The sequence below is a fragment of the Schistocerca piceifrons genome, chromosome X, assembly GCF_021461385.2.
Source record: "Schistocerca piceifrons isolate TAMUIC-IGC-003096 chromosome X, iqSchPice1.1, whole genome shotgun sequence".
NCBI lineage: Eukaryota > Metazoa > Arthropoda > Insecta > Orthoptera > Acrididae > Schistocerca > Schistocerca piceifrons.
In genome coordinates, this window is record NC_060149.1 from 878,804,678 (window position 1) to 879,381,393 (window position 576,716).

At 43.4% G+C, this 576,716-nt stretch overlaps 1 protein-coding gene across 1 annotated transcript; it reads right to left on the reverse strand.

Annotated features, from left to right (window-relative positions):
- Positions 1-189,948: 189,948 nt before the first annotated feature.
- Positions 189,949-413,083, reverse strand: LOC124721191 (potassium channel subfamily K member 1-like). The gene is made up of 4 exons (XM_047246037.1): positions 412,860-413,083; positions 237,239-237,379; positions 208,236-208,634; positions 189,949-192,297 (listed from the first exon to the last, which is right to left on the reverse strand). The coding sequence occupies exons 1-4, from the start codon at positions 413,071-413,073 to the stop codon at positions 192,020-192,022; spliced, it is 1,032 nt and encodes a 343-aa protein (XP_047101993.1). The 5' UTR covers positions 413,074-413,083; the 3' UTR covers positions 189,949-192,019.
- Positions 413,084-576,716: the final 163,633 nt, after the last annotated feature.

A 576,716-nucleotide genomic window follows, 5' to 3' on the forward strand; every position in this document is an offset into this window, starting at 1 on the left:
ATACAAACACCGCTTCAGTCCTGAAAACCATAGTACTTACAAGCAGAAGCGGAAGAGAATCAGTCGAGAAATGCAAAACTCAGGCATGCCCATACATTAACCGACAAGAGAAATGAACCATCTGTGCTGTGGAAGAAACTGGGTGGCCTTGCTATAGGAAAATGTAAAGCTGCAGCCAATCCCATTTTCCCAACTGATGAACTGAAGTGGTACTTCACATTACCTACAACGACAATTGAACCACAAACGGAACACAGTCTCATTGATTGCTTCATTGGGGATAAACGACTGTAGCCACGAAAAATTCTGTCTAAAGCAGGTTACTTTAAACGCTGTCAAAAAAAAAAAAAAAAACTCATCATGCATATCACATGAGCATCTACTGGACACGACAGCATCACAATCTAAATGATGCAGCTTATTATTGATCCACTACTGTTCTCTATAACAGATATTTTTTTAAACATATTTTAAACCATTCCTTAACCACAAGTGTTTTCTCTGAAGCCTGGGAACAGAGACTGCCACAGCACCCTCTGATTCCGACCTGTTTGCATTCTTCCTGTACTGTCCAAGGCGTTACAGCTAACAAACTAACTACGAACCACCTACTAGACGAATACAAATCAGGCTTCTTTAATATCGCAGCACAACATCTGCCTTAATCAAGGTAACAGATGACTGAAGCTTGCTGTGGGTGCACAACGGGTAACTATCGAGTGCCTCTTAGACTTCAACAAAACTTTTGACACCGTCGACTATGACATTTTACATGTGAAACTTAGCGGCCTAAATTTCTCGCCAAGTGCAGTGCAATGGTTTCGCTCATACTTGAGTCTCGCCAGCAATGCGTCATGTCCCGCACCATAAAGTCACAGTGGAGGCAGGTAGTATCAGGCGTCTCCCAGAGTTTGGTGTTAGGTCCTATACCCTTTTCCACTGTATGTAAATGTTGTTTCATGTCTTATCCTATTTCAGTACTACATGTACGTTGATGAACTCAAGTTGTGTATAAGTGCAAAACCTATAAACCTGAAGACAGCTATCGAGAATCTCCGTACCAACATTTGTGCACTATCAAAATAGGCGCAGGATACAGGATTAAAACTCAACGCATCCAAAATCCAAGCAGCACTGGTTGCTCAGTCAAGGCTCATTAGCCCGAAATATAGAGATTACCTACCATCTTTAACCTTAAATGGAACAAATATCAATTACTCGCCTTCAGCAGAGAGCCTAGGTGTAATAACAGACGAAAATCTAAATTGAACTGAGTACGTAACTTTAATGTGCAAGAAGGCATCAGCATCTCTCCATGCCCTCCATCAATATAAAAAACTCTTCCCTCTTGATTTGAAAAAGAAACTTGCACAAACATTTATATTTCCAATTATTGATTACAACGATATTATTCTGAAAGGCCTTTCTCAAGGAAGCTCGTGGCTCCTGGAACTGGTTACGAATGCCTGCGATCGCTATATCTGTGACCTTCGACTCTTTGATCACATTTCACCATTATACGGACAGCTATCCTGGCGACATGCAGACAAGCACAAAGATTTCCATACACTCTGTCTTCTCTACTGCCTTATAAGTGAACACTGTCCCTCATATCTCTCCTTGACAATAACGCCCGTGTCTGAACAATAAGGCAGAAACACCCATTCCATTCAGAGCAAAATCCTTTCTGTCCCACTCCATCATTCAGCCACCTTCTCTAAGTCCTTCTCAGTAGCAGGAACTGAACTCTGGAACAACCTGCATTGTATGAGAGATCTAAATAACATCTCCAGCTTCAGGAGACAGGTAATACTATTCGTACTACACGACAATAAGATTACCATTTTCACTGCACACAACTATTACCCTTGTACATGCCTCTTTCCAACCTGATCTCCTCATTTCCCAATACTATTAGCCGATGTAGTCTCCTTAAACTGCCTTTTCCAAGAACTCACTATATTAGAAAATGTGTATTTTCTATACCTATAAATCCTTCTATTATCTCCCACTATCATTTTTGTTAGTAAAGTCGCAACTATTGTCATTATTATTATTATTATTATTATTATCATCATCATCATCATCAATCATCAATCATCATTACTACTACTACTACTACTGCTACTACTGCTGTTATCACTATTAGTTCATAGAATAATTTACTCAAACAACCACTGCAGACGCTCAGATCATTTCAATACTAGTTCTCATAATAAAATTGTAATTTTCTTAGGTAACTATACATACTGTATATGTGAAACCCGGGTCCAGTGTAAGAGGGGGCCTGATTGCCTTTATCAGATCATGTTACACAAATAAATAAACAAATGAGTGAATAAATATATTGTTGGAAAAATATAGGGTATGAAGACTGGAAACTGTACAATCCTAAACATCTAGTAGATCAGCTGATATGGTATACTCCCTATAGTATAGGCCATTTTGGAGCCAGGAAATGTTTGGGGAAGTTGAGACACGAATGCTTTTTTAAAAACATGGCTAAAAGGATTGCAAAAGTGTTTAAAACCTGTGATATTCGTCAAAGAACCAAGACTTCCACCAAGAGAAGAGGTTTTATGCGTCCAATAATTCTTGAGGAGAGTTGAAACAGGTTGCTGCTGTCGATCTGCTAGGTCCGTTGCCTCAGACTATTGGTGGTGGTACGCAGTTGATAGTAGTATTATTCTCAAAATATATGAAGATATACCCTCTGTGAATGGCTAGTGGAACAGCTGTAGCTTCATAACTGTAATAGTATTACTACATGAAGATATATGTTCCTAGAAAAACAATTAGTGACTTTGGTAGCCAATTCACAGGAAAGACTTGGAACTAGATGTTGAAAGATTTTAACGTTGAGCCAATGTATATTATACCACACTATATGCCAGCTTCTAATCCACCTGAATGTGTAACGAAGGACCTGAGTAAACTTTGCGGAGTACACTGCCAGAAAAGACATGGGAAGCGGAGACAATCTGTCACACAATTTGAAGATATTTTAAATAATACACCACATGATGCTATTGGATATGCTTCAATTGAAATATTGTTTGACAGGAATCTTATAGCTTAATAAATGAAGTAATTGGAGTCTTAACTGCCTGTGATGTTAGGCGGGTTGAGCGAATCGGAAAGGTGGAAGAAACATTATTAGAAAGAGCAGTAAATAAACCACGAAACGTAGTGCTTGTGTGTCGCCACATGAAGTCAAAGAAAGCAGAAAATACCATTAAGTTGTTACGTATTTACAAAGGGCCTTTTCGTATTACCAGGATATGTCATTCCAATACGCTGCACCTTGCGCAGATACAGGGTGACAATTATTGAACTATATGAATTACTTGTGAACGGTTTGCGTTAGGATGTTCAAACTGCACGGTTGGCTGCGAGGCATGATGGGAATTGTGTGGTTTGGTTTAGCGACGAAGCCCACTTTCATTTGGATGGGTTCGTCAATAAGCAAAATTGGCGTATTTGGGGGACTGAGCATCCGCATTTCCCGATCGAGAAGTCTCTTCACTCCTCAACGGACGACTTTGTGGTGTGCAATGTCCAGTCACAGAATATTCGGTGCGATACTCCTTGATGGCACTGGGACTACCGAATTGTACTTGCAGGTTTTGGAAGATGATTTCATCCCCATTATCCAAAGACACCCTGATTTCAGCAAGATGTTGTTCATGCAAGACGGAGCTCGACCCCATCGAAGCAGGAGAGTGTTTGATGTCCTGGTGGAGCACTTTGGGGGCCGCATTCTGGCTTTGGGGTACCTAAAAGCCACTGGCATGGGCCTCGATTGGCCGCCATATGCTCCAGATTTGAACACGTGCGACTCCTTTTTGTGGGACTATATTAAAGACAAGATGTACAGCAATAACCCCAAAACCATTGTTAAGCTGAAAACAGCCATGCAGGAGGTGATCAACAACATCGATGTTCCGACACTTCAGCGGGTCATGCTGAATTCCGCTATTCGTCTGCGCCGCGTCATCGCCAACGATGGCAGGCATACCGAATATGTCATAACCTAAATCCGAATATCTGTAGTGACCTTTACATGTTGAATAAAGTGTGTGCACGCTGTAATTGGTAACTAATTTTTTCACATACTGCAATCATTGTCACACTGCACTAACATATACTATGGAAAAGAACGTGTTGAAAATGTGAGGAAATACTGCACTGAGGAAGACAGTGGCACTCAAGGCAACAATAGTGATGAGGATAACAATAAAAACTAATGTGTATTTGTGTATAGTAATTTGAGTCATGAACGCTCACCTTAGTGACACTGAACTCTTAAAGTTTTTGGGTTTAAATTTAAGCTGCAGTGCAAATACTAAGTGTCCAAGAAACTGCAGTACACCTGAGTAGGCACTATAGCGATGCAGGATGCCGCACTTTTGTCTGTTTCAGAATCATCTGTGTGAACGTCATGAGACACGTTGGTGAAACCACGCACGACTGTTGAATGTTGAACAGCGAGAACAACGACTGATTGCATACGGGGTGTGGCCCCAATGTCAGAATGTTTATGCTAATTTGGAGAAATATCCCCCCGATTAAGATTTTGAGGAGTTCAGTGGAAGGAGGCAGTCACTCTATAATTGTAGAAGAAGTTTTATCAATATATATGCAAGGAGTCGAAGCTATAATTGGGAAGGAAGTCTCCAAATGTTATGTGTGTTGCCACCATTAATGTTACATGGGTGTTTAAACATTAACAAAGTTACTGTTGATATTATCGGATGTTGGAAAAAGTTATATTGTGGGTCAGTAAGTTTGTTTAACCCTTCAGAATGTAGTTTTCAAGGTAAATTTTACATTACGACTAGGTGGGGCGGGACCGATTAGGGAAGATTAGCTTGACTTAAGAATTAATAAACTTTGTTTCTATAGAGTTATCGTTAAATATAGAGCCCTATAATCTTAGGAAGAAGTGTGTAGCTTGGTTTCAGGCTACACAGTAGAATTCAACAACCTCTTACGTATCTGGGAGTAATTACGACTGTCTTCTCTCATTTGCCCGATTAGCGTAAAGAACCATTAAACAGAAAAAGGGGGCAGTTACACTATGGCCCTGTCCCACATCAAATCAGAGATGACTGAAACATTCACTAGTATTTATTTATTTGGCTTTAGGTATTATTCACTTATTAACCAGCTACTTTTATTTATACACAAAATTTACAGATTATGTGTTATGACATAGTTATCTACCACAAAAATGAAATTTTACGTTAATGTGATACATGAATAAATACACAGTGGTGGAAACATTTATCGCATCGCCTCTTACAATTAACAATTTTTGTTACAATCATTGAATTACTGAGCTAAATTTGCCTGAGTTCTCTTGATTTCTATCAGAAATGAATATACACAATAATTTTTGTCAGTTTGTTTTTATTCTTAATTTTTGTTACTATAAAAATGTTTGTTTTTTACAATTTAACACTTTCTTGAAAAATGAGTGTAAGTGGATATGTCAGCTGTTCGGTTTGCTATTCTGAAATATGAATTCTAATGTTGAAAGAAATACTGCATATTAATGTTGTAACATAACACTGATGGATTTTAGTGTTTGTATTGCCTCATATGAACACACTGTTGCATTTAATACTTTGTTGCTCCACCACGTGCCTTAATCACCGCTTGGCGTCGATAAGGCATTGAAAGAATTAACTTTTTAATGTACTCCTCACTCAGTCCATGGAACCACACACGCACAAGGATCTCCAACAGATCCCATTTATTTTGTGGCTTCTTTTTGGTGACAGCATTTCCCGTAACCTTCCAACAGTTCTCAATAGGATTGAGATCAGGGCTGTTTCCAGGCAACTCTGATACCCGAACCCCATTTTGTCGAAGGAAAGATTTTAATTGAAATGTAGAAGTACGTGATAATTAACCAAGAAAGTAATCTTCTTTGTGTTTGGTACAAATATTGGTCATAGGACTCACCTTCAAAGCTCTATGGCAAGGAGCGGAGTCATCCTGAAAAATGCAGTTGGAAACACCTCCAAACTGGTCTCTAATTGTTGGCATAAGCTGCCCTTCAAGGATGCTTATGTAGGCATCTGCATTGACAGTGCCATTGATGAAGTCCAGACGACCTACTCCGTGACTTGAAATGCACACCCAGACCATTTGTCCTTGTGCGTGTTTGACTGTATGTGTTATGCATGGTCCGCAGCTCGTGGTCGTGCGGTAGCGTTCTCGCTTCCCACGCCCGGGTTCGATTCCCGGCGGGGTCAGGGATTTTCTCTGCCTCGTGATGACTGGGTGTTGTGTGATGTCCTTAGGTTAGTTAGGTTTAAGTAGTTCTAAGTTCTAGGGGACTGATGACCATAGATGTTAAGTCCCATAGTGCTCAGAGCCATTTGAACCATTTTTTGTTATGCATGATGGCAAAAATTCTTCACCTTTTCTTCGATGCGCGAACACTTTTCCATCTGAGCCATGCAGATTAATTTGTTCCACATCCATGTCGCATGTGCCTTTGCCCATTTTAGTCGCTGTTGTCACATTATCGTGGTCAATAAAGGCTTCCTCAAGGACGACGTGCTGAGAGTCCCGGCCTCCAGTACTTTATTTATTACAGTTCTACTGGTTACTGAGATGTCGCACATTTCTTCCCAGTCTCGCTTTAGTTCGCCGGATGACAGGCGACGATCGCTGAGCGAAAGCCTTTTCAATACCCTGTCCCGTTTGGCAGTAGACGCCCTTTTCTGGCCTCTTCCTTTCTCACGATCAACATTCCCTTTTTCCCTGTATTTTTTCAGTAATCTCGAAATCCTAAACTGATTAAATCCTGTCTTAGAGGCTATCTCTCTGGCGCTGAGACCAAAAGATGAATAAGCTAGTATAGCAGCTTTCTTTTGTGGGGTTATTGGAGTGACCTGACCATCTTCTCACTGCAAAGTCTCAGCTCGAAATGGCATTATAAACACTGGTTTCATTGTAAAAACAAACGACAACAAGAAAGAGTTGTGTATTGTAGGAAAACATGCGTGAAGAAGTCAGAAAATTGAGGCAAGAATATGTCAACAAAGTTTACCAACAATGGGACTGGTATAACCTGAAGCAAACTGCTGCAAAAGACGAAAAGACGAAGCAATTCATGGTGATGCAATAAATATTTCCACCATTGTACATATACAACCATTCTTTTCAAATTTAACTGTATATTGATGTCTGTATGCTCCAATAATACGATAAATCGTTGTATCATTCATATTTAATTACACTATAATGGAGGTCTATAAGGGAAATTTCAGCTGGTTCAATTTTTCATGTAATTTCGTTTGCTACCACCGGTATCGGTGCACACTAACATTACATGACTTAAGTCAGCTTCTTCTTCACTGTCTTGGCTGCACACCCCCCGGGATTTCAACAACTTTAATGCTATAAAGGTGAGTGGGGTGACATCCGTGTCCTAATGGCATTCTTATTATGGAGTGCTGGTGTCGTTTGCTCTCCCTGACTCTGTTACAGCATGGCTTTCTCAGCAGTTCGGGTTGAATACGACCATAGAATTTTCCTGTGTTCCTTCGAGTAATTGCCCACTCTGTGTTCCACTGTTCCTGTGCTTTGCACTATATTTTCCGTATAAAATTACTAGAAGACAGTCTAATTCTTTGGAATATGCCTTGCGTTGTTCTTTCTTTAGCATATCTGTCGGCTGTTGCTTTTCCTAACACGCCTGTTTGTCCTTTGATCCACAAGAAGTCTACATCAATATCAACTTTTCTTGCAGTATGAAGCAGACTCGTTATATCTTGCATATAATCAGGGATGGTCAAGTCTGCTATGCATTTTCTGACCTCTGGAGGGTACTTTTTGAGTCTGTTAAGATTAAAACTTAGAAATTCTTTCCTTATTCCATAGGTAACCGGTTAGCGAATTGTTAATATTTCCGCAGTGTGAATGTATGCTTCATAAGGAATAGCATATCTTTTACTTTTATCCCGCATGATTGGATATTGCTGCTGTATTTTCTTGATCATCATGTGACTGGGAGACTTGTGTCATTTTATAAAGTAATTTTGTGATACTAATTGTCGTCGAATGTACAGTAGAATTTTTCTTTCTGCAAAGAGTGAATTGGTCGGTGATGTCGACATGGCCCCAAAACATGTTCTCATTGCTCTGTATTGTAGTTTGTCCAACTGCTTTAATACATATATATATATATATATATATATATATATATATATATATATATATATATATATATATATATATACAGGGTGAGTCACCTAACATTACCGCTGGATATGTTTCGTAAACCACATCAAATACTGACGAATCGATTCCACAGACCGAACGTGAGGAGAGGGGCTAGTGTAATTGGTTAATACAAACCATAAAAAAATGCACGGAAGTATGTTTTTTAACACAAACCTACGTTTTTTTTAAATGGAACACCGTTAGTTTTGTTAGCACATCTGAAAATATAAACAAATACGTAATCAGTGCCGTTTGTTGCATTGTAAAATGTTAATTACATCCGGAGATATTGTAACCTAAAGTTGACGCTTGAGTACCACTCCTCCGCTGTTCGATCGTGTGTATCGGAGAGCACCGAATTATGTAGTGATCCAAACGGAACGAGGATGGACCTTAGGTACAGAAGAGACTGGAACAGCACATAACGTCCACATGCTAACATCTTTTTATTGGTCTTTTTCACTGACAAAAAAAAGGTTCAAATGGCTCTGAGCACTATGGGACTTAACATCTACGGTCATCAGTCCCCTAGAACTTAGAACTACTTAAACCAAACTAACCTAAGGACATCACACAACACCCAGCCATCACGAGGCAGAGAAAATCCCTGACCCCGCCGGGAATCGAACCCGGGAATCCGGGCGTGGGAAGCGAGAACGCTACCACACGACCACGAGATGCGGGCTTTCACTGACACACATGTATATTACCATGAGGGGTGAGGTACATGTACACACGTGGTTTCCGTTTTCAGTTACGGAGTGGAATAGAAGAAAGTCCCATTCATGCTGTCATTGCGCGTCCTCATTGCTTGTGGACATGCCACACAGGCAACCATGTGGTCGTCCGTCAGCATTCGTGACACCCACCCGGATGACACTTTTCGCATTTTCAGGTCGTCATGCAGGCTTGTGTGCACAGAACCCACAGAAGTGCCAACTCCGGAGGCGATCTGTTCAACAGTCATTTGGCGATCCCCCAAAACAATTCTCTCCACTTTCTCGATCATGTCGTCAGACCGGCTTGTGCGAGCCCGAGGTTGTTTTGGTTTGTTGTCACATGATGTTCTGCCTTCATTAAACTGTCGCACCTACAAACACACTTTCGACACATCCATAACTCCATCACCACATGTCTCCTTCAACTGTCGATGAATTTCAATTGGTTTCACACCACGCAAATTCAGAAAACGAATGATTGCACGCTGTTCAAGTAAGGAAAACGTCGCCATTTTAAGTATTTAAAACAGTTCTCATTCTCGCTGCTGGCGGTAAAATTCCATCTGCCGAACGGTGCCGCCATCTCTGGGACGTATTGACAATGAATGCGGCCTCATTTTAAAACAATGCACATGTGTCTATCTCTTTCCAGTCCGGAGAAAAAAAATCGGAGGCCTTAGAACTTGAATGCACCTTTCGCTGAAAGTGGGACCACAGGTCTACTTTTTTATCCATGCATAACCATGAGCGCCAGATTCTTCGAATCTCAGACGGAAGTCGCCTGCCGAAAGGATGTTGTGAAGGTCCACCTCTGTTAGACGCGTGGAAACATCGAGGTCAGACGCCCCTATGTGTAGCTCCACAAACCTTTCCCAAATGCAGAAATGGTAAATACGAAAAATGTAGTACTTAAAATAGGTGAAAGAAGGTTCTAACCAAGGTAAGGCTAACTACAGCGCTCTTTGAGTCTCATAACCACTCATGTTTAATGTCCTCGTTAAAACTGGAATGCAAGATTGAATTATGTACACGTGATGCGGTTTTACATTGATTTAAGAGTCTGAGAAAAAGGCCAAGATGAGGCCGACGCCTCACATAACCTACCACTCAGAAACGAGATTGATACCAGGAGAGCTTACACCGAGAAACACTGTTTGACCTTTCCCAGTCAGTTTCTCCAAACTCACCCACCAACCAAAAACAAAACAAAAAGTCAGATAAGGAATGTGGAATATGGATGTAGGGTTGATTTCTGTGTCACTCTTCTCACAGTCACACACTCTAACCATCATTCCATTCATTCACTTTGCTGAAGCTTCAGAAACCTGCTTTACATAGGATTTAATTATGTAATTGAGCTATTACCACACTAACACTTAAGAATTTTACAAAATAATTGCTGCGCTCTTCTTGACACATCTTATTTCCATAGTCCTTAAACCTCTTGGGTTGTCACAGCATTCACTCCCTCCCCGTTTGTGACGACACCATTTAACTACGATCACACAATAATTTTCCTGAATTTACTACCACAGTCACGCAAACAGCCATCCTCATACCACCAATCATACAGATAAAACATTTAGATCAACTAAAAATAATTATAAACACGTAAATACTGTCAAAATGATAATGTGAAACATAATAAAATGAACACTACGAAATCAGGCTAATTCGTGTATGATTTTTAAAATTAATATCATCAAGAATCAGCGCTATTTACAAGACAATTCCATTGTGAAATTTGGTTCAAATATCTGTGCTCTTGTCAGGAAATCTGCACTGCCTTCATGCACTGAAGCGACAAAGAAACTGGTATAGGCATGCGACAGACAGAGATATGTAAACAGGCAGAATATGGCGCTGTGGGCAGCAACGCCTGTGTAAGACGACAAGTGTCTAGCACAGTTGTTAGATCGGTTACTGCTGCTACAATGGCAGGTTACCAAGATTTAAATGAGTTTGAACCTGGTGTTATAGTCGGCGCACGAGCGATGGGCCACACAATCTCCGAGGTGGCAATGAAATGGGGATTTTCCCATACAACCATTTCACGAGTGTGCTGTGAATATCAGGAATCCGGTAAAACATCAAATCTCCGACATCGCTGTGGCGTGAAAAAGTTCCTGCAAGAACGAGACCAACGATGACTGAAGAGAATTGTTCAACATGACAGAAGAGCAACCCCTCTGCAAATTGTTACAGATTACAGTACTGGGCCATCAACAAGTGTCAGCGTGTAAACCATTCAACGAAAAATCATCGACAGGGCTTCTGGAGCTGAAGACCCACTCGTGTACCCTTATGACTGCATGACACAAAGCTTTACACCTCGCCTGGGCCCGTCAGTTGTAGGGCAAGACCGGTGTGGCTCCGTGTTGCATTGTTGCCAAATTCATTTAATATGGCGACGATAGATGTGGCAATGTCGCAATGACGTCATGGTGGGAAGTTCAAATTTTGGCGGGAAAATAGGTAAATTAGGCTACCTCCACTAACCTAAGAAAATGGCTCGAAAATTTTGGTAAGAAGATAGGTCAACTGGGCTACCACCACTAACCTAAGTCATCCAGTCATCCAACCACCATCTCTTCCTTGAAATTGGTGGGAAAAGGACTCAGTCTATGTTCAGCTGCTGGAGAGGAAGCAATGTACTTTATTTATTTTCAGTGGGAAGTTGGAACATTGCACATAAAAAAGCTTTCGAACTATCGCTAAGAAATTCGACCGCAACATATCAGCGAACTGTTCCCTACAGAGGTCCAACGTGCAGACACTCCGGTGCGGCCTTCCCTGCAAAGCGACAACGTGGCTGTCAGCTGCCTAGCCATACACAGGTGTCCGTTCGATTCCCTCAAGCATGAGGTGCTGGAATACCTTTCATACTAGACACCTGAAAAATTCCTGTCAAAACATATATTTACCCAACCACCGTGGAGACGCATCGCCACGAGATGTTTTCCTAGCAACTCATCATCCCAAGCCCAATTAAAAGGTTGTCAGCATTAGACTGACATCACATGTCTATGTAAATAACAGCCAAGTCTCCCTCTGGACATGCTATAGAAATCTTCTGCAATGCTTCCCAGAATAACACAGGATGCAATCTTCCTAGCGATCCTAACAGGGCAGCCCATGCATTACATATCAGTCCCTTCCTGGAAATCGTAAAGTGTCGCAGAAATAGTTAACTGTCGCTTTTGTTGTTGTAGAAGCTTTCGTGATGCCTCAGCTTGTCTACATAGAAATTCTTGTCGTAACAGGACCTGTTTACGAAAATAGCCCAGAATAACACTTATTGCATTCTTCCTGATGGTCCTAATAAGGCATCGCGTGTTCCCTTCTTTCGAAACCATGACGTCCTACTTTCATTATACACCTCAGAAACGGTAAACATTCTCACGACTAAAAGTCTTTATCATGTCTGTGCATGCTTGCGAATACACTGTTAATCATAAACGCATTCTTGTTATTTGGAAAGAGAGAAGATGGCCACATAAAACCACTCCAGGAAATAGTGATGTTCCATAAAGGCTTCTCTTTGGCTGTTCATCCAAATGAAGCTCTCTCATTGGTTGCCTTGGTCCATGTATAAACCCACAACCAACCTCCATTGTCCTCAGTCTGCTTCTGTCCACCTTGTTGTGCGTATCTTCATCTCTGTCTGTATGTGTGTTTTTTCTTCCCAAGATGAAGAGAGGTAGAAGCAGCAGTGGTCCATAGTACAGCGGCAAGAGGCATAGAGTTTTGGAGACAGGATTACCAACTGAGTAAATAATTTGTATTTTCACTGTAAATTTTCGTGTGCATGGTAAATTCGTTTTATTAATTCTGTCTCCTTGTTACAATACAACTTCAGGATTTTATCTTGGAGTGTGATGAGAGACGGGGGGGGGGGGGCTGTATCGTGGCAGACTCTAAAAGCCCAGCTTCCTGTGGTGGGTTCACAGCCAGGATTCCGTTGTGAGTATAGTTTTCATTGTAATTTGTTCTTGTATAGTAGCGATTCAAAATTGTCTTACTTCATACTTTTTTTAGGTTTATATATCTTGTTTGTTGTTGTTGTTGTAGGCAAGACAGACCAGTTAGCAGATGCCGATTCTGACAGGGACGATGACATGCCTGAATGGGTCAGACAAAGTGCCACTGGAGTAGAGGAGGAAAGGCTCACTGATGATGATGGCTTCTTTGAGGGTGTGGTGGAGTCGCCCAATGACATGTTAATGCCTTGGAGCCAGAGCGAAAAAAGTAATTACTCACTCTGCTTGTAACCTTGTGATCGTCAGTATTCTTTCTTTCACTGCTCCAGCAGCGGTAAGCAACGTATTTTCTTTATCTCTTCTTCTACAGTGGTCGCGTCTCCGCAACCGCCACACAGTGTGGCACGCATACCGATGGTGGCTAAACCTTCTTCCTGCCCGGTAAGGCATGCATCGCCCATAAGGGCGCCGCTAGTCGCCGCGAGGGAAGCCGCCGTCGCTACCGCCACCGTCAGTCACCCCCCCCCCCCCCCCCCCCACCACCGCTCTGGTGTCTGTCAGGCGAGCAACGAGCCATCACCCGTCAAATTACCGGGTCGGGTCTGCAGCAGCAGCAACAACAGCATCGGGAACCATCACCGCAGCCTGGTTGTTCCCTTTGGTCTGCCCTGGTAGCACTGTTGCATCCTCCTCTGTCATGATCATGATCATATCAGCCCCGACAGAGTCGGCGTAAACGAAAGGTATGCGTGCCTCGGCGCATACTGATTTGCCCCTCCCCAATGCCATCATCAATGGGGTGTACGTAGAATAGCATTAATAGTAATAGAGAAGATCCTGTGGCTAGTGGCAGTTCTATCTCCCGTCCTTTTAGTGAAGGACATCAGGTCAGTAATACCATACTGCAGTTAGAATACTCGGTGACTGCAGACGCCTTTGAGGAGCGAATCTCGTTCACGGGTATCGAGAACTCGGCAGGAGGGTACCACAACCCTGTTGGTTTTCTAAGGGCATGCCTTCCTGTAGTGGAAAAGGAACTCCTCTAGGTAGTCAATGATTCGCGTTATCCCACCATTAAATTCAGTGCAGTGCTCTGCATAGAACTATAACTACCGCCCCCCCTGCCCCCCCCCCCCCCCCAAGTTGATTCTGATGTTGAAGAGAAAACTCTTTATTATCTTTGGGGAAAATGGCGTGACAACGAAGAGCACGTCAATCGCTGAGTGGTTTCGTAAGTCCTCCTTGAGAGCTATACTGGCCCAGTTTTCCGAGATGGAAGGCAGAGAGTCAGCTAAAGCACTCAGCCGAATACTACACCTGGACATCTATACACATGTCTATGATCCGGTAAATGGAGGGTCAAGCTATACCAAGCTCCCTAAAGATATAGCTAATAAGCAGGCATGTATTAATGTCGAAAATAGAAAGGATTGGGCCTGTTTTGCATGATCAATCCTGGCTTGCGAGAGAAATTACGATTGTAGGATCATCCTTAGCGTCCCAATACATACCATGTAGATGATAATATTCGTGGGTGTTATAAATTTGATGGTATCGAGTTCTCCGTCAAGATCCAGGACATACCTAAATTTGAGGCGTAAAATACCAGAATATCGGTTCATGTTTATGGCCTGGAGGAGGAAAGAAAGTCAGATGAGCAAGACAAGCATATTGTCATCGGCCCCCTCCATTTCTCAAAATTTGGTGATGGGTGTGAGTTGCACATAAACATGCTTCTCATCTCTGAAGGTGATAATTATCACTATGTTTGGATCAAAGACATATCCCAGCTCCTTTCCGCCCCAGATGAATAAACATAAACATAAACAACATATTTGCTTAAGGTGCCTGAATTACTTGTCCTCAGACAAGTTATTAGCAGCGCATCTAGTAGATTGCACTTCCAAGGATCCGGTACGTGTTATTTTGCCTACTGAGGAAGACAAATTAATAAAGTTTAAGAATGCTCACCATCAGGAGCGATGCCTGTTTGTAGTGTACACCGACTTTGAATGCCTCCTCGCTCCTGTGACCCGCTGTGAAGGTTACCCTACAGCCTCACAAACCACCCTTCCACCTTTACAGAAAAACACATACCATATGCATCAGCGTACCAAATTGTATCGTCCTATGATTCCAGTCTTAATCGCTACAAATCTTATGTCGAGGATAACCATGTGGTTTGGCTGTTCTATGAGCTCGAAAAACTTTCGTGGGAGGTTGATAAGCTTTACAGCGACAACGTTCCCATGACCAAATATTGAAGATTTGTATAGTAACGTGACTGATTGTCACATCTGTGGGCTGCTGTTGGACAGAAAAGCGGAAACTCGTCGTAGAGACAACTGTCATCTTATGGGGAAGTTCCGTGGCACAGTTCACAATGCGTGCATTTTGAAGAACCAGCTACCAAGGCACATACCCGTTTTCTGCCCTAATTTAAGCATGTAGAATGCTCACTTTCTAGTTGAGCACTTGATTGGCTTCGGTTCGGAGAAAAATCAGGTCAGTGTCGTACCTGAGAGTGTTGAGAAATACATTTCATTCTCCAAACGAATGACGTCAAGAACTACGCTCCGCTTCGTTGATATGCAGGCGCCACTCCAGAAACTTGTTGAAACTCTACCTCGGGAGGATATGCGTATCACTCAATCTGCATTTCCCGACGAGGAAAAGTTTCAGCTTGTGACTAGGAAGGGGGATTTCCCAAATGAGTATGTGGATAATATGGCGAAACTCAACGAAACCAAGCTACCTGACGTAACTGCATTCTCGAGCAGCCTAACAGACGATGCCATAACGGATGTAGAGTATGAGCTTGCTGTGAATGACCGGCGGGAATTCAGCATCTCCACTTTAGAAGATTACACACGGCTTTACATGGACACAGACATGAGCTTGCTTGGTGACGTTTTCGAGAAATTCCGGAGTCTATGTACGGCCACATATTCTATGGATCCTGCTTTTCATTACACGGCACCTGTGTTCTCTTGGGACGCAATGCTCAAGAAAACGAAGTGCAGCATTGAATTATTGACCGATGCTGACATGCTTCTTTTCTTTGAGTAAAGGATCCGTGGGGGACTTCAATAATGTGTCCATAGGTATGCAAAGGAAAATAACCCGTGGATAGGTGACAGGTTCTACGCATCCCTTGATTCGAGTTACATAATGTACATGGACATAAATAACTTATATGGGCACGCCATGCAGCAATCACTGCTGATTGGTGAGTTTCGATACCTTTCAGAAAACGAATGCAAGGGGTTAGGTGGAAAAATCGTGGGGGCATGGCAGCTGATTCTGATGAAGGGTATGTTGTGGAGGCAGAACTCACATACACGTTGCACACGCCAATTTGCCGCTGTGTCGCGTCGAGAGCAACTAGTTCTGCGAGGAGGCTCCACGACAAAATTGATGACAACACTGGGGATTAAGCGGAGATACATTATTCATTATCGTAATCTTCAGCAATGTCTCGGCTTGGGTAGGAAGCTGGTTAAAATCACCCGGGCTATCTCCTTCAAGCAGTCTGTCTGGTTGAAGGAGTATATTAATTTGAATATGGGATAGAGAGCTTCAGCAACGTGTAACATTGAGACAGATTTTTACAAATTAATGAATAATACAGTTTTCGGTAAAACAATGGAGGATTTAAGGGAACGACATAAAATTCTGATTAGAACTGAATGGGTTGGGCGTTATGATGCAAGAAGATGTATTGCCAGACCAAATTTTAAGCGGGTCACCGTAGGCAATAAGAGCTTTGTTACTGTGGAGATGGCGAAGACTACAGTAGCGTTTACGAAATCTATTTATATGGAGATGTTCATGCTAGACCTATCCAAATTTCACATGTACAGTTTACATTATGAGTCTTAGAAAACTCGTTTCGCAGATCCTAAATTGTCATCTATTCGGTGAAGAGCCGTGATCCATATGAAGTAATGAGGTACCATGGTAATGAATTCGACACGTTGTAATGGTTCTTTATTTACGTGACCATTACGGCACTCCAACCCCAGTTCTCGATACCAGTAATATCGTACTACTTTTCTGCGAAGTAACAGACGTATTTTTGTGACAATATTCACATTTGGTTTTTATTAATGTGTAGGTACTCCAATGTATCGATATAAACTGCTGGTCATTAAAATTGCTACACCACCAAGATGACGTGCCACAGACAAGAAATTTAACCGACAGGAAGAAGATGCTGTGATATGCAAATGATTAGCTTTTCAGAGCATTCACACAAGGTTGGCGCCAGTGGCGACACCTACAACGTGCTGACATGAGGAAAGTTTCCAACCGATTTTTCATACACAAACTGCAGTTGACCGGCGTTCCCTGGTGAAAAGTTGTTATGATGCCTCGTGTAAGGAGGAGAAATGCGTACCATCAGGTTTTCGACTTTGATAAAGGTCGGATTGTAGCCTATCGCGATTGCGGTTTATCGTATGGCGACATTGTTGCTCGCGTTGGTCGAGATCCTATGACTGTTAGCAGAATATGGAATCGGTGGTTTCAGGAGGGTAATAAGGAACGCCGTGCTGGATCCCAACGGCCTCGTATCACTAGCAGTCGAGATGACAGGCATCTTATCCACATGGCTGTAACGGATCGTGCAGCCACGTCTCAATCCCTGAGTCAACAGATGGGGACGTTTGCAAGACAACAACCATCTGCACGAACAGTTCGACGACGTTTGCAGCAGCATGGACTATCAGCTCGGAGACCATGGCTGCGGTTACCCTTGACGCTGCATCACTGACAGGAGCGCCTGCGATGGTGTACTCAACGACGAACCTGGGTGCACGAATGGCAAAACGTCATTTTCTCTGATGAATCCAGGTTCTGTTTACAGCATCATGATGGTCGCATCCGTGTTTGGCGACATCGCGGTGAACTCACATTGTAAGCATGTATGTATTCGTCATCGCCATACTGGCGTATCACCCGGCGTGATGGTATGGGGTGCCATTGGTTACACGTCTCGGTCACCTCTTGTTCGCATTGACGGCAATTTGAACAGTGGACGTCACATTTCAGATGTGTTACGACCCGTGGCTTTACCCGTCATTCAATCCCTACGAATCGCTACATTTCAGCAGGATAATTCACGACCGCATGTTGCAGGTCCAGAACGGGCCTTTCTGGGCACAAAAAATGTTCGACTGCTGCCCTGGCCAGCACATTCTCCAGATCTCTCACCAACTGAAAACGTCTGGTCAATGGTGGCCGAGCAACTGGCTTGTCACAATACGCCAGTCACTACTCTTGATGAACTGTGGTGTCGTGTTGAAGCTGTATGGGCAGCTGTACCTGTACACGCCACCCAAGCTCTGTTTGACTCAATGCCCAGGCGTATCAAGGCCGTTATTACGGTCAGAGGTGGTTGTTCTGGGTACTGAATTCACAGGATCTATGCACGCAAATTGCGTGAAAATGTAATCACATGTCAGTTCTAGTATAATATATTTGTCCAATGAATACCCGTTTGTCATATGCATTTCTTCTTCGTGTAGCAATTTTAATGGCCAGTAGTGTATTACAGCGATATGGTTCTGGTGTGTATTCATTTCTGTGAGACTCATAATCTTTGACTTACTTGTAACCGTTTTGGCGCGAATGCGCACAGAGCAGTCTTTGTTTTCACTTTGCAGAAGTTAAGTTGTTATTTCACTTTGTAAAAGAACAGTCAAGTCTTGTGTTTGGTTAAAGTGGACATTAAATATATGAAGATTGATACAAAACTGTTTTCTTGATGATGTGACAATTAAGAAGGAGTATATGTGAATTTAAAGAATGTGGATCGTGAACACCAAGTCAAAAATTATTTCTACCATACCATTGTTCTGATCTGGGATTGTTTGATCATTAAGAATTTCCTGAAAAACGCATTGGTTACGTCTTCAAATATTGCTAAAATACAGATCTGGGCCTTCTAGCAGTCAAAGTGGAATCACCCTAGAATCAATAAGGTGAGCCATAACAACTTCGACGAACTCTACGTGGGAATCCATTCAAGATAAGTGGCAAAATTAATGACCTTTTTACAGTGACTTCATTATTTCCATTCTGACGATACCATCCACAGTCAATAACTTTGTTGTTGCCCGATAAAGCGAACATATGCTGCGTGAGCAACATTATTAATCTGATTTCTAACCTACTTTGCAGGTGGTGGTATTGTTAGAACGTCCTCATACGCGGATGGCAATCCTTATGGAATCGTTCCACAGAACAAGAAGGTTATCAGTCTTATGAAGGACGAGGCGAACGGATTGCTTATTGTGCAGTTTGTAGGTCTACGTTCAAAACTGTATGCATATCGCACACTGGAAGGTGCATCGAGAGCCCTCTCTGTCGAAGACTATTTGCGGTGCGTGTACAGCGGTGTTCATGGTGCTGCACCGCACCGCCGCAGATGGTACGCAGATGAATATTCGATCGAGGGGACACGACGTTTAAACTGTGCTGCAGTCTAAGATCGGTCTGTCACCTCGTAACGATAAAAGGGTCATTTGTGATGACGGGATTGAAGCTCTCCTGTACTTACTTGTAGCGAGGAAGGGGGTGGGAGACTCTGATTGAGTGAGAGTGAGACAGAAAGAGAGAGAGAGAGAGAGAGAGAGAGAGAGAGAGAGAGAGGGAGCCTGCATAGTAGTAGTGTGACCCTTTTATCACAGTGTAAGTAATTTGTGTGTGTGTGTGTGTGTGTGTGTGTGTGTGTGTGTGTGTGTGTGTGAGTGCTGTAAATATTTATGTATTTATGTGTACTTTGTACGCCGGCACATACATGCACATAGAGTATGTGTGGTAAAAAGGATAAAAATAGAAAAAAGGAAAAAAGTGTATATATGCTCACCATGTGTGTGTATGAAAGAAAAAAAGAAAAAAAGCATAAACGAAAAAGTATTAAAAGAGCATAAAGAGAAAAAATATTTGTATTGAGTTCATAGCGTATCTCTTGAAACAGGAAAGCCTAAGAGTTATGTGTAAGCTTGGATCCCACTGTATCGCTGCTGTCAGTTTTCTTGAATGACCCCTCCAGATATATGAAACTCTTGCATGGAAGCGTCAGCGCATCTTGGTGCTGGATGACAATCCTCATTGCGAGGTTACAAGCCAACTGATTTAAGAAACTCGTAGTTCGCAGGTGTTATCACTTTGCGGTTCGGCAGCGAAGTGAAGTGCTGTGGAATGCGTGCTCTGGTTTTATATCGTCCGCCCATCCTGTCTTATATGTAATCGTACTATGATTTCCTCACCACAGATGTCAAAAAGTTGATTATTCTGATCCGAAAGACGCAGCTCCAAATACTCCAATGGCTCTGAGCACTATGGGACTTAACATCTGAGGTCAACAGTCCCCTAGAACTTAGAACTACTTAAACCTAACTAACCTAAGTACATCACACACATCCATGCCCGAGGCAGGATTCGAACCTGCGACCGCAGCGGTTCCAGCCTAGAACCGCTCGGCCACACCGGCCACCAAAATACTCCAATGGCTGAACTGTCACTGGAAGGTATATAGCATTGGCAGGAGGCTCAACAATCTTGTACCCCGTTGCAACTGAGGGGAAGGATCGGTAAATAGTATGATTCAGACTGTCGTTGAGATAGGAGTGCGTTGCAATGCTACACTCGACACGGATTGTGTTGATGGGCAGTATGTCCACAATCTGGTCTGACTTGTAAAATTTATTAGGATCCTCCTTCAAAACCTGCCCTACTGAATCTTTCTGGTTAGAGTCAATCGTTGCATTTACAGTCCTTATTTCAGATTTAAGTGTACTGATTTTTGTACGTAGTTAAATACCTTTTCCTGACTGTTTCGAAACTTCATTTAAATCGTTGATGTCGTATACACCCGGTTCTATTTCCATAATGTCTTTTTCAGCATTACTATCCAGATGCAGTTTGTTGTTGGTATCGGTGATATTTGGGATGCTGTTGTACGTCTCCAGTCCAATCAACGCAATACTCCATTCACTAATGCTCAAATCAATTGGCGGGAGTAAACAAAAACGAGAAGAAATGTCGCGGATGTGTTTGAGCGTTTGTTACAGACAGCATCAGCTGCTGCAGGTAATACAGTTCATTCGAATGAGGCTGTTTCAATCGTTTCTGAGCTTAGAGAGAGGTATCATCGAGTAAGTATGGAGACAGTAGATCGAGAACTGCACAAACCAGCAAGCAAAACATACTCTCGTGGGCATGTTATGATTAAAGGTTTGGATGACTTACGACAGGCTGATCTTGTAAATATGAGGGAATACTCACATGAGAAAAAGGGATTCATATATATTTTAATGATCATTGATATATACTCCAAAATTTGTTAAAATATAGGATACAAAAATAATAAAATCATGAAAACTGAACATTGGCGCATAACAATAAATGTATAACTACATTACAAAACAGTAAGATTGCATAAAGTTCAGATTCCAGTATTCTCAGCAATCATAATTCCACACATAGATTCTGCTGCCACTCCACAGCTTGTGCTGTTGCCCTCAGGAAGTCATCATCTGTGCCGGTGAACGCCCTCAGTTGACACTCGCTGACGATGTGGTGGATGGTTTGTTCTTTGGCACCACAATCGCACCCAGGGTCAGGTCTCAAGTTCCATCTGTACATCGAGGATCCGCGTCGGCTATGACCTTCCGTATTCTGTTCAGTGTTACCCAGGTTTTCCTTGGGAGGTGAAAGCCCGCTGGATGGTTGGGATTCTCAAATAAAGTATACCATCTTGGATTGGTTCTGTTTCTCCAGTCCGCTCGCCAGATTTTAACGCCATTTTAGTTTTGGCTCAGAAGTTGCTGTGCAGTCTTCACAGGAGGTCTTCTGGATTTGAGTCTTCTAAATACAGTAAGGTCCTGGTGGATTGGCAGGGCTGTATTACTGGAGGTCTTTTTAAACTCTCTTATGAGTATGATGCATCGTCGCATATTAGGCGCTTCGATGTTACTGAAAACTGGTAGCCAGTAGAGTGGAGTGGTTTTAATAGCTCCAGCAATTATTCGCATCGTCTGATTTAGCACCACATCTACCTTTCCTATGCACAGACTGTTTAGTCACACTGATCCGCAGTTTTCAGCTGTTGAGTAGACCAAGCTTAGAGCGGTGGTATGGAGTGTCTCTGCACCAGCTTCCCAGGTGGTTCCCGCTAATTTGTGGAGGATGTTGTTTCAGGATTTCAGTTTTGCGGCCAGGTTTGATAGGTGTTTTTTATAAGAGAGTGTGCCATCCAATGTTTCGCTCAGATGTTTTCGATGGGATTTGTAAGGAAGCGCAGTACCATTCGGGGATTACTATATAGGTGTTCCAGCCAGCCAATTATTTAGGTGGAAGCATGAGGTCTCCGTTTGAGGTGCACTTGGGATTAGTGGCCATTTCCTGAATTATTCAGCCATCAATTACATATCTTCGTGAGAGCCTGTTCACGGGCAGTCATATTAGTGTGTTGGCATGCATGATTGATGTAATCTGCGTAAATAAATTTTCTGGATGCTGTAGTTGGTAGATCGGCTAATTAGAGATTGAACAGCCGAGGTGCAAGCATTGATCCTGGGGGGAGACCATTACTCAGGAGTTTTGATTTGCTGAAAGAGCCACCCATTGAGATATGCAAGACTCTATTTGACATCATGATCTCTAAAAGCGACGTCATCGTTTTACATTTAGTAGCTTTTTGGAAGTTATATGTTAGATCCTCTCTCCAGACAGTATTCTATGTTGATGTCAAATCGACGAAAACCGCACTAGTTTTCAGGCATTGTTCATAGCCCCACTCAAGGAATGTTGTTAATGGGAGGACATGATCCTCGCAGTTTCGATTGGGTCTGAAGCGAGCTTGGTCAATAGGCAGAGATTCCAGTATGATTGGATTTAGTCTATTGTAAAGGAGACGCTCAAGCAGTTTATATGCTACACTTAAGAGAACGATGGGTCTATAGCTTTCGGGTTTATCGTCTGGCTTTCCTGGTTTGAGGATGGCTATGATCTTTGCCCTCCTGAATTCTTTTGGAAAAGCTCTTGTCTGGAGTATGTGGGAGTAAAATGTCATCAGCCAGTCTTTTGTTTTTGGTTCACAGTGTGTTAGGAACTCTGGGTGTATGTTGTCGAGACCAGGGGCTTTGCCGGTTCTAATGCCTTGTAGGGCCTGTAGCGTTTCTGTGACTGTGAACGGTATTGTCAAGTCTTGTTGTTCATGACTGTTTTTCTTTAATGTGTCTAGTTCTTTCTTTATTTTACGTGAGTGTTCATTATCGACGGGTGCTCTAGACTTTTTGAATATATTGTTGGCAATTCGGTCTGGTGTAATACTTGGTTTAGTTTGTGGTAGATGTGAATTAGATCCTAGTTTCGTCAGAAGGCTCCATACGTTTCTGCTAGAACGTCCAAAATCCTGTTTTTCAATGGTGTTCCCCCACTTGACCCTCTTAGCTTTGTCCAGGCTATGCAGGAGGTCATCTACGGTTTCAGATCTTCCACCCTTCTTGTAGTACTCATACAGCTGTTCACTAGCTTCACTCCATCCTGGCATATACTGCTTTCTAATACACCTAGGAATGTATTTTTAGCGGTCTTTATAACAATGTCAGCAAGTTTTATGTCATGCTGAGAATGAGGAGGTATGAATCGTATATTAGAGTCCAGGTCTCTAGAAAGGCCAGACCAGTCAGCTTTGGAGAAATTCCACCGGCGCAGTGGAGACGTAAGGATCACAGGGATGTGTATGCCCACCTCAAGAAAGATTGGTCTGTGCTGGCTGTGCAGGAAGTGTTTGACAATGTGACGGTTAGTAGTAGATCAAAGTACGTGTGGCCCCACATTCCATTGTTGCCAGATGTATCAAAAATGGCGGCGATGACGTCACCCAAGATGCTGTCATGTAGACTTGGCAACAGTGCATGACGTCATCCAAGATGGCGGCCGTGACGTCACAGGCACACGCCAAAGTAGGTCACCCCAGATGGCGGCCGTGACGTCATTAAAGATGACTGATTTTGGTAGGAAACTGCCACACCCCCTCCCCCAGAAAAATGGCACGAAGTTCAAGTTCAAGCAGGGTAATGCGTCACACCTAGGAAAATGGCGGGAAAAACGGACTTGTCTTTATTATTTAACCAATTTCATGCATGTGTGTCCACCACGAGCTCCAGAGCCCAACTGACTTAGTTCATATCGTGGCCACCAGCGGGCGCTACCGTGAAGTCGCGTGATGACGCAAGTTGTCAGCTCTCTCTCTCTCCCGCGCGTTATAACCGAACACGCGCCGCGTCAGCGGCCCGCGAGCGACCGCTTACCTCAAACACCCTCGGCTGCCACCTCCATACATGTGTCGTACATAGTCTTCTGTAAGTATTCTAACTACAATATGACTCGAGTACCATTATTCAATCTGCATGGTCCAGGACACAGATGGAGCACGCTCCGATTACGTAATCCAAGACCGTCGTTCACCCCACCTGGAGTCAAGCGCTGCGAGAGGGAGAGAGAGAGAGAGAGAGAGAGAGAGAGAGAGAGAGAGAGAGAGAGATATGCTGCAATGCATTCTCTCTCATGTAGGTAAGAAAAGGCATTCACTGTACTTTCAACTACCTAGTTTCAACTACTTTTCAAGGTCCAGACCGCCACCTCTTCCTAGGAACCGGCGCTGAGTTTGAATTCTGATAGTAAAGAAAGGTCACGTGGGCTTTCGCCACCAACCTAAGAAAACTGTTGCAAATGAACCTCACCACCACTAACCTAAGCCTCCAGGGCGCAACCTCTTCCTAGGTGTTGCTGGTAAAAGGACTCAGCCTGCACTAGACTGATGGAGAGAAGAAGGAATGTACTTTATTTATTTGGGAGCAATTTAATTAGGGATGGAGTATATGTATCACAGAACACACACTGACATGCCCCACAGCATACAGAACTGCAAACTACTCCTACATAACTCAGTATAAGGCTCTACACACACGCTTGCTAATTGTAAACCGTCAAAAATAACGCATTGCACAGCCTACACACATACCAACCACTCATAAATAATGCAATACATTTACATCCAGATAGCCAAACAACTCCTAAATTGTCAAAATAATAATCCATCTAAGAGACTCTGCTTGCTAATCATCAACTGTCTAAATCATACACCCGTCTTTGTTTAAACAATTAGAGGCAGCACCACCACCAACTGTATTCGCCACCGAGTCCATAGCCCGATTGACTTAGTTCATATCAATGCCACTGGAGGACGCTGTAGTGACGTCAGGTGATGACACAAGTACCGTAATCTAAGATGGCGTCACCTAGTGGCTTCACCAGGAGCTCCAGACCCCAACTGGCTTAGTACATTTCGGCGCCGCCAGAGGACGCCAGCATGACACCAGCTGATGACGCAAGTACAGTTATCCATGATGGCGGCAAACAGTGTGTTCTCCACGAGCTCTAGGACTCAGTACCACCAGCAGAGGACGCTGTCGTCCATTGCCTGATGTAAACCAAGATGGTTAAGGAAAATGGTAGCAAGACGACTCAGCCTGCTCTGGGCTGCTGGGGAGAGTAAGGATTGACTGCACTCTATTTATTTTGAAACAACTTATTTAACAATAGAGTATATCTATCACACTGATACAAAAGATCCACCCTGATATGCCAGGGGCCATGTTGCACTGCCCACAGACACACAACCAACTCGTAATTGTAGTACACAATAGCAAACTGCTCCTAAATAATTTTTCACACTGATGTGTACCCACACTCAGTACTCGCAAACTGTCCAAATAGTGCATAGCACGGCCTACAGAGCCACTCGCGAAATAATGCAATCAACATGTGCAAGCGCAGTCCACCGCCCCCTGTCAAGTAGAGTACTCAGGAGGTAGTGATAAGTGACGCATCAGTCAGATGTCAAACTGCGCACAGGCCACTGCTCAGCTTCCGCAAGCATGAGGTGGTGTCGCACCCATTCATACTTAACACCTGAGAAATTCCTGTCCACTAGACACCGATAATGATGTGTTAGCACATACGGTCGATGCGACCGTCAGCTGTTAAAGCACTCACAGACCTCCATTTATTGCCTCGCGCACGAAAACTCCCGGAACTGAGGCAGCTGCAGCTCGGATCCCGTGCGCTGTGTCACAGTACCCAAGCCGGCGTCGTCGAACACCGGTGAAAGTTGCATGTCTCTATACAGTCACGGTTATACTGTCATAGCATTCCAAAGCGCGTTCACGCTAGTCTCATATTCGAGCCATCTCCAGGAGCCACTTGTCTTTACCATTGAAGGCAGAATAGCACAGAGCTTGTTGACACATGCGTTCAACGGCACGTACCCACCCCAGCGTGACTGATACATCGCTATCTAAAACATTCTCAATGTTACGTCACATGGCTTTGTGAAAAAAAAAAATATCAGCCAAGTCTAGCTCTCTGTAATTTTATAGTGCCCAGGAAAAGTTAACGCTCACTTTCTTGTTGTCTCAGCTTGTATGCGCCAAAATTCCTACCCTAACAGAACCTGTTTACCAAAATATCGCCGAATCCAGTCTTCCTCCTGGACATAATGTGATAGCCTTCCTGCTCTCAACATATGCAAATGTTCTCACCACTCCTATATCCCACCACAATCAATCGAGCATTCTCATTGGCTGTTATCGAATTTACCAGTCGAATTACTAACGCCGTCGGTATCGAAGCACCATCCACCTTTTCTTTCTGGGGCTTTCTGTCGCTAATTTTCCAAGATTGCTAAATTGCACCGACAGTTCCCTCAGTCTATACACACCCAACCTGTTCTTTCTTTCTACAGATGCTACACTCGCTGGTAATAAACTATTTTACACTGATCACCATTTTGCACCGACAACTAAATATCGCGAAATTGTCTACAGGTCATCAAATACATACGATACTCGCGAGAATACTGGAGCGTCAAACCGATCTCCAACCAGGGAATATACCACGGAGTACCGTCTCGATCTAGTAAACATGCAATTCATATCCCCCACCATACCAAATCGCCCCCTTTACATTAGTGAACCGAAGTCAGTCTCAGAACTGATGACAGGCTCGTTTCCCCTCGGCACAAACGCGCGTTACTGTCACCGCATTCTTGCTCGTATTTCTACAGACATCTCCACACTCGTCGGTTACAAGAGCACTCCTATTTTCGTCATAATATTATACAATTTTCACCGTACTTCTCGATATCAAGCACACAGCAGTAGCCTCCTGATCGCTCACGCAACATAGTACACAAGATATAGACTATAAATTATTTCTCCACAAACACCAAATTTTAGCGACGCGCAGCCTGCTATAAACCATTGACTAACTAGAAACAAGTAGAGTAAACTGATATTTACACTCTCGAATACCGAAGTAGGTGCTGTAACAGATTCCAGATGATCAATACTATTTACAAACCAACTAGGGTCTTTCCCACGTCTAGAGAACAGGCAAACGTGTGTCCAACACACCACAATCGATCATCCCTCAACTAAATAAAGGCACGAAATGTGCAGAAGCAGTCGACCAAACAATTTACATGGGAGGGAATAATGCTCCACCGCAAACGCACCATCTTCTCAAAGTTACACATGATCACGAAAGCCGCCCAGCACATACTAAGTATTAGTTCGTCTAGAAGATGGTAAAGTTAACTCTGATACATTCCTACACTCCAACAGACCTCTGCATTCGGAAGACTGCTGCCATTACCACGGGAACACGAATCAATACCACCACAGACTTTGAGTACACGGACACATTGTAGAAAACCCCTCACATTGATCTTCTATCATTATACTTACAATTAAATCTTACGATCGCGGTCTCAGCTGAACGGTATTCGGCAATGACCGGAATATTGGGAATACTCTCTGTTGACAGCTGTGGCTCTGGAAATACCTGTACCTTCTTTATGACTAGACATACTCTTCCCTTCGCTATCACAGTACTCCAAGTTAAATCCATACCCTCACTACAACAGAACATAGATATTTCCTTTACACAAACACATATACTTTACAAACCTGATGATCAAATGCGAACATATCACACACCCAGCACTAATACTAAGCATAATATTACCTCGTCAGTAACTGGATGCATACGACACCAAATAATACTGACAAAAAAATCAGCGATGGGTGTGCATGTCTCTTACGTTCTTCCTGCGAGCTATACCACCGTGTCATAGACGTAATAGAGCAGATGTTAAAGAAAAAATTCCGATTCCAACAACTACTGCACGTTACTCTCACAAGCGCTCTTCGTTCTACAGGTGCAATATATATATATATATATATATATATATATATATATATATATATATTAGAAATTACGTCCATTCAAACACATACTTGCATATGCTCACACTGACAAGTCAGTCATATTTCACACACTCTCGTGTCTCTAAACGACTCACCTTCCTCAAACCTGTCTGTTACAGTAAAATAACAACATCTTTTTAATCACACCCTACACATCTTGCAGTCGCACCCATTTCTACAGCTTTCCAAAAGTCCTAGTTCCAATTTAAGTCAGAGAAAGACATATCCAACACCTTCTGCAACCCGTGTCGAAACAGATCGAGCTGAGTTACTGCAAAAGGGCCGTGTTTTGAGCATTCGATGGAAATGCGCGTAATGTGGTACATACCCAAACTAGATGCAAGTACTACAGATCCCCAACATACTGTCTTCATTATTCTACACCCACCCCAACATAGAAAAATTACGAACTATAAAAGCTCATCCTATTTAAAACTCACCTAGGCGTCGATGCGGGTGCAATGACGTATAGCTACAGTGGGCCTCCAGCGCGAAGAAAGAGATTTCACAATACTCCCCCAGAATAGCAGGCATTTCTAACGGTTCACCAAGTCCGACACCTCAAACTGCCACCTCATGCTTGCGGAAGCTGAGCAGTGGCCTGTGCGCGGTTTGACATCTGACTGATGCGTCACTTATCACTACCTCCTGAGTACTCTACTGGACAGGGGCAGTGGACTGCGCTTGCACATGTTGATTGCATTATTTGCGAGCAGCTCTGTAGGCCGTGCTATGTACTATTTGGACAGTTTGCGAGTACTGAGTGTGGGTACACATCAGTGTGAAAAATTATTTAGGAGCAGTTTGCTATTGTGTACTACAATTACGAGTTGGTTGCATGTCTGTGTGCAGTGCTACACGGCCCCTGGCACATCAGGGTGGATCTTTTGTATCAGTGTGGTAGATATACTCTATTGTTAAATAGGTTGTTTCAAAATAAATAGAGTGCAGTCAATCCTTACTCTCCCCAGCAGCCCAGAGCAGGCTGAGTCGTCTTGCTACCATTTTCCTTAACCATCTTGGTGGTACTGAGTCCTAGAGCTCGTGGAGAACACACTGTTTGCCGCCACCATGGATAACTGTACTTGCGTCATCAGCTGGTGTCACGGTGGCGTCCTTTGGTGGCGACGAAATGTACTAAGCCAGTTGGGGTCTGGAGCTCCTGGTGAAGCCACTAGGTGACGCCATCTTAGATTATGGTACTTTTGTCATCACCTGAGTCACTACAGCGTCCTCCAGTGGCATTGATATGAACTAAGTCAATCGGGCTATGGACTCGGTGGCGAATACAGTTGGTGGTGGTGCTGCCTCTAATTGTTTAAACAAAGACGGGTGTATGATTTAGACAGTTGATGATTAGCAAGCAGAGTCTCTTAGATGGATTATTATTTTGACAATTTAGGAGTTGTTTGGTTATCTGGATGTAAATGTATTGCATTATTTATGAGTGGTTGGTATGTGTGTAGGCTGTGCAATGCGTTATTTTTGACGGTTTACAATTAGCAAGCGTGTGTGTAGAGCCTTATACTGAGTTATGTAGGAGTAGTTTGCAGTTCTGTATGCTGTGGGGCATGTCAGTGTGTGTTCTGTGATACATATACTCCATCCCTAATTAAATTGCTCCCAAATAAATAAAGTACATTCCTTCTTCTCTCCATCAGTCTAGTGCAGGCTGAGTCCTTTTACCAGCAACACCTAGGAAGAGGTTGCGCCCTGGAGGCTTAGGTTAGTGGTGGTGAGGTTCATTTGCAACAGTTTTCTTAGGTTGGTGACGAATGCCCACGTGACCTTTCTTTACTATCAGAATTCAAACTCAGCGCCGGTTCCTAGGAAGAGGTGGCGGTCTGGACCTTGAAAAGTAGTTGAAACTAGGTAGTTGAAAGTACAGTGAACGCCTTTTCTTACCTACATGAGAGAGAATACATTGCAGCATATCTCTCTCTCTCTCTCTCTCTCTCTCTCTCTCTCTCTCTCTCGCAGCGCTTGACTCCAGGTGGGATGAGCGACGGTCTTGGATTACGTAATCGGAGCGTGCTCCATCTGTGTCCTGGACCATGCAGATTGAATAATGGTACTCGAGTCATATTTTAGTTAGAATATTTACAGAAGACTATGTACGACACATGTATGGAGGTGGCAGCCGAGGGTGTTTGAGGTAAGCGGTCGCTCGCGGGCCGCTGACGCGGCGCGTGTTCGGTTATAACGTGCGCGAGCGAGAGAGCTGACAATCTTGTGTCATCACGCGACTTCACGGTAGCGCCCGCTGGTGGCCACGGTATGAACTAAGTCAGTTGGGCTCTGGAGCTCGTGGTGAACACACCTGCATGAAATTGGTTAAATAATAAAGACAAGTCCGTTTTTCCCGCCATTTTCCTAGGTGTGACTCATTACCCTGCTGGAACTTGAACTTCGTGCCATTTTTCTGGGGGAGGGGGTGTGGCAGTTTCCTGCGAAAATCAGCCATCTTTAATGACGTCACAGCCGCCATCTGGGGTGACCTACTTTAGGGTGTACGTCATGCTGGGGGCGTGTCCTCGAGTCACGGCCGCCATCTCGGATGACATCATGTGCTGTTGCCAAGTCTACACGATGGCATCTTGGGTGACGTCATCGCCGCCATTTTTGATACATCTGGCAACAATGGAATGTGGGGCCACACGTACTTTGTTCTACTACTACTATTAACAGGGATTGGCTTGTCCCTCAGGTCAATGGATACTAAACATACTTCGACGTTTGTCTGTGACCGCCATCTGGCTGATTTGAAGGTTACCATGTCTTTATGGCTATGAATTAGATGCATTTTCTGCATCTGAGCCCATTCCATAATCCTGAGCCCATCTGTGTCGTTTCTCTGTACTTCCATTCAGTATGGTGGCTATTAAAAATCACCTGCCTTTAATGCAGTGGGGCTAGCGAGTGGAGGCTGATTTGCTGCCCAGGAAACAGAGGGGGGTTTGTAGATGTTAATGATAGTTAAATCTACCGCTTTTGTACTAGTGTTATGAAATTATCACTGCCGGATGTAGAGACAAGCTTCACATTATCAATATTTGTGTTTGCGCAGGTAGTGGTGCCATAGTTTGGGTGGTATGTTGCACCAATCAATCTGTTCCCTGGGATTTTTCCTCTCGACTGAAACTGTGCTTCGTATGCAGTGTATGTTTCTTGTATTAAAAGGATGTCAATGTCATGGCCTAGAAGAAGCTCTGATAAGCATTCACTCTTTGCTCTGCTTACGTTTTCTATACTAAACTGGCAGACGCGCGAGATTGGTCCCACGGTCTTTGTCCTAGTGCCCTGGGGAAAGGCATTCGCTTGCTTCGCCTGTATGTGTCCGGTTACCTTGGAGGTCGTAAGACAATCCAGATTGTCTAAGTTTTTAACTCTTTAGCAGCTTGGCAGCGTTGCCTGGGGTGTACCACTTGGAGGCGAGTTAGAAATTACACGCCGTACTATTCAGTGTGCGTAGGTGTCCAGGTGTGATACTATTTGTTATGTAAGCCCATCCACCACGGCAAGGTCATATCACATCGGATGGGAAAAATGTGCTTTTAATTGTCCTGAGGCCAAAAACCGATAAAAATCGCCAGTAAAAATCAAATCTGACTATTAATTTCCGTGTGACTGACGCAAAACATGTTCGACTTGGTGTTCACCGTTTTATGCAACAAGTTGAAATTGAGAAACAGTATGTTCTACCACTGATCGAAGAGGTTTATGGGGTCACGTTCAGAATGTGTTGCGCAATGCGTACCTTGAATGCAGCTAAGTTTGCAATCGCAACACTGAACACGACATCTTTCGGACAGCCCCACAGCCAGAAGTCACACGGATTAAGGTCAGGTTATCGGGACGGCCAGGCTGTAGGGAAAGGGCCGCTGATAATTCCAGCATTCCAGAAATGGCCCTTCAGCAGCTGCTTAACTGGATTTGCAATATGCGGAGGTGGACCATCTTGCGTAAAAATGATCCCATCCACACATCCGTGCTGTTGGAGAGCTGGAATGACGTGTTTACATAAAAGACACTGATAGCGCTCACCAGTGACGGTATAGGAAATAGGACCGGAAGCACCTGTCTCTTCGAAAATATACGGCCCTATGATAAATGATGCCGTAAACCCGCACCACACAGTGACCTTTTCAGGATGAAATGGTACTGGTTGATTTGCGTGTGGATTTTCCATTGCCCATATTCGGCAGTTCTGTGTACAGACATACTGTGTCAGAAGGAAGTGGGCTTCGTCTGTCCACAAAATCTTCCCCAGCTAATCGTTGTCCGCTTCCATGCGAGCAAGAAATTCTAAAGCAAAGGTCTCTCTTGCTGGCAGGTAAACAAGAAGCAAATCGTACACATGGGTAATTTTGAATGGATAGCAAAGAAGGATGTTTTGCAGGATTTTACGCACCGTGCTCAAAGGTATGTCCACGTTCGGGCAATTCTCTGTCTACTACACGTTTGCACATCACCACTCGTCTCCTCCTGAGTTACTGTGGCCAATGCTTCCACTGACGTCGAATCAATTCCTTTCCTCTCTCTACCAGGTTGCACACCAAAAGAACTCGTCTTTTCGAATTTCCGAATTATTTTCTCCAGACCCACGGCAATCACAGGACCAACGCCTTTTTTCAAACCTTTCAGTGACCAGAACTTCTGCAGAGCGACGTGTGCACAGTCATCATTCTTGTAATACAGCTTTAAAAGCAGAGCTCGATCCTGCGTTGAGACAGTCATGGCGAACGTCGCAGACGCGAAAGAAGGAAAAGCCGTGTACCCGGCGTGTTTGTACCAACCTGCGATCGCAGCAGTCGCGCGATTCCGGACTGAAGCGCCTAGAACTGCTCGGCCGCCGTTGCCGGTTCAAAAATGTTCAAATGTGTGTGAATTCCTAAGGGACCATACTGCTAAGGTCATCGGTCCCTAGACTTACACACTACTTAAACTAACTTATCCTAAGGACAACCCACACACCATACCCGAGGGAGGACTCGAACCTCCTGCGGGTGCTGCCGCGCAATCCCTAACATGGCGCCTCAAACCGAGCGGGCACACCACATGGCTATACCAACTTCAATGGGTTGTGTGCATGACAGATGTTTCCATTTACGTATTCTGACACATACAGCGCCATCTGTTGATCAATTTTCACACTATTTTTTATTCTTCTGCCATACGTTTTCCCCCTTCTCCGATAATATTCCGTTGACATGATGTCATTCTGACCAGTGGTGTTATTTCTACAGCGTTTTGAAAGTTTAATTATAATCAAGTTGTACATCAGCATCCATATGACAACCGAAACAGAAACATTTTCGGATATGGTTTTGGTTTTCCACAGCAACATCGTCAAATATGGAGACAGTGTTTGGCTTTGCTTTTCCAGGTGGGGGGATATCACCGCTGCCACTGAATGACATGTATGTAACACATTTCACACTGCGCAGTGTCTCCTGTAATAGCTGATACTTGGACTGAAACAGTGGTTTTGAGAATACACAAACATGTTCAAATCCGACTCCATCTACATGTGTTTGCAGCGTCATGAGGACAGTGGTCTTACCACAATTGGATGGACCTACAGTAACTGCTCGTATATTATCAGGAAGGAGCATTCCATTCTTTTTCTTCTTCTTCTTCTTCAGGTCCTCTTTTGCATCTTCACAGGACCAATCACTGACAACAAACTCCTTGTGATGAGGATGTTTCACCCACCCTGCCATGATACTGACCACGCCAGGTACTGCTAAGTAGAAGGCATACATAGAAAGATACACTTGAACCGACGGTAATAGTATGCGTAGCCACTATAGCTCCATCACTTAACCAACTGAGCTATATTGGCTACACAGAGAAATCAGTTACATATGTTTCATATGTTTTACCCAAGAAGAGTAACTTCATCATTCATTTTGTCAATGACTGGTGAGGAGATGTATGGGGCAATTGCCTATTGCTGCATCATTATAGGTGTAACATTGAAAAATAATGATGATATTAATAAGTGTAATACTTGGACTGTAATGAGAGACATATGAAACAATACACAAACACAGTTTGAGATTATATATATATATATATATATATATATATATATATATATATATATATATATATATATAATTTAAATATCATACACCGGATGCAGTATTTCAAAAAAAACATCAGATTTTTTCTTTATCTTCTTCTTTGCACCTGTACAGTGTTTCTCAAACAAAGGTTTTTGATATGCAATAAATTCAGCGCATGTCTCCCTCAAACCAATGGGTGTCTCCCAGTATCGGATTTTTCACATACACATGTAATCTGCTTCTCTTTTGGTTCTGCATTCACGTGGAAACAGATCATCAACATGTACACTATGCACACGTAGGAAGTTTACAACATCTTTGTGTGCAGAGTCAATGCTCGGCAACCAATGACTCAGTCTCTCCAATGCAAGGCATAGCGCAGTATCCAGATCTTATAAGTTCATAACTGATGGGTTTCTAGATAAACACACTTGTCACCAGATTTCACACACAGTGCAGAGTCATAATACACTGTTGTAATAGATAGTGTCATACCAGTAAGGCGAATGTCTGGAGGGGGGGGAGGGGAGGGGTACGAGTTGGATAATACTCTGTAGTCATCTGCTAATTGATGTAGCGCTCTGCACGACATATTTCGTCCCAGTCTAACTCAGAAATAGGCACACTAACATCCTTCGATGCATTTTCAATTTCTATTCTCACATGCAAGCCCCACTCGTGATGTGCTTCTATACCCACATTTACACGTTTCGTTCCACTAGGAGTTACATTGTAGCATGGATACACTTGATTCCATTTTATCCACAGCATCTACAGTCTGTGCTTGCACTAGTACAGGGATGTTCTGCTCAGATGGGTCATATATTGGTGAGCATTATTGTCCTGTTGTTTAGAACTACCAGCAACATTCGATGTGTTGGGAGCAGACCGTGTGTCCTCATCATACAAATCGATGAGTGGGACAGGAAACATCAGCTTCATGTCCTGCTCCAGCAATGGGCTATGTGTGCTGCAGGAACCCACGTGGTCACTACAGGTTCAGACGTGCTGGACAGCCCTGCAGGATTCATGGTGTCAATTCCCTCCAGCACTAATTCTGACATTAGTCGAGTCCATGTCACGTCGTGTTGCCACTCTTATGCTCGCTCGCGGGGGCCCTACACGAAATTAGGCAGTTGTACCGGTTTCTCTGGTTCTTCAGTGTATATACAATTTAACTGAACTCACTCATTGATCGACCTAACCACAGATGACACAAATGAAGTCCCGAGAAAAATTAGTCAGTTACTGTGAATATTTGTATCGAATTTGATTATGTGGCAATATTTATGCGAAGATAAATATCAAAATTCATGGTATTCGTGCTCCTAAGGGAACTTGTTTAGGCTGAAGTTTGTATCTTAGTGATTTAAAAATGTACATACAAATACAAAGTGAAACAACAAAATTAATGTTTAAATATTGATGATACAGTTCGCTGAAAGATAAAAGGAAATATGCAGGGTAAGAAAAATTCTCGCGCTCGAACGTCGCAGCACAACACATACTGGCAATAGAAAAATGTCTGTCATGATATTTCGTCCTGCGCATATTTCTGGCAGTAAATGGACGTTACAGATTGGCAATCTGGCAACACTGTAAACACGTGTACGGTAACTACCTCTGTCAGGATATAGCAGTAGTGCTGTGCAGTTGGTGCAGTGGGTATGGTTTTGGGTTAGAATGCAGCAGATCGAGTGTTTGATTCTGGGTCGTGTATTATTTGTGTTTATTTGCTAAAAGTAATCTGCGTGGTGCGGTATCTGGCGTCTTAATCGTCATACAACGACTACAGTGGGTCTTCTACGAAACGTTTGCAGTTATGTATTACGAACACAGAAATGGAAATACAATTGTTTTCAATTTGTCAGCTTTTAAAGACATTTTTATGTGTTGTGGACGTGAATTGTTTCGCACCACAGCATCTACTAGATTCCAAACTTTGTTTTGTGTGTACCCTTCCCCAATGATTCCCTCAATTAATACCAACTGTTGTTCTTGCTACGTTCAGGTCCATTACAGTGTGATAGGGCCTTTCATCACCGGTAGCGCTAGGAACGGCTTTGCAAATAATTTCGATGGGACCATTGGGGGAGTGTACATACAAAACAGGTTTGTAACCTGGTACTTGCAGTGGAACGAAACAGTTCGTGTCCACGACGTGCAAAGGGCTTCTTTAAAAGCTGACCAATGAAAACGATTGTACTTCCATTTACGTGTTCTTAGTACGTAACTGCAAACGTTTTGTAGAAGACCCCTGTAATCGCTAGATGACGATTAAGACGCCAGATACCGTACCACGTCGAGTACTGTTAACAAATAAAAATAAATACACTCCTGGAAATGGAAAAAAGAACACATTGACACCGGTGTGTCAGACCCACCATACTTGCTCCGGACACTGCGAGAGGGCTGTACAAGCAATGATCACACGCACGGCACAGTGGACACACCAGGAACCGCGGTGTTGGCCGTCGAATGGCGCTAGCTGCGCAGCATTTGTGCACCGCCGCCGTCAGTGTCAGCCAGTTTGCCGTGGCATACGGAGCTCCATCGCAGTCTTTAACACTGGTAGCATGCCGCGACAGCGTGGACGTGAACCGTATGTGCAGTTGACGGACTTTGAGTGAGGGCGTATAGTGGGCATGCGGGAGGCCGGGTGGACGTACCGCCGAATTGCTCAACACGTGGGGCGTGAGGTCTCCACAGTACATCGATGTTGTCGCCAGTGGTCGGCGGAAGGTGCACGTGCCCGTCGACCTGGGACCGGACCGCAGCGACGCACGGATGCTCGCCAAGACCGTAGGATCCTACGCAGTGCCGTAGGGGACCGCACCACCACTTCCCAGCAAATTACGGACACTGTTGCTCCTGGGGTATCGGCGAGGACCATTCGCAACCGTCTCCATGAAGCTGGGCTACGGTCCCGCACACCGTTAGGCGGTCTTCCGCTCACGCCCCAACATCGTGCAGCCCGCCTCCAGTGGTGTCGCGACAGGCGTGAACGGAGGGACGAATGGAGACGTGTCGTCTTCAGCGATGAGAGTCGCTTCTGCCTTGGTGCCAATGATGGTCGTATGCGTGTTTGGCGCCGTGCAGGTGAGCGCCACAATCAGGACTGCATACGACCGAGGCGCACAGGGCCAACACCCGGCATCATGGTGTGGGGAGCGATCTCCTACACTGGCCGTACACCACTGGTGATCGTCGAGGGGACACTGAATAGTGCACGGTACATACAAACCGTCATCGAACCCATCGTTCTACCATTCCTAGACCGGCAAGGGAACTTGCTGTTCCAACAGGACAATGCACGTCCGCATGTATACCGTGCCACCCAACGTGCTCTAGAAGGTGTAAGTCAACTACCCTGGCCAGCAAGATCTCCGGATCTGTCCCCCATTGAGTATGTTTGGGACTGGATGAAGCGTCGTCTCACGCGGTCTGCACGTCCAGCACGAACGCTGGTCCAACTGAGGCGCCAGGTGGAAATGGCATGGCAAGCCGTTCCACAGGACTACATCCAGCATCTCTACGATCGTCTCCATGGGAGAATAGCAGCCTGCATTGCTGCGATAGGTGGATATACACTGTACTAGTGCCGACATTGTGCATGCTCTGTTGCCTGTGTCTATGTGCCTGTGGTTCTGTCAGTGTGATCATGTGATGTATCTGACCCCAGGAATGTGTCAATAAAGTTTCCCCTTCCTGGGACAATGAATTCACGGTGTTCTTATTTCAATTTCCAGGAGTGTATGCCTCGACCCAGAATCGAGTCCTCGACCTCCTGCACGCTAACCCAAAACACTGTCCACTAGCCCAACAGCATAGGAGTGCTCTATTTGCTGACTGAGGTAGTTACCGTACACGTGATTACAGTGTTGCCAGACTGCCAATCTTTAACGTCCATTTACTGCCCGAAGTACCAGGTGATCAAAAAGTCAGTATAAATTTGAAAACTTAATAAACCACGGAATAATGTAGATACAGAGGTAAAAATTGACACACATGCTTGGAATGACATGGGGTTTTATTAGAACAAAAAAACCAAAGTATTGCTAAACGTGTGAAAGATCTCTTGCGCGCGTCGTTTGGTGACGATCGTGTGCTCAGCCGCCACTTTCGTCATGCTTGGCCTCCCAGGTCCCCAGACCTCAGTCCGTGCGATTATTGGCTTTGGGGCTACCTGAAGTCGCAAGTGTATCGTGATCGACCGACATCTCTAGGGATGCTGAAAGACAACATCCGACGCCAATGCCTCACCATAACGCCGGACATGCTTTACAGTGCTGTTCACAACATTAGTCCTCCACTACAGCTATTGTTGAGGAATGATGGTGGACATATTGAGCATTTCCTGTAAAGAACACCATCTTTGCTTTGTCTTACTCTCCTATGCTAATTATTGCTATTTTGATCAGATGAAGCGCCATCTGTAGGACATTTTTTGAACTTTTGTATTTTTTTGGTTCTAATAAAACCTCATGTCCTTCCAAGCATGTGTGTCAATTTGTACCTCTCTATCTACATTATTCCATGATTTATTCGGTTTTCAAACCTATACTGACTTTTTGATCACCCGGTACATGCAGGACAAAATTTTGTGACAGACATTTTTGTATTGCCAGGATTTGAGGAATCGGACTGCGAAGTTCGAGTGCGCGAATTTTTCTTCACCCTCTACATCCAACTCATTTTTTCACTGTGAGGTCTTGCGGAACACGGCTTTATTCACTGTATCTGCACGATTGCGTACTGCACTCGATACTCGACATTGGAGGCGTCGAGTTTCATAGTGCTCGTTGTCTCGAGCGGCATAGTCCGATTGTGCGGGTGCTTTTTGCGATGGCGCCTCGACCAACCACGCGACTCCTCTTCCTTGACAGGTTATGCTGACAGGACATGTTGCGTAGCGTCAGAAACAGGATTTTGACAAAGGTTAACAACACGTTACATTATGAGTGCGATTGTGCGCCACAACACACGAAATTGGATAATGATCTCGCCAGGAGACAACAGTACTGATAGTCCATCGAGCAGTTTCGGGACAAGCTCGGGAAGAAAGAGTTTCTCTTACAATAAAGCGGGTTTAGTGGATCGTGCATTGCCGCTACGTGTGACAATGGCACATATTTATTTTTCTCACGAGGAGGCCTTGCACGGTCTGCAACTCGCCATCGACACACTGGCTCTCTATATAGAAATGGAGATAGATGTAGGTCATTGTTGCGAACGCTGCAAGGTTGGAAGTTATTGTCCATTCGATGAGTCTCGCACGTGGTTTCGCCCTCTCCATTCACCATGTCAGTTGCGTAGCCGTTCGGCGTCAGCCGCTCCACCGCGCCGCGGTGAGTCGCAACTGAGTCATGTCGTTGCTTCCGACCCAACTGTGCCTCCTGCGCCAAGGGATTCCTCGCCCTATCGGACCCAAGCGTGCCGGCTCCCGGTCGGCGCCCCACCTTCTGTGTGCGGCGCCTCGCACCTCTCCGCCACGTCTCTCAGTACCTCAGTGCTTTCGTTTCCACTCTTTCCATCCATCTACACAGACTTTTCCAAAGCACGATAAGCAAGCGTACCACGTAGACTTACATACGTCTACATGCATTTTCATTCGACCAACAACTATCATTTCTTCCCCTACTGTTTTATCATATTCTACTCTTAAACTGGAAATTATACAGTAACAGTTGAGCTTACCAACTAAACTCTACAAGAAGAAAAAAAGGAATTAAATTGACTTTGCAAACATAAATTATCTAACATCGTTTGCATTGATAATACAATCGGAAACTTTTGTTCATTTATTTATTTACTTAAACTGAATTATCATACACTTACATAAATCGAACCTCGGATATGTCTCCTACTACCAGGTTCACACTCTCCATTCATACTTTCATAGAGTCGCTCTTTAGTGGTTATTATCTATTAGTACTGTTACTATGCTGGTCTAATTACTTTATTTGTCATGCAACTTACACTGTGTTAAAGGTCATACATGCAGCTCGTGTTGGATTCTGTGTATTAATGTACTCGAACATGTATTGTCCCTTTGCTACACGCCTGTGTTACGCCTAACATGCAGTATATCAGTTTTCGATACGCTCATGCTCCCTGGTCTCCTTTCATCCGTCTGCTGCTCTTTCTATTGTACTTGCATCCTGACGTCCACCTCAGTGGTCCTCAGAGTTTACCACATTTCTCCTTTGGCTCCATTCACCTAAAGTTCTCTTCGTTCAAAATGGTTCAAATGGCTCTAAGCACTATGGGACTTAACATCTGAGGTCGTCAATCCCATAGACTTAGAACTACTTAAACCTAACTAACCTAAGGACATCACACACATCCATGCCCGATGAGAACCGTGCGACTGCTACTGTCGCAGGTTCGAATCCTGCCTGGGGCATGGATGTGTGTGATGTCCTTAGGTTAGTTAGGTTTAAGTAGTTCTAAGTTCTAGGGGACTGATGACCACAGATGTTAAGTCCCATAGTGCTCAGAGCCATTTGAACCATTTGAACCATGTCCGATGTAGGATTCGAACCTGCGACCGTAGGAGCAGCGCGGTTCCGGACTCGAGCGCCTAGAACCGCTCGGCCACAGCGGCCGGCGTTCTCTTCGTCTTCGTCTTTACGTCGTCCATGAATTCTCTGTCCCTTAAACATGGACAATTTTCCGAGCGCCGCACGCCTTTGCACTACTTCACTCGTGACGTTCTGTCAGTACCACCATTGCTATCTCACCTACACAAACATCTCACTTCACACCACATACACGCCTTAATTTACCGAAAGATTTTACTTAAAAGCATTAGTCGTCATTTTACCCCTAGATTACCTTATGTTTACTTATCACCCTTTGATACTTGCTTGACCTTTAACCGATCTCAGCTTAAATTTTCCTTTCCTTTTGATGAAACATTTGCACATTTCTTAGATATGTTTATATTCATTAGGTGTTTGCTGTTTCCGCCTTCCTTTTGTGGTGGCTAACTACTTGGATTGAATTCCACTTCCTCCTCTCCATGATGTCTGGGAAACATTCTTAAACAGCACTACACAAAAATTTCATCTTTAGATGCTATCAGTGCACATGAGTAAGTAGCACCAGTTTCAATTCCCTCTGCTTGAACTTCTGCCTAATGTCCCACTCAGCAGAATAAAGAGTTGCTTGAAAACACGTATTGTCGTTATGTGTTCCGACACTTCTCCTAACTGGGTTTGGGCGGTCTCATCGCTCGTTACCGTGGACTGCACAGTCGTAAATAGAGGGCAACGAGTAATGATACACGGAAAGTGGCCAACACATCCTCGCAATGTGGACAGTAAATTCCATACTGGGTCAACGCATCCGCCGACGTGGACATTCAAAATCCCCTTCTTGCTCCTAACCTTCGTCAGTGCCTATAGTGCCTGCTAACAAGCGCTACTTCCCCTACCCCACATACAACTCAGACAAAGGCAAAATGAATAAATCCAATTCTTCAGGACAGAACACTACCTTCCTCTAGTGCTTCCACAACTACTCATCCACAGTACCCTTTTTTTCATCGTCATGGGCCTATGTCGTGGTAGTCCATACAATACTTAACTCTCGATTGTTTTCTCGCAGGAGCATCGTAATATGGCTGCCTTTCCACTCACGTAATTCTTTCCAAGCGAACTACTAACTGACAATGTCTTTCTCCACTTAATAAAAATAACAACTCTAATCTAAGGAATCGCTCGACCTCGCGAAATTAAAGTGCACAACTTTACTAAATACAATCCTATCTACCTATCTTATCTCAGTACAAAAAATTTTGCGAATTTACCCCATAGATTTTCCTATCAAATTTCCAAATGGATCAAATGGCTCTGAGCACTATGGGACTTAACTTCTGAAGTCATCTGTCCCCTAGAACTTAGAACTACTTAAACCTAACTAACCTAAGGACATCACACACATCCGTGCCCGAGGCAGTATTTGAACCTGCGACCGTAGCGGTCGCGCGCTTCCGGACTGTAGCGCCTAGAACCGCTCGGCGATCCCGGCCGGCTATCAAATTTCCAGAAAGATTTCCGACTGGCATGGTGTCTTGACTCATCTCTCAGTCTCCTCACCTACTCAGGATATGGCTTAGACCTATTCGAGATATGGCTTATCATTAACCACGTGGTGTTGGGCACGGGATTAGCCAATCTTGACAGACTCTAACTCGACCACGTTCTGGTTCTTGACTTCCCTCAGTCACAATGCTCCAACCTACAGGGAATGGAACTTCTGGCATTGCCTTAGACGATGAGCTCGTACTAGCACCCTCTCCTTCTACATATACGCATATATCATCTGAATACAAACATCTTATTACTTGAAAAATACACTTACACTGCCTGCTAAACAAACAAGACGTACTGACGAAGTTCAACTAACCAGTTAAACAAATATTTAAACTGTAACTCTAAATACTTTATGCAAAGTACAGGATCCTCTGTACACTTTCTGATACTGAAACCGGTATTGGATCCAGCAGAAACCTAACACTTGAATTTCATTCTTCTCCAACTTTACTCCAAATCTCTTGACTGTGGTACGACGTGAATTAGAAGACGGCGGAGTATGCGCTGTAAACTTACCCCACTAAATTCGATAATTTCTAAACGTCCACGAGCTGCACTTAATCCAGTCCTATCATTATAAACCAAGTCACCAACTAATCTGCTCTCAACTGGCATCATAAGTAGAAACATTCTGATCTTCGGAAAATACCTGACATATTCTGAAGCGTAAATTCATGGTGCCCCAACATACACAGAACAGTGCACATTCTCAACATACGGAGCCTCTGCAATTGTGAGCTCACTCCTCACTGAAAATTGTTTCACTACCTCCTCGTGAACAGCTGTAACCTCCTCCAAATCATAATGACTGGTTGGTACTGTGCCATCTAAACTCTGTTCAACCATACTAAGCAGGTGTACTGCAGTAGCAACAGGCACAGCTTTTTCTTCTACCACCACTTGCACCTCAACATGACTTACAACTTGTTGTTGTGGCACGTCAACTAATCTATTCTCTGTTTCAGACTGTTCCTCCTCGCCACCCTTGTTTCCTGTAGCTTCCTTTACTTTCCCTGTGCTCTCTTCCCTCCACCTGAGTACCATATCTACTCTCATGTTCTCACAGTCATGGTGCAATGACTCCACTGCGCCTCGGTTTACGACAGTTATGGAATCAAACTAGGCACCATCATCCTCAAATTCCTTTTTAGGTTTCACGAGCCTTTCCTCAGTTTTTTGGTACCTTATATCTAACTCCTTGGCTGCTTCGTGGAGCATTCTTCCAGCCTTTTCTCCCATTCATCATTTTTCTTATCCTTTTCCTCATCTTTCTTGTCCTATTTCTGATCCCTTTCCGTATTTTGTTTAATAAGTGGTAACACTAAATCCTTAATCTCGTTAAGCTTTTTCTTGCGTTGCCACCGGTGCAGCCGTTACTACAGGCTTTCTCATTTGAGCATTCACATCTACAATATTACCAATATTCTCTTCTTCCCCTGTGATTTACGACGCCAAAAACATATAATTAAATTCCTCCATACCTATATCGTCACCCTCGTTACTATCACTTCCTACGACATCCTTCTGACTTTTCTCAACATCTTCTTTGTCAGAGTCTATCTGTTCTGACCCTTCACCCATGACTAAAACCACCATGCTATCGCCTGCCTCTGCATGCACGAGCACTGTTACACGCTTCATATCTGCCTTACCTAGACTCTGGCCTTCTAGTCAACATTCGCACTGAATCTATTAATTTGTCGCCAGAACTTGCCTGTCTCTTCGACGTCTCGAGTATGAAAATTCTCATGTCCTTGTGCACACAACGCAGAAAGCAACAACAAAGTAGACCATGTCCACAGGTTGAAAATAAAAAGCGAAGTTAGCACATTAGCACAAGTGCCGCAAATTAGTGCTTAACAAAAAAACATTCCTAACAGTACTCAGAAATGATCTTTAAGTTTTATTCCTGCATTACTCAATTGATTATCTATCTAAAAATTACACCAATATCACGCGATGAAAGGTTTTCCGACTGCACCTACAAAAGAACGTAAAATTCGAATCTCACGAAACATCCAGGCAGGGTCACTATTTATACAAGAGGCCAGGGTTCTGCAACTATCCATTGGCTATATGAGCGCTTCCTGAACTGACAAGGTAACTTGCTCTTTTCCCTAGCACTCCAGATTAACTTCCACAGGGAGTTCCCATGAAACTAGCAGTCATCTTCGTGAACCAACTGTGCGGATGAAGCAAGTGCCTGTTATCCGACTAGATTTAGTTGTGGCTGTAATCACTAGCTTATGGTGAGAGAATCCGTTGCAATCAAAGTAAGGGTTCCCCTTACAACTACTAAATGAAATTCAGAGATCTGTCAAGACAATTTATTCAATAAGACGATGATAGTTTGACAGTGAGACAAAAATGAATTATTACAGAACAACACAGGATCGTCATCAGCGGAAATCACTGGACAGTTAATATCCAAATGTTCATTAATAAACAAATGGCGTTAAATTAAAGTTTATAAATTGTCAATTGACGCCGGCCGGTGTGGCCGTGCGGTTCTAGGCGCGTCAGTCTGGAACCACGTGACCGCTACGGTCGCAGGTTCGAATCCTGCCTCGGGCATGGATGTGTGTGATGTCCTTAGGTTAGTTAGGTTTAAGTAGTTCTAAGTTCTAGGGGACTGATGACCACAGATGTTGAGTCCCATAGTGCTCAGAGCCATTTGAACCATTTGTCAATTGACAGTTACAACAATACAAAACCCACAATCGGGATGCTATGAAAAAGGAGGAAATCTACGTTTAGCATAATTAATTTCGCGGCTATCTGCACCATTAATTAATAACATGAGATATTATTCGATCTGTTCCCTCCAAGAAGAGAAATAGAATAAGAATGCTCGTGCTACAACTCAGATGATACGCACTGCATAGGCACTGGAAATCACCGTAAATTTAATTGTTCTAAGAAAAAGATCCTCTACAAACTATTCCATGTTTCTGCGCCAGTCTCTCACACTGCAATGCCGTCTTGCCACCACTGCATTGCGTTCGTGGTGGCCGACGACACGCCCCTGAGCTACTCCGGAGTGTTGCATTACACGTGGCCAGGATTGTTCGTACAGCGATGGTGCCTGCAGACTTCGCCCTCCATCGTAGCAGATACCGTTCCGAAAGAAAACTTTAAGACTCAAAATACGAAAGGCAAAAAAAAAAAAAAATAAATAAAGTTCATATGTGTCTGAATCCCTAAGGGACCAAACTCCTGAAGTCATTGGTACCTAGACTTACACATTACGTAAACTAACTTACGCTAGGGACAACACACACACACACACACACCCATGCCCGAGGGAGGACTCGAACGTCGGGTGGGAGAGGCCGTGCAATCCGTGACATGGCGCCTCAAACCTCGCGGCTACTCCACGCGGCACGAAAGGCCAACTCACTTACCGTCCCGTAATCAGACTCCCAGTCCTCGGCTCTCTGGCTTCCCATTTAAACTTGGAGCAGCGCTCACGTCTCTCCCTCACAGCCAGTCGTGTGGTAGCCTCGAAATGCTCTTAAAATTGTGGGAAATTATCGTGAACTTTTCCTCCCGCCAAAGTGTTAACTGTGGACTAACCAATCGGCACCTTCTGCATGAAGCTGCGGCCAGCTACCCCGAATTCCACTGCATGGCGGTCGTTCACCCTGCTCGAAAAATTTCTGGAAGCAGGAATGGAAAATTTTAAGGGTCACGTTCACGCAGAAGATTCTGCGCCTGTGTACCACGGAGTATTCTCGAGACGATATTGTGTATGGTGTCCCGCTGCCTTCCAGCAGGACGTTTGTTTGCTCATTAGGTCAGCTCTCACACACTCCACTTTTGCTTTGGCTAACGGGGATGGCTCGCCTCGCCCTGCCCCCGTGCTTGGTTACACTATTGTGCGATCCGCGTTTTGCTGAAACTGTGACCACAGGTCCACTTTTGTTTCTGCTGTAAGCGACTTAGCCATGGTCCGGTGAGCACCAAATGGTTCAAATGGCTCTAAGCAGTATGGGACTTAACATCTGTGGTCATCAGTCCCCTAGAACTTAGGACTACTTAAACCTAACTAACCTAAGGACATCACACACATCCATGCGCGAGGCAGGACTCGAACCCGCGACCGTAGCGGTCGCACGGTTCCAGACTGTAGCGCCTAGAACCGCTCGGCCACTCCGGCCGGCTGAGCGCCAGACTCTTCGTGTCTTGCACGGGGGTCGTCTGCAGAAAGGATGTTGTGAAGCTTCATCTGTATCAGGCCTATGTGAACCACAAGTTCAAAGGCCCCCACACCTAGTTCCAGAAACTGTCCCCACATGCAGAAATGTTTGATAGAAAAAACATGTAGTTCTGAAAACAGGTTAATGAAGGTTGTAATCAAGTTAAAATTAAGTGCAGCATCCTTCAAATCTTATAACCACTCTTGTTTCATATCCCCATTAAAACTGGAATGCAAGACTGTATTATTACACGAGATGTGGTTTTACATCGATTAAAAAATAGTAGGAGGCCGATGCCTTGGAATGCATAATATATCATCGACCTACTGGAGGACTTTGATATTAGGAGACAATATATTTTCTAGGTCAGTTACATACAACATATTTTCAAAATAAGGCTCAGAATGTCCCCTTGAGATTGTTCTTTAATTACGATACAAGGGCTAAAAAGCGAGTTATAGTGCTGTCGTGTATAAAGTATTCGTTTGGACAGATGGCATAGGTATCACGAATGTATATATGTGGTAGCCCTAGATTTCGGAGATTTTGCCTCAGGACTGGTGTCTCCACGTTGTCATATGCTCCACTTACATCAAGAAATGCTGCCGTTAGATACCCTTCTTGTCCTAGAAATGTGTGCTCGATGTCCAGTGCAGTAACAAGGCGTTCAAAAATGGTTCAAATGGCTCTCAGCACTATGGGACTTAACTTCTGAGGTCATCAGTCCCCTAGAACTTAGAACTACTTAAACCTAACTAACCTAAGGACATCACACACATTCATGCCCGAGGCAGGATTCGAACCCGCTACCGTAGCGGTCGCACGGTTCCAGACTGAAGTGTCTAGAACCGCTCGGCCACTACGGCCGGCTAACAAGGCGTGTTTCTCTCAACATCACTCCAGTTACACCGTTCAAATGTCTTACAGACACATAACGACAGTGAAGTGGGTCGATAAAGACGCCAAGGATGGATCCTTCCTCTGTTTTAGGATAGGGACGACTATATGCGTGCTCACTCAGCAAGAAATGTACTGGTACTTCACAGTGAATTAAAAATTTCGTTGAGCAATTTTTTTGCATATCTTGGCAGTCTGAGGCTCATTGAGTACATTATCTTATAGACTCCTGGTGCGGTATTAGCCCTTGATTCCCATACTTTTTACAACTCTGCTACAGTAAATGGTTTTTACAAAATCTGCGTTGGTTATCCACGGGTGTTAGATGGCTCAATCGCACGCATTCTATGAGCAGTCATTGCGGGTGCGACTCAATCTGCCTTTGCCCGAACGTCAGACAGAGGAGTGTCCTTATTGATTGTCTGACAATACTCACACAACTTTCTCTCTTCACCTGGACTCCTTGGCAAAGTGGCGGCTGAAGTGTAACGTGTTGAGTTCGACTCCCAAATTTTAGTCGCAATCGAAGGTATTCTAGCAAGTGGTGTTGATCAATACAAGTAGAGCTCGTGTAAACAGCAGCGTTCTTTGCAACAGTGCTATTTTTTGCTATGCTCCATCAATACCCACACAGGAAAATGGCAAACAAGAAGCGGGTCAACAGTGCATCCAGACTCGGGGCAGCGGCGGCCCACCTAATGGCGGAAGGTGAGGCCTCAGTTTCCGGTACAGCCGTGCTGGTCCCCTCCAAGGTACACTCTTTGACATAAAACTCGACCGGCGGCCGGCCGCTGCAGAGGCTAAGTCCGTGCAGATCGCGACATGGGACAAATAAACTGGCCAACTCGCTAATTCTCTAAGTCCAGCCATCTGCACAATCTGGCAACACTGTAGACTGCGGCACTTCCTGGAGGAAGTCTTGTCCCATGTTAGAGAAAACAGACTGTTTACGCCCATGGTCTAGCGGAGCCGGCACGGTAGCTCAGCGTGTTCGGTCAGAGGGCTGGATGGCTCTGTAATAAAAAACTGAGTGAAAGGATCAACAACGAACTTGAACGGATGTTATGCGACGTCCGCAACGACCAAACACAACGATCAACAATGAACAAAATATATATATATATATAAAAGCGGTAGCATTCGTACTTTCTGTCTGCAATGTCTGTGGATCGAGACCAGCTAGCGCCAAACGTTTTTATAGCCTCTTCTGTTTGAATGCTGAAGACGTGAATTAAATGGTAGTGCAGATTCAATCTATTTCACTTTCTGACACACCGATAGCAAAATTTTATCCAGTAACCATTTTGCGGCAGATTTCTCGCAGACTGTCCTCCTCTGGACGCCCTATGCGGTAAAACGCTTTATTATTATTATTAAATGTTGCTCCACAGAAAATTTATACGATTTCCATTCACGCTCGAAAGCAACGAAGATTACTGTATTACGTTAATCGGCAAGAGCTGAGTATGGCCCGAAATTAATTTTATAGACTGGGACGAAATTAAACCACCTCACTGCATTCGATGAATTTATAAATGCTTCATACCTCGTTTCTTTTTCTTTCAAATTCAGTTATTTGTGCAACTTTAGGCCAATATTCGGATGTTTTCGTCTAGGCAGAGTGAGCGTCTGTGGCGTAAAGTGTATTACAGTTTTTCTCACATTCCTTGTGGTACGTCTATGCGATAAGCTGTGTGAATACCTTGCAATGCATGCTCTGTAGCAGTGCAGGAACACTGCACATTTGGAGTTCCATTTGTGTATTCATGAAGTATTTAACGTTGATCGGAAGTGATAGTAAAGGTCATCAGATTTAAACCAGACGTTTCAGAGAACGGAAAGGAATTGATAACGCCGGTGTCAGAAAACCTCTACAGTTAAAATTTAGAGGAGAGGAAGTATATTGATCACCATGTTCACTTCATAAGCAACCTCCATGACATGTTAGACCTACATGACGAACAAAGCTCAAATTCGTATCGTTGACAGTCGGTTTGAATCTTTTCAGAAACTAGTTTACGGCGATGCACCTTGGCAGTTGCAAAGTCATCCGTGATATTAGCATAATTCACTAATTCGAAATTGCACGAAGATTTGTGAGTAAAGGCATTCTTCAGCTTTCGTATAAGGAATTTTTACTAGCAGTTTGCAACTCCATTAATTAAAATGGAAAATAAAAGGTCGTGTTCTGCAGCTTTCACCGAGATTGGAACTGCCACCTCATATAGCACCAGCATCGCAACACGTAAGGGAACCACTTTTTTTTAAAAATTAGAGCGGGAGTTTTTTGTTTATTTTTTTTATTTACGCAGTGACGCTATTCATTGCGCTTTTTTAACCTACACTAATTAAAATAACAAAATGCGTGCGTAACACAAATGGGCATTTTTTTTTAATAGCCAGCTATCCTAGCCACTTTTTTAACAAAAATAAAAAAAAGGAAAAAGGATTTTGGAAGGTTTGTTTTTCTGCTTTTTTTAAAATTTTATTTTTATACAAATGGATACAAGGAAGGCCGTTCCTCTTCGGCTACATAAAGAGAATAATAGGAAATAGTCCCGTTACGACAAAGGATGCTCCATACTATAGCCCGCTGCGAATTTTTCGATGACTGTCGTCTCGTTGCTGTGTTGTTTCCGTTGTTTGTTCAGTCTCATAAAAAAAAGGAACTGGGAAGAGGTGCTATGGTTACCTTCTCATGTCATCGGTAATCCAGCTGCAAGGCGGATTATGGAATGCGCTCCAAAGAAGATTAGAAAAATATTGCCTATATTTAGGGTTCTTGACGATCGCACAATGTCGTTCGTTGAGGTAATACCAAAAATCGGGTACTGTCTTTTCGCCATTACCGAAGAGGTAGTGAAGAGCGTGGCCACTGATCCATGTCACAGAGTTAGTTTTTGCTCTTGGGAAATAAATTCTATCGGGGAAAAGAAGTGATCGGGTAGTTATCCTGTCGGGAGTCGTGCATGTGAGAAAAGCTAATATCTGACGCACCAAATACCAAACGTCCTTTGCCGACCCGCATTCGAAACGATGTTCATCCGTGTCAATCACTTGGCACGTGGCACACAAGAGTGAATCAGCGAGGTGGATGTGATGTAGGCGGGACTGGCACAACTGTTTCCCGTTAACAGTTGCGTACCATGCAGATTGCACGTCAGTATCAAGGGTGGTGGCATTCACTGCCTGCCACACAGAGCGCCACTTTGTAGTGGGATGTTTGCTTTCAATCACATTCGGCGTCCTGTTCATTTGCATGCCAGCATATGTCGCCCTTGTCATCATCAAGCGTGTGGGTAGTAGTGCGGTGCGGATGTAGCTTAATTCAAGGAAGAATTAGCTAATGTAGAAGAAAGGTGCTGGGATGTCCGATATCATCACAAGGGGTGTGAGTGAGGTTGGTCGTAAGGCTTCCAGTAAGAGACTTGTGAGGCACGTCGGACTTCGTCGCCATAGTTGCAGGTGACAGCTGACGAACAGGGCCTTCGCTCTGTTCTGAACATGACAAAGGCCTAAACCCCCTCCGCTTCTTGGGAGGGTTAGGGACTCGTAACGAATCTTAAATAACATGCCCGTATTAACAAAGGATCTCAAAACCGCCAACATGCGGTGAGCCATGGTAGGTGGTATCGGGAGTATCTGTGCAAAATGGGGGATACGTGACGCCAAATAGACGTTAGCATATCGTGTCCGTTGCAGGAGGTCTAGATGTCTCTGACGGTGGTCACTTATTCCTACTCTCATCTGATTCAATAAACGCCTGTAGATAAGGGCTGTTGAACGCTTCATGTCAGATGTGAAATCAATGCCAAGACAGCGGATTGTGTCACTGATTCGTAGCGGTGCGACGCTCTCGTCGGGTAGGCCTCTGCCTATAGACAGGGCGTGTGATTTGTGGAGATTGAGATGGCTCCCCGTACCGCGCCGTAGGTCGCCACCCACGCCAGTGCTGCACGAACATTATTGCTAAGAAGGAGTACCAGATCATCCGCATAGGCAATGCAGCAGAAAGTGTGTCCACCAAGGGACATTCCAGTCAGGCGTTGTCGGAGGCCGCAGAGGAGTGGTTCCAAAACGAGGGCGTACAATATCGCCGAAAGAGGGCAGCCTTGTCGCACCGATCGCTGGATCTGTATCGGTGGCGTGAGACGGCCATTATATGACACCTTGGACGTCGCGCCGCGTAGGAGACGCATCAGTACATTAACTATGACGTCCGGATACCCCCATGTGTCGCAGTACCTCCATCAAAAATGTGTGGTCGACTCTGTCAAAGGCCTGGGTAAAGTCGAGTGAGGCCAAAACTCCTGGCAGCTGGCGAGCTTTGGCTAGCGCGATCATATCTCTGTATCGGCACAATGCAGTGCGAATATTATGGTCACCACCTAACGATGCCTGGTCCTGCGACGCAACACATCATACTGATCGCTTTAGGCGTGCCGCTAGAAGCCGGGTGAAAATCTTCAAGTCACTGTTGAGTAAGGTCAAGGGCCGATAGCCACTGATCCTGGATCCACCTCGTGGTTTGTGTATGGGCACAATCAGTCCTAGGAAAGCCCCAGGGATCTGCGTCGTGTGAGACATAAGATCGCGGCAAATATCAGTCCATGCTGGTGCCAGCAATTGTTGACACATCCGGTAAAATTCCAGAAGAAAGCCATCAGGTCCCGGGGACTTATGAGCAGCCCCTGCCTGTATTGCTTCAATGATTTCCTCTTCCGTTACACCTGCAGTCAAATCCTCTGCCGCTGTCGGAGAGATCGTGCCATAAGTGAGTGAAACGTCCCATTTTGAACAATTTTGCACGACTGTGCTTAAACTGACACACAATATTTTTAGCGCAACGCAATCTGACTTTCAAAAATCCCTACAAAAGAATGGCCCTGACTAACATTAACCTATACGTTTCACAAATCACTTACCTCACAAAAATCTTCGTTACTCGAACTACTGCAGTACAGCGAGCGCCACTACTGCCAGCTAAATAAAAGATTCAAACTACGGAAGGCACTAACTACTGATAGGCATAGTTAGCAAATGAAAGATTTTAATAGAGAACAAACAATGTATTTACCTTAATAGTCATAGTATATATAGCAGTTCATGACAAATTACAAAACTCCCCCATCTCTCTCCCCACATCCACCACTGCTGGCGGCTCACCTCCAACTGCGCAACGCTACACGCTGTTCACATCCAGCTGCCGCTGCCCAACACTACAATGGCAGACAACAATGCAAACCAGCCACAGACTGCACACAGCACAGCCAGTGATTCTCACACAGGGCGCTATGTAACGTTGCCAATAAGAAAACCTAAACAGCCTACTTACATAGCCCCCATGCTCCCCACAAAAAGTTTACAAATTGTTTTGGGCAGTGGCCAATAATGATTTGATAAAATTTTTCATAATTACAATAACAAAGATATCAAATGCACACACTTATTGATACAATGTTGGTCAAAAGCTAAACTTTCTCACAGTCCATAAAGACAGTCCTGATCATTCATCACAGTAACGTTGCAGTGTTTTTCTCAAAGTCTGAGCAGGAAAAGAAAATGCACACGGAAGTAGTGGATTTCCATGCAGTCTTGAAGAAGTAGTGTTGTCCTTCCAACGGAAAGACAGTGCTAACTCTTGACATGCAGACAGGTAACGGGCCACAACAGAGCAAACCCACAGCAGAGTCAGTCGAAGTTTTGAAGAGTATTGGTAAGTAGGTCGTCACAGAGCAGACCCATTGTAGTCCTGGTAGAGATTACGGTATTGGTGGGCCACCAGAGGTGCAGACCCACTGTAGTCCTTGTAGAGATAATGGTATTGGTGGGCCATCAAAGATGCAGCCCCAATGTAGTCCTTGTAGAGACGGCTAGCAGCCATCTGTTGCGACTGTGCAGGTGCACAATCACCATCGAAGAGTCTTGCAGAGAATATAGCAAGTCCATAAACTACCACTAGTGCACTCACAAAGTTAGTTTCTAATTGTCCTTAGAACCAGCAATGCTGTTATCCAGTCCCTTGCTGAATGATTAACACACGTGCAAACACTAACAGTCCCTACTTCTCACATATTGTCCATATGCTATGACCAATGGAAATGTGTGCAGTGAAATGAATGCTTACAAGTTACTTAGTTTGATAAACTGGTGTCAATTACAATTTTATAACATGAGAATACAATTACAAAAGTACAAAATACATCATTAAAGAACATAACAATACAGATAACATTTGTAGTAAAATAGGCTTTACAAAAGAATAGAAATAGACATATACATCAGTGTTACAGGAATTATGACATAAGTAAACATATGAAAGATCAGAATAACTTTTGAAACATCAACTTCACACATGAGCATGAAAACAGAACAGAATTAATAATGTCTAACATCTTTACAAAGTAAATAACATATTATTAATGCAAATTATATTTGAGGATAACAGTATTCCTCATCATAGTTCATGTAGCTGAGTATGAGAAAAATTCTACAACATAAGTCTTATGAGGTAAACATATAAAGACAGGAAGAACATAAATATACAAGAGTACACAAACACATAGTGGGATAACACAAGAGGAAAGGACAGGGTTTCTTTTACTGCAGTATTTTGCAAACAAAACTTTCTTTACTTCTTGTAGATCTCCCTTCATTCGTCATTATTCCCAAAAAGTCCTATCTATACCTGCTTTCTGTATTCTATTCATATTTCTTTCAAAATAATTATTTCTCAGTGTACAATACTCATTTTGGCCCAAATCTATTTCATATAACTTCTCAATGCATTTTTCCCTATTGTCCATAGTCAGTTTCTTATATAGTCTACCCCCTCTTAAGCTTACTTAAATCTACTGAGCTCAGATGCTAAACTAAGGGACAAGGCAATGCAGCAGCACAGAACAATTAACACAAACAGCAATGACAAAAAAAAAATACAAAAGGCAAAGCAAGCAGCATAAATTACAACTAATATAAGGCAATGAGCAGCAAACAAGAAAAATAAATCAGTAGTAAAACTGGCTTAAAAGAATAATACAAAGTCAAATTCAGTAACACTATGCCTGGCAAGCAACAGCAGCAATGCAAAAACTTATACATAAACATGACAAAGCTCAAGCAAAAAAAATAGCACACTAAAGACAAAAATGCAGGTAAGGGAAATGTATAATCACATCTTAATGTCTATGTAATTAAAGTGGTGCACCACAACTTATTCTACAAAAATAAATTACCAAGTACTTGAAAAGAAAATTACGTATGCAGTTCCTGTGAAGGGAAATGTCTTTTTGTGCTCCCTCATTTTTTTGAAAAAATTATTATTTACTCGATCTGTAGACAGAAAATATTTATATTAGTACATCTATAAAATTTTATTTTAACCAATGCTGCAGTGCAGCTAGAAACTAGATATTAAAGAAAATGAGCAAATATGTACAAAGGAAGGCATGAAACATCATTCATTAGCCATATGGCATTTCATAAGGCAGTAAAAATTCTCTCAATTCTCGAGAAAGACGCTTGTCATAATCAGGGGTCCAGATGTAAGTATCTTTCCAAGTAATGAGCGTGTCGTATTTGCAGTGCTTTCTACAAGGAATGTCAATAGCGAGGATAATGGCCTCTTTTTTTTTTTTTTGCACCTAATGGCTTTCTTTTGTCAGACGACTACCTCTCAGCTGGGCGTCCAAAAACGCATTACGTCAAGGTCACTTACCTTTCTTAACGAAATATTTATGACAGCAGTTTCCGCTACCGTGACAGTCTCATATAAAAATTTCACAGGTCGAGAATTTGCGTTACAAATCTGTAGAAACAAAATCCTATTGATATAACAGTGTCCAAAAAATTTTCGTTGGCATTGTAATACACTCACGCATTTACATACATTTCATAACTCTCAAAGTACGATTCTTGGTTTCCAACAACCTTTTCCACAAATCAGAGTCCCTAACCACTACTCATTATTCCTTACCTTATTCGTCGACACTTCTTCAATATTTCATCATAACAGATACGTAGCATAATCAAATAACTCATATAGCATCAGCTTACTGATCATAAACATACCGCAACAGCATAATACACATAGTCATCGTAATAATAACATCATAACACCTCAGTCAACTCTCAAAATCGTCGTAGCTTCCTCCAATAATTTCAAAACCTAAAAAAAATTCTCTGCTCATGTCAAAAGTGTCATCTGCCTCAAACGTACTTTAAAAATCGTGATCCCATACGAAATATATCATTCAAAGCTCTCATAATATCACAATGGTTCCGAAAAAATATGAACAGTTTACAAAGTACAGACAAAATACAGTTTCATAAGTGTGAAGTTATCCAACTGTGTAATTGCGTAAACATCTGTCACTGACGTAGTAAAAAAATGTTTATCTCTGTCAAATAATCAGATAGCTGTGTAATTCTGTGTTAAAGAAATATGGCACCGATGTGTAAAGTTGTATAAGCAAATACCATATTAGCTAGGGCTCCTTGTGCTTGCCAAACACATGGTACACAAAGTAAGCGTGTACCCCCCTGAGGATTAATGTAATTATACCCTCAGGTGTTACAGATGTATCACGGAAAATGTATCACGGAAAAACTTCGTATCATTGTACTTCAAATATGTTTAAAAAAATAAATGTTTTAAGTACAAAATTAATCACTCAAATGCGTGTCCTGTAGCGCTAAATGTGCGTCTTGCTGTAAGATAATTCTGTGGAAGTGTTGTAATTATCGTCCTCCGAAAGCTAAGTTCTGCAGAAGTCAATGTACTTACCTCATGATAAATAAAAGTGAAATGCTTTGCGTATAGATATCGTAGTTATTATGCTTATTGGCGTGATGAAGAAAGTACTGTACAGTAACGTATTGTTGTGCCACGAAAAAGGCTGTCTCATTGTTGCTATACCACAAAAGTTACAACTAAAACATGTTTTACTTTCCAGAATAATTCAGAAAACTATGCAGATATAAAACAGATACACCGCAAAAGCAACATTGTAAATTGTCACTCATTAGTAGCGTCGTGATAAAATCGTGTAGCTGTCACATAAACTAACCACTGTGTCGTCTGTTCACAATAACAATACATTCGTAATTTCTGTTTAAATAAGTTCTCTTGGTTCTTGACTGGATATTTAACTTCAAACATTGTTGCATGTTAACAGTTTCTTAAGTCTGAAAAAGCATACTAGAAAAGTGAAGTGAAAAGTTTTATGGCAAAGACAAAGTTAAAAAGCAGATTATCTTTCACTAAACGGTTTTGCAAATGAAATGTGGTGTAAACCTTTACTCTTCCTAGTACGCAAAGTTTCAACTTCAACGCAATTATCATGTGGTGTACGTCGGTGAGGAATACTGGAATTTTTCTCAAGGTTAGCGTCTATGTTATTTTTCTCTGAGCCAGCCGGCGCACGCGGCTGCCTGCGATGCGAGTCATTGTCTGTTCCTTTGTTGGCGCGCGTCGTTATTGGGATTAGGAGACCTCGCTTCTACAAATTCACGTTGTCGAAAGTACCCTGCTCTTTTTGAATCCCGCCAGTTCTGATGAAATTCAGGTCTGTCGTTATGATTATCTCGTCTGTCGTCATGTCGGTAGATTTCATAATTTCTTTCTTGTCGGTCATGTGGTGGAGAATTTCTTCCTGAATCGTAACTGCGCGCTGAACTGTTGCGTCTGAAGTTATTCTGTCTCCCTTGATAATAATTGTTTTGGTTCCCATATTGTCTGTTTCTAAGGTAATCTCTGTCATATTCATTACTGCAGAGAGGTGATCTTTCCCTGTAATTATTACTACTCTGCCAACGGTTGTCATACGGGTGGTGTCTGTTCCGGTCACGATTTACGTTGAAAGAATAGCCTTGTCGTATATTATTTCTGTCATCGCGGAATTGTGACGGATGTGATCTGTAATTGTTGTGCTCCTGTTTCCGCGTTCCCCGATTGTCAGTGTCAATTTCCAGTTCTTGTAAGAGTCCCTGAAAAGCCTCAATGTCTTCTTTGCAACGTCCTGCTAAAATAATAGGTCGTAAATGTTCAGGTAATTTGATTAAGCAAATGCGGATGAGTTCTGAGGAGCTGTATGGGTTGTGCAACATGTCTTCAAAATATTTCACAAGACTGGAAAATTCAGATTGTTCGAAATGTTTCATCATTATGATGCTATGTTTTACTCGGTCTTGCGTAGCTTGAGACCAATATGCTGAGAGGAAGGCATGATAAAAATCTCCTTCATTGTGGCAATCGTGAATGACCGATCGCATTTTTACAGCTGGTTCATTCTCCAAGTAGCCACACATAAATTCTAACCTGTGCTCCAATGACCAATTGGGAGGAAAACAATGAGAGAATTGATGGAGCCACGCTTGTGGATGAATGTCGTTGCCAGAATTCTTAAATGTTTTGAATTTGCGTGTAGTAATGAACAGCTTATAGTCAAAATCATCGTGTCGGCGAGTCGCATGTCGGTCATTGTTGCGTCGTTTCGGCGGTTCCATTTCAAAATTCGGTGCACCTTGCCAATTTCTTTCATAATTTCCGAAATGCGCTGTGTTATTATTATGCGGCTTTTCCGTATTTCTAAGTCCCTCTTTCCGTATTGTAGCGCGAGTGGCCTCTGAAATACGTAATTCTTGTATTACCTGAGTCAGCTGATCTTGTACTTCCCGGATTTATCTTTTGTACTGTGTATTGATTTGATTTTGATTTTGTTTGAATTTTCTAATTTCTTCATACTCTTCAGTGTCAGTGAAGGCTACAGGTGTTGTGTCATTCAGATCATCATCTACCTTTGTAGATAAGTTAGTGAACTGATCTGAAATTTCGGCTACTTTATCCGATAGTGAAATTATTTCCTCTGTATGTTTTTCTGAACCAAGTTTCAGATTGTCCATTTGTGTTGAAATCGTATCTACTGTGTCCTTTAAGTTTTCCTGAGATTTTGCAAGTTGCGTAACCGTATCGGTAGATGCAACTGAGTCAATTTTAGCTTGCAAGGTCTCATGATTTTCATGAACAATGGTATGCAGTTCTTTTATGGCTGCTTCGTGATTCTGTAATGCATTTTCATGCCGCGAAAAAATAGGTTGAAAATGCTCACAAATTTGTGTTTTTACATCATTACAGACTTTTTGACATTTCGATTCGATGTTATGTAACTCACTAGTTAAATCTTCACGTGTTTGTTCAAGCGTCGTTTCTAACTTTTGAAGATTTTGTTCCATTGTGTCTAACTTTTGAAGATTTTGTTCCATTGTGTCTAACTTTTTAAGATTTTGTTCCACTGTGTCTAACTTTTGAAGATTTTGTTCCATTGTGTCTAACTTTTGAAGCTTTTGCTGTGTTTGTCTCTGGTGTTGTTCCATTTGTTGCATTAGCTGTAATAACAATGCATTAGTGTCTGGAATCTGTTCCTCTACGCTTTTCGGCAGTGCATTTGCACCGGCAACATTCACATTTTGACAAGCAGAAAATGTGTCTTGACTTATTTGAGAAAACGGTGAGGACGCAAAACCTGAATCTACAGTATTTGCAAAATTGTGTCCTGTCATTTCGGATTCCTGAGGCGAGCTGTTGCCGAGCGATCGATCGATAATGCTTCCCTGTTCACTAACTGTTTCACTGCCTACGCCATTGTTTGCCGCTCGCTCCATTTCCCTATGCACAATTACCAAGTTACTATGTTGAACATTAGTTAATTCATTACACGGTGGCGCTAACACACTGCTTTCGTCTTCACTGTCATTTCTCAGTTTACTTTGGAGCCTAGCGCTACGTTTTTCACACACCATTATTGTCACAATATTTCACACGACAACACAGAAAAACACAATTTGAAGAGCAAAAATAGGTGAACACATTAACATAGCACTGAAAATAATATCTAGTTAATTGCAAGCGCAGCTGCGAAATACTTGCTGCAAATCTACATGCATGCCACAACTGTTTTACTGTACAACAATGAAAGACTGCAACAACAAAGGAAATTCTCTCTATAATTACGCGCTAGCAATAAACAATAGCTACACTAATTACACAAACTACAAGAAAAAATCAGAAGATTCCAGTGAGGTATCCTCGGCTAAGGGTCGACATATGAAACGTCCCCTTTTGAACAATTTTGCACGACTGTGCTTAAACTGACACACAATATTTTTAGCGCAACGCAATCTGACTTTCAAAAATCCCTACAAAAGAATGGCCCTGACTAACATTAACCTATACGTTTCACAAATCACTTACCTCACAAAAATCTTCGTTACTCGAACTACTGCAGTACAGCGAGCGCCACTACTGCCAGCTAAATAAAAGATTCAAACTACGGAAGGCACTAACTACTGATAGGCATAGTTAGCAAATGAAAGATTTTAATAGAGAACAAACAATGTATTTACCTTAGTAGTCATAGTATATATAGCAGTTCATGACAAATTACAAAACTCCCCCATCTCTCTCCCCACATCCACCACTGCTGGCGGCTCACCTCCAACTGCGCAACGCTACGCGCTGTCCACATCCAGCTGCCGCTGCCCAACACTACAATGGCAGACAACAATGCAAACCAGCCACAGACTGCACACAGCACAGCCAGTGATTCTCACACAGAGCGCTATGTAACGTTGCCAATAAGAAAACCTAAACAGCCTACTTACATGAGGTGAGAGGCTTCGGCGATCACCTCTGGGGGATGTCGATGTTCCGAGTACAGCGTAGTGTAGTGAGCATGAAGGGCGTTTCCTATGTCGCGCTGGGTATCAATGCGTCGTCCGTCTTCCGTCGTGATAGCTTGGATCAGTGTCCTGCGTCGGCGCTGTCGTTCTGCAATGATGTGGTACATGGACGGTTCCTCCTGGGCCATTCTGTCTTGAGTGCGCGCTCTGACGATCGTACCCTCAAGGTGGCTACGTGTTAATCTGATGATCTGTGACTTGGCACGGTTCACCGTCACCTGCCGTGCAGGTGAGTACGGCACTGTTGTACATTCCCTTAAGATGCTGTAGTAAAAGTCCATGGTTTGTCTCTTCCATGCTGCAACATCTCGGCCGTAGCCTATCAAGGTCTTCCGGAGGGCTGGTTTGGCGCAGAGTAACCACCACGACAGTGTAGACCGGTAGGTGCCACGCCAGCGGCTACAAGAGTCCCATGTGTTCTCTATAAGGCGGCGACATTCCTGAGAAGCTAGGTGGGCGACGTTTAACTTCCAAGGACCACGGCTGTGCCATACCTTCTGGCGGCCTGGGGTAATAGCGCAGATGTAGGCCTCGTGGTCAGAAAAGCTGTGGGCCAAACTTCGGCAGCTCTTGTCCGCACAGCTATGGAGCGCGAGATGTAAATCCGGTCGATACGGCTGGAGGAATGGCTGGTGTAGTGAGTAAATTCGGGCCGATCGCCACAAACATGTTCCCACGAGTCCACCAATTGAAGATTATTTATAATTGTCGTAAGTTCTGCGCAGGGAGAATGATGTGGTAACTGATCCTTAGGTGCTTGGCTACAGTTGAAGTCCACTCCGATTATCAAGGCGTCCTGACGACTCATAAAGAGGGGCGTGATTGTATGAGCGAAAAAGGTGGATCGTTCGCGACGCCGACCACATCCTGACGGTGCATAGATGTTAATAAGTTTGACTCCTTGGATAGTAAGAGCCATGCCTCTGGCGTCAGGGAGATACTCGACGTCTTCTGCGGATATACCTTCGCGAAGGAGGATCGCCACACCACTGCCATTGGCAGACGCATGTGAGACCCAAGTCTTGTAGCCACAGGGTTCCTTGAAGTCTGCGACATACAGCTCTTGAAGGAGCGCAATGTCAATGTCTGCTGCGTTGAGTAGATCCTGTAGCATCGCTAGTTTATGTCGGGCACGTATGTTGTTGATGTTAATCGTCGCTAGACGGTATGTTTGGTCAGCCAGGTCGCCAACTGGGTTGTGTAGGAGGCCAGGTGTGGGCAGCAGGGGCGGCCCCACAGAGGCTGACGATACAGCCGTAGTCACTGTGGTTGGTCGGTGCTGCGTACAGCCGAGGGAGCATCGCTGCCTTCGGCATCCTCCTGGTGCAGTGGCTCATCCTCGACGTCATCCGCCCAAGAATCAGATGCAGCAATTGGTAACTGTTGATTAGTGCTGTCAGTAGAGCGCTTGCGCGCGTGTTCAGTAGCAGAAGTGATGTTGTCAGACCGAGGCTCAGAAATTGTATCCGCCGTAACATCGTGATGGGAAGGGTGAGTTGTGGTGGTAGAGTCCTGAGTGTCGTCCGACGCCGGATGTTCGTCCGGGTCACACATCCGAAGCAGGCAATCATCGGATGGCGTATGGCGCCGTTTCTTGCGATTTCGAGGGGACCGTTGTTTCCGGACATGTTGTTCTGTGTCAGAGTGCGGGCGACAATCATCTGATGCGGTCTCGATTGGTAGGAAGGTAGAGGTCGGGACAATTTCCGTTTCTACTTACATCTTCTCCTTAGGCTCGTCTTGGTGGCACAATTGATCACCGTGTTGAGGCAAATCTGCCGATGACGTCGTAGAGGGAGATATGCTGTCCGCCACACTGTCATCGACCACTGACTGCAATATGGTGTTACGATCCTGGGCAGGAACAGCTGTTGCGGTTGCAGCTGCTGCATGAGTGATGGGGAGTGAAGTAGGCGTCGCCGGGGATGGAACTTCACCAACCGGTGTCTGAGTCAGTCGGCGTTGAACGCAGGCCGATCAGACATGTCCTTCCTGGCCACAGATGGCGCAAGTACGCGGTTGTCCGTCGTACATGACAATGGCTCTGCAGCCGCCAATTACTAGCTTCGTCAGTTCAATCTTAATTTGTCGCACTCCATTTAAGACGGGGTACGTCTCAAACGTTTGCCATTTTTCAGCCAAGTGGCTTAGCACGTTGCCGTACGGTTTGAAAGCTGTCATCACAACATCTGGCGGGACTTCGAATGGCAGCTCGAAGACCCTCAGAGTGCGAAGGCCTAATCCAGCGTGGTCGATCGTGACAGTTCCTATGTGACCATCAGAATGCTTAAATTTAAGTCCATGAGCGTGTCGGCACACAACTTCAGTGCACGCCTTTTCATTGATCAGTTTTATATAGACGACACTTTGTGTTATAGAAAAGTGGATCCCTATGATGTCTTGAGGTGCAATATGACGCTCTTCCCGGATAAAACGTTCAATATCAAGTGCTCGAGGTCTTGCGTAGTCCGCTTGAAATTTGATCTTAATTGTGGACTTGCGATACGAGTGCGCCATGGCACTACCGAGACACGGACGCGTGACACTCGCCGCAGCGGAAGGTAAACAGTAAACACTCGCGCGCGCGGTGCGCTAACAGGGGGCACAGGCACGACGACATTCGCCCACCGCTGCTAACAGCGGACTAAAATTAAACTTTTCTCTCGAGGGAAGACTTGAACCAAGGACTTCTCGTGCCGCAGCTGCTGACGCTAACCACAGGACCACGGCGCTCCTGAGCGAACGGCACGCTAGCGATGAGAGGCGGCCTATAGTCATTGAGATAGTGACTGAGCCTCAAAAACGCAACATTAAAAACACAAACAGGTGTTACTTATGTGAAGAACGCCGTTCTTGGAGTCCAGAAATTAAATATACTTTCTAAGTGTCTCATCTTATAGTGGATTATATCGTATGAGTCTTCGATTTGAAAAACGAATGCCAAGTGAATTTAGCGAGGTAATGCCGGGCTACACTCGGAAGTAAATGCACTATCACAGTGTTGACAAATACTTGCTACGATGCTGCCAATTCTGAGCTCTCTTACGAGGCAGCTCTTCAGCGAAATGCTTGTCCGATACGGTTCTTCAGACGGGAGACGTGCGCGAACGTTTGGTTTCTATGCGGCGTTCACCCCTCATAGTTTCTGACGTCACCTTGTGGGATATGTATACATTTGACGCATTCAATAATCATTAATCCAGAATGATACAAGTTTCAGCTTCCGGCAGGGAAGAAGACTGTTGACGCCGACATTATATCATTTCAAAGTAGGGAAATCAAAACGGATGATTCAGTGTTTCTCATTCAGCATAAACCATGTAAAATAATTTTCCGCAACGTTCATAATCATCTCAAAATACACAAGAAGTAAAAATACATCGAAAGCTAATTTGAATTGAATATAATGTAAGATATCAAACACTTTGCACCTCGGTGTCGAATGTGTCCACGTGCAATCTTCTGCAGTATACATTTAGAATGTCACGATTACCACGAGAATGAAGAAATATGTTGGTAGGGATGGAAGCAAGAAGAGACACAGTTAACAAATATTCAATTCCTCAGGGCATTCATTTCATTTTAGATTTAAGAAGTGGTAAAGCGGGATATTACTTTCGTTAACACGAAAGATATACCGCACATATGGATAACGAGAAAGTCTGCGTCTTCATACGTTTCCTCCTTGAAATTCTCTTTGCTCTATTATATACTAAGTAGCCTGATCATTGTTTCCATACGTTACCCTCTTGTTTGGCCCCTACACGGTCAATAGATTCCAAATGCATGTCACTGAATGAAAGTAGTAGTTCGAACCCTTCCTGCGTTGTTTTTTGTGCTTTATGATTGGAATTAATGAAGCAAACCCCCCCACCTCTCGAGAGTTAGGTCTCAAAACTAAACCGTCTTTTTTTTATCCACGGGCATAATTTATTCAGACAGAATCAGCACAAGACTATCAAACAAAGCCTTCTATTTACAGTTGCAACACTCTGACCAGCAGCTGACCCAAGAGTAATTCACGGTCATGGTCCGAAATAAGCAGCTCTCTGCTACTGTGGCAAAGCCCGTGCTACATTTTAGATTCCGCAGCACCAGTTTATCTGGTAATACTGTGTTAAACCAACAGGAGTTGTTCCAGAGCTGTGCCAGCGTATCTATCCTCCCATTGTCAACTTTATGTATCTCACTTCTCCTGTAGCGTTGATCACGAGGTGCCGAAGTAAAGGAGTGTATTCTGCATGACGTAACATTCAGTTTTCCCTTCTTACATAGCCACTCTTCATGTGCTTCGATACCAAATAGGGATGCGAAAACTCTTGCGAGTGAGAGAATGACAGCAATAATCGTAATAAGAACAAGCAAATAATGAGTGAAGTTTATTGGAATGCAGAACGAGAAATGGCTGTGAAAATAAAAATCTATAAAAATTGGTTGATAGTTGAGTTGGCAAAATGCAAATATCTTCTTAGCATTTTATTACTGAATTTAGTTCTGGATGTTTGCAGAAAAAAAGGAAAATTCGGTGCTTCTCGCTAGTGTCATATAATATGAACCCGCAACTACCCTTTCCTTGGAACACGACTCAAGCAGGTCCCCAAGTATCTACCAAGGCATTGCTGCATTCTGTTCCCTGACATTATTCTCATGACGGTTAATGCAGATAGTTCAAAAAAAATGGTTCAAATGGCTCTGAGCACTATGGGACTTAACTTCTAAGGTCATCAGTCCCCTAGAACTTAGAACTACTTAAACCTAACTAACCTAAGGACATCACACACATCCATGCCCGAAGCAGGATTCGAACCTGCGACCGTAGCGCTCACGCGGTGCCAGACTGTAGCGCCTTTAACCGCTTGGCCACCCCGCAGATAGTTCCCATTACGAAATACAAAACGCATTGTAGGTTAGTTCCTGGGATCGTAATATTAAATTTCCGATGTAGATGGCACATGGACGTGACGACTATCCAGATTACTCGTCAAAGTAAAAAGACAATATTATGGGAATTGAACATTGTTCCTCGGCACCAATGCTGAAAGAGAGTGAGTGACCACAGGTTTGCCCAACACTTTCAAAAGGTCTGCCGAGTACCAAAGACAGTAGCAATATGAAGAAAGCATTGGACAGATCAGAAAGGCCTCACTGCTATCCACAGCTTGTTTCTGTCAGCCCTAGTGGAGCTACGCTGCCCGACGCCAACCCGATAGCACATTACACCACTGAAATCTACGAATGAATTGTGTACTTATGCTGATCAGCTTCAGTGAAATTTGTTATACATCACTAGAATATCAGATGTTATTGTGGATAATAGTCCAACACATCGAAATCATTTGGTGGATACTCAAAGAAAAATGTAATGTGAGAGTACTGAAGAAGAAAGGAAACAATGGGAAAATGCGCTGATGTGCATTTTCATATGTTTTTATGTTCATAGCTGCCATGGTTAATACATCAATAATAACCTCGTTTATTGCTTCAGTAACTGTTAACTTCTTGTTTGACACCGAGATGATATAAACAACACAAATTCGTGTCACTGACAGTTAATTCTAGTCTCTTCAGGGACTTAGTCTTGTTTTTTTGTTGATGTAAATTGTTATTCGCGAAGAATACTACTGTCGCAAATCCTGAGAGGTTTCCAGAACACATATGAAACGGAGGGTTAAGTATAGTCTCTTAGTTGTGATCTTTAGAATGGCAGTTGCCGCGCGGGGTGGCCGCGCGGGCTGGGGTGCCGTGTCACGGATTTCGCGGCCGCTTCTGCCGGAGGTTCTAGTCCTCCCCCGGTCATGGACGTGTGTGTTGTCCTTAGAATAAGTTAGTTAACGTAAGTAGTTCCTACGTCTAGGGACTGATGACCCTAGCAGTTAGGTCCCTTAGGCATTAGAACTTAAAAAAAGAGCAGTAGCGGAAGGAATTTATAAGATAAAGCTTTTGCAGAGAAACTGGAACTAAAGAAAAAACAGCTATAGTTATATAAATTGAGCACTTTACTGTAGCAGTGCCTCGTTCTCACAGTAGTAAATACTGCCCTTACCATAATCGTAACTCACTTACACAGCTCGCAATGTGAAACATGAGAGTATGGCCACCTCTTGCATGAAGCGACCATTTTGAACTGAAATACGTTTTCTAACTCAAAACCACTCGTTCTGTGGTAATTATTCACAATATTTGATCGACATGACAAGAAAATATTAAATGGATGTAGCAGATAAAACACAGTCCCACAACCGCAAATCATTCTCATACCAAGACAGTTGCCAAATAAGGCGTACGACGTTGTGAGTCCTTGACTACGATAGTGGCAAGAAGATTCCGTTTTCTTAGCAGGAATTCTTCACGAACAGATGGGGATACAATGAAATCCGAATGACAGATATGGCTGTATGCCTACATGTCTAAAAAGAGTAGAAAACCAAATTGTTAACCATTTGAGTAATATCCCCACGTCTGTGACTCGTATCATGGTTAAAGCCAATTAATTACCACTGTTCATGCTTACCGACTGTTACCTACATCGTCAAATAACAGCAGGAAAGGAGAGAAAAACTTTCGGAGTAGACGCCTTGATACTTGAATTAATTTTCAGATGTAGCAGGTTTTCTTTTTCAGTAAAGCTATCGTTTCTATTTCGAGACAACATTTCATATCCTTCTTACTTCTGCTCTAGCAGTTATTTTGCTGTCCACATGGGAAACCACGCCTACGACTACCATCGTCTCATTTCCTCTGCATAACCTTACTTAATTTTACTACTGCTCATTACCCTTTTATTAAAGGCTATACACCAAGGGAAGAGAAATAACACCTACATGTAATGTTTACCGTGATGCAATCAGGAAATTGTGCTTATAAAAGCGCTCAGAACAGCTGAACGAGTGTCTCAATTTACAGCACACTCCAGACCGAATGAAAGAAAATAATATTAAGAGGAGCGAGTTGACCATAGGCAGTGTGGGGAGGGTTTGATGTAGTGCCGTGACGTTAGACCAGTTTCCGTCGTATTTAGTTCCTGATAGACCAAAATGTGATCATAATACAAAAGCATCAGTGTACTCATATGGGAACTATTTCCAACGTGTAATTGATAGAATACCTGGTCACGTTAGGTAGCGTTTCGCTTGCGGCCATCATTAATTTTAATTTCAGGCGGTGGTCTCGCGGTTAAGGCGCGCATGGATGTGTGTGAAGTCCTTAGGTTAGTTAGGTTTAAGTAGTTCTAAGTTCTAGGGGACTGATGACCACAGATGTTAAGTCCCATAGTGCTCAGAGCCATTTGAACCTTACATTATATTCAATTCAAATTAGCTTTCGATGTATTTTTACTTCTTGTGTATTTTGAGATGATTATGAACGTTGCGGAAAATTATTTTACATGGTTTATGCTGAATGAGAAACACTGAATCATCCGTTTTGATTTCCCTACTTTGAAATGATATAATGTCGGCGTCAACAGTCTTCTTCCCTGCCGGAAGCTGAAACTAGTATCATTCTGGATTAATGATTATTGAATGCGTCAAATGTATACATATCGCACAAGGTGACGTCAGAAACTATGAGGGGTGAACGCCGCATAGAAACCAAACGTTCGCGCGCGTCTCCCGTCTGAAGAACCGTATCGGACAAGCATTTCGCTGAAGAGCTGCCTCGTAAGAGAGCTCAGAATTGGCAGCATCGTAGCAAGTATTTGTCAACACTGTGATAGTGCATTTACTTCCGAGTGTAGCCCGGCATTACCTCGCTAAATTCACTTGGCATTCGTTTTTCAAATCGAAGACTCATACGATATAATCCACTATAAGATGAGACACTTAGAAAGTATATTTAATTTCTGGACTCCAAGAACGGCGTTCTTCACATAAGTAACACCTGTTCGTGTTTTTAATGTTGCGTTTTTGAGGCTCAGTCACTATCTCAATGACTATAGGCCGCCTCTCATCGCTAGCGTGCCGTTAGCTCAGTGGTTCCCTTACGTGTTGCGATGCTGGTGCTATATGAGGTGTCAGTTCCAATCTCGGTGAAAGCTGCAGAACCTTTTATTTTCCATTTTAATTAATGGAGTTGCAAACTGCTAGTAAAAATTCCTTATACGAAAGCTGAAGAATGCCTTTACTCACAAATCTTCGTGGAATTTTCTAATTAGTAAATTATGTTAATATCACGGATGACTTTGCAACTGCCAAGGTGCATCACTGTAAACTAGTTTCTGAAAAGATTCAAACCGACTGTCAACGATACGAATTTGAGCTTTGTTCGTCATGTAGGTCTAATATGTCATGGAGGTTGGTTATGAAGTGAACATGGTGATCAATATACTTCCTCTCCTCTAAATTTTTGCAATAGCATTTAACTGTTGAGGTTTTCTGACACCGGCGTTATCAATTCCTTTCCGTTCTCTGAAACGTCTGGTTTAAATCTGATGACCTTTACTATCACTTCCGATCAACGTTAAATACTTCATGAATCCACAAATGGAACTCCAAATGTGCAGTGTTCCTCCACTGCTACAGAGCATGCATTGCAGGGTATTCACACAGCTTATCGCATAGACTTACCACAAGGAATGTGAGAAAAACTGTAATACACTTTACGCCACAGACGCTCACTCTGCCTTGACGAAAACATCCGAATATTGGCCTTAAGTTGCACAAATAACTGAATTTGAAAGAAAAAGAAACGAGGTATGAAGCATTTATAAATTCATCGAATGTAGTGAGGTGGTTTAATTTCGTCCCAGTCTATAAAATTAATTTCGGGCCATACTCAGCTCTTGCCGATTAACGTAATACAGTAATCTCCGTTGCTTTCGAGCGTGAATGGAAATCGTATAAATTTTCTGTGGAGCAACATTTAATAATAATAATAAAGCGTTTTAAATTATCAATAGCGATGAGCGGGAGCAGGCGCTTTCGATAAAGGACGGGGGAGTGCAGCGCCGCTGCTGTCGCCACAGCCGCTGCCGGTAGCCGGCAAGTGGATCCCGGAGCTTTACTGCATAGGGCGTCCAGAGGAGGACAGTCTGCGGGAAATCTGCCGCAAAACGGTTACTGGATAAAATTTTGCTATCGGTGTGTCAGAAAGTGAAATAGATTGATTCTGCGCTACCATTTAATTCACGTCTTCAGCATTCAAACAGAAGAGGCTATAAAAATGTTTGGCGCTAGCTGGTCTCGATCCACAGACATTGCAGACAGAAAGTACGAATGCTACCGCTTTTTTTTTTGTATTTTGTTCGCTGTTGATCATTGTGTTTGGTCGTTGCGGACGTCGCATAATATCCGTTCAAGTTCGTTGTTGATCCTTTCACTCAGTTTTTTATTACAGAGCCATCCAGCCCTCTGACCGAACACGCTGAGCTACCGTGCCGGCTCCGCTAGACCATGGGCGTAAACAGTCTGTTTTCTCTAACATGGGACAAGACTTCCTCCAGGAAGTGCCGCAGTCTACAGTGTTGCCAGATTGTGCAGATGGCTGGACTTGAGAATTAGCGAGTTGGCCAGTTTATTTGTCCCATGTCGCGATCTGCGCGGACTTAGCCTCTGCAGCGGCCGGCCGCCGGCCGAGTTTTATGTCAAAGAGTGTATGTGCAGCACTTCACGATATTCACCATCTCATTATTGGCACTATATCACTACAGTAATCATAGAAAATATTTGTGTCACTGTTGAGAGAAATTCTGCTGAAATAGCCGCTTTTAAAAAACTCTGTGTCGCAGTGTGAGAAAAAGGCTCAACATTTGGAAGAAAACCTGTCTGCTACGATGGACGAGTTAGAACGGTACCAAAGGAGAAGTAGCCTACGGCTGTTTAGCGTGGCAGAAGATGAGACGGAAGACTCAGACCACCTATTTATACAGGTTGCATGTGAGAAATTAGGCATTGATGTAAATAAGGTAAGCAAAGACAGGAGCCATCAGGCGGAACGAATATTATGAGGTGTACAAGACCTCGTCCAATAATTGTGAAGTTTGTCTCATACCAGAAAAGGGCGGAGATCTTTAGCCACAAGAAGAAATTAGCAAGGACGGGACTTACAATAAGAGAAAATCTTACACCAGAACGTCTAAGGATTTTGAGAAATGCCATATCCCATTTTAGCCTTCAGAATATGTGGACTCAGGATAGTAGAGTAATTATAAAAACTGCGGCTGGAAAGAAGGCAGTTACAAACATGGCAATACTGAATGGCATTAAGTGAAACTATATGAGCCAAAATGAAAATTTTACATCTCCCACCTTGGTTTAATACTAATTTAGTGTAACATATCTTCTGCTCTAAATACTATCTTGAAACTGAACCAACTCTGTAACTGTCTTTGTATCTGTGACTTCACTTGCTGTTCTTATAACTGTAACTCTGTAATTATCTTTGTACTAGTGCCTTCACTTATTGCCCTTATATTACCCGTAACTGTAGTGTTTCTTTTTTTTCTTTTTTTACTTTTATCATTATTTGCCTGAGAATTTTCTACTTTGCTTGTAATAGTAGCATTGCAATTATTGCTCTTCTCCTGGTTACATTACTCACTCATCTTCCTGGTTTAAACTGCCAAGAACAAAATCGCAACCAGTGTTATTTTAGTAATTTATAATTTAATTGTTAACTTTCTGCATTAATCTTTTAGTAATTAAACCTATTTTTCTCTGCTTGCAGCATCGGCTTTTTAAATCGTCTGCTTCACTGTTCCCACCCTGAACTTTACATCTTTTAATACAGGAGTAAACTGCTGCTGGAGACGAGGCTGAAGCAAAGTGTCCTTACAGCTCTGTAAGCTTCTGTGGCTACGTCCTTCTGAGACATGACAGGTATAAAAGAAGATGTGGCGACGTGGCTGCATAAATACCTACAAGCACGCTCTTCAACGTCATGCTCACGTCCAAAAACGAGAACAAACAACCCCAACATACGTTCATTGAAATTAAATCTCCCAACAGAAAGCGTCTTATCTGTGTACTATACAACAGCCGAATGCTGGGCAACTCTCTAACTTTGAATCCGCACTCTCAGGTCTTGAATATTTGCGTGAACACGTAATTATAGTCGGAGATGTGAACGTAAATTATATAAACAACGGTGCTTCAGTTTCAAAGCCGGCCGAAGTGGCCGTGCGGTTAAAGGCGCTGCAGTCTGGAACCGCAAGACCGCTACGGTCGCAGGTTCGAATCCTGCCTCGGGCATGGATGTTTGTGATGTCCTTAGGTTAGTTAGGTTTAACTAGTTCTAAGTTCTAGGGGACTAATGACCTCAGCAGTTGAGTCCCATAGTGCTCAGAGCCATTTGAACCATTTTTTTTTCAGTTTCAAAATTCAAGTGTATACTTTTCTGCGCAAATCCTACACTGCTTCTACTTGGGCCAAATCATCATACAGTAGACATACGTACATACCTCTATCGGTATTTTTGCAAGCAAGTTTGCAAACACAGTAATTCGAGCTGACCAAATTCCTGCACCTTGCTTATTTGCTCATAATATAATCATCATGACTTACTCGTTGCAGTTTCCAAAGAACAGGCCACCAGTGGCCATTTTTAGAGATTTTAAGCGCTTGAATATATCTGAGCTTAAAATTGAGGCCTATGATATCTCTTGGCAGGGACTGACAGGAATTAACTTTGACGTAAATTATGAAGTATCTAATTTCATTGAGAGACTCAATTCCTTATGCACGACATACAGGAAATACACTCATGCTCATAAATTAAGGATAATGCTGATACATAGTGATGGTGGGCAGTTTGCGGGTTTAAATCACCTCGGGGTATGACCATGCGGTGCATTTGACCTGTTGTCGTCGCAAGGTGGCGCTGGCAGCAGTTCACATACGCAGAGGTGTGTTGGTGCATGTCAAAGTACGGTGCAGCGAGTAAGTGTGCAGACGCTGTCAGACGTGTTAATGGTGACTGTGCGTTGAAAATGGCTCAAAGAACTCATATTGATGACGTTATGAGGGGTAGAATACTAGGGCGACTGGACGCTGGTCATGTGGTGTCACCGCCAGACACCACACTTGTTAGGAGGTAGCTTTTAAATCGGCCGCGGTCCGCTAGTATACGTCGGACCCGCGTGTGCCACTATCAGTGACTGCAGACCGAGCGCCGCCACACGGCAGGTCTAGAGAGACTTACTAGCACTCGCCCCAGTTGTACAGCCGACTTTGCTAGGAAAGGTTCACTGAGAATTACGCTCTCATTTGCCGAGACGATAGTTAGCATAGCCTTCAGCTAAGTCAATTGCTACGACCTAGCAAGGCGCCATTTATCCTTTGCTATGTATCTAATGAAGAATGTACAGTAACAAGACCAATGTTCACCAATTGTGGATTAAAGTTAAGTATTCCAGCAGCTACGTACTTTTATTTATAGCATTCATTACGTATCCTGTTTCAGACCTCACGCCAGCCTGCGTGAGCTTAACGCGTGCCTTTCGGCTACTTCCGAGTGGCGTGGCTGTCTTGCTACGCCACTACAGTTGCCGACGAGGCTTAAAAGAGGATTTCGCGTTCGTATTGCACTAATTTACTTGTGTCATGGCTTCGCCACAATCTCCAGATGTACTGTCCGAATTTTATCGCTTGTAGAATCAGCAGACGCAGGCGTTATTGGATGCCCTTGGACAGCTCGTCCAGGGTCAACGTGCAATGCAAACCGATGCGGCAGCCGCCGCTTCACCGCTCACGCAGCCACAACACGCAGTTGCACCACCGTTTCGGCATTTTGATGCGGCAATGGAAAGCTGGACGGAGTGGTCACGCCAATTTGGATTTCATCTCGCTGCCTACAGAATTCAAGGTAACGAGCGGCAGCCTCATTTATTGGCGTGTGTAGGGGTGCAAATGTACCGTGTGATAGTGAAATTATTTCCCCGACGCGACGTAGCAAATCTGTCCTACGAAGAAATTTTGTCTGCTTTAAATGCCTCTTTCAAGGAATCAGTTAATATAGTTGCAAAAACGTATACGTTCTTTCGTACAAAACTTACGGCCGGTCAAACTAATCGGGAGTGGGTTGCAACTTTGCAAGGCCTTACAAGGGATTGTGCTTTTGAGTGTGAATGTGGACTCCTTTATTCCGATACTATGGTCCGTGATGCAATTGCACAGAACGTTTCTGATGTTCGTATACGGGAGCAAATTTTGAAACTAGTCAATCCCTCCCTTCACCAAGTGATAGACATATTGGATAGGCAAGACACACTTGACTTTGCTCAGGAATCATTTGAAACTTCGCCAGCTGTGTGTCACATTAACCCGCCCGCCGGGCGAGCTGCACGGAACTGTAAACAGCCCTCGCGCACGTCCGCGCAGCCACGTGTCCCGCGCAAGCATGCAAATGCAGTACTAAAGTCATGCCCGCGTTGTGCTACTAGACATTCGCGTGAGAATTGCCCGTCACGCCAAGCTATTTGCTTTTTCTGTAATAAAAAAGGACATGTTCAGAGTGTTTGCCAGAAAAAGCTCAGATCGGACACTAAAAACCATTCCAGGCCCTTTGCTTCGCGCCGGCATCGAACCAAGAATACTCAGGCTCGTGAACCTTCGCCCATGGACATTCATGTAGTTAATTCCACTCTGCCCAGTGGCACTCCTTCTAACAGTGACTGTGTTCGTCCCACGAAAAGTGTGCGTCGACATCGACGGAAATCACGTCAAGTCGCGAGTGATTCTGTACCAGTGTCTGTTCAAGTAGCACAAGACAGTCGCTCTTGTCGTCAGCAGGACAATAAACTTTTTGTCGACTTGGACATTAATGGCCACGTGATCCCATTCCAGCTCGATACCGGAGCTGCAGTTTCATTGCTCAATAAAGACACGTACAAACAACTGGGCACACCCCCGTTGCGTGCCGCAAATGTTACGCTAACTACATATTCAGGTCATGGGCTCCCTGTGTTAGGACAGTGCAGCCTTCTTGCAACATACAAAGGACAAACAAAACTTGTGTCATTTTACGTTCTTCGTTCTTCTTCTGCAGTGAACTTGTTTGGTTTAGATTTATTTCAGTTGTTTAACTTGTCTATAGTCAATCAGGTCCTATCAGTGAACCAGACTGTGCCTTCAGCCAGTGTTTCTCGTCTATGTGAAGAATTTGCAGACATTTTTGCACCGGGCCTAGGTTGCGCTAAGAACTATGAAGCACATTTGGAACTGAAAGTCGGCGCGCAACCGAAATTTTTCAGAGCGCGCAATGTTCCCCACGCATTGCGTGATGAAGTCGCAAGAACATTAAACGATTTAGAATCACAAGGTGTGATTGAACGTGTGCATCACCCTTAGTAATTTTGCCAAAACCTTCCGGAAAATTGAGGCTTTGTGTGGACTTCAAGGCAACAGTGAATCCACAACTAGTGATTGCAACTTTTCCTTTACCCCGCCCGGAAGATCTTTTTGACAAACTGTGCCCGGGTAAATATTTTTCGAAGTTGGACCTAGCAGATGCGTACTTGCAAATACCGGTGGACGAAGAATCCCAGCGCGTAGTGGTGGTTAACACGCATCTTGGTTTGTACCGATTCAAAAGACTGCCATTCGGGTGTGCATCCGCCCCTGCATTGTTTCAGCAATATTTACAAACTGTTTGTGCGTCGGTCCCTACTGCAGCAAACTATCTGGACGATATTGTGATCTCCGGAAAGACGGCAGACGAACATTTAGCCAACCTCCGAAGATTATTTCAGGTCTTGCGACAAAATGGTCTTCGCTTGCGGAAGGACAAATGTGTGTTTTTTTGCTCGTGACTTACCATATTTGGGACATGTACTCAATGCCCAAGGCATACATCCGAGTCCAGAGCACCTCTGTGCCATACGAGACTTGCCTTCGCCGCAGAATTTGAAGCAGCTACAGAGTGTGCTGGGAAAACTTGATTATTATACTAACTATGTGCCGCAAGCCTCTTCCATTTCAGCTCCGCTTCATCGCTTACGCCGTAAAGGTGTTCCGTTCGTCTGGACGACGGAATGCGAACGCGCCTTTCGCCAGTTGAAGTCGGCGTTGCTTTCTAATACTTGCCTTACGCCATTCGATCCCCAGAAACCCCTTTTGTTGATGGTAGATGCATCGGATTTCGGGATCGGAGCTGTGCTTGCGCACAAAGATGGTTCGCATGATCGCCCTATTACCTTTGCGTCCAAATTGCTCTTGTCAGCGCAAAGAAATTATTCACAGATCGAGAAGGAAGCTTTGGCTCTCGTGTTTGGTGTTACAAGGTTTCACGATTTCTTGTATGGTCGTCACTTTACCATCATCACAGACCACAAACCTTTGACATCGCTTTTTCATCCGACCAAGCCTGTACCTCCACGTACAGCGCAGAAATTCATTCGCTGGTCTATTTTCCTCTCGCAGTACCGCTACGATATCTTGTATCGGTCCACTGCTAAGCACGGAAACGCCGATGCGTTGTCCCGTTTGCCTGTTGCTGAGGATAGAGCATTCGATTCTTCCGAACTTGCTTGGATGTTCATTGATTCGGAAACCGATGACGTGGTCGAATCGTTTCCGATTGATTTTCGTCGTGCAGCTACAGCCATAGCTGCTGACCCTGTCCTTGCTACCGTTTTGCGTTTTGTTGCTACGCAATGGCCCTTGTCAAAGTCACGGATCGAGGATCCGTTGGTTCGCAGATTTTTTGCTCACAAGGAGAGACTTTTTGTTCGACGTGGTGTTTTGCTGTTGCGTTCTGATAATGATCAGTCCAGGGTCGTGGTCCCACGTTCGTTACAGTCCTCTGTCTTACGGCTTCTCCACCACGGACATTGGGGTATAGTGCGAACGAAACAACTTGCTCGTCAGCACTGTACTTGGTTCGGAATCGATGATGTGATTACGAATATGTGCTCTTCTTGCATGGCGTGTGCCGAACAACAATCCGCACCACCGCAGAAATTCTTTGCATGGCCAAAAGCCACTTCCCCTTGGCAACGTTTGCACATCGATTTTGCTGATCCATTCTGGAATGCTCGATGGCTGGTTGTTGTCGATTCATTCAGTAATTTTCCTTTTGTTGTCCGCATGTCTTCGACGACGTCATCTGCCACCATCCAAGCGTTATCCGCTATCTTTTGCATAGAAGGTCTTCCACAGACTATTGTTTCCGACAATGGCCCACAATTCATGTCCGCAGAATTTCAGTCATTCTGCAAGGCCAATGGTATTCAACATCTGACATCCGCGCCGTTTTCGCCTCAGTCAAACGGTGCCGCTGAACGATTGGTCCGGACTTTCAAGTCACAGATGTTGAAGTTAAAAGAGTCGCATTCTCGGGAGGACGCGTTGTTGCTCTTTTTGTCCTCGTATCGCTCTCAGCCCCGAGATGGTCGCTCGCTGGCTGAGTTGCTTCCCGGTCGTCCTCATCGAACCTTGATGTCTTTGCTGCATCCGCCACATCAGGTTCCTGTGCAGCGGCAGACACTTGCTTTTGCCCCTGGCGACGTTGTATACTATTGCAACTATCGCGGTTCACGGCGTTGGCTTGCAGGGCGCATTCTTCGCTGCCTCGGCCGCGCTATGTATTTGGTTTTGGGGGCCTCTGGTGAGGTGCGTCGGCATCTCAATCAGCTGCGCCTCTGTCGTCGCTCGGGTTCTGCCGCTCCCCGTCTGCTTTCAGCGACGGTGCCGTCCGGTCAGCGCCCTGGGGACCCATCTACTGGCTAGCCTCATCCCCAGGTGTTACCGACGATGCCTTCCATTTTGCCCCATGGCGTCGCGCCGCCACCGCCGCCGCCGCCGCCGCCGCCGCCTGTTCTCCCGTCGGCGCCGCCCACAGTGGACGCGTCGCTGCAACCGCCGGGCGCCTCCCTGGGTCACGCGCAGCCGATCGCTTCCCGTGACCAGCTGTCCTCCGACATGTACCTCTTGCCCGCTCCTGACCAGATGTCATCTTCGCCCGTCGGGTGCTCCGACTCGATGGAGGTCGACCCTTCGGCCCCTCCTGACTATCTACGGGCGCATACACCACATGTTGGCGTGCTCCCTGGACTAGGTATCCAGGCGTTTCCTAGCTCCCCTCGGACCGAATGGCCGGGTGCGGGTGGCACAGCCTCGCCTGTTGTTAGGCTCCCCACCTCGTCGCATACGTCAACATGGGGTCCTCCCCACGGCGGGCGGAAGCCTTATACTACAACCGTTCGCCGATTTGCGGGGGAGGAATGTGGTGTCACCGCCAGACACCACACTTGCTAGGTGGTAGCTTTTAAATCGGCCGCGGTCCGCTAGTATACGTCGGACCCGCGTGTCGCCACTATCAGTGACTGCAGACCGAGCGCCGCCACACGGCAGGTCTAGAGAGACTTACTAGCACTCGCCCCAGTTGTACAGCCGACTTTGCTAGGAAAGGTTCACTGAGAATTACGCTCTCATTTGCCGAGACGATAGTTAGCATAGCCTTCAGCTAAGTCAATTGCTACGACCTAGCAAGGCGCCATTTATCCTTTGCTATGTATCTAATGAAGAATGTACAGTAACAAGACCAATGTTCACCAATTGTGGATTAAAGTTAAGTATTCCAGCAGCTACGTACTTTTATTTATAGCATTCATTACGTATCCTGTTTCAGACCACACGCCAGCCTGCGTGAGCTTAACGCGTGCCTTTCGGCTACTTCCGAGTGGCGTGGCTGTCTTGCTACGCCACTACAGGTCAAATACAGCAGGACGTAGCACGGGCCCTCCGTGTGCCAAAAAGTCTGCTCTCATACTTATGGCAACGATTCCAGCCGACAGGAAACGTGTCCAGGCGCTACTGTACGGGACGTCCACAGTGAATAACACCACAAGAAGACCGATATCTCACCATCAGTGCCCACAGACGGCCACGGAGTACTGCAGGTAGCCTTACTCGAGACGTTAACACAGCCACTGGAACAGTTGTCTCCAGACACACAATCAGCAGATGACTGAACAGACATGGTTTATTCGCTCGGAGACCTGCAAGGTGCATTCCACTGACCACTGGTCACAGGAGAGCCCGTAAAGCCTGGTGTGAAGAACACAGTACATGGTCATTGGAACAGTGGTCCCCTGTTATGTTCACAGACGAGTCCAGGTATAGTCTGAACAGTGATTCCCACTGGGTTTTCATCTGGCGTGAACCAGGAACCAGATACCAACCCCTAAATGTCCTTGAAAGGGACCTGTATGGAGGTCGTGGTTTGATGGTGTGGGACGGGATTATGATTGGTGCACGTACACCACTGCATGTATTTGGCAGAGGGAGTGTAACAGGTCAGGTGTATTGGGACGTCATTTTGCACCAGTATGTCCGCCTTTTCAGGGGTGCAGTGGGTCCCACCTCCCTCCTGAAGGATGATAACGCACGGCCCCACCAAGCTGCCATCGTGGAGGAGTACCTTGAAATAGAAGATATCAGGCAAATGGAGTGGCCTGCCTGTTCTCCAGACCTAAACCCCATCGAGCACGTTTGGGATGCTCTCGGTCGACGTATCGCTGCACGTCTTCATACGCCTAGGACACTCCATGAGTTCTGACAGGCATTGGTGCAAGAATGGGAGGCTGTATTCCAGCAGCTGCTCGACCACCTGATCCAGAGTATGCCAACCCGTTGTGCGGCCTGTGTACATGTGCATAGTGATCATATCCCATATTGATGTCAGGATACATGCGCAGGAAACAGTGGCGATTTGTATCACATGTGTTTCGGTACGGTTTTCGCAACTTATCACCAATACTGTGGACTTACAGGTCAGTGTCGTGTGTGTTCCCTATGTGCATATGCTATTAGCGCCAGTTTTGTGTAGTGCCACGTTGTGTGAGACCACATTCTGCAATTATCCTTAATTTATGAGCATGAGTGTATAAACGGCACCCAGCCTCTGAGAATCACCTCGCCTTCAAGTGACTACGCAACCGAGTTAGTCAATTGGTGAGATATGCAAAACTGAGGTATGCTGATTCGTTAACTAAGGACTTTCACAGGACCTCTGTCTTATGGAAAATTCTACGAGGGCTAGGAACTGGCAAATCTCAATCTTCAGTTGAACCTCTAGTTCCTATTGAGGATTGAAAAGAGTATTTCGCCACACCAACATCTCTACTTGACCACCGCACGAGGACGCAAACCATCGATGTCCTTGAGTATCTGTGGTCGGTACAAACGAAAATTTCTTTCTACAGCCAGGAAGCCTTAACACACTCAGGAAGTCAATTGCACGAATTCGTTCTGCAGCTGCAGAATACGACAGTAGTATAATACAAATGACCAGTTTCCTCACCGATCTATTACTGCCCGCAATAACAGATTTTTTAACCATTCTCTGACCTCCAGCATCTTCCCAATGGCCTGGAAAAAGGGGCTCTTAAAACCTCTACCCAAAAAGGGATTTGCCAAAGAAGCTTCTAACTACAGGCCCATTTGCATTCTACCAGCATTATCTGAGGCTTCAGAATACATAGTTCACGATCAGCTTACCACTCACTTAACATCAGATAACTTTCTGGATGAATACCAGTCTGGTTTCTGGAAAAACTGCAGCATGACAACTACTTTTATAAAAGTGATTCATGAACTGAAACAAGCTATGATATTCTGCTTGCTAAGCTCAAAAGTAAAAACGTTTCTTCAAATGGTGTACAGTGGTTCCACTCATACCTTACATACCATCAGCAGTGTTAAATGATCGGAAGAAAGAGGGCACAGTGGAAGAATTTAGTACCAGGAGTCCCACAAGGATCAGCACTGGGCCCATTACGTTTCTGTGTTAATAATGTGTCAACTACAAACATCAAAAAAAGTTTTGCATCACCTTGGTTCCTGTCCACAGCTTGTGGTCTAGTGGCTAGCAATGCTGCCTCTGGTTCACGGGTCCCACGTTCGATTCCTGGCCGGATTGGCGATTTTCTCTGCCTGGGGACTGGGTGTCTGTGTTGTACTCGTCATGTCATCATCATCATCACTAGTGATAGTGGCTAGATTGGATTGTATCAAAAACTGAACTGTGTAAAAAATTGAGACTTTGTATGGGCGCTGAAGACCGTGCAGTTGGGGGCCCAACAAACCAAATATCATGATTATGATCAACTCGATTCCAAGAGTTCCGGAACTTGTAAAGAAAACTGGAATAGAGATCAACATAAACATCATTTCCGCCCCTTTTTATTCCTCATGAAAACCACACATTGCATGTTGTACCACCATACAGCGAGACCTTCTGAGGTGGTGGTCCAGATTGCTGTACACACCGATACCTCTAATACCCAGTAGCACGTCCTCTGGCATTGATGCATGTCTGTATTCTTCGTGGGATACTATCCACAAGTTCATTAAGGCACTGTTGCTCCACATTGTCCTACTCCTCAAGGGCGATTCGGCGTGGATCCCTCAGTGTAGTTGGTGGGTCACGTCACCCATAAACAGCCCTTTTCAATCTATCCCAGGCATGTTAGATAGAGTTCATGTCTGGAGAACATGTTGGCCACTCTAGTCGAGCGATGTCGTTATCCTGAAGGAAGTAATTTACAAGATGCGCCCAATGGGGGCCTCGAATTGTCTTCCATGAAGACGAATGCCTCGCCAATATGCTGCTGATATGGTTGCACTATTGGTCGAAGGATGGCATTCACGTATCGTACAGCCGTTACGGCGCCTTCCATGACCACCAGCGGCGTATGTCGGCCCCACATAATGCCACCCCAAAACAGCAGGGAACCTCCACCTTGCTGCACTCGATGGACAAGTGTCTAAGGCGTTCAGCCTGACCGGGTTGCCTCCAAACACGTCTCCAACGATTGTCTGGTTGAAGGCATATGCGACACTCATCGGTGATCCCAATCTTGAGCGGTCCATTCGGCATGTTGTTGGACCCATCCGCATGGTGTCGTGTTTGCAAAGACAGACCTCGCTATGGACGTCGGGAGTGAAGTTGTGCATCATACAGCCTATTACGCACAATTTGAGTCGTAACACGACGTCCTGTGGCTGAACGAAAAGCATTATTCAACATGGTGGCGTTGCTGTCTGGGTTACTCCGAGCCATAATCCGTAGGTAGCACTCATCCACTGCAGTAGGAGCCCTTGGGGGAGGCTTGGGCGAGGCATGTCATCGACAGTTCCTGTCTCTCTGTATCTCCTCCATTCAGAACAACATCGCTTTGATTCACTCCGAGACGCCTGGATACCTCCCTTGTTGAGAGCTCTTCCTGGCACAAAGTAACAATGCGGACGCGACCGAACCGCGGTATTGACCGTCTAGGCATGGTTGAACAACAGATAAGAGCCGTGTACCCCCTTCCCGGTGGAATGTCTAGAACTGATCGGCTGTTGGACCCCCTCCGTCTAATAGGCGCTGCTCATGTATGGTTGTTTACATCTTTGGGTGGGTTTAGTGACATCTCTGACCAATCAAAGGGACTGTGTCTGTGATATAGTATCCACAGTAAACAGCTGTCTTCGGGAGTACTGGGAACCGGGGTGATGCAAAACTTTTTTTGATGTGTGTATTATCTCCCATTGCAAATATCATTTAAACGTTGACGACCTTCAGTTATACCTAAGTGCAAGCCCAACAAATTTGCACATTGCAATCCACAATGTAAATGCTGACTTACTTGCTTTATCATAGTGAATGCAGAACATAGGTTTGAATCATTTAACCCATCTAAAACTGAAGCTATCTTAGCCGCTCACAAAAGACTCATTACTCCTCAGTTCAGAGAATTCCTTCCACCACAGAAATACCTCATCTTCTCCTGCAAAGAATTTGATGATAATTGTGGAGCGTCTCCTAAACTGGACTGAACACGCAACGGCAGTCTGTAAGAAAGTGTCAGCATCACTTCATTCACTAAAGAAATATAAAAAAGTATTGCCTTTCTAAATTAAAAGTACACTTGTAGAGTCTCAATACTCCCCATCCTTGATTATGGTGATCCTGTTCTCCAAGGACTTTCGTATGAGATCGCGTGTTGGCTGGAACTGGTGATGAATGCTTGTGTGTGATATGTTTGTCATATACGCTATTTCCACCATATCACTCCTGCCAGGGAACAGTTATCATGGCTGTGTGCAGATTAGCATAGAGATTATCATACACTGTGTTTGCTGTATCGTCTGCGCAAACACTGAATTACTTCCTATTTATCTTCAACCCTTACACTACTCTCTGAACAACACAGCAGAAATACTCGAACTCAACAAAGTAAAATCCTCTCTTTACCACTACACAACTCTGCCATGTTCTGTAAATGATTTTCTGTATCAGGAACTCGACATTGTAACAGTCTTCCTCAAAATATTACGGAAATTAAAATCCTTTTAAGCTTCAAAAGGCAACTAATGGCCCACATTCTTTCACAATAGTGAAAGGGGCATATCTGTCTGTGTCACTACTATGGCTTTGACTTGTACCGGCTGTCTGCTGCTCCACAGGGTATACAACAACATGTCAGAAACTGTATTTGCATCCACTTTCCATCGCAAGTTGCATAATTACTGTGAATGCTTTTTATCGCCAATGTCTTAATGCATAAGTACTTGACATACTCTTTCCTCTTGTAAAGCAGAAACATGACATACATGCTGACCTCCGGTGGGGAAGTAATAATGTCTTGGAGTTACACTGCAAATTGGTGTTCCAATTGGCTCTCTTCTTGCAGCCCACTTTCATCAACCCTCCCTCCACCCCCACATTTCTGTCTCTCTTGTCTACTGAGTTCTCTATTGAATTTCTTTTCTTTCCTAGCAGCCACTGACAATTTCGTTTCAGTCCTCCCCTCTATTTCTTCTAATACTAAACAAGGCTTCAAAAGCGCTAAACTAATCAATATCATTCTTAATGCCTCCAATACTGTATTGTTGTTATTAGTGTTACTGATATTATTATTATTTCAAATTATTACTTTTTATTAATAATGAAAATTATAGTTATTGAGTTTGTTATGTAATAACTACTTAATATTATTCTTAATTCCCGCATTATTTTATCATCTTTTCATTAGTGTTACTATTATTATTATTATTATTGCCAATTATAATTATTGTTAATAATGTAAATTATTGTTATTGCGATGGTTATGTAATATTTTTTGTGTTGTTCCTGGTCAGATGTAAGAAAGCGCCTTAAGGCCCAACCAAATATGGTTGGACTTAATTAGCAATAAATAAATAAGTAAGTAAATGTGCATTTCACTTTAGCATTTGCTTTTTTATATTTAATTAACTTTTTCTAAGTCTAAGATTGTTTGAATATTTCAACGGCTTCTTTCCATTTTGTAATAACGAAGTCACAGTCTTTATTCCACCAGGGTGCGAATGTTCCTCTCGGTATGAGGGCTGGATTAATCGCAGGAATGCGTGGTCGCTGCATCACTGATAATACTAAACAATTTATAGTAATCTTCCGTCAGTGAGGATTACGTGGTTAGCATCTCAATCTGGTGCTCCATTAGTCCTTGATATTTCACCCAGTCTGCTTTGTTAACTTTCCACTTTCTTGATGGGTTAGTGGGAGTTGAGTGATGATCTTCAGTTGTCTTATTTCTATAGCCTAGTGGTTTGATAGTTTAGATTAGCTAATAATTTAGTAAATAGAGATAATGGTTTTAATTTGGACAAAGCATGGAATCCGTCTCTTGGAGTAATTAAACTGCAGAGAAGTCGTCATGGTGTCACCGGCGCCGATCACACATGGATAAGCGAATCGAATGTCTGCACGCCTTCACCACAGGCGGCACATGTGTAAGCGTATTTCTTTGCCACCGACCAGCATCTGTGACCCGCATGCGCAATACCGCCGCTGTGGAGCATATAAGGCCGCACGTGGCATCTTGTCGTCAGTTTTGTGACGCACCCTGAGGATGGCCTGACGATACGCGTCCGAAATATCAGTGGAGGAAATTTTATTTGCGTGGGTGCATGCCCGAGATTTAATGGACTATTCATTACGCCTCGAGAAGCTGAAAATGCACAAAATCTGTAACGTTTTTCGACGCCACCGAAATTCTTCCCCTAACGTTAAAATTGAGTTGACGTACGTTCGGTTCTACTTTACGCTAAGTGTCTTGTCAGTTCCATGTGTAGCGTTGTCAAACATGGATCGTAGGGCTATGAATGCCCACGAAAGATCGAAATTAATAGTCTGCAGATGTTTTAATCTTCAAATCGGGCGGGAAAAGATAAATAATTTCCAGAAACACGTTGTATCTGAGACGAATTTTGTATCTGGCGGGAAAATGCTGCTGCTTTGCAACAGAACAATGATTTTTTAAATGTTTAAATACAACCAAACGAAGGAAACAAAGGCCATTTCGGAAGAAAATGGTGCTGAAGCTTTTTCAAAAGCAAAAGGAAAAGCAAAAAGTCAAATCTTCCCAATCAGCACTCTTATTAACAGTCAAATTCAAAGAACTAATAATTTGTTTGTCTTAACTCGGGTAGCACGACAAACTTTTAAATTCGTGCATCTAATGATTTACAAACAAAGACAATAGACACAAATTTTGCAAAAAAATAGATGCGAATTTTTGGAAAAACAGATGCTACATTTTCCGGTCCGTACTCATACGACAAATATGAAAGTAATATTGCTTATGCTCTTCTTGCATCTTCCAGATCATGTCTAAATACGCGAAAACTTCAGAAGTAAACTGGAACTCATGGTTTGAACCATGTTGCACAGATACATGCCAAGAAAATGTCTGTTGAAATTAATTTACGATGTAGGATATCTTTGTTTGCCAAAGTAGAACGAACATTCCATGGCAAATTTTTGTATTTCATTCTTAATACGTTTCATTGTTTGTAGATAAGAAGCTAGTAAGTAAGTGTCAGTTTGTTTCTATATGAATGGTACCTTCTGCCATGGACTTAAGTTCTTCAGTTATGGTTACAATAAACTCATTATATTTTCCTATTAAAAATTCCCTTGTACTCAGTGAGATCATGTTATTATAAGGTGGAGGTGGATGTGGATTATGTAAGATATGGTGTAGGGGGAGGCATTGTGGCACATATATTTCTTGGTTCATCTGTGCTGCTTTTTACAGTGTAGTGATAGACTCACTCGTCCCACCTGCCATTCTCTACACTGTTGTTGCTCTGCATCCACTAGTAGATACAGAAGTGTCTCCTTCATGAGCTGTAATGGAAAGACTTATGGGGAAACAATGACATAGTTTGGAAACCACGGACCACGCTGCTCTTTGACCACTCATTGTGCAGGTTCATGAAGCATCAATCACTGTTAATAACTTTACCCTGTTGGACGCTCTGCAACAATAGCGTACATTTAACATGGGTATTTTTTGACGTATAAAAGGCACATGTTCCTTCTTAGTGGCACAATGTTACAGAATAAATCCATTTTGAAGTTTCTGTGGTTATCTGCTTGTATTCATTTGGTCTTTCCTATTATTATGTATCTTCAGGTATCAAGTTAGTTAAGTTCTGTCTGGCAGACTGAAGTAATGTCTGCAGTAAGGAAGCCCATACAATGCTCCTGATAAATGGACAAGTTAGCACTTTTTTGTCCCTTCTACAACCCTTCAACAGCAGATTATCAGTTACAGCTCACAATTGTGAGGATTGGGTATGTTTTTAACTTGCTAATGAGAGACACTATTCTAAATTTTAAGAACTTACTTAGCCCTATGCTTCAGAACTTCAACTTTGATTTGAAACTGTTGTGATTATTCTACTTCAGGGACGTGAAGACAAGGGCCCTTGAAGTGCCTTAACAATAAGCTTAATGGGACAGGCTGGGCACATCTGCGCTAATTTTAAGAGGCATTTGCCCAATCCCTTTTATATTACGAATGCACAGTTTAAGTGACAGTGAGACCTATTTACCCAAAGATAACCAATACTATCCATCATAAATGTATCAGGCTGGCCTTGTCTATGAGCAATGAAATCATTTAGGATTTGTGCAAAGCACAACTAACTGGCACTTTGGTGTGGGGAATATTTCATGCTGACCAAAACCCAGGACTAGAACTGGCTGCTGCTATCGTTACTGTAGAGACCCGTAGTAATGTTAGGTCTATTTGGGTCCAGAAGAGACTGAACACCTGGATATGTTTTTATGGAAATTAATCGAACTCCACAGTTACATAGCAATAGTCTCAGATTGATCTAGACAGGACGTGACCCTCGGGTGTTCAATAGTTTTTTCTGATAATGTTCTCAAAATCTGTGTACGAAATGAATTTTATTTTGATGAAGAGTTATATGTGGTCTTTAGGATCTTATGTCACCGTTTCTTTTTTCAAAACTGTCGTGTAACTGGTATAAACGAGAATTAAAAAGACCAATCAAATAGGAATATTTAATCCCTACCCATAAACGAGATGTGTATCAGTATCACTGATTGCCAGTGCTTAATTAACGTAGTTTACAGTTTTATACTGATTGCTTGGTTCAGCTAAAAGAGAGGCCACTCTGGAAGGATATCAAGATGAGCTGCAAGCGCACAGGTACACAGCGGGCTGAGTTAATAGCCCGCCCCTGGGGGAGTGTCTCAGTAGGCACCAGCTGGCAGCTTAACAGGTCGCTGCCACTCGGCCACCGGGCTTTCGTTGAGGAAATGCCGCTGGGTGCCGATCACTGAAGTCACAATACAGATACAATCTCCTGTAGCGTACGGCCACCAGCAGAGTCTGTTTTACAACTTGAATGTGGAAGAAGAAGAAATGCCGTTTTTGGCGAGGTCCAGAAGAACACTTTTGTGCAGAGAACCTAGAAAATAGGACTTTCTTTTAAATAAACCGGCCCTCTTAGATAAGGTCGAAAAGTGAAGTGAGAACTCATAGTTAGGCAGCCGTTGAGTGCATGGGACGCTGCCGACCTGAGACACTGAAAAACCAAATGTTTAACACAGTGTAATGTAAAAAAATTAGAAATTAGAGAGAGAGACACGACTGTGCTGCCAAGAAGGACCCATCTCATTGGCCACAGAGAAAGCAGGACATACTGTTAGGGACTGTTTTACCGGTTAACCGCCTGTAACCAGAGTGAGAGAGGGGACCAGCTTCTTTTAAAGCATTTTTTTACTAGTCAGCACTCGGAATATCCACAGTTTAGACAATCTACATAATGTGAGGAACGAAAAGGCAAATATACGAGTCTTATTTTTAGGAAGCAATCGGTAAGAAATCACTTAATCACTGGGTCTCTTCATTGCCAGAGTTCTTGAGGACCAGGGCCTGTCACCGCCTTCCTTCCCCTCCGCACCTCATTAGCTGAACAGCTAGGCGCCCCTCCGAGCGGACGACCTGGGGACAGAAAATTTCTCGGCTCTCCTGAACTTAGCCGCAGACGAAACAAATGACTGCTTTCGTAGCCTCTTCAGCCTCCGTCTGCAGATTGAGATGGTGAAATCTAGCAGGGACAGCGAGACGAGCCGTAGGGACAGGCAAATCATAAGTACTGAGTTTCATTAATTTCAAGATTTACTCGGAAGATTTGATTGCAGATTTTACGATCAATATGCTTTCAACTCCGACCACAGATGCAAGTGTATACCATTTTGTAGCGCTATCTGCCTTTTAATACTAACATTTCGGCAATTACAGTACGACTTCGCGATTATAAACTGAAGAGCCAAAGACAATGGTACAATTGCCTAATAACGTCTAGGGCCCTCACGAGCACGCAGAAGTACCGCAACACGACTTGGTATGAACTCGACGAATGTCTAAAGTAGTGCTGGAGGGAACTGACACTATGAATCCTGCAGGGCTGTCCATAGATCCGTAAGAGTACGAAGGGGTGGAGATCTCTTCTGAACAGCACGTTGCAAGGCATCCCAGATATGTTCAATAATGTTCATATCTGGGGAGTTTGATGGCCAGCGCAAGTGTTTAAACTCAGAAGAGTGTTCCTGGAACCACTCTGTAGCAATCCTGGATGACTGGGGTGTCGCATCGTCCTGCTAGAACTGCCCAAGTCAGGCGGAATGCACAACGGACGTGAATGGCTGCAGGTGATCAGACAGGATACTTAAGTACGTGTCACCTGTCAGAGCTGTATCTAGACGTATCAGGAGTCCCATATCACTAAAACTGCACACGCCCCACACCATTACAGAGCCTCTACCAGCTTGAACAGTCCCCTGCTGCCATGCAGGGTCCAAGGATTCATGAGGTTTTCTCCACACCCGTACACGTCCATCCGTTCGAAACAATTTGAAACAAGACTCGTCCGACCAGGCAATATGTTTTCAGTCATCAAGAGTCCAATGTCGGTGTTGACGGGCCCAGGTGAGGCGTAAAGCTTTGTGTCATGCTGTCATCAAAGGTACACGAGTGGGCCTTCGGCTCCGAAAGCCCATATCGATGATGTTTCGTTGAATGATTCGCACGCTGACACTTGTTGATGGCCCAGCATTGAAATCTGCAGCAATTTGCGGAAAGATTGCACTTCTGGCACGTTGAACAATTATCTTCAGTCGCCGTTTGTTCCGTTCTTGCAAGTTCTTTTTCCGGCCTCAGCGATGTCGGAGATCTGATGTTTCACCGTATTCCTGATATTCACGGTACACTCGTGAAATGGTCCTACGGGAAGATCCCCAGTTCATCGCTACCTCGGAGATGCAGTACCCCTTCGCTCGTGCGCCGACTATAACACAACTCTGAAACTCATTTAAATCTTGATAATCTGCCATTTTAGCAGCAGTAACCGATCTAACAATTGCGCCAGACAGTTGTTGTCTTATGTATGCGTTGCCGACCGCAGCGCCATATTCTGCCTGTTTACATATTTCTGTATTTGAATACTATACCAGTTTCTTTGGCGCTTTAGTGTAGTTTTGATTTACCAATCTTTGTCATTTGTATTATCGTATACTTTCAATGTAATAAACCTAGTTAATTGTGATTCTTGGTTAATTTTGTACTCCCTTATTGATTCCTTTCGGAGGGCAGCAATTAAATATGTCAGATTAACGGAGCACTTTACATACCCCAAAGCGAAACACGAGCCGCTGATACGTATTCAGGTTGCTGGGGAAGTGTATGTCATTCTGCTGGTGCCAGGGTATACGGAAATACAAGGAAGCTAGTCAGAAAAAGAAGTACTGTAGATCCTGTAGATTGATGTGATATCCTTCTGCAAGCTACCAATTGGCTGTCAGTGGTAAGAACAGAGACTGAAAGTTACAAACAAGAAGCTGTGGCTAGTGAAGACAATTTCTCAGTTGTCTTGTACCTTCCGTCACCCACACGGATAGGATGAAATCTTTCTCCCTTGTCTAGGGACAGGACACTGTCTGATGACACATGAGAGTATACTCAAATGTGCGGTGCTTGTGGTGTACAGATTCCCACACACCAAATTTTGACTCTGCTGCGTTTTGTATTCAGACATAAGGTTAGATAACTGCTTTCTTAAAGATCTTTTCATATGATGAATGTAGTACCACTTTTAAGATTTTGTGAATTGTCAAAATTTATTTGCTAAGTAGTTTGGCCGTCGGTCTAAATGCATACTGACAATTAATGAGAACTGCTAAATGTGGCAGAATTTGCAAATAAAATTAATAAAATAGGATAGTTAATTTAAGTAAATGAAGTCGAAATCCACTTACGATTTAACTTTATTAAATAAAACCGAAACCACTTGCGAATGGTGGTTTCATAACAGCAGAAATAAAATATAAGCGTTTTTGTCGTATGTATGACAGTCAGAACGATCTTCTTTCACTACAATCGGCAAAGGATACTGATTGATATTGTGGTACTGCACGGAACCCACGCTTTTATTACAAAAATCATTGTCAAAGTTAATATATTTCTAGTTACAACATGCAATAGTAGCCCATACTAAATATCAAAATATGAGGCTGCTATTCTTCAGAGAAAAAGATTGGCTAATCGGTTTTTAGATGCGAATCACAGCAATGGGAGTGGAAGAGAACTGAAGCCACAGCAGAGTGTGAGCTCACACTTCTGAACTGAGTCCTGAATGTCATACTAACAGTAAGGTTGCAGCATTCCGGCAAGACGTACATTCCAAATCCTTGCTCATGCGATGCAAGTGTCTTCAGCTCAACAATGAGACGATTTCGACCAAACTCTCCAATACTTGACTCAAAGCCAACAGTATCGTTACATAATACTTCCATCGTTCGCCAATGTTTGTTTCACGTAAGTACATCCTGCACTTGTAGCGATCTTAAAGAGAGTTTTCTCTTATTTGCTAACTATGTCATATTGTTGCTTCTTGCATAGCAAACACTCTTGAATCCGAAATTTAGTTTATTCTAGCGTAGGTCTACATATCACAGGTTGGAAGCATGTACATATGAACCGAATACCTAATTTTGTATTCTTTTAGTGTATGCAACAGTTTTCAATATATATTTCAGTCGAAGTGAGGAAACACATCGCATTTCATCGATAAGGTTATGAAAAACAACGTCAAATGCATATGTTAGTTGGACAACCTGTCAGGTGGCGGTTGTTAATTCTGATCTAGCTTAGTATATAGGGCGAGTCACCTAACGTTACCGCTGGATATATTTCGTAAACCACATCAAATACTGACGAATCGATTCCACAGACCGAACGTGAGGAGAGGGGCTAGTGTAATTGTTCAATACAAACCATACAAAAATGCACGGAAGTATGTTTTTTAACACAGACCTACGTTTTTTTTTAAATGGAACCACGTTAGTTTTGTTAGCACATCTGAACATATAAACAAATACGTAATCAGTGCCGTTTGTTGCATTGTAAAATGTTAATTACATCCGGAGATATTGTAGCCTAAAGTTGATGCTTTAAACATTGTCCTCACTTCATTGCAGGGGCCCAAACAGCTGCAACATACATCGCGTTTCTACAGAATGATCTGCCAACGTTGTTCGAAAATGTCCCACTGGAAACGCGTCGACGTATGTGGTATCAGAATGATGGTGCACCTGCACATTCCGCAATTAACACTAGGCTGACCCTTGACAGGATGTTCGACGGGCGTTTCATAGGACGTGGAGGACGCATAAATTGGCCAGCCCGTTCTCCTGATCTTACACCTCTGGACTTCTTTCTGTGGGGTACATGAAAGGAGAACGTGTACCGTGATGTGCCTACAGCCCCAGAGGATATGAAACAACGTACTGTGGCAGCCTGCGGCGACATTACACCAGATGTACTGCGGCGTTTACGACATTCATTACGCCAGAGATTGCAATGGTGTGCAGCAAATGATGGCCACCACATTGAACATCTATTGGCCTGACATGTCGGGACACACTCTATTCCACTCCGTAATTGAAAACGGAAACCACGTGTGTACGTGTGACTCACCCCTCATGGTAATGTACATGTGCGTCAGTGAAAAAAACCAATAAAAAGGTATTAGCATGTGGACGTAATGTGCTGTTCCAGTCTCTTCTGTACCTAAGGACCATCATCGTTCCCTTTGGATCCCTACGTAATTCGGTGCTCTTCGATACACACGATCGAACAGCGGAGGAGTGGTACTCAAGCGTCAACTTTAGGTTACAATATCTCCGGATGTAATTAACATTTAACAATGCAACAAACGGCACTGATTACGTCTTTGTTTATATGTTCAGATGTGCTAACAAAACTAACGGGGTTCCATTTAAAAAAACGTAGGTTTGTGTTAAAAAACATACTTCCGTGCATTTTTTTATGGTTTGTAGCAACCAATTACACTAGCCCCTCTGCTCACGTTCGGTCTGTGGAATCGATTCGTCAGTATTTGATGTGGTTTACGAAATATATTCAGCGGTAATGTTAGGTGACTCACCCTGTATAAGCACACCGGGGAAAAAATTTGTCTCTCCTCGCCAGCCCCTCAGAAGACATCACGTTAATACCCTGTACCGCTTCCAACACTGGTAATGGACTCACTTTAGCGAGGAAGACCGTCCAGAAGATTCCTCACGTATGCCATATCCAGCTGAAGCCATTCATTGATGATCAGATCCCAGAGAGCTACTTGTCCAGGTAGTACCAGCCATTAATGATATGCTTCCGTGTGTTCAGTCGAGTTGTTGCTTCCATTTTGCACACAATATTTCGACCAGGTGGCGAGTATACGTAACAGCACAAGCGGCAACACTTTATAAATTATATGTCCCTTTGGAAGTCAGATTTGGAAGCTGGAGAGATTGAATAAGAGTCTCTGACCACTCTCTACATCAACCTGTCTTCTTCTAAAGTTATGTCCCCAGCGCAGAAGACAGCTCGTTGGTCGTGGGGTCTTCTTCGTCGGAGGCTGATATGCTGTTATCTCGAACCTGTGATTGTGCTTTTTATTGGATGCCACTTGCCCAGGTTAGTCTCTGTATCTACAGAGGGCAAGATCTGTAGTACTGACAATGCTATTAGGCGGTACTTCTCATTAATGTATCCTGTTTTGTTATTATTTAAATAGTCACATATTTTACTCTGTCTTTTACAACACTCAACATAGCTTTCTTAATTGTACGGTAACTTTTATATCTAACTTCCGATGTAGAGTACGATATGTCTGGCTCTGAAGAATGCCCGACACCGAGTGACGTGTCCCCTTCCCTCCAGAACGCCCGAAACACAGTGACTCGCGCAGCCGAAGTACTTCGTCTCCCAAGCGCGCCAAAGCGACCCGAAGGTGTCCGAAGCACTTCGGTTGCAATATCATTACTCTTATGTTTATCAAAACTAGTGAAATTTAATAAACAAAAACTATAGACTCTTAGCGTAAACATGAGAGATTGTCATACTAAAAACTGGGTTAAATACAATGAAAAGTATATAAATAATTAAGAGAAGTTAGGTGTTTTGGCGCCTAACACCCGAATGTGCCGACCAATCAGGAAGTTCAGTACAATTGGCGGACTCTCCCGCGGGACTGGTACATACTGTACCATTTGTCGCTTGTAACTCACTCCACTTTTGTACCATATGCTACTTCACGTGTATCAAGCTGCACCAAGGCGAACTGCTAGCAAAATAAAATACTGTCGGCCACAGCCAGGAATACCACAACCTGCAGAAGACGACTAGATCGGTCGTTCAAATGTTGTGCTTAAAACGGGAACATCACCTAGGCTGAATACCCGGAAGCACTCCATTAATCAGTTACGCCGAGAAAACCTGACAGATCACAGTACCAGACATTTTATATGGGATTACAGTTGGGTGATTTAGAGAGCCAGTGGAGGTGCGAGAGGGTTTGTCAAAGCAGGAACGTATGTGTGTCAATGGGTCAAATGGCTCTGAGCACTATGGGACTTAACATCTGAGGTCATCAGTCCCCTAGAACCTAGAACTACTTAAACCTAACTAACCTAGGGACATCACACACATCCGTGCCCGAGGCAGGATTCGAACCTGCGACCGTAGCGGTCGCGAGGTTCCAGACTGAAGCGCCTAGAACCGCTCGGCCACATCGGCCGGCTGTATGTGAGTAGTACAGCGAACACGACTGTTGTCGTTTTGGAAGATGGATATAGAAGAGAGGGCAACACTTTTTCACCAAGAATGTGAAAGTAAAAATCCTGGTTCAATTCCGTGGTATCCTGAATGGGCGCGCCCAAGTGTTGGTATGAAAAACACCCCCAAAACTTAACAGAACCATATGTGGCTCGAACCACGTCCTCCACACAAAAAAAGCAAACACCTTCCTAACAGGCCTTGAAGGCTCAAAGGTACCGACCAGCTACCGTGTCATCTTCAGCCCTTAGGCGTCACCGGATGCGGATACAGAGGGTCACGTGGTCAGCACACCGCTCTTCCGGCCATTGTCAGTTGACTTCTCAGTCAAGTAGCTCCTCAATTGTCCTCACAAGGGCCGAGTGCATCCCGCTTACCAACAGCATTTGGCAAACTCATGCGGTGACTCATCCAAGTTATAGTCAAGCCCGACAGCACTCAACTTCGGTGCTCTGACGGGAAGCGGTGTTACCAGTGCGGCAAGGGCCTTGGCCTCGCCTCCCACACGCTTTGGATTAAATACCTTATTGCCCGCCATTTGAAGAGGCAAAGGCGCTGCTCGTCGGACCTACACGCCTCCAGTCAACTGCTGTCTAGTCTTGTGCTGTTTGGATCTTGAAGAGACATCAGCTTTACGTACAGCTGTGAGCAATGGCCTTTAGCGAGGTATCCACTCCAAATGTCCACTGTATGCAGTTCTTTAAGCCCAGAAACTGATTGAGGTGGACCTGAATTCACCGATATCAGGAATTCCTGTCAGGTTGGAAACCAGTCATTGATAAAGCGTGACCCTCTTTCCCAGCTTCTGTGGGTTAGGAGCTACATCTACCTACATATTACGCAAGCCACCACATGGTGGCTGACAGACGGTACCTTGTATCACTGCTTCCCTTTCCTGTTCTAATCATGAATGATTGGAACGAGGGAAAAACGGCTGCCTACATGCCTCTGTTCAAATGGCTCTGAGCACTATGGGACTCAACTGCTGAGGTCATTAGTCCCCTAGAACTTAGAACTAGTTAAACCTAACTAACCTAAGGACATCACAAACATCCATGCCCGAGGCAGGATTCGAACCTGCGACCGTAGCGGTCTTGGAGACTGCAGCGCCTTTAACCGCACGGCCACTTCGGCCGGCTACATGCCTCTGTACAGATGATAATTTCTCTTGTACTGTCTTCAAGGTCCTTACGCGATGTACACTGGTGGCGGTAGACTGATTCTAGGATCAGTCGCAAATGCCGTTCCTCTAAACTTTATCAATAGTGTTTCGCGAAATTACGTCTTTTCCCTCTATGTATTACCATTTGAGTTCACGGAGCATTTCCGTAATACTAGCACCTACTGATAAAAAATCTAGCAGCAAACCTCTGAATTGCTTCGATGTTTTCCTTTAAACCGACCTGATTGGGTCCTAAAAAGTCAAGCAGTATTGAAGACCTGGCCTCACAAGTGTTCTATACGCAGTCTCTTTCATACGTGAGTTACATTTTGCTAGAATTCTCCCAGTATACTGAAGTCGACCATTCGCCTTTCTTACTACCGACCTTACGTGCTCGTTCAATTTCATATCACTTCGCAACGTTACGCCTAGGTATTTAGTCGCTGTGACTGTGTCACGCAGCACACCACTAATACTGTGTTCGAACATAAAAGCATTGTTTTTCCTGGTCGTCTGAATTAACTAACATTTTACTACATTCAGAGCAAGCTACCATTCATCACACAAAATAGAAATTCTGTCTTTGTCCTCTTACAGTCACTCAGTGACGACACTTCCCCGTGCGCTGCAGCATCGTCAAGAAACAGTCGCCGATTGCTGCTCACTCTTTCTGACAGAGATAGTTTATGTATATGGAGAATAATAGTGCCCTAGGGCACTTCTGAGCATGCCCTTGTCTCTGATGAACAGTCGATATCTACATCTTTTTACGACCACTGATCTTACGCCGTGATAGTAACTGCGAGTGGTACATCATTGTAAACGCGTTGGGCATCCGGCTTCATACCCCAGAAAATCGGGCAACTTCATTCACAGTGCGGTCATGGGCATGTCCAAACACGATACCTCTTTCTGCCATTGTGGCATTTCTTCATATCGAACCACCTTACGTCGCTGATTCCGTAAAATAATTGGGACATACCCACAACTTCATTGCAAGACGGACGTGACTGGTATAGGCTCACAAAACCGCCTGGTGCGAGTTCTTCACCATCCTTGCTCCAAAGAGACGAATACACTGAAGAGCCAAACAAACTAGTACACCTACCTAATATCGTGTAGGGCACCAGCGAACACGCAGAAGTGCACCAGCTTGAACGATCCCCTGCTGACATGCAGGGTCCACGGATTTATGAGGTTGTCTCCATACCCACACAGGTCCATCCGCTCGATAAAATTTGAAACGAGACTCGTCCGACCAGGCAACATGTTTCCAGTCATCAAGAGTCCAGTGTCGGTGTTGGCGGGCCCAGGCGAGACGTAAAGCTTTGTGTCGTGCTTTTCGGAAACCGACGAATACTGTATCTGCCTGACAGCCATGACTCTCAGTACGTCATGTGTGAGAAGTGCGACTTGGATTTCACATGACCGCTGTTGTCCTTATCCTTGCTAGGTTGCATGAATGAGGTCATTATGTTCGAGACATCTCATACGCTTGAGCTCGGAATATGTTCGAAGATTCTACAACAAATAAATGTAAAGGATACTGGACTGTAGTTTTGTGGATCACTTTTGCTGTCCATTTTGTAGATGCCTATGATTTCTTCCAATTACTGAGGACAGTTCTTTTGTTCGATGGTACTACGATTGATTATAGTTATAATAGGGGCTAACTCAGCCAAAATGGTACAAATGGCTCTGAGCACTATGGGACTTAACATCTGAGGTCATCAGTCCCCTAGAACTTAGAACTACTTAAACATAACTAACCTAAGGACATCACACACATCCATGCCCGAGGCAGGATTCGAACCTGCGACCGTAGCGGTCGCGCGGTTCCAGACTGTAGCGCCTAGAACTGCTCGGCCACTCCGGCCGGCTCAGCCAAAATTAAGCATAGAATCTGATATGGATTTCATCGAGCCCTGGAGCTTTGTACACTACTGATAGCACCAAGAAGAAGTTATGCGACATAAACTAAAGTTGGTAGGAGTGTTTCTACATCTGAAAGATGATGTCCATCACATTTCATGCCAGTCGCATAAGACTGAAATCAAGTTTGACTGAAATAAACACTGTAACGGTCGTGATTTTTAGTTACGTTTGAGATTGGGCGTAGTGAGTAGATGCTAGTCAAGAATGCCTTTAAGACGAAAAAGACGCCATAATCAACATCTCACTGAGTTTGAACGAGGTCGTGTAATAGGGCTACGAGAAGCTCGATGTCCCTTCTGCGATACTGCAGCAAGACTTGTCAGGAATGTAACCATAGTACACGATTGCTACGTCACAAGAAGACTCTGGACGGCCACATGGCACTACCGACAGGGAAGACCACTGTGTTTAGCGTATGGCTCTGAATCATAATGCTTCTGCAGCAGTAATTTGAGCAGCATCTGGCACTCTTGCGACACAACGACCTGGTTCAAATCGATTACTTCAAAGACAGTCCCGAGCCCGACGCCCTGTAGCGTGGATTCCACTGACACAAACCAGCGCCATTTGCAACTTCAGCCGTGTCAAGCGAGAGCTCATTGGAGGGCGGGATAGAGGTCTGTTGTGTTTTCTGATGAAATCTGGTTCTGCCTCGATGTCAGTGACGGCCGCGTGTTGGTTAGGAGAGGCCAGCTGAGGGCCTGCAGCCAACCTGTCTGCGGCCTGGACACACTGCACCTATACGTGGAGTTACGGTTTGGGATGCATGGCTACAGATTTTTACGTCAGTCTGGTGATTCGACCTGTTGTGCTGCCATTTATGAACACAATATTGAAGGAGGTGTTTTCCAACGCTCGGTCAACTCTCGACTACGTACCGCTGTTGTAACCCACCATGCTCTACCGAGTGTCGACATATTGCCTTTGCTTACTCGATCATTATATCTGTCTCCAGTCGGGCACATATGGGACATCATCGGACGACAACTCCAACATCAACCAGAAACAGTAGTAACCGTCACTGTATAGACCGACCAAGTGCAACAGGCGTGGAAATCCGTCCAACAAACTGACATTCGGCACCTGTTCAACGCAGTGCATGTCCGTTTGAATGCTTGCATTCAACTTTCCGGCGGTTTCACCAGTTGCTGATGTGCCAGTGTTTCACATCTGCAATAGCTTATCTCACACTTACATAGGCCCGCGATCTTGCAACGTTTATTACTTAAATATGTTACCTAGATAAATGTATTCCAGAAATTTCATTACTCTGCGTTAATTATTTTGAGGGGCTGCGATTTTTTCTCGTCATTGCGTTTCGCTCATCTTTTCAACGCTACGAGAAATATATTGGGGCAGTATTCTTGGATTTTCCTTCCTAAAGGAACATTTTAAAATGGAATTAAGCGTTTCTGCGTTTGCTTCTTATCCAGGATTTCAGTTCGTGTTTCTCCATGAGTGTCTGGACACTGACTTTGCTGCCATAAACAGCTTTTACATATCACCAGAATTTATTTGAATTTTTTGAAAGATCTTTCGACAGTATTCTGCTACGGTAGTTTCATTGAGGGCTTCACGCATTGCTCTATTGACAGCTAAACGCGTTGCACTTAGCATCTCCTTAGCTTAGGCCTATGCTTTGTTTTATACTATTGTGCAGTTGTCTCTGTTTCTTTAGAAGTTTCTTTACAGTGACTGTATACCACAGAGGGCCACTCCCATCATGAACTGTTCTGCTGGGTGCATAACTATCTATTGCATGGTAACTATTCTTTTAAACATGAACAGAGTACCTCTACAAGTTCCTGCCCTAAGCTAAATGCTTCAAGTTTCTCGTTGAACGATGGCTCAACTGCTTATTTGCCTAGTTTACTGACCATATAAATCTTTCTGCTTGTTTTATTTGCCCGTTATATTTTGGTAATCATTGTTGCTAAATATGTCTTATGGTCGGTGATAACCTCTCCGTTCTGCGCCTGTAAGCTCCTCCTTCCTTCCTTATAGTTACTGATACCAGTTGTGATGTGGACTTCCTCAAAGATGTGAGGTCTTTTTTTGCCAGTAGTTCAAATATATTTCCATTATGAGTGGGTTTCTGAACTGTCTGTTCTAGGCAGTTTTTAGAGAAGACATTTAGTAATGTTTCAAAGAATGTCTTGTCACGTCCACAACAAAACTGTTATTATACCAGTTGCTTGTTGGATGATTAAAGTCTCCTCCGATGATTACAGTATGATTGGAGAACTTACGGTAAGGTGGGGTAAATCCGACCTAGTAATTTCTTGTGGCTATAAAACGCTTATCCGAGTTCGGATCTTAACGTTATATACGTTAAATTATAGGTAATATACAGGAGCAAATTTTTGCAAAATATGTTTATTATACCATCAATAGTTTTTGAGATATCCGTATTTTAAGAAACATCAATTTTTGCCATTTGCAAAAATGGCAGGGTAAATCCGACCCTCTATTTGTTTGGCTGATTTTGCACAGAAATAGTTCTAAATGAACGGTTTTTTGGGAATTAATTATAAGCAATTATGTTTTTTACATTTATGAACATAACTTATTCAAAAAAATAACAATGTTTAGAGTACTAAATGTACTGAAAGTTAAATGAATGTAAATTTTAATTGAAAAAAGATGGTTTCATTGAAAGAGAAGAATTTATTAATTAATACGAGTCTGATTGGCTATCGAAATAGTTTATTTGCTAACATTTGGTTCGATTTGAACGTCTGATTGGCTGCAACGTTGATGGTTGTTCGACATTTGTTCGATTATTGGACTTTTTCGGTAACCTTTTTTGCCTTTATTGGTGGCCTTCTTTGTTTGCTTCGCTAACCGGTTTCACTCAGCTTCTGCCACTTCAGAAATGGTTTCATCTGAGATAAGGATGAATGTTTGGCCAGGCTTACGACCACGTTTTGTTTCTTGGCGAGGCGGCGCGCGCAGGGACGGACAAATCGATTGCAACGTCTCGTTCAAACTGGATGTTGATGTTGTTGGTGTTGAAGCGGCGATTGGTGGATTCAATGGAATGTCTTCCTCTTGTTCATTATCATCGCCATCATCGACATCCACAGCGACATTTTCCAGCGGCCGATCGATTGTTTCGCTCGGCATAACATCGAAGTCCTGGAACATTTGTGGGTCGAACAGCCAAATGCCACTTGCACAGAATCCAGCTTCAATGTTAGTTTCCGTGGCACCCATTTCCAGCGCTCGGTTCACCATTTGCGGTATGTCAAAAATTTGGATCCGCCGGCCGGGATGCATCTGAAGAAAGTTGAGGCACTGCTGGTTCATCGCTGTTTTGAATGGACCAAATACTGCAACATCGAGCGGTTGCAATCGATGCAAGCAATGGGGCGGAATCGACTTCGCATGAATCCCATTTGTTCGGCAGTATTGCAACGCTGCTAGTGACCGGTGGCTTCATGGTTATCCATGAATAGCAACACAGGCTGATCTGGCGAGCAACGCGTGAAGGCGTGGAAATGCCTTAAAAAGCCCAGAAATAGTTCGATCGTGATCCATCCTGATGGATGTGCCCCGCCCACGCAACCTGTTGGGCCGCCATACAAAAAATGCGGTTGGAAACGGGCTCGGAAAAACACGAAATACGGTGGCATCCGCATTCCGATGGCTGAGACAGGCAAAAGCACTGTTAACAGTTTTCTAGGCTGAAGTGGTTTGCACATGTCGGTTGCTACGACGAGCAATCATTCAGACCGACCGATGCGCCTTCGTGACGCCCGTTTCATCGACATTCCAAATATTGTGTGGACCAAATGAATGTGTGTTCATCACACGTCTATAGTGTTTAAAAAAATTGGCAGCATTATGTCAATTGAACGCACTTGCTCTTGCCAAACTGGTTGCTTCTGGCTTTCGCAGCGAAAGTGTCGGATACCGTTGCATAAATCCGCGGAACCAGTCTTGTCCCGCTTTCGATTCCCTTTTCCGTGAATCGTGGACATTGGCTTTTACTTGTGTGGCGAACTCGAATGTTAATGATCTTGATTGGTTACTCGTCAAGCCAAGGAAAATATCAGAAGCATACTTCAGATAGTCTTCTAAAGCATTTTCTTGTTGTGCAGTGAGCACCTATGAAAAAAGAAGTCGAGAAAGTAAAGAAAAATGCAATAAAAAAGGTAAACAATTTGCTTCGTATAATAAAACCAATAAGACGAAAGTCAAAAACTTTTGCAATCTTACTGTGCTACGGCCTGCAGAAGCAACAACAATATCATTAAAATTGACTTCAGTACGTTGCGTATTCACTTCATTAGCACGGCGGTGCAACAGCAATGTCGATCTCGGAATGTTAAAATCACGAGCGACAGCTCGTAAAGACATTCCCATTTGCATTGCAGCAACTGCTCGGCGAATATCGTTTTGATTGTGTTTTTTCATTTTTCGTTTGTAGTTTCGTACCCTTTTCCTAAAAATAAACAAAATTCACTCTGTTTACATAAATAAATAATTCCATACACATAAAAGATAAAAAACATGCGGTCAGATTTAGCGGTCGGATTTACCGCACCATGCCATTTTTCATTTAACACTCATAGAAACAATTTACACGTAGAAGTCAGAGAAAGCTATTTCTACCACATTCTGGAGTCCGTGTAGAAACAGGCTAAGCAGAGTTAGTGTTACAGGAAAATGTTTTAGATTATTCAATGCAAATGGGAACATGTTGTCGTAGCTCTGCCAATCTTGCACAGTGTGTAAGGTTGGCGCCAAACGAAGTCCGCTCCTGCAACACAAGGTAATATAAAGACAGTATGAACAGTTACGGTGGTGTTTATTATCGGTAAAATTAGGAAGACTCAATGTCAAACAGGTACTGCACACCGAAGCAGATCTGCATCCGGCGGGTGGGGGGTGTGTGCAGAAATTCGACTAATCAAATTAGACAAAATAAACACAAAGGAAATAGTATCAGCTTGAAAAAACTTCATATGTTGTCCATGTATTATTTGCAGGATGAAACTTGGAGAATATCTCGGCTGTTTGGAACATTAATGGCAGAATATCGAATCGGACATGCTCGGAGTCAGTGATAAGAGCTTCAATAGTGACGCGACTACTAGCCTCAAGTTTGGGAACCTCCTATTTGAGAATAACTCAGACGTAAATTCACATATTGGCGGCGTAATTCTGCTAATTCACAACAGGAGGAAATATTATATCAGCAAGGCTACATCGATTTCAGACAGACAGATTTACGTGATCCTTAAGTTGAGTACTATGATTAGCCTTCAGATCAATTGTGTCTGTATACCTACTCCCACCTCAAACGGTGAAGCACTAGAATAGTTCTACAAAGACTTGACAACAGCAAAAAGATGCAAATCCCACCATATTTTTCTTAATAGTTGCCGATTTTAACACCAAAATAGAAGTTAGCTTCACAGAAGACGATACCTTCATTGGAAATTTGGGGTTTTCAGCTCGTACGCAGAAAGGTCAAATGATGAATTTTTTTAACAACCAACAGAAAAGTTAAGAGGAATTGAACTGAATGAACTCTCGATAGAAATGACTGTCAGTATTGTAACAGAAGTAAAGAACGTTTATGCTATTGCAACATATTTTAATGAGAAATACCGTATGGAGGACATAGTGATAGCCATCCCTGGGGTTGTGAAGCAGCTGAATGGGTTGAAAATAAATAAATCGCCAGGGCCTGATGGGATTCCAATTCGCTTTTACAGAGAGTACTCTACTGCATTGGCTCCTTACTTAGCTTGCATTTACCGCGAATCTCTTGCCCAACGCAAAGTCCCGTGCGACTGGAAAAAAGCACAGGTGACGCCTGTATATAAGAAGGGTAGAAGGACGGATCCTCAAAATTACAGACCAATATAACATCGGTTTGTTGCAGGATTCTCGAACATATTCTCAGTTCGAATATAATGAATTTCCTTGAGACAGAGAAGTTGCTGTCCATGCATCAGCAGGGCTTTAGAAAGCATCGCTCCTGCGAAACGCAACTCGCCCTTTATTCACATGATATCTTGCAAACCATGGATGAAGGGTATCAGATGGATGCCATATTCCTTGACTTTCGGAAAGCGTTTGACTCGGTGCAGACTCCTAACTAAGGTACGAGCATATGGGATTGGTTCCCAAGTATGTGAGTGGCTCGAAGACTTCTTAACTAATAGAACCCAATACGTTGTCCTCGATGGTGAGTGTTCATCGGAGGTGAGGGTATAATCTGGAGTGCCCCAGGGAAGTGTGGTAGGTCCGCTGTTGTTTTCTATCTGCATAAATGATCTTTTGGATAGGGTGGATAGCAATGTGCGGCTGTCTGCTGATGATGCTGTGGTGTACGGGAAGGTGTCGTCGTTGAGTGACTGTAGGAGGATACAAGATGACTTGGACAGGATTTGTGATTGGTGTATAGAATGGCAGCTAACTCTAAATATAGATAAATGCAAATTAATGCAGATGAATAGGAAAAAGAATCCTGTAATGTTTGAATACTCGATTAGTAGTGTAGCGCTTGACACAGTCACGTCGATTAAATATTTGGGCGTAACATTTCAGAGCGATATGAAGTAGGACAAGCATGTAATGGCAGTTGTGGGAAAGGCGGATAGTCGTCTTCGGTTCATTGGTAGAATTTTGGGAAAATGTGGTTCATCTGTAAAGGAGACCGCTTATAAAACACTAATACGACCTATTCTTGAGTACTGCTCGAGCGTTTGGGATCCCTATCAGGTCGGATTGAGGGAGGACATAGAAGCAATTCAGAGGCGAGCTGCTAGATTTGTTACTGGTAGGTTTGATCATCACGCCAGTGTTACGGAAATGCTTCAGGAACTCGGGTGGGAGTCTTTAGAGGAAAGGAGGCGTTCTTTTCGTGAATTGCTACTGAGGAAATTTAGAGAACCAGCATTTGAGGCTGACTGCAGTACAATTTTACTGCCGCCAACTTACATTTCGCGGAAAGACCACAAAGATAAGATAAGAGACATTAGGGCTCGTACAGAGGCATATAGGCAGTCATTTTTCCCTCGTTCTGTTTGGGAGTGGAACAAGGAGAGAAGATGCTAGTCGTAGTACGAGGTACCCTCCGCCACGCACCGTATGGTGGATTTCGGAGTATGTATGTAGATGTGGATGTAGAACGCTTATGAGTGATTACATCTTGATATCGGTCAACCAAATTTTCTCAGATGTCTCAGTTTTAAATCTCTTCCACACAGGCAGCAACCCTAGGCTACTTTGAGCCAGAAACCATATTAATACTCAACTAGAGAGAAAACATATGATGGAAAGGAAGATCCGACCAACAATAAATTAGTTGAAAGAGAAAAACTCAGTTCAACCAGTGCATAAACAAGAAAATACCAACAGGAAAGTTAAGGGGAATGCAACTTAACGATCCCTCCACAGAAATTATCGACAATATTCGAACAGAAGTAAAGAAAACCGGTGCATTCCTCAAACAGAAAAATCTAAGTTTCAACTCTGAAACAGAACTGCTCTGAAAAAACTCAAGAATCTGAAGACGCCAGCTGAAGATCAGACCGTGAGCGAGGTGCTTAAAGTTGGGGAAGAGACGAAGAAGCACTCCAAATGATAATGAATGAATGTCTTGAGGAAGGGGAGATTCTAGAGTCATGGAAAAACGTAGAAGTCATTCTCCTCTTTAAACAAAGTGACAACACGAACATTTAGAATTACAGGCGTATTAGTCTTTTATGTATATTTTAGAATCTGTTAACAAAAATCATTACGAACCGCCTGAGTCAGAAATCTGACTCTTACCAGCCAGTCGAACAGGAGAAATTCAGAAAAGGATCAATAATGTTTACCATATCCATGGAGTACCCACACCGTGAAATGTAGGGGTTATAACGTCCCACATCGTATGGCCTTAACAGACACCAGAGGGCGTTCAACAGGATCGAAAACTGGGCAGTACTGAGGTCGATGAACAGAGCCCGCTTTGATTACAGACATACCAAATTAATCCGCTACATTTACGAGAATGCCACTCTACATATGAAAATAAGAAAGTTGTATCATTGGAAAGGATCCCACGTGAAGCGGCGTCACACAAGAAGACACGATCTCACCTAATTTATTCATCTTCTCTCTGGAGGATATGTTTAAGTGTCTGTCCTCTGGACATAAAAATATCGACATGGAAAACGTCTCAGCCATCTTTGCATGGCAGTTGATAACATCCTATGGTTACATTACGTAGTTGGCACGAGACTAGTCTCTTATTATGAAAAATATAATCCTCTAACTGGAGAAGTTTTATACCCAGATCGAATGAGTTACATATATGGACGAATAGTCTCGGCAAACTTTAATTGCATCCTGTGATAACAGTGACACAAATGAACTGTCAAAAAAGACGTGAGAACTCAAAGATGCTCCCCATGCTGTAGATCTCAAAATTAACTTTCAAAAGACTGAGGTCACGAGCCCTGTCAATATTACAACCTTCATCGAAAACAATGCTCTGGATGTAATAAATGAATGCATTTATCTGGGCCATAAAATTCAACTTGGAAAAGATAACCGGACAGCAGAGATCACCCGGCGAATTGGTCTCACCTGGTTGGCACTCAGGAAACTTGGTTACATTATCTCTATAAATTTAAAAAGGAAGGATTCAGACACATGTATCCTGCCAGCAACAGCATTAATGCTCGAAACTATGACACTTACAACAAACAACACAAATCAACTCCGGATCTCTCAAAAGGCATTAGAGATAGCAATGCTTGGAGAGAGTCAGAGCATCCAACGACATGCAAGAGAAACCTGGATCCAGACGACCCAGAAAAGATCGATATGGAAATATTTGGAAGAGGTCTTGTTGTGGCTTGGCAAGACAGCCAAGCCACTATGAGGAAGCCGAAAGGCACGCATTTAAGCTCACGCAGGCTGGCGTGAGGTCTGGAACAGTTAAAGGATTTGAGACTAGCAAAAAAGGTACGTAGCTTCTGGAATACTTAACTTTAATCCATAATTGGTGAACATCGGTCTGACGGTACATGCATCACAAGATAAATAGCAAATAATAATGGCGCCTTGCTAGGTCGTAGCAAATGAAGTAGCTGAAGGCTATGCTAACTATCGTCTCGGCAAATGAGAGCGTAATTCTCAGTGAACTTTTCCTAGCAAAGTCGGCTGTACAACTGGGGCGAGTGCTAGGAAGTCTCTCTAGACCTGCCGTGTGGCTGCGCTCGGTCTGCAATCACTGATAGTGGCGACACGCGGGTCCGACGTATGGCGGTGACACCACATTCCTCCTCCGCAAATCGGCGGACGGTTGTGGCATAAGGCTTCCGCCCGCCGTGGAGAGGACCCCATGTTGGCGTATGCGACGAGGTGGGGAGCCTAACAACAGGCGAGGCTGTGCCACCCGCACCCTGCCATTCGGACTGAGGGGAGCTGGGAAACGCCTGAAAACCTGCTTCAGGGTGCACGCCAACATGCGGTGTATGCGCCCGTAGAGAGACAGAAGGGGCCGAAGGGTCGACCCCATCGGGTTGGGGCACCCGACGGGCGAAGACGACATATGGTCCGGAGCGGGCAAGATTCCATGGCGGAGGACAACTGGTCACGGGAAGCGATCGGCGGCGCGTGACCCAGGGAGGCGCCCGGCGGTTGCAGCGAGGCGTCCACTGCGGGCGTCGCCGGCGGGAGAACAGGCGGCGGCGGCGGCGGCGGCGGCGCGTCGCCATGGGGCAAAATGGAAGGCATCGTCGGCAAAACCTGGGGCTGAGGCGAGCCAGTAGATGGGTCCCCAGGGCGCTGACCGGACGGCACCGTCGCTGAAAGCAGACGGGGAGCGGCAGAGCCCGTGCGGCGACAGAGGCGCAGCTGATTGAGATGCCGACGCACCTCACCAGAGGCCCCCAAAACCAGATACATAGCGCGGCCGAGGCAGCGAAGAATGCGCCCTGCGAGCCAACGCCGTGAACCTCGATAGTTGCGATAATAGACAACGTCGCCTGGAGCAAAAGCAGGTGGCTGCCGCTGCACAGGAAACTGATGTGGCGGATGTAGCAAAGACATCAAGGTTCGATGAGGGCGACCGTGAAGCAACTCAGCCGGCGAGCGACCATCTCGGGACTGAGAGCGATACGAGGACAAAAAGAGCAATAACGCGTCCTCCCGGGAATGCGACTCTTTCAGCTTCAACATCTGTGACTTGAAAGTCCTGACCAAACGTTCAGCGGCACCGTTTGACTGTGGCGAAAACGGCGCGGACGTCAGATGTTGAATACCGTTGGCCTTGCAGAATGACTGAAATTCTGCGGACATGAATTGTGGGCCATTGTCGGAAACAATAGTCTGTGGAAGACCTTCAATGCAAAAGATAGCGGATAACACTTGGATGGTGGCAGAAGACGTCGTGGAAGACATCCGGACAACAAAAGGGAAATTACTGAATGAATCGACAACAACCAACCATCGAGCATTCCAGAATGGACCAGCAAAATCGATGTGTAAGTGTTGCCAAGGGGAAGTGGCTTTTGGCCATGCAAAGAATTTCCGCGGTGGTGCGGATTGTTGTTCGGCACACACCATGCAAGAAGAGCACATATTCGTTTTCGCGGCATCGATTCCGAACCAAGTACAGTGCTGACGAGCAAGTTGTTTCGTTCGCACTTTACCCCAATGTCCTTGGTGGAGAAGCTGTAAGACAGAGGACTGTAACGAACGTGGTACCACGACCCTGGACTGATCATTATCAGAACGCAACAGCAAAACACCACGTCGTACAAAAAGTCTCTCCTTGTGAGCAAAAAATCGTCGAACCAACGGATCCTCGATCCGTGACTTTGACAAGGGCCATTGCGTAGCAACAAAACGCAGAACGGTAGCAAGGACGGGGTCAGCAGCTGTGGCTGTAGCTACACGACGAAAATCAATCGGGAACGATTCGACCACGTCATCGGTTTCCGAATCAATGAACATGCAAGCAAGTTCGGAGGAATCGAATGCTCTATCCTCAGCAACAGGCAAACGGGACAACGCATCGGCGTTTCCGTGCTTAGCAGTGGACCGATACAAGATATCGTAGTGGTACTGCGAGAGGAAAATAGACCAGCGAATGAATTTCTGCGCTGTACGTGGAGGTACAGGCTTGGTCGGATGAAAAAGCGATGTCAAAGGTTTGCGGTCTGTGATGATGGTAAAGTGACGACCATACAAGAAATCGTGAAACTTTGTAACACCAAATACGAGAGCCAATGCTTCTTTCTCGGTCTGTGAATAATTTCTTTGTGAAAACGAGAGCAATTTGGACACAAAGGCAATAGGGCGATCATGCGAACCATCTTTGTGCGGAAGCACAGCACCGATCCCGAAATCCGATGCATCCACCGTCAACAAAAGGGGCTTCCGGGGATCGAATGGCCTAAGGCAAGTATTGGAAAGCAACGCCGATTTCAACTGGCGAAAGGCGCATTCGCAGTCCGTCGTCCAGACGAACGGAACACCTTTACGGCGTAAGCGATGAAGCGGAGCTGAAATGGAAGAGGCGTGGCGCACATAGCGATGATAATAATTTATTTTTCCCAGTACACTCTGTAGCTGCTTCAAATTCTGCAGCGAAGGCAAGTCTTGTATGGCACAGAGGTGCTCTGGACTCGGATGTATGCCTTGGGCATTGAGTACATGGCCCAGATAGGGTAAGTCACGAGCAAAAAAACACACATTTGTCCTTCCGCAAGCTAAGACCATTTTGTCGCAAGACCTGAAATAACGTTCTGAGATTGGCTAAATGTTCTTCTTCCGTCTTTCCGGAGATCACAATATCGTCCAGATAGTTTGCTGCAGTAGGGACCGACGCACAAACAGTTTGTAGATATTGCTGAAACAATGCAGGGGCGGATGCACACCCGAATGGCAGTCTTTTGAATCGGTACAAACCAAGATGCGTGTTAACCACCAATACGCGCCGGAATTCTTCGTCCACCGGTATTTGCAAGTACGCATCTGCTAGGTCCAACTTCGAAAAATATTTACCCGGGCACAGGTTGTCAAAAAGATCTTCCGGGCGGGGTAAAGGAAAAGTCGCAGTCACTAGTTGTGGATTGACTGTTGCCTTGAAGTCCACACAAATTCTCAATTTTCCCGAAGGTTTTTGCAAAATTACTAAGGGTGATGCCCAGAGAGAAGCCTGGACACGTTCAGTGACACCTTGTGATTCCAAATCGTGTAATGTTTTTGCGACCTCATCACGCAATGCATGGGGAACATTGCGTGCTCTGAAAAATTTCGGTTGCGCGTTTACTATCAGTTTCAAATGTGCTTTATAGTTCTTAGTGCAACCGAGGCCCGGTGCAAAAATGTCTGCAAATTCCTCACATAGACGAGAAACACTGGCTGAAGGCACAGTCTGGTTCACTGATAGGACCTGATTGATTATAGACAAGTTAAAGAACTGAAATAAATCGAAACCAAACAAGTTCACTGCAGCAGAAGGACGAAGTACATAAAATGACACAAGTTTTGTTTGTCCTTTGTATGTTGCAAGAAGACTGCACTGTCCTAACACAGGGAGCCCGTGACCTGAATATGTAGTTAGCTTAACATTTGCGGCACGCAACGGAGGTGTGCCCAGCTGTTTGTACGTGTCTTGATGGATCAGCGAAACTGCAGCTCCGGTATCGAGCTGGAATGGTATCACTTTGCCGTTAATGTCCAAGTCCACAAAAAGTTTATTGTCCTGCTGACGACAAGAGCGACTGTCTCGGACAACGTGAAGTGACACTGGTACGAAATCACTTGCGACTTGACGGGATTTCCGCCGATGTCGACGCACACGATGTGTGGGACGAACACAGTCACTGTTAGAGAGAGTAGCACTGGGCGGAGTGGAATGAACTACATGAATTTCCATAGGCGAAGTTTCACGAGCCGGAGTATCCTTGGTTCGATTCCAATTCCGGCACGAAGCAAAGGGTCTGGAATGGTTTTGAGCTTCCTAACGGAGCTTTTTCTGGCAAACACTTTGAACATGTCCTTTTTTATTACAGAAGAAGCAAAGAGCCTGGCGTGACGGGCAATTCTCACGCGAATGTCTAGTGGCACACCGCGGGCATGATTTCACTGCATTTGCTTGCTGGCGTGGTACACGTGGCTGAGAGCCAGGCGGCTTTGGCGCGGCCGGACACGAGGACTGTTTACTGTTCCGTGCAGCTCGCCCGGCGGGCCAGTTAACCTGACACACGGGTGGCGAAGTTTCAAATGATTCCTGAGCAAAGTCAAGTGTGTCCTGCCGATCCAATATGTCCATCACTTGTTGAAGGGAGGGATTGACTAGTTTCAAAATCTGTTCCCGTATACGAACATCAGAAATGTTCTGTGCAATTGCATCACGCACCATAGTATCTGAATAAGGGAGTCCACATTGACACTCAAAAGCAGAATCCCTAGTAAGGCCTTGCGAGGTTGCAACCCACTCCTGATTAGTCTGACCTGCCGTACGTTTTGTACGAAATTACGTATACCGTTTGGCAACTACATTGACTGATTCTTTGAAATATGCGTCTAATACAGACAAAATTTCTTCGTAGGACAGAGTTGCTACGTCGCGTCGGGGAAACAATTTGACTATCACACGGTACGTGGACACTCCGACGCACGATAATAAGAAAGGCTGCCGCTCGTTACCTTGAATCCTGTAGACGGCGAGATGGAATCCAAATTGGCGTGACCACTCCGTCCAGCTTTCCAGTGCCGCATCAAAAGGACGAAAAGTTGGTGCAACAGCGTGTTGTGGCTGCGGTAGCGGTGAAGCGGCGCCCGCATCTCGTGGTCGTGCGGTAGCGTTCTCGCTTCCCACGCCCGGGTTCCCGGGTTCGATTCCCGGCGGGGTCATCGATTTTCTCTGCCTCGTGATGGCTGGGTGTTTTGTGCTGTTCTTAGGTTAGTTAGGTTTAAGTAGTTCTAAGTTCTAGGGGACTGATGACCATAGATGTTAAGTCCCATAGTGCTCAGAGCCATTTGAACCATTTTTGGTGAAGCGGCGGCCGCCGCATCGTTTTGCATCGCACGTTGACCCTGGACGTGCTGTCCAAGGGTATCCAGTAAGGCCTGCGTCTGCTGATTCTGTAAGCGATAAAATTCGGACAGTACATCTGGAGATTGTGGCGATGCCATGACACAAGTAAATCAGGGCAGTATAGGTACGAACGCGATTTGGCTCGTCGCCAACTGTTGTGGCTTGGCAAGACAGCCAAGCCACTATGAGGAAGCCGAAAGGCACGCGTTTAAGCTCACGCAGGCTGGCGTGAGGTCTGGAACAGTTAAAGGATTTGAGACTAGCAAAAAAGGTACGTAGCTTCTGGAATACTTAACTTTAATCCATAATTGGTGAACATCGGTCTGACGGTACATGCATCACAAGATAAATAGCAAATGATAATGGCGCCTTGCTAGGTCGTAGCAAATGAAGTAGCTGAAGGCTATGCTAACTATCGTCTCGGCAAATGAGAGTGTAATTTGTCAGTGAACCATCGCTAGCAAAGTCGGCTGTACAACTGGGGAGAGTGCTAGGAAGTCTCTCTAGACCTGCCGTGTGGCGGCGCTCGGTCTGAAATCACTGATAGTGGCGACACGCGGGTGCGACGTATACTAACGGACCGCGGCCGATTTAAAGGCTACTACCTAGCAAGTGTGGTGTCTGGCGGTGACACCACAGGTTTATGTCCAGAAGTGGGTATATAGTAGCCGAAGAAGTAGTTGACGAATGCCACGGCACACATGGGTAGACGGTTCTAGAATTTTCAGAGACTATCCATACACTGCACTACTCTAACAGTACTATTCTTAGGCGTTTTATAACCTAGACTTATGTCTGTGAAAGAAATGCTCAACAGAGTGTGAATACCATCAACACCCCTGCAACCCACATACAGCACAGACCCATTATATGCGGGCTCTGTTCGTCGTCCTCAATACTGCTCGGGATTCAATATTGTCGAACGCCTGTTGGTAGACCATGTAACGTGGGACGTTTTAACCAGCACATTTCTCTATCAGTGAGCATACTGCTTGGATATGGTCAACAGAAGAAAATCTTTTTCTGAATCCCGCCTGTTCGGCTTGCAGGTAAAAGTCAAATTTCAGACTCAGGCGGTTCTTAATGATATTTTTAGCACCTAATATCACATAATTTGCTATCAAATTTGCTTTGGCTTTAGAAGTCGTTTAACAACTGAAAATGCTATATTATATTTTCTCTCTGAAGTACTGGATGTATTAAACAGAAGGTTTCGAATGATAGGAATATTTTTTGGTTTAACAAGGCGTTTGATTGTGTTGATCATAAAATATTGCTCCAGAAGCTGGACCATTATGGAACAGGGGGAGTAGCTCGCAATTGGTCCACCTCTTACTTTAACAACAGACAACAAAAGGTCGTTATTCAGAGTATTGAGAATGGCTGTGATGTTGGGTCTGAGTGGGGTACAGTCAAATGGAGGGCGGTGGTGGGGGTTCCCCTTCCTTATTTATATAAATGATATGCCCTGTAGCCCTCTAGTATTACGGGTAATTCTAAAATATTTCTGTTGTGTTGGCTGAAGAGCCAACACCGTGTTACTAGAGGAGGTCGAAATGCACGCGTTTTAGCTCACGCAGGCTGGCGTGAGGAGAGAAGAACTATACTGACGTGAGGTCTGGAACATGACAAGGAATTAGAATTCAGAAAGCGGATGTAATTCGTTTGATACTTAACTTTAATCCATTAATGATGAACGTCGCTCTTGACGGTACATGATTCACAGTATTATCAGTTCAAAATAGTAACTGAATATGGCGCCTTGCTAGGTCGTAGCAAATGACGTAGCTGAAGGCTATGCTAAACTGTCGTCTCGGCAAATGAGAGCGTACGCAGACAGTGAACCAGCGCTAAAGTGCGCGTCATTTATGTTGGCAGCCGAGTTTAGGTTCGTTCTGCGCATCTGACGTCACAAAACACAATCAGCCAATGAACAGAGAACGACGTTGCCAGATCTCGATTGAAGAGCAGAGCATGGACAAGTGTCTCCAGATTTAGAAACGTTCAGTCATAAATAAAGTAATAGAACAAAAGCAATGTCTTGATAGCAGACTTTCTTTTGTAGAAAGTTTGGAAAAAGCATTCTTTATACCAACTGCTTCATATTCTATTAATTAATTAAACCAAACAAGCAATAAGACTCCTAATTCAGGCGATAGCAAGGAAAGGTGTTTGTATCAATCTCACGAACCGCTTTTTCGCAATAAAGAACAGCGGTAATTGTTTATTTCCTGTTGTACTTCGATGAAGCATGAGTAATTCATAGTCGTACCAATAGTGTTTCTCAGTATTTTGCGTGGCATGTTAGAGTCCTCATGGAGTTATACTACCAGAAGAGCTGGCATGGCGCAATGGTAAAGGTGTTAAACTATGAAGGAAAAGGTTATGAGTTCAAACCTTGTGTGGTGCATAATATTTTCTTTATTTAAAAACAATATCGAAGTGTCTTACTTCACGAATTTTATTCGTTTGAATGCAGTTTTGTGAAATTTCTAGTGCTTTGTCTCTTCATTAATCCTTTCGCTGCTGCAGACACGTGCTCCCCGCATTCCGCGCTGTGCGCGATTTTGTCATCGTTGTACTGCTCGCCTGTGCAGACGCATCGTGTTCCCACTGCTTTGACACACTTATCATACGATTTCACAAAAACTATTTGGCCCAAAAATTTGATTTTTACACATCTTCTTGACTGATACCTTCCCCCCATAAATGACTAAATTTTGTTTCGATGTTCAACGCAGTTATTGTGCAGCATTAAATGTAGTAAACCATTGCACGAAATTTTGAAGAGTTTGCAGAGGTAAAAGTCCATAGCGTATACTTTCCGTATGGTCGATTTTAGTTGCCACAATGTTGAGAATGAAATGTGGACAATATACCTAAATTTCACGTGCCCAGTGTAAATAAAACTTTTGTTACAGTCGCGAAAGATGGAATATTTCTCAATATTACATACGACACCTATGTGGTACTTAAATTAAATGAGATATTGTTATACAGTAAATTTTATATGAAATTTAGGTATCTTGTCCACATTTCATTCCCAACATTGTTGCAACTAAAATCGACCATATGGAAAGTATACTCTGTGGACTTTTACCTCTGCAAACTCTTCAAAATTTCGTGCAATGGTTTACTATATTTTATACTGCATAATAACTGCATTGAACATCGAAACAAAATTAAGTCATTTATGGGGGGAAGTTATGAGTCAAGAAGATGTGTAAAAATCAAATTTTTGGGCCAAATAGTTTTTGTGGAATCGAATGATAAGAGTGTCAAAGCAGTCGGAACACCATGTGTCTGCACAGGCGAGCAGTGCAGTGACAAAATAGCGCCCAGTGCGGAATGCAGGGAGCACGTACTTGTAGCAGCGAAAGGGTTAATGCGGCCGTGATGGCTTTACTTCATGAACTGCGCGCTCCCCCCTAAACGTAAGCTTGCGAACTATTCTATACTATGGCGCTGCTTCTCTTGACGCGTGCGTCGTGTGCAACTGGCAACGCAGCAATCTCCCGCATCTGAGCGGGCATGCGCGAGCCGCCAAGATAAAAGAGTTGGTACTATAGCAAAGTCGGCTGTACAACTGGGCGAGTGCTAGGAAGTCTCTCTAGACCTGCCGTGTGGCGGCGCTCGGTCTGCAATCACTGACAGTGGCGACACGCGGGTCCGACGTATACTAACGGACCGCGGCCGATTTAAAGGCTACCACCTAGCAAGTGTGGTGTCTGGCGGTGACACCCCAATTTCTGTTTCCTGATGACACTAGCTTGATAGTAAAGGATATTGTGTGCAACATTGGTTCTGTTTCTAACAGTGCAGTTCATGATATAAGTTCATGGCTTGTAGAAAATAAACTAACGCTAAATCACAATAAGACTCAGTTTTTACGGTTTCTAACACACAATTCAACAAAACCCGATGTTCTAACCTCACAGAATGGGCATATGATTAGTGAAACTGAACAGTTCAAATTTCTAGGTGTTCAGGCAGATAATAAACTGCCGTGGAAAGCCCACGTTCGGGATCTTGTTCAAAGGCTTAATGCTGCCATGTTTACTATTCGAACGGTATCTGAAGTGAGTGATCGTTCGACACGAAAATTAGTCTACTTTGCTTATTTTCATTCGCTTATGTCGTATGGTATTATATTTTGGAGTAACCCTTCCCATTCTAAAAGGATATATTTGGCTCAGAAACGGGGAGTTCGTGTAATAAGTGGTGTACGTTCCCGGACCTCTTGACGACCCCTGTTCACTTGTCTGAGTATTTCGACTTTGCCCTCTAAATATAAATATTCTTCACCGTCGTTTCTTGTTAACGATATCAGCTTATTGCCAAGAATTAGCAGAAATCCAATCTGCATTTGGATCGGACTTCCTTAACTCTTGTGCAGAAAGGTGTGCAGTATACTGCTGCATCCATTTTCGATAAGCTAACACAAGAATTTAAAAATCTTAGCAGTAACCCACACGCTTTCAAATCGAAACGGAGGAGTTTCCTCGTGGGTCACTTCTTTTATTCTGTTGCGGAGTTCCTTGAAAAATTAAACTGATTCTTATGTTGATTGCATTTACTTAAACTTATGGCCTGAGTTTTTTTGAGTTCGTAAACTTTTTATTTCATCTGTTATTGCTTTTATGTTGTCATTTCGTGTACTGACACGTTCTATGACCTTTGAGATTTGCTCCTCAATTTGCTCCTACGGAACTAGACGTGTAAATAAAAATAAAAATTATAAAATAAAGATAAAAGACTAATTCTCGATGTTGGTGTTGTCACTTTTTTTGAAGTGGAGAATGGCTTCTGGGTTTTTACATGGCTCTGGAGTCTTCCCTTCCTCGAAATATTTATTTAATAAAATCAGGAGGGTTTCGTTCTCTCCCAGCATATCACAAGCAAGCTGGCATCCTAGCGCCTTACCATTCTTGAGTTGTTTCAGGGATGTTTCTATTTAATTTTTTTGACAGGTTGCAGTTCTTCCGATCCTGCATTCATAACAATTCGTCATGCAGACTTTTCCTTGAGTGTGATTGACTGTAGGGCTTCCGACAAAAGTCCTCGACTGTTTTTATAATAATGCCTCTTTAGGTAAGAACTTCTCCTCGGCTATTCAGAATGTTATGGATGATAAGATTGTTTTTGATTGACTGGAACGAAGACTCTCACGTTCACATTGACACTGATGGTTTCTTAGATAAGTCCTGTGTTTTGCGTTCACTGATTTCTTATGATTGCCTTCTTTATGTTTTAGGTGAGGTCTCTGCATGTTTGCCTTTCTTCTATAATCTGTTCTTGATGTTTTAAACATTTTGTGGCTGTGGGCTTAGCAACCGTATACGCAATTATACAAAATGTAATATTCAGACAACTGGTTGCACAAAATTTTAAAAAAAGGAACACATTAACCAGGTTTCGATAGTTCTAAGACTGTCTTCGTCAGAATGGCAAAAGTTACATGAAATCACATAACAACTTGAAAATTTCACAAACAGTGATCTCGTCAAACGACTCGTCGTCTTGACTGATGGAACACAAACATGTCATTTGACGTGAACACTGTTGCTGAAATTTTAAAGTTGTTATGCGATTTCATGTAACTTTTACCGTTCGGACGAAGATATTATTAGAACTATCGAAAACCGGTTAATGTGCTTTTTAAAAAGATTGTGTGCAACCAGGCGGCTGAATATTACATTTTATATGATAATCTGTTCTGTTTAGAGGCTGCATCTCGGTTTTTTGTCTTTGTGGAGTGCACCGATTCTCTTCACGTTTCTCGAATACTACTGAAAATTTCTGTCGTGGGTACGTTGAGTTCCATTCCCCTTAACTTTCGTGTTCGTTGTTACGAATATTCATTATCATTTGTCCTCTCTCGATTCACGTTGCAAGTCCAAAGTCTGCAATGAAGGGACGGTTTTCTGTGAACTTCACCAGTGTCTTTGTACTAATATCGTCAAGTATTAAGAAAAATCTCATAGTTTCTGAATTTTTTGGTGTTGTCAGGTCTTCATAGAAGTTTTTCATCAGTTGAAGTGCAATAGCTGCATAGGCACGAATTATTTGGGGACTAATCTTACAGTTCAACTCAAGGATTACGTGGATCACTCTGTATGAAATGGTCATGGTCCTGGTGATAAGGGGTTTCTTCCTGTTATGAGTTGGCAGAGCTATGCTGACAGTTTACGAATGTAAGTCTGCGTTATTCTGTAACAGGAGCTGGTGCTATATCCTTTGTGTTTATTTTGTTATTTATTTTGATTATTCAACGTTTTGATCACCCCTTTCGCCTCCTCCAGAATCCATGTGGTAGGCTGACATTTTAGTACGAGATTCTGAGTTTCCAACTCTACTTGTATGGGGTATGCTTGTTTTAAATCTCGAAATTTTTGGCCAGGGAAAGTTTGGTTCATGTTTTCTCATTCTGGTTCAATGTGGGTTGAGAAGAGATGGAGGGCTGTTCAGGAATTAATAGAAATTTGAATGGATAATGGATTTACTGCACATCCCCCTCGGGGTGTGCAGATGAGGAAGAAGAAGTACTCATATAGGGCAGGGTCGCCACTCCGTGAGATAACCCTATACCCACCAGTTCGTGAGAGGAAATCACCCATTGTCACACCCGTGGCATTACATCTTGGTAATTTTCACATGAATATTTCTGTTGCCTAGAGGCGTCGTTCATATGAAACAATCGTGGAGTAAATTAATAACGCTGCACTGAGTGTAGAGCACTGTATAGAAAATTTGCACCACGCTCATCTTGGTCCTCTCTGTCTCAAACTTACTGCAAGTTGAAAAGATCTTCAACACAGACGGTTTTCGCCCTTATTGACTAAGAATAGAAAGTGGTAATGTTGTACTCGTTACGAGTAGAGGATTTTGGTCATTTTTTCAACATTTATGTACTAAACGATACTTTTGCTTAACGATGACTTATTCTACAGAATATTGTCCCACGTTCTGGTGACAACTGCTTCTCCTTCATGTTAGCTGTTTGACCTTCTGCACTCCTTCCTGAGCCCACTTTTTCAGTCATAGCGCATAGTTTCCATGTACAATAAACTTTCTTGGTCTGGAACATTATGTTATTCGTAGCTTATGAAGTCTCTCTGTGGATGTTCACATTTTGCAATCAGTGCTGTGTTTCTGTCCATTCATTTGTGTGTCTGCGTTTTGGGGATAGTGCTAATGATAGCTTTCTACCGCTTCTATGCGTATGACAACGTACTGGTTCTTAGATAAAGACATCAGCAAACCAGGTCTGACCGGCCTTTTCATTCTAAAAGGAATTTTCTTGACGATTGTTCGATAAGGAGCGGGGAAGATAAAAATTTGAGGGTGGAAGATTAGAAGAATAATTGCACGACAGATGACTTCCCAAACAAACTTATGTATAATTTTGTTTGTGGCTTCAGCAGAGTGCGTTATGACGTAGTAGTAGCATGTGATGCTTTATTGGTGGTCGTTTTTTGGTATTCTGCGACCTAAAGACGTCTCCTTTGTTGGCAACTAGCAGTATCAGTGATGGACGCATTCATATTGAGGAGTTCGTAGAGCACAACGCCCTTTTTGAGCTACCAGACTTTCAACGTGTTAAGACTTCCCTTAGCCCGAGTATATGTGTTTTGTTGCGGCCGGCGGGTAATAATCAGATGGTCGTTACTTCGTTATCTCATTATGAATAGAGTCTTAAATTGCCTGTGCGTGCTTTATACCTACCTCCGCCATCTACAAGAGCTTGAAAACTATTTTTGCTGTCAGATAGAAAGCGATGGAGAATATACTGACCATAATTTAGAGCCTGCAAGCCCGCATTTCTCATTGTGCTCACTGAAAGAAAATGTTACTATTGATATTTACTCAGCGGTATCAGTAACTATGATTATCATTAAATGTTTAGAGTTTTAATTCATTGATGTATTGTGTAAAAGTCCACAGGCATAAAATACAGGGTGTTTCAAAAAGGTACGGCCAAACTTTCAGGAAACATTCCTCACACACAAAGAAAGAAAATATGTTATGTGGACATGTGTCAGGAAACGATTACTTTCCATTTTAGAGCTCATTTTATTACTTCTCTTCAGATCACATTAATCATGGAATGGAAACACACAGCAACAGAACGTACCAGTGTGACTTCAAACACTTTGTTACAGGAAATGTTCAAAATGTCCTCCGTTAGCGAGGATACATGCACCCACCTTCCGTCGCATGGAATCCCTGATGTGCTGATGCAACCCTGGAGAATGGCGTATTGTATCGCAGCCGTCCACAATACGAGCACGAAGAGTCTCTACATTTGGTACCGGGGTTGCGTAGACAAGAGCTTTCAAATGCCCCCATAAATGAAAGTCAATAGGGTTGAGGTCAGGGGAGCGTGGAGGCCATGGGATTGGTCCGCCTCGACCAATCCATCGGTCACCGAATCTGTTGTTGAGAAGCGTACGAACACTTCGACTGAAATGTGCAGGAGCTGCATCGTGCATGAACCACATGTTGTGTCGTACTTGTAAAGGCACATGTTCTAGCAGCACAGGTAGAGTATCCCGCATGAAATCATGATAACGCGCTCAACTGAGCATGGGTGGAAGAACATGGGGCCCAATCAAGACGTCACCAACAATGCCTGCCCAAACGTTCACAGAAAATCTGCGTTGATGACGTGATTGCACAATTGCGTGCGGATTCTCGTCAGCCCACACTTTTGATTGTGAAAATTTACAATTTGATCACGTTGGAATGAAGCCTCATCCGTAAGGAGAACATTTGCACTGAAATGAGGATTGACACATTGTTGGACGAACCATTCGCAGAAGTGTACCCGTGGAGGCCAATCAGCTGCTGATAGTGCCTGCACACGCTGTACATGGTACGGAAACAACTGGTTCTCCCGTAGCACTCTCCATACAGTGACGTGGTCAACGTTACCTTGTACGGCAGCAACTTCTCTGACGCTGACATTAGGATTATCGTCAACTGCACGAAGAATTGCCTCGTCCATTGCAGGTGTCCTCGTCGTTCTAGGTCTTCCCCAGTCGCGAGTCATAGGCTGGAATGTTCCGTGCTCCCTAAGACGCCGATCAATTGCTTCGAACGTCTTCCTGTCGGGACAACTTCGTTCTGGGAATCTGTCTCGATACAAACGTACAGCGCTACGGCTATTGCCCCGTGCAAATCCATACATCAAATGGGCATCTGCCAACTCCGCATTTGTAAACATCGCACTGACTGCAAAACCACGTTCGTGATGAACACTAACCTGTTGATGCTACGTACTGATGTGCTAAATGCTAGTACTGTAGAGCAATGAGTCGCATGTCAACACAAGCACCGAAGTCAACATTACCTTCCTTCAATTGGGCCAACTGGCGGTGAATCGAGGAAGTAAAGTACACAGTGACGAAACTAAAATGAGCTCTAACATGGAAATTAAGCGTTCCGGACACATGTCCACATAACATCTTTTCTTTATTTGTGTGTGAGGAATGTTTCCCGAAAGTTTGGCCGTACCTTTTTGTAACACCCTGTATAAGTCTTAGTATTGTTACTAATATCCCTATCGGAAACAGCACTATTAACAGTTCAGAGGCGACTTTTACGCGAAGTTCCAAGTAAAATGGTCTATTGCCCTGACTTCTAACACCAAAAGTCAATTGCTCGCCTTAAAAGTGGAAAATAATTTCGCTGCTTGACACGTGTTTTTGTCCTCATTGCGGGCAGCACTCAAGCAGTTACTTCCGTGAAATCTACACGATGCAGGACGGTTACGGTCCTCGCGAGTTCACTTCCTACTTTCACGAAAAAACCGTTCAAGTCTGCCCAGCTCTGACGTCATCTGAGACACAGTGCAAGCGGGCGATTGACTGGCGCAGACAGTTTGATATGTCAGTGTGAAGTGTATCTTACCACTGCTTCTCTGGCTGGCGCGTTTCGTCACAGGGTTATTTGGTAACCGTGATAGCGTTACGAAGATGTTTAGCAAACTCACGTGGCAGACTCTGCAAGAGAGGCGCTCTGCATCGCGGTGTAGCTTGCTCGCCAGGTTTCGAGAGGGTGCGTTTCTGGATGAGGTATCGAATATATTGCTTCGCCCTACTTACACCTCCCGAGGAGATCACGAATGTAAAATTAGAGTGATTCGAGCGCGCACGGAGGCTTTCAGACAGTCGTTCTTCCCGCGAACCATACGCGACTGGAACAGAAAAGGAAGGTAATGACAGTGGCACGTAAAGTACTCTCCGCCACACACCGTTGGGTGGCTTGCGGAGTATAAATGTAGATGTAGATGTAGATTTACGGTACATGGGGTGCAGCGGATGGCCAAACGGAACATCTATCAACCGCCCTAGGCACAGATAGTTGTATCTGAATGTCCCCTTTCTCTTGAGACGTATTAATTAATAGTTACGTCGTTTAACAATTTACAATATTCTTAATTTCTAGGTAAATAGAGTTAAGTTTGCTTTAGGCACTGAAAAAGTTTTAGCTAGATTGCATTTAAACTTTGCTGGCTAAAATTTTTAGACCGGAACCGACAGAGGAACATAACTTCTGAACTGCTTCTTTAAGATTCCTTGTGACCATTGTTATTTATAATACAGTCTTGAAACTTGGTACAGCTGTATTATTTCATGAATGTAATCGAGTGCTGTAATTAGAAATTTCTATTACAAATACACTGGCGAGCCCAAACATTATGACTATTTGCTTAATAGCTTGTTTGTCCGTCTTTGGAATGAAATACCTCAGTCATACTGCGTATCATGGATCCGAAAGTTTGTTGGTAGGTTTGTGGAGGTATGTGGCGTTAGATGTCTACGCAATGGTCATGTAATTCGCCTAAATAATGGACCGCCGATTTGCATATGCGGTGATGGAGCCCGGTAGCGACCCAGATGGGTTCCATAGGAATTACATCAGGCAAATTTGGTCGTCGAGACATCAATGTGAGTTCAGTATAAAGCTTCTCAAACCACTGTAGCAGTCTCCGAGACACGGGCAGTTATACTGCTGAAGGATGACATCATCGTCGGAGAAGACATCAAGCATGAAGGGATGCAGGTGGTTCGCAGCTGTCGGCTTGTCTTCGATTACTACGACAGGTCCCATGCAAGCGCAGGGGAATGTCTCCTACAGCATGACACTGCTCCCACCAGCCTGCGTCCGTGGCGCGCTGCACGTTTCGAGCCGCCGTTCACTTCGATGACGGCGTCTGTGGAGATGACCAGCGACCTAGTGTAGCAAAAATGTGATTCGCCCGACGAGCCGACACGTTTCCATTCATCATCAGTCGAATCCCGATGATTCCGTGCCCACTGCAATCGTAACTGACGATGTCGTTGAGTCAGTATGTGAACACGTAGGGGTTGTCTGCTGCGAAGCTCCATGTTCAACAATGGACGATGCACTGTGTGTTCCGAAACACTTGTGCGTGCATTAGCATTGTGCTCTTTCGGCAGAGGTGCCACAGATCACCATCTCTCCTACTTTAGAGAGCAGACAAGCCTCCAAATCCCACGTTCTCTCAAGAGACGTGGACGTCCAACCATTCTTGGCTTAGTGGTAGTTTCACTGTCCTTCTACCTCTTTATGTAGATGCTCATGACAGTAGCACGTGAACATTCGACCAGCTTCGCTGTTTTTGAGATACTCGTATACCGGCTCTGCTTAATAATGATCTGGCTTTTGTCAAAGTCGCGTATCTCATTGGATTTCCCCATTTGTACAAATGATATTTAATCTATCACGAATAACGACATTTTCGTTCTAAATTTGATTTTCAGTAAATAACTTGAAAGCTAACAGATATAGCTTATTGGTGTTGCATATTTCATGTTTTTACATGAAACTGAAGACATACGAATTTTCAGCTTTCTGAGTCTAACATTAAGCAGCTTGAATTTTTCGTAAAGACGCCGATTTTAACCAAAATATTGCTCTGATGAAGTTGAGATTAGCAACTTTTAATTGTGACGTACATATCATATTCTCACCAATTTTTAGCTTTCTAGTTTTATTATTCGCCAACGGCCTTACCGCAGTGGTGACACCGGTTCCCATCAGATCACCGAAGTTAAGCGCAGTCGGGCTGGGCTAGCACTTTCTTGGATGGGTGACCATCCGGTCTGCCGAACACTGTTGGCAAGCGGGGTGCACTGAGCCCCTGTGAGGCAAACTGAGGAGCTACTTGAGTGAGAAGTAGCGGCTCCGGTCTCGTAAACTGACATACGGCCGGGAGAACGGTGTGCTGACCACATAATTGACCGCATAATTGGAGTGTCGCCTTGCGCGTCAAGCGAGCAGGTTGTCGTTAACTTCCGCCTGTGCCGCAGCGCCGTTTTGTCGAAGCTACTCAGTCTTGTTGTTGTATCGGCCGGAGTCACATCGTAGTTGTGTAGCGGAGTTTGTTGTCGTTTTCCTCTTGTTTTCTGCCCGCGCCATGGAGTCTGTCGAGTCTCCTAAATCTGTTCCTCGTCGAGATACTGTTCGTTACAATTTTCACAAGAGTACGCGTCGTGTTCAACCTGGCTCCTTAGAAATTCACGATTGGTTGGCTGATGTTATCCGTGTTACACCTGATCAGTTAGATACTGCTTACTTTGAATCTTATTTGTATGCATTCTTTGTGAAGTTTTATGGCTGGCTCTGAGCACTATGGGACTCAACTGCTGAGGTCATTAGTCCCCTAGAACTTAGAACTAGTTAAACCTAACTAACCTAAGGACATCACACACATCCATGCCCGAGGCAGGATTCGAACCTGCGACCGTAGCGGTCTCGCAGTTCCAGACTTGAAGTTTTATGATCCCGTTCAAATAGAAAGACTTCTCTCACTCTCCACCGTTACCGACGCGTACCAGTGCGGCCTCTGCCCACGAGGGGACGACGGCTCCAGCAGCGCACGTCAAACGCCGGCGGACTGAGGATGGTACAGATTTCGAGGACTCCCCACTCCAGTCTCGTTCTTCTGACACGGCGTTGACAGAAGGTGCACCTTCTGGCGGTAATGCGTTGTCTACTGATGTTAATTGTGATTCCAGTATTACTAGAGAGGATGTAGCTGTTTCTGTTGATGTTGAAAGGTGCGTTCAATCTGCGTCCCCCACTTCACCCGTCGACGTGACGGTTCCTGTGAGTTCCGTTGTTCCCGCAGAGACGTTGCCTGCTGGCCAGCCTTTACAGTGTTCTAGTGCAGTACCACCCCTCCTCCACGCCGAGACGGTCGAGCAACAGGATTCTACGGGTTCTCTTCCTGATGTTCAGGAGATGCCACCCGACATCGGTACTGCATTGCCTGTCTCTTCTGTACCTGATGTTGCTGTTGGTCGTTCTGAGTTGTGTTCCCCGATTTCCGAAAAGTGCGGTGACGATGGCTCCTCTGTCGAATCGGAGCTTGACGTGCCCCCAACCCCTCCACATCAAGAGTGTATGTTTTCACGGAGTGGTGTGAAACAGCGTTTTCAAAGGATACGTTCCCAATTACGGCTTGCTGCGTTACGCCAGTTTATTTACGAGTCCCAAGCTGATATCGTATGTTTACAAGAGGTATTTTTTGATGTGTTTTGTCTTCCTGGATATTCTATGTTTTTCAATGTCGCGCCTAAAAATTCTACCGGTAGACCCTATGGCTTTGCTTTATCGAGATGGAATCCCGCTGACGGACTTAGAAACGCTAGATGATGGTCGCGGTATAGGCTGTAGTTTTTATGACCTCACCTTAATTTTTCTTTACGCTCTGTATGGATCCGGTCGTTCATCCGATCGCTCGCGGTTTTATAAGTAAGAAGTTGTTTATTTACTCCGACGGAACCCGCGCAAGGTTTTGTTAGGGGGCGATTTTAACTGCTTCTTACGTCGTGTTAATCAGACCCCCAATTATACATTTTGTCGTGAACTTAATGATATGGTGACGTCCTTGCATCTCCAGGATGCTTGGGTTTGCAGATATCCTACATTGATGCGGTTTACGTTTTTTACAGCTACTTCAAGTAGCGATTGGACCGCTTTTATTTATTTGCCCCATATGTAGTCAGCTTCTTTCGATTGATGTAATTCCTGCAAGTTTCACTGATCACTGTGCTGTTTCAATGACTTTTAACCACGTCCCGCAGCGGGTCCATCTTTCGCGCCCTTTACGGAAGCTAAACACTCTACATCTCACGGACCCCTCTCTAGAAGACATCATCGCAGACGTTTGCGGCGGACGACCCAGTCCCAGATGCGTTATTCCTCACTTCTCTAGTGGTGGGTTACCTTTGCTAAACCCCGGATTCGAAATACAATCAAGCATTTTAGCGCTGAAAAAGTGGCTGAAATAAGGCGCACTAGGGAATTTTATTATGCAGTCCTTCTCGATCTTTACGATAATGCTCGTGATGCCCCCTTGAGGGTCGTCGACGTCCACCGTGTGAAGGTGAAACTTCTACAACTCAAACATAGGCAAATGGATGGTGTCCGACAGCGTTTCCAGCCTCGTTCAATCGTACAGGATGAGTTGACCTCTGTCTATCGTCTTCTCCGGCTTCACAAGAGATCTCAAAGGACGTGTCTTTCTACCATTCGTTCTCTAGATGGGCGTGAGTAGTCCTCCCAATCTGATATCATGCGTGAACATTACCAGTACTATTCCGAGCTTTATGCTGAAGTGGATTCAGACGGTCCACCGTCTGTTGATTTCACCTCCCTCCTTGATCGTGTTGTTACACCAGCTCTCCAGGAAGAGTTTTTCTCTGTACTCCATCGCGATGATATACTTGATATTATGGCTCGTTCTTCCTCCCATAAATCACCTGGCCCCGATGGCCTTCCCAAAGAATTTTATATTCGATTTTGGCCCCTAATAGTAGGTACGATAACTTCCATGGTGAATGAAGTGTTCCACGGAGGCCTTCTCCCGCCCAGCTTTATGGTTGCTAAAATAGTCCTGATTCCCAAAGAGCCGGGACGTTTGCGTGTGAATCAGGTCCATCCGATAACCCTCTTCAACTATGAATATAAAATAGTGGCGCGAGTGGTCAATAGCCGACTATCGGCATTGTTGACTACCATCATCGCAAGCCATCAAAGTTGTCTTCTGGGTCGCACTCTCCTGACTCCCGTTGCTCAATGTCGAGATTTAATTTCGATTGCTTCCACCATTCCCGTGCCAAGCGTTTTGCTTTTCATTGATTTTCACTAAGCATTCGGCCGCGTCAATCATGGATTCCTTATGTGAGTATTGACGACTGTTGGTTTTAACAATGCTGCACGATGGCTGTTTAGCTCGCTCATCACTGGTATTCGGGCGTCCATTGACGTAAATGGCCGTTTTACTTACCCCATCGCGGTGTGTCAGGGCGTCCTTCAAGGGAGTACATTATCAATGTCGCTCTACGTGCTGTTTCTGGAACCATTATTGCGAACTATAGCTGCTCGTTTGAGTGGCTGGTCGCTGCTGGGAGAAAGGTTTACCGTTTGTGGATATGCTGATGACATTATGGTTCTTCTCCGTACCCATGATGATATACCACTGCTGAAGGAAATTTTGGATGCTTTTTGTCGTCTTACGGGAGCGCGGGTTAATGACCAGAAATGTCGTTTACTCAATTTGCGAGGATTTGACGCTGTTGAAATTCCATGGGCTACAAAGGTCACCCGAAATCGATGTTTGGGTGTTATAATTGACAGCTGTCCGCTAAAGATGGCTACGATAAACTGGAAGTCTGTCACGGATAAGATTCAGGATGCAATCATTGAACACGAGCGTCGCTCCCTCTCACTTCTTCATAAGGTTCGGGCCATGGAAACATATGTGTTAAGTAAGGCTTATTTTATTGCACAAATCTTTCCACTTCCTGTGATGATGTCCCGCAAGTTGCAAAGTTTAACTGGCAGGTTTATCTGGCGCCACTCTGTATTACGCGTGCATTATGGGATCATGGCGCGGCCCTGTTTGAAGGGAGGTTTGGGCCTCCCTGACATTCGGGTTAAGGCTTCTGCCTTATTCATCCGTCGCACCGTGTTAACGTGTCAACGCGCCCCCCAGTCACTTACAGCTCGCCTTTATGACTGTATCCGACCGGCGAGTTTAACACCTCCAGTAGATATTGGTAGGATTAGTTATAAACTACGGCACGTCAAGGAATTTTTTCTTGAGGTCAGTTATTTAGGAGTAAATATCCTTTCCCAAGCGAATCTCTCCCGAAAAATGCTGTTAAGCCGCTGGTCAGTTTCTCATAGTATTCCCTCTGTGGAAGCCCTGTCGCCAGGCACGACCTGGAAGATTGTTTGGTCAAACATCAGCCTCCCGATTTTCCACATGGAAGTGGCGTCCTCGTGCTACCAAGTTGTTCATGATATTGTACCTACCAACGTGCGACTTTTTCGTATTGGCCTCAGTGTAGCGGATCGCTGCAATCATTGTCATGAAACTGATACATTATCTCATCGGTTGATTTCCTGCGGTCATGACCATTGGAGATGGCTTCGCCGACAACTGGCTTTTCTCCTCAGGACGTCGGAGGCGGCTATCTCGGGGGAGATTCTCGTGCGTCCCGATTCAACCTTCTTTCCTCGATCGAAGAACAGTACCATCATGTGGCTTGTTGGGTATTATGTCCACTACGTGATGGTGAGTGGATATGACGCAGATCCGTGTGCCTTTTCCCAATATATGGCCACCGCACATTGGACGTGGCTCAGGATGCCCCGTTATCGTGAATTTTTTTCTAATATGTTGTATCTTGTTTTTCATCGCCAAGGCGTTGGATGAGTTGCCATGCCCCCCCTTTTTTTATTTTTTATTTTTGTGGACACTTCAATGGATTCAGATGTTCCACCATGTAGAAGTGAAGGAAGAAATTGACACCCCATTCCTTCCTATACGTTTTTCTGATTTCACCCCTTTCTTTTTGTCGAAGTGACTTCTTTTTTTTATTTTAATTGATTGTCTTCAATAAGTAGTTTGAAAAAAGAAGAGTGAATATTTTCGTTTTTTAAAAAAGAAAAAAAGAAATAGAGCACCTGCCATGTAAAAAAAAAAGATGACTAGAGCCTCTTCCATGTAAATAGGCGATCCCGGGTTCGAGTACCGGTCGGGGCACTTTAAAAAACAAAACAAAAACTGGCTCAGATAGATAGAGCGACTGCCATGTAAACAGCAGATCCCAGGTTCGAGTCCCGGTCGCAAATGAAAAAAAAAGTTGTTATGATACTAGATTGTTGCATGCAAAAAAAAAAAAAAGTGGCTGGGGGGGGGGGGGGGGGGCGCTGCAGTCATGGACTGTGCGGCTGGTACCGGCGGAGGTTCGAGTCCTCCCTCGGGCATGGGTGTGTGTGTCTGTCCTGAGGATAATTTAGGTTAAGTAGTGTGTAAGCTTAGGGACTGATGACCTTAGCTGTTAAGTCCTATAATATTTCACACACATTTGAACATTTTGAACGCCTGTAGGCTCAAGATGACACGGCGGCCGGTCAGTGCCGTTGGGCCTTCCAAGGCCTGTTCGGACAGAGAGAGAGAGAGATTTATTATTCAGCACCACTTACCGTTTTCTTGAGATCGTATATTTTGTCTAACAAATTCATTTGATCATTCTGAGACTTTACAGTGTTAACATTAATGTACTTGGGAAACACTGAAGAAGCTTGGGAAACTAATTTTAATTTTTAATTACCTTTCTTTGTATTATGCATGGACGCTTTGTGGTGATGTGGCACTGGTAGTGATGAACTGAGGAGAGCCCCGGCACACTCGCTCGCCTCTGTACCCCTTATAATGATACAGCGCTTGTTTCGCCTCACCTTCACCTCTCTGTTAAATCCAAAGCGAACAATATGTCACAAATATTAAACTTTTTTCCACTTACGACTCTATTTTACAACGCTTGCACAACGTTCATAAGTTTGAAGCATGCAAAATTCAATACGTAACAGCAAGGTAAACAATAAAATGACAGTTGATAAATACAGTCGTAGCGCCTCGCCGCGGCCACCTGGTCGGATGGCGCGTGATGTGATGGAGCGGGTGCTGGGTGGCCAGTAGCCAATGACTGCGGTAGGACGAGGAAATCCTGGAACGTATACTGTTCTGATGTCGGAAACACTGGTGCGTATACTGTTCTGACTCCGACGCAGCATCGAGCTGTTGTGTATTTGAATAGTTTTCGGAAGTTTTTGCTTTTACTTTTGTACTTTTGGGTTAGAAAGTGATGCGAATTATCTTCGAAGGACCACCAGACTGATAACTTCAGCATACAGCCGAGATGCGTTTTAAAACAATGAGTATATGTGGACTCCTCGGCCTCTCGACTTTGAGCCTACATTCTGCAACGTTTATCACTAGACCACGCACTCATCCGGCACTGAACCGCTCCAGGAGGAAACTAATTTCCTCCATACATTGCGGAATTCCACCGTGTTGCCAGATCGTGCATATGGCCGCCCTTCAGCTTCTGAGAAGCGGCCGGCTGTATTTGCCGCCTTCAGTGAACCACTCGGACCTACCCTCTGCAGCTACCAGCCGACAGACTGTACATGATTGCCTTAATCAACTTTTTGCTCAGTGATTCATACTTACGTGCTTAGAAGCTCTCTCTGTTTCTCTCTCTCTCTCTCTTTCTCTTTCTCTCTCTCTTAAGAAAACCATGCGCGCGCAAGAAAACCATGCGCGCGCGCATACACACACACACACACACACACACACACACACACACACGCATCATATTAGGTGTATGTGGTTTGGTATAATTCATGACTGAATGACTGATGCTAGATCCTCGTGGAGCAATGGTGTAACCTTCAAATTTGGTTAGTGCATATGTCCATTCACAGAATAACACGCCTCACTGTCAAGGCTCATCTCTGAGTAGGCCTACCACATACGATACATGAATTTACAAAGAAAACTGTCTATGTCTATCTGGTAGATGAGTATTGTAACTAATCCTTATCTAAAGTACTATTTTCATTGCCTCTGAGACCGTATGTGTCTTAGTCATCTTCATTCTAAGAGAGAGTCCTGTTATTTTGTGGTGTACTTTAGATTAGATATCAATTTTGTTTCTCATATATGTGGCACTGATAAGGGTAGTGACAAGTAATTGACATCACGACATGATTTTCTGAAATATTCCTGTCTTCGAGTTTCTTAGTGCCTGAGAAGTAGATGTAACAATATTGGTGTACTTCTTGTAAAACTTCCATATCAATACTCTGGCTTTGCAGTGAAATTGCAGGTTTATTTACTCATTAAGTTATATTGTCTATTCATAATGGTATATTGTTATTGTTTGTTCTAATAATGTGCTAGCCCTGTGGTAATGAGTTCACCTGTGAAGTTACGGCTGCTTTGGCTCGTGGTTACAGTCACGTTGCGGGTGGATTTTTAGCATGTCTGTGACGAAGCTAATGTAATAGTTAAAGGTAGCAATTTGTCTTGTGTAATTTAATATTAAGAGTAAAAAAATCCCAGTTAATTAGAAATAAACTGAAAAGAAATAAATAACGAAACAAAATAAAAATGAAACTGATAACCTGCTTTAGAAACTTCACAGTATGGAGACGGATATCACCATATTGATGTCGCTCATTTTGTGACTACCTCTCTATGTCTCGAGTGAGAAAATCTTCGAGGGGTACTTCTACATTTTCTACAGATATTATAGCTGAATTACGATATTTATTATGTTATAGTATTAATAGATCTTTAGTTAGTCCTATGTTACATGTAATATTACGCACGCTCCGCTGCAGAGTGAAAATCTCATTCTGGTAATATTACGCTACTGGCCATTAAAATTGCTACACCAAGAACAAATGCAGATGAAGAACGGGTATTCATTGTACAAATATATTATACTAGAACTGACATGTGATTACATTTTCACGCAATTTGGGTGCATAGATCCTGAGAAATCAGTATCCAGAACAACCATCTCTGGCCGTAATAACGGCCTTGATACGCCTGGGCATTGAGTCAAACAGAGCTTGGATGGCGTGTACAGGCACAGCTGCCCATGCAGCTTCAACACGCTACCACAGTTCATCGAGAGTAGTGACTGGCGTATTGTGACGAGCCAGTTGCTCGGCCACCATTGACCAGACGTCTTCAATTGGTGAGAGATTTGGAGAATGTGCTGGCCAGGGCAGCAGTCGAACATTTTCTGTATCCAGAAAGGCCCGTACGGGACCTGCAACATGCGGTCGTGCATTATCCTGCTGAAATGTAGGGTTTCACAGGGATCGACTGAAGGGCAGAAAAAAATGGTTCAAATGGCTCTGAGCACTATGGGACTCAACTGCTGAGGTCATTAGTCCCCTAGAACTTAGAACTAGTTAAACCTAACTAACCTAAGGACATCACAAACATCCATGCCCGAGGCAGGATTCGAACCTGCGACAGTAGCGGTCTTGCGGTTCCAGACTGCAGCGCCTTTAACCGCACGGCCACTTCGGCCGGCTGAAGGGTAGAGCCACGGGTCGTAACACATCTGAAATGTAACGTCCACTGTTCGAAGTGCCGTCAGTGTGAACAAGAGGTGGCCGAGACGTGTAACCAATGGCACCCCATACCATCACGCGGGGTGATACGCCAGTATGGCGATGACGAATACACGCTTCCAATGTGCGTTCACCGCGATGTCGCCAAACACGGATGCGACCATCGTGATGCTGTAAACAGAACCTGGATTCATCCGAAAAAATGACGTTTTGCCATTCGTGCACCCAGGTTCGTCATTGAGTACACCATCGCAGGCGCTCCTCTCTGTGATGCATCGTCAAGGGTAACCGCAGCCATGATCTCCGAGCTGATAGTCCATGCTGCTGCAAACGTCGTCTAACTTTTCGTGCAGATGGTTGTTGTCTTGCTAACGTCCCATCTGTTGACTCAGGGATCGAGAGGTGGCTGCACGATCCGTTACAGCCATGCGGATAAGATGCCTGTCATCTCGACTGCTAGTGATACGAGGCCGTTGGGATCCAGCACGGCGTTCCGTATTACCCTTCTGAAACCACCGATTCCATATTCTGCTAACAGTCATTGGATCTCGACCAACGCGAGCAGCAATGTCGCGATACGAAAAACCGCAATCGCGATAGGCTATAGTCTGACCTTTATCAATGTCGGAAAAGTGATTGTACGCATTTCTTCCTCCTTACACGAGGCATCACAACAACGTTTCACCAGGCAACGCCGGTCAACTGCTGTTTGTGTATGAGAAATCGGTTGGAAACTTTCCTCAAGTCAGCACGTTGTAGATGTCGCCACCGGCGCCATCTTGTGTGAATGCTATGAAAAGCTAATCATTTGCATATCACAGCATCTTCTTCGTATCGGTTAAATTTCGCGTCTGTAGTACGTCATCTTCGTGGTGTAGCAATTTCAATAGCCAGTAGTGTAACAGCTGAATATGCAGTGTTGCCCGGGTATAGATTTATCCCAGTCTTTTATTAGTCCATCTCCTCCTTCCCTCTCTGTTCACCTCACCATCCTCGTCTAATTCCATTTCTTCCTGCTCTCTCGTTGTACAGCTCTTCCTGTTTTGTAAATTTTTGAAAATTTGTGGTAAGGTGCTATGGGACCAAACTACTGAGGTCATCGGTCCCTAAGCGTACACACAACTTAATCTAACTTAAACTAACTTACGCTAAGGGCAGCACACACCCATGCCCGAGGGAGGACTGGAATCTCCGACGGGGGGAAGCGGCGCTGACCGTGACAATGCGCGTCAAACCGTGCGTCTTTGCTGTTTATTTCCTCCTCGCTCCTCTGCGTCCCCATCTCCTCCTCTTTCCTGTCTCTGTCCATCTGCTCCTCTTCCCCTTCTCCTCCTCGTTCCTTTCTCTATCCATTCCCTCCTCCACCTCACTCTGTCCATCTCATCCTTACCCCTGTCTCTGTCCATCTCCTCCCCTGCCCTCTCTCTGTCTGTTATTCCCCCTCTTTCTCTCTCTGTCCATCTCCTCCTCCCCCTATAAGGGTCCACTTCCTCCTTGCCCCCTCTGTCTGTTCATCCCCTCCTCCCTCTTCTTTCTCGATGTTATCACCCAATCCTCAATAGGAGGCTGGTGGTTCTCACCCTCTCAGTAGTTCTTTCGAGACTTAGGTAATACGTCTACCAGATTTGATTGAAATCGTTCCATGGGTTTAGTATGAGCTTTTTCCCCATCAGTTTGGTCCCATAGCATCTTACCACAAATTTCCAAATATTTGAGGAAGAGATATACGTGGTTGCCTATGTAAGCACATGTCAACTATGTTTCATGTACATTTAAAATATCTTACACGTATTTGTACACATATTTCAGCTGCATATTTAGTGACTTTCGTACGGCAGTTTCATTTTCATACAACTCAATATTTATGACGTCGTATCTCCTGAACTATCTATCGTGCAGTGATATGACTTTTTAGGTACATCCAGTGGTGTATGTGTCTACTGTCTGTCAAATGCGTTGTGAATAGAGTTAGTAATAAAAAAGTAATAAATTAAACATCATGCACGATGCGGCAGTTTTACTGCAAGAACACCGACAATGTGTTAAGCGATAAAGTAGTTTCCTGTCACCATTTTCTGGTGGCTGTCAGCGAGAAGTAGTTTCTTAAGTATTTGAAATTATGTAAAATGTTTGTTGCAAGTCACTATGTGCACTCATTCTCAAATACTAGATGAATAAAGTGTGGATATTAGAGCGTTGTGGACTACACTGTTTTTTTTTTTATCTCCGTTCCCTCCTCTTTGATAGGTATATGAAAATGATATCTGTTCTTTCGGACATGTCCGTGATCTTGCAGCTCTCGAAGAATGAAATTGCAATGAACTCAGACCATTAGCTGCTTACAGGCGTTGATAAAAATCAACGGGAACAGTTGAAAATGTGTGCACCGACCAGGACCTCCTGATTACAATGCCAGACGCTCTATCCGGCTGAGCCATCGAGGACACAGCGGATAGTACGACTGCAGGGACTTATCTCTGGCACGCTCCCCGTGAGACCCACATTTCCAGCTTACTGTCCACACACTACATTTAACGCGCCCCTGGCCACTATACTCATTATTCATGGTAGTCATTCTACCGATTCCCGTAAGAGTTTGAGCAATGTGAGTGCATCCGCACTGAAGAAGATCATTGGCTGGTAAGCCTTATCTATATGAAGATGGCATCTGTTCTTTCGGACATGTCTGAAGGCTATTGTTACTGGTGTCTAGTTATGACGCCTTTACGTTAACTTCTTAAATGGAAACTGATCACTGAACCGCAAGAAAGGACATCTCCTCAAGCAAAGGGCAGTGTGAACATAATATATTCCAGCTGGTGGCTCAGTAAGGATGTGCACTACCAAACGCTCCCCAAGGTCGTGTGTATCGCACCTGTTATTTGTTGAAAGCAAGTAAGAACTGTAATTCAGCTTACAAAGGTAACCTTAGGACGAAACTCTGTTTTAATAAAACAGAAAATACTATAACACGAGCGACCGATAACAGTACAAATGAATAAGATTACTCATTCTGGACTTTGAAAAGGTCTGTGTTCATTTGCTTCCCTATGACAAACTGAAACAGTATGGAAATGTGACATTTCAGAGTTATAGTTTATTTATTGATTTTGGATCTGATTGCTTGTTACTCAGTCACGAAACGGCTAAAAAATCTCGGCTTCAGAGACACTGGAACCGTGACCCATAGCAGCCCTTACTTCAGAAACAAACACGGTACCCCTGCCCCACTTTTATTTTTTGAAGCAGCGCATTAGCGCTTTTTTTTTATGTAGTGGACCGGTGGGGGCTCGGGGGGCAAAGTGGGCAAGGGTCGAAACCTGAGGTCTGGCCACAGTGTCCCCCTCACCACCACCGAGCCTGTGGTGCTTAGGGAAGTGGGAGACACAGGAATCAACAGTAGTGGAAGGCGTTGTCATTTATTTATTTGCATGTGTTTTTGTAAGATTCACTAATATCATGAAATTATGGGAACACATATGCGAAAGAGAAAAGAAATATAAATTCTGGTTAAAGAAAAAGAAAGGAAAAAGGAAAAGTAAAAAGAAATAAAATCCGCGCAATCTGCGACGCGCTCTCCCATCTGCGGAAGTCAGAAGTAGAATAGATCGGTCGAAATATGGGACAAATAAGGCACGATATGGCCGACAGACACCGATGGTGAGGTGGAAGCAGGTAGGAGGACCTCAAGCAAGCTGCGTGTTAGAGATGTACCCTGGCCCATCCACTGTTTTCTCATGGTACTCATGTACAAGGCTGCAGATCGCATACGGACATTGACGGGCCCGACGCCACCATACCGTGAGGGCAGGGTAAGTGTCTCATTACGGACTTTAAACATTGAACCAGCCGTGAGATAATAGCCAAAAGCCGCCTGAAGGTTGCGCCCAATTGCAGTTGGCAGAGGGAGAACTTGCGCGATGTGAGCCAATTTTGATGCCGCATAAAGATTAATAAACTCAACCCGTTGAAGTGTGTCCTGGCGGCGCAAGAGGTTCTGGCGGACGTCGTTGCGGATGACGTGTAACAGGCGATGGAAATTCGTTGCCGCTGTGCGTGTGACCGTGGGGTTAAAGGTAATGCCCAGGTACCGGAAAGTCCGCACAAGCGGCAGGGGTGCCACTTCACCCTCCTGGAGGCCTCGTCCAATGTGCATTGCAGAAGATTTGGCGACATTTATGGCACTGCCAGCGGCAGCCCCATAACGGGTAATCAATTCGAGGACTTCCCGAATCTCAGAGCCGGAGCGAATGAGGAGGAGGAGGTCGTCAGCATATGCCCGACAGCGAAAAGTGTGTTGGCGTGGGGTGAGGCCAGAGATCTTGGTCGTCAAGCCCCCAATAAGGGGCTCAAGGGCAATGGCATACAGGAGGGTAGAGAGGGGGCACCCCTGCCGTATCGAACAGCAGATAGGTACCGGCCCTGCTAAACGTCCATTGACTTGGACACGTGAACTGGCACTGTCGTAAAGACGCTGGATGACGTCGAGAAACGGAGGGGGGATGCCCATTCGGGCTGCCATTCCACTGTGGCAGTCTGTATGTTAACCTGTCCGCCAGGCGTCGTTTGCTCTGGCGAGAGGATATGAGGGAATGTAGTTCGGAGCCGCATTGCCAGTAAGCGCGCGAAAATCTTGTAATCGGCATTGAGTAGGGTGAGCGGTCTGTAACTCGTGACCATCGAACCACGGGCTGGTTTGTGGACTGGTATAATGATGCCCTCAGCAAAGGCGGGTGGGATTCCTTGGTCGGATGTCATCAGTTCTTGATACATAGTCGTCCACCGTGGTGCCATGAGGTCCCGAAAGGTACGGTAAAACTCAACCGGTAAGCCGTCAATGCCGGGCGATCTGTTGAGTGCACCCTTGGCGATTGCGTTGTTGACTTCGTCTAGCGTGACCGCCACTGTCACAGCATCCGCCTCCGTGTGGGGGAGGGTGCGCGTGACGTAATGCAAAATGGAGTCGTCTGCTGCTGTTTCAGCGTCTTCTTCACTATAAGTACGACGGTAGTACTCGACGAATGCGTAGACGATGTCATTCTGAGTGGTCACCTGCGTGCCATGAGGCGTGGTCAGAGTGCTGATGATCTTCCCGACGATGCCGTCGTTCGTTGGACACTATATGATGCATGGATGGAATTTCTAAATCCGCGTGATCGTGGCGTCGCGTCCGTATCACGACCCCTTGCAGTTTCCGGCGTGCCAGCGCAATTATCTTCGCCTTAGTTCTTTGCCGTTCCAACTGGTTGTCCAGGGTTGGCGGTTGAGCATCCAGATCTCGGAGAATCGCGTAATGGAAGTCAACAGTGGTGCGATGCCAGTCGGCCATGTCCTTCCCGTATCGCATCAGTGTCCTCCGGATCGTCTGCTTGGCGCAGTCCAACCACCATGTCAATGTCGAGTGGTACCGGGGAAGGCGTCTTTCGCAGGCTGTCCACGTTTCAGTGACTTGTTGGCGACACGCCAGGTCATGCAAGTGTTAGGTATTGAGTTTCCATGGCGCACGGCTGCGCCATACTGATTGCGGGGGAAGGAGGACCGTACAGATGTAAGCGCAATGGCCGGAAAAGGCCAGCGGCCAGCATTCGGCGCCCCGTATCGCAGATCTAAGAGTTTGTGAGACATATATCCTGTCTAGTCGGCTTGCGGAATGACTTGTAAGAAAGGTATGGCCAGAAAGGTCGCCGTGTTGTACTTCCCAGGTATCGTGAAGCAGGAGGTCTCGCACCACTATACGTAGCTCCTGGCATGTAGTATAGTGGGGAATCTGATCTTTAGGATGCAGAACGCAGTTAAAATCACCTCCTAGTAGGCAATGGTCATAACGCCCTAAAAACAGGGGAGCGATTTCCTCGGAATAAAACTGGACTCTTTCGTGCCGTCGGTCGGTGCCTGAGGGAGCGTAGACATTAATGATGCGTGTCCCCATGGCAGTGAGTGCCATGCCCTGAGCTGATGGAAGGAAGGCGACATCGGTCACAGAAATCCGTGGCGGACGTAGATGGCCACCCCGCGGCCCATAGGATCACTCGCGGAGGCGTGAGCGGTATAGCCATTGATATCCGGGAGACTAGCCAAGTGAACTTCCTGCAGAAGTGCGAAATCAGTATCCGAAGCCCAGAACATCTCCTGCATAAGGCGGATTTTCACCCTGGAACGGATGTTGTTGGTGGTGATGGTTGCCATCCGGTAGGCCTGGTGTCGGATTGCTGGAGGCTGGTCCACTCCGCCGTCCGCGCAAGGGTGTGGGCGTCGCAGCGGAACGTTATCCCACTGGCCCGCATTTTGTCTGCAGAAGATGTTGTAATGGTGCGTGGTGTAGTGTCGCCTTTGAGACGTTCATGATTTAGTTCAGCGTCAGCACGGGACGCAGGCACACCGATAGATGTCTCCGCGCTCATTACGTCTTCGTCAGCAGTAGCGGGTTCTGAGGCCTTGTGCTGGTCGACGGTTACGTCCTCTTCAACTTGTAACGTCTCCTCCTGGCCGGAAACGGTGCGACGTCTTCGCTTGCGACGTTTCGGGGAACGTTGTTTCCTTGTGCGACCCTCCGTGTCCGACGACGGAAGGGAGTCGCGTCGTTCTGGCAGAAAGGCCGCTGTAGGAACGATGAGCGAGTCGATCTCCATCGTGTTTCCGAGATCAGGGTCAGCGTCTGGTTGCGCCGGCATCTTCGGAACGGCGTCGATGGCCGGCCGAGGCGGCGGGTCGTCCGAGGCGCTCTCCGTCGGTGTCTGGTCGGGCTCGTTGGTGGCGTCGTTTGTGGTGACCGGGCGACGTTGCAAAGTGGTAGGAGAAGTTAGAGCAGCGGCATAGGTCACCGGTAGCACTGTAGGTGGCGACGTGGGTATTCTTCGGCAGCTGGAAGTTGCGTAATACGCCGTTGTAGGCATTCGGATCTAAGGTGGCCTTCTTTGCCGCACCCGGAACAGGTCCGAGGCTGGCCATCGCATATAATTATTGCACGGCATCCGCCGATCTGTAAGTATGACGGGACGTGGCTTCGGAGATCTATGGTGACCTGTCGGACCCCGTTTAGGACAGGATACGTCCGAAACTGTGTCCACTTCTCCGCAGTGTGGCCTTGGACTGTGCCGTATGAGCGTAGTGCTGCGACGACTTCCTCAGCTGGAAGTTCGAATGGCAATTCGAAAATGCGTATCTTTCGCATACCTAAGCCTGCGTGGTCGACGGTTACCTCCCCCACATTGCCATCAGCGTGACAGAAGCGGAGCCCCTGTTTGGTCTCACGTAGTATGCGTTCGCACGCGCGTCGTTAATGATTTTCACATAGACCGTGCTGCTCACGATGGACGAATGTATGCCGATAATATCGGTCGCCGGGATCTTCACTTCCTCTCGCAGAAAACGCTCCACCTCGAGTGCTTTGGGTCGGGCATAATCGTTGCAGAAAGTAAATCGGAGTGTTGATTTACGGTAACAGTTCGCCATGGATCGTAGAAGGTAAGCCGGCACTTAAGCAACGGCCGTCAGAAAGTAAACGAGGCGAGCTCGCGCGCCGCACGAAGTCAACACGGACGCGTCCGCTCTGTTGCCCTGCCGAAGGCAGACTGTCCCACTGAAGCGCTGCTGTCTTTGTCTCTACTTTATTGTCCCAGTGGTGGTTAGATATGATAAACTGCAACGTAAAAGACGAGTTTGTTTCAATTTCCGTGTCGAATGACCCCCCCCCCCCCCCTGGGCTCAAAATCATAATGAGAGACACCGATGTCAAACTTTTAAAGGAAATGAATCAGATTATTTAATTTAACTGACAAGGAAATATCAAGTGAATTTGTCAGCATATTCGTATGTCATATAGGGAGTAGCTCGGCGGTTACACCATTGCCAAACATTCTACGTTGTTGCCAAGTCTCAGTTATACTATAAGTTGGAAGAATTAGTTTCACCAGACGATGTGAAGCCTGGCGTGAAAGTGACCACCTCTTGTGGCTGAAAGACGCGGTGAATGAGGGCCTGAATACGAAAAGTATATGTCAATGGATTTTTTTCGCGTTTGTGACCAACAGCGTGGTTCCTAATAACGCTCAGATGCTCCGAATGCAGATTAAAGCAGTAACTACCGCAATTATGTTTTTGTGTTGCAAGCACATTTAAATCTGGACAGGTGATTCACCAAACGCGATCCACATGTCTGGAGCGTCTCTAATGGTTGTACTGCATACATTATGAGAACGTAACGCGTCTTTTGATTGATACAGACTTTGAAAATGTTTTCTTAAGAATTGTGTCATTGGAACCGTCCCCGAAACAGAAAAACAAAAATGAAAGAACTGCTCAACTTCCAATGCAAAACGTGAACATCCAAGGACAGGCTTCGTAAGCTACGAATAACGTTACGACCAAACCCAAGAATCATTCGAAAAGCGGGCTAAAAAAATGTGTAAAAATTGACACCAGCGAATATGCACAGTGTTAGTTCGATTCGAACTGCTGGTAACGTGAAGGAAGACCAAGTTGTCACCAACACAAGGAATAAGGAACGAAAAAAATGCAGACAGTAATGTCTGGAATAAGTCATCCTTAAGCAAAACTGTGATTAAGACTATAAATACTAAAAGAACAACAAATATCTACTGATAATGATTGTACTACACACATCAAAAAAAGTTTTGCATCAGCCCGGTTCCCAGACTCTTGAAGACAGCCGTTGACTGTGGATATTGTATCACAGTCACAGTCCCTTTGACTGCTCAGAGATGTCACTAAACCCGCCCAAAGATGTAACCAACCATACATGAGCAGCGCCTATTTGACGGAGGGGGTCCGACAGCCGATCAGTTCCAGTCATTCCACCAGGAAGGGGGTACACGGCCCGTGTTATCGGTTGTTCAACCATGCCTAGACGGTCAATACCGCGGTTCGGTCGCGTCCGCATTGTTACTTTGTGCCAGGAAGAGCTCTCAACAAGGGAGGTGTCCAGGCGTCTCGGAGTGAATCAAAGCGATGTTGTTCGGACACTGAGGAGATACAGAGAGACAGGAACTGTCGCTGACATGCCTCGCTCAGGCCGCCCAAGGGCTGCTACTGCAGTGGATGAGTGCTACCTACGGATTATGGCTCGGAGGAACCCTGACAGCAACGCCACCATGTAGAATAATGCTTTTCGTTCAGCCACAGGACGTCGTGTTACGACTCAAATTATGCGCAATAGGCTGCATGATGCGCAATTTCACTCCCGATGTCTATAGCGAGGTCTGTCTTTGTAAACACGATACCATGCAGCGCGGTACAGATGGGCCCAACAACATGCCGAAGGGACCGCTCAGGATTGGCATCACGTTCTCTTTACCGATGAGTGTCGCATATGCCTTCAACTAGACAATCGTTGGAGACGTGTTTGGAGGCAACCCGGTCAGGCTGAACGCCTTAGACACTTGTCCATCGAGTGCAGCAAGGTGGAGGCTCCCTGCTGTTTTGGAGTGGCATTATGTGGGGCCGACGTAAGCCTCTGGTGGTCATGGAAGGCGCCGTAACGGCTGTACGATACGTGAATGCCATCCTCCGGCCGATAGTGCAACCATATCGGCAGCATGTTGGCGAGGCATTCGTCTTCATGGACGACAATTTCGCGCCCCCATCGTGTACATCTTGTGAATGACTTCCTTCAGGATAACGACATCGCTCGACTAGAGTGACCAACATGTTCTGCAGACATGAACCCTATCGAACATGCCTGGGATAGATTGAAAAGGCTGTTTATCAATGACGTGACCCACCAGCCACTCTGAGGGATCTATGCCGAATCGCCGTTGAAGAGTGGGACAATCTGGATCAACATCGCCTTGATGTACCTGTGGATAGTATGCTACGACGAATACAGGCATGCATCAATGCAAGAGGACGTGCTACTGGGTATTAGAGATATCGGTGTGTACAGCAATCTGGACCACCACCTCTGAAGGTCTCGCTGGTCTTACGACATTCAATGTGTGGTTTTCATGAGCAGTAAAGAGTGTGGAAATAATGTTTATGTTGATCTCTATTCCAATTTTCTGTACAGGCTCCGGAACTCTCAGAACCGAGGCGATGCAAAACTTTTTTTGATGTGTGTAACCACTGTTGATTTTTTGTCGGTGAAAGCGAAGAGCATCCAAGGTGAAGAGCTTTTCAACTTGCGCTATACTTAAGACAGAGATACCTAGAATGTACACAGTGTTATTAACTGACTCACTTACGGTATCATTTATGAATGACGGCTCTATCCCGCCACAGTACTCAGATGAGAATCATCAGCGTGTAGTAATACGACTGCAAGTCAACGGCCTTGCCGCAGTGGTAATACCGGTTCGCGTCAGATCACCGAAGTTGAGCGCTGTCGAGCTGGGCTAGCACTTGGACGGATGACCATCCAGTCTGCCGAGCGCTGTTTGGAAGCGGGGTGCACTCAGCCCTTGTGAGGCAAACGGAGGAGCTACTTGATTGAGAAGTAGCGGCCCTGGTCTCGGAAACTGACATACGGCTGGGAGAGTCGTATGCTGACCACATACCCATCCATATCCGCATCCAGTACGCCTGTAGGTTTAGGACGACATTGCGGTCGGTTGGTAACGTTGGGTCTCCATGGCCTGTTTGGGCGGAATATACAGGGTTATTACGAATGATTGAAGCGATTTCACAGCTCTACAATAACTTTATTATTTGAGATATTTTCACAATGCTTTGCACACACATACAAAAACTCAAAAAGTTTTTTTAGGCATTCACAAATGTTCGATATGTGCCCCTTTAGTGACTCGGCAGACATCAAGCTGATAATCAAGTTCCTCCCACACTCGGCGCAGCATGTCCCCATCAATGAGTTCGAAAGCATCGTTGATGCGAGCTCGCAGTTCTTCCATGAGCTGTTGCAACTGCGCCGAAAATTCAAAGCGTTTGACTTTGTCATCGGGTGTCACGGCTTGTAGCAATTGTAAACGGTAAGGCTTCTGCTTTAGCCTTTTCCGTAAGATGTTCCAAACCGTCGGCTGTGGTACGTTTAGCTCGTTGATGCGAGCTCGCAGTTCTGGCACATTGTGTCTGTTCCCTTCACCATTAAGAAAAAATGTTGCTTCATCACTGAAAACAAGTTTCGCACTGAACGCATCCTCTTCCATGAGCTGTTGCAACCGCGCCGAAAATTCAAAGCGTTTGACTTTGTCATCGGGTGTCACGGCTTGTAGCAATTGTAAACGGTAAGGCTTCTGCTTTAGCCTTTTCCGTAAGATTTTCCAAACCGTCGGCTGTGGTACGTTTAGCTCCCTGCTTGCTTTATTCGTCGACTTCTTCGGGCTACGCGTGAAACTTGCCCGCATGCGTTCAACCGTTTCTTCGCTCACTGCAGGCCGACCCGTTGATTTCCCCTTACAGAGGCATCCAGAAGCTTTAAACTGCGCATACCATCGCCAAATGGAGTTAGCAGTTGGTGGATCTTTGTTGAACTTCGTCCTGAAGTGTCGTTGCACTGTTATGACTGACTGATGTGAGTGCATTTCAAGCACGACATACGCGTTCTCGGCTCCTGTCGCCATTTTGTCTCACTGCGCTCTCGAGCGCTCTGGCGGCAGAAACCTGAAGTGCGGCTTCAGCTGAACAAAACTTTATGAGTTTTTCTACGTATCTTTAGTGTGTCGTGACCATATGTCAATGAATGGAGCTACAGTGAATTTATGAAATCGCTTCAATCATTTATAATAGCCCTGTAGTTTTAGTAAAGATGACGGCACAGATGGGCAGACAGTTCTAGTACTTGCAGAGAATATCTATACGCTGCTGATTCACGACGCTAAACTACCTCTACACCTGATTGTATCTCAGACTTATTTTCTGCTCGTGAAAAAGTTGCTCAGCAGTGGATGAACAGCAATCACACACTGGTACCAAACATATAACATAGACCCATAATATGGTAGTGGACCGCAGTCACCTCGTTTTGGAAACGATAAACAACTGTTTCAGTGTGCCACATCATTATTCACACCCACTCCCTCCCCTCCCAACCACAACAACAACCGTGGATATTTCTTAAGATATTGACATTGGATGCAGTTTCGTACCTACCTTATCGGACCCTTGTTGTCATCTTTTTGAGAGATAACTCTGCTGTTACTCTGAAGATAAATACGTAAGGTAAGCACTAATATTTGATTGTGGTGATCTTCCAATGTCTCCATTCTTGCAGCTCCACCATTCAAAATGCAATGAAAATGAGATCGTAAATGCCCTTACGACTGATAAACAGTATTATTATATTAACTGGCAACGTATGGCGAACTCCATCAGTCATCTGACGATTAAAAACTCATGTGTTTCATCAGACTCTTATAGTCGATTTCGTTGCGTCGTTTTCAGTTTAAATGGAGGAAGAGGTAAAACATCTGCCTTTCAACGTACGTTTGTAGTGGGATCTGAATGTATGGGCACAGTTGCAGCAGGACACAGCTAGTGAGATATTGTCGAGAACGTGAACATTCATTTCGAACGGTAGGTCCTCTGATAGTGCCATATTTGACACCATCACTAAACGAGGCGTTGCGAATACGGAGGATCCCGGTGATATGCGTAACTGCTAGAGCAGTAGTGATTAGAAAGGAAAAGGCTTAAGACCCAGCATCACCGAAAAGTTTTCGTAAACAGCGCCTATCACTCCTTATCTTCACCCCTCACCACCAGCCTACAAATACTTGCTACATGCATGCACGTGCGTCGCGCGTTGACGATATGTTCCCTCTACCTGTCGCCATATGAGGTTCTAGAGAAAGACGCTTGTGGTGTGCGTACTGTAAGACCTTCGGTACACACACCATCAGATTATTTGACTTGTCCCTCTAACGAAGTAGGCGAGTGTCAGCAATATGTCTCGTGGTATTATCGTGGCGTGTTCATCTTCGGCTGTTAGGTCAGACGATAGAAATGCCACTTGCACGCTTAGAGTAGCAGGTTGACGGTGACCCACTTTCAACAGAACTTGATTAATTTTCACACAAATTTATTAAAATAATAAAAAGCATTGATATAGGTAACTTGATTCTGGATGCTGTTTATAATTGACAATCTTATTAGGCGCAGACTGAAACTTGACTATAGACTGGTACAGACAAATGCAGACTGGTACAGACCAATGCAGACAAATGCAGACTGATGCAGACTGACTACTCGGAGATCTGTACACTCGTTATAATACCTCCTGCGTTCATGTATCACTGCGCGAGTGTGAACCGCGAGAAGAAAAGGTTCTACGTTAGCAGCAATCTCATTGGCTGCGTTACATATTAATACGCGGATCGGCGGAAGCAGAATTTGGTCCGTCTCTAAGACAGCGCCATCTCGTAGTGCGGAGACGGACGAGCGCTGCGCATGCGCTGTTACGCTTAGTGGGGCGCGCTCTATTGAGAAAGTTGTGTACGCGCTGGCTATGCGGAACTATGTACACAACATACTTTTAAATGATTCTTATTTTCATTATTCTGTTTTATTTCTACACTAAAATTATCAATGGTTGTTGTTAACATAACTTATTACTATATACAGGGTAGCCCACATAAATGTTTTAGCGCAAATATCGCTGGAACAACAATAGATATTGAAAAACGACTTTGATGGGCACGAGTGTAAGGCAAGGGCTCATAAGACTAAATAGTATGAGACGCTGTAAAACGTAAGCAAATATAAGTTTCAACACAAACCTACGTTTTTTTAAATGGACACCCTGCATTATTTCTTACTCAGTCAATAACATGAAAAACTACAAAAATAATGGCGTTGGTTGCATCGCAATACGTTAATTACATCCCGAGAAATTGCAAAGCGAAACTTACTATTGAAACAAACGAAACGTCCGCTAATGCACATCCCGAGATGCAAGCGAGATCCCCACAGATCAGTGTTTGTGGCAGGAAACCCTATTATTACTTTCGGCCCTCGTGACAACAGTGAAAGTATTGTTACATACGTCAATCACGTCGCGATTATGAGGAACTTGAAGTTCACGCTTGCATTTCAAGATGTGCAATGGCGGCACGTTTCGTTTATTTGAAGCGTCAGCTTCGCTTTACCATTTCTAGGGATGTAATTGACGTATTACGATGAAACCAACGCCATTCTGTTTTGATTTTTCATATTGCTGATTGCGTAGGACATAAAACAAGGAGTAAATTAAAAGAAAGATTGTATTGAATCTAATATTTGCTTCCACTTTAAAATGTCTCATAGTATTTATTTTCATGAGCGACTGTTGTACATTCATACCAGTGAAATTCGTGTTTCAGTGTCTATTTCTGTTCCAGATATATTTGAGCTGAAACGCTTAAATGGGCCGCCCAGTATACATAATGTAAAACATTGCATGTCACCATGATTACTGAATACGTGCGACCTGTTTAGAGTTTCTGGATAACAGGTCTAAAATTCAAGGCAGTAAACTGTACTGAATTGGTACACCAGTGAAATGACGGCCACTGTGCGTGTTCTATGTGTTACAATTTGATAAATAATCAGTTCACTGCCACTTATCTTTAAATGTGCAGAATTTTACTGATAGTTAACACGTCCTTCACGAAAGTTCTGAAGACTATAATACATTTTTGTAGACTTATTCCCATCTACACCTCACTTTCGATGCACTACCTCGACTTCACAAGTTATCGTCTCTTTACGGAAGCTCGAAACAACTGCCGAAAGCCGAGATACTGGCTGCTCCTCAATGTTTTATCATACTAGACAAATGCCTACTGTATTCCAAATATTGGAATGGCTAATTCTAAAACTTTTACACACGGACATTTACCTTTGTGAACTTTTTTTACACAATTACACTTTCATTTGAAAAAGGGAAAAGAAGAGAGTTGATTCGTTTGAGGTGTGATTTTACAGAAGAATGATGAGAATTAAGCATCTGATAAGATAAGAAATGATCTTCATTGTAGTAACACCGACAAAAGGAATACGCGGAGAACATTAATTAAAACGCGCTGACAGAACACGTGTTAAGACAGTAGGGGAAAACATCCATGGCAGTAGAGATTGCGGTAGAGTGCGATAGCTGTAGGGGAAGAAAGATATCGAAAAACATGCATTGTATTACTGAAAACGGGTAGTTAAAATGGAAAGGTTGCCTCAGGTGGGGAAGTCGTGACGAGCTGCATCAAATTGTTCAGAAGACCGGAGGGAAAGGATCAATTCACTGCATATGTTGTTGTCGCTGGGGTTTTCATTCTGGAGATCGATTTGATGCAGTTCTATATGCTAATCCAACAAGTACATTCTCTCTACATAACTACCGCAACCTGCTGCCAATTGGGCATTCTTACCATATTCAGTCCGCGGTATTTCTCAACTGTTCTTATTATCTCTCTCCCCCGTACATACACCTCAATCCATTATCAAATCAATGATTACCTGATGCCTCGGGACATGTCCTATCAAATGATCCGTACTTCTAGTCAACTTGTAAAATTAATATCTTCCCTTCCCAAATCATATCGTTTTAATCTTCAGCATTCTTTCGAAGCACCACATTTCAGAAGCTTCTATTTTCCTCTTGTCTGAACGGTTTATAGCCCACATTTCAATTCCGTTCAAGGTTACGCTCCAGACAAATACCTTCCGAAAAGACTTTCCAAAATTTAAATTTGTACTGGATGTAAACTACTTTCTCATTTTGAGAAATGTTTTTCTTGCGCCCTGCATTTTCTGTCCTCTCCACTTCCGCCGTCTTCACTTATTTTGCTGCTTAAATAACAAAACTCATCTACAACGTGTAGTGTCCTACTTCCTACTGTAATAAGTGGTTTAATTCGACTACATTTCATTATCCTTGTTCTACTCTAGTTGATATTTGTCATATCACCTCATTTCACGACACTATCCATTCCGTTCAACTGCTCCTCAAAGTATTTTCCGTTACCGACAGAATTACGATGTCATCGTAAAAACTCAAAGTTTTAATTTTTTCTCTGAACTTCAATTTCCTTTACAAATGTCTCCTTGGTTCCTTGACTGGTTACTCAATGCACAGACTGAATGACATCGGGAATAGACTAGAACACTCTCCCATTGCCTTCTCCTGCTACCCTTCACGTCCTTCAACCACAAACTGCTTTTTATGCAAGTTGTAAATATCCTTTCGATTCCCATATTTTATCCCTGCTACCTTCAGAATTTCACTGTGTCTTCCAGTTAACATTGTCAAATATTTTCTCAAAATTTATGAATGCTGGAAGCGTAAGTTTGTCATTCTTCAGTCTACTTTCTAAGATAGGCTCAGTATTGCCTCATGTGTTCCTACATTCCTCCGGAATCCAAACTGAAGTTCCCTGAGTCCTGCTTCTACTAGTTTTTTTTCTTCCATACTTATGTATTTTGCAAGCATGACTTATTAGCTCTATTGTTCGGCAACAGTCTGATCTGTCGGCAACTACCACCTTTGACATTTGAATTATGAAGTTTTTCTTGAAGTCTGAGGGTATTTCTCCTACATCGTATATGTTGCATACCCGCTGGAAAAGTTTTGTCATGGTATTTCCTCCGAAGGAGCTCAATACTTTTGAGGTTATGTCGTCCTCTTCTCCAAATGCCTTGTTTCAACTTACATGGGTCCGTGCTCTGTCCATTCAGTTCAGTATCTCGAGTGTTATCCAAGGACTTTATCTGTCACTAAAGCTACTGTCAGTATTGAGCGTTGCAGCAACAATTCTTAACCGAAGGTATTTAGTTCGACAGGAATTTACATTTAGGTAAACGAACAATAGACAGTGTTAATAGTTTGTTTCCAGCTATGGAAGGGTGTCTGTGTCGTATGTGGGGCTGTGCGGTAACATTTAGTTCAGCAACTTTTTCCCTGCCAAAGATTATGTATGAGTTATACTAATGCAACCAAGACCTGCTGTTGAAATGTGTCCAGCAAATGTGCTTTTTAGTTTGCAGTACACGTAATAAAGAAAAAATAATTACAACAGTTTACAACAACAACTGAATAGATAAGCCACCGAAATAATTCCTCATAATCCTAATTTATGGTGTTTAGGCTGCAGTCTGAAAACTATTCGTAAATATGAAGTAACTTCAATCCCTAGTTAAAGAAATGTAAATAAAATTCCTTAGCCTATTCATGTGGCTAAATAGGCGGTTGCTTGTTCCATGTGTTTCAAAAGCAAGTAGGAGATACACAAGATACAGGTTAGCTGTGGACACATTTTTCCTGCCACTAGCAAGAGACATGACAAAATCCCGGAATATATTTGGCAACACTGCGACATTCGACTTGCTTCCTGAAGTGGCAGAGAATTATTCTGATATATTTACTTTATATTTCCTTGTCATTTTGACTAAGCAGTCACTTGAGGGATGCTATAGAGTTAGAAGAGTTATGTTATTTAATTCAGGAAACTCATTCCAAGCCGAAACTAAAATCACTCTCGTATTTTACATTGCAAACTATCAGTGTTGGCTATCACTGGGGCAAAGAGAGAGTTCTATGTGACAGCTGTCTGCTAGCTCCGTGGTAAAAGTGTTCACCCTTTAAAGGGAATACTGTGGAAGCTGTAGGTTGAAGTGTCGTTGGGAACAAGATTTTAACTTCTTCTGCGATAAAGTTACACTCCGGCAGATCGACACGCAGTAAAGAAATGTTTAGAAAACACTTCCTTCACAAGTTTTGTTTTGCTACTTTGATTCAAAAAACTGTAGATCCAAAAATGAAGAACTTATATTTGCATACTTGTTATTTTTGCTTGATCTGCTTCTGGAGAGATAAGTTTTTCTTTTTGTGAGTCTGCCCACACTGCATAATTTCCATACTTTCGTGACAGTCATGTAAGCTACTTCAATAAGAACATGAACTGCACATAGTCACAGGCGGTTTTTATGCCAAAAAGAGCATAATATCTTACTAATTCGTGACGATTTGGGGACGTCTGTGTTATGAGTACTTTGTTTTGTTATAGAAGACTTTTGTTGTAAGGTCACCACGGTAGGTTGCAATTTATTTGTTTTAGTACAGTGTATACATTATAGCGTTTTCACGTTAGTTTATTGAGTATACCAGGTAAACCTAATAATTAAATTAATCATCAACAGTATAGTCTCCCACAATACCTAACAATATCGAATATGCACTATCTCATTCATTGTTTTTTGAATCCTCTTTTTTCGTCATTGTGAAGGATTTCCTTGCACTGTTTGCTTTACTGATTTGAAACGGTGTGTTATTCGCAGCTTATGAAATACCTTTGTGGATGTTCATGTTTTATAATCAGTGTTACGTTGTTTTCTCATTTGTGTTATTATACGTTAGTGGTGGTTCCAATGAAAGTGTTGTTAAGGAAAAATGCTTTAAATGAATAATATTAATTAGAATGTTATTTACACATAATGTTAATACAGTGTCAAATGTTCAAGCGTGTGTGCTTTCCTAAGGGACTAAGGGACCAAACTGCTGAGGTCACTGGACCGGTCCCTAGACTTACACACTAACTTATGCCAAGAACAACACACAAGCACATGCCCGTGGGAGGACTCAAACCCCTGCGCAATAAAAGAAAGGTGAGTTTGAGGTTATTTGTAACTCTGTTTTAAATCGAAATCATATTTACTGAAGTGTGAAAGGAACTCATTGGGCTATGCTTCAGATATTTCAGCTGCTAGTTATTGTTGTAGCAACAGGCTTCATCGCGTCTTCGAAAGGCGAACTTCCCAAGTGCCAACCAGCCCAGCACGTTCGTTAAGCGCACTCTTCCTGTCACTAGTCTAATAGAGAAACGGCAAAATTGTGGAATATATTTGGCAACGTGACCGTTGATTTAATTTCTGGTATGGTTCAGAATGATCCTGCTAAATTCGCTTGATATTCGGCTGCCATTTCCGATAAATAATGTGAATGATTCTTACTTCAAGTGTAACACTGGGATGTCAAATTTATTATTTGATTCTACACAGAATATGTAACTAATCTAATAGTGAACATCACTAATTATATCTGTTAATCAACAATACAACAGTGACAGTGTACTGCTATCAGCACCGACTCGCTAGCTAAGCGTTGACATGACCGCTTGGTGGAGGGAACGCTGGATTAGCTCAAGGTTCTAATCTCACTAGAGGCCTCAACATTTTGTCTGCTTTTTATTTCCTCTCTTACCAAGCTATAGGCTTCCAGATCGAAAAGTATTAAGGAAATCTTAACTTCACCATCTTAAGTCTCATTGCAGTTTCGCTTTGGTATCCCTTAGATCTAACGGTCAGAAATTTAAGAAGTTATGATCTTATATTTTGAACTTATATTTTTTTTGCTTATGTAGCCGTACACCTTAGATTTTTGTGAATACACAAGTCAATTGATTATGTATGGCATTGAATAATTCCTTGGTAATCCTGAAATGCTTCAACCATAGGACAAGGGACTTCACGTAGACACATGCCACATCGGGTTCAAAAATGTGTATTATTGCTAATACGTGATGTTCTGGGCAGGATCGTGTTACTGATCGTGTTTGTTTTATTAAATTAGACTTTTGTCTCAAGAACCTCCTGGTAAATTGTAATTTTTCTGTATCAGTACAGACAATATTTTTTGTAGCGTCTCTCGTTTTTCTTATTGATGTAACAGAAAGACATTGAAATTAATCATCAACAGTATATCCACCCCCCCCCCCCCTCCTCCCCACCATAAGTAAAACAGTCTGATGATGGCCAGGCAGTTTCTGGATTCCATGCGTGTGGAAAGAGGTAAAGACGTCCTCAATCCGTGTTTAAAGTGCATTTTCGTCCACAAAGAAATTTTATTTATAGTTTTTTGATAAGGAGCGAGGGCTCTAGGACATAGGATCAGGTACAGACAGCGTATTTTAACACCGAATTTTATATTTCCTTTGTTAAATTTGTGAATCACTTACAAGTAGAAAAATTTCTGCTCAAACATGGTTTCCAGGTTCCTTCACGTCACAGAGTTAACTTAGTATAGCCCTCCTTGCGATCGCTGACGTTGAATATACGAATATTTGCGTGTACAACCTGCTTCTCGAGGTAGAAGATGTTTATCTTAAAGACATTTTGATTAAGTATAGTGAGCTCAAAAACACTCGCTTTGAACGATGGTCCATCCAGCACTGACTTCATTGTTACAGCGGGGTTCGTCCCGTAGAAATGAACGGAAACAGAATATTCTGTCTGATTTACAGATATGTGGTTACCGTACACACGGTACATACAGTGTCCAGGTGGGGAAGTGCTTTTTGTGTAACGCGAGTGGTCATCTTCGTAGCAATTGTCCGAGAAGGGTTTTGTTTTGCGATCTTCTCTTGAACAGCAACGTAAGATAACGCTGGCGGACCTCATCCCCAATGGACCTGAATCAGGAGTTGGTCAATATTCTGCTAATGACACCCGCAACACGGATTTGAATTTCGCTGCGGGTGATTTTCCTCCGTTACGACCGAAGACTGGTTCTGATGTGACTGCCCATTGCACTGATGGTCAAGTGATCGAAAATAAGAGACGCCGTACACAGGATAAGAATAGAGCTAATGTGTTCCCCCTCCCCGCCCCACCCACCTGAACATCGTCCATCTGCTGATTCTCTGGACGGTAAGGACGGAGTCAGGATTATCGAACCGAAAGTTGAGATAGAGGGTTCGGGTGCCTCTTCGATTTCCGCGGATGTTTCCTGTGAACCTCTGGAGTACTTGGTGTCGATTCCCTCGTCTCCTGATCCGTTGCCCCCACCTGTTGAGTCACAGCACGACACCGTCCCCTTGTCTAGTACTCCTACGGCGGTTCTATTTCCTTGCTATTAGAGAAGCCGGACTCGGGGGTAGCTTCACTTGATTTGTCTCCCGTGACGCCCTGTCTATCGTCTGATTGTCTTGTTGACGTGGGTAGGTCGCTTTCGCGAGGGGTCCTTCGTGAGCAGACAGCTTCCGATTCAGGGCCGGCAGTGACTGACTTGAATGTGGTGAACAATCCTTCCACCTCGCCAGCGGCGGAGGATAACTTGCAATGCAGTCGGCGTAAACAACGAATCCAGCCGGTTCGTGCTGTTGCAAAGAAAAAAAACCGAAGAATAAAGGTTTGGCAGGATTCAGCACTAGCACTAGTATTAGCCTCCTCTCTCAGATTCGTTGACGGATGAGGCGATGGAATGTGACGGTCGAGTGGTGGAAAAAGTTATATTTTTTGTTGCTGTTTTTAGTCTGATTGATAACACAAGCATACACCTTTATTACCCTAAATATTCATAGAACTGAATCAGATTTACTTCTGATTTCGTTATATCAGTTCATTTTGACTCCTATGCTGATGTACTTTTGCAAGAAGTTTTATTCACCAGTTTTGCTCTCCCTGGTTTTCGGGCTGTTTCTAGTGTGGCTCCTGAATATGCGACGGGTACCGCCGTTTTCCATTGTGAGGGTATTCCCACTGCCGAAATTGAATTATTTGATTCTGGTAGGGGGATAGGATGTCGTCTTTTTGACCTCACCTTGGTTGTTTTGTATGCATCGTTTGGTTCGGGTCGTACAATGGCGCGGTCGTGATTTTACAAAGAGAAGGTTGCCTGTCTTTTTCAGAAGAGTCTTCGGTTTCTCACGCTAGGTTGCAATTTTAATTGTGTTTTACATGCTAGCGATATGTCCCCACAAAATAATTTTTGTCTCGAGTTAAGTGAATTGGTTCGTTGGACGTGTTTGTGTGACACATGGGAGCAAGGATATCCTACGTTGGTTAGATACACGTTTCGTAGAGCCACCTCTAGTAGCCATATCGACAGATTTTATTTATCTGATTGTTCATGTAATAGGAGTCTTGTTGTTGACGTTATCGCCGTTTCCTGTTCTGACCACTGTGCTGTGGCGACTAATGTAAACCTTCAACGGGAATCAGCGAAACTGTTTCTGGCACAATGAATTTGATTGTCTCCCACCTCACGGACAGCGCGCTGGATGATGTTGCCTCCGGTTCGCTGTGCGTTATACTTCGTTGTTGTACTGGGTGACACATTAGCTTAGCCGAAGCTCCGTCAGTCCTTAATATCAAACTATGCTGCTCGAGCAAAGGAACTTTAGGAAAACTTACGAATTTTATTACTCCCTTTTGCGTGAACTCTATGAACGAGCAGGAAACGCCACTCTACGGATCCAAGACGTTCGCCGAATTAAAGCAAAGGTGCTGCAGCTCAAGCAGCATCAGATGTGGGGTTAACAGTTCATATCTAAACCTAGGGTCGCTTATTGAAGGGGAGCTGACGTTCTTGTATTACCTGCTACGCCATCAATTGCGACGTTGTCGCTCGTTCATTCTGTCTCTCAAAGTTGCGGCAGGCCGTCAACTGACTGAGAAAGGTGATATTGTTGGCACTTTCCACCAATACTACGCGGAACTACACTGAAGACCCAAAGAAACTGGTACATCTGCCTAATATCGTGTAGGGCCCCAGCGAGCGAGGAGAAATGCAACAACACGACGTGGCATGGACTCGTCTAATGTCTGAAGTCATGCTGGAGGAAACTGACACCACTAATCCTGCAGGGCTGTCCATAAATCCGTAAGAGTACGAGTGGTGGAGATCTCTTCTGAACGGCATGTTGCAAGGCTTCCCGGACATGCTCAATAATATGAACTGCTGGGGAGTTTGGTGGCCAGTGGAAGTGTTCAAACTCAGAAGAGTATTCCTGGAGCCACTCTGTAGCAATTCTGGTTGTGTGGGATGTCGCATTGTCCTGCTGGAATTGGCCAAGTCCGTCGAAATACATAATGGACATGAATGGATGCACGTGATCTGACAGGATGCTTACGTTCGTGTCACCTGTCAGAGTCGTATCTAGACGTATCAGGGGTCCCATATCACTAAAACTGCACACGTCCCACACCATTAAAGAGCCCCCACCAGCTTGAACAGTCCCCTGCTGACATGCAGGATCCATGGATTCATGAGGTTGTCTCCCTACCCGTACACGTCCACCCGCTCCATACAATGTGAAACGACTCGTCCAACCAGGCAACATGTTTCCAGTCATCAAGAGTCCAATGTCGGTGTTGACGGGTCCAGGCGAGGTGTAAAGCTTTCTGTCGTACAGTAATCCAGGGTACACCAGTGGGCCTTCGGCTACGAAAGCCAGTACCGATGTTGTTTGGTTGAATGGTTCGCACGCATTGAAGTCTGCAGCAATTTTCGGAAAGATTGCACTTCTGTCACGTTGAACGATTCTCTTCAGTCGTCGTTGGTCCCGTTCTTGCAGGATCTTTTTCCAGCCTCAGCGATGTTGGAGATTTGATCTTTTACCGGATTCCTGATATTCACGGTACACTCGTGATATGGTCGTACGGGAAGATCCCCACTTCATCGCTACCTCGGAGATGGTGTGTCCCATCGCTCGTGCAGCGAGTATAACACCACTTTCAAATTCACTTAAGACTTGATAACCTGCCATTTTAGCTGCAGTAACCGATCTAGCAACTCCGCCAGGCACTTGTTATCTTGTATAGGCGTTGCCGACCGCAACGCCGTATTCTGCCTGTTTACATATCTCTGTATTTGAATACGCATGCCTATACCAGTTTCTTTGGTTCTTCAGTGTATATGCAAAAGATAACAATATGAGACCCTTTCCTGATGATACTCATGAAGTCTTAGGTGAGAGAATCACACCTACTCAAAACATTGAATTTTTGGCTTCCTTTCACGCAGATGAGGCCCTTACTGTTATTGCTGCTTCCCCCTCCGTAAACCATCTGATCCGGATGGTCTCCCAAAGCAGTTTTATGTCCACTTTTGCCCCCTCTTGGTGCGACGTTTATGGCAATATTAAACGAGCTTTTGCAAGGGAGTACTACGCCTACTCTCTGACCGTGTCACTGCGGATTCCTTTCGTCCTCTTACTTTGCTTAATTCTGGTTATAAAACTGTTGTGAAGGCAATCAATAGCAGGTTATCTTCTCCGTTAACGAACGTGATTAGGGAGCATTGCCCTCCTGGTCGCTCGATTTCGACTCCTATAGCGAGCGGAGTACAGCTTTGTGGTTTCAGTTGCTACAGTCACTTCTTTTCACTGTACCCTTGCTTTTCTGAATTTCGACGAGACATTTGACCATGTTCTTCATAGACATTTGGCCCGCATGCTGGAGATAATCCATTTTACCCCTGAAGCTCACGTAGGTCTCTCTCACATGTTTCAGGGCATCGAGGGGAAGAAACCTGTTAATAGTCAGCTGACGCCGCCGATCACGATCTGTCTGCTGCTACAGGACAGCCCAATTTCGATATCCTTTTCTCTTCTCTCTCTGTAACCGCTCCTTCGCCGTCTCTCACTTCAGTTACGAATGGTTTACCCTTTCGGTTCGGGCGCATGCCGGAGCTGTAGTAGTTTTTCTCCTTCGTCGTGAGGTCCCATGTTAAAGCCGGAGTTAGACGATTATTGTCTAGTCTCTGGTGCACGGTGATTGAGGACAAAAGTAAAATTCTTGTACTTCCGGGCTTAGATGATGTTGCTGTTCTGTGGGTTAGTGCAGTAGACTGGCATACGTCATTGGGGGTCATCCTCGATCGTTGCCCTCTTAAAATGGCGACACTTCATTGGAAAACTGTAACTGACGAAATCCATGAGGCCATTCAGGAACACGAGAAGCGCCAAGTTACAATTCTCCAAAAGATGACATTTTGGATATTTATGTTCTGTGTAAGGCCTTTTACATTGCCCAGTTGTTCACGCCCCCTGCGACGGTAGCAAAAAAGTTGCGCTAATTGTCTGGGCGTTTTTTACGGAGATGTTACATATTTAGGTTCTGCTATGCGATCACGACCAAACCACGTACCTTAGGGGGTTCGGGCCCCTCTGACATCAAAACCAAAGTTTCTGCTTTATACATTCAGATCATGGTTTTGATTATTACGCAGGGGTCACATACTTTCATAGATCGGTTGTTCATACTTGTGCGTCCACCGAGTCTTGCTCCGCCTGTTGATGTTGGTCGCCTTAATTTTAAACTACGGCACGTTAGGTAGTTTTACCTTGCCACAAGGTATTTGGGTGCTGACGTGCTGCAGCAGCCGGTACCTACGACTAGGTCCTTGCTTGCTCGCTGGGAGGGGTGGTCTGTCCCAATCCCATAGAGCTACTGTCGCCGTGGATCCCCTGCAAGTCAGTATGGAACAATGTTAGTCCCGCGATTCATTCCATGCCAGTGGCCTCTTCTTAGTATAGACTTGTAAATAATTTGATTCACACTAATGACCATTCATGTAGGATTGGGATCTGTGACACGGACAAACGTAGTAAATGTGCTCCTACAGATACCATCCAGCATCGATTTACCTGCTGTTGACGTTTGGCGAAATAGTATTTGCTCCGGATACTGTTGACTTTCCTTACCCGATCTGTTGACACTGCATACACCGCTGACATTGTTCTGCAGCCCGCAACTCTGTTCTTTGCAAAAACGAAAAACAATACAATAACTTGGCTGCTTGGCCATCTTGTACACTTTGTGATTGATTGTGATGGGGGAGACGATCGCTTGGAGTATCGCCAGTATGTGCAGTCTGCATAATGGTACAGCCGGCAACTGCCCCGCTATCAAGACTCCTTTACCATGCTCACCATCACATTTTACCGGCAGGGCGTTGGTTGAGGTCAGATGCGGGTGCGGAAGGCTCGTGATAGCATGTTCTGTGCACAACTGCGTGAAAACACTTATGCGAAAGGTGACTCAATTTACGGTAGTGGCTGATTGGTAGTGGACACGTAACAGTACAGATGTACACTGTAAAAAAATAAATTAAAAAAGTGCAGTGGGTACAGTTTTGCGTTGGAGGACTCGAGTTGGAGAGTTGACTGGGTGTAATGTTTTTTATCTTCTGATTTCACACTGTACGAAAAATATGTTTTTAACAATCGAGATCAATGGTTGTTGGACCACTGGACCGAGTTCAATATGGTTCAAATGGCTCTGAGCACTAGCGGACTTAACTTCTGAGGTCATCAGTCTCCTAGAACTTAGAACTACTTAAACCTAAGTAACCTAAGGACATCACACACATCCATGCCCGAGGCAGGATTCCAATCTGCGACCGTAGTGGTCACGCGGTTCCAGACTGTAGCGTCTAGAACCGCTCGGCCACACCGGCCGCACTGGACCGTGTCTCTCCCATTTTTTTGTTTTGTTTTTAAATGTGTATTACTTCCTCAATGCTGGTCATGTTATTTTGCATATGCGTCATTTCAGAGGTAGTATAGTGGCAGAACGTGTGTGTTTGCATGAACTTTTATTGGATTTCTGTGGATGCAAGGAAGGAAAAAATAAAAAAGACAAGTAAGCGATTGGTTTCATAGGTTGGAGTGGATCGAGTCTCGCTCTTGGTTACTTTTTTTTCCTTGTTCTTGTTTTTTCTTTGTTCTCATGTAGTTCTAATATCGGGTTGGTTATGACTGTGAAAATTATCAGTGTCTGAGAGCTGTTTATTATTTTCATGATCTTTGTATTGAATATTAGGGATTTTGAAAGGTGGCTAACTGAGCCACAGCGCCAGAGATTGCGCCAAAGAGTTTTATTCCGCCGCCTCCACTGGCAGTGCTTGTCGAGATGTGGCAGTAGTCAGTGCTTGTTGAGAAGTAGTAGGAGTCAAGTCGTTGTTGAGATGTCGTCGTAGTGAGTGCTTGTGCAGATCTTGCTGAGAGGATATTGATAGCTGTACTATTTGAGGCCATGTTTTATGCAGTTGTTTTATGGGCTAGACAGCCGATGTTGTTCGAATGGAGATATTGTAATTATCAGAGTGCTTTTCGTCAATATATATGAAGGAAAAAAAATTCCCTTTTCTTTTTATTATTTCAATGTCTTAAATAATGCGTCATTACAGGTTCAGTCAACAAAGCATCTGGCTTGTGTTCTTGTATTAGAGTGTAATTCTGGTTTCCTTACGCAATTATAGTATTTCTATTTTTTTTAATTACTTCAGTATAAATGGTATTTAAAATTTCTTGTCTTATTGAAGAAGAACCGTGCCAGATGTGTACGTTGAATCACACTTCCACACACAGAACAATTACACTTGTGTTTTGGTTTCGTAGGTTTTATAGTTGCTGGGGACTTAATTAATTAATTGTGTTAACGGAAATTTTCTTTCATTCTTTGTTGTTATTCTATGCAGTCAGATTGCGTACTAAAACTAGTCAGGGCCAACCGTTTACGAGACTTCGTAATCGGACAGACAACTACTAAAAATTAAAAGTATTTGCATTTCATATTTATAGAATTAAGCCCCCATGCACGTGGCGACCGCTGCTTCGGATCGTCCCTTGGAATTCTTCTGATTGTAAAAATAGTAGACAGTAGTATTGTTGTAGTAATTTGTAGTTTAGTAATTGTAGTCTATATTGCATGTGTAGATTTGGTAATTGTCATTCTTCTAATGGTATTTTTTTTGCAGAATTTAATTTTTGTTGTCTTGTCTACGGGTTTGACAATTTAGTGCAATTATTTCAATTGCTCGTTAATCGTGTTTGAGGGAAACATTTCGTGTGAATGGTATTGTTGGAGATAAAGTCTCATTGTGTGTAATTTTCGTACAGTGACGAGTTTTGTATGTTTTGCAAATGATTACGCGATCGATGAAAAAGGTAAAAATGATGAATAGTCAGAATAACGAAATTGTTGACATGGCGAACTCGCCAACACAGGAGAACAGTATGATGAATAATGAAGTTGGAAACAATTTAATAAGTCGGGAAAATAGTCCGGAACCATTTCAAAATTTTCCACAATCAAAAAATTTTCAGAATACGAGATTAATGACAGAAGATTCTGGAACAGTATCCAACACAGATAGCTTTACAGCTATGACGAAGGAAACTACACTCCTGGAAATGGAAAAAAGAACACATTGACACCGGTGTGTCAGACCCACCATACTTGCTCCGGACACTGCGAGAGGGCTGTACAAGCAATGATCACACGCACGGCACAGCGGACACACCAGGAACCGCGGCGTTGGCCGTCGAATGGCGCTAGCTGCGCAGCATTTGTGCACCGCCGCCGTCAGTGTCAGCCAGTTTGCCGTGGCATACGGAGCTCCATTGCAGTCCTTAACACTGGTAGCATGCTGCGAAGCGTGGACGTGAACCGTATGTGCAGTTGACGGACTTTGAGCGAGGGCGTATAGTGGGCATGCGGGAGGCCGGGTGGACGTACCGCCGAATTGCTCAACACGTGGGGCGTGAGGTCTCCACAGTACATCGATGTTGTCGCCAGTGGTCGGCGGAAGGTGCACGTGCCCGTCGACCTGGGACCGGACCGCAGCGACGCACAGATGCACGCCAAGACCGTAGGATCCTACGCAGTGCCGTAGGGGACCGCACCGCCACTTCCCAGCAAATTAGGGACACTGTTGCTCCTGGGGTATCGGCGAGGACCATTCGCAACCGTCTCCATGAAGCTGGGCTACGGTCCCGCACACCGTTAGGCCGTCTTCCGCTCACGCCCCAACATCGTGCAGCCCGCCTCCAGTGGTGTCGCGACAGGCGTGAATGGAGGGACGAATGGAGATGTGTCGTCTTCAGCGATGAGAGTCGCTTCTGCCTTGGTGCCAATGATGGTCGTATGCGTGTTTGGCGCCGTGCAGGTGAGCGCCACAATCAGGACTGCATACGACCGAGGCACACAGGGCCAACACCCGGCATCATGGTGTGGGGAGCGATCTCTTACACTGGCCGTACACCACTGGTGATCGTCGAGGGGACACTGAATAGTGCATGGTACATCCAAACCGTCATCGAACCCATCGTTCTACCATTCCTAGACCGGCAAGGGAACTTGCTGTTCCAACAGGACAATGCACGTCCGCATGTATCCCGTGCCACCCAACGTGCTCTAGGAGGTGTAAGTCAACTACCCTGGCCAGCAAGATCTCCGGATCTGTCCCCCATTGAGCATGTTTGGGACTGGATGAAGCGTCGTCTCACGCGGTCTGCACGTCCAGCACGAACGCTGGTCCAACTGAGGCGCCAGGTGGAAATGGCATGGCAAGCCGTTCCACAGGACTACATCCAGCATCTCTACGATCGTCTCCATGGGAGAATAGCAGCCTGCATTGCTGCGAAAGGTGGATATACACTGTACTAGTGCCGACATTGTGCATGCTCTGTTGCCTGTGTCTATGTGCCTGTGGTTCTGTCAGTGTGATCATGTGATGTATCTGACCCCAGGAATGTGTCAATAAAGTTTCCCCTTCGTGGGACAATGAATTCACCGTGTTCTTATTTCAATTTCCAGGAGTGTAGTTTTGCGGGAAATGTTAGGGGCGAAAAGAATTTTGAACCAGTTAATATGGAGCAGTTGATGGGTGTAATATTAAATTTGGGATCTGAATTAAAAACACGGTTAGACTCACAGGGATCACAAATAGGAACAGTTAAAACAGAGATGGGAACTTTGGCAACACGTTTAGAAACTGATATGGGAACAATGTAAACACGGTTAGACTCACTGGGATCACAGTTGGGATCACAAATAGGAACAATTAAAACAGAGATGGAAACAATGGAAACACGGTTAGATTCACGAATAGGGACATGTTTCAGAAACATGAAAGATGAATTAAAGAAAGAAATTAGAGAAGAAGTACAACCGATGTTGAATTCTCACAATAATAGATTAATTGCAGTAGAGATTAGACAAAGGGAACAAGATAGAGAACAGGAAGAAAGAGATTGCATGTTAGTACAAAAATTTTCAGAGTTAAATTTACAACATGCACACGATAAGGAAGAAATATTTGAGAGAATCGAGGAATCCATACCAAATGACAGATTAAATAACCTAACACAACAGTATGAACAGTTAACTACTAAATGTGTCAATACTGAAACCCGAGTCGCGACACTTACGGAAGACGTAAATAAACAGAAAGAAAAAATAGGTGACTTATCGGAAAGAGTCGAGGAGATTTCAGATAAATTGACAAGTCTTAGTGTAAATGGGGATAGAGATTCAGATGATACAGCTCCATTACCATTTGCAGAAACCGAAGAGTACCAGAACATAAATAAACATGTTGAAAAACAGGGAAAATTTAATGAACGCGTTAAAAAGGAATTTGAGGCATTACAAAAGCAAGTCAAACAAATTGAAGGCGAAATCGTAGGAAAAGACAGCAGAAGAAATTTAGAATCACAGATAACAGAGGGCTTTGAAGAAAGTAATTTATTTCATTTACGAAATGCAACAAGAGAGCGCCAGGCGCGCGAACTTGACAATAATCGACATTCGGACTGGGACAGACGCGGTAGGTCTTTGTCGCCACGAGGCGAAAACTTTGACTATAAACACTTTTTGACTGTTCGGAAATTTAAGATCTTTCGTAATTCTAAGGATGACATACATCCATGTTCATGGTTAGATCAATTTACGTACGCACTTCCACCAAATTGGCCACTAAGTCACAAACTGGAAATTATGAGCGGCTATTAATGTCCTCAGAGGATTCACTACACTAAGTGAATATGTGCCGTAGCGTGCATAGGGCCCCGAGCTGTAGTGGTGCTATTTCCCTTTTAGTTTTCTGCACCGCTGCCTACTCTTTTACTATTCTTTGCATCTGTCAAAACAACTCTTCGACTATCAATCTATCTAGAGAGTCGGTAAAGATAACCGGATATGACTATTTTACCCAAAAGTGATTTCGGAAATTATCGTTTGGACTTACTGTATCTTCAGCAGCATTCATTCGTAGTTTAAAGGAAATTTTACCTGTTTATCTTCGTGACAATATTACTTCATATGTTGACGATATTCTTATTGCTAAACGTTCTTGGAGTGAGCATAACAAAATTTTGGATTCATTATTACGTATTTTTGCAAGAGTTGGCATTACAGTGAACTTGGAAAAATCTGAATTTGGTCGTTCTCAGGTGAAATTTCTCGGTCACATTATTTCTACAGAAGGTATTCTTCCTGATCCAGAGAAACTAGACGCTATTCGTAATTATGCTGTTCCTACCACAAAACGTGATGTTCGTAGTTTCCTTGGTGTCTGTAATTTTCTTAGACGCTTTGTTAGATTGGACAATTCGGCCACACCTCGTTTATGTGAACTATCTGGAAAGAATTCTAATTGGTGTTGGGATGAGGAAGCTCAGTCAGAATTTGAACAACTTCATGATGCTTTAGTTGCTGCTCCACTTCTTTCACATCCGGATTTATCTAAAGATTTTTGTTTGGCGACGGACTCATCATACAAAGGTCTAGGTGGACACTTATTTCAAGAGGTAGAAGATAACGGCGTTGTAGTGCAGAAAACTATTGCCGATTTCTTCTTGCCAAATGCAAATTATGTCAAAAGGCTAAGCCGCCAACTATTTCTCACAAGCATGGTTGTTTCCTATCATTCCAGCGAAATTAAAGGACATGGCTGCAGTTGATTTGTTCGGTCCAGTGGTTCGTTCTACTAATGGTTTTGCGTACATTTTCGTAGCAGTGGAACTGACATCAAAATATGTGTGTTTTACACCTTTACGCAAAGCAACAGCTCGTTCAGTATCTAATGCTTTCATCAAACACTTTCTTAAAGAAGTGGGTCATGTTGATAAGGTTACATCAGATAATGGATCACAGTTTCGCTCTAAAATTTGGCTTCGTACTCTACGGCGTCGTAAGATTAAACCAATTTTCATTTCACTTTTTCACCCTCAATCTAACGCTTCAGAGAGATGGATGAAGGAAATCAATAAATTGTGTCGACTTTATTGTCATCAGAATCACAGAACGTGGGATCAGTATCTTCATATTTTTCAAAACATTCTGTACGAACTCCCTAATGATTCAACTTCTTTACCGCCTATATTGATATTAAAAAATAAAGCACCGACAAATCGCATTTCTGAAATCATTCCTTTTCCGCCTACACGGAAACTGCGGCATTCTGAAGTTGTCAACATGGCTCTACAAAATATTGCGTCTGTGGCTGCTAGAAGAGAGAAATCAGCTAAACGTCCTGGTCGTTTAAAAACTTTGTCAGTTGGTCAAAAGGTGTTAATTAAGTCTCACCGTTTGTCTCACAAAGGAAAAGGCTTGTGCCGCAAAGTTTTTCTGCTCTATAACGGTCCATATAGGATTCGCAAAATTATTCATGATAACACTGTCGAAGTAGAAACTCTTAAATCTCGGCGCTCTAAGGGAATACATCATATATCGACCGTTAAAATTTTTGTGGAATGACATACTTTAGAGAAACTAACAGCTACATGTAAACATGCAGAGAATACAAGGATACCGCGCTGTGTTTTGGCGGCGGCACATACTCAAAACAACAGTCAAGTCTGCGCGCCGCACAAGGCAGTCGTTGACCGCAAACAATCACTTCCTACGTCACGCGCCTACAGCTGATCGAGTGCTCAGTGCGAATGCACTGACAGCCGTAAACAAATACACAGTCTAATTTCTCCGACTAAATTCAGTATAAAGCTATAGTGACTTGATGAATTATGTTATTAACGTTCAGTATTTTTCACGATACGGTTGTGTATAATATTTAAGAACTTCAGGTAAATTCTGTGTGTGTCCGACGTTAAGAGGACTTGCTATCGAGAAATTTTCAGGAAGAATGTCATTTCGAAGAAGAAAGTAATAAACTAAAAAGGTAACTATTAATTGAGTTTATTTTTCAGGTAACAGATTTCCACTTACGTACGTACTTTCGACGTAATTTGCTGCTCGCGATTACGTGATTCATACTTCGTGTTAACTGATATTGACAATGATTGATTAATGAACAGGGTTGTTACTTGTGTATATTATGCATCGCTTGGCTGCTATGCTTTTTCACTGATGTCACTTTTTTTTATTATGTGCCTGCTGTGCTTATTTATTTAAATTATAATTGTCACATGATTAATTGTGCTGATATGGTTATGTATGTAGGTTATACTTTGTGATGTATCTGCTTGCGCCTTCATGTTTACTTTTTAAGGTTACATATGAACATTTATTTGCTTATACTGATATGATGCTAATGACCTGTTTATTATGTAAGATACGTATTTGCTGCTTTGCGTATGGATTGCATATTTACACATTTCTGCTTTGTTATCATAACTACTCTTTAATTTGGTATATAGAAATGCTGATATATGGTGTATGAACAGGGAGTTTAGGTCACACTATGGTATTAATTATAGATTGTTTGCTTGGCAGAGCCTCGTTGTAGGAATTGTGCTGCATCCACTTGTTGACATTCTGTTCTCTACTGGTATATTTACTCGCTGTTGCATGTTTTGCTTACGCTCAGTGCCTTATATTTTTAAGATAAGAAAATGAACTGCTGTAATTCTACGAATGACATTGGTACAAGGAACTTCGTTGAAGTCACATGAGCTGGAGGTTTTATGGAAGCTGTATAAATTTATGTTACTAGGAAGGAAGCTAACGACATGACACACCAACATTAGGTTAGACCATTGACAGTTATTACACTGCATTCTTCGTGAGCAACTGAAATAGGAAGTGACACTTGACACAAAAAATACTCCACATGTTTGCTTCTGCCATGATTCTTGAAGTGGTGTAAACACTGTGAAATACACTCCTGGAAATTGAAATAAGAACACCGTGAATTCATTGTCCCAGGAAGGGGAAACTTTATTGACACATTCCTGGGGTCAGATACATCACATGATCACACTGACAGAACCACAGGCACATAGACACAGGCAACAGAGCATGCACAATGTTGGCACTAGTACAGTGTATATCCACCTTTCGCAGCAATGCAGGCTGCTAGTCTCCCATGGAGACGATCGTAGAGATGCTGGATGTAGTCCTGTGGAACGGCTTGCCATGCCATTTCCACCTGGCGCCTCAGTTGGACCAGCGTTCGTGCTGGACGTGCAGACCGCGTGAGACGACGCTTCATCCAGTCCCAAACATGCTCAATGGGGGACAGATCCGGAGATCTTGCTGGCCAGGGTAGTTGATTTACACCTTCTAGAGCACGTTGGGTGGCACGGGATACATGCGGACGTGCATTGTCCTGTTGGAACAGCAAGTTCCCTGGCCGGTCTAGGAATGGTAGAACGATGGGTTCGATGACGGTTTGGATGTACCATGCACTATTCAGTGTCCCCTCGACGATCACCAGTGGTGTACGGCCAGTGTAAGAGATCGCTCCCCACACCATGATGCCGGGTGTTGGCCCTGTGTGCCTCGGTCGTATGCAGTCCTGATTGTGGCGCTCACCTGCACGGCGCCAAACACGCATACGACCATCATTGGCACCAAGGCAGAAGCGACTCTCATCGCTGAAGACGACACGTCTCCATTCGTCCCTCCATTCACGCCTGTCGCGACACCACTGGAGGCGGGCTGCACGATGTTGGGGCGTGAGCGGAAGACGGCCTAACGGTGTGCGGGACCGTAGCCCAGCTTCATGGAGACGGTTGCGAATGGTCCTCGCCGATACCCCAGGAGCAACAGTGTCCCTAATTTGCTGGGAAGTGGCGGTGCGGTCCCCTACGGCACTGCGTAGGATCCTACGGTCTTGGCGTGCATCCGTGCGTCGCTGCGGTCCGGTCCCAGGTCGACGGGCACGTGCACCTTCCGCCGACCACTGGCGACAACATCGATGTACTGTGGAGACCTCACGCCCCACGTGTTGAGCAATTCGGCGGTACGTCCAACCGGCCTCCCGCATGCCCACTATACGCCCTCGCTCAAAGTCCGTCAACTGCACATACGGTTCACGTCCACGCTGTCGCGGCATGCTACCAGTGTTAAAGACTACGATGGAGCTCCGTATGCCACGGCAAACTGGCTGACACTGACGGCGGCGGTGCACAAATGCTGCGCAGCTAGCGCCATTCGACGGCCAACACCGCGGTTCCTGGTGTGTCCGCTGTGCCGTGCGTGTGATCATTGCTTGTACAGCCCTCTCGCAGTGTCCGGAGCAAGTATGGTGGGTCTGACACACCGGTGTCAATGTGTTCTTTTTTCCATTTCCAGGAGTGTATTATGATCATTCACACTCCGTAATCGTACTTAATTACTGAGAGTTATTCGAACTAAAGTCTGTTAGAGGTCATGTATGCATTTCTTTTGTTTAATGATGGACAAGGTAACCAAAATGTATCTTACAATTCATAATAAGTAGAAGATTTGGCTCAGGTGGACTACACAGAGGTTGTGTGTGGACATTGTGTCTTTGGATTGTATGGAATGATGAATTGAAGTTTGCACTAGAATTTTATCTGTACTTGTTCGAGGAGACTGACTAGAAGAAAGAGTTGTTATGGAAGGGAAATGATATTGGCGATAAGGTTTATATGTGTCGACGTATTGAAGAGATATTATTGAGGTATTGAGATTGTGTGAAGTTGATGATTATTGGAGTTTTGGTGGACAGGAGGTAAGGTAAATGATATTGATGATAAGGTTTATATGTATCGACGTAAGAGGTATTATTGAAGTATTGAGATTATGTGATGCTGATGATTATTGGAGTTTTGGTGGATAAGAGGTAAAGTAAGTGAGGAGCATTTTTTTTTTTTGTTGGTTTATATGGAACAAGGAGGATGAAGTTGGCAGACTAGAACACTCAAGTAGACGGAAGATTGTCTACACACACACACTTTGTTAAATCACTAAGCAGTATATACTTTTTTTTGTAGAGAGGAAGTATTTGCATATCTTGGCACACTGACAGTTGTTCAGCAACCGTACATTTGATTTGGCTTGGCAAACATTGGTCTTGACATGATGACTATGACGTTGACTATTATTGACTGTTATACACTGTGCCACTACTACTTGATACACATGTTGAACAACAAATTTTGACAGAATTGCATTTACCCAGTTAACACTATTCAATTACACAGTAGTACTTAATGTGGATGAAAGATGAGTGAGTGTGTTTTGTGTGTTTTCCTTTCCTAATCCCAAATAATTGGTACCGACCTATCTCCTAAATATTATTTTACTTGTTTGTTGTGGCTTGCACTGACACCCATAAATATTATAGGTTTACTGATATTTGTGTATTTGTAATAGTTAATATGACAATTATCTGATATCATTTGTGTGTTTATTATAATTTGTATGTTTAGTGTAAGAGCATTGATAATAATTTTGTAAAAGCAATTGTGTGTGCATTCAAACTGTTGTTCACACCTGCACCTGTTCAACATTGATGTGTGACACTTAGAAATGTTTAAATTCTGCTGATGAACTGTGTGATTAGTGATAGTGAATATTATGGACTTCTGTCTGCACCTGCTCAACAATGCTGGGTGCCACTGATGGACTGCTTCTACTGAAAAGATGCCACCTGTTGGTGTCTGCACCTGCTTAACATTACTGGGTGCCACTGATGAAACTGCTTCTACTGAAATGTCACTTGTTAGTGTCTGCACCTGTTCAACATTGCTGGGTGCTACTGATGGAACTGCTTCTACTGAAATGTCACTTGTTGGTCTCTGCACTTGTTCAACATTGCTGGGTGCCACTGATGGAACTGTTTCTACTGAAATAATGTCACTTGTTAGTGTCTGCACTTGTTCAACATTGCTGGTTGCCACTAATGGAACTGATTCTACTGAAATAATGTCACTTGTTGGTGTCTGCACCTGTTCAACATTGCTGGGTGCCACTAATGGAAGGGCTTCTGCTGAATGATGTCACTTGTTGGTGTCTGCACCTGTTCAACATTGCTGGGTGTCACTAATGGAACTGCTTGTACTGACATAATGTCACTTGTTGGTATCTGCACCTGTTCAACATTGCTGGGTGCAACTGATGGAACTGCTTCTATTGAAATGATGTCACTTGTCGGTGTCTGCACCTACTCAACATTGCTGGGTGCCACTGTTGGAACTGTTTCTACTGAAATGATGTTACTTCTTGCTGTTTGCACCTGTTGACCATTGCTGGGTGCTACTGCTGGAACTATCAACTACTTGTTTTTTGAATCATTGAAAGCATTTTATGTGAACATTTGTATAAACTGATTTTTTGTGTATTGTGTATTATGTAAAATCACATGTATGAAAGAATTTGTATTGCTTACTGTATTTTATATATTAGGTTATTGAAAGGTCAGTGCAAAGCCGAAATATTATCTAATTATGTGATATTTACGTATTAATATTGTCTTTTATTTTTGTCTGTATTTTTGTGGACGAATTTGGTGGTATTTTCACCACCAATGCTGCCAAAAATACCATCAAATTCTGGCCCGTGGAGGAAGGGCATATGAAAGGTGGCTACACTGAGCCGCAGCGCCAGAGATTGCGCCAAAGAGTTTTATTCCGCCGCCTCCACTGGCAGTGCTTGTCGAGATGTGGCAGTAGTCAGTGCTTGTTGAGAAGTAGTAGGAGTCAAGTCGTTGTTGAGATGTCGTCGTAGTGAGTGCTTGTGCAGATCTTGCTGAGAGGATATTGATAGCTGTACTGTTTGAGGCCATGTTTTATGCAGTTGTTTGATGGGCTAGACAGCCGATGTTGTTCGAATGGAGATATTGTAATGATCAGAGTGCTTTTCGTCAATATATACGAAGGAAAAAAAATTCCCTTTTCTTTTTATTATTTCAATGTCTTAAATAATGCGTCATTACAGGTTCAGTCAACAAAGCATCTGGCTTGTGTTCTTGTATTAGAGTGTAATTCTGGTTTCCTTACGCAATTATAGTATTTCTATTTTTTTTAATTACTTCAGTATAAATGGTATTTAAAATTTCTTGCCTTATTGAAGAAGAACCATGCCAGATGTGTACGTTGAATCACACTTCCATACACAGAACAATTACACTTGTGTTTTGGTTTCGTAGGTTTTAAAGTTGCTGGGGACTTAATTAATTAATTGTGTTAACGGAAATTTTCTTTCATTCTTTGTTGTTATTCTATGCAGTCAGATTGCGTACTAAAACTAGTCAGGGTCAACCGTTTACGAGACTTCGTAATCGGACAGACAACTACTAAAAATTAAAAGTATTTGCATTTCATATTTATATAATTAACCCCCATGCAATTTCTCTAAAAAATAAAAAACGGTAGACTTCATTCCTGGAATACGAGAGGTCGTGGGATCGAGTCTCGGTCGGATCCACGATTCTTCAGTGTCCATTTTAACGTATCCTTCACCTTTCAGCGATGTGATGAGTCAACAGTAACAACAAACCGTTCGGATTCCGCGTTAAGTTATAGGCACTTTTCCCCAGCCAGCTCCACAACTAGGGTAGATTAGGGACGCGAAAGTCGCCGAAGTGATTTCCAATAGGGAAACTTGCACCAAGGTACTGAGGTACACGAAATTATTATTATTATTACCTATAAATATAATCAAGTTTGTACGGAAGCCTCAGAGCGCAAGTGTTACTCGAACTTGTCTGCTTTTTTAAGGTGAACTTGGTCCTGCTGGATTACATACAGCTGGCCGGTGTGGCCGAGCGGTTCTAGGCGCTTCAGTCTGGAACCGCGCGAGCGCTACGGTCGCAGGTTCGGATCCTGCTTCGGTCATGGATGTATGTGATGTCCTTATGTTATTTAGGTTTACGTAGTTCTAAGTTCTAGGCGACTGATGACCTCAGAAGGTAAGTCCCATAGTGCTCAGAGCCATTTGAACCATTTTTGATTACATACATCACTATTCTCCACATAACAAACAGTGTGAGAAAAGGTCACTACGCCGTTACCTACGTAATTATATGCGACGAAATGCGGTTTAAAAATGTAAAAATATGTAAAAATGAGAGTGTGCTTGGTATCTGGACTTTGCGTTCACATCGCGCCATATCTATGAGTAAAACACGAATACGTACACGAGCAAAAAATCACATGTGGCAAGCAACAATTCCAGTAGAAATTTTCGAGCCTACCGTGTTGCCATTTCGTGCAGCTGGCTGTTACATGATTTTATTTAAGTGATCACAAAATCAAGTCAAAAGCGCGTACTGGGTTGACAAGACAGCAACTGAATATCGAAGTGTATGAAAAAAGAAATGAATGCTTCGAACAGGTTGCAATCAACCTCCAGAATTCGCTTTCAGAGTGCAGCATCCTATTTTACGACACAATCAGGAACCAATACTCTGTGTAGTTTGGTGGTGTGAATGAATGATTCCAGATATGTATGCCAAAGGTCTGGGTTCGATTCACTTCTCAGGCAACCACTTTTAACAAGCACAAACAGACCCTCTTCATGTCTGGTAACGCAGGTTGAACAACGTAGGGTTGCACCGTGGTTCCAAATCTACATTAAACACTACATTCCTCCGCTTCCTACTGAAGGAGAGTCAGTTCAGGCTGGGTCACGACAGCGGCGAAAGTCATTCCGGGTAGAAACTCTATCAGGAGTTTGCTTTATTACTCGAGAATTTTTTTATTATGTCAATCGCCATGTAATGCCGTAGGGCACTTACTTTGTACTGTATCGGAACCTGAGGTGTTGAAAATATTGGTCCTGGACTGAGATTCAACTCTGATCTCTCCTTTCGCTGGATTTGACCCTTTGAGACGATGCAGTTCCATCGTTTCATTGTTTCCCCAAGGTTTCGAACGCCACAAGGTCTCCAAAAAGAGTGCGTCCCTCGGTTCGAATCCTGGTCTGACACAAAAGTTTCCTTTCTCATTTCAAGTTTCAGCATACGCGCACCCAACAAGAGGTGTCAGATGGTTATGATTTTAACACCTTCAGCAATGACGATTGGTACTGGTTTCGACTTTCCGTTATATCATTTCATGTTCAAACATGCCACTATTAGTTACAGCTGAAAAAGAATTCGATTGTCAACATCTCTTCGAGTGTAGTCAACAAAGATGATATGAGGAGGGTTGGAGTCCAGATCAAAATTTTATCACTTTATTTCCGATTCAGACTAGTGTGCATCTCGCTACTGATGAAATAAACCGATTTTTAGGGTCTATTCGTGTCAAGAAGCCAACAACGATAGGTGTTGGGCTCTGAACAAGGTATGGCAAAACATTTTCGTCTCGTTATTTCAGTTTCAGTCATCTTGCTATTGGTTAAAAATTACAATTCCTAACAGTTGACTGTGCTTAGTGAACAATCCGATAGGTGCTGGTTTCGAATTCCCAGCCAACACAAAACTTTATGTCATGTCATTTCAAGTTTAAGACTGCACATACTTTGTTACTTGTGATTGTAACCATATTTAAGATCTTTCGTGGGTAGGTAACAAGAACAATGGTTGCTGGACTAGAGTCCTGTTCTCCTGTCCAGTACAAAACAGTTCGTAATGTAATTTAAAGTTGAAATTTTGAAATGTCATTTACTGTAATAAATTCTAATGGCTGTGTCGTCTATAATACGTGTTTTCTGATATTTGCATTATGGTGATATTATCTTGACTGATAGCCATGCAGAGCAGTTATCTCTTGTGGCTTCTTGTAGTAACCATATTGTATAGTAAAACGACTGTACGAAAAGAGAGCAGAGAAACCTGCAAGTCAGTAACGTTATGTGGGTTGCATGAAAATCAGGCGAAACGCAATTCAGGTCATTCGGATACTATTAACAAGTCCCTAAGTATAAGATTTTATTGAAACCGTTGCAACCTGATGAAAATTATAACTTCAAGAAAGACGTAGATGGCATAAATCTCATTTAGACTGGACTGGCTCTCATAACTATAGTTAAATATGCGATCTGTACGTTGTGTGTGCTTTTTCGACTACGTAGAACGGATTATAGTCATCATAGCGCTTTGGTAAGATGTCCATTCGGTAATTTCTTTCAATGCCTATGAATTCCCAATGATAAGCAGATGAAGTTGAAAATTCAAGTGATTATGTTAATGTCATGACAAACAAAACTGAAAGTGCAGAAAAACTCGTCAATGAGAATCTTGCGAAATTGGTACAAACTAATCCCACTAAGTTGAAATCAGTTGTTTCTTGCCTACTGTTTTGTTCTTTACATGACTTGCCTTTAAGAGAAAAAAAAAACAAATTAAAATGCTGTTTTTGACGAGTTTAGAGTACAGCCAGGTGACGAAACATGGCGGAAATATTTTGAAAGTGCCCCTAAAAATGCCTCCTATGTTTCTCATAGAACACAAAATGATTTAGATTCGGAAATAAACTGCCTCTTTTTATGTTAAACATTACTGCATTATTCTACTGTTTGTGTGTGAGGGAGAACGCGATGAAATTTCCACATACCCGTAAATCGATTTGCAAATTTCAGAAGTAGTTCAAAGGTATAAAATGAGGGAAACGTTATTCGTACCAAATTTTTACTGTAAGAAAACAATTGAGAGCGTATGGTCTATCACGAGACCAACAAAACATGAGATAAACAACGTAAAATCTAGGAATGTGTAAACAAACTTTAAAAAAATGGCTCTGAGCACTATGGGACTTAACTTCAGAGGTCATCAGTCCCCTAGAACTTAGAACTACTTAAACCTAACTAACCTAAGCACATCACACACATCCATGCCCGAGGCAGGATTCGAACCTGCGACCGTAGCGGTCGGGCGGAACAAACTTTACTATGATTATACTGTTACCTCGTTTATAACATTGACCAAGTATTTATATAGCACTGCAGAAGCCAATAGGAGAAATGATGCGCAGATAACAACGTCCTCAAAAATTGTAAATCACTGGTATGGGGAAAATATTTTGCGCGCTACTGACATGAAAATATGCAGGCGCCCTTGTTTACTCTTTATATTGTAAACATTAGTGGCTCTATGTACTCAAGAAATAAGTTTTACATCCTAGATTAAGTTGCTTTAAGAATTACGTACTGGGTTTCTATGTCTTAGAAAGATCTGAATTCAGTAACAAATCTCATCCCATTCTCATTAAGTTCACTAACATCAATCTGTCTTCAGTGTCTTTTCAGCAGCATCCTTGTCATTTTGAATGTTTTGAAGAGAGTTCTTGGAGCAATTAGCATACTACTGTGAACATTTCGCAGGAGAATTGAGGCGAATCCCATAAAGAATTTGAGGTGTAAGTGTCGATTAGAACGTAGTGTTGGTGTGGTCCCCTGAAAGATTGGCTTCTCTTAGAAAAAAAAACCTACATTACGCAGTAGCAATAAATATATGAAGTGACTTGAAACTCGTATTTTCTTATCCATTAGTTCCGTTGTAAGAAACATTGTCGGCGTCTTCCATCGTCGTCTGCAATGGTGGAGAGGGGGAAGGGTGGAAATAAGGGGGATAATTGATAACTTCAGAAATATCGTCTGCAGTCTTTTTATTCGTTGTAGGATTCTCACCCATTTCTAGATACTATTGACGGCGATTGTACTGAACCGTAGATCTAGCACCGCCGAGTGTGACATGAAGCATTGTGGCTTTAGCAATCACTCTATAACTTAGATTCGTTTGTTTGTCGGGTTGTCCACAGGTAATTATGTCTGTGCCGTGGTTGGGGTGCTTTCCTGCAGTCAAGGTACATGCGAAGATTTTCAGAACACTGCCAATATAGAGTCCCCAGCCTATTCTCCGTCCATCGTACAATCTGCAGACATGGCGTGCGGTTTCCGACCACATTCGCAGCCCGATTGTAGAATTTGTTAATCTGAAGTCATCTATAAGTCCAAATGGATCGATCGAAAAGAGAAAACGACATTTCCGCTATAGAAGGGAGGGAAAAAATCATAACAGTTCAAGCCTTCTTAAACTACATGGGATTCAACACAGCACAGCATGCTGTCATATAATTACGAATTCAGCAGTCCAGTTATCGTGTCTGTACAGTAATGCGTCAAATTGGGGACACAAGGATCGTCTTCGTTCAGTCCTAAGCTTTTAAGAATCGGTTGTACCGAAAAATTCAGTGTTTGTTTTGGGAGGTTTCCCGCATTTACATAAATAGTCCAAAACATGTTTAATTCGAGACATGTTTTATTAAACTTTAATTATATAGTCGGCTTTAAGAAAAGGTTTGAAAATAATGCATAAATCTGTTAACATAATAAGATGTGGATTTTTGGAAGCAAACGAAACGGTATAGATTGCATCAGTTCTTTTATTGATGTAGCAACTCTTTGACTCTGTTGCTTTACGTGTAAGTGGTTTGTCTTATACTATTTTACATTCCCATGATTCCAGAAATAAAATCTTAATTTATGTATACTGCTACAACTTGCAGTTGCCTTTGGTCTATGACTGTCACATATGCAAGTAACTCTTTCACTTTTTCATCTGCATCTACGTCTGTATATACATCTACATAACTACTCTACAATTCACACTTAAGCACCTGGGAGAGGGTTCTCCGAAAAACCTTCAAATTATTTTTCTACCGTTCCATTCTCTAACAGCTCGTGGCAAAAATGAACACTCAAATCTTTCTGTACGAGCTCTGATTTCTCTTATTTTATTATGATGATCATTTCTCCATATGTAGTTGGCGACAGTAAAAGGTTTTCACATTAAGAGCAGAAAGTTGGTGTTTGAAATTTCGTGAAAAGATATCGCAACAACGAGAAGCGACTTTGTTTACCATGATTGCCATCCCAAATATTTTACCATACCCGTGGCACTCCCTCCTCGATTTCGCCATAATACAAAACGAGATGCCCTTCTTTGAACTTTTTCGATGTCCTCCGTAAATCGCATCTGATAAGTATCCCATACAGGACAGCAGTATTTCAGCAGAGGACGAACAAGCCTAGTTTAGGAAGTCTCTTTAGTATACCTGTTGCGTCTTCTAAGCGTTCTGCAAATAAAACGTAGTCTTTGGTTTGCCTTCTCTGCAACATTACCTGTGTGGTCGTTCCAACTTAAGTTGTTCATCAGTGTAATTCCTAGGTATTTAGTCGAATATTGATTGCCTTCAAATTCGTGTGATTTATCGCATAATCGAAATTTAACGGATTTTTTTTTTTTACTCATGTGGATTACCTCACACTTTTCCTCACTGAGAGACAACTGCCGCTTTCGCACCATTCAAATATCGTGTCTAAGTCATTTTGCAATTGTTTCTGATCTTCTGATACTTTACTAGACTCATTATGTAGAAACTATTTCTTTATCTCTAACTGTTTGATTCCAATTAGTTGTGTATTGTGAACAGTTGGCAATACCTGCAGCTTGAAATGGTCACTTACGTCTATTTTCTATCCTTTAAAGTATTATTCTGAAATTTAACGCATCTCAATCTCATGTCACTGGTCGCGATGTGGCAAAGTTTGGTATCTTGCATCTTCATACGCTTTATACATTCATTTAGTATTTACTTACTGTGAAACGAAGTGCACTTGAAATACGTGTGTGTGTGGATGGGAGGGTGAGTGCGAGTGTGTGTGTGTGTGTGTGTGTGTGTGTGTGTGTGTGTGTGTGTGTGGATTTGTCGTAGATATCATAGGACAGTGTAATGTAAGTATTCTAAAATATAAGGAACTTCTTGTTTTATAAACAGACGGTTTACTAAATTTCCGCTGTTTCCACCAGTAGGCCTACCATTATCCTAGCGTCTAGCTGCTTTTTGTCCAGATATAATGTTCCTGTATTACTTACATCTGATGATGAGCTTATAGTTGCTCAAAAACTAATTAATGGTACAATAAATTGTATAAAAAAGGACATAAAATGCCAACATACAGTATGTTTTGTGTACTTCATGCCAGATTTAGTTGTGGGTTACGACATGTTATCAGACTCACTGAACCTGATACACGAAAACTGGCAGTTGTAGACTGTTGCCTGCTGTCGGGTAAATCTCTGCGGACGCCCATGTGCCCTCGAGAGTAATGTGAGCTGCGACTCGAGCGCTGGCTCATCTCCTCTGCCAACTGAGGCGCGGCTCGAGTTTCCGCGTTAATTAAACCGAACGGCGACTGGCGGCAGTGAGATACGGTTAGCAGTTTCTTGAGCGACTCAGCACAGGCCGACGTGGCGCACTCTCGTCCTTCTTCAAGAAGAAGGAAGCTTTGGAAAATATGCAGGAACTGTGGTAATTAGAATCAGCAAGAAATTTTCACGTTCGTGACACAAAACGCTAAGTTGCCTAGTGATTACTTTCTTGTTGAATCAGCAGAAAAAAGTGTACGAGTTACTGCCAGTTGTCTGATTGAAATGAGCAAACAATAGGCAAAAGTTGGAAATTTTTTTGAGACAGCGAAAAGACATACAAAGAATCTGTTTGGGGATTATGATTGATCATACTCTGAACTTTATTTTAGATTTTCAGTATAAAAACAATGGCGCCCGTAATTATGGTTTAATCGAGGGCCTGTGAGTTTGATGTACGCACACTGCGTGCAGTGCAGCACCTCAGGAGTTATCTGAAATAAAAAATGGATAACAGCAGTCGATACTACATTAAATTTATGGGAGCTTATACCTAACTACAATGAAATAACCTTAAATTTAACGATACGGTGCTAACTCGAATTTTGAGTCCGATGTTTGGTGTTTTTTCACTTTTTATTGCTTTAAAAAACAGTATATATTGACAGATTTAATGTATTATAGGTATAAGTTCCCAAGAAAAGCGTTTACTTTTCGGAGGTCACAGGTAAAAGTTAATAGGTTGAACCGTTTTTAACTTACACTACACGCAGTTCTGAAAAATTGTTTCTCGAAAAAAACTTATTTAAAGTTTAGGGAAAACTTTTACCTGTATTATTAGTTCAATTTCCATAAAAACGTTCGTCACGCTACGTCAAGTTCCTATCTGAGCCGTCGTCTCCGGCTGAGAACGTCCCACTGCGGCCTTGTCACGGCCTCAAACAATGGGCTGTAGAAACTTTTGTACCCTACGGATTAAAAAACCTTTTCGTGCCAGAATTCTAAACACACATACCTTTCAAAAATACATTAAAAATGAATTTTCGACCATGTCTAATGATAACCTGGCCTTAAGCGTGGAACAGTAAATGGAGATATTTTATGGCAAGTAGAAAAATCCCGATTTTCAATGCGCTGTCACAAAAAACGTCACCGTTTCTCATAACACGATACAAGACATCTTTTGGGAAGTAATATACTATTCTCGAACGAAAAATATAATTTTCCCTAAGGAGAATGTTTTATGTTATTTTATCATGTATGTTTCTGCATAATGTGACTACACACCGTATCTATGATGACTTATATAATCCGAAATTGGAGGAAAGTGGATGGCAGATAAAGCAGGAGCTGATGAGAACCAGGGAGAAGATAGTGGTACAGAGAGGGTGTAACGTAACAATAACACACACTTGTTTGTGTTCCTATACACTATAAACTTACTTCGTTTAATGTTTGTAATGTGATAGTATGATGTGTAGCTACCAGTATGACTTGTATTAGGTACAGTCGAATTTATTGTTCTGTAGTATAAAAGAAATACTGTGACAACTGTTATGAAATTGTGTCTTAACTGTGTCCTTCCGACGAGGTTACTCACCTTTAAAAATTAGCAGTGATGCGAATGTTAAATTGCCTACGATGCAAGAATATGGAAGCAAGCGGGCCATATTGAAGTTTGCTCCACGATCAGGTGACGAAGGGCCAAATTTTGAACAGTGGTAACTCTGTGAGCTGAAAACGACGGTATAATCGTGTTGAGCTGGAGCGTATCCTGCACTGGACGATCTGAAAATACTACAAGCTGCTAGGTGAAAGCTGCTTTGTATTTTTCAGCTGTAATAAGTACAGATTATTTACCGTTCATTTTTAGTTTTGTAAAGGAAGATCAGCTTTTTTCCTTTTCGATTCTAGTATTTTAAAGGAACAAGACATTTATTTACCATAAACTTTTCAGTGTATTTGTAGTAATTGAGCTCTATAAAGAACGCACAATACTTCCTTTTGTCCCGTTTAATGATTACGAGTGTACTGTTTAACAAAAGCTGTACTTGCAAGATACATTTGCAATATCTTGGCTTAGTTTTCATGCCATATTAATGCTTTAACTTAAGCAATTTTAATGTGTCAACAACAGTAAAGATTATTTTCACCTAGTTCACTTGTAATTATTATATAAACGCGAGAGCCATAAAATAAAGTAACAATTGCTTGAAAGCTGCAATAAAAGATATGCTCATATTTGTTGTTACTCACATAGAATTTTTACAGGAACTTTCATATGTCTTTATCATTCTGTCAGCACATTAAAGTTTAACTGATTTTTTTTTTAATGAGCAAAGATATACTGCTACAGAGTTAGAAAGTTACTGTCTCTTTTATCATATTGGTCATTATTAAAGCATAAAAGTTGCGCTAAACAAAAATACCAACAACCAGTTGGTTCAAGCATAAAATAAGTCATTGCCCTATTGGGATTGGGGATCGATTTCAAACATAATAAATCTGCAGGTCGAATTTCTAAAGGTGAGTAGTACTAATACCTGCCTGAGTTATAAAAAGAGGCAAGGGCATTTGCCGGTAATTCGGGCCCTCTCAATATCTAATCAACAAAGATGGTGAATAGTTCAATTACAAGTACTAGTTCGTAGATAAGCTTCTATTGCGCCCTGACGCAGTAGTTACTCCTCCAGCAGCGAGTAGTTAGGTTATCTTCATTTCACCGCCAACACAAACTTTTAGAGGTGGGAGTTTGTGCCAATATTACTACAGCTATACCTATGCAGATACTCATTACGGTATTGTCTATGTATTAGGCACGTATCAAGAGTTATGTTATAGTATCAACATTCCAGTTTATACTTAATGTTAGATTATGATAAATTTTTGTTTACAGAGATGACGATGTTGGTATTATGAATCATTTTCGTGCTGGCTGTATGAGCCTCTATTATAAAAGGGCCCAAATTATAATCACTAAAGAACTTATGTTCAATTTTGTGCGACAGTTGCCTCGTAAAGAGTTAACGCCTAAGAGCAAGATATGGGGTAAACAAGACATGACAAGAGCTTTACAGGCGATACCAGAGAACAGAATTAGCCTAAAGAGGCAGAAATTGTTTTCTGTGCCCAGAGAAACCTTACAAACACTTTTCCGTGTTGACCTGCTTTTCGAAGAAGCAGTTAGTAGAGAAGTCGGAAGGTAACCGATTTCGTCTAGTGATGCGGAAGAGGAACATGTTAAATATTTAATTATAATGGAATATAAATCCTATGCGGCTTTTGGCTTTCCAGTTATGTGAGAAAAATTGAATGCCGCATTCATTCACTGATGAAGTTGCAGTACAGGTCTGGTTTGATCATTTAATTAACCGCCACGAAGAAGTTTTGTCTGTCCTAAAACCTAAAGGAACTTCACTTTCACCTGCTAATGGGTGCACTGAGGGGGCTATAAAGTTTTTATTTTTATTTTTTTTAATATTCTGGAGGCTGTAAACATGTCTATCCACCGAAATGTATAATCAGAATACATGAAATAGACATATATATCGTGCAAGATAGGTCTCTCGGGTAACTGGTCTCAGAGGCAAACGCCAGGTAGGTGCTTTAAGTGCTGCTGAATGGGGGAGTCTCATAACAGTTGTGTGTTTCATGTGTGCCGGAGAAACTATTATCTCACCCGGCATAAATTCCAAGGAAAAACATGGTAAACATTTTAAAGAAAGGGGTGTCACCTGCTGCGACTGGAAGATGCCATCCTCCTGGGTGGATTCAAGGAAATATATTTACAGACTGGCTCAACCACATTATTCAGAATACCAAGCCCATAGCAGAAAATCATGTCTTCCTAATTCTTGATGGGTATAATACGCAACGAAAACATACTGAGTTTGTTGATCTTACCTAGGATAATCATGTTACTATCATAAGCCTTCCTTCTCATACAAGTCGTGGGACGCACCCCTTGGACAAGAAACTTATGATCTCATTAAAACATTATTTACAGTGAAAATATTCAACAGTAGATGCGCCACAAGGACAGGCCACTTGGTCCGTACGACATTTCAGAACCCTGTGAGAAATCTTACTCAATGTGTTTAATTGGAATGACATACTTTTCCCAAAGTTCCCAACAAAACAACGGTATACTTTCCCCAAACGATACAATTGCTATTGCGTCTAATTTATGAGGTAGTATCCACGAGTTCTCCTGTCGCCAAGTCAGATAACTCGAACCGCTGTATTTCACCCAATGCTAAGGCTACAGAAGGAACTGCTCCCTCCAGACTTTCTAAACCAAAGGAAGAAATATAGAACTGCTGTTTCATTAAGAGATATTTGGCTTATTCCAAAACGCAAGTAAACGAGGATAAACAAAGGCCGCAAGTCTGCAAAATCTCCCTTAATAGCATCGTCTGCTTATATACTGTCATTAATAGATGCGGAATAGAAGAAAAGAGAGAAAGAATGTAGAAATGTTCCAAAAAGAAAAACAGAAGAAGGAAACAATTTGACGTGAAAGTATGTAGGAAGAAGTGCGTAAGAGAAAGTGTCAGCCGTTATGACTGAAGAAAAAAGAATAAAAATAAAATTATTTCCAAGTAGTCCTACAACTCAAAATTACATCTCTCACCCAAAGATTTGATACTGAGTCATATCATTCAAACATAGATTCGGGTAAGTCCGTTCCCGAATCTGCATTCTGTGATAGCATGCTTGTTAATGACGACACTGCATACCTTTTTTGAGAAGAGATACATGCAGAGGACTCTAGTGGTGAACAGGGGCTCACAATAAATGTGAGACTGACACTTCTTAATGGGAAAACTACATAAATATCGATTTTTTAAATATAAATTTAAGTCTTGGGACAGTGTTCACAATCTCTACATTATACAATATTAAAATGTATTTCATTTAATAAAAGTGTCTTTCATATAATTTGTTTAAATTTTTAATGTATCACATGGGGTTCAAATTACAAGCACAACTTTGTTTTTTGCAAACTTTGTACGGTCCTGTAAAACAAATTATATGTTTTGCTTCGTGCATAATACTTCAAAAATTGTGTAATAAATAAGCGAAAGGCACGTCGCAGTATCTGCTCAGCAAGTATCAAATAGACAGAAAAGAAAATGTGGCAGTAAATATACAAAATGTGGCCCTTTACACCACCTCCTTCTCTGTCTCTGTGTGAAGGAACTGCTGTAGGAATTCTGATGCAGTTTTCAGTAACAGATAGACAGATGCACGAGGAAGGTTTGTGCTTATAATTTGTTACCGGTATGAGAGACAAAGTCGTCCCGCGGTATATACTTAGTGCTATCCTTGAAAAACCGTGGCAGTTCGCTAATATTACCTAAATAAAAAATTACTTTGAATTTGTGTTTTGAAAGTAATTGCACTGAAATTGATTGTGTTACGTGACTGTCGAGGGGACCGCGCTTATTCGTGATCACCGTTTCATTCAAATTTGTTATACGCAGAGCTTGACCAGATATGAAAGTGACAGAAGCGGGAGAGTTTAGAAAAAAAAAAGCATTTGTGGTGCGGGTCGGCCGAGGCACGAGGTAGTTTACTGGCAGCGTTTGGCGCTGTGGCGTGTGCAGTTGGCCAGCACCTTTCCAGCGAGTGACCAAGTGTGTGTATTTTCATGTACTCAATTCTAAAAACGGTGCAAACATGTCTCGGTTGGATTTATTTGATTTGTTCACCTTGTGCCTTGAGAGATATGTGTTATAAATCAGTGTTTCTGTGCCTCACACTAACGTTTCTGACTTGTGTAGTAAGTACAAGGAACTGTCTGAATCAGGTATGGGAAGGACAAATGCCTTTAAAGCTCTCATCACAGTGAAGAACAAAGCACAGCCGCGATTTTTTCGTTCCAGACCTGTTCCCCGTGCGTTACGTGAGCAACTCGCTCAGGAATTCTAAAGGTTGCTAGACAATGGGGTTATCCAATCCGTTTCTGGAAGACAATGGGCATCGCTCTCGGTCATTCTGAAGAAGCCTCCAGATGGTTTTCGTTTGTGTACTGACTTTAAGACAACAGCAAAGCCACAAACTGTAGTGGAGTCTTTTCGTCTTCCGCGTCCGGAGGAACTGATGGACAGATGGGACAGGGCAGATACTTTTCAAAGATAGATTTGCGTCAGGCATATTATACACTACTGGCCATTAAAATTGCTACACCACTAAGATGACGTGCTACAGACGCGAAATTTAACCGACACGAAGAAGATGCTGTGAAATGCAAATGGTAAGCTTTTCGGAGCATTCACACAAGTTTGGCGCCGGTGGCGACACCTACAACGTGCTGACATGAGGAAAGTTTCCAACCGATTTCTCATACACAAACAGCAATTGTCCGGCGTTGCCTGGTGAAACGTTGTTGTGATGCCGCGCGTAAGGAGGAGAAATGCGTACCATCAAGTTTCCGACTTTCATAAAGGTCGGATTGTAGCCTATAGGGATTGCGATTTATCGTATCGCGACATTGCTACTCGCGTTGGTCGAGATCCAATGACTGTTAGCAGAATATGGAATCGGTGGGTTCAGGAGGGTAATATGGAACGCCGTGCTGGATCCCAACGGCCTCGTATCACTAGCAGTCAAGATGACAGGCATCTTATCCGCACGGCTGTAACGGATCGTGCAGCCGCGTCTCGATCCCTGAGTCAACAGATGGGGACGTTTGCAAGACAACAACCATCTGCACGAACAGTTCGACGACGTTTGCAGCAGCATGGACTATCAGCTCGGAGACCATGGCTCCGGTTACCCTTGACGCTACATCACAGACGGGAGCGCCCGCGATGGTGTACTCAACGACGAACCTGGGTGCACGAATTGCAAAACGTCATTTTTTCGGATGGACCCAATTGAAAACTTCTGGTCAATGGTGGCCGAGCAACCGTCTCGTCGCCGGCCGCGGTGGCCGTGCGGTTCTAGGCGCTGCAGTCCGGAACCGCGGGACTGCTAAGGTCGCAGGTTCGAATCCTGCCTCGGGCATGGATGTGTGTGATGTCCTTAGGTTAGTTAGGTTTAAGAAGTTCTAAGTTCTAGGGGACTGATGACCTAAGATGTTAAGACCCATAGTGCTCAGAGCCATTTGAACCAACTGGCTCGTCACAATACGCCAGTCACTACTCTTGATGAACTGTGGTATCGTGTTGAAGCTGCATGGGCAGCTGTACCTGTACACGCCATCCAAGCTATGTTTTATTCAATGCGCAGGCGTATCAAGGCCGTTATTACGGCCAGAGGTGGTTGTTCTGGGTATTGATTTCTGAGGATCTATGCACCCAAATTGCGTGAAAATATAATGAGATGTCAGTTCTAGTATAATGTATTTGTCCAATAAATACCCGTTTACCGTCTGCATTTTTTCTTGATGTAGCAATTTTAATGGCCAGTAGTGTAGTTACCGCTGGACGACAGTCCAAGCAGTACTTCGTAATAAGGACTCACTGAGGTTTGTTCCAGTTTCAAAGACTGCCGCCTGGAAGTGCTTCAGCTCTTGCAACTTTTCAGCAGTTCCTGGACAGTTAACAGCAAAGTCACTTTTTGTACTAGTTATCTGGATGATATTGTCGTCACGGAGCACACGCCTGCGGAAAGTTTAACAAATTTAGACTGTTTGTTTCAAGTTCTTTATGCAACTGGCTTAAAGTGCAACAAGGAAAAGTGATCCTTCTTCCAGGAAGAATTGAACTGTTTAGGTCACAGGGTATATATCCAACTACATCACACTTGGCTGCGATCAGAGATCTACTGGCGTCCTGTAACATTAAGGATCTCCAATCAGTTCTGGGGAACGTACCTGTTATATCAAATTTATTCCAAGCACTGCGCAAATTGCTGATTCGCTTAACTGGCTGCGCTGGAAAATATGTTCCTTTCGTGCCGTCCAGAGAATGCCAGAACGCATTTCAGCGATTGAAAGAGGCATTGTTACGTCGTAGACGTTTGATTCACTTTGACCCATCTAAGCCTGTAGTGTTAGCTGTGAATGCATCTTCTTATGAGATCGGAGCGTTGCTCTCCCATAAAATTGGTTCTTCTGACGGACCTGTTGCTTCTGTGTCGAAAACTCTTAATAAAGCTCAGTGTAAGTACAGTCAACTTGAAAAAGAAGCGCTCGCCGTTATCTATACTGTTACGAAATTCCATCAATGTTTGTACGGTCGGGAGTTCTATTTGCTGATAGATCAACGGCATTTGCCGACCTTGTTCAATCCCGCCAAGCCTGTCCCATCTTGGACAGTGCAGAAATTGCGACGTTGGGCTATGATATTGTCTGGTTATCATTATGAGTTATTGTACAGACCCACTGCTCAATATTCGAACAGTGAAATGTTGTGTCGGTCACTGATCGGTACAGACACATCGTTTGATTGGTCTCAGACATCATGTTCTCACATCGATTCGCAGGATATTGAATGTCTCGAAAGCTTTCCTCTCGACTTTCGGCGTGTCGCCACAGCAAGTGCTTTTGCCGCAGCTCTTCAAGTTGTTTTACAATACGTGCACCATGGGTGACCGGGCAGTTTGAAAAAAATTCACCAACCAGTGGCGCCAAACTATTTATCCCTTCGACGCGCGCTTTCCGCGCGGTCAGGTGTTCTGCTGTTGCATACAGAGAACGACGATCAGTCGGCTGTGATTCCTCCATCCCTACAGCGGGAAATTCTGTTTGTATTGCACCAACGTCATTCGGACGTAGTTCGCACAAACAATTCGTCCGCCGTCATTCAAACAATTCGTCCGCCGTCATTGTACTTGGCAGAGCACGGACGCTGAGATTGAGCAAATGACCAGTTACTGCGAAGTTTGTGCTGAAAATCAGTCAGCTCCGCAGAAACACTTTTTGAGTGTCAACGTCCGTCCTGACTGTGGCAGCTCATTCGTATTGATTTCGCAGGTCTATTCTGGAATACGCGATGGTTATTGGTGGTAGATGCTTACAATAAGTTTCCTTTTGTTGTCCGTATGGCATCCACCAGTCCTGCGAGAATGTTGCCAGCTTTGTCTTCTGTTTCTCTCTTTTAGGTTTTCCTGAGACCATTGTCTCGGACAATGGTCCACAATTCACGTCTACCAGTTTCAATCAGTTTTAGGTCGTCGATGACGCACACCGTGTGACCACCGCACCGTTTAACCCACAGTCTAACGGTGAAACTGAAGGGTTCGTTCGAAAGGTCAAATGTCACATGGATAAACGTCTTTCCTCCCACACACGGGACCAAGTACCGAATTATTTTTCTATTTTTCCACCGCTGCTTGCCATGTGACAGAAAGTCGCCGGCAGAATTGCCTCGTTACTGTACCGAACATTGCCTGACCACATGTCATCAACTTCGAACCGTGCCAAGAACACAAGAGCTAATTCAGAATGTTGCTCTGGATCACGGGCTTCCAGTTGCTGCACCGTCTGGATCTTGTTTGGGTGCGAGTGTAAAACAGACTGCAAAATTTTCCACACTGTTAACCAAGGGATGGACAATTCTTGTGAGACTGCACGAGCACTAGTGCTACCTGGAGCACGTGCTCCATAGTCAGAAACCTCGGCAATTAGTTCCACTGGGACAGGACGCCTTCCTCTTCCAGATGACACACCGAGCTCATCCGTGTTTTCCAATTTCATTATCATCTCCTTTATGTCATTTAATAAGATCGGGCTACTCCTCAGACCTTTCAGTCGGCAATACTGTCTCGACGCAGCACTGTAATTGCTGTCTTTCATATAAAACAGTTTTACTAATAGCACGCGGTCTCTCTTCTCGATAGCCATACTGATCACTCATGTTATGGATTTTCTAATGATAGTGTGGATGTCATATCCTCATACAAACACTGTACAGCGCAAGATTTGCACCCGGTGGCCACTGCTGGAACTAATTTGTTTTCCAGCAAAAGTCGATTCCGCCTTAACGTGTTAGCGTATCGATCAGTTTGTGCTGCCATACCATACTTACAGCCTACCCTGGAATGAGTAGCTGCACTTTAATTATAACCACCCAGTGTTACATATTCTAAAATCGAAATGTGTATAAATTTATAAATATGACAGTTTGATTTAAATATCAGTATGTAAAGTTTTTTGTAGTTCTGCTCACCGTACTAATTTGTGAACAGTGACCAAGACAGCCACGGAAATGACATCCACGCTATCATTAGACAATCCATAACATGAGTCATCAGCATGGCTATCGAGAAGAGAGACCGTGTGCTATTAGTAAAACTGTTTTATATGAACGACAGCAATTACAGTGCTGCGTCGAGACAGTATCGCCGACTGGAAGGTCTGAGGAGTTGCCCGATTTTATTAAATGACATAAAGGAGATGATAATGAAATTAGAATACCTCAACGCATCACAACGAGACTGCCACGACAGAAGAACAAAGATGACCACAGCACTTACGAAAAGACTATGTAACATCAGTATGACCTGATTGTAAAATTGTTTTTGTAATGACATTTAACCTGAAGATGCGGTATAACCCTCGAAACATGTCGCTAAATAAACTAAATAAATCAGTAACACAACAGTTGACAAAGTTTGTGACTGGCAGTGGGAATTAAAAAAAAAACCTTTACAAAATTACAGCAGTTCAGGTACAGGGTGGCAGTTGTTGAATTAAATGAAAAAAACGTAAATTAATTACAAACTACGGTTTGCGTACACTTTATTAAATATGTAAACGTCAATACAGAAATTCGGATTTAGGCTATAACGTGTTCGATTTGCCTGCCATCATTGGCGATGACGCGGCACAGACGAATAGCGAAATTCAGCATGATCCACTGAAGTGTCGGAATACTGACCCTGTCGATGACTTCCTGAATGGCTGTTTTCAGCTCAGAAATGGTTTCGGGGTTATTGCTGTACACCATGCCTTTAATTAAGCCCCACAAAAAGGAGTCGCATGAGTTCATATCCGGAAAAAATGGCGCCCAACCGAGGTCCGTGCCAGTGGCCTCGGGGTACCCCACAGCCAGAATGCAGCCCAAGGTGCTCCTCCAGGACATCACTCTCCTGCTTCGATGGGGTCGAGCATCGTCTTGCGTGAACCACATCTTGTCGAAATCAGAGTCACTTTGGATAATGGGGATGAAATCATCTTCCAAATCCTTCAACTACCGGTCAGTAGTCACCGTGCCATCAAGGAATTTGTGGTGTCACCGCCAGACACCACACTTGCTAGGTGGTAGCTTAAATCGGCCGCGGTCCATTTAGTACATGTCGGACCCGCGTGTCGCCACTGTGTAATCGCAGACCTAGCGCCACCACCAAGGCAGGTCTCGTGATACGAGAGAGCACTCGCCCCAGTTGTACGAGAACCTAGCTACCGCCCAGTTGTACGAGAACCTAGCTACCGACCAGATGTACGAAGCCTTTCTCTCTCATTAGCCGAGAGACAGAATAGCCATCAGCTAAGTTAATGGCTACGAACTAGCAAGGCGCATTAGCCATACAGTGATTGAACTTAAAGTCTCCTGTGTATCGTCAAGATCGATGTACCACAATGATATTAAAGTTAAGTATTAAACCTGCTCCGTACTTTTCTTCCTAACATTAATTACGTATCCTGTTCCAGTACTTCACGCCCGTCTGCATTAGTCTAGCGTGCCTTTTTCAGCCATCTCAACTTCACGGTGTCGGCCCAGCTACCGACACAACAGAATTTTGCACCGATTATTGCGTGACTGGACATTACACACCACACAGTCACCCATGGAGGGTGAAGAGACTTCTAGACTGCGAAATGCAGATTCTCAGTTCCCCAAATGCGACAGTTTTGCTTATTACAAACCCATCCAAATGAAAGTGGGCCAACAACAACGAGACGCGTGCGCATACACATACAAATGCGCATCGCGCCCCGCGGCCATCAGTGCAGTTTGAACGTCCTAACGCAAACCGTTCAGAAGTTATGACGATTTTATTACTCATAGTTCACTAATTGCCACTCTTATGTACAGTTAATATGTATCCCTTCACCGTTTTCCTGTTCACGGGTCTGATGACTTGTTTTAGTGCTTAGAAAAGTATTGCTGCTATGGAGTCTCCTTGCCTGACTCGTCTTAGAGTATGGAAATTCTACTTGTTTTGACGTAAACCAATGAAAGCTGCGTCACAGATGCATGTGGCCTACGGTAAGTTGAATCAGTGCCTTGAATTTCAAGTACAGATCCTTTCAACAACTAAGATGAAGCTTTACAAAAATGTACATATCTGTCGCAGCTTGACATGTAATACTCGTTGCTCCTTTCTATAACATAGTTCAGGAGGTCCAGATATAAACCGTACTACTTCCTTTGCCTGATTCAACTTAATGATTTTCCTACTCAGTTGGTGATAATTTCAAAGAATATTTTGACAGTATGGAGTAGAGGTTGATAGGGCTACAATTTTTTTTATCTACTCTGTCTTCTTTCTTGCAGAACAGGAATAATTACAGTGCTGTTTCAATTTTCGTTTATTTTTGTCTAAAAATATTCTGTATATAATTTTTAAAGTGTCGTTTGTATAGCTTTTGGCCCAACTTTAATCATTTTTACTGAAACACCGTCTCCTGACTTCTTCCCTTCGTTCGTATTTTAAATGGCTTCGTACGTCTCATTTGAGATTACATTTGGAATGTCATTATTTTCATAGTTACCTCTCTGTATTTCTGATTCATCTCTTTAACTATGCACAAATTTACATAAATTTTAACATGCTTGTAAAATTTTCCCTCTGTTTTTAGTTACTAAGCCACCCGTCGTTTACCTGATGAAGTGTAATGTCTACCTAACATATGTCTGCATTTTATTTTCTTTATACTTTTATTGTTTTTAATTTTCCCAGTGATTTTTCAAACTTTCTCTGCGAAGGTTTTCAGAATTGACTGAAATGAAGGCTGGTTGCAGTCAATTCTGAAAACCTGTATTCGTCTCGTCGTAGTGCTTCACGTCTGCAGTGGATAAAAGTTAGATTTGTCTGTTATGTTGACGATTTCCAAGTTTCTAATTATGCAGTCAAGTTAGTGTCGTCATTTTCCCTTCACAATGTTTTGACAACTTTCCGAGTTCTCTTCGTCAGGTATCGAGCACAGATTTCCTTGCTCGCTACTTGGTCTCCAAACTATGAACAGGACATGTTGTGTGCTACCCTAGTGATTACTTCCGGGAATTGTAAAAGAATAAAATACTCTCACACAAATTTAACACAAAACAAAAATGTGCAGCAGAACAGTGTCATATTTTTACAGTCTTCGGCAGACTGTAAAAATATGACACTATTATAATTTTAGTTGCCAGTAAATAATCTCTAGGGCAACCCGTGACATGTCTTATACACAATTTGGGTGTAGTCCGAACAACATGCAATGAAATCTGTTCTTGATATCTAATGAAGACAACAAAGTAGTCGCAAATTTGTGAACAGTGATTAGGCCGAAAATCCATTAACTTGGAAATCAGTTATCATTCATATCCTCTTCTCGACATTTATGAAATGTTTTCGTTTAATTAAACATGTTCTATAATGTTCCATTGCTTGTTTGAAACTTTCTCTTTAATATATGCCTCGTTCTACTTGACGTTTTCTTTTAAGATTTACACAGAAAATATAAAATGACAGTCTGAACACGTAATGGCGTTATCGCAAAAAAAAGTAAAGTCATGCTTGTAGATTTAGTAAAGCACAGTAGAAACAAGGAAATATATACCAGCGGAGAGATTTTTGTGTAACTTTTCTTGTGATACGCAAAAATAGTAACAATGTGCCTTAAAATAATGGCTTATTAGAACAAAAATGTATAATGTCTGCCATAGGTATTTTGTATTTGATTTTGAGAAGTGGTGCACTGTCAAACAAGTGATAAATAATTTCAACATTATTTACACAGACATACTTTATTTGTTCTTACATATCTTCTGTTAAGAGGAGCTACATTATTTATTCTGCTAACACTAATTTCTGTGCAGTAGATGTGGACAGATCGTATTTCACAAGTTCCTGTTACAAATAATCTTCTGTTGATTTGAGAACAACGAATAATATTACCATTTTATTGTCCTGCTAGTGAGTTTTTAAACTAAGAAGACATTCACTGATTTTTTGTAAGTAGTACATGATTCAATTCCTCTTTCTTCCATGTGGGAACTAATTTATCACAGGTTAGTTACAATGAAAGGCAAGAGATGATAACAGTTGCAGGTATACTTCTAAGTGTGATTAACCAGTGATAAATATATTCTGGCATGACTACTGCTATTCACATAAAGTTCTTTTCAAGGTAATTTATTTTCGTTACATGTCTAGAGATATAATATATAATTCAAATTTGACTGTTATGTGAAACACATATGCCTACTGTATATGTATATATATATGTATATATATATCTTTTGAATCGCTGTTATGGCTAAAAGCAATAATTAGTGTCTTTAATATATAACATGAACTGCACAGCATTGCAAAATTTTACATTTTTTGGTTAGATTGAAATGGTTTCTTAAAATCCAACATAAAATATTCACAAACTTTATTTACTCATTTCACATCAATCTCATGCAAAGTTCCGCAGGCTCTGATCATTTGCAGTTACCGAAATTCTTTATTTGTATACAGAGCTTCATAAAACAAGGTTGAGTAATTTGTGATTGATGAGCAGAAAACAAGTATATAAAGTCTGGCGTCTGAAATACTTTATTTTCAGGTTAAGGGCTGCCTTAAAAATAAAAATATCAGATATTTTCGTTGGTTCTAAGTCTTGTGTTGTATGTTTGCTAAGCTTAGAATGCAGACAAAAATTCATAGATTATGAAAATTACATTTTTGTAAGCCCTTATTCAAGATACTGAGATACATTTTAGAGTTCAGTGTTGCTTTAGAGACTTCAAACAACATCTTCATTCAAATAAATTAATTTGACACTTAATCATATGCATAGGAACCTAAATGTTCAGATGCAACAAATTTTATTGATGAATTCTATGAATAATCAATTGGCTAGCAGTTGAAAGACATAAGCATAAATTTTGTAGCAAAAATAAATAAGTTAAATAATTGATAACATGAGCTCATGGATTTGTGTTGAAGGGAATGTCCACTAGATTATTTGTAGTAAATAAACTGAGGAACATAAACAGTGAACTTTGTGCAATGAGAGGTTCTCATTTGTGAGATGGTACACCAAGGAGCTGGACCATTTAAATGTGATTAACCATAAATTTTTGTCCTTCAGCAAGTACTGTGATTTAAAGAAAATCGGTTGATTGATTCTAAATTCAGGTAAACTATGTACCTACAAATAACCTCAAATTGAAGGATTATTTAAATTTTACACAAAATTGTAATTGACCCTAACTCATTTAAAAGTCACAGAAAGGCAAGGAATAATTATTTAAATTGAGGCTTTATTCAGATCTACAGCGAGGAACTTCTGCAAGTACTAGCTGACGCTCAGGAGTGTAGTGGGGACACATTACTTAACAAACATCTCCATACTTGCTACTAACCGTTAATTTTTTAAGTTTGCAGGTATGGTCTACCTTTTCTTCTGACAATATCAACAGATTAATGGTACTGTGCTTAAAATTTGCTCCATATTTTGATTATCCATCATACTGATAGTTTACATAATGCTCCAGAAACTGCCACAGATTAACTGAGTTGTATGTTTTTAGATAGTTACATGACGATCTTAAACTTACACATTGGTACTATTCGTGTTTAATGGCAAAGTTATAAATAAATATAACATATTTGTAATAAACCACTGCAAAACAATGCCAGTTGGTTATTAACTGAAGGAATGAAGTGCTAATTAAAAAATGATCAGACATAGTTGCAGTTTCAATGAAACTAAAAATATTCCAAGGAAAGTCACAAGTGGCTTTTTGCTACAAAATTTTCCTTGCTTTCTTTGAAAGGTCAGTAAAGCAGTATGCCAATTTAAGGGCGAGCGTGTACAGGTGTGGTGTCTTCAGGGCTAGGAGAATCGTCATGGCGTGACTTGACACGCACCACTGCATGACGTCCTGATCCTCCATCATCCAGCTGCTGCGTATATTTCGGACCAATGGTTCCTGGCGTCTGCAAGCGCACTTTCTCTGGATCTCCAGTGGTTTCATCAGAACGCATCAAGAAGAATAGACCAAAATTCAGTTGGGGGATGTCGTAGAATACAGTCAGTGTCAGCATCATAAATGTCAAGCCCGCAAGAAGATAACCTGAGGAAAAAGAACAGAACTCTTAGCTTAAACCGTTTTTACTTTGGCTATTGGTTGCTCTAAATAAAGATCTCTTTCTTTCACTATCGTTTTTGGACAGTATACCAGCTATCTAAATTTACACATGCTAGCAGTGTATTTTCTTGTTCTGTGAAACGAAGTTGGAACATAAGAATTAAAGTTAGTGAGTAAAACACTTGTGATAAGTATGAATGGTGTTTCAGAAATTTTGAAAACTTTAGGCCACACACATAAGATCACGCTTTGTTGAAGGACACATCCCTTTTAACCAGTCATTTACGATATGTTTACATGCGTGATACAAATCGGTCATTATACGCAATACATCGTAGGAAACTCGTTGTTATTTGTTATTTTTCTCGTAAGCTTTCAGTGTGCCTTACTAATTATTATGGCTTACCTATGAAATTCAGGATCCAACGTGGACGGGTGATAATTTGAGTTCATTGGCATGATTAGGAGTTACGTTGAGGCGGCGGGATATGGGCAGAAACGTTCGCTATAATTACCATTAGCGGTTGCCTAACGGGAGGCATCCGCATGACGGTACCTTTGCTGCAGTTTATCGAAACTAGGAGTCTTCGTCCTGAGTATGTTGGTCATGGAAGGAGTGATAGAAGTACGCAAGAGTCTGTGGCTGTCATTGTACATAGGTGTAGTAATACACCTTGAAGTTGTACGTCTGCTGAGTTATGTGCTACGGCGCAGGCCACGTAACCGTTCGGAGAGTATTCTAGGATTACAGTCTACACGTGGAGCACCTTCAACAGATACAGGTATTAGCACCAACCTATCCTGAAATGCACATGGGACTTGTGCAATGGTATTAATATAAAAATGCCCATTTATATTCGTGGATTGAGGCACCTTGTGTGGCTTATTTTACAGCTACCCCCATATATACCTCACTGTTGAGAAACAGGATCATGCATCTGTGTGAGGACGAGAGATTAGGGTGGGGAAACAACAAGCTATGGTCGGTGAAACAAACGATACACCCGTGGCGTTCCTCTTTCCGTCGCTGAGATCGGAGGAAGTGATTTCACGTGATCCAGACCCGGTGCTCTGCTCGCCCGGTGTGAGTAAGCCACCGGTGTGCGACGCTTGTAGTCGACTGAAATGTGTTCATCAAATTTCAATAGTACGTGTTTTATGTCAAAATATGACGGCTGCAACATGCTCCGATCTATTTCAGGACTCTATGAAAAGCGTGTGGTTCCTGTTTCAGAATGCTGTGTAGCATCTGAGTTTCTACAAAGGTAATTAGGTAGAGTATTTTTCTGTGTTTTAATGGTTGCTGGCTCACCCTATTTTTACCCAGTGATCAGCGATCACCTTTCCGTGTTGTATTAATTTAGCGAAATGAAATGATGGTATGGCATTGGCGGCCGGGAGTCCCCAACTTGGGAAGTGCCACCACCGAGCTGCAAGTCTTTTCAGTTGACGTCACATTAGGCAACTTTCGTGTCGATCATGATGAAATGATGACGAGGAAAATACAACACCCAGTCCAAGAGGAAGAAAACCTCCAACCCGGCTGCTGCGTGGCAGTCAGATGCGCTGACCGCTCAGCTAAGAAGGCAGACTTATTTTAGCTATTGCATAGTTATCTTACGTGTATTTTAATAATGAATTTTACGAAATGGTTGTAGACTGGGGCTTGTGTACAGGGAGTATCAAAAAGAAACATCCGATTTGGAACGTCTATATTTCTGAAACTAATAAACATATAGCCGGGCGCGGTGGCCGTGCGGTTCTAGGCGCTGCAGTCCGGAACCGCGGGACTGCTACGGTCACAGGTTCGAATCCTGCCTCGGGCATGGATGTGTGTAATGTCCTTAGGTTAGTTAGGTTTAAGTAGTTCTAAGTTCTAGGGGACTGATGACCACAGATGTTAAGTCCCATAGTGCTCAGAGCCATTTGAACGGTTCACCTTTCTATTTAAATGGAATGTTGCCTCGTCACTAAAAACTAAGCATGGAAGAAAACTGTCACCTCCGTCTTGCCAAGCACGAAATTACAGAACTCGAAACGTTGTTGTTTGTCTTCTTCAGGAAAAGCTTGTACTAGCTGAATTTTATAAGGTTTCATGTGTATTCGTCGACGCAGTACGCGCCAGACGGACATCGAGGGCATGTTGAGCTGCATGGTGAAGGGATTTCTGCGGACTCCTTGTGAAACTATGACGGAAGCGTTCTACATCTATGTTAGACACTCGGGGACGGCCCGGCAATTTGCCTTTACACAAACAACCTGTTTCTCGGAGTTGTTCATACCATCGTCTAATGCTCTGTGCTACAGGAGGATTCACACCATATCTAGTACGAAGTTCACGCTGAACAGTTATTATTGACCCGCACTCGCAAAACGTAGAACACAAAACGCTTTCTGTTGTCCCGACACCATTTTTACTAGAACTGAAGTGGGCGCACACTGCTGCTACCTAGCGGGAACCATGTAAAACTCGAGAGTTTGCTCTTTCCAACAGGACGTTTTTCACGCACACATCTCAAATAACATAATATATATGATTTCCTTAAATTGTATGATTCTTTTTGATACACCCCGTATTTTGTACTTGTGTGTGAAAGTGTGAATGTACGTGAGTGAGAATGGAGCTTTAGTATGAGATCAGATGAGGTCGATATTGAGCGCCCTAACCATATAGTACAAGCATATAACCAGTACCAGATTGAATATTCCCTCTTTACCGAAGTGTGCGTTGATTTGATACTTCCTGGTATATTCAGACTTTGTGCTTGTCTGGGACTCGAACATAGACTCTTAGCTTTTCGTGGGTAAATGCTCTACCGACTGAGCTATCCAGGCTCCACTGAGACTCGCTCTCATCGCTTCACTTCCACTCAATCAGTAGAGCATTTGCTCACAAAGGGCAAAGGTTCTGGGTTTGAATCTCAGTCTGGGTGCTGACGCTGCTGCTGGTTAAGCGTCTGAAGAGACTAAACATCTAAGGACAGCAGTCTCTTATTCGCCTTCCACGACGGAGTCTGTACACCCCATCTGTCTACTTCTGGCGTTAATCCTGTGTACAACTGCGAGAATGTCTTCTAAATGCTTGTGTAATGTATATCTGAAGTGAGACGTGGGTATGAGCCCAGTTTTCACCTAATGGGGTGTGGAGAACCGCCTAAAAACCACACCCAGGCTGGCTGGCTCACCAGCCCTCATCATTCATCCGTCAGGCAGATTCGATCCGGGTCAGGCTCGCCTTCCCTAGCCCTGGAGGTGGTGCTTTAATACGCTGGCAGTTCTCAGTATGGCACACTGATTTAATCTCACAGGAAGTTGCAGCCAAGCACTTATTTTACAGTCGTGGCGACCATAAATGGGACTCCGGGAAATCACATACAACTGCTGTAAGATCTCACCAACGATTGGTTTCTGTGAAAATTGGGGCTGAAACGGTTGGTAATCGTCTTCTAGAATCTATTCTTCTGCTATCATGCTTAAGTTAAATAGTAAAATAGCTTACTATCGGTTTCAGCACGTCGCATTTACGAAATTACCGCACACTGCTGTTCGCAATCTCTGCTTCCAGAGTTACGAAGCTCCCGTACACTTCAGTGTTGAGATGCGAGCACAGCTATCAACTTTAAGGTAAAGTGGACAGATTGGACAGGACGTACTGTGTGCACGCTCGTTTGTTTGTTTTAACACGCTAATACTTCTTCCGTGAGAGATATCGAAAGTTTGGTTTCCATTTCTTCAGTTCCCACCAGTCGTCAACTGATTGAATAAAACAGTAATGAAATACAATCCTGGCATGCTCCATAGAGTTGGACGACCACTGCTGCCTGTGTGTTAAGCTTGTAACGAGGTTAAGGCCAGACTGTTTGAACACTTGTTGTAAGTTTACTAGAAAATACCTCGAATAAATATAATTTGTGTAAAGTTGTTGTTTTTTATTTATTTATAATCTTATGGATGTCTGCAATAACACATGCGTTAGAAAGAAGATGTTCCTTGACAAGAAATAATTCTTTGCTATATATATTGTGAGAAAATAATTATGAAGTGCATTTTCAAAATAACGCCAGAGAAATAGAGGAGAGGCAAAAATAAATATATCTTTCAGTATTTTTAAAAATTTGGAACTCAACAATTGTTCCTAGAGATAATCACGGACTTGGGGCTCCGTAATTATGTTAAATACTAAGATCATATTGCAGTGGAAAGTTTATATACAGCTAATATAACATAGCTGCGGAAAATTTGTCAGGCTGACTATGCCAATTTCTGCTATATGCCAAATGTCATAAGCTATGAAATAACAGCACATAGACATCTTCAAAACAATTATTCCACTTGAATTTTGTTGATAATATAAATGAAGAAAAGGCCACAGAAATCATTAAAAGGTAATTCTCAGCAGCAACAGACTCAATATGTTAATAAAGAGATGCAGAAGTAATAACATAGTTCGACTGTGAGCTTCAGTGTATTGTTAAATTATAATCTGCCACATATCACTATCAAATAAAAAGTAGGAACTACAAACATGGATCGATAATCGAAGCAAATTTCAGCTAGGTATCAGTATATTTTATTAAATGACACGATCGGTTGTAAGCATGATTCTTGTTATGCTCTCGAACTTTCAAAAAGATGCAACGTGCAGTTTTTTTATTACCAGCTAATCAATTCGGATCCAGATATAAACTAATTTGTTGGAAGGTGTCTCTACCCGAGCACTAAGGAAATAAAATTAAACGTTCTCTTAGGGGCACTACAGTTTTAACACGATCTGGATGCTTCTTTGAGGTTTTTATAAATAAAGGCCAATAAAATTCGTAATATGATTATAAAATACCGTCGCGTTGAGATCCGTGAATTTATTGACTTGCCATGCATGTAATGCAAAGCGTCAATACACTGCATGACAAAAAAGTGAAGCACCCAGAAGACATGGTCAGATGTTAATCTAGCTTCGTACTTGTACACACCATTGACGGATATGTAAGTGATTAGAGTTACAGTTCTCTGTGACAGGTAGAATGGTGACCAGGATACATTAGCGTTGTTCGTGTTTAGTGTTGTTAGCAAGCCTGGTTAATGTATAAAAGGGGGAATGGACACCGTCAGATACTGAGTCGTCATTGTGAAAGATACGGAGACGCTGCGTACTCCTGTGAAACAGCGGTATCAGCGCCTGACAGAGTTTGAAAGAAGCCTCATTGGCGACCTCCACTTCACCGGCTGGTCGAATCGTGCAGTATGAAGATTTGTGTATTCAGATGTGGCAGTGGCCCGATGCTGGACTGCATGGAAATGTGAGGGCAAGCATACTCATCTTACCGGTTCCAGTCAACCATGTCTCACCACCACAAGGGTGGATCGCCTTACTGTGCACCAACCCTCTCACATCTGTGCCTGCCATCATCCCGCACCATTGGTCAGAGACTAGCAGCAGCCGGACTACGGAATTAATATCCCACGCGTAGGCTGCTGTTACAATCACAACACAAACGGCTGTTTCTGGAGCGCTGCCGTGACCGAAAAGCAACGACTGCTGATTAATGGCGTCGTATTGTGTTCAGGTATGAATCACGGTTGTGCACTACCCCGGATGACCATCATCGGCTGGTACTGATCAAGGAAACTCTGAAGGCACAAAAAAAAAGGTCACTTACATCCTGCTTCCTCATGCGTTAACTCTCATACGGCAGTACCGTGGTGACATTTTTGAACAGGGCAATGCTCGACCACATATGGTTCGTCGCTCTGTGAGCTATCTGCGTGGTGTTAAGGCACTGCCGTGGCCAGTTCGATCCCCAGATCCGCCCCAAAAGGATATGTGTGAGACCAGCTCGGAAGTTAACACTGTCCAAGTGCCCGTACCTGGGATATCAAGGACCGATTACGACAGTTGTGGGAGAACGTGCCTTAAGAGAGGATACAACGGATTTGTGACACGCTTCCCAACCGAATCAGTGGTTGCATCCATGCTGTAGGGGATAGGACGTGCTTGTGATAAACTGAGTCATACTGCCAAGTTCTTTATCAATTAGACTCGATATTTTAATCACTGAAATTATATCATATACCATTTCAAACGGGGAAGCTTCATTTTGTTTCCTCCCCCCTTCTGCGTGCGTTACCCCTTTTGTCAGACAGTGTAATATCCTGAATGAACTTAGGCGTATGAAGGAGCTAATAGTAAAATAGGTGCTTTATACGTTGACTCTAGATCAAAACCGCTTGATGAAAGACGTTTCAAACTCGTGTTTTCGGCGTTATGAAGCTAAAGACGAAACGACGTATGCTATTACAGCACATTGATAAAACTACCGTAAAAATGGTAGGTTGCCATGTAAACGCACAGTAAAATCACATAACGAATCAGTTATAGTGGTGGATTCACAGGGTATCATCACAATTGACTTCTTGGAAGAGACTGTAACAAAAAATTATGTTACACTACTGTTCTTTATTTCCTAAACTCAACATACTTATTGGAGTGAATATATTTAATGAAACGAATTTATATGCTGTATGTCGGAACTAAGCAAGGTAGCAAACAATTTTTTGAGGGAATGAAGAAATGAAATGTCGCAGCACCAAAGTCGTTATGCAAAATTGAGTTTTTGAAGATAATCGTCTACTAGTAGTATAGTCACCTAGTTATGTAACATATTCATGGGCTTTTCAACTGGCATTCGATACATTTAATTTCTTACAAAGCTACAAGTAAAGCTGCTCCAAGCAAGTCAAAAACATTTAATTCTAGGATACTGATATTATCGGTATGCATGCGACAGCATGCGCTACCTAATACACTGATGGAAGAAAGGACCGCAACGCAAAGAGGGAGTTGTGCGACATAAGCGAAAGTTGCTAGCCGTGTTTCTACATCTGGAATATTTCGCGCCAGCTGCATAAGAGTGGCGCTAGTAGCAGCACTATGAGGATGCAAATCACGTTCCTTTAAGTACGAGCTGTAACGGCCGTGAGCGTTAGTTACGTCTGAGACTGGAAGTGGTGAGCTGATGTTAGTCAAGAATGCCTTTAAGACGACAAAGATCCTATTGTCTACAGCTCATTGTGTTTGAAAGAGATCTTGTAACAGGGCTACGATACACGGGAATGTACGGTCGCAACGAGACAGGGCTCCTGCCTGATGGCCACGTGGCACTACCGAGAGAGACGACCATCGTGTTCGGTGTGGGGCCCTGGCGCATCGTACTGCATCTACTGCAGCAATTTAAGCAGCCGTTGGCACCACAGTGACACAAACAACTGTTACAAATTGGTTACTTCAAGGACAGCACCGAGGCAGACGCCCTGCAGCGTCCATTCCACTGACCACAAACCACCGCTATTTTTGACTTCAGTAGCGTTAAGCAATAGCTCATTGGAGGGCACGGTGTAGGTCTGTTGTGTTTTCTAATGGAAGCTGACTGTGCCTCGCTGCCAGTGAGGGCCGCTTGTTGATTAGAAGGGCCTGCAACTAACCTGTCTGAGTGCTAGACACACTGGATATACACCTCGAGTTATGGTCTGGGGTTCAATTTCGTATGACGCGAAGAGCACTCTCGTGATTTCCCATGCTCCTTGACTGCAAATTTGTGCGTCAGTTTGGTGATGCGACCTGTTACGCTGCCACTTATGAACAGCATTCCAGAAGCATCCAACAGGATAATGGTTGCCTACACACGGCCGTTGTGACCCAGAATGTTCTATAGAGTGTCGACATGTTGCCCTGGCCTGCTAGATCACCAGATATGTCTCCAGTCGAGCACATACGGGTCATCATCGGACGACAACTCCAGCTCATATACGAACAGACCCTATACTGACCGACCTAGTGCAACAGACATGGGACTCCATTCCACAAACTGACATCCGGCAGCAGTGCGACACAATGCATGCAGGTTTGCATACTTGCATTCAATATTCTGGCGACTACACTTGTTATTATTGTACCAGCGTTTCACATTTGCAGTGGCGTATCTCGTGCTTACATTAATGTGTGATCCTGGTATGTTAAACGATTAAATATGTTACTTAGGCAAATGTATTCCAGAAATTTCGTTACTTTAGATTAATTATTTTTCGGGGTTGCCATATTTCTCCGTTAGAGGATGTTCCATAGCGCCGTACATGAAAACAGGATTTTTTCCAGGGCTCATACCTCGTCTTCTATTGGTGATAATGATATGGTCAACTGGTTTGGATATCCCTTTCGCTGTGGACCATTTGTATACCCAACAGAAGGATCGTCTTACTGTAGCTATCCTACAGCGCAGGGTCAAAGGCTGAATGTTACACACTTCGTGAGCTTAGACAAATGGAACAAATCGGTTGGTTGTTTTTCCATTAGATGTAGTCTACGGTACACCTTAAGAGCCTTATGGAAGCACCATTTAGTTCATGAGTGGTTTCTGAGAAAACCCGAGAAAATGGTTTTCGGGCACCAAAACCGAGCTGCAGATTTTAAGACAGCTGTGCACAGAAAATGTCTGAAATTTTGTTTATATTCCTGAAATCCCGATCTCGAACAACCCTGAAAATTTTCTAGATATTTCTAACCATTTCCAACAACAGAGGTTCAAAGTTACCATACTTGAACACGAAAAATACGCATGTAAAATCAGGTGTGAGGCGAAAACGTAGTTTATAAAGTGACGTAGCTTGGAGGAATATGCTGTGAACTGTATTCCTTATCACTCGAAGGGTTCTGGGAACTCCATGTTGTAGTACTGAAGCACATGCAAAATATTTATGCACGTAAAATTCGGTCTGAGGTGTAAAACTATACAGGCTGAGTCACCTAACGTTACCGCTGGATATATTTCGTAAACCACATCAAATACTGACGAACCGATTCCACAGACCGAACGTGAGGAGAGGGGCTAGTGTAATTGTTTAATAAAACGGTTCAAATGGCTCTGACCACTATGGGACTTAACTTCTGAGGTCATCAGTCCCCTAGAACTTAGAACTTTTTTTTTTGTCATCAGTCAACTGACTGGTCTGATGCGGCCCGCCATGAATTCCTTTCCTGTGCTAACCTCTTCATCTCAGAGTAGCACTTGCAACCTACGCCCTCAATTATTTGCTTGACGTATTCCAATCTCTGTCTTCCTCTGCAGTTTTTGCCCTCTACAGCTCCCTCTAGTACCATGGAAGTCATTCCCTCATGTCTTAGCAAATGTCCTATCATCCTGTCCCTTCTCCTTATCAGTGTTTTCCACATATTCCTTTCCTCTCCGATTCTGCGTAGAACCTCCTCATCCTTACCTTATCAGTCCACCTAATTTTCAACATTCGTCTATAGCACCACATCTCAAATGCTTCGATTCTCTTCTGTTCCGGTTTTCCCACAGTCCATGTTTCACTACCATACAATGCTGTACTCCAGACGTACATCCTCAGAAATTTCTTCCTCAAATTAAGGCCGGTATTTGATATTAGTAGACTTCTCTTGGCTAGAAATGCCTTTTTTGCCATAGCGAGTCTGCTTTTGATGTCCTCCTTGCTCCGTCCGTCATTGGTTATTTTACTGCCTAGGTAGCAGAATTCCTTAACTTCATTGACTTCGTGACCATCAATCCTGATGTTAAGTTTCTCGCTGTTCTCATTTCTACTACTTCTCATTACCTTCGTCTTTCTCCGATTTACTCACAAACCATACTGTGTACTCATTAGACTGTTCATTCCGTTCAGCAGGTCATTTAATTCTTCTTCACTTTCACTCAGGATAGCAATGTCATCAGCGAATCGTATCATTGATATCCTTCCACCTTGTATTTTAATTCCACTCCTGAACCTTTCTTTTATTTCCATCATTGCTTCCTCGATGTACAGATTGAAGAGTAGGGGCGAAAGGCTACAGCCTTGTCTTACACCCTTCTTAATACGAGCACTTCGTTCTTGATCGTCCACTCTTATTATTCCCTCTTGGTTGTTGTACATATTGTATATGACCCGTCTCTCCCTATAGCTTACCCCTACTTTTTTCAGAATCTCGAACAGCTTGCACCATTTTATATTGTCGAACGCTTTTTCCAGGTCGACAAATCATATGAAAGTGTCTTGATTTTTCTTTAGCCTTGCTTCCATTATTAGCCGTAACGTCAGAATTGCCTCTCTCGTCCCTTTACTTTTCCTAAAGCCAAACTGATCGTCACCTAGCGCATTCTCAATTTTCTTTTCCATTCTTCTGTATATTATTATTGTAAGCAGCTTCGATGCATGAGCTGTTAAGCTGATTGTACGATAGTTCTCGCACTTGTCAGCTCTTGCCGTCTTCGGAATTGTGTGGATGATGCTTTTCCGAAAGTCAGATGGTATCTCGCCAGACTCATATATTCTACACACCAACGTGAATAGTCGTTTTGTTGCCACTTCCCCCAATGATTTTAGAAATTCTGATGGAATGTTATCTATCCCTTCTGCCTTATTTGACCGCAAGTCCTCCAAAGCTCTTTTAAATTCCGATTCTAATACTGGATCACCTATCTCTTCTAAATCGACTCCCGTTTCTTCTTATATCACATCAGACAAATCTTCACCCTCATAGAGGCTTTCAATGTATTCTTTCCACCTATCTGCTCTCTCCTCTGCATTTAACAGTGGAATTCCCGTTGCACTCTTGATGTTACCACCGTTGCTTTTAATGACACCAAAGGTTGTTTTGACTTTTCTGTATGCTGAGTCTGTCCTTCCGACAATCATATCTTTTTCGATGTCTTCACATTTTTCCTGCAGCCATTTCGGCTTAGCTTCCCTGCACTTCCTATTTATTTCATTCTTCAGCGGCTTGTATTTCTGTATTCCTGATTTTCCCGGAACATGTTTGTACTTCCTCCTTTCATCAATCAACTGAAGTATTTCTTCTGTTACCCATGGTTTCTTCGCAGCTACCTTCTTTGTACCTATGTTTTCCTTCCCAACTTCTGTGATGGCCCTTTTTAGAGATGTCCATTCCTCTTCAACTGTACTGCCTACTGCGCTATTCCTTATTGCTGTATCTACAGCGTTAGAGAACTTCAAACGTATCTCGTCATTCCTTAGTACTTCCGTATCCCACTTCTTTGCGTATTGATTCTTGCTGACTAATGTCTTGAACTTCAGCCTACTCTTCATCACTACTATACTGTGATCTGAGTCTATATCTGCTCCTGGGTACGCCTTACAATCCAGTATATGATTTCGGAATCTCTGTCTGACCATGATGTAATCTAATTGAAATCTTCCCGTATCTCCCGGCCTTTTCCAAGTATTCCTCCTCCTCTTGTGATTCTTGAACAGGGTATTCGCTATTACTATCTGAAACTTGTTACAGAACTCAATTAGTCTTTCTCCTCTTTCATTCCTTGTCCCAAGCCCATATTCTCCTGTAACCTTTTCTTCTACTCCTTCCCCTACAACTGCATTCCAGTCGCCCATGACTATTAGATTTTCGTCCCCCTTTACATACTGCATTACCCTTTCAATATCCTCATACACTTTCTCTATCTGTTCATCTTCAGCTTGCGACGTCGGCATGTATACCTGAACTATCGTTGTCGGTGTTGGTCTGCTGTCGATTCTGATTAGAACAACCCGGTCACTGAACTGTTCACAGTAACACACCCTCTGCCCTACCTTCCAATTCATAACGAATCCTACACCTGTTATACCATTTTCTGCTGCTGTTGATATTACCCGATTCTCATCTGACCAGAAATCCTTGTCTTCCTTCCAATTTACTTCATTGACCCCTACTATATCTAGATTGAGCCTTTGCATTTCCCTTTTCAGATTCTCTAGTTTCCCTACCACGTTCAAGCTTCTGACATTCCACGCCCCGACTCGTAGAACGTTATCCTTTCGTTGATTATTCAATCTTTTTCTCATGGTAACCTCCTCCTTGGCAGTCCCCTCCCGGAGATCCGAGTGGGGGACTCTTCCGGAATCTTTTGCCAATGGAGAGATCATCATGACACTTCTTCAATTACAGGCCACATGTCCTGTGGATACACGTTACGTGTCTTTAATACAGTGGTTTCCATTGCCTTCTGCATCCTCATGTCGTTGATCATTGCTGATTCTTCCGCCTTTAGGGGCAATTTCCCACCCCTAGGACAAGAGAGTGCCCTGTACCTCTATCCGCTCCTCCGCCCTCTTTGACAAGGCCGTTGGCACAATGAGGCTGACTTCTTATGCCGGAAGTCTTCGGCCGCCAATGATGCTTATTTATCAAAATTTAGGCAGTGGCGGGGATCGAACCCGGGACCGAAGACGTTTTGATTATGAATCAAAACGTCAGAATGAGGCTGACTTCTTATGCCGGAAGTCTTCGGCCGCCAATGCTGCTTATTTATCAAAATTTAGGCAGTGGCGGGGATCGAACGCGGGACCGAAAACGTTTTGATTATGAATCAAAGACGCTACCCCTAGACCACAGGTACTCCGAACTTACAACTATTTCAACCTAACTAACCTAAGGACATCACACACATCCATGCCCGAGGCAGGATTCGAACCTGCGGCTGTAGCAGTCGCCCGGTTCCGGACTGCGCCTAGAACCGCTAGACCACCACGGACGGCAATTGTTTAATACAAACCATACAAAAATGCACGGAAGTATGTTTTTTAACACAAACCTACGTTTTTTTAAATGGAACCCCGTTAGTTTTGTTAGCACATCTAAACATATAAACAAATACGTAATCAGTGCCGTTTGTTGCATTGTAAAATGTTAATTACATCCGGAGATATTGCAACCTAAAGTTGACGCTTGAAACCTCCAACATTCAGTTGCGTGTTGTAACAAACACGGGCCACGGTCGGCGAGCAGCATCTGCAGGGACATGTTTACGATGTGGCTGTAGTGCACTCTTGTGGTTTGGTCTAGCTGTCGCAGTGTCCGCATGTAGCGCTTGCTGCTATTGTTATTCTGCATTCGTCTCCGCACGCCGACCAACTATAGTACACCGTGTTACCAGAAGTCTGTGATAGTGTAGTGTTGTAGGAACTGTGACCATGGTGTATTCGAACTTTGAAAAGGCGGAGATGATACTCATCTATGGCGAGTGTCGACGAAATGCAGCTGAAGCCTGCAGGGTGTATGCAGAACGGTACCCGGACAGAGAGCATCCAACGTGCCGCACATTGCAAAACATCTACCGCCAACTGTATGCCACAGGTATGGTCGTAGCACGCAAACGGGTCCGTAACAGGCCCGTCACAGGAGAAGCGGGTGCAGTTGGTGTGTTAGCTGCTGTTGCCATGAACCCACACACGAGTACACGGGACATTGCGAGAGCCGGTGGACTGAGTCAAAGTAGTGTCATGCGCATACGGCACCGTCACCGCTTTCACAAGTTTCATGTGTCGCTACATCAGCAGTTACATGGTGATGACTTTAATCATCGAGTGCAATTCTGTCAATGGGCATTAACAGAAAATGCGTTGCAGTTCTACCTGTTTACCGATGAAGCAGGTTTCACAAACCACGGGGCAGTGAATCTACGGAACATGCATTACTGGTCCGTGGACAATCCTCGCTGGTTCAGACAGGTAGAGCGACAGCGACCGTAGACTGTAAATGTACGGTGCGGAATCATTGGCGACCACCTCATTGGTCCTCACTTCATTGCAGGGGCCCAAACAGCTGCAAGATACATCGCGTTTCTACAGAATGATCTGCCAACGTTGCTCGAAAATGTCCCACTGGAAACGCGTCGACGTATTTGGTATCAGCATGATGGTGCACCTGCACATTCCGCAATTAACACAAGGCTGACCCTTGACAGGATGTTCGACGGGCGTTTCATAGGACGTGGAGGACGCATAAATTGGCCAGACCGTTCTCCTGATCTTACACCTCTGGACTTCTTTCTGTGGGGTACGTTAAAGGAGAATGTGTACCGTGATGTGCCTACAACCCCAGAGGATATGAAACAACGTATTGTGGCAGCCTGCGGCGACATTACACCATATGTACTGCGGCGTGTACGACATTCATTATGCCAGAGATTGCAATTGTGTGCAGCAAATGATGGCCACCACATTGAACATCTATTGGCCTGACATGTCGGGACACACTCTATTCCACTCCGTAATTGAAAACGGAAACCACGGATGTACGTGTACCTCACCCCTCATGGTAATGTACATGTGCGTCAGTGAAAAACACCAATAAAAAGGTGTTAGCATGTGGACGTAATGTGCTGTTCCAGTCTCTTCTGTACCTAAGGTCCATCACCGTTCCCTTTGGATCCCTACGTAATTCGGTGCTCTCCGATACACACGATCGAACAGCGGAGGAGTGGTACTCAAGCGTCAACTTTAGGTTACAATATCTCCGGATGTAATTAGCATTTTACAATGCAACAAACGGCACTGATTACGTATTTGTTTATATGTTCAGATGTGCTAACGAAACTAACGGGGTTCCATTTAAAAAAAAAACGTAGGTTTGTGTTAAAAATCATACTTCCGTGCATTGTTTTATGGTTTGTATTAACCAATTACACTAGCCCCTCTCCTCACGTTCGGTCTGTGGAATCGATTCGTCAGTATTTGATGTGGTTTACGAAATTCATCCAGCAGTAATGTTAGGTGACTCACCCTGTATAGCCTTTGGGGTATCTCAATTTCACATAAGTAAGCTATCAAAATTTTACTAAACCAAAAATTGCTTTTGACATGAGTGACGTGCCCTGCTTTACCAACAAAAGACGGAAACCAGCAGAAAAATGCTCCTATCGGAGCACATAAAGGACGAATATGCTGCCGTTCATTGAAAGATTCTGACTGAAAAGTGGGGTACTGGCTGCCTCGTTCTACCTTCCTCAGCACCTTTAAAATTTTTCCGAAAAATTTTGGCATGCGAATATATTCACGCTTTTTTAGGCTGGAGAGCGGGAGACAGTAGCAGCGGGAAAAAGACAGAAAAGTAATAAATACTAGAAGGTAGCAGATAGTTGCTGTGGTATAGAAAGAGCGAAGGAGACAATGATCGTGAGACAGAAAGAGAGGGACACAGTGACAGTGGAACATAGTTGACAGTGACAGAACAGTGTTAGGAAATGAGTGAAGGAAACAGTACTAATGGGAGAGGAATAAAGAGAGGGAGAAAGTGGGTGAGAGCCAGTGATAATGAGAGACAGAGTATTGATAATGACAACGAGGAAGACAGAGATACTGATTGCGAGAAGGGACGGCATCAGTGCGATGATATGAATGGGATAGTTGCAATAAGAGATAGGAAGAGGGAGACAGTGACAGTGACAGTGAGAGGAGACAATATTAGTACGACAGTACGAAGGAGACTACGGCTGTGAGACAGGGGACAGTGCCAGTTAGGGAAGCACAAAGAGACAATGACTTTGACTTGGGCTGAATAAGTGAGTGAGAATCAACAAGTGGGAGTGGATGCGTACGAGCGACTTACAGTGATGGGCTCGTGGGTGTGAGCGAGCTATAGTTCAGGGAGATTGTATGAATGAGACGCGAGTTGAATGTTGAAAGGAGAGCGAGTATGTTTGCATGCCAAAATTTTTGAGAAAAGTTTAAAGGCGCTAGGGAAGGGAGAATGAAGCAGCTGGAACCCCACTTTTCAGTTACAGTCTTTTAATAAACAGGAGCACATTACCTTCTTTTGAGCTAAGATAGGAGCATTTTTCCGCTGGTGACTATATGTTCGACTATGTGCATCTGGTTAGTGTTTGCATTGAGCAAATATTTTTCCATGATAGTGATTATATACACATAAAAACTGTTCTTATCTTAACGTCTTTTCCTTATAGTAACTTATGTGTTCACATAAAATTCCAGTAGCTTCGTCCTGGTAGACGAGTGAATCAGTGAGGCTAACAGTATTAATTCTAATACAGTGACAATCAGAAGTACAGAAGCAGAGTTTGTCTACTGTGACTATCAAAATGAATCATTCAGTTTCTTACCTGTGGTTGCAACCTTATACAGGGGTCTGTATGCCTGATTTGGAGAATCTCCTGGAATGTAGTCACCAAGGCCCACAGTTGTGAGTGATATAAAGCAGTAATACAGAGAATCCAGGAAGTCCCACTCTGGTTCAAGTGCTGCAAAAACTGAAGCAGGCAGCATCATGAAAAATGCGACGAGCACTGTGACAACGATAGCAAGATGCAGCAGACGGATGTTGAAGGGCTGATACAGATGGCCAAGGCGTGAGTTCAGGGTCTGTAGCAGCACTGTTGTTGGAACCATCAATCTTTCCACCAGGGCTGTCAGCAGCACCAAAGTCAGAGGGATTCCCAGCATTGCGTATATCATGCAAAACACCTTTCCACCTTTGGAAAGCGGTGTCACATGCCCATAACCTGCAACAAATGACACCCTTTTTAACGAAGAATAATTTATATATGTAAAATAATAATGGAAAAGCCGATATTTGCTTCAAAATTTCTATGAAACTCATTATTACAAACTTAAGAACATAAACCCTCCCCACAAAAACAGCAGTTAAGAAATAGTAGGTATATTCAACTCATGGACAACACTTTGCTACATGTGTAATAATTTCTGCTGTTTAAACCGTCCTAGTCTTACATTAACTTTTCTTTAAGCATTCCCTAAACACTTTTAAATTTCGCTTCATAGATTCACTAGCTCCATGTACAAGAAGTCCACAAGCTTTCTTTCAGTTTCACTCATCGTTTTCTTAGCTTTGGCTTCATGTTTTCCCAAACTCAATATTATTGATAAATGAGTGATAATTGCTGCTACTACGTTAAATATATGTCCTGCGCCATTCTGTAATGTAGTTGGCGATGGTTTAATTTTTACACACGTTACATAAATGTAGATTTAAAAATTCTAATATTGATACCTTAATTGAATCGTTGAACTGGTCCTTTTCAGTGATATTCCAAAATTTGCTGGCAGGAGTTGTCTCCACAGTCAGAACATTGAAACGCATTTTTTATATTGGCAACTTATTGGTTTGTCAGCATTCATTATTCCTGGAAGCAACATACTTTCTACGCAAAGGAAAAGCACCATTTAGCGCAAAAGCTGGTTGATACAGAGATCAAACTATTAAAAGTGTGGAGTAAATTTTGACATTTGCTCTGATTCTATGACTCACTTCAAAGAAGTCGTCTGAAACTGAAAAATAAAAAATTTATTTTGTGTCGTGTATACAAAATTGTATAAAGAATTATTCCATTTATATGTAATTGTATTCAATTATTCATTGTTGGGAACTACAATTTCTCACATAGAGGGAAGTTAAGTGTGGTAAATTGCCTACTGAATAGTGTAATTACCATCTCAGATCAGTAGAAGTATGAATAAAGAATTAGAACAGTAAAAGAAATTGAAAACGTATAGCAACGATAAATCGTTGAACTATGAACTAAGAAAGGCATGTGACACACTATGAATAGAGACAATTAATTGCGAGAATATGGTCATGCAGTGCAGAGGAGTGTACATGCGCTGATAACCTCTCCTTGTGCGCCTCGAAGCTCCATAGGAGTGTACAGAGTGCAAGGTACGAGGAAAATCGTGATGTAAAATATACAGTAACCACTTTGTGGCAACAGAATATCTGATGCTGTTTGGCTATATGCTAAACATACTAAAGTCCAAAAAAGATTCTTGCTGCAGGAGTTCGACATAATCATTCGAGCATTTCTGCAGGAACTATATTTCTGAAGCTTGTTTCCAGCCTTATTTTTTCTTTCTCTTGTGCTATAACACCGCCTTTGAGTGTTCTGAGACGAAATTGAGTTTTTGACTGTTGCGATGCTATGTTGACTTGTCTTGCTAGCAGACTTTACAGACTCCTAACAATAGAAAATTTTCTGTACTGGCTTGGCTGGTGCACTCTGCCAACAATCGCAGATTACAGAGCCTTCGAAGCTGTTGTGTCTTATGCAGGGTTAAGGGGAGAGCTATGTAAGTTCAGCAGCGGTGATGTACTAAACCTAGTGTCAGAAACGGCAGAGCATTAAAGAGAATTGCTATCTTTAATAAAACTATTGTGAAACCAATAGCTGTAGGACTTCATTTACAAGTAGAAAGAAAAAGTGTTAACGAAGGCAGTGTGATGGGAACTATTCATGGCATAGCTCACGTTACCATCTCTGTTGGAAATCAGTCAAATACCAAAAAGAGGCTTGAGTGCTGGAAGGAATACAAAACTTTCTCTATCAACCAGTCGTACTTTATAATCTGGGCCAGTAAATCTACACTTCTGCGCAATAGTGGGAAGGATAGCGCATAACGAAATTTTAATTACTGTATGTAGTAAAGAAGGAAAAACCAGGGCCGTTTTGAGTACATTCTTTCACACAAGTGTCTTATTATTTGATGTCCCCTCCCCCTCCATTTTCCCTCATACACTTTCTCCTATGTCAGTTTTCGTTACTCATTGTGAAACTCATTGCATATAAATCTTGCAATTCGATGACCCTGACATCCACATCATCTTGGGGCCCAAGCGGCCTCTACTAATTGTACGTCCTGTATAGAAACCTTACAGTTGCGGGACCTCTGGCGTCTCTCTCAGCTTGGCACCCCAAGGAATCTCTACTAATTTTATGTCCTGTATAGAAATCTCATAGCTGTGGAGCATCCGCCACCCCTCTCAGCTTGATAGCCGAAGCGGCCTCTACTAACTGTATGTCCTGTACAGAAATCCTGCGGCGGTGGCACGTCTGGCACCCCACTCAGCTTGAAGTCCCATGCGGCCTCTCCTAATGGTACTACCTGTATAGAAACCTTATCTCTCAGTTTGATGCTCCAACCAGCCGGTTTTAGTTGTACATCTTCTATAGAAATCTTACAAATTCAGCACCTCTGGCGCCCCTCTCAACTTTGTGCCCCAGGTGACCTCTACTAACTGTACATCCTGTATAGAAATCTTACTGTTGTGGCATCGGTGGCCACCATCTCAGAGTCCCAAGCGTCGGTTTTCGTTACGTGGGTCTCACACCGGCCCTTGGAAGAACTTAACAATTTAATCTGTAGGAGATCCGGAGGTATACGGGGTGCAAAAGTTGGTACACAAGCTGCTGCCACTTCTGGCAGCAATGGTGTCTTCAGTCCACTAGGAATCCACTGAAACTGAGCTTGGATGACACATACAGTTGCGTCATTCCACGCTGCTTCAACTCAGCTCTATGATTGAGTTCATCAGTTATAATGGACAGCGAGTGGTGGTGTGCCAGTCTCTCAGTAACCCATGAACAGGTGTTTTGGATGAATGTGAGATATGAAGAACGTGCTGGGAGGGCAGTAGCAGAAGTTAATCTTTATCGAGATTTTACATTATCTTGTTGAAAGACAACATAATGGAGACGTTCACGGTAGGCCGTAGCCAACGGCCTTAACAAGCCGGCAATTTAACCGCTCATATCCAGATATTACTGACTATAACAACCAGAGGTGATCGAGTTGTGCACCCAATGACATCTCATACCATCACACCAGGTACCTGGCCTGTATGACGATAAAAAATGCAAGATGACAACTTTTGTCCTGTCTGGAGCCTTCACGCGTGGATGCATCCATTGTGTTGCTATACGAAAAGCTGGAACTCGTATGAAAATACAATTTGTCGCTACTCACGTGTCCATTGTTGATGATGGGTGCACCACTTGATCATGGGTGCACCACCGTCAGAGCAAGTCCCACCTTTGGTGTGTAAAGGGAAGGCGTAATAAAGATCTCAGTGCTGAAGTTCCGTGGTATTTCATACATCGTCGCACTGTACATGTGAACAATTCCCTAGTTGCAGACAAGTCCATTTCCAGACTCAAGACACCTGACGTGGCTGTACGAGTTTCCACAGCCGAGCGAACAATATGCACGATCGGAAGCTAATTGCGTGAGGTTGCCGGGCTCCTGCATGGCGTCGAGTATGGCCCTCCTGAACCCACAAATCCCGTATCTGCTTGACAGTCAGGGGATTCCGACCAATGTGAGCAGCAATGCCGCGGAACGAGAAACTGCCCTTTCGATAGGTCCTGATAGTCTGTTCTCAAATTCCGAAACGTGCTAGTACACGGTTCTGCTTCTTACACGAGGTAAAACACGGTCTTTTCACAACCCACGTTCAAATGTGATTTCTGAATGTTGAGCCCACTAAGTAATACTTCCTTATGTATAGAATATAGGTGGCCTCAGTCCTATTTACTTTGTGACGTGGCTCTGAAATGCTAATTATTTGCATACCCAATTATTTAACACATTTCACTTCATTTCGACGTTAGCTGTATGCTTCCTTCTTCATGTCACAGTTTTGATGGCCGACACTGCAGCCTTACATGGGTACATACCACAGGTCGTGTTTACATATGGGGAACACCAAGGTAAGTTTTCGCTGCAGACGTATTTATCCAGCGGTGCTGCTATGTGGAGGTTCTGTAATAATTTGGGATGTTACATAGTAGTTTTCATTGTGCTTTCATAGTGTGAGTGGCTTAAAATGGTTGATTCTAACATGTCTTATCTGCGTCTCTGTGGAAGCGTAATATTTTGTATTTGGTTTTCGTGTAATTAAAGCCAGACCATTGCATCATAAATTATGCATTAGCTATTCTCTTTATTATTCGTTTAATATTATATTTTGTTCCATTCAAGGCAAAAAATAAAATCAAACCCAGCTCTCTAGAACATATGGTCAATGGTCTTCAGTCCGAAGACTGAGTTGATGCAGCTCTCCGTGCAACCCCCTCCCGTGCAAGCCTTTTCATCTCCAAATAACTACTGCAACCTACGTGTTTTTGAACCTGCTTATTGCATTCATGTCTTGGTCTCTCTCTATAGTCTTTGTGCCCCACATTTCTCTCCAATACGAAATTGGTGATCACTTGATGTCTCACAATGTGTACTGTCGAGTGATTCCTTCTTTTAGGCAACTAGTGTCACAAATTTCTTACCTCCCCAGTTCTGATCGGTACCTCGTCAGTAGTTACGCGATCTACACATCTAAACTTCGACGTTCTCTTGTAACACCATAATTCACCTTTTCCTTGTAACGTCATATTTCATATTCTATTCTTGTCTAAAATGTTTGTCATCAATGTTTCACTTCCATATATGGCTACACTCCATACAGACAACTTCAGAAAAAGTCTTCGTAATACTTAAATCTATTTTAGATATTAGCAAATTTCTCTTGTTCAGAAACGCTTTTCTTGCCATTGCCAATCTACATTTTACATCCTCTCTACTTCTGCCATTATCATTTAATTCGCCTCCCAAATAGCAAAACTCATCTACTGCTTTTAGTGTCTCGTTTCCTAACCTAATTCCCTCATTATCACCTGATTTAATTCGACTACATTCCATTATCCTTGTTTTACGTCTGTTGATGTTCATCTTAAATCCTCTTTTCAAGATTCCGTCCGTTTCGTTCAACTGTTCTTCCAAATCCTTCGCTGAATAACAATGTCATCGGCAAACCTCAAAGCTTTTATTTTTCTCCTTGAACTTCAATTCTTTCTCCAAATTTTTCTTTGGTTTCCTTTACTGTTTGCTCAAGGTACAGATTGAATAACATTGGGGACAGGCTACAATCCTATCTCACTCCCTTCTCAACCTCTGCTTCCCTTCCATGCCTCTCGACTCTTACAACGTCCGTCTGGTTTCTGTACAAGTTGCATGTAATCTTTCGCTTCCTGCGTTTTACACCTGTTAACTGCAGAATTTCAAAGAGTGTATTCCATTCGACATTGTCAAAAGCTTTCTCCACATGTATAAAAGCTATAAATGTAGGTTTGGCTTCTCTTAACCTAGTGTGGCCTTCGAAAAGAAACGTTTTGATCGCAAATCATATTTATGAAAATTGCAGTTATTCGAAAGTCAACGTATGGCTCAGAGTGACTCAAAGAAACAATTAAAGCTACGTAGAAATAAACGAACATTTCAACTCCAAATCAATATTTAATAGCGCTATCACTCGCTACCACGTTAAAAGATCAAGGGCAATGAATAATGAACGATCTTTACGAGCGAACTGCCGCCTCATGAAAACTAAGACTGATTCACCTGATGCCACACCGGATGAGTGTAACGGCCAGGTAAAATACGGTTACTGCAGCGAATTAAATATATCTTCAGCATTCCTCGTAATGTGTGGACGGGCAGTGTCCTATTGGAAATCATCGCGCAGAATGTGATGAAGAAAGAGACTTCTGATTCTATAGCTTCACTGCTGCAGCAGTTACTGTTGAGAGCAGTCACCGCCAAAGAGACTCGAGACTCTTCGGAAAAAGTCACTAATTGCAAAGTTTAGGGACACGGTAATCAGTGAGGTAACATAATTTTCTTATTTCATTCATTAACGTTTTGCGGAAATATACTTCGTGGTAACTTTTCACTTAGACGAACATTGGACACAAAAATATACTTAAAATTATGTTTAGGGTTTTCACACGCATATCTTCCTGGTATGTGATTAAAAATTAGGCGATATTAACTGCGGCCTGTCAATACTTTTTTAGTAAATTAAGTTTGTTGTGAACTATCCATCCGATTTTGAGATAAATAGTAATATTTACAAATATAGTATTAAAAGCCCCCCCCCATGAACCATGGACCTTGCCGTTGGTGGGGAGGCTTGCGTGCCTCAGCGATACAGATGGCCGTACCGTAGGTACAACCACAACGGAGGGGTATCTGTTGAGAGGCCAGACAAACATGTGGTTCCTGAAGAGGGGCAGCAGCCTTTTCAGTAGTTGCAGGGGCAACAGTGTGGATGATTGACTGATCTGGCCTTGTAACAATAACCAAAACGGCCTTGCTGTTCTGGTACTGCGAACGGCTGAAAGCAAGGGGAAACTACAGCCGTAATTTTTCCCGAGGGCATGCAGCTTTACTGTATGGTTAAATGATGATGGCGTCCTCTTGGGTAAAATATTCCGGAGGTAAAATAGTCCCCCATTCGGATCTCCGGGCGGGGACTACTCAAGAGGACGTCGTTATCAGGAGAAAGAAAACTGGCGTTCTACGGATCGGAGCGTGGAATGTCAGATCCCTTAATCGGGGAGGTAGGTTAGAAAATTTAAAAAGGGAAATGGATAGGTTAAAGTTAGATATAGTGGGAATTAGTGAAGTTCGGTGGCAGGAGGAACAAGACTTTTGGTCAGGTGATTACAGGGTTATAAATACAAAATCAAATAGGGGTAATGCAGGAGTAGGTTTAATAATGAATAAAAAAATAGGAGTGCGGGTTAGCTACTACAAACAGCATAGTGAACGCATTATTGTGGCCAAGATAGACACAAAGCCCATGCCTACTACAGTAGTACAAGTTTATATGCCAACTAGCTCTGCAGATGATGAAGAAATAGATGAAATGTATGATGAGATAAAAGAAATTATTCAGGTAGTGAAGGGAGACGAAAATTTAATACTCATGGGTGACTGGAATTCGTCAGTAGGAAAAGGGAGAGAAGGAAACATAGTAGGTGAATATGGATTGGGGGGAAGAAATGAAAGAAGAAGCCGCCTTGTAGAATTTTGCACAGAGCATAACTTAATCATAGCTAACACTTGGTTCAAGAATCATAAAAGAAGGTTGTATACCTGGAAGAATCCTGGAGATACTAAAAGGTATCAGATAGATTATATAATGGTAAGACAGAGATTTAGGAACCAGGTTCTAAACTGTAAGACATTTCCAGGAGCAGATGTGGATTCTGACCACAATCTATTGGTTATGAACTGCAGATTGAAACTGAAGAAACTGCAAAAAGGTGGGAATTTAAGGAGATGGGACCTGGATAAACTGAAAGAACCAGAGGTTGTAGAGAGTTTCAGGGAGAGCATAAGGGAACAATTGATAGGAATGGGGGAAAGAAATACAGTAGAAGAAGAATGGGCAGCTCTGAGGGATGAAGTAGTGAAGGCAGCAGACGATCAAGTAGGTAAAAAGACGAGGGCTAATAGAAATCCTTGGGTAACAGAAGAAATATTGAATTTAATGGATGAAAGGATAAAATATAAAAATGCAGTAAATGAGGCAGGCAAAAAGGAATACAAACGTCTCAAAAATGATATCGACAGGAAGTGCAAAATGGCTAAGCAGGGATGGCTAGAGGACAAATGTAAGGATGTAGAGGCTTGTCTCACTAGGGGTAAGATAGATACTGCCTACAGGAAAATTAAAGAGACCTTTGGAGAGAAGAGAACCTTTTGTATGAATATCAAGAGCTCAGATGGCAACCCAGTTCTAAGCAAAGAAGGGAAGGCAGAACGGTGGAAGGAGTATATAGAGGGTTTATACAAGGGCGATGTACTTGAGGACAATATTATGGAAATGGAAGAGGACGTAGATGAAGACGAAATGGGAGATAAGATACTGCGTGAAGAGTTTGACAGAGCACTGAAAGACCTGAGTCGAAACAAGGCCCCGGGAGTAGACAACATTCCATTAGAACTACTGATGGCCTTGGGAGAGCCATTCATGACAAAACTCTACCATCTGGTGAGAAAGATGTATGAGACAGGCGAAATACCCTCAGACTTCAAGAAGAATATAATAATTCCAATCCCAAAGAAAGCAGGTGTTGACAGATGTGAAAATTACCTAACTATCAGTTTAATAAGTCACAGCTGCAAAATACTAACGCGAATTCTTTACAGACGAATGGAAAAACTGGTAGAAGCGGACCTCGGGGAAGATCAGTTTGGATTCCGTAGAAATGTTGGAACACGTGAGGTAATACTAACCTTAAGACCTATCTTAGAAGAAAGATTAAGAAAAGGCAAACCTACGTTTCTAGCATTTGCAGACGTAGAGAAAGCTTTTGACAATGTTAACTGGAATACTCTCTTTCAAATTCTGAAGGTGGCAGGGGTTAAATACAGGGAGCGAAAGGCTATTTACAATTTGTACAGAAACCAGATGGCAGTTATAAGAGTCGAGGGGCATGAAAGGGAAGCAGTGGTTGGGAAGGGAGTGAGACAGGGTTGTAGCCTCTCCCCGATGTTACTCAATCTGTATATTGAGCAAGCAGTAAAGGAAACAAAAGAAAAATTCGGAGTAGGTATTAAAATTCATGGAGAAGAAGTAAAAACTTTGAGGTTCGCCGATGACATTGTAATTCTGTCAGAGACAGCAAAGGACTTGGAAGAGCAGTTGAACGGAATGGACAGTGTCTTGAAAGGAGGATATAAGATGAGCATCAACAAAAGCAAAACGAGGATAATGGAATGTAGTCAAATTAAATCAGGTGATGCTGAGGGAATTAGATTAGGAAATGAGACACTTAAAGTAGTAAAGGAGTTTAGCTATTTGGGGAGCAAAATAACTGATGATGGTCGAAGTAGAGAGGATATAAAATGTAGACTGGCAATGGGAAGGAAAGCGTTTCTGAAGAAGAGAAATTTGTTAACATCGAGTATAGATTTAAGCGTCAGGAAGTCGTTTCTGAAAGTGTTTGTATGGAGTGTAGCCATGTATGGAAGTGAAACATGGACGATAACTAGTTTGGACAAAAAGAGAATAGAAGCTTTCGAAATGTGGTGCTACAGAAGAATGCTGAAGATAAGGTGGGTAGATCACGTAACTAATGAGGAGGTATTGAATAGAATTGGGGAGAAGAGAAGTTTGTGGCACAACTTGACTAGAAGAAGGGATCGGTTGGTAGGACATGTTTTGAGGCATCAAGGGATCACAAATTTAGCATTGGAGGGCACCGTGGAGGGTAAAAATCGTAGAGGGAGACCAAGAGATGAATACACTAAGCAGATTCAGAAGGATGTAGGTTGCAGTAGGTACTGGGAGATTAAGGAGCTAGCACAGGATAGAGTAGCATGGAGAGCTGCATCAAACCAGTCTCAGGACTGAAGACCACAACAACACAACAGTGTTAAAAGGGAAATGATTCCAACTATCACGTAGTATATCTAGCTTTGGCACAGAAAGGAATTAAATACTCAGCAATAACACTCTTTGACAATCTGCCGACGGAAATAAAGATAAAATGTCTAAAACGAAAAAAGTTTCCATGTACAGATTATAGTTGTTATTCATTAACAAACCCTTCTACAGCGTAGAGAAATTATTGAATAGAAATAAGTAGTCAATGAGAAACTAGAATTTAGTCACACTGACGTATTTCTTAAGATATGTACACCGGTAAAGATGTTCCACATGACAACAAATACTGATAGTGCTGTCTCTGGAACAGGTACCTAACTACAAAAGTATAACCGTTTCTCAGCTACCCGAATTTTACAAAATTGTTCACATAGGTCTCAAACGACGTTTTGGCGATAGTCTTACGGATACCAGCTGCATTTCTAATCATCCAGAGAACGAAAGGCAACTGCCAGTCACCCATTTATAACTCTAATATCCTTTTACATACACATCAATGACAGCAGCGGCACAGCTGACTACTCAAAGACCCTTGAACATCTGTGTGTATGTGTCATAGAAAAACCTAAAAACAAAGCGACACATCCGTTACAATGTTTGTATCTGCTGAGATATGACAGAACATAGAATTCATTGATATATTATCCCATTTACGCATCCTTTGGTAATCAATCGGATCCTCATATCTAGCACTTGATCCACGTTTAAAAAGGTGCTCCCTACTTACATTATAAATTAGAGACTATAAATACTGAAACTTAATTGTTACTGGAGAATATAGCTAAAGTGATCTCAGAAATGGCCACTGGATATTTGTGTTTTCTCGTTTAACACGTTGACTCGTTTACCTCTGAAAAAGCAAAATATTTCTATACCCTCTAAAATAAATAGGAGAGTGGTGGTGATGAGAACGGAGGACTGGCTAGAGGTGGGGGACCAGGAGAGAGGGGTAGCTGGTATTGGGATCTATACATTTGAGAGGGAAGTGGGTGGGAGGCAACAGGGATGAGGAAAAGCAAAAGGTGTGGTATAGGGAGAGAAGGAGAAGGGAGACTTTGGGTGGGGGTGGATAGGGTGGGATGGATTCCTATTCGGTATGATGGGTATTATTTGGGGCTGAGATCATAGCCTAGGAGAGGGGAAAGGGTTGTAATTTTTTTAATGAGTATGAAGTTTGTGTGTTAGAAGAGGATTGGTGGGATATGTTAGGAGAGGCATGGCAGCGCACTTGAATTGGAAAGGAGAGCAGACACAAGAGAATTGTTGGAGTTGAGTTTGCTGATGGTGTAGGTTCTTCAGAGGTGTTCTATGTGAGTGGGGAGAGGTGGGTGACGGATCCTCGTGAGGGGAGGTAAAAGGATACAGAAAGTGTGGCGGGAAGCATGGCGTTCGAGGATCTGGAGGCACTTATAGAACTTGTAAGGGCCAGATATCAGGGCAACAGTTGCATAGAAAAGCATGCGGTGGATCAGGAAGTTGTACATGTGAAGACAGTGGTGTGCTATAGTCCCCATGTTTAGCCAGGTAGTAGCCTTAGTCTGTCGTGGGCTTTCTGTTGGATGTTTGGTAGGTGAGGTGTCCACGTTAGTTTCCGGTCGAAGGTTAGTCCAAAGTTTTTTGGCACCATTTTTTTCCTTGTTATTTCATCCCCCTCGCCACATATGGTGGGGGTTGGGCTGCCAGAAGTACAGTTCTCTGCTCTTCAGCCATGCCAATTAAAAAAATTACGATGATAAATATATGCAAAAATTTCTTTTTTTTCTATTTTAAATTAAGAATCGAAGATAGGCAGTTAAAATATGGAAGTACATACATTTTAAAAACATATCACAGGGAGGTTAAATTCTTCTGATAAAAACACCGAAGCACTGCACTTTCACTTAAAAACTAAAGGACCTGCACTAGGATGAGAGGTATTGTTTTAGCACCATATAATGGTATGCTTAATAAAGGTTACTTATGAATGTGGTGGTAATGGGAACAACTTTCACAGATGTGAATCTGCAGCGGCTATGGGCCCATACATGCAAAAGACTATTCAGCATATTAAATTAGTACTAGGAATCAGAACAATCCTATAAAGACTTAAAGCGATGGACTATGTTATGTAAAGGAGCCGGGAAGACACGTTTACAACCGCTTGCCAGCAGACAAACACTTCGGCGACGTTCACGGGATAGCGATATGCACATATACAGACGGTGGGTGGCATCGCGTACACGTTATAAAAGGGGTCTGCATTGGTGGAGCTGTCTGGCGCCAGACTTACACTAAACTCAACGCTACACATCCATTTAAATCTATCGAGTACTGGAAAGTATATTGTCAACTCATTAGCTACATCCCCACACCTTCCTACCCACTTCTCCACGATAACCATCCCTTACAGACAACCTGAGCAAAGCTAGACACTTTGCAACATATCTGACATCTTCTCCCATCCCTGATGATCCACATTTTGATGATTCTCTTTTAGCTATCGTCCATGAACGCATTAATACCGCCATCCCACCCCTGCCTTCCAGCTTCCTGTACTTGGACAACATACCACACACAGAATTAAATACACCTATTGCAGTAAGACACATAAAACAAGTACTCGACAAAAAAACGCAACACTTCCCTCGGCCATGACTGCAATACTTATCGACACCTCAAAGAATGACTCCTCTCCTTTCTCATCACTCTTTCAACCCTTTACATCACTATCCTCAACAATGGAAAACCTCGAAAATCCTACTTTTCCTCAAACCCCAAAAATCTCCTACTGACAACTCCTGCTACCGCCCCATCTGTCTCACCTCATTGTTTAGCAAGGTCTTCGAATCCATCCTCTCCCAATGCATCCATCAACACTTGAACCAACACCACCTTCTTCCCATTAACCAGTGTTGCTTCCATCCCAGTTTCTCCTCTCATGACCGGCTCCTGCACCTCACCCATCTCCTATCACACCAACTCAACTTCCGTAAATCCGCTATTTTTGTCTTCCTCGACCTAGAAAAAGCCTATGATCATGTATGGAATTCCCGTCCCCTTTTCAAACTCCAGACATATTCACTTCTAGTTACCTATGTCCGTCTTATTGCATCCTTCCTATGTAATCGGCCATCCTTTGTCACTATTAACAACATCAATTGCTGTACCTTTCATCCCACTGCAGGAATGCCCAAAGGTACTGTCCTGTAGCCTCTCCTTTATCTTCTCTACACCACTGATATGCTTAAACCACCTCTACCAGTCCACCTCCTCCAATATGCTGATGACACTGCTTTCCTCGCCCTCTGCCCTACACTCCAGAAATCCCAATGATTCCTGCAAATTCAACTCAATCAGTTTGCCTCCTGGTGTGACCAATGGCTTCTCAAGATCAACCCCTCCAAAGTCCAGGTAATAATTACAGGACAAACCACCTGCACCTTCTGCCTCCATGACTTCTACCTTACCATTTACTATCGTCCTATCCAGCTAACGAGCACTCTAAAATGTCTCCAACTAACCCTCAACCGGCAACTAACGTGGTACCCCCACCTGCCAACCATTCAAAAAAAGGCCCACAATAGACTAAAACTACTAATAGGCAGAACTTGAGGATTACACCCATCCACATTTATCCTACAAAATCCTGATTGCCCCATCGTTTGTTATGCAAATGTTGCATGGATCTCCACCCCCCCCCCCCAAAGTTCTATAAATCCTATGAAGTCCTCGAACGCCATGTATTCTGTCTCTCTTTCTGAATCCGTTTACCTACCCCTCTGGATCGTCTGCCATCTCATCAAATTCCCACGCCTCCTCATCCACATCGAATACCTACACATCTATTACACTGAGACCTGAGTTTCTCCTGGCGTATACAACTTTCAAATAACTTTCGGGAATTCAGCCAGGTAACACTTTCAGCGACCGCTGATATTTCGGCGGGAGAATACCCCATCAGTTTCAAGTCAAACTGCAACGGACAGCCGACGTACATGAAAATTTAAGACATCGGTGAAACCCGCCTGTTTTTGTAGATATGTCGACGATACCTTTGTTGTTTGGCCTCATGGTAGGGAGAATTTGAATGCCTCGATCCACCCAAACATTCGTTTTACGATGGTGATGGAAGAGGATGGTTGTCTTCCCTTTCTTGAAGTGTTGGTTAGGAGGAAGGATGATGGATCATTGGGACATGCAGTCTACAGAAAACGTACTGACACCGACTTATACTTACAGGCTAATAGTTATCACCATCCGGCTCAGCGTGAAGGGGTACTTCATACCTTGGTACACAGGGCACATGTCGTTTCCGACGCTAAGACTTTGCCAGCTGAGCTGTCCTATCTTGAAATTACGTTTCGTCAAAATGGTTATAGTGATAGACAGATCGAACGCGCGTTGCGCTGTCGACCAACTGTACATCGGGTGATTGATGATAATTCTGAGACGATACCTAAGTCTACTGCCTTTTTGCCTTGCGTAGGAAACACTTCCAACAAGATCGGTCGTATTTTATGGAAATACGATGTGAAATGTGTGTTCCGACCTCCATCTAAAATTAGAGTGCTTTTGAGTTCTGTTAAGAATGATCTTGGTCTGCGTAAGGCGGGTATATATCGCATTCCTTGTAGCTGCGGCATGGCATGCATTGGTCAAACTATCAGGACCGTGGAGCACCGATGTACTGAGCATAAACGGCACACACGATTACAGCAGCCAAGTAGATCTGCTATTGCCGAACATTGCTTGGGTACTGGTCACCTCATGTTATATAATAACACCGAGATATTGGCATGCACGTCCAGCTATTGGGACAGTGTCATTAGGGAGGCAGTTGAGATTAAATTAGCGAGCAACCTCGTTAACAGGGATGGAGGTTTTTGTTTAAACTCTGTTTGGAATCCGGCTCTCTCCCTTGTGAAAAAACAGAGGTACAGAGTCAATGCTACCTCACCTGCGAGTTCGTAGTCTCACTGTCGATATCTCTGACTTTGATCATCGTTGATGGCACTAGTGTTCAGTGTGTGTGTTATCTTTCCTGCATCAGTCCGAGAACAAAAAAAAAAAAAAAAAAAAAAAAAAAAATCAAATGTCTGTGACATCTTATGGGACTTAACTGCTAAGGTCATCAATCCCAAAGCTTACACACTACTTAACCTAAATTATCCTAAGGACAAACACACACGCCCATGCCCTAGGGAGGACTCGAAACTCCTCCGGGACCAGCCGCACAGTCCATGATTGCAGCGCCCCGACCGCTCGGCTAGTCCCGTGCGGCCAGAAACTCTTCCTTCCAGTCACGCAGCTGGTCTGATGTTCCTTACGCTCGTATTTTGTTCTTTAGGCCTGAATTCGGAATTGTATCGAACACTTTTGGAAGTAAAAAAAGGCGGCATCAACCTGGGCCCTGGTATCTACTGCTTTCTGGGTCTCGCGGCTAAACAGAACGAGCTGGGTTTCACACTGTCATTGTGTTTTGAACCATGTTGTTTCCTACAGAGAAAATTTTCGGTCTCCAGAACTGATGTAGCAAGCGAGCATTAAACATGTTCCAAAATTCTGCAATACACCGACGTAAGAGATATACGTCTAGAATTTTTTACGTCTACGTCTATTCGACGACTCATTTTGAAAACGGAAATCACCTGCTCTTTTTTCCGATCATTAGGAACGCTTTGCGACTACAGCGACCTATGGTACACAGCTACTAGAAGAAGAGCTAATTTTTTCGCGTATTGAATGTACAATTGTATGGGTATCCCGTCAGGCTTAGTGGCCTTTCCTCTGTTGAGCGATATCAGTTGCCTCTCTATCCCACGGCCACTTACTTCTGTATCTGTCATTTTGACGTTCGTGTCACTGTTTAAAGGAGGAACTACAGAGCGGTCTTCCTCAGTGAAACAGTTTTGGAAAAAGATGATTAGGATTTGGGCCTTCTCTGTGTCACCTTCCGTTTTCGATGCCATTATGGTCACAGAGTGTTTGGACAAAAGGCTTCGATCCGTTTGCTTATTTAACATAAGGCGAAAACTTCTTAGAATTTTCTGGCAAGTCTGTAGATAGAATTTTACTTTCAAATTCAATGAACGCTTCACGCATGGCTCTCCTTAAGCTACTTTTTGCTTCGTTCAATTTTTACTTGTCTGTAAAGCTTTGATTACGTTTAAATATGCAGTGACGCTGTCATTGCTTTCGTAGCAGCTTTTTAACACGTCTTTCCCGACCCTCACAGTTTTGCTAGCCACATACCTGTCTAAGGCGTAATGTACGGCACTCTTTAACTTTGTTCATCGGTGCTCAACATTATCAGTGCTATAGATGAAATTTTCATGTTGACCTCTCAGTAATCTGAAATCAGTTTCTTGTCGCCTTTGCTAATCAGGAATGTCTACCTACCTTTATTTATAGTTTTATTTACAGGCGTATTCAGTGATGCTGTAACGGTGTTATCGGCAGTGATTCCCTGTACTACACTGAGTCGAAAAGGGAGCGCCTGTCGGTGACCAGGAGATCTAATACGTTCTTTTCACGAATCGGTTCTCTGATTAGCTGCCCAAGGTAACAGAACACCTGGCTTAATAATATAATATTATCATGCAAAATGCTGGCTGTTCCGAATAAAGGATGCCGTCAGTAATAGGGGTGTTGCACAGCCCAGAGGGATGCTATGCCTTCACGGCATTATATTGGAACAGGATAATGTTTTTATACATGTTGCGAGCAATAATTACGGCTTCCCCTCTTCATGAAACCTTCTGATGCCCTTCTGACCTATAAACTAACCCGGTATGTCAGCGATAGAACATATATGAGATTGTATGGGTGGGCATCTTGATCGTGACATCGTGCCAGTTGCTAGAACCACTAAAGTTGGGACTGTGATAGACGTTACCTGCAATAGTATTGCTCAGGGACTTATTCAAAATCTACTTAATTTTTTTTAGAGCTAGAGATTCTGTGGCAGCCTCACCTCACCAAAAATTGCTTGTATAATATTGTTTCATTAACATATTTATTTGGTATCTTCTTTACACTATTAGAGTTGACACTTGAACACAAAAATTTCATTTTGCTGTGATACCTTAATGGAATTCCTTCATTTTCGCAATAGGCAGCGTATTACACTCAAGCGCCAAAGAAACTGGTGTAGGCATGTGTATTCAAATACAGAGATATGTAAACACACAGAATACGGCGCTGCGGTCAGCAACGCCTATATACGACAACAAGTGTCTGGCGCAGTTGTTAGATCGGTTACTGCTGCTACAATGGCAGGTTATCAAGATTTAAGGAGTTTGAAAGTGATGTTATTGTCGGCGCACAAGGGATGGGACACAGCATCTCCGAGGTAGCGATGAAGTGGGGATTTTCCCGTACGACCATTTAACGAGTGTACCGTGAATATCAGGAATCCAGTAAAAAACCAAATCGCTGCGGCCAAAATTAGATCCTGCAAGAACAGAACCAACGACGACTGAGGAGAATCGTTCAGCGTGACAGAAGTGCAACCTTTCCGCAAATTGCCGCAGATTTCAGTGCTGGGCCATCAACAAGTATCAGCCTGCGAGCCATTCAACGAAACATCATCGATATGGGCTTTCGAAGCCTGGGTCCATCAACACCGACATTGTACTGTTGATGATTGGAAACGTGTTGCCTAGTCGGAAGAGTCTCATTTCAGATTCTATCGAGTGGATTGGCGTGTACTGAATATGGCGTGTACTGAATATAGCTGACAGAAGAAGCTACCTGTTGAGGGAGGTGCGCCGGCTCTGAAACGAATCCGCTCGGCGAGTTGACGACGTGGGTCTGTGTGCTGGCCAGCTTGGATGTGGGTTTCAGGCGCTTTTCCACATCCCACTAGGTGATTACCAGTTACACGACACGCAGACACTTACAAAACTTCCACTTGCTTTCATATGGCTAATACTACACACAAGTAGTTGGGATACACATATTCCGTAACAGAAGGTAACTGGGTGACGTCAGAAACTGAATCCGGCCACCCCTTAAATTAAGCACGCCAAATCCAATCCTAACTATGGCGACCTTGTGCCAATGCAAGACAAAGGCACGCAGAGCAATGGCACAAGATGTAACGATACCACCGACCACCTTAAACGGCAATCGATGCGAACCTTATACATCTGAGAGGAGTTTTTGAAAAGTTGACTGTGGGATAACCAAATGGAAACGGAACAATCAAACTGGGATTCGTTCCGAAGCACTCCAGCGGAGTATAACTAACAGTAAACAGGTGGGTCAGGAGCAGTCGTTCTCCCAGCATAAAAGCAAGTTGTAACATTACATATTAAAACCGGTCACCAGCCTATTTAGGCATTCTTGTGTCAAACAAAATGATAATGCAGAAGACAGTCTTAAGGCTAACCTAAAATTGCAGATAAATGCGTTGCTAACAAACAAATGGCCAATGAAATAGTGAACAGTAACATATGCTTCTTAACAACACCTACCTTGAATGAACTAGGAGAAACAATTTATAAAACCAATTACCGACACACATGAAACTAGCAGCAATACTAAACAGGCAAAAGCCTGAAATGATTCTGAATTTAAATCAGGGGCTCTGCTAATGATCATAATCTATAACTTCAATGTTTATCACAGGGTCTCTATATCTGTGCATTAACCAACTTGGATTAGGAGAGATAACACAGTAAACAGTTCTTTCTTAAACTCGGTTTGAAGCAACTAAACGGAAAGCAAATCTGACTACACTGGCTCTGAAGAAGCCTTTGCACTGCTTCATTAACTAACTAGCCTAGTACATGAGGGCCCTTAGAAGAACCATGCTCATTGACAAAACTACGCCAGTTTGTATGAGAAATGGTAGGTATTCTTATCATTAATGATTAATTAAGTAAAGCACAACAAACTATAATCCTTTAAATAAGAAATGTGTTTTCATAAGCAGTCTTTTGACCTATTCAAAAGTATAATTGGCTGTGCAAATGACAACAAAACATTAAATTCAAGTTCAACCACTTTCTTAAAATAAATTAGGACACTCGGAATAAAATTTACTATGATAGGATTCCTGTCCAGGTCTGTGATTTGGGATAATTACGGGTATAAGATAGAGTTTTTAACAACACCATGATTATTATTAAAATCAACCAAATTTCACAAATACCTGGTACATTTACAGAGTGCCAAATATAAACAATTTAGTAGAAAGCCGATGGCACTGGTGGCGAAATTCGCAGTGGCTATAATCTTGCGGCGATGCAATCATAGCAGTACTGTTGGACTCGCCCTGTTACGTATCTTCTAGGTGTCGGAATTATATTTTTATAGGGCCAAAAATAATGACATGATAATGGTATCACCAAATGCAGCATCCGAAGCCCATAAATACTGCCCTTAAGCTCTTCTGGCCTCAAAACTCCAGGGAGATGTGCCACAATGATCTGCTACCGCTAGCGAGATGCTAACCACAGCACTGCTCAGCTCAGACTCCTTACCCGACACAAAGTGCGAGTTGCCACTTGCGCGCCAGCCAATCCTTTACCACTCTGCCAGTCTACTTCCGTAGCTGCGGGACTTCCCTACAACTTTTACATTCAACCCTATGTTCCCTAACTATGGACGAAGTTATTTACAGTACTTTATACAACAATTATTCCGGTACTTATTTAAATTCACAAGCGCAGTTTAAACAACGTCGTTCAAAAGCTCACGTAACTGAAATATGTATACATAGTCAAAGAATTTTCATGATAGATACAACATTCTATATAAAGAACACTACAAACTGACATAGAATTATCGCTACAGATACAAATAGGTTGAAAATAGGTGTTACAAGGATCCACCTAGCACAATGCACACTTTCAGTACTGCCTTATGAGAAACAACGCCATACAAAAAATGACGGGATGTTCGGAAAGTGTAGACAGCTGGAAATGGACAAAGCGGCGATGTGCGCTTACGCTACGTGAGCAGCCACAAAAGCTGTCGAACAGAACACTGATTCACTTAGACATTCGAGCCTTTTTCTGTGTTCTGGAGTGAGGATATTAACATGGTTGGTTCGTATTTACGTATCGTAAGTAATAAGAAATAATGAAACAACACACGAAGGACTCCTGGACCACAGAAAAAAAGAAAGAAAGAAAGATGAAAATTAATAACAAATTCAAAACTAGGATTAAAATACAAGCCATATCTATATGCAATCATATAGTACTAAGAACGAAGACAAATATCAGTGAACAGGCTGGGGAATGATGACTGAGACATTAAGGTCGCGCTCACTGGGCAGCCAGATCACCAATGTATTTCTTCGCCACATATATAAAGAATGTGCTACTGTATTCGGTACTTGGTTCCTAATATTTTGCTCACGCTGAAGTTTGCGGCTAATCTCATGGAATGAGGGAGCTACTATGATCATGATGCGTCTCAGCACGATCCGCCATCGTCATCGCTGTCAGCTATTTGAACAAACGATTATGTATCAAAGAGAATAAAATTTTCTGCAACAAGGAATCAAATGTTGCTCAAAAAAGTGTATATTCTTGTGGATACAAATATAAACGGGCATTGTCTCCTTTTTCCTTGTTCGTTTTCATTTTTTAACTGTCCTTGTTTAGTGTAATAATATGAAGAAAGTGTTAGTAGTGCTTGAGTTTCGCATTAACGCTGTTTTTCAGCGCAGTTAACAGTTTAAATTGAGAAAAATTAAAACATTGCCTGGTAGCGGAAAGATCAGGGGATCGAATCCCGGTCGGCCCAGGGACTTTTTAACTCTGCCTTTTAACTTAGCATTCACCTCTCAAGGATGGGTGAGTCGCCACGAACGGCAGTTGGTTAACTGGAGTAGGTTAGATTTGCACCAGGCCATTGAGCACACGACATTATTATTACCCTCAATTTTATTAGAGCAATTAGGTGGAAGGTACTTCTCATATAAACTTTCGAAGCAAATTTACTCACGGCACCAAGAACAATTAATGAATGCAATCTTTGCGCAACTAAATCGTTATTTCCGAAGATTCGCCGGAAAACAGACGTGGTTTTCAGTTAAAAATATTTCATTTTCGAGAATTTATTTTTATGCATACCATACATACGATAACGTTCCCTGAAAAATCGGTGCAGAAAGTTGATCATGAGCTATGCTGTGAATCGCTATTGCAACCGCGTGGTTGTACAATTCACGCTGTGTTTCTGGGGAGATATTGCAATTTTGAAGCCTTGAAATAAAGTTATATCTTAGGGTCTTCCGTTTTAGGTTGTACACAAGCGACCTGCCAAATATGTGCCGAATCGGTTGGTCTCCGCTGAGTCTTTAATATAGTTAGTGCACCCGTGCGAAGCTAGACCGGATCATTAGTTTACATTATACTCCGAAAGCCACCTTATCATTTATGACAAGGGATACACTGTGTCCCCCCTTTTATTACCGCGGTCATTCAGAAATTAAGGACGCGAACTTCATTAGCGGGAAAACTGCTGAATGTTATTACATGAATCTTCCTGATGGTAAATTTGGGAACCTCGGTGACAAGTCCTGTCAGATTTTTGAAGGAAATAAAGACATTTCATAACGTCAGTGCCTCTCAATACTTATACGTTCGAAGAGCAATGTTCAAGGAACGTATTTTTTTATTCGAACGCGTGAAATGCGCAGCAATTTGATCTTTGTATATTTTATCTTCTTTCTTGTATACGTGGGCGAATTCTTTTCCTCTTATGATAAGAGTAAAATTTTGCACTAGAACTTATAGAATGGTTTGCAGTGTTAGTATGTGACGAATATAACTTTATTTTTGGTGTACATATAGGCCTGTCGAGCGGTATATATACATATATACACATATATATATATATATATATATATATATATATATATATATATATATATATATATATATATATATGATGTATGACACAGGCGAAATACCCTCAGACTTCAAGAAGAAAATAATAATTCCAATCCCAAAGAAAGCAGGTGTTGACAGATGTGAAAATTACCGAAATATCAGTTTAATAAGTCACAGCTGCAAAGTGCTAACGCGAATTCTTTACAGAAGAATGGAAAAACTAGTAGAAATCGACCTCGGGGAAGATCAGTTTTGATTCCGTAGGAATGTTGGAACACGTGAGGCAATACTGACCCAACGACTCATTTTAGAAGCTAGATTAAGGAAAGGCAAACCTACGTTTCTAGCATTTGTAGACTTAGAGAATGCTTTTAACAATGTTGACTGGAATACTCTCTTTCAAATTCTGAAGGTGGCAGGGGTAAAATACAGGGAGCGAAAGGCTATTTACAATTTGTACAGAAACCAGATGGCAGTTATAAGAAACGAGGGGCATGAAAGGGAAGCAGTGGTTGGGAAGGGAGTGAGACAGGTCTGCAGCCTATCCCCGATGTTATTTAATCTGTATATTGAACAAGCAGTGAAGGAAACAAAAGAAAAATTTGGAGTAGGTATTAAAATCCATGGGGAACAAACAAAAATTTTGAGGTTCGCCGACGACGTTGTAATTCTGTCAGAGACGGCAAAGGACTTGGAAGAGCAGTTGAACGGATTGGATAGTGTCTTGAAAGGAGGATATAAGATGAACATCAACAACAGCAAAACGAGGATAATGGAATGTAGTCGAGTTAAGTCGGGTGATGCTGAGGGAATTAGATTAGGAAATGAGACACTTAAAGTAGTAAAGGAGTTTTGCTATTTGGGGAGCAAAATAACTGATGATGGTCGAAGTAGAGAGGATATAAAATGTAGACTGGTAATGGCAAGGAAAGCGTTTCTGAAGAAGAGAAATTTGTTAACATCGAGTATAGATTTAAGTGTCAGGAAGTCATTTCTGAAAGTATTTGTATGGAGTGTAGCCATGTATGGAAGTGAAACATGGACGATTAATAGTTTGGACAAGAAGAAGATTTCGAAATGTGGTGCAACAGAAGAATGGTTCAAATGGCTCTGAGCACTATGGGACTTAACATCCATGGTCATCAGTCCCCTAGAACTTAGAACTACTTAAACCTAACTAACCTAAGGACAGCACACAACACCCAGCCATCACGAGGCAGAGAAAATCCCTGACCCCGCCGGGAATCGAACCCGGGAACCCGGGCGTGGGAAGCGAGAACGCTACCGCACGACCACGAGATGCGGGCCAACAGAAGAATGCTGAAGATTAGATGGGTAGATCACATAACTAATGAGGAGGTATTGAATAGGATTGGGGAGAAGAGGAGTTTGTGGCACAACTTGACTAGAAGGGATCGGTTGGTAGGACATGTTTTGAGGCATCAAGGGATCACGAATTTAGTATTGGAGGGCAGCGTGGAGGGTAAAAATCGTAGAGGGAGACCAAGAGATGAATACACTAAGCATATTCAGAAGGATGTAGGTTGCGGTAGGTACTGGGAGATGAAGAGGCTTGCACAGGATAGAGTAGCATGGAGAGCTGCATCAAACCAGTCTCAGGTCTGAAGACCACAACAACAACAATATATATATGGGTGCGTCCGTGTATGAGATTGCACTAGGGCTTTGTATTGGAAGGGTCAGATTGATTTATGTGTCTTCTGTAATTTGAGTGACTTCAAGCGAATGCTTAAATAATGCCTTCAATAAATTAACGGCCGCTTCTTTCGCCGATTCAGTCGATATGTTCTTGTTCTCTGCCGCAGTAACCGTGATGTTGATGGGACTTTTTACATCTATATCTACATGGACACTGTGTAAATCGCACATAAGGGCCTGGCAGACGGTTCGTTGGAACACCTTCACAATAATTGTCTATTATTCAACTCTCGAACAGCGCGCGGAAAAAAACGAATACCTGTATCTCTCCGTGGGTGCTTTGACTTCCCTTATTTTATTATGATGATCGTTTTTCCCTATGTAGGTCAGCGTCAACAAACTATTTTTGCATTTTGAGGAGAAAGCTGGTGATGGAAATTTCGTGAAAAGATCCCGTTTCAACGAGAAACGCCTTTGTTTAATGACGTCCACCCTAAATGTCCGTGACTCTGTCTCCCCTATTTCACGATAACACAAAAAGTGCTGCTCTTCTTTGAACTTTCTCGATGTACTCCATTAATAATATCTAGTAAGGATCCCACAAAGCGCAGCAGTACTCCAAAAGAGAACGGACAAACGGATTGGAGGCAGTTTCTTTAGTACATATGTTGCATCTTCAAAGTGTTCTGTCAATAAATCGCAGTCTTTGGTTCGCCTTCCGCACTATAATTTTTGTTTTCTTTCCAATTTAAATTGTTCGTAATTGTAATTCCTAGGTATTTAGTTGAATTTACGGCCTTAAGATTTGACTGATTTATCGTGTAACCAAAGTTTAACGGATTTGTTTCAGCAATCATGCGAATGACCTCATACTATTCGTTATTTAAGGTCAGTTTCCAATTCTCGCACCATTCAGGTATCTTTTCTGAATCATTTTGCAATTTGTTCTGATCTTATGAGGACTTTACTAGGCGATAAACGACAGTACCAACTGCAGAAAACCTAAGACGGCTGCTCAGATTGCCTCCTAAATTGTTTATATAGATAAGGAACAGCAGAGGGGCTATAACACTATCTTGGGGAACAGCAGAAATCATTTCTGTTTTGCTCGATGACTTTCGGTCAGTTACGACAAACGGTAACCTATCTCACAGGAAATCAACTGAGACGACCCCCCGCCCCCTCCCCCCCTCTGAAGCATGGACCTTGCCGTCGATGGGGAGGCTTGCAAGCTTCAGCGATACAGACACGGTGCAACCAAACCGGAGGGGTATCTGTTGAGAGGCCAGACAAACGTGTGGTTCATGAAGAGGGGTAGCAGCCTTTTCAGTAGTTTAAGGGGCAACAGTCTGGATGGTTGACTGATCTGGCCTTGTAACACCAACCAAAACGGCCTTGCTGTGCTGGTACTGCGAACGGCTGAAAGCAAGGGGAAACTACAGCCGTAATTTTTCCCGAGGACATGCAGCTTTACTGTATGGTTTAATGATGATGGCGTCCTCTTGGGTAAAACATTCCGGAGTTAAAAGAGTCTCCCATTCGGATCTCAGGGCGGGGACTACTCATGAGAAGGTCGTTATCAGCATAAACAAAACTGGCGTCCTACGGATCGGAGCGTGGAATGTCAGATCCCTTAATCGGGCAGGTAGGATAGAAAATTTAAAAAGGGAAATGGATAGGCTAAAGTTAGATATAGTGGGAATTAGTGAAGTTCGGTGGCAGGAGGAACAAGACTTCTGGTTAGGGGAGTAAAGGGTTATAAATACAAAATCAAATAAGGGTAATGCAGGAGTAGGTTTAATAACGAATAAAAAAATAGGAACATCGATAAACTACTACGAACAGCATAGTGAACGCATTATTGTAGGCAAGATAGACACGAAGCCCACGCCTACCACAGCAGTGAAAGTTTATATGCCTAGTAGCTCTGCACATAATGAAGAGATTGAAGAATGTATGATGCGATAAAAGAAATTATTCAGATAGTTAAGGGAGACGAAAATATAATAGTCACGGGGGACTAGAATTCGATTGTAGGTAAAGGAAGAGAAGGAAAAGGACTGGGGGTAAAGAATGAAGGAGGAAGCTGCCTTGTATAATTATGCATAGGGCATAATTCAATTATAGCTAACACATGGCTTAAGAATCATGAATGAAGGTTGTATACGTGGAAGAGGCCTGGAGACGTTGGAAGGTTTCATATATATTATATAATGGTAAGACAGAGATTTAGGAACCAGGTTTTAAATTGTAAGACATTTCCAGGAGCAGATGTGGGCTCTGACCACAAGCTACTTGTTATGAACTGTAGATTAAAAGTGGAGAAACTGCAACAAGGTGGGGATTTAAGGAGATGGGACCTGGATACACTGACTAAACCAAAAGTTGTAGAGAGTTTCAGGGAGAGCGTAAGGGAACAATTGACAGGAATGGAGGAAAGAAATACAGTAGAAGAAGAATGGGTAGCTTTGAGGGATGAAATAGTGAAGGCAGCAGAGGATCAAGTAGGTAAAAAGACGAGGGCTACTAGAAATCCTTGGGTAACAGAAGAGATACTGAATTTAATTGATGACAGGAGAAAATATAAAAATGCAGTAAATGAGGCAGGCGTAAAGGAAAACACACGTCTCAAAAATGAGATCAACAGGGAGTGTAAAATGGCTAAGCCTGGATGGCTCGAGGACAAATGGAAGGATGTAGAAGCATGTATCACTAGGGGTAACATAGATACTGCTCACAGGAAAATTAAAGAGATCCTTGGAGAAAAGAGAACCACCTGTATGAGTATCAAGAGCTCAGATGGAAAATCAGTCCTAAGCAACGAAGGGAAATCAGAAAGGGTCTATTTAAGGGTGATGCACTTGAGGGCAATGTTATGGAAATGGAATAGGACATAGATGAAGATGAAGTGGGAGATATGGTACTGTGTGAAGAATTTGACAGAGCACTGAAAGACCTAAGTCGAAACAAGGCCCCCGAAGTAGACAATATTCCATTAGAACTACCGATAGAATTGGGAGAGCCAGCCCTGACAAAATTCTTCCATCTGGTGAGCGAGATGTTTGAGACGAGCGAAATACCCTCAGACTTAAAGATGAATATAATAATTACAATCCCAAAGAAAGCAGGTGCTGACAGGTGTGAAAATTACCGAACTATTAGTTTAATAAGTCACGGTTGCAAAATACTAAGACGAATTCTTTATAGACAAATGGAACAACTTGTACAAGCCCACCTCGGGGAAGATCAGTGTGGATTCCGTAGAAATGTTGGAACACGTGAGTCAATACTGACCATACGACTTATCTTAGAAGATAGGTTAAGGAAAGGCAAACCTACGTTTCTAACATTTGTAGACTTAGAGAAAGCTTTTAACAATGTTGATTGAAATGCTCTGTTTCAAATTCTGAAGGTGGCAGGGGTAAAATACTGGGAGTGAAAGGTTATTTACAATTTGTACAGAAACCAGATGGCAGTTATAAGAGTCGAGGGACATGAAAGGGAAGCAGTGGTTGGGAAGGGAGTGAGACAGGGTTGTAGCCTCTCCCCGATGTTATTCAATCTGTATATTGAGCAAGCAGTGAAGGAAACGAAAGAAAAATTCGGAGTAGGAATTAATATCCATGGAGAAGAAATAAAAATTGTGAGGTTTGCCGACGACACTATAATTCTGTCAGACACAAAAAAGGACCTGGAAGAGCAACTGAGCGGAATGGACTTTGTCTTGAAAGGAGGATATAAGATCAACATCAACAAATGCAAAACAAGGATATTGGAATGTAGTCGAATTAAATCAGGTGATGTTGAGGGAAATAGATTAGGAAATAAGACACTGAAAGTAGTAAATGAGTTTTGCTATTTGGGAAGCAAAATAACTGATGACTGTCGAAGTAGGGAGGATATAAAATGTAGACTGGGTATGGCAAGGAAGGCGTTTCTGAAGAAGAGAAATTTGTAACATCGAGTCTACCTGCTTAGCTGGGTGGTAACGTGCTTGCCTCCCATGCAGCGGGCCCGGGTTCGATTCCCGGCCGGGTTAGAAGGTCTCTCTGCTCGTGGACTGGGTGCCGTGTTGTCCTCATCATCATTTCAGCCTCATCACCGGCACGCAAGTCGCCCAATGTGGCGTCGGCTGAAATAAGACTTGCATTTGGCGGTCGAACTTACCCGGTTGGGGCCTCCCGGCCAACAATCCCATACTCATTTTTTTTGTGTAACATTGAGTGTATATTTAAAGGTCAGGAAGTCTTTTATGAAAGTATTTATATGGAAATGAAACATGGACGATAAATAGTTTAGGAAAGAAGAGAATAGAATCTTTCGAAATGAGGTGCTACAGAAGAATGGGTATATCACGTAACTAATGAGGAGGTACTGAATAGAATTGTCGAGAAGAGGAATTTGTGTCACAACTTGAATAGAAGACGGGATCGGTTGGTAGGACACGTTCTGGGGCATCAAGTGATCACCAGCTTAGTGCTGGAGGGAAGCATGGAGGGTAAAAATCGTAGAGGGAGACCAAGAGATGAATACACCAAGCAGATTCAGAAGGATGTAGGTTTCAGTAGTTATTCGGAGATGAAGAGTCTTGCACAGGATAGAGTAGCATGGCGAGCTGCATCAAACCAGTCTCTTGACTGAAGACAACAACAACAACTGAGACGATATTCCATAAGCAAGCAATTTGATGATAAGCCGCTTGTGAGGTACAGTGTCAAACGCCTTCTGGAAATCCAAAAATACGGAATCAGTTTGAAATCCCTTGTCAATAGTAGTCAACTCTTCGTGTGAGTAAAGGGCTAGTTGCGTTTCACAAGAACAATGTTTTCTAAATCATTGCTGACTGTGTGTCAGTAGACCGTTCTCTTCGAGGTTATTCACAATGTTGGAATACAATATATGTTCCAAAATCCTGCTGCATATTGATGTTAATGATATGGGTACGTAATATAGTAAATTACTCCTACTGCCGTTCTTGAATATTGGTGTGACCTGTGCAACTTTCCAATCTTTGGGTACAGTCTTTCGTCGAGCGAGCTGTTGTATATGATTGTTATGTCTGGTGCTATTGCATCAGCATAATATGAAAGGAACTTAGTTGGCATACAGTCTGGACCGGAAGACTTATTTTTACTAAGTGATTTAAATTGCTGCACTACTCCGAATATATCTGTTTCTAAGTTACTCATGTTGGCAGCTGTTCTTGATTCGAGTTCTGGAATATTTACTACGTCTTCTTTGGTGAAGGAACTTCGGAAGGCAGTGTTTAGTAACTCTGCACTATCAATGATAGTATGTTAATTGACATTGATTGTGTCTTGCCACTAGCAGACGTTACATACGACCAGAATCTCTTTGGATTTTCTTCCAGGTTTTGAGACAAAGTTTTGTCGTGGAAACTATTATAAGCATCTCACATTGAGGTCCTCGCTGAATTTCGACCTTCTGTAAGATGGCCAATCTTGTTTATTTTGCATTGGTTTGAATTTGTTATGATTTTTTCGTTGTTTCTGTAACTGTCTTCTGACTCGTTTAGTGTACCAAGTATTTTAAACTACAGCACGCCATGTGTGGCCAAATAACTACGTATACTCACCGATGGTGGTGACGACGGTGCTGGAGAAGAAAAGCGACTGTCCAAAGCTCCAGTTGGGTTCTCCAGAAGCATTCTTGGCTGCGGAAACGCCTCTGTTGCTAGCGCGCACCACTTCCTCGATCAGCTCCTCCAGGGCCTCATCTGTCAACAGCAAAAACTTTGTTCTTACTATATTTGTTTTTTAAAATGCAACTACACTGAATCGCCAGAGAAACTGGGGTATTCAAATACAAAGATATTTAAACGGGCAGAATACGGCACTGCGGTCGGCAACGTCCATATAATAAAGTGTCTAGCGCAGTTGTTAGATCGGTTACTGCTGCTCAATGGCAGGTTATCAAGATTTAAGTAGTTTGAACGTGGTGTTATTTTCAGCGCACGAGCGGTGGGACACACTATCTCCGAGGTAGCGATGAAGTAGGGAGTTTCCTGTACGACTATTTCACGAGTGTACCGTGAATATCAGGAATCCGGTAAAACATGAAATCTCCGAAATCGCTGTGACCGGGAAAAGATCCTGCCAGAACGGCACCAACGGTGTGCTCTCTGCCGCCGTTGGATAAGCAGCTGCCAGCAGAAAGTCGTATACTCCTAGCTCACTTATTTGTTACATAGTTTAATTAATTTATTTGCGTGTTTTTGGTACTTGCATTGTTTAATTCATAAATTTCGGGCGTATTATAGTATTTGAAAGTTGTAGCATCGCGTTTTAGTACCTGAATAGTGTAAATTCGCGTAGTCGTCTGTCTTCTGTTTTTGTTTTGAACGGCCAGTGTCGGTTGGTCACAGCCAGTGTGCTCCCTGCCGCCGTTAGATGAGCAGCTGCCAGCAGAAAGTCGTATACTCCTGGCTCACTTATTTGTTACATAGTTTAATTCTTAATTTCTTTGCGTGTTTTTGGTACTTGCATTGTTTAATTCATAAATTTCGGGCGTATTATAGTATTTGAAAGTTGTAGCATCGCGTTTTAGTACCTGAATAGTGTAAAATCGCGTAGTCTCCTTCCGCCGCCGAGCAGTGTGTCAGCAGTGCGCAAGTAGCAGCATTACTGCATTTACTAGGCAATATTGTATTTTAATAACCGTTTAAATTTTGTGTCGATTTGTTTGTGCTCTCTGTACATTAGATCAGACGTTCTTTGCACAACAGTTTTTAGCATGGATAGGGACTGCAACTGCTGTGTTCGGATGCAGGCTGAGTTGGCATCCCTTCGCTCCCAGCTTCAGGCAGTGTTGGCTTCGGTCACATATCTTGAGGCTGTTGCCAATGGGCATCACTGTGGGGGTCTGGATGGGGGTTTGTCTGGGACGGCCAGCTCGTCACACGCATCCCCCGATCGGGCTACGACTGTGGCTGGCAGGGATACTGCCCACATTGAGACTGATCCCTCACCTGTCGTAGAGTGGGAGGTTGTCTCGAGGTGTGGCAGGGGGCGAAAGACATTCCGGAGGGCTGAACGGAAGGTCTCTCCAGTTTGTCTGACAAACCGGTTTCAGGCTCTGTCTCAGGCTGATACTGATCTTCGTCCTGACATGGCTGCTTGTCCTGTTCCAGAGGTTGCCCCTCAGTCTGCAAGATCCGAGCGGTTGCAGAGGGTGGGCTTACTGGTAGTTGGGAGCTCCAACGTCAGGCGCGTAATGGGGCCCCTTAGGGATATGGCAGCAAGAGAGGGAAAGAAAACCAATGTGCACTCCGTGTGCATACCGGGGGGAGTCATTCCAGATGTGGAAAGGGTCCTTCCAGATGCCATGAAGGGTACAGGGTGCACCCATCTGCAGGTGGTCGCTCATGTCGGCACCAATGATGTGTGTCGCTATGGATCGGAATAAATCCTCTCTGGCTTCCGGCGGCTATCTGACTTGGTGAAGACTACCAGTCTCGCTAGCGGGATGAAAGCAGAGCTCAACATCAGCAGCATCGTCGACAGGACTGACTGCGGACCTTTGGTACAGAGCCGTGTGGAGGGTCTGAATCAGAGACTGAGACGGTTTTGCGACCGTGTGGGCTGCAGATTCCACGACTTGCGCCATAGGGTGGTGGGGTTTCGGGTTCCGCTGGATAGGTCAGGAGTCCACTACACGCAACAAGCGGCTACACGGGTAGCAGGGGTTGTGTGGCGTGGACTGGGCGTTTTTTTAGGTTAGATGGCCTCAGGTAAGTACAGAAAGGGTAACAGCCTCAAAGGGTGCGGGGCAAAGTCAGGATATGCGGGGACCAAGCAGCAATCGGTATTGTAATTGTAAACTGTCGAAGCTGCATTGGTACAGTACCGGAACTTCAAGCGCTGATAGAAAGCACCGAAGCTGAAATCGTTATAGGGACAGAAAGCTGGCTGAAGCCAGAGATAAATTCTGCCGACATTTTTACAAAGGCACAGGCGGTGTTTACAAAGGATAGATTGCATGCGACCGGTGGTGGCGTGTTTGTCGCTGTTAGTAGTAGTTTATCCTGTAGTGAAGTAGAAGGGGATAGTTCCTGTGAATTATTATGGGTGGAGGTTACACTCAACAACCGAGCTAGGTTAATAATTGGCTCCTTTTACCGACCTCCCGACTCAGCAGCATTAGTGGCAGAACAACTCAAAGAAAATTTGGAGTACATGTCACATAAATTTTCTCAGCATGTTATAGTCTTAGGTGGAGATTTCAATTTACCAGATATAGACTGGGACACTCAGATGTTTAGGACGGGTGGTAGTGACAGAGCATCGAGTGACATTATACTGAGTGCACTATCCGAAAATTACCTCGAGCAATTAAACAGAGAACCGACTCGTGGAGATGACATCTTGGACCTACTGATAACAAACAGACCCGAACTTTTCGACTCTGTAAGTGCAGAACAGGGAATCAGTGATCATAAGGCCGTTGCAGCATCTCTGAATATGTAAGTTAATAGGAATATAAAAAAAGGAAGGTTTACCTGTTTAGCAAGTGTAATAGAAGGCAGATTTCAGACTACCTAACAGATCAAAATGAAAATTTCTGTTCCGACACTGACAATGTTGAGTGTTTATGGAAAAAGTTCAAGGCAATCGTAAAATGCGTTTTAGACAGGTACGTGCCGAGTAAAGCTGTGAGGGACGGGAAAAACCCACCGTGGTTCAACAACAAAGTTAGGAAACTACTGCGAAAGCAAAGAGAGCTTCACTGCAAGTTTAAACGCAGCCAAAACCTCTCAAACAGAAGCTAAACGACGTCAAAGTTAGCGTAAGGAGGGCTATGCGTGAAACGTTCAGTGAATTCGAAAGTAAAATTCTATGTACCGACTTGATGGAAAATCTTAGGAAGTTCTGGTCTTACGTTAAATCAGTAAGTGGCTCGAAACAGCATATCCAGGCACTCCGGGATGATGATGGCATTGAAACAGAGGATGACACGCGTAAAGCTGAAATACTAAACACCTTTTTCCAAAGCTGTTTCACAGAGGAAGACCGCACTGCAGTTCCTTCTCTAAATCCTCGCACAAACGAAAAAATGGCTGACATCGAAATAAGTGCCCAAGGAATAGAAAAGAAACTGGAATCACTCAACAGAGGAAAGTCCACTGGACCTGACGGCATACCAATTCGATTCTACACAGAGTCCGCCAAAGAACTTGCCCCCCTTCTAACAGCCGTGTACCGCAAGTCTCTAGAGGAGCGGAAGGTTCCAAATGATTGGAAAAGAGCACAGTTAGTCTCAGTCTTCAAGAAGGGTCGTCGAGCTGATGCGCAAAACTATAGACCTATATGTCTGACATCGATCTGTTGTAGAATTTTAGAACATGTTTTTTGCTCGAGTACCATGTCGTTTTTGGAAACCCAGAATCTACTCTGTAGGAATCAACATGGATTCCGGAAACAGCGATCGTGTGAGACCCAACTCGCTTTATTTGTTCATGAGACCCAGAAAATATTAGATACAGGCTCCCAGGTAGATGCTATTTTCCTTGACTTCCGGAAGGCGTTCGATACAGTTCCGCACTGTCGCCTGATAAACAAAGTAAGAGCCTACGGAATATCAGACCAGCTGTGTGGCTGGATTGAAGAATTTTTAGCAAACAGAACACAGCATGTTGTTATCAATGGAGAGACGTCTACAGACGTTAAAGTAACCTCTGGCGTGCCACAGGGGAGTGTTATGGGACCATTACTTTTCACAATATATATAAATGACCTAGTAGATAGTGTCGGAAGTTCCATGCGGCTTTTCGCGGATGATGCTGTAGTATACAGAGAAGTTGCAGCATTAGAAAATTTTAGCGAAATGCAGGAAGATCTGCGGCGGATAGGCACTTGGTGCAGGGAGTGGCAACTGACCCTTAACATAGACAAATGTAGTGTACTGCGAATACCTAGAAAGAAGGATCCTTTATTGTATGATTACATGATAGCGGAACAAACACTGGTAGCAGTTACTTCTGTAAAATATCTGGGAGTATGCGTGCGGAACGATTTGAAGTGGAATGATCATATAAAATTAATTGTTGGTAAGGCGGATACCAGGTTGAGATTCATTGGGAGAGTCCTTAGAAAATGTAGTCCATCAACAAAGGAGGTGGCTTACAAAACACTCGTTCGACCTATACTTGAGTATTGCTCATCAGTGTGGGATCCGTACCAGATCGGGTTGACGGAAGAGATAGAGAAGATCCGAAGAACAGCGGCGCGTTTCGTCACAAGGTTATTTGGTAACCGTGATAGCGTTACGGAGATGTTTAGCAAACTCAAGTGGCAGACTTTGCAAGAGAGCCGCTCTGCATCGCGGTGTAGCTTGCTCGCCAGGTTTCGAGAGGGTGCGTTTCTGGATGAGGTATCGAATATATTGCTTCCCCCTACTTACACCTCCCGAGGAGATCACGAATGTAAAATTAGAGAGATTCGAGCGCGGACGGAGGCTTTCAGACAGTCGTTCTTCCCGCGAACCATACGCGACTGGAACAGAAAAGGGAGGTAATGACAGTGGCACGTAAAGTGCCCTGCGCCACACACAGTTGGGTGGCTTGCGGAGTATAAATGTAGATGTAGATGTAGATGAACGACGATTGAAGAGTGTCGGGTAGATCGTCAGAGACAGAGCATCTCGTGTTCCTGCTGCTAATAAGGCGAGTGCACCGTTCGTTTGTTACACAAACTACTGGCCATTAGAATTGCTACACCAAGAAGAAATGCATATGATAAACGGATATTCATTGACCCTGGGGTGGTGGGTTTTCTGTTTCCGCTTATTAGGTCAGGAGTCCACTACATACAGGCGGCGGCTGCACGGGTAGCGGGGTCTGTGTGGAAGGGACTGGGCGTTTTTTTTTTTTAGGTTAGAGGGTGTTAGGGAACCACAGAAAGGGCGTTCGTCTGAAAGGGGGCAGGTAAAACACAGTAAGGTAGTTTTTGAACCGATCGGTACTGTAGTTGTAAATTGTCGTAACTGTGATGGGAAAGAACCGGAGCTCCAAGTCCTAATAGAAAGCACTGAAGCTCAAATAGTTATATGTACAGAAAGCTGGATAAAGCCGGAAATACGTTCAGCCGAATTTTTTCAAACGATCTAACAATGTTCAGAAAGCATAGATTATTGCTGTCAGAAGTAGATTGCCTTGTAGTGAAATTGAAGTAGATAGTTCCTGCGAAATAGTATCGGTAGAGGTTATACCTGACAATCGGACTAAACTATTAATTGTATCCTTTTACCGACCCTCCGACTCAGAAGATATAGTTGCCGAACATTTTAAAGAAAACTTGTCTCATTTCAAATAAGTACCCCGCTCATACAATTATAGTCGGTGGGGACTTCAATCTACCCTCGATATGCTGGAAAAATTATCCGTCTAAAGCCGGCGGCAGGCATAAAACATCATCCGAAATTGTACTGAATACTTTCTCAGAAAATTATTTTGAACAATTAGTTCATGAGCCCACTCGAAGCATAAATGGTTGTGAAAACATACTTGACCTCTTAGCAACAAATAATCCTGGACAAATAATGAATATCGTGACGAATCAGGGATTAGCGACCACAAGGCAGTCGCTGCTAGGCTGAATGCCGTAACACCTACAACCATAAAAAAGAAACGCAAAGTATATCTATTTAAAAAGCTGATAAAATTGCTTTTAATGCCTTTTTAAGAGGTAGTCTTCACTCCTTCCGATCTGATCATGTAGAAAAGGTGTGGATGATTTCAAAGAGATAGTATCGACAGCAGTTGAGTGATATATACCATATAAATTAATAAGTGATGGTACTGATCCTCCATGGTACACAAAACGGGTCAGATCACTGTTGCAGAAGCAGCGAAAAAAGCATGCCAAATTTAAAAGAACGTAAAATCTTCAAGGCTGGCAAAGTTTTGCGGCAGTTCGGAATATAGCGCGTACTTCAATCCGAGATTCTTTTAATAATTTCCACAACGAAATTCTGTCCGGACATCTGGCAGAAAAGAGATTCTGGATATACATAAAGCACACCAGTGGCAAGACGCAATCAATACCTTCACTGCGGAATAACAACGGTGAAGTCACTGATGATTGTGCCACTAAAGCAAAGTTATTAAACACGGTTTTCTGAAACTCCTTCACCAAAGAAGACGAAGTAAATATTCCTGAATTCCAATCAAGAACAACTGCCAAGATGAGAAACATAGAAGTGTATATTCTCGGTGTAACAATTCAGCTTAAATCACTTAATAAAGCCAAGACCTCCGGTCCAGACTGTATACCAGTCAGGTTCCTCTCAGAATATGCTGATAAAATAGCTCCATATTTAGCAATTATATACAACCACACGCTCACAGAAACATTCGTACCTAAAGACTGGAAAATTGATCAAGTCACACCAATACCCAAAATGGGAAGTAGGAGTAATCCGCTGAATTACAGGCCCGTATCACTAACTTGGATTTGCAGTAGGGTTTTGGAACATATACTGTATTCTAACATTATGAAGTACCTCGAAGAAAACGGTTTATTGACACATAGTCAGCACGGATTCAGAAAATATCGTTCTTGCTAAACACAACCATTTCTTTATACTCATGAAGTAATGAGTGCTATCGACAGTGGATGTCAAATTGAGTCCATATTTTTAAATTTGAAGAAGGCTTTCGACACGGTTCCTCACAAGCGTCTTCTGACCAAATGGCGTGCCTATGGAATATCGCCTCAGTTGTGCGACTGGATTCGTGATTTCTTGTCAGAAAGGTCACAGTACGTGGTAAAAGACGGAAAGTCATCGTGTAAAACAGAAGTAATATCCGGCGTTCCCGAAGGAAGTGTTAGAGACCCTCTATTGTTCCTGATCTATATTAACGACATAGGAGACAATCTAAGTAGCGGTCTTAGATTGTTTGCAGGTGATGCTGTCATTAACCGTCTTGTAAAGTCATCAGATGACCAAAAAGAATTGCAAAATGATTTAGATGCAATATCTGTATGGTACGAAGAGTGGCAACAGATCCTGAATAAAGAAAAGTGTGAAGTTATTCACATGAATACTAAAAGAAATTCGCTAAATTTCGATTAGGCGATAAGTCACGAAAAACTGGAGGCTGTAAATTCTACTAAATACTTAGGGATTACAGTTACAAATAAACCTAAATTGGAACGATTACATAGATAATGTTGTGGGTAGAGCAAACCAAAGACTGCGATTCATTGGCAGAACACTTAGAAGGTGCAATAGGTCTACTAAAGAGACTGCTTAAACCATGGTTGTCCGTCCTATTCTGGAGTATTTCTGTGCGGTGTGGGGTGCGCATCAGGTGGGACTGACGATGACATCGAAAAAGTACAAAGAAGGGCAGCTCGTTTTGTATTATCGCGAAATAGGGGAGACAGTGCCACAGACATGATACGTGAATTGGAGTAGCCATCATTAAAACAAAGGCGTTTTTAGTTGCGACGAGATCTTCTCATGAAACTTTAATTACCAGTTTTCTCCTCCGATTGCGAAAGCATTGTGTTGGCACCCACCTACATAGGGAGAAAAGATCATCACGATAAAATAAGAGAAATCAGGGCTTACACAGAAAAATTTAAGTGCTTGTTTTTCCCGCACGCCATTCGAGAGTGGAACGTTAGAGGGACAGCTTGAAGGTGGTTCATTGAACCCTCTGCAGGCACTTTAAGTGAATAGCAGAGTAATCACGTAGATGTAGATGTGAAGAGAATCGTTCAACTTGGCAGAAGTGCAACCCTTCCGCAAACTGCTGCAGGTTTCAGTGCTGGGCCATCAACAAGCGTCAGCGTGAGAACCACTCAACGAAACATCATCGATATGAGCTTTCGGATCCGAAGGTCCCCTAGTGTACCCTTGATGACTGCACGACAAATGGCTTTACGTCTCGCCTGGACCCGTCAACACCGACATTGGACTGTTGGTGACAGGAAACATGTTGCCTGGTGGGACGAGCCTCTGTTCAAATTGTATCGTGCTGATGGACGTGTATGGGTATGGAGACACTTCGTGTGAGTAAAGGGCTAGTTGCGTTTAACAAGTACGATGTTTTCTAAATCTGTGCTAACTGTGTGACAGTAGACCGTTCCCTTAGAGATAATGCATGTCAATAGGGGACTGCTCAAGCTGGTGGAGGCTCTGTAATGGTGTGGGGCTTGTGCAGTTGGAGCGATATGGGACCCCTGACACATCTATATACGACTCTGACAGGTGACACGTACATAAGCATCCTGTCTGATCACCTGCATCCATTCATGTCCACTGTGCATTCCGACGGACTTGGGTAATTCCAACAGCGCAATGCGACACCCTACACATCCAGAATTGCTACAGAGTTGCTCCAGCAACACTCTTCTGAGTTTAAACACTTCCGTGGCAACCAAACTCCCCAGATATGAACATTATTGAGCAGGTCTGGATCACCTTGCAACGTGCTGTTCAGAAGAGACCTCCACCCCTCGTACTCTTGCGAATTTGTGAGCACCGCTGCAGAATTCGTGGTGTCACTTCCCTGCAGCACTACTTCAGACATTAATCGGGTCCACGCCACGTCATGTTGCGACACTTCTGTGTATTCGATGCTCAAAACTTATGTAAAGATTGCACCTTACCTAGTTATCAAACCGAGTGAGGTGGTTAAAGGGGAGAGGGTTCAACTAAGTCCAAGTACAGGGCTGTTCATAAGTACCTCCAAGGTTTCAGAAGACGACTGCTTGGAACCGACAGGATGTACAGAAAGTGACACATATGACTGGACAGAGCATTTCTCCAAGTTTAGATTCGTAATACGCGCCATGATGCACGCCAGTGGAGGGTAGGGGTGCCAGGACACGTAAACAAATCGTGCTCCGTATTTTCCCATCGAATTCGTTCACGTCTGCAGACAGACAACACAGTGATCTGATTTTCAAAATGAGTTACTGTCGCGCCTTCCTGGGCAACTCCTGTCAGAGACTTTAATAAATTGCACACACGTATTGATTTTTGCCACGTCACAGACGTTGGCCATATTGAAAACCTGCAAGGTGAGTTAAAAACTTGGAGGGATCCTCTATCGACTGTTACGTATCTACACTCCTGGAAATGGAAAAAAGAACACATTGACACCGGTGTGTCAGACCCACCATACTTGCTCCGGACACTGCGAGAGGGCTGTACAAGCAATGATCACACGCACGGCACAGCGGACACACCAGGAACCGCGGTGTTGGCCGTCAGACAGTTTGCCGTGGCATACGGAGTTCCATCGCAGTCTTTAACACTGGTAGCATGCCGCGACAGCGTGGACGTGAACCGTATGGGCAGTTGACGGACTTTGAGCGAGGGCGTATAGTGGGGATGCGGGAGGCCGGGTGGACGTACCGCCGAATTGCTCAACACGTGGGGCGTGAGGTCTCCACAGTACATCGATGTTGTCGCCAGTGGTCGGCGGAAGGTGCACGTGCCCGTCGACCTGGGACCGGACCGCAGCGACGCACGGATGCACGCCAAGACCGTAGGATCCTACGCAGTGCCGTAGGGGACCGCACCGCCACTTCCCAGCAAATTAGGGACACTGTTGCTCCTGGGGTATCGGCGAGGACCATTCGCAACCGTCTCCATGAAGCTGGGCTACGGTCCCGCACACCGTTAGGCCGTCTTCCGCTCACGCCCCAACATCGTGCAGCCCACCTCCAGTGGAGTCGCGACAGGCGTGAATGGAGGGACGAATGGAGACGTGTCGTCTTCAGCGATGAGAGTCGCTTCTGCCTTGGTGCCAATGATGGTCGTATGCGTGTTTGGCGCCGTGCAGGTGAGCGCCACAATCAGGACTGCATACGACCGAGGCACACAGGGCCAACACCCGGCATCATGGTGGGAGCGATCTCCTACACTGGCCGTACACCACTGGTGATCGTCGAGGGGACACTGAATAGTGCACGGTACATCCAAACCGTCATCGAACCCATCGTTCTAGCATTCCTAGACCGGCAAGGGAACTTGCTGTTCCAACAGGACAATGCACGTCCGCATGTATCCCGTGCCACCCAACGTGCTCTAGAAGGTGTAAGTCAACTACCCTGGCCAGCAAGATCTCCGGATCTGTCCCCCATTGAGCATGTTTGGGACTGGATGAAGCGTCGTCTCACGCGGTCTGCACGTCCAGCACGAACGCTGGTCCAACTGAGGCGCCAGGTGGAAATGGCATGGCAAACCGTTCCACAGGACTACATCCAGCATCTCTACGATCGTCTCCATGGGAGAATAGCAGCCTGCATTGCTGCGAAAGGTGGATATACACTGTACTAGTGCCGACATTGTGCATGCTCTGTTGCCTGTGTCTATGTGCCTGTGGTTCTGTCAGTGTGATCATGTGATGTATCTGACCCCAGGAATGTGTCAATAAAGGTTCCCCTTCCTGGGACAATGAATTCACGGTGTTCTTATTTCAATTTCCAGGAGTGTATTTGCTGTATGTCCTGTAGTCCCCTCCCCTCTCTCCTCCAGTCGTCTTTCGAAATCCCAGAGATAGTTACAAAGAATCATGCACTTAGAGGTAAAATTAGGCGAGGCAGCGCAGCGGTTAGCATTGGAGTACATTTTGAGAAGAGCAGTAACAAGATCCCCAAAAGACATTCTCGAATTGAGTTGTTTATTGTTTCCCTAAAACACCTGATATGCACGGATGTGATATGTTCTCGAAAACATGCACTCGTTGTTTTTAACCCCTATCCTTGTGCAGTCCGAGTTTGGATTCTGTCTTAATCACCTCTTTAACTTTATTTCTTCCTGGTTTCATTCCTCCTTTCTTTTGAGAGAGAAACTGCCATTCAAAAACGTGTACAGCAAATGTAGCGTTATAGTGATTCTGCAGCAATGTGTAAGAACGATCAGAAGCACTGTTTTATCTTTCGAGACAAACACATGCAGCTGGCACTCAGCCTTCCTCTATAGTTTTTACCCTCTATATCCCCCTCTAGTACCATGCAAGTTATTCCCTTATATGTGAATATATGTCCTACCCTCATGTCCCTTCTTCTTGTTAGTGTTTTCCATATGTTCCGCCGATTCTGTGGAGAACCTCCCCATTCCTTATCAGTCCACCTAATTTTCAACACTCTTCTCTAGCACCACATCTCAAAGACTTCGATTCTCTTCTGTTCCGGTTTTCTGATAGTCGAAGTCTCACTACCATACAAAGCTGTGTTCCAAACGTCCATTCTCAGAAATTTCTTCATCAAATTAGGACCAATGTTTGATACTAGTAAAGTTCTCTTGGCCAGGAATGCCCTTTCTGCCAGTGCTAGTCTGTTTTTTAAGTCCTCTTTACACTGTCCATCATTGGTTATTTCGCTGCTTAGGGAGTAGAATTCCTTAACTTCAACGACTTCGTGATCTCCAATTCTGATGTTAAGTTTCTCGCTGTTCTCTATTCTTCTACTTCTCATTACTTTCGTTTTTCTACGATTTACTCTCAGTCCATATTCTGTATTGATTAGACTGTTCATTCTATTCAACACATCCTGGAATTCTTCTTAACTTTCACTGAGGATCGCAATGTCATTGGCGAATCGTATCATTGACATCTTTCTACCCTGAATTGTAATGCCACACTTGAACCTTTATTTCATTTCCATCATTGCTTCTTTGAAGTACTGATTGTAAAGTTGGGGTGAAAGACTACACCCTTGCCTTACACCTGCCACGCGTTGTAACCGAGCGGTCTTGGGCTCCTTGTCACGGTACGCGCAGCTCCTCCCCGTTGGAGGTTCGGGTCCTCCCTATGGCCTGGGGGTGTGTGTTGTCCTTAGTGTAAGTTAGTTAAAGCTAGGTTAAGTAGTGTGTAAACTTAGGGACCGATGACCTCAGCAGTTTGGTCCCATAAGACCTTACCACAAATTTCCCAAGTTTTTGCCTTACACCCTTTCTAATTCGAGCACTTCGTCCTTGGTCCGGTCTTACTGTTCCCTCTTGGTTCTTGTACACACTGTATGTTGCCTGTATTTCCCTATACTTGAAACCCGTTTTTCTTAGAATTTAGAACATCTTGAACTATTTTACATTTCGAACGCTTTTTCCAGGTCGACAAAGCCAATGAACGTGTCTTTACTTTTCTTTACTCTTGCTCCCATTATCAACCACTGGCACTTTAAAAAACAAGAAATGTTATGAGGCAACTATATGAGTACACAGACAGAGTTGGCACCGTGGAGAGTTATTATCTGGTGGTCGAACATGCAGCTAGTAGACAAGCGTTTCATTTATGTTGTGACAGGAAGTAGAGCCATAAACGTCGACTGATGTACCGCCATAAGTTCCAAGCAGATATCATCCTAATTCAATCACGTTTCTTGCTGCTGTTCGGATCTTGTACCAGAGTGGGACAAGAGATGGATAATATGCTAGATGGTGTGCTGTTTGCCCACCAGTGATAGAGGACATCAGTAACCGCTCCTCCATGTTCTTTAAACTGCCATTTATGAAACTGCTTGAGAGCACCGATAAATGTGTTAAATGTTTGATGTTAAACATCTAAAACCTTTATGGTTGAAGACGCACAACCCTATAACCATGTTTAGAGTTTGTTAAAAGTCATTAAGTGCTCTCATTATGAAACAACGGATATTAATAGTCGTCTCGGACTGTAGGAGATTTGACATGCGATTTTATTTATAGTGGCCATATTGAGGAGATCATTAACAGTGAAACTGAGTATATCTGATATTATTGCAACATATATTTCAGTGTGGACACTGCTTTTATGAGTGGCTTCGAACTGAAACAACTGGGCAGTATGCAGTTTTGATACAGACCTTATTAATTTTAGGCCGATTTTTATTCGTTATTTATAACTACAATTTGTTCTAGGAATTATGAGTTCATGGAAGATTCGATATGTAGGATTGTGTCGAGGAATAAAGCGAATTTGCTTTCAAATGTAATGCATGAAATTATGAGTGACTGAAACCAATATGTCCTAGTGGTTCCAAAGTGAAACCACCTCTTCAAAACAACTGATTGTTTACTTTTTGCAAAGTTATTCTTGTATTCGTCGTTTACTGTGATAATAACGATTAATTTTGTGAAAAATTTTAAAATTATATTTTTTTCGCATTCTTAGAACCCCAAAGGTTAAGAAAAGCTAGTTTCTCACGCATCTCAAAGTTTTTGACATCATATCTCCTGAAGTGTACGTCGTACAATGCTATAATTTTGCAGGCACATTCAGTAGCGTATGTCGATACTGTCTGCAAATTGTGTGGCGAAAAGAGTTAGTAGTAAACAAGCAATAAATTAAAATGTCATGTCTGACGCTGCAGTTTTAATGCATTGACAGTGAAAATATAGCAAGCGATAGGCTATCTCACTTTCATTATTTTGTAAGGGGACTTGAACAGCCAAAATGACCACATAACCCTTGGCAGTAATACGACCTTGCGGAGCAACCGTGGGGCACATGGAATTCCACGACGTGGCTGTCCAAATCATCACCGAATCCCCACTGTGATTCACTCTCGAGGCGTATACTCGACCAGAGTGCGAAACAAGACTCATCCGTCCAAATGCCATTCTTCCATTGCTCCATAGTCCAGGTATTATGGCTCTGGTACCCCGTTTCCCTGTCACTGATGAGTGGTTCTGGAATTCCAGCTCGCTCTTCGTGCTGTTTTGGTGGTGACAGGGTTTGGGAGCTCGCAGTTCAGTTCTGCAGTGACTTTTGCAGCTGTCACAATATGGTCACGCAACACACGCTTTCGTTCACGTTGTGACTTAGCGGATGATGTTTCTTGCTTTCCCTGTATGGGGTGCAAATCTTCGATACGGTGACTCTCCGATACCAAACACTTCGGTTCCCTTGATTCCGATACACCCATCATATGAGCGCAGATAATTGGCCCACGTTCGAATTCACTTAGCTCCGACATAACCAGCTCACAACTACATAGAACACAGTTCTGACTTCGCTCGACACTCTCAACGTATTGGGAACTGCCTGCTCCTGTCGAACCGCACCAAAGCGACCGCGAGCTTAAAGTGACGGATCACCACCAACAGTGTAGTGCCATCAGTCTATGGGACACTTTGGAGTATTGTAGATTATAATCCACTACAATCGTGCAATCTCTGATCATCAGAAACTTTACACAACGCCCTTCCCTCCCATTTTCGCCCAAATATTGATGGTGAAAACTCCTTGCACCACCAGGATTCGAACCGCTGTACCTCCAAGTCAAGGGCCACTGCACAGTCCTTCGTTAGGGACCCCGGCTACGGCGGACGGTTGTCCAAAAGCATATCATGTTTTTATGGCAAATTATCAGCAACGACTATCGTTCAACCTGTAGATAGAAATTATTCAAGATTGCTTTGTTGGCCGTCATCTTGCGCCAAACTGTTTTAAAGAATCAGAGTTACAGTTTTTTTTAATTTTTAATTTTTTTTAGTGGAAATTGTACGTACATCTTCTTATATAGGAAACTGTGAGTACCAACATAGCGAGTCCCCGATACACTTGTACGTTGTCTGAGCAAATGCTTCACTGGAATTGGGGTTACATTGGATGGCAACTGTGAACTCCAAATCTCAATGAGCTTTTTTCCTCTGGGAACGCATCAACTCATTTCGATAGAAATCACAGAGGACTTGCTGGTTAGAATACTAGATGCCTATCTTTTCGTTTATTAGTCCAGTACATACCGGAAAGTACCAGTTTAGAAGGTGTTGTGATGCATTGATTAAGACTGACGATTTTCAGACTGAACAGCGACTCTGAACTGAACCTTTCTATTTTTTCCATTGTTTAATTTGGGATATGAACATACAGCGCGTTTCTTTCGTTGTTGGGAAGGAGGTATGCGCCGTATGTACTGCAGTAATGTCTTATGCTTCTGGTGATGATGATGTGTTTTGTCCAAATACAGTAAGGCCTTTAGCGTCAGTACTAAAATTTTATGAGACGAATGTGGTTAAAATAGATTTCACAGAATTATAAAACTTAGCTAGAATTAAAAATTATAAAACGTCCTAAAACACAACAACAACACCACACACACACACACACACACACACATACACACACACACACACACACACACACACACACACAAATACGATAGTAATGTAGTGCTTCAGGTGTAAAACTTCCACTAAAAAGGAAAAGGTAGCGGAAAGAATTAAAATAGCAGATAGCTGTGACTTTCAGATCACTAAGAAAGAAAACACACTCTGCAACATTCTAAAATCTTCACCCTAAAATCATAGCCTGGAGTGCAGTGAATACTCAAAAATTTTAAAGCTGTGCCACTCTCGTCTCGTCGTCAGCTAAAATAGAGGCAGGTCTGCACCTGAATTTGCTTCTGCCCTCTCATCACAAAATATAAAATACACTTGTTAAACATGTGGTGTACATTGATTTGGACACCACAGGGATCACATGTTGGGGGATCCTCCCGGCGGCGTATGAAGCCGAAGTAGTACCCTATTCACAGGCGGGTCAGGATTAATTAATCCTGTTTTAATGACTGGTATGAGGTACGCCACGACAGAATAATACTTATTCTTCTGTATTAATGGAAATTTATTAATGGTTTTGTTAATTTTACAAGGGTCAGCAAGGCTTCTGTTTCTTTCGGAAACTAAAATAGGGCAAATCATCGTGATCGGACCAATCGTTCTGTCAGATTGGTTTCTACTCCTGGTCAAATCGTGACCAGACCAGATGTCATCGACTATTGGGTATTGAAAGTATCAGCCTGAAAGTCATCAGCTCACCTGCTCCCTTTCCGAGAGCTGATAAAGGGCGTACTGTGTAACTGAATTAACGCTACGAACGTAAAATGTACTAACGGAAACCACATGCCTTCCCGATATTGTTTTCTGGATAGCTTGAGGCAGCCTTGACGTAAAAGGTAATGTGATAAGGCCAAAACCCAATACAAATATCACAGCGATGGTACACCTTCTCGATGAGAGAAGGAACCAGCTTTATCGGTTTAACGAGGCTACTGAATCTAGCACCTAACCGCAAGCTCTCTCGCCCCACCACGCCCCACAGCCATCGCCAACTGTGCCCCTCCTATCGTAGTTCTAATTAAAGTTTACTTTACTAATAACAGTTACGTACTAATTTTTGTATCTTGACTTGCCGTCGGCGCTATACCCGTTCGTTGCTGTGAACTCCTGATTGCCGGCTTCATACAAGGTGCGTAAATAGGTCCGCTTTGGACTCGCCCGTCTTGCACGCAGCGAAATCGATAGCTTCCTGCAAGTGGGTCGCAGCGACAATTCCTGCAACTGAGGAACCAGCAAATGCTACGAACTCTCTGCTGATTAGTTTGTACTGACAGTTCCTACAACTGCGGAACCAGCGAATACCCTCCACGTGACAAACTCGCCACTGATTAGTCCTTAATGGCTGGTTGCCTGGGATTGTCCCCATTCGGTTGCTATCAGCGTCCGCAATATAAAGAGGGCCTTGTTGTCTCTTAATTACAACGCATTACGTAATCGTACTCTTTCACTTCTCACGTTTTTCACATAATATCCTTAATGTGTATAGCGATAAATGAAATCTACATTTTGAGTTGCGAAGAATGCAATAGTAGGTCGATGGAAATGCACATTACCTCTAACAGTGCCTTTATAAGGCACACGAAGATGTTCATTAGATGGTGGGAATAAGAAAATGTATACAAACACTACAGACTCGTCATTTGATCCAAAACGGTTTCCATCAAACAGGAACACACATTTTTCAGTAATTTACCAGCAATCATAAAGAAGTGTAGCTATTAATAATGCATTATTTTAGTAGAGCCAGAAAGACTAACTAATCGGCAACATTTTCTACTCCATCACCGAATTTCTTGGAAGAACCAACTGGTGTGTACAAAACGAGCCAGAAATTTACCGTCAAAATTTCGGGGGTTGTTCAGGAACATTTTCTAAGTATTTTGTAAATGTCACTTATGGCCTTCGGTGGCTCGTTATACAGTAATTGCATTTCGTTTGACTTCTACACCCCATTTAACTTCGCTGCTGTATTAGGTTGAAAATTTCTGGACAACATTACAAACGTATGCGCTGTATGTGTTCGAAACACACTCGTTCCGTACACTGACGGTACTTGCTGCTGGCATCAGTATTCGCCCTCACGTGCGCATTCATTACTGCTCGGCTCCGTCGCTAGTTTGTTTTTCCGCCAGCGTTAGGTGTAAGTTATCAGCAATACACAGGAATAGGGATAGGTTTAGTGACCGATATGCACCTCGAGCAGAGGTTCACTGAGTGCAGTGGAAGAGCGGCACCGCGACGCTGTACGAAGCCGTTCCCCCGGCGACAGCAAGCACGTCACACAACTTCTGGTTCGCGTGAGTATTGTTGCATTAGTCTTGTGTTTCGTGTAGCACGTTTTGGTAGTTCCATGTTACAAACTTTTTCATTGTTGTAAAGGTGTTTTCACAAAAATATAAGTAACTTTAGCAATACAGTGAATATTACCCTGTAACCAGCCATTAGAGACCACGGGTCCGTTATACCAAAATACTCGCAAAATGCCGCTAACAAATTCCTAAACTTTTCTAGAGGAGTTCGGGATCACTCTGCATATTATTAATATCAAATAACACGAGTTCTACGTAATAATCAACTTCTGCGCATCTTAAGTGCAGTAATATGACAAAAATGAGCAAACATTGTAAACTCTTGTCTATTTGTTGATGATTGGCTAGAAATTATTTAATGTTCCTTAATATGCCTGTATCTGGACACCGATGGCAACTGTTATATTAATCTGATAATGAAAATGAATTTTAACGTGCTTGACTTTTTCCAGACCATATCACTGTTGATCTGTGAATTGAAATCAAATCTAAGAAAAAATCTGCTCCAAATCTAGGTGCGTCTCCTCATTGTACCTCTATGGAATGAGCAACACAGCTGATCTAATGTAATCTGAACTCTACAGGACTGGAAATCCATAGTTTTCGCCAGTAAGTCTAGATTTCACTTGGTACGAAATAATGATTACTTTAGCGTGTGGTGTCGGCCACAGGCAGTTGTGAGCTCTAAATATCATCAAGTCATTGTGAATAATAGTCAGGCGTTTATTAATATTTTGAGCACTAAGATAACTGACCGTGAACACAATCTCGCGCTTTCTGGATGTGATATAGAACTCCCTAAATTCTCTAACTGCAACAAACACGCTGTTAGGACATGGATGAAGATAATTTCCAGGCACTTGGCTGGATGAGTCCCTGTCATATCGAGTTGCTGTATTTTGAGGACTTACAGGAACCCATGAATGATAACTGGTGGGCGTACTATATCGTTTATACTGCAGTGTAAATGGCTCGAAATATTATGTAAGGATGTGCCTTTATACATTTTGTTCCACGAATACCATTCGTTAACTTACCAGTCAATACTGAACTTATATTTAGTCATAAAGATACACGAGAGATGTAGGCAAATTGTACAAAAGAGTCTAAACAGTTTTCGCTTCCGCTAATTAGTCAACAAACGGATACAGCATTTATGCACAACATTCACTACAGCAGATATTGATACTTTGGTATGAGGCAGTTTAAACATGTTTCATCGATGGTGGTTCTCCTAAAGCGAAAATGAGTGAACCAGGATTCATTTTCGAGCTAGGTTTTCTCGCAGAATATATTACTTAAATCTGTTCGTGGTTTCTCAAGAGTAAAACTCTCATAATCTACTTCCGTACACTCATATTAACGGATTATCGGAATGACAATGTTCTCATGGGGAACCTAGAGTCAATGTGCTGCATCAAATGTCACTAATGCAGCACCTGTATGTAACATGTGGTTGATGATTAATTTACACAGTATCCGTACCTCACTCTACTAACTCCACTCCACTACCACTGGAAGGCTGTAATAGGAACTTTGAACACCCTGTAGGTGGGCGGCGGCTCCCCGACATTTAGCTGCCGGAGATTCATGTTACGAAGTTAATTTGCACCTCCTGAAGTGTAACGCTACGATCTGTTCCAGAGGCTCTTACACCCTGCTTGGAGCGAGATAGCTATCAACACAGTGTCGTCGTAACTTCCGTCTGCTTCACGTCTGCTGTGCAGCGAGCTACGTTAATTTAAGTATTAACTGTATTTTTCTTACTTGTCACTTCTTCTTCCGTGTGTTTTTGCTTTTAGGAAGCTTTAATTGTCGAGTGCTAGTAATAGTGCTCCATAGATTTCGTGTTTGTTTTGAATACAGTCAGAGAGAGTCCCTTTGTCAACCATAGTGCCAGTAGTGCTAGTGTTTGTTTTCAATACAGTCCAGAGACAGGTAGTGCCATTTTAATTGTTTTCTACAAGAAGTGTCTAGCAACCACAGTTTAGTCAACAATCAGCCGCCTTTAGTGAATTAGCAGTCTAGTTAAAAGCTTATTAACTCTCTACAGTAAATTGATTTCTTAGAATGGATAGGATGTGTGACTGCTGTGTACGGACGCAGGAGGAGATGGCCACTGTTCGCGAACAGCTGAACGTGTTGATGGCCGTGGTCAGCCGTCTTCAGGCTGCTGCCTCGCAGTGTAGCGGCAGTGGGGAGTCTGGTGCGTCGCGTGGTACACCCCAGGTGTTACATGCCTCACCCACTGTCCCTGCTGTCGAGACATCTTCGCGGGTACCGGGCGCGGTTGGGCCACCCTCTCCCCAAGGGGAGTGGCGGGTTCAGCAGTGTTCGCGGCGCACGAGGCGGAGGGTCAATGTGGAGGCTGACCGTGTGGCATCGCCCGCTCTGCCTGTGAGTGGACATGTGGCCGCTCCTTCAGCAAGGTCCGAGCAGGCACACGCGTGGAGGGGTTTATTAGCAATTGGGAGCTCCAACGTTAGGCGGGTGATGGAGCCCCTTAGGGAAATAGCGGAAAGGTCGGGGAAGAAGGCCAGTGTTCACTCTGTCTGCTTGCCGGGGGGTCTCATCCGAGATGTGGAGGAGGCCCTGCTGGTGGCGATAGAGAGCACTGGGTGCACCCGACTGCAAATTGTTGCTCATGTCGGCACCAATGACTCCTGCCGTCTGGGTTCAGAGGTCATCCTTAGTTCGTACAGGCGGTTGGCGGAATTGGTGAAGGCGGAAACCCTCGCTCGGGGGGTGGAATCTGAGCTAACTATTTGTAGTATCGTTCCCAGAACCGATCGCGGTCCTCTGGTTTGGAGCCGAGTAGAAGGCTTAAACCAGAGGCACAGACGATTCTACGGAGATCTGTGGTGCAAATTTCTCGACCTCCGCTATCGGGTGGAGAAATGTAGGGTCCCCCTGAACAGGTCAGGCGTGAACTATACGCCGGAAGCGGTAAAAGGGTAGAGGAGTACGTGTGGAGTGCACATGTGGGTTTTTTAGGTTAGAGAATTGCCTCCCTAGGCCCGACAAGACGCCTCCTGAGACACGGCTAGGTAGGAGTAGGCATAATGCAACAGGGAATAACAATATTAATGTGCTAATAGTAAACTGCAGGAGCGTCTATAGAAAGGTCCCAGAACTGCTCTCATTAATAAACGGCCACAATGCCCATATAGTACTAGGGACAGAAAGTTGGCTGAAACCAGACGTAAACAGTAATGAAATCCTCAACTCCGATTGGAATGCATACAGCAGAGACAGGCTGGACAATGAAGGGGGAGGCGTGTTTATAGCGACAAGAAGTACAACAGTATCGAAGGAAATTGACGGAGATCCGAAATGTGAAATAATTTGGGTGAAGGTCACGGTTAAAGCAGGCTCAGACATGGTAGCTGGATGTCTCTATAGGCCCTCTGGCTCAGCAGCTGCTGTGGCTGAGCACCTGAAGGATAATCTGGAAAATATTTCGAGTAGATTTCCCCACCATGTTATAGTTCTGGGTGGAGATTTTAATTTGCCGGATATAGACTGGGAGACTCAAACGTTCATAACGGGTGGCAGGGACAAAGAATCCAATGAAATTTTTCTAAGTGCTTTATCTGAAAACTACCTTGAGCAGTTAAACAGAGAACCGACTCGTGGCGATAACATATTAGACTTTCTGGTGACAAACAGCCCCAACTATTTGAAACAGTTAACGCAGAACAGGGAATCAGCGATCATAAGGCGGTTACTGCATCGATGATTTCAGCCGTAAATAGAAATATTAAAAAAGGTAGGAAGATTTTTCTGTTTAGCAAAAGTGACAAAAAGTAAATTACAGAGTACCTAACGGCTCAACACAAAAGTTTTGTCTCAAGTACAGATAGTGTTGAGGATCAGTGGACAAAGTTCAAAACCATCGTACAATATACGTTAGATGAGTATGTGCCAAGCAAGATCGTAAGAGATGGAAAAGAGCCACCGTGGTACAACAACCGAGTTAGAAAACTGCTGCGGAAGCAAAGGGAACTGCACAGCAAACATAAACATAGCCAAAAGCCTTGCAGAGAAACAAAAATTACGCGAAGCGAAATGTAGTGTGATGAGAGCTATGCGAGAGGCGTTCAATGAATTCGAAAGTAAAGTTCTATGAACTGACTTGGCAGAAAATCCTAAGAAATTTTTGGTCTTATCTCAGAGCGGTAGGTGCATCAAAACAAAATGTCCAGACACTCTGTAACCAAAATGGTACTAACAGAGGATGACAGACTAAAGGCCGAAATACTAAATGTCTTTTTCCAAAGCTGTTTCACAGAGGAAGACTGCACTGTAGATCCTTCTCTAGATTGTCGTACAGATGAAAAAATGGTAGATATCGAAATTAGACGACAGAGGGATAGAGAAACAATTAAAATCGTTCAAAAGAGGAAAAGCCGCTGGACCTGATGGGATACCAGTTCGATTTTACACAGAGTCCGCGAAGGAACTTGCCCCCCCCCCCCCCCCTTCTTGCAGCGGTGTACTGTAGGTCTCTAGAAGAGCGCAGCGTTCCAAAGGATTGGAAAAGGGCACAGGTCATCCCCGTTTTCAAGAAGGGACGTCGAACAGATGTGCAGAACTATAGACCTATATCTCTAAAGTCGATCAGTTGTAGAATTTTGGAACACGTATTATGTTCGATTCGATACAGTTCCCCACCGTCGTTTAATGAACGAAGTAAGAGCATATGGACTATCAGACCAATTGTGTGATTTGATTGAAGAGTTCCTAGATAACAGAACGCAGCATGTCATTCTCAGTGGAGAGAAGTCTTCCGAAGTAAGAGTTATTTCAGGTGTGCCAAAGGGGAGTGTCATAGGATCGTTGCTATTCACAATATACATAAATGACCTTGTGGATGACATCGGAAGTTCACTGAGGCTTTTTGCAGATGATGCTGTGGTGTATCGAGAGGTTGTAACAATGGAAAATTGTACTGAAATGCAGGAGGATCTGCAGCGAATTGACGCATGGTGCAGGGAATGGCAATTGAATCTCAATGTAGACAAGTGTAATGTGCTGAGAATACATAGAAAGATAGATCCCTTATCATTTAGCTACAAAATAGCAGGTCAGAAACTGGAAGCAGTTAATTCCATAAATTATCTGGGAGTACGCATTAGGAGTGATTTAAAATGGAATGATCATATAAAGTTGATCGTTGGTAAAGCAGATGCCAGACTGAGATTCATTGGAAGAATCCTAAGGAAAATGCAATCCGAAAACAAAGGAAGTAGGTTACAGTACGCTTGTTCGCCCACTGCTTGAATACTGCTCAGCAGTGTGGGATCCGTACCAGATAGGGTTGATAGAAGAGATAGAGAAGATCCAACGGAGAGCAGCGCGCTTTGTTACAGGATCATTTAGTAATCGCGAAAGCGTTACCGAGATGATAGATAAACTCGAGTGGAAGACTCTGCAGGAGACACGCTCAGTAGCTCGGTACGGGCTTTTGTTGAAGTTTCGGGAACATACCTTCACCGAGGAGTCAAGCAGTATATTGCTTCCTCCTACGTATATCTCGCGAAGAGACCATGAGGATAAAATCAGAGAGATTAGAGCCCACACAGAAGCATACCGACAATCCTTCTTTCCACGAACAATACGAGACTGGAATAGAAGGGAGAACCGATAGAAGTACTCAAGGTACTCTCCGCCACACCGTCAGGTGGCTTGCGGAGTATGGATGTACATGTAGATGTAGACTTCAGCCTTTATGGCGTCTAAACACGAGGTCCACTGTGGCGGACACTAATTGCACGAATGGGACTTTATGTGGTGAACGCTTCAGGAAATCGTCAAAAGTGAGACCGAGTGCTACTGCTGGGTGGTATTTTTTTAAGACTAATTTCCAAGAAGAGTATAGCATATCGTTTTGTTTGGCACTATTTTCTGTTGTCACCCTAAACTGACATTCCTACAAACAACTAGGACACTTTAACAAGCGAGGTCTTAGAAATCTTCAGACCTATTATATTGACATTATCTGGCTGATATCTGCGGCCAAATACCTCCCATTTGAGGTATCGTATCGATGATGGCGTCCTTCTCTACAAAAACGAACGAATTTAACTGTCACTGCCATTTTGAAGAAAATTAATAATTATAAATTAAGAAGACTATGTTGTTGTTGTTGTTGTTGTTGTTGAGGTCTTCAGTCCTGAGACTGGTTTGATGCAGCTCTCCATGCTACTCTATCCTGTGCAAGCCTCTTCATCTCCCAGTACCTACTGCAACCTACATCCTTCTGAATCTGCTTAGTGTATTCATCTCTTGGTCTCCCTCTACGATTTTTACCCTCCAGTACTAATTTGGTGATCCCTTGATGCCTCAGAACATGTCCTACCAACCGATCCCTTCTTCTAGTGAAGTTGTGCCACAAACTTCTCTTCTTCCCAATGCTATTCAATACCTCCTCATTAGTTATGTGATCTACCCATCTAATCTTCAGCATTCTTCTGTAGCACCACATTTCGAAAGCTTCTATTCTCTTCTTGTCCAAACTATTAATCGTCCATGTTTCACTTCCATACATGGCTACACCCCATACAAATACTTTCAGAAACGACTTCCTGACACTTAAATCTATACTCGATGTTAACAAATTTCTCTTCTTCAGAAACGCTTTCCTCGTCATTGCCAGTCTACATTTTATATCCTCTCTACTTCGACCATCATCTGTTATTTTGCTCCCCAAATAGCAAAACTCCATTACTACTTTAAGTGTCTCATTTCCTAATCTAATTCCCTCAGCATCACCCGACTTAATTCGACTACATTCCATTATCCTAGTTTTGCTTTTGATGATGTTCATCTTATATCCTCCTTTCAAGACACAAATCAAAATTAAAATTACACACAAACAATTCCGTGCCTACCGATTAATATCTAACTACTGTCTATCTATCTCTCTTTTGTGTGAGGAATATATAGGAAATTATTTTTCTAAATTGTGCACTAATTAATTAATAACATTAAAAGTGGTTCACACTCCTGATAAAAGTGTTTCGCTTCGCATTATAACAAGAACTTAGGATAACTGAGCGTTAGCTGTGCACCAACACTGTAATTAATATTATTTATTCGGCCCTGAATACCAAGTCGCCTGAAGTTCCATGAAATTTTAATTGATAACTAGCCTTCTCTCTATCCTTAGAAGAAAACTGCGGCACCGAATTTTAATTAGGGAACTCCAGAAAGACCGGTCAGGGACCGCACTCTGCTAACATGTTAAGTCACAGCGTACGGGCCGCTGAACATCACGGGCCACGGGGACATGTGCTGGCGTGCACTTTGAGGTGTAGTTTGACGAACTAACTGGGTGCATTATTAACATTTATTTCGCAAACGGAGCGTACTCCTGGGCCCACATATACATGGAACACAGATAAAAATACTTGCCCCTTATCTGCACACGAAGAAACAGTACTACCGTACTGATCATTTGCAGCGAAAGAACGAATGGGATAAGGGAGTGCAACATGGACGTGCAATTACTCTCAGCAGAGATTCGGAAGCAAAATTTGCCACTTTCCAGTAGTAATTGAACCATAAAAGTCAGCTCGTGACAGCGAAAAGAACCATGGCAATCAACTGGGTATACGTTGCTTGAACTTTTTCTTAACCGGTCACACAGCGGATTGTCAATCGCGACAATTCTGCATTGCTCCTAATGATGTAACTCCATCGTTGAGGAGAAACCTAAATCGAAATAACTCTAATTCCAATTCAAAACAGCACTACTTACTTGATCACGGAGCAGCGACTGCTTGGTGCGATTGCTCTCGCCTAAGTGCCGCTAAATTCTTTCCGGAACTTGTACTTCCTCGCCTCTGCATACAGAGAGCGACAAAACTTGGTGAGGGCGTATTGACCAATCCTCAGATTGCTTCTTTCAGAAAGAGGAAGCGTTTCCTCCGATCAGAAGACAGGAGTGGAAACGCCAGCTTCTCTCGGCCTAAAATTTTCCATTCCGTTCAATAGCTGAAATTCTGAAGGCGCCGTACCAACGTTCGGATACGAGACGGCCGATCACGCGGCCCGAAGTGTAGGGACGGGCGGCCGAGTCTGGCGTCACAGTGTTCCGCCCATTTGACGTCAGCCAAGCTGCATCAAAAATAATGTTCAGCTGCCTGTCCAGGCTGCAAAGCTAAACCGAGAGCCTTCAACTAAATTTGCCTACTTGCATGTATTTGTTATGATGCCCAGATTCATTCAAAGTGACGAGCTTTGGAACGGTTGGTAAAGGGTACATGTTGCACTGACTGTCAGTTGTAATTAAAGTGAGAATAAAGACACACAAAGTCAGGTTCGCAGCGCGCTCTTCTTCCCTGGCAGAAAAAAATATGATCGTGGAAAATTGTAGCAGGCAGAGAAAAGATAGGATGCGGAAATTAATAAGCCAAAACCATCAAAATTATACGAGAGACGGAATGACTGACGCTTTTCAATTGATTGGATAAACGAAATATGATATTTGAGTCTATTTGAGCGTCCCTACGCTTTAGGCGTACATATATATTACAATCTGCACCCCTTTGAGTGTCTCACTACTTAGTAACGTGCGACGGATAGCATGGATTGCCCATAGCAGTTGGCAAGCCACAATGCATACAAGCCTTTAAATAATGCAGGACCTATGACCTATCCGACAGAACAGATACTTTCATTTGCTTCTGTGGGAGCAGAAGGTCTACCAGAATGCATCTGTTATGGTCACAGAACAAAAGGATCGTCTTTCTGTGTTCATACCTTCGCGAAATAGCCCACAGCGGATTAGAAACAAATTGCTGGATCAGAAAAGTTAAAGGTTCAAATGGCTTTGAGCACTATGGGACTTAACATCTACTGTCATCAGTCCCCTATAACTTAGAACTACTTAAATCTAACTAACCTAAGGACATCACACACATCCATGCCCGAGGCAGGATTCGAACCTGCGACCGTAGCAGTCACGCGGTTCCAGACTGAAGCGCCTAGAACCGCCCGGCCACACCGGCCGGCAAAAGTTAAAGTATTTAAGTCTGGTGTTCGGACAAGGGTACGCTCCGGCAATTGGAGGCTGTCGATCGTGGGGCACATCGCAATTCTATACATTCACGCCTTGTTTTCTCGTGCCTTAAAATGGATCCACTATTCTTTCCGCCAAAGTCTTTTTATTTCACGAAAAACAAATTTCGAAGTCATCGGGTGGTTAGAAGGTGAGCAAGGGATTATGGGTCGTTCCTTTGTCTGGTACCAAAAAGAAGCAGCAAGGAAAGGTTACTGTTTCTCTCCGAATCATCCTCTACTTCTCCTGACATGATCCACACTCTTGCGTTTATGGCACATCCAGTCGCTGTGCTTCGTCTTCCTATACTTCCTGTTACGTGAATAGTGATCGTCGACAACACGTCAAAGACGCCAGATTCATTCGAAAACTCGGTCAACACTTTCTAGCTACAGTCACAGTTTTTTGTTGTATGTTCTAGTTTACCGTTTCACGATTTTTCTTTACCTAACAAATATCCAAATTTTATTGAGTCTGTCGACGTTGGAATGCATATCGAGGACCAAGCTTCTTATTTATTACTATCTATTACTATCTATTCCAGGCTCCATGGATTGTGTTATATACATTTAGTCATACAGTGACAGACAATTTTGTATATATAGTGGTAGTAACAATATACAGGGTGTAAGCGATAACTGTTTACAACGTACCACAATGGTGTAGGTGAAGTCGAGGCGCACAAATTGATACAGGACAACGGTAGTCCGTCAAGACGGGATATAGCTTCTAAAGGTCTACAAAAGTCATCTAAGCGACCGCGCATGCGCGTCGCGAGATAGACTGTCCAGTGGTATTAATATGACCTGCTGTCAAAAGCCTGAATAGTCACTATTTGCAGCGCGGATGTGCATGAAGAGAGTCAATGAGGTTCTGGGAAGTACCGACATGGTATTGTGGAGCCGTGTCGACTCCAGCGCCGTGGCCAGCTGCGCTAGGTTTCTCGTCTGAACACCATGGCGCAAACAGTCCGCTCGAGGTGGTCAGACAGATTCTCGATTGGGTTTAAATCTGGGACGTTTGGTGGCCAGGGGGCTGCCGTAAACTCAGCCTGGTGCTGTCTGAATCACGCTCGTGAACTGCGAGCTGTGTTGACACGTTGCATTGTCCTGCTGGTAGATGGCATCGTGCGTGTAGTTGTGGACATTGTCCCCAAGAATGGGTGCATACTTGTGTTAATCCATTGTGCCTTCAGAACGACGACATCACCCAGAGAATGCGACGAAAACATTCCCCAGACTACAACGCTCTGTCCTCTGGCCCGAACCCTTCCAACGATTGTTGCAGGGTGTTTGGTTTCAGTCTGTCAGTCCAATGGAACATAAAACGTGATTCATCTGAAAAGGCCACCTGTCGCCACTCAGTGGACATCCAGTGGCGTGAAAATTCCAGCCTTAGTCGCCGACGACCAGCAGTCAGCATGGGTGCACGAACCGGCCGCCTACTGTGGAGGGCCATGCGCAGCAACGTTCACTGAATGCCCGTTGAGCAGACTCTGTTGATTCGTCTGCGCGGTGAGCTGCTCAACAGTTGCACGTCTGTTCGCCCTTACACATCTCCGCAGCCGCCGTTCACACCCGTCATCTATGGTCTGTGGTGCACCACAGTTGCCTCCGCGCCGGTTTTGGATAAAGAAATTTTGCCATGCACAGTATACTCCAACCACGACAGCACGCGAACGGTTTACAAACCTAGTCGTTTCATAAATGCTTCCACGTTTGGCCCGAAAGCTAATGGTGATGCCCTTTTGGATGTCAGATGAATGACTCCGTTTCCGCATTACGACAACCTCTGCATTGTCGTTGCTTTTTTACGTGTCCCCCCCCTCCCCGTATACGATTTATATGCCCTCTACTGCAAGTACTGCCACCTGATGTCTGTGAGTGATTATTGAAAGTTGACATCGAACGAAGCCGGTGGTCACACTAACCTGAGTGGACCGTACGTTTTGGTTAAAATCGTCCTCATTGTCTATACAATTACGAAATGTAAAACTGACATTTTTGTACATTCTATCTCAGAATATTGTGAACGGTAACTACATAAAATTAACAATTAAATCGTTTTGTTTGTCTGGCCTCCTTGCTACAAAAATACCGTGCTTTTAAAGGCTAAGTATAGATCAAATTGTAAACGTAATTAGATCTTTTTTCTTTCATTATCCTCTCGGAAAAACTTAAATTAATACTGTCAACTAAATAGTCGATTTAGCCAATGGCATGGGAGACGGAGAGGATACTGAAAAATCTCGGGCGGCGCGCATGCGCTGTAGCATAGGTGTCTGTTGTAGGCCGATTTGAGGTTGTTCGCTGCTTTACAGACCGTAGGTGTCCTGTATCTAATTGTTCGTCTCGCCTTCCCCTGCACCCTGTAATTTGGTTTCTCAGCAAAGAAAGTAATACAAAATGTGAGACGATATATTTATACAAAACAACTTGCTTCGTTCACCAACAATTAACACTACCAGGAATTATATTGGACTCTTTTACAGCGTAGTTCAGTATAAAACGAAACGATACCAGAAGAAACTAAAATAAAAATATACTCCAAACTATGCTTTTTTCATTGTTTTCCTAGTTTGGCATAAAATGATTTAACGATGTTACTGGATTTGTCCTCATTGAAAAAGTGTTCTGTTCATGAGACGTGCAGAGATAAAGAAACGTTAACAAATAAATAGCTGAGGCTGCTATAACCGAGCTGTTAATTATCAATGGCCTTTGCAGCAAAACTTAAATCTATTACTTAGAGTTTTCCACAATATGTGAATAACACATCCGTGGGCGAAGCTATCGCCTTTACCGGAAACCAATTACAACGAAAAATTGTTGCTATTGCTGTATGACTGCGTGGATGTCAGCAGCAGGAAGGAATTTCATATGTTGCGTATGTAATCGTGTAACGTCATCTAGTCGAGCCTGGTGGTCTAGCGGTGAAGCACGTGCCTAGAAACCGATGGGTAGCGGGAGTGAATTCCGGTCGGACCACGGAAAGTTTCAGAGTGCCTTTAATCTACCCTTGAAGTTATAAGGTGGCTATAATTTCGCACTTTACAAGCACTCATCTACATACTTTACCGTGATTTACAACCGAAATTAGGTATCATTTGATAAGTTGGACATCGTATATATGAATATTTAAAGGAGACAGACATTGTCACGTACACCTTGTAAACAACTGTTAACGCTTATTGCATGAAAGGTGACAGAGTGTCTTTATTATCAAAACGGCGTAATGAGTGATTGCCTATGCTAGTAGAGGTTGGAACGCCAGTGGAAATGAAACGGCAGGCGTAACTCAAGCCCTGGGTGGAAAAGCCCGGACTGTTGTGTTGGTCCTGCTTCACACAGGAAGTGCCAAGACGGACAGTCTGGGCACCTGAGCGCGGAAGCACAATACAGCAGCGGCCGGCCAGTATTGTAGCGGGGGACGGAAAGATAACCAGATAATACTTTCGGAAACTCTGAAAATATTGGACGCAGTAGAGAGTAACGAGGAAGCGTTACCTCGGAAATCGCAGGCTGGGTTATTTCCAAGGTTTTTTACTCTGAGAAGCGTACCATTGTATGAGTATAGGTATTTCCTCGCAAACTTTCCGCACTGGACGACAAAAGACTAAAATATGGTTGTTCGGCGATCGGAAGAATCTGTAGAGAGAGAGAATATTCCGTGGTTTCGAGAATATGATTCGCCTTCTGGGTTACGAGGGAGGGGAGCCGAGCTTTGCTGGGAAGCCAGTAGTGGAGAGAAGAGGTCTTCCGTCTTGACCGCCCGGGTTTGATGGTCGCTCAGTATCGGCTCTTGTTGGTACAGACGGACTTGCTGTCCTTATAACGGTTAGGCACTGTATTGTTGTGAACTTATACGATTCTGGACTTCGCCTCCGGGTAGGGAATTGTTGTTGAGTACGCAGCGTTCAGTGATTGAGAGCACTTCTTCTGTCTATGCTCATGTAGAGACATTATCTGAATTCCGTCCTTGTGGCTGACAGTTCGCGTTTCTCGTCTGTAGAACACAGAGAGGAGAAGACAGTATTAGATTATAACAGTCAGAGGACCGCCTATTGCCGTCCTAGTGTTTGAAAGAGTTTTATTTAGTGGGTGGTGTCCTTTCATCGTCGCAGACGTGTACGAGAACCATCAGTCCGATTCACCGGATGCAGTACATACTGTGATACTGCTAACTGCTTCGGCTTATTAGGGCTATAAAGCGAAACAGCTGTGATCACGTAAATTATATTTCCACTGAGGTTGCACTCAACTGTAGATGATCTTTGAAAGTAGAGTCTTCTAGTGTTTGGTACGTAGATGATGTCAGTCGTCTCGCGTTATTTATATTAGACCGCATAGCCATAAAAAGGTAGTTAGGAAATTCATTTTTATCTCTTTATGTCCGTTGGATATTGATATATAAACATTTGTAATATAAAGAGGTTTTAATCTACAATAAATGTATAAGCGGAAACAGCATTTATCATTTGGTAGTTACTACTTCCCTTAATCATTCATTTATGTTTATGATGTAATTCATACGTTAAAGAGCAAGAAGAAGATAATTACCATTAACAAATCCTAAGATATGCTTCAGGGGGTAGTGAAACAGGGCCAGATCTTCATTTTCGCATTCAGTATTTCCGTTGCGCACATTCATTTTACACCCGCCTGGAGTAGCATCATGGGAAGTCCCAACAGTGCGAGGAGTCAAAAATGGTTCAAATGGCTCTGAGCACTATGGGACTTAACATCTGAGGTCATCAGTCGCCTAGAACTGAGAACTAGTTAAACCTAACTAACCTAAGGGCATCACACACATCCATGGATTCGAACCTGCGACCGTAGCGGTCGCGCGGTTCCAGACTGAATCGCCTAGAACCGCTCGCCCACTCCGGCCGGCTGCGAGGAGTCGCCAGGAAAGACACGTGGATCGGATTCTACATTAAATTGTACACTGCGGTGACAGAAGTCATGGGATAGCGATATGCACATATACAGATGGCGGTAGTATCGCGTTCACAAGGTATAAAAGGGCAGTGTATTGGCGGAACTGTCATTTGTACTCAAATGATTTATATGAGAAGGCTTTCGATATGATTATGGTCGCACGAAGGGCAATAACAGTCTTTGAATGCGGAATGGTAGTCGAAGCTAGATGCATGGGACATTTCCCTTCGAAAATGGTTACGGAATTCAATATTCCGAAATCCACAGTGTCAAAAGTGCGCCGAGAATACAAAATTCCAGGCATTAGCTCTCACCACGGACAACGCAGTGTCGATGGCCTTCACTTAACGATCGGGAGCAGCGGCATTTGCGTAGAATTTTCTGTGCTAAGAGACAAGCAGCACCGGTGAAAAGAACAGCAGAAATCATTGTGAGACAAACGACGAACGTTTCCGTTAAGACAGTGCGGCGAAATGTGGCGTTATTGGAGTATGGCAGCAGACGACAGACGCGAGTGCCTTTGCTAACAGCAGGACATCACCTGCAGCACCTCCTCTGGGCTCTTGCCGATATTGGTTGGAGATGATGGTAGGGTTCGAATGTGGCGCGGACCCATCGAAGTCATGGCACTATGCAAGCTTGTGGTAGCTCTAGAATGGTACAGGCTGTGTTTTCATAGAATGGACAGGGTCCTCTGGTCCAACTGAACCTATGATTAATTGGCAGTGGTTATGTTCGGCTACTTGGAGACCACTTGAAGTCATTCACAGACTCCATGTTCCCAAACAACGATGTAATTTTTACGGATGACAATGCCCCCTGTAAACGGACCACAGTTGTTCGCGATTGGTTCGAAGAACATTTTACACTGAATGATTTGGCCACCCAGATCGCCTGAAATGAGTCACACGGAACATTCACGGGACATAATCGAGAGGTCAGTTCGCACACAAACTCCTGTCCCTATGACAATTTCGCATTTATGTACGGCTATAGATGCTGCATGGCTCAGTATTTCTGCAGGGGACTTTTAAACTTCTTGTTGAGTCCACGTCACTTCGAGTTGCTCCACTACGCCGGGCAGAAGGAGGTCCGACACGGTGTTGGGAGGTATCTCACGACTTTTGTTACCTCAGTGTAGTTCCTCTTTTCCCGAGAGGATAAATAGGTAGGTTAGGGACACACATGTTGCCGAAGTAGTCTCCACTTGAAAGACTTGCACCTGCCACAAGTAATGCGATATCGAAATTTGCAAGAATGGTGTGAGCTGTTTTTGTATACGCAGAAAGGCAGGAAAGGGGATTAGGGCTTAACTTCTTGACGGTGAGTCCATTAGAGATGGAAACGAGCTCAGATTTGGGAAGGATGGGGAAGGATTTGAGCCGTGTTCTTTTCAATGGTACCAAGCCCAGTATCTGACCTAAGCTGTTTAAGAAAATCAGAGAAAACCTAAATGTGGGGAATGGACTGGGATTTGAGGCGCTATTCTCCAGTATCTAATCAATCGCTACGGCTCACTCGGTTTGTATAGACATTGAAAATGTGAGAACCATTGTGTGAAAACGTGTGTCGGTGCATGCGATTAAGGAAGAGTGCGAGCCGTTATTTTGTTGAGTATCACTACAGGAGCTGGATCTGTAAGCTGTATGCTCTGAAAGCAGTGCTAGTTAAAAGTGTACCGCTCTCATCTAGTGAAATTAAATCGATAATAATGAAATATACAGTAATTTGAGGGTAACGTGATCCGACAGCAGATATCTGTTTCCATTTCGATGCGTGCCAATTACCGAGTGTACGCTTTCTGTTGTCTGCACCGCTCGGAAAGTTAATTACGCTATTGGCCGAGTTGATGTGACAATTTAGATTGTATTGATATTCTTGTCTGTAGGCTGGTTACTAAATTCAGTAGTCTCGACGAGTTTGCGACAAACGCACGCGTAGAGCGTGCTTGTTCTACACGGAGCATAATCGTTATTTCACATAGCTGTTAAAGAATAGCATTGTGGACTGCAGTTCGCTCTGCATCATTTTCATCATATAAATAAAACTAACACTTCCGTAATGATATATACTGACAGAAAACAGTCGCAACACCAAAAAAATAATTAATGTAGAGTAATGAAATTTCGGAAATACATTTGTCTACTAGTACATTTAAATGATCCTAATTGCAAGATCATAGGTTAATGTAAGAGCGAGATAAGCCATTGCAAATGTGAAGCGCTGCTGCATTAATAACCAGGGTAACCGCTACAATGTTGACTGCAAGAAGGCAAACGTACATGCATTGTGTTGTACAGGTGGCGGATGTCAGCTTGTGAGGTGGAGTGCCAAGCCTGTTGCACGTGGTTAGTCAATACAGGGACAGTTAATGCTTATTGTGGATGGCGCTGGACTTGTCGTCCAATGATGTCCCATGTATGTTCGTTTGAAGATAGATCTGGTGACCGAGCAGGCCAAGACAACATGTCGACACCCTGCAGAGCATATTGTGTTACAACAGTGCTATGTTAACGTGCGTTATCCTGTTGGAAAACTCCCTTTGGAAGGCTGTTCATGAATGGCAGCACTACAAGTCGAATTACCAGATTGACGTACAAATTTGCAATCAGAGTGCATGGGATAACCATGAGAGTGCTCCTGCTGTCATACGAATCTCATACCGGATACTAACTCCAAGTGTATCTCCAGTGTGTCTAGTATACAGACAGGTTGGTTGTTGGCATCAACTGGCCTCCTTCTAACCAACACACGGTCATCCTGGCATCGAGGCAGACCGAGTCCTTCAGTGAGCTCTCGTTTGACGCCACTGAAGTGACAACTGGCGGTCGGTTGGGGCCAGTGGAGTGCACGCTACAAGGCATCTGGCTCGGAGCTGTCCTTGAAGTTACCGATTTGAACAGTTCGTGTGTCACTGTAGAGCCAACTGCTGCTCACATTGCTGCTGCAGATGCAGTGCGATGCGCCAGAGCCATACGCTGAACACGATGGTCTTCCCTCTCGGTAGTGCCACGAGGCCATCGGTAGCCCGGTTTTCTTGTGACCTTACATTCACTTGACCACCGCTGCCACCAATCACGTACAGTGGCTACATTCCTGCCAGGTCTTTATGAAATACCACAGAAGGAACGTCCAACTTCTCATAGCCCTGTTACACTACTGTGTTCAAACTCAGCGAGGTGTTGATAAATCGTCCTTTTCACCTTAAAGGTATTCCTGATAAACATCAACTCATCACATCCAATTTAGAAGATAACTAACGCTCACTACCATGACAGCCTGTATTTGCTACTAGCACCACTCTTATGCGGCTGGCACGAAATCTTTCAGGTGTAGAAAGACGTCTATCAAGTTTCGTTTATGTTGTAGGGTGTATAATAATTATGTGTTATTCATGGTTGTTTATAAGAATCACATGTTATTTATGGTTGTTCGAAGCAGAGATCAGACAGGAAAATACGTAAAGACTTATTATAGGTTAAGTGAACATTTTAGAGACTTTGACACATTAAGCCACAATATTCGGAAGTGGCAGCAGTCGAACAAGGAGGCCGATGACCAACGGAGTTTTCGCAGCAGCAGTCAGCACTTCGACAGATCGACGACCGAGCAGATGGGCAATGCTTCCAAGGAGAACAACGACCAGCGCAGTTCGCACATCAGCGGTCAATGATCCAGGAACTGTCATCATACTGCACTCACGTGTGTGACTTATCTGCCGATGCGAAGGAAAACGACAGGGCAATAAGCGACCACGCCAGAATAGAGGTAAAACAAGGAAAGCCGGCACGTGTGTCGACATTGGTGAGGTCTTACTTTGTCGGTATAACATAATTAGTTCGTAGCCTTGTGGTTAGCGTTGCTGACTCTCGATCACGGGGCATCGGGTTCGACTCCCGGCCGGGTCGGAATTTTCTCCACTCGCGACTGGGTGTGTGTTGCCTTCATCATCATCATCGATGCGCACGTTGCAGATGTGGCGTCAAATAAAAACTTGCACCACGTGGCCACTTGCACCACGTATTAGGACTTCCTGCCAAAAATGTCATATGCACATTTAATTTCGTATGAAATATTATTTATATTGTTTACAATTACTGATCGTCACTAATAGAAAGTAAATGTTATGGAAACGTGGACTACGAGGGGCAGGTTCAGCCGCCTAATAAGAAAAGTTTCTGTGTCCTTTGCTGACAATAGCAGCTTTCCTTTTCGATGTGTTAAGGCTGTGCATTAAGTGTAGGTGACTGTAAGGGATGTGTGGCGAGGTGGCTTGTTTGTGTTGCATGAAAATGGGGGAAGGGAGAGACTGAAACCCGGTGCCGGCACATAGCCTACTCCTCTACAAAAGCATCGAGGGGGCCTTTTAACGTGGACTTTTGTGGACATTCGTATTGGGCCGTCACCGTATTGTGCCCGTAAACTTCCAACTGTGTAGAGGACAGTGACTTTAACTTTTGCCTTTCAGACTTTGAACTTATGTCAATTGAAAGCCCACTGTCATGTTTTCGGAAAAAAAGAATAAACAGTGAACTTATTCTAATTGTGCTTTTAACATTAAAACATTCTTAGTGAATATAGATCTTGAATTTTTGGCTATTGCAGTTTTGGCCAGTTAACCATTGCCTCTCTTGCTGGGACTTGAACTACCATGCTAACTTTCATCTGTGTGTAAATCAAAACCCCGGAAGGGAATTTCAGTTTTGGTTCAATCCATATTATTGCGTCCGAATTGAGAAGTGTACTTTTTATGTGTTGATTGACAGTCCAATAAACTTGTTATGCATTGTTTACCTAGGCTTTGATCTCTGTGCACGGCCACCGCACTAGACATATTATTTGGCGACAAGGATAAACATTTTTGTTTGGCTTTACCTTCCAAATTTCGTCCTACATAACAATTTTTCATTGGCTCCAGCGCGTCTAGTCTCTCTAGTGCCAGTAGTCCACGTACTTTCCATATCAATTAGCGATGAGGTGTTTGTTTTTTGTGGACTCCGTTGTCATGCGCGTACTGCATCCCAGATAGACAGTGTATTTAAGTGTTCGTGGTGTGCTAACATACGACTCTCATTGCAGTGTGTTCATCCTCGATGTAGAATTGACACCTCAAGTCCCATCTTTATTGCACAATATGCAGCAGATGTAAAGACACACTTTGGAGAATCACCACAGTACGGGAGAAATCCAGCCCCCGTCCCCAGTACGCGCCCTGGATCTACCGCTTCCGGTCAGCTTCCCACTGTTGGCGCAGCACCAGGTCTGTGGAACAACGATTTGCTCCACCGGGAGTTGCAGTTACTCATGTACGGATCTTCCGTAGACTCCAACCGACGGACCCCAGAGTCTCTTCAATTTTTCACTAGCATATTCTTTTCCTGCACTTTTTCGTGCTCTACCGCACGCTCGGGCGCTGGAGACGTCTATACCGACATGCTAGGACTACAGACTAGTCCTCCATCTTTGCCCAATTTCCTGCAAGTCCCCAGTATTAGCACACATTTCTCGACTGTACTCTCAGTGCCCCTTCACACACTCCTTTTTTCCAGTTTTCCTGTGCCTACTCCACGTACGCATTTTTCGACCCTGTTTTCTGTGTCTCTTCCATACACGGGGGTTCAGATATCGCTCCAGTGCCTAATGAATACTGCAACAATTTAACCCCACTCTTCAAAATCGGAGATCAAATGGTACCTTAAACTGCTACTGCTAACGTGCTCATCGTTTAAGTAATTTCGTTTCTCACTTTTTTAGATAATTGAGGAACGAAACGACACGTTCTATTCCCCCTTTTTCTTACGTCTTGCATCACAGGCAGGCAGTTTCTCCCGCTTTCTGCAATTTTGCTACAATAATAAGGTTAATTAAGCTGATATATGTTTTATTTCTTAGAAACGGTGACAATATGTAACACCTTTTCTATGTTTCAGCATTTCAATAACGATGAGAAACGACTGGTTTGGAGACGTGTCGATTACGCGCCATCCGCCCACCATTAGATGCATATTCGCATCCTTTATAAGTCGAACCTAGCAATCCAACTTCCTTGTCACGATGTCTGATTACTGCTTTTATGAGATGCAAAACATTCTAGTGCATTATATACCATATTATCACCGTCTGTTGTCACCAAGCTTTTTCGCTCTCCACTCTGCACCTGACTACAAGAGAAAGTCATAATAGTAACAGAGGCGTTTTGGTCAAGTAGGTAGTCTGAAATTAAAGTACACTAATAGCCTAATGATACATATTTCTTCATTGCACTCCTGCTGTGGTCACAATTAGCTTTCAGAGCATTGAATTTCAATTATTTTCTTTCACAATAGCGATTCATTTCGAGAGATACATTACAACATTCCTGTGCCTGAAAACGCTCTTGTTTTTCTCTGTTCTGCGTCCTTTAGCGCTCATATCCGCTCTCCAGGCGCAACATTTCGATGTCTCAAGTGCTCCCGAACTCACCGATGCCTTCCAGATGTATCTGTTTTGATTTCCAAGTGCTCCCATACTCATCTACACCTTTCAGGCGCACAGTTTTAGTTTTCATATTCTGTTACCCATATCGACGCCTTGCGGGCGCAACTTTATACTTTTCAGGAGCTTTCACATTCATCTTCACATTCCGACGTCAATGTTACCATGTTCTTGCGAGTGCCCTCTTGCACCACTCATTTCTCAGGTGGTTTTGCACCATTGTCAGCCCTCCTAGCGCAATGCGTTTGTTATTGCTTTTGTTATTCTTGCAAATTCGCCCCAGGCGGTCCGCTCCCCAAGCCTCTCCGAGTCCGCGTATGTTGCTTCAGGATGGGTCCAGGATCTAAGGCTGTGGACACGGTCGCAGGACGCCGTCTCTGCCACCCAGGACCACGAAGGCTCATCGCCCTACGTCTATCGAAGGCGCTACCGTCGTTTTCTGGGAGGAGGAAGGAGGCTGGGTCGTCAATCTCCACCGAGATAGTTTCGCGATCTGTTCCCTGCAGGGTAGGGAAGGGATGCTGTGTCTCGGCTACTCGTCAGGCAGTCAGACACTAGCGCCCAGCGGGTGGCCTTCGCAGGGAGCTGCAGGGCCAACTGCGATGCTTTGTTGGTATTACGATCTCACCTACAATTTCGTAAAAATATGATATTACTTGTTAGGCGACGTCTAAGAGGCACACTGAAAAGAAATGAGTTATGAAGCTAGGATTGGATTGTTTTGGGGGAAGAGACCAAACAGCGAGGTCATCGGTCACATCGGATTAGGGAAGGAAGTCGGCCATGCCCTTTCAAAGGAACCATCCCGGAATTTGTCTGGAGCGATTTAGGGAAATCACGGAAAACCTAAATCAGGATCGCCGGACGCAGGATTGAACCGTCGTCCTCCCGAATGCGAGTCCAGTGTGCTAACCACTGCGCCACCTCGCTCGGTTTATAAAGTTAAACATATCTACAAAAAGGAAAGCTATGACAAGGTACCTTGGCATTTATATAGACCGACATTTACACTTCAACGAACAGTGCCAGACTGACAATTAACAAAGCGACGAAACTCATGCATAAACTTACAAGACTGAACACTATACGATACAGACTACCTCTTCAGACAATGAGGATATATTACACAGCACTCATTGAGTCAATAACTTGTTTTGTGACTAGTGCTTGGGCACATCGATTATGCTTAGGTACGCATAAAACCTTTGTGAGGCGCGGCCAGAGGAGTGTTCTACTCAGAATCTTGGGATCTTTCGGCACAACGTCGACTGAGGCACTGTGCGTGGTACTGGGGGTTTTCCTTATAGATATTACAATTCGCCACAGAGCAGCTGCCCACTGGCTGAAGAGAGGAAGACTTGATAAAATAAGAGAAATAACTGGACAAGACATAACCGACAAACAGAAATTAAACAAGTGGAGACTTGATACATGGTAGACAGAATGTAACACAACTGATAAGGGAAGAGGAGTCTACTCTTTCTTACCCAGTACACGAGAGCAGATGAATTTGAAGTACATAAATCTAACACGCGGCGTGATGCACTTTCTCACGGGCCATGGCCCGTATCCCACGCATCTCTACAGGTTTGGTCTAAAACAGACTCACACTTGTGCCTGTGGTGAGATGGCACACCTAATCATATAATGCTCATCTGCGATGCCCTAGGACGTATAAAACCGAGTTTAGGAAACCAGGACATAAGACTGTTAATACGCAGGCAAGATGACTGGAACTCTATAAACAACGTCGCAGACGAAGTATCGCGAGCACTTCATGCGGCATACAAACAGGAGAGGCCATACGCTAGAATAAGACAGGCTCCACATCGGACAGATCAGCAGTACATAGCAAGCGACACAGACACAAGCACTGACACGGAACCGGATGCCGCATCACACACAGGAAGTGAAGACGAGATAAACATACAAACATAGCAAAAGTAAGTGAATGTTCAACAACACTAAATCGAATCAGTCTCAAAATGTAACTCTCTATGTAGCTGTTTGTTACGCCATTTCATAGCATGTAACGCTATCTGAGGATGTGACAGTTCTTCTTCTTTCGCTGCATCCGGTGTGACTGGCTTTTCCGAGTCCTCGCCCTGATAAAGAACAGAGAAGGAGAAATTAACTTACGTAACACTAAAATAAAACGAAATAATTATATAACGGAACTTCACGTTTATAAAATTGTTTTCTACCGAGAGATTATTACTAACGAATCTTTTTTCTGTCCTACGTTGGTTGTCTATATATTTTTTCCGTACGCCATTTCCATACGAAAATTTAAAAACAACGTTTTGATTATTTGGTGAGATCCAGAGAAGCAGTTTTGTTCCCTTATAAATTTAGATTTATTACAAGTAGGGAAACCTAACAGTTTCACCGTTGCAAATGTTGTGTAGCTTCATGTTAGCAAACGCGCGGTGAATGTAAGCTCGTCCGTTCATTGCTTTTGACAGGTACGTTCCAGGCAGCCCAGTCGGAGATAAGCTCCAAACCACAAACCGAGGACACTTTATTGCTTTTCGCGGTCGTTCAGTAACTGCGCCACAGATATGATATCCGTAATGGACCATCAAACGGGTACAAAACACACGTAATTGAAGTCCTGCGTTTGAAGCGCGTGACGCTGATTGAGGGCCTGCAGATGACAGAGCAGAATAATTGCAATCACTTCGGTCGATCTGGGCAATTATACTCGTACTTCACGTCAGAGGCAAACCGAAGATATTCAGGTGGATACAGGTGGTTCAGAACAGTTTCATTTCGTTTGACATAATCTCCATTTTCCGACAACAGCTCCTCCTAAAGCTTAGATACGCCCTCTTAAACTGTCGTACATTTCAAATCATTCATGACAAAACTCTATTATTGCTGTATTGGAAATCAAAAGGGATCCTTGTTATATCTTATGAACACTATAGTAATGCTTCCGGATGCGTTACGGCTTCCGTTCTTTCATCCTAGCGATGTAAGTTTACAAAATGGTTAATTCTCAGAACTTAAAGCATTTGTAGAGCATATTTGAAGTTTTAAGGGAAAAAGGTACATTGTGTTTTGCACTGAAATAATATATTTAAAATGGAGATAGGATACATATAGCACACATCGTGAATCGATCCTAGAGACTTGTAGTTAAGTTGAAGTATTTAATTTTATATGTGTGCCCTGCACAGTTATGTTTCAAAAAAATGGTTCAAATGGCTCTGGGCACTATGGGACTTAACTTCTAAGGTCATCAGTCCCCTAGAACTTAGAACTAATTAAACCTAACTAACCTAAGGGCCGGCCGGTGTGGCCGAGCGCTTCTAGGCGCTTCAGTCTGGAACCTCGAGACCACTACGGTCGCAAGTTCGAATCCTGCCTCCGGTATGGATGTGTGTGATGTCCTTAGGTTAGTTAGGTTTAAGTAGTTCTAAGTTATAGGGGACTGACGACCTCCGATGTTAAGTCCCATAATGCTCAGAGCCATTTGAACCCTAACCTAAGGACATCACACACATCCATGCCCAAGGCAGGATTCGAACATGCGACCGTAGCGGTCACGCGGTTCCAGGCTGTAGCGCCTAGAACCGCTCGGCCACCCAGGCCGGCACAGTTATGTTTATCGTCAAGAAAGATCGCATACCTCCCACTGGAAACATCTGGAATTATCGTAGCGTTTTCATGTTTCTGTGACATCTGCATGTGACTTAACACATTCTAGCTACCCGACAGAAACATCGCTATGATTCCCCTTTATTTTTCAACACGTGTGCTTTTTGGTTCACGGATGGCATATTTTTCTCTTTTTTCCGCAACGCGATTTTCCGTGTAAAAAGCAAAAAAAGCATTTTACTTCATAGCATATCATTTTCGACTGACGGAGCCAGCTAGCCTAATAGTTGGTTATTCGATCCAGATTTTAATATGGGGTCTGGTTCTGTGTAGTGTAAGACACAATCACAGTAAAAGGTCAAATAGACTCTCCTGCGAAGGCTTCTGTAAAGTTTGGAAGGTAGGAGACGAATTACTGGCAGACGTTAAGCTGTGAGGACGGGGCGTGAGTTGTACTTGGGTAGCTCAGTTGGTAGAGCACTTGCCCGCGAAAGGCAAAGGTCCCGAGTTCGAGTCTCGGTCCGGCACACAGTTTTAATCTGCCAAGAAGTTTAATACTGCAGCACCTCACAATTCGAAAACAGTATGAGTAAATAGCATATTACATGAAAAACATATTTGACACTGGAAATGTTTCTGATAAGCGTCGTGCCAAATAAACTAAAGAGAATAAGGTGACTGGTAGAAGAAAAAGTTATTTCATAAACAAACCCATTATTCCATTTTCCAATGTCTAGGTCTTATGAGAGCAGTTTTGAAGATGTTGAATAACCGACTTGGACTTTCCTTCGAATTTCTCACTTCTCTGACAAATTCTACTGTAGCAACGGTAAACATGTTTCTCAGTATATTAACATTCGTAGAATGTTTCTCAAGAGTTGTAAGTACATACTTTATTGAAATTATGTGAAAAATAGTATTAAATTTTATGCTTTATTTTGATAAAGAATGTAATCGTAAGTTTAAAAGTTTATGCTGAAGTCAGGATAGCTCTAGCAACCGGTTTTCCAATCTCCAAGCAACAGCGCAGAATCCAACCACGGACATAGAAATAACTTAGGAAGATGTGTTACTGAGAAATACGCTGGTGTCCAAAATTAAAGCAACAAACGGAAACCTTGCAGGTTTGCGTTCATTTTTCCGCAAAACAGTATAAACAAGTGACAGTAAAATGGCTCTGAGCACTATGGGACTCAACTGCTGTGGTCATCAGTCCCCTAGAACTTAGAACTACTTAAACCTAACTAACCTAAGGACATCACACACATCCATGCCCGAGGCAGGATTCGAACCTGCGACCGTAGCAGGCGCACGGTTCCGGACTGCGCTCCTAGAACCGCGAGACCACCGCGGCCGGCCAAGTGACAGTAAATTAGAAACAATGTAAAGAATGCAGAACGTAAACAACTGCACAACTGTAGACAAAAATGCTCTTTGTGTTTTTCAGCAACTGAACAACGGCAGACAAAAATGTTCTTCGTTTTTTTTTCAACTTTACGGATTTGCACACACATTCCGACAACTGATTTATCTGCTCAGTATTGGGTGTGACCACCTATAGCAGCAACACAGGGATGGGATATGCAATGAATGATGTCATCAATCTCATGTTGAGGCAATAATGCCCATTCTATCTGCAGAGCTGCTCGCAAGTCTTGAGGAATAGTTGGTGGATGCTGACGTGATACAACCTGTCACTGCAGTGCATCCCAGACATGCTCTATGGGATTCAAATCGGAAGACCGAGCAGACCACGCCATGCATGCAATATCTTCCGTTTCCAAGAAAACATCAACCACCCGTGCTCTGTGGGTTCGAGAATTACTGTCCATCAATACGAAGTCTGGCCCCATAGCACGTCGCAACTACTGCACATGAGGTCTCGAGATCTCGACACGATACCTGACAGCAGTTAAACCTTGTCGATTCACCCGTACAACTTTATGAAGAGCTGTTCGAGTGGTCAGCATAATCCCTGCTCACACCATTAGAGATTCTCCTTGATATCTATCTCTTTCCACAATGTTTGGGTGCCGAAATGGTGTTCCACGTTCCCTCCAGAGGCGAATCCGCCGAGAATCACTTTCCAGACCAGATCGGTTCAAATGGTTCAAATGGCTCTGAGCACTATGGGACTCAACTGCTGAGGTCATTAGTCCCCTAGAACTTAGAACTAGTTAAACCTAACTAACCTAAGGACATCACAAACATCCATGCCCGAGGCAGGATTCGAACCTGCGACCGTAGCGGTCTTGCGGTTCCAGACTGCAGCGCCTTTAACCGCACGGCCACTTCGGCCGGCAGACCAGATCGGGACACTGTTCGATCGTCCAGGTGGCATGTTGACAACTGCACCCTAGACGTTCCCTTCTGTGAAGAAGTGTCAGAAGTATACACACAGCAAGTCTCTGACAGAAAGGCCACTATGACGAAGCCTTCTGTACGCCGTTTGCCTCGATACAACATGTCCAGTGCATGCTGCGAGGTCAGATGCCAGCTGCCGTGCAGTATTAAGGCTTTACCGTCGTGCACTTACAGCCAAATAGCGGTCCTGTCTTTCTGATGTCACACGTGGTCGGCCCGTCTTTGGGATACACAGACTGTCACCACATCCGAGAAACAACAGAACGATTCACATTAAGCCAATGGGCCACATCAGTTTGCGACTGTCGTGTTTCCATTCTTCCCGTGGCTTTCCACTGCAGAGAGACTGGCAGGTGTCTTCTCTGTGCCATACTGCACCGTTCGTGACTGTGTAGACAGCGATTGTGAATGTGGGACTTCCAGACAAATACTACCCCATTTCATGGGTGCCCTGACGTCATCGTTGGCGTGCTTGTCCGTTCACTGGAATGCCATCATCCGTGCAGAACACGCTCCTACGGTCATCTTTTGACACTTGATATGATTATATCGTGACTTAGACACAAGACGGGGAAACAGCGATTTGTTGCTTTAATTTTGGCTACCAATGTGCATTACCGTGGTACTGCTCAGTACGAATCATTGTAACGATGGTGCATGTGATAGCTGATGTCAGCTGGTGACGTCTGCATGCGAACGGTTTTCGCCATCGGATTGCTAACAGCGAGGTCGGGAACAGGAGGGTCGTAATCCTAATGAGCAGCCTGTGTGCCGGATGTCTGTGGTAGTCCCAGACCAGTCCGCAGCGCCTGCAAAGTGACGCTCCACGGCCATTCGGCATACAGCAATCTGCCAGTGTGTGTCACTGTTACATCAACTGACACGTGGAGACGTGAATGGAACCAGTCCGGGCGCCATTCATCTGGCCAATTCTAGGAAGTTGTGCCGGGATCCAATTTATGAAGTTCCATGTGACTCATGTCACGTAATCTATGGTCTGGGAAATGACATGTCGTCCGAGGTGGGTAATTTACTAAAGTAAATGGAATAGTAGGCGACAGTTCAAACGCAAATACTTCACGTCTAACTGTGTTATGCTAAGTGTAACTAATTAAAATGAATTGAAAACTAGCAAAGCTGTTCTTATAAAGAGGATTCATGCTTTTTTGTTTATTCGATGTTTCACGTCTTCGGTTTTTCATTGCTTTCCCAATTCATTTCAGGAGTATGCCTCGATCATTGCTACAAATAAGCCACGAATGACACCTTCCCGTTCTTATGAAGTACGACATTTCTATCGTCGAGAGTCGATCGCAATTGATATATTTATTAAAATGATTTTTATTTTTCGACACAATTTCTCTCCTTCCTTGTCCGTTATTAGGGATTGTAAAATAAAATATATTCTCACGCTGTTACTACTACTACTACTACTACTACTACTACTACTATTATTATTATTATTATTATTATTATTTTCATGCTGAAACTACGCAGTTAAAAAGTTAGTTATTCAGATTTCTTTCTTTTAAAAAGGCTGGAGTTGTTATTACGTCGGTCGCAGGTTCGAATTCTGCCTCGGCCATGGATGTGTTTGATGTCCTTAGGTTAGTTAGGTTTAAGTAGTTCTAAGCTCTAGGGGACTGATGACGTGAGATGTTAAGTCCCATAGTGCTCAGAGCCATTTGAACCATTTGTTATAACGTGTTTGTTGACTTCTGTCCGTGAATATTAATTAAAAACTCTAATAGAAGGATGAATGTAGTACGCTGAGGTAACGAACTATTAAATATTTCCTATAATCGGAGTCAGAGTCACCATATATTCAACAGTGGTATAGTTCAACAATGGTATATATATTGCTACAATATACGTTTCAGTTACTTGTAAGATGTTGTCGACGGATCACCTACAAACCACCTCCTATTAATCTACAAGATATACGCTTTTTATGCGTAGACATATAATATGATAACTACTGACGACGTACAAAGGACGTAACGAATTATTTTGAGGACGACGTGCAGCTGTTTCGTGCGTGAAACGAGGACGACCACCGTATTCCATCGGTTGGCATAAAGCCTTGCTGATCATTGTAGGGTGGGGGATAATACGACTTAAACATTGTGATCATCAATATCAGAACATAAACAACATTTTGGTAAGTATAAGAGAAGGAATCGACTGTGGCTGCTTTCAAAGAATTAATGGCATCAGTCACACTACGAGGTCGTATGGCTAGTGCCCCCCGTTGGGCAGGCCGTTCGCCGGGTGCCGGTCTTTCAATTTGACGCCACTTCTGCGACCTGCAGTCGATGAGGATGATAGGGCGATGATGAGGACAGCACAACACCCAGTCCCTGGGCGGAGAAAATGCCCCGACCCAGCCGGGAATCGAACCCGGGCCCAGAGGATTGACAATCCGTCACGCTGACCATTCAGCTACCGGGGGCGGACATCAATTTCTATAAGAGATTTAAGAGATCAAGAAAAGTGGACGACAATAGGTAATGTAGCTAATATCATTACCTCTATCCCTCCATCTCCCCCAACATGAAAAACGCAGATACGGCAGGGTATGAGAATTACAAAATCCCTTCTGTCCCGGACGACATCATCATAGTAACGTGAATGTGAATGGTCACATGCTAGCGAGTGCATCTAGTGTTGTGGAAGAAGTGAATGCTAGTGTTCTGTTAGAAAAGTGGCTGTACAAACAAGATTACATCATCTAGCAGAAAGGAAATGGCACCCCAGACCATCACTCCTGGTTGTCGGGCAGTATGGCGGGAGGCAGTCAGATTAGTATCCCCCGCAGGTCTTCGCTGACCATTGGGGTTCAGTCCGACGCAGGAGTCATCGATGAAGTCAACTCTAGTCCATTAAATGAGATTGCAGGCCGAATACGTGTCTGAAGACGGCCCGGACAGTGGTGGGATACGTCGCCCGCCACAGAGCCCGACAACCGCAAGTGATGGTTGGGAGCGCCATTCCTTTTCACATCAGAACCTTTTGATTGTCATCCCCGGTATCCTAACAGCACAACGGTATGTCGACCATATTCTACACCCCGCTATGTTACACTTCTTGGCAAGTCATCCTGGGACTACATTTCAGCAAGATAACGACCGTCTGTACACGGCAAGTGTTTCTACTACTTGTCTTCGTGCTTGCCAAACCCTGACTTGGCGAGCGACGTTACCGGATCTCTTCCCAACTGAGAACTTTTGGTGCATTATGGGCAGAGTGTTCCAACTGGCGACGGTACTTCTCCGAAATGAGTGAACGTGATGCTCTAGAGTCCACAAGAGCTTGGGCTGGTCGGCCATCCATGAGGATATCGACGTAGTTTCCTGTCATTGTAGTGGACGACGGCGGAGGATTTTTCTCCTTGGCAGCCTCACCTCCAAGGGAGGACGCACCCTTTAGTTTTCCAGGTTGCGGCGGCTAGGTGATCGGCTGGAGCTTCTAAACGGCGATGGATACCTTGATTGGCGTGTTGGGGAGCGTTCTCTCCAGTGGCTACCTTGCGGCGATGGTGACCTACATCGTCCTGTACCCACATCTTCTTGTTCATCTTCGTCGTCCCGGAGTTGGCGTCGGCTAAGATCGGTCTGCTGTCTTCTGGAGCGGGCGTCATCAAATATCCGCCGCCTTTCTCGACAATAGCGCACCACATGTCCCGGTCGTCCGCAGTGGAAACATACTGGTTGGTTATCCTGGGTCCTCCTGACGTCAGTCTTCCTTGGTGCCCAAACAGATTCCTCATGTGGCATTGTAGGAACGTAGCTCCGCCTGGGTCTCGACTTTTTCACCGTTTTAAAGGGAAATGAGAGACGAGAGATTGGATTCAATGACTGTTCCACTTCCTCCCTTATGACCTCTTGAAGCCTCTCGATTTTTTGCTCGCCGTGCAATCCAAGTGCCTTCTGAACTTCCTCTCTCACTATCTGACGAAGAACACTTGTGAAATTAGTTGCTTCCTCCATCACAGACATTGATACGACATTTGGAAGCCTTTCAAATTTTTTGGTGTAATTCTTTTTTGATGCATTGTCTCGATATACTGGCACCATTTTATGAAGCCGTCTGCTGTCGAAACCTCCTTCAGGAGTAGGGCTTGATATATGTCCTCAGCAACACCCTTTATGAGATGTGCAACCTTATTTTCCTCCTTCATTCTAGGATCCACTTTTTTACACAACTCCAAGACGTCTTGAATGTAGGATGCTGTAGTTTCTCCTGGACGCTGTGCCCAGAACTTTAATTTATCTTCAGCCTTGCACTTCTGTCGTGCGTCGCCGAAATACTTGCGCAGTTCCGCCTTGAATACTTCTCAGCTTGTGAACTTCTCCTCGTTGTTCTCATACCATTTCTTGACAGTGCCCTCCAAGTAGAAAAATACATTAGCCAAATACACAGTATCATCCAATTTGTTAAATTTGGCTATACGCCTATATACCTTCAGCCACTTGTTTGGATCTTGGCCATCGTCACCAGAGAACCCGGAAGGATGTCTCATGTGGTGGCACATAGTTGCTGTCATCGTAACGTCCTCCTCTTCTTCTGTCTCAGATAGATTGCGATCTGTTGAATACGGCTCGAACTCGGGTTTTTCGCCACGTAAACGGCGGTTCTGTCGTGGCCTGATGGGAGCCACTGAGTTGTCGATACTGTGCGGTATCACAAGTTCCAATACCCAGCACCTCCACTAGAATAATATCACGTAGAAGAAGGTGTAAATAGATGAATGACGAACACTACATTCACTTAACGAAGGTTTATTCAGCACTTGCACGTACAAGACCGCGGAGCGAAATGCCTCAGGCCAGAACACGTACGGTATATACACAGCTACAGAACATTCCAGTACAATGATTCTTGCCATTTGTGGATACTTCTGGAATGTACTCGAACCGAATATAGAAATTAAAATGTTTCGTTTTAGGTGAGTTGCGAACTCACGATCCTCCATGCAACAATCTACTATCATAACCACTACACTCTGGCGACTGCGCTACTCGGCTTCTTCTGCGACGTTATTGCCACCTTTAGATATAAGTCTATATTCACGTAATATGTTATATTTAAACCATTTTTAACTTTTCATGCTTTTTAATTGATAACAAAGTCATTTTTACACACAGCACTAAATTTAATAAAATCAAAATATTGATTAAGTAACTGTAGTTGTATTATACATCAGACTTAATATTAATGGAGAGAATATATGTATTCACCTTGACTACAAAAAAGAAAATGAGAAATTTTAAAAAGAAGAATAAATACCAGACAGATAAAATTTAACAATAAGAGGCATTACAAATGCAGTTAAAAATAGGAGAGCTAAGGACAGAGAACAGTTAGAGAGAACTTCAATTTATTTATATAGGTGTATCTGAAGTTAGTGTAGAAAATGAGAGGGCTGGTAGAGAGGGACATAACAAGCCTATTTCACAAGAAAACAACCCGTGTCCGCATAACTTAGCGTGCGGCAGTAGGTGTCCTTGAGCAGTTTCGCGCCTGCCGAGAGGGTAGCCACACAACATGTCGTCCGAGCCGTCATGGTAGCAGGTCTGCAGGGAAACGTTTCCAATGTGTTTGTGACATCATGGCAAAAGAGACGTCACGCTCAAGTATTATGAGTTTTATTTGGTAAATCTGTAGTCGACATAATTATAGATGTTCCAGGCAGGATAACACTACGTGTTTTCCGCCTTTAACTGGGACGTTAACGCGTTGCTTTTGGCTGTGCAAATGCTTGTTTGATACAGTAGGTGTTGCACAGAGGACAGCATCTGTGTAGACTGCGGAGTCTGGTTTTCCCTGCGTCAGTTTGTCATCCTACGGGGACAGTATTGTGTTTGTTACTGTGTGGAGTGGACAGGAAAGGGCTGACATGCACTGCGCTTACGGGGCGGCAGATGAAGAAGTTCACGCTCCCCAACGTTTGTGCGTTTGGCGGTTTCCGAATCGTCAAGTGCTAGATCCACACAGATTTACTGCCATTCAAAGGTCCTTACGAGAGACAGCTTCACTTGAGGTACGTATTCCACTGGCACGTTCTCGTAATGGCACATGTGCGTTTAAGTTCTACTTCGAAACCCGGTGTATTCGTTCTGTGTTACAGATACGAAGGTCTGGACGCGGTTGTCAACGCACAGAGCGTACACCAAGGCTTAAAGAGAAGGCGTTAGCATTGCTGGAAAACATACCCTCAAAAAGCTCACTACATGTTGCACGGGAAATGGGTGTAAGCCATTCCACAATTTGGCACCCCTATCGCCTTCAGAAGGTTCACACCCTTAACCCAGACGATTTTCCACGTCGAACTGAATTCTGCAACGGTTTTTGCAAAAGTGTGCCATTTAACTAAACTTCCCGAACCGTGTACTTTTTAGGGATGAGGCATCCTTTACATGAGATGGTACGTTCAATAGCCACAGTCAACAAGTGTGGGCGCGGGAAAATCCGCAAGCCGCCGTTGTTCGTGGTCACCGAAATCGCTTCGCTGTCAACATTTCGGTCGGCTTGGTAGGCGATAACCTGGTCGGGCCACACATGTTCCCCCGGTGATTGAACGCAAATATATACTTAATCGTTTTACAAGAAACCCTGCCAGAGTTGTTGAAACATGTTCCAGTCAAAGTGCAATAACTAATTTGGTACCAACACTATGGTGCACCTGCACAATGCATTTGGATGAAACCCTTGGTGAGAACTGGATAGGGAGCAGTCTGGCACGTTCCCTCGACTTGCGTCCATTGATTTTTTTCTTTTTGAGCCACCTAAAATCTGTTGTCTATGGAACACACATTGAGGCTGATGAGGAGCTGATGGCGCACGTTATGGCAGGTTCCGACACACTGACATCGAAATAAGTGTCCAAGGAATAAAAAAGCAACTGGAATCACTCAACAGAGAAAAGTCCACTGGACCTGACGGGATGCCAATTCGATTCTACACAGAGTACGCGAAAGAACTTGCCCCCCCCCCCCCCCCCTTCTAACAGCCGTGTACCGCAAGTCTCTAGAGGAACGGAAGATTCCAAATGATTGGAAAAGAGCACAGGTAGTCCCAGTCTTCAAGAAGGGTCGTCGAGCAGATGCGCAAAACTATAGACCTATATGTCTGACGTCGATCTGTTGTAGAATTTTAGAACATGTTTTTTGCCCGAGTATCATGTCGTTTTTGAAAACCCAGAATCTACTCTGTAGGAATCAACATGGATTCCGGAAACAGCGATCGTGTGAGACTCAACTCGCTTTATTTGTTCATGAGACCCAGAAAATATTAGATACAGGCTCCCAGGTAGCTGCTATTTTCCTTGACTTCCGGAAGGCGTTCGATACAGTTCCGCACTGTCGCCTGATGAACAAAGTAAGAGCCTACGGAATATCAGACCAGCTGTGTGGCTGGATTGAAGAGTTTTTAGCAAACAGAACACAGCATGGTGTTCTCAATGGAGAGACGTCTACAGACGTTCAAGTAACCTCTGGCGTGCCACAGGGGAGTGTTATGGGACCATTGCTTTTCACAATGTATATAAATGACCTAGTAGATAGTGTCGGAAGTTTCATGCGGCTTTTCGCGGATGATTCTGTAGTATACAGAGAAGTAGCAGCATTTGAAAATGGTAGCGAAATGCAGGAAGATCTGCGGCGGATAGGCACTTGGTGCAGGGAGTGGCAACTGACCCTTAACATGGACAAATGTAATGTATTGCGAATACATAGAAAGAAGGATCCTTTATTGTATGATTACATGATAGCGGAACAAACACTGGTAGCAGTTACTTCTGTAAAATATCTGGGAGTATGCGTGCGGAACGATTTGAAGTGGAATGATCATATAAAATTAATTGTTGGTAAGGTGGGTACCAGGTTGAGATTCATTGGGAGAGTCCTTAGAAAATGTAGTCCATCAACAAAGGAGGTGGCTTACAAAACACTCGTTCGACCTATACTTGAGTATTGCTCATCAGTGTGGGATCCGTACCAGATCGGGTTGACGGAGGAGATAGAGAAGATCCAAAGAAGAGCGGCGCGTTTCCTCACAGGTTTATTTGGTAACCGTGATAGCGTTACGGAGATGTTTAGCAAACTCAAGTGGCAGACTCTGCAAGAGAGCCGCTCTGCATCGCGGTGTATCTTGCTCGCCAGGTTTCAAGAGGGTGCGTTTCTGGATGAGGTATCGAATATATTGCTTCCCCCTACTTATACCTCCCGAGGAGATCACGAATGTAAAATTAGAGAGATTCGAGCACGCACGGAGGCTTTCAGACAGTCGTTCTTCCCGCGAACCATACGCGACTGGAACAGAAAAGGGAGGTAATGACAGTGGCACGTAAAGTGTCCTCCGCCAGACACCGTTGGGTGGCTTGCGGAGTATAAACGTAGATGTAGATGTAGACTGTCCACTTTTCCAGGGGCGTTTGAGAAAGTGCGACAGCCACTCCAGCGTCGTTGCACAGCGTGCATTCAAGCAGAACGGCGAAATTTCGAGCACTTTTTGTAACTGCTTTCCAATAAAGTTTGTAAAACTTCATCCCCACTTCTCATTTGCCTCAATTCGACAAATATATTGAAAATGTTGTCTTGTAGACATGCTACTACCATGATAGCTCGGATAGCATGTTGTGTGCCTGCCATCGTGGCGTCGTGCGACGCTGTTCAACGACACGTAGCGCAGTGCGCTAAGGGAGGCGGGCGTGGGTTGCTAGTGAAGTATGCTTGTTATGACCTACTCTACCAGCCGTATCACTTTCTACATTCATTTCAGGCATACCCTGTACGCATATGTACATATAGTCGTCAGGCGCATTTTCTTTGTTGTTTCGGCAGATATTTGCTACCGCCAAGCATGCAGCGCTACTGAGTAGCTGCTGGGCTGCTGTTTATTCTTCGTGTCTTACTGTCCGTGTTAACACATGTCGATAAAACGAATATCGTACTTCACTAATTTGGGAGCGGTCTGTCCAATGGACATGTCAGATTCCTATTTAAATATAGTTGTGATTGTAATGGAAAACAAACCGACGCTTGCTGTTGACATTGTAAGTCGCATGAAAGACGTGATGGGCAACAATTGTATGGACTGACTCCAGCTACACAATGCAAAACGAATAAAGTAGTAATCTGCCTAAACACCAGAGAAACTGTGCCTGATGACACTTAGCAGAGACACCAGGTATATACACTTATACACTCTTTTTTATGTATAAAAAAACATCCACCATGAAGAAATTATCCGAGTGAGACGGAAACCTGTCGGTCTGATGTTCTTATACAGACAAACAAATTATTACAGTTTCAGAAAAATCGATGGATTGTCCAGAAAAAGTACCTCACAAATTGAGCAAGTCAATAACGCGTTGGTCCAACCCTAGCACTTATGCAAACAGTTATTGGGCTTTGCATTGGTATCGAGGGACATCGTGCCAAATTATGTCCAATTGACGCTTTAGATCGTCAAAAAAGTCTTCCAAATTCGTAGCTCCAGCGACAGGCAACATGCGGAAAGGTACCGAAGAACGTGGCGGCAAGGGAAGTTGTAAGAAGATCACTGCCAGGGTGAACATCAGTCACCGGGAGTCGGAGTATGCAGGAACGATCACTCGTTCCCGGACTAGGACGACGCAACACCGAGACGCTGTCCACTTAAGGAGGGAGTAATGTCGCAGAATGAGCTAAGTAGCGCAGAGGCAATAGTTTAGTGGTTATGATACTGGATTTTTGCATGGAGGATCGTGAGTTCGAAACTCACGTAAACTGAAACATTTTAATTTCTAAATTCGGTTCGAGTACATTGTAGAATTATCGCAAATAGCAAGAATCATTGTACTGTTATGTTCTGTAGCTGTATATATACCGTATGTGTTCTGGCCGGAGGCAGTTCGCTCCGGGCTCTTGAATGTGCAAGTGCTGAATAAACCTTCGTTAAGTGAAGTTAGTGTTCGTTACTCGTCTACTTACACCTTACTCTGTGTGACATAAATAAATAAGGTCACCACTGATTGAGCGGTGAAACACGGAATTATTCCACGGCGATGCCAATGTGGGAACCAGTTTAAGAGGAGAAGAGCAGGGGAGCCCATAGAATACCTGGAACTTCATCCAGATGACGGCAGTTAAATATCTTTTAACAGTCATCGACCTGAAAATTAAAAAAAAAAAAGAAAATGGAAATGGAAACAAATCTGAGAGACGTAGTAACTTTCCGAGGAAGACTGTCCGCCTCCGTAGCGCAGCGGTAACGTTACCGCCTACCACGCCAAGGGGGCCGGGTTCGTTTCCCGGCTAGTGAAGGAGAGTTTCTCCGCTCAGGGACTGGGTGCTGTGTTGTCCTCCTCATTTCATCCCAATCTCCGGCGCGCAATTCGCCCAGTGTGGCGTCGAATGCAATAAGCACTTGCCCTCGGCGGCCGAACGCCCCCGAAGGGGGGACTCCCGGCCTACAATGCCGTACGCTCATTTCCATTTCCGAGAAAGACTGGTTCTCACACTTCGATTCCTTGTGACAAGTGAGGCATACACAAGTTTACAGCACCTGTCTGAAATCTCCAACACTGCGATACCAGGAATTACCCAGCACCTTGTAGTGCGCTGAGAGACTTGAAGGCTGCAGCTGGTCATGTCGGGGACCACCTCCTTCGCGCCCGATTGTATTGAGTTGTTTATTTGGAGTTACACAAAAGCTGTTGGTTGTTGCACAGTTCGATAGGGTTGATTCTTACTTCGGGTTCGTTGTCTCGTGTGCAACAAATTTCGATATTTACACTATGCGAAGTGAGAGAAACGGAGACAATTCGATGCGCGCCGAGAAACGGACTCTTAATCTGCCTCGCCGCGAAACAGCTTCGTGCAAAACGTTTCGTTGTGGGGAGCGCGTTTACTCAAACCGAGGTTCGTCTCGTGAAACTGTTGCGAGAAACTGTTTCGCGTAGTGTAAACGAACCTTTAGACGCTACCATCTCGTTGAGCAGTATTACTATCACATGCCAGGTATGGCGATTTTCAGCACTATTGGATATAAAATGCGATCTGAGGCTAATCAGAGCAGTAACTGCTAAACAAGGGAGATTCCATAGCCCAATCTACTGCCCCTGTATCAGACAACTCTAGATGTCCTATTTTAGGAGGGCAATGCCCAGTTATATGTGGAAATGAATGTGCAAGTCCTCACGGAAAAACGACAGATACCACTGGGTGCCTGCTCTGAGTTGTCATCCACTTAGCAGCCTTGTTTCTAGCGCACGTCACACTTCTCCAGCAACCACTTTTGACGCGTAGAAACTGCCTTGGGGGAGGTTCCTTAGGAACATAACACCCAGGATCTTTTTAATTGATTACAATGGCTACTAGAATCTAACAGCTTCATGTGGGACTCAATATCACACTAAATTCACATACACAGTTCATGTATAGTTGTGTAACGTTAATAATTTGTGATCTGTCATCCTGTCATGTACCTCATGATGGATGAAGTTCATTTCGGTCCCATGTATCGTTTTCAGTGCTGAAGTATTAACAAACGTTAGTGCATGCGTCCATTTGTCGTTAGTTATGTTTAACTCTATACTCTCAGAATCCTCTGGATAAGGAAAAAGAAGAGCTGTACTATTTCTTGGCTTCGCAAGATGCGTATCTCTGGCTAGCACATGGAAAATTTGGACTTCGCAACGTTGTTCTTCGTTTCCGTGGAAACGCAATCAATTCTTAAGCTGGTAGCTGTACACAGTTCGTGGAAATGCTGTAGACGCGCCGCCGCCACAGAAACCACAACCGGCACCCATTCCTTGACGGTCTTCCTGCAGAAGCTAGTGACTTCAGCGTTCGGTGAGCCTCACACGAACGGCATTACGACGTTGATGTTTTCTCTGCTGCGTAGCGCGGACTAACGTCACTAAAATGTATTGTGAACGTCTATATGCCATTTATTTGCTAGAACAATGTTAGACCGTTTGTAACACAAAGAAATGATGTGCAAAAGATATTCGTTCTCTATAAGAAAAAAATAACTACAGTAAATAAAATAAAAAAGTCTATCAAACGTTTTGTGAAATAATTTGTTTAAAAGTAAAAAAAAAAAATGAATTTGAGCAATATTTGACGCATAGTTGAATGATGCACGAAATCATGTACAGTGAATGAGACTGCACGGTCTCCCTAATCCATCAGACAGACATGTATCCTGTATTACTCTTTAAAATTCTAAGATTCTATTGTTAAACACTAAATTTTCAATCCTCACTCGATACCTCATTTGCTGTACATGATTTATAGCATCATTCAAAGACGCGTCTAATGCTTCCAAAATCTATTTTGCTTCTTACTTTTAGACATATCATTTCAAAAACATTTGACCTTTTTTCCAGTTTTTCACTACCAAAATGTCTAGGCCTTGAAGAGATGAACTTATTCATCCTTCATTGACAGCAGCTGTTCGTAAAATATTTAAATTTTCCCTAAAACTACTTATTAAGTCTTTCTTAATTAACCTTGATTTATTCAAGCAGTTATATCTGTTTTGCGAATCTAGATGTACCATGGTCAATCTAATATCTTATTTGTCCATTTCTCATTCTCTGTTTGGCTATGAAAATCCGAACAAGTATTTTGATTCTGATCACTAATTAAGTTTTTATTAATGGCCTTGATTACCCTGAGGCCACCTGGTCAGTTTGGTCCACTTCTCACTGATCGTTTGACAACGAAAATTCGGAGAAAAATTCATTGTGTAATTTCTAGGGAGTCTTGGTTTTGTTCCACTCTCACATTTGACCAATAAGGAAATAAATTCAATTTCAATTTCAGAATGTAATTTCCACATATTGGCAAATCCAGATCTGCTGTGTTGTATTACGCAGGCAGAACTTTTACGTATCGGCAAATGTGAGGCTTAAGAAAAAATCTAGGCGTGGCAGTGAAAGACTGTCGTTTCTAGGTCCAAAGTTCATTTATTCTTAGAATGAGCCCCCTCTTGGTTCAGTACACTTTATCCATAACTTTTCAGATCTACAAGTCTCATCCCCGAAAGCAAATCCTGAAAGGCCTGCAGACTATCCGTCTCCGCCTGTCGTAACCTCTCCACTGGACACAAAACATTTTCCAGTCACAAATTTCCTTGCACTTGAGGATAGAGTGAAATCAGAGGTTGAGAATTTGCTGGATATGGCAAGTGTTCCAAACAATTCTTACATAAAATCCCTTGAATTTTTCCTTGACCAAAGCGCTTGAAATTGCTTTAATTATGAAACTTCCTGTCAGATTAAAACTGTGTGCCGCACCGAGACTCGAACTCGAGACCTTTGCCTTTCGCGGGCAAGAGCTCTACCAACTTGCCCGTGAAAGGCAAAGGTCCCGAGTTCGAGTCTAAGTCCAGAACACAGTTTTAATCTGCCAGGAAGTTTCATATCAGCGCACACTCCGCTGCAGAGTGAAAATCTCATTCTTGCTTTAATTATGTTATTTGTTGGAACCCAAGTCGGTAACATATTTTTTCGTTTACTTGGTTCAGAAGAGTTTTGTAGCGTCCGCGTATTATTTTTCACCCTTTTCAAGCAATTAATAAGAAGAATCACTTAAGCATTCAAGGAAATGTAGGTCGATATATTTCGGCAGGCGAAATCTATTTAGGTTTTTGTGGTGTAGGATCACAGCCAATCGCTGATCGTTCAGTATCATACTGTGCATTTACACGGTGTTTCGATTTGTTGTTGCACTCTTGGGACGCTCTTCAATTGGATCATCTTGAAGGTAACTGTATTGGATGCGTTTCCATTGCGGATTAACGATACTTTTCTTTGACGAAAGGTTATTCTTGTTTATTCATTTGAGTGAAACACACGCAGCATCGTAGCTTTTAGGCAGGTGTAATCAAGACCGTTATGCACAACAAGGTGACATTCGCCTCTGGTTATAGTGCAGTAGGAATCGACATAACAAAAACAAATTTTGATCGATACCAACGCCATCTTCGTCACACATCGAGAACTTTTTGCAGTGATCAATACTATTTAAAATACATACAAAACAATAGTTGAAGTTCTAAAAGTATAAGGAGCGTCCAAGAAGTTTCTGTACAAGGGCGTTGGTGCAGCGTATATGCAACGTAGCGCGACTCTGATACAGGCAAATAAGTACAGACATGGAATTGATGTGTGTTTTCGACGTGCGAGCACCCGCCCTGTAGTCGTGATCTCTCCCCCATGCGATCATCACGCCTTCGGTCCCTTAAGACCTTGAAGGGTCGACGGTTCCTGTCGGGAGGGGATGTGTAGCAGGCAGTGTAGCAGGATTCGGTCTTTTGCCAAACTGATATCTTCAGCCGGGTATGTCGGCCCATGGCGATTTTGTCTGATGGGCATAGCGATTCTGAACTGTACGGCTTTCGAAAGGAAACTTTTTGATCATGCCTTACAGTTCAACTCCACTTTCCCTACATCATGAAATCGTTCTTAGGCTCCATATTGACCGTTGGCACATATGTTATGCGTCACTTATGTTTCTTAGCTTGAAATGAATCTTCATTTCCCATCTCCAAAACATCGTGGTTCAGGCAAATCTGCTTCCATTTTAAGCTAAAACTCAACAACTGTACTTATATTTTGAAAGTATATAATTAGTAAACAGCTTAGTAACGTTGTATAAACAGAAATATGTCTCCTGCATGTGGTATCAGTTCCGTCCTCATACTACGTGATGTGGGCGTATTTAGCTTTATGGGAACAGCGCACAGGAAATGCGACCTTACTAGGAAAACAAATTATTAATACGAACTAGTGTCATGTGGTAACATTTCTAAGAATTAATTTTGCAAAATTACAGTATTGCATATTCCACGTAGTTTTCAGATGAGTGTAAGTGGTATACTGCAGACCTACAACGAAACAAAACAAAGGTTGGAAATATGAATCAGAAAATTAAATTAGTAATTATTTTAAATTGGAGCACTTTGTGCAGCGTTTTGTCTGAAGTCCTCGTTTTTAGAGCCCGATATTTAATTTAGCTAGTGAGGTTTCGCTTTTCAGCGCGGCGCACGGTGCCTTTGTCCTGCTTTTACGATAAAGTAAGATATTTCAAACAGATAACTTCCGTTGCTGCGTTTACATTTTACGCCGGTCAGAAGGTTTCGTGCTGACGTAACAAAATAAATACTCTTTTGTATAGTAAGAAATATGCTGTTTTGTGTGTGTCAAGTACAAGCCATTTTACTGAAAACTGTGGCTATAAACAGTAAACTGTGAAAATTTCCCATGTGCGTAACAACGCCAGAAATGACTGGAACGTGAACATTCCTAGTGTCTAAACACGATGAACGGTTAGAAACTTAATATTGTCACTGTGAAAAAATTAGTGAACATAATGAATATGTGAGAATTCTTCACTTTTGAGTTATTAACGAGAGACCATTGCACGAAGCTCTTGAGTCACGAAATCATATAAAATGCTCAAAATAGCCACAGCTTGGTCCTACACAGGCATACATTTTCCAGATCACGGACTGTCATAACCTTTTAAATATCTCAATACGGTGTGAAGTTGTTCCGCAGATTTCCACACCTCGATGAAACGTCTTTGCCTCAGGAACGTCTGCTCCATAAACCAAATAATAACTTGAATAGAGATGGGAGGAACCGACGGATTCATCTATCACGGTAGATATCATCTAATGCACCTCAAAATGTGATTGAAATGTGCTATAATCTTATAACGTATAAACTATGCACTTAAATATGTGAGAGTATTTTGAATGAAGGCTTCGTAGACAGCATCTGTAAGATGTACTGGGAAAACGTATGGACCTCCCGGACTCTCTTTCGCCATTACAGCCATATTAGACGACATCCAGTGTCAATGATAAGATACTCTGTGACGTTGCTATCGCCAGTGACAGTGAAGAAGAGTCGCAGAACTTACTAAATGAAATGGTCTAATGAGGGCACCATATGGATCGAGTGTAAACCGAAGAAAAACGAAAGTAATGTGGAAGAGTGAAAATGAGATTAACGGCAAATCTAACATCAAAATTTGTAACCACGAAGTAAAGTAATTCTTCTACCTTTGGATTGAAATACAATATGACGGACGACTCGAGGAGAACATAAAAAGCGGAGTGCCCAGGTAAAGAGGGCATTCATGGTCAAACAAAGTTTACTAGAATCAAACAGCGGCCTTAATTTTGAGGAAGCAATTTCTGAGAAGTACGTTTAGAGAACAGCATTCTAAGGAAGTAAATCATGGACTTTGGCAAAATGGAAATGAGGATATCGAAGCGTTTGAGATGTGATGCTATAGAAGGATCTGAATATTAGGTACAATGATAAGAAATGAAGTTCTCCGCAGAATTGGTTCAAATGGTCCAAATGGCTCTGAGCACTATGGGACTTAACTGCTGAGGTCATCAGTCCCCTAGGACTTAGAACTACTTAAACCTAACTAACCTAAGGACATCACACACATCCATGCCCGAGGCAGGATTCGAACCTGCGACGGTAGCGGTCGCGCAATTCCAGACTGTAGCGCCTAGAACCGCTCGGCCACTCCCGCCGGCTCCGCAGAATTGGCAAAAAGAATAACGTGATGGAAACACTGATAAGAAGAAGGAACAGGATGACAGGACATGTGTTAAAACATCAGGGAACAAGCTCCTCGGTATTTCATTGAGCTGTAGAACGTATTACCTGTAGGGGAAGACGGATACTGGAATACGTCCAACGAAGTTGTTGGATGCAGGTGCTACTCTGAGATAAAGAGGTTGGCACAAGAGGGGAATTCCTAGCAGACCGCATAAAAACAGTCAGAAGACTGACGACCCAAAAAAAAGCAGCTAGCCGTAACTGTACCATTAGGATTTGCATGGTCCAACAAATACTGGGGCATGCGTGTGTATTTAGAAACAAACAAAAATATTTTGAATATTTGTTTGGGGATCTATGACTTCAGAAGTTTGTAAAGTGGTCTTTCATTAATACTTCATGAACACATAATTTTCAGGCTTCTTTTTGTAACAACTTTGTTTCTAATTTCGGTATCTAGAATCGTCTAAACCGTTTATAAAAGTATCGGTGTGCGGAACTTATGAACGAGACTAACTTTCGCACGATGTGTAACTGCCAAATAACATAGTGCGATGAAACTTGGACCACACATATAAAGAACTGCTATAGCACAGCATAGCGCAGCGCAGAAGGTAACTGAAACAACTGAAAGAAATATGCAGGGAGATGAACAGAAATGACACTTTTATTAAAAGACAATAATTACACCGAAGTCACCGCCATTTGTGATGTCCCCAGGAAAATACAAAAGGTGGGAAATGGTTCTTAATAGACTACGTGCTCAGTGCGGGACAGCACTGCATGCGCTGCAACGTGCTTCCGTGCCGGGCACAAGATGGGTAAAGAGGTGATATGGTAGGGCGTGCCGTTCGTCCACCGACAGACAACTGCTGGATGGACATGCTGCAATACGTCTCCCTATCGCATCTCTAATATACTCTCGTTCCAAAAACTCCTCCATTTGTGGAGTTCAGCGCGCTCGCCCATTGTCACCCATAAAAATGAAGTCACGACCGAATGCAACCCTGAAAATACGCACACTGCGAAAGAGTGCAGTTTCACAATAACGTTGACGGCGAGTGTACTGTGTTCAAAGATTTACGGGTCGGTACACACCTGCAAAATTACGCTTCCCTACACCATAACACTTGGATCACCAAAACGATCGTGTTAGACAATGTTCCCGGGTGTACCTCTCGCCATAATGAGGGTACATCCAGAGTCTCTGACGCTGCTCTCAACCCTGCCTCGTTGGTCCAGTCCCTATGCTGTTGACATCACTGCAAACGGTGCCAACGGTGTACTGAACACAACGTACTGATCGTCGGGCAAAGATACCGCCGTCATGCAGTCGCCGTGCCACTGTGGAGCATCGATGCGTACCTTGCAGTTCATTTAAATGTGACTGTACTTGCCCCCGCAGTTTGACATTGGTCCCTTCTTGATCGTAGCTATTATCTGGTGCTGCAGTTCACTGTGCTTACGGTTCTGAGCGCTCCCGATGCATGTGAAACAATGCTGTGAGCAAACCGAACTCCTGGGCTGCACTCGGCACACATCGTCCTTCTTCCAGTTTCCCGGTGCTTTTTTCCCTTGTGAAGTGACCCATTTTGAAATGAAGAACACCGCCACTGTGCACCGTAACTGCTCACTGATTGACTCTCTCTCTCTCTCTCTCTCTCTCTCTCTCTCTCTCTCTCTCTCTCTCTTACACACACACACACACACACACACACACACACACACACACACACACATTTCGACGGAGTAGTTAATATATCATGTTACCTTATGTACCTCGTCCTTAAGTTTTGCAGAGAAGTGTATTTATGATGCATTCTGTATAAACGCAAATAACGACATAACGTCATTTCATAATGATAATAAAATTTACAATCATTTGTTTGGGAAACTGTTCAGAGCAGAGCAGATGTCTGTCGTAGAGTTTTGCTTCTTATGAGAATTTCTTATGTCGTCCGGGATATGTAACTTTACTCCTGGAACAAGTCATAGAAACACACGACACCGCCGTTCATGGGCTGGTACTCAGCGTATGGAACATCTTCTCTCTGCGACTATAGCTATTTACCTGTCGTATTCTCGTATGAAGTCCTGTGCGTTTAGCAAGATGTGCATAATTCCTTCACAGTGTTGCACTTGTCACTGACAGTCGCGTATATCATACGTGAAGGAATCTGTTCCTTTGGTTTTGTCATTTTCATGATAAAATTAACGAGGAAGTATTTTACGCCGATTTCTGAACACGTTGCGATACCGCAGATTGGAACATTGGTTTAACGCGTTTCGAAGTCTGATGTGGCCATTGACGGGAAAGTTTCTCCTGCATGCTGTGGCCGAAGCCAACATCGGAGAAGATATTTCTAGATTTTGAGGTAACGTAGGAACACACAGGATAAAAACTGATGATCTGAGGCTGAAAAAAGATGTACTTATAATTACAGATTTGTAAATTTATTGTGGTGTCGGTTGGACAGTGAGACCTCTGGTTATGGTTGGTATCTCACGACGGAACCACAAGCTGAGGACAGTCGCTGTCAAACGCAGCCACGATTAAGATAAGAGACGCCCTCGTGAGGTACCGTACGCTGCTGCTGCTGGACGTCTGCTTACGTCAGAGAGCAACACCAGTCGATTGTAATAGCACCATCATTATAGCTCACATCCGGCAATGACGTACTATCAGTAGTCAGAACTGTACGCTGAAATGACGAAAGTCATGGCATACCTCCTAATATCGTGTCCGACCTCCTGCCCGACCCAGTGCAGCAACTGGACGTGGCAGGGACACAACAAGCCTTTCGAAGTCCCCTGTGGAAGTATTAAGCCATTCTGTCTCCACAGCTGTCCATAATTATGAAAGAGTTTCCGGTGCAGGATTATGTGCACAAACGACTTCTTGTTTATATTCCATAAATGTTCACTGTGATTCATGGAAAATTACATCGTTGTTTGGGAACATGAAGTCTATGAAAGGCTGCAAATGGTTTCCAGGTGGCCGAACATAACCATTTCCAGTCAATGGTCGTTTCAGTCTGACCAGAGGACCCAGTCCATTCCATGTAAATACGGCCCACGCCATTGTGGAGTATGGAGGCACCACCAGCTTGCACAGTGTCTTGTTGACAACTTGGATCCATGGCTTCGAGGGGTCTGCGCCACACTCGAGTCCGGTATCCGCTCTTACAAATTGATATCGGAACTCATCTGACCAGGCCACGGTTCTTCAGGCGTTTGGGATCAACCAATATGGTCACGAGCCTAGGAGAGGCGCTGCAGGCGATGTCGTGCTGTTAGCAAAGGCACTCGCGTTGGTCGTCTGCTGCCGTAGCTCATTAATGACAAATTTCGCCACACTGTCCTAAAGGACCTCTTCCCCGAACCTCCCACATTCATTTCTGCAGCTATTTCACGCAGCGTTGCTTGCTTGTAAGCACTGACAACTCTACGCAAACGCCGCGGTTCTCGATCGTAAAGTGAAGGCCGCGTCGCGCGTGGTGGGAGTTAATACCTGTAATCAGGCATTCTCGGCACACTCTTGACACTATGAATCTCGGAATACGGAATTCCCTACCAATTTCCGAAACGGAATGTTCCATGTGTCTACTTCCATCCACCATTCCGCGTTCAAAGTCTGTTAATTTCCGTCGTGCGGCGATAATCATGTCCGAAAAACCTTTTCACATGAATTACCTGAGTACAAATAACAGCTGTGCCAGTGAACTGCCCCGGCCGCAGTGGTCTAGTGGTTCTAGGCGCGCAGTCCGGAACCGCGGGACTGCTACGGTCGCAGGTTCGAATCCTGCCTCGGGCATGGATGTGTGTGACGTCCTTAGGTTAGTTAGGTTTAAGTAGTTTTAAGTTCTAGGGGACTGATGACCACAGAAGTTGAGTCCCATAGTGCTCAGAGCCATTTGAACCATTTGAATCAGTGAACTACCTTTGTACAACTTGTGTACGCGATACAACCACCATCTGTATATGTGCAGATCGCTATATCATGACTTCTGTCACCACAGTGTACTGTGGCCAGTCATCTGTTCTGGCCAATCTTAAACGTCTTTCACATTTTACTTGAAGTTAGGTTAGGCCGTTCCTCGTGAACTAGCCTGTACACGAATATGGAACATGCGGCCAGATAAATGCGATTGGGAAAACGGCCGCCGTACGCTAAGTAGATGTCACATCCGACAGAAACATTCATGTAGGCGCGTAAAGTGTGTTTCCTGTGGTGACAACGTCCGCGTCGGCGGTGTGCGGCTGCTGGAGAGGACGAGGATAGCGACCTCATTAGTGGCAAGTCCTGCGCTGGCCAGGTGCTTGTGCTGGACACAGGCCTCGACAGGCCGCCGAGCCGTTCACGTTTAGTCGCCTCGGCCACTGTGTTGCTGCAGTGTTCAGTCCGTATGATGGTTTGATGCATCTATCCGTGCTAATCTATCCCGTGGAAGACCCTTCGTCTCCGCATACCTACCGCAGTGTACATCCACTTGAACCTGCTTACTACATTTCGTATAGGTAGCTGACTAGAGGGTGGTATAACCCCCAGTCAGCTACCTATACGAATGGCAGAGTATGTGTTTCAGATGTTGCAAGAAATTTCTCAAAATTACATACGGACGCTGTTTGCTCCCATGTCACAATGAAAATAACAGTGTATCGTGCCCGTGGATCTCACAGCTCATACTCATGCTGATCACAGACATCAGTTCCTGATGGAAACTAAGGTGAATCGTCCGCTGTGTGACGTACACCTCCGCAAAGAGCAAGAGTACAACTTTTCCTATCCATCAGTGTAATTTCTGTGCCATCAGTTGGCGTAATCGTTAGCTTAACCCTATCTAAGCATGTAACTCCTATCGTAATATGTCCGAGAGTCTTAACATTCTTAACTCATTCTAAACTGTTCATGTAATATAAACTCTCATCTGTATTTGTAGAAAAATTCTCGTTGGTGATGCAAGGCATTCGCATGTTGCAAATACAAACCACCTTCCGAGCAATACAGACATACACTGAGGGGGGGGGGGGGGGAGAAGGGAATTACATCACCAAGACGGAGTTGTGCGACAGGATGGAAGTTGGCAGGCGTGTTTCTACAACTGAAAGATGATGTCTATTCAGATTTCGCATTTGTGGCATAAGAGTGGCGCTAGTAGCAGCACCACGAGAATGCAAATCAGGTTTGCTTTAAATACACGTTGCAGCGGTCGTGAGGGTCAGATACCTTTGAGATTGGACGTGGTGAGTTGATGTTAGTCAAGAATGCCTTTAAGGCAGCAAACACATCGTTATCAAGACATCAGTGAGTTTGAACGAGGTCGTGTAGTTGGGCTACGAGAAACTGGATGTTCCTTTTGTGACACTGCAGAAAGACTTGGCAGGAATATAGCCACTGTACATGATTGGTTGCTGCCATGGTGACGAGAATGAACGATCGCAAGAAGCCCGGGCTCCAGACAGTCACATAACACTACCGAGAGGGAAGACCATCGTTTTCAATGTATGGCTGTGGCGCATCGTACAGCACCTGCAGCCGCAATTTGATCAGCAGGTGGCACCACAGTGACACAACAAACTGTTAGAAATCGGTTATTTCAGGGACACCTCCGAGACGGACGCCCTGTAGCGCGCGTTCCACTGATCTCAACCCACGGCCATTTGCGGCTTCAGTGGTGTCAAGTGAGAGATCACTGGCGGGCAGTGTGGAGGTGTGTTGTGTTTTCTAATTACAACCGGTTGTGCTTCGGTGTCACTGATCGGTGTGTGAGAGACCAGTTGGGGGCCTGCAACCAACCAGTCTGCGTGCTAGACACAGTGGACATTCACGTGGAGTTATGGTCTGGGGTGCCATTTCGGATGACAGCAGAAGCACTCTAGTGGTCATTCCACGCATCCTGATCGCAAATTTGTATGTCAATCTGCTGATTCGATCTGTTGTACTGCCATTCATAAACAGCATTCTAGGCGCTACAGTCTGGAACCGTGTGACCGCTACGGTCGCAGGTTCGAATCCTGCCTCGGGCATGGATGCGTGTGACGTCCTTAGGTTAGTTAGGTTTAAGTAGTTATAAGTTCTAGAAGACTGATGACTTCAGATGTTGAGTCCCATAGTGCTCAGAGCCATTTTTGAACAGCATTCTAGGGAGTGTTTTCCAACAAGATAAAGCTCGCCCACATACGACTGCTGTAATAGAGCGTCGACACGTTGCTTGGGCCTGCTCGATCACCAGAGCCGTGTCCAATCGAACACATATGGGATATTATCCGATAACAACTCCAGTGTCGTCCACAAACAGCACTAACTGTTCCTATATAGGCTGATCAGATGCAATAGGCCTGGAACTCCATCCCACAAATTGACATCCGATACCTGCAAAACACAATGCATGCACGATTGCATGCTTGCATTCAATATTCTGGCCGTTACACCGGTTGTTAATGTACAAGCGTTTCACATTTGCAGTGGCTTATCTCAAGCTTACATTAACCTGTGATCTTGCAATGTTATTCACTTAAATATGTCACCTAGACAAATGTATTCCCAAAATGTCATTATTCTGCATTACTTATTTCTCGGTACTGCCATTTTTACTCGCCAGTGTATACTGACCTGATACATTGACTTGAGCGCACTGTTTGAAAATCCGCTGGCTGCGTGGAACTGATTTGTGCTGAGAGATATCAACAGACTCACTATGGAAACGAGATGTTTCTGTAGATAGTATTGCCAAGGACGTACGCTTTGGACGCACATAGCCGTGGTGGAGTCGCTTTGCACGTGAGGTACATACCAGGCGGGTAGCCCCTGCAACCCTGGAATCCAGGAGAAGGTGCATCAATCGCTAGGATTGCAAATGACTTTTTGCGAGGAATCTTTGCTGTGAAAATTATTTTTCAATGATCAGAAATGATTAGTTTCGCATTTTGAGGGTAGAAACTGCTATAATGAGGAATAATAATAGTTGCAACAATAATAATGGTGGAGGTAGATATCAGTAACTGCCGTAGGCATAATAGCTGCAATACTGCTGGTGGTGGCAACAGTAATATTTGGTGTATTTGTTTCCGCAGCGATGTTTATGAAATTAATTTCGAGTGCGGGATACAATCGTACTGAGAGCATACAGCCTCGTTGTAGAACACTACAGCTAACAGGCCGTAATGCAGAATAAATAAGTAATGCTCTGTGTCTCATTCTCGATTTTATATCAGCGAATCATAGGTAACATAGGAACTACTCCACTGGCGAGAAAAATGGTAAGCTGGTCGGCTCATTTAAAGGGGTAGCTGATACAAGAAGAGCAGTGAGAAATCAGGTCCCTCGTAATCCTTACTATACTGTTCCCAATATGCAACCTTTCCATTGGATAGTGGTAAAATAAATGACATCAATGTGTAATGTACATAATGTGCATAAAAACATGTGTCAGAAAGTTTTGGGATTTATTCTTGACATCGAAACATAACAAAAAGTTCATATGAACATGCGTCCGAAAATTCTTCGTTTTAAAGGAATTAAGGGGTCCCATTTCGTGACTCATGGTTGAGTGATTTACGAGGGCGTGCTGAAAAATAACGCCTCCAATTTTTTTGTATGAAAACTCTTCAAGCTTTTTAAATGATACAAACACGATTATCATTCTACATTTTTATTCTTGAGGTTTACATATTTGCAGCCCTCTGCCAGAAGAGGGTGCTGGACTGTAGCGCGTAACATGGGGGTGTGTAACGCACCTATGTCGGAGCGTGAGAAACAGCGTGCTGCAATCGAGTTCCGGATTCCAAGAGATCGTCCACAAGTGGAGTACGCTCTCCTTTAGCATGACAATACCGGACCTCACACGAGCGCTTCGACCTTTGCAGCAATCCGACGCCTTGTGCTCACTGTTATCGATCATCCTACTTACAGTCCCTCCTAGGCCCCATACGATTTCATCTGTTTCCAAAACTTAAAGAACACGTTCGAGGATCTTACTTCATAGCGATCAAGCAGTGAAAGCAGAGGTGACTTTGTGGCTCCGTCAACAAAATGAAAAATTTACAGTAACGGTATCGACTAACTGCTCTCTCGTTGGAAGAAATGTGTTCGTCACCATGTTCAGAGATAAATATGTAAACACGAAGAATAAAATGGCATTTTTACTTTGTTGTTTATAGTTGGTCATGGCATTTTGTTTTCTTTTGTCACATTGTCGTTAGCATAACTTCCGTCACCATCATGTATTTAGTGTCTGAAATGACTGATATGCACTAGATGCACGGCTACCAGGTTTGAACGTGAACGTTATGCAAGAACATTTGTACGACTCCACCAACGCTTGCGAGAGACGGGCTCAGAGAAGACAGTTGCAAATTGCGGGAGACCACGCGATGTACGAACGCTTTAGTTTGAAGAACGGGTTCTTCCGTCTGCGGATGAAACTTCAGCTATCGTAAGCAGAACTGCGAGAAAGAACGGTGTTAACCACGTGACGATTCTTCATAAAATCCTTCTATACCTGCATCATCTTCAACGGGCGCGAGGATTAAATGTGGCAGACTTTCAGCCAAGAATAACTTTCTGTCAACGCATATTAGGGCAGTGTGCTGTTTCTGCAGTTCTTAGTACCTTATTCAGTGATGAGGCTGTCTCCTCCCGTGATGGGATCTCCAACTATCATAAAAATTACTCCTGGGCGACAAGACAGACATCAACAGAGATTCAGCCTCAACGGGAGAGTCGGAGTCATTCATAACCATCTCAGTGGCTCCAACTCTTTTCTTCGTCGTTTGCGGGACAAACGTATCTATGGTTTCTCAGACATGAAGTGCTTCATTTACTTGACTATGTTTCTCTAGAGTATGATTTACGCGCAAAGGTGCTCCATTTCACTTTACACGGACAGTTCGCCAGTATCTCGATATCCTGTTTCCAATCAGGTGGATTCATAGAGGGGGATCCATTGCATTGTTGTTGTTGTGTTGTTGTTGTTGTTGTGGTCTTCAGTCCTGAGACTGGTTTGATGCAGCTCTCCATGCTACTCTATCCTGTGCAAGCTTCTTCATCTCCCAGTACCTACTGCAACCTACATCCTTCTGAATCTGCTTAGTGTATTCATCCCTTGGTCTCCCTCTACGATTTTTACCCTCCACGCTGCCCTCCAATGCTAAATTTATGATCCCTTGATGCCTCAAAACATGTCCTACCAACCGATCCCTTCTTCTAGTCAAGTTGTGCCACAAAGTTCTCTTCTCCCCAATCCTATTCAATACCTCCTCATTAGTTACGTGATCTACCCACCTTATCTTCAGCATTCTTCTGTAGCACCACATTTCGAAAGCTTCTATTCTCTTCTTGTCCAAACTAGTTATCGTCCATGTTTCACTTCCATACATGGCTACACTCCATACAAATACTTTCAGAAACGACTTCCTGACACTTAAATCTATACTCGATGTTAAGAAATTTCTCTTCTTGAGAAACGCTTTCCTTCCCATTGCCAGTCTACATTTTATATCCTCTCTACTTCGACCATCATCTGTTATTTTGCTCCCCAAATAGCTAAACTCCTTTACTACTTTAAGTGTCTCATTTCCTAATCTAATTCCCTCAGCATCACCTGATTTAATTTGACTACATTCAATTATCCTCGTTTTGCTTTTGTTGATGCTCATCTTATATCCTCCTTTCAAGACACTGTCCATTCCGTTCCACTGCTCTTCCAAGTCCTTTGCTGTCTCTGACAGAATTACAATGTCATCGGCGAACCTCAAAGTTTTTACTTCTTCTCCATGAATTTTAATACCTACTCCGAATTTTTCTTTTGTTTCCTTTACTGCTTGCTCAATATACAGATTGAATAACATCGGAGAGAGGCTACAACCCTGTCTCACTCCTTTCCCAACCACTGCTTCCCTTTCATGCCCCTCGACTCTTATAACTGCCATCTGGTTTCTGTACAAATTGTAAATAGCCTTTCGCTCCTTGTATTTTACCCCTGCCACCTTCAGAATTTGAAAGAGAGTATTCCAGTTAACATTGTCAAAAGCTTTCTCTAAGTCTACAAATGCTAGAAACGTAGGTTTGCCTTTTCTTAATCTTTCTTCTAAGATAAGTCGTAAGGTTAGTATTGCCTCACGTGTTCCAACATTTCTACGGAATCCAAACTGATCTTCCCCGAGGTCCGCTTCTACCAGTTTTTCCATTCGTCTGTAAAGAATTCGCGTTAGTACACTCCTGGAAATGGAAAAAAGAACACATTGACACCGGTGTGTCAGACCCACCATACTTGCTCCGGACACTGCGAGAGGGCTGTACAAGCAATGATCACACGCACGGCACAGCGGACACACCAGGAACCGCGGTGTTGGCCGTCGAATGGCGCTAGCTGCGCAGCATTTGTGCACCGCCGCCGTCAGTGTCAGCCAGTTTGCCGTGGCATACGGAGCTCCATCGCAGTCTTTAACACTGGTAGCATGCCGCGACAGCGTGGACGTGAACCGTATGTGCAGTTAACGGACTTTGAGCGAGGGCGTATAGTGGGCATGCGGGAGGCCGGGTGGACGTACCGCCGAATTGCTCAACACGTGGGGCGTGAGGTCTCCACAGTACATCGATGTTGTCGCCAGTGGTCGGCGGAAGGTGCACGTGCCCGTCGACCTGGGACCGGACCGCAGCGACGCACGGATGCACGCCAAGACCGTAGGATCCTACACAGTGCCGTGGGGGACCGCACCGCCACTTCCCAGCAAATTAGGGAGACTGTTGCTCCTGGGGTATCGGCGAGGACCATTCGCAACCGTCTCCATGAAGCTGGGCTACGGTCCCGCACACCGTTAGGCCGTCTTCCGCTCACGCCCCAACATCGTGCAGCCCGCCTCCAGTGGTGTCGCGACAGGCGTGAATGGAGGGACGAATGGAGACGTGTCGTCTTCAGCGATGAGAGTCGCTTCTGCCTTGGTGCCAATGATGGTCGTATGCGTGTTTGGCGCCGTGCAGGTGAGCACCACAATCAGGACTGCATACGACCGATGCACACAGGGCCAACACCCGGCATCATGGTGTGGGGAGCGATCTCCTACACTGGCCGTACACCACTGGTGATCGTCGAGGGGACACTGAATAGTGCACGGTACATCCAAACCGTCATCGAACCCATCGTTCTACCATTCCTAGACCGGCAAGGGAACTTGCTGTTCCAACAGGACAATGCACGTCCGCATGTATCCCGTGCCACCCAACGTGCTCTAGAAGGTGTAAGTCAACTACCCTGGCCAGCAAGATCTCCGGATCTGTCCCCCATTGAGAATGTTTGGGACTGGATGAAGCGTCGTCTCACGCGGTCTGCACGTCCAGCACGAACGCTGGTCCAACTGAGGCGCCAGGTGGAAATGGCATGGCAAGCCGTTCCACAGGACTACATCCAGCATCTCTACGATCGTCTCCATGGGAGAATAGCAGCCTGCATTGCTGCGAAAGGTGGATATACACTGTACTAGTGCCGACATTGTGCATGCTCTGTTGCCTGTGTCTATGTGCCTGTGGTTCTGTCAGTGTGATCATGTGATGTATCTGACCCCAGGAATGTGTCAATAAAGTTTCCCCTTCCTGGGACAATGAATTCACGGTGTTCTTATTTCAATTTCCAGGAGTGTATTTTGCAGCTGTGACTTATTAAACTGATAGTTCCGTAATTTTCACATCTGTCAACACCTGCTTTCTTTGGGATTGGAATTATTATATTCTTCTTGAAGTCTGAGGGTATTTCGCCTGTCTCATACATTTTGCTCACCAGATGGTAGAGTTTTGTCATGACTGGCTCTCCCAAGGCCATCAGTAGTTCTAATGGAATGTTGTCTACTCCCGGGGCCTTGTTTCGACTCAGGTCTTTCAGTGCTCTGTCAAACTCTTCACGCAGTATCTTATCTCCTATTTCGTCTTCATCTACATCCTCTTCCATTTCCATAATATTGTCCTCAAGTACATCGCCCTTGTATAAACCCTCTATATACTCCTTCCACCTTTCTGCTTTCCCTTCTTTGCTTAGAACTGGGTTGCCATCTGAACTCTTGATATTCGTACAAGTGGTTCTCTTTTCTCCAAAGGTCTCTTTAATTCTCCTGTAGGCAGTATCTATCTTACCCCTAGTGAGACAAGCCTCCATTGCATTGCCTCCCCAATTGCCCGATTTGAATCCAATATCTTTTTCCCCTTTGGTCATATTTAAAATCCTTGGCCCATTCAACTCCCGTACCCACTATCGATGTTCTGAGTGAGCGTATACAAAACGGGTTGTACCAAATACGGAATACACCAGGAGTTTTCCACAAGGTTCAGCAAAGTATGGAACGCATGGTTAGCGATGCACGTAATCAGTTGGTAGTCACTTCGAGCAGTTTTTGTAAATGTAAATGTGTTTCGTAAATGTATCTTTTTTGTGCGATGAATAATAAATTTAAGTTAAAACAATCAGAGCCTCGGTCACAAAATTTAAGTCTTTTGACTTAATTTGTAAATGCTCACTGAACTACGCAGCCATGTTTAAAACTTTCATAATAAATTGTTTCACACATATAACCGTATGTGGTAATTATATCATTTTTGTGCCACGAATAAGAAATTCCTTCAGACCCGGGTTCATACGAACTTTTTGTAATATTTTTCTGTCAAGAATAAACCCCAAAGTTTCTGAAACATGTCTTTTTTTCTTTTTAGCCCTATAGTTCGTGAACGGATCATCACAGCTTTTACCTTTTATTAATTTTATGTCTAGCAATGTTAACTAAACCGCGATATGTGCATCTATATAGTAAAAAAATTTCTCGAATGCTCCCACATCACTATCGGAATAATCAGATCAAGTCATTTCAAATTGTGTTAAGGTTTGACCAAAGTACCGTCCTTCCAGTGACTGTAGGTTCCATAGTGCATCTCCCGCCCTGTAAAGCAGCAAAAACGCTCACCGCTGACCGGGAGTAATTTTAGAGTACCCGCAGTATTGGCGTGATAATCTGGCGCTCCGCTTACCGCAGCGGTTGGCTGTCGAGCTGTGATCGATCCGCTCCCAATTTGCACCCAAAGCGACTGATGCGCCTCTTTTAATGGCCCCCGTATCGCCTGATGCGAAAACGAACGACGCTATTTCCAATTCAGCTTTGCCGGCGGGTATTGAAGTTTGATACGCTCTGGGAGCTGGAATCGCAGAGGGCTCCACGACCTGCAGAAGGCTCCGTTACTCACAGTCACTGTTGTAGCGGCAATCCTACTGTAGACGGACTAACGGCGGAGGTTCTCGAGTCTTGTCTGACCAGAAGAGGGAGGCTTTAGAACAGAAAGAAGTTTCATCTCCACAAGCATACAAAAATACACTGTCGTAGACCATTCTCAAAATATGCTATAGGGGTCTAAATCTTTCTTCTAGTGAGGATAATAGTAATAATAAAAAAATAATAATAATAATGGTTCATGCATTTTGAAAGTAGTCAACAGGAAGTGTCAGTATTCCAGATGATTACAGAAGGGGCCATTCGTAGTATTGGTAGTGCTACAGTAGTGGAAATCAGTAAAAAGGCATGGATATTTGTAGGAAAATTAAGATTGTCCGTTGGAACAGTTGTGCACAATGTATATGCAATAGTACGAGTTCCAGTATACCGATAAATGCAGTCAGTAGTACGGTTTATAAAAAGACATTAACAATTGAGGTGGAAGGGGATGGAATTCGGTTAAAGGATGTCGGTTCTGAGCGGTGTTAGTCTGTGTGTACGTGCCTTTACTGCAATTAGGAAACAGACGCTATTAGTCGCAGAGTGTTCTGTATACATAAACCACGATTGTGACAATTTCATGCGGAAAACAATTATCATGTGATGAAAAAGGAAAAATCGTTGCGTACGAGGAAATGGGACTTTCTAATCGTCAAATCGCTAAGAAGTTGAATTGTTCAAGTATAGTGATTGATAATTTCTTTAGATTCGAGGCACAACGAAAAATATGGGCAAAGTAGTAAATTATCTGAGCCATTAAAACGGCTACGTTTGCACAAAGCAAAGTCCGCAAACCCTTATTCTCGTCCACTTGTTGCTGATTTACAGTTGCCAGTAACTGCTACACGCGTACAACAAATTTTGCCGCACGACAAACGCCTCGCGTTCAAGAAACGACTGCAGAAACCTGCAATAACACCCCAACAGAAACAAGCTATATTTAAGTTTTCTGAAAAACATACGTCATGGACTTCAAAATGGGATAAGGTTATCTTCAGTAACGAGAAGAAATTTAATTTAGATAGTACGGATGGATTTCAATGTGACTAGCATGATCTGAGAACAGAGCAGCAGGTAAGAACGAACAGAAATTTTTGTGGTGGAAGTGTTATGATTTGGGCAGTATTTTGCGCTAAAGGTAAATTATGCATTGCTTGGCTAAACACTAGAATGAACTCTGACATGCACGCTGAGATGCTGGAAACAGATTTGATTAGAATGCATGAGAATCTAGCGGACGAAATTATAATGATTCAACAAGATAAAGCATCTTTGCAAGTTTCTGCTACAATCGAAAAGTGGTTTGAAGGTAAAGATATCGATAGCATGATCTGGCTCGCACGTAGCCCAGATTTGAACCCCGTGGAAAACCTTAGGGTAATTTTGCAAGGTGTCTTTATCACAATGGATGGCAATTTGAGGTCGTATGTGTGCTGAAAGAGTGAGCGACAATGTCACTGCAGTAACTACAAACCATATAAAAACAATGTCGAAGAGAATTTTTAAGATAATTAGGAAGAACGGACGTTGGAAAAACCACCAACAGTGCAACGACACAACAGAACAGGGAGTGCCTTTACACAAATTTCCATCCAGGAAATTAAAAAAAAAAATGGTTGAAATGGCTCTGAGCACTATGGGACTTAACACTTATGGTCATCAGTCCCCTAGAACTTAGAACTACTTAAACCTAACTAACCTAAGGACATCACACAGCACCCTGTCATCACGAGGCAGAGAAAATCCCTGACCCCGCCGGTAATCGAACCCGGGAAACCGGGCGCGGGAAGCGAGAACGCTCCCGCACGACCACGAGCTGCGGACAGGAAATTCAAACGCCTTTTTTTCTTAATCCTGTTATGAAAGAAACTGTGCAAATCCGTCGTGATTTTTTGTGTCTTACATGTATCTATTACTTTCATAATAAATTCGATACAATTATGCATCACACACTGCACTATTATTTTCGTAGGAATCCTGATTTCATAATGATTTCCACTACTGTGCTACTACTACTAGTAGTAGTAGTTCTATCAATCCATGTATCACTTTTACAAGGATAATGGACATGTAATTATAACACACTAAGGACGAAAACGTAAGTAAAATATACAGGAATTTACATTCTGAAAAGTCTAATTTGTCAAGGGCGGGACATGTAGACTACCGTGGTCTTATAATAGGAATCATACTAGCATTTTCCTGAAGTAATTTACGAAAATGGCTGAAAAGCTAGATGAAGATGACCGGATTTGTATGGCCCAAGGAACCTTTTCCAGTATACATATTAGATAGTATTAGCAGCTATATGAGACTGTTTGCTGACGATGCTGTTGTGTACAGGAAAATAACGTAGTTAGAGATCGTAACGGATTGCAGGCAGGCTTGGGCAACATTTCGGTTTGGTACAGCGAACTGTAGCCGTCATTAAAATTGGACGATTGTAAGATATGTCTATACAAACAGAAATAACCGTTTTACAAGGTTTGTGGTCAACATCGTGAGGATGTCACGCTGACATATTAACAAGCAAGTGAAATGGGACGATCACGTAAAATCAGTATCGGGGAAAGGGAATGGAAGACTTATATTTGTTAGAAGGGTTCAGGACAACGCACTACATCCCTGAAAGAAATGGCATACAAGACGATTATGCTACTAGTTCCAGAGCATTCCTCCAGTGATGGGAGTCCTTGTCAAATTCGCAAGATAAAAGACATCGACAGAATTTAGAAACGCGCTGACAGGATCGTGAAAAGTAGGTATAGTCCATATGAAAGTGTACCATAAGCGTTCGGGGAACTGAAAAATGGAAACCCTGAAGAAAATGTGACGTAGTTCCCGAGAATCCCTGTTGGACAAATTTAGAGACTGTGTATGCTAAGGAGACAGCGAGATCATTCTGCTGCCACCAACGTATATCTCGCATAGGGATGATAAGAATAATATAAGAAAGATTTGAGGGCGTACAGCGGCATATAGATAGTCATTTTTTACTCCCTCAGTACACAAATGAAATAGGAATGGAAAACGATAATGTTTGCACGATGTACCCTCTGCCATGGACATTGAACTGTATACGGGGGTCGCACAAAAATATGGAAACGCCGCCAGAAATTCATGCTTAACCATAGATGCAGGTGCACGGTTGTGTTTGACCACGAACAGCACCCGTGCAAAATCCTCAATACGCTGAAAGTGTCAGTCGTGGTTAGAACGCAAGAACGGTGTTCTGTGTATTTATGAGTGCGATGAGTGCGTAATGTTAGAGCACAGTGGATTCGAATGAGAGCAAATTATTGGTGCTCGTGTGGGAGGCGCTTCTGTAACGAAAGTAGCCGAATTGTTTGATGTTTTAGGAGATGTATAACGTATACAGGGAAAGCGGAAAACATGATCTGCTACGTCACAACTCGGACGAAAGTGTATGTAGAGTTAACGCAACGGATGGCGACTGCAGAGGACTGTCACGAAAAATAACAGGACGACAATTGCAAAACTCACTGTTAGCACCAAAACGACGCGAAGGGAGCTCCAGAAGCATTGAATTGCAGGGTGATCTGGGATTCCAAAACCACTGATCAGCTATGCAAATGTCCGTAACAGGAAAACGTGGTGCCGAAGCTACAATACATGGGATATGGAGCAATGCAAGAAGGTCATTTGGTCGGATGAGTCGTGTTTCACACTATTTCCAACTTCTGACAAAGTTTACGTCCCAATAGTCAAACATGGCGGGGCTTCGGTGATGGTTTGGGCAGCCATATCATGGCATTTCATGGTATGGGAAGCACCCACCATCATGGTATGCCAAGGTTACTCTGCAAGGTCACTCTACTGCCAAGGACCAGTTTAGCTGATCACATCCATGTTTACAATGTTTATTGTCCAACGGTGATTCTGTGCCCCAAAACAACAGGGGTCCGTGTTCACACAGGACAGGTTCTGTGGGCATGAGGATGAGTTTTCCCATCTCCCATGGCCGCCACAGTCACCAAATCTCAATATTATTGAGCTTCTGTAGTCTGCCTCTGTATAGAAGGGTGCGTGATCGCTAACTATCTCCATCGTCGATATCTAAACTTGCCACCATTTTGCAAGAAGAATAGTATAAAATTGCCTTGAAAACCACAAACCACTTAAGACCTATATTTATCCTTTTCGAGACGATTGGAAATTGTTTTGAATGGCGACGGATTTCCTAGATCGTATTAGGCATCGTAATGTGTTGTGCTTTTTGGTGTTCCCACAGTTTTGTCCACCCCTGTATGTAGATGTAGGTGGGTGTGTAAAATCTTTCTTAAGACAATGCCAGTCTGTGAACAAGGGCGCAAACATGTTCAGTTTATCTATAGTGTACAATGTTATTTTCTTTACGTGTTTTATAGTGGTCTAGCGGTTCTAGGCGCTCTGTCCGGAACCGCGGGAGTGCTACGGTCGCAGATTCGAATCCTGCTTCGGGCATGGATGTGTGTGATGTCCTTAGGTTAGTTAGGTTTAAGTAGTTCTAAGTTCTAGGGGACTGATGACCACAGATGTTAAGTCCCATAGTGCTCAGAGCCATTTGAACCATTTTTTTTTATAATCTAAAAGGTTAGTGCTACACAGTTCATTCATTTCTCGACACCAATAACTGCATCCATTAATGAAGCAAACACGTTCATCTATATACAGGGTGTCCCATTTATCTTGACCACCCTAAGTAACTTTTTGTCCAGATGCAAATTACGAAATATTTCAAGCAAATGTTCTTTAGCAGTCAGAGGGACATCAATCAGCATGATTGCCTTCGTTGTAGCTTTGTTTTTTATAAATATATGAACAGCGGTATGAGTTTTTTAAATAGCACCCTATATTTTTTTATTCGGTGATTCACTTCCTCTCCTAAAGACTTATTCAGAAATGTTTCACAGTGTATCATTAACTGAAACACAACGTTTTTAATTACATAACACAACACTGACTTTGAGCTCGGGATCACAAACTCGTCCACTTGCTGCAGTTGTCAGAAAACAAATGAAAACCAAGTAAAAACATACCACTAAATTGACTTTGGCTCTCCTGTATCATTGCTCAGGAGCAGAACATTCAAAGGTGCTCAAAGTGGTGACTCTTGGCACCGTACACTGATGCACTCGTTGACTGAAAGAATTATTTACTGCTTCCAGTGTTGCCTGCTGGACAGAATTACGTTCGTGCATGTCCTCGGGAGTTGTTGGAATATCGCGATAGACAACGTCTTTATACGCAGCCCGTATAATGTAACTTTCTTGCAAGTACAGTGTTTTAGGTACAGTTGTGTGACTATACGAAACGGTTATCACAAGAGACATATAGAGAACACTGTTCTGTATGGGAGTCAATCCAGATTTAAATTAATGCCAAATTTCAGGAAACACGCTATTCGAAACGAGACAGTCCTTAACTCTTGTAAATTCAAATTTATCAGAATAACTGACGCTTCAAAAATGTTACCGCTCTCATTAGCACCTGATATAACAAATATTCGTAACTCTGTCACATAAATTACTCAGTACTCTTAAGCCATAACTCTCTTTTTTGTGAGTAAGAGATTTGGCAAGGCTGTCTTGACTTCAGCAGAAGTTGTAAGACAATTCGAAGTGGAACTGTGAAACTGCTGTTGCCAAACCTCTTGCAGATTAATTATGTTTGTTATGTAGAAAAGAACAACTTCGTCCTTTGCGATTGAATGTTTATTTTGTTTTCAAATAATCATCTTTCGCCTATTCATACTAGGCATCATCAGTAGTTTTCATTCTTCTATTCTGTTCACAATTTATTCTGTAGTTCATCTGTAGGCACACAGATTCAAGAAAAGAATAGAGAAATGAAAAAAAATGATGATGTCTAGTACGAATAGATGAAATATATTTGGTTAAAAACAAAATAGATATTTATCTGCAAAAAAACAGAATTTTTCTTATCCACGTGATAGACGTGACTGAAGTTGTGGTATCACCGCCAGACACCACACTTGCTAGGTGGTAGCTTAAATCGGCCGCGGTCCATTTAGTACATGTCGGACCCGCGTGTCGCCACTGTGTGATCGCAGACCTAGCGCCACCACAAGGCAGGTCTCGAGATACGGAATAGCACTCGCCCCAGTTGTACGACGACTTTGCTAGCGACTACACTGACGAAGCCTTTCTCTCATTTGCCGAGCGACAGTTAGAATAGCCTTCAGCTAAGTCCATGGCTACGACCTAGCAAGGCGCCATTAACCTTACATAGTTTGATAGTTATCGTATGAAATGTCTCATCCAGAATGTTGTAAACCACAAGGATAAATAAAAGTTAAGTATTCGAGGAGCTGCATACTTTTCTTATTGGCATTCAATACTTATCCTGTTCCAGAATTCACGCCAGTCGGCGTGTGTGTACGCGTGCCTTTATTTCGGCTACCCGTCACTGTGGACTGGCTGCCTTGTCAGTCCACAACAGAAGTAGCACCTGAGGAAGAATGCCTGGAAAACATTAAGACTCGCACACTATTTTATTGCAATGCTAAATAAAACCGATCAATGAGTGGCGTAATATGGTTCGATGTTTCTACTTTTTTACCTTTCCTTACCTCAGGATGTGCTCACATTCGGAGAACACCAAGGGACGCTTACAGTATGAAATGTCTATTTGCAGTGGAGACTGGGAGATGGTTTGGTGATCGTATGGTCATTTTTGATGCATCTTGGGGTCGGAGTGAAAAGAAATGTAATTGATGAACTGTGTCAGGACCTGTCACAACCTTATTTAGTAATTATTGTTGATTCAGCATTCTGTGCGATTTGATGTGCTGTCCTATGGGACGTAATTTATAAGGCCTAGTTGGTGCAGAGCGGGTAGAGCATGGCTGAGTTTCCCACGCATGGCGGGCTCGTGTTACAGTAGCTTTTCGGCTCGAATCGCAGGCAGTTTTTGTGGATGTGTCGTGGGAAAGGGAGTAACCGATACTTGGCGGTCGGCGGTGTGGAGGCGCAGTGAATGCGCTTCTAGGGGACATACCGACTGCATACTGAAAATAACCGAGAGTGGAAACACTTTCACACATAATATTACCGAAATGTCGCTCGATAAAAGTGCCACCACATTTTAATGCCACATTGTTAAATATCGTTTTCTAATAACCAGTCGTACGTAGATTAGCACAGCGATTGTGACTTAAGTTACTCAAATCTTTCCGATGGTAGGAGAATCTTGCACTCGTTGTACGTCAGTCCATCTTAGATTACTATGGGAGTCAGAGAGTAAAGGATACGCTGATCTTACTGTTACATATCTGAATTCAAAACAGGTATACAACTTAATTTAATTTGTTTTCTTCGTCATTCTTAATTATCAACATCTCGGCCCCCACTGTTTTGTTTGTTTACCGTAGAATGACCGCAGTAGGATCCGCTATTGGGCTTTTACTGAGAATATTGCGGAATATTAGGTATACTGATTGTAGTTGGTCGATCTTGAAAGAATTTTCCAAGATTCAGTCGGAACACTACCAGAGGATGCAGTGACACCTTTTGTGGACAAAGTTTATGAAATCAGTTCAAGTGATCGTGTCATTTCAGTGTCGCAGAGTCCGCCCCGGTAGTCAGTCGTGCTCCGGCACTCGGCCAGTGCACATCGCGCGGTGACGGGCGGTAGCGCGGGCCAGTGTTTACGTCGCGAGCAGTGCTGCGGTGGCGAGCTGTGCAGCGTGTGCGAGCGCTGTTAACGTTTGTTTCTGTACCACTGTTGTAAGTAAGATGTCGACAATTAACAGAGCGAACAGCGTTCGGTGTGTTTTCGATCGTGCTGCCTTGCGACCGACGGCTTTCGAAATCCATGAGTGGATTTTTGAGGATCTGAAATTGCCGGAAGATATAGTCGACACGTTCCAGTTGGACTTTGTGCAGTACTCGTTATTTATCAAATTTATTTCGAGTGACACTTATGAGAAATTCGTTGAGGAGCATGCTGGTGTGAGACCATTTCGTCATAATGATGGCAGTATTAGCAATGTCCAAATCGTGCCTTCGGGATACGGAGTGAGAACCGTCAGGGTATTTAATGTGCCACCTGAGTGCCCTAATGACCTGATAGCACGTTCTCTGTCACTGTACGGCGTTGTTTTGTCGGTTACCAATGAAAAATGGTCGAGTGCATATCGCTACCAAGTTAACAGCGGGGTGCGAAGTGTACGTGTGGACTTAAAAAAGCATATACCTTCGTATGTTACCATTGGCGGCTGTCGTGCACAGGTAACTTACATTGGACAACCCCCTACCTGTTCGATCTGCCATTCAACAGAACATCTGCGGATGAACTGTACACGTCGACGTCCATTTCAACTTCCACGGGAACGTCCTGCAGACGGTAGTGAAAAGCTTGTTCCGCTATTGAGTGAGGTAGTCGCGGGGACGGTACCACCACCTCGGCAGCCGGAACGTGTTAGCGAGGCGGAGATGCCAGTTCAGGTGGAATGCAGTGCCCAAGACATTTGCGGTAGGACGGACGTCGATCCGGCACCGTCATCCTCACCGGGGCAGTTACCGCTGGATAAGAACGATGCGCCAGCCACCTCTGAAACTAAGCCGTGTGAGATACAGGAGCGGGTGCAGATCAGTTTGCCTGAACCGCCCCTATCGGTAGAGACTGCAGCAGACACGAAGAAAGGCCGCCGAAGGAGAAGCAAAGGGAATAGTAGCAAAGAGGAAAAGTCGGATGATTTGAGACCCGTACACATGTCAGAAAGTGGCAGCGAGACTGAACCTCAATCTTCTTGCTCCGTGCGCTGCGAGGACACCGCGAGGCAAGAACGCATCCGTGAACAGACCAAACACCTGAAGGCACTACTGAGCGCTGAGAGGGAACAGAGCACCGTAACGGCTAAGAGGAAGAGCGAGCAGAGCAGCGAGCAGCTGCAGCAGCGCTCCCGCAGGAACTCGCTGACGTCAGTCGCAGCCCCGCGTGTTGGTCAGGCGGATGCGACCACGTTGACAGACTCAGCCGGCGGTGGCGGGCAGGGCGGCGCGCGCACCGCGAAGCACCCCGACAGCAATGAGCCGTGGTGGCAGCAGGACGAGGAGATGCAGCAGTAGCTGCTCTCGCGCATGACCATCGCCCTGCGACATTTCCACTCTCTGAGTACTCCAGACGTTCCCAACGAGTTTGATTCAAAGACGTCGAGAAGGACGATCCAACACAGAGCTCATTGTCCTCTGAACCATCATGTGCGATAGCCAAACCTACAACGTTACCACACTTAACGTCAATAGAATTCACAGTGCGGTGAAACTCCGTTCGCTAACTGATTTCTTGTATGGTACCAGCGTTGACATTGCCCTCCTACAGGAGGTAATCACAGTCTTAGAAGTGCCCGGTTACGTTCTCATTGATAACATCAATCTCCAGGATGCTGTAGGCACTGCCATACTTCTGCGCGACGGTATACCATTTACGGATGTGCAGCGGCTGCCTAGTGGTCGTGGCATTTCTCTTCGAGTGAATGGTGTGCAGATTGTTAACGTGTACGCTCCCTCAGGTAGCACTCATAAGAGAGATCGCTCAACATTTTATAAAAACGAGGTTCCCATTCTTCTTAGCGCTTATCGTGCACATCTCATCCTCGGTGGTGACTTCAATTGTGTGCTTAACTACAGAGACCAAACTCCTTACACGAACAGATGTATCGAACTTGAACATTTAATTCATGGCATGCGTCTTCACGATACATGGCAACAACTGCACGGTGAACGGGTAGCGTACACCTTCGTAACTAGTCATTCTGCCAGTCGGTTGGATAGGATCTATGTGTCCGAGGCCCTCCAGCGACACGCTGTGAACTGTGACATAGCTCCTGTCAACATCTCCGACCATTGTGCGTATCAGTGTTACCTTAACCTACGCCGCCAGCAAATATACCGCGGGAAAGGCTACTGGAAATTGAATGTCAGCCTTCTGCAGGATGCCCAACTTGAAGAGGAGGTGAACATAACGTGGCAACAGCTCCAGCGGCAACGACGTCGTTACGATAGCGCTCTCCAGTGGTGGACTCAGTGTGCTAAGCCTAAATTACGCCTCACCCTCATGAGTTACGCCCGACAAAAAAGCTTTTGGCAGAAACAGACTATTGAGTTTTATTATCGCTGTTTGAGAGAACTGTACAGTCGCGCTAACAATCCTTCTGGCGATATCGACATAAAGATCAAACGATATAAAGCGAAAATCACGGCGATACAACGCCAACGAATGCAAGGCATCATCGTGCGAGCCCACCCCAAGGACGTTGCCGCCGAAGAACGGGCTTCTCTGTACCACATCCTGAGAACGACGAAACGGTGTAAAGCCATGTTGATTGAAGCCGTTGTTGATGACGCTGAGAATGCCATCACGAAGCAACGTGACATCATCTCGCACGTCTACGACTATTATAGTCAACTTTACAAGAAGCAAGCCGTTGATGAACACTCGTGCGACGATTTTCTTAGGACCTTGAGCTGTCGCTTGTCGCAACAGGATACTGCATATCTGGAATCTCTTTTCACAGAGGACGAAATCCGACTGGCGGTCCACAGTGCAAAGAAAGGGAAGTCACCAGGACCCGACGGTCTCAGCGCTGAGTTTTACCAGCGTTACTGGAACCTCCTCGGTCCGACGCTCCTCGAGATCGCGAATGAACTCTGGCACCTGGAAGCTATACCCAAGGCATTTACGGAAGGTATCATCCTGCCCTTACCGAAAAAAGGGAACAGCAGGAAGGTCGAAAACATGCGACCCATCACACTCCTGAATGCCGACTTCAAAATCATCACCAGATCGATTAAGCTAAGGATGCAAACCGTTATGTACAAGGTTTTGGGCAGTTACCAGTACAGTGCAGTGCAAGGCCGAAGTGCAATCTCAGCAGCCTGCGATTTGAGGGACATCATCTGTTCGTATGCTGAAACCAAAGGACAGGGCGCTCTGATCTTTCTAGATTTTGAGAAGGCTTATGACCGTGTACGTCATGACTTCCTCTTTAAAAGCATGAAGAAACTAGGTTTTGGACTTCATCTCATAGAATTAATTCGCAAACTTACTACAAACGCCTCTTCACGGATTCTCATTAATGGCCATTTTACAAAAGAAGTTTCCATTGAGCAATCCGTCCGCCAAGGATGTCCTCTGTCAATGATTTTGTACGCCATTGCAGTGGAGCCGCTACTGAACAACTTGGCGCATAGCGGGATCGGACTTAGCGTCCAGTCTGTCACTATCCCATGCATTGCGTATGCTGACGATGTATGCGTAACTGTGTCATCATCGCAACAACTTCTGTCAGCGGAAACTCTTTTACAAAAATTCACGTTTCTTTCAGGAGCAATACTCAATAGAACTAAAACCACAGCTTTGCAGATCGGTGGCGGTATCGGAGACATATCCCATGTTACCTGGTGCAAGGTCAAGGATTCTCACACAACCCTCGGTGTTACTTTTGAGGCCAAACCAGACAAATTCCTGACGAAGAACTGGTCACACATGCTTAATAAATTACGTGCTGCTTTGATACTTCACTCAGACCGTGACTTGAACATACTACAGAAAGTTAAGACCATCGAGATCGCCATTACGAGCAAGATGACTTATTTGGCGCAAATTCTTCCCATCTCCGACCATCTAGCCAAGAGTATACAACAAGCGTTATGCTGGTTTCTTTTTAGGGGGCACATTTTCAAAGTTCAATTCGATACCTTAACCTTGCCTTCGTTCAAAGGTGGCCTTAACCTCATTAAAGTACACAAAAAATGTGTCACCCTGCTCCTAAATCGCATCAGGAAGGAGTTCCGTACCCGGAGGACCAGTATCATCACAAACCTCATTCAGCGGTGGAAGCCTCATAGCCTTGACCCACCCGTTAATATCGCCGGCATTCCACTTGCTTACCGACATGTGCGACTGTACTACATGGAAATGAGCTACATTCGACACAACATCGTCGATAACGGAAGCCTGACGAACAGGAAGCTTTATGGCCTTCTCACGACAACAAACCACAGGAATCGTCTCGAAGAAAAACATCCACATACACATTGGAGTATAGTATGGCGGAATGTGCACAGCGACGTGTTACCGTCACGCGTCATAGCCGACTGGTATCTAACAGTCAACGATAAAGTAGCAACGAATGAAAAGCTACATAAAATTGGCCTTCATCCAACGCCCAACTGTGACGCATGCGGAAGGGTCGATACGCTTCTTCATAGGTTCACGTGCGGACATGCAGAAGAAATTACTACATTTCTTCGTCAACGATTGTCGGTGATAGACCGTACGACGCCCTGTGGTGTAGATCTTTTAGAGATCATTCAGCCACAAAAACTGAGATATCCACGAGCAAAAAACAACGCTGCAACGTGGATCATGGGCCACACAGCATCGTTTATTATGCAGAATAGACATGCTACTTTCCTCGACTATTATTCTTACATAGAAATTGAACACTTTAAAATGAGACAACACTGTGACTACAGGAGGATATTTGGAAATATGCTGAACATCATAATTAACGGTTAAATGCTTCAAATACAATCTTTCGGATCGCAGAGGTTGCCAGTGACCTGTATGTATGACTCCCATTTGCTTCCTGGGAATTTAGCACTTGCCGCAATTTTACGATACTATTCAGATGCTCACCAATGCAGAAGGCATTTTTTCTTTCCCATTTTCGCTTTCACATTTCCCTTCTCTCGCGGAGCGAGCGGAGCAACCTTCCTTCAATTATGAAGTGATAGTCTTTTGTGCACCATAACAATTTCTGTTTACTACTTGGCAAAAAAAAAAAAAAAAAAAAAAAAAAAAAAAAAAAAAAAAAATCCTTAAGAAGACATTTCATTTCTTATATTGCGCTACAGCAGCCTAGCAATGATATACACTTTGTTCAGTCTTTCTCATTACAAATTGACGCAAATGTTTAAAAAAAAAAAAAAAAAAAAAAAAAAAAGGTAGCTGAGTGGTCAGCGTGACAGACTGTCAATCCTAAGGGCCCGGGTTCGATTCCCGGCTGGGTCGGAAATTTTCTCCGCTCAGGGACTGGGTGTTGTGTTGTCCTAATCATCATCATTTCATCCCCATCGACGCGCAGGTCGCCGAAGTGGCGTCAAATCGAAAGACCTGTACCAGGCGAACGGTCTACCCGACGGGAGGCCCTAGCCACACGACATTCCCATTTCCAGTGTCGCAGCATGTTCCTAGCAGAAGACTACATCTTCGAAGATGATACTGTCTCACTTAGAAGGCTGAAAATGAGTAATACTGTCGGATGAGCATTAATGCGAAGTGATAAATCTCACATAGCCTTCAAAATCGTCGGATCTGAAATTTTCGAGCCATTGCGGCCTGTATTCTATGGCTCCATTATCTTTTAAAAATGATTGTTTTGTGAAGAAACTTCTCACCATTTAGGACGTATCTGCCTCTGTCGCCTAGGTGATACAGACTATTCCGGGCACTAGTATGGGTCTACACCATATTTAGTTGGTATTCAAATGATGTTGTGTAGCCCCTGTTGTTTCACGCTCTTGTAGAAATATATTATTTTCTTGTGTGACAAGGAATTGAAATGCGCGTCTTCTTACAACGAAATTTCGATAGTTGATGTACAGAAACGTACTGCACATGGATAAAATCTGCCAAGACTGATCATATCCTTCTAATCTTCCTCATAATTTTAACTTTTACTCGTGTTATTTGACGCAAATTAAAGAATATAGATATCAATTACTGAATGTAAAAGATGAAGCATTGTTAAAAAGTAGGAGCTCAAATGAAATCAGTGAGTCCACATTCTGTTTAACATGAACATTTGCTGGAAGGGTTGTAAGGTGGCAGCTTCAATGAATGTTAATTTCACACCTTACATGAGATTTTATACGGCGTAACAAGTAGAAGGATATGTCACCTGACGTACTTCGGCGATAGTGAACAGATTTGCCTATCAAAATGTACAGCATCTAATGCAAAGGGATGACACTCGATTCGATGGTATTAACACACTGAACCCAAATCCTGCATGTCAATGAGCAAAAGGTGGAAAAAGCTGCTGGAAGAAACGTTTTAGTTTGCGGGCAGGCGCGAGATGCGCTGTTGCGGCCCGCATACAACGGATGGATTCTACTAACAGGGGTTGGTGAACCACAGCGAGAGAGACAACGAACGCGCCGGGCGATACAGCAAGGGGGGCAGGTAGCGGCGCAGCGCTGCCTGCGATGGAGGAATTATTTAGAAAACTGCAATGGGGAATTCCCAGATGGATACAAACAGACCAGCGATGCAGTTGAGCGTGTGTTTGTGGTACGCTCGTGATGTACGCGTGTAACTTTTAGGCGTCAGGAGCGGGTTCAAAATGTCCGATTGGTTGAAATAAACTCGGAAGGAGAAAAAAGGGGCGATGTTGCGACGCAGTTTAAAGATAGGCCCTTTGCGATTGGCATGGGTAGTTTCCACAATACGAAAGGAACGCTCCCATTAGTCTGAAAATGCTGTGACGTGAAGCACGAAAGGACACAGGTAGGGGACAGTTTGCTACGAAAGACACAATACCGAAAACTTCGGGGACTCTCCTGTGAACAAGCGTCAGATGTAGAACAGGGCACATCACGCTCTGTACGACGCCAAAAGAGGAATTTGTGTGTGAACACTGTGTTCACTTTGTCTGACATTCAGCTAGAAATTAGCTGAAGAGTCGCTGAGCTCCGATAGCGAAGAAACGAAACAGCCACGTAGTTAATTGTTCTTGCGATAACTGAGAGGGCATTGAAGTATACATGCTGCTCATCTATGCACGTGTATATCGCCATATTTTCCAGACTAGGGATGAGTGCATGTTTTCTAACCTAACGAGAAACATAGGACCGTTTCAGCTGATAAAATCAGTAAAGATTTTGATTAGCTTTTTACAGGATTTTCAGGGAACGAGAGCAGCCATGTAGCCGGCAGCTCGTCGCAGATAAAGGTAGATGCCCCTCGCAGAGGCGTAAAATTGTTGGATCACCAATCACCAGCTTGCGTTCAATGTGAAAATGAGCCACCTTTAGTAATCTTGTCACAAAAATTAACCATCCTCAGTTGACTTGATTGTCATCCTAAACAGTACCGAACTTAAAACCGGAATCGGATAATTAGTCGTAATATTTGCCAAATTCACTGTCTAGAAGTAAGAAAAATCTTGTAGAGGACCTTCTATTTAAATTTGATATTGTTGTGTTCAGTGTTATTTGTGCTAAACAGGACGTAACGCATTATCTCGACAACTGTCCTGAAATTGCCATGTCACAATCTATGTAAACCCATGTGCTTCTTTAACAAGAAAATAGGAATAAAACAAATTTAGTACAGCTAAACATCGCTGTGCTCTGTCATAGAATAAGGGTCCACTCCTAACCCCAAAAAGTTATTCTAGTGACGCTAACGGACTCACGGGGTGTTTTGCTGATGTCTGACGAACGTGAGAGGGAGTGGAGTGTCAGAGGGTCTAGCAATAGTGTTGTGGGGATGCTAAAATTCTTGACAAGAATTTTCAGGCGGTTTCTGGAAATAGCAAATATATAAATAATTCTGCCGTGTTTTGAGTGTTAATGTAATCAACTGGGTGAGGAGGTTCACACAATGAGGGCTGAAAATAGGCTCACTGTTGAGCTTTACTCCCATCAATTTGTATTTGCCACACGCGAAAACCAAATGTGCCTCTCATGGTTATTTTTAATCTTCTATTGACTTTCCTGTTGCTCAAGTGGAACGTACAGATTTGTGTTTTGCCAGGGTGGGAACTAAGGCGATTCGCTTCATAATAATTTGCCAACGCTGTTGACAGTTTCATGTCTACGTCCGTTAAATTTTTATCTTTGATTACCCATCATTTGATGAAGGTATGGACAAGATACTGACCCTGTCTATGCCCTTGTTGAAGGAACGATCCTACCGCACGACTGCAAAGATGTAAGGAAAACATGGTAAAAATAAATCAGGATGGCCGGACGGTAATTTGAATCCGAATATCCAAAAATACGAGTCAACTGCCTTACCATTTCGTCGTCTCTGCCTGCGTTCTCAGTTCTCTTTGTGCGATATTTTCGTGTCCGCTACTGGTGAGTGGTTGTTTCAACGGAATTAATCTCGCCTTGGCGAAACGACAACGGACTATACGCTCAGGATATACATCTTCTCCCGTAGTGAGTTGATTATTGCTGTCATAGCAGTCTCCGGGAGAGCCCATTATGTTGTTATTAATGGTGTGAGACGAGTGGCCCACTATAATCGATGTGCTCCTCGTCATCCGTACATTAGAACCGCTGTAACGCGAGGAACACAAAACAGCCGTACGCTTAATATCAATACGGAACGACGTTCGTAGTCCTCGTGTCAGAAATAAAGTATTCGTTAATGTTATAAGAATCATTCTACTTGTACACACATTCCACTATGCTTAACGGGGATGTGACTCCAAGCAGTAGATTATTAAGAAATACCTCCTGTTCGTGTCAGTTATTTCTGTTTATGCATTACCTTTGTGTGCCATGAATTCTGAAAATTTAGGCTTACCAGCCGTGAAATTACGCGTTATGCTTGCTGTTTACTTTCTCGTCGAGTCTGACTTTCGTTTTGTCCACGTGGTGCCTAGAACACCGTCGTGAACTGTTAATTCATATTATGATCGAACGGCAGCTAGTAATAACGATCGTGGCTTCTTGTTTCTGTGACATTTAAGCAGCACGACACGTGCGAGCTTTGAATATGTAGCAGTCAACATAAGGATTTAACTTAGGACAATTTAAGTTTGCATGTGCATTGACAGATGCGGTCCTGGAGTATTTATATTATGTACTTGTTATTCTTGTATACATTCTGAGAGGCAGATCGTACTCAGCCAGCTACTAAAGTCTGAGTGTGACTGAAAGGTAGCACGTAGAATATTGAACTAAGATTCAGAACTAGAAACATGGCAAGATAATGACGTCACATTTTTCAAGAGAAGTTCTGTAGTCCTGGACTTGATCAGGAACCAGATTAAACTCATGATACGACTGATGACTAGCCATGGCAACTTTAAGAAACACCTACTTGTACACTTGATGGGTGTACAGAAAGAAGTCCCTAAGTGCAAATTATGCAGTGAGGGGGTGAAACCGCACTAAATTGCGAAGCGTTGGAGGCCAAAAGACACAGAATATTCAGATCATTAATTACTGAAGAAACTGTGTCTAATAAAGAACTAGTATAAGGCCCCTACTACTCTGCAGAGGTACTGGCTAACTTTTCTAGAAGTGCAGGGAGGGAAATTGTCAGTCAACGCAAGCCTGAAGGTATTTCATTGGCATCTAAACCTGCATTCAGCTACATTCCACGGTGTGTTTTGAAATGCTAGTTTAAAATCACACAGTTCCAATTTAGTGCCAGTAAATGATTTACGTACCTCGCTATTACTGCGATTTGTAGACCTTGCAGTAGAAAGCGCAGCCTGATTGTAAATGACGTAAATGATCATATGTTGCAGTTGTTGTCTTTTTTTTGTTGATGTTTGAGTCTTGTTCCCCCGTCATTTTATGTAAGTTCAAATGCCGATGGAAATAATATTAATGAAACTAAGAATATCAACTACAAAAAAATTTCAGTCTTTATTTCTTCACACCACCGCAAAGGAAATAAAATTCATGTTCGAAATAACATATAAAATCCCGACTAAATATTACTCTTTACAATATTGTTTGCCACAATATTAATACATAAGCGCAAATATCATTAAGTTATTTTTTGTCTACTTTATGTTCTTTTCAGAATACGACAATGTACAACTGAAGTTACTAATACCGTTCTTATCGTCTACGGATATTTTGCTTACCAAATTACTATATTCTCAAGGCCGTGCTAATCTGCTCGACAACGAAGATACTTGATGTGAGTTGATGGTAAATCCTAGTCACATATAGACAGTGTTCGACTACCTTCAGTACACAGTTGAAACACAGTTTTCAAATTTTATTTTCAGTAACATATTTTCGGGAGGAGCTAGAACTTTCCTAAGTTATTAGTTGACAACTAACAATGAAGTCTCAATAACATTCCAGTGAATAATATGCTGTTATGAAAAGCAGCAGTTTCATGCTTTCATGAGTTACGAGCAACACTTCTCCCAGTGTCAAAGTTACGTTGTCTTGATTTAAAAGATACTGTACCGGGCTGCGTTGTGTTTTCGCACCTCAGCTGACTTGATATTGTTGGTTAAATATCGCCTAAAATATCTAAAGCTTCATCTTGAGAGTAAATGACATCGTACTTGAAAGATCAGCGAGGAATAAGAAGACAGGCTTTATTCATTTCAGACTGTACCAGTTTACAACTAACAGGGGAAAAACGCTTTCACCGAAAATCAAATACGCGTAAATGCTGGATCACCGACACGTCTAATGAGTCTCTGACGTACGATATCGATACGCGAAAAATACGCGAAAGTTTTGTAAATAGCATATTGGCATAAGTATGTTGGTGATGTTTTTGGTAAGAATATAATATAATTATGTTGACAAGCGTGGTACACTGTAAATTTCTCACAATTTCTCTCAATTATTTTCTGGTGTTTTCGATTTTTCTGTCACTGTATTCCAAGTAACTAAAATATATCATACAACACTTAAATGTGTAAAACACAAACTAATTACAAATGCTGCACAAGACACAACCTCGTCTCTAACACAGAAAAACCTGTAGAATACGGCGTGTACTGCTTATGGCGGATTGTAGTGTGCACTGCCATTTGTGATTCTAAAATCGATCACTAGACTGAAGTACCGACCAAAACATATGGTGTGTTCCTACTTACACTATTCTCTAGGCACAACACAGTCCCTTACGCACGACACTGGGTAGTTTTGTATCTATGTGGCACAGTGAGCGGAGGTCTCTCCAAAAAATCGTAAGGTACACTACCAGGTGAAGTGGCTCATCATTATCGGGTGGGAGGGGAGACGGAAGTGTCGATGAGCGTTCTGCTTACATGGCTCCATAACTGTGTGTTGCCGGACTCAAATTGCCAACAGCCTTGTTGCCTTCTCGTCGTATGACGAGTGTACTTCTGGACTTCTGCCTTTACGCTTTGATGTCTCCTGTATAGAGACGTTTGTTCAGACAGTATCTGTCATATTCACATCATTCACGAGTGACTCTCTTCCCTTTAGCAAACCTTGATGGATGAGTAACTACGAAGATATCCGGTACCGTTTAGAAACGTTTCCTCGAGGTGAATTGAATGTCAGCTCATATGAACGGTGGATAAATCCATGATAATGCGAAAAACTCGGGAAAGCCACAGAAGTAGTTGATTACGGCTTCAGTGATAGGCTTCCAGTCTAAGCGACAGCGTTCAACTGTGCAGATGCAGGGACAAACTTGGGACGTGATAGAAGTGCAATAAGAAGATACGCCTTTCTTGTACTGAGAGCATTTGAAATGCAAAGTTGTGAATTGTGTGACTGAGCACTTTTCAGGTATTTAGGATCCTCACGAAGTCGATCTGAATGGAAAGATCGAAACTGACGTATGTGTGTGGCTGTGATACTGCAAATGCCTGTTTCTTCAGCAAGGGTGTCTTACTGATATATTTACATAAAATACGTGTATGGAATTCGATGATACAAAGACAGCATGTTGTACCAAAAACAATGGTTGAGTGAGAATATATGTCGAGCTATAATGATCGAGGAAATATAATTTTACGAGATATAACCCGGTTTGGCCTCGCTGGATAGCCGCGAGGTCTGCGTGCCTCGCAACGGTACACGCGGCTTCCCCGTCGTGGGAGGTTCGAGTGCTCCCTCGGGCTTGGATGTGTATGTTCTCCTTAGCGTAAGTTAGTTTAAGTTAGATTAAGTACTACGTAAGCCTAGGGAGCGATGAACTCAGCGGTTTGGTCCATAGGAAATTATCACAAATATTCAAAAATATTTCCAATTTGTTTCTTTTTTATATTATTCATTGTATAAACAAATATTATCAAAGGCGGGAATTTACACTACCTTACATAGTACTACCGATACCAGTTAGAAAGAGTAAATCCTTGCGACGTGATACGTAGGCAATCCGGATAGATTATCAGAATCTATGGAGACTAACGCTCCGCAGACGACGCCTGGTCGCACCCACGAAAGAAACTTATGTGACCCAGTCCCGCGAACAGTGTTTGTACTTAAAATCGCCGCACCGGCCGCTGTGGCCAAACGGTTCTCGGCGCTTCAGTGCCGAACTGCGTTGGTGCTACGGTGGCAGGTTCGAATCCTGCCTCGGGCATGGATGTGTGTGATGTTCTTTGGTTAGTTAGGTTTAAGTAGTTCTACGTCTAGGGGCGGATGACCTCAGATGTTAAGTCCCATAGTGCTTAGAGCCATTTGAGACATTTTATGAAACCGCCGCTGTTCACAGCCAGTCTCTTGCCCTGCGTTGGCCAAATGCTTCAATAGTACTGCTGCTAGTACTGGCACCGACAGTTCATTATCGGCTACGGACATTCTTACGGCTGTCATTTTTGAACTGATTGTTCTACTTTAGATCACTGTAACCAGTATGGCGACAATGTGCTGGTCCCAAGATTTCTGCAACTTCCATGTTTTTCAATGGCGATGACCCGCCTCTATCAGGATGTTAACGTTCTTAATTGCAATAGTAAAAAAATCCACTCAGTATCCAAACCGAAATTACGAATGATTACCGGTATATGAGCTTTTAAATTAAGTGCCTGAGTGTCATTGTAATCTGATATGGACTTGGGAATCTTTGCATTGAAGTTCTTTATGCTGAAATTTTGTCAGCGAATCATTGGTGCAGCTAGCACACTTGGAGGAATGCGGGAAACTAGATAGTGGAAATCGAAATTGTGCTGTGGCATTGCACGTTTCCACATGACTTGCAGTGCGATGGAATGAGATACAGTGAAAACATGGTGTTCGTATATTACCAATGAGGAACTACGACGTTTTTTTTTTTTTTTTTTTTTTTTTTTAAGTGCTATAAGATTCTAGACATCAAATATAAGACGTAAGGTTTGATCATCAGTTAATCTCGGTAAGAGCAAAGACACTGACTCACAGAGGAAACTGTCTCTCTCGCAGTAGTGTTAAATGGCATGAACGGAGAACATTTTGACTGTTATAAATTGCCACCATTGGTGGGTGGAATATGTTTGATAATTATGTTCGGCCTAGAAATCATTATGGTATGAGTGGCAGTTTATTCTTACTGAGAAGGATGTACAAGACTTTTTGAAACAATAATATCGACAATAATAAAACAGGGGATAACTGCATTCGCATTTGGTAACCATTCTGGTAGTAATCAACTTTATGAGGGAGCAATAAAAGCGAAAACCAGTGAGCACCGTTATTAATTTCCGCTCACCCCTTTCTCTGTCCTTCCCTACGACAATTAAATGCGACGGATAGCCTGGTGCGTAAATTTGGAATCTGGATACTCGAAAAAGTTCAAAATGGGCACACAGGAAATCATTATTTTTCTCCTCCGCACGCGAATAAAACGAGGTACAACTTACAGGAGGTTGCACTGTATGTATGCAGACGGAACTAAAACTAGAGTTTTCGAATACGTATTATATGTGTGTGTTTGTGAATAAGTCCGGTTAGAACTAGGCAAAGTACTTGGAGACAATGGTTTCCCTTTAATGTGTCATGTCACCATATTTTTGTCTTTCTGCCACTATGATGTGGTTTACTCGCTATGACCGATTTTGCTCCCATATTTTTGTAAAATCTTTTATCCTGGTCATCTTACCAATGTTGAATTTTGCACCGACAAAATTTCCTGTCTGAGATGTCTTCAGTTGTGATAAATGTCAATTTTTGATTATTTTTCATTTTCATAGTCCAATTCGTTGTCTTCCTCTGTCTTTCATAATAGTGAATATTTTTGGTGCGTCTGTCTGTTTTTATTTTTGTTGATATAACTGAAAAAATTTAATCTGCGTTTCTAATTTCACCGTGTGACTTTTTATCTCCTTGTTGTTTTTTAGTGTTTATTGATCTCTTGTAAAAATTGATCCTGGCACTTGCGATATACATTTTCGATCCAATATTGTTGTTTTCTAAAATTTGTGTTTGTGATACATAGAAAAATTCTGATTTTTGATGAGCAAGTGAGTCTGCACTTTTTCTAGAGTTTTTGGTGTGTCGGCATGCTGTTTCAGTTTTTTCATCCATCGTAATCAGCATTGTCTTAGATTCAATTTTTTTTAACTGTTTCACCTAGGCGCTGAAGTTATTGCACTCACTCTATTATGTGTATGCATGTATATATAGTTTTGTGCTGGAGAAAATGCCTTCTGTCTTTGTCGAATGAAATGTATGGGTCAGCATCCTATGATGTTTCAGTCTGGTTTAGGACTGTTTTGCTGACAGGAGTCAGGACTGCTAGATGTCTGCAAATGAAAAAAAGTCTATCTCTGATTTTCCTCTGCCTCTGCCTAATGCGAATGGGTGACAAATTTCAAGTATAAATTCTATTTGCATCAAATTTTGTTACTTTCTTCAAAATAAAGCTAGAAGGAGTCCGCTTCCTTATTAATAAACCATTTGTGATAACCGTTAGAAGGACCGTTTTGTTTGTTATTTTAAGGCAAAGATGACGAATACAGACATCTGAACAGCAGCGTACGGTTTTGAAGTCCATAGTTCTTAGATAAGAGCGCGAGCAGTCGGCAGAGATAAGAATGTTAGAGATGCTTAAATACGCTCTGTCTGACCAACTTTCAGAATTCTGTCCGTCGTTTTCGTAGTCTGCTCACGCGCAACATACACTGGACGCGTGTGAGACACATGTTGTTTTAAACTTGTTACTACGACACGGTGTCAGTTTCAGTTATATTTTTGTTATTTGACCACCTGTGGATAGGGGCCGACAACTGATGAGAATGCATAATTTCCTTTTTAGCTTAGGAAAAGAGATATTTGTATCGCTGGGACACAACTTTTTCAGTATGTAAATTGGGACATGAGTTTTAACCTGATAATCTGTTTGTATTCGCCTTTTGTTTCTCTTCTGCTTAGCAGCAGGGCTGCCATAAAAGGTGATTCCTCAGTTTACTTTCGTGATACATACTGATAGCGTTATGGTTTTCCTAAAGAAAGATAATGTGATTTGTAAGTTAAAGAAAAGATTATGTCGTACAGATGAAAATAACAGTTCCCTCTTCGTGTTCTATTTAAGTACTGACTCAAGGTCACTATGTTCCGCTAGATACACCAGTCTTTGAGACATTTGCTTTACTCGTTCCATTCAGCCACAAGCTGCCATCATCCTGCAAAATACGGTAGTCCATTACGTACGTTAGTTCATGGAGCGCATGTGGTATCTGATGCTGAAAGTCTGTCGTGTGAAATACTGTTGTGGATTGGCAGGAGACCAACCCACTAAATTGAGAGGAAGCCGAAAGGCACGCGTTTTAGCTCACGCAGGCTGGCGTGAGGTCTGGAACAGGACAAGGAAATTAGAACTTAGAAAAACTGACGCAGATGGTGTAATACTTAACTTTAATCCATTAATGTTGAACGTAGCTCTTGTCTGTACATTATTTACAATATCAATAGCAACTGATAATGGCGCCTCGCTAGGTCGTAGCAAATGACGTAGCTGAAGGCTATGCTAACTATCGTCTCGGCAAATGAGAGCGTATGTAGACAGTGAACCATCGCTAGCAAAGTCGGCTGTATTACTGGGGCGAGTGCTAGGAAGTCTCTCTAGACCTGCCGTGTGGCGGCGCTCGGTCTGAAATCTCTGATAGTGGCGACACGCGGGTCCGACGTATACTAACGGACCGCGGCCGATTTAAAGGCTACCACCTAGCAAGTGTGGTGTCTGGCGGTGACACCACAAATACAACATTGGAAGACAGTGTTCCGACAAAAATGTTATTTTGAGAGACAGATACGTAATGCATTCAGGCCCAAGCGAGTTCAATCTATGGAGCAGAATGAAGATACGTAGACACTCACCACTTTGGCCTTTTTGCGTATTTTGGTGCCCTGTCGTCAATAATCGGAAGAGTCCTCGGAAAATATGACATTAAGTGCGTTTTTCGACCATCTGCAAAACTGAGGAACCTGTTGTGTTCGGTTAAGGACGATTTTGGCCTGATTCCTGTGTACAAGGTTTCTTGTTTATGTGGGGCAGCATGTATAGGCCAGACATGTCGCACAGTACAATAACGTTGCGATGAACATTAGCGTCATACACGCCTACGTCAACCTGAAAAGTCGGCAATTGCGGAACACTGTCTGAATACAGGACATCGCATGATTGACGAAAAGACGGAAGTCTTATCCCCAGGGTCATCTTTCTGGGACTGCGTCATTAAGGAAGCAATACATATCCGTACAGCCGATAATCTCGTCAACAGCGATGCGGGATTGCAACTTAACACAGCCTGGAACCTTGCATTGACTGCTATTAAGGAGGTAGGACGTCAAACGGGCCGACCTGGAGCAGGAGAAGTACCACAGGACATTTTAATTTCCACTGTCTATACTTTTACAAATAAATTCATAAAACCTTATCAGCATGACCGGGAAGAATTCAGGATTCACACTCATAGCAGTGGAAGTTCAGAAACATTAGAAAATAAATTTTTTAGATGTGAAATTTCATCACTTTTTCACTTTATATTGGTTGCGTTTGTTGCTATAGGTACACATTTCTTCATAAGAGAGATTCTTCGATAAATTTTGCACAGCATACAAATCATACTTACAGGTGTATGAAACTCTAGAATTTATCTAATTTATGAAAAAATGAATAAGCTGTTACATTTTAAACTTCATGTTTTGAAAAAACTCAAATTTTTATAGTTAATTATTTCAATTTTTACCACAGTTTTTAATAAATATGGAAAATTCTAGAGTTTCATACACCTGTAAGTATTGTTTATATGCTTTGCAAAATTCATCCAATAATCTCTCTTACTTATGAAGAAATGTATACCTAAAGCGACAAATGTTACCAATAGTAAGGGAAAAAATGATGAAATTTCACATGTAAAAAAATATTTATTTTCTTATGTTTTTGAATTTCCACTGCTTTGAGCGTGTATCCTGAATCCTTTCTGGTCATGCTGACAAAGTCTTATGGATTTTTTTTGTAAAAGTATAGACAGTGGACATTAAAATGCCCTGTAGTGCCTTTCCTTTTCCAAGCGGTCCGTTTGAAGTCCTATCCCCATTTTTTAAATCACGACGGGAAAATTGAGATGTTTCGATAACAGACCGGTCAGAACATTGGTTTAGTGAGTGACGTCTGGCCGTAAACACAGCGTACACCGCACGCGCGGGAAGGTCGCCCTGCAGAGGGTATTATAGTATGGCACCATCTATCTGCAAATCATTGCGCATGCTTGATTTCCGCGCCTGCGCGTTCTTCGCGCGCGTGTTTTATATACAGGGCATCGACGTGCGGATACCGTCAGTGGTACATAGCCACCAGCAAGGTTGAACCACCTGAAGATGTCGGACAGTTGCTCCGAGGAAATATTGTGGATTTTGCACAACGTGATCCGGCGGCAAACCCGTGAAGACTATTTACAAGAAATATATATTGAGAACTTAAGAACACAATACTATTTGATGTGTATCTACAAACATGGCGTCAACAGAGCTTCTAAATTAGTTCACAACGTATTTTCAACTTTGATCTTCTTTGGTATTCGAAAAATGTTACAATGACACTTTTTGTTTGTTTGCCGTTTCTTTATCACACGTGTCATCTAGTGACGATTTGTAGACCTTTTGGCAGTTCTGTAAAAAAATTAGACATCTAAACAATAGAACAGTAAACATCGAAATAGGGAAAATAAACAAAGAAAGTCCTTAAAAACTCAAAAACCTTACGTGCTAGAACATGTTGAAAGCTAGATCCGGATTGTATACACAGAAATACATGCTAATTGATATATCACATCCCAGATGCAAAATGGCTCTTGAGTAATGATAATTGGCCTCGTACTTTTCAAAGTAATCATTCCAGTGTTTACCTAGGGACACCATGGGAATCCACAATCTAGTTCGCCGGTTGGGGTTATGTTCACGAATACGAGCTCACTCATAACGTCTGCGTCATCTCGTATGGTAAATCAGCGCAGATAATGACAAATGGGAGCAGTATAACAAACTGCAATGCAAGCAGTTTGGAAAAAAAAGTATTTTATTTGTAGACTACTTCTAGCCGGAAGGTAGAAAACATGCACGGTATTTTGTAGTTTTCTTTTTCCATAATCAACTTGATGAAGAAAGGGACTGACTAACCGTATCCCATAATTTTACTGGCGACGAGTAATGATATTTTTGTGTCAACGTCAATGAAAAAGAGGAGTTGATTGAACGTTCCCAAAATGTAGCTGGCGACGAGTAATGACTGCCATCAACAGAAAATAGAAGCTCTTGTTACTAATAAGTATGCGTCCTCACTTACAACTGTTGCTTATTACCGACGTAAATTATTCGTATTAATTGCCACAATGGAGTCTGATAGCTACAGCCAGCAACGAGAGTTAGAAACGGAAATAAATGAAACTAGGAGGTGAACAAGCTATGTAACATGACCACAGTACGGCCACCACCCTCTGCCCTTCCTTGTATGGACTTTCATCTCCACAGTTTTTCTACCAATTTTCGAGAAATCCCCTTACTTTACAAAATTTTAATTTTAAAACTACTTTAGATAAAGGCAGTTTTAATTAAATATCAATAAATTAGCGAAGGCAGATTCCCATAGGTATTGTGCAAAATATGTGTTACTGATTAATATATCTTTTCATTTTTATTTTGAATGCATATCAAAAAATATTTATTCCTGAGTTAAATGACTCTACTTTAAGGCTGAAGCTAGAAATCCGCGCGGAGTGGCCGCGTGGTTTGAGGCGCCATGTCACGGATTGCGCGGTCCCTCCCGCCGGAGTTTCGAGTCCTCCCTCGGGCATGGGTGTGTGTGTTTTGTTCTTAGCGTAAGTTAGTTTAAGTAGTGTGTAAAGTCTAGGGACCGATGACCTCAGCAGTTTGGACCCTTAGGAATTCACACATTTGAAAATTTTTTGTTAAACGTTATGGATTTCTACTACAGTTCAGTTACGCAATGTTCTGATTGAACATTGTTCACAAAGATAGCCAGCTAGAGGCAAACAGCAAGCACATAACCTCTTTACAATGAAACTTTTCACCGCTATGTTTGTCATATCCAGATTTTATTTTCAGCGTTTAGCTATGTGCTGTTGGTGATAACCTGTTACCGCGACGGATGGGGGTGGAGTTGACTTTGCAAACGGAAAAAGATCCATAACGTAAACATCCACATTCCCCTCCGTTGCATCTGTGGCAGAGGGTAGTGTTTGGCGATTGAGGTGTTGCCACGGGTCGAATATAGTCTCAAAAAAAAAAAAAAAAAAAATGGTTCAAATGGCTCTGAGCACTATGGGACTCAACTGCTGAGGTCATTAGTCCATTAGAACTTAGAACTAGTTAAACCTAACTAACCTAAGGACATCACAAACATCCATGCCCGAGGCAGGATTCGAATATAATCTCAGTGGCGGAAAAGAAAATTAACTGCGGGGCACATTTGTTGATCGCTGGAGTGTGTGCCAATGTCTTGAATTAAATCTAAAATTAGCTGATGTATATTTTAGTTGAGTATGCAAGGTACTATAGTTGATGACCTGTTCATCACAAGGATATGTTAGAGCCAATGGCCACTTACGTAATATTACACTGGGTATTTTTGATTCTATGTGGCACAATGAGCGGAGGCCCTCTAAAAATTCCTAAGGTAAACTACCAGGTGAAGTGGCTCATCAGAATTGGGAGGGAGGGGAGACGGAGGTGTTGATGAGTGTTCTGCTTACGTAGCTCCATACCTGTGTGTTGGAGGACTCAAATTGCCAACAGCATTGTTGTCTTCTAGCCGTATGACGAGTGTACTTCTGAAGTTCTGCCGTTACCCTTTGATGTATCCTGTGTAGAGAAGTTTGATCAGACAGTATCTGTCATATTCACATCATTCACGAGTGACCTCTTCCCTTTAGCAAACCTTAACGGATGAGTAACTACGAAGGAATCTGCTACCGTTTAGAAACGTTTCCTCGAGATGAATCGAATATCAGCTTATATGAACGGTGGATAAATCCATGATAATGCGAAAAACTCGGGAAAGCCACAGAAATAGTTGATTACGACTTCAGTGATATGCTTCCCGACAAAGTGACAGCGTTTAACTATGCAGATGGAGGGAAAAACTTGCTACGTGATAGAAGTGGAATAAGAAGAGACGCCTTTCGTGTACTGAGAGCATTTGAAATGCACAGTTGTACATTGTGTGATTGAGCACTGTTCAGGTATGTAGGATTCCCACGAAGTCGATCTGAATGGAAAGATCGAAACTGACGATGCTGCAAATATCTGTTTCTTCAACATGGGTGTCTTATTGAGATATTCACATAAAATACACGTATGGAATTCGATGAGATGTGTTGAGTGAGATTATATGTCGAGATATAATGATCGAGAAAATATAATTTTACGAGATATAACCCGGTTTGGAAGCGCGGGGTAGCCGCGTGGTCTAAAGCTCCTTGCATGGTTGGCGCGGCTTCCCAGTCGGAGGTTCGAGTCTCCCCCCGGACTTGGGTGTGTGTGTTGTCCATAACGTAGGTTTGCAAGGAACTTACCACAAATTTTAAAAAAAATTTCCAGTTTGTTTCTTTTTTATGTTATTCATTGTATAAACAAATACTATCAAAGGACTGTAATGTCATTGATGGGGGAAATTTAAGCTACATTACATAGAACGACCGATACCACTTGGAAAGAGCAAAGCCTTGCTACGTGTTACGTAGGCAATCCGGATAGATAATCAGAATCTATGGAGACAAACGCCCCGCAGACGGCGCCTGGCCGCACCCACGAGAGAAACATATGTGACCCAATCCCGCGAACAGTGTTTGTACTTAAAACCTCCGCCGTTCACAGCCAGTCTCTTGCCCTGCGTTGGCCAAATGCTTCAATAGTACTGCTGCTAGTACTGGCACCGACAGTTTATTATCGGCTATGAAAATTCTTACGGCTGTCATTCTGTTAACTTTAGATCACTGTATTCAGTATGGCGACAATGTGATGGTCCCAAGATTTCTGCAACTTCCATGTTATTCAATGGCGATGACGTGTCTCTATCAGGATGGAAACGTTCTTAATTGCAATAGTAAAAAAATCCACTCAGTATCCAAACCGAAATTATGTATGATTACCGGCTTATGAGCCTTTGAATTATGTGCCTGAGTATCATTGTAATCAGGTATGGACTTGGGCAGCTTTGCATCGAAGTTCTTTATGCTGAAATTTTGTCAGCGAATGGTTGGTGCAACTAGCACATATGGAGGAATGCGGGAAACTAAAGTGTCGAAATCGAATTTATGCTTTGGCATTGCACGTTTCCACATGACTTGGAGTGCGATGGAATGAGATACAGTGAAAACATGGTGTTCGTATATTACCAATGAGGAACTACGAGGTCTTTTTTATTTTTTTTTAAGAGCTAGAAGATTCCTGACATCAAATATGAGGCGCAAGGTTTGATCATCAGATAATCTCGGAAAGAGCAAAGACACTGACTCACAGAGGAAACTGTCTCTCTCGCAGTAGTGTTAAATGGCATGAACGGAGAATATTTTGACTTTTATAAACTGCCACCATTGGTAGGAAGAACGTGTTTGATAATTATGTTCGGGCTACAAAGCATTATGGTATGAGTGGCAGTTTATTCTTACTGAGAAGGATGTACAAGACGTTTTGAAACAATAATATCGACAATAATAAAGCAGGAGATAACTGCATTCGCATTTGGTAACCATTCTGGTAGTAATCAACTTTATGAGGGTAGCAATAAAAGCGAAAACCAGCAAGCGCCGTTATCAATTTTCGCTACCCTACAACCTCACCCCTTTTTCTGACTTCCCTACGACAGTTAAATGCGATGCATAGGCCGATGCGTAAGTTTGGAAACTGGATACTCGAAAAAGTTCAAAATGGGCACACAGGAAATCATTATTTTTCTCCTCCGCACGCGAATTAAACGAAGTACAAGTTAGAGGAGGTGGCACTGTATGTATGTAGACGGAACTAAAACTAGAGTTCTCGAATACGTATTGTATGTGTGTGTTTGTGAATAAGTACCGTTAGAACTAAGCAATGTATTTAGAGACAATGGTTTCCCTTTAATGTGTCATGTCACCATATTTTTGTCATTCTGCCAGTATGATGTGGTTTGCTCGCTATGAACGATTTTGCTCCCATATTTTTGTAAAATCTTTGATGTTGGTCATCTTACGACTGTTGAAATTTGCAACGACAAAATTTCCTTTCTGAGATGTCTTCAGTTGTGATCAATGTCAACTTTTGTCTATTTTTCATTTTCATAGTGCAATTCGTTGTCTTTCTCTGTCTTTCATAATAGTGAATAGTTTTGGCGAGTCTGTCTGGTGTGTTTCATATAGCTGAAAAATTTTAATCTGCGTTTCTAATTTCGCTGTGAAAGTCTGTGGGACTTTTCATCTCCTTTTTGTTTCTTAGTGTTTATTGATCTCTTGTGAAAATTGATCCTGACACTTCCGATAAATATTTTCGTACAATTTTTGTTGTTTTCTAAAATATGTGTTTTTGATACATAGAAAAATTCCGATTTAGTGATAGAGTTGTAATGTCATACTTTTGAGCAAGTTAGTCTGCACTTTTTCTAGGTTTTTGGGTGAGTCGACATGCTGTTTCAGTTTTTTCATCTATTTTAATCAGCATTGTTTTAGATTCCTTTTTTCTAAACTCTGGGGTGATGGACGACTACCTACAACCCTTGGACATCACGCGTCTCGAGTGACCAGCTTCACACCCAGACTTGAAATGGATACCATGTGCGTGGGACGCTGTAACTACGGCACTGCAGACCATTACTGGTCTCCTCAGAACGTTTGTTCAGCAATAGGAGCCCTTACAGCTAAACATGTTCCACAGAATTCATTAATATTCGCGCTGAATCCATACCATGCAGATCCAAACCATGTCGACCTTTCGTGGAGATTACATAGTAGACGGTAATTACCGTTGCTTTGCCTGTCCTGAGGTCTTAGTTGCATTTGAAAGCTATGGTAACTGAATGCACTCATTATACCGGGTGATCAAAAAGTCAATATAAATTTGAAAACTGAATAAATCACGGAATAATATAGATAGAGAGGTACAAATTGACACACATGCATGGAATGACATGGAGTTTTATTAGAACCAAAAAAACACAAACGTTCAAAAAATGTCCGACAGATGGCGCTTCATCTGATCAGAATAGCAATAATTAGCATAACATCTACATCTACATCTATACTCCGCGAGCCACCTTACGGTGTGTGGCGGAGGGTACTTATTGTACCACTATCTGATCCCCCCTTCCCTGTTCCATTCACGAATTGTGCGTGGGAAGAACGACTGCTTGTAAGTCTCCGTATTTGCTCTAATTTCTCGGATCTTTTCGTTGTGATCATTACGCGAGATATATGTGGGCGGTAGTAATATGTTGCCCATCTCTTCCCGGAATGTGCTCTCTCGTAATTTCGATAATAAACCTCTCCGTATTGCGTAACGCCTTTCTTGAAGTGTCCGCCACTGGAGCTTGTTCAGCATCTCCGTAACGCTCTCGCGCTGACTAAATGTCCCCATGACGAATCGCGCTGCTTTTCGCTGGATCATGTCTATCTCTTCTATTAATCCAACCTGGTAAGGGTCCCATACTGATGAGCAATACTCAAGAATCGGACGAACAAGCGTTTTGTAAGCTACTTCTTTCGTCGATGAGTCACATTTTCTTAGAATTCTTCCTATGAATCTCAACCTGGCGCCTGCTTTTCCCACTATTTGTTTTATGTGATCATTCCACTTCAGATCGCTCCGGATAGTAACTCCTAAGTATTTTACGGTCGTTACCGCTTCCAATGATTTACCACCTATGGCATAATCGTACTGGAATGGATTTCTGCCCCTATGTATGCGCATTATATTACATTTATCTACGTTTAGGGGAAGCTGCCAGCTGTCGCACCATGCATTAATCCTCTGCAGGTCCTCCTGGAGTACGTACGAGTCTTCTGATGTTGCTACTTTCTTGTAGACAACCGTGTCATCTGCAAATAGCCTCACGGAGCTACCGATGTTGTCAACTAAGTCATTTATGTATATTGTAAACAATAAAGGTCCTATCACGCTTCCCTGCGGTACTCCCGAAATTACCTCTACATCTGCAGATTTTGAACCGTTAAGAATGACATGTTGTGTTCTTTCTTCTAGGAAATCCTGAATCCAATCACAAACCTGGTCCGATATTCCGTAAGCTCGTATTTTTTTCACTAAACGTAAGTGCGGAACCGTATCAAATGCCTTCCTGAAGTCCAGGAATACGGCATCAATCTGCTCGCCAGTGTCTACGGCACTGTGAATTTCTTGGGCAAATAGGGCGAGCTGAGTTTCACATGATCTCTGTTTGCGGAATCCATGTTGGTTATGATGAAGGAGATTTGTATTATCTAAGAACGTCATAATACGAGAACACAAAACATGTTCCATTATTCTACAACAGATTGACGTAAGCGAAATAGGCCTATAATTATTCGCATCTGATTTATGACCCTTCTTGAAAATGGGAACGACCTGCGCTTTCTTCCAGGCGCTAGGTACTTTACGTTCTTCCAGCGATCTACGATAAATTGCTGATAGAAAGGGGGCAAGTTCTTTAGCATAATCACTGTAGAATCTTAAGGGTATCTCGTCTGGTCCGGATGCTTTTCCGCTACTAAGTGATAGCAGTTGTTTTTCAATTCCGATATCGTTTATTTCAATATTTTCCATTTTGGCGTCCGTGCGACGGCTGAAGTCAGGGACCGTGTTACGATTTTCCGCAGTGAAACAGTTTCGGAACACTGAATTCAGTATTTCTGCCTTTCTTCGGTCGTCCTCTGTTTCGGTGCCATCGTGGTCAACGAGTGACTGAATAGGGGATTTAGATCCGCTTACCGATTTTACATATGACCAAAACTTTTTAGGGTTCTTGTTTAGATTGTTTGCCAATGTTTTATGTTCGAATTCGTTGAATGCTTCTCTCATTGCTCTCTTTACGCTCTTTTTCGCTTCGTTCAGCTTTTCCTTATCAGCTATGATTCGACTACTCTTAAACCTATGATGAAGCTTTCTTTGTTTCCGTAGTACCTTTCGTACATGATTGTTATACCACGGTGGATCTTTCCCCTCGCTTTGGACCTTAGTCGGTACGAACTTATCTAAGGCGTACTGGACGATGTTTCTGAATTTTTTCCATTTTTGTTCCACATCCTCTTCCTCAGAAATGAACGTTTGATGGTGGTCACTCAGATATTCTGCGATTTGTGCCCTATCACTCTTGTTAAGCAAATATATTTTCCTTCCATTCTTGGCATTTCTTATTACACTTGTAGTCATTGATGCAACCACTGACTTATGATCACTGATACCCTCTTCTACATTCACGGAGTCGAAAAGTTCCGGTCTATTTGTTGCTATGAGGTCTAAAACGTTAGCTTCACGAGTTGGTTCTCTAACTATCTGCTCGAAGTAATTCTCGGACAAGGCAGTCAGGATAATGTCACAAGAGTCTCTGTCCCTGGCTCCAGTTCTGATTGTGTGACTATCCCATTCTATACCTGGTAGATTGAAGTCTCCCCCTATTACAATAGTATGATCACGAAACTTCTTCACGACGTTCTGCAGGTTCTCTCTGAGGCGCTCAACTACTACGGTTGCTGATGCAGGTGGTCTATAGAAGCATCCGACTATCATATCTGACCCACCTTTGATACTTAACTTAACCCAGATTATTTCACATTCGCATTCGCTAATAACTTCACAAAGTAAGACAAAGCAAAGATGATGTTCTTTGCAGGAAATGCTCAATATGTCGACCATCATTCCTCAACAATAGCTGTAGTCGAGGAATAATGTTGTGAACAGCACTGTAAAGCTGGTCTGGAGTTATGGTGAGGCATTGGCGTCGGATGTTGTCTTTCAGCATCCCTAGAGATGTTGGTCGATCACGATACACTTGCAACTTCGGGTAACCCCAAAACCAATAATCGCACGGACTGAGGTCTGGGGACCTGGGAGGCCAAGCATGACGAAAGTGGCGGCTGAGCACACGAGCATTACCAAACGACGCGCGCAAGAGATCTTCCACGAGTCTAGCAATATGGGGTCGAGCGTCATCCTGCATATACATTGTACGTTCCAGCAGGTGTTTATCAGCCAGGCTGGCGATGATGCGATTCTGTAACATATCGGCGTACCTCTCACTCGTCACGGTAGCAGTTTTGCTGTCCAGCGCCATCTGTCGGACATATTGTGAACTTCGTTTTTTTTTGTTCTAATAAAACCCCATGTCATTCCAAACAAGAGTGTCAATTTTTACCTCTCTATCTAGATTATTCCGTGGTTTATTAAGTTTTCAAATTTATACTGCGTTTTTCATCACCCTGTATATCACTACTGTCTTGAGAAAAGCTTACAAGAAGGCACCACAGTTGGCTGCGAAGTCTATGAACTTATTGGGAGGTAAGTCATAAGAATAAATAAAAAACCTGAGTTTTGCCGCTGACGCTGTAATTCTGTCAAAGACGGCAATAAACTCGGAGGAACAGTTGCACGAATTGATAGTGTCTTGACACGAGATTACAAGATAAACACTAACAAAAGCAAAACGAGGGTTATGGATTGGATTAAAATTAAATCAGACAATGATGATAGAATTAGAGTACGAACAGAGAGACTAAAAGTAGTAGATCAGTTTTGCTATTTAGCTAACAAAACAGTTGACGATCGCCGTAGTAGAGAGCCTATAAAATGCAGACTGCCAATAGCAACCAAAGCATTTCTGAAACAGAAGACGATAGAAAGTTCCGACAAGAAGAGAACTAAAGCTTCTGATATGTAATGCTACAAATTAATGCCGAAGATCAGATTGACAGATCGAGGAATTAATAATGAGGTACTGAACTGAATTGGCTGAAGAAGAAATTTATGGCTCACCGTGACTAAAAGAAGGGTTCGGGTGATAGGACTTGTCTTGAAGCATCAAAGAATCGTCACGTTGATTATGGAGGAACGGGAGAAAAATTGTAGAGAGCTATCAAGGCTCGAATATACTGTAGTAAGCAACTATATATAGTTGTAGATAGCTGTAGATATGTCGAGATGAAGAAGCTTGCGCAGCATGGCCTAACATAGAGAGCTACGTCAAACCAGTTTTCGAACTGAAGACCATAAAAACAGCCAGGAGTTGTGTTGATGTTCTTATGAACTATCCAGTTCGGGGGGACTTTTTAAAACTATTGCAGAATTATGTGGATAAATGACAAAATCACATTATAGACCACACTAAGGTTCAACTCACTTATGTATCTTTATACTCAGGACTATCAAGTTCAACAAGGCATGTTTTTCATTTCTGGGAAGCAGAACGCAAGATACGCGGTCACGAAGCACGCGTGGATACGTAACTTATCGTTTTCTCTGATGCACTAAGCTTATCGACTAAATGCTGGAGCCCAGAGGCGAAATTAATCTGCGGGGAGAGCTGCTTTTGTTAGCGGGGCCACTATCAGGCGGTATTAGGTTTCCATCATCAATCAATTCCCTAACGCTATAGCCGACCCAGTTCGCAGCCAGCGGGGCTTGCTTTCACTACACGCTGTAGTCCCCAGGACAAGCCTGCACTTCAGCTTTGTTGGCAGAGTTTATGTCGACGTCGTCGGTCGTCGGACACACGGATATGACTTCAAATCTAGGTTACTTTTAAACCGTGCTGGAAACTTAACATGGAATATGCGTGTAACTCCTGAGTTCCAAGTTACAGGGAGAGTCGAGAAGCCCCTCGGTATATCAAATATTTCCCGTCTTATCATAAATGTAATTCGAGATCTAGTACCTGACTATATACATCCATAAAAAATCTCAACTCCTTGTCCACTACTCCAAGTTACTGAGTAGTCTTCGCAAAGCTCAACACGTCATTATATTCTTTTAAACAGTTGAGGTACTTCCTTTTGTTGCCTTAGAAATTTGAGCGCTTCTCTTGCCCAAATTTAAAAAATGGAGGCTCTTCTCGTGTAACACAACTCTTCTTTTGATGTTTCGCTCTCAGTCGTCCACCTCATCTTGCTTTTCCTGCTGTCTTCAATCTTCATTACTCGTATTCCACTATTTCTTCACGTACCTTTAAGTTATTTTCTCCAAAGTGTCCTCTCATATCTGTTGCTGTTAGTCTAGGTCTGTCTATCTGTCTAATTGCCTGTATTAATGGTCACGGTACACGCATTTCTAAACTATGGCTCTTTCTATTGTAGCTATTGCTGCTATTATTGTCCCCGTTATTATATTTATTTATCAGTTTTCGTGGGACTAAGCGAGCCAAAGTTACTTGATTCTGGAACGAATCAGTATATAGTTTGCAGAAAGTTCTAGAAAATTTATAAACAAAAGAAGGAAAGACTTAATAAAAGACGAAACAAATTGCCAGAGAGTATACCAATATATAATACATTACAGAGGAAATTCTCAATTACTGCGGTAACTCCTGTTCAGAACAGAATGAATATGCCGTAAGGAAACTATTCAATTTAGATTTAAATACCCTGGGTTAGCTTACGGTTTTTTTTCAGTTCGCCAGAAGGCCACTGAAAATTAAACCTGCTGAATAGTGCAAACATTTCTGTACAATGCTTAAGGAAGTGATGTCTAAGTGTATTGTAAGTGTTAGATTTTATATTAAATGTAAGACTAGTTTCATAAAAAAATATTAATACGAGTAGATCCTGAAAAAGACCTGAGAGGGTCTTATGGTCCTAATCTTTCCGGGATAAATAAATCCACAATGAAAAAAATGAATAAAATATTGACTTGCTGCTCACAGATGTTTGATCGTCTTTCAAAACGATATTAACAGTCTGTTATCCATATATTGTTGTAAGATGTCAATCTACATTCTCGTCCATAACGCAGATACTTCCATCTTACTTTTATTTAACTATCGCCTACACCTAGGCATAGTTGTTATCGATGTCAAAATCAGATCGGCGAAATTTCATATTTCTACAAGTGAAGAAGTTAATGTGATGTTAGCCATTAAATGTATGGGGGAAATCGCTAATGATCTTTTAGAAGGAGCAGCGCTTTTGTAGACTTTATTCTAAGTCAAGGAAAAATAAATTCCGAGCCGTCAAACTTGAACCTTTCGAAAATAAAAATCCGTTTCCCATTACGTCATCTGAATGTACGAAGAGCCATCCTGTCCTATAAAGAGATAATGCTCATCAGAAAGCTTGTCTCCGTTGTATGTCAACTCAGTGCGTCTCTTCTCACAAACCAACAAACTTTTGCAAAATGGAACGTTGTACAATTCTTTTCCGATCTCACAAGCGGGAGATTAACAAATGGAAGATATATATTCGCGAAGTGGAGAACGAATATAGCCTATAAAACATTTTGACTCTTTAATATTATGGGACGAAGAACTTCTGAAATAGTGATAAAAAGTGGCATCAATGGAGAATTTGGGTGAAGGAAACGAATCACAGAGAGCTGTATTTATAGAAAACCAACTTTTCAGGACATACTGGTAGTCGTTCGCTAACCTACTGCACCTCATTATCGATCTAAGCTTTGGAGATCAGATTATATACCACAAAGAGTGCTGATATTGATTCGAGTTGTAATTCAGATATATGAGCTCTATGTTAAAGCTGATGGAGATTATGACCCAAAGCACTGTCCGGGCGCCTTGATTTTCCTACTTTTCCCTAAAGCATTTGAGGAAAACTCCGGGGTGGCTTCTTAAATAGGTCACGTCTGATGCCTTAGGCCATCCTTCTACAATTGAGGTTGTTCCGGACTTCCAACAATGTCGATGTCGACAGTGCATGAAACTCTAACTTTATTGTGAAATTCTCCTTTCTGGAAGTAGTAACTAACTGCCTGAGGAAAACTATCAAACGTTATCACGGAGATACGATGGGACTTCAGAAAGTACACTGAGGTCATGGAATACCTACTGCCAGCCGGAGGCCGAGCGGTTCTAGGCGCTTCAGTCTGGAACCGCGCGACCGCTACGGTCGCAGGTTCGAATCCTGCTTCGGGTATGGATGTGTGTGATGTCCTTAGGTTAGTTAGGTTTAAGTAGTTCTAAGTTCTAAGGGACTGATGACCTTAGCAGTTAAGTCCCATAGTGCTCAGAGCCATTTGAACCATTTTTGAATACCTCCTAACACAGTGTCGAACCTCCTTTTGTCCGGCGTAATGCAGAAACTCGACGTGGCAAGGACTTCACAAGTCGTTGGATGTCCAATGCAAAAATATTGAGCCTGCTGTCTCCGTAGCCGTCCATGACTGCGAAAGTGTTTGTACACGAAGTGACCTCTTACTTATGTCCCATAAATGTTCCACGAACTGACCTCTCGATTATGTCCCATAAATGTTCGATGGGATTCATGGCGGGCGGTCTGGGTGGCCAAACCATTCGTTCGAACTGTCCAGAATATTCATCAAACCAAATGCGAACTATTGTGGCCCGGTGATGTGGCGCACTGTCATCCATCAAAATTCCATCACTATTTGTGAACATGACATCCATGAGTGGCTGCAAATGGACTCCAAGTAGCCGAACATCCAGAGGACCCAGTCCATTACATTTAAAAACAGCCTACACCATTATGGAGCCACCAACAGCTTGCACAGTGCCCTGTTGACAACTGGGACTGCGCCACAGTCGAACCCGCGATCAGCTCTTATCAACTGAAATTGGGACGCATCTGACCATGCTGCGGTTTTCCACTCGTCTAGGTTCCAACCGATTTGTTACGAGTCCAGGAGGGGCACAGCAGGTGGTGGCGTGCTTTTTGCAAAGGCAGCCGCACCGGGGCCTACTGCCACATCCCAATAACGCCTAACGGATACGTTCGTCGTACGTCCCACATTTATTTCTGCGGTTATTTCACGCAGTGTTGCTTGTCTGTTAGCACTGACAACTCAATGCAAACGTCGCTGCTTTCGCTCGTTAAGAAAAGGCCGTCGGCTACTCAGTTGTCCGTGGTGAGAGGTGATGTCTGAAATTTGGTGTCCTGCGGGATTAGCCGAGCGGTCTAGGGCGTTGGACTGTGCGGCTGGTCCCGGCGGAGGTTCGAGTCCTCCCTCGGGCATGGGTGTGTGTGTGTTTGTCCTTAGGATAATTTAGGTTAAGTAGTGTGTAAGCTTAGGGACTGATGACCTTAGCAGTTAAGTCCCATAAGATTTCACACACATTTGAACATTTTTTTTTTTTTTTTTTTTTTTGGAATTTGGAATTCTTGGTCCACTCTTGACACTGTGGATCGCGGAATATTGAGTTCTGCTGCGGTACGGGTAATAGGTACGAGTCTCGAGAGAAAAGTGTCTAAACTGCACACAGACTCAGGCGGTAAATGGTCCAAATGAAATGTCGCGTCCAGGGCTAGCAGTGCTGCATTCAATAAAAGTTACTTGGCCTGCCAGAACTATCTGAAACTTACATTTTGAAGTACCCTCGTAGGTTACGGATAGAAACAGCTCTTATCACAGTTTGTTTGTTTCCAAATAGCATGCAGGAGGGGGGAAAGACTACTGTTGGAATAATGTAAATCAGTAGAGAATTTAGAAGTTTATAATACTGGATAAACTGTGTCGTTGAAATGTAACGTTTCATAAATCTTCGGTAACAGAAGGAATATGAGAATCGGAATAAGTTATAAAAAAAGAAAAAGAAAAGTTATAGTATAAGCGAACTGTTCTTCCGTATGTGATCAGTAAATATAATTTTGTGGTTATGAGAAGCAAGCGTCTTAGTATCAGAAGCACAAATGGAAAACCCACAAATACCTTGAAAACTTACCCCCAGCGGGAGACGGAGATAAGCAAAAGTTACATTATCATAGATTTTGGAGAAAGCACTACGGTTCGCTTCGATACAGCTTCGAAGCACATAAACGCAAACGTAATAGTGCTAACAGTACTCCGAAGCCGTATTGATTTACCAGAGAAATTGAGAACATAAATGTAACATTCATCAAAAAATGGAAAAATGTGCCCGAAGAAGAGGTCTCGGAAAGCAATAGTACCACTAAATTTAAACAATAACGTAGTAAAAAGGAAAGTGTCAGAAGTAAAGTAAATAGATGTTGGTTAGTAAATATATGTTAATATTAGACACCGTGTTATGTTCAAGAAAAATGCACCGTACAGTAAAATATATAAACGAAAATCAGATAGTGCGACACAATGAAAGGATTGTGTCCAATTAATTTATGGTGCTGTGCGTAAATAAATAAATAAATATAACTGAAGAACGACAATTTTAAACGTCGGATAAATCGACCCCTTTCCTTTATTTAGGTGAACTTAAAGTATGTCTTTAATGAAACTTTTCTTGAAAAACGTGCCACCAATCACGAGTAATTCATGTACGGATCGTTATGCCTATCATAAAAGCATTAAAATACATTTATTCTTTATTAATGTCAGCAACTATGTGACTGTTTTAAAAAACCACATGAAAATTATGAATTTTTAGGTAGATGTATGTGGAAAATAAATTAGAAGAGAGAAATATCGTAAGTTGCAAGATTTGGATTCGCACATTTGCCACGTTTATATCAGACACAACTGCCGGAAGACAAAACCGGATTTTGGGAACCATTTTTCTCTGTACTAATTACATGTTAAGGGATTAAGCAGTTCTGCTAAGCCGGCCGGAGTGGCCGAGCGGTTAAAGGCGCTACAGTCTGGAACCGCACGACTGCTGCGGTCGCAGGTTTGAATCCTGCCTCGGGCATGGATGTGTGTGATGTCCTTAGGTTAGTTAGGTTTAAGTAGTTCTAAGTTCTAGGGGACTTATGACCACAGCAGTTGAGTCCCATAGTGCTCAGAGCCATTTGAACCAGTTCTGCTAAGCCCTGTCAAATATCGGTTTTCAGATCGTCAGTTGTTTTACAAAAAAGCATCTGCAAATCAGTTTTTCCAGTTTCCGATGTAAGCAGCATAATGGCTGTTTCGCTTGAATTAAATATCAGAGGTAGACAACTTCGTCCTCGGCCTAATATTTCTGCTTCTCTCTCGCTGCAAAAAATGTGACTCCGTCCAGATTAGCCGTAAAGTTTTCAAAACAAAAAGTAACCTGACAACACAAGCACGTTTTAAAATTGAGAGTGAAAATTAATTGTGGGAGAGGAAAGTAAGCTAGAAACATATTCCCGGAATCGATATTGGAGTGTTTACATGAACAATCAGAAGGAAATCACGGAAAACTTAAATCTGGATAGGTGGGCTGAGAGTTGAATCTTCCTCCTTCATAACACTAGTCCAGTGCCTCACCACTGGACCGCCTCTTTCGGTGTCAAATTCGAATTTTTAAAAATAAACCACCATTTAGTATTTCATTCCATACGAACTTACAGAATATTTCAGATTTTCATATTGTAAGCTGTTTATTACCTATCATTCTCAAATGCCACTTATATTTCAAACGGCAAAAAATATTTTCCGCTTAAATACAAGTTAGTAGTACGGCGCAATGCGGGGGTCATTGCTGCGTTTTTATCTATGTGGTGTGAGTGCAGGGGCACATTCTCTCATGCACAGTATTGTGAGTAGAGGAAAAGAATCGTTATATGTATTCCTGCTGAAAATTACTGTGTGATCGTGGAACATTTATTTACTAAGTCGTATTTACAGAAGCGAACGAAACTATTTAGTTAGTTTTTAGCTGTTTATACGCGCATTATCTTGGGTATGCTACTGAAGAATGAAGGGAATGTTTCGTTTCTGTAACTGCATTTCTCTAGGGAACTCTTGCAGAAGGGTAATTCAATATGGTTTTTCAGCTCTCTTCCCTCTCTTAAGTGCGCGAACGCCCAGTGTTTCCAGACATCTGTTTCACAAACATAGACCTCGCGATCGACCTATTTCAGAAAGCAAAATATGTCTGAAACTTAAGTCGTCTGTCTCATTTAAATAATGTTCAAGTCAGAAAAACGGTTCTGTTATTAACTTTTACACTTAACGCATAAAAACAAAAGATGGGTGGACTGAGGGAAATCCACATGTCAATCAAAAAAATCTCTTGTATGTGAAATTAAAAGGATTGTGTGTGTGCGTGTGTGTGTGTGTGTGTGTGTGTGTGTGTGTGTGTGTGTGTGTGCGTGCGAGTGAGAGTGCGCGATTCACGGTATGCCTCACTAAAGTTAAGAAAGGAAGAGAAAAATCTAATACTACACCACATTACCACATATAAATAATCATTAATTCGCTCGAAGAATGATTGCTTTCCACTTCACTGTGAAATATCTCAGCCATGTTATGCCCTCGTGCCTAACCAAAATCGTTACTGATTGGTAACACAATCAAAGAAGGTGAGCATGAAAGAAGGAAATGAGAAAAACAAGAACAATGAAAGAAACAGTAATGTTCCGAAGAATAGACATCAAGGACCTGAGCCAGCTCGCATAAAATGACTCCAAAATTTATTGGTACGCGGATATTTTTGTTTCGTGTTATAAAGAAATACTAGAAAATTAGGCGACAAAAACATCTTCGACACCTATAATCGTTTTAAACTTTTATCTATTTATTCACTGACATATAAAAGTAAACACAGTAGCGTGCAAAACTTAAGGACACAGTAACTTTCGCTTGATGTGTTTCTGCCAAGTAACATTGTTCGATGAAACTTGGACCATACATAGTAATAACTGCTACAGTATAGTAAAGAAGGGTACTGAAACAGATGCGTAATGAGACGAACAGAAATAACACTTTTATTTAGGCAATAATTATACTGCAGTAATGGCGATTCATGATCGTCCCCTGGTCATTACAAAAGGTGGGAGATGGTTCTCAATAGGATGTGTGACCACCACGGACAGCAGTGTATGCTCTGCAACGTGATCCCACGCTGACCAGAAGGTTGAAGTGCAGGACGTTCCATTCCCCACTAGCGCGGCTAACACGTCGGTGCACGTCCACGTGCTGCAGACCTTCTGCTCAATGCATTCCACGCGCGCTCAGTAGGATTTAAGTCGGGGCAACGAGAAGGCCAGTCCATTCGCCAAAGATGCTCTCTTTCCAAGACCTTCTCGAACTCAGTCATTCGATGAGGATGCGCATTGTCATTCAGATTATTAATAGGTATAACGAGCATTCAAATCGTGGAGAGCAACAATTAACATTTAGAAATTTCTTGGCATGCGTCATTTTGGGGCAATTTCTATTTTTATTTTAGAAGTAATATTTGAAAGATTAGTTTAAAGGAGGAGCGAAGCATTCTGTTTTGTTTGTCGGAGAGCGAGGAGTGGTAGTCAGTTGTATTCGGTTCGCCGGCCGGGGTGGCTGAACGGTTCTAGGCGCTTCAGTCCGGAACCGCGTGACCGCTACGGTCGCAGGTTCGAATCCTGCCTCGGGCATGGATGTGTGTGATGTCCTTAGGTTAGTTAGGTCTCAGAAGTTCTAAGGGACTGATGACCTCAGAAGTTAAGTTCCATAGTGCTCAGAGTCATTTTTGTATTCGGTACGGTACTTCGTGTTCAATAAAAAAAGTCTCATTCGGACGCGTCACTTCTGAATTTGGAAGATAGCATATTTTCGATTACTGACCCACTGTAAGTGAAATCTAGTTTGTGTACACCAAAGCACACATATATTTGACATGACAGATTTTACAATGGATTATCGTTGCACCGGTTTGAGAGTTGACAGAACACTATTTTTTAAATCTTGGCTCTGAGTTATGTTTGAATCACACTTTCTTGTTTCTGCCAGATTGGGACAAATTAAATTTAAATATGGTGTGATATTGTTCCAAGTCAAGCATACGATATCTTACTCATCTTATGACATATACATAGTGTCCCTCCGGAGAGTCGTCAGGTGCGTTTTCTCAGGTCTTTCGGCAGATATTTGCAGTTTAGTTTTTGCAGTACGTAGCTGGAGTACTCCAGCAACGACAGCACCGTCCTGGCTCGCACCGACCACTACCCCCATACATCATCGCTGCTCAGTCGCTGTTGGAGTACTCGTTATTCTCCGTGTTTTACTGTCCATAAAACGAATATCGCGCTACACTAATATGGGCCGCTCTATCAAATGAGCACGTAAAAATCCGCTTTAAAATTATTTTGTTTGCAGCGGAAACCACTCAACGCTTTCCGTCGACACTCGGCGTCGCATGCAACATGTGATAAGCAGTATTTGTTTGGGTTGAGTTCAGCCACACATTGCAAAAACGCAATTGCAAATATCTGCCCAAAAACCAGAGATAATGCGCCTGATGACTCGTAGGAGAGACACCCGGTATATACGGGCGTCACCCTAGGAAATCGTGTCGAGAATGTTAAAACCATTCAGGAAGTATAAGTTCACTGTTTTGTTCGAAGTTAATTGCATATCTGACTCAGTTTTTCCTCCATTTCTGAAATATTCCTTTAGAGCGCTGATTATTCTTCTACTCTCAAGAGTTGTGAGTTCTGTTTTAGGTCGCATTTATATGGGTACAGCTTTCATCAGAGGCTGATATGGAAATGATAGCCCCAGTTCGTCGTGTAGTGGCTAGCGTCGCTGGCTTTAGATCGCGGTGTCCGAGACTCGATTCCCGTTCGTGTCTGAGATTTTCTTCACTCGGGGACTGGGTGATTGTGCTGTCCTCACGATTTCGTGTTATATTCATCGACGAGCAAGCCTCCAAAGTGGCACGAAACAGAAAGTCTTACACCATGCGGCCAGACAGACCCAGGCGGGGTCTCCTGGGCGGTAATACCATAGATCATTTCATTTCATTTTACGAAGATGATTGTTGCCATACGAAAAGTACTGCGTACAGTTGCGCAACTTCCAATTTCACACTGCTCGTAACAACTGGCGCCAGCCAGTACGTCTCATTGCTGTGGCTAAAATAGGTGGACTCCAACAGTTTTTTCTAGTGGTTAAACAAAGCATATGAAATCGTGGCAATAGATCTTGTATGCATCGGAGTAATGCACATGAAGAAGGGTTTAGTGTTCTTCTTATTGAATATTGGACCGAGAATCGACTTTGTTTTCAAATGCCCTCAGCTCTTAATGCAATTATTGGTCTTAATTTATTCGGCGAGGCAACTGAACTGCACCGCCGTCCGAGAATTCGGCTCGCGAGCTGTGCCCTGCCACGAGTGGCACAGCATTCAGCCACGCTGCACATTTCCCGCACCACCACGACACGCTGTCTCAGCACGAGGACGGGGAAAAGGAGGGAACTGCGAAAGGGCTGCACTTTGTACGACTAGGTTTTGTATTTCACGTTTTGCAACAACATACATCACAAGCAAAACAAATTTTCGATAATATTTAATAATTTTGAAACGGTGAAGACATAATATAATTTTTGTCTGGTACAAAATGTCGGCATACAGACAGCCACAGGGAGTTTCACAGATTTTCACACTCAGGTTGCCAGGTAATCGTGACTTATTTGGTCTCATATTAAAAAAGTCTTTTACACAAATATTTCGATCGAAATATTATAGCACCTTTGCAACCTCATTATGTCGAAGTGTAAACTCTACCTGAGAAAGGAATGGAGACGTCCTGGACAGTTTTAATGTAGAGCGATTTGTCATTAAAATTTGAATTACCTTGCAGGTCAATCAGTTGCATCTGCTGGTGCGCAGATGCCCTTTCAGCTAAAATGGCAAACGGTCTCGAAAACAGAGTAAGGTTGACAGTTTCCTCAAACCAATAAGGAAACTATTCTCGTAATTTTTTCGAGGCCACAATGAATTCTTGAAACCTCACGTTTTCCTTAACGGCAGTGAGCTTAGGCAACTGGAGTATGTCTGTCAGAAAGTGTTTCTTCCATAACGCGATTTTCTTTTTCAGTGCATCCTCATCAAATCAGAAAGAAGTTGTTTCTCACCTTCCCGTCGCTTACTACAGCCAGTGTACAGTCGAGTAGACTTAAAATGCGAAGTCTGCAATCCATTTTTGATGTTTTAATTTTCGTTCCTGCACTTCTTTCTCCGTCATAAATTCGACACTAGCGGATTTTAAATCGAAAAACCGTTCCAGGCGTGCTCCTCGACTTAACCAATGAAATTTATAGCAATTGCTCCAATTTGGCACCATATCCCCCAGGAAAACGTCCGACAACTTTATCAGTCAATGCCTAGGCGAATAACTGATTGCACATGGGCCAGAAGTGGACCAAAGCACTACTGACTTGCTCAGTTTGTGAAACTCTTCCTCCAGAGTAAATCACTCAATTTTTCTGAAATTGTAATCATTCGATTGTCTATAGATGTACATCACATCTACACATTTCCAACCTCTTCGGATAAATCATTTGTGGTGCGTCGTTGTTTTTTTAATTTTTTATTAGCTCTGAGCACTATGGGACTTTAACATCGGAGGTCATCAGTCCCCTAGAACTTAGAACTACTTAAACCTAACTAACCTAAGGACATCACTCACATGTATGCCCGAGGCAGGATTCGAATCTGCGACCGTAGCGGCCGCGCGGTTCCAAACTGTGCCGGTCGGAGTGGCCGAGAGGTTCTAGGCGCTTCAGTCTGGAACCGCGCGACCGCTACGGTCGCAGGTTCGAATCCTGCCTCGGACGTGGATGTGTGTGATGTCCTTGGGTTAGTTAGGTATAAGTAGTTCTAAGTTCTAGGGGACTGATGACCTCAGATGTTAAGTCCCATAGTGCTCAGAGCCATTTGAACCATTTTGCTCCAGACTGTAGCGCCTAGAACCGCTCGGCCACTCCGGCCGGCCTATTTTTTATTATTTTATTTTTTGCCTTAGAGCATGAAAGTGGTCCATTCACTCGGTAGCAGCTGATTTCTTAGTAACGTTCAACGTGTTCCGTTAATGTGGTGCTCATTTTTCCATTCAGATGGAATAAACCTCTCCAGTTACTTCTAGACACTAAGTATTCAATCAGGTTAGCACCCACATGGCAGACCACTGAATCAGAAGAGTACCTGGAGGAAGCGCTTTAGTGAGCACTCGTATTGGCATAGTGACTAACAAATTCGATATATTTTTTTCAAATTACAAATGCAGTATTTTTTGAAAATTTTCCGTTGTAGCTGCACTATTTGATCAAAAGTATGGAATACATATTAGGGGACGTTAATAAGGGGTATGTCCACCCTTAGCCTTTATGTTGGCTGGGAACACTTTTAATGAAATGTCTGAATATGTATATGGAGGAATGGAAGACCGGTCTTCCTCAAGAGCCAAAATCAAAGATGTTATTGGTGTTAGGCACTGGGAACTGGAACGAAATCTACGCTCTGACTCATTCTGAAGTGTTCTGTTATATTAAGGTCGGGACTCCAGGTAGACCAGTCCATTTGAGGAATATTACTGTCCATAAACCATTGCCTTACAGATGCTGCTCTATGACACGGTGCTTTGTTATGCTGAAACAAACAACCATCGTGTCCGAACTGTTTCTCTATTGAACGTATTATTAAGTGCTGTAAAATGTGTTCTTAACTTTCCTCACTGAGCGTTTTCTTAAGCCCAACAAGGGGCTTACATCCCAGCCACGAAAAACACCCCGATACCGCAACACCACCTCCTCTGTACTTCACTGTCGGCACTACACATGATGGCAGGAAACGTTCTCCAGGCATTCGCCAGACCCAAAACTTTCGACCGGATTGCCACAGGGTATAGCGTGATTCGCCATTCCAAATCAGTCCTCTCCGTCGTCCACTGTCCAGTGAGGTAACTGTTTACACCACTTCGAGGCTCGCTTAGCAGCGACTACAGAAATGTGTGACTTATGAGGAGCTGCCCGACCGTTGTGATCCATTGTTTTCAACTCCCTGCACACACTTATTGTGTTGCACTTGTAACTCACAAGTGATTTTTTCCGCTGATTTTGTGAGATGTTTTACAACTACCTGCGGAATGCTGGACGGTCCCTGTCCGTCAGCACGTGAGGTTTGCCTTGTCTCGGTTGAGCTGTACTCGTTCCTTCGCGTTTTCATTTCTCAGTCACATCCTCAGCAGGCGACTGGGGCGTGTGTAGAGGGGTTGAAACGTCTCTGATGGGTTTTTCACTCAGGTGTCCTCCAAAGATTAGTCCTCGTTCGAAGTCACTGAGGTCTGCTGATGTACCCATTCGGCTTCTCTGTGGACAACACAATACTTCCCGCCTGCTTTTATAGTTCTGGGTGCGACTCTTGTGACATCTAGTGGTCAATTCTGCATTACGTAGGTGTGACCGGACAATTTTACCAGATAGTGTATGCGTGCAAGTATGGACATACACTTAATGAAAGAACTAATTTATGTCTTAACCGTCTATGAGAAAATGATGTTTGTCAAATCATTTGGCTTCTTTGTGAATTAAGACGACACATGTAATGACAGGAACGTGTAAATGAGCAAGGTTTTAAAGACTGACTTTATGTTTGCAGTCATTTCTGAAGATGATGTTAATGTGTGGCACAGTCTTAGACTATGACGAACACATGTGCAGTGTAGCCTAAGTTTCTGTTTGTGCTGTTATTGATCAGTATGGAAGTTAAAGGCAGAGGGGGTGATAAACCAGTTATCGACGAGCATCTCGTTCTACTTGAATTGTATAAGGGGTTTTTCGTCTTACGAACAGATCACCCACTGTGTTTCACTCCTCGGGATACCGCTGAAGAAATGGGATTTAACGTGGGTCAGTGTCGCACACTACGGTGATCGTGAAATCATGACCCTCCAGCTCTCTCGTGGGTCACTTGCTGAGAGCAACAGTTTGTTCCACTGCCGAGATGTGGACCGGCTAGCTCCATCACACTTCCGTCTCGTTGCCGCCTTGTCTGCTTGGGCAACCAGACATAAACAGCACTGACAATCGAGTGTTTGCAATTAAGCGCCGGCCGCGGTGGCCGTGCGGTTCTAGGCGCTCCAGTCTGGAGCCGCGCTGCTGCTATGGTCGCAGGTTCGAATACTGCCTCGGGCATGGGTGTGTGTGATGTCCTTAGGTTAGTTAGGTTTAAGTAGTTCTAAGTTCTAGGGGACTAATGACCACAGCAGTTGAGTCCCATAGTGCTCAGAGCCATTTGAATCATTTCTTTTTTTGCAATTAAGCTTTATCTTGTTCTCTTTTTCCAGTGGAATATGCTTCGTCGAGAGCTGGTTTCAGCGGTTACCAGGTTATTTATTTGTACGAATAGTATTTAGCTGCATACTATTCACGAGTTTTTATCGCTATCAAAAACGAGTAAGAAAACAATAACTGTCGCAGCATTTATGAATCCTCAACTAAATAACAGTTTGTACAATTGATGGATTACGGCCATACAAACGAATACGATTCAGTGGATTTGCTTCTGGCTCCCAGTGAAAAAGCGTATTCTGTTGGACATAGAAGGCATCAGTCAGCCTGTCACTACAGGATTTTCTCGTCTGCTCACTTGGAAGCTCTGTCAACCCTGGCCGGCGAGGCTGGAGGCTTCCGCCCTCAGTGCCCCGTACCGGCGTTCTTGAAGTGTCTACTGGCTGCCGATGAGGCGCGCTCACACAGTCTCTTCGTATCAATTCCGCCAGTGGCTAGTCCAAACTGACGATACAGCGGTATTTAGTAGCCATCACATTTGCCAGAAGACGCTGCAGAAAGGCCTTTTTGTGATAACGAAGCAGCGACATCGAGCAATTTCAAACTAAAGCAGTCTTTTAGAGAGTCTCACACAGTAACTTTATGTTTTGTGTAAAAGTGATTGAATAATTAGAAAATATCACGAACAATGAATGTCTAAGTCATGAAAGTATTATAATAGGAAAAATAACCAAATAGCCAACAACTTCAAAAATGGTTCAAATGGCTCTGAGCACTATGGGACTTAACATCTGAGGTCATCAGTCCCCTAGAACTTAGAACTACTTAAACCTAACTAACCTAATGACATCACACACATCCATGCCCGAGGAAGGATTCGAACCTGCGACCGCAGCGGTCGCGCGGTTCCAGACTGAAGCGCCTAGAACCGCTCGGCCACACCGGCCGGCAGCCAACAACTTCAGCGACATATTTATATTTATATAAACTGTTTTACGGACTCTACTGAGGTATCTACATCTACTTGATCTAAATCTGCACGTACATCTACATGTGCGTGATTACTCTGCAATTCGCAATCAAGTACCTGGCAGAGGGTTTTTCTACCATTCCATCCTCGAATGGCAAAGGAAAAAAAGAACACTTCAATCTTTCCGTGCGAGTCCTGATTTGTCTTATTTTGTTATTATAATCATTCCTCCCTATATACATGGGCTCCAACCAGATATTTTCACACTCTGAGGACAAAGTTGGTGACTGAAATTTCACGACAAGATCCTGGCGCAACGAAAATTGCCTTTGCTTTATTGATTGCCACTCAATTCGCGTATCATATCCGTGGTTCCCGCTCCCTTATTCAACGATAATACAAAAGGCGCTGCCCTTCTTTGCGTTTTTTCGATGTCATGCGTCAATCTTAACTGATGCGGATCCCACACCGCACAGCAATACTCCAGAAGAGTGCGGACGAGCTTAGTCTAAGCAGCCTCTTTAGTAGTAGTTCTATAGGATTTTCTAAGTGTTGACCAATAAATCCCACTCTTTAGTTTGCTTTCCCCACAAGATTATCTACGCGATCGTTCCAATTTAAGTTATTCGTAGTGGTAATCGCTGAATTGACAGCCTTTAGATTCTTGTGATTTATCGTGTAATCGATATTTAGCGAATTCCTTTTAATCCTCATGAGGATAACTGCACACATTTCATGATTTACAGTCACTTGTCATTTTTCACACAATACAGATATCTTGCCTAAATCATTTTGCAATTGGTTTAGGTCATCTGATAGTTTCCAAGACGGTAAAGACAAAATCATATGCAACAATCTAAGAGGGCTTCTCAGATTATTCCCTAAGTCGTTTATGTAGATATAGAACAGCAGAGGGCCTATAACATTTCCAGGGGAGCGCCAGGAGTCACTTCTCTTTTACTTGATGACTTTTCGTCAGTTACTACGAACTGTGAGCTTTCTGACAGAAATTCACGAACCGAGTGGCACAACTGAGACGATTCTCCACAGGTACGCAATTTGATTATAAGCCGCTTGTGAGGCACTGTGTCAAAAGCCTCCTGGAAATCTAAAAATATGGAATGAATTTGACGTCTCCTGTCGATAACATAGCATAGTTGTAAGAATAAAGAGCTAGCTGTGTTTCAGAGAAACGATATTTTCTGAATCCGTGTTGGCTGTTTGTCAATAAATCGTTTTCGTTGAGGTAACTCATAATGTTCGAACATGGCATAAGTACATAAATCCTACTCTAAATCGACGTCAGCGATATGGGTCTGTAATTCATTAGATTACTCCTATTTCCTTTCTTGGGAATTGGTGTGACTTGTGCAATTTTCCAGTCTGTAGGTACGGATCTTTCGACGAGCGAGCGGTTGTACATGACTGTTACGTATGGAGCTATTGCATCAGAATACTCTGAAATGAACCTGACTGGTATACAGTCCGGACAGGAGGCCTTTATTAAGTGATTTATGCTGCTTCGCTACCTCGAGGATATCTGCTTTTAAGTTACTCATGTTAGCAGTTGTTTTTGATGTGAATTCTGGAATATTTACTTCGCCTTCTTCGGTGAAGGAATTTCGGAAGGTTGTATTCAGTAAATAGTGGAACTGTCATTAGCAACATCACCATTGTTGCCGCGCAGTGAAATTAGCGATTGTGTATTGCCGCTGGTGTGATTTACATACGACCAGATCTCTTTGGGTTTTCTGTCAGATTTCGAGACAGAGTTTTGTTGTGGGAACTATTAAAAGTATCTCGCACTGAAGTTCGCGCAGAATTTCGAGCTTCTGTAAAACTTCACCAATCTTGAGGGTTTTGCGTTCTTTAAAATTTGAGAATTTTTTTGCGTTGTTTCTGCAACAGTGTTCTGACCTGTTTGGTGTACCGTGAGAGATCAGTATTCCAAATGAGGGGAAGAAAGCCAGTGTGCACTCTAAGGGTGGAGTCATTGCAGACGTGAAACGGGTCCTTCCGGTTGCCATGAAGAGCACGGGGTGCAGCCAACTGCAGGTGGTGGCTCGCGTCGGAGTCACTTATTTCCTGTTTCCTACCAGTAAAGAGAATAGTCTTACTTCCTTTACAAGTGCTTGAATCTATTGAATGATGCCATTTCGTAAGCAGACTGGACATGCCTAATAGAGATCACACTAATACCGCATCACACTGTCTCTAGCCTTGATAATGGGCTCAATCAGGCAAGGAAGAGAGTCCACAATTTTATTCACGAATACCATATACATATGAAGCCGCGAATGCAGTCGCCCGTTGACCCGTCTAGTGTAGCTGTTTGAGATAGCACAACGAAAGACGCAGCTTTAACGTTCAAGAAACCGTTCACGCAGGAGAATCGTTCAAATATACCAGCATTTGACCATCTCACAGGCTCCCGTATGGACTACATAGTAATAAGCATCCCTGGCGTAGAGAGAGAACTAAAAGATTAGAGAGCAAATAAATGACCACGTGCGGATGGAGTCCCAGTTCGATTTTCCAAAGAGTACTCTACAGCTTTGGCTCCTTACCTAGGTTGCATTTATCATGAATCTCTCGCCCAACAGAAAGTCCCAGGCGACTGGAAAAAAGCGCGGACGAGTCCAGTATATATGAAGGGTAAAAGAACGGACCCGCAGAAGTACAGACCAGTCTCCTTACCTTCTCTCTGCTGCCGAATCGTTGAACATATTCTCAGTTGAATATATTAAACTTTCTTGTGACTGAGAAGCTTATGTCCACGATTCAGCATGGTTTTAGGCAGCATCGCTCGTGCGAAACTCATCTTGCCCTTTTCTCACAGGATATAAATGGTTCAAATGGCTCTGAGCACTATGGGACTTAACTTCTAAGATCATCAGTCCCCTAGAACTTAGAACTACTTAAACCTAACTAACCTAAGGACATCACATACATCCATGCCCGAGGCAGGATTCGAACCTGCGACCGTAGCAGTCGCGCGGTTCCAGACTGTAGCGCCTTTAACCGCTAGGCCACCCCGGCCGGCTCTCTCACAGAATATACTGCGCACTACGGAAGAAGGGCAAAACGCAGATGACATTTTTCTAGATTGCCGGAAAGCATTTGAGACGGTGCCTCGTTGCAGGCCATTGACGAAGGTACGAGCATATGGAATAAATTCACAGATATGTGAGTGCCTCGAAGACTTCTTAAATAATAGAAAACAGTACGTTGTCCTCGACGGCGAGTGTTCAGAGACAATGATATCGTTATGAGTGCTCCAGGGAAGTGTGATAGGACCGCTGTTGTTCTCTATATACATGAATAATTTGGCAGACAGGATGGGCAACCACCTGCGGTTGTTTGCAGATGGTGCCGTGGTGTACGGTAAGGTGTCGAAGTTGAGTGAGTGTGGGAAGATACATGACGATTTGGACAAAATTTCCAGTTGATGTGATGAATGGCAGCTAGCCCTAAATGTGGAAAAATGTAAGCGGAAGCGCATGAGTAGAAGGATCAAAACTTTAACGTTCGGAAGCAGTATTACTAGTGTCCTGCTTGACACAGTCACGTCGTTTAAATATCTCGGCGTAACGTTGCAAATGCATATGAGATGGAACGAGCATGTTAGAACTGTGGTGGGGAAGGCGAATGGTCGACTTCGGTTTATGGAAGAAGTTTAGGAAAGAGTGGTACGCCTGGTGAGACCTGTTCTTGAGTAGTGCTCGAGTGTTTGGGATCTGTACCAGGTCGAATTGAAGGAAGACATCGAAGCGGTGCAGAGGCACGCTGCTGGATCTGTTACCGGCGGGCTAGAACAACACGGGAGAAACTTCGGGAACTCAAATGGGAATCCCTGGAGGGAAGGCGACGTTCTTTTCGAGAAACGCTACGGAGAAAATTTAGAGCACCGGCATTTAAAGGTGATTGCCCAGCGAATCTGTTGCCTCGAACATACATTGCGCGTAAGGACCACGAAGATAAGATACGAGAAATTAGAGCTCTGTTTGCGAGTGGAACAGGAAAGGAAATGCCTAGTAGTGGTACAGGGTACCCTCCGCCACGCAGCGTACGGTGGTTTGCGGAGTAACTATGTACATGTAGAATTAATGATTAGATCTCAGGTTCCAATTTGCGAGGATGTATACTGCTACATTTCACCCGCTGTTTCATAGAATCAGGGACGATGTGCACTTTTCTTTCATTTCTTTAATTGGCTTTCGGGTCGTGCTCATGCAACAAACTCAGTAGTAGAAAGACGATACGACAGCGTATTGGAGACGATTTTCTTGTTAGTAACGACAATACAAACGTAAGGACAACAGAACAACCAGTCCCCAAGCGGAGAATATCTCCGACCCGGGCCGCGCCGGGTAGCCGTGCGGTCTTAGACGTCTTGTCACGGTTCTCGTGACTCCCCCCGTCGGAGGTTCGAGTCTTCCGTCGAGCATGGGTGTGTGTGTTGTCATTAGCGTGAGTTAGTTTAAGTTAGATTAAGTAGTGCGTAAGCCTAGGGACCGATGACCTCAGCAGTTTGGTCCCATAGTCCTTACCACAAATTTCCAAATTTTTTCTCCATCCTGGACACGAATCGAACCCGGGTCCGTGGGCAGCCTTATGTGCCGCTGTGAGCAACGCCTTTCGTGCGGTAAACGACTCCAATACGTCCACTGCATGCAACTGCCTTCCCAGCGTTCATTCGCAAACGGACTGAGATGGACCTACATTCACCGACAGCAGCAAATTGTGTCGGGTTTGAGAAATATTTTCACTGACAAGGCGCAAGACTCGGCAGCGCTCCCTGTCGGTTAGTACCCTTTTACGACCACAGTTCTTATGTCGTGTTACTGCGAGTGGTACACCACTTGTTATGGACACGTAGGACGGTCTGCGTTCATACACCCACAAATCGTATAGCTACAATCGCGGTGTGGTCATGCGTACAACCGACACACTACTTCACTGCCAGGCCTTACATCAGATCACGTTACTGCCACATTTTCGACTAATGTTCCGTCCGCATACATTTTTGTAATATCTACTAAGGTCCACATTTTTTAGTTTTGGGAAGTAAGATCTTCTGGCACCTCTCTTCATCTCGGATCGTCAACAATTTATATACTTTTTACTTCTGTAATTGAATTGCCGGTGCATCATTTTTGTTATTTGCAATCGATCGGTTATGCTAGTAAAACCGAAAATATCGATTTATGTTGTTTACAATCGATGTTTCGATTTGGATGTGTGGATGCAACCATTTAATGGATTGTCTTGCTTTAAGTGGCTTGATTTTGCATATGTATCATCGATTTATGTGGAAGAAACTATCATATTTTTTGTTGGATAAAAATACTGAAAATGGCGATGAAAAGTGTTCTGATCAATTTTCAAACTGAAAAAAAAATCATAACCGTAGTGTTGGAAATCTGAACCAAGCCAGAAGAAATATTTCAAGCAAATTGAGTCATGTACTAGTGAGGAACAGTTTCGTGAATTAAAATCACGCAGTTCTTCTTCGCACCGAGCGAGGTGGCACAGTAGATAGCACACTGGACTGCCATTCGGGAGAACGACGTATCAAACCCGCGTCCGGCCATCCAGATTTAGTTTTCCGTGATCTCGCTAAATCGCTCTAGGCAAATGCCGGGATGGTAACTCTGAAAGGCCACAGCCGATTTCCTTCCCCATCCTTGACGCAATCCGAGCTTGTGCTCCGTCTGTAATGAACTCGATGTCGACGGGGCGTTAACCCCAATCATCCTTTCTTCCTTCCTCTTTGCAGTACCAGCCTATAACGTTTGAGTTGAGGGGTTGTTCTTCTTAATACAGTCACAGTGGACAAAGGAGAGAAATAGTCTCACAGTTGAATCTGTAAAAGCGATTGCAATGGTAAAACTTGATTTTAGGCTTCTGAATTGCAAAAATTTTTTTTAAATATTTGTGTCAACAAAAGGAACTCTTAAGAAAGATTTGGTCCAATGCAAAATCTACATAGGACAAGGGATCTAAAAGTAGTTTAGGTATGTGTAATGCGTGTAATATTTTTATCTTTTTATTTCTCATGTAATGAATGTAAAATATGGGAAGTGTCCTCTTTTTGCATTCCAAAATATGGTAACGCTAAGTTCCACACCATCTACAGCACTCCACTTAGAAATTATCAGTGCGCTCTTTTAAGAGGGGGAGGGGGGTGACTAATATTTTTTCCGATGATAGTATTTCCGCTGGTTATTACCTAGAGGCTGTTGCATTTCGTGACTAACTGGAATTGTTACATGCTAATATTCGTAATATTATGCTCTAAATCATTAACATTGCTAAATGGCAAGTAGCGGTCATGAGATACATCTGGAAGTCAGTGAAGAGCGTGCTGGATTTAGTGCTGGTGGTGCGTTGCTTGCTGTGAGGAAGTGTCCACTGTGCTGTGGTCCTTGCACGAGAGAGATAAGGGGAACCGTGTTTGCAGTTCATCTGCTCCGTTAGCCACTGATTGGTCCCGGTTCCCTGTAGCACATTGGCAGAATCGTGCTGCTCTAGACTCCTGCGAAGTATTTTCCGGTGAAGGACGTTCACTACTGTTTTCACCTTCCAGTGAGATGACAGCCTGTAAGGAGGGACATCCGAGAAAAGTATTTTCCGGTGTAGTAAGTTCATTGCCAACCACTCACCTTCCAATGAGGAAGAAACCTGTAAAAGGGGGCCTGAGCTCCACATACTACGATACGGTGCGAGAGGCGACAGCGGGGCGTTCGTTTTACGCCGCGTACTGGTCTTCCACACGTAAGGAAGCAGGATTTATCATACTACTTTGAAATCGCACGATTCAGTTAACTCCCAAATACTAGTGAAAAATTACGGTGGAGTGAGTGAACGTCGGTTTCAGAGTATGATCTACAGATGTGGCTTACAATAGGAAAGCAGTGCTACTCTGTCACGGTAGGTTCTGTTTATCACTTGGCCATAAATTTTATGGAAAACTTTGCAAAAAAAAAAAATGTGTGTGAAATCGTATGGGACCTAACTGCTAAGGTCATCAGTCCCTAAGCTTACACACTACTTAACCTAAAATATACTAAGGGCAAACACACACACACATGCCCGAAGGAGGACTCGAACCTCCGCCGGGACCAGCCGCACAGTCCATGACCGCAGCGCCCCGGACCGCTCGGCTAATCCCGTGTGGCGGAAAGCTTTGCATATTTTGGTGCGGTCACATAGGGAAATACTGGGAAAGATAAATAATTTACTGAAATACAAGTTCCATAATAGGGAAAAACACTGTTTTTGACGAAGTTTCACCTTGCATCGGCTCTAGAAGGAGATTCATTCTAGTAGACCCGTAAACCATAGATTTGATGTGAACTGCACTACGGTCAGTGAAAAATCTTCCTAGAATACGTAGAAGAGCCACTGTAGATGAAGGCTGCTGAATATACATGGTGGTCCATTGATCGTGACCGGGCCAAATATCTCACGAAATAAGCATCAAACGAAAAAACTACAAAGGACGAAACTCGTCTAGCTTGAAGGGGGAAACCAGATGGCGCTGTGGTTGGCCCGCTAGATGGCGCTGCCATAGGTCAAGCCGATATCAACTGCGTTTGTTAAAAATAGGAACCTCCATTTTTTATTACATATTCGTGTAGTACGTAAAGAAATATGAATGCTTTAGTTGGACCACTTTTTTCACTTAGTGATAGATGGCGCTGTAATAATCACAAACGTATAAGTACGTGGTATCACGTAACATTCCGCCAGTGCGGACGGTATTTGCTTCGTGATACATTACGCGTGTTAAAATGAACCGTTTACCAATTGCGGAAAAGGTCGATATCGTGTTTATGTATGGCTATTGTGATCAAAATGGCCAACGGGCGTGCGCTATACATGCTGCTCGGTATCCTGGACGACATCATCCAACTGTTCGGACCGTTCGCTGGATAGTTACGTTATTTAAGGAAACAGGAAGTGTTCAGCCACATGTGAAACGTCAACCACGACGTGCAACAAATGATGATGCCCAAGCAGATGTTTTAACTGCTGTCGCGGCTAATCCGCACATCAGTAGCAGACAAATTGCGCGATAATTGGGAATCTCAAAAACGTCGGTGTTGAGAATGCTACATCAACATCAATCGCACCCGTACCATGTTTCTATGCACCAGGAATTGCATGGCGACGACTTTGAACGTCGTGTACAGTTCTGCCACTGGGCACAAGAGAAATTATGCGACGATCACAGATTTTTTGCACACGTTCTATTTAGCGACGAAGCGTCATTCACCAACAGCGGGAACGTAAACCGGCATAATATGCACTATTGGTCAATGGAAAATCCACGATGGCTGCGACAAGTGGAACATCAGCGACCTTGGCGATGGTGCGGCATTATGGGAGGAAGGATAATTGGCCCCCATTTTATCGATGACAATCTAAATGGTGCAATGTATGCTGATTTCCTACGTAATGTTCTACCGATGTTACTACAAGATGTTTCACTGCATGACAGAATGGCGATGTACTTCCAACATGATGGATGTCCGGCACATAGCTCACGTGCGGTTGAAGCGGTATTGAATAGCATATTTCATGACAGGTGGATTGGTCGTCGGAGCACCATACAATGGCCCGCACGTTCACCAGATCTGACGTCCCCGGATTTCTTGCTGTGGGGAAAGTTGAAGGATATTTGCTATCGTGATCCACCGACAACGCCTGACAACATGCGTCAGCGCATTGTCAATGCATGTGCCAACATTACGGAACGCGAACTACTTGCTGTTGAGAGGAATGTCGTTACACGTATTGCGAAATATATTGAGGTTGACGGACATCATTTTGAGCATTTATTGCATTAATGTGGTATTTACAGGTAATCACGCTGTAACAGCATGCGTTCTCAGAAATGATAAGTTCACAAAGGTACATGTATCAGATTGGGACAACCGAAATAAAATGTTCAAACGTACCTACGTTTTGTATTTAAATTTAAAAAAACCTATCTGTTACCAACCGTTCGTCTAAAATTGTGAGCCATATGTTTGTGACTATTACAGCGCCATCTATCACAAAGCGAAAAAAGTGGTCCAACTAAAACAATTATATTTCTTTACGTACTACACGAATATATAATAAAAAATGGGGGTTCCTATTTTAAAAAACGCAGTTAATATCGGTTTAACCTATGGCAGCGCCATCTAGCGGGCCAACCATAGCGCCATCTGGTTTCCCCCTTCAAGCTGGACGAGTTTCGTTCTTTGTTGTTTTTTCGTTTGACGCTTATTTCGTGAGATATTTGGCCCGGTCACTATCAATGGACCACCCTGTATAATTTTTACCAGAATGTAACAAATGTCCCTCCCAGATTGCAGAGAGCTCTCTAATAGTTAATGCTAGGTGAAAAGTGTTCGGTAGTTGTTTCTGGTACTCCTACGACACCGACTATTTCATTTCATATTGCACACTTGCTCAACGTTATTTTCTGTCGTTTCGATGGGTTACAATAGCTGGGAATCTTTCACGAGGATCGTCTTGAAGTGCATTATGGGACGTTGGAATTCAGTCACCCATTTCTTAATGAATGCTGTGACTCTACTCTTAAACAAAAAAGACCGTATTGAGACTGTTTCATTCATTTTAATGACAAACCAACACAACTAGAGTACTTAATTGATAATATTAAAATAAAATTGAAATCAGACTCGTGTTCCTGCTCAACAGTCACCAAATGAACAAAAACAGAACTGACATTATTATCAATGCCGTCTTTTTGATAGACCGAGAATTTTTCTCTTTGCCTTCGTACTCTTCATTTGTACTGAAATGTGCCGTTTGTTTAATGCAAGCTTGTATCTACATCTACATGCGTACTTTGCAGTTAACACATAAGCGTTTTTAGAGGATCGGAGAACACCTTTCAGCCTATTACTCGACTGCACCATTCTCAAATAACGCGTGGGAAAAATGATCTCCTAAATCTTGCCGTTCGAATTCTAATTTGTCTTATTTTATTACGATAATCACTTCTCCCTATGCAGGCAGCAGTCAGTGAGATATTTTCGCATTCGGAGGAGGAAGTTGGCGACTGAAATTTCATGAAAATCTCTCGCCACAACGAAAAACGCCTTTGTTTTAATCACTGCCAGCCCAACTCACATATCATATTTGTTTCACTCCCTCCACTATTTCACGATAATACAAAACGAGTTGCCCTTCGTTGACTTTTTTCGATGTCCTTCGTCAGTCCTATTTGCTAAGGATTCCACATCGTGTGGCAATACTCCAGAAGAGGACGGACAAGGCTTATGTAGGGAGTCTCCTCAGTAGTCTTGTTACATCTTCTGGGTGCAGTATTTGATTCGCTTTTCACACCTATTTGTTATGTCACGGCTCTAATTTAAGTTTTTCGCAGTTGTAATCCCTAGATATTTCATTGAATCGACAACCTTTAAATTGAAACTTCCTGGCAGATTAAAACTGTGTGCCCGACCGAGACTCGAACTCGGGACCTTTACCTTTCGCGGGCAAGTGCTCTACCATCTGAGCTACCGAAGCACGACTCACGCCCGGTACTCACAGCTTTACTTCTGCCAGTATCTCGTCTCCTACCTTCCAAACTTTACAGAAGCTCTCCTGCGAACCTTGCAGAACTAGCACTCCTGAAAGAAAGGATACTGCGGAGACATGGCTTAGCCACAGCCTGGGGGATGTTTCCAGAATGAGATTTTTCACTCTGCAGCGGAGTGTGCGCTGATATGAAACTTCCTGGTAGCTCAGATGGTAGAGCACTTGCCCACGAAAGGCAAAGGTCCCGAGTTCGAGTCTCGGTCGGGCACACAGTTTTAATCTGCCAGGAAGCTTCATATCAGCGCACACTCCGCTGCAGAGTGGAAATATCATTCTGGAACCTTTAAATTGATCGTGTAACTGAAATTTAATAGGTTTTTAGTACTCCTGTAAATGACTTCGCCGGACGGAGTGGCCGAGCGGTTCTAGGCGCTTCAGTCTGGAACCGCGTGACCGCTACGGTCGCAGGTTCGAATCCTGCCTCGGGCATGGATGTTTGTGATGTCCTTAGGTTAGTTAGGTTTAAGTAGTCCTAAGTTCTAGGGGACTGATGACCTCAGAATTAAGTCCCATAGTGCTCAGAACCATTTGAACCATTTTTGTAAATGACTTCGCAGATTTTATTTATTTATGAAATAAATATTACTGCTTGAGTCACTCTTTACTTATATTTGTTAGAGCACGCGTTTCGACAGTATGTTGCCATGATCAGATGCATTACAGTTACATGCTCTTTAATATCATGTGTGATTAGGAGTATTTGTTGGGTGTGTCAGTGAAGCTATGTGCCGAAATTTAATCCTGTACAGAAAAATTCATTTGTATGGTTAACTCATTTCACGAATGTCTTTACTAACATTTTTGCTGGAAATTGATTTGTGTAGCTCACAGAGTACAGTAGTAAATACAGAATCATCACTTGACACTGCCACTTTCAGATGTTTACATTCCAAAGGCTTTTAACAGCTAAAACGCAGTATTTCAGTACCAGAGGTAGTACAAGCAATGGAAATACATTATTTTTATATAAGCTTATTTATACTATGCCGTATAGTAAACAATATGATTATTTGTTATTTCTTGTTTACTCGGCAATGTTAAGACAATTTCGTTATATTTTCCGTCAAATTAATACTTTCTTCTGATAGAATAAATATTCCACACTCAAGAAAATTTTTGAAGAAATTTACAGTGTTACTTTCTAACTTATCGTTTAGCTGCCTGTTAGCATGTACTGTGACATTAATGGAAATTTCTAGTTATTCATACAATTCTGTTAGATGGTTGTTGTCTATTTTATCTAATATATATAGGTCATTCGCGATACCTTGGAATGGGTGGCCAATGTCTTTAATTTGGGTAGTTATTGCTGATTTAGCATAATTATTTGGGTGCTAGGCATGTATGTGTTCATTGTATCTTTTTAGGAAGGTGAAAGTTACTTTCACAATGTCGATTTTCAAAAATATTTTTTCCTCTACATACTCTGGATAGCAAGTATACTACAAAGATGTTCCGTACCAAGTGATCGATTACTGACAGTATCACAGTTTTTGACTACCTGAGAAGGAATGTCTGAAGTGGTATACTTTGGCGCGTTGAAGCAGGAGCGAATGACAGGTGAGCATGGCCGCACGCTCTCTGTGGACACACAAAGCAGTCTAGTCGAATCTGCTCGTTTCTGTCGGCGTTTCCGAGTGGTCGCCTGCTGCAGCTCTGCTATGGACACGTGATGTGTTCAAATGTGTGTGAAATCGTATGGGACTTAACTGCTAAGGTCATCAGTCCCTAAGCTTACACACTACTTAACCTACATTATCCTAGGGACGAACACACACACCCATGCCCGAGGGAGGACTCGAACCTCCGCCGGGACCAGCCGCACAGTCCATGACTGCAGCGCCTCAGACCGCTTGGCTAATTCCGCGCGGCTCACGTGATGTATTAACTTGCTTTGAAGTTGCTCGCTGATGTTCGTTCTCAGAAAATTGTATTTTCATTGTTTGTGCTATATCGGCAATTGAAACAAGTTAATGTTAAAAGTTAAGAGTCTTTGGAATGTAAACATATGAATGTGAAAATGTTAAGCGACGATGTGTTTATTACTGTCCTCTGTGGGCCAGACAAATAAATTTCCATAACTATAGACATTAATGAAATGATTTAAACACACAACTTACTGAAGTTCTAGACTAAAATAAATGATTTTTTCTGTACAGAGTTAAATTTCGGTACATAACGTCACTAGCACACCCAGAAAATGATCCGCATTAAGATTAAAGTACATGTAACAGCAATGCACTTGATGATAACAGCACAATAACGATAGGCGTCGTGATAATAAATGCTAGTAAAAACTGACTGAAACAGTAAAAACTATTTCATAAATTTATAATACAGTCGGTGACCTCAATGAATTCTACACAACACGGATAAATTTAAGAAGAAACACTTTTTCTTGTTTATGGTCAACTGCCACTTTTTGCACCATTCAGATGTATATATTCTAAATCAGGGCTTAAAAACCAACTGATTTTGAGCGTAAGCACTCGCGCCTGCTCACACTCTTGCTCGCGAGCTGAAAAGTTGCGGTGTAGTGGGGAATGACAACACAGGGGAAGCGCCAACTATGAAAAAGATGACGTTTCGTGTATCGTAAGACACTGGACATTTTCCGGGAGTTCAATTTACAAAGGCGCTACATGTCTTAGCACGTCAAAGAATACAGAAATGGAGCCGGCCGTTGTGGCCGAGCGGTTCTAGGCGCTTCAGTTTGGAACCGCGCGACCGCTACGGTCGCAGGTTCGAATCCTGCCTCGGGCATGGATGTGTGTGATGTCCTTAGGTTAGTTAGGTTTAAGTAGTTCTAAGTTCTAGGGGACTGATGACCTCAGATGCTAAGTCCCATAGTTCAAATGGTTCAAATGGCTCTGAGCACTATGGGACTTAACTTCTAAGGTCATCAGTCCCCTAGAACTTAGAACTACTTAAACCTAACTAACCTAAGGACATCACACACATCCATGCCCGAGGCAGGATTCGAACCTGCGACCGTAGCGGTCGCGCGGTTCCAGACTGTAGCGCCTAGAACCGTTCGGCCACACCGGCCGGCTTAAGTCCCATAGTGCTCAGAGCCATTTGAACCAATACGGAAATGGAAAGTGTGGGGTCCTGCCTACTCGTCTCTTACAGGGTGCCTGAATGCTGCTTTCTCGGATAGCTGTATAACAATTCAAGCAAATCACATTAACGGTTTTTGTTACAATAAAGTAAATTGACAATACTTAACTTTGGTTTTCAAGAACGTGTCACAAGCGATTGGCGACATGCAAACTATCAGTGTCTTTAGCTATTTCAATGTCCATGCAAGTAATGGATATGGATCACAAGTCCGGATATGGATCACAACTCTTCTCCTGTCAGGGTCTGCTAGTACCGATCTACTACTATCTTACGGAGGTGGCAGGAGCGGCGCTTACATTCTCTACGGATAGAGGCCGCTCCTGTCGTGGTGCGGTCCTAGTCAGCGAATTATTGGCTGACGTCGTCTCACAGCCTTCCCTGCTCTTACGTTCTTCACCATCGTTCCGGCGCTTCGTTACGCGGGAACAGAAAGTATGAAGGACCTGGGCTTGGACAAGAGATTTGAAGACTTAAAAGGAAGCTCTCTGATGAAGAGGAATGCAAATCAATGTGCCATTCAGATGAGCTACAAAATTTCACTAGTTTTAGCATAGTCCTTGCGTCCTTTCGCGAATGGCGATTTAATAAAAGAATACTTGGTAGTTGCAGCTGAACATTCATGTCTACTTCAGGTAGAACAGTTTCACGTGCTGGTGGTATCAAACACGACAATCGTGCGTCACATACAGGTTACGGCGGACGACATTCATTGCTAAAAGTTTGTAAAGATTTTGTTGCATATTATTTAGCGCTTATGGAAGTGCAGATATCAGTGGCATGGCATTTTTGACGGAGTAGAAGAAAGTGTTGAAAATGTAGATTTTTCATGAAATTTAAGAGTTTATGTGACGGAGCGCCAGTCATGTTCGGAAATAAATCAGGAGTTGTAGCCCAGGTGAAAGGGAAAATGAAAAAAGCTTCCAGTAGTCAGTTCCTGATGAAGTACCTGATCTGCAGTGCAACAGGAAATAAAAAAAAGAACAGTTTGTGGGGGGGGGGGGGGGGGGGGACAGTACTCGCTGCTGGCAGCCCTGCTGTGCTCAGCGCCTGCGTACGGAGGACGTTTGCTAATAAGCCCTGGTCTAAATCATTTTGCAATTCGGTTTGATCTTCAGGTGACTTTAATAGACGGTAAACTACAACATCAGCTGCAATCGATCTAAGTGGGCTGCTCAAAGTGTCTCCTAAATCGTTTATTTAGATTAGGAACGGCAGAGGGCCTATAACACTTCCTCGGTGAACCCTAGACGTCACTTCTGGTTCACTAGATGACTTCCCGTCAGCCAGTATGAACTGTGACCGTTCTGACAGGAAATCACAATTTCAGTCGCATAATTAAAACGCTACTCCTATAAGCACGCTTCCTGATTAGAGTTCGCTTGTGAAGAACTATGTCGAAAGCCTTCAGGAAACCTATAGATGTGGAACTTCAGAACCCCTGGCGATAGCACTCATTACTTCCTCTGAATAAAGAGCCAGTTGTGTTTCACAAGAACGATATTTTCTCAATCCGTGCTGGTTGTGTGTCAGTAGATAGTATTCTTCGAGGTATTTCATAATGCTCGAACACCGCGTATGTTCCAAAATCCTACTCTCAAGAATACAGGGACGATATTTTGAACACCTGACTTTTCTCAGTCGATATGCTCGGATGAACTCGTTGTTTACCATGAAAAGGATCCTGCCGCACCGACGGGGGCTCGAAATTAATTTTCTGTTGGCTGCATCGTTAATTTTGTTTGCCGGGTGGGCGCTCCGCAGCTCCCAACTGCCGCCGTCTCGCTTCATTAGAGGTTACGATGCTACAGCGCTGAGGCGAAAGCACACGATACCAAGAAACATACACACTTTGCTACCAGGCACAATGTAGCTTATTTCAGTAAATACGTTAGTACACGCTCTTCCACAATACACATGAAGCCAAATAAGTGAAATAAGTATAGGAACTGTAACTCTTATGGACATTTCATTACGATTTTCTCCTCATTCATTAGCGTCAGAGTAGTAGCGTCCCCTTGAGTCACTCTTACTTGAAATCGGCACTTGATCTACAATCAGGGTTATGGATTAGGGTTATGGGAGTCAGTTTTCTGATGCTTTATAATATAACGTCGCTCCTATCATTCCATTAATTGAACCTGTGTTGTCACCGACAGACACCACACTTGCTAGGTGGTAGCCTTTAAATCGGCCGCGGTCCGTTAGTATACGTCGGACCCGGACCTGCGTGTCACCACTATCACTGATTGCAGACCGAGCACCACCACACGGCAGGTCTAGAGAGACTCCCTAGCACTGGCCCCAGTTGGACAGCCGACTTTGCTAGCGAGGGTTCGTTCACTGTCTACATACGCTCTCATTTGCCGAGACGACAGTTTAGCATAGCCTTCAGCTACGTCATTTGCTACGACCTAACAAGGCGCCATATTCAGCTACTATGGATCCTGAATAGGTAATATTGTGAATCATGTACAGTCAAGAGCGACGTTCATCATTAATGGATTAAAGTTAAGTATGAAACTAATTACGTCCTCTTTCTGAATTCTCATTCCTTGTCATGTTCCAGACCTCACGTCAGTACAGTTCTTCCCTCCTCACGCCAGCCTGCGTGAGCTAAAACGCGTGCATTTCGGCTTCCTCTTGTAACACGGTGTTGGCTCTTCTGCCAACAAAACAGAACCTACCAAAGAAATCACGGCAGTAAAAAGAAAAAAGTAAAAACTGAATGATGTTTCAGAAAAAAAGCCTAGAGAAATGGCGCATTAATTATAACAATAACTTTACATTCGCTCAAATCCCAGTCCGGCCATTCGGATCTAAATTTCTTCGGAAGACAAAAATCACTCCAGGATGGTTCCTTCAGCAGAACCGTTTCCCATGGCCAAACCTGTCAGTGCTCTGCGACCTTTGACGCCGTTGAGGCGTTAAGCTTTTCGAGTTAGAGAATACCGTTTTTTGACGTTTAACCACAAAGTAAATTTCTCCACCACATTGCTATAAAGCAAGTATAGTCAAGGATCTGAGTGATGAATATGTTCTTTCCACATCTCTGCTGGTTTCAATTTATTTCCCTCTGGTACAAACGCAACTAAATTTTCTGAAAGCTATGTGGTAGTTTTCGCTATTCCTTACTTAGCAATTTTGGGAGCTTCTTCACTCTGTTTCTCGGAGATATTTGCGTCGTGAAAAAGAGTGCAATGAACTGGAGCCTTCACCGTTTCGAAGGAAGAAAAGAAATGTTTAAGGTTCCGTTGTTAGAGACAGAGCACAAATTCGGACAGTACAAGGATGTGGTAGGAAATCCGCCGCGTCCTTCTCAAAGGATCCATCTCGGCATTTGTCTTAAGCATTTCAGAGAAACTATGGAAAACCTATATCCAAATGGCCGGACGTGGATACCCGCTTCTAGGATTACTCATAGCCATTTAGGTTTTTTGTACTGTCACTGAATTCTACACTGAAAAGCAAAACAAACTGGTACACCTGCCTAATATCGTGTAGGGCCTCCGCGAGGAAGCAGAAGTGCCGCAACACGACGTGGCATGGACTCGACTAATGTCTGAGTAGTGCTGGAGGGAACTGACACCATGAATCACGCAGGGCTGTCCGTAAATCCGAAAGAGTACGAGTGGGTGGAGATCTCTTCTGAACAGCACGTTGCAAGGCATCCTAGATATGCTCAATAATTCTCACGTCTGGGGAGTTTGGTGGCCAGCGGAAGTGTTTAAACTCAGAAAATCGTTCCTGGACCCACTCTGTAGCAATTCTGGACGTCTGGGGTCTCGCATTGTCCTGCTAGAACTGCCCAAGTCCGTCGGAATGCACAATGGACATGAATGGATGCAGGTGATCAGGCAGAATTCTTACGTACGTGTCACCTGTCTGAGTCGTATCTAGACGTATCAGGGGTCCCATTTCACTCTAGCTGCACACGCTCCAAATCGTTACAGAACCTCCACCAGTTTGAACAATCCCCTGCTGACATGCAGGGTCCATGGATTCCTGAGGTTGTCTCCATACCCGTACACGTCCATCCACTCGATACAATTTCGAACGAGACACGTTTCCAGCCGTCAACCGTCCAATGTCAGTGTTGACGGACCCAGGCGAGGCGTAAAGCTTTGTGTCGCGCAGTCATCAAGGGTACACCAGTGGCCTTCGGTTCCGAAAACCCATATCGATGATATTTCGTTGAATGTTTCGCAAGCTAACACCTGTTGATAGCCCAGCACTGAAATCTGCCACAATTTGCGGAAAGGTTGCACTTCTGTCTCGTTGAACGATTCTCTTCAGTCTTGCAGGATCTTTTTCCGGCCGCACCGATGTCGGAGATTTGATGTTTTACCGGATTCCTGATATTCACGGTACACTAGAGAAATGGTCGTACGGGAAAATCCCCACTTAATCGCTACCTCGGAGATGCTCGTGCGCCGGCTGTTGCAGCACGTTCAAACTCACTTAAATCTTGATAACCTGCCACTGTAGCAGCAGTAACCGATCTAACAACTGCGCCAGACACTTGTTGTCTTATATAGGCTTTGCCGATCACGCCTGTTTAAATATCTCATTATTTGAATACGGATGTCTATACAAGTTTCTTTGGCGCTTCAGCGTATAAGAAGAATAGATTTTGCGTCTCAGGAAACACCGGTTATATTCAGTCTGGTAGATGAAATTAAATTTGATTTTTGAGTTGCTTGTAGGCCTGCTACCGCCCACTCTTTTGATTTCGTTTTCTGACGAGAAGTGACGAATCGACAACTAATTGACAATAACAAATACGTTTATAATGTCGGATACAAACTTTTTAAACCGAAACATTTGTTGTTAAAACATTTGTTTTTGCATCTGTTTTTGATCAGCGCTCAACGAATGTGTCAGCCATCTCGCATAAAGCTTCCTCATGGTTTATAATCGATGAAAAAGGAATCACACTATTTCCTCTTATACGGCAATGGCGTTTATGACACATATCCCAAACTATCCACTTAAATGTAATAACACAAGGCTCTCATTTAAAATACTTAAAAACAAAATTATTCCTCAGTGCAGGTTGACACTTGGCTTAGGTTATCATGATACATGTACAGACATACCAAATTAAAATTTTGTAGATACCGACTCTGTCTCTTGACTAGACGAAGAACTTTTCGTTTTGTTTCACATTAGTATTTTAGATACGGCTGATCTGTGTAATTCAAACGAGTCAAAAAAATGGTTCAAATGGCTCTGAGCACTATGGGACTTAACTTCTGAGGTCATCAGTCCCCTAGAACTTAGAACTACTTAAACCTAACTAACCTAAGCACATCACATACATCTATGCCCGAGGCAGGATTCGAGCCTGCGACCGTAGCGGTCGCGCGGTTCCAGACTGTAGCGCCTAGAACCGCTCGGCCACAAACGAGTCATTTCGAGAAATTATACCCACATGAACAACAAATCGGCTTTGAAATGATGCTAGTATTTTAGCTCTCTCAGAATGTTAAAGCATTGATCCCTTGTAAGAACTTGCAGAAGTCAAGGTTCATTCGACAGATTCGAGAGTGAACAGCTCCTGCTGACCAACGTGCGGTGAGGTAAGGGATTTGTTGGACAGTGAACCTTGCGCTACCTAAAAGTATTGGACGTTGTAACAACGTGAAAATTCTAACTCACTGTATCAGCTCAAGCTTTTGTTTCACTTTATGTTGCGACAGTACCACGTGAGAAACAAAAATACCATAATACAATGACTAGGTATCAGTAGGGTTATAGAAGTGAAATAACATTTGGGTATACCGATAGGACCCTTTCGTCACCTGTAGGTAATGATCTGAGAGGAATTATTCAAACCTGGGAAGGTTATAGGTACTTTAAACACCATGCTATGATGACAAGACCTGCGAAATCAAGGACATGCTTGGCAGTGTTTAAGAATTATATTCAGACATGGGGGATGGTCTCAAAACCAAGAATCTAGGACATTCAGGTGAAACAGAACGTCAACAAACTTTGTAATCACAAATTGATCATCATATCGAGAACAGAGGGTCAATCATTGATATAACACAGAATAAGAAACTGTTGGAGTAGTAAATAGCTCGTGATTGGCAGAGTTTTTGAGTAGAAGTAAAAAAAAGAGGTTAAACAACCAAAACAAGGAAAATATGAAACGGGATATCAGAAATCTCGTGCGAGGAAGGTGCATGATGGTAGGCTTCAGTTTTATCGCAGTTTGAGCAAATATACATAAGAGAGTCTTAAAAATGCCATAAGAAAAGGAAAATACTGTAATATTTAGAATTTAGCGATGTGCGGCTGGGGAAGGGAGTTGCTCCGGATCGGTGTGCAGGCAAGTCTGAGTGCGGTTTTCAGGCGGTTTCCCACATCCCACTAAGTGACTATCGGGTTGGTGCCCAAGTCCCGCCTCAAGGCGTGTCTGGGACGCCTTGCAACGTGCTGTTCAGAAGAGATCTCCATCCCCGCGTACTCTAACGGATTTATGGACTGCTCTGCAGGATTCATTGTGCCATTCCCTCCAGCACCACTTCAGACATTAGTCGAGTTCATGCCACGTCGTGTTGCGGCACTTCTGCGTGCTCGCGGGGAGCCTACACGATATTCGACAGGTGTACCAATTTCTTTGGCTCTTCAATGTAGACTACTTGAGAGTCGTCTGTACCAAGGAGATGAAAAATATGTGTGTGGAGGTTTGGATTGTACAAGAATATATCCTTCATCATGACAGTACACTTGCTCGCAATGATACTTTCACTATGGAAAACTGACGATTTGGATATGAATTATTGAGTATTCCGTTACATAACGAAAATCAAAGGCTTATGGCGACCCGAAAAATTAGACAGTTATCGTACATTTCGTTTTCCGCAGTCTGAAGCTGCTTCCGTAGTAATCAAATAGGGCAGGCGGTAGGTACCCAGAGTATCGCCGAGTGCATTGGTATTCGTGAAAACTCAGTAGCGTGTGGTATGATGCCAAACCTCATGACAAAATAATGAGTACCAATGCCAGAAGTCTCGAGCAGTACTCGGAAAAGAAAGGAAAAAAAGTCGGAGCAACTGCAGCTCAGTCACATAATTTAACCTTAAAGTAAAGTGTCCTTCAATGTCACAAAACACTAAGAGAAGAGAAACACACGTGAGTACACACTTGGAAAGATTTGTTTTTATGAAAGTGTAGTCCTACAAATATGAAATTTATGCATTTTCTCACCTCCTGAATCGATTGCAAGCAAACATGGACGGGAGGAACCACATAGTAGTTTAACAACCGGTCATTATCAACACATAACAGCCACTAAATAAAGTGTAAGTGTCCGATGATTTCCTTACAATTCGTAAGCTTTTTTGACAGAATTGTGAAATGAACGTTAGATCAATACATTTTCGACAAAATCGTCTGTGATGATCGGTGTAAATGCAGATTGGCCTGCTGTAATTGCAAATACAGACTAAGGCAGTCACAAAAAAGACTCATAAACTTGTGGCATTGTGACATACGTGCAAACAACATAGCAGACGGAGTCTATTTGGGAAGGAGATAGGTCCAACTCGTTTCAAACGTTCATTGCCTAGCTAAAACTGTGAACGTAGCAGTATGGTCTGTTACGATGCATGTTGCGGTTACGTTGCGTGGCTCTGTACTCGTCGCTGAGTACAATTCCTCGTGTTCACTACTTCCCCATGCGTGTACTCTACCATTGCAATTCAAACCACTTACTGAAATTATAACACGCTTCTGCATTCTGAAAACGTTATTTCTGTAAGGAGGCCTTCCACACACACAAACTGTAACTTATTAGGTAAGGCTATCCACAATGTGAAGATCAGTTTGAACAGTCCAGCGCTTTATTAGGCACATTTCTGTTGGAGAGAACATCCTCTTGCTTTCCTTCGATCTTGGAACTGAGTTACTCGCCCAGTTATCTGAGGACCTAGAGTTTAACGTGGATTTCCAAACGCGATACTTCTCTTCATTTTTGACATGCATGAACTAATTGCCAGAGTGAATGGGAGCTGTAAGTGACAGAAAAATCATAAAATCATTGGATCGACAGGAAACTGAACTGTTGACGTTTGAATATGTAGTCTGACACATACTAGTATAATTTATTAATGAGTGTAAATGTGAAGAACAAAATAGTTTATTCAGTTTTAAATCGTCTATAACTGTAACTATGCATACTACAAATGCAGCTTAACTACGGAGATTCATTATTTTAGGTAGTGGGTTTTGAATAAACTGTATGTAATTATGTTGTCAAACTTAAATGGCATTCGATTTGCCTCAAACCTTGTGTTTAAATTCTCACATACTTCATTAGATTCTTTATCAGTACTTCATATCTCTGTCATATAACAAACGACAAACTTTACATAGTATGACATTTCGGATGTGATGTTACTGTATGTTAGGGACTACAGAAGACAAAATATAAACTCGTGATATAGCATGTGTGATGGCCATAGAACTGATACTACTGCTTTGTAACACTCAGACGGGATAAAAAGTATGAAACTGTTGTTAGCTACTCCATAATAATTTATCATTTATATGGATAATAACGTGGTTCGCAGAATCAGGTGCCTAACTAAGACGCAAAATATTGCCAACGGTATAAAATGTTTGATTTATTGATGATAACATTTCATCTGTCATCGTGGATATAGCCTGTTCAGTTTCGTTAAGGAATCAGGTGATCACCGAATGGCGCGAGACGTGTTGGGCGCAGCGCAGGGCGCCGACACACACACACACACACACACACACACACACACACACACACACACGTGCTGCGATTGCTTGGGGGCAGACTGTCGCAGCAGCGACATCTTCCATTTCGACCCGGCGAGTCCCATCGGAATCCTCATACATATATTTATAAGCCGAGGAAACTGTTTGTTTGGAAAACATATTACCGTGCTGTAAGGCCGGCGCTCCACCGCAGGTACAGTAAAGAAGAAGGAAATGACTCGTCGCTATAGCACATTTACCCTTTTCGTCTCGCCCGCCAGCGGCTCGCGCTAAGAACGAATGCCTCAACGAAATCGTAGCTTCTCTCGCTTTATTTAAACTAAGAATGCCGTTACCTTTCCCAGTATGCCATCAAATATATTTCTGATACAGGAGGGTTGCTATTTTAAACACAATTTTACAAATCGTAAAAAAAGGACAACAAAAAATTATGTCGAATGATGAGAATTGTCCAACGCACATAACTCGCATCACGGTAGTGAATGATACATGAAAATAGAATTTCAAGGAAATAATTTGTGTTTTAACTTTCAGACTATATATTTTCAAACATATTGCAATTTTCTGTTTGCGTCCAGCATAAGTTACGACATTACGAAATGTGCTTACCCAGAAACCCATATAATGATGTGCGACGCGGTTATTGGTTGTGTCTGCGAGTTGCAAAGGAAAGGGATATCATTATTCCAGCAGGTCTTCTTTTATGTATGAATCCACAGTCGCTACAATTTCGTAAAAGAACAAATTTTCCTATGTAGGCTGTTTTTGTATTTGAAATTAACATTTTTATTAAATATTTAGAAATTAGCTAATCCCGCTCCCTTGGTAGTTGGTTGGGGTTGTTTGAGGGAAGAGACCAAACAGCGAGGTTCAAAAATGGCTCTGAGCACTATGGGACTTAACATCTGTGGTCATGAGTCCCCTAGAACTTAGAACTACTTAAATCTAACTAACCTAAGGACATCACACACATCCATGCCCGAGGCAGGATTCGAACCTGCGACTGCAGCAGTCTCGCGGTTCCGGACTGAGCGCCTAGAACAACAGCGAGGTCATCGGTCTCATCCGAATAGAGAAGCACGAGGAAGGAAGTCGGCCGTGCCCTTTCAGAGGAACCATCCCGGCATTTGCCTGGAGCGATTTAGGGAAATCACAGAAAACCTAAATCAGGCCGGCCGGACGCGGGATTGAACCCTTGGGAGTTATCAAGCTACATGTTCTCTCTTTTTCAACAGTTACGTTAATGTACTTTAATGTGTTATGTGCGCTTGCACAGTAAGAAAACCGCTTAAGGTTTAACTTTTTATATTTGAAATGTGATCTTCACATCTGTGACGGTCGTCTCCGCACGCTGGAGTTGGGCGAAACTTTTATTTAGGACGCCATCACGTGTTGCTTTTTGTCCACACAGAATTGTCGAATATAGCATTCTGTAACCATAACAACTGTTATTGTGATGTATCTTGGTAATGCCCAAGGGGACTAAATTACCTAATTGAAAGATAATGAAAGAAAGTATTTATTTCAACAAAAAAGGACAGCCTACTCAGGGGACAATTGCTTCTTTTCAAAAGCTACTGCAAGTGTTCTCGGAGTGGGCTGAGTCTCTTGGACAGGAAAGCGAGCACCAGGACATCCCTTGAGAGCATCTCAAATACAAGGGTTGGAACTTTAATAGTGGCTACTATTTATTTACAGCTCGTAAAAATAGATCCGTGTTTCAAAGTTATACTGACCTTCAAAGTACTCACCAGCGTTGTGTATTACCCGTTGCCAGAGATGTGGAAGCCGTAGGATACTCTTAGCAGTGCCAGTTGTGTTGACAGTTCGAGCAGCGCGGTCTATTGCCTGACGAATTTGTAGCAGTTCCGAAGCGAATGCCGTGAAGTGTTTCCTTCAATTTAGAAATCGAGTTGAACTCACGAGGGCTTAAGTCAGGGGAGTGCAGTAGGTGGTATAGCAGCCCCATCAGTCAAACAAATCAGTAACAGCTTGCACTGTACGTGCTTGAGCATTGTCCTGCAAAATGATGGTCAGGTCCTGCAGTAAGTGTCATCACTTATGTCCCTACGCTGGTCGTAGGTTTTGTTGCAAACATAGAGAAAGAAGTGGTGACACTTTCTGCAGGATCTGACCATCATTTTGCAGGACAATGCACAAGCAAGTACAGTGCAATCCGTTACTGATTTGTTTGACTGATGGGGCTGCTAAGTGCTGTACTACTTACTGCACTACCCTGACTTAAGCCCTCGCGATTTCAGTTCTATTTCTGAAGTGAAGTAAACACTTTATGGCATTCGCTTCGGAACTGAAAAATATTCGTCGGGCAGTAGACCGCCCCGCACGAACTGTCAACACAACTGGCACTGCTAAGAGTATTGGACAAAAATACGGAAACACAGTGAGAAATGCATGCTTGAACGTAAGTACTGATGCTGGCCAAGCCAGCCTACAGTGCTGTTGTATTTGACCATGAACGGCACCTGTGCAGCGTCCTCAATAGTGAGTGTGAGTCGTGGTTTTAACACTGTTCTGTGTAGTTGTGGGTGCATTATTTCGGAGCTAAGTGAATTCTAACGTGGGAAAGTTGTTCGTGCTCGTATGGTGAATCCGTCTATAACGAAGGTAGCTAAAGTGTTTGACGCTACAAAATGCAACGTACGAACATTTATACCACATACAAGGAAAGGGGGAACACACCATCCGCTAAGCCACAACGTGGACGAAGGAGTATGCTGAGTGATCGTGACGGCCGCAGATCGAAGAGCATAGTGCGAGGAATAAAAGGATGACAGCTGCAGAAGCGAATATCTCGCTCATCAAAAATGGTTCAAATGGCTCTGAGCACTATGGGACTTAACATCTATGGTCATCAGCCCCTAGAACTTAGAACTACTTAAACCTAACTAACCTAAGGACATCACACACAACACCCAGCCATCACGAGGCAGAGAAAATCCCTGACCCCGCCGGGAATCGAACCCGGGAACCCGGGCGTGGGAACCGAGAACGCTACCGCACGACCACGAGATGCGGGCTCTGTCATCATCCAAACAACACGAAGACAGATCCAGAAGTAGGGGATTGGAGGGCGAACTGGAGTTTCAAAGCCACTCATCAGTGATGCAAATGCCCGTAACAGGAAAACGTGGAGCAGAGGCGATAATACCTGGACAGTAGAACAACGGAAGATATTAATTTCATCAGATGAGTGTCGTTTCACACTTGTTTCCAACTTCTTGCTGAGTTTAGGTCCCAACAGTGAAACATGGCATGAGTTCGGCGATGATTCGAGCAGTCATATTGCTGTTTCCCATCGACCACATGGTTACTCTGCGAGCTCCCATTATTGCCAAGGATTCTTGTGACTACTTTGGCTGAGGTCCATCCTATAATATAAGAGGCGATCAAGAAGTTTCCGTTTGAGAGCGTTGCTGCAGCGCATATGCAATCCAGAGCGACTCCGATGCGGGTCCATGAGCACTGATACGTAGGCAAGGGGTTACTGTGCTCTTCGAACGGAAGCTTTCTGATCGCTTCTTATTCAGCGTTTGTTCTTGAATGGTAATGCTGCGTTCCAAGACGACTGGGCCCGCAATTCACATAGCTGGCGGCGTACAGGTTTGGTTTTATGAGCACGAGGATGAGGTGCCTCATCTGCCCTGGTCACCAATATCGCCAGATCTCAATATTATGGAGCCTTTGCAGCCTTCTTTGCAGAGAAGGGTGCGTGATCGTTGTCCACCTCCATCGGCGTTACTGGTAGCTGTTTTGAATGACAACAGTGTACCAGCATCGTATTAGGCATGGTAACGAGTTTGTGGCAGTTCCACATTTCTGCCTACATCCTGTAGGTAAAACGATAACCTCGTCACTACAAGGCACCCAACATATACGTATTTTGATACAAGAAGATAGTTTGGAATTGTTTTTATGTAGTGAACAGCGAGAGCCTTGATAACAACACGGCAACCAATTCTGAACCAACATCTTGTATAAAAATACTAATGCCCTTGCTACCGTATGACGACGATGTTGGCATTTTGGTAATACAACTTTTACTGCTTTTAAATGGGGTTCCCAAAACCAGTTTTTATAAGCCGATATCCCAATATCATCTGCTTACTCGAGTAAACACTCCAGTACTGTTTTGGAAATATAGTTCTAGCGGCCGAATTTCCTCTTCACAATACAGTCTCCCTCCAAAACAAATGTTCGATCGTTTTTAAAACGAGTTTGGTTTGTCAGGTTCGGTCTGTGGGACAGCCTGCAAGGAGTGACTTTTTTCGCGGCGAAGGAGGAGAAGAAATACTGGGCTGATCCAGAAGTCATGCACCTATTTACACTACTGGCCATTAAAATTGCTACACCACGAAAATGACGTGCTACAGACGTGAAATTTGACCGACAGTAAGAAGATGCTGTGATATGCAAATGATTAGCTTTTCAGAGCATTCATACAAGGTTGGCGCCGGTGGCGACACCTACAACGTGCTGACATGAGGAAAGTTTCCAACCGATTTCTCATACACAAACAGCAGTTGACTGGCGTTGCCTGGTGAAACGTTGTTGTGATGCCTCGTGTAAGGAGGAGAAGTGCGTGCCATCACGTTTCCGACTCTGATAAAGGTCGGATTGTAGCCTATCGCGATTGCGGTTTATCGTATCGCGACATTGCTGCTCGCGTTGGTCGAGATCCAATGACTGTTAGCAGAATATGGAATCGTTGGGTTCAGGAGGGTAATACGGAACGCAGTGCTGGATCCCAACGGCCTCGTACACTAGCAGTCGAGATGACAGGCATCTTATCCACATGGCTGTAACGGATTGTGCAGCCTCGTCTCGATCCCTGAGTCAGCAGATAAGGACGTTTGAAAGACAACAACCATCCGCACGAACAATTCGACGACGTTTGCAGCAGCATGGACTATCAGCTCGGAGACCATTGCCGCGGTTACCCTTGACGCTGCATCACAGACAGAAGCGCCTGCGATGGTGTACTCAACGACGAACCTGGCTGCACGAATGGCAAAACGTCATTTTTTCGGATGAATCCAGGTTCTGTTTACAGCATCATGATGGTCGCATCCGTGTTTGGCAACATCGCGGTGAACGCACGTTGGAAGCGTGTATTCGTCATCGCCATACTGGCGTATCACCCGGCGTGGTGGTATGGGGTGCCATTGGTTACACGTCTCGGTCACCTCTTGCTCGCACTGACGGCACTTTGAACAGTGGACGTTACATTTCAGATGTGTTACGACGCGTGGCTCTACCCTTCATTCGACCCCTGCGAAACCCTACATTTCAGCAGGATAATGCACGACCGCATGTTGCAGGTCCTGTACAGAAAATATTCGACTGCTGCCCTGGCCAGCACATTCTCCAGATCTGTCACCAATTGAAAACGTCTGGTCAATGGTGGCCGAGCAATTGGCTCGTCACAATACGCCAGTCACTACTCTTGATGAACTGTGGTATCGTGTTGAAGCTACATGGGCAGCTGTACCTGTTCACGCCATCCAAGCTCTGTTTGACTCAATGCCCAGTCGTATCAAGGCCGTTATTACGGCCAGAGGTGGTTGTTCTGGGTACTGATTTATCAGGATCTATGCACCCAAACTGCGTGAAAATGTAATCACATGTCAGTTCTAGTATAATATATTTGTCCAGTGAATATCCGTTTATCATCTGCATTTCTTCTTGGTGTAGCAATTTTAATGGCCAGTAGTGTAATTGTAGAGAAACAGGCATCATCCTGTCTAAATCGGAACCAGAACAGCTGATTTACAGCTGCCATTTGTCTACTGACATTGAAAATCAATGTACGACTGGGATAGCAGAATGGATTAGAGTCTCACCATGAATACTGAGGTGACTTTAGTCGTGGGTCAGCGATATCCATATATACAGATGGCGGTAGTATTGCATACACAAGTTATAACAGGCCAGTGCACTGGCAGTGCTGTCAATTGTACTCAGGTGTGCTATGTGATTCTGGCCGCACGATGGGAATTAACAGGCTTTCAACGCGGGTTGGTAGTTGGAGCTGGGCGCATGGGACATTCCATTTCCGAAGTCGTTAGGGAATTCAATATTCCGAGATCCACAGTATCAAGAGTGTCCTGGGAGTACCAAAATGCAGACATTACCTCTCATCATAGACAACATAGTGACCGACGGCTTTCACATAACGACCGAGAGCAGCGGCGTTTGCGTAGTTTTGTCAGTGCTAACAGATAAAGGAACACTGCGTTAAATAACAGCAGAAATCAATGTGGGACGTAACGTACGACGAACGCATCCGTTAGGACAGTGGGACGGAATTTGGCGTTAATGGGCTATGGCAGCAGACGACCGACGCGACTGCCTTTACTAACAGCACGACATCGCCTGCAGAGCCTGACCTCGACTAGTAACAATATCGGTTGGACCCTGGCCGACTGAAAAACCGTGGCCTGATCAGATGAGTTCCGACTTCAGTTGGTAAGAGCTGATGGTAGGGTTCGAGTATGGCACAGACCCTACGAACCCACGGATCCAGGTTATCCACTCGGCATTGTCCAGTCTGGTGGAGGCTCAGTAATGGTTTGGGCTGTGCCTGCATGGGATGAGCTGGGTTCTCTGGTCCAGCTGAATCGATCATTGACTGGAAATCTTTATTTTTGGTTGCTTGGAGACCAGTTGTAGTAATTCATGGACTTCCTGTTCCCAACCAACGATGGAAATTTTATGGATGAGACTGTGCCATGTCATCGGGCCACAATTGTTCGCGATTCGTTTGAAGAACTTTCTGGACAAATCGAACGAATGATTTGCCCACCCAGATCGCTCGACATGGGATATAGTCGAGAGGTCAGTTGGTGCACTGAATCCCGCACAGGCGACAACTTGGTAATTATGAACGGCTATAGAGGCAGCATGGCTTACTATTTCTGCAGCGGATTTCCAGCGACTTGTGGAGTCCATGCAACATCGAGTTGCTGAACTGCGCCGGGTAGGAGGAGGTCCGACACGGTATTATATGGTATCTCATGACTTTCGTCACCTCAGGGGAAATATGTCTGTGAAAAACAGTTTTCGAATTTAGTTTTTCTCCTCCCGGAACTTGTGTTTCATTTAAATGTAGCTATTCGGTTAACATAGACATTTCAGTTTTCAGCCTTGTAGTGTTACTATTTACAATAGGATATTGTGAGAAATGTGGATCCTATACAGATAGCATGATTTTGTTATACGTTCACTACATGACACCGAACTTACCTAGAAAATAATTACGGGAGAATAAAACAAACTGCGGCTATTGTGGCGTAAATGGCCGTGCGGTTAAAGGCGCTGCAGTCTGGAACCGCAAGACCGCTACGGTCGCAGGTTCGAATCCTGCCTCGGGCATGGATGTTTGTGATGTCCTTAGGTTAGTTAGGTTTAACTAGTTCTAAGTTCTAGGGGACTAATGACCTCAGCAGTTGAGTCCCATAGTGCTCAGAGCCATTTTTGTGGCGTAAAAATATGACTCCATCGAATGCTACAAAATATGTTAAATATCTATGGCTTCGCTGATTCCTCGTTTCCCCTTTCAAAATTTCGCTAGGGAATTCCTGCCCCGTTTTATTCGAAATTACAACAGTTACTCGAACATTCCTACGTGAATTGGGAGCGCGTCGAATCCTACGCGCAGATGCGCGTGGGATTTGACCTTGGGACAGGCTGAGATCAAGAAGAGCCTTGAACCAGGCAATAGAGCGCCGCGTGCCGCTCACGTTACGTAAACCAGCACACTGCCCGACACGGCCGGACACTGTTCCGGAGTGGACTTCATTTGCTGGTTTAGCGCGTTTATTCACTTCATTACTCTGTTGCTGCCGGGTAGTTTGCGGGGTAATTTACGACAGAGCACAGCGGAAGCCATAAACGTGCTGGATGGCGACAGCATCCACCGCACTCTGCCAATTTCACGGAAACGTGTAAGGAAATTGTAGAGGCTGAAGTAAAGATTCATAAATGGCTACTCTAACTGATTCGTGAAAACTCATAAGACTCACGATCAGGAGGCACTGGGGCAGGCATCGCCTTCCCTAAGCGACGGACTCTATACAGTGTGGATCGTAATTAATAGCGAAAACTGACACACATGAAAATCTATCTTAATAGCAGCAAAAATGTTCCAGCAAACATACTTCCTCAAACGAACAGTTTGTGAGAGAATTTTTAATGGGTGGGTACCACCCGCCGAGTTCATTATGAAATAATGTCCTAGATAATAAAAATGTGTCTCATCTAATGGGATCAAATTACAACCTTGGCTTATCTTAACAAGAAAGACAATACTGCTTCAGCATGTTATTGGCTACAATTTGCTGTACATTCGAACCTAATTAAGGAGGTGTTCCAAGTGTCGTCCTCGCATGTAAATACAATACGAGCTCCTTTTTTTGGGGGGGGGGGGAGGGGAAGAGACCTAACAGCGAGGTCATCGTTCTCATCGGATTAGGGAAGGAAGTCGGCCGTGCCCTGTCAAAGGAATCATCCCGGCATTTGCCTGAAGCGATTTAGGGAAATCACAGAAAACCTAAATCAGGATGGTCAGACGCGGGATACGAGCTCATTCAAAGATCTTCGGCTCATCTCGTCTTGACAAATCTTTACAATCCGCCGCTGCAGTTCTTCAACTTTCTTCAGGAAAATGTTGTAAATTTTCCATTTGAGTTGATCCCAGATAGAAAAATTGAGATGAATGAGGTCAGATGATCTTGGAGGGGTTATCACACATCTCAAAATGCAATATCTACAACCGATGCGGCACCCGTCATATTCATTCTGCCGTATATAGATAATCTGTTTTATAGCTTGCAGTACGCCGTTTCAGAGCAATGGCGCAATGAAAATTTATCACAGACACGTCACCCTTTTCATTAGTCAGTTAATAGCCCATCAACGATTTAAGTCTTCAGGAGATACTATGATGACCAAGACAGGAGACTAAAATCGGATGACCAAGCATTAGTGTAATGTATAATGTTGTGTTTTACGGAGCCGAAGAATGTAGATTCGTAGCCCGCTATATGTTAATATTTATTTTCGTCTTAGAGTTGTTAACACATTCTGGAACTTTCTTATGAATGCAATACAAATATTTTCTGCACTATTCGACGTTTTTTACATTTCTGCCTGATTAGAGAACAAAGGATGAAACAAATATGTGGGGATTTCCGAGTGCGTGGTTAGGGAGGAACCTAAGAGACAGCTTAAATTGCTGCGAGTGAAATGAGGAGCAATAACTTTTATATTCTTCTTTGTCGCAAAGTTGATAGCCAGTAGGCTGAGGTACTAAGTAATTATGTGCGATGAGTTTTCAACTAACAATGGCAACATGGGAGTTAATTAACATTTATCAGATTAGAAGTATAGTTTCTATTTATTTTGCTTGCGACGTTTCAATTTACAACACATTCTCAGTACAAATGAATCGAACGTGTGTGGAATATACACAAAAACAGGAAGTTATCATCATAAATATATTACAAAGAATGTCATACTGGTTCTATTGAAAAGAACACGACCATTTTGTTTCCACTTAAATTTTGTTATCCGTATCTAACGTTCTCGTTCTCGAACTGAAGTTAAACCCAAACCCTCGTATCTGCTTCCTACAAAAAACCGGTGCTCCATTATTGGGCGTAGCAACATGTGTTGCTCTGGCCACGTTTAAACGCGAACACCAGATGAAGTTCAACTCTACGAGCTAATTCCATTAACACCGCACGAAGAACATTTTATGTGCCGTGTGCCCTATATAAAAAATTTTACTGGCCTAGCGTAAAGCTGAAGGACCATTCGTGCTGTGCATATGTCACGTCATGTGGCGCGTAGAGACTTTTCCGTCTTGTGCTTTTCCAGTCGTATAAATGAATTGATAAACATGTTAAAACTGAAATGAGATTACAGGATTACGAAAGATGTTTTAAAATAATTACGAAGCTCATTTTGTTTTAAGGTAATCTACTAACGTTTTTCACTCCACTGCAGATCAATGCCGCTTTTAACGCCCGCTATAAATGAATTCTTCCAATACACAAAACAGATTAGTGACACCGTATAGCCCTCGCTTTTGCTGAAAAATGTAATGATTTAATGCAATGCAATGTAGAAAATGTAAAAGAAGAAGTTTATAGAGGATACATCTCCCTTTGTATCAATTTATTACCAATGTTATTCCCAATTATATGTTATCCGATCTGAGGTATTCGTATATTTCAAGAGAAATTGGGGGTATTCGCAACATCTATGGACATTTAGAATACGAGCTCTCATAAATAAACTATATTAGACACATAATTATACTGATACACAATAGTATTACCTTCGTACTCATCACTTTTTGACATAGTAAGCATGTTATCCAAATAGTTTTTCCATAGGTATATCATGGCATTGATTCCTACATGAAGCCCCTGTAATCACGTGCTGCCAATATGTTGAAATGTTTGGGAATCGATTACCACGCAAGTGTTTCTCTTTTTCCCTAATAGATGACATTAGATTGAAGTGTTTAAGGAAATATGATGCCGTACCTTCCGCACCTTTTGTGTTTTACTGGCTACAGGTTCAATCTAATATTCAACGATTTCAGTAACGTTTGAAAGCTCAAAATGTACTTAACGGCGTCATCTGAATGAATCCATAACGGTTGGACTTCCTCGATATACAAAGGCGATTTCGATATACAAGACGTAAGGCATGACAGCTGATGCTGTGTAAGGTACCAATACAAGGTGATCAATACGCCTGAACAAATATCAAAGCAAAATGCGAAAAAGCTCTAAACGGGTTTTGTAAGGATTTACTGAAGAATAGTTAGATGGGCTTATTCAGAAGGCAAGTGTGTACTTACAATGAGAGACCACGACATTGGGATCACGGATTTATTTCAGACTTTGTATACATTTAGTAGGCCATTAAAACAACATAATGTGCAAGTAGTAAGGTACACTACTATGGTAATTCTGAGATAGTGGCAAGAGAAGTTTTACACATCTATTATGTGACTGATCTATCTGTGCTTAGGTTCTGTACATTAGAGTCGATAGTGGTCAAGTGGCGCCGGCACAGTACACAGTAGCTCAGCGTTTTCGGTTAGATGGTTAGCTGCCCGCCGTAATAAAAAAACTGAGTGAACGGATCAACGATGAACTTGAACAGGTGTCATGGGACGTCTGCCCTGAACAAATGCAACGAGCAAAATGCAACGAGTCTGGGACTCTTATTAGGCTGGATTAATGGAAGATTTGATGAAGATCCAAGGAAGAGCCACACGTTTCGTCACGGGACTGTGCATCCCGGAGAGACATAATGGCGAAATTCCGAGAGCGAATGTTCTGATAAAAGACGGACCACATATTACTTTCTCCTACATACCTCTCGCGAAATTAGGACGTCGAGAAAGCCAGAGAAATTAGAGCTCATACGGAGTATTACATATAGACTGTCTTCCCATACATTATTCGCGAATGGAACACGGAAGATGGGGAACTGTAGTGGTACCGCCAAGTACCCTCCTCCACACACTGTAAGGTATCTTGCGGAGTAATGGTGTAGAGGTGTAATCTATCGGTTTCATGGGAGAGTCATATGGCTCCAGTCCATGGTGCTATTGTTATCTGGCACAATTGTGATCTCTCTGTTCTAGACTTCTGGCTATGTCATGGGCCTCCAAAAATATTTCTAGAATTCTGGCGTATGTCATGGGCCTCCAAAAATAGATGAATATAGAGGTTTGAAGAATATTACATCCAGTATTTACTTTTGGAAATAAATACTGTAAAGAATGAAAAAATATTATTGAACGATATAATATCTGAAGTAGAAGTACTTACGCATGTATGTATTCGTTTACGATTTGCAAACCGCTCTTCAGTGAATGGTGAAAGATATTTGGCCTAATTAGAAGTTACTGCCCTTAGTTTTCTACTTAATTGTGGAAAGATTAGTACCTATATGTTTCCTTACGCTCGTAGTTACTTACAACTTGTGTTTACAGTCATTATGTGAAACATATGAAGTAGCCAGAAGAATTATTATAAGGTTTCTTTCTAACATTTTTCTCTATGAAATTAACTAATATTGCGTATTTCTTTCGACAATTGTTTACGTTCTCCATTCATGTGCAGAACACTTCCGCATCGATAAAACCGACCGGTCGCTATCCTAGCAGTACATCTCCGACTTCTTCTGAGCATTTAAGACCGATTTGATGAGGATTCGAAACACTCAATATCTCCTCCAGGGAAAGTCAAATGAGGGTCTCGCATATGGACTTCTTTACAACTATCTACCTCTTTATAGAGATGCATCCAACATGCCGAAATGCGGCTGTGGACACCATATAAACTGTGGAATCAGCCGGTAACTTTACTTACGATAGTACACAATAACTATCACTGACGTGCGAGCCACGTATCGAATAGAAGTCATGACACATCTGTCGGTGACCAGAACGAATATAACACGTAGTAACGTAACAGATGCAAACAATAACTGCTGGAAAATGAAAATTACGTAGAATATTTCAATGGAGGTATTGTAAAAAGTAAGTTAAGAAAGGTCCAGATGCGTGAGCAGATTTCGTAATTGCTAGGCTAAAATGTGTTGCTACGAGGAGAGGCAGATATGTTATCATCAGTGCCATTTACTGAACCGAAACTGGAAAGTTTCGGAGACTGAAGCTATCTCTCTATATAGGGACGAAACACAGTTCACCAAGAATTTGGCGTCTCAGCAATAATCCCTATAACGTGTCACTGGGAACATGCGATCTGCTAAAAGATGTGCCTTCTATACAGCTTTGTAAGACATACATACACTATATCCATCTATGTTATGATCACCGATGGAAAATACACTACCGAAAAAAATCGCAATTCCAGAGAGGATGTTATTGGATATAGGTTACGCCTTTTACGAAAAAACACTGTTTTTCTTGTTACTCAAACATGTTCCGGCACATGTGTGTCATAATCATTGGGCTTTGTTTATCGAACAATATGAAAAGTGAACATATTTTAGGTTGTAATTCACCTTACAGAGTGAGGACTCACTTTGTTAGATCATTTACAACCTAATATATGTTCACTTTGTATAGTTTTCAATAAACAAAATCCACTGATGATGGCGTGTTTGGACAACAAGAGAAAACAGTGTTTTTGCATAATAGGCGGAACCCATATCCGATAGTTTAGCTACAAACACGGAAAGAAGCACAAGAGTTGCAGATCCAAAAGACAAATACCAAAAGGAGTTGTACGACACAAACGAACGTTGGTAGGCGTGTTTCTATATCTTAAAAATGATGCCTATTCAATTTTCGCGCCAGTCGCTCGTGCTGGCCCACAGCTGTCGTAATTGATCCCTAATATCCTAGCTACTGGTACTGCGACGGAGTTGACGTACGAGCTGATCCCACATAAGTTCTGGTGGGAAGAGATCTGGGGATCTTCTAGTCACGTGAGTACCTCGGCATTACGTAGACAATTCATAAGCACGTACCATCTATGAACGAGCAATTGCCCGTTGAAAAAGGGCACCACGACACTATCGCACGATCGGTAACATACGAAGGTTGGAACTTTAATAGTGGCAACTATTTATTTACAGCTCGTACAAAACAGATAAGTTTTTCAAAGTTTTACTGACCTTCAAAGTAGTCACCAGCATTGTGTATAACCCGTTGCCAACGACGTGGAAGTTGTGTTGACAGTTCGAGCGGCGCGGTCTATTGCCTGACGAATTTGTAGCAGTTTCGAAGCGAATGCCGTGAAATGCTTCCTTCAGTTTAGAAATCGAGTTGAACTCACGAGGGCTTAAGTCAGGGGAGTGCAGTAGGTGGTATAGCACTTAGCAACCCCATCAGTCAAACAAAGCAGTAACAGCTTGCACTGTACGTGCTTGAGCATTGTCCTGCAAAATGATGGTCAGGTCCTGCAGAAAGTGTCATCACTTCTGTCTCTAAGCTGATCGTAGGATGTGTTCCAGAAATGAACAGATTATGTGGTATCTGGCGCACAATATGGCGATCCTCGTGGTGATCAGACCTGGTTGGCTGGAACCTTGACGACACGTATGCCTGCCTTCGAGTTCCCATGCAGTGAAACATCGAACCACTATCACATCCAAATTCCCCACAAATATGGATATTGAATAATTCGACCAGCTGCCCAGATGGAAACCTACAATGAAGCCTCTTTCAAACTCTGTCAGGTGCTGATAACGCCGACTTACACGGATACGTGATATATTAGCGTCCTTCATAGTGATCACTCAAAATCTGACATTGTTCACGCCTCTTATGTACCCTTATGACTTCAATTGGAACGATCACATTGATAATGTTGTGAGTGAAGCAAACCAGAGACTGTGATTTATTGGCAGAACACAAAAAATGCAACAGGTCTTCGAAAGAGACTGCTTAAACTACACCTATCCGCCCTCTACTGGAATATTACTGTGCAGTGTGGGACACGGATCAGGTAGAACTGTCCGAGGACATCGAAAAAGTTCGAAGAAGGGCATCTTATTTTGTATTATCACGAAACAGAGGAGATATGATACGTGAATTGGGATGGCAGTCATTAAAGCAAAGGCGATTTTCCTTGTGGCAGGATCTTCTCGTGAAGTTTCAATCACTAACTTTGTTCTCGAGTTGTGAAAATATTTTGTTGGCTCCCAACTATATAGAGAGGAATGATCATCATAATAAAATAAGAGACATCAGAGCACACACGGACAAACTGAATTGTTCGTTTTTCCCGCGCACTGTTCGAGCGCGGAACGGTAGAGAAATAGCTTGAAGGTGATTCGATGAATCCTCTATCAGGCACTTAATTGTGAATCACGAAATAATGTGTAAGATGTAGATGTATCAGGCCTGGTAACAACACTAAACATGAACAGTGCTGACGCACTCTGGTGGCCGTTCTATCTGTCACAGAGAATTACAACTCCAACCATTTACATACTCACCGAATGTGTGTACGTGTACAAAGTTACATCGGCATCCGACCATGTCTTCTGAATGCTTCATTTTCTTGTCGGGCAGTGTATAATTTGGTGGAAAAAGATCGGCCTAATAAGCCTTGTTTCGTTAACTCCTATTTTCATATTATTTACAAGCTCTTCAAACCACCGAGCGAGGTGGCGTAGTGGTTAGCACACTGGACTCGCATTCGGGAGGACGACGGTTCAAACCTGCGTCCAGCCATCCCGATTTAGGTTTTCAATGATTTCCCTAAATCGCTTCAGGAAAACAGCGGGAAGGTTCGTTTGAAAGGGCACGGCCGACTTCCTTCCCCATCCTTCCCTAATCCGATGGGACCGATGACCTCACTGTTTGGTTTCCTCCCCCAAAACAGCCTACCAACCAGTCTTGAAACCAATGAGGACTTATTCTGCGAGTTCACTTACCAGTAAATGCTTCTTGCTTCTTTAGAAAAAAAAATTTCAATATCAACCTTTCCATCACACGGTATTTACGTCGAGGAATATTATCCGAATTGATCAATCGTTGCATTACCGTTACTTTGTCAGGTTTCAATTTGCGTCGGTGCATAGTTCTGCGAGCATACGCTCAGACAAAATAGCTTGAAGCCCTAGGTGGTGCAACTATTTCCTCGGATTTCTTTTCAAGGCTGCTCCTAAGTAATTTAGTTCGACTAAAACGATATACCACGTGCAATAATCTGGGGAACGGGCCGCATCGTATGGACGGTCGGAGCTTGCCTCTCCGCTCATCGTCGGACACATTTCCTGATAGACAATCTGTAGAGAAGGCAGCACAATGAGGCGTAATGATGAGAATCATTCTACGGTGCTATGATAACGTAAGTGGCAAAGAAGTGATACTTTTCGACAACAAACTTAACAGTTATAGTGTGCTTCTGAAAGTTTCCTGAAGGCCAAACTAACGGTTGTACGTTTCTCTTTCATGAACTCTCGCGTGGCTTTTTCAGATCATCGTGCACGCATAAAAAAGAGAAGCAAGGAGGGTTAGACGCAATTTCCCCTTAATTGCGGGTAGTTTCTGTTGTGGTATGCATACGACTCTACCAAAAATCTCAACTACCTTGAGCAGCTAGCTCGGCACCCCACACATAATCTTAGATCTTGTAACTGCAAATAAGCCGTATCTTTACAATAATGTCAGCATATAAACGGGGGTTAGCGATCATGATTTCATTATAGCAATTATGGTGACGAAAGTTAATAAATCAGTCAAGACGGCGAGGAGTGTGTTTCTGCTGGACAGAGCAGATAAGCGTTTTTTAGCATCTCAGTTATACAATGGATTGACGTCACTTAGTTCCAGTAAGATGGAAGTAGAGGATTTATGGGCAAAGTTTAAGCAGATTGTAAATTGTGGTCTGGAGAGTTATGTGCCTCGTAAGTGGATAAAGCATGGAATAGACTCACCAGGCTTTAATAACGGAATTCGGAAGATGCTGAGGAAGCAGAGTCTATAGCTCTCTCCATTCAAAAGAGAACGCACAAGTGACGACAAGCAAAGGTTTGTAGAGATTCGTGCATCTGTGAAAAGATCTATGCGCGAAGCATACAACTACCACTGTCACACCTTAGCAAAAGGTCTGGTAGAGAACTCACGAAAATTCTGATACTATGTAAAATCGCTAGGCGGGTCTAAGGCTTCTATTCAGTCCCTCGTTGACCAGTTTGGTGTGGTAGTTGAAGACAGCAAAACGAAAGTCGTAGTTTTAAATTTCACGTTCAAGAAATCGTTCACACAGGAGAATCGTACAAACATACTGCCATTTGACCATCGGATAGACTCCCGTATGGACGACATAGTAATAAGCATCCCTGGCGTAGATAAACAATTGAAAGATTGGAAACTAAATAAATCACCAGGTCAGAGGGAATACCAATTCGATTTTACAAAGAGTATTCTACATCATTGGACCCTTACCTGTCTTGCACTTTAAGCAAACTTCCAAGTGACTGGAAAAAAGCGCAGGTGACTCTAATAAATCAGAAGGGCAAGAGAATAGACTAGCAAAATTACAGACCAATATCCTTAACTTCTGCTTGCTGCAGAATCCTTGAACGTATTCTCAGTTAGAATAAAACAACTTTCTTGAGTCTGAGAAGCTTATGTCCACGAATCAGCATGGTTTTAGAAAGCATCGGTCGTGCGAAACTCAGCTTGCCCTTTTCTCACGTGATATACTGTGAGCTATTGATGACGGGTAACAGGCAGATTCCATTTTTCTGGATTTCCAGAAAGCATTTGACACGGTTCCCCATTGCAGGCTGTTAACGAAAGTACGAGCGTATGGAATAAGTTCACAGATATGTGAGTGGCTCGAAGACTTCTTAAATAATAGAAACCAGTATGTTCATCAGAGACAAGGGTATTGTCAGCAGTGCCCCAGGGAAGTGAGTGCGATAGAACGCATGTTGTTCTCTGTATAAATAAATGATTTGGCGGACGGGGTGGGCTGCAATCTGCAGTTGTTTGCTGAAGATGCTGCGGCGTACGCTAAGGTGTCGAAGTACGATAGTAGTACATTGGTGTTTCCTCTAAAACTCTGACACTGTTCACTATCTAGAATAAGTACTCTGTGTGCTTTTGAATCCGTTTATGAACGCACTTTTGCTCTAAACAATGAAGGTTCCCAACATTCAGCTGTATATGGATGTTAAACACTGCTTAGTAGATTATTCTGTACAATATATACTGTCGAAAAAACATCAAAGGTGGTTGTCTATGTTTTAGCTGTTCTGTTAGAGGGTGGGATTAGAGATTAGGGAGCTTCTTGTTACCGTCGGCTCCATTGAGATCTAGTCCGGCGTACATTACGGCTAATACGAAGCTGCGGTTTTAATTAGGGAGTAACTTTCCGACTTACGTAAGGACAGCAAGGCGTATGTGTTTCGAATCACGTGCTGCGGCTGCCAGCCTGTTCTGTGGCTGGCAGAGCGGTAGGCGTCGCTCCATCGTTGAGGCGAGCTACATACGTGTTAGCAATCAAATCACGTCTGATTTAGTACAATAAAATCCTTCATTGCTTAGTGAGGGTATCAGAGGGTGCTTCGATTCTGACGCAGCTGATGGGAACACTGTGCCCAGCCCGCATTTGTGTCTTAGTGACTTTTCGTCGTCGTACAAATGTGCAGTAATTGGTGGTAAAATTCATGAGAGTTTTCAAGACAAGACCGTCGCGCGGCTATTTCCCACAGAGAACTCAACAACGATGATCCAGAAGACCGAATATAAAGAAAGGCTAGGGTCAGTTATTTCGTCTCGGGCGCGTTTTCAAGGTCCCATCTGATGGACAACACAGTACTTCGCAGTTTCAGCAACGTTTTTTTAATCATTTCTTTGCTTACACAGAGTTTTGGGCGGATTCGTAGAGGAAAATGCGGTTCAGTGATTTTATTACTTGAGTGCTTTCACGCCACAAAACTAAGTAAGGCTAGAACTTTGCATTTCATGCGTTATGAGTTATAGGTTGGCATGCAAGTGAAAATCATCGTAGGCTGGCCGGGTCGAAAAATTCTTTTGCGTTTTGGTCTGTGATGGGTACACTTGTTAATCGACAACTGAGAAATTTCGAACATAATTAAAGAGTAGAATTGTGTATGCAGGTAAACATTCTGAAATTTTCACTAAAGTGTTGTGGCACTTGGAGACGTTAACAAAGAACCTCGTGGTATTAAGAATAATTGTTGACGGCTAGAAAATCATGAACAACATAAATTGATAAAATTATTGCTAGTGACTTTTTTTAAGTGTAGTGCTTTGTTACTTGAGTCATTATTGATGGTTTTTGAGTGGAGCGATATGCATTGATGAATGATGTCAAATATGAGATTGAAATGCAAGGTTTATATTTAGTCTATATTATCAATTTTGGTGTATGGCAGTAAGACATCAGCCTGTAATTGCAAAATCGTTCAAAAACAGAAGACTGCTCAAGAGAGAAGTTAGTAGTATGGATGTTGTGATTACTACCAGTGACAGGCGACCAGACGAATGGTTCGGAGAACAGACTCGAGTTGATGTCTTATTTTTCCAAAAGTAAGAAAAGGTCAATACGATCAACCGAAGAATGCAGAGAAATCGCATAGAAATTGTGCAGCGTCATCCTGGACACGTACAGCTGAAGACTGCAATGCGTGGAAAATTCGAGAGAATTCTGAACTGCTGATGATGATAATTCTTCTTCGTAGTTGTCATGCAATGAATCGTATTATTTTACTTTCACCGTCGACGCCACTGTCAGTCGTTACAAGTTACGGTTTTGAACCTTGAGCTGAAATTAATGTGTTCAAAGTTCTTACACAGATCTATACTCAGACACTTGTTTGTAGATATTTTTTATTCTATCCATACGTGTTTGTGTTCCCGTCTGCTGTCTTCTCCTATCGATGTTGCCACAGGTGATCACAAGGACCCATAACTGTGAAACGCCACTCAAATTCTTTGAGGTAAACTCAAAACTGTAATTAATAGTCCGAAAGAATCGAAGGTAGCAATAGTAACACGATGTAATTAATGTGCGATAGGTATTAATATGTGTTATTAATTAGTGTTATTTTCGTTGATTCTTGCAAACTGTTTGTAATACCATGAACGACTCATCTTTAGGCTTTCTGTAGAGTACTAATATGGTTTGTTCCAACATCTCAGCGACATTTCGCTGACACCTTTTTGGTCGTTTTCACATCACTGAAATACCTCCTGAAACGTATTTAAATTGTACGGCATTCTGTGACATTAATGTGTAAGCAAAGAGACTCTGTTCGTTCACCCTTGTACGAACACGTATATAACGTTACTACCGAGGATCACCGAGTATTAAACGCCAGTCTAATGTAATTTCTGAGTATCAGGAAACTTCTTGTTTGGCTTCCAGAGATTTCATTGACGCTGATTTACAGTAGGATTTTGGAAAATATACTATCTTCGAACATTATGAATTCCCCCGAAGAATACATACATGATACATAGCCAGCACGGATTCAGAAAATATCGTTCTTGTGAACCACAACCAGATCTTTATTCACACTTTGATTTCATATTTGTAGATTTACAGAAAGCTTTTGACACCGTACCACACAAGCGACTTCTAATTAAATTGTTTGCCTGTGGACTGTCGTCTGAGTTGTCCGACTGGATTCGTGAGTTCCTGTCAGAAAGATCGCATTTCGTACTAACTGATGGAAAGTCATCGAGTGAAACATCAGTAGTGACATCAGCCGTTCCCCAAGGAAGTGGTGCAGGCCGTCTGCTCTTCGTAACCTCCGTAAATTATTTAGAATACAAACTTAGCAGCTGTCTTATATTGCCTGCAGAAGATGTTACCCTTTATCGTCTGGTAAAGTGATCAGAAGATCAAAACTAATTGCAAAATGATTTCGATAAGATATTTGTATTGTGTGGAGAGTGGCAGTTGACTCTAAATAATGAACAATGTGTGAAGTCATCCACATGAGTACTAAAAGGAATAGGCAGAGTGAACCAAAACTCCACCAACAAACTTTCGGAGGTGGTAGTATGGACCAAAACAAGGAAAAAAGTCTAATAAACATGGCGTCTAAAATGCGCAACTTACGAGTTATGAGCACTTGTTCACTTTCGATACTGTTAAACACATCCTTTCTAGCGCAAGCTCTTTGTTTACCATATTTTGGGAGGAGGTACTAAGGAGCAAAACAAGAAAACGTGTCCAGTAAAAATGGGTTCCAAAATGTGTACCTTAAGAGCTATCAGCATTTATTCAGTAGAAGTGATGTGTTTCACAGTAACGGAGATGAACAAGTGCTCATAGCTCTTAAGGTATACATTTTAGAGCCCATGTTTACTAAACATTTTTTCTTATTTCGGTGCGTTTTACCACCTCCGAAAGTTTGTCGGTGGAGTTCTGGTTCCCTCCGTGTAGACTATCACTTCAACTAAATACCTAGGCATTACAATTATGAACAACTTAAACTGGAACGATCAAATTGAAAATACAATGTTAAGGCAACCAAAAGACTGTTTTCTAGTGACAGAACACGTAGAAGGTGCACCAAGTTTGCTAAAGAGACTGCCTACAATATGCTTGCCCGTTCTTTTCTGGTGTACTGCTGTGTGATATTGAATCCTTACCAGATAGGAGTGACGGAGGACATCGGAAAAGTTCAAAGAAGGACAGTTCGTTTTGTATTATTGTGAATTAGGGGAGAGAGTGTCGCAGACATAATACACGGACTGGGCTGGCAATCATTAAAACAAAGGCGTTTTCCGTTACGGCGAAATCTTCCTACGAAATTTCAATCATCAGATTCCTCGTCTGAACGCGAAAATCCTTTGTTGATGGTAGCCTACATAGGGAGAATCTATCATCGTAATGAAATAAGAGAAATTAAAGTTTGCGCGGAGAGATTTAAGTATTCGTTTTTCCCGCGCGCTATTCGAGAGTGAAACGGTAGAGACGCAGTCTGAAAGTAGTTCGATGGACCCTCTGCCAGGCACTTGTATAGACATGTAGGTGTAGTTAAACTGCAGCTGCTCTCATGAATGGCCGGCCGGTATGGCCGAGCGGTTCTAGGCGCTGCAGTCTGGAGCCGCGAGACCACTACGGTCGCAGGTTCGAATCCTAACTCGGGCATGGATGTGTGTGATGTCCCTAGGTTAGTTAGGTTTAAGTAGTTCTAAGTTCTAGGGGACTGATGACCTTAGAAGTTATGTCCCATAGTGCTCAGAGCCATTTGAACCATTTTTTTCTTACAAATGCGTATGGCATACATCTGCACAAGGATAATATAGTGAAGGGCTCCCATTCTGCTGTTACATATCTCGGCGAACAGTATCGTCAGTAATGTACAGTATACAACATAAAACACATGATTGCGGTTTCAAACATGTCAGAACAAATCCACAATCAGTTTATAAGAGAAATTTCCCTTTCAAGTTACGTGGGACCGACGTATCCTGGTTGAGAAATAAATTGCAGATATCCTCCAGACGTGCTCGATGCTTTTCTGTACGTCTTAGGAGGGGCACGTTCAGGGACATTGCAACAAACCTAGGTTGCTATTTAAGTTGATTTGTTTGACGTTACGTCGTAAGTCGTATAAATATGTACAAAAGCCTCACGCACCACTATCTCACCGATTTCAATATTACCAGAGATATCAGTTTATAACTAGTAAATATTTGTACGTATGCGTGATGTCCGTTCCTTCGGACATGTCCGAAAGAACAGACACCACGCGGAATCCACAGCTGTGATACATATTATAATGCAGCCGACGTCAATAGTTCTTTCCCTTTTCTTTCCTTTCTCCTCCTCCATCCTCAGTTTACAAAATATCTAGTATTTGATGATAAATTATCTGAGACGCAAATATAAAACGAAATGAATGTAGGCACAAAATTCCACCTCTAATTTGTCCAATAAAATCGAAATCACAAGACTTTTATACCAACTACGTGTCTTCCTGTATTGCGACATGAAAGCATAACCTGAAAATTACGATGTATCATTTTCTAGTGTTTAATAAGCAGACATAATTCGATTACTATGTTTTTACATTTAATTGGTTTATATAGTTCCAAGAAAATGCAAAGCACCCGCTGCTGGCACATGGCATATGGGGAATCACATGGCATGTTCACTGAAGAAACGTCACTGTAAGTTGTTAGTTTAACATTTAGACGCATAATTTATTATAAACGAATGAAATCATTTTATATGTCTGATGAGGGTTCAACTTCATCTACATACATACTTCCCACTCCTGTTCTACTTACAAATGGAGCGATCGCTAAGTTCTATTATCTTGTCTTCACGATCCTTAAACGAGATGTATGTTGGTGGCAGTAGGATCGTCCTGTAGTCTGTCGCAAACGCCGGCTCTACATACTTTGTCAGTAGTGTTCCTCGAAAAGAACGTCTTGTTCCCTCGACGGATTCTTATTTGAGTTCAATGAGCATTTCTGTAACCATCGCGTGCTGATCGAACATGCCTGGAACAAACCTAGCAGCACATATCTGAATTGCTTCGATGTCTTCCCAGATGGCAGCTATCACAAACAGTGGGGCGTACAAGTGGTACGCATACCGCATCGTTCATAGATGAGCTACTTTCCTATAATTCTCCCAAAAATTGAAGTCGACATTCGCCTTCACTACAGCCGATCTTTCGTTCTCGTTCCATTTCATATCACTTAGCAGTGTCACTCAAGAGTCACTCAAAGACGACACTTTTCCCATACACTACATCGTCATCAGCAAACACTCGCAAATTGGTTCGTACCATATCAGTCAGATCGTTTACATATGTAAAAAAAAAATGGATTTATGCCACCTTTTATAGGTTATTCAGCTGTGATTTTTCCCGGATAGGCTGCATGTAATTCACGAATTGTTTCTCGAAAGTTATTTAGCATTCGTTGTACACTGCAACGCTTCCTTCTTATGTGATGTCCATGAAGAATCATACTATGGGCTCTACATTTATAAAGACGAGGACAGAAACCATTCGAGGTGTAGCAGTGGTTAAGACAATGCCCCGCATTCGGAAGAAGTTTTGGAGTTTAACGTCCTATAGCCTGTGCGGTCATTAGAGACGGAACACAAGCTCGGATTAGGAAAAGATGGGGAATGAAATCGGCCGTGCCCTTGTCGGAGGAACCATTCAGACATATGCCTTCATCGATTTGAGGAAATTACGAGAAACCTAAATCTGGATGGCCGGACGGGCATCTGAACCATCATCGACTCGGATGCGAGTCCAATGTGCTAACCATTACGCCACCTCGCTCGGTCCCTCGCATTCGGGATTAAGGTAATTAAAATCCCTGACTGACCATCCACATTTAGATTTTGCATGGCTTCCCTAAATTTCTTAATGCAAATATCGGGATGGATCCTTTGAAAAGGACAAGGACTATTTCTTTACCCAAACCGAAAGTGTGCACCGGTCTCAAATTATGTCGTCATGGGCCATTAAATCTAAATCGTTTTTCCATTTTTACGACTACAGAATTTCGATATTTTTCGAGATACTGAATACGAGCTGATATTCCGTTAAAAACCAAGAAGGTTAGTACACAAAGGAAAATAGAGGACCAAATGTTTTCATTTGGTGTACAGAGTGAAGTGGCTCAGTTGTAAATATTCTGGAAAGCCGGGGTGCAGTTCACATCTGGTCAGCCAGGTTTAGAGTTTACCTCAATAGCTTGTGGTGAATGCTGAGATTCATCAATTGAAGAGACTCCTTACTATACGAACTTGTGCTCTGCCTTCAGTGACTTCGTTATAAATGTGGTGTTAAGTCCAAGTTTCCTTTTTCTCTTTCTACCTGTGGTAGGGAATAGAAGTCTGCCGCTTTTTCCGCCCTTTGTTTTGTACGAGGTAAAGTTTAGGATAAGTTATCGAACCATATTACTTCTTTCAATTCTCGTCTGTGAATAATCCATGACATAGCCATCATACACGTAGTGCTAAAACGTTGTTTACGTAATCAGATATTTGGATGTTGTGTTCTGGGCACGAGTTGGTCCCATTCACCTTGGACTGCGAAGCCGGTTTCGCGAGAAGCGGACTGAATTCTGAGTTCTCTGGTGTCGCATTTGCATTACAGTGCGTGTTGCGAATCCTGATCGGCGGAACAGATCACTGGATAGTGACTTTCTTCTCTTACCACGAGCTGTATTTGCTGTCATGTTCTTAGCCTACGGTTCTTCTCGATGCACAAAAGTCGCTGTCAGTCTTCGATAAACAAACAGATTTTCAACCATCTCTCTACTTAGAAACAGAGAGAGAACATTTTTATCTAACCTGCAACACGCAAACTGAGTAGAATAGTGTGTTTAAACAGCATGATAATGGGCACCCTGAGAAGCAGAGAAACTGGGTACCCCAGGTAGTTTAACACAAGACTGAAACTTCTTAGGACATCCGTCAAGTCGGTAATTAGTATTTTACATTCGAATTTGTTGAACGGCTACGCTAATTTTGACTTCGGTCAGATTTGGGTTGTCTGTGAGCCTTCGGCTACTTCAAATTTGCAGCGAAAATCTCTTTGCTTTCGCAGCAGCATCCTAACGCGGCTGTTGAACCTCGGGGTTTTCCCATCTCTCAAAACATTGCTCGGCACATACCTGTCTAATTCGTACTGCACAGTGCTCCTGAACTTTGTTCATTGTTGCTCAATACTGTCAGTATTGGAGATGGAATTTTCATGTTTACCTCTCACTTAACCTAAAGTGTGTTTCTTGTTGCTGTTACTAAGTAGGAATGTTTTCCTTCCTTTCTTTATATTCCTGTTTACTGCCGTTTTCAGTGACAATGTCACGGCCTTATGATCACTGAGTCCCTGTTTAGCAGCATGTTGATCGACCTTTGGAGCACAATTTTGCGTTGTTGATAAACAGTGTGAAACAAAGAATTGTGTGATGGCACGGTGTTCCAGTTTATCTATTTGGGCTAAACAAACACAACACGTCTACTTTAAAAATCGTATAAATAAAATTACTCCGCACATTACCGAGGTTTACTTTATTACGCAAATGTACCAACAAAAGATGAACACTGTAGCTGAACAAGACAGACCAGATACAGTCGTAGATCGGTACGTAAAAGAACATTTGGAGAAGCTGTGTGACAAGATTAGAAACGTAGACAAAGGCAGTACAAAAATGCGAGTGTCGAGGTGGTGGTGTCCTTTTTATGTAGAATTTCCAAGAGAGTATACCTTCTCTTTTATTTTAATGTTACTGGGTTTCCAACTTACAGTCGTCACAGCTCGTTCACTCAAGCGCTGGTTGAGTTGCGAAGAAACTGCGCGTGAGCGAGGTCAACAGGCTTGGAGAAGTGCCAGGACTGGCCAGGTGTAACGGTGGACCTGAGAAAGCTTCGTTACGTGGATATGTAGCCTACACAGCACTTACGTACTTTCAGCAAAGCAACGGACTCATATTCGGTAGGCTATCATCGTATAAGTTTTTCTCGTAAATAGCGAGAGGGTTAATCCAGTCTCGCTACGAGCAAGTTCGTTCTCTTGATCGAGTGTCGTAATGACCTGTGTCTAGTGACCTTTATTTTTCAGAAATGTCGTAACTGTAACGTACGTTCCTTACAGATACTGTATAGCCGCCCATAGCGCTGTTCGCTACTCTATGTTTTCACTTCATGGTAGATCAGAAGAATAGCCTTTTTGCTTTTCCTTTCTCTGTTCGTGAAACACAACTAAGTTTTCTGCAGCTTATGAGTGAGTCTGTTAACTCCGACGTAGAATATAGAACAATAATATTAGTGCTGTATGTTAATTAACGGCGTATAAGAGCTGCTGTGAATCTTCGTCTCTGCTGACAACTTACAAGTAGCACTTCTGCGTAAAACAAAGGTAAAAACAGTCAACAAATTTCAGTTTCTAAGGTAAGGGTAACAGGAATAAAATTGTTAAAAGTCTGTGTTTTTCGTTGTTGTGCATTTTAAACTTCTTATTTTAGAACAACGATATAGATTCTTTGGCATAACCGGTGTGTCAGTTTCCATCATTTTAGCCACAGGAAATAAATGTTATTCTATCTCGTGAGATGGCGGCACCGGAAGCAGACTTTTCCAGCGGATCGCGCTTAGTTAAAACTCTAGCGCGATCCGCCAGCTCTGCCGGCAGCCAGGCGAAGATCGTTCAAGGTCACCCGCCTTCCAAAGCGTGAGTGAAGACAGCCATGCATTTTGGCATCTGTTTCCACACGTAAACCAGTTTGTGTTTTGAAGATCCTTTGATACCAATAAAGGGGTAGTAACAGTCCGAGATTAATATTTTTCACATCTTTCAGAATCACATTTCACAGTTGGTATGTACATCCTGGAAGAAAAATACAACAAAGTGCACGGACGTAAAGGAGAGTAAGTCAAAAAATTGGTGAATTTTGACATTTAGAAACAGAAACTAATCTCGAAACAGTCTAAGTTGCTTTTTATTCAATCTTAGTAATCGGTTTCAGTTCAATGATGTTCAATCTAAAATGTCTATGGTGAGGTGGCATGAATGACAGTATTGTTTAAGCAGGTGGCAGGCAACCGTGTAAAATAAACAATTTGAAAAAAACTCTTGCCTAGTGGAAGGCACTACTTCATCAGTGCTTACAAGGCTCTCACCTCACCGTGGATATTCTAATCTCAACTTGCTTTGATTCAAACCGGTCATCAGTAATACTCAACACCAAAAGAAATTAACGTAGACTAATGAATTTTCCTGAACAGATTTGTCTAGGTAATATATTTAAGTGATTAACGTACCCAAGATCACACATTAATGAAAGCGCGAGATAAGACATTGTAAATGTGAAATGCTGATACAATAATAACCGGTGTAACCGCCAGACTGTTGAATGCAAGAATGCAAACGTGCATACATTGTCTTGTTCAGGTACCGGATGTCAGTTCGTGGTATGGAGTCCCATGCCTGTTGCACTTGCTCGGTCAATATAGGGCGGTTAATGCTGTTTGTAGATGAGGCTGGAATTGTCGTCCGATGATGTCCCGTACGTGCTCGACTGGAGATAGATATCAGGTGATCGAGCAGGCCAAGGTAACATATCGACACTCTGCAGAGCATGTTGAATTACAACAGCGGTATGTGGGGATGCGTTGTGCTGTCGAAAAATACCCCCTGGAATGCTGTGCGTGAATGGCAGCATAACGGGCCAAATCACCAGATTGATGTGCTCGTGCAGTCGCAAGAAATCGCGTCCCAGACCGTAGCTGCAGGTGTAGGTCCAATGTGTCTAGCACGCAGATTGGTTCGTTGCAGGCCCTCAAGTGACCTCCTTCTAATCAACACCCGGCCATCGCTGGCAAGAGGGAGAACCAGCTTTCATCAGAAAACGCAAGAGACCTCCATCCTGCCCTCCAATGTGTTCTCGCTTGACACCACTGAAGTGGCAAATGCCTGTGGTTTGGGGTAAGTGGAATGCACGCTACAGCAATCTCGCTCGGAGCTGTCCTCGAAGTAAGCGATTTGTAACAGCTCGTTGTGTCATTGCAGCACGATGCACCAAAGCCCCACGCCGAACACGACGCTCTCCCTCTCGTTAGTGCCACGTGGCCGTCCGGATCCCGATCTTCTTCCGATCGTACATTCTCGCGACCACCGCTATCGGCAGTCACGTACAGTGTCTCCGTTCTTGCCAAATCTTTCTGCAATATCGCAGCTTTTCGTCACCCTATTACACGACGTCGTCGAAACTGATTGAGATCTGATAATGACTTCTTTGTCGCCTTAAGGGCATTCTCGACTAACATTACCACGTCCAATCTCGACGATACTAACGCTCAAAACTGTTACAGCGTGTATTTGAAGCGAAGCTGATTTGCATCACCATAGTGGCGTTACTAACGCCACTGTTATGCGACTGGCGCGAAATCCGAATAGACGTAATCTTTCAGATATATAAACATGCGCACCAACTTTCGTTTATGTGACACAACTCCTTCTCGGTGTCGCGTTTTTTTCCATCAGTGTATAAGAAGCAACGAGCACTGTTTATAGATTAATTTTTGGTAGTCAGTTACTGTACTTCGTCGACGATATGTCAGAAAAGGTACTAAAAAATCGCAGTTTCTCACTGGGCAGCGGAGAAATGTTCACAGTCCTCTCGTACTCTTAAACGCGATCGTACATTGCACTCGATCGTACGAAGATACGTACAGACACCGAAACACATCGGATTATGTCAACGAACAACGCTCACAGGTTTGACTCGTTAAGATAATCCCGTAATTTTTCGTCGTATATTTCGCGAGCGCAAAGTGAGCGGACGGTATTAACGGCCTCGCCGTCGACCGGAAGCGTACCTGTGACGCAGGGGTTGTCGTCCAGGAAGCGGCGCCGGGAGATGGCGAGAAGCTCCTTGAGCTCGTCTTCGGCGGGGGCCTCTAGGGCGGCGAAAGCGAAGCCGCCGGCGGCCAGGTAGACGCAGTAGAAGGCGGCGTACAGCAGCAGCAGCAGCGAGCTGCGCCGCACGCCCAGCACGGTCCGCGGCCGAGCGCTCGGCCACTCGTGGCGCATGGCGCGCGCGCGCACGGCACCCACTGACCGCTGCCGCCGCCGCGGCGGACCCCGCCGGCTCGCCCGCTGCACACGGCACGCCGCCGCTTATCACCCGCTCCCTGCCTCAGCTTCGCGCTCCCATTCGCGTCCTCGGGATCTATCACTCGCACCGGTAAGACGACTCCTGAGCAACCGCAGCACTGTCTCGCTGACCTTCGGTGAGGAGCGTATGCGAATTACCGCGCGAGAATGCGCACGCGGGACCGACGGATAAATGTTGCTGACTGGAGATCGCTTCGTCGGAAAAGGCAGTTCGTCTGAGATAACCATCATCGTCCTCAATACGTGATAGCATTTCGACCGCAAAGTCATATCGACGTGTACTGTCATTGGGCAACAAGGCCTGAACGATTTGCACTTTGTCTGCACGAAACAATAAACGTTTGTGTAAAATGTCACGGAGAGAGCTTTTTGGCATCTGTAATTCACGTGAGGCCCTGCGCACCGATTACTTCGAACGAAAAGACTGCCTTGCAGCTTCCACCCTGTCTGCTGAGGTTCTTGGTCGACCAGACCTCGGAAGGTCAGCAACCGATCCTGTGTTCTTGAACTTCTCATACCAGGCTTCAATGCTCTTGACATCAGGTGGATTCCTTTCAAATGTTGTCTGGAAGTGTCTCTGCACTGTGGTTGGTGATCGTGTCTCATGGTACCATACTACACATTGTGCCTTCTCCTGATTGGTTAACATGGCTTCTTGGGCAGTGCACCTCATCCACTACTTACGTACTACGAACCTAAAACAGAAACATAACTTTGATAGTTTTAAACAATTCGACACAAGTTTCATATTTGTATCTTACTTCTAGCCTGAGTTATCAATTTACGTAATCAGGGAATGACTTTTCGGACACCCTGTGTGTTCGTGACCCAGCTCTATTGTAAAACACTAAACTTGGATCCACCGAAGTAGGTCCACAGTTGATCTTAAGTAGCACGTAACATGCTCGGCAGCACGGTCAAAATTGGCTGTCGACAATATTATTGCTCTTCGACCGCAATTCATCGTACATCGTAGATACGCAGTATTTGTTATCGAAAATGTCGTGCTGTAACCGTGGGAGTAAATAAACAGAAAAAGGGGACATTGCCAAACTTGTCTTACAACCGAAAAAAAAGGTCACTGCTACAGCTGTGCAAGCTGTTGCTGTGTCTGCTTTAAGCAGATCACCAACCGCTATTTGAAAGGTTCGCGTGACGTAAAAACTTGAGGTTAACAGCAACATATGCATTGCAGTCAGTGGTTGGTTTCTTTTGGTCGGTTTCACCAGATAGTCTCTGAGCCTTAATTCCAACTGCTCTACAGTACTTTTATCCAAATGAAACCTCAGCTTAAATAACTTGTTATTTAACTCCAAGAGCGGGTTCACAATTCCACGGACGTACGGCGTGCTCGTTGGTTCTCGTCATAGTCGTCCTCTGTGGGCACATCTGATTGCTCACATATTTGTAAAGCAAACGAAAGGAAACAATATAATCCACATCGCGCAGGGTTATTGCACACATAATTTTGCCCAACAGTGGTCCAGAACGTTCGAAAAGCGGAGAGTATAATATGGTTTCAGTGGTATGGAATGGCATCGTAACGTCGTTATAATTATCTTTACGACCAATAAAGTAATGACAAATGGAAAAAAGTTTCAAAAATCGACGTGGGCTTCGAACATGTGATCTGCACTGCAGCTCACAACACAATCTCTGAGCCACCGAAATAAATAACATAGCGTTATGTGGTTAGCATATTTCGAGATACTCGCTTGTGTTCTATTTATCGACGCATGTGGAATAGTCGTAGCAGTTTAAGGACGTGTTCAGTAGTCAAAAATTTAACACGAATTTCATAGCTACTGCTACTGGAGCCGGTAGAGAACATATATAGGTGATGTTGAATCGTTCCTGGCTGCTGTGAAAATTCCTATACTTCACTGTTCAATGCAAACATGTCCGCGGCTCGTGGTCTTGCAGTAGCGTTGTCGTTCCCCGCGCACGGGGTCCCGGGTTCGATTTCCGGCGGGGTCAGGGATTTTCTCTGCCTCGAGATGACTGGGTGTTGCGTGTCTTTCATCATCATAATTTCATCCTTATTCACTCGCAAGTCAGCGTAGTGGCGTTAAAGAACTTGTGGAGCGGCGGCCGAATCGCCCCGCGAGGGGTCTGCCGGCCACCAATGCCATACGCTCATTATTACTGCAAATACTTCCAATTTTTCTTTCTTCCTCTGCTACTAAGTGCCGATAAAATATCTTTGAACTAACCACATAAATTACGAGTCGTCTCCCAAGAGCTGTTATAACACTGATCAAGTACACACGGTATCCGGGAATTTATTTAACCTAACCTGCCACATCGAAAAAAAGTATTTTCTGCATCAGCGGCGTGGAAGTGGCGTAGTGCGATATTTACTTGCCACTTTTTGTGTCACTAACAACTATTTTTATTGTTTTACTTGGTATCTGCTAAAAACAAAAGCGATGAATCGTAGTGCTACTACACAATGAGTTGACGATTAGAGCTGAATCTGACTTTAAACCGCCAATTTTCGCCAGTCATATTTGATCTGACATCTTGGCGGTATGATCTAGGATTAACGTTTATTCAACACGGATATCCAGGTTAAGCTTGATCTAAGGTCTTTTCTGTTTTAACCTAAGGTTAAATGCTTCATACAATCGGCCCCCAGTGTTTCTCTTGCACTTGCTAGACGCTACTCAACCCCATAGCCTCATCACATCCTGCCGTAAGGAATCGCCGAGCTTGCCGTTAAAAACAGCTATCTTAAAGGTACTGTCCACCTGATAATGATGGGTACACAGGCAACAGCATGCCCTATCTAATATGTTACAAAACGCCGCACGTAAAAAAGCGATTTTTCCTGGGCTTATACCTCCAGTTTTATTGGAGATAGAAAGGTAGATTCAAGTGTTTCGGATAGCCTTTGCGCTAGGGATTATTTATATACCGAACAGAAGGATCGTCTTACTGTAACTATTCTACAGCACAGGGTCGAAGTTGGAATATTACGCACTTCCTCCAGCTTAGGCAAATGAAACACTTCGTTTGCTTCTTTTTGCGTTATATGTGGTCTACCATGCACCTTAAGGAACTTATGGAGGCACCATTTAGTTCATGGGCGGTTCCTGAGAAAACCCGACAAACATTGGTTTTGTGTACCAAAACCCAGCCGCGGATTCCGAGACGCCTGTGCATAGCAAATGGTTGAAATTTTTCGATATCTTACTAAGATCCTGGTGTCGAACACGGAACTTTTCTTGGTATCTTTATCCTTTTCCAACATACAGAGGTTCAAAGGAAAATAGGCACGTAAAATTCGCTGTGAGGACAAAACATAGTTTACAAAGAGACGTAGCCCGGAGAAATATTCTATGAAGTGTCTCCATCATCATCAAAAGAGTTTTTAGAACCCCATGTTGTAGTGTTGAAGCACATTCAAAATTTTTGTGCACGTAAAATCTGGTTTGAGGTATAACACTAGTTTTGCGTTGCTTCAGTTTCACATAAGTAAACTATCAAAATGTTACTGATCCATAAAGTTGTTTACATACGAGTGACATGCCCTGCTGCAGCAGGGAATAGAAGTGGATCAGCGAAAAAATGCTCCTATCGGAGCACGAAGAAGGCTAACATGTTCCTGTGTCAAAAGACTCTGAAAATGGGCTACCAATTGCGTCATTCTACCTTGCTCAGCAACTTTAAAAATCTCTCCAAAACTTTTAGCATGCGAACATATTGGCCCTTTTTGTATTGAGGGAGAATGAGAGTGGCAGTGGGAAAAAGACGGAAAAGTAATAAATTATGGAAGACAGTAGACAGTGGCTGTGTATAGAAAAAGCGAAGGAGACAATGGCAGTGTGAAAGAGAGAGAGGGACGCAGTGGTACTAGAACGTAGTTGACAGTGACAGAACAGTGCTAGGAAAAGAGTGAAAGAGACAGTGCCAGTGGGAGAGGAATAAAGAGAAGGAGAAAGTGGAAGTGGATGACAGCCAGTGATAGAGACAGAGTCTGTGACAGTGACAACGAGGAAGGGAGGCGTAGTTACAGTGAGAAGAGACAGCAGGACTGGGAAGGGATGAATGAAATAGTAGCAGTGAGAGAGAGCAAGAGGGAAACTAACAGTGAGAGGAGGACGGGACGAGGGAATTGTCTGTGAGACAGGAGAAAGTGCCAGTTACAGAAAAGACAAAGGAATAACGGCAATGAGTTGTGCTGAATGAGTGAGTGACAATGGACAAGTGGGTACGAGGGACTTACAGCGATGGACTGGTGGGGTTGAGTGAGTTACGGTTAAGAAACTTTGTGAATGAGATGTGCGTTGCATGTTAAAATGAGCAAGAATATGTTTGCTCGCCAAAATTTTGGGGAAAATTTTTGAAGGTGCTAAGATGGGTAGAATGGAGCAGCTGGTACCCCACTTTTCAGTCAGTCTTTTGGAACAGGAGCATATTGGCCCACTTCGTGCTCCGATAGGAGTATTTTCCGGTGGTAGTTTAATACTCGAAAAGCGTAGTTGTTGAGGTACAAACTTCGTGACTGAGGCAGAATCATATACAGTGAATTTCAGGAATAGTATGTTATGGAATGGTGATACAGATTAATTCGAACAAGACACGTTCCATATAAATAGTGTCCAAATTTTATTGGTTACTAAGATACAGCTGCTTTCAGAGACATGTTTTCCTTCGGCGTGTTTGTACTCTAGTTACTACCGCCGGCCGCGGTGGTCTAGCGGTTGTAGGCGCGCAGTCCGGAACCGCGCAACTGCTACGGTCGCAGGTTCGAATCCTGCCTCGGGCATGGATATTTGTGATGTCCTTAGGTTAGTTAGGTTTAAGTGGTTCTAAGTTCTAGGGGACTGCTGACCACAGATGTTAAGTCCCATAGTGCTCAGAGCCATTTGAACCATTTTTTTCTAGTTACTACGGGTTTATTTATCGATTGTAATTTTTGTTTCGAACTTCAAGCTGTGAAATTGTGCTGTACTTGAAAATATTTAATTTTGCAATTGTAATTTTGATTCGCTGGTCAATTCTACTGTACGTTAAGCATATCGCGCGTATTTACAAATTCGGAGTACCGTCCACAGGTGTTACAACGAAAATGCTGCTGAGTTTTTTGCTGACGGTAGAATATTGCAGAGTACCCGATTCGAGAGTGTTTGCTCGTGGTTTCACGAAACCATGTAAGACTGATTTAGTGCCCAGCAGTCATCTCTCATCTGACCTCGCAAATAAGCAGATTGTGAATGAAGAAGGCATCAACACGATTGTGGCAAGCATCGCTCGTAAACTGAGCAGTGCCCTTTTCTCACATGATATACTGCAAACTATGGGTGAAGGGCAACAGGCAGATACCATATTTCTAGATTTACGGAAAGCGTTTGCCATGGAGCCCCATTGCAGGCTGCTAAAGAAGGTACGAGCGTATGGAATAGCTTTCAAAGATATGTGAGTGGCTCGAAGACTTCTGAAGCTATACACCCTAGCATGTTGTCCTCCACGACGAATGTTCATCAGAGACAAGGGTATCGTCAGGAGTAGCCCAGGGAAGTGTGATAGGACCGCTATTATCCTCTAATGCATAAATGATTTGGCACACAGGATGGGCAGCAATCTGCAGTTGTCTACTGATGACGCTGTGGTGTACGGCAAGGTGTCGAAGCTGAATGGCTGTAATAGGATAAAAGATGACTTAGACAAAATTTGTAGTTGGTGTTATGAGTGGCATCTAGCTCTAAATGCAGAATAAATGTAGGTTAATGCGGATGAGTGGGGAAACCGAACCCGTAATACAGCATCAGTAGTGTCCTGCTTAAGGCAGTCACGTCGTTTAAATATCTGGGCGCAACGTTATAAAGCTCTATGAAATGGAACGAGCATGTGGGGAGAGTGGTAGGAGAACTCTTGGAAACTGTATTGCATCTGTAAAGGAGATCCTATATAAGACACTAGTGCGACCTATTCTCGATTACTTAAATATCTCAGGTAAAATTTTATTTAAATAAAGTGTGTTTTTTCAAATTTTGGGAGAGTCCATTTTCTGAGGACCACTTAATAATTATTTCTGTTCTTTCTCTCTAATGGGATTTATTATAACACTAGTATAGTCCGCAAGAAGTTCCAGTCTTGCACAACGCAGGATGGCAACCAACATCTCTGAAACCGAAGTTGCGACATTTTACAGCTCCGGCAGGGCTTCTGAAGGAGTTGAGTAGACAGGAAAACTGTGGCAAGTGAAGTGATCGTTGCTCAGCGGTAGCAGCTGCTATGTGTTCTGGAGTGGGAGTGCTGCAATTGGAGAAAAACTAGCCAGCCAGGTCGCACATATACCACCCAAATCACACCCCATTTTTCAGATTCTCACATTGTGTTCAGCAGTATCCAGCTGTTTATTTCTCTATTGCCAAAGTATAGACCTGTTACCTGATGTTTTAAAACAGGTCGTACATCTTACAGTTTTCATTTTTCATCTTTTTTGTAGTTTTTTTTCTTTTGTTTTTATCTACAGCATCTGACAAAGAATAGCAGTTTTTTAAAATAACTATAATTTATGGATTAAACATAAATAAAATTTTGTTGTTTTAAGAAGAATATAACAAGATGATAGGATAGAGGAGAGACTTGTTAGTGCCATCATCGATTATGACTGGCAGTGAATACTTCGGAATGGATTCTTCGAGCTGTTGCGCGCCAGTCACAACAAAAAATTTTGTTAGTAGTACAGAAATAATATTGTTAATCCTATGCATTGCTAATCCTGTGTATTGACTTTAAGTGCTCACCCATGTACAGCATTTGGTACATTCTTCGTTAGATCGCCAGCGCCTTATGCTTATTTACTGTTACATCTCGTCTTCCTCCTCCTGTTCCTCTCCAGTGTCACTGTTTTTGCTGTCACTGTGAGTGTCGCTGTTATGTTGCATATAGGCATGTCTGCTATGTCGTGTCCGCAGGCACTCTTCAGGTGTTGTTTTTGAAACACTGTTTGTCAGTGCGTTTAGTTGTGCCCATTGTCTTCGTCTCTTATTGTTGTGTGTACAAGTATGTCTGTTTCTGTGTAGTCTAGGTGTAGTGTATGTCTATTGTCCGCTTATTTCCCGCAGAAAAAGACAATGTGTCTTCCCCCCATGTGCATGTTGGCGTCTGTCTCAGATCCACGCGGTTTACGTGCGTGGGATAAGGTCCGTGTCCGGTTAAGAAATGTAATATACCGCGGCTGGGATTTTCTCAGCCACTCCCTTATGTCAGGGTGGAGGTCGTGCAGTCTATGTCCCTTACCACTAACATCCCACTCACCTTGCCATGTAATGCCAACCTTTAAGGTGGCGTGTCGTCTGTATCGGTACACCAAGTATCTAGGTGTGCACAATACGGTGAATGGCTCCGTCAACGCCTCTGGTCTGTTATACACCTCCGCCGTGGCCAGGGCAGTTCTCTTCCATCTGTCGCTGACAATTCATCACCTTTCGACGGCTGAGCTGACACTGCTGCCTTCTCGGTGGTCTACTGCTGACGTTGGAACGCACCAGCGAGCGAGGCCACCGATGTCACACAGGGCACCGACTTCCTCTCTAGCTTCCATTCTGTATCTGAATAAAGGAGAATGTTGACCACGTATGTTTTATTGGTGATTTACGTTCTAGCTCACCACTACCACCACCATCACAACGACCACTGCACCCACGTCCTGGTGAGGGAACGGCACTCCATTCTCACATACCAGTAGCAAATCCACGCGCCGCCCTAAGGGTCACGTTTCTGCCCCTACAATTTATTGTAGCTTCGGTGTCTGAATACAGCAAATGCACTAGAAAAGGCATCCCTTCCGTAATATCACTCTTGGGTGACTGGTTAACTGTTTCGTTACGTCTTATTCCGGAATGTCCTTTGACTCATAAAAGTTGCACTTCTTATGTTGCTTGAGACAATGATAAATTTCTTCCTGCACTTAAAAGAGGTAACAATTCGCTTCCAAACTCCAATTCTGATGTTATACGTTTTCAGGAACGCTCCGTTAATTTTCTGTGATTGTTGTGTTATTTAAGAGGTCTTTTTTAGTCTACTGTATGGGAGACCAAGTCCTATTTCTCCAATCGCTCACCACGTACCCGATTCCGGTATACCACGTTAGTGTATGTCGGGCAACCTTCAGTCGTCAAATGGACTCTGGCGCCGCTAACCGCCAACCCTTTGAACTATGTACCCTCGTATCACTCTCATGTCTACATGACGACGAGAGGGTTATCTGATAAGCGTTTCTATTCTTCTTGTTATAACAATAAACGGTTATGTTCCAAGCCGTTGCAAACACAGAAATCTCTCCATAATATATCAGGATATCGTTTACAGTGGGTATACGCTGTCAGCAATTAAATGTTTAGCTGGATCCTCCATCCAGGCCAAACCTGACACAGACTTTTAGCCTATAAGAGATTTCATTACACCTTACCCTCCGCCGTTGAGCGAAGGACTCACTCCTACATTTCAGACGTTTGATTAAAAAAAATAACTGTACGTTACTTGGAATAAAACGAAATATTGTTTAAAGCACATACAGTCCTTGCTTCCAATAGTTAAAATGAAAAGATTCTGCAAAAGAAAAGGTGTGGTCAATGGCGAAGCCACGTACCGATGTATCTCGTTAGTTCAGATGACTTTCAGGTCTCAGCGGCTTCCAGACTACGTCCCCCTGTACGACTGAGGTGAGAGGTTCGACCGCACAGACCGCCAGTTAGACTACGTTATAAGTAACTCCGGTTTTATCACGTGTCGGACTAAGATACGCTGCGCCGGACGTGGTGCATACGATCTAACACGGTGTATATCAACGCCTGCTCCTATGTGCCTGTACTGCTCTGATAATCACCTATCTAGGGACTAGAACTACCAATTATATCCTAAACTACAACCACGAGTACGAAGATCGCCAATTTTGGACACTCAAACTTCACAAACCTATGGGTCCATTGTACTTAGAGGTGACAGCTGCTGCCAAATTACCGCCACCCGATACATTTACGTGGACAGCTCACAACAGATCTACTATCACACTCAGCTGAACGTGCACGCTCAAATGAAATCTTCGTCTCCTAAAGATTCTGTCGTTTTTGTGCCGAGACCGCGACCCTTCCCAGATAAACCGGTACGCAGACAATACAGTGTTCCAAATGAGGCGGATATGCTGTACCAGTACGCTGGACCCACCACACCGATCAGCGAAAATCCCCACCCGCCCAGGACTTCTACAGGAACTGCTATGTATCAATAGAACTAGAATGATGCTGACAAAATATGCCATATTGTATTATAAGTGATTCAAAGATTACAAGCCGGCCGCTGTGGCCGAGCGGTTTTAGGCGCTTCAGTTCGGAACCGCGCTGCTGCTGCGGTCGCAGGTTCAAATCCTGCCTCGGGCATGGATGTGTGTGATGTTCATAGGTTAGTTAGGTTTAAGTAGTTTAAGTCTAGTGGTCTGGTGACCTCAGATGTCAAGTCCCTTAGTGCTTGGAGCCAAAGATTACATCAACAACCTGGCGCCCCCAGATCACACATTGAGGTTAGAGCTGCTGTTATGGAACAGAACGTGGCTCATTAAAACTTATATACAGCACGAAACATTTCTAATTACAACACTGTCAGATCAAGTTACAGGCTGCAGTACAATGGGAAAGATGGTCCTTTTAGTATTCTATGGTGGAATGCGAGGAACCTTATGCAGAGATAGAACGGCTTGATTGCTACTATGAGCGACCTGCATACCAGTGTAGCAATCATTTCTGAAACTTTGTTAAATGACAATGGACACCTAAAGGTCAACCGTTTTAAAATTGGTTGAAAGGACACGAAATGATTTATACCGGAAAGTTGCCGTTGCAGTTAAAAAAATATCTTAATCTGCATTCCTCGCAATACGCAGGTAAATAATATTTCCATAGATCTGTTCTCGTTCGACTCAGTGAACTTACAAGATATTTCGAATGTTACGGCTATGTACTGTTTTCCTTATACTCGCGTTTCCACAGCCACATGGTCCCATTTTTGAACCAGCTACCGAAGAAATGCGTTCTTGGAGGAGATTTCAACATTCACAGTCGTATGTGGGACGACCAGTTAAATGAGTTCGACGGTAATTAACTCGCAAACTCTGTTGTACAGTCATATGTAGTTTTAGTAAATACTAAACAACCAACCAGAGTAGACAGTCCACAACGTGCATACTTGCCAGTTATTACATTAGTACTTTCAGTATTATCGCCAAGATGACGATGGGAACCGCACACTGACAGTCTAGGCAGTGGCAACTTTTTTATTAACTTCTCTCTGATGGCATGTACATCCTGTCGACATGGGAATATGGAATCAACTATGAGCGGATTAACTGGCAGGGATATCATACATTATATGAAACGTTTAATACCCATTCACCGAATTATGAGCAGCAAAGTAGATACACGTGTTCTGAGAATGCCTTCTTGACAGCTGCCCTTGAAAACTCACCCCTGAACACGACGGCTAACCACAGATATTACAACCGGAAGCCATATTTGAGTGCAGAATGTTCTCATGCGATCGCCAAAAGACCGCTTGCAATCACGATATTTAAAATAAATTCCACACATAATGATTTTATAGACAAACAAGGAAGGGCGGATTAAATTTTGTTCCAAATTATAATCGAATAATTCAGCACAAACACTCTCTAAAATGGAAAATTTTTTGAAGCAACAACTCTCAATAATAGTATCGTCCAGGCAAATAAGGACTACGCAGAATCATTCGTGAACATGTTAGCCCCAGCCTATAGTATGTGCCACGAAATACTCTTGAGAAATCGAATTTCAGGCAGTGATATGTACCTGACTATACATCACAACTGTGTGCAGGTCCGGTCACATAAATGTGACCACCGCCTGTGTTCGAAGTCAGCAAGGAATAACCACTTGCAGACGGCCTGTGGCAGCGTTGCCAGTGGAAAATCTAATGTCTCTGAGTACTATGGGACTTAACATCTGAGGTCATCAGTCCCCTAGAACTTAGAACTACTTAAACCTAACTAACCTAAGCACATCACACACATCCATGACCGAGGTAGGATTCGAACCTGCGACCGTAACAGTCGCGCGGTTCTGGACTGAAGCGCCCAGAACCGCTCGGCCACCGCGGCCGGCTGCCAGGGGAGGTAATACGAGTATAAAGCGTGTTCGCGGAAAACAGTGCAGTCGGAAACGGAGCGATTTATCTGACGTCAAAAAGGACAGTATGAGTGGCGTTCGGGCGAAGGGTGCAATCATTTCCGAATCGGCTAAGTCTGTAAACAGTTCGCATGCAACTGTGGTTAAAGTATACCGTGCATAGCAAACCCTGCGCTATCCAAAACTGGCGCCCGGCAACTGTGGTACACCACGGGGCATAGATAACAGGGCTGAACGACGGCTAAGGAGATGAGTACGGGCGAATAGTCGCGCAACTCAACTGTTGAGTAACTAACCACCCAGATAAACGTAGGGGCTATCAACAGTGTCTCCTCAACGACCGTTCAGCAAACATTGCTGAGCGCACGCCTCTGCAGCAGGCGCCTGGTTCGTGCACCCTTGCTGACTGCTGTCCATTGGCAACGACTGCTAGAATTTTCACGCCAGTACCGGAAGTTGACTGGAATACTCTCTTTCAAATTTTAAGGTGGCAGGGGTAAAATACAGGGAGCGAAAGGCTATTTACAATTTGTACGGAAAGCAGATGGCAGTTATAAGAGTAGAGGGGCATGAACGGGAAGCAGTGGTTGGGAAGGGAGTGAGACAGGGTTGTAGCCTCTCCCAGATGTTATTCAATCTGTATATAGAGCAAGCAGTAAAGGAAACAAAAGAAAAATTCGGAGTAGGTGTTAAAATCCATGGAGAAGAAATAAAAACTTTGAGGTTCGCCGATGACATTGTAATTCTGTCAGAGACAGCAAAGGACTTTGAACAGCAGTTGAACGGAATGGATAGTGTCTTGAAAGGAGGATATAAGATGAACATCAACAAAAGCAAAACGAGGATAATGGAATGTATTCGAATTAAGTCGGGTGATGCTGAGGGAATTAGATTAGGAAATGAGACACTGAAAGTAGTAAAGCAGTTTTGCTATTTTGGGGAGCAAACTAACTGATGATGGTCAAAGTAGAGAGAATATAAAATATAGACTGGCAATGGCAAGGAAAGCGTTTCTCAAGAAGAGAAATTTGTTAACATCGAGTATAGATTTAAGTGTCACGAAGTCGTTTCTCGAAGTAATCGTATGATGTGTAGCCATGTATGGAAGTGCAACATGGACGATAAATATCTTGGACAAGAAGAGAACAGAAGCTTTCAGAATGTGGTGCTACAGAATAATGCTGAAGATTAGATGGGTAGATCACATAACTAATGAGGAGGTATTGAATAGAATTGGAGAGAAGAGGAGTTTGTGGCACAACTTGACTAGAAGAAGGTATCGGTTGGTAGGACATGTTCTGAGCCATCAAGGGATCACCAATTTAGTATTGGAGGGTAGTGTGGAGGGTAAAAATCGTAGAGGGAGACCAAGGGATGAATACACTAAGCAGATTCAGAAGGATGTAGGTTGCAGTAAGTACTGGGAGATGAAGAAGCTTGCACTGGATAGAGTAGCATGGAGAGCTGCATCAAACCAGTCTCAGGACTGAAGACCACAACAACAACAACAACCGGAAGTGATAGTCCACTGAGGGGCCACAGGTGTCCTTCAGATGAATGACTTTTTACGCTCCATCGGCGTGAAACGTGAGAAAGCAAACACAATGCAACAGTGGTCTACATCTACATCATCTACATCCATACTCCGCAAACCACCTGACGGTGTGTGGCGGAGGGTACCCTGAGTACCTCTATCGGTTCTCCCTTCTATTCCAGTCTCGTATTGTTCGTGGAAAGAAGGATTGTCGGTATGCTTCTGTGTGGGCTCTAATCTCTCTGATTTTATCCTCATGGTTTCTTCGCGAGATATACGTAGGAGGGAGCAATATACTGCCTGACTCTTCGGTGAAGGTATGTTCTCGAAACTTTAACGAAAGCCCGTACCGAGCTACTGAGCGTCTCTCCTACAGAGTCTTCCACTGGAGTTTATCTATCATCTCCGTAACGCTTTCGCGATTACTAGATGATCCTGTAACGTAGCGCGCTGCTCTTCGTTGGATCTTCTCTATCTCTTCTATCAACCCTATCTGGTACGGATCCCACACTGGTGAGCAATATTCAAGCAGTGGGCGAACAAGCGTACTGTAACCTACTTCCTTTGTTTTCGGATAGCATTTCCTTAGGATTCTTCCAATGAATCTCAGTCTGGCATCTGCTTTACCGACGATCAACTTTATATGATCATTCCATTTTAAATCACTCCTAATGCGTACTCCCAGATAATTTATGGAATTAACTGCTTCCAGTTGCTGACCTGATATTTTGTAGCTAAATGATAAGGGATCTATCTTTCTATGTATTCGCAGCACATTACACTTGTCTACATTGAGATACAATCGCCATTCCCTGCACCATGCGTCAATTCGCTGCAGATCCTCCTGCATTTCAGTACAATTTTCCATTGTTACAACCTCTCGATACACCACAGCATCATCTGCAAAAAGCCTCAGTGAACTTCCGATGTCATCCACAAGGTCATTTATGTATATTGTGAATAGCAACGATCCTATGACACTCCCCTTCGGCACACCTGAAATAACTCTTACTTCGAAAGACTTCTCTCCATTGAGAATGACATGCTGCGTTCTGTTATCTAGGAACTCTTCAATCCAATCACACAATTGGTCTGATAGTCCATATGCTCTTACTTTGTACATTAAACGACTGTGGGGAACTGTATCGAATGCCTTGCTGAAGTCAAGAAACACGGCATCTACCTGTGAACCCGTGTCTATGGCCCTCTGAGTCTCGTGGACGAATAGCGCGAGCTGGGTTTCACACGATCGTCTTTTTCGAAACCCATGCTGATTCCTACAGAGTAGATTTCTAGTCTCCAGAAAAGTCATTATACTCGAACATAATACGTGTTCCAAAATTCTACAACCGATCGACGTTAGAGATATAGGTGTATAGTTCTGCACATCTGTTCGACGTCCCTTCTTGAAAACGGGGATAACCTGTGCCCTTTTCCAATCCTTTGGAACGCTACGCTCTTCTAGAGACCTACGGTACACCGCTGCAAGAAAGGGGCAAGTTCCTTCGCGTACTCTGTGTAAAATCGTACTAGTATCCCGTCAGATCCAGCGGCCTTTCCTCTTTTGAGCGATTTTAATTGTTTCTCTATCCCTCTGTCGTCTATATCGATATCTACCATTTTATCATCTGCACGACAATCTAGAGAAGGACTACAGTGCAGTCTTCCTCTGTGAAACAGCTTTGGAAAAAGACGTTTAGTATTTCGGCCTTTAGTCTGTCATTCTCTGTTTCAGTACCATTTTGGTCACAGAGTGTCTGGACATTTTGTTTTGATCCACCTACCGCTTTGACATAAGACCAAAATTTCTTAGGATTTTCTGCCAAGTCAGTACATAGAACTCTACTTTCGAATTCATTGAACGCCTCTCGCATAGCCCTCCTCACACTAGATTGTCTGCAAGGCTTTGGCTATATTTATGTTTGCTGTGAAGTTCCCTTTGCTTCCGCAGCAGTTTTCTAACTCGGTTGTTGTACCACGGTGGCTCTTTTCCATCTCTTACGATCTTGCTTGGCACATACTCATCTAATGCATATTGTACGATGGTTTTGAACTTTGTCCACTGATCCTCAACACTATCTGTACTTGAGACAAAACTTTTGTGTTGAGCCGTCAGGTACTATGTAATCTGATTTTTGTCACTATTGCTAAACAGAAAAATCTTCCTACCTTTTTTAATATTTCTATTTACGGCTGAAATCATCGATGAAGTAACCGCTTTATGATCGCTGATTCCCTGTTCTGCGTTAACTGTTTCAAATAGTTCGGGTCTGTTTGTCACCAGAAGGTCTAATATGTTATTGCCACGAGTCGGTTCTCTGTTTAACTGCCCAAGGTAGTTTTCAGATAAAGCACTTAAAAAAATTTCACCGGATTCTTTGTCCCTGCCACCCGTTATGAACGTTTGAGTCTCCCAGTCTATATCCGGTAAATTAAAATCTCCACCCAGAACTATAACATGGTGGGGAAATCTACTCGAAATATTTTCCAAATCAGCGTCCAGGCCGGAGGAGGGCCCGTTATGATGTGGGGAGTGATTTCGTGGCAGTCCCTGGGTGACCTCGCCATTCTGGAAGGCACAGTGGATCAACACAAGTCTGCATCAATCCACGGAGACCATGTCTGTCCGTAAATGCAGTTTGTTTTTCCTCGGTACGACGGCTTCTACCAGCAGGACAATACAACGAGTCACACAGCTCGTAGGATACGTGCGTGGTTCGAGGAGCACGAAGATGAGTTTACCGTAGTCCCTTGGCCACCGAAACCACCGGATTTAGACCCAACGAAGAATCTGTGGGAACACCTCGATGGTGCTGTTCGCGCCGTGGGTCCTGAGCCGAGAAACGCAGCGCAGCTGGAGGCGGCAGCGCTGCACATCCCCGTCCGTACCCTCCACAACCTCATTCGCTTTTTTGCTGCACGTCTCACAGTAGCCCGCACTGCAAAGGTTGGTTATCCAGGCTTTTTACAGGTCGTCACATTAAGTGACTGAGCAGTGTAGTGCATATGAATTGCAGCCCGGACTGAAGAAGATAGGCACTGCGCCAGGCTCAGACCAAATATCGTATTCTGTAATTTTTGACCTACCTTACGAAAAAGATGATTCCTTTTTAATTTATCAATTTTTTTTATTTCAAAGCAGTTTTTTCCATGGGATACCGATGACAGATAACCAAGATTATACCAGTTCCAAAACCGGAAAAAGACCCAAAGCTACTTTGCTCTTTCCGCTCAGAATCTTTAATCTCATCTATCTGCAAGATTATGAATATTATTGTGAAGAACGGTTTAGAGTGTTTTGTAGAGAATAACAACTTATTTCACAGCTCATTAGATTCACTACATACCTTCGTTATGGATGTGCAACTGAACTCCTATGTAGGTCTATAAATGTTAGCAGCCTTTCTAGATATATAGGATGCATTCGACAATGTTGATATTTATATATTATGACAAAACCTATGTGATCCGGGTATTCCACCGAAAACAGTTATCTGTTGCTCGTATTTACTACACCACAGAATATTACGATTAAATACGATAGACGGACAACTGATTTCCATAAACGTCTATAAAGTTTGCGACAAGGAGGTCCCGTTACTTTTTAACATATACACTGATCAGCTAGAACATTATGACCACCTACCTAATAGCGATATTTCCAACTTCGGCACAGATAACAGCGGCGACGTGGCGTGACATTGAGTCAGCAGGGCCTCGGTAGGTCGCTGTAGGAAGCTGGCGCCACATTTGCAAACACAAGTCACTTAATTCCAGTAACTTCTGGGAAGGGGGGCGATGAGCTCTAACGCCACGTTCAATCACGTCTCAGATGTGTTCGATCAGGTTCAGTTCTTTCGAGTTGGGAGGCCAGCACATCAACTGGAACTCGCCACTGTGTTCTTCGAACCATTCCATCACTCTCCTGGTCTTGTATAACATGGCACGTTATCTTGTTGAAAAATGCCACTGTCGTCGGGAAACATGATCGTCACGAAGGGGTGTGCGTGGTCTTCAAGCAGTGTACGATACTCCTTGCCCATCATGGCGCATATTGTGAGCTCCACAGGACCCATGGATGTCCTTATAATGCTCCGCAGAGCGTAATGTAGCTGCCACCAGCTTGGCTCCGTCCCGCAGTACGGGTGTCAAGGAGTTGTCCTCCTGGAAGACGACGGATTCGCGCCCTCCCATCGACATGATGAAGAAGATACCGGGATTCATCAGATTACGCAACGCTCTGCCACTGCGCAAACGTCCTGTGCCGATGGTCACGAGCCCATTTCAATCGTAGTTGCAGATATCGTGGTGTTAACATTGGCACATCGACTGCTGAGACTCATCGTTAGGAGTGTTCGGTGCACTGTATGTTTGGACGCACTTGTACTCTGCCCAGCGTTAAAGTCTGATGTTAGTTGTGCCACAGTTCGACGGCTGTCCTCTTTTACCTGTCTGCCCAGCCTGCGACGTCCGACACCTGTAATAAGGGGTGGCCGCTCAACCCCACGACGTCCAGACGTGGTTTCACCTTCTTTTCACTACGAGTTGAAGACACTCACCACAACAGTCCTCGAACAACCGACAATTTCTGAAATGCTCGTGTCGAGCTTCTGGGCCATCACAGACTGCCTTCAGTCTACCTCAGATAGATCGGGCTCCTTCTCCACTCTATACACGGACAGCACGCTCCCTGATACTACATGCGCCGTGCGTGTGTCTGACTAGCAGTCATTCCTCTCCAGATGACGCTGATATCGCCTGAAGGGATTTATATCGATAGTAGATCGGTGATCACAATGTGCTGGTTGATCAGTTGTACATCGATTATGTGTTGCACTGACTGGGAGCCGACCTTATGATTCTCCTACATCAGTACAAGCAATTAATTAGGGCAAAATGCAGTATGGTAGAATATTATATGACTCCGCTCCCACGTCGCAATTGAAAATTCCAGAACGTATACAACCCGTAGCTCTGCGCATTTGTGGAGGCTATATCAAAACTGCACCTATATCGGTCATGTAAGCGGAACTGGAAGTTCCCCCACTTGAGACGAAAGCTCTTATGTGGTCGATACACTTTAAGGTCAGATCCTCCATGTCATCCATTACACTGCAAATTACCTCGATTACTACTTATGATACAGACTAATTCATACTAGTGGAAGAAACCTAAACCGCTACTACCAATATCACGTAGTATGGGGAAACCATGCAACATCCGACAGCACAACGTTAAAATCAGTTTCCGAGAGGACAAGTATTGTAAAGCAAACGATAACTCTCCACATATTTCACTAACTAAAAGATCCGCACTGCCGAGTGTTTTAGAGCCTTTACACTGTCTAACTTGTATAGTAACTTGCATGACTGGTAAAAATTGTACACGGATGTACGACAGAACAGTGTGCGGACAAACTTTCCTGGGTCGAACAGGAGCCCCGAGATTAACCGTGCAGTTATATGCCATTCATGAAGGTATTATTTTATGTAATCGACTTACAAGTCTACAAATATTAATAAATACTCACTCGACGAGTGCCCTACAATCTCTTACGAGGGCAGCCGAAGGGAAAGGAGTAAATCCTTTGGCACACGGTGTTCTGAGGAAGTCTAGGTCGAGCAAAGGAGCTAAGTTCACTTCATTCATCTACAGTGGATACCGGGATGTGTTGGAATTACCTGCAACGAACGTGGAGACCAACTGGCGAAAATAGTGCAGCATCTACTTCCCACTGTCATACCTCTACCATATAGGGATTTTCGTTGTAGACTCCCAAGCCAAATTAAGCTCAATGAACAAAGTTAGTGTACATGGACCGTAACATCAAAGGCTCATGTTTTTGGGCGATTCAGTAATAGATTTAACGATACGCTTGGTATCACAACTTGGCGCTCGCGAGAAGGAAAACCGTTACCCTTAACAGACAAAGAGAAGGTCACATGAATACTAATTAAAGGGGACATTTGTTAAAATTAAATCCCTCTTCAAGCTGTGATTCTTGTACAAATACTAACAGAATGTGACAAAGGTAACATTCCAGAAACAATTACATTCTACAAAATGTCAAAGATCAGAATTATTTTTCTCTTGGAGTAGCACTTACTTCCATGGGCAAGTCCGCTGCTTTTTCTTATGCTTTGTAATTCAATTTTAAGATAAAATTTCGTGGCTTCTATTGTAGTGGTGTAGACATACTAATGTATTGTTATACCGATATGTGGTGTCTGTACTGTCGAACTTCTGTTAGACATTTCTGACAGAAAAGACACCACATATCCATACACAGAATATACGAGCGAGGACGGCTCTAGGCAGATGCACCAAGTCTTCCGAGCCCCTCAAGGACTCAGTGAATGCTACTCCCCTTGCGGGTCCGGGGTTAGAATAGGCCCGAGGTATTCCTGCCTGTAGTAAGAGGCGACTAAAAGGAGTCCCTCCCCCTCAAGGGGGTAGTTAGCGCCTGCGTCCGGAGACGGACGGTTCCACGACCTATATTTGCGGTCATTTTGGTTTTTCACTTCTTCTCGTTTCTTCCTTCCTTTGGTTGGTTCCTTTCTTTGTTCTTCTCCAACTCACTGTCTTCCTTACTCTTTCCCTTGCCTTCTTCTCCTTGCCTTCTCCTTGCCTTCTTCTCCTTGCCTTCTTCTTCCTGCCTTCTCTGGTCTCCGCCTCGGCGTTTGAGACAGTCTGTCCTCTCTCTCCCTCTCTCTCTTCTTTTTCCTCTTCTTCCATCCTCCCTGTGCGCGCTTGACGGCCGACCCACGCGTTCGCACGCGTAGCCGGTGACGGGGTACCGCGTAATTCCCCGCCCTGGGTAGACAAGTAAGGCACGCACGTACCCCCTGGTAAAGGCCAGGCCCAGGGAGGGGTGATTGCCTGAGCTGATACCTTCTGACCATGCCGATTGGTCCCTCCGTCTGTTTCTCGGGAGGTGTGACCTGAGGTGTAAACATTCACCTAAGGCGGGAGTGCCCTCTGAGAGGGTCCCCACAAGGAAGGAGCGCGCCATCGGAGACGCTGGCAATCATGGGGGATTCCTCCGCAATGGATTTCTCTTCTTCTTCTCTCTCGACTTCTGCCCACAAACGGAAACTTGACCAGCCACCAGTGACTAAAGTACTACCGCCTGCCCCACAGTTCCTCGTAGTTTCTCGATCTGAGGACGGAAAGGATTTTTCCTCTGTCAACCCTTTCGTTATCCAGAAGGGCGTAGATGCCATAGCGATCAATCCAATAATGGATTGCCTCCCAGCTGATGTATCAGGCTCCCTTTTCGTGGACGATTTTACCATCTATTGCAGCGCGCAGCGTACATGTTTCCTGGAGCGCTGTCTTCAGCGTTCTCTTGACCGTCTTTACTCCTGGAGTGTCGCCAATGGCTTCCGTTTTTCTGCCGAGAAGACGGTCTGTATTAACTTCTGGCGCCACAAAGAGTTTCTCCCACCGTCCTTACGACTCGGTCCCGTTGCTCTCCCATTCGTGGAGACAAGAAAATTTTTAGGTCTTACATTTGACAGGAAACTTAGCTGGTCTCCACATGTCATCTTTGGCTGCCTGTTGTACCCGTTGTCTAAATGTCCTCCGTGTTCGCAGTGGTATGTCGTGGGGAGCGGATGAAACCGTCCTACTTCGCCTATATCGGTCGATCGTCCGCTCCAAGCTGGATTATGGGAGCTTCGTATACTCCTCTGCACGGCCGTCCATCTTACGCAGCCTCAACTCCATACAACATCGGGGTTTACGTCTTGCGATTTTCATACTAGTCCCGTCGAGAGTCTTCATGCTGAAGCCGGTGAATTGCCACTCACCTACCGGCGCGATATACTGCTTTGTCGGTATGCCTGTCGGCTACTGTCAATGCCCGACCACCCGTCTTATCGTTCCTTTTTTGACGACTGTCTCGACCGTCAATACGGGTTGTATGTCTCTGCCCTGCTACCCCCTGGAGTTCGCTTTCGTCGCCTCCTTCAACATCTTGATTTTTTACTCCCTGCAACATTTAGAGTGGGCGAGAGCCACACGCCACCTTGGCTCCAGGCTCAGGTTCGCGTTCACCTTGACCTCAGCTCGCTCCCAAAGGAGGTTACCCCCGGTTCGGTATACCACTCCCGTTTTGTCGAACTTCGTTCGAGGTTCATTAATATGACCTTCATTTATACAGATGGCTCTAAGACCAATGACGGGGTCGGGTGTTATTTTATTATCGGGGTACAAAGTTTCAAATACCGGCTCCATGGCCATTGTTCGATCTTCACAGCTGAGCTCTTTGCCCTCTAACAGACTGTTCTTTACATCTGCCGCCACCCACATTCTGCTTATGTCATCTGCTCCGATTCCCTGAGCGCCATCCAGAGCCTCAGTGATCCGTATCCGGTTCACCCTTCCGTGCACCGGATCCAACGCTCTCTTCAGCAGCTGATGGACGACGGTTCTCCGGTTAGCTTTATGTGAGTTCCTGGCCATGTCGGTATCCCTAGGAACGAAGCTGCAGATGCCGTGGCCAAGGCTGCGGTCCTCCAGCCTCGGACAGCTTCTTGTTGTGTCCCTTCATCAGATTGTAGCAGGGTCATTTGTAGGCGCATTTTATCGCTGTGGCATGCCGATTGGGCTGCACTTACGGACAACAAGCTTCGGGCCTTGAAACCTCTTCCCGCGGCTTGGACGTCCTCCTCACGCCCTTCTCGGCGGGGGGAGGTCGTTTTGGCCCGGTTACGAATTGGACACTGCCGGTTCAGCCATCGCCATCTGCTGACGGCTGCGCCGGCGCCGTTCTGCCCATGTGGGCAATTGCTGACGGTCCGCCACATTTTAACGTCCTGTCCGGATTTTAATACACTGCGTCTTGATCTTGGCCTGCCATGTACTCTATATGCCATTTTAGCGGATGACCAAGGAGCAGCTGCTCGCGTTCTTCGTTTTATCAACTTGACAAACCTGTCTAAGGACATTTGATTATGCTGTTTTTTTAATCCTATGCTTGTCAATCTGTCTTTTATCGTGTTTTCCCTTTTAGTTGCTGTTTTAAACTTGTGCCTCGCGGTGCATTCCTAACGTAGTCTGGGCGATAATGACCATTGAAGTTGTGCGCCCTAAATCCACAAAAAAAAATTAAAAAAATCTGTGAATGCTACGAGTAGTTGCGCTTGTAAAACGTAACGGAGAAACGGTGGTTGGGGGGGGGGGGGGGGGGGAGACACTACTTGTACGTAGCAGAGCAGGATGAGAACTTGACATGGACGGGAACGCTGTCCGCATGAGCGAGGCGGTTAAGGTAACTGTTCTAGAGAAGCAGAGTATCCAGTGTCGAGTCCCGGACTGGCACAAATTTTCAGCATTCACCATTTACTTATCAATGCTTGTAGGCGGCTGAAGTCCCGACTTCTCGTGATATAATGTATTGTTGGCTCTTTATCTCGTTCAGTTATGTTTTATATTTTGTAATAAAGTCAGAGTAGTGTCTTGTTTATATCATTATGTGGACTAATTGTATCTGGTGAAATGCACTCTGCCTGTAACCAAATAAAATAAAATAAAATAAAAATAAAATTTAAGTATTAAGTCTCAATGGCGCTTCCTACGAAGTGTGTCGATATCACTGGGCACAGTGATGTACAGATCATTCTTCCACGTACCTCCCTGGATTTCGTTTCTTCTCTAGTTCACTGAGAGTTGTCTGTATACATCACTTTACTAAGGACTACATCTGCAGTTCGTAAACTACCGTCTCGAATGAAGTGAGTCATCGCGTCTCTCTCTCTCTCTCTCACTCACTCATTTTGTTGCCTCCGCGTACGTAATTGACACAGTTTGTGGGAAATTGTTTGTTCAGTACAGACGACATGTATTTGCTGGTCGATCACGACATCGGTATATTGACGGGAACTGATGTGTGCCCAGCGGCGTAGCAATTTTGTTCCGCTGCGTGCTTGTATGTATAAGTCTATTTGTGTGTGTGCTCTAGTTTAATCAAGCTCTTCCCATAAATTAAATTTACCTTTTGAAACTAAAGCTGTGACATTATTTTGTGTACTTATTTTTGCATAATAGGACACAATAACGTTATTGTTCACTGATCATTTTTCGCCTCAGTCAAAATATTCAAACAGTGCAATGCAACATTGACGTAGATGAAGTGAGTGAACAGTGTCGTGGTGTATCCAAATATAATTATTTTTAATGACTGTAGGACACAGAGGGGAAATAACGTAAAAATATCGTGTGATTCATTTGATCTCAGGAATGATGGGAAAAGAAGATACATTAATTGTGTGATCGTAATTTTTGCCTATATTATTTTGCTGTACATCCGTCATTATTTGAAGAATAATTACTTCGTAAAAAAAACGGAGAAAGAGTAAGAGTTGTGAATTAATGAGTGTGATGAGCAGTTCTGCAACGTGACCAACTGGCTGGCCCCCAGTTCTACTGCAGTGTGAGAAGTCACTCGGCGTACTGATTGCCGCATCCTGCCTTTGAATGGAGCAGCACTTGACCATGACCTTCATCTGGATGACAAGGGTTAGTAGATGCTAACGATGCTGACTGACATTTTATGGGAGTTAGTTATACAATACCACTTTTGGCAAAACTGAGGGCATCTCATTCAAGACTTCTGGAGGCAAGGAAATACAAAAGGTGGTTTTACCGGCTGACCAGTGGAATTCAGTCATCTTACTTCATCTGATCTAGAAACTGGGTATTAATACCGATTTCACATACCGTAAGTGAACTTTTTGTTGATTAAATTTCGAGAGAGAGAGAGAGAGAGAGAGAGAGAGAGAGAAAGAGAGAGAGAGAGAGAGAGAGAGAAAGAGAGGGAGAGAGAGAGAGATGACCGTATTATGGTGGTTGTAAGTGAAATACGTGTCCGAGCTTCCGTTATCACAGAGTCAATCATGTTATGAGATCCGCGACTATATTATGGGTTATGTGTACCTAGTATTCCACTATCATTGATGATTATAAATTTAGAGAGTGTTTGAAATGCCAAGCCCTTACTATTACATATGTGCGGACTTTTCGTGAAAGTAACAACAATATGGATTAAAATGTCTATTGGACGAGGCTAACAGAAAGTTCAAGACCTAATTTTTACAAACTGAAAGGAAAGTTTTCACAGACGCCAAGAGTATTTAAATATAAGAAAATGTGAAGTATGTCATACTGTATTTAGCTTTCTCGTAGAAAGATTTATGGTTGCATTACCATTTCGAAAATGACAGGAAATTCTTGACTGCTCCCTGTCTGAACGCAAGAAAAAGAAGTCACCTGTTGTTGGTCAAGGTAGCAGTCGTCCTGTGGCAAGTGGGTTTCAGTAAAGACCAGCACTTCCAGTTAAATGGCGGTTTTCAATTTATAAAAGTTTTATTGCAATACTGAGTTCTGTTAGTGATGTCTGACATTTTACTCCTCAAAAGTGTATAGGAAAGGTATCTGAAATTAAGTCTTGTTGAAAACTGATCTGAGAATATTTCATTTAATTAAAATTTCAATACTTTGATTCATGCACTCTGGAGATAGGAGAAATTAAGTTTCTCTCCATGATGAAATTTGGTCTTTGTTAGCTGAATACTAAGTAGCTAGAGATTTGGCTATGATTCACCGCTCTATAACCCAAATACATATTCAGTAATGTGTAATTTATTTATTTGCTGTTCTATTTTTGGCCGTCACTATACGATTCAAATGTTACTGCACTGTTTTAAACGTGATCGAATTGTACGCTTTTTGCAGGTTAACTTTCGTAATTGCCTAAAGAGGTTGCTGGATGTTATTGCTTGAAAATTGATTATTGTATTAAGCACAGGAACAACTTTCTGAGTAATTGGTGGACATACTTTAAATATTTTACTATTAGTCATTAGATAAAATGGTCAATGGAATTAGGCAAAATATAACTGATTTGAAATGTTGGTTCGTTAGTAAGAGGTGTAGCCGCCAGAAAATTGAATGCAAGCATAGAAACGTGCATGCTTGTTGCAGTGTTACACTTGACACGGATTGTACTGGCCGGGAGTATATCCACTGACTGGTCGGATCTGTAGAATTTATTAGGATCCTTCTTCAAAATATGTCCTTTTGTGAAACCCAGTAACCGTTCTACTGATCCGTTCTGGTTAAAGTCAATCGTTGCATTCGTCTTTATTTCAGATTTAAGTGTGTTGATGTTTGCACGTAGCGCAATCCCTTTTCCAGACCGTTTTAAAACTTCGTTTCAATCGTCAGTGTCGTATGCGCCAGGTTCTATTTCCACAATTTCTTTTCCACCGCTAATTTCCAGGTGAAGCTTACTGTTAACCTCAGTGATATTCGGAATGCTGTTATAAGGCTCCAGTCCAATCAGTGCAGTACTCCCCTCTGCTTAAATCAATCGGTGGGAAGTAAGCTCCGCGTAATACTGACGATCGTTCTATTAAAGTCAGAGTATACGACATCGAATCTAAACCTCGACTGACGGGTGGATCCTTAATGCATCTCCTTATGGAGATGCTTCTTCTCAAACATTAGGAGGAACATGATGCACAGATGCCTGCATAAGCAGGTATTAAAATTTTGGTAGCGATAAAAATTGTATAACACATGTCATCTGTCGGTGAAGTATCGTTGTAACTCTTCTGGCGGCTGCAAGCCTGCAAATGAGTCGAAATAGTAGATGTTATCTGTATTTTTCTTAACATACGCCACCCAGTGGGTTTCTGGTCCCCCAACAGCATCTAAATTCACAACTCTACATTTCCAGATAGTCTTCAGTAATGTATCCCGCATAAACACACAACGGAATCATGGAATGCTGAATTTTTTCCTGACAAACTTCAGCAGATCTGTATTTGTAAGAGGTCTGTCCGGTAGAATAGGTAATTGACTTTTTTATTTATTCATTTGTTTATGAAGAGATCTAGTCCTTTACTGTATGGTCTTAGGTATAGTCCTTTTCCGGTGACTGTTGCTTCCATCATGCGGTTATGTCCTCTTGCTTCCACCAGCTGCTCCTGGGAGTTCTGTGCGTTCTTCACTGTTCTGGCAATAGCCGCAGCACCAGCAGCCAGTGAACCCACCGCTGAGAGACCTGCGAGGGCAGGAATGAGGAAGGGAATAATCCCACCTGATGTCTTGGGTACAGGCAGAATCCTGGGTACTTTAACGGGTCCTTTGTGCTTCAGGGCACTTTTAGCTGCATCCATCGCTGTCACGATACAGTTTTTTAAACACCCCTTCTTCTTATTCAGTGCACGGCAGGCAGCATTCAGAAATTGCTTGAAATTCATCACTACTAAGCACAACTTAAGTCTATCAAACATGGTTTTATCAACTAAAAATGACACAATGCACTGTCCTATACCGAAATCCTTTCTCGCAAGTATTTCTTTGGCTTTATCAGCTAAAATTCGATCTGCAGCGTGACGTTCTGGGAGAGATTTATGTTTTGTGTATGCAACGTCGTGTTCTAAGCGCCCCTCGTCAAGCAGGTTAATCTCTTATACCCACGAGCCAAACGTTTTGCAACGTTTTTACCAGGTCCACAGTAATTATATCCCGGAATGTGCGATTCGACGGGAAGTTTGTCGAGAATACCACCGCCTCCTATAATGCGCCTCCTATCATGCATGTTATGCTACTCTTCTGGTTGTGATCTGTGCACCCCATTATATAGCAAATCGTCAGCGTCAGTCCAGCTGTTTTGTGTTGGAGAAATACGAAGCCATTTAACTAGTGCTCTATTGCCTCGACCTCTTATGACACGCTCTATGAGAAACACGTGTGGTTCTGAGCTCTTCTGCATTTCCTTCGTATAAAAGCATTCTGAAATTTCAGTGCCACTGTTATCCTTTAAGATGTAAGTTCTGGAATGTGTTCTCTGCCCTTTGGAAACTGTGAATGTCTCACTCGACCAGCTTGGGAGGTAAGACTTCTGAAATGCTGCCTTGTGTTTTGATATACGTACCAAATCACTTACATTAAATTTCTGTTTATGTGGATCCTGCATTTTAATAGGATAGTGTATCGTATCCACGGGTCCATTATCACGAACATCGATTGGTCTCATTTTTATTGTGTTGTGTTTGGTTCGACTATACCTTGCAATTATTTCTGGGAGGATATCTGTCCATTTGTATGAACTGCGAAGATTAAAACACATTCACATTTGACCTTTTATTATTCTATTCACACGTTCCACGATACTCGCCATCAGGTGGGTAAATGTTGAGTAGTGATATATTCCATACCTCCGCATCATGGTTTTGTAATACGTATTGTAAAACTCTCCACCGTAATTGGTTTGGAGGTTGTGAAGGCATCGATTCGTTCCTGTATGCAAGAACACTCAAACACATCCGCGACATTTATCCCCGTTTTAATTTTAACAGGTAATGCCGAGGCAAATTTGGAGTATGTATCAGTGACCGTTAAAATATTTTTGAATACATTATTCTCATGTGAATATTCCCTCATATCTGCAAGATCAGCCTGCCATAAGTCATCAAAACCTTTAATCATAACACGCCTACGAGGGTATGTTTTGCGTGTTGGCTTGTACTATCTCGAACTACTGTCACCATACTTATTTGATTATATATCTCTCTCTAAGCTCTGAAATTATTGAGACAACCTCATTCGAATGAGCGGTATTGCCCGCAGCAGCTGATGCCATGAGCAGCCGCAGTTGATCTATTAGCTCACTGCTGCCATACCGACCGTCTAATAATAACGGTTTTATAATGTCTCTGTATTGGTTTCCTATATTCCTGTGTACACCGGTCAATTGTAGTATTTCATCATACATCTCCAGATCTTTAGGTGAAAATTTTGATATTTTTGATGGTTTTAGGAAAATGAGATTCAGTACAACTGGCGTTCTTTGAAATTTCTTATCGCCTATCTATATATTTTATTCATTTAAAGTTATAGGGTGCGTGCCCAACATGTATGGCTTTTCACCACTGACACGGAATGTTTTGTCTATCCTAGTGCCGCTGTGACGGTTACTGAAACCGGCTATAGCTCAATCGTCGTCGTTGTGTAATTTCGCTGAGAGTTCATCGTGGGATTCAGTAGCTGGTTTAAACGTTTCTCGCAGTGTCTGCTCTTGATCCAAATGTCTTAACTCCAACAACCGTAACTTCTCTCGAACGGCCTTCCGTGCAGCGATATCCTTATGCTTGGGTGACATCTTCCTATGAACTAAGCGGGCTGCTTCATCGGCTGTACCTTATCCCTTTCGCTTAATTTTTAGACTTACGTCACGTGCTTTGTGACGCGTTTGTTTATAGCTCACTTGTCTACTTTCTTTCTCAGAATGACGCGGGTGTACGTCTCTAGTTCCTTAACCCTAGCATCTAATTCGTTGATCAGTCTCAGAAGGATCTGGGTGTACGCCTCTAGGTCCTTAACTTTACGTTCGAGAGACTGAAAATTTCCACCTATGTACAGATGCATTCTCTGTCCATGCACACCTATCCTCTCTGCTGAGTGCCTGAAATACGTGCGAACTTGTCCATGGTATGATGCATACTAACATACTCATCAGTTTTTTCATAGCTATACATATAGAAACTCCTGGAAGTTTCGACTAGATCTACCGTCATTCAGTTTTCTTGATTTATCAATAAGAAGAAACCCGTACTGTGTGTGATGCCAGCAATCTGCACGTATCTTTACAAAACCATTGACTGACATGTTGGTTCCTACACATGCCTGGTAAATGTGTTTCATATCTAGATTTTCTTATCTCAAACCTATAATGAGATTTGCATTACCCCTCACCAACTGTTTCGGGATTCTGGAATATGTCTGACTCAAATAAAATACGTCAATACCCATATGACGACCAACGCAGAAATATAGTGGAGTTTGATCTTGGTTTTACACAGCGACATCCTCAAATATGAACACTGTGTTCTGGCCAGGGGATTTGACTGCTTTGACTTGAAGTTCGTGTCTGTTACATCATCTACACCTGCAGTATCTTTTGCAGTAGCTGGTATTTGGGTTTTTAAGCGTTTCTGAAAATACATGTACATACTCAAAGCAGACCCCATCCGGGTATGTTAGTAGTGACATGAGGACATTTGTCTCGCCGCAGTTCGATGGACTAACTCTAATATTATCGGGAAAAAGCATCCCATTCTACTTCTTCTTCTTCTTCTTCTTCTTCTTCTGGTATTCTTTTACACCATCACAGGACCATTCACTTACAACAAAGTCCTGATGCTTCACCCAGCCTGTCATGATACTAACTTAAAAAAATGGTTCAAATGGCTCTAAGCATTATGGGACTTAACATATGAGGCCATCAGTCCCCTAGACTTAGAACTACTTAAACCTAACGATATCACACACATCCATGCCCGAGGCAGTATTCGAACCTGCGACAGTAGCAGCAGCGCGGTTCCGGACTGAAGCGCCTAGAACCGCTAACCGCTCGATCACAGCGGCCGACATGCCAACTACATCAGGTTATCAGGTTGTAATGTTGAATGATCTTCTATAGAAAAATGAACTATTGTAACATTAATAACATGTGTAACCACTACAGCGCAATATATATATATATATATATATATATATATATATATATATATATATATATATATACTGTATTCAAAAATCATACATTGGAGTACTGAGTCACCATACGCTGTTGTAATCGAGGGAGTTAGAACACCACAGTTAATGTCTGGTGGGGTACGAGTTGGATAATATCGGTGGTCATCTGCTGATTGATATAGGCTTCAGCACGTTTCTTTTCATCCCATTCCTCCTCAGTAAAGTGCACTTTAATATTTCTTCAATTTCTAACAACGCACACCAAATATTGGCTTCTGCAGCTGCTAGTATACTGATATTGAAACGCTTTGAACTTGTAGATGTTAAATTGTAGCCGGCCGGTGTGGCCGAGCGTTTCTAGGCGCTTCAGTCTGGAACCGCGCGACCACTATGGTCGCAGGTTCGAATCCTGCCTCGGGCATGGATGTGTGTGATGTCCGTAGGTTAGTTAGGTTTAAGTAGTTCTAAGTTCTAGGGGACTGATGACCTCAGATGTTAAGTCCCATAGTGCTCAGAGCCATTTGAACCATTTTTTGTTAAATTGTATGTTGAAGCGAAAATCATTAGTGCGCTAGGTAGAACTGCTAGCTTCTCACGTACAATATCTACACCTCGTTCTTTTTGCAGTGGCATCGGAATCGTCTGAGATGGCTCGTATGTCGGCAGCCGGTAGTGACCTGTCTCGCGTGGTTTATCTCGTTCCAAATACCGAATTCTAAAAAAATTAAAACTCTAATTAAGATAGATGTAAGGTGAAATAAGTTATGCAAATTTTTTGGAAATAAGCAGTTTGTTTCAAACGAAGGTCGAAATATGTGTGGAGCAAGGAGATTTAGACAATCCTTGGTAGGCAGTCCTCGCATTTGTCTCGGGAAGTGGACTGTACCTTTGTCAAACTAATCGGTATAGAATAACAGTCGACTACGTTCATGGAAAAATAAAGTTCTGAAACTGAATAACAGAATGAAACGAGAGTTCAGTCCGTTGCGAGCAGTGGTTTTTCACCAGTTATGGCTTAACCGATAGCGGTAACGGGGACTGAGGGGAAGATGTAACTGCGTTGCTGCTGAAGTGATAGTGACGGGAGCAGCTAACGGTTAGCAACGGTGTTAAAGCTCAGCTGAATGCGATTGTAAGGTTGTACTGTTGCACCAAGAGCTTGTAAACATGATCTTTGCGTGGGAATATTCCGATAGCTGGAGACACGACAGAGCTATTTTCCCTCCGAAAAGATTTTTTAGAGTCTGCTACCAGTCACAAAATTTTCTATTGTCTTACATGAATTACACTGAAGAGCTAAGGAACTGGTACATTCACTTAATGTCGTGTAGGGCACCCTCGATCACGCAGAAGCGCAGCAGCACGACGTGGCATGGACTCGACTAATGTCTGTAGTGCTGGAGGGAATTGACACCATGAATCCTGCAGGGCCATCCATAATTACGTAAAACTACGAGGGGGTGGAGATTTCTTCTGCACAGCACGATGCAAGGAATCCCGGATATGCTCAATAATGTTCATGTCTGGGGAGTTCGGTGGCCAGTGGAACTGGAGAAACTCAGAAGAGTGTTCCTGGAGCCACTCTGTAGGTTCAAATGGTTCAAGTGGCTCTGAGCACTATGGGACTTAACATCTATGGTCATGAGTCCCCTAGAACTTAGAACTACTTAAACCTAACTAACCTAAGGACATCACACAACACCCAGTCATCACGAGGCAGAGAAAATCCCTGACCCCGGAGGGAATCGAACCCGGGAACCCGGGCGCGGGAAGCGAGAACGCTACCGGCCACTCTCTAGCAATTGTGGACGTGTGGGGTGTCGCATTGTAATTACCCAAGTCCGTCGGAATACACAATGGACATGAATGGATGCAGGTGATCAGACAGGATGCTTACGCACGTGTCACCTGTCAGAGTCATATCTAGAGACGTATCAGGGGCCCCATATCACTCCAACCGCACATACCCAACGCCATTACAGAGCCTCCACCGGCTTGAACAGTTCCCTGCAGACATGCAGGTTCCATGGATTCATGAGGTTCTTTCCATACCCGTACACGTCCATCCCCACGATACAATCTGAAACGAGACTCGTCCGACCAGTAAATATGTTTCCAGTCAACAACAGTCCAATGTCGGTGTTGACGGGCCCAGGCGAGGCGAAAAGCTTTGTGTCGTGGAGTCATCAAAGGTACACGAGTGCACTTTCGATCCGAAAGCCCATATCGATGGTGTTTCGTTGAATGGTTCGCATACTAACACTAACATTGAAATCTGCAGCAATTTGCGGAAGGGCTTCACTTCTGTCTCGTTGAACGATTCTCTTCAGTCGTCGTTGGCACCGTTCTTGCAGGATCTTTTTCCGACCGCAGCGATGTCGGAGATTTGATGTTTTACCGGATTCCTGATATTCACGGTACACTCTTGATATGGTCGTACGGGAAAATCCTCATTTCTTGGCTACCTCGGAGATGCTGTGTCCCATCGCTCGTGCGCCGACTGTAACAACACGTTCAAATTCACCTAGTTTAACTAGTAACGTTCTGGTGTGTCGTGCCTGATACATTTCCAAAATTTGTTATTAAATAGTATTAAGCCCGATGAATGCGACGGCCTTGTTCAGTACGGGAACATCTCGTCTAATAAATAGGTAAAACACTGCTGGGCTTCGTGAAGCAACGCTGACAGAAAGATCGCAGTGCCTCTGAGTAACATTCTACATAGCCAAGATTTATAGATGACAGTTTAATATACTTATTCACGCTCATGCAGTAGAAGTAAGTTTGTTACTGACTATTCGAAGCACCTTGTATATTTGTCGAACTTGCTACGATACCAAATTGCCTTTCAGATAACAAGAAACTGTTCACCTGTGACTGACTAATAGGACAACTAACTGTCTCCCGTCCCTGTGTTCCACCTCCCGCAAAAATGACGGAGTTCAATCACGAGGCTTTCTTTCGGTATCAGTCTTCTGACTGGTTTGTTGTGGGCTGCCACGAATCCCTCTTCCGAGCCAAATTTTTCATTTCAGAATAGCACTTGCTCCAAAAATCTTGAGTTATTTGTTGGATGAATTCCAGTCTCTATCTCTCCGTACAGTTTTGACCCGCAACAACTCCTTATTCATGTCTTAATATACGTATTGGCATCCTGTCATTTCTTCTCGACAAGGTTTTCCACGTGTTACTCGGCTCATCGACTCTGACAAGACCCACCTCATTTAATATTTTACCACTCCACCTAATTTCCGACATCCTTCTATAGCAACGCATATTAAACTATTCTATTCTCTTTTTTTGCGCCTTTCACACAAACGCAGTGATCGACTTACTAGGCTACAGCTAGCAAGAGAAGATCACGCTGCCCTTGATCATCAGAATACGCAGCTATGATCTGGCCGTAATAAAAGACTGTTTGAAGTTCAGTATAGTGTAAGAATATAAAACACCTCGACGACGAGTGTTCATCAGAGACAAGGGTATCGTCAGGAATGCCCCAGGGAAGTGCGATAGGACCGCTGCTGTTCTCTATATAAATAAATGATTTGGCGGACAGGGTGGTTAGCAGTCTGCAGTTGTTTGCTGACTATGCCATGGTGTACGGTAAGGTGATGAAGTTGAGTGACTGTGGGAAGATACAAGACGACTTAGACAAAACTTCCAGTTGATGTGATGAATGGCAGCTAGCCATAAATGTCGAAAAATATACCGGGTGATCAAAAAGTCAGTATAAATTTGAAAACTTAACAAATGACGGAATAATGTAGATAGAGAGGTAAAAATTGACACACATGCTTGGAATGACATGGGGTTTTATTAGAACCACTCCATATTGCTAGACGCGTGAAAGATCTCTTGCGGGCGTCGTTTGGTGATGATCGTGTGCTCAGCCGCCACTTTCGTCATGCTTGGCCTCCCAGGTCCCCAGACCTCAGTCTGTGCGATTATTGGTTTTGGGGTTACCCGAAGTCGCAAGTGTGTCGTGATCGACCAACATCTCTAGGGATGCTGAAGGACAGCATCCGACGCCAATGCCTCACCATAACTCCGGACATGCTTTACAGTGCTGTTCACAACATTATTCCTCGACTACAGCTATTGTTGAGGAATGATGGTGGATATCTACATTATTCCGTGATTTACTCAGTTTTCAAATTTATACTGACTTTTTGATCACCCAGTAAGTTAATGCGGATGAGTAGGAAGATCAAACCTATAATGTTCGGATACGGTATTACTATGTCCTGGTTGACACAGTCAAATCGTTTAAATATCTGTGCACAAAGTTTCAAAGCGATATGAAATGGAACGAACATGTGAGAACCGTGGTAGGGAACGCGAATGGTAAAATTCGGTTTACTGGCAGAATTTTAGGGAAGAGTGGTTCACCTGTGAAGATGACCGCATATAGGACGCTGGCGTGACCTATCTTGAGTACTACTCGAGTCTTTGGGATCAATACCAGGTCGGATTGAAGGACGACATCGAAGAAATTGCCGCGCGGCGTGGCCGCACCGTTTGAGGTGCCATGTCACGGATTGCGCCGCCCCTCCCGGCGGAGGTTCGAGTCGTCCCTCGCGCATGGGTGTGCATGTTGTTCTTAGCCTAAGTTAGTTTAAATTAGTTCAAGTCTAGTAAGTCTAAGTAAGTCTAGGGACCGTTGACCTCAGCAGTTTGGTCCCTTAGGATTTCACACACAGTTGAACATTCGAAGCGATTGAGAGGCGGGCTGCTAGATTTGTTACTAGTAGGTTCGAACAACACGTAAGTGTTACGGAGATGCTTTGGGAACTCAAATGGGAATCCCTGGATGGAAGGAGACGTTCTTTTCGAGAAACACTATTGAGAAAATTTAGAGAACTGGCATTTGGAGCTGACTGCCAAAAAATTCTACTGCCGCCAACATACATTGCGCGTAAGGATCACGAAGATAAGGCTCATAAGGAGGCATATAGATGGTCGTTTTTCCCTCGCTCTATTTGTGAATGTAACAGGAACGGAAATGACAAGTAGTTCAAATTGTTCAAATGGCTCTGAGAACTATGGGACTTAACTTCTGAGGTCATCAGTCCTCTAAGAACTACTTAAACCTAACTAACCTAAGGACATCACACACATCCATTCCCGAGGCAGGATTCGAACCTGCGACTGTAGCGGTCGCGCGGTTCCAGACTAGCGCCTAGAACCGCTCGGCCACTGCAGACAAGTAGTGGCACAGCGCCACACTTATCTGATAATCCAGACTGCTCAAGACACGTACGTTTCCATTATAGTGTCAAAGAGACAGACAGCAGCAGACTTTAAGTAAGATGATATCTAGTTTTAATAAGATATGCACTTCCTTTGGTCACTGCCATTTTAACCGCCACAACGCTCAAGAACGTAGGCAGGCTAGTTTGATTGCGCTTTAAGAAACTGTGAACGCGTCAGACGATTGTCATCATTCAATAGCTGAAATACAAGTAAATACGTCCATCCTCTTGGAGTCTTGGAAAATTCTTCTGTTGTCATTATCGTAGTTCTCTCTCTATCTCTGTTCCAGAGGTTGCCCCTCAGTCTGCAAGATCCGGGCAGTCGCAGAGGGTGGGCTTACTGGTAGTTGGGAGCTCCAACGTCAGGCGCGTAATGGGGCCCCTTAGGGAAATGGCAGCAAGAGAGGGGAAGAAAACCAATGTGCACTCCGTGTGCATACCGGGGGGAGTCATTCCAGATGTGGAAAGGGTCCTTCCGGATGCCATGAAGGGTACAGGGTGCACCCATCTGCAGGTGGTCGCTCATGTCGGCACCAATGATGTGTGTCGCTATGGATCGGAGGAAATCCTCTCTGGCTTCCGGCGGCTATCTGATTTGGTGAAGACTGCTAGTCTCGCTACCGGGATGAAAGCAGAGCTCACCATCTGCAGCATCGTCGACAGGACTGACTGCGGACCTTTGGTACAGAGCCGAGTGGAGGGTCTGAATCAGAGGCTGAGACGGTTCTGCGACCGTGTGGGCTGCAGATTCCTCGACTTGCGCCATAGGGTGGTGGGGTTTCGGGTTCCGCTGGATAGGTCAGGAGTCCACTACACGCAACAAGCGGCTACACGGGTAGCAGGGGTTGTGTGGCGTGGGCTGGGCGGTTTTTTAGGTTAGATGGCCTTGGGCAAGTACAGAAAGGGCAACAGCCTCAACGGGTGCGGGGCAAAGTCAGGACATGCGGGGAACAAGCAGCAATCGGTATTGTAATTGTCAACTGTCGAAGCTGCGTTGGTAAAGTACCGGAACTTCAAGCGCTGATAGAAAGCACCGAAGCTGAAATCGTTATAGGTACAGAAAGCTGGCTTAAGCCAGAGATAAATTCTGCCGAAATTTTTACAAAGGTACAGACGGTGTTTAGAAAGGATAGATTGCATGCAACCGGTGGTGGAGTGTTCATCGCTGTTAGTAGTAGTTTATCCTGTAGTGAAGTAGAAGTGGATAGTTCCTGTGAATTATTATGGGTGGAGGTTACACTAAACAACCGAACTAGGTTAATAATTGGCTCCTTTTACCGACCTCCCGACTCAGCAGCATTAGTGGCAGAACAACTGAGAGAAAATTTGGAATACATTTCACATAAATTTTCTCAGCATGTTATAGTCTTAGGTGGAGATTTCAATTTACCAGATATAGACTGGGACACTCAGATGTTTAGGACGGGTGGTAGGGACAGAGCATCGAGTGACATTATACTGAGTGCACTATCCGAAAATTACCTCGAGCAATTAAACAGAGAACCGACTCGTGGAGATAACATATTGGACCTACTGATAACAAACAGACCCGAACTTTTCGAATCTGTATGTACAGAGCAGGGAATCAGTGATCATAAGGCCGTTGCAGCATCCCTGAATATGGAAGTTAATAGGAATATAAAAAAAGGGAGGAAGGTTTATCTGTTTAGCAAGAGTAATAGAAGGCAGATTTCAGACTACCTAACAGATCAAAACGAAAATTTCTGTTCCGACACTGACAATGTTGAGTGTTTATGGAAAAAGTTCAAGGCAATCGTAAAATGCGTTTTAGACAGGTACGTGCCGAGTAAAACTGTGAGGGACGGGAAAAACCCACAGTGGTACAACAACAAAGTTAGGAAACTACTGCGAAAGCAAAGAGAGCTCCACTCCAAGTTTAAACGCAGCCAAAACCTCTCAGACAAACAGAAGCTAAACGATGTCAAAGTTAGCGTAAGGAGGGCTATGCGTGAAGCGTTCATTGAATTCGAAAGTAAAATTCTATGTACCGACTTGACAGAAAATCCTAGGAAGTTCTGGTCTTACGTTAAATCAGTAAGAGGCTCGAAACAGCATATCCAGACACTACGGGATGATGATGGCATTGAAACAGAGGATGACTCGCGTAAAGCTGAAATACTAAACACCTTTTTCCAAAGCTGTTTCACAGAGGAAGACCGCACTGCAGTTCCTTCTCTAAATCCTCGCACAAACGAAAAAATGGCTGACATCGAAATAAGTGTCCAAGGAATAGAAAAGCAACTGGAATCACTCAATAGAGGAAAGTCCACTGGACCTGACGGGATACCAATTCGATTCTACACAGAGTACGCGAAAGAACTAGCCCCCCTTCTAACAGCCGTGTACCGCAAGTCTCTAGAGGAACGGAGGGTTCCAAATGATTGGAAAAGAGCACAGATAGTCCCAGTCTTCAAGAAGGGTCGTCGAGCAGATGCGGAAAACTATAGACCTATATCTCTTACGTCGATCTCTTGTAGAATTTTAGAACATGTTTTTTGCTCGCGTATCATGTCATTTCTGGAAACCCAGAATCTACTATGTAGGAATCAACATGGATTCCGGAAACAGCGATCGTGTGAGACCCAACTCGCCTTATTTGTTCATGAGACCCAGAAAATATTAGATACAGGCTCCCAGGTAGATGCTATTTTTCTTGACTTCCGGAAGGCGTTCGATACAGTTCCGCACTGTCGCCTGATAAACAAAGTAAGAGCCTACGGAATATCAGACCAGCTGTGTGGCTGGATTGAAGAGTTTTTAGCAAACAGAACACAGCATGTTGTTATCAATGGAGAGACGTCTACAGACGTTAAAGTAACCTCTGGCGTGCCACAGGGGAGTGTTATGGGACCATTGCTTTTCACAATATATATAAATGACTTAGTAGATAGTGTCGGAAGTTCCATGCGGCTTTTCGCGGATGATGCTGTAGTATACAGAGAAGTTGCTGCATTAGAAAATTGTAGCGAAATACAGGAAGATCTGCAGCGGATAGGCACTTGGTGCAGGGAGTGGCAACTGACCCTTAACATAGACAAATGTAATGTATTGCGAATACATAGAAAGAAGGATCCTTTATTGTATGATTATATGATAGCGGAACAAACACTGGTAGCAGTTACTTCTGTAAAATATCTGGGAGTATGCGTACGGAACGATTTGAAGTGGAATGATCATATAAAACTAATTGTTGGTAAGGCGGGTACCAGGTTGAGATTCATTGGGAGAGTGCTTAGAAAATGTAGTCCATCAACAAAGGAGGTGGCTTACAAAACACTCGTTCGACCTATACTTGAGTATTGCTCATCAGTGTGGGATCCGTACCAGGTCGGGTTGACGGAGGAGATAGAGAAGATCCAAAGAAGAGCGGCGCGTTTCGTCACTGGGTTATTTGGTAACCGTGATAGCGTTACGGAGATGTTTAATAAACTCAAGTGGCAGACTCTGCAAGAGAGGCGCTCTGCATCGCGGTGTAGCTTGCTCGCCAGGTTTCGAGAGGGTGCGTTTCTGGATGAGGTATCGAATATATTGCTTCCCCCTACTTATACTTCCCGAGGAGATCACGAATGTAAAATTAGAGAGATTAGAGCGCGCACGGAGGCTTTCAGACAGTCGTTCTTCCCGCGAACCATACGCGACTGGAACAGGAAAGGGAGGTAATGACAGTGGCACGTAAAGTGCCCTCCGCCACACACCGTTGGGTGGCTTGCGGAGTATCAATGTAGATGTAGATGTAGATGTATCAGAACTGTCTTCATCTTACCAAACAGTGAAGCGAAGCATCTGTTTCCCATTTTCAACATTCTCTCAGATTTGCTTATTCCTGTTTCTTTATTTTTCCCATCTACATGAATTTCATTCATTACTCCTTCTGCTGACTAAAGTCACGGACTTCCGCAGACTAGTTAACTTACTCTCCAAAGTTCATTCTTTCTGTACTGATATTATGCAGGTCTGCTACAGCTACATCTACTTGACTACTTCACAATCCACACTTCAGTTGCTCTACCGCCCCACTCTTGAACTGCAAGTGGGTAAAACGAATACTAAAATCTTTCCGTCCGAGCTCTGATTTCTCTTATTTTTAACGTTGGACATTTTTCCCTTTGAAGGTGGGAGCCAACAAAATATTTTCGCATTCCGAGGAGAAATTTGGTGATTGAAATTTCATGAAAACATCTCGAGACTAATAAATACGACTTTCTGTTAATGATTGTCGCCTTGTCTCGCTTAACATATTTGTGACACACTGTTCCCTGTTTCGCTATAATAAAAGACGAGCTGCCTTTCTGTGAACCTTTCAATGTCCTCCGCAAATCTTATCTGGTAAGGCTCCCATACCGCGTCGCAATACATCGGAAGAAGACGGACAAACGCAATGTAGGCACTCTATTTAGCAGGTTTGTTGCATGTTCTAAATGTACTGCCAATAAAACTCATTCTGTAGTTCACCTTCGCCACACCATTTTCTGTGTGATCGCTCCAATTTAAATTCTCTGTAACTGTAAGCACTAGGAATTTAGTTGAACTGACAGCCTTTAACGTGTACCAGTTAGTACTCCAGTGGATGGTCTCACACATTTCATTGTTTAGAATCAACTGCCACTTTTCGCACCAGACAGATATCTTGTATACATAACTTTGCAATTTCGTTTTAATCTTCTGATGATGTCACTAGTCAGCATACGACAGCATCATCTGCAAAAAAATCTCAGATGGCCGCTTGTCTCATACATGGTTTGTATAGATCAAAAACAGCAGAGGGCCTACAACACTACCTTGGGAAACGCCAGATAACACTTATGTGATATTTCTGGCAGGAAATCACGAATCTAGTGCCACAATTGACCGACACTCCATAGGCACGCAATTTGATTAAAAGGTGCTTGTGAGAAGCGATATCAGAAGCCCTCTCGAAATCTAGAAATCTGGAATAAATTTGAGATCGCCTGTCGACAGCACTCGTTACTTCTTGTAAATAAACAGCCAGTTGTGTTTCACAAGACCGATATTTTCTCAATCCCTGCTAACTGTGTGCCAATAGATCGTTTTTTTTAGAGATAATTCATAATGTTAATGACAGTATACGTTCCAAAAAGCTTCTGCAAATCAGTGTCAGTGACACGGGTCTGTAATTCAGCGGACTACTTCTGTTCACTTTCTTGTGTATTGGTAAGTCCTGTGCAACTTTCCAGACCTTGGATACAGACCTTTCGTCGAGTAAGCGGTTGTATATGATTGCCGGCCGCGGTGGTCTCGCGGTTCTAGGCGCGCAGTCCGGAACCGCGCGACTGCTACGGTCGCAGGTTCGAATCCTGCCTCGGGCATGGATGTGTGTGATGTCCTTAGGTTAGTTAAGTTTAAGTAGTTCTAAGTTCTAGGGGACTGATGACCACAGCTGTTAAGTCCCATAGCGCTCAGAGCCATTTGTATATGATTGCTGAATACGGAGCTATTACATCAGCTTACTCCGGAAGGAAGCTAATTATTATACACTCTGGACAGAAAGATTTGCCTTTATGAAGTATGTAATAGCTCTAATCTGACAACATCGTTCTGTTGTGAGAAATATACTTAGTACGATACTAATTTGTTGATGATAGTGATGGTTGATCTCTGTGGTTATGGATTAAATTACTTGCAGAAACACAGCAACCAGCCTACTTAAAAGTTTAAAGAACGAGCACTGAGTGAGAAATCTGGATTATGCAACAAAACCCTACCTATGACTCTGGAAGACAAGGTCGGATTAATCAGAACGCGGACAGAGTTATTTAAGCAATCGTATTTCCCGTGCTCCATACGAGAATGGAACGGGAAAGAGCACTAATAAGGTGTGCAGTAGGAATTACCCTCTGCCATGCTCTCCACAGTGGTTCACCGAGTATAGATGATGTTCTAGATGTAGGCTAGATGTCAATGTAGAAATATGGGAAGGGTCAGTATTCCTGTGCCACTGTTTATGGCTAACGCACAGCGTTCATGAAGAAAAAACAACGTTATTCCAGCAGTCTTCTGAATGAAGAGGGAATAGATATTAATTCTTCTGTAACTACGCCCTATGGTTCAGGCTGTCGAAAGTGACAGCACTCATTCCAAAATACAGCTTTATCCTTATTTCTCCAAGGGCAATTACTGACTCTGCGGCAGGAAGATGTGCAATGGCTTCTCGTTCTATTTACAGATACACTGATCAGCCAGAACATTATGACCGCCGACCTACTATCGATATAAACCCATCCAGTCGATAGCAGAGTCACCTGGCGAGGAATAACTGCTAGTCAGACGCACGAACGGTGCATGTAGTACCAGTAGGTGTACTGTCCGTGTGTAGAATGGGGAAGGCGCGCGATCACTCTCTTTCACCGAGGGCAGATTCAGAGGCTCGGCACGAGCATTTCGGAAACGGCACAACTTGTTGGGTGTTCTAGGAGAGGTGTGGTGAGTGTCTTCAAAACGTGGTGAAACCACGTCCAGACATTGTGGGGTTTGGCGGCCACTCCTCATTACAGATGTCGGACATCGTAGGCAGGGCAGAACAGGAGGCAGACTGTGGCAGACTTTAATGCTGGGTAGAGTACAAGTGTGTCTGAACACACAGTGGACCAAACTCTCCAAACGATGGGCCTCCGCAGTCGACTACCAATGCATGTGCCTATGTTAACAGCACGATACAGGCAACTATGACTGAAATCTGAACGTGACCATAGCCACCGGACGTTGGCGCAGTGTTAGGGCGTTGCATGGTCTGATGAAGCCCGATACCTTCTTCATCATGCAGATGGAGACGGCGAATCCATGTTCTGTCAGGAGAATAGCTCCATGATGCACTAAAGGACGGAGACAAGCTGGCGGCGGCTCCATTATGCTCTGGGGAACATTCACGTGGGCATCCATGGGTCCAGTGGAGCTCGTGCAAGCACCATGACGGCCAAGAGTATGGTACGTAGTTGCAGACCACGTACATAGATTCATGACGATTATGTTTCCCGATGGTAGTGGCAACCCGATCGAAAACATGTGGGAGGTGATTCAACGTGGCGTCAGCGCTCATCGCACCCCTCCCCCGAATTTACGGGAATTAGGTGACTTGTGTGTGCAGATGTGGTGCCAACTCCCTCCAGCGACCTACCAAGGTCTCATTGCTTCCATGCCACGACGCGTCGCCACTGTTATCCGTGCCAAATGTGGACACACCAATGGTCATAATGTTTTGGGCGCTCTGTGTAGAACGACTGAAGAACCCGTGTCTGTCCTCCGTGCTCATGTTAGAATGTCTGTAATGATTCCTCCAATAACTCACATCCACTTCCCGTGCCTATCTTTCACCAGTGAACTAGTACTTCAATTCCAGTGAAACCGAGCGAGGTAGCCCAGTGGTTAGCAACGTGGACTAGTATTCGACAGGACGACGGCACAAATCACCGTCCGGTCATCCAGCTTTAAGTTTTCCGTGACTTCCCTAAATCATAAGGCAAATGTCGGGATAAATAGCCCCCCCCCCCCCATAATCCAAGCATGTGCCCTGTCTCAAATGACCTCGTTGTCGACGGGATGTTAAACACTAATCTTTCTTGCTTCCTTTTTAGTTCCAATGAGACACACGCCGACGAGTGGTTAAACTCAACCCTTGGTTTTTTACATACCTATTCGAGAGGATCTGAAATACCTGTGGGGCCATCCTGATATAGGTTTCTCGAGGATTTCCTAAAAATCACTGGCGAGTTCCAGGATGAATCCTCGTGTATACTTGGCCAAATGAACATTAACTGTCTGTCTCTGTTGGCATTGACGCGTGCAGGAAGTTAAATCCGAATCTATATTCTTCCGTCGGTACAGAACTTTCCGTGGGAACTTTCACCCCACGCCACAAAACTTTTTGTTCACTGTAGCGTACAGTACCAGCTGCGATACTCTCCCTGACAAGTAGTAGCGACCATTCATTTGTGTTGATACATCCAAATCGACCCGAAAAGTGCTTTGGTCGAGGAAGACAGGGACCAAACATGTAGTCACCTTTCTACAGTACTCAAGTCTACTAATCTCCGTCGACCGTAAGACATTACTAGTAATTTTGTTTCGGAGCAAGAAAGTTGTTTCTAAGAGAAAGTAACTACGAAGATTTATTTTTTAAACCTGAAAGCAGCTGCTCCAAACGTATTAACGACATCCCAGTAAATGGTAAGGTAGAGCAGTAACGGTTCACAGGTGGCTACGTGGTTGCTGCGACAGAAAGGCGTACATGACGTAGTCGCGTGGGATGTTACTCACTGGAAAATTCCCAGCTGGCCTGGTGATCCCAAGCCAGTTAGCTGTACCAGATGGCCCGTTTCCGATCTGTGGAATACGTTATGAGGCCAACGAACCAGCATACAGAGGGCTATGGGTCGGCTAATGATGTGACAGCTGTTTATGATTATTTAACGAGGATTTTTACTCTCGGAATTACTGTCCTATGTGGCGTTGGCACTTCTTTGGCTCAAACAGTTATTTTATAGGCAACAAATTGCGCCGAGGCCGCATATTAGCTTCCCAGTAATAAAACAGTTCGCTTCACAAAACCACAGCTACGAGAAGTGCAAATTGTAAAGACCACCAAATGTCTCGAATATAAAAATGATGGGACGTGTCCTAGACGTGCCAGATTTACCTTGCAGTATGGAATGATAAATACGGTGCTCAGTATTTGGATAACAGAGTTTCTTTGTTTATCTCTCGTGGTAAATATTTTGTTCGAAATAACAGAACAAAAATTTATTTTCAGTTGACATGTCTTTCTGCCTTTTCAGTCAGGGATGCGTGCCACTGTCTCATGTCAGAGACATTCAATTTCGGTCCCTCGACGTGTTTAATATTTTAAAACGTATTGCGCATAGGACATAGGTAGGAAACCGAGGTTCTTTGTTCCAGTTTTGTTGATGCCTAACACGGCTCCGGCTTGGTTACGGACGCTTGGTGTACGGATCTGCCAGAGTATTGTGTCTGGAGATATTGAATGCAATCCAGGATGAGAAACTAGGCTGGTCGAAGTGGCAGCCCCATTACCCAGCCAGGCTGACGATCTGCCACTTCCTCACGAGGCAGAAGCGGCCTAAGCCTGGGTGTCGCCCACACCCATACGGTCCCAGGGGTCTCGCACCTTTGTTTATACAGCTCTCTTAAACTCGTGAAAAATATTCAGCTGAACCATTAAAAGCCGTGACCGCGAGTAAAGATTTTAACTACCTTAAGGCGATAAATCACAATGGCTAGAAAGCACTTGTTAATATTTATCTACAACACCCGCTTTTTAAAAATTTAATCTGCACTACGATAACGGGAAGAAGGAGGCTGCCTGGGCCCATAGTATTCCTCGAGTAAACTCGAAATTTTTTGTGTCGACTGTGTTTGTTTACAGTTACTACCAACCTCAGCGGACTAACAGTAGTGGCGTGTTACTAGCTGTGCTAAGTGTAGTTATTCTTTGTTGTGTGTCACTGACAATGTACAGAATAAATAATGAGCGGCGAAGTAATTGCTAGTCCCTCGATGTGTTCCCCTACGACACCCAGAAAAGTTAGAAGCCATAGAGAGGGCTTAACAAGCCGCTGATTTTGAGCCTGAGCAGTCGCGCCTGTTCACGTTCGTGCTCGCGGGCACAGCAGTCGCGGCGTGCTGGAGACTGAGGGAAATCATGTGGTCGCGACCATGGAAGAAGCGCCAGCTGTTAAATATGTGTGGTAGGTTTTGACAGCGGTGCCATCTAGTAAAAGCGATAAGGAGTCAGCGGTGTGTAACACCGACAATGTCTTCGCACTTCAATGCGCAGTGTGAGGGATCTTATCATTTTATACAAAAAGATGGGTTCGAACAATGTTTAGTGTATCGTAATGTGCTTACTACTTCCAGGAACTTCAATTTACAAAGGCACTAGTTTTCATAACACATCAAAGAATACAGAAACGGAAAAACGCAAAAGAAGCTCTCTGAAACTGAAGAAGAAAAAGAAGAAGAAAAAGCAAGTGAGTGAGCTGTTCGGGTGAGCTACAAAACTGCACTATTCTTACCAAATTCCTTACGCTCAAATGGCTCTGAGCACTATGGGACTTAACATCTGAGGTGATCAGTCCCCTAGAACTTAGAACTACTTAAAACTAACTAACCTAAGGACAACACACACATCCATGCCCGAGGCAGGATTCGAACCTGCGACCATAGCTGTCACTCGGTTCCAGACTGAAGCGCCTAGAACCGCTCGGCCACATCGGCCGGCCCTTACGCTCATTCAGGGATGAGGATATAGAATAAGAATCCTTGTTAGTTGCAGTTGAACATTTGTGTCCATTTCAGGTAAGTGCGTTGTACCGTCATCAAACATGACAATCATGTGTGCCACACAGGTAATTACAGACGATGTTCAGAGCCAGCTTGCAAAATCCTTGTAAAGAGTTTGTCGCATATTTTTGGCGTTCTGTGGAAGTATAGATATGGTCGGCACACAGCTGCATACGACGTTTTTGGCAGCGTAAAGAAAGCGTAGAAAATTTATTATTGTAGGAGTCTATGTGTCTACAGACGGAGCACCGCTCATGTTGGGAAAAAGTCAAGATCCGTGACGCAACTGCATGGAAAATGAAAAACCGTTCAGCACCCAATTCGTGATAATCTTCAGCTTGAAGTACTTTATCTTTAATGTAACAGGGAATACAAAGATATCCTCAGGATCGATTTCGCCGTTCACACGTGTCCACTCAGCTGCCTCGATATTCCCTGCGTCTATTGGCTCGGTGTGAACGGTGGGGGGTGGGGGTGGGGGAGCTTTGCTGTAGATGAAGTGTCATTCGTGGTGATGCTTGGAAAATAATAAAATCAGGTCGCAGAATGCTGTCCCGCATTTGAAGCTGACCGTCTCTAAAGTCCGCTTACGCGATTCCTTGTTATTTCCGTACGTAATTTATACACTGACGAGCCAAAGAAACTGGTACACTTGCCTAATATCGTGTAGAGGCGCCGCGAGCACGCAGAAATGCCGCAACACGACTCGGACTCGATTAATGTCTGAAGTAGTGCTGGAGGGAATTGACACCACGAATCCTACAGGGCTGCCCATAAATCCGTAAGAGCATGAGGGGTTGGAGATCTCTTCTGAACAGCACGTTGCAGGGCATCTCAGATATGCTCGATAATGTTTATGTCTGGGGAGTTCGGTGGCCAGCGGAAGGGTTTAAACTCAGACGAGTGTTTCTGTAGCCACTCTGTAGCAATTCTGGACGTGTGAGGTGTCGCATTGTCCCGCTAGAATTGCCCAAGTCCATCGGAATGCACAATGGACATGAATGGATGCAGGTGACCAGACAGGGTGCTTACGTACTTGTCACCTGTCAGTGTCGTATCTAGACGTGTCAGGGCTCCCATATCATTCCAACTGCAGACGCCCCACACCATTACAGAGCCTCCACCAGCTTGAACAGTCCCCTACTGACATGGCATGCAGGGTCCACAGATGCATGAGGCTGTCTCCATACACGTAAACGACCATCCGCTCGATAAAATTTGAAACGAGACTCGTCCGACCAGGCAACATGTTCTTAGTCATTCAAAGTCCAACGTCGGTGTGACTGGCTCAGGCGAGGCGTAAAGCTTTGTGTCGTGCAGTCGTCAAATGTACACGAGTGTGTCTTCGGCTCCGAAAGGCCATATCGATGATGTTTCATTGCGTGGTTCGCACGCTGATAGTTGTAGACGGACCAACATTGTAATCTGCAGCAATTTGTGGAAGGGTTTCACTTCTGTCACGTTGAACGATTCTCTTCAGTAGTTGTTGGTCACGTTCATGCAGGATCTTTTCCTCCCGCAGCGATGTCGGAGATTTGATGTTTTACCGGATTCCTGAAATTCACGGTACACTCGTGATATGGTCGTACGGGAAAATCCCCTCGTCATCGCTACCTCGGAGATGATGTGTCCCATCGCTCGTGTGCCGACTATAACACCAGCGTCGACAGGTTGAGGAATGGGTACAGTTGGGTCAGTCGACCCCTGGCCTTTCGGACGAGGTCGTCGACGTGGTGTCGCCACGTCAGCCTCCTGTTCAGCGTTACACGCAGGTACTTCGCTGTAGTGACCCAAGATACTGCCGTTCGCCTGATGGTAATCCGTGGTAACAACTGCGCCAGACACTTGTTGCCTTATACAGGGTGTTACAAAAAGGTACGGCCAAACTTTCAGGAAACATTCCTCACACACAAATAAAGAAAAGATGTTATGTGGACATGTGTCCGGAAACGCTTAATTTCCATGTTAGAGCTCATTTTAGTTTCGTCATTCCAACGTGATCAAATTGTAAATTTTCACAATCAACATGTATGGGCTGACGAGAATCCGCACGCAATTGTGCAATCACGTCATCAACACAGATTTTCTGTGAATGTTTGGGCAGGCATTGTTGGTGATGTCTCGATTGGACCCCATGTTCTTCCACCTACGCTCAATGGAGCACGTTATCATGATTCCATACGGGATACTCTACCTGTGCTGCTAGAACATGTGCCTTTCTTTACAAGTACGACACAACATGTGGTTCATGCACGATGGAGCTCCTGCACATTTCAGTCGAAGTGTTCGTACGCATCTCAACAACAGATTCGGTGACCGATGGATTGGTAGAGGCGGACCAATTCCATGGCCTCCACACTCTCCTGACCTCAACCCTCTTGACTTTCATTTATGGGGGCATTTGAAAGCTCTTGTCTACGCAACCTCGGTACCAAATGTAGAGACTCTTCGTGCTCGTATTGTGGACGGCTGTGATACAATACGCCACTCTCCAGCGCTGCATCAGCGCATCAGGGATTCCATGCGACGGAGGGTGGATGCATGAATCCTGGCTAACGGAGGACATTTTGAACATTTCCTGTAATAAAGTGTTTGAAGTCACGCTGGTACGTTCTGTTGCTGTGTGTTTCCATTCCATGATTAATGTGATTTGAAGAGAAGTAATAAAATGAGCTCTAACATGGAAAGTAAGCGTTTCCGGACACATGTCCACATAACATATTTTCTTTCTTTGTTTGTGAGGAATGTTTCCTGAAAGTTTGGCTGTACCTTTTTGTAACACCCTGTATAGGAGTTCCCAACAACAGTCCGTCTTCTGCCTGTTTACATATCTCTGTATGTGAATACGCATGCCTATACCAGTTTCCTTAGCGCTTCAGTGCACCATAGCTGCAGATCGGCATGGGGTGCGCGCGTCAGTAGGTTGCCATTCCTGACAGACAGTAGAGTCCTAGTCATTGCCTGTCCTCTACCCGCTTCCGCCTGAGCCAAGGCGCCTTCTTTCCGTGTTCGTACTATACCTGTCCATTATACATCGTCCGGCGGCAGAATGCGGAACTAAACTTTGTTTACATGCAGACGGCACCACAGGCGTCCGACGAAACGTGAATGACGCACGCTGCTCGACAGCTCAGGTTAATATTCACAGTATGTTATTACTTCTGCGTAGACTCTGCGTCTGCTGAAATGGGTGGTCAACGCACAAACATACGTGATGGAAGAATACGACCAGATAGCAAATCTTTTACAAATAACGTAGATCAACTCTGTTGTGAAGAGAAACGAAAATGTTTGCTAATACCGTTAGTCACAACTATACAGAGAGCAGTAGCAACAGTACGAAGTGATATAAGAATAGTTCGTAATGTGAACAATGTCAATGAAGATCCAGACAAATGGTTCAAATGGCTCTGAGCACTATGGGACTTAACATCTATGGTCATCAGTCCCCTAGAACTTAGAACTACTTAAACCTAACTAACCTAAGGACATCACACAACACCCAGTCATCACGAGGCAGAGAAAATCCCTGACCCCGCCGGGAATCGAACCCGGGAACCCGGGCGCGGGAAAAGATCCAGACATTAACTTCACAAGGAAAAACAAAAATGTTATTTTCCTATTTTAGTTTCTTTCGCTTTTCTGTAGAAGAATATCTGATGCATTCCTGCCGCAGTTATTATATTCAAAAACTAGTTTTATTTTCTCACGCTTTTCTATAGAAGAATATAGTAATAGATGATGTAGTTTATTTTTGTTTCATATGCTGCACGCAAAACAAGTGTTCAATTTTGATTGAATGCGATTGTATTCACAAGGAAAAACAAAAATGTTATTTTCCTATTTTAGTTTCTTTCGCTTTTCTGTAGAAGAATATCTGATGCATTCCTGCCGCAGTTATTATATTCAAAAACTAGTTTTATTTTCTCACGCTTTTCTATAGAAGAATATAGTAATAGATGATGTAGTTTATTTTTGTTTCATATGCTGCACGCAAAACAAGTGTTCAATTTGGATCGAATGCGATTGTACTGCTCCTGCGTCACTCGAAGTAACCAATAGTCGAGCACGTCAACAATCCGCAGCGCGCCCAGCTAAAACGGCAATTGCGAAAAGGACAGGTTATACCACCAACCTTCAATCGTTAGAGAGCGAATCAGAGAGCCGCACGCAGCCACGCTACTGTGCGTCCTTATTTAATATTATGTTATTTTGTAATTCTGACAGAATGGTGAGTGAAAATGAATATCGTTCATTTTTAAATATTAAATAAATAGGCAGAGATTCTTGATCGGTATCGTATACTGAACTAAAATAAGTAAAGAACTGTTTTATGTTAGAACTTATTTTTTTAATGAAGAAAAACAACGATGTATATGCTTAGTTAGTGAGAATAAGGTAAGAAATAATTTGCACACGTATACCCAAAGAGAGTAAGTAAAAGTATTGCGATCCCTTACACCATGTATGGTGTACGTGAAATACAGTCGATCGCAAAAAAATAAAATCAAAATTGCAGAAAAAATTTGACCCTTCAACTTTCATGCTAATTCGCGCTTTAGTGAGCCACCATACTGGCTGACTTGTACGAAAAGCTGACAATATTAATAATAAATAAACTTTTAAAAACAGGGCTACACAATTTTTGGTATCAAACATACATAAGAAGCGCGTTAAAAAGAGCTACTTTAGAAGTTATTATTTTTTACCTTTGTAATAGAATTGTAACGTTACACATATTTAGGCCAGCAATTTTGCCGTCAAGGGTTGGTACTGAGGAGAGGTGAATTTTCTTGCTTGGTTGGGTGCGAACCGGCGGGACGAGGATACCGAACGGCTGCTACAGGTGAGCTGAGATACAAAGGTGGTCAGCATGTGGCCGGATATGGGTAGTCCCAGAGCAGGGAGAATTTGGACGGCAGTTGCTCACATGGTCAGAGTGTAGAAGATGTAGCAACTAAACCACAGAATAACAATGTTTAAGCACTTTGTGCGATTTCAATAAACAATGTCTCGGATGATAGATAGCGTTATGGCTATCATCCATGAAAGCTACACATCTATAACTATTTTAATTATTGATTTATTAAATTTTATATCGTTTTCGTTGTGGAGTTAAAACTCTAATGTTAAATATAAATTCCAGGGCATTTTTTACACCCTGTAGGTGTCATAGATGGAATCTTCTATTGGTAGAAGCGGTTAACTCTTCAGTCGCAGCAAAAATATTTTTTCCTTTTATTTAGAAATTTTGTTTGCTATTGTCAAATCCAGTAAAGGTTGGAAATTAATATGAAGTGAATTAAAGCTTACTATGAAATCTTTATTAGACTTAACGTGAGAAAGCAGAATCGATGCAGAGAAGGCCTTACTACTAAAATTTGATGATGTTGTTGAATGCATTGAAAGTTTAAAAAATTACACAGAAGAATCAGTGATTGTGATTCAGTTCTGAACGAAATGCTCCGCTTAGAATTTTCATATCGCTGCATTTGTGGTATGAGATATTATGGTGTGTTAATGCTATAATCAAACTATGACAATCTGTACAAGTCCATTTGAGTATTGCTTTTGAACATTTGCATATGTTTTCTGATTGGATCAAATAAAATCGGCAAACTGGGTGGAGGAATACTTGTCTGACATTCTTCAGTTTCTTGAGAAAAGCAGTTATGCTGTGCCAAAAGATCTCAAAAAGAAAAGGATAACAAAATGGCAAGGATATTCCATTATGAAAACAGTAATGAAGCTATATAGTCTCCAAAAAGACGATACGAAACAAATTTTTTAATACTATAATTGATTCCATGTTGAGTATTCTATCTTTTATCTACAAAAAAATTTGACACTTTTGGTTTTCTCTATGACGTAAGAAAGTTGAAAATTATTCCACAAGATCAGATATTAAAAAGATGTCAAGATCTGCACGCAGTCCTTCGAGCAGATGAGAGATATGACTTCCAGTCTTACGAAGTATATGAAGAATTGCAAATAATAAGCCCATATTTAACCGACTTCGTTACAGATATGAAACTGCAATACATAACAGAAAGTAACGTAAAAGAAATTTTTCCAAATATTCGTATTGTTATTCTAAATTTTATTAACAATAGCAGTAACTGCAGATAGGAACTTTTCAAAATTAAAAGTAGCAAAAATTATTTAAGAATTACAAGGAGTCAGCAGAGACTTTCACCTTCGGCAGTTTTAGCTCCTGAAGCAGATATATCATCTAAACTGAATTACGATACAGTTGTTTAAGAGTTCAGTAAGGTTGAAAGTAGGAAATTTTTGTTTCATTAATATTTAACTGTTATTTGTTACTGAAATTACTGAATAACGTTACTTAAAATTAAAATATTTTCATTTTTATGAATAAAACTTTGACAGTTTCAGAACAAAACAGGAAAGATTTCTCTGTATAAAATTCATCCTCTTGCGCCAACAGAGGGCCTCGCAAAATTTTTGTTGACCATATGAGATTTTGGTCTTGCCCTGTCACGTCAGGCGGAAATTCTTCATGTTACAACCAGCATACGAAATATAAATAAAATCTTGACGGTATTCAAGCCGCATGATTTCCAATACAGTTCCCAAACTTTCGGCAGCCATATGTGCCGACGTCTTCAGGAGGAAAGCACCTGACTTTTTTCTGCTTATACAGGCAGCACTTTGGCATTCGTCTGGAAGATTCAAACGCTGCAGCCTCGTCTATGTAAGCAGAACACAGTACAATCCGTGACAGTAATTAGTTTTACTCCTGAATACTATGGCGACAATTTTATTCGAAATGACGCGATTTCAGTATTGAAAAGATTTGATTCAGGCATGCCACCGCAACAGAGCTGAAGGACACGAACAAAATATCTTTCGTATCCCAGGAGTTCATCCACTTATGAAGCATATTTCCAATGGTACCTGTACAACGCCATAGTACACAGTCAGAAGCTAGCGAATGAATACTACTTCATTTGCTAATAATTTCTCAGGTATGTAGAGTACGACTGTAGAACTAATGCTATTAGAAATAAATGAGCTGTTAGCGCAATAATGGTTCAAATGTACCGTTGTATGCCAATGATACGCCTAATTGTCCCCTATAACGACAGTAACATATATGAAATGTAATGAACTCTCATTGCTGAAGCTTCATAAATGGCTCCATAGTATTACCTATCACAGACATGCTTCATTAACATTTTATGTTGAAGTAAACTGGAAATGAAATATTGTTTTTTTAGTTGCTTCTAGCAGTTACTTATGAGGTTCTTTAAATATTTAAAAGTTGTAAGGCACCGCTATTATTCTCAGTTACTGAAACGAGGAAATGGTTCAAATGGCTCGGAGCACTATGGGACTTAACATCTGAGGTCACCAGTCCCCTAGAACTTAGAACTAATTAAACCTAACTAACCTAAGGACATCACACACATCCATGCCTGAGGCAGGATTCGAACCTGCGACCGTAGTGGTCGCGCGGTTCTAGACTGAAGCGCCTAGAGCCGCTCGGCCACACCGGCCGGCACTGAAACGAGGACCTTTAGTATTAGCATAATGAACACATACATATGAACGACATCAAGTGTCGGCATCGACCACGGTGAGTTTGGAGTTAAGATTTATCCACGACTCAACAGTTAGCAAAGTTTACTCGTATTTTTGGGAGGCTTGGGGCTCGTGCTTTTACCTTGCTTCAAATTTTTCCTGAGGTATCCGACACGACTGAGGTGATGATTTTCTTTGCAACACAACTTCCATATTGCTTTCAACCTGTCTCGAACTGACCAAATGTTATGGCTTGATCGATACCGCTGTTAACCGGACTGTAAAACTCGTATCTTCCTTTCCCTCTACTCCTCACACACATTATAACCTGTACTTCAGAGGCGCTAAGTCAACAGAATATAAAGAGGCCGTGGCACACCTTAACGAGTGTAGGTCAGCTTGCGTGCGGGAAAAAGCTGCCGTCATCGATTCAGCTGTAATTGCCCACAGCTCGTGGTCTGCACGAACTAACACGTCCAGATTATCGCAAAAACGCTGTCTGAGAAAGTAACGCGCAACAAGAAAATTCTGACTTTCCCTCTTAGGTAACGATTAAGAAAGAGGTTTACTCCCGCTCGTACTACTTGCTGCTGCAGATGTTAGCGATAAGAAAAAGAAAAAGCGAAGCACATGCAAACGCAAAAGACTTTCTACCTAAAGTATTATTGAGCAACGTAACTGTAACCTTTACTATGCGGAAAGGACTTGCGCCAACTAGTGACAGTCAATGTTCTGAACTTTGTGCTTATTTCTCATGAAAAACTTTAATACAGATCTTCCAGTATGCTTCACACTTTAAATACTTAGACAACATTCATTTCAAGATTTAAAGCAGTTTGTATACAGCAGTGAAAAATATTTCATCCACTTAAACAGCGCATAACTCATGTAATAAGATCAAATCATATCGTGTGCACGCCCACGCACGCAGACACAGACACATAAATATACACATACACACACACATACACACACACACACACACACACACACACACACAGACACACACACACAACAAACAAAATTTCACACCGTGACAGTATCCTTCAATAAAATAACTGCGTTTCGCTATGTTTTTTGTAGGCTTAAAATAGATTCTGGTTTTCAATATATTGTTTTCTTCTACAGGGAAAATGTTTAATATAACTCAAAATACATTTCCGTTCGTAATCGTCTCTACGTATCTTTCAGTAATTCCACAATATCTATAGTGCATTTATACTTCCCTGGTCTGTTTAAAATACACTGCATTTTTTTACATACACATATTGAAGTGAAATACATATCATATTAAAATAGCTTCTTTGAATATCATATGGAATAATAATGCACTGAATTGAAGATGCGAGCCAATTATTTTAATGTCTATTGTAATATCAGTCTCCATTTCGCGGTAACTGTTTGCTTCGCTACACCTTATACGTGTGTCAGACTCGTAAAGTGTCTGTTGCATGCCATATGAAACGAACCGTACAGCCAAATCAAGAGAAAGAAAGAAGAATGTCTGTTGAAAGAACTCGGAACAACATAACGGCTTTAATTTACTCTCAACAGAGTTTCACTGAATAAAGGCGAACGGTGAAATATCTAAAGTACAACATGGTATATAAAGTGAATTTTAAAATCGAAATCATCCCAGAAATATCCTAAGCAGCAACTTTTCAACGATATTCCCGTTGGTAAAAGACAGTGACTTAGCGTGTGCCGAGTTCTCGTCAATAACATCGTGGATTCGCTTGCGTTCCGACGGAGATCAGGTTTTTGATGGAAAAGTAGATCACCTTGAATCTCGTGTTGAAACAAAATGGTGTGAGAGCATTTATGGAATGTAAAACGCGAAAAACCCATTCTTGGCCATATGGCAGTTTCCGTACGCTGCGCAGGCTGCCGTTAACCACACAACACTATCAGCTGCGTGTTGAGTGGTGCCGTCACTGGGAAGCATGGACTTCGGATGAATAGCGTGAAACTGTGTTCAGCGATGAACAGCGGTTCTGCACTACCCCGTATAACCATCGTCAGAGAGTATGCTGGTGAACTGTGGAGAAGTCGCATCCTTCCAGTGTCTTAGAGAGGCACAGTGGTCATGGTGTATGGATCCATTGCACATGACTTCAGGCCACGGCTGGTAGTGATCCAAGAGACTGTGACGACACCTCGTCTCCTCATGTCTTGCCTCTCATGTGACAATCGTGGTGCCATTTGTCAAAAGGACACTGCCAGTCCACACACGGTACGTTTGTCTACGAACTGCCTTCGTGGTGCTGATGTCTCTCATCACCAGCAAGACCTCCAGGTCTGTCCGAGTCTACTGCTGGTTTGATTCAGTGATGTGCGCTAGTCTTCTTCGCGCAAGCCTCTTAATTTCTACATTAGTATCGCAACCTTCTTCCAGTTCAGTCTGCGCACTATAATTACGCCTAGGTTCCCTGCACAATTTTTACCCCTTACACTTCCCTCAGTCACGAAATTGAAAATTTCTTTTATCTTATAGTCTTCACTGTGTATGGTCCAAATTTCACATCCGAACAAAATTACAAACCATATGAACGCCTTCGTAAGAGATGCCTTAACACTTAAATTTGCATTCGGTATTAACAAATACTTCTTTTCAGAAGCGGTTTTCTTGCTACATCCAGTCTGTCGTTTACATCCTCTCCTCCTCGGCCTCGTCAGTTTTCTGTACAAATAGTAAAACTAATCAACTCTTTTAGTATATAATTTCCTAAGCGATTTCTCCCAGCACCGCTCGATTTACTTCGAATGAATTCTATTGCTCTTGTTTTACTTTTTTATTTTCAGATTTTGGTCTATCTGAAGACACTAGCTATTCCGTTCAACTGGCCTTCCAAATACTTTCCCGTCTCTGACAGAAATACTGAGTCATCGTCAAATCTCAAACCTAAAATTTCTCCTTCGTGAATTTTAGTTTCCTTTCCAAAGCTCTCCCTTGTTTCCTTTACTGCTTTCTGAATGAACAGATTGAATTAGGTTGGGATAGAATAAAACCCTGTCTTACTCCATTCTCAACTACTGCTTTCCTCTTATGCCCTTCAACTCTTATAACTACAAAAAATTGTTCAAATGGTTCTGAGAACTATGGGACTTAACTTCCGAGGTCATCAGTCCCCTAGAACTTTGAACTACTTAAACCTAACTAACCTAAGGACATCACACACATCCATGCCCGAGGCAGGATTCGAACCTGCGACCGTAGCGGTCGCGCGGTTCCAGACTGTAGCGCCTAGAACCTCGCGGCCACACCGGCCGGCCTTATAACTACAGTCTAGCTTCTGTATAATTAGTTGAAAAATTTCGCACCCTGTATTTTATTCCACCTACACACTGAGGTTACAAAATTCATGGGATAGCGATATGCACATGGCTGCAGTATCGCGTACACGAGGCATAAAAGGACAGTGCATTGCCGTAGTTGTTATTTGTACTCAGATAATTCACGTGAAGAACTTTCAGACGTGATTACGGCCGCACGAAACGAATTAACAGACTCTGATCACGGAATGGTACTTAGAGCTAGACGCATGGGACATTGAATTTCGAAAACCGTTAGGAACTACAATATTCCGAGATCCATAGTCTAAAGAGTGTGACGAGAATACCAACTTTCAGGCATTACCTCTCTCCAGTGACAACGTAGTGGCCGATGACCTTCACTTAACGACCGAGAACAGTAATGTTGGCGTAGAGCTGTCAGTGCTAACAGACAAGCGATACTGCGTGAAATAACCACAGAAATCAATGTGGGACATACGACGAACGTATTTGTTAGGACAGTGAGGCGAACTTTGGCGTTTGCTGGCTGTGGTAACAGACGACAGACGCGAGTGGCTTTGCTAATAGCACGACATCACCTGAAGCGCTTCTTCTGGGCTCGTGATCATATCGATTGGAACCTAGACTACTGGAAAATAATGCCTGGTTAGATGAGTCCAGATATCAGTTGGTAAGAGCTGATGGTAGGCGTGTGGCACAGACCCCGCTAAGCCAAGGACCCAAGTTGCCAACACGTCACTGTACAAGGTGGTGGTGGCTACATAGTAGTGTGGACTGTGTTTACATGGGATGGACTGGATCCTTTGGCAAAATTGAACCGATCATTGACTGAAATGGTTATGTTCGGCTATTTGGAGACCATCTGCAGCCATTCATGAGCGGCATGTCCCCATACAACGATGGCAAGTTTATGGATGAAAATGCGATACGTCAATGGGCCACAATTGTTCGCGACTGGTTTGAAGAACATGCTGGATAGTTCGAGCAAATAATTTGTCTTCCCATCGAACATTTATAGAACATAATCGAGAGGTCAGTTCGTGCACAAGATCCTCCACCGGTAACACTTTCGCAGTTATGGAGGCCTGTGGAGGCAGCATGGCCCAGTATTTCTGCAGAGACCTCCAATGATTTATTGAGTTCATGCCACGTCGATTTGCTGCGCTACACCGGACAATAGGATATCCGACACGATGTTAGGCGGTATCTCTTGACTTCTGTCATCTCAGTGTATTCAGAAGTTCTAAGAGTGTATTGTCAAAATCTGTGTATAAATCTACAAATGCTATAAACTAGGTTTGCCTTTCCACTTTATCTCCTAATACAAGTCGTACGGTCAGTATTGCGTCCCGCGTTGCTACATTCTGCAGGCCCCAAAGTGATCTTCCGCGAGGTCGGTTTCTACCAGTCGTTCCATTCATCGTTTAGCAGTTCGTGTCTGTATTTTGCAACCATGACTTGTTAAACGGATGGTTCTGTAATACGCTCACCTGTCAGCACCCGCCTTCTATAAAACTGGAGTTACTCCATTCCTCTTGAAGCCTGGGGGTTAATTAGCCTACTTCATGTATCTTACTAAGTGGAATAGTTTTGTCGTGATTTTTCATGGAGCGTCATCTACTCCAGGTGTCTTGTTAAGACTCAGGTCTTCCAATGCTCCGTCAAATTCTTCTCACAGTATCATATCTGTCGCCTTATCTTCAATTACATCGTCTTACCAGTGGCCGCGCGGTTAGAGGCACCATGTCACGGACTGCACGGCCCCTCCCGCCGAAGTTTCGCGTCCTCCCTCGGGCATGGGTGCATGTGTTGTTCTTAGCATGAGCTAGTTTAAGTAGTGTGTAAGTCTAGGGACTGATGACCTCAGCAGTTTGGTCCGTTAGGAATTCACACACATTTTTTGTTCTATTTCTAAAAATATTGTTGCCAAAATTGCTTCCTTTATAGCGCGCTTCTGTAGATTCCTGTCATCTTTCAGCTTTCTTTTCTTCGCTTAGTACTGGCTTGTCATCTGAACTCTTGATATTTATACAGCTTCTTGTCTTTTCTCCTTGGAATTTCCTATCCACCATCTATTTTTCTCATAGTCGAGCACTTTTCTACAGCTTTGCGCTTCTCCTCTTCTGTCAGTTTCATATTTTAGACAGCTGTATTATTTTTGCCTACTGCACTTGCTATGTTTTTACTTTTTCTCTTTTCGTCACTTAAATTCAACACCTCTTGTGTTAGCCAAGGATTTCTTCTGAACCTTGTCTCTTTGCCTAATTGTTCCCCAGCAGCCTTCACCATTACTTCTCTCAAAGCTACCCATTCATCTACTCTTGCCTTCTCTGACCCTGTTTCAGTCAGTCGTTGCTTAATAACTCCCCTCGAAACTCTACTGATATAGAAGGCCAATATTCTGTTACAGTAAGCTAACTTATAAAAATTAAACAGAATGAAATAAAATAAAATAAACTGGCAGTACTGCCCGAAACTACATGATTTTCATGTTTCATTTTTAGCTGTAGAGGGAGAGCACAAAACAGAAAGCACTTAGCCTAACTCATCGTGTCAATTACGTGGTTAGTAATTAAGAAAGCGACGATACTGGGGGTGATATCGGGGCGCGAATGTTAGCGATCGGTCTTCCCCTCATGTCCGACAACTGTAATTCCTCGCTCCCCACTTGTGGCCGAAGAGGCTAGTTGCACCTCGGCCAAGTTACAGCCACGGCTCTACCGGTCTGCCACTGCGTTCGAGAGCCGTAGCCTTCTGAAGGGCCTCCCTAGCGAGCCTCCTAAGCCTCCAGGCTTATGGCGCGGGCCTTAAATAAACCCGCGAATAGAGTAACTGTTGCGGAACCTGAGGGCCGGCTGCAAGTGTGAGGGGAGCCGTATAAACGCCTGGAGACTGGCGATAAACGGCCACCGTCACACGCTGCACCTGGTTAGAGCGCATCTCCGCACGTACAAGAATAGCTACACACTTAACACGGCAGTGTTCACAGCCGGGATGATGGCTGCTGGGGGTTGAAACTGCGGTAAAGACTATTACGGCGCAATCTCCTGGCAGGCTTTGTTGTCTCCGGCAGCTAATTAACTGACAGAGAAAGCGAGCACTGTTTACCTCGCACACTCCGCCTGCCACCGACACGTCTCACACAGGCAGCTCATATCTTCTACAACGGCAGACACCGTCTTCATTAACTCCCTCGATGAACAGTCTCTGTTAGAGAGGGGTAGCGCAGTTTTTCTCATGTTCTCGATATCACTAAAGGGATGCAGTAATGACGCAGCGTGTAGCATAATGCTTTCGAAAAACTGCTGCAAATAACATCTAAAAACATCTAACGACTATAAGCTGAACAAGGGATCACTTTCTACTTTCTTTTCTATTTTATTACCGTTACCCGACTACTAGCAGCCACATACGCAAATTCAGCGGCATCTGCGTTCCATAAATATCTTCTCAATGTGTTTACCTCTTCCCTATAGTGTTCTGTGCAAGATAATGTGACTACCGTTTCTCGGATATCTAATTTTTAATTGCTTTATATATACTGGTTATTTTAGCAGATGGCTTGTGCTGATAACAAACATGTAATTATAACCTCTTCATCTGATTTAAAATTCGGTGAATGAATAATGCGTTCTTCATCCCCTCCCCATCGCACCCCAAGTTCTTCCATTAACAAAGCACTATGTGGAAAAGTGGGAGGTCTGTTATTTTTACTTACACAATTGAGGCCTTTCGTGACTTTTTTTTCATCCAGTTGATTCCACTTATACACTGCCTGACCATAAGTATCTGGACAGCTCTAAGTGGACATTAATATGGGCTGTGTGCACCTTTCGCCATTATGATGGCTTGAACTCTACTGGAAACACTTTCAGTAAGGTGTCTAAATATCTGGCGAAGAATGACAGTCCATTCTTCCTCAACAGCCGAATCCAGATGAGATAGTGATGTTGGAAACTGGGGTCAGAACCGAAGTCGACGTTCTATCTCATCGTAAGGGAGTTTCACTGGATTGAGCTCGGGACTCTGGGCAGACGAGACGTTATTGTCCACAAATGACTGCCTCGCAGATGTTGCTTTATGACAGGATACATTGTCATGCTGGTACACGCAGTCATCGTCTCAAAACAGTTCCTCTATTGTACGCATTACACAGTGCTATAAAATATGATCGTGTCATTCCGCATTAAAAGCGCAATAAGTAGACCACACCGTCACCAAGAAAAACATTCTCATACCGTAACACCACCTTCTCCGTTCTTCACTATCGGCATTACAGATGATGAGAGCTAATGTTCTCCAGGCATTCGCCAAATCCAAATCCTTCTATCGGTTTGCGACAGAATATAGCATGATTCATTCTCCAGTTCACTCGTTCCAGTCATCCACCGTTCAGTGGTGGCGCTCTGTACACCAACTCGAGCGTTGCTTAGGTTTGACTAGAGAAATGTGTAGTTTTGTAGGAGCTGCTCGAGCATTGTTTTTAACTCACTATCTTCTGTCACTGAGCTACCTCGACAGCTATTAGGACTGTGGAACTCACGAGTGATTCCTTCGGCTGATTTCATGCGTTTTTTACGACCATACTCCGCAATACTCGAGGGTTCCTGACTGTACATGCGGTCAGCCTTGTATTGGTTTAGCTTTGGCTTTTCCAATTCACAAATGCACCATCAACAATCGACTTCAGCAGCTTTAGAAGGGCTGAAATGTCGCTGATGGATTTGTTACTCAGTTGACATCCAGTGACTAGTCCACAATGGAGGTCACTGACCTGTCCTGAGCCACACATTTTGCTGTTACTGCTTCTCTGCTGACAACACAACAAATGCTCCCTGGCACCTTTTATTGTGGCTGTTCCACCTCTCTTGATATCTAGTGGTTAATTCCGGATTACATAGAAGCGTCTCGATAGTTTTGAACAGATAGTGTAGATTTATATCTATTGTGTGTATTGTGTGTAGTGAACCGCGGACCTAGAAACGACGCAGAGGCTTCGTCCCGCCGTAGCCCTCAGTGGTTCACAACATGCCACAGCAGTTCACCCACGACACTGCCGCCCCACACCTGAAACGCCTGCTTGGAGACTGATGAATTTGGTTACGAATCATCAGGCATCAGTCTTTAGACAGGCCATAAGCAATAACTCTGTCTCCATTTTGTGTTAAGCTTTTTACCACCTCGCATCTTTCAAACAAAACTGGTGGGAGTCCGACATTGGATCTAATGAATGTATGGTTTTTTTTTCATTCCCTTCCTCTGATATCCCTGGAAGGGGCAGTTACTCGCTCACCGTCACTTCGCGCGGTGGTCTGCGCGTTAAGGTTCTGCATCGTACAGCCAGTTTTGTGAAAGTCGTCTGTAACTTCCTGCTACACTAGTTATTTGGTCGTTGCTTGTTTTCTCTTGGACTGCACTTCGGCTGAATACTTGTTACTCTGGTATCGGAACTCGTGCAGAGACCGGTTTTGTTTGGAATATTCCAACACCATAATTTTTTCTTTAGTCTATGATGAATGTGGTGATCTAGGCTTATCACGCTTGTGTCTGTATCCACTCGCCCCGATCGTCTACATCGTAACGGTAACGTGTTGTTTCGACATGAACCGTATGACGCAAATGCGAATGGACTTAAAGACTGAAAGCGTTCACGAACATAGATTTCTCCTTATCTTGCTCCATGCGACTTCTTTCATTCCCAAATTAATAAACAGAGAGTGCTAGGGGGAATGGTCAGTTTTCAGGGGTATAGCTGGAACGATTATTCGAAGCAAAACGTCTTATAAATATGGACTCTAAAAAGCATACCTTAAGAGCTATGAGTACTGGTTCATCTTCACTACTGTGAAACAAACCTCTGCTACTGGAAAAGTGCTCCGAACTGTTAGCGTATGCATTTTAGAGATCGTATGTATTAGACTTCTTTGTTCCGAATGCTCGTGATGGCTGGGTGTTGTGTGATGTCTTTAGGTTAGTTAGGTTTAAGTAGTTCTAAGTTCTAGGGGACTGATGACCATAGATGTTAAGTCCCATAGTGCTCAGAGCCTCAGAGCCTGTTCCGAATGATCGTTCCTGACACATCAGTGAATGCTGACCATTCCTTCTGGCACACACTGTATAAATGGCATGAAGCGACTATGTTGTTACAGAATGAATCATACAACATGAATAATACTGAACTTAAGCTCTGGAAGAGTTGACGCATATAGATTTCTCCTTCTCTTGCTCGATGTGACCCTTTTAGTTCCCAGTTAATATATATCCTATGAATACCTCATCGTTCGGCTTAACAAATTTAATAACAAAGTACGAGTGACTAATCATTAGTGACTCTTAAGACAATAATTGCAAGCAGCCAAGTGAACACAGAAAATTATCCTTGCACATGATACTTGCAACTCCGTAGTATTTTACAGAACTGCGTGTTGGGTAACATGAGTTCAAACAGCGCCAAAGATCACTAGCGCACCTCAAAGAATTCAGGGCACACGAGCGAGCAACGATATGTTGGCCACATAGCTTAGCTAAGAAGAAACCCATCAAGCAGCAGTTCATTCGTACTGCAACGCTGTACGAGATAGAACGAATGAAAATTAACTAATTCCTGTAACATATGATCGCATTAAATTCGATACCAAATGGTGATTTCTTTACGTAGATGAGGTGAGTAGTGATTTATGACTCTTCCATGAAAGTTAGGGAAGTGGTGCCAGTGAGTCTACTGTGATAATACACATGTGCAGCTGAATGGGACACACCTACCCTGAAGCATTTAAAACCTCCTGCTGGCCACGATGATGTTGACGACGCATTGTGGCATGGACTCCACAACCAGATTTCCGCCCACGGAAATTGTCGGAGCTGAGACCGAGCCCCAGATCTCATCGGTAGCTTTGGAGATTTGCTCAATACGAAACTCGTCATAAATGTTTACTTATCACCTCAAAAAAATCAGTGTATGATTATGAAAACTGGTTACGGGGTTAGTCATCCTCTACATGTACAACCTTCAATGAGATACATGTTCAACAAAAATGGGTGACTTGAAACTTACTGGCAGATTTAAACTGAGTGCCGGACTGACCCGAACACGGGACCTTTGCCTTTCGTTGGCAAGTGCTCTACCAACTGAGCTACCCAAGCACGACTCAGCACCTCTCCTCACAGTTTTACTATCGCCATTACCTCGTATCCTACCTTCCAAACTCCACAGAAGCTCTCCTGCGAACCTTGCAAGACTAGCACATCTGAAAGAAAAGATATTGCGGAGATATGGCTTAGCCACAGCCTGGGGGATGTTTCCAGAATGAAATTTTCACTCTGCAGCGGAAAGGCAGTTTTAATATGCCAGGAAATTTCATATCAGTGCATACTCTCCTGCAGAGTGAAAATTTCATTCAGGAAACATCCCCCAGGCTGTGGCTAAGCCATGTCTCCTCAATATCTTTTCTCTCAGATGTGCTAGTCTTGCAAGTTTCGCAGGACAGTTCCACAATATCCTTTTTTCCAGAAATACTGGTCTTGCAAGGTCCTCAGGAGAGCTTCTGTGAAGTTTGGAAGCTAGGAGACCAGGTAATAATGGAAGTAAAGCTGCGAGGGCTGGTCGTAATTAGTGCTTGGTTAGCTCAGATGGCAGCTGGAACGGTAGCTCAGCGTGTCCGGTCAGAGGGTTAGTCGTCCTGTGTAACAAAAAAACCGAGTAAATGGATAATCAATGAACCTGAACGTGTGTCACGGGAAGTCCACGAACAAAATGTGATTTTTATTTAAAAAAAAAAAAGTTGGTAGAGCACTTGCCTGCGAAAGGGTAAGGTCCCGAGTTCGAGTCTTGGTCCAGCACACAGTTTTAATCTGCCAGGAAGTTTCGTATCAGCGCACACTCCGCTGTAGAGTAAAAATTTCATTCTGGTATGGATGACATGGCGGAGACCTTGGTTGTAGAAGTCTGCAGTTTGTTTGTCCAGACGGACTTCGAAAATCACTTTGTCATTATGTTGTAAATGCCTGCCACGCAATGGGTCCTTCATCAGAAGAAAGAGGAAGAAGTCACTCGATATCGTGCTAGGAGGACGGGGAAGGGGGAGGGGGTTGGAAGGGGGGGGGAGTTTGACAGACCTTTGCAGAATGAGCCTAGGCACTGTTTTGGAGCACTTCCTTGTACAGCTTCCCGTCTTGCCAGACTCCCGTAAACTTATCAGGAGATTTCCGTAATATTTTCCTGTGACGGTTTGTCCTTATGAGCGCAATCTATTAGCAGCACATCTTGGCAGGCCCAAAATAGCTTCAGCATCCGCTTTCCAGACGATGGATGGATCCTTGCTTTTTTTCGGCGTTGTTGAATGCACATGTTTCCACTGATTTCTTTGCTTCATTGCCTCGGGATAGCAATGATACATCGAGCTTCTCGCTGCTGATAAGGAGACTGCAGAAGTCACCTCGGATGGCCTGACATACGTGTAACGTTCCCGCTACTGCCTCGGATTGGCAGCCTTTTCGAATAGGTGTTGAACAGTCGTGCAACCTTTTTCATATTCAAAATATGAGAGATTTTTAAAACTATCGCGTCGATTGTAATACGCTGGTGTTCGAGCACGAGGGCCTCCACTTCTCTTGTGATTCCAGGTGTTCACGGAGAGATAGTCAGCCACTTCGTTTTTCGTCATTCAGACTTGTTTGACCACATAGCAAATGTGGCGTACGGCTCCACCAACTCAGCACGGATTCTCACAATATTACAGTGCCCGTGTTGTTAAGAAGTACGAGGCAACGTTCTTTCGTTACGTCGTTCTTCTTAACAACACAGGCTCTGCAATATTATTATTTATCCGACGGTACCGGGCAACGACATTCAATTAAAATGTCATGTACGGGAATTACATAATGTGTGTACGAGTACACGTTGTGACGCAGGAACGACGACATGTGGAAGTTTGGGTCAGTAAACTCATATCCTTGGAGCCTTCCTCGAAGAGTTCTGATAGATCTGGGAGCGATAGTATCATGCACTGTCTCTCTGAAGATATAGGTCGCTTGCATGATGCACCCAATCGGACGGTGGCAGCCGTATGAGGCTCTCGGTTTCATATCGCGCAAACATCTCTCAAAAGAGACTACCGCCATCGTCGGCATCCTTGGCTCTTTTTTCAAATGATGCAAGGCATCCATTCACCGACAGTTCACTGAAGCGTTAAACCCTACATGTGTAGAGGGCGTAGTCCAGGCGGGATGTGGTGCTGTGATGCTTTTGGTTTTTTTTTCGTAGGGCCCAGTGATTCAAATAATCGTGAACATGAACTAAGATATTTATTTCAACATTCTCGGTGAACAAGCGTTGCCTTGTCTTCGGCATCTTCGTGATAAACATGCTATCGACACACCCGTCTTCTAAGGTGACAACACAACGGTTCATAGTATTACATCGTGTCTGCTTTCACGAATACTCAGGTACACTATCGCTCCTCGACTGGTATGCTAAATCAGTCGATCATAGCCCGATAGAAAATATCTGTGGGACTATTTGGAATGGCTGGTGCAACTTACCGGTCATTCTAAACGCTACAATTAGGTAGTTCTAGAGTATCTAATGATCAGTGAGTAGCTTCAGCAGGTTCAGCAGGATTTGTCATACCGGAAGAAACTAACTTGTGGGGTCTCTTTCTCGCCGAATATATCGTAGACCTACCCAAACTGGACCTCAAGGGTGGAAACTCGTCATTAAAAATTACATTGACGTATAGGAGGGCGACGTCAGGAAAATAAATGTAAAATGTAAATAAAAACACAGTCTTTCAGCGTCAGGACGAGAAATTTTCAAGTTGTCCTCGCATAAAAATGAGATTCTTCTCTCTGTCTCCCGTCTCCGCCTGCTACCCTCCCTACCTCTCTCGCTGTCTCTCTCCGACTCTCCCTCCCTTCCTCCATCCCTCATTCCTAAACATTATAATCTTCTACGTCGACAGACACTCGGCGCTCAGTATCAAATATATGGAACTTGAGATTTCTATCTCATGTTTCCTAGTGTGTGGTGGATCAGTCTATTTTTTACAAAATCGTTCGGCAGCAGATCCGAGAAGAATATAATCTGTTACCAGGTAGCGAAGACCTACAGAACTACAGATGTGTAAGTCTACGTGAACATTCTTCACTATAGAAAGGAAATATTGCTGTTGCAGGCTTATATCTGCCATTTACTGTAACTACAGTTGAAATTTTCTGTACCAAATACTGTACGAGGCACATTTCTTTTGAAAAGTGCCTCGAAAACGATTGTTTTTGGAATGGAAACCTCCGAGGTCCACGATTAGTATGAGAAATAACTCTGATAATTGTTTAATTCACATACTATTGATGTTATTTCCGCTCTGTTTACTGCTGCTCGCTGCTAGACTTGAGTCAGGAGAGTGAAGAGGGAATGCTGCTGCCCGTTTATGGTTAGAATCTAAATTCACCATGCCTTTTATACAATATATGTTTTATGCTTGTAACCTTCTGTATATTAACATTTGTAATCTGCGCGTGCTTGCATTGTGTGCATCTATAATTACTAGAAGAGCCTCTTTCACAAGTCGAAAGAGTTGCACAAGAATACACGCTAAGATCATGTATAGCCTGTTCTTTCCCCAGCGGCCTTTTCCTTGAGGGAAATACATTCGAGTTGTCGACGATTAATTAAGTCCTTTCTTTAGCAACTAATCACTGTCGTACATGAAGTTATACATCTTCTGAGATGCGTATCAGCTGTTAACAGTTAATAGAAATCCCCTTCTTCAGCAGCTTTTATGATCTTGTGCAAAAATCCTCAGGCCTGTCAACAGGACAAACATGCTGCACAGGCTTAGGCTCAATGTCTGTATAAACGGCACTTTGAATTTGTTGTTAAGAGGATAGATATACCTGACACGCAACTCGCAGTTCGAGATGCCGAGTGGCTTGCAAACCAACCGCTCATTCTCAAGACTGAGTTTCCGCCGGCGACGACAGGACTGCACGTACTTGGTGCGTCCGGAGCAAGTTTTTCAGAGTCGGCCGCTCGACACTCCCGACTGCGACAGCTTCCAGTCGCTCGCCACAAATGGAAGCGACCTACGACTGCTTCCGAATCGCTGCTGACATATTTCGTTCCTGGAAACACCGATGAAAATGAGGTCGCGTTTTAATTACGATTTACGTACATTTGTCTCGAGAACATAATAAAAAGACAAATTCGCACAAAAATAAGTAGCGATAGATTAAAAAATCTACAACGAAAATAATAAAAAGAATCCAAAGAATTATGGCATTAGACGCAGCAACATATTTTGGATAAATAAACTGACACGACGTGCGATCACTAAAAGAGATTCGGTCGTTTAGGATCCCTGGAATACTGATGGAAGACTGAAAAATCTAATTCAGCTGTGATTTTCGGATGAACAACGATCGATAAGAAAGTGAAAAAGGCGTCACCGGTCAGAGACGACACTCTGCAATTGGACTGTTAAAATTTCTGTTGCACACAGCTATATATTTTATAAATTACGTCAGCCACCCGTAACCGTTCTAAAATTCACAAAATAGACAGAATACCGCAACACATCTAAATGTACATATAGTCGCGGAACTGTAGCAATAAGTGGGATGAATAGTACGTTTATTTGTACGAATGGTTTTAAATCATCGCAGTATCATTAAATTTTCAGTGGACACATGTCATTTCATCAGCCCACAGTGGGAAATTTCTAAGTCTACTAAATCACTAAAAAAAAAGAGGAAGGGACAAACTCTGGAATTAACTGCAGATTCAACGCTTAGTGTGACATATTCTGCCCTGCTTCATACTGCACTGATTGACGAGTGGTGTTAATTCCACATGGAAAAAAAATCGCGATTCTTAGGCAGCTCCGTGACAAACACTTTTGTGCTGTAGAAATTATAACAATCTAACTGCAGTATGTCGTCTGTGACCATAAAAAATATCAGCGATTGTCCACTACAGAATCACAGCTGAATTACATTCATGAGGCATCCATCAGTGTCCCCGAGGTCCGAAACAACTGACACACTTTTAGCGATCGTACCTCCCATCATACTCTTTATCCAAAGCATGTTGCTACTTCTGGTGTCACAGATCTTTGGATTCTTTTCATTGTTCTCGTTGTAGGTTTTCGAATTTATCTCTACTTATTTTTCTGCGAATTTCTCTTTAGTTAAGACCTTTTCCACAGCCGATTGTAGTTTTAAGACAATTGATTTTACTCCATTGTGTTCATGTACGATCAGGCATTTCCATTAATTGATAAGAAGCTGTACTATCTCCTTGCGACGACTCTCTTTCTTGAGGGAACGTTACATTGCAATACAGGACACTTTTCATACTAAAATGTGTTCTTAATTTCATATTACAGATCGTGATATGGTAAATTACTTGTATTTGCAGATACATTTAATTTCATCATTCAGCACCTAAGGCATAATCAACTTCTAACATTCTGCGTGGTGACTGTTTGTTCTAAGTCGTGTCTCCCTACCACTTTCGCGCAACGACGCTCTGAGCGTGTTTTTTAGGGAATTGACTAATTTGAACCTGGGACCTGTTGCTGGTAAGGAAACGCCAGACCACACATGACATGTAGAATTCAGAAGAGTTCAGTGAGACTAGCGATGATATAACCAAATACTTAATGATTTCAGCGTCAGCTCCACTGCACTCCCTGTAAAAGAATCTTAATACTAACTAAATTTAGTGGAAGGGGTTCAAGGCTTTCCTATTTTTAGTTATCTGGTAAAATAACGTCGAAAAAGCAGTTAAGTTTACCATTGGAAATTTTATTCTACTCACAAAACATCGTTTACAAATTGCACTATTGATAAAAGGAAATATTTTAATACAGGATGATAGAAACCAACTGCGTTCAACAAAAAAGTGAACGAATATTCCCTGAATGGGTTTCCAAGTTCTACAATGGATCGAAGGATGACCTATGCCATATCACATCTATAATCTAGATTTAAGTTAAGTTTCATAAAAGAGAAAACTATCAAAATGATCTACAGTGACCCTCAATTATCTTTAATTACTTATCTAACTTGTCGTAAATTACAGTGGCTGATGTGGCTTCTCAATAACTATGTAACAGAAAAATCATCGCGTTTCAGATTTTTACTTCAAGTAGCAAATGTGAACACCAGGAGATTTAATTGACGATCGACACTAGTATTACGTAAAAATGGGATGTAACAGATGAGACTCCTGCAGTTCTGAGTGAAGCCTTATGCGCTCAAAAATGCGGCAACGCGTGCGTTCGTTACCTTGTCAGTGTTTAGGCAGCATCAGGGGGCGGCGGGCGGCACAGCTCCACGCATCTCGCCGTCTCAGAAGCAACTCTCTCCTAACTTCTCCTTACTACAATTTACCGAAGTTGGTTTAAAAAAACTATCTGGCTGTGTTTTCAACTGACCAATCAGGGTCTCAGTGTTAACCTTAAGCTCCGCCTACAAATATTCTGTCTATCCAATGAGAAACGTTATACTTTTCGTGGTGGGGCAATGCTTTTAACGTTTGCAACGTGACAGAGACGCGAAAAAGTCTCACGCTAAAACTTGCAGCTGGTGTGGCCCTTTTAGTGTTATCGTAAGAGCTATACTGTTCTTCTGGAGGGCTCTATCTTTTAACATGGGCTGGGGGTGGTTTTGGCGGTCGGCTGACGACGTGGGTGTCCGTCCCTTATCGTAGAGCCTCCTAGCCTACACGATTCTGCTCTCGGCTTCTGTTCTTGTTTCTCACCTCGGAACTGTGTCTGTTTCATGGTGGGAAGGTATGACATGCATTTAGGCGTTCTTGTGTTAGTCTGTGGTATTCCATTTGCTCACTCGTTGATCGTATTACTTTGGTTAACTTAATGTAAGGATTTATTCGGAGCTATGTGACATACTGTCGGATTTGCTATCATGTCAGGGTTTTCATGGAAGGTGTTGGATTTGCCTGACACCTTACAAACTACGAAAATTTGACTGACTTTTGTGCTTGTGACAGCAGCAACTATTAACGTTTTTTTCCTTCTTACCATGCCGATGACAAGCATTTGAATGAAGTGAGCGACGCCTATAGCGGTAGCAGCAATAACGGTTGTCTAATACACAGAAATTTAGCTTGGATTCTGTTTTTTTCCCCATGTGCTTCTGCGTATAAGTGAACTGTGCCAGTGTATTTTACTATGTAGATTAGTGTGTACCAGATTACTCTTAGTTTTTGTTTTTGCGTAAACCATAGTGCATATCCTTGTGTGAGGTGGCTTCCTCGTCTAATTTTTCCGCCGACAGTAGCGCCGCATAACGTGACTACTTTTAAATCTTATGTTAATATACAGCGTATAGTTCAGATCAGTGCATTAGAGTTTGCATATTTATTTCATGCAGTAACTTTTGTGTAAGCAGAGTTTCTAGTAAAAAGTAACTGTTAATACATCCATTTTCAATAGAGACTTCTATCTCTGTGTTAAGAGCTTGCAGTCTCGGGGTATAGTGAGAACCGTGCAGAGCGGATTTTGGTGTTATTTCTATTCTTCTCATTATAGTTTGCGTACATTCCAAACTCAGTAACGTCGCAGTCAGGTCATTTTCTTTTTTGCGGGTGTCTGTTAGTATTTTCTAAGTTCTCATGACTGCTTTATCTGTATTTTTTGAGATATTACATCAATTTTTTACACGGTACGATATGGCTAGGAGCTGTGCTCGTTCTGATCGGACACAACGAAAATAGGCTGCTAAACAGCTAGCTGCTGCACTGGCCACTGTCAACAGGCTTCTGGCTACTGCTCAGAGCTGCAGGCACATCGTGGCGCCGGTGGCGAGACCTGAGACACCTTTGATGTCGTTGGATTTCCGTGATGAGCTGGTTGTCACTGCGTCTTCAGACACGCATCATCTGACCGGTCCATCCTCACTCGAGAGTGAATGGCGGACAGTGGTGGGTTCCCGTCTCGCTGGGTGGAAGACAAAAGAGGGAATGGACCGCACGGCTCGCTCCTTGCGCCTTAGCAACAGATACGAGGTGCTACCCAGTGTTAACATTTCTGAGCCAGCACGAGGTGCCTCTCCAGTTGGGCCAGAGGCCGATTTTCCTGCCCAGTCCGGACTTTTACAGTGGGTGGGGCTAGGGAGGGGGGGGGGGTTGGGAGTGTTATGCTAGTCACTGAGGTCCACCGTTAGGCGGATAATGGAGCCTATCAGGGAAACAGCATGCAGGGCGGGAAAGAATGCCAATGTAGACTCGGTATGTTCGCGCGGGCGGCCGGAGGGAGTCTCGTCCGTGACGTGTAGGCGGCGCCGCCGGTGGCTACCGAGCGCAGTGGGGCGCGGTACATTGGTTTGGAGCAGAGTGGAAGGTCTAAAGCAGGGGCTCAGACGACTCTGCAACATTATTGAATTAGAATATCTCCACCTCCGCTGTCAGATGCAGAACTGTAAGGTACCCCTTAATAGGTCACGCGTGCACCACACACAGGAAGCGGTTACTAGCGTAGCAGAAGTGTCGTGTGCACGTGCGCTAGGGGAACTATCCGCTCCCCCTCCCCCGCGCCACCATGATCTCAGAGAATTCTCGTCATCGCAGATCGGATATAGAAAAGATTAATATGATGTTAGTAAACTGCAGGAGCATCCAACGAAAGGTCCCAGAATTAGTATCGATTATTGAAGGTTATAATGCCTAGATTAAATCAGGAACAAAAAGCTGGTTGAAACCAGAAGTGAATAGCATCGAAATCCTAAGTTCAGATTAGAATGTTTATCATAAGGATAGGTTAGTCGCTAATTGGGGCGGCGCATATTTTACAGTGAAGAACTCGATAAAGATCCAGCGAGGTTGTCACGGATTTCGAATGTGAGTTGATCTGGGTGAAGTGAAGCATCAAAGGTCAGTCAAAAACGGTAATTTGTTGCTTCTGTTGGCCACCGGGGTCAGTTGCTGTAGTGGTAGAGTGCTTCAGGGTGAACTTGCAGAAAATCGTTAGTAATTTTCCTGATCGCGCTGTTACAACAAGGGTGACTTCAACTTGTCAGGTATAGATTGGGAGAATATGCTATCGAAACTGGTGCCAGAGATAGGGAATCGTGTAACATTATTCAGAATTTCTTGTCCGAAAATTACTTCGAGCAGATAGACTGAGAACCAACTCGTGAAGGTAACGTCTTAGACCTCCTAGTACCAAACAGACCTCAGCTTATCGAATCACGTAACGTAGAGGAAGGTATCAGTGATCATAAGGCTGTGATAGCAACTATTACTACGGGTTTTACAATGAATGTTAAGAAAGGTAGGGATATATTTTTGCTTAACAGGAGTGACAGGATACAAAACGCAAAACATGTGAGTAGTCAGCATCAAAATATTCAGTGATGAGGACGAAGACATAGAGCACAAATGGAAAAAATTCAAAAGCATCGTGCAATATACCATAAATATGTTCCAAGCGAAGTCTTAAGGGATGGGAAAGACCCGCCGTGGTTTGATAACCGTGTTAGAAAACTGGTACGTAAACAAAGAGGGCTTCATCACAGATTCAAAAATCAGAACTTAGTTGACGAACAAAAGCTGAACGAAGCGAAAATGAGCATAAGGAGAGTAATGAGAGAAGCGTTCGATGACTTTGAAAGTAAAACTTTGTCAAGCGAGCTGAGAAAAACCACCCTAAGAGGTTGTGGACTTATATGAAATCAGCCAGTATTTCTAAATCATCTGTCCATTCACTCAGTGATCATACTGGCACAGAAACGGAAGATAACATAGAGGAGGCCGAAATACTGAATTCGATCTTCCGAAAGTGTTTCACCGCGGAAGATTGTAACACGATACCGCCTTTCAATCATCATACGAACGTCGAAATGGCAGCTATTGAGAAAGAGATCGCGGAATAGAAAAGCAACTACAATCGCTTAGTAGTGGAAGGTCGTGTGCGTGTGTGTGTGTGTGTGTGTGTGTGTGTGTGTGTGTGTGTGTGTGTTTAGTGCTTCCGGACGCTCAACGTCGAGGTTATCAGCCCTCTTACACACATTAAAAGAAACGAATGTGGAAAGTCGTCGTGACCAAATGAGATACCTATAATATTCTGCGAAGATTGTGCGAAAGAACTTGCCCTCCTTCTAGCAGCAGTTTATCGTAAATCACTGGAGCAACGAAGAGTACCTAGCGACTGGAAAAAAGCGCAGCTCTTTCACGTTTACAAGAAGGACTGTAGGACTAACGCATACAATTATAGGCCGATATTATTGATGTCAGTCCGTTGTAGAAATATGCAACGTGTTTTATGCTAAATAATTATGTCATTCTTGGAGAAGGAAAATCTCCTCTATAAAATCAAAATGGATTCCCCAAACGGAAATCTTGCATAGCTCAACTCGCTTTGTTCCTCCATAAGATCCTTAGCGCTGTATACAACGGTGCTCAGGTCGATGCTGTGTTCCTTGACCTTAGGAAGTCATTTGTCATCGTCCCGCACTGCCAGTTAGTGGAAAAAATACGATTTTATCAAGTATCGGACCAGATTTGCAAATGTATTCAAGACTTCGTTGCCCATAGAACACATCACGTCGCCCTTAACGGAGTAAAATCGACAAATCTAAAGGTAATTTCCGGAGTACCCCATGGCAGTGTGGTAGGACCGTTACTGTTTACAATGCATACAAATGATACAGTAGAAAGTGTCGGAAGTTCTCTAAGGCTGTTCCAGGTGATGCGATTGTCTATAAGAAAGTAGCAGTTGCGGGAGGCGGTATCGATTTGGAGAATGACCTAGAGAAGCTTGATGAGTGGTGCAGGCCCTGGCAGTTGACCCTGAACGTGAATAAATGTAACATACTGCACATACATAGGAAAAGAAATCAACTACTGTATAACTACACTATTGATGACAGGCTGCTGGGAACAGTATCTACCGTAAAATATCTAGGAGTAACTATTCAGAGCGACCTTAAGTCGAATGACCAGCTAAAACAAATAGTAGGAAAAGCAGATGCCAGATTGAGGTTCATAGAGAGAATCTTAAGAAATTGTAAATCATACACGAAGAGGTGGCTTATAAGGCGCTTGCTCGACGGATTCTTGAATATTGTTAATCAGTATGGGATCCTGTCAGATTTAAAATCCTCCCGGGAAATTAAATGTTTGAAGAAATTCCTGGGTTGCAGCCAGTCGTCGTAAACTTCACTCCACGATATTTCGACAGGGTGCAAAGCAGTATGGATACCGTATCGTTCTGAATAATCTGACCTTGTCTTACAGATGCATAAGTAGGGTTTTGTTGCACAACGTTTTTCTCGCCAAATCGTCTAGTTCACCCACTTCTTTACGGAGGTGTGTTGCTTCCATGGTTATGTGAAAATAGCTGAAACGCAGGCTTGCATAGACATCTTAGCTTCGCTGGATATTCTCCGAACGGTCCTCAAATCAACACCACAGGCTTCAGCTGTCTGCTCCTGACATTCGGCACCCACACTGATCGAATACATTTAAAGCATTTTCAAGTCTTAATAATTTGTGACCATAAGGATATCAAAAACAGATCGTTTAATGTGTTACCGAAGGCGAGTATCCAACAGCAATGCAAAAATTCGTTTGATTAACTAGTAAAGGTAACTAGTAACGGTAATAGCAGAGAAACTAGTTTCGCGTATGAAAGAAGCTGAAAATTTTAACGGAAGCAAATGGACCATGTTGAGGATACTGAAAGACATGGGGTTCAGGTATCAGAGAACGAACGATGGTAGGAAATTATTAGTAGAACGAAGCAATATTGCAGCTGCAAGGACTGTGTTTTTGAGAACAATGCAGGAGATCAGAAAAGCTGGCACATCTCGAATTTATTATTTAGATGAAACTTTCGTTAACCAGAACCACGCAAGGGCTATATGCTGGAAAATGAGCGATGGGTACGGTGGATTAAAAGTTCCTGTTGGTAAGGGTAACAGAATTATAGTGCTTCATGTCGGATCAGCAGGTACTGGCTTTATTCCCCAGGGTAAGCTCATTTTGAAGGCGTATAAAGCTAAGAATTATGAAGATAACCACTGCGAAATGACGTACAGCATCTTCAAAAGGCGGTTTACACAACAATTATTGCGACATATGCCCACGTCTTCATTTACAGTCATGGACAATGCGAGCATCCACTCAGTGCAAGTGAACAAAGCTCCAAATACGAACTCCAAAAAGGCAGACAATATTGCATGGCTGTCATCTAACGGAATACCTCACAACTCGTAGCATACCAGAGCAGAATTGCTAGTTCTTGTCATTCGACACAAGCCTGCCTACAGAGTTTATGAGATAGACGAAGTTGCAAAGCAGCCAACTGTCCAACGTAGATCAATCAGACTCAGCAAGATTTATGACGAATGGTTCCATAACCGTGTCCCTGCCAATTTCCCTGTTGTAACCTTAATCTTGCAGTTTTTCTGCGTGTCTGCCCATACACAAGTAAGATTAAGGTTGTGCCTCCTTCTCGTCCTAGTGCAACTACGTTCTAACAAACTATTTGTCTCCTTACGAGATGCTGGCCTGGCCGTTAGATTACCCCCATACCATTGTCATTACAACCCAATCAAGCTGGTATGGGCTCAAGTGAAAGCATATATTGCGGAAAAGAATAATACATTCAAAATTGCAGATGTTGAGAGACTTTCACATGAGGCAACATACAGCATCTCAACATCTGCATGGGCCGTAGTGTGAACTTTCAATTAGACACAGATCACAGATGCCTCAGTAACTTTGCTTAATCATGCTACGTATGAACAATCAGGCTCACCACGCCTTTCTAAATCTAGAAATCACCTGACTGCTTGCAATGGACAGGAAATTCCAGTGCTTGGACAGTGTAGTTTGCCTGCCACTTACAACTCTCACACTAAGACAGTGAATTTTACTGTGTTGAAATCAACAGAAAGTGAGAACATTTTCGGTTTAGATGCCTTTGATTTGTTTGTCCATAGCATCCACGTCAATGTACTTTCCATATCCACTTGTGATCGGAAAGACACTGTCGCTAGCTTGCTTAAAGAATTTCCTGAACTATTTTCAGAAGGAATGGGAAAAGTTAATAACTTTGTAGCGCATGTCCCATTCAAAGACAATGCACAACCTAAGTTTTTTCGGTCCTGCCCCGTTCCAATTGCCTTAAGAGGCAAAGTAGCCAGTGAATTGAAAGAATTGCAAGACAATGGTGTAATTTCTCCCAATCAAGCGAGTCAGTAGGCAAGTACTCTCGTTTTGTTGTCTAAGCCTTCTGGTCGCCTTCGCATTTGTGTTGACTTCAAGTCTACAGTCAACACACGGACGGTGGTTGATACTTATTCGTTACCACGCCCTGAGGAACTCATGAACAGGCTTGATGCAGGACGTTACTTTTCTAAGATAGATTTGCGTGATGCCTACTTGCAGATTTTATTGGATGAAGAATCACAGAAAGTGTTCGTTGTAAATACAGACTTAGGACTGTTTAAGTATTTGCATTTGCCTTTCGGCAGTGCTTCCGCACCCGACGTTTTTTAACGCTACTTGGAACAGCTGACTGCAAAAGTACCAATCTGTTCACACTACTTTGGGGGAGCACATTGCCAATTTGCATATTCTTTTTCGAGTGTTGCCAGAAGCAGGATCCAAATGTCGTCTCGAAAATTTTGACTTTTTTAAAACTGAACTACAGTACTTAGGTCATGTGATAAACAGTCAGGGAGAGCACCCCCTCATTTGCTTACAATATGTGCCTTTCCTGTTCTTCGCAATGTGCCTGAACTACAGTCAGTGCTGGGCAAGATTACATACTACACTAGGTTCATACCAAATGCCACTTAGATCGCGCTCCATTGCATAGCTTGCATCGCGAAAATGTACCTTCTGTGTGGACTACAAGACGCATTTCAGAAACTCAAAAATGCCTTGCTTAAGCCAACGGCCTTTCCGCAGTGGTAACACGGTTTCCGTCAAATCACCGGAGTTAAGCGCAGTCGGGCTGGGCTAGCACTTGGATGGGTGGCCATCCGGTCTGCCGGGCGCTGTTGGCAAGTGGGGTGTACTTAGACCATGTGAGGCAAACTGAGGAGCTATTTGATTGAGAATTAGCGGCTCCGGTCTCGGAAACTGACATACGGCCCGGAGTGCGGTGTGCTGACCACATGCCCCTCCATATCCACATCCAGTGACGCCTATGAGATGAGGATGACACGGCGGCCGGTCAGTACAGTTCGGCCTTCATGCCCTGTTCGGGAGGAGTTTAGTTTAGTTTTTAAAATGCCTTGCTTTGTGACAGAGGTTTAGTGCATTTTGACCCTCCCAAGCCAGTAGTTTTGTAAGTCGACGCTTATTTCTAAGGAATCGGCGCTATGCTTTCACACAGAACAGGTGCCCATGACAGATCCATTGATTTTGCCTCAAAGCTGTCAACTCAAACTCAGAGCAATTACTCTCAAACTGAAAAATTTTGTTGCATTACATTCGCAGGTCTTGGCCTCGTTCATTGAACAATATCCAGAACTCAGTTGTGCGCCGATATTTTGCATGCCGGCATAGCCTTTCAGTTCAACAGAGTGTGAGTCCAGTTCAAAGTGACAGTGGATAATTACGTGTGTTTATTCGCAAAGAGTTGCAAAAGGATGTCTTGCGAATGCTCCACCAAGGACATTGGGGAACTGTTCGTACTAAACAGTTAGTGCGTCGGTACTGTACTTGGCAGGGCAAGGACGCCCACATTGAACTGATGACGGCACAGTGTCGCGCATGCGTGGAGAATCAATCTACTCCAGCACAAACATTCTCAGCTTGGCCTAAGACTCAATCGCCATAGCAACGAGTGCACATAGACTTTGCAAGGCCATTTTGGAAAACTCGTTGGCTCATAGTGGTAGACTCTTTTAGCAAGTTTCCATTTACATTGCCTATGAGCTCTACCACATCACGTAGCACCATTCAAGCGTTGTCCTCCATATTTTGCATAGAAGGTTTGCCAGAAGTACTTGTATTGGACAACAGACCACAGTTCATTTCACGTGATTTTGAAAAGTTTTGTGAATGAAATGGCATTCATCATCTCACAAGTGTCCAACGGAGAAGCAGAACGCTTTGTACGCACTTTCGGGCAACAGATGGCCAAGCTCCGCACCACCCACACATGGGAAGAGATGCTGCAACTCTTTCTTGCCTGCTATTGTTCCCACCCACGAAACGGACATTCACTGGTTGAACTTCTGCATGGCCACCGCCATCAGACGCTGCTACACCTGCTACAAGAACCGCAGCATCCGGAGCCGCCAACGGTCCGCAAGTATCACTTTGCGCTGTGCGTGTTGTTCTTTTCAGGGTTTACGGCAACCGTGGACGCTGGGAAAGAGGCTTGGTACAGGAACACATTAGCTCTTCTATGTTTTTGATTGCAGGTCCCGATGTTTAGCAGTGCCGCCACTAGAACCAAATTCGAGCATGTCATTTGCCCGATGATTCTGCTGCTTTTCTTCCCCCAGATTCACGGCTTCACGGGACCGCGCGTCCTTCGCAGTCGCATACTGATGCCACCAAGGTACTCCAGGAGGTACTGATGGACTATGCGCCCTCACCCCCGCCATCCCCATTCGCCGACTTGATGGACCTGGGCCCGCCATCGTCGTCCCCGTTGTCGTCGCCATCGCTATCTTCGCCCCAGGACACGCCTTCAGGCCTGGACGTGCCTGGGCGTGTGCCCTGGTAGCAGTCTTTAGGAGGATGTTCCTGTTGCCTCGCAAGGCAGATGGCGGGGTACGGTCGGCAGTACACTGTCCTCCAAAGCCACAGCTCCCGTCTCATCTCTACATCCAGCGTTCTGCCTCCTTCCCTTTTGTCGTTCGCAGCCTCACTACACGACAGCAGTGCGACATTTCGCGAGGTGGGGGAGAGGGGGAGTGGGGTGGGGGTGGGTGGAGAAATGTGCTGGTGTAAGCTGCCGCCAGCACACCAGGCGGCAAGCAGCTTGCGACAAGATCGATAGTAGGTGTAAGCAAGGAGCCTATCAGGAGAGAGGCCAAAGACAGACTGGCAAGCAATGTGCAGCCAAAGCCCTCTCGCCCGCCAGTATTTAGATCGCTGTCGCGGACCGGAGGGATCAGTCAGTCAGTCAGTCATCCAGTGAGTCACCAAGTCGCGCCTTCAGTCGCAGCCCAGTCACTTGCAGTCGCAGACAGAGTCTTAGTCTCAGGCAACGCACAGCGACTAGAGTAGTGTACACAGCAGACTTGTACTTCACCAGCACTGAGGCTAACGTGGACTATTACGGTAGAGCTTGTACCACAGCACATGGAAGCTGAAGTTAAGTAGCTCTTTGTTTATATTAATAAAGAACCCTGTTAATACATGCACGCAGTCCCATGGTACAAGCCCACAGTGACAACGAGACGACAGAGAAACTCTGACACCCGCCCACTGGTAGTCTCAGCGAGCTATACAGGGCGGGCGGAGAACGTCTTCATCAGTCTTCGATGACCAACCTGAGGATGACTGGCAGTTGTCCAGTCGAAGTATCGTGGAGTGAAGTTTATGACGATCGGCTGCAATCCAGAAATCTTTTCGAACATTTAATTCGCCGGGAAAATTTTAAATTTCATATCAGACGCCTCTACAGGGAGGAGATGGCCTCACATGTAAGAAGTTTGGACAAGCTATGTGGTAATAGAGCAAAACTTTTAAGTTCTTTAAGTTTTTCAATGAGATATCGGGACCATGGCATAATACCAAAATTTGCCAGAGTGACACATTATATTAAGACTGTCGCTACATGCAAGATAACGAAGAATACCAATCATGCTATTGTTAAAGAGAGAATCTGTTATTCGCGACAAAGGCTGGATGCAATCTCAGAAGATTGTAGCACTTCTCTCTCCTGTATCATGGGACTGGGTTGATGGAGTGACCTCAGCCAAGTTTGACTGTATATACAAGGATGAAAATTCTCGGGATGTCAAAAACTGATCGTGGGTAAAGGACTCAATTTTGCATCTCCACCTAGTGCACTATCACTGGTAAGTTTTGTGAGTGGTGTTGAAGAAGCTGAAAGACACGTTCCTGGGAATGCTGCCGAAGAAATAAGAAGAGGAGCTTGATATACTCTTTTGAAAGCTCCTCCTCAACGCAGTAATATAACCTCCAAAGAAATGGTTGCACTAAAAAATGTCCGAGATTACCCGGACATAGTGGTACTGAAGGTTGATGAAGATAACTCAACTGTTTTGTTACCTCGTAGTTTGTATAATAGTTCAAATGGCTCTGCGCACTATGGGACTTAACTTCTAAGGTCACCAGTCCCCTAGAACTTAGAACTACTTAAATCTAACTAACCTAAGGACATCACACACATCCATGCCCGAGGCAGGATTCGAACCTGCGACCGTAGCGGTCGCGCAGTTCCAGACTGTAGCGCCTAGAACCGCTCGGCCATCCCGGCCGGCGAAGTTTCTACTCGTATGTGGAGAAGGTGTATGGCCTACTTAGTGTTAATATGTACAGGAACACTGATCGTGACCCTACAGCATGTGTGCAGTGGAAGACGTGTACCCTCCTGAATTCTCCCTCGTTTATTCCAGAGACTATCAAGTTCTGGAAAAATAATATACGTGTACAGTGGTGAGACAAAAACAGTATTACCGCATGCATTATAGAATCGGCAGACAATACAGCAGCAATTATACGCGATATGGAAGCGACAAGTCTTTCGTAGGTTTCCAGAGGCACGTGGCACTTTATGTGTACGCATAGATAACACAGTTACCGCAAATGACGGGCCAGTGGTTTGTGGCCACAGGACTGGCGCGCGATGGCATCCAATATGTGTTCCAATGGGTTCAGGTGAGGCAAATTTGGTGGCCAAGTTATCAACGAGGGTACTCTATCATGCTCCTCATACCACTGTAACACGATTTTGACATTGGAATACGGACAGTTACGGTGATGGAAGATGACGTCTCCATCGGAGGACATCAAACATGAAGGGATGCAAATGATCAGCTATAATGTTCACGTAGTCGACAGATGTTATGATCCCTTGGATAACTATGGCAGGTCCCCTGGAAGCCCAAGTGAATGACTGCCGTAACACAGCATGTACTCCCGCCACCACTCTGCGCCCGGTAAGGACCGTGAATCCAAGGGAGGTGGAGGACCTGGTGCTCGATGAGCGGCGTATCCCAAGGGCCGCGACAGAGTAAAAGGTGAAACTCAGTCGCCCATCACTCTCCAACATCTGGAATCACATTTTGTACACCACCCGCTAAGTTCCGCGACGGCTCACAAACATTCTAAAAGCCCACCGAACCGAGGTAGCAGCTAAAACGTTGGACGTGTTTCACGTCAATCCAGATGACATTTTTAGCCATACAAACACCATAGGTGGGTGCTGGGTATATCATAAAGACCTCGAGACAAAACAGCAAAGCGAACAATGGAAGCATGTGGATTCACCAAGGCCGAAAAACGCGAAGACCCAACCATCATCGGGCAACGTGATGCAGAGTGTTTTTTTGGATTACCACGGTGTCGTGCTCACAGATTATGCTCGTAAGGGTGAAACTAGCACAGGAGCATACTAACAAAACCTCCTGACGACGTTCCAGGAGTCTTTAGAGTGAAGCGTCTAGGGAAGAGATTCTGGTGGGAGGTTTCGTTCCACGACGTAGCTGAACTCGATCTGCAGAGGACACAGTTACGTATGAACTTCTTGGAGTTACAAATTGTGGATCAAGCCCTCGTATTCTCCTGACCTCGCACCCAGTGACGTTTTCCTCTTTCCTTTTTTTTTGAAAACGATGACAAAATGCTCCTAAAAGTGCAACGTTTCCTGAACAGCCAAACTGTAGACTTGTACAACCAAAGTCTCTATCACGTCATCCATCGTTATGAGAAATTTGTCGCAGATTGATTTTTTCGTGATGATTGCCAAACTTTATGACTACCTCTTGTACCATGCATACTGCAAAAAAATTGCGTTGCACAGACATTCTTTTATCGTACTGCCGTTTCCTGAAACACGAATGTGTAAGAGAATAGCTTGGTCACGCTTGTGGTGTTAAACAATGGTAAAACCTCCTGAGTGCTCCACCATTGCGCTGGAGCGTTGCAGGTAAATCTGCCGCCTGTTGTACGGTGTGCAGTGGTGTGGCAACCAGATAACGGCGTCCTGTATTGCGTGCGCCTTTGTTCGTTCGTGCCTAAGCGCAGGCGACTCTCTGGGCACTATGGCCAGAATATAGCCGTTCTGTCGCACACCAGATTAGTACTTCACGATGTCATTCTCTCCGTGACAGTCGCGGTGGCCAGAATAAACATTTTTTCTCCCATACACGCTGGCTATCTTTGCCTGACGATTCGATTGGTGTTGCTTGTATTGGGGCTAGGGTGGCAAAAGGGAGAGTGGTGGGAGGGACAGATGTGGAGTGGGTACAGGAGAACTACACGTGGGCAGACATACACGTGGAAAAATTTCTGCTGTAGATGTATACTACATTTTCATTCAGCTTTCTTTTGGTAATCGGTAGATAATAGAAACATATGGCCACTTCTAAATTAACCAAAAAGTGCCTTTCAGAAGTCAGTAAAAATGCACTTGGAACATGTATACGAGGGCAAAAACTTCGAAGGGTGCTAGGTTACATCGAAACTAACATCTATAAATACGAAAGTATGTCTATAGACCTAGATCTCAGAATGGTTCCAGAGAATGATGTAAAACGCTAGAAGTCGCAGATCTGTTACCGTTCTTGTAACTGATTCGTTATTTCAACAGAAGTGGGTCACTAGTTCCAGCTTCAATATTCAAACAGTAGAGACTGTCACACTTGACCAAACATTCCTGACCGATAAATTCGAAAGTTACTGTAATTCGTGTCGTGAGCTCCTCCATTGTAATGATGTCGTTTGCCAGTTAACAGGTTCTCATCTTCTGATCAGCCTCCCAACATGTACTGCAGCCAGTTTGTCTGAGATACTACTGCAGGAGAGGAGTAGCTTCATCGTGCTGGAACCCCACATCTGCACGAATATAAAGCAGAACATTTTCTAGAAATTGCCATAGCAGACGCTGTTAAATTTCAAGAACTGCAGCCTCTAGACAAATAACCAAGTGTACGTTATGGATACTTGTCTGTCTAAAGAAGACTGGCCCGATGTACTTTATTACGCCCAAATGGCGCAAAAAATTGTCTGCCTGACAAGAAATCACGTTAATACTAAGATAAGTTCAGCCGAAGTTTTTACTATGCGTCTCACGGTGATCAGAAAGGATAGACTAAATTAAATTAGCGGTTGTGTCTTTGTTGCTGCCGGCCTGAGTGGCCGAGCGGTTCTAGGCGCTCCAGTCTGGAACCCCGCGACCGCTACGGTCGCAGGTTCGAATCCTGCCTCGGGCATGGATGTGTGTGATGTCCTTAGGTTGGTTAGGTTTAAATAGTTCTAGGTTCTAGATGACTGATGACTTCAGAAGTTAAGTCCCACAGTGCTCAGAGCCAACCATTGTGTTGCTGTTAAAAGTAGTAGGTGGATAGTTTCTGTGAGTTAATATGCGTAGAGGTTATACTCGACAACCGGAATAAATTAATAATTAATTCTTTTTAGTAACCACCAGATTCAGATGATATACACTGGTGTCCAGAATTAAAGCAAGAAACGGAAATTTTGCAAGGTTGCGTTTATTTTTCCACAAAACAGTATAAACAGGTGATACTAAAGTAGAAACAATGTAGAGAATACAGAATGTAATCAACTGCAACATTAATAACGGCAGACAAAAATGTTCTTCGTTTCCTTTCCAACTTAACGAATTTGCACACACATACTGACGACTGGTTAATGTGCTCAGTATGGGGTATGACCACCTCTGGTGCCAATACAAGCCTGACAAGGATGGGACATGCTGTGAATGATGTCATCAATCTCATGTTGAGGCAATAACGACTATTCTTCCTGCAGAGCTGCTCACAATTCTTGGAGAGTGGTTGGAGGATGCTGACGTGATACAGCCCGTCTCTCTAGTGCATTCCAGACATGCTCTATGGGATTCTAATCTGGGGCGAGCAGGCCACCACATGCGTTCAATATCGTCCGTTTCCAAATGACCATCAACCACTTGTGCTCTATGAGGTCGAGAATTATCGTCCCTACAGTCTGGAACCACGCGACCGCTACGGTCGCAGGTTCGAATCCTGCCTCGGGCATGGATGTGTGTGATGTCCTTAGGTTAGTTAGGTTTAAGTAGTTCTAAGTTCTAGGGGACTGATGACCTCAGAAGATAAGTCCCATAGTGCTCAGAGCCATTTGAACCATTATCGTCCATCAGTACGGAGTCTGCGCCCACAGCACCTCGAAACAACCGCGCACGAGATCATCTCCTCACGGTACCTGACAGCAGTTAAATCTTGCTGATTGATCTGTACAATTTCATGAATGAGTGTTCGAGTGGTCAACGTAATCCCTGCCCACACAATTGTGAACCCTCTTCGATATTAGTCTCTTTACACAATATTTGGGTCCCGAAACCGTGTTCCGCGTTCCCTTCAGATGCTAATCCGCCAAGAACCACTCTCCAGACCAGATTGGGACTCATGTGTGAGAGGAACATTCAAAAATGGTTCAAATGGCTCTGAGCACTATGGGACTTAACATCTATGGTCATCAGTCCCCTAGAACTTACAAACTACTTAAACCTAACTAACCTAAGGACAGCACACAACACCCAGCCATCACGAGGCAGAGAAAATCTCTGACCCCGCCGGGAATCGAACCCGGGAACCCGGGCGTGGGAAGCGAGAACGCTACCGCACGACCACGAGATGCGGGCGAGAGGAACATTAGCCCATCATTCGATCGTTCAGGTGGCATGTTGACGGCTCCAATCTAGACGTTCCCTTCTGTGAAGACACGCCACAGGTAAACAGACACAGGTTTCCAACAGTAAAGGCCACTCTGCTGAAGCTTTCTGTACACCGTTTGCCTCGATACAACATGTCCAGTGGATGCTGCAAGGTCAGATGCCGTCTTGCCCTTACAGCCAAAATTACGGTCCACTCTTTCTGATGCTACACGTGGCGCGCCCTGTTCTGATCTCCGGGACATAGTTTCGGTCTTTATAAACTGTCGCCTCATCTGAGAAACAACAGAACGATTCACATTAAGCCATCGGGCCACATCAGTTTGCGACTCTCCTACTTCCATTCTTGCTATGGCCCTCCACAGCAGAGAGTCTGTAGGCGTCTTCTCTGTGACATACTGCACCGTCTGTGACTATGTACACAGCCATTGTGGATGTGGGACTACCTCGCAAACACTACCCCACTTGATAGGTGCCCTGACGTCGTTGCTAGCGTGGTTGTCCGTTGATCGGAATACCATGTTCCATGCAGAAAATTATCGTAACGACATCTGTTGACAGTTTGTACGATTATATCGTGAATTACACATAGGACGGGGAAATAGCAGTTTGTTGCTTTAATTTTGGACACCAGTATAGTTGCTGAAAAGTTCAAGGAAAATTTAACTCTGATTTCGAATAGATACCATACTCATACAATTAAAGTTGGTGGTGACTTCAACCTACCCATGTCAGCAAAATACGTGTTTATTTCTTAGCAACAGATAATCCTGAGCAAATAGGGAGCATCATGATGGTTGCAGCAATTGGTGACCACCAGATCATTGTAATGTGACTGAATACCGTAACAATGAAATTCACCAAAAATAAACGCAAAATATATCTATTTAAAAGAACATATAAAATTTAGCGGCAATTGAGAGATTCGTACGAAGTGAATTAATAAGAGGTAGAACAGCCCTCACATGGTGCATAAAAAAGTCCCAGGACAACGTTCCAGAAGCAACGAAAAAGCTTGTCAGCCTTAAAAGAACGCAAAATCTTCAAGACTGGTGATGTTTTATAGATGCTCAAAATTTAGCGCAGACATCAGCGCGGGGTGGTGTCATTAGTTTTCACAACGAAATTTTGTCTAGAAATCTGGAAGAGACTGTTTTCGTTTGTAAAGTTCTGCTGCCGCAGGTTACAATCAATACGTTCACTGCGCAACATCAATGGTAATGTTATCAATGACAGTAACACTAAAGAGGAGTTTCTAAACACGGTTTTCCGATGTTTCTTCACCAAAGAAGACGCAGTAAATATTTCAGAATTCGAAGCGAGAACAGCTGCAAGCACGAGCAGATTAGAAGGAGATATCCTCGGTGTAGCAAAGCAGCTTAAACCACTTAATAAATGCCAGACCTCCGGTCCAGACTGTATACCAGTCAGTTTCGTATCATAGTATGCTGACACAATACCTCCTTACTTAGGAATCATTACAGCCTGTCGCTCGACACAAGATACGTACGTGAAGAACGGAAAGTTGCACAGGTCACACGAATATGCAAGAAAGGAAATAGGAGTAATTCACTGAATTACAACCCCATATCACTGAAGTCTATTTGCAGTAGGATTTTGGAACATATACTATGTTCGAACATATTAAATTATCGCGAAGAAAACGATAGCACATAGCATGGATTCAGAAAATATCGTTCTTGCGAAACACAACTAGATCTTTATTGGCTCTGAGCACTATGTGACTTAACTTCTGAGGTCATCAGTCGCCTAGAACTTAGAACTAATTAAACCTAACTAACCTAAGGACATCACACACATCTATGCCCGAGGCAGGATTCGAACCTGCGATCGTAGCGTAGACCTTTATTCACACGAAGTGATTAGTGCTATCGACAGGGGATGTCAGATTGACTCCTGTGGATTACAATTATGAGCAACTTAAACTGTAACCATAACAAAGAACATTTTGTGGGAAGACGAACCAGTGACTGTTTTTTATTGGCAGAATACTTAGAAGATGCAACAAATCTACTAAGGAAACTACCTACATCACACTTGTCCGTCCTGTTCTTGAGCACTGCTGCGTTGTATGGATGCCTTACAGGATAGAATTGACGGACGACATCGAAAAAGTTCAAAGAAGGGCAGCTAGTTTTGTCGCGAATATGATATTCGGGTTGGGGTGGCAGTTATTAAAACAAAGGCTTTTGTCGTTGCGACAGATCTTTTCACGACATTTAATCACTAACTTTCAAATACGAATGTGAAAATATTTTGTTGGCTCCCATCTACATAGGGAGAAATGATCGTCGTAATACCATAAGTCATATTGGAGCCCGCATGGAAAAATTTGAGAGTTCCTCCACATGCTATTCGAGAGTGCAAAGGTAGAGAAATACACTGAGGCTTCAAAAATCATGGGATAACGATATTCACATATACGGAAGTATCGCGAACACAAGGCATAAAGGGGCTGTGCCTCGGGGGAGTTGTCATTTGTACTCAGGTGATTCATGTGGGAAGATTTCCGACGTGATTATCGCCGCACAGACTTTGAACGAGGAACTGACGCATGGGAATTCCATTTAGTGAATCGTTAGGGAATTCAATATTCCGAGATCCATAGTGTGAAAAGTGTGCCGAGCATACCAAATTTCAGGCATATTCTGTCACCACGTACAACGTAGTGGTTGACGGTCTTTATTTAACGGCCGAGAGCTGTTGCGATTGCGTAGAATTGTCAGCGCTAACAGACAAGCAACACTGCTTGAAATAACCATAGAAATCAGTGTGGGACGTACGACGAACGTATCCGTTACGACAGTGCGGCGAAATGGGCTATGGCAGCAGACGGCACATCACCTGCAGCGCCTCTCCTGAGCACGTGACGGTGTCGGATGGATTCCAGCCCACTGGAAAATCGTGACCTGCTCAGATGAGTTCCAATTTCGGTTGGTAACAGCTGATGGCAGGGTCAGAGTGTGGCGAACGCCTCACGAAACAATGGACTCAAGTTGTCAACAAGGCACTGTGCAAGCTGATGGTGGCTTCATAATGGTGTGGGCGTGTACACCTGGAATGTACCGCATTCCACGGTCCAGATGAACCAATCATTGACTGGAGATGGATATGTTCGGCTACTTACAGAACATTTGCAGCCATTCCACAATTGTTCGTGATTGGATTGATGAAAATTGTGGACAATTCGAGCGGATGAGTTGGCCACTCAGATCGTCCGAGATGAATCCCATCGAATATTTGTGGAACATAATCGAGAGGTTAGTTCGTGCACAGAATCCTGCGTTGGTAACACTTACGTGATTATAGATGGCTATAGAGGCTGTATGGCTCATTATTTCTGCAGGGGACTTCCAACGACTTCCGAGTACATGCCACGTCGAGTTGCTGCTCTACGCCGGGCAAAAGGAGGTCCGACACGATATTAGGAGGTCTCCCATGACTTTTGCCTCCTCAGTGTAGTCTGGAACTGGTTCTAAGAACGCTATGCCAAGCACTTAGGTGTAAACTACGGATAATAATGTACACTACTGGCCGTTAAAATTGCTACACCAAGAAGAAATCAGATGATAAACGGGCATTCATTGGACAAATATATTATACTAGAACTGACATGTGATTACATTTTCACGCAATTTGGGTGCATAGATCTTGAGAAGTCAGTACCCAGAACAATCACCTCTGGCCGTAATAACGGCCTTGATACGCCTGGGCATGGAGTCAAACAGAGCTTGGATGGCGTGTCCAGGTACAGCTGCCCATACAGCTTCAACACGATACCACAGTTCATCAAGAGTAGTGACTGGCGTATTGTGACGAGCCAGTTGCTGGGCCACCATTGACCAGACTTTTCAATTCGTGAGAGATCTGGAGAATGTGCTGGCCAGGACAGCAGTCGAACATTTTCTGTATCCAGAAAGGCCCGTACAGGACCTGCAACATGCGGTCGTGCATTATCCTCCAAAAATGTAGGGTTTCGCAGGGATCGAATGAAGGGTAGAGCCACGGGTTGTAACACATCTGAATGTAAGGTCCACTGTTCAAAGTGGCGTCAATGCGAACAAGAGGTGACCGAGACGTGTAACCAATGGCACCCCATACCATCATACCGGTTGATACGCCAGTATGCCGATGACGAATACACGCTTCCAATGTGCGTTCACCGTGATGTCGCCAAACACGGCTGGGACCATCATGATGCTGTAAACATAACCTGGATTCATCCGAAAAAATGACGTTTTGCCATTCGTGCGCCCAGGTTCGTCATTGAGTACACCATCGCAGGCGCTCCTGCCTGTGATGCAGCGTCTAGGGTAACCGCAGCCATGGTCTCCGAGCTCATAGTCCATGCTGCTGCAAACATCATCGAACTGTTCGTGGAGATCGTTTTTGTCTTGCAAACGTCTCCTTCTGTTGACTCAGGGATCGAGACGTGGCTGCACGATCCGTTACAGCCATGCGGATAAGATGCCTGTCGTCTCGACTGCTAGTGATACGAGGCCGTTGGGATCCAGCACTGCGTTCCGTATTACCCTCCTGAACCCACCGATTCCATATTCTGCTGACAGTCATTGGATCTCGACCAACGCGAGCAGGAATGTCGCGATACGATAAACCGCAATCGCGATGGGCTACAATCCGACCTTTATCAAAGTCAGAAACGTGATGGTACGCATTTCTCCTCCTTACACGAGGCATCACAACAACGTTTCACCAGGCAACGCCGGTCAACTGCTGTTTGTGTGTGAAAAATCGGTTGTAAACTTTCCTCATGTCAGCACGTTGTAGGTGTCGCCACCGACGCCAACCTTGTGTGAATGCTCTGAAAAGCTAATCATTTGCATATCACAGCATCTTCTTTCTGTCAGTTTGTCAGTTACATTTCGCGTATGTAGCACATCATCTTCGTGGTGTAGCAATTTTAATTGCCAGTAGTGTAGCTGTGAACGTCGTGTACCACCGACTCTCGCATTGATAATGGTCTCATTTCGGCGAGAACGAGACTCCAAATTTCTTCAGGAATGTCATATGCAGCTGAGACATTCACTGATTATTAGATCCCGTAGAGTAACTAAACTTCGAGTTTCACTCGTTATTCTAAACAGCCCCAGACACTTCCTATGGGATTATGATCGGATGATTTAGCGATGCAGGCGAAGTGCGACAGAATGCCTGCAATGTAAGCGAGCAGCCCTGTGAACGTGGCTGTTGTCATCCTCGGAGACGGTAGCGTCCACAGCGTCCTCATTGTGAAAATGTGGAAGGAAGAGCAACACTTCCTAACCGAGAATGTTGGAATAAACATGTGAGGGGTAACTGTTATTATGTCCAGTGAGCTTATAGCTTGGTAATCAGTGGATACAGCAGTATTCCTCTTCCTAATCTATCGAAAGACGATCCACACACTACTATATCGTTGACTAACAACAAAGATGCGAGCATAAGGAGTATCTTCGAAAGTATGATGAATAACTGACTAATATGAGTCTGTGTGTTACACTGGATGACAAATGTTTTATAGAAACGTACGTAACGTCTGATGGCACCAAGAACGCGCAATGGGATCTCGCTTCTTTCTTAATGTATGTAAATGATTCAGCAGCACTATAATACTATTCACTGACTTTCGTGTAGTGTACGGGAAAGGTCTGTAGTTGGGCGATAGTAATGCATATCAGAAAGAAAGCATTTCCACTTGCTGTGCTGAATGGCAGCTCTCTTAATGCGTGCGTAAATTCAAGATCATTCGAACAAAAACCGCCCGATACTATCTGACTATGAGCACAGTGGCGAACATTGGGAACATGTGACATCGTTTAAAAGTTTAGGTACACTGACAGCAAAAAATTGCAACACCAAGAAGGAATTGTGCGATGTAAACGAAAGTTGGTAGGCGTGGTTCTACATGTGAAAGATGATATGTATTCAGATTTCGAGACTGTCGCATAAGAGTGGCGCTAGTAGCGCCGCTATGAGCATGCAAGTCAGGTTTGCTTTAAGTACACACTGTAACGGTCGTGAGCGTTATTACCTTTGAGATTAGACGTGCTGAGTCGATGTTAGTTGAGAATACCTTTAATGGCGACAAAGACGGCACTACCAACACTTCACTGAGTTTGAACAAGGTCTTGTAATAGAGCTAAGAGAAGCTAGATGTTCCTTCTGTGATATTGCAGATAGGTTTTTCTGAAATGTATCCACTGTACGTGACTGTTGGCAGCGTTGGTCACGAGAATGTACGACCGCAAGGAGACCGCTCCCCGTACGGTGACGTGGCACTACCGGGAGGGAAGATCGTGTGTCAGGCGTATGGCTCTGGCGCATCGTACTGCATCTACAGCAGCAATTTGAGCAGTATTTGGCACCACAGTGACACAATGGGCTGTTACAAATCGATTAATTCAAGCAGGGCTCAGAGCCAGACTCCCTGTAGAGTGCATCATACTGACCAAAAGCCACCACCATTTGCGGCTTCAGTGGTGTCAAGTGAGAGCTCATTGGAGGACAGAGTGAAGGTATTTAGTGTTTTCTGATGAAAGCTGGTTCTGCCTCGGTGTCAGTGATGGGATGGCCGTGTGTTAGTTAGCAGGAGACTTCAACCACCTTGTCGGCAAGCTAGACACACTAGAGCTGCACTTGGAGTTGGTCTGGGGTGCGATATAGTATGATAGCAAGAGCACTGTCGTGGGTATCCCACGCACCCTGACTGCAAATTTTCACGCCAGTCTGGTGATTAGACCTGTTGTGCTGCCACTTATGAAGAGCATTCCAGGGGGTGTTTTCCAACAAGATAACACTCGCCCACATATCGCTGTTGTAACCCAACATCTTCTAAAGAATGTCAACATGTTGCCTTGGCCTGTTCTATCACCAGATCTTGTTGCAATCGAACACATATGGGACATCGTCGGACGACAACTCCAGTGCCATCCACAAACAGCATTAACCGCCCCTATATTGACCGACCAAGTGCAAAAGACATGGAACTCCATCCCACAAACAGATATCCGCCAACTGAACAACACGATGCAGGCACCTTTGCGTGCTTACATTCAACAGTGTGGTGGTTACACTTGTTATTAATATAACAGTATTTCATATTTGCAATGGGTTGTGTTGCACTGACATTAACCTGTGATCTTGCAACGTTAATCACTTACGTACGTTACCTAGACACACGTATTCTCGAATTTTCATTACACTACATTAATTATTTTTTGGTGTTGCGATTTTTTCTATCAGTATATAACACTCAGAAAGGACATGAAATGAGCCGAACACGTAAAATCGGTATTAGGGAAGACGAATGAAAGACTTAAATTTGTTGGACTGGTTTTTCGAAAGTGCAGTGCATCTGTAAAGAAAACACATACAAGATTCTAGTGCGGGCAGTTCAAAAGTATTTCTATAGATGTTGCAGCCCTTATCAAGTAGGCATCACCACAGACGTCGAACATATCCAGAGATCCGCTGCCACGGTCGTAACAACTCAGTATAACCCATACAGAGGTCCAAAAGAGTAAGACTACGAGGACGTAAACGAGAAGCCTTGGAAGTATGGGCACGTTGTTCTCGGATGAGTTTAGAGCACTGTTACTGGAGGAAGACTGTGCAATATTTCTGTTGCCAGTGTCGTATATCCCTAGTAGGGATAAGGGAGCTGAGGAGTGTACAGAAGTATGGAGTCATGTCGCACTCGCTCAGTTCCCTAATAGGAAAGGACAGAAAATTAATTATCTAACAAATAACATCGTTATAAAGCATAGGTAGCGTTCACGAGACGAAATGTGTATAACCTGGCTTTACCAACCATCTAATGAAACCAATGTTTATATGAACCATGAAATAGGGGCAAATATCGTTGTGAGATATCGCAGTACCCATACGAAAGACACAATAATGATCAAAAGTGTCCGGACACTTATAGATGGACATTAATTTAGGTTGTGTCCACCGTTCGCCTTTATGAGAGCTTGAACGCTGCTGGGGCACTTTCAGTGGGGTGTTTAAATATCTGTGGAGGAATGGCAGACCATTCTTCCTCAAGAACCGAAAACAGGAAAGGTAATGATTTTGGTCGCTTGGTTCTGGAGTGTATTCGGCGTTCTAGCTCCTCTGAAGAATGTTGCATTGGGTTCAGCTCCGGACCATGGGTGGGCGAGTGTATTTCAAGAATGTTATTGTCCAGAAAGCATTGCCTCACAGATGCTGCTTTATGACAGGGTGCAATGCCATGCTGATACAAAGACATCATAGTCTCTCCACTATTCTTCTACTGTCCATAATACACAATGCTCTAAAACGTGTTCATATCCTTCCACATCTATTTCTTCCTTAAGAGCGTTAAGGGGATCATACCCTACCTACGAAAACAGAACATACCGTAACACTATACAGGGTGATTTTTTTCTACCGTGTACAAACTCTAGGGACTGATAGATGAGAGGATACGGAGAAAACAAGGTCTAAGGAACTTATGTCCGAAAACGCACGGTTTTCATGCTAGAGACCATTTATTCAGTCATACATGTTACAAAGACTGCAGTCTAATAAGCGCTGTACCATGCAGCCACAGTTACAGTATGTGTTGAAAACGGTTTCCATGTGTCTCACCTCATGCGTGTATGCGTCGTAGCATGTTATGTCACACGTTCAAACCGGCAAGGCTGCATCCGAATAGTGTCAAAGGCAGCATGAATACGCTGCTCCAGTTTCTCCACATCTGAAATACCCTTGAGTACCAGAAATCACACTGGTTGAGATACGGTGAACGAGAAGGCCATGCACTGGCCCCCTCGTCCCATCCATCGACCAGGGAAGACACGACTGAGATGCGTCCGGACGTTAAGCAGCCAAATATCCCTTCGAATCATCAATGGCACTTCTTCCAGCACGGGGGCAAAGTCATCCGCAAGAAACGACAATGGTTCCGGCCTGTTAGGCGACGTGGAAGAAAGACTGGTCCCAAAATACGGTCGCCAATTACTCCGGCTCAGACATTCCGGCTGCACCGATGCTGATGATGTGCTATCACCATACCGTGGTGGTTCTGCATAGTATACCACGGATGACTCTTATGAAAGTTGAAGATACCACTCTGCGTAAAGGTGGCATCATCTGTGAATTGGATGTATGGCACAGATCTCGGAATCGTGGTTGCCTCGTGAAGAAACCAGTGCCAAAACTGCTCCCGATGTGGAAAGTCTGATGCTAGTAAGCCCCACACGCGCTGTAAGTGGTAAGGGTAGTAACAATTGTCATGGAGAATGTTCCACACGTTCGTCTGGCTTACTTTGTACTAGCGACGCATGTGCTTGGTATTGACACAGTGGTCACCTTCCACAGTGTTAATCACATTTTTCTCCAAGTCTGGTGTTTGAAAATTCTGGTTATGTCCTTCATCATTTCCTGCTCGCTGAAACGTCCCTGTCTCAGACAAACGACGAAACACTGTTTCAAACATTGGAAGCTGTGGTTGTTGTCGTCGGGGATAGGTCTCCTGATATAACCTTGTTGGTCGCCGCCCGTTGCCGTTTGCCTTACCGTAAATAAACACCACATCGGCAAGCTCTCGATCCGGATAGGAAACGATTGTGTACAACGCTGTATCACATCCACTATGTGGTGAGTCAGCAAGAGCAGTGAATCGGACACAACATAACCAATTACTACGGCAGGAGAGGGCGCTAGGGCATGTCGTACGAGGAACAGTACCACCCTTTAGGAGGAAACCGTGCATACTGTAACTCTGGCTGCACGGTACAGCGCGTATTAGACCGCAGTCCCATCACTGAGTAAATAGTCTCTAGCATGGAAACGATGCATTTCCGGAGATAAGTTCATTAGACCTTTTTTGTTCCTTATCCTCTCATCGATTAATCCCTAGAGTTTGTACACGGTGGAAAAAAATCACCCTATACTTCACTATTTGCACTAGACAGGATGGCAGTTAACTTTCTCCAGGCATTCGCGAGACCCAAACCTATCCAAAGGTTGCCACCGGGTGTAACATCTTTCATCATTCCGTATCACTTGTTTCCAGGCATCCGTTGTCCAGTGGCGTCACTGTTAACGGCACCTCAAGCATCGAGTATTGTACTTTTTAACTTCCTACGCCCAGTTATTGTACTAGTCGGACAGTTGATAGGAGTTTGGAACTCACGAGCGTTTCCTTCTGCTTATTTCATGCTGTTGTTTATAACCACTCTCCACAATGCCCGAATGTCTACATCTACATCTACATCTACATCCATACTCCGCAAGCCACCCGACGGTGTGTGGCTGAGGGCACTTTGAGTACCTCTATCTGTTTTCCCTTCTATTCCAGTCTCGTATTGTTCGTAGAAAGGAAGATTGTCGGTATGCCTCTGTGTGGGCCCTAATCTCTCTGATTTTATCCTCATGGTCTCTTCGCGAGATATACGTAGGAGGGAGCTGCTTGACTCCTCGGTGAAGGTATGTTCTCGAAACTTCAACAAATTCCGTACCGAGCTACTGAGCGTCTCTCCTGCAGAGTCTTCCACTGGAGTTTATCTATCATCTCTGTAACGCTTTCGAGACTATTAAATGATCCTGTAACGAAGCGCGCTGCTCTCCGTTGGATCTTCTCTATCTCTTCTATCAACCCTATCTGGTACGGATCCCCCACTGGTGAGCAATATTCAAGCAGTGGGCGAACAAGTGTACTGTAACCTACTTCCTTTGTTTTCGGATTGCATTTCCTTAGGATCCTTCCAATGAATCTCAGTCTGGCATCTGCTTTACCGACGATCAACTTTATATGATCATTCCATTTTAAATCACTCCTAATACTTACTCCCAGATAATTTATGGAATTAACTGCTTCCAGTTGCTGCCCTGCTATATTGTAGCTAAATGATAAAGGATCTTTCTTTCTGTATATTCGCAGCACATTACACTTGTCTACATTGAAATTCAACTGCCATTCCCTGGCCGGCCGAAGTGGCCGTGCGGTTAAAGGCGCTGCAGTCTGGAACCGCAAGACCGCTACGGTCGCAGGTTCGAATCCTGCCTCGGGCATGGATGTTTGTGATGTCCTTAGGTTAGTTAGGTTTAACTAGTTCTAAGTTCTAGGGGACTAATGACCTCAGCAGTTGAGTCCCATAGTGCTCAGAGCCATTTTTTTGCCATTCCCTGCACCATACGTCAATTCGTTGCAGATCCTCCTGCATTTCAGTACAATTTTCCATTGTTACAACCTCTCGATGTACTATAGCATCATCCGCAAAAACCCTCAGTGAACTTCCGATATTATCCACAAGGTCATTTATGTATATTGTGAATAGCAACGGTTCTACGACACTCCCCTGCGGCACACCTGAAATCACTCTTACTTCGGAAGACTTCTCTCCATTGAGAATGACATGCTGCGTTCTGTTATCTAGGAACTCTTCAATCCAGTCACACAATTGGTCTGATAGTCCATATGCTCTTACTTTGTTCATTAAACGACTGTCCTTACCTTTACTTGTACTTTTGAACTCCCTACACCAAGCTATTGTACTAATCGGAAAGTTGATAAAAGTTTGGAACTCACAAGCGTTTCCTTCCGCTTATTTCATGCTATTGTTTATAACCACCCCCCACAATGCTCGAACGTCCTTAAGGGTTAAGATGTCGTTGTGTGTGCTTTCTGTTCTGTGTCCTTGGTCAGTTCTCTCAGAGCGGTATAGTGTGTGTTGTTACAAAGTGTTGTGTTTTCGTATAGTACATTTTCCCCTTCCACTATAGCTTTTTGTATGTAGCAAATAGTCACACGAAAGAGCCTTAGTCTGAAAACGTCACGGAGTACTTCGACCACCATAGTCACTAGATACATCACATTCACCTTCTCCTCATGTTTTTTGATGGAGGTGCAACATTTTTGGTCTAATAATATAACAACAAATTTTAAATTTTTGTCTTTTCAAGTTTCTTCGACATTCACTTAATGAGTACTACAAATCAGTGTTAGCAATTTCTGTATGGTGAGTGCTTTTTAAAAGTGTGCTGCCAACATGTACAAATTTGAGAATTGTACGAGCGTGTGCTAGAAATTAATGCCTTCGAATTTTTTGTGTGAAAATTCTTAAAGCTTTTAAAGTAAAACAAACGTTATTTACAGTTAACATATTTATTTTCGGTGTCTACATGTTTAAAGCCCTCTGCCGCTAGAGGTCTCCTAACTGTAGCGTGTAACATGGCGGTGCGTAACGTAACTAAGTGGGTGAGTGAGAAACAGCGTGTTGTAATCGAGTTTCGAATTTGAAGAGTTCGTCCACTCATAGAGCACCATCTCCTTCAGCGTGACAATGCCGGACCACACACAAGAGCTCCCACATCTGGTGCCTTGGGTGTAGAGTCCCAACTTGATCACATCCGATTTTCATCTGTTTCCAAAACTTAAAGAACACGTTCGAGGACTTCGCTTTGATAGTGACGAAGCGGTGCAAGCAAAGGTGACATTCTACAGTGGCGGGATCAACAAACTGTCTCGCGATGGGAGTAATGTGGTCGTCGCCAGGGTGACTTTGCTGAGAAATGATTATGTGAACACGAAGAACAAAAATGCAGAATGTTAGTATCGTTTGTTTTATTTAAATGGATTTAAGAGTTTCCACATAAAAATTCGGAGGCATTACGTTTCAGCACTTCCTCGTACGCCAGTCACGTGGTGTACTTCGTGCGTGGTGTGGACAACGGGACTTCAATCCTAACTTCGCTTTTCTTAGCGTGCGTGGACTGCTCAACGGTCCCGAACAGCAGAGCTCTGAATGTGCCATTCTCCTTTTCAGCTCGGAAAGCAAGCAGGCGCAATCTCAGCCAAACATATAGCGCACCAATCACTGACAATAGGGTCCATTCTGAAGCAGTCCACAAACTGCTCTCATAAAAAATAAACGACCTGAAATATTCAGAGTGGATAAAACTTGGTCACGCGGAGGGCTATTGTCGCCTTTTTGCCTTTATCGTTTATTTCATTCCGCTCTACAAAGCGGCGAGCTGGGATCGGTCACAGCTGCTGCACTTCAGCCAAATATTAACACCGATAGCACATAATACTTTTTTCTTTAATTTGACAGTTTTTTTAAACGAACTGGCGGTTTGCCGTGCTTTGTGCATGTATAAAGGAGCATATGAGTTGCTACTGTGGATGGCAACTCTAGGAATATAAAAACACAATGGGCACAGGACTCCCAGTTATACGGGATAGGGGTTTTATACCCTACTGAATAAAACATGTTTTTCGTGTAGAACCAGTCAAGGGTAACTGGTTGTGGTCGTTAGTTATAGCGTGTATTCGTGTCTGTTTGCATTATAATGTAGGTATAAGCGCAAATGTTTGCTTTTCATAAAGGGCAGACCACAGTGTGCCCCAAATCTATACGAACAAACCGACGAAGAGTAAAAAAGGCGCATTTGTAAACTGTTTATGTTTAATAAGAAACAGTTCACTGTTTCATGGCGCTATCTCGCAAGTAAGATAAATCTGGGAGAGGCGCCGCATGCGGTATAGACTGGGACCCGTCGTGGTTTCGGCAAATACCGACACACTGTGCGCTCATCGGCACAGCCGAGCGGAGGGGCCGCGCGCTTTGAGGTGACGTGTAAAGAACTGCGCGGCCCCCCACGCCGGAAGGTCGAGTCCTCCCTCGAGCATGGGTGTGTGTGTGTTGTTCTTAGTATAAGTTATTTTAAGTAGTGTGTGAGTCTAGGGATCGATGACCTCAGCAGTTTGGTCCCTTAGGAATTCATGCGCATTTGAACATTTTTTCTTATCGGCAGTGCAGTGGCTCAGTGGACGCCAGGCCATAATAAAAGTGTTTACGTTTCGATCGAGTACATTTCCCCATAAGCTCTGGGAGAATAACTGAGGTAAGTCTGTAAACATCCCTTCAAAACCTTTTCAGCGTCACCGTGCGACTGCTACGGTCGCAGGTTCGAATCCTGCCTCGGGCATGGATGTTTGTGATGTCCTTAGGTTAGTTAGGTTTAAGTAGTTCTAAGTTCTAGGGGACTAATGACCACAGCAGTTGAGTCCCATAGTGCTCAGAGCCTTTTCAGCGTCACGATTAGTTCTCAGTATATGCTGAGTAGTCAAATATTCCCAAATTGTCGAGTAGCTGTATTAACAGTAAGTTTCACTGGGAGTCTTTTGATTCTAGTACGGCCATCTTAGCTATCAAAGTCATGATTTTATAAGGCAGTTCGAGATACATGCCGCAATAAAATCTTGTACATATGCCGCACATTTCTTCGTTAGTGGTACTTGCTGCCTATATCAAATAACTGTTTTAAGCAAGTGGAAACATTTCTGTTTTGTTTACATTTTCGTTCAAATGACTTAGCCTGCATTTTTAAGATGTTCACACAGTACCATGAAAATCAAGGCCCAATATTATTCAATATTTCCGAATATATATATATTAAAATTACTTAAAATTTGTTTGCCGGATACTGACAAAATAAATGTACCCAATTTGTAAATAAAATTATATTTTTAATTTTTAGAGTGAAACACCTGGCCAAAGTTTGTAAATATTACTTCTGTTTTTCATTTAATGTTTCACTAGGAATTTTTGAGTGTGTGATGTCCTTAGGTTAGTTAGGTTTAAGTAGTTCTAAGTTCTAGGGGACTGATGACCATAGATGTTAAGTCCCATAGTGCTCAGAGCCATTTGAACCATTTTTTTTTTGAGTGTGTTGACGAAAGATAAGTGGTTTATATGTCTTAGTTTTAATGTTTTCAACTATTAATAAGAAAACTGGTTATCTAAACGAGGGAACTACTTAGATATATAAATAAGATGTCATTAAAAGAACTGTTGTTAACACTTCATCGTTTTCTCTTCACCTCACAACATACTTATAACCGTGTATATATATATATATATATATATATATATATATATATATATATATATATATATAAAACAGGCTAGTTTTGAAGTTTTGTATAATGCGGCGTATCACCTGTAGCATAAGAGATGGACGACACAATGTTTTATGGCCAAATATTATGTTTAAATGTAACATTGAAATAAAAAATAAAAAAATTGTTTGTCATACACAACTGGTGTTTTTAGTTGTACAAAAAGATACTAAAAGTGCATCATGGGATTTTGAAAATGTGTGCCATCTCTCCTGGATTCACCGTAATACTCAAACGTCTGCAGTGAGTACAAGGTGTAGTTCAGGTCTGGTCAACATTTGCGCTCCTGCTGAGCTCCCCGGCTTGCACTATTCCAAGCAGCTGTGGGAGGGCTATATGCTGAAGGCTACACTGGCGAGAAACTTAGGAAGACATATTTTGCAACCCAGTGTAGCTGCTTTTCTAAGAAACGAATGTTGCAGCGTACTTTTATAAGCAGGCGTTTATCTCATTTGTTTATTTTCAGCTTTTTATTTTTCTGTTAAAGCAATTACTTTTATTGTTCGCCTAAGTAAATGCATTATATAGATAGATGTTGTAGTTCCTGTGTTATTGAGAATTACGATGCAATGTGCCTTTGGACACACATACCTGTCCAAAGGAACAGGTAGTGTGATGACTAGGGCCATTACAAAATATATGAAATGTAATCGCAATTGCAAATATGGACAACCATCAGCTCTGTAATGGAAGAGCGACAATCAAAATTTGTGCTGGACAGGGATTTGAACCCAGGTTTCCCGCTTATCGCAAGCGGCCGCCTTACCATTTTTTTTTCTTTTTTTTCGGTGTTGTTCGTTGCGTTTGGTCTGGGCGGACGTCACAAGACATCCGTTCAAGTTGATCGTTGATTCCTTTACTCATTTTTTTATTATTGTTATAGAGGGCGTGCAACCCTCTGACCGAACACGCTGAGCTACCGTGCCGGCACCAATAGGCTATACAAGTACACCTCAGAGCCAGGCCAGAACTTCCATATCTCGTCAAACATGTGCCCACAACCTGTACATCCATTACGTAATTCCTGTGCAAGTGAGACATTTTACTTGAAAGGCGTTTGTCCGGTATCGGCGGATAAATACGACATTACAGTGCTTGTGTTATTCCGTATAATGATGCAATGTTCGTTTGCACATCCACGCATATAATATATATGTTACATAGTACTAATATGGTGAGCAGAACTACAAAAAGTATTACATATAGGCATTTAACATTATCTTGTGATATTTATAAACTTATACAAATTTTAATTTTAGAATACGTAATAATTCTAGAACTATGGTACGTGATACAGTCGAACACATGGGGTTACACCTGAACGTTGGCGGGACTTCGTCAGTTTCGTAAGAGAAAAAAAAAGTTCACACGCATTGTTGAACCAAGTCCTGCAATAATGTCAACAGCTTGTCTGTGCACGCGAGGGTATTGCTCTTGGGGGGTATTGCTCTTGGGATAACATTTTATGAAAGTCCGGTAAATTACTGGATTGGACAAAAAGGTAGTTGAGCTGGGTGCCCCACTGTACGTCTATCACCTCAAGTCGGAAGTAATGGTGTACATTAGCAACGAAAAGCGAAAATGGTCTGACAAATAAATCGAAATCCATATTCACTCTTTCAATTTCTGTGAGAAGTCATGACGAAATGTTTCAATTACTGAAACGTATTCAGCCATGTCTGTCCACAAATGACTGCCTTGAGTTATGGGAAATGTCCTTTGTCACGAAATGGAAGCTGATTTTTCTGCAAAATAAAAAAAAATAAAAAAAGTAAATAATAAAAAATAAATAAATAAAAAAATGGCTCCGAGCACTATGGGACTTACCATCTGAGGTCATCAGTCCCCTATAACTTAGAACTACTTAAACCTTACTAATCTACGGACATCACACACATCCATACTCGAGGCAGGATTCGAACCTGCGACCGTAGCAATCACGCGTTTCGAGACTGAAGCGCCTAGAACCGATCGGACAGCGCGACCGGCGTTTTTTTTCTGCAGGATTAATGTTTGTTTTATAGCATCAGTCTTGTCTGCCACATCTGTTACCAAATGATCCTCCCCTTGCATTAAGACACTTAAAGAATTAAAAAAATTTGTGATGTCAGCAATAAAAGATTTTGACACCACTCTGCCTACGTTTGACTCAGCTTTATTCTGCAATGATCGCCTTCAGTTCAGCCAGCACGCACCGTCGTTCGTCAGAAAACAAGTGCACGGTATCGTCTTTGTGGCTGGCGTTGTGCCCGCATCTCGTGGTCGTGCGGTAGCGTTCTCGCTTCCCACGCCCGGGTTCCCGGGTTCGATTCCCGGCGGGGTCAGGGATTTTCTCTGCCTCGTGATGGCTGAGTGTTGTGTGCTGTCCTTAGGTTAGTTAGGTTTAAGTAGTTCTAAGTTCTAGGGTACTGATGACCAGAGATGTTAAGTCCCATAGTGCTCAGAGAGCCAAGCTGGCGTTGTAATGACGTTCCAATAAATGTATTACAGTGCATAACAGTGCGACGGCATATTAAGCCGTTTTCTTGGCCTTTAAACGATACGAAAAGTAACGCAGTTCCCATTCGGCATTGAACGAGTGGCTTCTCCATTTTTTTCTTTTTTGGAGAAGTGCGTAGACAGCATAGTACTCCTAATGCAGAGCGTAAATGTCAGATCGAAAGACTTGCACCAGGCGGGCGGTCTACCCGACGGGAGGCCCTCGTCACACGCCATTATTATTATTATTACTAATGGAAAAGTAACTGCTGGCATGATCCTCTTTTATCTTGGGTATCATAACTGTGATTCAGTTGTTACGATCCATTATAAACAATAATAGTAATAATGTTAGTAACTTTTTAACCAGAATCCTGCTATAGTCGTTGTTTGCTAGAAGACGTTTTACAGTAGCAATAGGCGTGCTTCGGCATTATCGCCATCTTCAGACTATCTGCAACCAAATACTCTTTGTTAAAAATTGTAACATTATAACTAATAACAATTTTGTTTCACTGTGTACTAGTACTTACCTCCACATTGCATCGTGGTGCTATCGCTGTCTTAAAATCTTACTGTTGCGTAGGTCGTCTCCAACTACAGACAGGTTTTTAAATATTTATGTTAATCTCTATTAGTTGCTGTTTTCTCAGATGTAGGCTAGGTCTTTTATCGCTTGTATATACTGTTCTGGTTTTGAGAGCTACAATTGACAGCGAATCCAGCGATGCTGTATGGTTACAATTTGTTTATTCATTTGTCTGTGTTTCGTAATTGGCTCTGGTATTGTATTCTTTGTCATATTTTTGTAGTGTGTATCTATCTTTGTTTTTATTTTATTACGACCGACCCGAATCGAGCTGTATGATATCATAACGCAGCTCGCCTGTCACAGTCCGATTGACAGCTGGCAGACCCAACGAACATTTCTGCCCACAGGCGGCCTGTCACATTCAGTCCACCCTGCAGAAGTTGAGCCAACAACTTTTAATGTCACATCATTCTCTCAAAAACGGTTCTTTTCCGCTATTTAGACTATGTTGTTCAGGTCTTGTTTGGTATATCTGCCAGGTCATCTACCTAGTTACAGTTTCTGCGTAAAAAGTTTTATGTTTGGTGTATCAGGTTGTTCCTGCATTCTTATGGCCTTCTTCTAATGCATCTATCCATTTTATTGTTTCAATTTCAACTTCACCGCGACATTCGTAGAATTCCACACAATCTGTCTAGTTAATCAGAGCGGTTCCATTCTTTTAATCAAATTTTAGCCTGTTCTTTCATGTCTGAATAAACCTTTCAATTTCTTTATGTGATCTTAGCCTTTTTGTTCCTTCTTCAGTCTATTTTGCTCATAAAATATTCCATGTTACTTTTAGTTCGCTCTTTTGGATTTCTGCAATGCCTCTATTACTATTTAAATTGAGTGATTCAACCTCACATGTGATTAATGAATAGTGCAGCGGGATGTAGATCCAAAAGGATCGGAAAAATTTTCGGCAACAGGTGGCATAGTAATTGAAAGAAATTTATTGCTGTGGATAGAAAATGACGAGAAACTGTGTCGTTTAAGCCCCGACGAACTGATCGAGGTTCCCGACATAGAACTGTGCCGACAAGTAGGCATGTCACGAGGATTCTGGCGAACTTTGTTTTTACTTGTGAAGTCACGTTACCGAGGTCGTTGGTCTAGTGACGTCATCATTCTTAACAACATCATCAAGTTACGTTCAATTTCCTTCTCCTCTCCACCCAATCAAAAATTTCAAGATGGCGCAAATAATCCAATTATACTGGTGGCAAATCTGAAACCTCCTCACACCTAACCAGCCAATCACAGTGAAGAATTAAAAGTGAGGCGACCAGTCAGAATGTGGTTTCAATAAATAAATAAAATAAATTTAAAAAATCCAACTGGCTCAGTTGTGCTTTTTGCCTCACGCCTCCTTCCCTCACCCTCCTCTCCAGCCAATCATAGAGTAGTACTAAAATGAGGCATAAAATGCCACCAAGTTGCATTATTTCTGTGATGTTTACACAAAACTGCACACACACACACACACACACACACACACACACCATAATGTACCACCTCTCTTATCCTTCATTCCAGAACCTAGGATTTTAGCCGCCATTAAAATGAAAGAGCCAATTACAATGTAGCTCCATCTTTGCTTTACTGAAAAATATTCGAATCATTTGTCAAAAAATTACATTCGCAGTATTTCCACATCTAAATTACGCTATCCCATGTGAAATGTGTGAAAGTACGTAAAAAATATTGTCAACTATGTTTTCGTTACTGACTACAAAAAATAGTTTATGAACTGATTCACCAGTCGCGTCTGTCATTTTCATTGGAAGATATATACATTCAGTATGGCAGGCCGAAACGAGTATAAAACTCTCCAGACACAATTAAAAACAAATGATAGGTTGCACAAAGTAATTAACAAATTAGTAATAAACAGTTGTGAGACATGTTTTGCTTTAAACAAAATTCTAAAAAACTTCGAAAAAGTGTAATAATATCAGCTGCTGATTAATGACGCCCTGTTGGCTGTCTTTGCCAACAGATGGCTGAACCTATAAAAAGTCCGAAGTCCAACTGCTGTACCACAGTATAAGACAGAACAGAGATATAAGGAGAGTTCACAGGGTGATTCCGTGATCATGCTACAAAGTTACAACAATGATCGAGACAGCTACACGTATCAGATGGGGTAAGGGAGCACGGTCCCGAAACGACCGGGCCACGACTGTACACCGACCAGCGCAGCGCCGCCAAACGGCATCAAGAAGGCGCTGACCCACGCACCAGTGGAAAGAGCGGGCAGCGCCAAACCTCCAGGAAGACAGAGTTCAGCGCCCCCTCTCTACGCTAACTTAACCAGCCGCCCATCGCTGGTCGGATCCAGTTCGGTCGCAGAATTTGAGAGCATCAGTACTGAGTAATACGAAGACGATACATAGCCTGCGATCTGAGAGTAGCAATAGCTTGTCAATGCGACTGCATGTAGGATGCACAGGAAGCACAGAAAGTTAAGTATTGTTTCTTCCCTTAATATAAATAAAATTTTCTATTAATTTGAAAGTGTTTTGTACAAATAATTTGGATTCCTGCCACCGGCCATCGCAACTTCCCTTCTTCCTTGTTGGTGACCGTGCTGACTCCCACAGTAGCCGACACAACAGGTTGTAAAAAGTATACCTTAAGGACTAGGAGCACTTGTTTGGTAGAAGTGATGTGTTTCACAGTAACAAAGATGGAGAAGTTCTCATAGCGCTAAAGCCTATGTTTACTGGGCATTGTTTTCGTAGTTTGATCCATACTACATCCTTCAAAAATTTGGAAAGGAAAGAGCTTGCAGTAGGAGAGTTCTACTCTCACAGGTATCAGAACTTATAACTTTCGAGTCGGTAGTTCCCGATCAGGTTCCCTTACCTCAAATTGATAGCTTTTTACCCATCTCCATCACCCCTAAAAGTATGTAACATAATCACGATATCGTCCTGTACAAGCGGAGCCGAGAGGAACGGGGAATCACGGAATTCCGAGCTGAAATGCAGACGTGTGCGCATCGATGTGACGAAGCAGGGGATATGGCAGATCGCTGTCCGGCCGAACATGCTCCGTTCATCTTCGGTACTTTGGAACACAACTCTTCTAATGAACAAGTGCTCATAACTTTTAAGGAATGCACTATAGAGCACATGTTTACTGGACATTTTTTTCTTGTTTTGGTCCATACTAACACTTCCCAAAATATGGAAAGGAAAGAGCTTGCAGTAGAAGAGATTTCTTTCACAATATTGAAAATCAAGAATATCTCATAGCTCTTAAGGTATGCGTTTTAGAACCCATGTTTTCTTGACATTTGTGCTTCTATAATCGTGTACTTTCAGCCGTGTAAGTTTGCGCCATCCTGTTTGATACAGCTTGTATATGTATGGCAAGCTGAAATCGTAGCATAAATTGTGTTATACGTAGTCTATAAGTTGATTATTTATAAATTAGCTGTTCAGTAAGTAGTTTTCAACTTCTAACACCTCAGAAAACCTGTGAGTTAGGAAGGTTCCCTGGTGTAAGGAACTTTTATCTAATTCCTCGACTGAGGCTGAAAAGGAAATGTCACAAAATTTACAATGAGATTTCTACAAAAAAATCATGACAAAGCAGGTCCATCCAAACGTAGGAAAGCTAAACGTCGGTGACGTACATGCAGTAACTTTTTGTGTTTCGAACACATTGTTCCAACTATTTAGAATGTTTCAGTAATGAAGAAAACCCTGCAAGAATCTTATTTCCTCCAAAAATTGCGTGTAAGCAAACTATAGATTACTACTAGAATTAGGATAATATAAGTGTACTAACTATTTTCTTACTTTTGTCATTGTGAGAATTATGATAGACAATTGCAGAATATTTTAGAACTTTAAGAAAATAACGCTATTATGGAAATGTCAAAACGTTTTATAATTGAGGCATATTGTCAAAGTTCATTAATAACTTTTTCACCAATACGTGGAACAAAACATGTTTTTCTTATTTTCAAATAAAAAATTAATTTGGGGCTACACAAACCCCACCTTACTAATAACGTTAAATTAGTTGACAACAGTAACGAATGGTTAAGAAGTGGTGCGGATAGTTTCTGCAGAAGATAACCAGCCCAGAAAAAGAAGTTTCTTAGACATTTAACGATCTCTTCTCATGCGACTTCTGTATGATTGGAGCCCTGAAGAAAGACACTCGTGGCCGTGGATTTGCTTCGAACGCAAAGGTGCACGCCTGGGTACAATCATGGTTCCGTAGCCAACCGCAAACAATTTTCCATGAAGGCACTGATCGTCTTGTGTCACTGTGGGATAAATGTATCAACCGTTACACCGATTACTTTTGAAATAATAAACAGTTTACCTACTTTTTGCCATGTGTCCCGTTTTCATTTGACTGCCATCTATATCGTGATTTACTGTTCTCTAGACCGCGTGCTAGAAGCTGTGATGTGATTGACTCAAAAGGTTGATATATCGTCAGATTACTGGAATATCTTTTCCCAGATTTTCCCTCATGTCTCGTTGTGTGGTGCAGTCCATTCACCTCCTTTTGTGCCTACGTGTCAGCTGTGGGATGGTGTAGTGACGTCGGTAACTGACGACTGCGTATAGAGAGTACTGTCATGTTTGTTGATTGGCTAGTTTCTAACTCAAATGGTTCAAATGGCTCTGAGCACTATGGGACTTAACTGGTGAGATCATCAGTCCCCTAGAACTTAGAACTACTTAAACCTAACTAACCTAAGGACATTACACACATCCATGCCCGAGGCAGGATTCGAACCTGCGACCGTAGCGGTCGCGCGGTTCCAGACTGTAGCGCCTAGAACCGCGCGGCCACTCCGGCCGGCTTTCTAACTCAGATAGAGGAAATAGGTGAGTCAGCTGCTCTGGTAAACGGGGAAACCTTCAAAGAATATATCATTTTGCGGTGTAGGAGACCTCGGAAAATTATTTCTTTTCTTCCATTTAATTTTTTTCAATCATTTAGATGAATGACATTGTGGTTCTCTAGCAACTCCTCAGAAACATTACACAAAATACGAAGAACGCATTGAACACAGGTTTCAGAGACATAGCATGCACGATGTTCTTTTGATTGACGGCGAGACAGGTGGCCCATTGCCCTAAGACGCTGCACTCGGTTACGGAAAAAGCAGCATTCAAAACTCTTTCCTCATTAAATTTCACATCTCTGACTAAAAAAGTTAGTCCTCTGCTTTTAATGATCTGGGTCCTCGATGAAACGTCAATGCCAGACACACACATAATTCCTGGCCGTGATTTCTGCTAGCCAGAGAGATTCACAAACATGAACGTGAAATGGAAGAGTAAAAGAACGAAGCTAAGTCTTTGCCATGTAGAAAGGGAAGAACACATTTCAGTTTCCAGTTTCATCAACTTAAGACCAAAGGAATGATGCTGTAGAAAATTAGTTCAGTGAGCGAGTTGGAACCAGAGTTGGCAGACTGGGCACATATGGGGAAGACCGAAGTTAAAATTTGCGCTCAATCATCTCGATTTAATTCTTGTGAAACTTCTCAAAACCATTTCAGGCGATAGCTTAAAAGAGGAACACGACAGATTTCTTCCCTCATTCATTTACAGCATTGTATCGTTAATGATATCGATCTCGACCGGCTGTAAAATCAAAGGAAATATAAAATAAAAACCCAACTAATTAATATTTTCTATTATTGGATTTAAATTGACATTCTTACTGATTCACTTTATTCTTAGTTTCCTTAAAACAGTGTTCCGATGGAGATCAGATAAGTTGCTTCAACAATGTTTCGTCTGAGCCCATCACTACTATTACCAATTTTTTTCTTCCTGTTCTATTATTTCGTCTTACATTTTGACATACTGTATTTCATCGGTATTGAAACGATAAACCTTAATTTAACAAAAAAGGACTTGGTGTATAGTATTAAGCATACTACCAAACCCTATTGCGTGAAGACACAGAGGCGTGTATAAATGTGAAAAGAAAAGTTTTGCGTCCCATAATACATTTGTTATAAGATAATAACACGAATGAATTATAAAAATTACAGAAATTGGGTGACGATATGAGAAGAATTATGCTTCTGCTTTAAAAATGGTTCAAATGGCTCTGAGCACTATGGGACTTAACTTCTGAGGTCATCAGTCTCCTAGAACTTAGAACTACTTAAACCTAACTAACCTAAGGACATCACACACACCCAGGCCCGAGACAGGATTCGAACCTGCGACCGTAACGGTCGCGCGGTTCCAGACTGTAGCGCCTAGAACCGCTCGGCCACTCCGGCCGGCTCTGCTTTAAAAATCTAGTGTATGTACCAAGATAAACTAAAATCGACACTCGCATTCTTATCCCGTATATATCCGTTTTCTATAAATATGTATCCCAAATAATTTGTCGCATGTTTCCACACTATATTTTAATGTTCTGTGTGTTGAAAGTGTCCAACGATTCGATATACTCGTCGGTTGTTACTATTCATTTCTCTGACGTGAATCCAAATCGTTCAACTGATTTGTATTGGTCGTTTTTCGGGTCGTATCTGGCTGCAGCGGTCGCTATCCACATATTGCCTCACCATATTCGTAGACGCAGCTTTCAGCTCTCTCAGCACCCCGATGCCTCAGCTTTGCGTCACTCCTGTCAAACACCCATTCGTCCGTTCTGCAATCCTGTTTCTAAGCATTTTTCACTCACAGGGAATTCGGACTCTCAGCAAGAAGTACAAACTGGCGATCAGGGCAGACGTAGCAAGCACATCGACGCTACGACAGATTCCGACGCCCACGTCTTCGCGTCCGCCGGCGCGCGGGCGCGGACGGCGAAGAGAGAGGCCCGCGGGTGGAGGGGATTTAAATCGCCCGCCCGCCCTCAGAAGCTCAATTCGTCAGCGCACCTGACGATGGTGACATGTCTGATCGCCGAAATATTGTGCCCGTTGGACACTATGAACCGGCAGTATACCCGTGGACTGTTCGAGCAGTATTCCAGGAGGAATTTTCTAACAGGATAACGCTCGCCCACATACCGCTCTTGAAATCCAACATGCCATGCAGAGTCTCGTCATGTTGCCTTGGCCTCCTCGATTACCTAATTTGTCTCCAATGGAGCACGTATCCGACATCATCGGACGACAACTCCAGCATCATCCACAACCAGTTTCAACCGTCCCTGTTCTGAGCGACCAAGTGCAACAGGCACGGACGTCCATCCCAGAAACTGACATCCGGCTCCTGTAAAGCACAACGCATGCGGGTTTCCATGTTTTCATTCAACAGTTTGGCAATTACGCAGATATTAATGTACCAGCACTTTAAATTTGCAATGGCTTTTCTCGCGCTTGCATTAACCTGTGACCATGCAACGTTAATCACTTAAATATGTTACCTAGACAAATCTATTCCCAAAATTTCATTACTCTACGTTACTTGTTTCTTGGTGTAGCGATTTTCTCCGTCAGTGTACTTTAGCTCTAAACAGCTGAAAATAACTTTTCGATGGTACGCGGCCACTATGACCGAGCGGTTCTAGGCGCTTCAGTACGGAACCGCGCTGCTGCTACGGTCGCAGGTTCGAATCCTGCCTCGGGCATGGATATGTGTAATGTTCTTAGGTTAGTTGGGTTTTAGTAGTTCTAAGTTCTAGGGGACTGATGATCTCAGAAGTTAAGTCCCATAGTGTTTAGAGCCATTTGAACAATTTTTGATCGTACGCGTTAAGAACTAGAATTCTATGGTATCCGTCCAGTTCACGTCATAGTTCCCCCGATATTTCAGAAGAAAGACTCGTTGTCATCTTCAGATGGTCTTGATGGTAGCGACTCTGTTTGCCGAAATATCGTGGAGAACTTACGACGTGACCCAGGCGGTTACCCGATAATTCTACAAGTTAAAAATACGACGGGAAAACGTGAGATCGCATGAGAGATCGTCCGTTAGGCAACACCTTTCCGTCGTTCAGATCTGTGATAACTACACTACTGGCCATTAAAATCGCTACACCACGAAGATGACGTGCTACAGACGCGAAATTTAACCGACAGGAAGAAGATGCTGTGATATGCAAATGATTAGCTTTTCAGAGCATTCACACAAGTTTGGCGCCGGTGGCGACACCTACAACGTGCTTACATGAGGAAAGTTTCCAACCGATTTTTCACACACAAACAGCAGTTGACCGGCGTTGCCTAGTGAAACGTTGTTGTGATGCCTCGTGTAAGGAGGAGAAATGCGTACCATCACGTTTCCGACTTTGATAAAGGTAGCCTATCGCGATTGCGGTTTATCACATCGCGACAAGGTTGCTCGCGTTGGTCGACATCCAATGACTGTTAGCAGAATTTGGAATTGGTGGGTTTAGGAGGGTAATACGGACCGCCGTGGTGGATCCCAACGGCCTCGTATCACTAGCAGTCGAGATTACAGGCATCTTATCCGCATGGCTGTAACGGATCGTGCAGCCACGTCTCGATCCCTGAGTCAACAGATGGGGACGTTTGCAAGACAACCATCTGCACGAACAGTTTCTAATATTCTGCGTGGTGTCTGTTTGTTCTATATCGTGTCTCCCTACCACTTTCGCGCAACGACGCTCTGAGCGTGTTTTTTAGGAAATTGACTAGTTTGAACCTGGTACCTGTTGCTGGTAAGGAGACGCCAGACCACACATGACATGTAGAATTCAGAAGAGTTCAGTGAGACTAGCGATGATATAACCAAGTACTTAATGATTTCAGCGTCAGCTCCACTACACTCCCTGTAAAAGAATCTTAATACTAACTAAATTTAGTGGAAGTGGTTCAAGGTTTTCCTATTTTTAGTTATCTGGTAAAATAACGTCGAAAAAGCAGTTAAGTTTACCACTGGAAATTTTATTCTACTCACAAAACATCGTTTATAAATTGCACTATTGATAACAGGAAATGTTTTAATACAGGATGATAAAAACCAACTGTGTTCAACAAAAATGTGAACGAATATTCCCTGAATGGGTTTCCAAGTTCTACAAAGGATCGAAGGATGACCTATGCCATATCACATCTATAATCTAGGTTTAAATTAAGTTTCACAAAAGAGAAAACTATCAAAATGGTCTACAGTGACCCTCAATTATCTTTAATTACTTATCTAACTTGTCGTAAACTACAGTAGCTGATACGGCTTCCCAATAACTATATAACAGAAAAATCATCGCGTTTCAGATTTTTACTTCAAGTGGCAAATGTGAACACCAAGACCTTTAATTGACGATCGACACTAGTATTACGCAAAATGGGGGTGTAACAGATGAGACTTCTGCAGTTCTGAGTGAAGCTTTATGCGCTGTTATGCGGCATCGCGTGCGTTCATTACCTTGTCGGTGTTCGTCAGGGGGCGGTGAGCAGCACAGCTCCGCTCACCTCGCCGTCTCGGAAGCAACTCTCTCCTAACTTCTCCTTACTACAATTTACCGAAGTTGGTTTAAAAAAACTATCTGGCTGTGTTTTCATCTGACCAATCAGGGTCTCAGTGTTAACCTTAAGCTCCTCCTACAAAAATTCTGTCTATCCAATGAGAAACGTTATACTTTTCGTGGTGGGGCAACGTTTTTAAAGTTTGCAACGTAACAGAGACGCGGAAAAGTCTCACGCTAAAACTTGCAGCTGGTGTGGTCTTTTTAGCGTTATCGTAAGATCTATACTGTTCTTCTGGAGGGCTCTATCTTTTAACATGGGCTGGGGGGTGGTCATGACCTAACAGAGACGCGAAAAAGTCTCACGCTAAAACTTGCGGGTGGTGTGGCCCTTTTTGTGTTATCGTAAGATCTATACTGTTCTTCTGGAGGGCTCTATCTTTTAACATGGGCTGGGGGGTAGTCCTGACATAACAGAGACGCGAAAAAGTCTCACGCTAAGGCTCTAGCTTTTAACATGGGCTGGGGGGTGGTCCTAACGTTTAGCTGGCGACGTGGGTGTCCGTCCCTTATCGTAGGACCTTCTACCTTAACACAGTTCTGCTCTCGGCTTCTGTTCTCGTTTCTCCCCTCGGAACTGTGTCTGTCTCACGGTGGGAAGGTATGACATGCATTTAGGCATTCTTGTGTTAGTCTGTGGTATTCCATTTGCTCACTCGTTACTCGTATTACTTTGGTTAATTTAATGTCACGATTTATTCGGAGCTATGTGACATACTACTGGATTTGCTTATCATGTCAGGGTTTTCATGGAAGGTGTTGGATTTGCCTGACACCTTACAAGTTAGACGACGTTTGAAGCAGCATGGACTATCAGCTCGGAGACCATGGCTGCGGTTGCCCTTGACGCTGCATCACAGACAGGAGCGCCTGCGATGGTGTACTCAACGACGAACCTGGGTGCACGAATGGCAAAACGTCATTTTTTCGGATGAATTCAGGTTCTTTTTACAGCATCATGATGGTTGCATCCGTGTTTGGCGACATTCAGTGAACGCACATTGGGAGCGTGTACTCGTCATCGCCATACTGGCGTATCACCCGGCGTGATGGTATGGGGTGCCATTGGTTACACGTCTCGGTCACCTCTTGTTCGCATTGACGGCACTTTGAACAGTGGACGTTACATTTCAGATGTGTTACGACCCGTGGCTCTACCCTTCATTCGATCCCTGCGAAACCCTACATTTCAGAAGGATAATGCACGACCGCATGTTGCAGGTCCTGTACGGGCCTTTCTGGATACAGAAAATGTTCGACTGCTGCCCTGGCGAGCACATTCTCCAGATCTCTCACCAATTGAAAACGTCTGGTCAATGGTGGCCCAGCAACTGGCTCGTCCCAATACGCCAGTCACTACTCTTGATGAACTGTGGTATCGTGTTGAAGCTGCATGGGCAGCCGTACCTGTACACGCCATTCAAGCTCTGTTTGACTCAATGCCCAGGCGTATCAAGGCCGTTATTACGGCCAGAGGTGGTTGTTCTGGGTACTGATTTCTCAGGATCTATGCACCCAAATTGCGTGAAAATGCAATCACATGTCAGTTCTAGTATAATATATTTGTCCAATGAATACCCGTTTATCATCTGCATTTGTTCTTGGTGTAGCAATTTTAATGGCCAGTAGTGTAGAAAGTATCGTCTTCCAGAAGAGCGGTGATGGCAGCTGTGCCAGTGGTGTGGTACGTAACGCAAGTAATCTGCGCTCCAAGTCCACCCAAAAGAGGCGCCTTTCCAGCTGGCCGCCTGCCAACGCAGCACGCCCCTCTCACGCGGAAGCCAGCGATAGAGTAAAGCGTTCGTTGCTCTCCTGAGAGTGGGCCGTGTCGTTTATCTGCGCCCTGTACAAAGCGCGGCAAAAAGTACACAGAGCAGGGGGCCGGCGATTGTGCCTCCGGAAGAAGCTCGGACCAGTCTCTCCGTCCAGTCCGTATCTAAACGTCGTCAAACATAACCCATCACTTGCTGGAAACGGTGAGTCACCCATACGTGGGATAGACTTCAAACATTTCACCGCCAGAGTGCATTTTCTACCTTCTGCTTATTGTGCTTGCTTCTCAGCTTACCGTTTGAAAATTAATTTCGAGGAAAATCGTAGCTCCTCTATCTACTCACGTACCTACAGTTACTGTAAATGTTTACTACTTCCACGTTGATGTATTGTACCGTGAGAGATCTTTCGTTTATTCTTATTATTTTTCGTATTAATTTTTAATTTTTATATCTTCTCAATATTAGTGCCATAAACCAATAGCTCTGTTTGTTAAGTATGGGGTAAGAGATCTGCATAGCTCTCTCACCCATGCACTGCCCCGTAGTTATTTAAGAAAAATACGCAAGAGATAAATCAGGATGGCCGCGTGGAGACTCAACGCTGCTCCATCCTGATATGTTTTAACCAACGCTTCATCCCGTTACACGGAATCAGTGGTCACGAGCGGGATTCGGACGCGGAATCTCCTGCTGACGTTAGCCACTGCGCTATCCGGGACACACTGTTATTCCCGCGCCCGGGTTCCCGGGTTCGATTCCCGGCGGGGTCAGGGATTTTCTCTGCCTCGTGATGACTGGGTGTTGTGTCATGTCCTTAGGTTAGTTAAGTTTAAGTAGTTCTAAGTTCTAGGGGACTGATGACCATAGATGTTAAGTCCTATAGTGCTCAGAGCCATTTGAGAGCCAACACACTGTTAGCGCTACTGCGCAGACTATCTCCGCACGCCTCACGGCCCATCCACATTCCCACCGAGTACCACCTATCCGCACTCCGTCTCCATTTTTCTCACTGTTTTCTGCTCTGAGATTCCCTCAGGAGGTCTGACGTATTTGTGAACCCGCAATGAAGAAGGTGGATCCACTGCCCAGCTACCCGTATCAATTGTATGAGTGCGTGGTGTTTCTTCTTTTGGACATGTCCGGAAGAACAGACACCACGCATTCACATAAATATTTACTGACCATGATTCCGATGGTACGTCGTATTTTAAACTTTTTTCCTTCCGAGGAGGCTGTTCTGATTCTGACTAAAATATGTAGTCATCGGATAGTAAAGGCGATGCTTACTTCAACTGACCTTTTTTTCAAATTCTTCTGTAACAAAAACCTCTATCGTAGATTTAATTTAACCATAATGTCTACTTCAGCTCTGGTTTCTGTGAACCTCGGTACATAATCACCAGGAGTGAAAGTTTCTACCAACCGCAGCGCAAATCATTTTGAAAAGATAAGATCGTATAGCACATTGAGAAAAAACCTGCACGGAATATGAAAAATTCCTTGGGAACCCATTTGATTTGTCGAGAATAGTAGACCATAAGTGCAACCCCTCGTCCAAGTCGTGGGAGATGGGCAACGGCACAAAGTAGGGGATTGCCTTTAGGGGCGATGTACAGCGGGGACTTCGTGTGCCCCAGGACCGCTACGGTAGCTGAGAAGGCCCTATGAGAACCCTGAAACGTGACGGCTAACGGGGCTCTGGTGAAGCTGCGATAGGCCTAGCAAGCCAGTAGTGGATAAATCAACTGCTTTTAAAAAGGGAACATGCCTCGGATCACGGAACGGATTTAAAGGAAACCGACCAAGCAATGGAAAAGGATTACGAGATGGTTTACGGCTGGGCACCTTAAACGTAAGGACTCTAACTGGGAAGTTAGAAGAAATTGTAGAAATGATGGAAAGGAGAAAATTGGACATCTTGGGACTTGCTGAGACTAGGTGGAGAGGAGTTGGTGAAAAACCACTAAGTAAAGGATGTAAACTATACTGGATAGGGAATGAGAGGGGAAGAAATGGAGTGGCAGTAGTGGTCAGAGAGGGTCTGCAGGAGGAGGTGGAAGGTATCAATGATCGAATGATAAAAGCCAGAGTACGAGTGAAAGGAAAAAGCATTGAAATCATCCAAGCATATGCCCCACAGGTGGGGTGTACAAAAAAGGAGAGGGAGGAATTTGAAGATGACATGCAAAAGCAGCTAAATGGAGGAAATCAGATTATAATAGGGGACCTCAATGCACATGTTGGCACAGACAGGAAAGGATTCGAGGAGATAATGGGACCAGAGGGCTGGGGGAACCGAAATAGAGAAGGAAAATTGTTGCTGGAATTCTGCAAGAGGAATGGGCTGGCGATCGCAAATTCCTGGTACAAGAAGAGGAGTAGTCACAAAATAACTTGGTACAGTGGGGACTGGTCCCAAACTTCAGTAGTAGACTATATACTAGTGGATAGGCAGATGATGAGCAGCCTCACAGATGTTAAGGTCATACCATCTGAGGCCTTAGACAGTGACCATCGGCTGTTGGTAGCCACCCTGAGAGAGAAAAAAGATAGGAGGGCAACAGATAAACAGGAGAAAAGGTTGAAGACATGGATGCTGAAAGAGGATGAACGGAGGACCCAGTACCTGACACTGATCAGGAAGAAGCTGCCAAAGGAAGATCAGAGAACAGTGGAAGAAGAATGGGGCGATTTTAAGAGGGCTCTAGTTGAGGCAGCTGAGACTGTGTGCGGAAGAACTAGCACAAAGAGGAGAAGTAGGGAAACCCCATGGTGGAACAACATATGTAAAGAGGCAGTACTTCGAAAGAACAAAGCCTTCAGAGAATGGTTCCAGACCCGAACAGAGGAAGCTAGGGTAAAATATAAGGAAAGCACGAAAGCGGCACAGACCATAGTAAGGGCGGAGAAGAAGAAGTGGATGGAAAAATGGACAAGAATGTTAGAAGAGGACAGTGAAGGGAACAAAAAAGTACTTTACACCATGGTAAGAAATAAGAGGAACGACAGAAGCGAGTGCCTGAGGATCATGGATAATAATGGAAGAGTTGTGGAGGAAATGCATGAGCTCAAAAAGATTTGGAAGGAGTACTTTGAAGATGTGTTGAATGCCGCCAAGCGGGTAACTAACAGCGATGGAGAGCCTAAGGCAGCAGACGATTATAATAGTGGGGAAATTGATGATCTAACTTGGAATGAAGTGGAAGAAGCCATAAAGAGGATGAAAGGGGGCAAGGCACCAGGTTGGGACGAAGTAACAGTGGATATGATACGAGCAGCAGGAGAAGTAGGGACCCAGTGGCTATACAGAGTGCTGAGGGTGGTGTGGAAGGAGAACAGAATTCCTGAGGATTGGAAGAAAGGAATTATAGTCCCGATCTTCAAGAAAGGGGATAAAAGGAGATGTGAGAACTACAGAGGAATCACCCTGCTATGCCACTGTGGAAAAATCTATGAAAAGATGCTGGAGAAGAGAATAAGAAGCAGTATTGAAAGTAGACTGCAAGAGGAGCAGTACGGTTTCAGACCGGCAAGATCAACAACGGACCTCATATTTGCGGTAAGGCAACTGCAGGAAAGGCACTATGAGTACGGGAAGGACTTAATCATGGCCTTTTTGGATATTGAGAAGGCGTATGACAGTATCTGTAGGGACAAGCTCTGGGATGTGCTGAACGCAAAAGGGATAGATGAAGAGATAACACGAAAAGTCAGAAAAATGTATGAGGTAAGTGAGAGTTGTGTGAAAGTGGGGAGGGAACGTACTGCATGGTTCAAGCTGGAAAATGGGCTGCGACAGGGAAGTGCACTTTCGCCTTTACTGTTTATTATTGTTATGGATGAAATCCTACAGCAAGTATCAGATGCAATTGGAGATCATAAAATGAAAGCAGTGCTTTTTGCCGATGACCTGATGTTATGGGGAAATTGCGTGAAGGAGGTGCAAGAGCAGTTAGATGCATGGGAGGCAACGGCAGCACAATATGGAATGCATTTCTCTGCAAAGAAAAGTGAAATAATCGTCACAACAAGGAAGAAGAATAGGCCAAATGTGGATATAACTTGTGGAGGGGAAAAACTACAAGTGGTAGAGAACTTCAAGTACCTGGGAAGCGTGATTGAAAGTAAGGGGGGAAACGCAATGGAAATAAATGAAAGGTGCAGAAAAGCAGGGCAGTTCTACAAATGCATTAGGGGGCTTATTTGGAGCAAGGAGATGCCACAGAAATCCAAGGGAATTATATACCGAACCTACTTTGTCCCCATATTGACATACGGAAGTGAGACATGGGTAATGCACAAAAGCGACAAAAGTAGAATACAGGCTAGTGAAATGAAGTTCCAGAGGAGCAGGTTGGGTGTAACAAGACGAGACAGATTGCGAAATTTGTATGTGAGGGAAAGACTAAAGGAGGAACCAGTACAGGACAGGATAGAAAAATCAAGACTGCAGTGGTATGGACACATGAAGAGAATGGATGAGGGAAGAATTCCAAAGAGGATGTTTGATCTGCAACTGGAGGGGAAGAGGCCCAGAGGAAGACCAAGAGATAGATGGGTGAAGGGAGTGAAGGAATGTGTGATGAGAAGAGGAGAGAACTGGACTAAGGTGGAAGAGGGGGAATGGTGGAAAGACAGAACACGATGGAGAGGCTTGTGTTCCCGACAGACCCAGCCAGTGGCTGGAAACTGTCCAAGATGATGATGATGAGTAGACCATAAAAGTGTTGAACCGGAGGACGTGTCTGGAAACTTACCGTGCAACAAGTGAAACAAAATCAGTTCAAATGTTTTAGACAATAAGAATAAAAATTCTTTTATATGTTGTCTCAGCGATTGTATTCGTGTTCATACATGAGGCCTAACACAATTCCCTGTGCAACAGACAACCCACGTTACGAGAAGCGAGTGTTTACGAAGCAGAACGTTGATTCCTCTTGTCACGTGTCCAACAATGCCTGCTTTGAGCTCTGATTCACGTACTATAGTGAAGTGACTCCTGGGAAAAGTCCATTTTGCTTGCCTTGGTAGCAAATGTCACACTCTAGTGCACGTGGTACGCTGTACAGAGAGAGAACTGGTTTTGAAGCCTGGTGTTGGAGGTAGTTTTCGTCGCCAGTACTCGCCTTTGTCCAGTGAAGAACAACTGGTGCCTAAATGCCTTGAATTATCCGACACTGCTAATAACTGCCTATGAAAAGGTGAAGTACACGCACTCCACATAGGAAAGAAGAGGGTTTCGATCTCACTATTGGACTATCTCGAAAGAGCATCCGTGAAAATGATTCCTAGTGTTCGGTTTCATCCCAATAACGAGTAGTTAACATGTTAAGATGTTTTGGCATAATTTTGATTCACTGTCATGCTTGATATAAAAAAATAGCTCGTTTCATGAGCAAGGAGAGCAGTGTTTCACACAAGTCTAGGCAAACGACGGCAGTGGTTACATTTTTACCATTCATGTGATGAGTACAGAGTGATTCAATCTGAGTTTGTTACTCCACACGTTCAGTTCCATATGGATTCCACATGCCTTTGTAAAAGATACGCCGACATCGTGGCAAGTTCTCTCCGCCAGTGATACTTAGTTTATTTGTGGAGATCTTCCCATTATTACAAAAAACTAAGTTTAATTTGAGACATAATAGCTAATTGTACGTACGACTCTATCGTAGAAAATTTAGCGTTAGATGTTTCAGATATCATCAATGGTCGTTTTATTGGGAAAGATACGGGAAAAGATGAAACGTTCAAAGAGGCTCGACTCATTGGCCTATCAAACCCTGAGAGTTAAATTGAGGTAAGTGTACGTCTGAAGATTATTGTGCAACAACGTATGTGTGAGTTCTCTGAGAGGTCAAACAACAAGTTATGCCAGTTGTCGCTCCGCTTACAGCAGCGTATCGTTTGCACGCGCAATATTTATTCTGAACCCGACACTCGCTACTTTGAGCAACTTTTCTAATGAATCAGTTTGCAGTATTAGAAACAGGTGGAGTAAAGTCGCGTCTGTTTCATAATCACTCTGCTGCAATGAATAAACGCCTTACTTTCCTTGGCATAGTGACAATGTGGGACACTCCACAGTAAGCTTATGGCGCACTCTAATGGGCGTGTTCCGTCAGTACTTTCCTGCGACTTGTGGGTGACTTATCGCACGCGCAGTATCGTCAGGGTGGCTGTGATGAGTACCTGACAGTGTAATAATGTGTTAATTTTCTGTGATGTTTATAGAAATGTCAGTAAGGGAGAGTGTATGCAGCCTGACCTGTCGAAAAACATCAGGCAGCCGTCTAATTAACGACCCCAGCCGACAGATAATCTAATATCGTCGTGCGTTGTTATTCCATAATATAATAGGAAGAAGTGCACCGCCTGGAGAGCCCGACACGCGTTCCTTCGTTCACTTCGTAGATCTGGTGAACAATTCTCCCGCGAACGCACTTCGAAGAACCCACCTCTGGGGTGGCCACTAGCGCGTAACGTGGTATACCGGCCACCACTATAGCGACGACTTCAGCGACGCAGAAAATTGGATAACACATTTTATTACAAATGGAGTAACCGTAATAAACGTCCTTACTTCTAGCACAGCCAGAAAATTTAGTGGGTTTGTCTTGCAGCATGATTTGATTTCAAACGTACGTTCTTCTTCAAAATGAAGTACAAAGTGAGGTGATGCCGACTAAGGAAATGTACTCGTACCCATGACGTGCAAAGCTGTAATCCTCGTTCCCCGATACTAATTTATGTTTCTCGTGGTTTCGTTAAATAAATCAACTGAATACATGGACGGTTCCTCGAGTTACCGACGAATGATTCCTTTTATCACGGCCCTGCAACTTAGCTTCAGTTCCATCTGTGATGATACTGGCCTCGGATATATATAAAAACTTTATCATACAGGGTGACAATTATTGAACTATGTGAAAAAAACGGAAATTACTTGCAAACTACTGGGTGCACACACTTTATTCAACATGTAAACGTCACTAGAGATATTCGGATTTAGGTTATGACGTGCTCGATATGTCTGCCACCATTGGCGATGACGTGGCGCGGACGAATAGAAAAACTCTGCATGACCCGCTGATGTGTCGGAATGTCGATGCTGTCGATGACCGGAATCACTGTTTTCAGCTCAGCAATGGTTTTGGGGTTATTACTGTATACCTTGTCTTTAACATAGCCCCACAAAAAGGAGTTGCATGTGTTCATATCCGGAGAATATGGCGTCAATCGAGGCCCTTGCTTGTGGCCTCTGGGTACCCAAGAGCCAGAATGCGGCTCACAAAGTGCTCCTCCAGGACATCAACCACTCTCCTGCTTCGATGGGGTCGAGCTCCGTCTTGCACGAACCACATTTTGTCGAAATCAGGGCCACTTTGGATGATGGAAATGAAATCATCTTCTGAAACCTTCACGTACCGTTCAGTAGTCACCGTGCCATCAAGGAATGCCGCACCGATTATTCTGTGACAGGACACTGCACACCACACAGTCATCCGTTGAGGGTGAAGAGACTTCTCGCTCGCGAAATGCAGATTATCAGTCCCCCAAACGCGCCAATTTTGCTTATTAACGAACCCATTCAAACGAAAGTGCGCTTCGTCCGTAAACCAAACCGTGCTTCCGCATACTAATTGCCATCATGCCCCGCAGCCAACCGTGCAGTTTGAACTTCCTAACGCAAACAGTTCCGAAGTTATGACGATTTTACTTCATATAGTTCAATAATTGTCACTCTGTACTTCCATTTCTTTAGAATTTTAGCAGTGTTTTACTGAGATTTTTAAACATCCTTTATTGTCAAGTATTAATGGGAAATGTGTAATCGCTTTATTGAAAGATTGAATCGTTGAGTAACACAAAAATACGATACAGGTTTTCTCCCTTACCTGAAATTATTTACATGCCAGTCAAGATACCTGCAGAGGGACACTACAGAAGGCAATGTGTAATTTGCAGTCTCTCTACTAGTTCTAACAAATTTACGGACAGATATATTGAATAAATGTTGATCTTTTTGGCCAAGATTGCATAAAGGAAATATGACTACTAGTTTCGACCGTTACCAGTCGTCTTCAGATCAAAAAATACAGAGCAGTGTGTAAGATAAGAGGACACTTCTTCAGTTTGGCTGTTAACGGTGCAAGGGATTGTCAGCTTCGAACTCATAATTGTAGCATGAGTTAATCGTAAGTACAGACAAGTACCGCTGTCGTGCGTTCAGGGACACATATACAATAGCCACGTTGTCTGGTGACAGCGACAGTCGAAGTTTCCATCAGGTGGTCGTACACAAACTGATGATTGTGTACCAAACCACTGGAAACTTTGTCGCTGTCACCATACAACATGGCTACTGTATATGTCACTTTGAATGCAAGACTGCGGCACTTGTCTGTGTTTATGATTCCTCATTATTCAATTATGAGTTCGAAGCTGACAATCCCTTGCACCGTCAACAGCCAAGTTGACAAAGTGTCCTCGCTCTGTATACTTTGATATTTTGAAATCACTGGCGGAGAGTATTTCCTTATCGTAAATGTATATTTCTCAGTTTAAAAGTACAACAATTGTCATTCGACTGCTTTCACAATTGTTAAAAAAAAGACTTACCGAGACAGTAATGTGTTCATACTAAGTATATTTTATGTCAATATGCTGCCGATTTTTTTCAGAATGGGTTTTCCTTACACCATGCTTAGCTGTCTAATGTTAGTGTCGCAGAAATGAACATTTATCACAAATAAAACGTTGTGTTGTGGGCAGGAGTCTAAATCTGAAGCATATTCTTGCAAAAAGTTTTCATGGGGTGTAAAATAATAGCCTAGACTTATCGAAAGTTCCCGAATGTTTTCACAAAAGAAGAATTATTTTTCTACATAGTTGAAGATATATAACACCCATCAACACAAAGAAAATTTAAGATGTATCTCTGAAAAGCAGGAGAAATCACTGCAATATGGCATACACGACGCGAAACTGATTACAATGACCTGATATACAGGGTGATTCAAAAAGAATACCACAACTTTAGGAATTTAAAACTCTGCAACGACAAAAGGCAGAGCTAAGCACTATCTGTCGGCGAATTAAGGGAGCTATAAAGTTTCATTTAGTTGTACATTTGTTCGCTTGAGGCGCTGTTGACTAGGCGTCAGTGTTAGTTGATGCTAAGATGGCGACCGCTCAACAGAAAGCTTTTTGTGTTATTGAATACGGCAGAAGTGAATCGACGACAGTTGTTCAGCGTGCATTTCGACCGAAGTATGGTGTTAAACCTCCTGATAGGTGGTGTATTAAACGTTGGTATAAACAGTTTACAGAGAATGGGTGTTTGTGCATAGGGAAAAGTTCTGGACGGCCGAGAACGAGTGATGAAAATGTAGCACGCATCCAGCAAGCATTTGTTCGCAGCCCAGGAAAATCGACTCGCAGAGCTAGCAGAGAGCTGCAAATTGCACAATCAACTGTATGGAGAGTCCTACGAAAAAGGTTAGTTATGAAACCTTATCGTCTGAAATTGGTTCAAGCACCCGAGGCGATGGATCGGCCGCCAGGCAGCCCGTGACAGAGCACTTCATCACTGGCCTCCAAGAAGCCCGGATCTTACCCCCTGCGATTTCTTCTTATGGGGGTATGTTAAGGATATGGTGTTTCGGCCACCTCTCCCAGCCACCATTGATGATTTGAAACGAGAAATAACAGCAGCTATCCAAACTGTTACGCCTGATATGCTACAGAGAGTGTGGAACGAGTTGGAGTATCGGGTTGATATTGCTCGAGTGTCTGGAGGGGGCCATATTGAACATCTCTGAACTTGTTTTTGAGTGAAAAAAAAACCTTTTTAAATACTCTTTGTAATGATGTATAACAGAAGGTTATATTATGTTTCTTTCATTAAATACACATTTTTAAAGTTGTGGTATTCTTTTTGAATCACCCTGTATATTGTACGATGAGTTGGAGGAAGTACTGAATGAACATTTAACAACTGTCCAAAATGTTTGTGATCACACAAGCTTAAACGTGAAACGAAAGGGGGCAGAACAATTACTCCATATTGGATAAATATTAATACGAGCATCAAAAAGATGTAGAATTAACAGATATTGACCAGCACTGCGCGTTTCTGATGAAATACGAGTATATCTCACACGGACGGTATTGCATGAAATAATAGATGGCGCCCATTTGAAACTACTGAGATTCACTAATGTCAGATTTATACCCACCCGGGTAGCCGTGCGTGTTAAAGTGCCGCTTCCTCGTCATCCGCAGAACGAATACACCCTGGGGATTACCAGCGGGGGTCGATGTGCCGGGCAGAGTGGATGAGGTTTTTAGGCGTTTTCCCACATCCCACTAATAAATACTGAGCTGGAGAAAACTTTCGCTCTCTTCTTCATAAATAACACTACTTGCAGACGGGTGAGGTATACATATTTCGTTATGGGAAGTGCACTCGGCCACCTCTCAAATTAATCATGCCAGGTCGGTTAATAATCGTGCCGGCCCTGCGTGGACACGGGACAAACGCACAAGTAAAAGAAGAAAATGTCGGATTAATGGTCAGCAGACTTGAATGACTTCACGATATTGCAGTGGCTGTGTTGTTCACAAGTACGACGCAAAGTTCGTTTGGCCATGCATGCATGTCCGAAGGAACGTTACACTGTATTTTTGAGCAACACAGCCACTGCAATATCTCCTTTATCCGCCGACACGTGGAAAACGACTTTCAATTAATATGTCTCCCCTGTATGGGAATATACATAATGGATGTGCGAGGGCAGGTTGTAGACACGTGGTTGACATATGGAAGTTAGGGTCTGGCAGTGAAGGGTGGACAGCATAGCATCATGGAAAGTCGACCGCTCACAATAAGAGGGAAAAAAGGGTTCGAGTCCCGGTCCGGCACAAAGTTTCATTGTTCGGAGCCGATGATCGTCCACATTCGCAACTGCGAATACATTTCGTGTGTTTAATGACATTTTACCGACCTGAAACTGCTCTTTATCTGTTTCTTAAGGAGAGGCAGCCAGAAGGTGCGAGAAAAATTCAGAAGTCCTTTCCCGGCAGAATGAAACTGTACGTCACAATGGAACACGAACCCGTAACACTGTCCTTTACAAGCAACACTCCTACCAACTGAGCTATCCGAGCATACCTTACAAACGATTACAGCCTTACCTCTCCCCTGCTTTCCAACCGCGTGTTGTATCCCCAAAACACTTTGTAGTCAGAGAAGCATTCTATACATCAACCGGTCGTTTTTTGAGAATGGATGATAAGAATTGGGGAATGGAACATCGTCGGGAATTCACAAGCTAATTTATGTTGTTGGAAACAGTAAACTTTGTCTGCAAACAGTCGACAAAGTGTACAAGACAGGATGTGTGAGTCCTTAGGGATGGTTTCTCACGTTACCTTACACAAATTTAGATTCATACTCCCAAACTATGTCGACAGAGACGCTGTACGCAGCGCTAATAATACTTCATCAGGGTTTGCGAGTTCTGTGTGTGGAAGAGGAAATGGCTCTTGGCTGTTAAGTAACGTAGTTCGACACAGCATTAGGCCACGAGGGAGTTGTTATCTCTGTGGAACCATTAGGCATGGGGGAGGATGGAGGCGGGGTAAGTTGTGCGCTGCGCTCCGATGCCGAGAACAGCAGTGTCGCTCGACTCTTAGCAACGAAGTCACTCGCCATTTTTCTTGAAAGGCGACTGCTGAATGCCACCACAGGCCCAACTCTGCACTTATAGAGGCTGAAAGGATTGTTATTATCTGCAGATTACTGAGTTGAAGAAACAGCTTTATAGCTTGAGAAAATGTAGACGCCAATGAAATCGTGCGTTATTGGGCAAATATAAATTGAGTCTCATTTAACGGCGCCAGCTGAGAACGAAAAATTACTGTCGCACACACATATATTGTCATTTCACGTCCTAAATTGTAGACTGATATTACAGAAAAGAGTGTTTATCATAAGGAGTGTGCCCATTAACACTACTACATGTTACTAAATTCTGAATACCGGTTTTCACATGACCGTATCAGTCTGAGAAGACTCATACGCCCTCTTCGAATGATTGACAACAGGCAAGTTTCGGGCCTGCCATATGCTATGTCATCTGCTCCTCATTGTTGACACATCCCAGTTCCTCCCATCAAAAGTTATGTGACTGTAGTAGTAACACAATGTCTAGTATCCTAGCTGTACTCGTACATAAAAGAAAAACTTTCTCCAACAGTTTATCTGTCGTTGCTGTCTTCCACCGTAATAATCTACACTGAACCTCATCAACATCTATGAAACTTCTTCACGCAGTTATCATTTTTTTCTCTTTTTGTTTATCGATCAGTCACGGTATATACATTTTTTTCTCAACTCTTCGCCTCCTGCGTTCTATTACTTTCCCAAATTTCATCGTATGTCTCACTTTCATTTTTCCTCGTACTTCAGTCTGAATCTATCTGCCTGTAAATTATCTCTCTTTACGAAAAAATATGAACCGTGCTTTTTCATTATAACTATTCTAGTTTTCATTATTTCAGTCCTAAGTATTTCTGAGTAGCAGATGCTATATTAAATGTAAGCTCTCTTGTAACAGATAAGCCATAATCAATATATGATAAAATTACAAAGACGTTCTGGTTAGCAACATCAGAGAGCCTTATGACCCTATACTTCAAAGGATAAATTAATATATTCTTCAGGCAGAACATTAACTTCGACTTTATTACCTCAGTTTTAGACGTGAAATATCGCACATTCAGATAACAAAATAGTAAGTACTCTTTAGACTGATCTGATATTCTATTTTTTCTTCCTTAGAAGGTGAATGACATCTTGATTATTTTAGAAAACTTTACTGCCTTTTGTATCCCGTAGCTTTATTAGTTGCTAATTCTTCCGACCTTAGGGATAATTTCCACCGCCAGGAAACAGGCTGACTCAACCACCATCAATAGCTCAGCACACTTCTGACAAAGCCGGCCGCAAAATTAGCGTGACATCACCTAGCGAATGTCTTTAGTCGCTATAACAACCATAATTTTTATTCAGTATCTATGTGACTGCAAATCAACTTTGAACTGTTGTGTGAATGCTCAAACACGCCAACACTAAATCGCGGTGAATATTATCGTATTTTATTATTTCAGTATTTTCAAGAAATAACGATCATGCTGGTGTGAAAGAGATACAGTGATGTTGTATAAAAGACGATTCGTGTTCAAAGCTGGACTGGCCAGTTGGACTGAAGTTTTCCATGGTTTCTCCCAAATCTCTCCATAATGTTCCGTCAGTAGAAACACGTCCTGTTTCTTCTCTGATATTCGACGATCTTGAAACACTGCTCGGTCTGTATTGACTCCAGCGTTAAGCCCCATCAACAGAAAAGGTAAATGAAATAGTGGACATATCTTAAGTTTCATTAGATGAGGTTTCGGCATTTCACTTGGAAATTCAACACTTCCTCAACTGAAATATCGTCTCAAAAGCTTTCATCCATTATTTCAATAACAGCTCCGTAACTAAATCGAAAAGTCGCTTCTTGAAGTTTTCAAGACTGACAAGCAGTTAGTTGTTCTATGTAAGAGTTGAAGATGGCACTGGTGGTTATAACATGATCTGTGAGTGATAAGTAATGGCTAGGACTTATTTCTCATCGATTTTGATACTCTTTGCAAGTTCAAACTGAGACATCAAAAAGTGATATTTGTCAAAAGCTACGTTCCATTTCATAGATTTTAGCAGAAAGATTAGGTGATAAGCCATGACGAAGAATCACTTAGAAATCCTGCGGAAACTATGTATATTTAATAAAGAAACTTATTTTATAAACTTTCTTACAAATAAAACCTGAGCAAAAATATTGGCCTGTCACGTACAACACTCTAGCTACTCAGCCAGCCGGCTACCCCAAACGGCGCTACCTAAAATTTCAAACACTGCAGAGGTTCTCACACATACCTTGCGAGACCAGTACGCTTCTGGTTAGGATATGGCAGAGAATGCCTACGAGGTAACACTGATGTGCTTTTCCTGAATTAAATCTTCATTATGCAATGAAACACACCTATACACCACAACAGTGTGGCGAACAGGGACAGAAATCCGGTCAATAGACTAGGCCAAAGCAACTCAAATCATTGTTTCATATTAGCCACCTGTGCATGTATGCCTGAAACACTTCGTTTTGAACGTGTCTGGTAAGAGCACGTGTCAGCAGTGGGGAATAACTCTAAGGAATCTCCAAAGACGGAATAACGTTACAGTGCCCTGGGAAACTAAGGGGACCACAGAACGGATATCTGCATGCATGATCGTAAGTAGGTTAACGACATATCTACGTTATGGAATGAATTAACAGCTATTATATGATGAATATGTGTACATTTTTACCAAAGAAGTCTTTTGCTTCCAAAATACTACCATGACTTCTCTACGGAAGAGTGGAACGATTGGCTGAAACTGACGTAGGGGCAGATCAGTTTGGGTTCCAGAGAAATGCAGGAATATACGAGACGATACAGACTATACGACTTATCTTAAGAGATAGGGTAAAGAAAGATAAACATATATTTATAACATTTCTAGATTTAAAAAAAGAGTATATTGACTAGCATACATTCTTCCAAATTATGAAGGTATCAGGGGTAAAACACAGGGAGACAAAGGTTATCTACTACTTGTACAGAAACTAGACTACAGTTACAGGAGCGGAAGGACAGGAAAGGGAAGCAGTAGATGAGAGCGGAGAAGTCTGGAAAAGCAATTAAAATTCTGGGAGAAGAAATAAGAACCTAAAGGACTGCCAATGATATTCCAGTTCTGCCAGAGATGGAAAAAGACTAGCAAGATCACTTTAACGAAATGATTAGCGCCTTAGAAGAATGCTTATAACATGAACTGAAATGAAAGTAACATAAGGATAATAGAGTTTAGTCAGGTGATTGAGATTATGAAATGAAAAACTAAGAATATTAGTCAAGTTTTACTATTTAAACTGCAAAGCAACTGACGATTGCCGAAATGGAGTGGGAATAACAATGGTTCAAATGGCTCTGAGCACTATGGGGCTTAACATCTAAGGTCATCAGTCCCCTAGACTTAGAACTACTTAAGCCTAACTAACCTTATCGCGGTTCCGGACTGAAGCGCCTAGAACCGCTCGGCCACAACGGCCGGCGGGGAATAACAATAACAGGGTTTCTGCAGAAGATAAATTTGCTAACATATACAATAAATTTCAGTGCTTTCAGAAGGTATTTATCTAGGGTGTAGAAATGTGCGGAAGTGAAACGTGGAAGCTGAATAGTTCAGACAAGAGAGAATAGAGGCTAGAAGATTTTTAAATTTGATGCTACGGAAGAATGCTGAAGATTAGATGGATGGACTGGATGATTACTAAAGAAGTAGTGAACTGAAATTGGGAGAAAAGATCTTTATAAGACAACTTTGCTAAAAGAAGGAATACATTGATAGGGCACATCCTGAGGCATCAAGAAGCAGTTAGTTTGGTAATGATGGGAGGTTGAGGGGGAGGGGGGTAAATTGTAGGGGAGAGACAAAGAATTGACAATTTATTTATTTATTCTATTTTATTTGTTTGTCGTAGTCCATTTTCTTGACGACTGCAGAGGACCATTACATAAAGAATTACATGCATGTGAACTTTCATGATTATTTATTTTGTGTCTCTTAATTTTTAGGGTTCCATACGTGAATTGATAAAAATAGAACTGTTATAGGATCGCTTTTTTGTCTGTGTGTCCGCTGTTGAGACCACTTCTTCTCAGGAACGTAAAGTTGAAATTTATGTTACTAATTTATATTGTCCCTTGGGGGATGCAAAAATTTAAGCTTCTACGTCAATGAAATCAAAAGATACTGCCATTTATCTCACATATTTTAATTCTTGCAGATTCCCTCATCAGAACCTATAGCTGAACTGTCTATGCATGCAGTTAAATTAGTACGGAACCCTCACAGCGCGGGTCCTACTCGCATTTGTTCCGTTATTCTACATATACTTTTCTGCGTATCCACAGCAAAACTTTTTCCATACAGAAACTAAATCTCTACAACTAGGTTTTTTATCTAGTCTGATTCCTGAACTAAGTATCTATAATATTATTTTTTCCTAATTTTTATTTCTTTCTGCTACTAGCGCTCTAACATTTAGATGACAAGACTTGGCTACAGTAAGTAGACTGAAGTGGTTGTAGGTCACAGTAGTTACTGAGAAATGAAGAACCTAACCTAATATGGATTTGCAAAGGATAGACAAGCGTTGAGAGCTGCACCAGGCCAGCTCTTTAACTGAAGACCACAGAACAACACCTGGAACAATGGATATAGATTTTAATAATTGTTTCAGGCGTCAAAAGATGTAGCTTATAGTCATGCTGAGATTTCATGCTTTGATTTAGTAGCTTTCTGTTAGGTCGAAACTAATTCTCAAATAAATATGTTGTCATACAGAACTTATTGTGCTTCTATGACGTGATTCCTGTAAAATTATTCTGATTTAATGTACATACAGCGATATGATATTGTAATAGCCCATCACGTTAAACAGATAACGTGCTGTTTCTCTATCAGTTACACTTTGCGGCATAAATGCACAACTAACATTTTTCAGATCAACAACCAAAAAAAGGGTTTCACTGTGATCTCAGGTATGTTCGTACATCCAATACTGTATCATATGGTTGAAGATATGTATCCGAGAGTGATCTCAAAATACTGGAAAACGAGTAAAAGGGATTGTTCGTGAAGAACAGATAATACATTTGTTCTCTGCTGTGATTATAGATGAAATAATTAGAAATACTGGTTAACGTGTCTTCACATGCTCAAGTGATACCCATCATTTGAGGGTCCATGACACATCTCATCCTTGTTCCGAAGAACTAGATACCGTAGATATGGCGCGCGTAAAATCCGCACACATTTGTGCCCTGGTTTACGATCCGTGAACAACTTCCAATCATAGCTTCACGTCGCGTAACAGCCCTCCGGGAAGACAGAGAAATCCAACAAGACATCTTTTCTTCTGTGAAACTTTGCTCATATTGTGTAGATAGGAGATCATAAAGGATAATTTAGGTTAAGTAGTGTGTAAGCTTACGGACTGATGTCCTTAGCAGCTAAATCTCATAAAATTTCACACACATTTGAACATTTTTTGGAAAAAAATGTGCCTTGAAAATGACAGACTGCTCATCTGTCAGTAACGTTAATCTTTTGTATCCTCGCAAATTTATTAAATTGAGACCATTTCATCGGGACATGAGACGCGTTTCTATGATTCAGTTTTATACATGTGGCCGTGTACTAAAAGATACACGGTGGCAAGGTGAACACAAAAACTTCCGAGACACGTGTAATATCAAATGAATGCAATATCTGAAGAACACTACTCAAATTTTCTGGACACAAGAGACAAATTCCGAATGAGGTTTTGAGGTTTTCCGGCATTTCCTTCAACCATTCGATACGATACTGTGGTTACTTCTACAAACATGACTCTCCGCAAAGGAGTACTTTTAACTACCGCTCAGTGGTAGTAAAACCATGCCGCCGTAGCATTCGTACGGTGAATACCGGATCCTAGGGGGTCATAACCATCAACCACAGAGTTACTTCAGGTTCTTTGCTAATTCGCATTTAACCTATGATACTGGTACTTGAATCCTCGTGTTGTCGCCAAGGATGCGGAAGCGGTACTTGCACCGCACTGTGCTGCTATAGAGCACATCCATTACCCATATGCTGGGAGAGGTTCGACCACAGTAGGGATTGTAACACTGTATGGACGTATCGGAAATATGGATATTTCGGAGGAATGACATCGATGCGTGAACATCGATATTGTACTGTCGATACACTAACGATATGGACACCTTTCGATGATAAATCGGGTACCCATAATTCAAGATTCTGTACTGAGAATTACATATAAGTGATCACTGTTTTCTTTTTCACATACCTTGTCACATAAACTTAACAGGTCGTACATGCATTTAACGTTTCTAGTACCAGACTGATAATGGCAAACACCAAAGAAGATTAGAGAAATTGTTAAACTCATAAAAGACCAGAAATACAAGCGATCATCTGATACAAGAGCAAACAATGGAGGAATTCTCGAAGGAGAAACTTTGCTACGACACTATACGTGAGCGAGCGTTAGAACTTCACATTCTACATGATGGAAAGATTTTAATTTTTGACAAACACTGTCATCAGCATTCGTATTCCCAGCTCTTAGGCTCCGCTCATGCTGACTGCTCCAGAGCTGGAACTGCTAAGGAACGAAATTTTTCATAATAAGAGCGTTTGATAGGAGAATTATCAGGATAAACCTATGTCATAGTAAGTATGCAAGCCTACCAGTAAATTATTCCCCCAGTCTATAAGAGAATACTCTCCAAAATTAAGCTTAACCATCAGCTTGAAAGACACGATTCTGAAAGAATTTGATGGGACGTTTAAGGACAGAGGCGCATTTCATTGCTCTGCTTAAGTTTATTAGAACAAAAATGAAAAAAAAACATTTTTGTATACAAATTTATCATCGAAAGCTCAAAAATAGCTTAAGAATCTCGTTATAGTGCTCTCAGAAGAGGTATCATCACCGAGACAGGAACAAATAGTGTGTGGTCACATCACAAGTGGCTCGCGCTGCAGACAACGATGCTAGTGAGGGCGCCTTTGTCCTGTGCTAGTAACCTTCAATAAGCGTAAATATCCTCGAGCTTATGTATTACTGTAATTGTAGATCACAGTAGGGATCCTTGAAAATCTCAAGCAACTGTACGCGGCGCTCTGCTTTAGCAATACAGTATTTGAGTGTTGTTGCAACCTCTATACCAGCCAAGAGACTATTTTCAAAGCTGGCAACACCATCACTGAAAAAAGAAATAGATTTTGTGGCATCTTTTTTGAACTGATTACCTCAAACATTTTTGAGTTAAGTACAGGACATATGTTAGTGTATATCGAGATATATTCTGAAAATTTAACTACTCACGCTCTTACAAAACAGAAAAATAGGCTTTCAGTAGGGACAATATATACGTTTTAAAAGTATATGTTACGTGATTTGGAACAGGTTCTACTTTTCTAAGTCTATTTTCAACTTGATCACTTTTACAAAATTGTTAAGGCTTTCGTGGCCACTTGTTGACAAACTGCCTATTGGATTCTGTCTCGGGTTCTTCGGCCGACGTTCATCTAATGATTTTTCTGACGTTTCGCCAGCACGAGTGGCTGGCATTGTCAAAGCTTCACCCTCCATTGCCGGTGATGAACTGGAGCCGAGCTCGCGGCCGCAGACCATATGTCGGTCTTCCCCACACATACATTAAGGACTCAGGACATTTCATTGAGAAGCTGAAGAAACTGAAACTTGCACCAAACGACATCCTGGTCAGCTTTGATGTTGTTTCGTTATTAACGAAAGTGCCACTCAGTGACGCTCTGGAGCACATCGGTTCCATTGTCCCACAAGACATCAGAAAGCTCTTCCATGCATGTCTCACCACGAGCTATTTCACGTGGAATGGCGATTTCTACGAACAGCTGGAAGGCGTCGCCATGGGTAGTCCTCTCAGTCCAGTGGTGGCCAACTTCTTCATGGAACAATTCGAAGCACAGGCACTGGACTCCGCGACTTGCAAACCTAAGGTGTGGTACAGGTACGTCGATGTCACGTTCGTGGTGTGGAGCCATGGTGAAGAGCTGCTCGGTGACTTCCTAAGACATTTGAACAGCCTCCATGCCAACATAACATTTACCATGGAAGTAGAAAAGGACAAGAAACTGCCATTTCTAGATGTGCTGGTCACAAGGACACGGACCGATACCTGCCCAAACTGTCAGCCCGCCACCCGAGCCAGAAAAGAGGCATGATTAGTTCGCTCGTAACGAGAGCAGGACGAATATGTGAGCCGTCACACCTCAAGCGAGAAATGCAACACCTGGAAACTGTTCTGAGGAGCAATGGGTACTCCACAAATTATATTAGAAGTGTAACAGAGCCAAACACTCGGCGAAGTAAGGAACAAGAAAAAGAAATGTCGGGTACGGCCTTTCTGCCATACATTCCCAGAGTGACGGACAGAATCGGCCGTATATTGCGCAAAAATGGCGTAAAGACGATTTTCAAACCGACAAGGAAGATCAAAGAGTGTCTTAGATCGGTGAAGGAGAAAGGAGACCCACTTGCAATGTCGGGAATATACCGTATACCATGCACATGCGGAAAAGTTTATGTCGGAATGACTGGACGATCAATTAACACCAGGATCAAAGAGCATAAGCGACATTGCAGGTTGGTGCAGGTGGAGAAATCGGCCGTGGCAGAGCACGCACTGTGTGAGACCGACCGCGTAATAAAATTCGCCGACACGGAAGTTCTGGCTGTAGAGAAGCACTATCACACGCGCTTGTTCAGAGAAGCTGTAGAAATACAAAAACACGTGGACAGTTTGAACAAGAAAGAGGAAAGCCTTAAGGTAAACGGATCCTGGCTTCCCGTACTGCAGCGAATGACCGTCGCAGGTAGCAAGAGGAGAACCGCACCGGAAATGACCGCGTAGAAGCCATCGGACGTTGGCGCTCCAGGTACATATAGTCTGCGCCCGCGAGCTCGGCTCCAGTTCACCACCGGCAATGGAGGGTGAAGCTTTGACAATGCCAGCCACTCGTGCTGGCGAAACGTCAGAAAAATCATTATATGAACGTCGGCCGAAGAACCCGAGACAGAATCCAATAGGCAGTTTGATCATTTTTATTAATACTTGAGCAAACGTCACTTTTGAATGTCATTATTTTCATTCAACTTTGAACTAAGGTACTAAGTAGAACCTGGAAGAAAACGTTGAGGTTGCCAATTTCAGAGTGCTACTTGCATTCGAAAGACCTTTTTCCCTATGAAACTAAAGAGTTATTTACAAGCTCTGTAAATTTTCTTAATTAATAAGCAATGAAAATGTTACAAATCTTCTTAAATAAAATGATACAATGTACAGTATGTGTGAGACTTAAGGATGAAAGAAACCTACGGATGATACGTCACTGTCAAGCAACGTAGCCCGATGAAACTTACGCCAGACATGGGAAAAATTGTTACAGTATAGCACAGAAGGTAACTGTAAGAAACACGTAATTAGACGAACAGAAACGATGCATCTATTGAAAAACAAGAATTACAGCGAAGTCATCGTGGTTTGTGATGGTCCTCTCAACACTACAAAAAGGACGACATGTGCGTCCTAAGAGTATGTTTTCATCACTGACGACAATATATGCTCTACAACGTCTCACCACGCGGAGTAGCCGCGTGGTCTCAAGCACCTTGCCACGGTTCACGCGGCTCCACCCGTTGGAGTTTCGAGTCCTCCCTCGGGCATGTGTGTGTGTGTGTGTGTGTGTGTGTGTGTGTGTTCTCCTTAGCGTAAGTTAGTTTTAGTTAGGTTAAGTAGTGTGTAAATCTAGGGACCGATGACCTTAGCAGTTTGGTCCCATAGAAATTACCACAAATTTCCAAAATTTGCAACGTTCTTCCATTACAACGAGTTCTGTGGCAGGGTGTTCCATTCATCCACCAGCGTGGTTGACACCTGCGGATGGTGAATGGTGCATGTGAACGTGCTCCACTACGTCTCCCCAACGCATCCCACAAGTGCTCGATGGCATATGAATCGGGAGAACGGACAAGCCCGTCCATTCGTCGAATATCCTCTCGTTCCAAGACCTCCTCCACCTGCGCAGTTCAATGCGCTCGCGCATTGTATCTCCATAAAAAGGAAGTCAGAGCTGAATGCACTCCGAAAAGATGTTAACGGGGAAGGACTACAGATTCAGAAATAACGTTGACCACGAGTGTGCCGTGTTCAAAGATTTAGAGGTCAGTACGCGTATGCAACATTATGCCTCTCCACCCTACAACACTTGGGCCACACCGAAACGATCATCTTCGACAATGTTTCTGGATGCGTTAAGTGTTCCTACCTCTCGTCATATAATGGTACGTCCAGAATCACTGCTCAGACTGAATCTATTCCCATCCGAGAACAGCACACGCCCCCCCTCCTCGCCGATCACTCGCTATGCTCTTGGCACCATCGCAAACACGGTACACTCACTGGTCAACGCTATTGTGACGCTACTCCGCTATGTGCGTCTTCTCGGCCCTGGCGTAATTCTTATGGATGACAATGCGTGACATCATAAATCGCGGTGACTTCAGTGTAATTGTTCAGTTTAATAAAAGTGTCATTCCTGTTCCTCTCATAGCGTATTTCTTTCAGTTATCTTCTACACTATTCTGTAGACGTTCTTTCTACGTGTCGTCCAAGTTTCATCGAGCTGTGCTAATTGGCAGTGGCACATCACGTAAAAGTTACTTCTTAACAGTAGTGTATACTGCACAATACCTGAAATGACTGATCTAATATATACAAATGGCTCTGAGCACTATGGGACTTAACATCTGAGGTCATCAGTCCCCTAGAACTTAGAACTACTTAAACCTAACTAATCTAAGGACATCACACACACCCATGCCCGAGGCAAGATTCGAACCTGCGACCGTAGCAGTCACGCGGTTCCGGACTGAAGCGCCTAGAACCGCACGGCAACTGCGGCCGGCGATCCAATTTATACCCTAACGTTGGAGGCATATACCCGACTGCTCTGTCGGATAAACTATCGAGTCAAAATCGACGAGTCTCGAGATTCAGCTCGACTACACCGTTTAATCGGAAGGGTGCGCATACAGTTCATTGGTAACAGTAGAGATCTTAAGTCGAGCGTTCGCGTATGTATTTCTTACTTACGTTGTGCTCTGACAAAAAATTCAGGGGAGGTATTCGTCTGTGGTGTGCTTTTATGGAACTAAAACGAAGAAAATAAGCAGGAGACTGTGTGTTCATAAAAATTATGAGTCACATATTATTAAATCGAAAATTCCAAATATTAAAATGGAATGCTGTAATGTGCATCGGTGTAATAATATGAGTAAAGATTAGTATGTAATATAAAATAACACACTAAAGATTCTTTTACTTTTTGTCACCATATCCGCAAAGTACACATTTTCTGCTAGTTACGAGGGTTGGATCTTAAATAGTGGCAACTATTTAGTCACAACCGATACAAAAGAGTTACATGTTTTCACCAGTTACTGTCCTTCAAAGTAGTCACCAGCGTTGTGTAGAACCCGTTGCCAGCGATGTAGAAGGCGTAGTATACCGTTAGCAGAGCCTGTTCTGTTGATGGTGCGAATAGAGCGGTCTACAGCCTGTCGAATCTCTGGAACGGTTCTGAATCGAATGCCACGAAGCCAAAACTGAAACGCCAGTCCAACGAATGGCGTCATTATGGGTCGCCGCGAAAGCCGGAAGTGCGTCAGAGCCCCAGTATGGTGAAAGTTATAGTGATTCTGTTGTACGACTGTGATGGTGTTATCCTAACGCATTACGTTCCTCCGCGGCAGACCGTCAATGCACAGTATTACTGTTCGCTTTTGGAGCATCACCTGCGACCAGCTTTGCGAAAGAAGCGGTGACAGTTTCTGTGCAACCACCCATCATTTTGCACGACAATGCGCTAGTGCATACACCGCAAGCTGTGGTTGCTCTGTTCGGTCGATGGGACTGGGAAGTACTGTACCATCCACCATACTCCCCGGACTTAATTCCTTGTGACTTTTATTTGATTCCGAAGATGAAGGAACCACTTTGTGGCTTTCGCTTCAGAACTGTTTCAGACATTTGACAGGCAGTAGGCCGCTCCATTCGCACCATCAACCGAACAGGCTCTGCTAACGGTATACTACGCCTCCCACATCGCTGGCAACGGGTTCTACACAACGCTGATGACTACTTTGAAGGACAGTAACAGGTGTAAACATGTAACTCTTTTGTAAGGGTTGTGAATAAATAGTTGCCACTATTTAAGTTCTAACACTCGTATTGCTGGTCATTAACAATGAAATATTGTTTAAGTAATTTTTATAGAGTCTCTTTCCTATACTTTCAGTAAGTCCATGTGACTTTTGGCAGTTCCCTCTGCGAATTAGGTACTCAATGCACTGCCCCGTCTATGCGCGTCAATTTCTATCAGAACCCTCCAGTTTTGAGTATAGGATGTCCCGTAGTCCACCAAGAGAAGAAAATTCTGGAGATAAAGCTTACTCAACGAAAGTTATGCCCTCAGGCGAAGAAGACGTTTAAAGCCACACAGCCACCTTTTTTCGTGAAATCATTTGCCTTGGCATTAATGTGCGTGGTAATTCCTAAGGGACCGAACTGCTGAGGTCATCGGTCCCTAGACTTAAACACTACTTAAACTAACTTAAACAAACTTACGCTAAGGACAACACACAAACCCATACCCGAGGGAGGGCTCGAACCTCCGGCGAGAGGGTCGCCTTGGGATTGAAGAAGCCTTTACCAAAGAATAATGCTGGCATCCAGACGTTCACAGCTGAAGAAAGCAGAACCACCTGCAGTTGTAAAAGTACCCGCAAGCTAACGCTGTTCATTAAACAAGCAAGTTTGCCTATATCAGAAACAGTGGCGGCAGTAGAAGATAGTATCGGGATGAATAATACATCATCATGGCAGTCAAGAAAAGAGAACTAGAAAAGTGGTTGTGTTGCTACGATCTTACCTCCGTTCCCAGAATCAGAGCTGGAGACGAAAACCAAAAGATCAAATAGATCAGGTCAGAAGCCATGAGATCGTGCGACCTTGGGCCGCTCTAATGGGTCTGACAATAACGAGATTTTCAATGATACGGATGGCGACCTTTGATTCAGTGCAGCGGCAAGTACCTCAAGCAACACACCTCCTGAAAACTCCCTGTTACGGAGGAACGACAAGGGGAAAGCAAAGAAAAACCTCACCGCTAAGGTGGCTCCCGTCCTACAGCTCAGGACACATGTACAGGAACGATGACTTCTGGTTCAAATGGTTCAAATGGCTCTGAGCACTGACTTAACATCTGAGGTCATCAGTCCCCTAGAACTTAGAACTACTTAAACCTAACTAACCTAAGGACATCACACACATCCATGCCCGAGGCTGGATTCGAACCTGTGACCGTAGCAGTCGCGCCGGAGGACTTCTGGCTTAGGAAAGACCAGTATGTGTATGTCTTCAGGGAACACAGTTTAAAATGTCTGACCCTCCTGAGTTAAGTGGCTGCATCCTCCCCAACAAGGATGCCCTCAGTGACGAGAAATAGCGAATAGAGGTCTGTTTTCGTAAACAGCGCCTATCACTCCTTATCTTCACCCCTCACCACCAGCCTACTTGCTACATGCATGCACGTGCGTCGCGCGTTGATGATATGTTCCCTCTACCTGTCGCCATATGAGGTTCTAGAGAAAGACGCTTGTGGTGTGCGTACTGTAAGACCTTCGGTACACACATTATCAGATTATTTGACTTGTCACTCTAACGAAGTAGGCGAGTGTCAGCAATATGTCTCGTGGTCTTATCGTGGCGTGTTCATCTTCGGCCGTTAGGTCAGACGATAGAAATGCCACTTGCACGCTTAGAGTAGCAGATTGACGGTGACCAACTTTAAACAGAATTTAATTTTCACACGCATTTATTAAAATAATAACAACCTTACTTAACTTGATTCTGGATGCTATTTACAATTGACAATCTGAAGTTCCTTTGGTCTTGGTACGTTAATCTTATTCTCACATATCTCTGATACTTGACAAAGTGTCTATACATTTATCTTCATGGCTATGTACAGGAATATGATAATCTTATTAGGCACAGACTGAAACTTGACTGCAGACAAATGCAGACTAATGCAGACTGAGTAATCGGGGGTCTGTACACTCGTTATAATACCTCGAGCGTTCAGGTATCACTGCGCGAGTGTGATCCGCGAGGAGAAAAGGTTCTACGTTAGCAGCAATCTCATTGGCTGCGTTACATATTAATACGCGGATCGGTGGAAGCAGAATTTGGTTCGTCTCTATGACAGCGCCATCTCGTAGTGCGGAGACGGACGAGCGCTGCGCCTGCGCTGTTGTGCTTAGCAGGGCGCGCTGTAGTGGGAAAGTTGTGTACGCGCTCACTACGCGGAACTATGTACACAACAACGCTCTCACTCAATACTCAGCTCCCACAACCTATCCTCCTGAGCGGAGATTTTAACACACGCAATTTACTTTGGAACTATGTAAGCAACTAACTCGCGGGCAGAGCAATTGAAACCTCCTAATGTCGATACATGCATATTGAGCACCAGCAGAACAGGCGCTTCAGCATTGCTACGGAGTCGTTGACGGCTACCAGTCTCTCGGTATACTCTCGAGCCCTCGGACAGTCGATGAACTGCACTCAGGTGACCCCTTCCCCACCTAGATTCGCTGCACAGCGAAAATTTTGTTCTGGGAACATCCCCCAGGCTGTGGCTAAGCCAGGTCAAAAAATGGTTCAGATGGCTCTGAGCACTATGAGACTTAACTTCTGAACTCATCAGTCCCCTAGAACTTAGAACTACTTAAACCTAACTAACCTAAGGACATCACACACGCCCATACCCGAGGCAGGATTCGAACCTGCGACCGTAGCGGTCACGGGGTTCCAGACTGTAGCGCCTAGAACCGCTCGGCCACCCCGGCCGGCCATCTAGATTCACCTGCAACACAGAGTGGTTCCCGAAAAAAGCTTCCACGATGGGTTCTCAGTAAGACGAACTGGACACTGTACAGCCAACTTACAGGGTTTGAACATCTTGTCAGCGTCCGGATCATATTGCCACAAATATCCACCATGCCGATGAAGCACCCATTCCACAGTCTTCAGGCCACTTGAAAATGCAGTCTGTCCGACACCTCCGAGAAATGGGGTGTCGGTCTGTCCCTCGACAGAGCGACGAATGACGCTCCGCAGTGGGGAGCAGGCAGATGTTTCTGCGTACATTCAAGTGTCGGGAAATTACAATTGCGAGAGCGAATTGTCGCCGAATTATTACACAGAACAATTAATTAACATCATTTAGTGTTACATTAACAGTAAAGTTGTATGGGAGACCATCAGGAGGATTTCCGGGTTGGGTGGGGCGGAATATTTCGCCAGGGTTACCGCCACGGCTAGTCAGGATCTAACTTCCGGACGCAACAGAGTGACTACTACTAGGGGCAATTGTCACTCACGTTCCACCAATGATGAAGAATACAACTGTCCCTTTTCTTTGTTTGAGCTTGACTTATCACAAGATAGGAAAGATTACATAGCAACACCGTGCGGTAAAACTAGTCAGTTGCTGAAATGTAAATGTTGCTATTTGATTTATGTTAGGAGATGCAGAGTTTGACTACCACTACATTACCAAACTCGACCAAGTTGGCTAATGATCTCCTTGTTTCGATGAAACTGAGGAACGGCACGGTAGCTTACGTCGAAGAGACTAGTGCCATTAATGCTGTATATCTTAATCATTTCATCTTCCGACCACGCTGACTAGATCACGATTTAACTAATGGAAGTGATAAGAAAATGAACTCGTGTATGGGAGGATTTTAGTCCTAATAAAATTACAATCATTCTGTCCCAAGTTTCCCATGGTTTTGTGATGGCAGTTCTTTTCAAACGACGTCTCCGAAATAAGGAGTTCTGGAGACATTTTCAGTCATGTTATGTACTGTTAAATAGTATTTGTAATTCTAAGATACCCCACTGTAGCACAGTTAACCATTTCGCAGTTTAAGTAATGCAGGTGTGATATTACACATGTAAAAGTAGGAGTGATATACGTTGTTTCATGGACTGTCCAAAATGGTTACTTCAGTATAGGAAAACATCACCTTTGATGGGCTGTATCGCTTCTAGACTGTAATTCCTCACACGTTTTTTCTCGGTATTTAATTACACGAATTCTTTGTAAAAATATAAAGAAGTGCAATGACTCAATCGCAAAAGCAATGCAGATGAAAGTAACGTTTTGAGAAGCAGTATGGCAGAACAGTATTTCCATGTTTCAGTTTAAATTAGAGGTGGAGCAGCAACTTAGACCAATATAGGAAAGAAAAGGCTAGTTCGGAATCTTGTTGAAGTAACCACCGTCATCTTCTGCGTAAGTGACTGAGAAAACACAGCAAATCCACAGCATTGCAGCTGGACTGGGATTTGAACTCGCTTCTTCCCGAAAGCGATTCCAATGTAGCACCTGTCTCGGCAACTGTGCGTTTAAGGGGCTTCAAATGACGTTTCACCTTGGTAGGTTAATAGTCATAGCGCAGTCTATTGTCAGCGTAGAACGCAATCTCTTTGTGCAGCAAACACGTGAGTGCCTTGAGCTGTAAGCCTTTTAGTCTATTGTCACGCTCCCTTTATGCAGTTAAGATAATGGTCGAGGTAACAAGCGTCTGACCGATTTCTTTCCTTTATAGCGCGGTAACAAAGGAGTAATGCGGTGAGTTCTGGTGTTGTTTGTTCGCGTGAGATCCGAGATTGACAGTTGCAGCTGGCGATAAGGCAATACAAAGAACAGGAGTTTGGCTCTAAGAGTTGTGTACCATAAAAAGCTACGCAGAATTGACAAATTAGGATTCATTCATCACAAACAGTTAGAACGTCCACCTGCAGCATTTGATGAGAGGCAGAACTACAACATCACATGATGCCATAATGCATAACAGATGTATATGAGTCAGAGACTATACTGCTGATGTTATCTGTACATGCTGGAAAGAAAATGGTCCTTAAACTGAACGACTTTTCGTAGAACTTCAAGACCCAGAACGTTTGTATGAAGGAGTTCCATCTTCAAACAGCTGTATCAATTTATGGATCTAAATATTAGTTAAATATTATTGGAAAACGTCGAAAATAGTAGTCCCATATAAACAGTTCTACGTGTTGTAACACCTTAAAAAGTAATTTGAAACAATTTATTTTTAGCAATAAGATAAAAGAAGAAAACAGATGTTGCGATAATAATATTATGATTCTTTTTAAAGAAACAGGGACATCTTCTGAATACATAATTTTCGAGGGAGAAGGCAAGCGACTATCACTGGACATGTTGCTACTTACTTAATTTTAGAAAACATCTATGCAGGACAAAACATTGTTACGAACAGAATCAACTCCTACGCAGAAAGGAACTGAATGTTGACACACTTGTCCTTCATAAGAAACCTGCAGAACCTGTTGTAACGCAGTTGTCATGTTGTTCTTTCAGTAATTCTTCGCCGTGTGACTCTCAAGGTGAGCAGTGTCGTCATCGACGTACTTCAGTTCAGTTTCGAGTAATTTTTACATTCCTGACTTGCAAACATATGTAGGTTCAGTTTCTACAGATGTGTTGCCCATCAAGGAATCCGCTACTCGAAAAGAGACTCACATGCATGCAGCACAATAACTGAGAACAGGCAGAAATTTCTGCAGATTCTCTCCGTGTCGTTACCAGTGTTTACGAGTCTTACATTGAGATAATTACTTAAAACTGTCCGTCTCCGACATCGTGATCACTTTTAAATACATATGGCGGCATCTGGGGTCGTTTGTTCATCCCAAACCGATTTTCTGATAGTTAGGCCATCATCGAGCTGCTGCTGTGCAGCGTTCACAAAATACGATAATGTGCAAGAGAAAAGGAAACGTTGAAAACTAAATTCACTGTCGGCTCACGGAATCTTTGGTCACGAAATTCGGCAGGAAATCAGAAACTGACAAAACGTGTTCTCGTTAGTCGTCGAAACCTAGTTTTATTTTATTTTTAAACACGACGTATCTGCGATATTTTTGAGTAACACAGAGCTACTCGCTGAGGAAGAGATTCCAGTACGCATGAGTTTGTAGCTGGGCAGATAACGGAAGCGTATTTAGCATATAGCTACTGGAATTCTTCCAGAGCCTAGTGCCTTGTTCGCTTTTGTCTTGATTGTTTTACAATAACGGTGGTGTTCATATCAATACATGTCATATGTGATTCTGTGCTACTGTCAAACGTTTTAACCATGGTATCCTCGTGCGTAAAAACAATTTTAGAACCGGAATTTAATATTCCTGCATTCAGTTTACTCTCTTTAGTTTCAACACCAGACTGATCCATCAAACTTTTAACGGAAGACAGTGTCCGTTCCTTCGGATACGCATCCATATCGGAAGGAACATTGCATCGTACTTTTTTTTAGAACATAGGCAATATCCTACTTTTATGCAAGGTTTGGATCCGTTCGTTGATTATAATGACCAAAACTTCCTAACATTTTGTGGAAGATCTTTCGTCAGCACCTCGATGTGCTAATTATCGTGCGATTAATGCATAACACTTCTTGTGGATACACGAATTAATATTAAGTTTTCGCTACCAATTTTCCTCAGTAGCATTCGTAGCGAGAGGTTAGTAGACTCCGTTTTCCCAACTTTCTCTGAATGATATCATCTAACCAAGATGGAACTTTGCCGTGTGTCATTACTTTACTTGGCGCATATTTATCTACAAAACCGTTTACAATGACTTTCATGCTGAATCAGTTTTCCTGCGTTTGTCGCATCTAAGCTAAATGATCTGAGTTCATCTTGTAAATAGGCCCTATGTGATTTTCTCTCAGTTCGAGCGAACAAAAATTTTTTAGAGCTTTCTTGATGACTCTTTTGTTTTTGGTGATCATTATTCCTGTAAGAAAATCGCGATCACTTATCTCTGTTTCACTGGAGACATTCTTACAAAATCGGATCTGGAAGGTGTACAAATGTATTACTGGAGTGGTTTACGGACTATTTGTTCGAGGCAGCTGTCTGCTAGCAGTCTCCAGCGCTTTCTCCTCGAAGTCCTCCATAAAAAGTTTAGTTGACAAACTGAAATAATGATAGTCAGTTTCGATGTAGTGTCGTTGTTCACAAAGGTTCCTCTTTCGGAATTATTGTCTCTCATTGGAAAGACTTTCGATAAAAATATTTCAGCTTTATTTGAACATGTTTTGACCTCAACATATTTTTTATTCAATAACGAATTTTATGAACAGACTGGCGGTGTCGCCATGGGTAGTACTCTGTCGCCATTGGTGGCCAACTTTTTTATGGAGGACTTCGAGGAGAAAGCGTTGGAATCTGCTAGCTTGAAACCAACAGTGTTTTGGGGGTATGTTGGTGACACGTTTGTAGTGTGGCCCCATGGTGAAGACAAGCTAAAAGAATTTTTAAATCATCTGAATTCTATACACAGACAAATTCAGTTCACGATGGAAATCGAAAAAGATGGATGCCTTCCATTTTTGGATGTGTTGGTACGCCGCAAAGATGATGGCACTTTGGGACATGCAGTGTATCGAAAACCGACCAATACGGATTTATATTTACGTGAAAATAGCTGCCACCATCCTTCGAAGACGATGAGTGTACTCAGAAGTCTAGTACACAGTGCACACGGCCTTCCTGATGAGTGGACTTCCTGGTGGAGGACGAGCTTCTACACCTGAGAAGAGTGTTTGAAGCCAACGGATACGTAACGCGCTTCAAATGAAATCAACAGTGTGCACAAGAAAGGCGGAAGAAGACACGGAATGTTTTAAATCCATGGCTTTCCTGCCATACGTTGGAAGCCTTGAATAGTACGGATCCTCAGTAAACACAATGTGAAAGTGGTTTTTCTCCCTCCACCAAAGACTGATTTGGTGCTTCGGAAGCCTGGGTTTTATAAGATCCCCTGTGAGTGCGGCCGTTCATACATCGGACAGACGACACGTACAATCCAGGAGAGATGCACAGAGCACAGGTACACCCGTCTCTTACAACTTAATAAATCTGCTGTAGCGGAGCACTGTATTGACACTGGGCACTGTATGGTGTACGATAATGTCGAAATTTTAGCCAAGACTTCATCTTTCTGGCACTCAGTAGTGAAAGAAGTAATTGAACTTCGGTTGGCGACGAATTTAATTAACAGAGATAACAGCTTTAGGTTGGACAAATCATGGAATGCGGCAATTTCTGTAATTAAATCACAAAGACGTCACGACGGTGCAGTTCTCCGTGACACATCGATATCACCGTGTGGATCGGCTGCGCAGCCATAGCTTTAATTTCCAAACATATGTAACACCTCTTTGCCACCCATCAACGTCTCTGGTGCCTTGTGTATATGTGGCCGCATACGCAGTGGTTCGGTCCTCCAGTTTAAAAGGACGGAGCAAGTGCTGGAGCGGTAGTCACCTCGGCTCCCTCTGAAGATGGCTGGACGGTACTCTGCCGAAATATTAAAAGAAGAAGCTGAATTTATGCGGCTGCACGCCCGAAATTTCATGGAAAATGGATATGATGTTAATGGGAATCCCTCCTCCATAATCGCTCAAAATCGCAGTAATACGTTGAGGCATGGACATTTCAAGGAGTTGGTCTAGTTCTGGAGTTATAAATATCCTCGCATCTTGCAGTGCTACCCACAACTGCTCTTTTGTGGTTCGTGATGAAGTCATTGTGTATACACGGCTATCGATGGCGTACCATAAATTCTCGACAGGGTTATGATCGAGTCAACTGGCGGGGCAAGCCACGATTGGGAATTTACTGCAATGTTCATCACACTACCTGCGTACAACAAAAGTGGTGATATATTGCACTGTTCTGTTGAAACATGGAATTTCCATCAGGAGACTCTAATGTCAGAAAGAGATTCAGATGGTTTGTGAGAATGTCCACAATGGGGCCTAGCTGCTACATGTAATCCCAGCCCAGGCCATAACTTAGGCTGGATGCCACATTGCTGAGACACAGGATCTGAAGCTTTGTGTGACATACGCTACACTCTGATGCGGCTCAGTTCGATACAACTGAAACCGTACGCTGCTACACGCCGCTACGGTCCCACGGTTCAGTGACAGTGCCAGTCGTTCATCTTTGTGCCGAGGCGTGAGGAAAGAAACACGAGATAGTGGTCACCTGCTAAAGCCCATGCAGCGCGTATGTCTTTCTGCAGTCCAAGTAGATGTTGTCCCACATTCAAAGAGGTGGCCATCTGACTCACAAAGACCATCGATCGTCCCGTATGGCTCTGCAAAAGCGACGTGCCGTCCGTTCGACAATCACTTGTGGTCGTCCGGCGCGGTGATTTACACGTGTAGAAACAGTGCTTCTGTCATATTGTAAACCCACCCCAGACACTGTTTACTTAGGAAAACCGAATATAACATAAACAGGAATGGTACAATACAGTACAGAAGGAAGGGTGTTCCATTCATCCACCAGCACGATCAACAACTGCTGAAGGGTCGTCGGTGCATATGGAAGTGCTGCAATACGTCTCCCGAACATGCGCGATAGGATTTGAGTCGGAGGAACGGACAGGACAGTCCATTCGCCGAATATTCTGGCGTTCCGAGAGCTCTTCCGCCTGCGCTGTGCGTTATCGTGACGCATTGCCATCCATAAAAATGAAGTCAGGGCCGACTCCACCGCTGAGAAGACTCACATGGGGAAGCAGTACACTGTCTCAATAACACTGACCGGCGAGTGTGCCGTGTTTAAAAATTTAAGAGGTCAGTTCGCCCGTTCAACACTATGCCTCCCCACACCATAAAACTGGGACCAGCAAAACGATTTTGGAACACGACACACGTACCAGTCCACGTTATCCTGACTGTATTTCTCCCCCACGTGCGTCTTTTCCAGTGTTGCATTCGGCACTGACTTCATTTTTATGGGTGACAATGCGTGACCACATCGAACAGAACAGTTGTAGCAGCTCTCGTTACAGGAGGAAGGGACTGACCCGCCGAACTGAAATGCCATCGAACACGCGTTTGATGGGTTGGGTAGACGTAAGGAAGCAGGTCCACATGTACCAACGACCATCCACCAGTTGTCGACCGCGCTGGTCGAGAATGGAACGCTCTACCGCAACAACTCCGACCTTGTGGAACAACAACTTTTGTCTACACAGTTTCGTTCGCAGTCGGATTAATTTTGGACATCGATAGTGTTTCTGCTTGTCACTATAAACACTCATACTACTAGGAGTTTAGGTTTCTGATATTTCTCTAAGATATTGTCGACTATTTTCTCACTCTCTACTTCGGGTTTCTACCAACTCTCAGCTACTAATAGACGTGGGAGCGATTTCTTTCTAGAAACGTGGGGGCGATTGCTTTCTAGGAAAGCCGTGAGTTTTGAGACTTAACTGCGAATACTGTAACATTTAACAATACCTATCTTAAGAGTTCCTCTCTCCATATTTGTTCTCAGTCTGTTGTAATAACTACATCATCTGATAGTAGTTTGTCTACTGGGGGATGTCGGAGTTTCGCCTGATGTAAAAATCCACCATATGAAGTCTTCACGCATTCAGCCATTCTTGTGTCAGTTACCGGTGTATAGTTCACTCCTGATCTATCCAGCTCGACACACAATCGCCAATATCGCTGGTTTACACCCTTCACTCGCCTCCAGATCAGACGGCCGCGGAATTATGATGCAGATCGACAGTTTTGTCGAGCCTAGCTGTTTTTACTACATCCGTCCGTGCCCAAAAAGGAGTGATAATGGTCTCCGAACACAGGCGACAGACGTCGTTGGTGCCAACGTCATGGACAATCTGCAGCTGACTGCAACATGTGTACTCATTTGCTCCCGAGATGGTGTCTTTTACACGAAGGAAGAGACCGTTGTCCGAACAAATGTGCTTAGACCCCTTACCACCGGGAGGCAGTTTCTTAAAATTGTTAGACCACTAGCCACATACAGCCTTCCCCACGAAACAACTCTAGTTCTGGGTGCACGCCGTTAGCTACGATAGGGTGAAGTGAAATGATCGTATGGCATTGAGTGCCGTGAATAACTACCTGGGAAGTTCGGCAGCAGAGGTGCAAGTCTTTTCAGTTGACGTCACATTGGGCGACTTGCGTGTCGATGATGATGAAATGGTGATGAGGACAACACAACACCCAGTCCCCAGGTGGAGAAAATCTCCGACCCGGCCGGGAATCGAACGCAGGCCCACTGCATGACAGTTAGATGCGCTGACCACTTAGCTAATGGGGCGAACTTCGATCCTGTAACTACCTGGTGTCAGAGTGGGCTTCTCTACGGACCCCTTCGGCAACAAGAGTAGCTTCCAAGCTGCGCAGCGATTTTCCAACAAAAAAACCACCATGCTACTCCAATGCTAAGCTGTCATATGAAGTCCGTCGTCAGTTGCGAATGCAGCTTCTATTTGTTCCAGAACAGCAACCAACTCCTTCAATATGATTCCTCAACGGCCACGCTTCGTAGTCATACCTAGCTCTTTCACTATAAAAAGAAGTGGAGGAATTATGTGCACGACTAAGTTGTGATTTTGTAAAAACTAAGCCAAAATCAAGCATTTTAAAACCCTGCTGCTGCAGATGTCGGACCCTCCTGGTATTGATATCTCGGGATATAAAGCGCTTCCGATATTATTTAAAGGTTGCTGGTTCGAACTTAAAATTACGAGCAAAGGTATTCTTAAATATTCCAGCGATCCCTCACCACCAGCAACGTGGAAACATTGTGCAAATTTACTAACAATATTTCGCTGAATTCCGAAAAGTCTAAAAATAGTTCTATCACCAGAGAAACATTAAAGTTAACGAGAAACAAGACAAAACTCTGAAGAGTGAAACAATATGACAAAAACAAATTTCTATACCACACTACTAATTTTATTTGGGGTTTGTTACGCAGCCTAAAACAAATCCTCTTCACGGCTGCTGTAAGACTTGGTGCATCAGTTTCGTAGCAAAGCTGTTCCTCGGATCCCGGACTGAGCTGTGCACGTTACGGCTGCAGACGTTTGACGGGGCTTTTCATCTTCGGCTGGTGCGTTGGAGAGCGTTCCTCTCATCAGAATGAGGTTCTGTGTGTCTGCGCCCTCCCTGCTGTAATATTGACGCCAAGGGACTGTCTGGTAGCGGCTTCGGTGGCCAATTCTGACATCTGTACCACAGCCAGCGCACCCCCTTTCAGTGGAAGTGAGCCCTCCTTACGCACATCTCACAGCTAACGAAAGGGGGCCCTGAGAATTTCCCGGTTTGCTTCGTTTTTGGCGATACTATTAGATTCACCTCAAATATTCTAGCGGTAGTGATTAACTCATCACTGATAAAAAATATAATTTTTGCGCCTGATATTACCGTTATAATGGAGAGACGTTTTATTTTTTATTTTATTTCTTATTTTTGAGGTTCCATAATATCTACCGGCGAATCCACGACAGTAAATTACTCTTCTTACTGCAAGTCTACTGACATTCTCATCAAAATACCCGACATTTCCTGTTTTTTCACAATTGAAACACATTCCTTACTAGTGAGTCCTCGACTTCTCACACTTTTCACGCACCATGCGACTCAATACCACAGGCTGTAACGCTATGCAGAGTAGTTTCAAAAGAATTAGAAGACACAATCATTGTGCAAAATTGATTTACCATCTTAACGTTTACGGTATGATGTTAGCACAGCTAGTGATGAGATGAAATAGTGTACTGGGTTATTCACCCTGAGTTATTGATAAGTATGATATTAAATGTTAAATATTATCGGGTTTCTTGGATATTTCTGTTTCTCGCAGTGGTAACATCATTACATATAACATCTTTGTTCTGGGCTCCCCCTGCAGTTTACTGAGTATCTCTGCGATGATCTCGCGCTGTCCAACGAAACATTTGTGCCAAATTACCTCTACGATTGTACTTGTCAATTCTGTTTAAAGCTTTACGATCCCGAAAGCTAATGGGCGATGTTCACCCGCTGTTGATTTTTGCTGAGGATGCCTTGTTACGAGTTCTTTGCATCATCAACGTCGAGGACGCTGTTGCTTCCTACACAGATAACGTTCTACAAGCCGTTGACACACTGGTTTCTACTAACGGCAATCCAGTAACCCGTCGTCGTTGAAAATCGGACGTAGATGTTCTATGTGTGGCTAAACACATTAACCAGAGCGTGGTGTGCGGATCATCATATTGAAGACACACTACTTCCCCTGCGAAACAATAAAAAACGCAGTAGCGGCATGTGACTCGTCATTCTTACCATCGAACAAGAATGCAGTGTTGCTGCTTTTTAATAATTATTCACATGGAAAGCCGTGCATCTTGCTGACACCTGATGCATATTGTTTGCTCTGAAAAATGGCATTCGGACTTGGATGGAGACGCAGTTCTATTTATTGGTTACAGTTACAAATACAGATTTTTCTAGCAGCGTAACGGTTTTAAGGACGACTCTCAGTTTGAAGGAAACCGCTTGCACGTTGCTGGAGTTCCCGAGGAGCTTTAACTGGAGTTTCCTCTCCCTGTTGGTTGTTATGCTGACAGAAAGCTCCCCACGGGGCTACAGTTCTCAGTTAAACGATACTCCACTGGGGAAGCGCTCTCTTTCGTTCCTGCGTCTCCATCAGCTACAATTTCGGTGGTAGCTGTTACGAATTATTCTCTTGAGTTCGAACATTCGAGTTCTATGTGAAAAAACGCACGAAGGTATGGTAACAAAATAATATGATACTCCAACGAATTATCGTAGTTATCTTTGTTTAAAAGTAACTTCCCGTAAGGAAAAATGGTTTGGTACCGTATTTATTGTTTGCAAAAACGAGCTGTGCGAGAAAGAACTACAAATGTCTCACTTTTACAGTGCATTTCGAACTTGGTTCTCAAGTAGATAAAAATTCTGCAATATGTTGTGATTATTCATCTGCATTTGACAGATTTCACAGTTTGATTGCGATCCAATATGAGACACCGTACTCGCATTCGGCACATTACCTTCTCTGTCCTTTTCTTTCCCCTTATTGTGGCCTTCGGTCACTATCCACTCAGCCAGCTTCCAATGTATGACATGTTACAATTTAAAAGGTACATCCAATCGAAATCATCACACATACTCACATATACACCCGTGACTCACACAGAATATTTACTTTAGTTTACACAGAACAATTAAAACATGATGCGTTCAGCTGCCAGAAAGTGATATATGTGTCGATACAGCGATACATCGTGAGCTGCGAGTGGTAACTTCATACTGGTAGGAAGCTATTGTCTAATAAGCACCAAGCACCGCAGCAATGCGGTTACAGCGTGGTATCGCAGTGGGCAGCCGATAATGATGTGGTCGATGTCCTCCTCCGCGCCGCAGTCAGACTGGGCCGGATCAATCAGTTGCAGCCGATAGAGGTGTAATCGGAACCGTCCATGACAAAAGCGGAGGCGGAATATGGTCACGAGAAGCTTTATATAGTACATACCAAAGGATTTTCTTGTTGTGAAGCTGTAGTGCTGCAATACAGTCTATGATCTGGTTAAGTTTTTGTATTATTGACGACATGATTCCGTATGAGCAGCAATACTGATCGCGAGTCTGTCAGAATAATGATCATATCTTTACCTAAGCCGTTAGCGTAGTTAAGGCTCTCTAGTACTGCGGTGAGATCCACTGTAAGTATCGAGGCTTCCGCAGGGAGCTGGGATTGTTTATTTTGGAGTGTCTGCTCGCCATAATATGCGCTTACAACACAATCTACAGTAAGTGATCCATCCTTATAGAGACGGTGCCCATGTTCCCAACCGCTTAGAGAGTCCTTTAACAATTGCGGGCTCATTTACATTCCATGTGTGGTGTATCGGCTCGAATGGCTGAATCTGTTACCGCATTCCTGTAATCAGTCATGAAACACAGATGGTGCGAGACTGTTGCGGTTCGGTGACACAGAGGTGAAATACCATAAAATGTGTATACTAGTGGTGGAAGTTTCTACACTCCTGGAAATTGAAATAAGAACACCGTGAATTCATTGTCCCAGGAAGGGGAAACTTTATTGACACATTCCTGGGGTCAGATACATCACATGATCACACTGACAGAACCACAGGCACATAGACACAGGCAACAGAGCATGCACAATGTCGGCACTAGTACAGTGTATATCCACCTATCGCAGCAATGCAGGCTGCTATTCTCCCATGGAGACGATCGTAGAGATGCTGGATGTAGTCCTGTGGAACGGCTTGCCATGCCATTTCCACCTGGCGCCTCAGTTGGACCAGCGTTCGTGCTGGACGTGCAGACCGCGTGAGACGACGCTTCATCCAGTCCCAAACATGCTCAATGGGGGACAGATCCGGAGATCTTGCTGGCCAGGGTAGTTGACTTACACCTTCTAGAGCACGTTGGGTGGCACGGTATACATGCGGACGTGCATTGTCCTGTTGGAACAGCAAGTTCCCTTGCCGGTCTAGGAATGGTAGAACGATGGGTTCGATGACGGTTTGTATGTACCGTGCACTATTCAGTGTCCCCTCGACGATCACCAGTGGTGTACGGCCAGTGTAGGAGATCGCTCCCCACACCATGATGCCGGGTGTTGGCCCTGTGCGCCTCGGTCGTATGCAGTCCTGATTGTGGCGCTCACCTGCACGGCGCCAAACACGCATACGACCATCATTGGCACCAAGGCAGAAGCGACTCTCATCGCTGAAGACGACACGTCTCCATTCGTCCCTCCATTCACGCCTGTCGCGACACCACTGGAGGCGGGCTGCACGATGTTGGGGCGTGAGCGGAAGACGGCCTAACGGTGTGCGGGACCGTAGCCCAGCTTCATGGAGACGGTTGCGAATGGTCCTCGCCGATACCCCAGGAGCAACAGTGTCCCTAATTTGCTGGGAAGTGGCGGTGCGGTCCCCTACGGCACTGCGTAGGATCCTACGGTCTTGGCGTGCATCCGTGGGTCGCTGCGGTCCGGTCCCAGGTCGATGGGCACGTGCACCTTCCGCCGACCACTGGCGACAACATCGATGTACTGTGGAGACCTCACGCCCCACGTGTTGAGCAATTCGGCGGTACGTCCACACGGCCTCCCGCATGCCCACTATACGCCCTCGCTCAAAGTCCGTCAACTGCACATACGGTTCACGTCCACGCTGTCGCGGCATGCTACCAGTGTTAAAGACTGCGATGGAGCTCCGTATGCCACGGCAAACTGGCTGAAACTGACGGCGGCGGTGCACAAATGCTGCGCAGCTAGCGCCATTCGACGGCCAACACCGCGGTTCCTGGTGTGTCCGCTGTGCCGTGCGTGTGATCATTGCTTGTACAGCCCTCTCGCAGTGTCCGGAGCAAGTATGGTGGGTCTGACACACCGGTGTCAATGTGTTCTTTTTTCCATTTCCAGGAGTGTATATAAACCAGTACCTATTATAAGAAATTCCAGTAAAGAATTTTTCTGCCAACATCCGAATCCTCGAAAATTAAGGATCTTACCCAGATTGTGTGCGTGTGAGTAGATATTTAGAGCCAAAGTACTGTCTCTGAGTTCGAGTGGAGGATCATAAGCCGGCCAGAGTGGCAGAGTGGTTCTAGGCGCTACAGTCTGGAACCGCGCGACCGCTACGGTCGCGGATTCGAATCCTGCCTCGGGCATGGATGTCTGTGATGTCCTGAGGTTAGTTAGGTTTAAGTAGTTCTAAGTTCTAGGGGACTGATGACCTTAGAAGTTAAGTCCCATAGTGCTCAGAACCATTTGAACCATTTTTTGAGGATCATAAGCTTCGACAACCTCAATCAGAGCAGTTCCGCCGCAGATAACTTGTTCATCGCCTAGATGCTTAGCCGTAATTTTCCTTCCTTTATTGGTGATTGCAGCATCTTACAAAAGCAAGTGTAAATGTGGACAATTTATGAGTGTGAGTGGGCCGGCCGCGGTAGCCGAGCGGTTCTAGACACTTCAGTCCGGAACCGCGTGACTGCTACGGTCGCAGGTTCGAATCCTGCCTCGGACATGGATGTGTGTGATGTCCTTAGGTTAGTTAGGTTTAAGTAGTTCTAAGTTCTATGGGACTGATGACCTCAGATGTTAAGCCCCATAGTGCTCAGAGCCATTTGAACCATTTTTTTGAGTGTCTGACGAAATGCTCACAGGACATGTTCGCAAGGGGTAGCGTCACAAATTATTAAATTTTTACGCTCTAGGCATGAAGTGTGGTTGTATGGCAGGCCGTGTAGAAATAGCAACGTTGCCGAGGCACTTCCTTGGTGTCTGTGTTGCCAACGGCGGTGTGATTTCGTGCCGGGAAATGTCTGTGGAAGCTCTGCCATAAGGACCATCACATACGTTCCAGTGTTTGACAGCTCCACTAGCAGTGAAAGCGTGTCTTCTAACCGCAGAGAAACTCAGCACGAAGCCTATAGACAAGACCAAAGCAACCATCAATGTTCTTATGTAACTTAAATTCATCGCTAAAGAACCGTCAAGTTACAACCCTTGACAGTCGGATGCGGCCTACACACAGAAGGGTCAGTGAATAGGATACATTGACAGGAAATGCATGGGTTACCGAGGGACTCAGGATCCTTCGCCAAGCACCTTACAATAACGCAGGTATACACAAGAGCAGGTAGTGAAATAGAAACTTGTGTTTCGACAACAGAGCGAATGTGTCCACTTAAGATTCTCGACTGCTCGTGCTAATGCTGCTTCGTATGGCCTGTTGAGGGCATTTGGTGCTCATTCGACGTGGGCGCGTGCTCTGCTGCATGCACTAACCCAAACGCGCGTGAAATATCTGGTCTAACCAGTATAGGAAGTGGAAGATGTGGCAACAGAAACAACCAGCCTGGTGCTGTGTCTCCTTTCACACTCTGTTAAATTTGCAAACCTGTGGCGCCATAAGCAACAACATTTTTGTGGCGGCGTTCGTAGCGACAAACAATTCGCTGTAGAAACGGCTTACGAAGTCACCGCCACACTTTTAATAGCGGGCCGACCGGTCCGCTGGAACAGGGAACAGAAAGATGAAAACCCAAACACTCTGATTAAATAAAAGTCGGTACTTATCTTTACTAACGAAGATACAGAAACACAGTAGTGAACTCTGTGTCTACAGAAATCTGTCTAGTTCGAGTCGGAGCGGCTAGGTCAGCGTCGGCTGACGACAAACAACAACTCTGCTGCGATGAACACACAACTGACTAGCAAGTACACAAGTCGGTGGCGAGTATACAACTGAGCGGCGAATACAGAACTGTCCTAGCGCTCGCGACTCCAGCGCTTAAGAAACCAGAAGCCAGCGGTGGCGCGCGCAGACTTGCGGCGATTTCCTGTCTCGCTGGCGCTGCTTATGCGGACGGCGTCCGGACTTTGATGTTGCCAACCTTTTGGCAGCGGGCTCGGGTGGCATTACTGGCTAGGATATAACAAACATGGCTTTAGTTGACGTTAGCTGCGATTGAGTCCTTTCACATCTACCACTGGTAACACCAAACCACTGCCTGTAAGTGAAGCAGTGCATCTTTCACGGCAGTATGTTAGTTGGCAGATTATATGTCCTGAAGAGTCTGGTAGTAAAGCGGCCATCTTTTTGGTGTGAGATTATTTTTGTCATGCGACTCTGAGCACTACGGGACTCAACATCTGTGGTCATCAGTCCCCTAGAACTTAGAACTACTTAAACCTAACTAACCTAAGGACATCACACACATCCATGCCCGAGGCAGGATTCGAACCTGCGACCGTAGCGGTCACGCGGCTCCAGACTGACGCGCCTAGAACCGCACGGCCACACCGGCCGGCTTGTCATACGGTGTAACGGACGGCGGGGAAAGTATTCAGTTAACTAACGTGAACACCTTTTATGCGGCTGTAGAAATTATTTCTTTCAACATAAAATACAGGAAACAAATTTTTATCATCACTGTTAGGCAAAAATATTTCTTTAGATTGCTGCAATTGTAGAAACGCTAAATTTTTGTAGCAGGAAGAGAAAATTAAATCCAGTGTTTTACGGCTACATAACTGACTGGTAACACGTACTTTGAAAAAATAAGGATAGTAAGAGAGAGCTATGATATTCACTCCTGGAATGATGGAATAAGGGTAAATATTCTAGGTCGGCCCTTACAACATGTTAAATATCACTCACAACTTGACGTTCACCGGAAAACAACAGCCAGTAGAGAAATGAAAAATGGACTTACACCGTCATCCCTGCATATGTCTGGGTATCAACCAGAACGAGAACAGGAACAGTTTTTGAGATGACAGGAGAAACTTGCAGAAGCAGCAAGCTACAGTAGAGACGGCGAGCTACGGCTCGGAACCTCACTGAGGGGTCGATACGAGAAACTTCCTCCTGGGCACACAAAGGATGGAGCCACTTGGAAGACCCTAAACAGACAGCATGCGCTACACTGTGACAAGAGGCGATGTCAGTCTCTAAGAGCGGGTTTACAACTTGGCTGGCGAAAACGAGCATGAACACTAGAAAATGGGGCTTTGAACTTGAAACTCGCAGTGCCTAAAAGTAAATAGCGTAACTGTGGAAAAATTATTTCCACGAAAAAAAAATCATTTCCGTACCCACAGTAAAATTCTATGACTGTTGGTGATGACTCAGTTCCTTGCAAACCAAACTTACTTGTGATATAATAATCTGTCAGTACAGAATTATTCATAGGAAGTTTCAAATGTGTAGCTTATATCGGGAAACGCCGAGCCACCTGAGGAATCAGTATTTTGTAAGAGTAACAGGACATCAAAATATGTCTGTAACAAACAAGACCAGCACCAAGTACTGTAGCAAAACAATGAAGTACTGGACCGCATTACGGAAAGATACGCCTTCAGACCGTCTTTATGAAATAAAATTATCTTGCTAGATTCTGGTGAACATAGACATGATTTCTGACTTCTTTGACTATATAAATGCTTCTATGAGGGCATGCTGAAAAATAATGCTTCAAAATTTTTATTTGAAAATTCTTAAAGCTTTTTAAATAAAGAAACGATATTAACATTCTATATCTTTACTCTTCGTGTCTACGTATTTATTTCTCAACATAGGCGCTCTAGCGGCGAACACATTCCTCCCAACAAGAGACCAGTTTGTTGATACTGTCACTGCAGAATGTTTGTGTTGTTGACGAAGCCACAACCTCACCTCTGCTTGCACCATTTCATCACTATTGAAGTGAAGTCATTGAAGGTTTTTTGAAGTTCTGAAAACAGTTGAAAATCGGGTGCTGCCAAGTCGGCACTGTGTGGAGGATGATGGATGTCAGCGAACCCAAGGCTGCAGATGTCGCAGCGCTCGTGTGAGATCTGCCACTGTCTTGCTGAAGGAAAGGTGCTCCACGTGTGATCGAATTATTCTAATTCGTACTTGAGTTTTATGAGGGCTTACAGCTCACTGTTCCTCACTCACCGACATAGTTACGATGTTACGCGCTTCAATTCGGAGCCCTCCTAGCGCCAGAGCGTTGCAACTTGCGTCAGCGGAGCGGGAAAGTCGACTGAGTAATATTCGTGACTTGTAATACCTCAACCTATATTGATAACAGGGTGAAAAATTCAGAAGCATTACTTTCCAGCACGCCCTCGCAAATGGTATAAACTACAAAATAACTAAACTAACAGAAAAGAACAAATAACTAAACATCTAAAACTCAGTATCAAACTTCAACTTTTGTAAATAACCTACAGTGCAAATTCTGCTAATTAGCCAGTCACAAGAAATTCTTATTGCAGTCATGTTAACTGAAAATTGTTTCCTCCGATACTATGGTTCAAATGGCTCTGAGCACTATGGGACTTAACTGCTGTGGTCGTCAGTCCCCTAGAACTTAGAACTACTTGAACCTAACTAACCTAAGGACATCACAAACACCCATGCTCGAGGCAGGATTCGAACCTGCGACCGCAGCGGTCGCGCGGTTCCTGACTGTAGCGCCTAGAACCGCTCGGCCACTCCGGCCGGCTCCGATACTATGACGAGGGAAAAACGTTTCCAGTGTTACCGGTGTTACACAATGAAAGTTTGTCGATGTTGACTCATACAGGATAGAAGTCCTTTAAAATGTTTTTGCTCCGTTCAGTCGTAGCTGCTACGCTGAATTACAACAAATAGAGCAGTATTTTATTATTTTAGGTAAAGATTACTTTATCCTTTGCAACGGGTCGGCTGTTTTTAATCTAATTAAATAGATCAGTGTTTAGTCACGTCCACATGTGCTTTTGAATCGCCATTTGTTTTATAGCTTCGAGTTTGGTTGCAGTTTCGAAATGATAATCTCGTAATCAAGTTCCCTGATGATCTCTTTCCTCCTCTGCGTTTATTTACCAGTGCTCATCATTGGCAAATGCAAAACACATTATTTCATTTCGCTCAATTTGAAACGGTAGTTACGCACATAACTATGTCTTCAATTCTAAATTGCGCATATAATGTAGCTTTTACAAACCTATTGTTACGATGACTCGTTTCATCAGTACACATTCAACCTTCACCGATCAGTCCTCAGAACGGACTGCAAACTAATAGTTACCATTCATTATTTGCACCTCAGTCTGCAGTGATCTCTTCAGACTTCTTATAATTACGCCATACATTGTCTGTTTGATATTAATTTTGCTAATATGTATGTCTCCTCTGCAAGATATGAAACATCTAATAACTCATATTCGAGAGAATTATAGTTAGAGTAATAAGGTCAACCTCTTAAAAATTTCCTCCAATTAATGGGGAAAGTGTTATTCAACAAAATTATTAGACATAGTTACGTCAAATTATTTGTTCTCTTCTTGAAGGACATAAGGAAGTACTGGAACTTTGATGATCTTGCAGTCCTTAAGATGTTGAATTACATGAAAAAAAATCTTCATGTAGAGATTTCGTTTCTGTGTGGACTATGTCTTGCTGTGGACACACAAAAAGGGGGAGATGTTGAATGACTGCTTTTCAAAAGAATTGAGGAAGTACATCGATGAATAGGAATATCGCAGGAAAACATCACATTGGCCCAGAATGCGTACTTGCCAGGGAGGAAACACGTAAATCCCATTAAGTAATTGATGACAGAGTTGTCCTCATTCTCGGGTCGTTTATGAGCCGCTAGGGAATTCATATTGCAGCACTAAGCAGAGCTGCAATGGCGGAGGGATTGCGACTGCCACCTCTTAATCCGCTATCCCTATTAAGTCTATTCTTAACATAATGTCGTAGTTTCACGGACGAGCAACAGCACAGTACTTGTTTGTGCATCCAGTCTCACACACACACACACACACACACATACAGAGAGAGAGAGAGAGAGAGAGAGAGAGAGAGAAAGTGAGGGAAGGACGAAGAACCCGCAACTCTTAAAACAGGGGTGACAGATGCATTCTTGTTATGGTGTCTAACCTTTAACATCCCGTAAATGAGAACAACTCTCTCTCAGAACCTATACTTTGTCCTCTTTCTTTTTGAATCACATCCAACTTTTCCCATTCTACAGATATTGGAACAGCTAAACCCCTTGTATCTCGCTTTTACTGCTGAGACTTCAGGACATAAATTAAAGTTTTCATCCCTTTCACACATTACATGTTCTCCGACATTTCGGATCACTTGAGTCAAAGTCTCAACATACGCTGGTGAGCCAAAACATTATGGCCGCTGCCCAACGCGATGTTAGATGCCACTTGGCAGCTTTACGGGCACGTGGCGCGGTAGGAGAGAAGTACACTGAGGTGACAAAAATCATGGCATAGCGACATCCACATATGCAGACGGCGGTAGTATCGCGTACAAAAGGTATAAAAGGGCAGTGCATTGCCAGAGCTGTCACTTGTACTCAGGTGATTCATGTGAAATTGTGTCCGTTTTGATTATGGCCGCACGATGGGAACTAACAGACTTTGAACGCGGAATGATAGTTGGAGCTAGACGCATGGTACATTCCCGAAATCGTTAGGGAATTCAATATCCTGAGATTCATAGTATCAAGAGTGTGCCGAGAATACCAAATTTCAGGCATCACCTCTCACCACGGACAACACAGTGACCGATGGTCTTCAGTTAACTGCTGAGAGCAGCGGCATTTGCGTTGAGTTGTTAGTGCTAACAGACAAGCAACACTGCTTCAAATAACCGCAGAAATCAATATGGGACGCACGACGAATGTATCCGTTAGGACAGTCCGGCGAAATTTGGCGTTAACGCTATATGGCAGCCGACGACCGACGCGAGTGCCTTTGTTAACAGCTGGACATTGCCTGCAACGGATCTTCTGGGCTCGGACCATATCGGTTGGGCCCTGGACCACTGGAAAATTGTGAAGTCCAGAGTTGAGTTGGTAAGAGCTGATGGTAGGGTTCGAGTGTGGCACAGAGCTTACGAAGCTGTGGATACAAGTTGGAAACAAAGCACTGTGCAAGCTGGTGGTGGCTCCATCATGGTATGAGCTGTGTTTACATGGAATGGACTGGGTCTTCTGGTTCAACTGAACCGATCATTGACTGGAAATGGCTATATGTTCGTCTACTTAGAGATCATTTGCAGCCATTCCTGGGCTTCATGTTCCCAAACAACGACGGGATTTTTGTGGATAACAGTGCGCCATGTCATCGGGCCACACTTGTTCGCGACAGGTTTGAAGAGCAATCTGCACAATTCGAGCGAATGATTTGGTCACCCAGATCGCACGATATGGATCCCGTCAAACATTTATGGGACATAATCGAGAGGTCCGTTCGTGCACAAAATCTTCCACTGGCAACACTTTCGCAACTACGAGCGGCTATAGAGGCAGCATGGTCGAACATTTCTGCAGGGGACTTCCAACGACTTGTTAAGTTCATGCAATGTCAAGTTTCTGCACAACGCCAGGCAAAAGGATGCCCGACGCGATACTAAGGGGTATCCCGTGACTTTTGTCACCTCAGTGTACGTAAATGAAGCAGAGACGAATGGGGAATCGCTTTAGCGACGATGCGGACCGCAGTTGTGGGAGTCTACTGAAATAAGCGTGCTTGACAAACGACGGGTTGCTATGACCCGACACTTCGGGAAAGATCTTATCGGAAACGACGGAGCTGGTCTGCTGTTGGCGTTTTACTGTCTTGTGCATCTATAGAAAGTGCTTGAAGGAGGGTGAAACCACGAGTAGGCGACAAGTTGTTGGACGCTCACACGTCTTCACAAAACGTGTTGGTCGGAGGCTTGCCGAGTCTGTAAAGAAGAGTAGGTACCGATCTGCGGCAGTTCTGACGACATAATACAATGCTGGTGTAGACACAAGTGTTACAGATAACACCGTACACCGCACGTTGTTGAACATAGAGCTCCGCAACACACAGTTTCTACGTTTTTCCATCATGAAGCAACGACGTCGTCAGCTACAACTGCAGTGGGACGGGGTCATCTAGATTTAACCGTGGATCTATCGAATCGTGTCGCTGGGATGGACAAGTCACGTTTCGTGCTACACCAGATCAATGGTTGCGTCAAGGTACGGCGTCATTCAGGCGAACCGCTGCTCGCAAATCGCACCGCGCCGTCGGTGCAGGCCGTTGACGGCAGTGTTATTCTGTGGGAGACGTTCACCTGGTCTTACATGACTACATAAACAATATAACTGACCGACAGTATCCCTTCATGCTCGATGTCTTTCCCGATGGCGAAGATAACTTCGTACAGGATAACTGTTCGTGTCTCAAGGTCAAAATCTTACTACCATGGTTTGAGGGTCATGATAGTGAACTCACGTTGATGTCTTGGCCAGATTCGCCTATCTGAACCAGACAGAACACATCTTGGATGGTATGTGGTGCCAGCTCTGTTCCCACAAACCACCGGTCCTTAATTAGCAGAAACTGCTGGTTGGTTGGTTGATCTGGGGGAGGGGGATCAAATAGAGAGGTCATCAGTCCCAGCGGATTAAGGGAGGATGGCGAAGAAAGTCGTCCGTGCCCTTCCAACGGAACCATCCCGGTATTGACCTAAAGCGAGTTAGGAAAATCACGGAAAACCTAAATCAGGGTGGCCGGACGCGGTTTTGAACCGTCGTCCTTCCAAAGGCGAATCCAGTGTGCTATTCACTGCGCCACCTCGTTAGGTGGCGGGAATTGTCCGACCTGTGCGCTGACATCTAGGAATCTATCAAGGACTTGTGGAATTGAAGACGTGCCACGCACAGTCGCTCCAGTACTGGGATGCGAAGGTGGACCAACAGGCTGTTAATCAGCTGATCATAATTTTATAACTTATGAGTGTCTAAGAGGTCTGTCAGATGGTGTGAGCAGTAATCTGACTGTTTCCTGATGGTTGTGTTGTGCCGGGAGAGTGTCGTCGTTAAGTATCTGTATAGGGATTAATGGCAGCTTGCTTTAAATCGACATCAGCGTGCTTTAATGCAGATAGCTAGAAAAAAATCGTCTAACGATCGAATGGTCTCGCGAATTGAATGTTTAGGCGTGGCGTTGTGAAAAGATAAGAAATGGGACGAGTACATAAAGTCAGTTGTAGTAAAGGTTTATTTGGAGAATACTGCGACAGTGTAGCGCACGTTTAAAGGAAATTGCGTTCAGAACGCGTATGTGTCCCATGATAGAGTACTGCTCGAATGTTTGAAGCCCTCACGAGATCGGATTAACGGCTGACAGTGAGGCAATTCAGAAACGTGCTGTTAGATTCGTTAGCGATCGTTTCGAATAGCGCATGAATAGTACGGAAATCTATTCTTCTTATTCACAAATTTCTGTGTGCTTGATGATCAGATGTTACAAATCGAGCCACTGCAGAATCACTGAACTATGGTCCCATAGCAGCCGCCATGAAATCATCGACGTCGAAAGCACTTTCTCTGAAGAATGCTCATGTGTAAAATACACTATATTAGATACGCTGAAGGTGAGCACGATGATGTCGCGTTTTCCACAATACATGTGAAGTTGCATATTTAAGTAGTAGATGAGAAACTATTACTCACATAATGGATTTCATGTATATTGTAGAGTACGTGATATCGC

Bases quoted from the DNA above. Each gene is read 5' to 3' on its own strand.
- LOC124721191 (XM_047246037.1), bottom strand. From the start codon at position 413,073: ATGCGCCACGAGTGGCCGAGCGCTCGGCCGCGGACCGTGCTGGGCGTG. The intron at 208,635-237,238 runs GTGAGTATACGT...CATTTGTTGCAG, and splicing joins CACCGTCGTCACCACCATCG to GTTATGGGCATGTGACACCG. The intron at 192,298-208,235 runs GTAAGAAACTGA...CTTTTTCCTCAG, and splicing joins GTATAAGGTTGCAACCACAG to GTTATCTTCTTGCGGGCTTG.